The 575,207-nt window shown below is 42.9% G+C and overlaps 5 protein-coding genes across 19 annotated transcripts; all 5 read right to left on the bottom strand.

The window, feature by feature from the left end:
• Positions 1–14,150: 14,150 nt before the first annotated feature.
• RPL22L1 (ribosomal protein L22 like 1) lies at positions 14,151–17,593 on the bottom strand. 2 transcript variants are annotated; one of them, XM_048864375.2, is made up of 4 exons: positions 17,478–17,593; positions 15,910–16,002; positions 15,372–15,493; positions 14,151–14,413 (listed from the first exon to the last, which is right to left on the bottom strand). In XM_048864375.2, the coding sequence occupies exons 1-4, from the start codon at positions 17,484–17,486 to the stop codon at positions 14,269–14,271; spliced, it is 369 nt and encodes a 122-aa protein (XP_048720332.1). In that variant the 5' UTR covers positions 17,487–17,593; the 3' UTR covers positions 14,151–14,268. The 2 variants fall into 2 exon arrangements, with proteins under 2 accessions (XP_048720332.1, XP_048720333.1); XM_048864376.2 differs by having other exon boundaries at positions 15,910–15,999.
• A 10,530-nt stretch (positions 17,594–28,123) lies between these two features.
• On the bottom strand, positions 28,124–39,269 carry EIF5A2 (eukaryotic translation initiation factor 5A2). 2 transcript variants are annotated; one of them, XM_048864056.2, is made up of 5 exons: positions 39,110–39,269; positions 38,390–38,582; positions 36,079–36,183; positions 34,097–34,228; positions 28,124–33,235 (listed from the first exon to the last, which is right to left on the bottom strand). In XM_048864056.2, the coding sequence occupies exons 2-5, from the start codon at positions 38,552–38,554 to the stop codon at positions 33,176–33,178; spliced, it is 462 nt and encodes a 153-aa protein (XP_048720013.1). In that variant the 5' UTR covers positions 38,555–38,582; positions 39,110–39,269; the 3' UTR covers positions 28,124–33,175. The 2 variants fall into 2 exon arrangements, with proteins under 2 accessions (XP_048720013.1, XP_048720014.1); XM_048864057.2 differs by having other exon boundaries at positions 38,390–38,579.
• Positions 39,270–60,544: 21,275 nt separating this feature from the next.
• SLC2A2 (solute carrier family 2 member 2) lies at positions 60,545–86,234 on the bottom strand. Of its 3 annotated transcripts, XM_048864976.2 has the most exons (11): positions 86,127–86,234; positions 82,500–82,595; positions 80,497–80,720; positions 78,965–79,089; positions 76,395–76,510; positions 73,004–73,166; positions 71,655–71,842; positions 69,090–69,194; positions 64,809–64,910; positions 62,077–62,280; positions 60,545–61,843 (listed from the first exon to the last, which is right to left on the bottom strand). In XM_048864976.2, the coding sequence occupies exons 1-11, from the start codon at positions 86,157–86,159 to the stop codon at positions 61,640–61,642; spliced, it is 1,560 nt and encodes a 519-aa protein (XP_048720933.2). In that variant the 5' UTR covers positions 86,160–86,234; the 3' UTR covers positions 60,545–61,639. The 3 variants fall into 3 exon arrangements, with proteins under 3 accessions (XP_048720933.2, XP_074988219.1, XP_074988220.1); XM_075132118.1 differs by lacking the exon at positions 82,500–82,595 and having other exon boundaries at positions 86,127–86,227; XM_075132119.1 differs by lacking the exons at positions 82,500–82,595; positions 86,127–86,234 and having other exon boundaries at positions 78,965–79,111; positions 80,497–80,566.
• A 31,459-nt stretch (positions 86,235–117,693) lies between these two features.
• Positions 117,694–420,339, bottom strand: TNIK (TRAF2 and NCK interacting kinase). Of its 9 annotated transcripts, none has more exons than XM_075132113.1 (33): positions 419,879–420,339; positions 369,927–369,992; positions 252,203–252,259; positions 245,897–246,022; positions 230,901–231,011; positions 226,966–227,056; positions 225,331–225,461; positions 217,095–217,149; positions 216,023–216,101; positions 207,719–207,894; positions 204,068–204,134; positions 202,379–202,583; positions 186,061–186,168; positions 184,725–184,811; positions 182,741–182,938; positions 172,878–173,042; positions 170,629–170,868; positions 167,197–167,303; positions 160,626–160,789; positions 158,183–158,280; positions 157,462–157,485; positions 149,569–149,753; positions 145,296–145,422; positions 141,407–141,571; positions 135,839–135,953; positions 134,936–135,106; positions 133,618–133,761; positions 131,965–132,099; positions 130,518–130,618; positions 127,208–127,357; positions 124,955–125,114; positions 124,224–124,363; positions 117,694–121,005 (listed from the first exon to the last, which is right to left on the bottom strand). In XM_075132113.1, exons 1-33 carry the CDS (start codon positions 419,933–419,935, stop codon positions 120,922–120,924), a joined length of 4,089 nt encoding a protein of 1,362 aa, XP_074988214.1. In that variant the 5' UTR covers positions 419,936–420,339; the 3' UTR covers positions 117,694–120,921. The 9 variants fall into 9 exon arrangements, with proteins under 9 accessions (XP_074988214.1, XP_048719333.1, XP_074988217.1 ...); XM_048863376.2 differs by having other exon boundaries at positions 186,061–186,171; positions 419,879–420,337; XM_075132116.1 differs by lacking the exon at positions 124,224–124,363 and having other exon boundaries at positions 186,061–186,171.
• Positions 420,340–448,198: 27,859 nt separating this feature from the next.
• PLD1 (phospholipase D1) lies at positions 448,199–574,713 on the bottom strand. 3 transcript variants are annotated; one of them, XM_075132111.1, is made up of 27 exons: positions 574,610–574,713; positions 556,403–556,505; positions 529,812–529,997; positions 528,304–528,431; positions 527,823–527,968; positions 526,802–526,910; positions 526,250–526,315; positions 515,542–515,600; positions 513,829–513,921; positions 505,095–505,247; positions 504,295–504,444; positions 502,825–502,908; positions 498,650–498,731; positions 491,115–491,225; positions 489,813–490,019; positions 488,411–488,621; positions 485,414–485,542; positions 484,910–485,028; positions 483,264–483,377; positions 470,718–470,828; positions 469,185–469,273; positions 464,793–464,906; positions 462,662–462,711; positions 461,474–461,608; positions 457,470–457,623; positions 456,015–456,132; positions 448,199–454,370 (listed from the first exon to the last, which is right to left on the bottom strand). In XM_075132111.1, exons 3-27 carry the CDS (start codon positions 529,963–529,965, stop codon positions 454,146–454,148), a joined length of 3,111 nt encoding a protein of 1,036 aa, XP_074988212.1. In that variant the 5' UTR covers positions 529,966–529,997; positions 556,403–556,505; positions 574,610–574,713; the 3' UTR covers positions 448,199–454,145. The 3 variants fall into 3 exon arrangements, with proteins under 3 accessions (XP_074988212.1, XP_074988213.1, XP_048719976.2); XM_075132112.1 differs by lacking the exon at positions 574,610–574,713 and adding an exon at positions 565,355–565,553; XM_048864019.2 differs by lacking the exons at positions 556,403–556,505; positions 574,610–574,713 and adding an exon at positions 552,430–552,598.
• Positions 574,714–575,207: the final 494 nt, after the last annotated feature.

Below are 575,207 nucleotides of genomic sequence, written 5' to 3'. Positions count from 1 at the left end.
AATAATGAACGCTTTCCATCATGTTGGAGAGCAGCAAAATCATTATGGCAGGATTTATGGGGTGAAGAGATAGTTGATGTCTAGCCCTCAGAAGGGTAGATATAAAGTCATGTTTTAAAAAATAGTTACAATCAAAGAAAGACAAGAAAAACATTTATTATGCCAGGATTCCTCAAAAAGACTGGCAAGCCACTGGTATCAAAATAGAAGGAAAAGAGAAGTAATTTCTGGTATTCTCTGGTTTAAACCCTCCAGTCTGGTTATGATCTTGAAGGCCACTGTGAATCTATAGCCCAAAGCCCTATCATTGCAGTGACTCAAACCATGACATCTGTGAGCTTACACCTTCTTCAGAATAACCTAATTTTATCCTATGTCATTTGGATCAGTGCAGCAGTGAAGTCTGATCACAGATAATTGAGCCAAACGAAAGGCATTCTTCTCCTCTCTTGAGTTGTATTGGGTTAGGTGTATTGGAGTACTGTATGTCAAATCTCAGCCTAATGTATCATGTCATACTGGGACTCAGACTTGGGTTTCTGACACATCACAGTGTAAAGCAACTCTCATTTCTCGAACCAGCTACCATTCTATGCATTTGTTGCAATTAACTGCTTGCAAAAACAACTCAATTTGCCACTCAATGGGAAGTCTAACTGTGATCCAATTAGAGTATGCCCTATGCAAGTACCGCAAAATGCTTTACAATAGTACTGGATGACTGAGGCACGGAGGGTGGGATTTTGAGAAACTCTCATAGGGTATCTCTAAGTTGCATTAAAAAAATAAATCATAACATCCTGGGCTCACGCTATGGGGTTGAAAATAGCAGTGTAGACATTCCCGCTGGAGCCTAGCCTCTGAGATCCACCCCCTTCACTGGCTCTCAGATCCTGGGCTCCAAGCCGAGCAGAAATGTCTACACTGCTATTTTTAGCCTCGTTGTGCAAGCCTCCAAGCCTGTGTCAGTTGACCAGGGCTCTGAGACTTGCTGCAGTCGAGTGGGTTTTGTTTTTTCTGCAGTGTAGCTGTACCTATTGTTGACTTAATTCTGCTCCCATTGAAGTCAGTGGTGAAACTCTCAAAAGTTAAGTCATCACTGAGAGCTTCTGAAGATCCCACCCTTAGTGGTTAAGTGACTTACCCAAGGCCATTGGCAAAGCCAAGAACAGAGCCCAGATCTCCTGATTCCCAGCTTTGTACTTTAACTACTAAATCATGCTTCTCCTAATAAAGCAAGGGCCCACTGTTAGCTAGTATGAAAGATGAACGCTAAGAAGAAGATTGATAAACATTAAACTAAGTCTATAAATACCTGCTGGTTTTTGCAGCAACAACAAAATGTGGGTTTTTTCCCCCCATGTTACTGTGCTATATGTCAGCAGTCCAAAGATTTTATTAGGTCCAGAGTCTCAGCTAGAGGAATAAGGCTATATTCCATCAAGTATCCCATTTCGGCCTGATGCCAAAGAGAAGGGAGATGCTTATCCCCCAAGGGTTTGCATTAGTCTGAATGTATACTATAAGCTGATGAAAGAAAATCTCTGAAAAGACTAATGTGAAAAACACTTGGAATCTTTACAGCAGCCAGCAGTTAGTGGGTAAATATTTTCTACATCCCATGGACTTTATCTTCCAACAGTGCAAATATTATTAAAGGAAATGGCAGGATGAAAGGGAATAGCTGCAGGAAGCACTTTAGGTTCCTTTCAGCACTGCTCCAAGGAGACAGTAGAGTGATAAGGAGAGGGAGAGGGAAATAGTAGAACTGGGACTCAGACTGCTTCCCCAGAGCAGCGCTGTTCACATGTAACACTGCGTAAGTGGCGTGGTATATGTAATGGTGACAGCAGGATGCTCTGTAAGGATGTCAGGGATGCTTCTAGGAAAGCATGTACTGGAGGCCATTGGGGGTAAGGAGAATAGTGAAACAAAGAGCAGTGATAATGAGACCCTTTAGTCTGTGAGCCTCATTGGCGGAACCAGGGCTCAAAGGCTCTAGCAGCCAATGGTAGCATGTCATATCAGCTGCTTCTGCAGCCATTGCTGAGGGGTGAGTGGAGAGTGTGGAAGGAGAAAAGACCCTCTGTGCATCTGGCTTGGGTTCTAAGAGTTTGCGGCTGGGTTTTCCCAAAGATTCCTGACAAATGACCAGGGAGGAGTATAAAAATATTGCTCAGGCATGCAGGAGTGAAATCAGGAAGGCCAAATCACACTTGGACTTGCAGCTAGCAAGAGATGTTAAGAGTAACAAGAAGGGTTTCTTCAGGTATGTTAGCAACAAGAAGAAAGTCAAGGAAAGTATGGGCCCCTTACTGAATAAGGGAGGCAACCTAGTGACAGAGGATGTGGAAAAAGCTAATGTACTCAATGCTTTTTTTGCCTCTGTCTTCATGAACAAGGTCAGCTCCCAGACTACTGCACTGGGCAGCACAGCATGGGGAGGAGGCGACCAGCCCTCTGTGGAGAAAGAAGTGGTTTGGGACTATTTAGAAAAGCTGGAAAAGCACAAGTCCATGGGGCCGGATGCGTTGCATCCGAGAGTGCTAAAGGAGTTGGTGGCTGTGATTGCAGAGCCATTGGCCATTACCTTTGAAAACTCGTGGCGATCGGGGGAAGTCCCGGACGACTGGAAAAAGGCTAATGTTGTGCCCATCTTTAAAAAAAGGAAGAAGGAGGATCCTGGGAACTACAGGCCAGTCAGCCTCACCTCAGTCCCTGGAAAAATCATGGAGCAGGTCCTCAAGGAATCAATTCTGAAGCACTTAGAGGAGAGGAAAGTGATCCGGAACAGTCAGCATGGATTCACCAAAGGCAAGTCATGCCTGACTAATCTAATTGCCTTCTATGATGAGATAACTGGCTCTGTGGATGAGGGGAAAGCAGTGGACGTGTTATTCCTCGACTTTAGCAAAGCTTTTGACACGGTCTCCCACAGTATTCTTGCCAGCAAGTTAAAGAAGTATGGGCTGGATGAATGCACTATAAGGTGGGTAGAAAGCTGGCTAGATCGTTAGGCTCAACAGGTAGTGATCAATGGCTCCATGTCTAGTTGGCAGCCGGTGTCAAGTGGAGTGCCCCAAGGGTCAGTCCTGGACTGGTTTTGTTCAATATCTTCATAAATGATCTGGAGGATGGCGTGGATTGCACCCTCAGCAAGTTTGCAGATTACACTAAACTGGGAGGAGAGGTAGCTACGCTGGAGGGTAGGGATAGGATACAGAGTGCCCTAGACCAATTAGAGGATTGGGCCAAAAGAAATCTGATGAGGTTCAACAAAGACAAGTGCAGAGTCCTGCACTTAGGACGGAAGAATCCCATGCACCGCTACAGACTAGGGACTGAATGGCTAGGCGACAGTTCTGCAGAAAAGGACTAGGAGTTACAGTGGACGAGAAGCTGGATATGAGTCAACAGTGTGCCCTTGTTGCCAAGAAGGCTAACAGCATTTTGGGCTGTATGAGTAGGGGCATTGCCAGCAGATCAAGGGACTTGATCATTCCCCTCTGTTCGACATTGGTGAGGCCTCTTGTGGAATACTGTGTCCAGTTTTGGGCCCCACACTACAAGAAGGATGTGGAAAAATTGGAAAGCATCCAGTGGGAGGGCAACAAAAATGATTAGGGGACTGGAACACATGAGTTATGAGGAGAGGCTGAGGGAACTGGGATTGTTTAGTCTGCGGAAGAGAAGAATGAGGGGGGATTTGATAGCTGCTTTCAACTACTGAAAGGTGGTTCCAAAGAGGATGGATCTAGACTGTTCTCAGAGGTAGCAGATGACAGAACGAGGAGTAATGGTCTCAAGTTGCAGTGGGGGAGGTTTAGGTTGGATATTAGAAAAAACTTTTTCACAAGGAGGGTGGTGAAACACTGGAATGCGTTACCTAGGGAGGTGGTAGAATCTCCTTCCTTAGAGGTTTTTAAGGTCAGGCTTGACAAAGCCCTGGCTGGGATGATTTAGTTGGGGATTGGTCCTGCTTTGGGGATTGGTCCTGCTTTGGACTAGATGACCTCCTGAGCTCCCTTCCAACCCTGATATTCTATGATTCTATGGCTTTATTTGGTGTCAACCTCTGCCCCTGCTGCAATTTTGCAAACCAGAAGTTGGGAGAGGAACAGAGCCAAATAGTAATTGTATTCCACAGGGATTTGGGGCTGCATTGTTTCCTGCCCCCTTTGGATTTATATGGCAGGGCAACTGGGGTCTAAGAGCCTGATTGTCTCCTTTGTGAGGCCACTCCATAGATCAGTGTGGAGGGTATAACTGAATGGAGACCCAGACCACTGTCGCCACCTTTATCTCCTGCACCTCAGCTGTGCTGAGCACAAGGTTAGCACAGCTAGGACTGTCTATTTATCTTCAGTATTTATAGAGCCTCCATCACTATAGAATCCGTGCTCCTCACCATCTTTAATGCACCACAACAGCCCTTGTCACACAGCAAGTCGGGGCAATGAGGGTACAGCAGGGATTTGAACCCAGTGCTCTCACAGCCCAGGCTAGTGCCCTACCTACTGGACCCCCTTTTCTCTCTGAGGCCATAAACTTTTGCTTTTGAAAATAATATTCATCGTTTGCCTCACTCTAGCGTTCCCGGTTTCCTAGAGCTGTGAAATTAAATGAAAAAAAAAAAGATAATTACTGGCATGATGATAATTTTATGCATTGTACTCTCAGCAGCACTCATAGAAATGAAATAAATACTGTTTTCCCTGCCACTGTGGAGAGGTGGAGAGGCTGAAGTTAACTAAAATAAACTGTACTAATTTTTCAAATCTATGTTTTTATTCTTTAAACCTGTCATGTATATATTCCAAAGCTAACTCCATGGGATGTTGCTGGTTAATTCAAGAATACAAGAAAAAAGGGTTATTTTCATCCTTTGTGGGTTGTGCTGTCCAAATCGAAAAGCGATTCTTGACCTTCTGTACCAAAATGAAGACTCCTCTTTCATCTGGTTTCCATTCTATTATTTGTGCACCTTATTGTATTTATCATTGAAATCCTGTTTTCTTCTCCTTGACCCGTGTTCCAGTGATTTATGAGAAATTGCTGCTCCAGATGTTATCTTTGGCATCTGGTGATTCAGTTTAGACAGACCCTGACGAATGTGGAGAAAGTAAATGTGTTTTCTGAACTGCCTAATGACTCTACTTTATACTCAGCAGATGGGCCAAAAAATGCCAGTTGAAAATCATTCTTAATGAGTCACATATTCCTACTTGACATTGCTAGAAGAAAACTAGTGTGATGATCAAAATTTTAAGAAAAAAACTAAGATCTAAATTACACTTAATTTTTTTGTAGCAATTTGTCTTGCCTGGTTAACTGCTAGCTAATGTGGTTAGTGACTCAAAGTCTTCACCATCTGTTGGCTGTTTGGTCTGATGGTCCTAGTCCAGTTCTAGGTAGAAAGCCACCAACTGGCAATTTCAACAGAAAAGGCCAAGACATGAGTGGCCATGGAAACTAAAATACTTTTTCACACCCTGAAGGGGTCCCTCTGGATTGAGTTACCAGTGGGGAATGCTTGCCCTGGCAATCAAAGGATGTCAGTCTCCAGGACTGCCACTTGACACTTTTCCTGTGCAAAATTCACCCTAAATTACAAAAAAAAAAAAAAAAAAAAAAAAAATTTGAAAAATTGACTGCAAAATTGTACGTATATCCCTAGATGTTTGCAATCATTGGAGAGCTGCTCCTATTTCATATGTCATTAACCTATCACAAAGATTTTGGGCAACCTTCCTTTTATACAGGTATTTTTTAATACCCTAAGTCAGTGGCTCTCAACCTTTCCAGATTACTGTACCACTTTCAGGAGTCTGATTTGTCTTGCGTACCCCAAGTTTCACCTCACTTAAAAACTATTTGCTTACAAAATCAGATGTACAAATACAAAAGTGTCACAGCACACTATTACTGAAAAATTGCTGACTTTCTCATTTTTATCATAAATTTTAAACTAAATTGATTGAAATATAAATATTGTACTTACATTTCAGTGCATAGTATCTGGAGCAGTATAAAAAAGTCACTGTCTATTTGAAATTTTAGCTTGTACTGACTTCGCTAGTGCCTTTTATGTAGCCTGTTGTAATACTAGGCAAATATCTAAATGAGTTGATGTACATATTGGAAGACCTCTATGTATCCCTAGGGGTATGTGTACCCCTGGTTGAGAACCACTGCCCTAAGTTGCTCTCTGGTGTTAGCTCTTGCTACTGTTTGTGGCAACAGTTTCCAGTACATTAGGTGCATGTAGATGAGCCTCAGCCCGAACCCCATATCCAAACACTTCTTTGCTTGGAAGAAGTTTGGATCCAAACTTTGAGCCGGTTTCCTAAAAGCTCTGGTCCATCATTTAGACATTTAAATCAGCAATTGGCATGTACAACAGAGATAGGATGTTTTCTTTAGATGCCTGCTTTTATGTAAACTCTGTGTAAGTGACCATCAATTTAAAATGCTAGAATGTTTGTGAACTACTGGGAACCAATGCATGATGGGCAAATTCTGCCCTTGGATATGTGCCAACATGTTGCATTTTCCCCAGTGAGAGTTGTGTTGACAAATGCTAGTTCCGTTGCTTAATCTTCTTGTGGGAGGCACTCAGGCCTGGTCTACCCTAGGAAATTAAGTCAGTATAACTACATTGGTTGGGGCATGAAAAATCCACATCCTCGAGTGATGCAGTTAAACAGACCTAATCCCCAGTGTAGATAGCACTAGGTTGATGGGAGAATTCTCCTGTCAACCTGGCTAATGTCTCTCAGGGAGGTGGATTACCTATGCTGGTGGAAGAATCCTTCCCGCTGGCGTAGGGAGTGTCTACACTGAAGTGCTACAGCAGTGCAGCTGCACCACTGCACTATTTTAAGTATAGACAAGCCCTTAGATACTATGTTGGTGTGGATGCTATAAGAACCTGAATAAGCTCTCTGAAGGTAAAATTGAGCCCTCGATTTCCATTGCACAAGGGGGAAAAAACTTGTGTTCTTTTCTGCACTCCTGGATCTGCATTGAAATTAGCGTTGTCTCATTAAGCTGCAGGTAACAATTGCAGATCCATACTAACTGCAGCCATGTTCAGAGTTTTGGGGTGTTATGCCTACCTAATTTTCTTTATGATCTTCCCCCACACTGCACATAATGGTTAAAGTGGAACCATTCTTTGGACTTCACCTCTCTTGATGATTGTTACCATGGAAAACAATGAAATTCTCAAGTATGAGCTTTTCTTTCAGTGCTCTATCTCCAGTCCCTAGAAATTGTAACCTGATCTCCATCACCACAACCGCTTCATGTTGGATCATTTTCAGCCTCAGGGCCATCTTTCAGGATCTGCCTTCTAGCTTTTCTTTAAGCAGCTGGTATATCCCTTGCTCCCTGTTGTACTGATTTCATAGAACTATGTCCATTCACACCAGCTGAGGATCTGGATCATTTTCTCTCCTTTTCCTGTACCTATAAATCCCTCTCTTTCACTGTTTCATTAGCTCTAACTCTGAGGTGCAGTGTTTATGAAAGACACGGTACAGAATGAAGTCCAAATTTGCTGACTGTAATCCTGAGGACTACCTTTGGCCTCAACAGGAGTTCAGCATCAGAGGGATTGGACCCACTTGTAATGTATAGTTTGCCTAATCTAGACTTTAAGGTCCTTGAGTCAGGGACTGTCTTCCTTTATATACTGTAGAGTGCAAGCACATTAATAGGGAATAAGAATAATATTTTGTATTGTATTCCTTGGAGAAGCATGACAGTGAATATTAATGGTGATAATGGGGACTTAGAATTGTTTTCCAAATGAAATAATTTTCAATTGAACTTAATACAGAGTCTTCTACGTGCCAGAGGTTAACAATATTACATTCAGAAATGTGTACAAATTCTATTTAAAAAGCAGTGCTCTCCTATTCCATAGAAGCTAAAGTTCCAGGCAAGCTCTGTGAAATGCAATATATGGCCTAAAGACGAGCTGTATGGAGCTCAAAAGATTTCCTCTTTCACCAACGTAAACTGATCCAGTAAAACAAGATATTACCTCACCCACCTTGTCGCTCAAATATTCATCAGTAATTTAGAGATATTGCTCCATCTACTGGAACATCAATCCACTTGTAAGCTTGAATTCTATTATACTGCAGCAAACAGCCATACACCAGCAACGAAAGAAATGGGTTGGGCAAACATCAAAAGGTTCTAATGTTCCATACGGTCAGATTAGTCTCAACATTTGGATGTTTATCTAAACCCTTTGAGATCTCTTGTGTGTCTTCCTCATTGCAAATTAACTCAGCCTAACAAAATAAGCTTACCTTCTCGGAATGGGGAGCTAAGAAGGTGTTGTTTGTAGAAAGCACAGGATGGGGTGTTATGGATTCTGTTCTCAGCTCTGCGACTGACATTTTTTATAAACACAAACAAACAATGTAACCTCTTGGTCCCACAGTTTCCTGGGAGGAGAAACAGAGGCAGGGGAAGGGAAAATGACTTCCCTAAAGTCACAGCAAGTCAGTTGGATAGCCAGGAATAGACATCAGATCTCCTGGAGCACAATGTGGTGCCTTAGTCATTAGACAACACTGCCTAAAGGTGAACTGGTGTTGTCCCATTTACAGTAATAGCCATATTTAAACTCTAGCTGCAGCTGGCTGCTACGTGCTGACTATTTTCCAGTATATTTTTCCAAACAGTACAAACATCATAGCAAATATTTGCTCTTAAAACCCCCTCCACCCACCCTCAACAAGTTTTTAAGGGAATGTTGCAGTCTACCCATGAAACATCACACTTCACACTAGACAGGGCAAGGATACCAGACTGATTCAAAGATGAGGCTAAAAATGACACTGAAAAGCAGCTTCTTCCCTGCTTCCCTTGAATCAGGCAAACTGTGGGTATGCTATAGTTCGAGGCCCTCAATGGGAAATAAGGGTCAGTGCCTAATTATCATAAGGAAATACTGATTTTCCACATGTTTGTGACAAGTTTAAAACTGATATTAATGAGCTGTTGCAAATGTTCCAGGTCAAATGAAGGGGACTAGTCAGAGGAAATGGACAGTGAATGGGAAAGTTGGATAGGAGGAAACCGACTATGAAGCACAAAAAGGTAAAATAGGGAGGCGATGGGGAGTTGGATCCTGGCTGATCTGGACCATGAGAAACCGTTATTTTGTTTCTTTTTTTTTTTCCTTTATTTTTGTTTGCATTCAGCACCACTGACGTTTGTTTTGTGCTGTCTGCTGTGGTAAAGCTTTTGCTTGAATATTTATCCTCTCCCAGTGCTGTGTTTCCAATAACTCTGCACTGATTTTTACAGATATGCAGTTGCTGTACCTCCTTTAATAATGGGCTTCTGCTTATAATTAGCCTGTATTAAATGGTTTGATAGCCAAACACATTTTGAGATGTTTGTTACCACTTACTTCTTTATCTGTGGGCTTAGCACTTGTGCCTTGTCCTTGTTTCTGTACAATAGAATAAGGTACTCTCTGAAGGTGCTGTAGGCCAAAAGAGCAGGAAAGCTACATGGTGTGTTATGATATGCAGGGAATTATGCAAGTACTTCCATTAATGCTCACGATTATTAGCCGAATCCCACATTCCTCAGTCTTTACTCAAGCTAAACTTCCATTGAACTCAATGGGAGTTTTGCTGTAACAAAGATGTCAAGATTTGGCCCTACCCCCCCAAACATACACACGCACGCTCTCTGTCTTGCTCAGACGAGTTTACTATAGGTGAAGCTGGTAGCACCACCTAGATAGTAAAGGTTGTCTAGTACTTTCCATTACTCTTCATTCGTTCCTTACAACTACCAGACTTCAGCTGTTCCGGATGAAAATTTCCATGGTGGGTATTTGCCTCAGGCTGGTTTTGTTTTAGAAAATTTCAGCTGAAACAGTCCAACCACTTCCAGAAATGAAATTATGGGAAAATATGTTTTGCCCATATCAACAAAATTCATACAACCATTGACTCAAGCTAGCTGCAGTGCTTCCAGGCTTTGGACCAGGGCCTCCTCCAGGCTTTGGGAGGGGCGGGGATGACACTCCAGTGTCAGGGTTGTGCCTTTTTCTGAGCCACCCAAATGCGTCCAAGCTGTAAACATCTGAAAAAAATCTCACTTTGAACATTACTCCTAGGGGAATTCTGCACCACTAGGCGCATGCAGAATTCATGTCCCCCGCAGATTTCATTCCTTCCCGCCGAAAAATTACTTCTGACGGGGAAGCAAAAGGAAGCTGCAAGAGTGGTAAATCACTGAGGGAGGGCAGAGCTGGGGAATGCCTTCTATCATGCACCAGGCTTAGCTGCTCCTCCCAGCTGAGCTGTGGAGGGGGGGGGGGGCTTCCTCTTCCTCTAAAAGGAGCAGCCGGGACTGAGTCAGACCCATCCCCAGAAACCTTCCCTGATACTGCACACCCCCCTGCTTCCTGCCCCCATTACTTCTCAGCCACGGGGGGAGGGGGGTCACTGTATGGGGAGCTGCTATCCCAGCCCCCTGCATCTGGACCCCCCCCATATGCAGAGACCCACACTGATCATCACCCCCCCACCAAACCCCCTGCACCTGGATCCCTACCCTGCCTTTCCAAAGTCACGCTTTTCCTGTGTTTGCACAGGCCACACAGCTAGCATGTAATCAAAAAAACTCCTGAACTGGTTAGTTGTAGCTAAGGACTTGTTGACATCGAGCAGTGATGTGGACTGGGGGTGGGGGTGGGGTGAGTTCGAAAGCGCACGAATAGGGTGCACATTAATGGGCCACATATACCCTGCTGACACACACTAAAGGTTCACTAGTGCCCTTTAATGAAGCACTGTTTGAAACAGTACCATGCTGAAGCACACTAGGAACCATTACCAAAAGAGTACACTATACACCATTTTCTTCTGTAATTAATAATGTATATTTTGTGCACTTTTATATATTACATTACATTAGTCACTAGTCTACACAATGAGAGATCCCTAAAAAACCCCTGATTTTTGGCTAGCCCCCTAAATTATATTTATAAACCCTGCAAAACAGAAGCCGTACACATAGAATCATAGAATATCAGGGTTGGAAGGGACCTCAGGAGGTCATCTAGTCCAACCCCCTGCTCAAAGCAGGACCGATCCCCAATTAAATCATCCCACATACTACACATTGACCAATCTGCCCCACACAGCATAGAAGTGGAATGCATGTATGTATTTATCAATCATTAGTAATCATTTCTAGGCTGTAACTTTACAGGAAAAGGTTTCTCATTAGACATGAAATTCTTGAGCAATTTATTTCAAAAGCCACTTGGAGATTTTGTTTCATAGCATGAAAAGTTAACACATATGTGAAGGCCATGGAAAAGTGGGCCTTTGAAAATTCCGCTCCATTATCAGTCAGAGCACCCTATCAGTGCTCAGAAAATAATTAAACTCCCTTTTAAAATATCAGTTTGAGTGTTTTTGCAGTTTGCACTGAGCCATATCTGTGAAATGATGTTGCAGTGCTGTGAAATCCCAGATCTTTGTTTTCATAGCTTTTGAATAATGAGTGTGTAGCTTAGGCTAAATAGCAATTGCAAGAGTAATAGCCAGCACCCTTTAAAGCAAAGGACAGAAAACATGGTAGTGGTATCCTGTAGGTGTTATGCTGATTCAGGGATGCTGCATTTAATGTTTTTGTTGTGTCAGCCTGTTTGAAAGGGCAGCTTATCATTTGAAATGTGACTCTTTGAATTAGAGCGGGGCATTTTTTTTGGACAATAATCACGAGCCTTTCTTTGTCTAACTAAATACAGCAACAAAAAAAATGCACTGGTAAGGTTTGGGGAGGGGGGCGGTTTCTGAGCACAGTGTTTGTGCACTTACAGCCAAAAAGCAATATCTTTTAATACTATTTTTTATTTCAGTGTTCAAATATGAAATTCCTGTGAAAAACACTCAGGGTCTTTGGCTTTCAAATAAATACAAAGAACACTCATGACTCTAATGGAGTTGCTCCAGATTTACGCTGTGCTGAATGAGAGCAGAATTTGGCCCACTACTTAGTCATCTGTGCACATCATTGGTTAAATTTGGGCAGCTGTAAAGACACAACTGACTGGTTTCAGTTCTGATTAGAAACAAAATTGTTATACATTATAATTGCAGTAAGGATTTATGATAGTCTTCAAAGGCTCTGATCAGAATTATGCTGAGTGCTGTACAAACACAGAAGAGCGAATCCCTGTCCTGAACCTAGATTTCCAAAAGTGACTAGTGACCTCAGTTTTAGGTACACAACAGGGAAGGGGCCTGATTTTCAACCAGCAGTATTTATTTGAAGACTACTACAATTATCATTCTATATGCATTCAGAGCTAGGGCCGTATTTACTGACCATCATGGCTAAGATGTTTCAAAAGCAGAAGGGGAATTATAGGAGTCTGGCAACCTCTCTCCTTCCTACCTCTGAGTCTTTCAAGATGTGCATCTTAGCAGCTCCAAAACAGACCACCATCAGGGCTGTGAGCAAGGTCACATGTTTTCACACAACAGAGGACTGAAAGGGACCTCTAGAGGTCTTCTAATCCAATCCACTGCAAGCAAGGCATGACCAAGTATTATCTAGACCATCCCTAAAAGGTATTTGTCTAATCTGCTCTTAAAATCCTCCAATGACCAACCTACAAAATTTATTCAAGTGCTTAACAACCCTGACTGGAAGTATGCTGCCATTTAAGCCCATTGCTTCTTGTCCTAGCTTCAGTGGGTAACAAGAACAATTTTTCTCCTGCCTCTTTGTAACAACCTTTTCTGTACTTGAGAACTGTCATGTCCCCACTCAGTCTCCTCTTCTCCAGACTAAACAAACCCAAACTTTTCAACCTTTGCTTATTATAGGTCACGTTTTCTAGACCTTTAATCATTTTGGTTGCTCTCCTCCGGACTTTATCCAATTTTTTCTACTCTTTCTTGACATGTGGCAACCAGAACTGGACGCAATACTGTATCAGCACAGAGTAGAGCAGAAGAATTATGTCTGAATTATGGGGGGGGGAGCTGCTTTCAGCTACCAAAATACTGTGTGAACTGTCACACAGCATAAACCTCAAAGGGAACGTTACAATGGATAACAACCCCTAACACAATTTGCCACCATTAGTTTAGTTCATGGCCAAAATTCTGGATTAGGCAAGATTCCTTTCAGTGAAACTAGGATTTGGTCCTTAGACCACAACCTTTTTAGGACAGGCATTAAGTATGCTACTATGTAAGATATCCACAGCTAGATCTTGCTTATATGAAGAAAATAATTGCATAGTCCCTAATCCATTTTATTCTGCTATTTTAAAGTTTGAATTATTTCATCCTTGATTTGGGATCCTCTGATTTTAAATACAGAACTGCTTAGTCAGCCAACTGAGCAAAAAAATTAAATTCAGGATTAGGGAAAGAAATTCTAAATTCAAAGAGGGCAAGAAGGACTTTTTAAATGTGACTATCAATGGGGACTCCGTGGATTTTATTTCACTGGAGAAATACAACTAAATATGTATTCCTTATTTTAGTTTTTAAAATACTCCAGTAGTGGGGATTAAACTAGAAAACTTGGTGACAACTGAAAATACTAAAAGACATTTATTTGTATTCCAACATAGGCATATAAGCTACATGTTAGCACACGGCACTTTACTTGTTATTTTCTGTATATAAGCAGATCACTTTCTTGAGCATCATCAAAATCTTGCTTTTCTTTTCTAATTATATATGTACATCACACCTTCAACCTTTACGTTACCTAATTTGAACAATTTAGTGTTAAAACTTTTAGTTTTACATGGTTTTCAATTTTAGGCATGTTAAGATGGAAATAGTTGGTCAAAGGCCTTCTGGAGTCACAAGAAGTCCTATAAGAATGCCAAAACCCAAATGTGATTATGTGTTCTGAATGCATGCAAATTTAGTGAAAATGCAAGTGCAAAGTGCCCAATTTTCCTCTCTTTCAGTGGTTTTACACCAGTGGAACTCCACTGACTTCATAAGAGTTACTCCTGATTTACCCCGATGAAAGAGAATTGCAAACGAAGTACAATTCTCTACACTGACCTTTCACTGTGAATGAAAACACAAGAAAGGTTAGTAAGCTGACCACACTTCAGCAGGAACTTTTTTTGAAACAGTGTACAAAACCTTTATTCACCAATAAGTTAAAGTGCTTTCATAAATAGATGTTTAGTCTTTTGTACGCTGTTTAAGAGTATAAAGCTTTCAGTAAAAGCTTCATTTATTCCTCAGACTCTGATCCTTCCTCATCTTGACTGATTTGGAAGTAGCGCAGCTCATATGTCTCCTTATCAGATGCGACCACACGAAGCCAGTCACGAAGATTGTTCTTCTTGAGATATTTCTTTGTGAGGTATTTCAGATACCTTTAAAAAAAGGCAAATATCAATTAACATTCTCTCATAAGGCTTCTTATTGCTATCTTGTGTGTGACATGCCGGATTCAATTTTATGAATGTAACAAATACAAAAACTGCAGTTTTTAGTATACATTGAATATTTCCAAAGGTCACCGTGCCTCACACTCCTGTTCAGAAATTAAAATGGACTCTATGTATATTAACTACTTCATGCAGAATTTCATTCCTGAAGTATCAAATTTTCGCAGTGTGTTATACTTCACTATCACACGGTGCTATGTCAGTGAAGACAGCGATGTCAAAGCACCAGAAACCGACGCTAGCACTATACTAGTTTAGTATTCTCCCCATCCTAAAAGCTTATCTACACACACAAACTGTAATCCTTAACTGTTAAAGGGGTACAATCCCCCCCAAATTCCCCAGTGTGGATGCAATTACACCAATATAAAGGTGCTTATACTGATACAGCATATTCCCCTAAATTATGGGAAATAAGCTAACCCAGTATAAGGCAACTTTATCAAACACTGACTATGTCTATCCTAGCACTTTTGTCGGTCAGGGGTGTGGTTTAATTATGCCAATGCAGGAGCTCTCTCCCCTTGGCTTAGGGCACCTACATGGGAGAACTTACAGGGGCACAGCTGTGCCACTGTAAAGTTTGTAGTGTCAACATAGCCTTAATTCACACTAGGAGTAGACTGATTTAATTATTTCTGAACAAAAATACATCACACGGCTAAGCATAAGTTTAAATTGATATAAAAACTGTGTGTAGGTCTGGTTTAAGTCACTGATATTTACATGTTAAGAAAATTAGATATTACACTATTTTCTCTCTATATATCAAAATTAGATTATATCCTGTCCATCTAATCATAATTCAGAATCAGTTGAACCATAATATGTATACAAGGACAAGAAAATCAACGATCACCTTATATATAAAAACGATACCCACCTTTTAGAGAACTGCTTCTCAGATACGACTGTGATCTTGTTCTTAAAACGTTCAATGTGAACTATGTTCCCCAGGTTTCCAGTTTTTCCATTGACCTTAACCTTCTCCTTTAGGAACTGTTCCTATTTCAATAAAAGAGGAAAAAAGGAACACTAGGGAATGGTGCCCTAGGTATGCACTAGGGAAGGGACCCTAGTCATATAGCACATGTTAAAAACCCAAATGTACTGTATATGTTATGTACATAACACAATAAAATCTTGCTGTAAGCAACTGAAACAACCTCTAACAATCTTGAATAACACTTTTAATGTAATTAATAAAATATTTCTTATCTATAAAAGATGTTTCATACTTTTGTTTGAAAATTCAAGCCTTTTTAACAAGCGTTTATGTAAAAGATAAAACTATACTGACTGACAATTGACTTTCTTAAACTCATAATAAATATACTTTGTCAGCTGTGGTCTGATCTCCATATATACTTAAACATATTATAAAGTTGTTCATTAAGAGTATGAAAAATAGAGCTACTTACAAAATTTCCAGAATCAAATATTCCATCTTCTACAGGATGGGTGAGGTCAAGGCTAAACTTCCAAGTTGATTTTTTTGACTTTCGGTCTTTCTGCTTTAAAAATAAGTCAACTAGTTATTACATATCACTCCCCCCCAACACACTTAAAAAAAACACAAAAAAACAAAAACCTACTACTATCAGGGACATCTGCATGAAAACAGAATCCTGTTTGTTAGTTTATTTGTGCTATCATTAAATGGACTCATTCACTACCCCTGGCAAGGAGTAGGCCACACAATTACCTGACACCTCCTGTTACACTGGCTCTTAAGGCCTAGGCTAAACTTATGTATTTTATTGCACTGGTATGTCAGAAAGGGAGTTTCATGTTTTACTAAAACAACGGGAGTCTTATGACACCTTAAAGACTAACAGATTTATTTGGCCAAATAAATCTGTTAGTCTTTAAGGTGCCACCCGACTCCTTGTTTTTGTTTTTTTTGGATACAGATTAACACAGCTACCCCTCTGATGGTATACTAACATAGCTATGCTGGTAAAAGCCCTACTGTAGTTGCAGTTTCACCAGTGTAACTTCACTTATATTAGTAGAGCTCATGCCAGTACAAGCACTTTTATACAAATATAAGAGTTTAATTATACTAGCAAAGCCTTCTTGGTGTAGGCCTTAGTATCTTTTTCTGTATATATCAGTGATTGGACTTCTCATTACCAGTGTACTTACGGTAAGTACTGAAAGCCCTTACCAAACTGGCATTAAAAGTCAACTTGGGCTAACTCCCAAAATAGAAGGTACAGCAACAAAGCATGCTCAGAGGATGGAGACTTCAGGCACCCATGTCTGAAAATGTGAACCAAAACAGGCGCCTTCACAGAAGATTCTTGGACGTACTGAGCATCCCCAGCTCCATTCAAATGAATGGGATCAGGGAGTCTTCAGCACCTCTGAAAAAAAAGCGGGCCACTTCTACTGAGGTGCTTAAATATGGATTTATGTGCCTAACTTTAGGTGCTCATGTCCGAGCACCCCAGCCGGCGCACAGAGGGGTCGAGGCACAGTTGGGATTTCCCAGGGTCCGAGTCAGGCTACTGAAAGACCCGGTTTGAACGCGCTGGGCAGTTACATGGTGCCTTTCACCTTAGGACCTCAGCGCCCTCCGCGAGGCTAATAACCACCTCGGCACGGCAGCGAGGCGTTAGCTCGACTTCGGGGAAACTGAGGCACGGACGCAGTTAGGCGTTTAGCCCACGGTCATCCCGCGAGCTCTGCAGTCCTGATTGCTCCCTTCATGCGCTACCCCAGCCGCGGCCCTGCTCCCCCTGCCCTCAGCGTTCTGCCTCGGGATAGCGTCAGCCCGAACGTAAGGCGGGGGAAGGACCTGTCCCGCTGGCCGCCGGGCTCCAGGCTAGGGGGGGCGAGGAGCTAGGCCCCACTGAGGCCCATTGGAGCCATGACAACGGGGCTGCCCCCGTCTGCGGGCCGAGAGGGCCAGCGCAGCGCTACCGTGTCTTGCCCAACCCTCCCGCGGCCGCCGGGGTGCCACGCGCCCGGCGCTCTCACTCACCGGCGCCATCCCGCCAGCCCGCGCTCAGGCCTCTCAAAAGGCGGAAGCCGCTGCCTCGCTGGGCTTTTATGTCTAGTGTGGGTGTGATGTCATCACGCAGGAGCGTGTGGCGTAAAGGAGGGACACGTGGCCGAATGCTGCGTCACAGCCTGCGAGGGGGCGGAGCGTGGGCGTTAGCAGTGGCTGCGCTCTCTCCGCAGGGCGCTCGCCGGCCTGTGTCATGTGGCGCGGGGAGCTGGGAGGGGCAGGGGCAGGCTCAGCGCCTCTGGGAGTGGAGGATTGCGTTCCTTCTTGTTTGCATGCCACAGAGCAGGGTTGGGAGCACTGTTCCTGCTAAGCTGTGCGCGTGGACACAGATCCTAACCCCCGCCCCCCACGGCGAATACCACGCACACAACAATTGGCACAGAATATTTTTGTGTACATGACCAGAACAGAAGAGAGCACATTGGTCAAATGAAGCACAATCAAAAATTTCGCAAAAAGAAAAGGAGTACTTGTGGCACCTTAGAGACTAACCAATTTATTTGAGCATGAGCTTTCGTGAGCTACAGCTCACTTCATCGGATGTATACCGTGGAAACTGCAGCAGACTTTATATAGACACAGAGAATATGAAACAATACCTCCTCCCACCCCACTGTCCTGCTGGTAATAGCTTATCTAAAGTGATCATCAAGTTGGGCCATTTCCAGCACAAATCCAGGTTTTCTCACCCCCACCCCCATACACACACAAACTCACTCTCCTGCTGGTAATAGCTCACCAACAACCACATACCACACAACAGAACCACTAACCTAGGAACTTATCCTTGCAACAAAGCCCGTTGCCAATTGTGCCCACACATCTATTCAGGGGACACCATCACAGGGCCTAATAACATCAGCCACACTATCAGAGGCTCGTTCACCTGCACATCCACCAATGTGATATATGCCATCATGTGCCAGCAATGCCCCTCTGCCATGTACATTGGTCAAACTGGACAGTCTCTACGTAAAAGAATAAATGGACACAAATCAGATGTCAAGAATTATAACATTCATAAACCAGTCGGAGAACACTTCAATCTCTCTGGTCATGCAATCACAGACATGAAGGTCGCTATCTTAAAACAAATAAACTTCAAATCCAGACTCCAGCAAGAAACTGCTGAATTGGAATTCATTTGCAAATTGAATACTATCAATTTAGGCTTAAATAGAGACTGGGAGTGGCTAAGTCATTATGCAAGGTAGCCTATTTCCCCTTGTTTTTTCCTACCACCCCCCCCCCCCAGATGTTCTGGTTTAACTTGGATTTAAACTTGGAGAGTGGTCAGTTTGGATGAGCTATTACCAGCAGGAGAGTGAGTTTGTGTGTGTATGGGGGTGGGGTGTGAGAAAACCTGGATTTGTGCTGGAAATGGCCCACCTTGATTATCATGCACATTGTAGGGAGAGTGGTCACTTTGGATGAGCTATTACCAGCAGGATAGCGAGTTTGTGTGTGTGGTTTTTGGGAGGGGGGTGAGGGGGTGAGAGAACCTGGATTTGTGCAGGAAATGGCCCAACTTGATTATCATGCACATTGTGTAAAGAGTTGTCACTTTGGATGGGCTATCACCAGCAGGAGAGTGAATTTGTGTGGGGGGGTGGAGGGTGAGAAAACCTGGATTTGTGCTGGAAATGGCCCAACCTGATGATCACTTAAGATAAGCTATTACCAGCAGGACAGTGGGGTGGGAGGAGGTATTGTTTCATATTCTCTGTGTGTATATAAAGTCTGCTGCAGTTTCCACGGTATGCATCCGATGAAGTGAGCTGTAGCTCACGAAAGCTCATGCTCAAATAAATTGGTTAGTCTCTAAGGTGCCACAAGTACTCCTTTTCTTTTTGTGAATACAGACTAACACGGCTGTTACTCTGAAACCAATCAAAAATTTGTACGGAAGAAATTTTTTGCGTGCTGGGCCTGTCAGAAAATAGAGGGAACATTGGTTGGGAGGTTGGGTTTTACCCCACCTCCCTTCCCCAACTTTAAGAAACAGATTAAAGCAACATCAACAAAACAAAGCCTAGGATTGCCCCAGGAATGGTTAATTGCCAAAATGTTAAGAACTAAGAAAAAAAAAGTCAGGCTTTTTAAAAAGGAAAAAATCTTTGCACTAGTAAGGCAAATCCATCCAACCTAAAACAAAACCTTGGGGAAGTTTTTCAAAATGTTATTTAAGGTCCCGCTCCTGCCATGAGCTTTGCCCAGGTGTACCCCTAAAGCCTGGCAGAGCTCCGTGCGGGACTTTTGGGGCCTAATCTTGTAAAGAGGAAAAGGGGAGGAAGCATCTGCACTCATGCTTGTGCCCTTTGCCCTGCAAATACAAATTGTATTGCCTGAAAATGTTGAAGCAGTCACACTTTGGGCCATCATTGACATTGTTTTTTCTTGGCCCAGGCAAACTATGGCCCTTACCCTGCATTAGGCTACAGCAGGGATTGGCAACCTTTCAGAAGTGATGTGCCGAGTCTTCATTTATTCACGCTAATTTAAGGTCTTGCGTGCCGCTAATACATTTTAATGTTTTTAGAAGGTCTCTTTCTATAAGTCTATAATATATAACTAAACGATTGTATGTAAAGTAAATGAGGTTTTTAAAATGTTTAAGAAGCTTCATTTAAAATTAAATGAATACAGATCTTATCAGTTTAGTGTGATCCTTGCCTTTGTTTTTCCTTGCTGAGTTTTCCAATGTCTGGCACGTATTTGGATACTTTCAGCTGCACAGAGGCTTCTGAATGATCAGTTGTTAACCAGCTCCAATAGGGACAGCGGAGAGATTTCATGTGTGAACGTACAGGTATGTGGATCCAAATGCTGAAAGCATTGCAAACACAATTTTCTTCAAACAGTTAAATTTAACTTGCAGGGACGTCCAGCAGGTCAGAATAGAGGCCCCATGATCTCTCTCAGTAGCTTCAAGTGCACTCCGCAGATCTCCAAACTTTGATGCCCACAATTCTGAGCTTTTTAACTGAATGAGCTGCATTTCGAAAACTTCAACACCCACCCACTGAAATACAAACAAATCCAAGTCACTTTCGTTGAACTTTTCAGATTTAATTAGAAAAGAAAGCATTGGGCCAAACTGCTGGAAATCTTGAAATCTGTCAGAAAATTCTGATTCCAGTTCTTGCATGTACATTCTAATCTCAACGTCAAATGCAGAGCGCTGTTCCACGTGGCATGACAGTGATGTAAGCAGCAAACCAGGACTTAAAAATATCCCAGCACAGTGGTGCTGGAACAATTTTTTAAGGTGGGGGTGCTGAGCTGTGCCCCCTCTTTCCCCTGTCTGTACTCCTCACTGCCGCAGGCTGGGGTCAGTGGGCCACAACTGGGGGCAGCTGCAGAGCCCCAAGCTGGCGGCTGGAACCCCAGGCCATCAGCGGAGTTCCCAGGACCGGTGGCAGGGACCTGGGGCCAGCAGTGGGCTGAGCGGGACTGGCGGACGGTACCCCAAGCCAGCAGTGGAGCCCCTGGGACCCGTGGCCAGGACCCAGGCAGTGTGAGTGCCGCTGAAAATCAGCTCGCGAGCTGCCTTTGGCACACGTGCCATAGGTTGCCTACCCTTGGGCTACATTAACACAGACCTTAGCACCTTTACAGCCATCCCACTGATTTCAGTGAGACTCCACAAAGATAGAGGGCTCTGTTGTGTTAGCAGCTCCTATGCAGCACTCAGCCTACAAATCATTTTCCTGTACTGTGTGCCTTTCGCAGCCAGCAAAACGTCCTCAATAAGCTATAATGACAGGTTCTAATCCTGAAAACTTCTACTCCTTGAAATGGTGAAACTTTTTCTCTCTCATCCTCAACTCCCCCAAACCATCTTTCACACCCTCTGTTGTAACATATAGTCACCCTCTCTCTGACTGGAATCCATGTAAAGTGGTGACCTGCTGTCAATACAAAAGGCTTTAAGATCAAAGTAGAGAGTGAGTCAAGACACCAGCACAGTGGGAACATAAGGACAGTTGGCAACAGAAAACAGAACAAGAAGGGGAGATAGAAACACACAACTAGAAATGGGGGAGGCTGTGGAATGACAAAATATGGAAATTCAGTCAACTTTGCAATAGGTCTGTGTTACCCTTAGATGGTGGTAGAAGAGATAGTGCTTGCATACAGGGAAAAGAAAATCTGTATCAGTTTCAAATAGATTAGCACTAAGGGACTGTTGCAGCAGGACAAAGGGCCATTGGACCACACTTAGGCTGGGAACAATCCCTATATGGTCACAAAGTGGCAACACAAACTCCCCATTTATCTATATAGCATAAGCTATAGCTATATATCATAATATTCCAGGAACCTGACTCTGGAGCTTAGAATAACTGTACTCAGTGTGAAGCAATGGAACCAGCTACAAGCATGGTTGAGAGCTCTTCTTATTCAGAGTATCACCAGGTTCAATTGTTACCAGATTTTGTGGTCTGTCACTGCCCAACTCTTAAGGTCTCAGCATTTTTGACTTCTTTTACACACATAACTCTATGAATTACTCCTGTGACAGGCTAGTACAGGCTTTCAGCTACTAAAAGTTAATGTCTACATGTTGCTTTAAATTATTCCTTAACTTTACATACTATAATGACAGAAGCCCACCCCGACCCCTAACATTTCTTCTCTCCTGATCCCCACAAAGGTCAGGGTTGTAGCTTGATTGCTCCTGTATCTTTATCTTCCTTCCCACCAAGTCTCAGTTTCCCCTCCATTCACCTCTGAGCATCCACTAGGTCCAGTTTCTTCCTGTATGTCCCAAGGTAATAGAAAACTGTCCTTTTAATTTCCTTCCAACTTTCTCCTTCATGATTATGATCTGGAAAAACCTGTTAGAAACACTTCGGACAGCATATATCAGGGGGCTATTGTGATGGGTTACCCCCTCCCCCTGATATACTGGGGTACCACTGAGCCCGCCTGTTCCATCAGCCTGGGCTCCCTTACCCTGTCCTGCTGAGCCAGGCCCTCAAGCCTCCTCCAGCACACACAGGTAGGCACACACCCAGTACTCAAGTGCACACCCACCTCTGGAGTGCAAACCCAAAATATCATCTTGCGCTGCACAGAGAACTGTACAGCATAAGCGTGTGAAATTCGCTCCCTCCCTCAATGTGGAGGAAGATATGCACATTTTTTTGCCCCCTCCGCCCTAGTTATGAATTCCACAAATTGGTTTTAGAGAAAACAAAAACAAGTTTATTAGCTACAAAAGACAGATTTTAAGTGATTATAAGGGATAGCAAACAGATAAAAGCAGATTACCCAGCAAAATAAACAAAAACACAGTTAAGCTTAAGATACTAAAAAACTGGTTACAAGTAGTAGTTTCTCACCCTAAAAGTTGTTTTAGGCAGATTGCAGAGGTTCTTGTAGGCAAGCTGCTCTAGCTTGCTGCTTAAAACTCCACGTATTTCTTTCACAGGCCAGACACCTTTCCAGTCTGGGCTCAGTCCTTCTCCCCCACCTTGTCTTTGTTTCTTAGATGTTTGGAGCAGTCATCCTGGGTGGGGATTCAGTGAAGAATCAACCCTGATTAAGTCACTACCCTGCCTTAAATAGGTTTTACATATGGTGGGAACACTTTGTTTCCCAGTATGGTTCCGGGATCGTGTCCCTCCCTCCCACCTGGAAAAATACTGGTGTCCTATCACGGAGTCCAGTACCAGGTGACAGGATCACATGATCCTGCAGGGTCAAAACAGCCATGAGTAAAAAGTTTATTTGCAGTGTCCACAGGAAAGCTTTCCAGGAAAATGATAAACATCTTCTAAGACCTATTGTCCTCTCTAGTGGCCCATCCAAAATGATTGCATTCCGTCTGGTGGGCGTTCCCCCACTTGTAATTGATACATAGTCAATGTTCCTAACTCCAGATACAGAAATTATACATGCGTACAAATAGGATAATCATAATCATAACCTTTCCAGTGATATCTCACATACCTTATCTTGCACAAAACAGATCAGAGTTATGCTATAATCATATTATAACAATATTTCTATTAAGAATATGGGGCGTAGTGTCACAGCTATACAGCCAGATTTGTAAAAAGAAATGGCCTATTGTCACTGCTGGGCCTATGCCCATGTGTACATCAGCTGAGGCATCATCATCAAATGCTGGTGGCCAGATTCTCAGTACACCTAATGAGCAAGACAGCTGAAGCTGGCTCACTTATGCACCTACACAATTCTTGGAATAATAGCCTCAGAACTCTGTAAAAAAACAAACAAAAACACACACACACACAACAAAACAGGATTTGTGTAAATACTGCCGCAGTTCAGGGCAACTGCATCTGTATGTCCCCTCTGTGGTCCCTTGAGGCTGTAGGCTCCCAGCTCCTCAACTGTCATGTGACTTGGATAGAGCTATGAGCCTCTGGCCCTCCTGTCTGGGATTTTTCAACCATGGTGTTACTTTTCTAGAGGTGTTACAAACTGAATGAATTGGCCTAAACACCCGCCATTACTCTTAGTTCCTAGAGGAGCAGTGGTCACCTTCTCCCATGGAATTACATATGATCCCTGGCTCACAATGATACATTAACTTAATAAAGTCTGAGCTCCCAAAGACAGTGCATATAGACAGTGCCATATCTATCACACCTACACAACAAGCAGCAAGTACTTCACACATAACTTGAAAGTTCATTTTGAGTCCTCATCGATGACCACAAAATTTCACATTGGGTGGTGAGAGATTCTGTACAATTTTCATGTCTAAACGCCAGTGACTATATAACAGCCATATGACCAGTTTAAAGATAAGTAATCCCAAATACGGTTGTTACAGTCTCTGTGGTGTAACTAACAATTAAAATGTGTACAAGAGTTAGTGCCACATAGAATTATTTTTCTTTTTATTTAGAAACATAAAACATACCCACACATAGGCTCTGAGCACACTATTAAATTTAAAAAGAAAATCTGTCTTACCTGAGAATTTTCATTCAAGCACCTTCTGTGTCAGACATCTGCTCCATGGTTAGGGCACACATCTGAGCGGTGGTCAACCTGCAGTCGATTCCCTGCCTCTCAGGCAGAGTGGGAATCTGCACTCACAGCTCCCACACCCTGCGTGAGTGTCCTAACCACAGGGCTATTGGGTACAGGTTGCACCTCATTTTTCCTTAAGGAAAGACTGACCTGCTTTCGGCACCTAACATCAATAGTGGGTTCATGGCTGTGAAGCTGAAGTATGGAAAGGCACCTCCCGAACACCTAGGCCAGAGTTAGGTGCTTAAGTCATTTGAGGGCAGGGCTTAGACTCTACCTTTCTCCTCAGCATTTCCTACTGGCTAACTCAGGCAGCTCCCCACTTAACATGCTCTGTTTTTTAAGCACCTCACTCTCCTCAATCATTGAGTAGGGGGCCCTGATGCATAACTTGGGGATGCAAATTCCACTTGGTGGCAGGGGACCTAAAAGTTAAGCACTGCGGTGCTCAGCCTAAATCCCTCTTATGAATCCCACACTTAAGTGCCTAAATTACATGGGCTTTCAATAGGACTGTCATAACCATACAGCTAAGGGTAGCCTAGAAGGGGTTAAGAACCTCAAATAACCTAGCTGGCACCTGACCAAAAGGACCAATGTGGGAAGAAGAACAGGAGTACTTGTGACACCTTAGAGACTAACAAATTTATTTGAGCATAAGCTTTTGTGGCCTACAGCCCACTTCATACATCCGATGACCACAAAAGCTTATGGTCAAATAAATTTGTTAGTCTCTAAGATGCCACAAGTACTCCTGTTCTTTTTGCGGATACAGACTAACACAGCTGCTACTCTGAAACCTGTCATTATGCAAGGGGGAGGAAGATACTTTCAAATCGGGGGTGGGAAGGAAGGCTTTGTTTGTGCTCTTTGTTTGTGTGTTCTCTTGGGAAGCAGAGAAGCACCAGGTCAGAAATCTCCTCCTATAAACCATCCTAAAGTGAGTCTCAATATTGCAAAAAGAGTAAATAAATAAGGCAGGGCATGTTAGATTACCTTTTTTCTTCAACTTGTGAATTTTCCCTGTGCTAAGAGGGAGGTTTATCCCTGTTTTTTGTAACTTTAAAGATTTGCCTAGAGGGGAATCCTCTGTGTTTTGAATCTGATTACCCCATAAAGTTACTTTCCATCTTGATTTTACAGAGGTGCTTCTTTTACTTTTTTTTCTTTATAATAAAGTTCTGTTTTTAAAGAATCTGGTTTACCTATTTGGTTGGTATGTTATTCTCAAGCCTTCCCAGGAAGGAGGTGTAGGGCTTGGGGGGATATTTTGGGGGAAATAGGAATTCCAAGTGGTCCTTTTTCCAGATTCTTGTCTAAATCACTTGGTGGTGGCAGCTGCATACTGTCCAAGGACAAAGGATTTGTGCCTTGGGGAAGTTCTTAACCTAAGCTGGTACCCTAGAGTTCAGAGTGGGGAAGGGAACCCTGACAAGGACAATACTCTTGAAAATTTTAGCCCAAATTATGTTGAGTTAATCCACTGAGATTTATACAATCAGTTTAATGCACACTTTCTATGCCTCTTTGGTGAGGATGACAGGCAGCTAGATCTTCAAAACAGTAAGAAACATAGGCAGGCCCATCATGATAAATTTGGGGCCCTAGTACATCATGTTCAGTGGAGCCCCACCTCCTCACATTTCACTTTATTTACACAGATGTTTTGGGCTTCTTCGGTGCTCAGCGTCCCAGTACAATTGTGTCTCCCTCTCATCAGCCTTCAACACAGGACTCACTTAAGAGAGGAAGTTGTATATTCCCAGTTCACACATAAAAGCCTTAGGAACATGTCAGAAATGAGCAGAGTGCTACCCATTTCCCTTGCCAGCAAAGCGAGGCTGGGAGCATCTTTACAATCTTGCTGTCTATGCTAGCACAGCTCAGAGGACTTGGAAGAGAAGGTGCTAGATTTCTAGAAACAGGTAATGAGGGTGGTGGTGGTGAACAAGCATGGGGATAAGGGTGATTCAATAGCTAGTGTACTTAAGTTTTCAGAAAGCCTTTGACAAAGTCCCTTACCAAAGGCTCTTAAAGCAAAGTAAGCTGTCATGGGATAAAAGGGAAGGTCACACCTAGAAAGGGTAGGAATAAACAGCCAGTTTTCACACTACAGAGAGGAAATAGTGGCGTCCCGCAGGGGTCTGTACTGGGACCAGTACTAAGGTTGTCAGTTTTGGTTGGCTATATTCCTGGAGATTTCATCACATGACAATCTTTAATTAAAGATTAATATTTAATGCTGGAAACTCCAGGCCAATCCTGGAGCACTGGCAACCCAAACCAGTGCTGTTCAACACATTCATAAATGATCTGGAAAAAGGGGTAAATACTGAGGTGGCAAAATTTGTAGAGGATACAAAACTATCGAAGATAGTAAAATCCAACGCAGACTTTGTAACTCTTCAAAGGGATTGTACAAAACTGAGTGACTGGGCAACACAATGGCAGATGAAATTCAATATTGATAAATGCAGAGTAATGCACATTGGAAAACAATTCCAACTGTCCATATAAAATGATGGGGTCTAAATTAGCTCTTACTAGCAAAGATCTTGTTAACTCTGGATGGCTCTCTATGAAAACATCCCTTCAATTTGCAGCAGCCAGAGCCGCTGTCAAAAAAGCAAATAGAAGGTTGGGAATCACTAAGAAAAGGATCAATAGTAAGACAGGAAAATATATTACCTCTATGTAAATCCATAGTACACCCACATTTGAATATTGTATGCAGATGTGGTCACCCCATCTGCAGACAAGATATTGGAATTGGAAACAGAAAAAGACAAAAATGATTAGGGGTATGGAACAGCTTCCATATGAGGAGAGATTAACAAGACTGGGACTTTTCAGGCTGGAAAAGAGACAACTAAGGGGGTATACGCTAGAAATCTGTGAAATCATGACTTGTGTGGAAAAAGTAAATGTTATTGACTCCTTATTGATAGGCAGCAGGTAAAACAAACAAAAGGAAGTATTTGTTGACCCTATGCAGTGTCAACCTTTAGAACTCTTTGCTAGAGGATGTTGTGAAGGCCAAGACTAGAACAGGGCTCAAAAAAAACCAAAACAAAACACACACTAGGTAAGTTCATGGAGGCGAGGTCCCCCAATTGCTATTAGCCAGGGTGGTGTTCCTAGCCTCTATTTGCCAGAAACTGGGAATAGATTACAGGAGATAGATCACCAGATGATTATGGCATTGGCTACTGTCAGTAAAACAGGATACTGGGCTAGATGGACCTTTGGTCTAACCGAGTATGGCCATTCTGATGCCTCTTTGCAGCGTGTCACCCCATTTGTGTTACGTTAGAAGCAATGGATTAGTAAAACCTTGCTTCTTTCCTAATTAGACGAAACCCAGCAATTTGAGAAATCTATAAGGAGCATGACTGCAGCATTCAGAGAGCCATCACCTTTCTTTCTAAACTATCATTCAGTTTGTTAGGGAAGTACTCTTCCAACTTCAAAGTTTCTACCTACTCATATACAAAGGAGTATTTCCTGATAAAATCAGGTTCTTATATCATGCCCATAACTATGATATTTCTTTATTCTTGGAGAAATTTACAACATTCACAACATGTCAAGAAATAGTCACTATAAAACGTTAGAGTTTGATTTTATTTCTTTTGACAGGAAAGTCAGCACTCCTCTGCCCCCAGTACAACTTTATGACAAGCCCTTCTAATTTAAAAAAAATGTTTTTCACACGGAATGAACAAATGTATTGCTAAAGGTAGTGAATAAAAAAGGTATTTTAAAGACTGGACCTTAAGTTTAGCTTCCACTATCCCCCTTGCTGTAACTAAAAGTCAAAATGTGCAAATATTTCATAGAAACATTTTAGCCAGCTTCTTCATCATCTAAATGTTAAAGGGCCTTTTTTCAACCATCTTTTGTAAGCCAAACTTCCCTTACTCTTAGTAACTACAAAAAGAAAAGGAGTACTTGTGGCACCTTAGAGACTAACCAATTTGAGCATAAGCTTTCGTGAGCTACAGCTCACTTCATCGGATAGCTGTAGCTCATGAAAGCTTATGCTTAAATAAATTGCTTAGTCTCTAAGGTACCACAAGTACTCCTTTTCTTTTTGCGAATATAGACTAACACGGCTGTTACTCTGAAACCTCTTAGTAACTGAGAGCTTCACTATTACAGAAATGAAAGATGTACAGTTATACCTTTCAAGTTATTGGTTTTATGACTTTAAAAGCAATATATGTTCTACAATATATAAATATTTGAATCCTTCCAGCTGATAACCAACAGGTCTATTTGCTCACTTATCCCTAAAGACTAGATACAATAATTTACAGGGTTTTTTTTTTTTGCGCTATGTTTAGTAAGATGTCATTGCATAAATACAGTAATTAAAACATCCCTCCCCTTCCTTCTCCCTTTTTAAAAAAATACATTGACTAGTACTTGATATGTTTATAATATAGAATAATTTGAGAATAATGGGGTATCATTTATTTTACAGTAATATGCAGCAAGCATTTAAACTAAACAAGAGTGTTTCTAAGTTTACACTGGTTATTTACCACAATACAGAATCACCCTCAAAAGCCAAATACTTTAGGGTTAGACTACAGATGTTAAAATGAGACTCAAGAAGCTCTAAATTAACTGTGCAAAACTAAATTCCATCATATGTTCAGCATAATATATTCATGTTAAGATTTATACCTTCATTAAAATGGTCTTGATACATAAAATTCACTGTGATACCCAACAGCCTTAGTAGTAAGGACATACTGAATCTTCCTTACCAAACCGGAATTCTTGTAACAAACTATATTCTAATTATTCATCAAAAAGTGTATTTTATTGAATTTTGAAGTCCATTTAACAATTTAACATGCTTGAATTCAGTAAGCTTGCTAACTACAGTAGTTGGACCTATTCCCAAATGTGATTCTTTTACAGATTATGTAGAATACAGTATTCTGAGACTATACAGACGGTGCACCGTCTTTGGCAAGCTACAGGCTACTATGGATCAGACTTGCAAGCAGTTACTGTTAAAATAATGAACTTCAGCCCTGAGAACAATGCATTCAAATCATGGCTCAACTGACAAGTCTAGTCGAAAAGCAACCATATCAAGCAAAAATTAAGAGGGTCCATTTAAGTTGTTAAATATTTATCAACATTTGAGGCCAAAAACAGCCTATAGTACATTTAAAGACTTGAAAAGACAAAAACCCTATAAAGACTGGTGCCATAAAAGTGTAACAGTAAGTGAAAATATTTCCTACACCCCTTAGTTTTCCACCTTTCAATTTAGGGAATTGTAGCAGCTGCTAAGAGTTCGCAGTTTTCATGTTCTTGTAGGAGCAAGTTAATTAAAAACCCCTTAATTTAGAAGCTAGTAGTACAAACCAGGTAAATAGATAAGATCTGTTTTAAAGTGGAGCTTTGAGTGCACGAAATTCACCCTCATGAAGCTTCTGACAGATTTCAGGAAGATGCAGCAATTTGAACGGCTACTAGTAGCTAATTTAAAGGTTTATTGTAAATATGACTATTGACAATAAGCTGAAATAGCTTGCTATTAAAGAAATGGCTCAAACATTGGTTTTAAGTTTAGTAAAACATAATACTGTAACTTAACTGATGAAGTGTCCAAGATACTAGTAATAGATTAATTCTCTCCAAGCAACTCCATATGTTGGACCACCTAATAATTACTTGCATAGATCTCAAAGTGCTTTACAAAGGTGGATAAGCAATAGGTATTTAGTCATATGCAAGACTGCTACAGAACCAGCCAACAGAACAAACTCTTGTTTGGAGAAGTACTGTCATCTCAAAGCCTATATTTTGCAGAATTGCAAGCAGGGGTTAGCAGAACTGCCTTTTAGCTCTAAGAAATCTCTCAATCAAGGGACAACTTTGAGATAGCTAGTCCTATACCTTTTGGACACACTTGTGGACCAGCTGCATCCAACATCTGATTGCATGAAATATTTGTGTTGCATGTGTGACCTTTAAGTGTACTAACACAGTAAGTTGCTACACTAGGAGTTGAATTTGTCCAGCCTTTGAACAATATTAAAATATAGTTATAGCAGCCAGAACTTGCATTAGCTTGGTTATGTCAGTGCTAGACATCCTAGCTGGTTGCAGGCTCCGCATCTTGCCCTTAAGACCAGGTCCAGAGGCACTGGTTATTATTGACCCACATTAGGAGATACTGAAATGTCATAACAAGCACTGCTGTTCCCTCCTACCCTCCCACACTCCACTTCCTGGTAGAGTACAGGAAGACAAGGAGAGCACTGAGGTTCAGCTCTTAAGAAAGCACTATAGATTTCAGCCTGTAGTAGGGTGCAGAGCCCTGTTTTAAGAATCAAGTTTATTGTTGCATACGAAACAAGGTGCCATTTAGGAAGTTCAATCACAATGCCCCATAAGCAAGGCAGAAATATGTAGTGATACTTGACTGCTGTAAGGATAGTTACAGTACATTGTGCTTTGACGATGGATTAGGTAGCTATTTATTGCTAGCCTGAGCTGCATGATCATGATTGCATGATTATCTCCCCTCCATCATGGTATACTAGGCACATATATACCTTCAGTGTGTTTTACTTTTCATCACTCAGGTTCATTAATCTACCATGATGTAGACTAGGTTTCATATACAAGTTCAGCTCATAAGATAGATAGTTGCTCTGCTCCAACCCCTTTAGTAGGTCGGAGAGTTCCTACCGCTAAGTTAAACCTATTTCAAGAGTGTATAGTAGCATGAAGTCATGGCTCCTGTAGCCAATGAAAGATAGATTATGAACAGTGTATCTTTTGCAAGGGTAGCATTCCAAGTATTTAAATCTTCCCAAATTAGTCAATAGCCATTGAAGCTTAAGGCAAGTTTTTAAAGTGGTTCATGAGAAGTAGGCTTGGAAGGACAGATTTTTAATCCATCAGTAAAAATCTATTTGACCATCCTCACAAACCAACTACAAATGTCGGCATTGATAAACAAAATGTACAAAGAAAAATGCTGTTTGAGCAGTTTGATTTAAGGACATCTAGCTGTATATTTTGACACATGATGTTGGCCATTTGTGTTTTAGAGATTTATAATGGTTAACTTTTTGAATCTCAACATCTGCTGTCATTAAGTAGCCATTATCTCCCCCTGCTCCCAAATTTCCTACAACTGAAATTTAGAGTTGATAAAAAATACTTAATATAAAAAACAAATTTAGCTTTGCCAAGCCTCATTATAGGGAAATATGACTTAAGTTTAAGCCATGAACTAGTCGTAGAACTAATTTATAGAGAAGAATGAAATTTATGTGTAAAAGCACTATACAGAAAGCACAAGACGCTAAGTTAGTGACAATTCTGTCAGTTTTGCAGAGCTTTTCATGTTTGCTGTTAACAAAGTCATGCCTAAATACACATTTTTAAATGAGTCAGGAACAACTGCTGTGTTGATGGCAAGTTACCTATGTAGCTTCTGCCATGTTTATTTCTAGAACAGGTAGATGTAGTAACTTACTATTACTACTCCTATATTTGAGCCATGATTATGTTTTATATTGGTGTCTGCTGTGCGTATATTTTACTTTTCAAATGCAAAAGTTTGCATTTATAATAGTTAAGTTTCCTTTATACAAGATGTTCATTTAAGTCTCAATGCTACAATTCATTTTCAAAAAAAAAAAGTGGTCAAAAACCTATACTCATTGTGCTATAAAATCAAAGTAGTTAGAACCTGAACATTTACACCTAATGCTGGAAGCACTGCAAGAGATTCCTGTGGAGTTAGTCACTCCTTTTTATAGTTTAAGATAATACAATAAGAGCAACTGAACTGCATTTTTCTATTTTTATTATTTAAGTCTGACAAAGGCCTCAAGTGAAAGTGTCACTTTAACATCTAATCCCACCTATCTGTGCATCTTTAATCCGGCTATGTAACATCCGACCAATATTCTGACTGCCTGCCTACACCAAAGGCAGATTTTGACATTTTTATAAAGTTACAATAAGCAAGCCAACAAGTTGGCAAAGGGAGATTATAACAAGAGGTAATACAGTTAGTTGCACATGGCCACCAGGACTTTGTCAAGCTAATTGGCATTTTTTTTTAATCACTTGAATTTCATGGTCTAAGAAATGTGATCAGCACCCACAGTTCAGTGAGAATCCCAATTCACAAAATATTAATGTCTAAGTTAAAACAATTCTATATTATGACAGTTCTACCTAAATGTTATGGCAAAAAACTAAATACTATTTATGTTCTAGGTTAATTTATAATCCTAGATACCATTGACTATCTTATCTAAAATCCCCTGAATACTGTACACTGTCTGTTCACACAGACAGACATGTTTTGCTCAAACAAATAAAATATACCTGCTAATGAACGAAACCATCAGGTTTCTTGGACCCATAAACTGAAGCCTACAGGCATGTTAGAAGAGGTACACAATTCAGAAGGAATTAAAACCTCAGTGATTATGAAAATTGCCAGTCAGCCTGCAACACTAATCCAGAATCCAGCACTATTTTGAAACAATCCAAAAAGAAATGAGGTTGCTTGTGAAGGCCATAGCTTTGGTGACAATCAGAACCAAATTTAAGATCTGTGGTTTGTCCGGACCTGAGCAATTGCTCGAGCCTGGAGATCCCATTTATTTGCAGGGCTTTATGGCTACAGCATATTCTTCGCTCATTGCACACATGACTGACACCTAGAAGACAAAAGATAAACATTAAAAATGTATGGATGACTCAATCACAAGAAACAAACCAATATGTGATAAAAGAAACTTCACCGAAAACTAATGTTGGAGGGACTCCTATCCCCACCTCCTCTTGTTTGAGAAGTAGCAGTAAATACAGATAACATGGAAATGTGTTTAATCTGATACAAAAAGTTTCCTACAGCTGGTCATTCCATCTGGCCCTATGAGGTGTTCTCTCTGGATATTCATCCCTTTCTTTGCCCTGCTGCTTGGTCATCTGTTATGTTAGTGACTGGCAGCTCTTGGTTCTTCTCTCATAGCAGATGTCAGAGACAGCTAAACCTATCTATACTGACAAACCCTCCTAGTGGAGATGCAGTTTATACTAGCAAGAGTGTGCTTTTGCTCATATAAGCTGCATTTCCGTTACAACTTTTACCTTTATAGCTGTGTTGGGTAATGGTGTAATTTCCCGCCTTCCCCCCCGCCAAAGCTCCGAGCCCACACAACTACGCCAGCAAAACTTAAGTTTAGACCAGGTCTCAACTTGGCTTGTAATTTCCAGTTTGTGGCACAGCAAAGAGTTTGGACACATGCAAATGCAACTGAGGTGAGAACCGGCAAGCTTTCCATCAACCACAGAAGGGACACCACTTAACTGCTTGAGCTGGGTTATGGAGGTTCATTTGTAACAGCTATACTCCTAAATTTGGTAGGAAGGAGTTTGAGAGTGTGGGAAACTGGTATGCTTCCAACTTCAGATTGAGAGAGTAAGAGACCAGGACCATTCTTTATCACAGAATCTTATGGAAAGTACAGAACCCTTTAAACTTGCCCTTTAGTGGCACCTTGATACTTTGTTCTTACCTGTACATCTTCACCTGCATTGTATTTCCCCTCTATTTCTTTGCCTAGTTCACCTTCTGGCAGCTTCAAATCCTCACGAACATCACCACTTTCTGTCAGCAGAGAGAGGTAGCCATCCTGAATACAGATCAGCTATAGGGAGAAGTTGGTTTTTAGAAAATTCATCCTGCTAATTTGTCTAAATAGCAAGATTTACTAGTTTGTATTAATTCAGTGTATCAACTATGGAAACTAGGCCATCCTGTTACTTACTGCTTCAAATATCACAGTAGTTTGGAGACAGATTCTACATCATCATGTTAACTTTGTTGCCTAATCAGGCTGCAAATCATGACATGACTGTTTTAAATGACCTTTCAAGAGAAGGGATTGAAAGCTATTAGCTTCTGCTAAACTAAGTTAAGTTGCACATTTGTTTTAAGTGGTCAAGTTATTAAGCACAAGGGTAAGTGTCCTGGGTGGTAGCACCTATAAAACAAATAAGCTGACTTGATGATTTAGAGAGTATTTCTCTAGACCATCACATCAGATTCCATTTATCTGAATGAACCAAATGCAGTGGTTTTTAACTCTAGCTCTTAAGTGCTGCTTTACAAGGCACTCACAAGGTGAGTCAGGAAGAAATTCTAGACTGCCATTCTCTGTATGAAAGTTAAGCTATTTTAATTTTTGAATGGTAACAGTCAAGTAACTAGCTTTGGACACCAAAAGGCTAGAACTGCCCATAAGACTGCATCACATATGAAAGTTCATATATCCTAATGGCTCTAGAGAGGGCCTTACTTTTCAGTAGCTTACTAGAGGGACCTCTAAGTGAACTAAAGAACCAGGACAACAATGCTAAAAATACAAATGGGAAGCTCAAGCTCTAATATTGTGATTTAGTACTTGGTATGTAGCACCAACAGCTCTGAAGAAAAGTTACTATCCAGAACATGTACACTGCAGGCTGCAGTGTACATGATGCATACCGGGGCAATAAAGAACAGTCCACCTTGATTAGGAGCTTTAGCATTAGTACTCTAACCATGTGACCTTGAGTTTGCCAATTAATACTAATTGAGGATGTCATTTGATCTGGACAGATATCAAATAATAACTTTAAGATGAACACCATATTTTGTTACCATCCTCCATAATTCATTCGTTCAGAGTAATCCAGCTTTTGACATCATTTGCACTGAGTTAGTGGACTGAATTTCTAGTGCCCTTGGTTCTAAGATGTTTAACTCAGTGCACTCTGAATTCATCAGAGCTGTCGTTTCACGCAGACTAAAAGCCTGAATAGAAGCAACAAGGCTAGAAACTTGACTATCCTAAGATGTTAATTATGTTATGGAGAAGTGAAAAGTAGACAGGAAGGTGGCAGAGATCTGAGGTCTAGTTAATTTGTCAGCATCCTTCTAACACTTCGAAAAAGTTATCAAGTTAACAAAGGACATTTGTGAACCAGTTCCCTGCATCTACACTCCTCAACAGTGTTCAGTAGAATCAGAATGACTTTGGAGCAGTGCCAGCTAAACAGTTCAAGTCTATTTCAAGTCAAAAGAAATTCAGTAGGTATACTCAAGCCCAGAGTAAATGTGCTGCTCTGAAGGAAGTCCAGAAATCTTACCAAAGATAAGTCTTTTCTCGCCCCTGTAGTAAAGATACTTTCCCATCCTCCAGTATATAACCATTTTCCTTTCCCCATTAGAGAGTCATATTACCACCTTGCACTCCCTGACAGCAAAATGAAGTTAATATCCCAGACTTCAGGCCAAAATTTTAGAGCTAGTATGTTCAACAAGGGAGTAACTACCCTCAGAAGAGAGAAAGAAAAAGGGTCTGAAGTGGGAGAAGCAACTTTTTAAATTTTTTAAGCTAGCTACAATATGACATGCAGTTTAGGAGTGGAGCTAATTTACTTGTAGTATCTGAAATTTGTCATTATGACAACAGTTAGGAAGCTGTCTAATCACATCATCAGTAAACGGACTCACTTGATAGTCATTCCTCTTGATATTTGGAACATCCATGTTATGAGTGGATGGGCAGATATCTTCATATTTTTTGCCAGTGAATATATCAATACCAACCAAATGAACCTGCAAGAAGAGTAGTAAAGAGCAATTAGTTTTTTCTCCACTTAGGATCAGTCACTGGCAGCCTGCTGTTCAAGGCAACAGTTTAAGTTACTGGTTCATTTTATATATAAAACCGATTCCACTTTGAATGGGAGGGGCAAGAATTTTAGTCCAAGAGTTTATGGGTAACCTGAAAGAGAAAGTTCTGCTTGTACCCTTCCCCCCACCTCCGGTCATATATGAAGATGGTTTGAAACATGTGTCTTAAAGGAGGAGACTAAGAAAATTAGAGCTTTGGTATCCCAGTTCTACAATGACATCACTAGATTTGATATTTAAGGCTATGTTGGTTAGGAGTGTGAGAAAAAAAGTCACTCTTAACCAGTACAGCAATGCCAAAAGGTCTCTTTTCCCAGTATAAGCCAAGTCTACAGTAAAAAGTCTGTGCTGGTAAAGATATATACTTACAAATCTTAGCTTGGGCCAGGCCTGAAAGATGAGAGAGAAGTGGGATTTAAGCCCTTCTCCCCCAGTAGTAGGGGCATTTCTAAAAACTCCCTAGTAGTGCCAACACCAAACTAACCTATTCACAAGTCTTTTTGCTATGGTCTTAGACATTTTTGTGATGTTACATGTCTATGCTAAGACCCCCATGATTGCCAGACTACGCTGAACTAGTATTACCACAATGGAATGTAGACTAAAACCTGGTATAAACCAGGCTATCAACTGTTAACACCAATTAAGGTCTCCCTGTCCACCCTCTTAAACATCAAAATCTGGGCTGTTTCCAGGTCAATTAACTAAGAGACCCAAACGACCAAGGTTGTTACCTGCCCTTATCTTTATTTTGGTAATTATTTCAGGGCATCTTAGCTGCTGGTAGGCACTGAAGACAACTAGTTTTAAGAACAGTTTCTAGAAAAAGATTAACCAAAAGTGTGTCTACACTATAACTGCTACAGCTGCACAGCTACCACAGCACTGCTGTAGCACCATAGCTCATATGCTCCATGCATCAACAGAAAACATTTTCCACTGATCTAGGTAATCCAACACAGCTCTGAGTGATGTAGCTAGTCAACCAAACAACATGTAGACGAGGCCTGAGGGTCTGATCAGAACATTTTAAAGCCATTAGAGTGTCCCCTGCAAACCCATATATTGCTATACTGTTCCCAGGGGCGGGTGTAGGTCTCGTAGATTTTTTTTGTTATCTTTAGTTAATTGCTGTTACCCGCTATTGTTTAGTAGACAGACATACCTTAGGCTTCTACTTCAAGGTACAAAAGTGTAGTGAAGACTTAAGTACTCAATTAGCATGTGGTAAAAGCCAAGTATTTGTCACCTAGAACAGAGGCAAGGGAATGTCCACACCAGCCTTCAAAAAACAGATTAAGTAAATCAATTAATTGCCAGTTAGCTAGAGACATAAGAATTTAGTGAAGCCACACCAAGGACTAGTGCAAAGTATGTCTACTTAGCCAAGCCATTTAGATGGTTTCAAAAAGTGGGGCAAGACTCTTTCATACAGTACCTTAATTCTAGATAGTCTAAATTAGAATTTGGAAAGTCTATAAAATGGGTTATATTGAGTCCTTTAATATGTTAGAGGCACCTCCAGTTGTTTACAGTAGGCTGTTAACATCCATTACCCAATGCCTTCCAAATCCACGTTTAGGCAAAGGCTAGTCTGTAATCCCTCTACCTTCTTAGAGCACTTCCATCAAGTCCATAAACTCTGGTCTACCCCATGTAATTTTCAAGATCCTACAAGGAAAATGCATACATAGGATCTTGTCTTTAATATTACCCCCACTGTTTATCATTTGCTGAAGAGTTGGGATTGAATAGTACAGAAAACTTGCCCTGAGGCATGGGCACACTGGTATTATGTCCATAATAATTCCAAAACTAGAAGTTTCAGAGTAGCAGCCGTGTTAGTCTGTATTTGCAAAAAGAAAAGGAGTATGTGTAGCACCTTAGAGACTAACAAACTAACAAAAGCTTATGCTCAAATAAATTTGTTAGTCTCTAAGGTGCCACATGTACTCCTTTTCTTATAACTATAAGTGTATCTAAAGATCTGACAGGTGATTTGTGCAGAGTGTGTGTGTGTGTATACATGTGTACACACACAACATTATTAATATAAAAAATAAAGTCATTGAGAGAGAAGATATTCAAGCCCAAAAGGAAAGGTATGAGAGCATGCCAGTCTGTTTACCTTGGCATGACCGTGCTTGCCGGTCTTAGAGGTTGACATTTCAACAATTTTGCAAGGACGTCCCTTGAGCACGACGAAGCCGTTCTTGCGCAGCGCAGAGCACTGCATGGGGTAGGTGGAGGAAGCACCAGCATCTCCAGTCGTGAAGTCAATCTCATCGGCCATGGTGCGCTGGGTCCGTTAGCGGGTACTACTAGAGAATAAGGAGCGGATGCAGCTTTTACCAGCAACCAGACAGCTTAGAGAAACGTGGGGGGGAGGGTCCCAGGGCATCTACACAGCAGTTAAGCAGCCCCTTAGCCCGGGCCGGGCGCGGGGGTTTAGCTGCGGTGCACGTGTACCCTGCCTGGGCGCTGAGCGGCGCAGGGAGCCGACCTGCCCCAAGGCTGCTGGCCGGCCGGGCAGCCCGTGCTCCTGGGCAGCCCCTCAGCTGGGCCCAGGGGTCGGCCCGCCCCGGGCCGGCCAGCGGCGCGAGGGAGGCCTCCGGCCCTGCCCACGTGCCTGCGGAGACGCCGTTGCGGCGCCCGGCCGGACTGCGGACGGGGTGCCGGCCGCGTGGAGACAGGGCCGCGCTCGCCACACACACCGCGTGCGCCCGGCCCACCCGCGGGGAGGGTGAAGGGCTCCCACCTCCCGCGGGGCGCCCGGCTCAGTGGCGGGGTGGCCCGACCCCGGCAACTCCAACGGCCGGGAGCGGCGCGCGCCAGGCCCGGCTCTTACCCGCCGACAGGAAACGGAACGTCGCCCGCTGCGCACACGCGCCCGGCCTCTAGCACTGCGGCAGCCGGGGAAGCGGGGGGGAGGCAGGACAGAGCGGTAGAGCCTCACGCGCACACCGATACTCCCCCACCTCCCCCACTTCCGCTTTGTAGCCGCGGGCGCAGCTCTCATTGGCTGCCAGGAGGCCAGGTTAGGCGGGGCTCCGGGTGCCCCGCCTCTTCCATGTGACTCGGAGCGCACAAACTTCCGGGTCACCCGCGCGCCGCGCCGCGCCCCTACCGTGGCGATTCACCGCCGCTCAGCATTGGTTGGAGTCTGACCACGTGGTGCGGAAAGTTCACTTTCCCCTCCCCTCGAGCTGCTCCTCCTCCACATGCCTTAAAGCAACAGCACTTCCGCTTGGGGCGTCTCTCCAACCGGAAACAGGTTTCCCCACAGACTTGTGGGATGATCTGCGTCTCGCCTACTATGGAAAGCGGCTTGGGTCACAATATCCCTTCCCCCCACCAACCAGCAGCTTTGTCACGTGACGCTGGCGGCCATTGCTACCGAGGCAACTTCTGAGCGTGTAAAGGGGCTGGTTTGGGGCTTGCCCGCTCTGCTGTAAGGGCCGTCCCTTTTTTGGTGCCACACATCCTGGCGTGGCGACTCGTCTTACAGTCCTGATGCTGGGCGTACGGCCTGCCCGGGGTGCGCGTTCTGCAGGGCGGTGGCATGTAGGGTTGCTAAAGTATTTCCAAAATAAGGGGTTGTTTTCTTAGCAGCCCTGCACCACGCCTCTTCCTGATATTATTATTAGTATTAATAATAAGCAGCGCTCACTTACATTCACCAGGGGTATTTCTTGCTCCTTTTTGCAGCACTCAGCAATTCCTGATCTTGTACAGAGATGAAAAAATAAGTCCTTGTAATAAGGGACTATTGGTAACCCTAGACTTAACTGGCATGTCCCCCCCACCACCTATGAAACACCAGGCCTGGGAATGAGCCTCGCATTCCACCCTTGCCACATTTCAGAGTTTACTAGGCAAATCAACAGAGCACTAGCTCAGAAGCAGCTGTTGCTCACCCAAGGTAGAGAGAGGGTGGGTCAGAGCTGACCAGGCTGACTTTGCCATGTTGCCTTTCAGATAGACAAGCATACTTTGGCCCATTTAACTTACACTATGTGGATCTTTGTCTCTTTCTAGTGGTTAGATGTATACCAAGGTTTATGAGTACGTTACTACCACCATCCTAATGTGCATTATCGTTGTGCTCTAGTAAAAGTTAATGCTTTGAGATCCCAGGTTCAGTTCCCATAGCTGGTCAAGAAGGGGCATAGTTATATTTGCTATGCTCTTTCTAACAATTAGGTCATACTCTGCTAACAGAAGCAGGAACAGAATCTGATTTGTGTCCATTTATTCTTTTGCATAGAAACTGACCGGTTTGGCCAATATACATGGCAGAGGGGCATTGCTGGCACATGATGGCATAGATCACATTGGTAGATGTGCAGGTGAATGAGCCCCTGATGGTGTGATTGATGTGATTAGGTCCTATGGTGATGTCCCTTGAATAGATATGCGGACAGAGTTGGCAAAGGGATTTGTTGCAGGGATAGGTTTGTGGGTTAGTGTTTTTGTTATGTGGTGTGTAGTTGCTGGTGAGTATTTGCTTCAGGTTGGGGGGCTGTCTGTAAGCGAGGACTAGCCTGTCTCCCAAGGTCTGTGAGAGTGAGGGATTGTCCTTCAGAATAGTTTGTAGATCCTTGATGATGCGCTGGAAAGGTTTTAGTTGGGGGCTGTAGGTGATTGCTAGTTCACAAATAGTTGCATTAAAGCCTCTTTTATCCCCAGGTTTCAGAGGAACAGCCGTGTTAGTCTGTATTCGCAAAAAGAAACAGGACAGTGGGGTGGGAGGAGGTTTCATATTCTCTGTGTGTATATAAAGTCTGCTGCAGTTTCCACGGTAAACATCTGATGAAGTGAGCTGTAGCTCACGAAAGCTCATGCTCAAATAAATTGGTTAGTCTCTAAGGTGCCACAAGTACTCCTTTTCTTTTATCCCCAGTTCAGGCTACTCCTCCTAGAGGATAACAGCATGCCTCCCACACCAGTCACTCCTACCTGCTGACATGTCTAGGAGGAAAAATATATTTGTTAGTTTGAGAACACAGGAATAATTATTAAAATGAGTTTATATTGTAAAACATTATAGTTAGAGGTGAATTTGGGTGTTGTGTTAATATTTGTTTTGTTATTCTATTTTCAGTGTTTGTATTCTGGTTAACAGGAGCTGCCCCTTTGAGAACAAGGTGGGGCTGAGGGTAAGGTTTGAAGAAGACAGAGTAGTGTGGGGGAGCTGTTGCTTCTGTATGCAGAGATTGGAAGACTCATGAATCAGCCCATATCTACATTATGGGCGCTGCAGCCGCAGAGCTACAGCTCTGTGTCTGTAGCACCGTAGCATAGACACTTCCTACAGCAACTGAAGGGTCTCCCCCGCACCCCCGTCAGTGTAGGTAATCTACCTCCCTGAGTGGTGGAGCAATCAACGGAAGATTCTTCCATTGATGTAACTGCATCTGTCAGCTTAACTATGGTGCGGTGGTGTGAATTTTTCACAGCCACTGAACAATGTAGCTAGGTCATGCTAAATTTTAAGTGTAGACCAGGTCTTAGCCATCTTGCTTTAGCCTAAGGGCTTATCTCTATGGGGAATTTACCAGCATAACTATGCTGATAAAATTATACTGCTATAGTTATGCTTCTACATTTCCCCGTTTAGATAAGCCCTTACTCGACAGAGCATGACCACAGCAATTGAGTTCCATATCCTGGCTGTCATGCCCCATGTCCACACTGACGCTGTATCTAATAATGGGAGACACAAAGATTTCTGGGTGTTTCCCATGTTTCGTGTGCTATTACATCTTTGTGCTGTCAGGTATGGATCCCATTCAGTCTAACAACTGGAACTGACAGATGCTGGTTTTTATGGAGACGATGTTTTCTCTGGCATGCAACTGCCAAAGCCGCTGCAGGGGGTGATGTCACGTGTTTCAAGGGTGGCTTTTTGCCCACAGAAGATAGTGGCAGCTTGCTATTACAAACAGAAGGAGTAAAGGCCAACACCTTGCGGACATAGAGACATGGACTTAGTTGATGTGTTTTTCCCCTGTAGAGATCAGAGCTGGATCGGGGCTACAAGCATAGAGTTGTGGGAATCCATTATGATGGAAATATGCAATGACCAGCAGTGGGCCCCAAATTTTCATACGAGGAAAGCAACATTCCTTTAGCTGTGTGAGAAGCTTACCCCAATCCTTGAGCTCCAGTACACCTGGATGAAAGAGGCAATAATACTCCAGAAACAAGTTGTTATTGCCCTCTGGAAACTGGAACCTTGGACCGCTATAGATCTGTTGGTAATTGATTCAAAGATGGCTAATCCCCAGCTGACATCACGGATAGGCAATTATCACTCTGCTGGTAAAAGTTGCCACAAAACGCCAAGAAGTGCTGGTATGGGTAATAGACATCTATCAGTCTGGACACTTCATAGCCTCTCATTGGTGCGGTAGCCAAAAACCTCACAAACACCCCTGTGAGGTGGAATAGTGCTGTTATCCTCATTTTACAGATGGGGGACTGATGCCCAGAGAGACTAAGTGACTTGTCCAAGCTCACCCAGCCTGCGGCGGAGCATGACATTGAACGCATTATTTTTCATTTGGAATTAAGTAGCACCTAGAGGCACCAGTCAGAGATCAGGGTCCAATTGTCCTATAGCCATTTACGGGTATGTCTATAGTTCGAGTGCCACAGCAGTGCAGCTATAGCAATGCAGCTAGGTCACAGTAGTGGTGCAGGTAGACGTTCGCTACAGCACCGGAAGAGCTGTTTCTGTTGCTGTAGTAACTCTGCTCCCTCAAGACACAGTAGCTAGGTCGACAGAATTCTTTCGTTGACGTAGAAGTATCTACAGCGGGACTTAACTACATCTCTCAGGGATGTGAATTTTTGAGGGATGTAGCGAGGTCAACCTCAGTTGTTTGTATTACAAATCAGGATTAGGAATCAGGAAATCTGGGTGTAAATCCCAGCTCTCTGACATACTACCTTTGTGACACTAGGAAACATTCTGACAGAGGTAACTGTCCGTTCTAGGCAGGAAAGGCCTGAGCTACACCCGGATTTTGTACAGTATAACTTACAGTTAGGTGTGATTTTTTCTGAAGTAATTATAATGGTACAACCTCTAGTATGGATGCAGTTATACCAGTACAAGTAGATGGGAATAAGCTATTGTCCATTTATTCCTGCAATAAGCACATTTAACAGGTATAACTGTACCCACGCTAAGGGGCTGGTAGTTAAAGTGGTGCAGACATGGTCTTGTGGGGGTGGAAAAGTGAGAGCTTTCCATTCTGAGGTTTCAACACGGTGCTTTGACTGTATCACAGTGATTCCTTTGAAACAACCTCCATTCCCCTCACACAATCTTAATATTTTCCCCTCCAAGATATATCCACTGAACCTCACACAAATATGAGGCAAATGAAATGAATAAAATCGAGTAAAATATGGTTGCAGGTTCTCCAAAAACATCTGTCATCTGGGGTTGTTCCTGTGAGAAGCCTCTGTTCAATGGTTTCTGCTGCACTTTACTAATTTGGTCTGCAGGTGGTGCTGGTGAGTATGAAAGGAAAACATCTAAGCTAAATGGTTTCAGAGTAGCAGCCGTATTAGTCTGTATCAGCAAAAAGAACGAGGAGGACTTGTGGCACCTTAGAGACTAACACATTTATTTGGGCATAAGCTTTTGTGGGCTAAAACCCACTTCATCGGATGCATGCAGTGGAAAATACAGTAGGAAGATATATACACACACAGAGAACATGACAAAATCTTAATTGATCACTCTTGTTATAGTGTGTATGACAACACCCATTTTTCCATGTTCTCTGTGTGTATATATATATATCTTCCTACTGTATTTTCCACTGCATCTGATGAAATGGGTTTTAGCCCACGAAAGCTTATGCTCAAATAAATGTGTTAGTCTCTAAGGTGCCACAAGTCCTTCTGTTCTTTTATCTAAGCTAAATGTGGCATTAAGAGCCTATTTATTATGCAGGTATTTGTAACAGGCACAGTTTGGCTAATGATGTTATAACAATCTTGGGGTTTATTAAATGACAAACCAGTAAATGAGAAAGGAATAAAACTTTAATAAAACAAACTGGAGAGTGTCTCTGGTGAACAGCCATGGGGTGTTCCCAACCCCCGCCCCCCACCCCTTTCCAGCCACATCTCCAAATTCCCACACTCATAACACAGTCCCTTATGAGGGAGTCTCTCCAAATCACAATAGTTCGTAAACATATACATCTTCCCATTTAAAGAAAAAAGAATTAACTCTCTCTCTCTCTCTAACAGTTAACAACTATCTAATAACATACACATAAAATTCTCAACCCATCTAGTACATTTCTATAAACCCAATGTCTCAACTACTTAGAGAGGAGAGGTTACCAGCACCTCACTGTGGAGTTAGTCTTTACCATTCACTTTCCTCTAATACCCCTTCTCCAGGCAGGTTAGCAAGTCTCTCTCAGTCTTTCAGGACCTTTAGGCTTCATCTACACAAGTACTTTTGTTGATAAAATTTTTGTTGTACAGGGTTGTGAAAAAAACACCTCCCTGACCAACGTAAGTTTCACCAACGAAAGTGCTGGTGTGGGCAGCACTATGTTGGCAGGAGAGGCTCTCCTGCAGGCATAGCTAATGCGGCTACACGGGAGACTTTACAGCATTTCCTGCTTCCACTTCTGAATTTCTTTCTTCTGCTGTATGGTTTCATTGTTATGAGATTTCAGCAGGTTAGCATCAATTGGTAAATTAGATCTGCTCCTTCTTCCCATTAACTGCTGAGCTGCAGAAAAGCCATTCTCCAGAGGTGTATTTTGGTAAACCAATAAAACTTTATACAAATCATCTCCACTGTCAAAAGCCTTTTTTCATAAGGTTCTTTTGTGTCTGTATAGACCTTTCCACAGATCCATTTTATGGGGATAATTTGGACTTGATGTTTTGTGATGAAAATCCAAATCTATGGCAATTTACCTAAAATCTGCACTGGAAAATTGTGGCCCATTATCGCTAAAATCTTTATGTGGAATTCCATGTCTGGAGAAGATTCCCTTCATGCCAGCTGTCACTGACTTACTGTTAGTACTGTTCAGTGTGCAAATTTCTGGGTATAGAGAATAATAATCTGAGACTGTTAAATAATCCTTTGATTGCCAGATAAATAAGTTAGTGCCGACCTTCTCGTTAAGTTTTTGCGGAACTGGATGAGGTCTCAGTGGCTCTGCTTGTTGGCATGGCTTGGATTTCAATTAGGAAAAGCAGTTTCCCACCACATTAGTGATGTTGTGATTGATCTGTGGCAATACACAACGCTTGTGCTCCTTTGCACTTCTCAATTCCTAAATAACCCTGGTGAATCTTCTGTAGAATTTATTTTCGGAGATCCCACTTTTGACACCATGTAACGAGCTTGGGGTTCATTAAATAAACAACCAGTGAATGAAAAAGGAATAAAACTTTATTAAAACAAACTGGGGAGCATCTCTGGTGCTCAACTGCACAGAGCCATGCTGTGTTCCCAACCCCTACTTCCAAGGCACATCTCCAAATTCCCACACTGACATCACGGTCCCTTATGAGGGAGTGTCTCCAAATCACAATGTTTCATACATATATCTTGACAGGTGTCAGAACTAGAGACTTGGGGTTATAGATTTCATTCCGACGACCTAGCTGGGATAAATGGGCTAGAGAGTGTTGATACTAACATTTTGTGGGCTCTCTTTAGAGTTGATTGACAGCAAAATGCCAACTTATCCGCTTCATCACCCTCTGTATTCTTAATCACATGTTCTTCTGATGTGGTGGATTAGTATACAAGTACTTACTGAGGCAAAAGTGGCAATTAACTAGTCTGACATCAGAGCATGAAGTTGAAACTCATGTCTTCTAAAGGTAACAAGCAGATTTCTGTGTTTCAATGCTAATATGTACTGCAGATGGCTATGATAGGAGTTGATATTTCTCCTTAACTTGGGGGGAAGTGCAGAAGCTTGTTTTGTGCTATTTCCTTTGCAATGAATACCATAAGTACACACACACACACTTTCAGAGGTGCTGACTGCTATGATGTCACAAATACTCCCATACAGCTAGACAGATGGAACCCAAAGCAGAACAAGGCCTGCTAGTTATTTCTGAAATCCCCAACTCAGTTGCTTTAATGCTATTAGTAAGACAACAGAAGCCACTTAATATTCCCCCCAACACCCAATTAAGAGCATGCCTGTTTAATTGCGATAGGGACTACATTCAGTGCAATGTTTATAAATGACTCTAAACAATAGGCTAATCTAAGTGGCATCTCTTGGTGTTGTCTGCAAACCTGTTTTCTTTAGTTAACAGCTGTGAATGGATATTTGCTGGCATACATCTTTCATTGCAAGAACTTTTTTTCACTTAAAGCAACTTTTCTGCTCTATTGTGGCTACTAAGCAAATCAGTTTTAATGTTTGAAATAGTCCATTGCTGATTTCTAAATGAAGCTTTAATTTAATAGGCATATATCTGTCTAGATCAGCAGTTTTCAAATCTTTTCATAGATTCATAGTTATTAAGGTCAGAAGGGGCCATTACGATCACCTAGTCTGACCTCCTGCACAATGCACAGAATCTCACCCACCCACTCCTGCAATAAACCTCTCACCTATGTCTGAGCTATTGAAGTCCTCAAATCATGGTTTAAACACTTCAAGGTGCAGAGAATCCTCCAGCAAGTGACCCGTGCCCCATGCTACAGAGGAAGGTGAAAAAGCTCCAGGGCTGCTGCCAATCTTCCCTGGAGGAAAATTCCTTCCCACCCCAAGTATGGCGATCAGCTGAACCCTGAGCATGTGGGCAAGATTTGCCAGCCAGATACCCAGGAAAGAATTCTCTGTAGTAACTCAGATCCCACCCCATCTAACATCCCATCACAGGCTATTGGGCCTATTTACCATGAATAGTTAAAGATCAATTAATTGCCAAAATCACGTTATCCCATCATACCATCTCCTCCATAAACTTATCGAGTTTAATCTTGAAGCCAGATAGGTCTTTTGCCCCCACTGCTTCCCTTGGAAGGCTGTTCCAGAACTTCACTCCTCCGATGGTTAGAAACCATCTCATTTCAAATCTAAACTTCCCGATGGCCAGTTTATATCCATTTGTTCTTATGTCCACATTGGTACTAAGCCCTGGTCTACACTAGGAGTTTAGGTCGAATTGAGCAGCATTAAATCGATGTAAACCTGCACCAGTACACACGATGAAGCCCTTTTTTTCGAGTTAAAGGGCTCTTAAAATCGATTTCCTTAATCCACCTCTGACAAGTGGATTAGTGCTTAAATCGGCCTTGCCGGGTCGAATTTGGGGTACTGTGGACGCAATTAGACGGTATTGGCCTCCGGGAGCTATCCCAGAGTGCTCTATTGTGACCGCTCTGGACAGCACTCTCAACTCAGATGCACTGGCCAGGTAGACAGGAAAAGGCCCGCAAACTTTTGAATTTCAATTTCCTGTTTGCATGGTCACCTGCAGCTTGCCACGCTGGCCAGAGCTCATCAGCAGAGGTGACCATGATGGAGTCCCAGAATTGCAAAAGAGCTCCAGCATGGACCGAACGGGAGGTACGGGATCTGATTGCTGTATGGGGAGAGGAATCCGTGCTATCAGAACTCCGTTCCAGTTTTCGAAATGCCAAAACATTTGTCAACATTTCCCAGGGCATGAAGGACAGAGGCCATAACAGGGACCCGAAGCAATGCCGCGTGAAACTTAAGGAGCTGAGGCAAGTCTACCAGAAAACCAGAGAGGCAAACGGCTGCTCCGGGTCAGAGCCCCAAATATGCCGCTTCTATGAGGAGCTGCATGCCATTTTAGGGGGTTCAGCCACCACTACCCCAGCCATATTGTTTGACTCCTTCAATGGAGACGGAGGCAACACAGAAGCAGGTTTTGGGGACGAGGAAGATGATGATGATGAAGTTGTAGATAGCTCACAGCAAGCAAGCGGAGAAACCGGTTTTCCTGACAGCCAGGAAGTGTTTCTCACCCTGGACCTGGAGCCAGTACCCCCCGGACCCACCCAAGGCTGCCTCCCGGACCCGCCAGGCGGAGAAGGGACCTCTGGTGAGTGTACCTTTTAAAATACTATACATGGTTTAAAAGCAAGCATGTTTAATGATTAATTTACCCTGGCATTTGCGACTCTCCTGGATGTACTCCCAAAGCCTTTGCAAAAGGTTTCTGGGGAGGGCAGCCTTATTCCACCCACCATGGTAAGACACTTTACCACTCCAAGCCAGTAGCATGTACTCGGGAATCATTGTAGAACAAAGCATTGCAGTGTATGTTTGCTGGCATTCAAACAACATCCGTTCTTTATCTCTCTGTGGAGAGTGATATCATTCATGGTCACCTGGTTGAAATAGGGGGCTTTTCTTAAGGGGACATGCAGAGGTGCCCGTTCCTGCTGGGCTGTTTGCCTGTGGCTGAACAGAAATTTTCCCAGCTGTTAGCCGGGGGTGGGAGAGTGTGAGGGGCTAGCCACGTTATGGAGGAAGGCAAAATGCAACCTTGGAATGAAAGCACATGTTCTGTGTATGTAATGTTAACAGCAAGGTTTACCATGAAAGAGTGTAGCCATTGTTCTAGAAAATGTGTCTTTTTAAATACCACTGCCTCTTTTTTTTTCTCCACCAGCTGTATGTGTTTCAGTGATCACAGGATCTTCTCCTTCCCAGAGGCTAGTGAAGATTAGAAGGCGAAAAAAACGCACTCATGATGAAATGTTCTCTGAGCTCATGGTGTCCTCCCACACTGACATAGCACAGACAACTGTGTGGAGGCAGACAATGTCAGAGTGCAGAAAAGCACAATATGACCGGGAGGAGAGGTGGTGGGCAGAAGAAAGTAAGTGGCAGGCTGAAGAGATTAAGTGGTGGGCTGAAGCTGAAAGGTGGCGGCAGCGTGATGAGAGGAGGCAGGATTCAATGCTGAGGCTGCTGGAAGATCAAACTAATATGCTCCAGCGTATGGTTGAGCTGCAGGAAAGGCAGCTGGAGCACAGACCGCCACTACAGCCCCTGTGTAACCAACCGCCCTCCTCCCCAAGTTCCATACCCTCCACACCCAGATGCCCAAGAATGCGATGGGAGGGCCTCCGGCCACTCTACCCCAGAGGATTGCCCAAGCAACAGAAGGCTGGCATTCAATAAGTTTTAAAGTTTTAAACTTTTAAAGTGCTGTGTGGCCTTGTCCTTCCCTCCTCCACCACCCCTCCTGGTGCTTCTCTCCTCCACCACCCCTCCTGGGCTACCTTGGTAGTTATCCTCCTATTTGTGTGATGAATGAATAAAGAATGCATGAATGTGAAGCAACAATGACCTTATTGCCTCTGACAGCGGTGATCGAAGGGAGGAGGGGAGGGTGGTTAGCTTACAGGGAAGTAGAGTGAACCAAGGGGCGGTGGGTTTCATCATGGAGAAACAAACAGAACTTTCACACCGTAGCCTGTCCAGTCATGAAACTGGTTTTCAAAGCTTCCCTGATGCGCACCGTGCCCTCCTGTGCTCTTCTAACCACCCTGGTGTCTGGCTGTGCGAAACCAGCAGCCAGGCGATTTGCCTCAACCTCCCACCCTGCCATAAACCTCTCCCCCTTATTCTCACAGATATTATGGAGCGCACAGCAAGCAGTAATAACAGTGGGAATATTGGTTTTGCTGAGGTCTAACCGAGTCAGTAAACTGCGCCAGTGTGCTTTTAAACGTCCAAATGCACATTCTACCACCATTCTGCACTTGCTCAGCCTGTAGTTGAACAGCTCCTGACTACTGTCCAGGCTGCCTGTGTACGGCTTCATGAGCCATGGCATTAAGAGGTAGGCTGGGTCCCCAAGGATACATATAGGCATTTCAACATCCCCAACGGTTATTTTCTGATCTGGGAATAAAGTCCCTTCTTGCAGCTTTTGAAACAGACCAGAGTTCCTGAAGATGCGAGCTTCATGTACCTTTCCTGGCCATCCCACGCTGATGTTGGTGAAACGTCCCTTGTGATCCACCAGTGCTTGCAGCACTACTGAAAAGTACCCCTTGCAGTTTATGTACTCACCGGCTTGGTGCTCTGGTGCCAAGATAGGGATATGGGTTCCGTCTATGGCCCCACCACAGTTAGGGAAAGCCATCCACTATGACCTGCACATTTCCCAGGGTCACTACCCTTGATACCAGCAGATCTTTGATTGCGTGGGCTATGTGCATCACAGCAGCCCCCACAGTTTGCCCACTCCAAATTGATTCCCAACTGACCGGTAGCTGTCTGGCTTTGCAAGCTTCCACAGGGCTATTGCCATTTGCTTCTCAACTGTGAGGGCTGCTCTCATCTTGGTATTCTTGCTCCTCAGGGCAGGGGAAAGCAAGTCACAAAGTTCCATGAAAGCGCCCTTATGCATGCGAACGTTTTGCAACCACTGGGAATCGTCCCAGACCTGCAACACTATGCAGTCCCACCAGTCTGTGCTTGTTTCCCGGGCCTAGAATCAGCGTTCCACTGCATGAGCCTGCCCTATTAGCACCATGATGCCCACATTGCCAGGGCCTTTGCTTTGAGTGAAGTCTGTGTCCATGTCCTCATCACTCACGTTACCGCGCTGACGTCGCCTACTTGCCCGGTATCGCTTTGCCAGGTTCCGGTGCCGCATATACTGCTGGATAATGCGCGTGGTGTTTAATGTGCTCCTAATTGCCAAAGTGATCTGAGCAGGCTCCATGCTTGCCGTGGTATGGCGTCTGCACAGAAAAAAGGCGCGGAACGATTGTCTGCCGTTACCCTGATGGAGCGGGGGGCGACTGACAACATGGCTTACAGGATTGGCTTACAGGCAATTAAAATCAACAAAGGGGGTGGCTTTGCGAGAAACTGAATGGCCCCCTCAAGGATAGAACTCAAAACCTCAAGGATAGAACTCAAAACTGGGTTTGGCAGGCCGTTGATTTCACAGAGGGAAGGAGGAGAAAATGAATACAAAACAAATCTGGTCTGTTTCTTGTTTTGAGCCACTTCATCTATCTTTATACATCTTGCTGGCAGCAGACTGTGCAGTACGACCGCTAGCCGTCATCATCTCCTGGGTGCTCGGCACAAGACGGTGCAGTATGACAACTAGCCATCATCTTCTGCTGGCTGGAGATTGCCGGTAGGACTGAATTGCCACGAGACGAAACTTAAAAGGGAAATGACCTGGCTGAGTCACTCCCATGTTTGCCCAGGCGCCCGATTAAAAGAGCACCCAGGACTACATCAATGATGGCTACCAGTCATACTGCACTGTCTATTGCCAAAAGGCAATTAACTGCTGCTGTGTAGCAATGCAGTACCATATCTGCCAGCACCCAGGAGACATATGGTGATGGTTAGCTGAGCGGGCTCCATGCTTGCCGTGGTATGGCGTCTGCACAGGTAACTCGAGAAAAAAGGCGCAAAACGATTGTCTGCCCTTGCTTTCACGGAGGGAGGGAGGGAACGGGGGCCTGACAATATGTACCCAGAACCACCCGTGACAATGTTTTAGCCCCATCAGGCACTGGGATTTCTACCCAGAATTCAGATGGGCGGCGGAGACTGTGGGAACTGTGGGATAGCCACCCACAGTGCAACGCTCCGGAAGTCGACGGTTGTCTCGGTACTGTGGACACACTCCGCCGACTACATGCACTTAGAGCACTTGTGTGGGGACACACACAATCAACTGTATAAAACCGCTTTCTACAAAACCGACTTCTATAAATTCGATCTAATTTCGTAGTGTAAACATACCCTGAGTTTAAATAATTCCTCTCCCTCCCTGGTATTTATCCCTCTGATATATTTATAGAGAGCAATCATCTCTCTCCTCAGCCTTCTTTTGGTTAGGCTAAACAAGCCAAGCTCCTTGACTCTCCTTTCATAAGACAGGTTTTCCATTCCTCGGATCATCCTAGTAGCCCTTCTCTGTACCTGCTCCAGTTTGAATTCATCCTTCTTAAACATGGGAGACCAGAACTGCACACAGTATTCCAGATGAGGTCTGACCAGTGCCTTGTATAACGGTACCAACACCTCCTTATCTCTACTGGAAATACCTCACCTGACGCATGCCAAGACCGCATTAGCTTTTTCCACAGCCATATCACATTGGCGGCTCATAGTCATCCTGTGGTCAACCAAAACTCCAAGGTCCTTCTCCTCCTCCATTACTTCTAATTGATGCGTCCCCAGCTTATAACTAAAATTCTTGTTATTAATCCCTAAATGCATAACCTTACACTTCTCACTATTACATTTCATCCTATTACTATTACTCCAGTTTACAAGGTCATCCAGATCCTCATTTATGATATCCCGGTCCTTCTCTAAATTGGCAATACCTCCCAGCTTTGTATCATCCACAAACTTTATTAGCACACTTCCAATTTTTGTGCCGAGGTCAGTAATAAAAAGATTAAATAAAATTGGTCCCAAAACTGATCCTTCAGGAACTTCACTGGTAACCTCCCTCCAGCCTGACAGTTCACCTTTCAGTAGGACCCGCTGTAGTCTCCCCTTTAACCAATTCCTTATCCACCTTTCAATTTTCATATTGATCCCCATCTTTTCCAATTTAACTAATAATTCCCCATGTGGCACTGTATCAAACGCCTTACTGAAATCTAGGTAAATTAGATCCACTGAGTTTCCTTTGTCTAAAAAATCTGTTACTTTCTCAAAGAAGGAGATCAGGTTGGTTTGGCACAGTTTTGTAAAACCATGTTGTATTTTGTCCCATTTACCATTGACCTCAATGTCCTTAACTACTTTCTCCTTCAAAATTTTTTCCAAGACCTTGCATACTACAGATGTCAAACTAACAGGCCTGTAGTTACCCAGATCACTTTTTTTCCCTTTCTTAAAAATAGGAACTATGTTAGCAATTCTCCAGTCATACGGTACAACCCCTGAGTTTACAGATTCATTAAAAATTCTTGCTAATGGGCTTGCAATTTCATGTGTCAATTCCTTTAATATTCTTGGATGAAGATTACGTGGGCCCCCGATTTAGTCCCATTAAGCTGTTCAAGTTTCGCTTCTACCTCAGATATGATAATATCTACCTCCATATCCTCATTCCCATTTGTCATGCTACCATTATCCCTAAGATCTTCATTAGCCTCAAGACTGAGGCAAAGTATTTGTTTAGATATTGGGCCATGCCTAGATTATCCTTAACCGCCACTCCATCCTCAGTGTTTAGTGGTCCCACTTCTTCTTTCTTTGTTTTCTTCTTATTTATATGGCTATAGAATCTTTTAATATTGGTTTTAATTCCCTTTGCAAGGTCCAACTCTCCTTGACTTTTATCCTTTCTCTCTTCATCCCTACGTGTTCTGGCCTCAATAAGGTAGCTTTCCTTGCTGATCCCTCCCATCTTCCACTCCCTGTATGCTTTCTGCTTTTTCTTAATCACCTCTCTGAGATGCTTGCTCATCCAGCTTGGTCTACAGCTCCTGCCTATGAATTTTTTCCCCTTTCTTGGGATGCAGGCTTCCGATAGTTCTGCAGCTTTGATTTGAGGTAATCCCAGGCCTCCTCTGCCTTTAGATCCATAAATTCTTCAGTCCAATCCACTTCCCTAACTAATTTCCTTAATTTTTGAAAGTCAGTCCTTTTGAAATCAAAAACCCTAGTCACAGATTTATTTTTGTTTATCCTTCCGTTCAGTTTGAACTGAATTAGCTCATGATCACCTGAATCAAGGTTGTCTCCTACAACCATTTCTTCTATGAGGTCCTCCTTCTTTTGAGCCAAGTCCTCTCCTTTAGTTACAATTTTTGGTTGTGCACCCCCAATACTTGCCCCTCCCCACTCAGGTTTTCGGGGTGGGAGAAGGCAGTGGGCATGGAGGCGGAGCCAGCACTGGGCATGGAGGCATTGACACTGACCCACAGGCTGGGTGGCCTGCTGAAGTGAGTCAGGAGGTGGATGTGGCACTCCCTCCCCAAACCCCCAATGTGCAGAGCTAGCCCGAGCTGCCTGGCATCACTACTTGCCTCCCCGAAGGTTCCTCCACACCCCCTAGTGGTGCACACTCCACAGTTTGAAAATCTCTGGCGTAAGCACGTGCTTAACTTTAATGGGTTTTGTATAAAATTATGCACATGCTTAAGTGTTTTGCTGAATCAGGGCCTTGATCTCTGCCAGATTCATGAGAACTTTCACAAAGGAGCTCCCACTTGTCCATGACTTCAGTGGGAGATGAACACCTTAGAAAGTGCACAGCACCTCAAAGGACTGGGCCCTGAATTTATAGCAGAACTATTGACTCAGCCTCTTTCTCATCAGTTGTTTGATTCAGTAGAAAGAGGATACCGAGTTGGAAGGAAATTGTGCAAAACAGCATGAAGTGGTACAGAAAAATCTGCAATAGATTTATGCAAAAAAAAAAAAAAAAGTTAATGGGTCCAAATGTCCTGATCTTGTTGGATTAGGGAAATCAAGCTAATTTTAAAATGATGTTTTCAGTCATTTATCTGACACAACAGAAAAGTCCTAATGGCAATAATCTCAGCGCATTAGGAAAACACCATCAAAGCTCTTGCTGACAGGATGCTTTTCCAGGGATTATTAATTATAATGTGTTATTAGCTAACTGCGGCATGGGAACATCCTTTGCATGTTAACTAAAGTGCAACAACCATTTAGCTAATAAGCATGACTTGGTCTTTTAAATTATCTTAATGATTAGCAAATTGGTAAAACTGTAACATTTAGAGATAAAAATCAAGACTGGACAAGCTGTATATCAGGAACAAGTTTAAACCGGATCATGCAGATAAGGGGTACAGGTTCTAAGTGCCAAACTGATGTGATGAGACAGCAGTAAACATGTTTCTAGATTTAACAAACTCTGTAATGACCTTTTTCTTTGCAAGTCACTGGACATGGTAAAGTACACTTGCAATAGCTTGGCCTAACGTAGAATATTAACCCTACAACATAGATAAAGGCTTGTGTGTCATATAGTGTTAATAATCTGGTCAGCGTTGGTCCACACAGTGATAAAAACAGCCTTTTCAATGCTACAGCCTGCACCGTGCTACCACTAGCAGAGGGGCACCCCCTGGGAATTTTGTGTCTGAAAAATCCTTGTGTACACATAGCCCTTTTCTCTAGAGGAGTCTAGCGGGGAGTGAAATGATTTGGAATAAAACTGATCAAGGAATGTTGTTCAGGAATGGCACCAAGAGCACAGATGGGATTCCCCACCGTGATTCTGTAGCTCATAGACCGTAAAAGCATTTAGATGCTTTCCTTTGTGTCAGCATTAGCTGAGAAGCTAACAAAGTTTGCCCAGAAGCTCTGTACCAACGGAGCTGAGAGTGTGTGTTAAGGTGATGCATATTCGCACTGCCTGATTCACATAATGTTAGCAGCAGCACATAGAAAAAATAGTCATACATACAGAAAAGATAAGAAATGAATCTGTTGTGGGATAGTGGCTGCTACCTTTGCTGGACTCCTTCTCCAAGCCATACGGACAGTGATGCTGGTTTACCAGCTGCCAGCTCTTGCCAAGGCTTTAAGGCCTCAGCCAAGCACTGACAAATTCATTGCTGGAAACCAGTCCAGCTCACCCGTGTGCTAGCATGGTTAAGACGGGTATTGAACTTATAACAATGTGTTTAGTATTTAGTCCTTTATGAAATGCTTGTAAGGCGCTACATGTATTAATCTACATATATTAGTGTCAATCTCCCATGCTATAAGGTCATTCTACAGTGTTTGTGCTATAGCTGTAAAATATATATTGTGAACTATGCAACTCACCAAACAAGAAAAAACTGTACCTTGTGAAAAATGCTAAATCCCTATGAAAATGTATTACCTCTTGCCCATCAGGAAGGACTATCAAAACTAAATGGGCCATTGTGGGACATCACAGTACAAAGATATTGCTAATTGCCCCTGCACATCCATGAAGAGGCGATGTGCAAAAGGGCTCATCCCATCAGCGTGAATGCTGGAAGAAGGAAATAAAGATACCCAACAAGAAAATTTTTCATCTCTTTTGCTGTCTGGACTCTGACAGGGCCGGAGCTACGAAACAGAAGTAGAGATCCCCAGGGTCAACCTGGGGTAGCCCTAAAAGACATTCAGAGCTGACAGATTACTACAGCTCTGTCACCTGTTAAAACCATAGACTGTAACTCATTTGTGTATTTACGTTTGCTTGCTTTAACATTGTAATAACTCTTTTATTTCTTTTCTTAGTTAATAAATCCTTAGTTTACCATAGCATTGGCTACAAGTGACGTCTTTGGTGTGAGATCTGAGGTACAAATTGACCTGGGGTAAGTGGCTGGTCTCATGGGACTGAAAGCAACCTGAATCTTTTGTGATCTTTGATTTATGGTGACCAATTATCTCTAAGTCCAGCTTTCCGGGGTGGCAAGATACACCGGCGTGCCCAAGGGATTGTCTGGTACTCTGTAGTAAGACTGCTATAATGCTTCAGGAGTTTACATTTGTTACTGGGTTGGTGAAATCTAGTTATAGAACATACCACCAGTTTGGGAGTCTCAGTCCTGCTTTTTTAAACTCTGCCCTGAGGTTGGCATTCACAGTCATGAACCACTTCAGATAGTGTGGCAGAGACAACACTCCAAACTTCAGTACAAAGCTTCACAATAATGTGGGGTAAAATGAAGAGAGAAAGACTGCTTAAAACTACAAAGTACTTTTAATGGACAGTTCTATTTAGGGAACCATTTTACAAAAGGGCTTCTGACTCTTTGGCGAGACGTTACTTAAAATTCAGGTATACATTTATCAGTCCATGCTTTTTCAATTGGTATAATTTAATAAATATATTAATTTAATCAACGCTTTCACTATCATTCTTGTACAGACATACAACCCTTACTGGAAACAGGAAAACCAAGGGCTTGGCTACATGGCCCTGTAGTTTGGACTACAGGGGCATGAATTGCAGCACATACCAAAGAGCTGCACTGAAAACCCACCCCTTACCCCGTGGATACTGCAGGTGTGAACTAAAAGGTACCTAAGTTCATGTGGGGGTAGTTTTCTTCAAACGGTCTATGGCAGCAGTGCCCATACGGGACAGTTTCAGCACAGCACTTTCGTGTGTACTTGCAGTTCACACCTCCATAGTCTGAATTACGGGACCGTGTAGAAATAGCCCAAGACTGGGTGAATTTACTGGTAATAAATGTCCTCTCCCCTCTAAGACACTACTTTAAACCTAGCTCAGCTTGACAGTGATGTTTTATACGGACTTAACACCACCGACATCCCTCTTTATGAAACAGTGTGAATTATATACATAATGCAGAACAGAGTTCAGCTGCAAGTGATATAAAAACTTATGAACATTTGGTATCTCATGTTGTACAATCTACATGAATGTCTCAAAGAGCATCTTCCTGCTAAAATCTGATTTTGTTTTGCCTTGAAACATTTGCAGCACCCTGTTAAAAGACAGGGTATGTCCTCACTGCAGAGTTAGCTCAAATGCTTTTGTGGCTTTTAGACCAACCCTCTGCCGTCTACACACAAAAACCTTTTCCTGAGTTTGGAGGCGTGGGGTGGGTTAGAGCCTGCGCTCTGCTGTAGCTGGTCTGGAAGGAACCTGCCATCTTTGCAGTGAGGATGTAGGCTAAATCACTCACTGGAATGCTGATAGTTCATAGAATCATAGAATCATAGAATATCAGGGTTGGAAGGGACCCCAGAAGGTCATCTAGTCCAACCCCCTGCTCGAAGCAGGACCAATTCCCAGTTAAATCATCCCAGCCAGGGCTTTGTCAAGCCTGACCTTAAAAACCTCTAAGGAAGGAGATTCTACCACCTCCCTAGGTAACGCATTCCAGTGTTTCACCACCCTCATAGTGAAAAAGTTTTTCCTAATATCCAATCTAAACCTCCCCCACTGCAACTTGAGACCATTACTCCTCGTTCTGTCATCTGCTACCATTGAGAACAGTCTAGAGCCATCCTCTTTGGAACCCCCTTTCAGGTAGTTGAAAGCAGCTATCAAATCCCCCCTCATTCTTCTCTTCTGCAGACTAAACAATCCCAGCTCCCTCAGCCTCTCCTCATAAGTCATGTGTTCTAGACCCCTAATCATTTTTGTTGCCCTTCGCTGGACTCTCTCCAATTTATCCACATCCTTCTTGTAGTGTGGGGCCCAAAACTGGACACAGTACTCCAGATGAGGCCTCACCAATGTCGAATAGAGGGGAACGATCACGTCCCTCGATCTGCTCGCTATGCCCCTACTTATACATCCCAAAATGCCATTGGCCTTCTTGGCAACAAGGGCACACTGTTGACTCATATCCAGCTTTTCATCCACTGTCACCCCTAGGTCCTTTTCCGCAGAACTGCTGCCTAGCCATTCGGTCCCTAGTCTGTAGCTGTGCATTGGGTTCTTCCGTCCTAAGTGCAGGACCCTGCACTTATCCTTATTGAACCTCATCAGATTTCTTTTGGCCCAATCCTCCAATTTGTCTAGGTCCTTCTGTATCCTATCCCTCCCCTCCAGCGTATCTACCACTCCTCCCAGTTTAGTATCATCCGCAAATTTGCTGAGAGTGCAATCTACACCATCCTCCAGATCATTTATGAAGATATTGAACAAAACCGGCCCCAGGACCGACCCCTGGGGCACTCCACTTGACACCGGCTGCCAACTAGACATGGAGCCATTGATCACTACCCGTTGAGCCCGACAATCTAGCCAGCTTTCTACCCACCTTGTAGTGCATTCATCCAGCCCATACTTCCTTAACTTGCTGACAAGAATACTGTGGGAGACCGTGTCAAAAGCTTTGCTAAAGTCAAGAAACAATACATCCACTGCTTTCCCTTCATCCACAGAACCAGTAATCTCATCAGAAAAGGCGATTAGAATAGTCAGGCATGACCTTCCCTTGGTGAATCCATGCTGGCTGTTCCTGATCACTTTTCTCTCATGCAAGTGCTTCAGGATTGATTCTTTGAGGACCTGCTCCATGATTTTTCCAGGGACTGAGGCGAGGCTGACTGGCCTGTAGTTCCCAGGATCCTCCTTCTTCCCTTTTTTAAAGATTGGCACTACATTAGCCTTTTTCCAGTCATCCGGGACTTCCCCCGTTCGCCACGAGTTTTCAAAGATAATGGCCAATGGCTCTGCAATCACAGCCGCCAATTCCTTCAGCACTCTCGGATGCAACTCGTCCGGCCCCATGGACTTGTGCACGTCCAGCTTTTCTAAATAGTCCCTAACCACCTCTATCTCCACAGAGGGCTGGCCATCTCTTCCCCATTTTGTGATGCCCAGCGCAGCAGTCTGGGAGCTGACCTTGTTAGTGAAGACAGAGGCAAAAAAAGCATTGAGTACATTAGCTTTTTCCACATCCTCTGTCACTAGGTTGCCTCCCTCATTCAGTAAGGGGCCCACACTTTCCTTGGCTTTCTTCTTGTTGCCAACATACCTGAAGAAACCCTTCTTGTTACTCTTGACATCTCTTGCTAGCTGCAGCTCCAGTTATATTAATAAATATATTAATTTAATAAACGCTTTCACTATCAGTTCTTTCACTATCCAGTTCTCCAGTGCTGTCCCACAATTCCCCCAAAGGACAGACAGGTTCTCCTGCAATTGATTGGGAAAGAATCCTAGAACATCTCAGCACAAAGAACCATGGGACACACGTGGGTCAGTGCAGAACCGGTGAGGACACAGTGATGCAGGTAGAGCTTTGCTGTGGGGATGCTCACACCCAGACGAGGCTAACTCAGGCGCCAATCATCCAGGCTAACTCTACAGTGAAGACATAGCCTTAGTATCAGCCCCATGAAGGCTTTCAATCTAATAATGCTTTGCCTTCCCAATGAGGCTCTTGAAGTGCTTTCCGAATACTAAAAAGTCAAGCTGCACAACATCCACGTATTGTACTCATTTTACAGATGGGCAAACTGAAGCTTTATCTACCCAAAGTCACACAGTGAATCAGTGGCAGAGCCAGGAATATAAACTAGGGCACACACAACTCCCATTTACTTCAAGATTATCAGGCTCCAGGATTCCTGACCCCCAGGCCTGTACTCTAACCGCTACACAGCACATTTTAAAATCAGTTTGCTCAGGGCCAGTGCAATGATTGCAACACAGGGAGATCTGAGCATCAGAAAAGCTCGTCCTGAGACGCTAGCTCTTACGTTCAAGGGGTCTAGCTCCCACAGTCAAGACTGACCTAGGGAAAGTAGCAACAAAAGCCAACAAACATCGACAGCATTGTTCATGGCACTTTTATGTAATAGGCAAAGATAATAACATTGAAGGCACAAGCCTAATATCATTCACAATATCTATTTTACTATTTAACGTACCGTATAAAACTCTTGACTGGCAATCTCTGATACTTGCCTCCTGTCACATCTGTACCATTTTACTTGTGAACAAGTGTTTTAAGGTCTGACCTCCTATTCTGTGGTATCTCAGTTGGCACTGCTGGTTTTCACGTGATCTTGTATGCATAGTTTCAGCTACCGCTTAACCTGTGATCAGTGTATCACATGACAGTCATTGCTCAAATTCCTTTCCAGTATAATGGCAGCCAAGATTACAGAATTACACCAGGAATGAATTTAGCTGATTGTGTTAATCTTATTACCTGAATATATGCTATGGGGCCAAATCTGGGTCCCACTGAAGTCAGTGACCAAACTCCTATTGTCTTTAATGAGTCCAGAATTAGTCTTGAAGCCTTAACATCAAAGGAGTAAAAGTTAGAGAGGAAAGAAATATAGGCCAGGCTACACCACTGTAGGATCAGGTGGCAAATTCACTCACTCTTTTATATTTAGCACCTTCAGCTAGTTATGTCTTTATACTAGTATGACAACTACAGTAGCATTTGGTTTTCCCAGGCTTCCTATCACTCAGCAAAGGAAGAAACAGGCATGGGAAGAAAGGATGAAACCATCCATAAGAATAAATTGCAGCATCTCTTTTCTTTCTTTTGCCCCTTCTGCATTATGCTCTTGGTTGGTGTATACCTGTCTCCAGCGAATGAAGATTGTTACTGTACTGAATCAATTCAGTGCACCATGGAAGCCTTTCTGTATTTATTCCTTCCATTCTTTCCTATGTCTTTTTAGGGCAACACCAAGATACACTGAACCCTTAGACCATAACGTCAGGTTAGTCTCAGGGGCAGTAGATACATACACTACCAGGTATATCAGTCAGAAGCATGGTACTGATTTGACCTACTGGTTTTTGATCAGCGGTGTTTTTACAAAACCATGCTTTTGTCTAAGGTGTTTTCAGATGCATTAAAAAATATATTTCTTTACTCTCCTTCTTGTACACAGTTTGCCGGTTTTTATGCTTCCTGGCTGCCTCGCAAACCCTCCAGTTCAGTTGCAGCTTTGGGTCCTTTTGTTGCTGAGCGCCCCTTGCGGCGGAACTCAGCTGAAATCTCTTCAAAAGACTTTCCTTTTGTTTCTGGTACTTTAAAGTGTGTGAATAAAACGAAGCCGAAGAGCAGAACGGCGAAGGTCATGAACACATAAGGGCCACACAGATCCTGTAATGGGAAAAATGAAACCATAGTGATGAATTAATAACAACCCCATGGTTTCCTTATCATTTGTATTGCAAATGTTAAGATTTTCAAAGCAATCTAGAGAGATTTAGACACCCATCTTCCGTTAATTTTAATGGAAGATATGTGTGTCCACCCCCCTACACTATTTTGGAAATCTCAACCAATGTTTTGAGGGTGTCTGTCATGTGCAAGATTTTAGGAACTTTTCTTACTGCAATGTACTGGAAACACATTCCAATGATGAAGTTGCAGGTCCAGTTGCAGAATCCAGCTATGGCTATGGCGGCAGGGCGGGGCCCTTGACTGAACAGTTCAGCAACAATAAACCAGGGGATTGGTCCAGGCCCGACTTCGAAGAAAATTACGAAGAGAAAAACTGTGACCATGCTCACGTAGCTCATCCAAGCAAAAGTGCTCTATAAATAGAAGTAAGTAAAAGTGAATTCACAACATGAGTATAGGTTTCCAATACAGTCATCTTTCATCACTGTTAATTTCTTGAATTGTTGAGCTGCTGCAGAAGTTTCTTTCAGTTCAGACAAGCTGAGTAAAAGCAACAGACATGCCGAATTAAACTTGTAATGGATTAAAGGCAGCAGGCCTTTACTGATCTCAGTTACACTGGGGTAAATCCAAAGTAGCTGCATTAACATGAGCTGAATTACTCTGGGTTCACATCAGTGAGAAGAAGTGCCTGTAGACTGCTTAGATCCCCATCCACTGACCCAAATGCAAGTTATATCCCTATGCATCACCTCTGGATGTGATCCACTGAGCCAGATCCTTAGTTGGTGTAAAACAGCATAGCTCCAGTGAAGCCAATGGAGTGATGCCAGTTTTCACCAGATGAGGCTTTGGACCATAAAGAATCTGAGTCACAGGGAATCTAAGGGTATGTCTAGACTATAAATTGGGGATATGTAATTGTAGCACATGTAGACATCCCCAAGCTAGATTTAATCCATCTAGTACCAGAGCAGAGAAGCCACGGCAGCGTTCAGCATGTGCCAGCCACCTGAATACCTACCCAGGATCCCAGGGGGGCTTGTTTAGCCCACACTGAAGCCCCATGCTGCTATAGCTTCACTATTATTGGTACCTAGATTAAAGCTAGCTCTGGTACATCTACATGTGCTGCAATCAGAGCTGTGCAGCGTACATGTACCCTAAGCAGGTGAAACATATACTGATTATATTTGCACTATGGCAGCATAGTCCCCTGGCACATAGTCCCCTGGCAGCAGCGTGTAGTGCATGTGTAGCTACACACCACAGTGAAAAGCAAGGCGCATCCATACTGCAGGGCGTAGCTACATGTGTCAGTGAAAGGCTCTGGCGGAGGGGTGGAAGCAGAGAGAGATTCCAGCAAGGGGGAAAGGCTCTGGCTGGCTCATTTCTCCTCGATGGGGAAAGGCAGTGGGACGCTACGCTGCTCAGAATAGCTGGGTAAAGGCAGAGGCAGAGCTTGGGCAACAAGAGAACGGGTATGGTATGTGCTTGCATACATGCCCACACCCTCCAGGCATGTCTTTATTCTACTTGCCTAAGCTGCGCCTCGCTAGCTACACCGCTATGTATACCTGTGCTAGGGGTATATAGACTGCATGCCACTGAAGGAAGTGTGCAGTGTAGATGCACCCATTGAGTGGCCAGAGAGAGGAGAGTAGCAGAGGAAGCAACTACCAGGAGAGTGTAAGAGGGTGTTTATTAAAGAAAGTCACCTGCTACTTTACATCACATCTTATTTACATGTAATTTACACCAATATTTTAGATCTCTTACACTCAGATTCTGTTAGGCTCAGAGCATGAAATCCTGACCGTATTGGTATTAGTGGGAATTTTGCCACTGATTTCAATTGGGCTAGTATTTCACTCCCTTACATTTACACATTGACAGGTAAGATTCATAGCCTTATGCATCACCTATGTATTTGGCTGAGTGGATTTACTCTAGTTTAACTGAGGGTAGAATTTGATTCCAGATTCCAAAGCACAAAGTCACAAAGACATATATTTGATTAATTTATTGGGACAAATTCTGCCCTCTAGCGGATACCAAATTCTATTCTTATTAGTGAGGAGAGAATCTCAAATGGTTCAGAAGATCCACCACCGAAATGTACATTCCCCTCTGAATCCCCCTATAAATGTATTCTGATGTTATAGCCTGTTCCTAATTCCAAACAAAGGTTCCCACCCCAAGACTCAAAACTGCAAGTACAGGGACGAGAGACAGGACAGAACCACAATGCTTAGATTCACTTCTAGAAAAGGTGCTTCTACAAAGCATGAAGGTATATAGTCTGTGGTTGTGGCTGGGGCTTATAATAAGAATATAGGAATTGTCATATTGGAGCAGACCATTTACCCTGCAAGTCTGATATCCTGGGTCCAGCAGAGGCTAGTGCCGGATGTTTTAGAGGAAAGTGAAAACACAGGCTAACTGAGCACTGCCTGGCGTAGTGAACAATTCCTTCCTAACATCTATAGTCATCAGCTTATGTTCTGAAGCATGAGATTTTATTATACCTGCCATAGTGTGCATAACTGTCAATTTTATGAAATGTCTTGAAATTAGCCGATGATTGTACTACATGGAAAGTTCTTAAATGCACTCTCTGAAGGACTGGTCCATTATGGTAGAAGTTCCAACATTCTCAAAGCTGTATGGGGTTAGCAAAGCAGGCATCAGAGTTTACTTATGTTGTGTGAGATCATCTCACAAGGCAAGGTGTAACATGTTTGTGTGAGCTGGGAGTTCATCATGTGATTTGAATGATGCTTATGAAATTTTGCATGAGGGAGGATTATTTTCTGATCTCCTTATCTGAAATAAACTTGCAACATACTCAGTGTTAAATAGAGTCATTGGCAATATGTTTGTATGCAAACGGACAAGAAACCAAACCATGGAGTGAAACCAGGAAAAAAAAACAACTCACCAGGAGCACAAGTCCAACTGTCATGGCTACGGCACTTGCTAGCATACCTATCAAACCAGCAATAAACAGGGACCGTCTCCCTGTTTTCTCCACAAGGAAGACCTGTAGAAATTCATGATGTATATTAGGCTTTATCAAACCTGCAGTCTTCAATTAGTAACACATATATGAAACCTACATCAAGTCCCCTTCCAGAAATTGGTCCTCATAGATTATAACAGCCTACTACTGCTATCAGCTAATGGTTTTGCTCTTTTAACTCATGTGTTAGAGCTTTGCACTTAGGTACTGAATGAAGATCCTTAATTTACACTATGATGATATCTGCTGGTGGAGATTGTTAACCAGCTACTGCACAGAGCAACATAGCAAAGGACAATGCAAATCCATGGATGTGCAGAACTCACATATTCCAAAGACTAAAGGTATCTCCGCTGCTTTCTCACACAGGTTATTTTCTATAGATTCTAACCTTCCAATTTGAAGAAAAAAAATCAAGACCTTTCTTATTCTGGTGATTGTCTTCCCAAAGTAAAGTGATTCATCATGGAATTTTTGTATTCAGAGACAGAGGCTTTGTCCATATTGGAGTAGATTCTAGTCCCCGGTGCAAACCCCTAGTGTAGATGTAGTTCATCAGTTTAAATTGTGGCTGGCATGAATGCAGCTTTTCTTGGTTTCAATTAGGATTTTTCTCTGGTGAAGGTGCCCCAGTGATCCTTTACATTTAGCAACCCATTGAGATAAGTGGAAGAAGCTTGCACCTCTTTTGGGGATATTTTACTAGTCTGACCTTGTCTACATTGGGGTTTTTAATCCACCTGGATACACGGCACCAGTGCAAATTTCAAACCGGGGTAATATGCACCAGACAAGTCATGGCTTACACTAATGTACCAGGTCTACTCTAGGGTTTGCGCAAGTGCAGCTGTATCAGAGTATGTCTACACTTAAAACACTACAGCGGCGCAGCTGCATCATACTTCAGTGTAGACACTACCTATTCTGACAGTAGTGATTCTCCAGTCGGCATTGGTGATCCATGTCCGCGACCTTCTGTCAACATGTCACAGTCTACACCAGGGGTTAGGTCAGTATTGCTAAGCCGTGGTCTACACTGGGAGGGCGGGAGATCGACCTAAGATACGCAACTTCAGCTACGTGAATAGCGTAGCTGAAGTTGGCGTATCTTAGGTCGACTTACCTGGCCGTGAGGATGGTGGCGAGTTGACCGCTGCTGCTCCCCCGTCAACTCCGCTTCCGCTTCTCGCGAGCTGGAATTCCGGAGTCAATGGGGAACGCGTTCAGGGATCGATTTATTACATCTAGACGAGATGTGATAAATTGATCCCCGATAGATCTATCACTACCTGCCAATCCAGCGGGTAGTGAAGACCTTCCCTAATAAGTGTAGTGGACTTCACACTCCTGAGAGACATAGCTATAGTAATGTAAATTCCTACTGTATATGAGGCCTCAATCTACCTACTTATTCCTGCAGAACATCTCAGGACTTGCTCCACTTATGAGTCCCTGGCTGGCCTCTCTTCCCTGTGGCCAGGAACACTCCTTGCCTCCTACAGATCCCTAAGCAGTGGTCACTCTGAGACTGTTGATAAGACATGATCATCTATTTTCCTAGAGGTTAAATGGGGCTTTTAGCTCAAGCAGTTCATCTCGCTGGGTTGCAGATTGCAAATTCTGATTGCTATTTCTGCTCCTTTTGTCAAGGTCCAACACAGTGCAAATGGTTTGGGAAAACAGACAGTAGGTATGTAACTGATTGACAAATATTAGGTAATATTTAAATACTCATGGTCAAAGAATTGAAGAGTAAATGTCATCAGGCAGCAAGCTAAACATGACTGTAACTGATATGCCATGGCAGTAGAACATACAAAGGGCTGTCACAGGAACTCATTCTAAACCCCTCATTTCACAATAAACTACACAAACCACCTTCTAATAGGGAATGCTGGTGTTTTTTCATGAAAGCAATTTTGTCCAGAGAGACTGGGGTGGCTTACAGGCTTGGTGATGGTAGGCTACACAGTTCTACAGCTGTGGATTGATGGTTCAAATCCACTCCTGGTTGTTAGTGGGTGAAAGTCACCTCATCATCAGAAGGCTATCTGGAGGCCTAAGGAAAATGATTTGGTTTTAAGTATCCCCATGAAAAGAACCTCAATTGGTTACTAACTGGAATTTTGTTGGCATTCTAGGCAGAAAGACTATTGATCAAATGGGCCATGAAGTTTGAACTATCCTCTTGGTCGTACAGAACATCATCTAGATATTACCAGGATGGGTGCTATATAAATACAATAGATAATATCAGAGATAAGACAGAGGTTGAGGCACACTGGCAGGGCAATAATGAAAAGCATTTACCAGTGTTCCCCACACTGTAGCTGTTCTATAGACAAGACTAGGGCTCTAGAGGTGATCCTGGCAATTACAGTCTGGTAAGTCTAATGTCAGAACTGGGCAAATTAGTTGAGACAATAGTAAAGAATAAAATTGTCAGATACATAGAAGAACATAAATTGTTGCACAAAAGGCAACATGGTTTCTGTAAAGGGAGATCGTGTCTTACTAATCTGTTAGAGTTCTTTGAGGGTGGTCAACAAACATGTGGACAAGGGGGATCCAGTGGACATAGTGTACTTAGATTTCCAGAAAGCATTTGACAAGGTCCCTCACCAAAGGCTCTTATGTAAATTAAGTTGTCATGGGATAAGAGGAAAGATCCTTTCATGGATTGAGAACTGGTTAAAAGACAGGGAACAAAGGGTAGGAATAAATGGTAAATTTTCAGAATGGAGAGGGGTAACTAGTGGTGTTCCCCAAGGGTCAGTCCTAGGACTAATCCTATTCAACTTATTCATAAATGATCTGGAGAAAGGGGTAAACAGTGAGGTGGCAAAGTTTGCAGATGATACTAAACTGCTCAAGATAGTTAAGACCAAAGCAGACTGTGAAGAACTTCAAAAAGATCTTACAAAACTAAGTGATTGGGCAACAAAATGGCAAATGAAATTTAATGTGGATAAATGTAAAGTAATGCACATTGGAAAAAATAATCCCAACTATACATACAATATGATGGGGGCTAATTTAGCTACAACTAATCAGGAGAAAGAGCTTGGCGTCATCGTGGATAGTTCTCTGAAGACGTCCACGCAGTGTGCAGCAGCAGTCAAAAAAGTAAACGGGATGTTAGGAATCATTAAAAAAGGGATAGAGAATATCGTATTGCCCTTATATAAATCCATGGTATGCCCACATCTTGAATACTGTGTACAGATATAGTCCCCTCATCTCAAAGAAGATATACTGGCATTAGAAAAGGTTCAGAAAAGGGCAACTACAATGATTAGGGGTTTGGAACGGGTCCCATATGAGGAGAGATTAAAGAGGCTAGGACTTTTCAGCTTGGAAAAGAGGAGACTTAGGGGGGAAATGTTAGAGGTATGTAAAATCATGAGTGGTGTGGAGAAAGTAAATAAGGAAAAGTTATTTACTTGTTCCCATAATATAAGAACTTGGGCCCCCAAATGAAATTAATGGGCAGCAGGTTTAAAACAAATAAAAGGAAGTTCTTCTTTACTCAGTACACAGTCAACCTGTGGAACTCCTTGCCTGAGGAGGTTGTGAAGGCTAGGACTATAACAGGATTTAAAAGAGAATTGGATAAATTCATGGAGGTTAAGTCCATTAATGGCTATTAGCCAGGATGGGTAAGGAATGGTGCCCTAGCCTCTGTTTGTCAGAGGGTAGAGATGGATGGCAGGAGAAAGATCACTAGATCATTACCTGTTAGGTTCACTCCCTCTGGGGCACCTGGCATTGGCCACTGTTGGTAGACAGGATACTGGGCTGGATGGACCTTTGGTCTGACCCAGTATGGCCATTCTTATGTTCTTAAGACTATAAGCAAGAGAACTTCAGTCTCCAGGACTCAGTTTAACAACTGACACAAGTTTTACTTTTGCAGAAAACACAAACCAGTAGAGGTTCATGATTTGTACAGAACCAGGCAGAGTTTTCATTCTCAGTACATTTGATAGTGCAGTTTGTACTTTGGGACTTGGCCTTGCAATCATTTCTCATGCAAGTATTTTTCCTGTGCATAAGGTTTGCAGGATCAGCTCTTTGTGACTTTCTTGGCTCCACAACTCCCTCCAATACCATGATTAAATCTTTTTCTTATAATCAAATTATAGTGCGTTTTCTTTTGACTGGGCTATCAAGCTATCTAACAAAGAGATATCTACTTACGGCGATAACTGTGAAGACAGTGTTCACGACACCAACACCAATGGTTGCATAAACTGGTTGATCAACTCCTGCTCTTACAAAAATGTTTGTAGAGTAGTAAAAGATCTATTGAAACAAATTAGGATGAAAGGTTATACCCCACTGCAGGTGGAAATTTCTGTCTTCGAGGGAAGATTTGCATTTTCTTGGCTGAGATTTGAAGTAATTACGATTTGTTTTTCCAACTATTTTTTAAACAGTTTGTTATAATAATTAAGGTTAGAAATTTCAAAGGAGCCTAAGGGAGTTAGAAATCCTACTGAATTTCCCATCTTAAACCACTGAATATATACATTTAAAAAAACAAAAACCCAAACCTGCTTTTCTGCCATATAATTCTGGGTTTTCTCTTGAAAGCCAATTCGCCAGAATGGCAAGCTTCTTTTGCATGCTAGACAAACCTCTTAATATGGCTGATTTTTTAAATTAATTTTTAATACACTTTCCTTCATTAGAATAATTTAAATGTTTTCCTTTCTCTCCAAAGAGAAGGTGAATCCTTTCTCACTGATGTAGAGATAGGAGGAAAAATGAGTAGGTCACCTACTCCATCTCCTCTGCCAGTGCAGAATTTCCCCTTACAGTATATTGTAGGAAGAGAGGAAGAATGGTGCAGTAATTAGAGCACTAGTCTGGTCTTTGGGAGACCCAAGTTCATTTTCTTCTCTGCCATAGATTTCCTGTCTGACCTTGGGCAAGTTACTTAGAGTTTGTGTACATTGCAGCTGGGAGCCTCCCAGCCCTGGTAGAGATTATGGCCAGAAGGGACCACTAGATCATCTAGTCTGACTTCCTATATAGCACAGGCCACCAGCACCACCCAGCATCTGTACACCAAACCCAACAACTGAAATGAGACCAAAGGAGGTCACATGAGACTAGACTGTCACAGGCAGAGAATAGGAGGGACAGACCTGCTCCAGTGCCTGAAGCCCCAGCAATGGCCGGGAAATGAGTCAGTGAGAGCTAGCACGCTACAAATAGCAGTGTGGACATTGCAGCTCTGGTGGAGACTTGGGCTAGCCACCTGAGCTCAGACCTGGGGGTTCTGATATTTGCCATCCGAGCCACAATGTCCATGCTGCTTTTTTTTTGTACAGTAGCTTGAGCAGAAATAGCAGGAGCAGGGCCGGATTAACCTTTTGTGGGCCTGGTGCTAAACATATTTGTGGGCCCTCATGGAGGCAATGGAGCATGGTGCGGGGAGGTTAGTCCCCGGAGCGAGGGGCCAGCCAGAGGCAATGGGGCATGGCATGGCAGGGGAAGCACCGCTCCACCCAAGGTGAGGGCACTATTTACAAACCGGCAGTTGCCAGATGCACAGTGGCCGGCCCGGCCCTGTGCTGCCAGTGTGCCCATTCCCCTTGGGAGTGGGCCCATGCCACGCCACACAGCCCTCCCGACTTCCTATGGCCAGATCCCACCCGGACCCACTATACCCAGCGCCCCCCCAGACCCACCCACAAATGCACATGCCCTGCACAACACCACCCCTGCCCACATCCCCACTACAGCTGCCCACCACCCCCCACAGAACCCCCACTCCTTAGTGCCCCAACACACACAGATCTTCCCTGCCCCTTCATAGCCCAGCACCCCCCCAGGCTCCCCACAGACTCCCTCCCCCAAGCCCTGCCTACCGGCCACACTCACTGGCCCTGCTGGAGGCGACTGTGTCTGCCAGGTTGAGCTGACAGCACAGCCAGGGCTGGTCCCAGGGCCAGGAATTGCTCTGGCCCCTCGGGAGTGGCGCGATCAGCCAGGCCAAGGTCTGCCCCAGCCGGGGTCCTTCAAGACGCACTTGCTTGGAGGGGCCCAGCCAAGCCCTCTACACTGTCTCCACCTCCACCTGGCTGAGACTGGCCAGGCTTCTGCACTAGTCCCAGGCGGCTCAGCTCCGGGGAGACAGGCGGGGGGCCGCTCAGGTGGTGGGAAGCTGAGACTGCCCGGAGCTGGAGGTGCACTGGGGTTCAGCCAGGGGGCAGAGAGGAGCAGGGAGTGGGGCCAGGGAGCGGAGAGGAGCCCTTGGCTAGCTGGCGGGCAGGCCGAGAGGAGCAAGTGGTGGCCGGGGGAGCCAGCAGGGTTTTGGGGCGCAGTGCAAGCGGAGCAGGCCAGAGCCCTTTCTGAGCATGGGCCCAGCTCCATGGAGCCACTGGAGCCATTGTAAACCCGGCACTGAGCATGAGTGTCTACCTAGGCTGGGAGGCTTGCTCCCAGCTGCAGTGTAGACATACCCTTAGTCTTTCCGTGCCACCGTTCCCCATCTGTAAAATGGGGATAGCAGCACTGCCCAGGGTGTGTTGTGAGGATAAGGGATAAGTATATTAAAGACTGTGAGGTGCTCAGATACCATGGTGAGTAGGGCCATATTAGTACCTAACATATATTATGCAATCTGATTTTCAGCAGAACAGGCTCATATATACACCCATTTGATTTCAATCTGCAAATACTGAAGGACCACTGTGGCCTTAGATGTTCCTTACAATACTGATCAGTATCAATTCTTTTAGAAGGCAAACTCACTGCATTGATTCCTGAAAACTGCTGAGATATTTGAACCATCAGTGCCACAATGACTGGCTGCCTGTAACTGGAAGAGCTGAAAAGCTTCCTGATGGAGACTTTCTTTTCACTGGCAGCTTCTTGTTTTTCCTTTTCCATTTCGGCGATCTCTTTCGTGGAGTCACAGTCTCCTCTGAGCCTTTTCAAGCCTCAAGGGAAAAAGAACATGCTTTTATCTCAAAGTAAATATCAAAGGACTGAGAGTGCATTAACAACCAAACCATTCCAATCAATACCAGGATAAGGACAGATCAAAACGAGAATTAACAATACCGTGTACTTGAGCTGTTCCCAAACTATGGTCTGTGGACAACTGTTGGTCTACGAAGCACCTCTGAAGTACTCAAAGGCTGTACAAGTCTTGCTCCTCCTCTCTGTTTCCAGTTGTTTCCTAATGTGGATGGCTCTTGTTTCTTGTAGAAAAAGCTGGAAATAGAGAGGAGGAGCCAGCCACACTGCATAAAGGCGATTGCTATTGTTGTCACACACAATGTGCAATTGCAGGTTGCATTGGAAAAGGAGGAGAGGTGTCCATGAGATGCAGTTCCACTAAACATGGTTCATGATGGCATGTCTGTCTGATGGAAAATGCTAATTCATCAAACTGAAAATGTTCGTAGCCAGAACAGGTCAATTACAACAAAATTTCATTACAAAAATTACAATGAAATGAAGCGATTCAATAACATTTTGATTCTTTGTTTCAAAACAACTTTCTGTTTAGAAATTTATTCATATTATAAGTTATAGCCATAGATTTTCCTTGAAATACTGAAATATGGACAGATGGTCTATTCTAAAGTCCATGGAAGTCGTTGGAAAGACTCCCATTGACTCCCATGTGCTTTGGGTCAAGCCCAGAACAAAAAGTTTAAACAAGTCAAAGTCAAAATGTTTCATCAGTTGACCTGAAAGGAATTTTTTTTGAACATTTCATTCTGTGGAAATTTTTTGAAATTCTTTGTTTTCATGCCAATTCAGCATGTAAACTAATTTCAGAATGGTGGGATTTTCCCGAAACCTGAAATTTTAGTTCCCACACAGCTCTGAACTCCATTAAGATGTGTTCTGCTCTATGCAAATTTTGACTAACCCTGGCTTAGTAGATAAATAATAACATATGATGGGGTGTGCATTTTTCAGTGCATAGACACACATATGGTGTCTATGGCTCTCAGTCCAACAAGGCTCATACATGGAATGGAATAAATACCCACAGCTATGCAAATGAGTTACCCAGGCACTGCTCCAAGCAACCAGAGTGTTTTATTTATGTATGATTTAAAAACAAAACAGAATAGATGTCTTACATTTTTTAGCCTCCTCCACCTTTCCTAGTTTAATGTAAAGATATCGAGGGCTTTCTGGACACAATAAAAGCAGGAAAAACTGAAGAAGAGCAGCAGCACCAGATAGACCAAGAAGTAGAGGCCACATGTCTTCACTGCCAAGCAGAAAGTCTAGTCCAAGGATCTGAAATTATGGAGCTGTGTTAAATGTATCAGACAAAATTAGGTTGTAAAACCAGAAATTCTAGACTAATATTGAACTTTCAAATATCAGCTGGGAAGGAAGTTGGAAGCAAATAGGAGCTCCCTATCCCAACAGCTTGGTTCCATAAATTATGGAACATATTTGTAATGGACAAACTAACAAATGGCATGAAGCCTTGGCCAAGTCATGTCAAGGCCCTGTTTAGATGATGGACCAAATTGTGGTGCTCTTGGTCACTGTAAATTTGGAATAAGTCCATAGACTTAAGTGAAGTTACTCTATATTTACACCAGCATAGCTGACAGTACAATTTGGTCTTCTATGCCCTGGTCTGCACTAGGACTTTAGGTTGAATTTAGCAGCGTTAAATCAATGTAAACCTGCACCTGTCCACACAATGAAGCCCTTCATTTCGACTTAAAGGGCTCTTAAAATCGATTTCCTTACTCCACCCCTGACAAGTGGATTAGCGCTTAAATCGGCCTTGCCGGGTCGAATTTGGGGTACTGTGGACACAATTCGACGGTATTGGCCTCCGGGAGCTATCCCAGAGTGCTCCATTGCAACTGCTCTGGACAGCACTCTCAACTCAGATGCATGATTGTTTGCCGTTGCTCTGATGCAGGGAGGGGCGACTGACGACACGGCTTACAGGGTTGGCTTACAGGGAGCTAAAATCAACAAAGGGGGTGGCTTTACATCAAGGAGTATTTCAGGCAGGACTTCACGGAGGGTTCCAATAAGAAATGGTGCACCTAAGTTATTGTTCTTATTGGAACAAGAAGGTTAGTCTGACCTCTGATTGATACATGGCTAGATTTACCTCGCTGCACATTCTCTGTGAGTGACTGCAGTGTGACCTAGAGGAATGAGTCTCCTAGACGGAGGGTGGGGGGGGGCGTTTGCAAATGAGTACAAAACAAATCTGGTCTATTGCTTGTTTTGATACACTCCATCTATCTTTTACATCTTTGGCTGGCAGCAGACGGTGCAGAAGGACTGCATGCCATCCATATCTCATGGCTGCTCGGCAGAAGATGGTACAATAGGGCTGCTAGCCATCCTCATCTCTTGCCTGCCCGGCAGAAGATGATGCAATAGGACTGCTAGCAATCCGTATCACCTGCCTGCTTACCATAAGATGGTTCAAGAGGACTGACTGCAGGACTAAAGAGAATGACTTGATCAAGTCACTCCAAATTTAGTCCCTGCACCCATGTCTGCCCAGGCGCTCCTCATCGACCTCACACAGGTGACCAGGAGCACCTCGGATATGATGATGATGGCTACCAGTCCTATTGCACCATCTGCTGCCACAAGGCAATGGGTTGCTGCTGCTGTGTAGCAATGCAGTACCGTGTCTGCCAGCACCCAGGAGACATACGGTGACAGTGAGCTGAGCGGGCTCCATGCTTGCTGTGGTATGGCGTCTGCACAGGTAACTCAGGAAAAAAGACGCAAAACGATTGTCTGCCCTTGCTTTCACGGAGGGAGGGAGGGAACGGGGGCCTGACGATATGTACCCAGAACCACCCACGACAATGTTTTAGCCCCATCAGGCATTGGGATCTCAACCCAGAATTCCAATGGACAGCGGAGACTGCGGGAACTGTGGGATAGCTACCCACAGTGCAACACTCTGGAAGTCAACTCTAGCCTCGGTACTGTGGAAGCACTCCTCCGAGTTAATGCACTTAGAGCATTTTCTGTGGGGACACACACACTCGAATATATAAAACCGATTTCTAAAAAAACGACTTCTATAAATTCGACCTAATTTCGTAGTGTAGACATACCCTTAGTTTAACTACACATGGGTATCTGGCACAGTTAGGAGTGCTTGTACTGTAACGCTGTTTTTTGTTGGTAAAGTAGATGGGACAGTATGATTATAGAAGTATCTGACAGCCTAGGGACAGAATCATTGATGAAACTGCATAATTCTGCAGCTACACCATGAATGGAATGCCTGAATCAGCGCATGTGGCCAAAATTAAGCCCTACTGTAAATAACTCAAGAAAAATGACATTTTTTTCTCCTCAGACCTTGTTCTCCTGGATTCTTGTATTTTGTAAATGGGATGTTCTTAGGAAAATATATAACATGAAAAAAATATGTTACAGAACAGTCAATTGGACCAAAATTTGCCTACAGAAATACATGGGATTCTTATTGCTTTCAGTGGTGACAGTTTATGAACTTCCAAAAGTACAGTTCTGCACTTTGAGTGAATTCTTTCCTATGAAGTTCTGCTTTCACCTTTCTTTGCTCTCTCATCAGACTCACAATGAATAAACAAAAACAATGAGGAGTCCTTGTGGCACCTTAGAGATTAACAAATTTATTTGGGCATAAGCTTTCGTCCAATTTTAACGTGCCTGCACCTATGTCCTGAAAAGCTCACGAAGGGCCACAGTTCATTCAACCTTCAAAATTTACACTGTGTGATGGCTAGTTATCAAAGTCACAGTCACTAACACAACACAGTGTGAATTCTGAAGTTGCAATGTGCAATTTGAAATGTGCCTTCAGAAAATATTCAAGCTTAAAATTTGCTTTTTGTGTGTGTTTGGGCTCAAATGCTATTGAAAAGTGAACACCAAAGGGTTGTAAACATTGTCAAATTGAGATTAGGTTTCTAAACCAAATAAATATTGGCAGACGTTTTCTTTTCACCGTTTGCCGAGCTCTTCTAACAATCATGACCAAGGAGGGATACAACACTGATGTTGCAAACAGTGAATCTATTCAAGCAGTTTCCTAAAAATGTAGAGAGTGAAATTCTTTGGCCTGTGATATACAGGAGGTCAAAGTAGACAAACATAATACCCCTCCTAACCTTGAATTCTATGAATCTTCTGGGACAGGAGCCATGCCAATTTCCATAGCCCAGGCTTTAGCCCACTAAGTTTATTAATACTAGGTATTACATTCACAGTGTTCAACTTCAATGTGAATGACAGTGTATGAAGCCCTTCTAGGGAAGGGGGATAATTTGCCATCAGTAGTGTTTTTCATCTCTTGGGTGTAAGTCATTTTATTAGGAATGATTTAGTATCCAGGAAGGAGGTGCCATAAATCACCCCAAATTTCCCTTCAGCTTGCTAGTGGCATTTTAAGAAGGAGCCCCTGTCAGTATATCATTGGTGTAACCCAGCTAGTTTAAAACGATATCACTCAGTGCTTCTGTGTACCCTCTTACGTACCTGGCTGATGAGAATACCCGTGACTATAGCAAGCTGGTGCAAAGTTCCCAGGGCTCCTCGAAGGGCTGTAGGTGATATCTCACCAACATACATTGGAACAAGTCCTGACGATAGCCCTGAAAAAAGCGTACATATGAGTTACTGTAAATGACCGCTCAGCAATCAGCAGAAATAGCTCACCACAGAACGAATTTGGGCTCAATTCTGTGTGATCCTGAGCACCTCCTGCAGGGTTATGAGTTCCCTCCATGCCCATTGGTCAGAACAGAAGTGAAGAACACTCAGCACTTGGCAGGAACTGTTCGTGGAAGCCCCAATTCAGAAGGCCATTTAAGCAAGTGCTTACATTTAAATATATACATAAGTGCTATCCAGAATAAAGAAACTTTCCTGAATCAGGACCAGAATCAAGCTCTTGTTTTGGGTAAATCTGTTTCCAATAGATCAAGATTCACCATTTTTCTCTGCTGGGTAACCAACTTTTGAGCTATGTTATTTCAGGTCGGAGATCCCTCCTAAGATCCCTTAGTCTGACTCATAGGACAATATTCAGATGTATTGTACTTACATCAGTAACCAGAGATAAGGAACTGATTAAGGGAGAAAATGTTTTTCTTGAAGGTAATTCTTTTTTATTGATCTAAAATCTTGTATTTCCATGTTTATCTTCCAGATTATAAGCACTACAGGCCAGGGCTGCATTAAACAGCACCAAGTACATCAGTGCTTAACAAATAATTAATAATAATGAACTTGACCCAGGAATATGGATGCGATAAAACCCCATTCATTAAGATACAGCTCACTGAAGGTAGGCTAAACAGCTTCTGGTTGATATAAAATAAACTCAATCCTTGCTAGGGCTGGTCACAATTTTTTCAATAAAAAGATTTTTTATTGTAAAATGGGATTTTGTCAAAAACGAGAGGTTAAATAGTGAGATGGAGAGTAGGGGACCCAACATTTAAAACTCACCTTTTTTTAAAGGAAACATTTTTCATTTAGAAAAATTTAATTTATAATGTTTGTTGTTGGAAAAAAAAAGGAGGGGGAATTGAGAACAAAATGAAAACTTTTGTTGAGCTTTCAAAAATTTTCACAAAGAAACCTCCCAAGGTTCTGATGAGCTCTACTCCTTGTAGTTGCTGTGGAAACTGGAAACTTCTTAGCTAAATGGACATCATGGCCATAATTTCCAACTTTGTTAGTGATGATCACTGAACCTCTTTTTGACAAAGCCAATTTGTTTCTGTAGTTTGACATTTCTGATTTAATATTAATATTCTGGATAATGAAAAATGGGGCCAAATCTTCAGCTAGTGTAAATCAAAGTGGTTTACTTGAAGTAAATGGAGCTGTGCCGATTTACACTAGCTGACAATCTGACCCATGACTTTTAAGTCGGCAGAGCTCCCATCATTGTGAATTTGGACTTTTCTCCTGTGCATAACGGGAAGCATTTGGAGTTTCTTTCCCAAGACTGAAGGCTAACATTATCAAGGAGCTAGACCACTAATAACTGAAAACACATGGGTCTCTGCCTTATTTATTTTTCCTGCAAAAGAGGAATCGTGGCTGTAGAAAAGGAACCTAGGGGATCTGCCTGTGGAGTGTCACGGTTCAAAAGGCAGCTGTAGTTTCAGGCAAAGAAGCACTTTAAGCTGTTTTAAGAACTTACCTAGAAAGCCAACAGAGCCAGGGGCTTTTGATGAAGTTCTGAGTGCTACTAGTTTGGTAGGTTTCTTCTGTAGAGACTGGAAGGTCCAGCTCTTTAATCCGGCCTTGACTTAAACGGGTTTTTGTGAAGTTTTGAAAACATATCGTTTGTTAGAATAAACACTCCATGAGTGCAAAATTTGTGCTCCTTGTATTTGAATATTCTTATAATATTTAGTCAACCGAATCCTCCTCAGTCCTATGGAGCATCGGATTCTTAATGTTAGAAACACCTTTCACACTTGTTCTATATTTTTTTCTTGTTTTAAGGTAACAAAAAAGTTCAAAAAAGAACTAGATAAATTCATGGAGGATAGATCCATCAATGGCTATTAGCCAGGATGGGCAGGGATGGTGTCCCTAGCCTCTGTTTGCCAGAAGCTGGGAATGGGCAATAGGGGATGGATCACTTGATGATCACCTGTTCTGTTCATTCCCTCCCTCCAGGGCACCTGGCATTGGCCACAGTCGGAAGACAGGATACTGGGCTAGATGGACCTTTGATCTGACCCAGTATGGCCGCTCTTATGTTCTAACAAACTAGCAACTGATCTGATTTATTTAGTTGAAAGAAAAACCTGCCCATTGGTACGCTGTAGAGTTGTGTTTAAAATTTAAATGAAAAGAGATCCCGCTCTTCTACTTCATGTGAGTCACCTTCCATTTCCCAAGGTCTTGGCATAAACATGAGGTTCCATTTGTGCTGGTTAAAAAACAAGTCCCCTCACTCAAAGTTTCTTCTTTATGTTTTGCCGCCATTTTGGTGTGCACTAGCTTAGTACAATGGGCTTATCTTGGCAGCCCACTGGGAATACACGTAGACAAGCAAGATTTTAGAATTTGCCTTAACTTACCACAGTACAGCCCTGTGATTGCTCTCCCAGCTATAATAAGGATGTGAGATGGGCCAAATTTTGCCAGCCCCATGAGGAGATTTCCAATGATAGAAAGAACATTCACAGCCAGCATGGCTTTCACTCTGCAATTCATTAAGAAGAAAACTACATTGGGATAGTAAATCCAGCACTGAATTCAGTTACACTTTAGATATTCTGAAGTTCCAGGAGTAGTCCCATGCTCTTTACATAGGCCTTATTAATTATTATTATGCATTTCTGGATATAAATTCAAGTAAGGTCACTATATTTTCCAATATAATTGCATCTGTACTGCCAGGAATAATAATAAATAATAATAATAATAAAAAAGACAATTCAAATTACCATATGGACAAAAACTGGCCCAATTCTGAGGGCTACTGAGCACTCTGTGTGGCATGCTAAGTGCTCAGGGAGTTAAAGGTACTGGAGTTACTCCATATTTATATCGGTGTAACTGAGAGCAGAATCTTGCCTTAAGTTCTTAATCAATGTCTTGTTCACTAGGAGTACTATATGCTTAGGGCCTACTGATAGTCTATGGGACCTGAGGGCACAAATCACTACACACAATCTGAACTCAAAGCAGCAAGCCACCATCACAAGGGAAGGACTGGCCCATTGTTTTGCCATTTACTTGATTTAATTCTGGATTAACTTCCCTGCTATTCACATGATTTGCTTTCTGTCAAAACTACTTTGCAAAGATGCTGCATGTATGTTTCCCTGGCACTTAAATGAAGAAATACGCCTATCTTTTAGGCATTATAATACAAATGTAGACCAACTGTCAGTGAGTTAATCAAAGCTAAAGGATAAAGAATAATGACTGTGCATATTGAAAAAATGTATGGCAGAGGTACAATCAGAATAACTGAATGGCTAATGATGTCTAATATACATCTTGTACAAGCTCTTTTCACATATACTGTAGTCTCTTTTGTTATGGGGGAAAAAGGCTAGAATTAAAACTGTTCACCTCTTTATTTTCTGAAGTGATAAAAGCTACAGGTAACAATAAAAAAATCAGAGTTATAATTTAGGATTTTAATAAAGCAGATTTTTCCTATTTTACAGTTTCAGTAGCCATGTTTTGGAGGGTTCATTATTTTTTTTCAAGCTGGAGAAAATAATAGAGAAACAATTTCAGGAGAGGTGTCTCCACGTGAAAATTCAAATCTAGTGGCTTAAGGTTTAATCACTGGAAATGAATAGGAAAGGATTTTTGCACTGAGTGCTGTAATACAATTTGGAGACAAAAGTCTGATTTTAGTTCTAGATTAGGCTTTCGGTTTGTGGACAGTCCTAATCATCAGATAAGATATTGGGCCAGATCCTTGACCCTAGGTCTGGCTCCTTTGTGCTGTTCTGGCAGCTCATAGCCAGTTAAGATGGCTTTCTGACTGCAATCTGAGGATTTCCTGGGCCATCTCAGCTGGCTCCCATTCCCTTTCCTAGTCAGTGTTTTCTGGCTATTTGTCAGTTTACAGAGATAGAGTGTTTCTCACCTGCCTAGCTTGTCTCCAATCCATCCAACAGCGAAAGAGGAAATCATGCCACCAATGGCAAAAATGGACACAGACAGGGACCAATACAGAGTCAATGTACTCTTGCCTACATCCAATTCTTCTAGGTCTGGGAAGATCATATTTCCATTCGTGTCTGTGAAATTCATGGCACTTCTGTCAATAGGGGCAATGCCCAGCACACGGCTGTAATGGGCCTCTATTACCTGCAGTGAGAAACAAATGCATCAGTTCTTTTGCTTCTAACTAGCTAAGCAGCCTTCATTTCCTAGTCAGGGTTTTTCTACTTTGCAGCCCATAAAACCCAGTATCACAAGGTAGCTGGTCCCTGTGGGCAGACTAAGCCCAGCGCCCCTGGACCAGAGTAGGTGAGTGCAATCTAGCTAATTAAAGAGGGCTGGGCTACAGCTGAGCCTATAAAAGCCTGCATCCTGTGGAGGGAAAGCCACCCTGGAGCAGAGCTAACTCCTGTGCTGGATCCCTGGAGCAAGGGGCCAGGGGCTAGGGCAGGGGTGGGCAAACTTTTTGGTCTGAGGGCCGCACCTGGGTATGGAAATTGTGTGGCGGGCCAAGAATGCTCACAAAATTGGGGTCGAGGTGTGGGAGGGGGTGAGGGCTTTGGCTAGGGGTGCGGGCTCCGGGGTGGGGCCAGAAATGAGGAGTTCAGGGTGTGGGAGGGGACTCTGGCTCCTACATGGAGATGTGGCCAGGCAGCTCTGCTGCACGCTGTCCCGTCCGCAGACACCACCCCTGCAGCTCCCATTGGCCGTGGTTCCCAGGCAATGGGAGCTGCGGGGGCAGCAATTGGGGTGGGGTCAGTGTGCAGATCTTAGCTCCTGGCTACCCCTATGCATAGGAGCCAGAGGGGGGACGTGCCACTGCTTCCGGGAGCTGCGTGGAACAGCCCCCGACCCTGCTCCCCAGCTAGAGCACCGGACTGGGGCAAGTTCCAGACCCTGTTCCCCAGCAGAAGCTTGAGGGCTGGGTTAAAACAGCTGGATCCAGCCTGTGGGCTGTAGTTTACCCATCCCTGGGCTAGGGGCTCAGGGAAGCAGCCCTGCAGCTGCCGTGCCAGAAAGGGAGTCGAGTCAACTGATGCCAGGTAGCTGCCAAGAACTGAAGTGCCAGAGATCCCTGGAAGGGGTGACCATGGGGCTGAGGGCAGAATTAAGACTGTTTTCTGTTTGTTTGATAACCTCTGTTAAAGAAATAAACCCCCTTGCCTGAGCCTGGAGCTGTGAAAGCTTCTTGGGAGAAGCCCAGCTCAGTGACAGCCTGGCTCTGTAACATTATGGGTGAAATCCTGGCCCTACTGAAGTCAGTGGGGTCAGGATTGCAACCTATGAACACAAATGTGTGTTTATACCAGTTTGGGGAAAACATGGCTGTGTTCACACTGAAGCTTTATTTTACAACAGAACCACGCGTCATTCATGTTTGCATGTCCACACCTATCAGGCTACCTGACTCCGATAGTTTCAGTGCATGCTGGGAAAACCTGGGTTGTTATCTCATAAGGCCTGGGTAGGGGGCAGACCGCTGGGAGGACACAGCTAGAGGGTGGCGGGGACATCCCGGGTGTCAACTTAGAAATTCACTTGCAGCTGTCTCAGGGATTATTCTGTTACTACAGTCCTATTCTTCCGCAGGTTATTTACCCGATTTCAGACTCACATTGTGTGCTTTGCTCGCACTTATATCATCTGACCAACAGCTTCAAAACCTTTTTACTGTCTCTATGGAAATGATGGTAATGAAAGCAATGAGAAGTTCATCTTAATGGCACATGCTTTTGTTAATTTATTGGTTATTATAGATGAAGTCTTTGCGGGCAGGGACTGTTTTCCTGTGCATTTGTAGAGCACCTGACCGGGGCTCTGGGGCACTAACACCATATAAATAATAGTATAGCCATGAAGCAGGGCTTATAAGTGCTGCTGCAAGTCACGGCCTGTTTTGAAAGGAATCCTATATGCTGTACTTGCCCTTTGAGGAGCGTTGATGACACCAAGGCTGTATCCATACTGGAAGAAGCCCAGCACTGCGGTGAAGACAGAGAGAACCAAGGTTCCTGTGAGGTGCTAGGAGAGGATTGCGAAACAGAAAATGATGTCACTTTTCTCCACATTTCTGCCATATAAACCTTGAACACGTTGGGACGGATTCTGCTGTCACTGAAGTCAGGGGGTTTGCATGAGTTTACGTGGGAGCAGAATTTGGCCCATTCTGTCTGCACTGTCCTGGCAGTGCAAAGCAGCATAACTAGCTGGGGGAGGATTTTTTCAGTGAGTGTAAAGCTGTTGCAGTAACTCCTTCATGCCCCCACTCTTGGCCTTCCTGGTGTAAGGGCATGTCTAGGAGAAAGGGAGCGTATCCAGTTTCTGGTGATTCCCAGATGCCAGAATGATCCCATGGGTTCATAGGTAGTTGGGAGTAGGGAAGAGAAATCCTGAGGCTTCTTCAACTTATGCCAGACTGATTGCCTGCCGGTCCCAGTTTCATAATGCAGCCAGAAAGCCAGTGGAAGGGACATAAGGGGGGGCATATTGGGGGTATGCTGAGAGGAAGGCCTGTGGCCAGCTGTAACAGCTTTTGGAGGGGCCTTTCAGTCAGGTGTAGCTTGGAGCAGCCCTGAGATTGCTCTAAGTTGCACCAGAGAACAAAGCAGCAACCAGCTGGGCTCAGGATCAGGGGGATAGAAAGGTGGCCCACCTGCACCACATGTAATTAAGGATTTAGTGGATGTATTGTTTCTTGACTTTAGCAAAGCTTTTGACACGGTCTCCCACAGTATTCTTGTCAGCAAGTTAAGGAAGTATGGGCTGGATGAATGCACTACAAGGTGGGTAGAAAGCTGGCTAGATTGTCGGGCTCAACGGGTAGTGATCAATGGCTCCATGTCTAGTTGGCAGCCGGTATCAAGTGATGTGCCCCAAGGGTCGGTCCTGGGGCCGGTTTTGTTCAATATCTTCATAAATGATCTGGAGGATGGTGTGGATTGCACTCTCAGCAAATTTGCGGATGATACTAAACTGGGACGAGTGGTAGATATGCTGGAGGGGAGGGATAGGATACAGAAGGACCTAGACAAATTGGAGGATTGGGCCAAAAGAAATCTGATGAGGTTCAATAAGGATAAGTGCAGGGTCCTGCACTTAGGACGGAAGAACCCAATGCACAGCTACAGACTAGGGACCGAATGTCTAGGCAGCAGTTCTGCGGAAAAGGACCTAGGGGTGACAGTGGACGAGAAGCTGGATATGAGTCAGCAGTGTGCCCTTGTTGCCAAGAAGGCCAATGGCATTTTGGGATGTATAAGTAGGGGCATAGCGAGCAGATCGAGGGACGTGATCGTTCCCCTCTATTCGACATTGGTGAGGCCTCATCTGGAGTACTGTGTCCAGTTTTGGGCCCCACACTTCAAGAAGGATGTGGATAAATTGGAGAGAGTCCAGCGAAGGGCAACAAAAATGATTAGGGGTCTGGAACATATGAGTTATGAGGAGAGGCTGAGGGAGCTGGGATTGTTTAGCCTGCAGAAGAGAAGAATGAGGGGGGATTTGATAGCTGTTTTCAACTACCTGAAAGGGGGTTCCAAAGAGGATGGCTCTAGACTGTTCTCAATGGTATCAGATGACAGAACGAGGAGTAATGGTCTCAAGTTGCAGTGGGGGAGGTTTAGATTGGATATTAGGAAAAACTTTTTCACTAAGAGGGTAGTGAAACACTGGAATGCGTTACCTAGGGAGGTGGTAGAATCTCCTTCCTTAGAGGTTTTTAAGGTCAGGCTTGACAAAGCCCTGGCTGGGATGATTTAACTGGGAATTGGTCCTGCTTTGAGCAGGGGGTTGGACTAGATGACCTTCTGGGGTCCCTTCCAACCCTTATATTCTATGATTCTATGATTCTATGATTCTATGATTTAGCCTGAAGATTTTATGCCTTTTACCATGATGACTGAATGGCACATTGTATATAAGAGAAGGTCTCTTGAAAAGAATTCATTAAGGCAAGATCCGGTGAGCACTCACCACTCTTATTGATGTCAAATATATCATTAAATGCAATTCATCTCATGCTCAAGTCTAAAATATGCTGTCCTAATTCCTGGTGCCTTTCCCCAGATCTCTTCCCGGGCCTGCCTTACAACTTAGAGCAGTGGTTCTCAACCTGTGGTCCGCACACTATGTCTAAGGGGTCTGCAAAAGACTTCAACTGAAAGACGTTGACTGAACAGAATTCGTCTATCCATACAAACAACAGATTTCTAAAGGGGTCTGCACCTCCATTCACCATTTTTTAGGGGTCCGCCAATGAAAAAAGTTTGAGAAGCACTGACTTAGAGGACCCTGATCTGCTGGACAGCAAGCTCAGACAGTGCGTTGCCTTTCAATCCTATCGCACGACCACACGGAGGAATATGAGTAGTTGGCTGCTCCCCTGGTCCCTCTGTTGGAAGGGAAAGGTGGCCTGATCTGTAAGTCACTCAGTATATGTAGAGGCCTCAAAAGCATGGTGCCCCAAGAAGTCGCTTGTGTAGATGACTGGCCTGATAGTTATTTCCCCTCTTCAGCATGAAATCCTCTAGGAATAGGAACTTAAGGGTGGGAAAAGAGTTACTGATACACCTGCCAATAACTGGTTCAGCATGGGAAATGGGGACTCTGCTGACTCTACCGTCATGTCGAAACAGGAGATTGTAAAAGCAACAATAATAGCGATCCCTGAGGATGACGTTTGCTGGCTATGGCAGGACGTGGGCAGGGAGATCGGAACATCCAGGGGGTTTGCAAGGAGGGGAAGTCTTGCTGCTTCCCCTGCAGATCAAATTCCTCAGTCTGGTCTAATCCTGCTGCCACTGAGGTCTGTGGCAATTCTCTTCCTCCCTCCTCCCCCCCCCCGCCCCGATACACACACTATTATGCTGAGCACCCTCAACACTATTGAAATCAGTGTGTGCTGAGGACATGTCACATCATGCAGGATTGAGTGCTATAAGAGGTAGATCTTGGTGGAGATCCCATAAGCTAGTGAGTGCCTCTTGGGAGGTGCTGAGTGCCCTCGATGCCCATTAGCTCCTTTGCGAGTTGAAGGCAAACAGTATCTTTGAGAGGATGCTCCCTACATTGCAGGACTGGGCCCTACAAGCAGAACTGCACATTGTGGGCATAAAGCAATTGGGATTTTCATTCTACTCACCAGTGTGAGCAGAGACTGGCCACAAACAGACTCTCTAAACAGATTCCTCTGCACAAGAAATATCCTAAGGAGCAGTAATTCAAGTGCCTCTTTAATAAGTTTAAGATATAGTACATAAAGTTTTAAAAAGCATGTATTTAATGTGATGGGCTCAGTTCCTCAGTCTTTACTTAAACTTAAATCCTACTGAAGTCAGTTGCATCATCAATTATGCAAAAATTGACCAAAGGCGGCACATTTTAGTAAAACATTTGGTTAACAGAAATGATCCTTTAAAAAAGTTCTAAGCAGGTCCCAAACATGGACAGTTTCTTGCTATGAGCAATCAATAGCTCCCCAACTCTTTGGTATGCATTCCCCACTAAGCAGCCTGACACTGGCACTGCACTAAAATACCAGAGAGTCAGTTTTACCTTTTCTTCTTGCATTTTACTAGCCTTCTCCATTCTGTTGGTCTTGCAGAGGATTGTCTGGGTGCAGTCCTTTCCCAAGCCTTGAGACTCTTCCAGACACTGAGAGAGTACTTATATCTCAGGTGTAGGAGGAGGGGCAGTTGAAAGGAGACAAGGAGGGGAGGGTTGGGGGAAAATGACTTGCAGTCAGGAAGATGGGATTAATCAACATGAATGTTAATGAAAAACCCAAAATTCAGCAGCACTTCAACACCGCTTAGCTCGGAACAATAGTAAAGGATAAGAGATCTGAAGAACAAATCAACAATTTGGAAACAGAGAAAGGGATCAGAAGATATGGTGAAATTTAAAATGCCACACTTCTCATTTTTCTATCAGTCCAGCTTCATGAAGGGTAAAAAACAATAGACAGAGTCTGCAATAATGAGAAATTGTGTTGTATTGTGCAGCAGCAAAAGTATAGGATGCCTGAACTACTTCAGTATATGTTTACAGTACATGCTGTTTGGTTCTAGCAAGATCGATAGAGCCATGATCACCTTCCTTGGCTTCAGTGCAGGATTTGTGTATTGAATTATAATGCTTCCATTTGCCTGTCACAGAATTTCAATAGGGAGATTGGAAAGAAAAGCTTTCCAGCGGATATAATAAAAAGAGTTGGCTCACAAAATGAACAGAGTGGTCACAGTAATTAACTCTTAATCAAACATCAAACTTGCTTTAAAAGATATCTGTGTGTAATTGGCACTATGGTAATACAAATAAATAATAATACATACACCCACACCAAAAGAGATCTACTTATCTGTACACAATGCACACTAATACATATCTATACAAATAAATAATAATTTACCATAATGTACTAACATTTTTTTTACACATATTATAAATAAAACACAAAATTACCCTTAATGTTTTCACAATCATTCTTCATTTTAAAAAATCTTATACCCAGCCTTTCAATAACAGTTCAACAGTTTGTGTTTTCTTGTTCATTAATACCATTTAACCTTTGGCTCAGGTGACTAATCAAAAAAGATGAGCTTTGTACTAGGTCATTAGTTTGTTCTTGGTGCTAGTTCATGAGCTCATGTCCCTGAAGGGCAAAATGAGCTAAACTGGTACTCCTTTAGTCTTAGCGATTGGTGACATCTTGATCAACAAAAAACCACCACAATAACTGGTATCTGCAGCAGAGCAGCCAGCAGCTGAGTTACTATAGAGACTGAGTAATACTTTTACTCCAGAAGGGAATCCGTATTGGTCAGAACTGAGGAATTTCACATGGCTGCAGCCTACGTTCTATCTGTCCTTTGGACAGAGGACCTAAGATATCAATGTAGTCAATCAGGCATCTTTCACATGGGCATAAAATGTACTTTGTAAAGAAGAAAAAAAAATATTTGCACTGGGTGCACGTGTAAGTAAAACTTTAACTTAATGAGAAAAGTTCAGTCCGTTAATTTATTCCAATTGATTTTTGCACTGTCTGAGGTTCAGCCACAAGAACTGCAGGTATTGAAGTGCGTTTGTTTTTGAAGAGGGGAGGGAGTCTAGTCTGAACCTTTTGAAGTTTTGCCCATATTTTTAGCTTTTATTCGTTATTTTTGACCACATCCTTTCCTCTTTCCATCAGTGTGTGCTTGGAAAGTGTGGATTTTACAAACACTATTTTTTATATGGTATTCAGGCACTAGGCAGAGCAAAATACCTATATATATGTCGGCTGACAGGTCAAGGGAATTAACAGCTTTTCAAGTTTGGGTTGGATTCAATGGTGAGTAGAGATGGGCCCAAACAAATGTATTGAATCTAAATAATCCCGAACATTGTGAAAATCTGAGGCTCGAACACCTCTCTCATTTAGACATGTTTCTCTTTGGGATTTTTTGCCCAATTCATTATTTATCAGTAGATATTAGAGACATAGGCTAGGATGTAGGGTAGAGACAGATGAATCATAGCAGATTTCAGTGGGAGTTTGCAGTTGCTCAGTATTTCCAAGGATTTGGCTCCTTGCATATAACAAATTGTTTTTGGTAATTCTTTACATAAACTGCTAGAAGGCACACAGAGTAATAGCATAGATGTACTTCTGGACTTGTGAGAAGTAAGAAGGTAGAACTCTATCCTTGGTTATACTGTACATTTGCAGTGCCAAGAAAGAGCAATGAGCACACTGCTCATGTCATCTCCCTGTTTCAAAGTCAGAAGTGGTGTGTAAGTGAGTCGAAGGCCTTGTCCATGCCTACGGCTCATATCAATGTAGTTTACTTACCAACTTTGTTCACTTACAATTTAGGTTACTTACCAAATTAAGCTAAACTGATTTAAATACTTTAAAAATTGATTTAACAGAGACCACACAGAGTTTTGCACTGATTTAACTAAATCAGGTTTAAAACACAGTTTAGTTAAATGGGTTCAAGTTTATGTGTAGACAAGACCTAAGTGGGCTGAATGAATGTATATTGATAAACTTTACATTCTGAGGATCTAGAACTCATTTAGGCCCCAGTTCAGCAATCCAGCCCTATTCAGCAAAGTATGTCATCACATGCGCATGTCCCATTGACTTCAGTGGAACTTGAGCATGTGCTTAAAGTGAACACCATAGGCCCAATGGAACGCTCATAGAAGTCAATGGAAAGACTCCCATTGACTTCAATAGGCTTTGTTATCAGACCCCATGCACAGAATTCCCATTGACTTCCATGGCAGCACTATGTGTGGAGGGACTGCAGGATCAGAATCTTAGCTAAGTGAATCTCAAACTGTATCCATGGGCAATGCATAGGAAATTAACCTAATGGACCATTAGTAATCTCTGTGTTGTTTCAACATATGCCAGGGAAGCACATTTATCACACAGTAAATCAAACCATGCTTTAATGCAGAGGCTTGGTGTTCACCACACCTCTGCTGCAGACATACTCATATTTACAGTTTAAACAACAGAGAGAAAAGCAGCTGCCAGTGATATTAAGAATGGGGAGCTGCAACAGGCTGACAGGGGAACCACACAAAGCATATACTCAGCAAATTTTGCTCTCCTTTATGGACTCAATGGGACAACCATTGCACCCATGTAACTCCGAGCAGAATCTGGCCCATAGTAAATAGCTGGTCAACAACAACATTTTTAAATTTAGGGCAAGACTTTTTGTCTCATTCCAAGTTCTGCCCTTGGTCCAAGAGGGAAGCCACCAGCCCATACCAAAAGCAGATTATTGTACCTCCCCGTGGATCTCAGCTGTGCTGGCCTGCATGTTGGAGGGAAGGAACCCAGGGTCCACCCCTTTCGCCCACCTCTCTTTGCTCACTCCCTACTGACCCCTGACCTACATAGGTGATAGCTACCCTGTGGAGCCTGCTTTTACCCCACTTCCTCCCCTTCAGGCCAGCAATGCAGGGAAGTCCTAAGGGGAAATCTTAATGTGCTCCTTAATTCCTATGTGGCCACGTATGGTAAGTCACAATCTTGTCTTTAGGAAATAGTAGGAAATTCTCCTCTGTTATATCATTGTAAATCCAGGTTTCAGAGTAACAGCCGTGTTAGTCTGTATTCGCAAAAAGAAAAGGAGTACTTGTGGCACCTTAGAGACTAACCAGTTTATTTGAGCATAAGCTTTCGTGAGCCTTCCCCCTACCGCAGTGAAAGGCTCTGGCAGCGGGGAGGAAGCAAGGAAAGGCTCCGGCAGTTCCACACAGCAGAGCCTTTCCTCACCACAGGGAGCTGCAGGAGCCTTTTCCTGCCACAGTGAAAGACTCTGGAAGTTGAATATTTTATGGGTTTTTTTTTTATCTTTCAGGAAGGATACAACATAAAACTACTTTATTTCTTAGACTCCAGAACCCTAACTCACAAGAACCGTAAACAGAGAGAAAGACAAGGAGACTCCTTCCTAAGGCAGAGACGCACAACTCAACCCACTTTGCTCTAGGCTGGCTCTGTGTAGACTGACTGCTCCCAGCCAGAATGCACATTTCTCTACAGAGCCCACTAGCCTGCAAGCCATAGCTTGTAATGTTGACACAGTTTTCAATATACCACACCAAGTGCCTTGCACAGCAAATCTAGGGCCATATAAGAACTTGAACCCCAGTCTCCCAAGTCCTCTCCTAATAGCTGAGCCATCCTCACTCTCTTTATGGCGAGTGAAATGTTTGAAATATCTAGGTGCATATATATATATATATATATATATATATATATATATATCTCATCCCAGCACATGACAATATACACTGCCTAGAACTATTTTACTCTTTGGTTTTAGGCTGTCAGAGAGTTTTTAAAGCTTGTTATTAAATGAGACATCATGGTCTGGTTCTTATTCTAAGGGAACTTTTTGTAATCACATCCTTTAATAATCCTTCACTTCATTCCTATTTTTGAGCTGCTGGAACCCCTGCTCTAATCATTGGTAGATATCTGCTTCCTCTTACCAGTGCCCACAGGGCTGACAATGGGGCTTGCTTGTGTTGCAGGTGTCCATCATAGTGCCTGATTGCTACTGAAACTAGAGAAAGTATAACAAGAGTTTACATTTTACCTATGATCATTCAGAATGACAGTGCAAGGTTTCTGACAAGAAAACCCTTCAGCGGACTCCCCATCTGTGTTCTGCAAAGGTGTGATGTTTACAATATTTGCAATATATTCACATTTGCCAGTGGGTGAGGGGGAAAGCTCCTAATGCTAATTTCTTCTCTCAGTTACACGGATATAAATCCAAAATATAGAAACACATTGAAGTCAATGCAGTTATTTTGGATTTCTACAGGTGTAGCCAAGAGCAGCATTTGGCTTATGCTAATTTTCATTTTTTGCTGCCTGTGCTGAGTAAAATGGGTTATAGCTATTGTTTTAAAAAATGGATTTTGACTCAACAGATTGAACAGCTGTCCCTTAGCCATGATGTTCTATTCATGCAAATTCTTATTCTGCCTGGCAGGTCTGTTGCTAGTGGGGCCTGGGACAAATCAGCCTCCCCGCTAGTCTCCTCGCTGTCCGTCCAGCCCACCCTCCCCATCCCCCTGACTACCACTCTCCTCCTTGCTGTCCGTCCGCCTGCCAGACTCCTCCCCCCACTCCCACCTGCTCCTCGCCTCCCCATTCGCCTCCTCAACCCACTGGCCCGCCCGCCTCCTGCCTCACCTCCCCACCCTCCTCCTCACATGAATATCAGGACAAATGGCGTCCCGATTGTACATCGGTCGGGACAAAGGGCTAAATATCAGGACAGTCCTGATTTTATCGAAGCGCATCGCCTCGATTCGCCCTGCCCAAGGGACAGCTCTGGTGCTTGGTAGATTGTGGAGGCACTAGAGAGGCATCTAAGCAGCCAGGTGGTGTTGTGGGTGACCACTACTAAATCGGAACGTTAAAAAGTTCTGTTATTTTCAGCAGGCAACAGTTCCCACAGCAATATCTTCTTGACTACAAAGGCCACGTATTTATTTAGAAAATGGCAGGTCAGTGTTTGGTATTAATGGACTGCAAAATGTAATTTTAAAGAAGGACTGGGTTTGCATTCAACAAATCAAGACAGGAAGGCTGTGATCTAATTGTCACAGCAGAGAACTGGGAGCCTCTAGTAACTACTGAGCCCTGACACTAACTCTTTCTGTGACCATGGACTTGTCACTTATCTTCATTTTATGAACAAAGTTACGAATATTTAATTATGTTGCAGGGAAGCTGTGAGAAGTAGCTGTGAAGGTAGCCACTGCTAATACCAATCAAATCCAACTTCCCTATCATCTGTTTGTGTAGCCATTAAATTATTCGAACTTAGAATGAGACTTTATGGACTGAGGCCAACTTTTCAGACTTGAATGTGTAAAATTAGACACGTCGATGCATATTTAGGCACCTAAACAGCATGATGTGATATTTCATAGTATTTGTCACTTGCATTGATTTCAATATTAAATATCTAACAATAAGCTATATATATATATATAGCTTATATAATTAGTTGTATAAATCACATTATTTTGATGACATAATTAAGTATATTAACCCAATTTATAGTTTCTTACCCTCCTACTGTTTTATACCCAGGTTAATTTGGCTTAAGGAAAAAATAATCACTGTCTATGTCACCATTCCAGTTCAGAGTTTCTGCAATCCCAGTAGGAAATGTTTGGCTCCATCAGAAGCAATGGCCTTTGGTAATTTTCCAGGAACAATCTGTAGAAAAAAGAGGCACAGGCTTGTTAGGTGGCAGCAGTCTTGGTAACAAAAAGATATTGCAAGAAATAAATGCATGGACGTGTTCAGCTTTCTCTCAGTAAAGCACATTAGTGCATGTTTAAAGTTAAGCACATGCTTAACTGCTTTGCTGAATCAGGGCCTGTGTGGCTTGGCTAAATCTATCATGGGCCCATGCCTTGTGGTATGTGAGTGACTGGAGATATTTAAATGTTGGTTAAACGGAGCACTGGAGAATGTTCAGTCAGGGGACAATAATCCTGCTCTGCCTCCAAAAACAGTTTTTCAGATAGCTGCTCGGTCTGAGCTTTTTCTGAATGTAATGGTCCAGGATGCCCCAAAATTTGGAAATTAAACAATTCAGGTCAGACCAAAATACCACTGGCTCATGTTTAGTGAGCCCAACTCCATGGGTAGTCCTGTTGACTCCATGCAAATAAGGGAATCACGGTCTTGCTCTTATATTTTTCTATTTACTGAATTTTACTGAATTTTATTTACAATTCCCGAACTATTACAGTTAAACTGCTTGTACTGAAAGGCTTCATTGCCTTGCAATTATCTGAATATTAAAAATAATTAAATGGCAAAAATAGCCACACCACCACTTATTCATACTAATCCATGTGAATATTCTTTATTTCCTCATACACCAACTCATTATTTTGCATTTCACAGTAGACACAATTAGCAATATTTACAATGCATACAATGTACAATGGATACAATTTGCTGTCAGTCTTTACCTATGACTCAGGTTTAAAATATTGAAATTAAAAAATAATAAGCCAATATAATTAAAACTACTTTCTCTGTCTCCTACTAAAGATATGGTTGAGCCTGATTTTCACTTACACCAAGTTCCCTTTACACTGCTCTGGATGTTATTTACACCCTTCTTTGCACCACCAGTGTGGCTTAAAAGGGCCTCTACTGTAAATAAGAATCAGGCCTGGCAGTGGCATAGCTTCCCTGACAAGAGTGTACTGATGAAAGGTACAGCTCAGTGATGCAGAGAGAGAGAGCGGATGTGTGTCATGAGTTTGTTAATCTTTCATGCATCCTCACAGCTCAGTGATCCAAGATAGTAATGGACAGTCCTTTGAGTTAGGTATTACTCATTTTTTCCTCAAAGACCACAGAAGAATACTAACCCAGTGTTACCAAACCCTGACCTTTGGAAATCCTGGAGCCACAGGCCAGCAGAGAGAGAGGATGGGCAGTAAGAGAGGTTGGGCAAGGATTTCAAGATAATGGATATAAGTGTATGCTTGAAGGCAGAGAGAAATGATCCCTAGGAGAGAGTGGTTGTTAAAGATAAGGGGGAGTCTGGAACTGGCACAGGGAGCTGTCGATGACATGAAGCACAAAAAGGTTGGTGACAAGAGGGCAGGTTGAAGAGCTATAGGCAGAAAGCGGAAGACAGACCTTGGAATTGAAATCAGGGGTGAAGACAGTGTTTCTTGTACCATGTCCTGGATAATAACATCAGGGGACTCCATTCTTATTAGATAAACCGGGCTCTTAATGAAAGCAGCTTAGTATAGAGCTGCTCCAACTGCAGCTTAACATTTCCAGTGTTCAGCACACAGACTTCCTGATTCCTCTTCCAGACTCATCCCTCTGCATCCTGGACTCATCCTTCCATGTTCCGTGCAGATGGCTACAAGCAGCATAGTCCTGAACTGCCACATCCGATTACTGTGCTAAGAGAGATAGGAAATAATATTGGTGCAGGACAGGCAGCAGGGGATACACCATCACCTTATAAACCAAGAATTAAGATGAATAGCTTTCCAGTAAGGGACATTGTAATCTGATCATGCATAGGGACATGCCTAGGAACTTTAAGATCTTTTCTTTCAGGAAGTGCTTTTGGAGAAAGGAATGTGTGCGTGTCGAGGAAGGAATCAAGCCAGAATGTTGGACTGCCTTGGTTCTCTCTCTATCTCTCTGCTTGTACACAGAACACCAATAGCTCTCAAATGGAATATTTCCCTGTGTTTATTTCCCCCGCCCGACAGTTCCTCACACGTTCTTGTCAACTGCTGGAAATGGCCCATCTTGATTATTACTATAAAAGGTGTGTTCTTTTGTTTTGTTTTTTTCCCCTCTCCTGCTGGTAATAGCTCACCTTACTATACACACTGTAATGAGAGTGATCAGGTAACACCCATTGTTTCATGTTCTCTGTGTATATAAAATCTCCCCACTGTATTTTCCACTGCATGATCTGATGAAGTGAGCTGTAGCTCACGAAAGCTTATGCTCAAATAAATTTGTTAGTCTCTAAGGTGCCACAAGTGCTCCTTTTCTTTTTGCGGATACAGACTAACACGGCTGCTACTCTGAAACCTGTCATTATGCAAGGCACTGAATTTAGCCGTATGGAGTGGAAATCTATCAACTTCATGAAAAAACTCGTACAGATACAGACAGACATAATCTTCCTGTCCAAATGCAAACAGATGGACATCATACCAAAAGGACTGAAGGTAAAAAATCCATTACAATCTACATACCACACAGACTATGCTGACAGATTGTGCCACACACTCTCAAAGAAACTGCGGAACCACCTGATCAACATCCTATACAGCCAACAGGGGAAGATTAAGAATGAGCTCTCAAAACTGGATACTCTCATAAAAAAACAACCTTCCACACAAACTTCCTTGTGGCTGGACTTTAGAAAAACTAGACAAGCCATTTACAACACACACTTTGCTTCTCTACAAAAGAAAAAGGACACTAAACTATCTAAACTACTACTTGCCACAAGGGGCCACAACTGTGGTTCTCTTAACCCAGCCAGCAATATTGTTAATCTATCCAGCTATACTCTTAGCCCAGCAGAAGAATCTGTCCTATCTCAGGGCCTCTCCTTCTGCCCTTCCACTCCAACGAACATGATACAGTTCTGTGGTGACTTAGAATCCTATTTTCGATGTCTCCGACTCAAGGAATATTTACAACACACCTCTGAACAACATACTAACCCACAGAGACCTTCCTATCAAGACTACAAAAAGAAGGATTCTGGGTGGACTCCTCCTGAAGGTCGAAACAACAGACTGGACTTCTACATAGAGTGCTTCCGCCAACGTACACGGGCCAAAATAGTGGAAAAGCAGCATCACTTGCCCCATAACCTCAGCCGTGCAGAACACAATGCCACCCACAGCCTCAGAAACAACTCTGACATCATAATCAAAAAGGCTGACAAAGGAGGTGCTGTCGTCATCATGAATAGGTCGGAATATGAACAAGAGGCTGCTAGGCAGCTCTCCAACACCACATTCTACAAGCCATTACCCTCTGATCCCACTGAGGGTTACCAAATGAAACTACACCATCTGCTCAAGAAACTCCCTGAAAAAGCACAAGAACAAATCCACACAGACACACCCCTCGGGTATTCTATCTGCTACCCAAGATCCATAAATCTGGAAATCCCGGATGCCCCATCATCTCAGGCTTTGGCACCTTGACAGCAGGTTTGTCTGGCTATGTAGACTCCCTCCTCAGGCCCTACGCTACCAGCACTCCCAGCTATCTTCGAGATACCACTGACTTCCTGAGGAAACTACAATCCATCGGTGATCTTCCTGAAAACACCATCCTAGCTGGTATGGATGTAGAAGCCCTCTACACCAACATTCCACACAAAGATGGATTACAAGCCGTCAGGAACAGTATCCCCAATAATGTCACGGCAAACCTGGTGGCTGAACTTTGTGACTTTGTCCTCACCCATAACTATTTCACATTTGGGGACAACGTATACCTTCAAATCAGTGGCACTGCTATGGGTACCCGCATGGCCCCACAGTATGCCAACATTTTTATGGCTGACTTAGAACAACGCTTCCTCAGCTCTCGTCCCCTAATGCCCCTACTCTACTTGCGCTACATTGATGACATCTTCATCATCTGGACCCATGGAAAAGCAGCCCTTGAGGAATTCCACCATGATTTCAACAATTTCCATTCCACCATCAACCTCAGCCTGGACCACACAAGAGATCCACTTCCTGGACACTATGGTGCTAATAAGCGATGGTCACATAAACACCATCTATACCGGAAACCTACTGACCGCTATGCCTACCTACATGCCTCCTGCTTTCACCCAGACCACACCACACGATCCATTGTCTACAGCCAAGCTCTACGATACAACTGCATTTGCTCCAACCCCTCAGACAGAGACAAACACCTACAAGATCTCTATCAAGCATTCTTACAACTACAGTACCCACTTGCTGAAGTGAAGAAACAGATTGACAGAGCCAGAAGAGTAGCCAGAAGTTACCTACTATAGGAGAGGCCCAACAAAGAAAATAACAGAACGCCACTAGCCATCACCTTCAGCCCCCAACTAAAACCTCTCCAACGCATCATCAAGGATCTACAACCTATCCTGAAGGATGCCCATCACTCTCACAAATCTTGGGAGACAGGCCAGTCCTTGCTTACAGAGAGCCCCCCAACCTGAAGCAAACACTCACCAGCAACCACACACCACACAACAGAACCACTAACCCTGGAACCTATCCCTGCAACAAAGCCCGTTGCCAACTGTGTCCACATATCTATTCAGGAGACACCATCATAGGGCCTAATCACATCAGCCACACTATCAGAGGCTCGTTCACCTGCACATCTATCAATGTGATATATGCCATCATGTAGGCCAGCAATGCCCCTCTGCCATGTATATCGGCCAAACTGGACAGTCTCTACGTAAAAGAATAAATGGACACAAATCATACATCAAGAATTATAAAATTCAAAAACCAGTTGGAGAACACTTCAATCTCTCTGGTCATTCGATTACAGAGCTAAAAGTGGCAATTGTTCAACAAAAAAACAGACTCCAACGAGAGACTGCTGAATTGGAATTAATTTGCAAACTGGGTACAATTAACTTAGGCTTAAATAAAGACTGGGAGTGGATGGGTCATTACACAAAGTAAAACTATTTCCCCATGTTTATTTTCCCCCCCTACTGTTCCTCACACGTTCTTGTCAAGTGCTGGAAATAGCCCACCTTGATTATCAGTATAAAAGGTGTTTTGTTTTGTTCCCCCCCCCTCCTGCTGGTAATAGCTCACCTTACCTGACCACTCTTGTTACAGTGTGTATGGTAACACCCATTGTTTCATGTTCTCTGTGTATATAAAATCTCCCCACTGTATTTTCCACTGCATGCATCCGATGAAGTGAGCTGTAGCTCACGAAAGCTTATGCTCAAATAAATTTGTTAGTCTCAAGTACTCCTTTTCTTTTTGTGGACACAGACTAACACGGCTGCTACTCTGAAACCTCTCGTATGGACATACACCAAGGAAAGGCACCATTTCAGAAACAACATCTAAAGAAAGCACTTACTTGGAAGGAAATAGGGACCATGGTAGTCCAGAGAGAGCTAATGGCTATTTCCTTACTGAATGTTATTTTGTGGCAGGGAACATCAGGACTCAAAGCATGGGCTTGATCATCCCAACCTGACCAACGCAGTGTTACCAGCTCTCATGAATTTATCACAAATCTCATGATATTTGGTATTTTTATTTAAATCCCCAGCCCCTGGAAGTAAGGGATTACATGAGAAGCTCAGCTTCCATTACAAAAAAAATGTTTATCCCTCATGGTTACAGACCACAGCCTGAAAATTTGACGCCCCCCTCCCCCCGCTGCACCCTGGAAAACCACAAGGCAAAGAAAAAGATACCCAATTTATGACTGTTTTAAAATGTCTAGATTTTAAAGCCAGTCTCATGATTTTGGGGGCCCTGACTCACAATTTCTAAATGTACAGGGCTGGCAATCCTGCCAATCTTTTGAGGCAGAGGGTAAGAATGTGAATTCCATCCGACAGGCTTCCTTACACTCCTGCATGCTGCGTGCCTATTTCCCTATTCTACCACCTCATTCCCACCTTCCTTCAGGGCTCAACTGTAGCTGCAGCATAAAGTGTCATTAATCTCCTGAGAGTTTGTGCCTGGCTAGGAGAGTGGCATTGAGACTGGTGCTGTTGTGAGACCTGTTCCTGAGGTGTGTTGTGACAACAAACTGGCTTTGGGACACTATCACTTTTCAGACTAAAAAAAAGTTTGTACATTTCCAGTTTGCGTGGATCTAAATGACTAGGCTGGCACCCAATGGATAATTTCTGAAGTTTTCATCTTGAACCAAAATATAAAATAAAGCACCTACAACAAAATCAACTGCTTTTGTTTGTAGGTTGCAGTGAGTTAATATAGGACCTGCCAAAATAAAGGCCAAATGTTGCCAATGGAGATTTGCACTGGGGAGACTACAATTTCCAGCATTCAGTGCTTGGTGTTGATCTGAGTGAAAAGGTGCTGGGAACAAGATGGATCATTGCATCCTGGGACATGTCTGGCATACAGCCGTGCTCCGTTGAATGTCTGAGTGTTTGCAGATTGCTGCATTTTATGCCAATTATGTGCTGCCCTGTTGGAGTCCTGGCAGGTTACTAGTGCAGTTAGCACCTGGAAAAAGTCTGGGTGGTGTTTAACTAATGGAAAATCTCAAAAGCTGTATCGATGTGCATGTTGATCCCTCGTGTTCTTGGGACAATAAAACTGATCTCAAGCAGTCTCTATCACAAAATATTGTCAGTGGGTCATAGTTTTATGGGTGACCTTGACTGTAATTACTTAGCTACACGTAAAGGTCTCATTTGTGTTTCAACACTAGATAATGCCAGTTGGAACCTGCCAAGAGACCTTTAAAACCAGTCTACAACTATGATGGGACTTGGATTGCTCTCATATCTGTTGTTTATTTATTTGTTGCTACAACTGTGTTCTCAAAAGCTGTGATCTCTTCAAAGTCTTGTCAGCTCTGCATGAACAGGCTAGTCTAGTACTTAAATAGAAGACTTCCAGAGAAAACCTATGAGTCAGTAATCTAGCAGGGTGTTGGTAAGTGGGGCTTGGCTACTGTGTTCATGCAGTAGCACTCATCCAGGTGTAAACCGGAGGTCCTGATTACTTATGGCCATTGTGGCAGATAAGGCTGCTCTGTAATGCCCCCTGTGGGAGCCAGAGGGGTACTGCAGTTAAATAATAAAATAGACTCAGGATTTGGCTGTTTGTGCCTTTAAGTATAGAAGGAAAACTTCCAATGCAAGCACTTCATTGTAGCACTTGAAGGCAAGGCTATGACCTGGCCTTGGGTTCCAGGCTAGCATGGAGGTTCCTCCTCTGTTCCAGGCTCCCCCAGCTCTGCCACAGAGGAAAAAGAAAGTAAGCTGTCTTAACTGATTTGCTGGCTCTTGATTGGTCAGTATTTCCTCCAGGCCTTTCTAGGTGTCTGGAGGACTGTCTTGTTGGTAGCTTGGTCTGAGTGTTTTTCCTTGTGCAGTGGGTGTCAGGGAACTGATGCCTCCTGCAGGGGGCAGAGCAAGCGTGATAGACCGCCATCACACACCTCTCCCACACAGAACAGGCTCTAGGTCTGATCTCCCCCTTCTGCAATAACTCCACTGTCCTGGGAAAAGAAGTCTGTTGTGGTGCTGAGAAACAGGTTGGTGTTGCAGACAAAAGGCATATGGTTGAAGTGCCAAATACCACAGAGTAATGTGTGGATCAGTGTCCTTCATTGCCTGCAACCATTTAAGCGGTGCATGGTCCATTGTTAGGTCAAAGGGAGCCCCTAAAAGACAGCCTCACTGTCCATTTGATGGCTAGGTACTCTTTCTCAGTCGTGGAATATCTAGTTTCTTGTAGTTGCAGCTTCCAACGTAGATATAGTACTGGATATTCCACACCCAACAGCAGTGCTCCCAATCCAACCGTGGAAGCATCAGTTTGTAGTATAAACGGGAGTGAGACATCTGGATACCAAAGTACAGGCTGTTGACAGAGGATATCCTTTATCTTGATAGAGGCCTCGTCACATTGAATTCTCCATCGGACTGCTCGGGGTGCATTGGCCTTTGGGAAGTCTCTCAGTGGTGCCACAAGGGTTGTGAAGTGGGGCATGAACCTTTCATAACAGCCACCCAGTCCCAGGAAAGCCTATACCTGTTCCTTAGTGGTGGGAATTGGGGTCCTCCTCAGAGGGCCTCTGTCTCATCTTGCAAGGATTCCTATTGTTCCCCCTGGGTTACCTCAGGTACAGGGTTTTCTGCTTCCTGAACTTAATTTTTTTGGGATCGGTAGTGAGTCCAGCTTCCTCTAGTGCAGGGGTTCTCAAACTGTGGGTCGGGACCCCAAAATGGGTCACAACCCATTTTAATGGGGTTGCCCAGGCTGGTGTTGGCCCTGGGCCCCAGCAAGTCTGAAGCCCAAGCCTAAGCCCCACCACCTAAGGCTGAAGCCGAAGCCCCACCACTTAGGGTTAAGGTTACTTGGGCTTCAGCTTGGCCCCCCCCCGCCCAGAGCGGTGGGGATCGGGCAGGCTCTGTCTTTGGTCTCCCCTCCTGGGGGGTTGTGTAGAAATTTTTCTTATCAGAATGGGATCACGGTGCAATGAAGTTGGAGAACTGCTGCTCTAGCGATTGCAACACAGAGGCCCCAGATGTGACTGTCAACATGTACTACAAACAACGACGCTGTCCAAACCGTAAGCTGCAAACTGGCTGTGCAATCTGGAAAAACCCTGGTCAGGAGGGAGAGAGAGCTACAGTATGCAGATCGCCACCCAGGAGAGTAACGGCTGAGGAGTCAGGAGTCTAGAAGGGGTGTCTTTACTTGGCCAGGGAGGGAGAATAGAGGGGCAGGAATAAGTGCTGTGAGTGAACATGCAGCTCTCTGAAGGCAAGGAGGAGAAGCTAGCCTTTGAGGTAGAAAGAGACAAGAAACCCAGGAAGGGATTCAAGGAGTATGGAGTGGTGGGGAGGGTGCGTGTGACATGGTCAGAGCAACATAGAGAAGGCAGGTGATTTTCCACTGCAGCATTTCAGATAGTACAGAGGAAGAGGTGAAAAGCCAGGACAGAAGAGAGGAGGTTGAGCTAGGGGGAGAAATCGTGTGCCTATAACTGTACATGTAGTAAATGTCTATATAATAGGATCTTGGGGCGATGCAACATATTTCATTCCACAGGCCTTTGTCTGGGACAGGCACCTTCTTTCCTGAACATCAAGTCTATTTTTGAATAAATCTACATTGGAGCTCACTGTGTGTGCAGTGCCTTCAAGCGTTCATTTTATCATCCTAGAAACAGACACGGTAATGTGGAGGCCTGCATTCATGCCTTTGGCAAGGAGTGGTGCATTTCCATCATTGCTGCTGTATAATTAAGGGCCTATAGGATTCCACTTCGTCTCCTAGTTTTGGAATCACTTGTTTATAAGTGGCCCCAATTATATATTTTACTACTACTCATTGTCATATAAACATGAATCTATCCATGTCGGCTGCTAGTTATGAAAGAAACCTTCATTTCACAGATTCACTGGGGAAGGTTTGACATGCAGGCTATGTGCTATCCATTATTTTTTGTCCCAGACACAGTATGCATGCTGTCCATTAGCTTTGACACACACTCTGCATGCTGTCCATTAGCTCCAATACAGTACCCTTGCTGCCCATTAGATCTGGATTGCAAAATAGGCATTAGGCTGAGTTAACCAAGACACATTTCTGAGTAAGAGCTCCAGGTTAGAGTAGGTTTATTTATAATCTACCAACCTGTCAATATTTCATTCAAATGGATGACTAGGTGAGCAAACATACATCTCGCAGGGTTACTGGATTGTTTCAAGGGGGGATAGATACTTGGAGTTTAATTTCATACAGTATGTGTGAAGAATTCTGTCATAATTATAAAGGGAAGGTAAACACCTTTAAAATCCCTCCTGGCCAGAGGAAAAACCCTTTCACCTGTAAAGGGTTAAGAAGCTAGGATAACCTCGCTGGCACCTGGCCAAAATGACCAATGAGGGGACAAGATACTTTCAAAGCTGGAGGGGGGAGAAACAAAGGTTCTCTTGGGCTGTGTGTTCTTTTTATTGGGACCAGAACAGGAATGCAGGTCAGATCTCCTGTAAAGGGCTAATAAGCAATCTAGTTAGATATGGGTTAGATTCTGTTTTGTTTAAATGGCTGATAAAATAAATTGTGCTGAATGGAATATATATTCCTGTTTTTATGTCTTTTTGTAACTTAAGGTTTTGCCTAGAGGGATTCTCTATGTTTTGAATCTGATTACCTTCTAAGGTGTTCACCATCCTGATTTTACAGAGGTGGTTCTTTTACTTTTTCTTCAATTAAAATTCTTCTTTTAAGAACCTGATTTCTTTTTCATTGTTCTTAAGATCTAAGTGTTTGGGTCTGTGTTCACCTATGCAAATTGGTGAGGATTTTTATCAAGCCTTCCCCAGGAAAGGGGGTGTAGGGTTTGGGAGGATTTTGGGGGCGGGAAGACGTTTCCAAGCGGGCTCTTTCCCTGTTATATATTTGTTAGACACTTGGTGGTGGCAGCAATAAAGTCCAAGGGCAAAAGGTAAAATAGTTTGTACCTAAGCTGGTAAAAGTAATCTTAGGGGGTTTTTCATGCAGATCCCCACATCTGCACCCGAGAGTTCAGAGTGGGGAAGGAATCTTGACATGGTGGGAGCAGTGGGATTAACTTGTAATCATTTTGAGATCAATTTGAGATTTTTTGAACCAGAAGCACAGATTTTAAAAGGAAAATTTTTTCCCTTTGGGCTGTTGGAAAGCAGGTTCTAAGCTGAAAGCAGTTAGAGGTTTTTTTTTGTCTCTGCCTGGGGGCCAGAGCAGAGACAAAAGGGATTTGTCTTTTGTGAGCTGGAGTTTTCTCTACCTAAAGGCAGGGTAGTTAACCTCCTGCAGGGAAATTCACAAGTCTTCACTGACCTGAAGTTGTTTTTTTACCTAAGAGCAACTAGAGGGGTTTTCTGTCTATTTGTCTGGAGACAGAGGGGTTAGGGTTTTTTTAAAGGATTTTTCTGTAGGCTGACAATCAGTATCAGAGAACACAGGTATCCGGTTACAGCACAACCTATTTTTTTTTCTGACAAGCCAAGTTTTGTTTGTTTGGTTGTTTATTTCTACCTCTCGGGTGTAAAGTTAGTTAAAAACAGAGAGGCAAAGATGACAGAGCCCAAGGCAGAAACAGCCAAAGAGGCTGCCTACAGGTGAGAACTGGAGGCAGCGAAAGAGGCAGAAAAACACCAAGAGGCTGCTCACAGGAGAGCTATGGAGGCAAAGGAAAAAGAAATGGAGGAGAGGGAAAAAGAGAAGAAGCATGAACTGGAGTTGGAGAAGGTAAGGGCTGAGCGGAATCTGCTGGATAACCCTAACCATCCTTCCCCAACAATCCACAAATGGGAGCGACTATGTCCACAGTATGATGAATCCAGTGATATTGCTGAATATTTTCTCACCTTTGAGAGACTGTGCACTCTCCATAAAATTCCTGAAGCTCACAAGATGACCACATTGGTCGCAAAATTAACTGGAAGAGCTATGGACATTTTCAATAAAATGCCTATTGATGAGGCTTCTGACTATAATAAGTTCAAGGATTTGGTTTTAAAGCAATTTCAAATTACATCTGAAATGTACAGAGTAAAATTTCAAACCCTTAAGGGAGGGCCTGGACTAAGTAATGTGGTTTATCTAAACCAGATGAAGGATCTGTTAGATAAATGGGTCCAAGGAAGGGGTGTCACTAGCTTTGACGGAATGTGTGATTTGATAGCTCAAGTTTTAACCTAAGCTGGTAAAAATAAGCTTAGGGGGTTTTTCATGCAGGTCCCCACATCTGTACCCTAGAGTTCAGAGTGGGGAAGGAATCTTGATATGGTGGCAGAGCGGTTGTCAAGGTTCTTTCCCCACTCTGAACTCTCGGGTACAGATGTGGGGACCTGCATGAAAAACCCCCTAAGCTTATTTTTACCAGCTTAGGTTAAAACTTCCCCAAGGTACAAACTATTTTACCTTTTGCCCTTGGACTTCATTGCTGCCACCACCAAGCGTCTAACAAATATATAACAGGGAAAGAGCCCGCTTGGAAACGTCTTCCCCCCCTAAAATCCTCCCAAACAAGTGGGACAATTTGCCCCAGACCCCAAGCCCCGCAGGGGCCCCCACGAGAGTTTTCAGGGGCCCCCACGAGAGTTTTCGTCGGCACTTCGGTGGTGGGTCCTTCAGTGTAGCCAACACACCCGGAGTGAAGGACCCGGCGCCGAAAACCTGCCGGCACTTCTTCTGCTCTGGGTCTTCGGCGGCAATTCGGCGTCGGGGGTCCTTCCACTTCATGTCTTCAGCAAAGTGCCCTGAAGACCCAGAGCAGAAGAACCCCCGCTGCTGAAGACCCTAGGCCCCCTGAATCCTCTGGACAGCCCTGTGTGGACCCTAACAGTCCTCCAGCAGCTGTCCATAATGACTGACATTGACTGCTCCAGCCACAATTGTGAACTCCACTGCCTAGGGGCCACCGTGACTGGAAGGCCCCCCTCTGCTTTAAAGCCCTGTGAATTTTTGAAATGCCTTTTCCTGATTGTCCAGCTTGGCAACCGCATCCAGCAGCTCTCCATTGCTATGTGCAACTGCTCAGCTGACCATACTGGCTACGCACTCCAGGCATGCTCCGGTTTGGAGCAGACAGGAGATATTGGATCTCCTGGGCCTGAGGGGAGAAGAGGCTGTGCAGGAACAGCTATTCTTGTCAGCAAGTTAAAGAAGTATGGGCTGGGTGAATGGACTATAAGGTGGATAGAAAGTTGGCTAGATCGTCGGGCTCAATGGATAGTAATCAATAGCTCCATGTCTAGCTGGCAGCCAGTATCAAGCAGAGTGTCCCAAGGGTCGGTCCTGGGGCCGGTTTTGTTCAATATCTTCATTAATGATCTGGAGGATTGCGTGGATTGCACCCTCAGCAAGTTCGCAGATTATACTAAATTGGGAGGAGTGGTAGATACGCTGGAGGGTAGGGATGGGATACAGAGGGACCTAGACAAATTAGAGGATTGGACCAAAAGAAATCTGATGAGGTCCAACAAGGACAAGTACAGAGTCCTGCACTTAGGATGGAAGAATCCCATGCACTGCTACAGACTAGGGACCGAGTGGCTAGGCAGCAGTTCTTCAGAAAAGGACCTGGGGGTTACAGTGGATGAGAAACTGGATGAGAGTCAATAGTGTGCCCTTGTTGCCAAGAAGGCTAGTGGCATTTTGGGCTGTATAAGTAGGGACATTGCCAGCATATCGAGGAATGTGATAGTTCCCCTCTATTCTGCTTTGGTGAGGCCTCCTCTGGAGTAGTGTTTCCAGTTTTGGGCCCCACACTACAAGAAGGATGTAGAAAAATTGAAGAGAGGACAACAAAAATGATTAGGGGACTGGAGCACATGACTTATGAGGAGAGGTTGAGGGAACTGGGATTGTTTAGTCTGCAGAAGAAAAGAATGAGGGGCGATCTGATAGCTGATTTCAACACCTGAAAGGGGGTTCCAAAGAGGCTGGATCTCGACTGTTATCAGTGGTGGCAGATGACAGAACGAGGAGTAATGGTCTCAAGTTGCAGTGGGGGAGGTTTAGGTTGGATATTAGGAAAACCTTTTTCACTAGGAGGGTGGTGAAGCACTGGAATAGGTTACCTAGGGAGGCAGTGGAATCTCCTTCCTTAGAGGTTTTTAAGGTCAGGTTTGACAAAACCCTGGCTGGGAGGATTTAGTTGGGGATTGGTCCTGCTCTGAGCAGGGGTTTGGACTAGATGACCTCCTGAGGTCCCTTCCAACCCTGATATTCTATGATTCTGTGAACTGGGTCAGTCATAGCTAGGGTGACCATATTTCCCTATGCTGAACACGGGACACCTGGTAAAGTTACTCGTATTCAAGCCTGTTCAATGCCAGTCAATCAGAACTATGCAGTACAAACGTTCAAATTAACATTGAGTTGACTAAGCCAATGGTATTTTGGGCTGTATAAGTAGGGGCATAGCGAGCAGATCGAGGGACGTGATCGTCCCCCTCTATTCGACATTGGTGAGGCCTCATCTGGAGTACTGTGTCCAGTTTTGGGCCCCACACTACAAGAAGGATGTGGATAAATTGGAGAGAGTCCAGCGAAGGGCAACAAAAATGATTAGGGGTCTGGAACACATGAGTTATGAGGAGAGGCTGAGGGAACTGGGATTGTTTAGTCTGCGGAAGAGAAGAATGAGGGGGGATTTGATAGCTGCTTTCAACTACCTGAGAGGTAGTTCCAGAGAGGATGGTTCTAGACTATTCTCATTCGTGGAAGAGGACAGGACAAGGAGTAATGGTCTCAAGTTGCAGTGGGGGAGGTTTAGGTTGGATATTAGGAAAAACTTTTTCACTAGGAGGGTGGTGAAACACTGGAATGCGTTGCCTAGGGAGGTGGTGGAATCTCCTTCCTTAGAAGTTTTTAAGGTCAGGCTTGACAAAGCCCTGGCTGGGATGATTTAATTGGGGATGGGTCCTGCTTTTGAGCAGGGGGTTGGACTAGATGACCTCCTGAGGTCCCTTCCAACCCTGATATTCTATGATTCTATGATTCTAAGCCCATTAAAAAGAAATACAGCATAGTTGGATTCTTTTTATTTACCTTCTTTAAGGCTTTAGGGTTCACCTGGGTAGAGGTGACACACACACACTCCTACCCGCCCCACACGCGGAGCGAGGTGACACAGACACACACACTCCTGTACACCTTTCTTACACGGGGGGGTGGGGGCGTGACCGACTGACCCAACTCTCCCTGCCCTGCGCTCTCTGCACCTGGCTGGCTGGACCCCTGGGATGGACCCGCCTCTCCTGGTACCTGGCACCACATCTTTCTGAGGCAAAACGTGGTGGGGCACACAGGGTTGCATGCCCCCGCTCCCCAGATTTCTGCCAGGGTTCACACCAGAATGTGACCATCAGCAGCCTTTCGGTACTGTGCAGGAGAGAAAGGACAGAAACTGCTTCCAGCCGTAGGGGAGTGGGGGTGGAGAGGAGGGATGACCTGGCCCATGTTTTTTGCAGAACTCCTCTCTTCCCCCTCCCCATGGCTGGAAGCAGCTTGTCCCTTCCTGCCTGCACAGTGTCGAAAGGTAGCTAACACCTCCAGGCTGCTGCTGGCCACCGACATAACCCAGCTGCCTCTGGCTACAGCACGGGCAGGAAGGGGTTAAGCCCTAAGTATGCATTGTGCACCAGGGCCCAGGGAACCTGACTGCAAGGGCTTCCGCAAACCGGGCCAAAGAGGTGGCTCAGCAGAGTATCATGCACATTGTGTAGAGAGTTGTCACTTTGGATGGGCTATCACCAGCAGGAGAGTGAGTTTGTGTGTGGGGGGGTGGAGGGTGAGAAAACCTGGATTTGTGCTGGAAATGGCAGGACAGTGGGGTGGGAGGAGGTATTGTTTCATGATCTCTGTGTGTATATAAAGTCTGCTGCAGTTTCCACAGTATGCATCCGATGAAGTGAGCTGTAGCTCACGAAAGCTCATGCTCAAATAAATTGGTTAGTCTCTAAGGTGCCACAAGTACTCCTTTTCTTTCAGCAGGGTAGGGTGCTTAGGGGATGGAGCAGCCCCACACTCCCTGGGGGCAGAACCCAGGGCAAGGGAGAGGATGCTAAGCCCCTTCCTGGAGGGCTGCTGTGGATCCTGCATGGCCGGGGTGTGAACAGGCTGGAAATCACTTCCCTCTGCCCCGCCACGCCAGAGCTTAGCTGAGGGGCGGAGAGGCTTCCCCATGGCAGTGCTGTGCAGGGCTTTGGCATATGCAGGGCTCGGCTCCTCCTGGCCAACATCCCGGGCCAGAGGGTCTTGGCCTTTCCTGTGGCGCCAGCCCAGCCAGAGGTAGTGGGGGAGGGAAGGAGCCTGCAGGCCAGGCAGTTGGTGAGCTGAGCGCTCCGACCAGGGGCTGGTTCTCTGCACAGCACTGGGAGCATGACGCAGCCAGCCAGGGGGGATATGGCACAGCAGTGGGGCTGGGGGGTGAAGGGGCAAAGCAGGGAGAGGGCAGGAGAAGAGGAGCATGTAAAGGGCCAATGGGTGGGCAGCAGAGGCGACACGTAACTGGCCGCTGCCTGGCGCCTGCCTGAACTCACCCACCACCGTAGCACGCAGCCAGCACTCCATGAAACTTCCATACTCTACAATCTTCTACTGAAGTTTCTAGGGAGGGCTGCCTTATTTCTTCCTCCGCTGTAGGACACTTTCCCACGCTAGTCAGTGAGAACTTTGGCAGGCACCATTGCAATACATAAGCAAGCAGCATACAAGCCCCTGGCAGCTTCGAGACACCACCAGCAGTTGTGTTTTGTTACCCTCAGGAGTGAGATATCAGCTAAAATCGCCACTGCCTGTGGAAAAGGGTGCCAGTAATTCAGTGCCATTGCCCTATACTCATAGTTTCATGCAATGAGCTATTCCCTTCTCATTTCTCTCAACCTGGTCGGCCATATTCACCATGGCTGGTGTTAAGAGTTGTGTCATACACAAGCACTGCAAAGCAGAAGTGTCAATGAGCATGTCTTGTTTAAAACCTCAGGGGAGCAAGGGAAGGGTGTTTTGAATCTTAACTTCCATTTTCAGTTGTGACTGTACTGTCAATGGTACCTCTGTGTGTTTTATCTGCAGCTGAGGCCTTGAGGGGGTCCCCCTAAAGATCCATAGAACGCTTGACTCAGGTAAGGATGCGGGATGACATGTTCAATGAGATCCTGCAAGCCAGTTCTGCATCAGACCCCATGAGCAAAGGGCCAGGAGGGTGAACATTGCAGACTGTATGGAGACAGAAAGCAGACAGGAGAAAGACTCTGGAGTCCCAGCAGGAAAAGGAGAGGGAGGTGCACCAGGACATAATGCTGCAGCCTCTTGTGGTCCAACAGGTTCAACAATGAGTGACTCATCGCCGTTTGGTAGTCCACAGAGAGCTCAATTACAGCATCTCCCTACACATCTGCCTCCCATGTGGCATCAGGGGCCACATCCCTACCCCTATATTACGGACAACCCCTGCTTCACATACACTGTGAGAGCCATGGATTGCTCTATGTGTAGGTAAATTAGAAAGGAATGTTCTTTCCCCTAGTTAAGTTTTGTTCCATTAGTTTATTAAGTTTTTAATGAATTTGCTTTTAAATTGCAGAGATTTTTTTCACGGTTTTGTTATAGAATAAAATAATTAATCTTTATTAGTTCACAACATAGGCTGCAGAGTGCCTAGTGGTATGGAAAGCACCCATTTACTTCTTAATGGACAACTCACAGGATCAATGACAAACACTGTGTAATCATAAATGTACAGCAAGCACCACAAAATTAATAGGTGCATTGACAGTGCTGTATTCACAGGTGTACCCCAAGCACCACTCAGTACCCAAAATTGCAGGGCCAAATAGAGCACAGAACACCACAACACACTAGTGTGGCTCACTCAAAGGACTCTTTCAAAGCCTTCCTGACCCATATAGCTCTGTGTTGAGCTCTTCTAATAGCCTTTGTGTCTGGCTGTTCAAACTCAGCAGACAGCCTCTCTACCTCTGCCCTCCATCCCAGCAGCAACTGTCCCCTGTTTGCTTTACAGATATTACGCAGGACACAGCAGGCAGTTATAACCTTTGGGATATTTTTTTTCACTGAGCTCCAATCTTGTGAGTAAACATTACTAGCGTCCCTTCAATCTACCAAAAGTACATTGAAGTGTCATTCTGCACCTGCGGAGCCAGTAGTTGAAGCGTTCCTTGATGCTGTCAAGGTGGCTGATTGCAGCTTCATAAACCATGGGAGCAAGGGATGGGTTGGGTCCCCCAGCATCATTAGTGGCATTTCAACATCACCAATGATAATCCACCAGTTAGGAGACAAAATCCCTGCTTGTAGCTTTCTGAACAGTCCTGTGTTCTTAAAGATACTGGTGGCATGTCCCTGTGCAGATCAGCCAACATAGATGTTGGTGAAGCATCCCGGTGATCCACCAACACTTGCATAACCATAGTAAAGAAGCCCTTTCTGTTGATGTACACTGTGGCAAGGTGGTCTGGTGCCAGAACAGGGATATGCGTGCCAGCTATTGATCCTCTATAATTCATGAACCCCATTGCTGGAAATCCATCCACTATGTCCTGCACATTGCCAAGAGTCACAGTCCCATGTAGCAGAGTCACAGTCCCATGTCCCCTGCACACTTGCATGACAACTGCCCCACTGTGGATTTTCCAACTCCAAAATGATTTCCCACTGACTGGTAGCAATCCAGCATTGCAAGTTTCCACAATTCAATCGCTACTCACTTCTCCACAGTCAGGGCAGCTCTCATTTTAGTGTTCTTGTGCTGGAGAGCTGGGATGAGCTTGACTCACAGATCCAGGAACATGGCCTGATCCAGCCAAAAGTTCTGTGCCCATTGCTCATCTTACTGAATCTGCATTATGATGTGACCCCACCAGTCACTGCTCACTTCTTGGGCTCAGAAGCAGCGCTCTGCTATCTTCAGATACTAAATTAATGCCACCAAAAACCTTGAATTCTCTCTATGTCCCATAACATTCTGTCATCCAAGAAATTGTCATGTTCCAGGCTGATTTGGGTCTTCTTATGTGCCCTGTGCTTACAATGCTTATGACAATAGTGCAGAGCTGTGTAGGCTCCATGCTTCTGTCTGAGATGGAGACAGCGAGGAAGGTTGTGCGGATCTCAAGGGATTTTTAAAAAAAGGCACAAAAATTATGAGATATAGATGACATTATGGGGTGGAAACAGTTGCATGCTGGGAAGTTGACCCCTTGCTCCCAGTCACTCCTGCACGATATGGTTCTGACCCACCATGCATTACCAAAGCGTCCCAAAGGACAGTGTGTTGGAGGGTGGCAGGTTTCACCCTGGAATACCTATCCACGGTGCACCACACTGTGCCCCGACACAAACACTCCTGATGAGCACGTGCAGCACCAACTCAAGCCACTAAGTATGCACGTGCACAACAATACACTAACTGCAGTGGCTTTATGCCAACACAACTGGCATGGACCAAAGTCTGTAGTGCAGCCATGGTCTCAGTAGCACTCGAATTCTGATGGCATCAGCCAACCAAAAAACATATCGTGGACAATAAAAGGATTAGATATAAAATGTGGGAATTTTTATTGAGGGGGGAGAGTATATGTATTGTTCTAAATATGTTCAAACTCAGACCTGTTTTGTAAAAGAATATTATTTATAAACTGGCTTAGACTGTAGGAGTGCATAAACTACATCCAAGAGCATGGGATGAACAGACAGACAGCTTTGATTGGCTGACACGGGGTTCCAGGTTACGTGTGTGTGTGTGTGTGTGTGTGCCCATCACTAAAGCCACAATGTTGAGGCTTCTGCAGTTACGCACCTTCCACAGCTCCAATTACACATGACAAGGCAAATGATAAAGGGAAACCCATGTTATGTTCAGTTCACAATTCTGGTTTTAAAATTATTAAATTTAGAAGGAAAATACAAGATCAAAGAAAATGGAACTACCATGTATCCCCCTTACAGGAATGGACAGATGACAAATAATCCTGCAGGAGGGTTGGAGGGTAGTCCCCACAATGAAATTTCATGCAACACACACATAGCGTTTTAACCAAATATAAACACCGCATCTGAGCCCTATCCTGCCTTCCTTGTGCACCCATAACTCCCACTAATTTCACTAGACAGGGCATGCAAGGAATGCAGACAAAGGCACAGCCACATGTTACGAATTTTACCTGGTAGGACACGCACACAACTACTGCGAATTATACCTGGTAGGACACGCACACAAATGCTGCGAATTATACCTGATAGATCACGCACAAAACTGCTGCTAATTATACCTGATAGATCACGCACAGTTCGAATCTAGGCTGAGGCACATGAACAAAATCCACAACTGCAGAGTTCCCAAAAAACACCAAGTTTATTATGCTTGAGCATGGTGCCCCCCTGCTAGCCAGGAGGGGACCCCCGAATACAGATTATACAAAGGTTATATACCTCTTAGCAAAGCATGTTGCCCTCGTGCATCGGAAACCTTAGCCAATAAACAAACCCTTTTCTTATCTACCACCTCTCTCTGCTTGATGCATTCCTTGTGCTAAACTAGTATGTTAATTACACAGCATGGTCCTAAAGCAGTGAATCAGTAACTTTTATTATCAGGATGGGAGGCCTCACATCAAAGGCTAGGAGATAGGGAGTTAGGGACAGACAAAGAACAGATACCGGGAGTCAAGGCAGGCTGGAGACAAGGAGGAGGATTTTCACAGGAATGCAGTATCTAAGGAACACTTCTCCTGGTGCATGATATGCTTGCTTTTAGACAATGGTGAGCCCCAAACCAAAATGGAGTCACATGTGCTAACTTTTCCTTAACACACATAAAAGGAAGTTGAGTGAGAATGTGAGAGTCCTGAAGCCATTCTGAGGGGGGCATCAACAATGTGGGGAAGGGAGGACCTGGTTTCCCCTAGTGGTTCCATCTATGAATGCAGGACTGGCCCTTCATTAGGAACCTAAAATCTATAGCAGCTTTTTAGGAATGAATTGAATTCAAGGGTCTTCAGCCCAGCAGGCAGCTGAAGCCACTTGGTGAAAATCAGATGTTGGTACTAAAGAAAATGAACAACACCAATGAAAACTTTAAATCTGACTCATATTAATAATAATAAAGTACAGCACCTAGGACAATGGGGTACTGGTCAATGACTAGGGATCCTACAGCATTTCCTGAGATGCCAGAGATTCAGGGGAGACCCGTTTCTATCCAGAACCAGAGCCTTCAAGATGGCCTTCGGGGCTGACATAGTCTCTTTTCTACGGTTGCACAGTGCCCAGCACAATAGGGCCCCAATCCTGATTAGAGCCTTTTGACACTACTGCAGGATAAATAGTGAGATGTCTGCCCCGATAATGATCTGTCCTGTTGACTCAGCACAGCTCGGAGGTGGAGAGCTTCTCCAAAATCATCACTGGTTGTAGGCTGCTACCTAATCTTAAGTGCTGCCGCACGCTCACATTCAATGAAAATCAACCAATTACAAACCAGATATACAGGGAAAAGACCTTTCAAGTTAAACTAAAAGGACTCTCCTTTATCATGATTGGATGCTTAATACAGGCTCACTCCTCTTCCTATTGAAGTCAATATGAGTTTTGCCATCAATTTAAATGAGAGGAGCTTTGTGCCCTTAAATCAGTGTTTCATTTCATCTACTTGTACTTGAAAAGAGAATTTTATAACAGTTCCAATGCACACCTGGGTACGATAAAACAGATACATTTTGCAGAAGCTGCATGTCTTAGAGTGCGGCACAAAACCATGCATGCATAGCTCATTAATGCAGCATGCGCTGGCTCCCTGCATATGTTGCCCCTCTTGATCAACCCTGAGAGAGCTGTGAGTTTCTCAGCACCGACATTCACTCAATCAGATCTTTACTATGATGAGTTAAACGAAAAAGAATCAGAATGTTCAGCGACTCGGCATCATGCCCATCTGCAACGGATGGAGTTTTCACTTTGAGCAACTACTGACAGCAGTTTTGAATTTACTAGGGAGTTTGAGACAGAAAAATAACCCAGGTGATGTTTATCACTGCAGAAAAAGAAACACCTTTTGTTAATATTATAAGCCTTGCAATTGTACATATCTATTAACACTATAAACAGAAGACTTAAATCAGCAATAGAGAGAGATTTGTACAATACATCCCATTTTACAAGCCAGTTAGCTGCTGCGTCTGTCCAGTTTTACTTCCAGCTGCAGTAGAAATAGCATTTTGTTTATTCTTTCACCACAAAGTGCAATCAGAAAACATTTCAAGAAACTTCACGGGCAAGACAGAAGCCAGCACAATCGAGTTTTATCAGTGGAAGGGACTTCTCAGCCTATGGGATATATAAATGGTGCAGAACCAGGAAATAGACCAAAGCATTCACTTCTCAGCACATACAAATGGCGATACTCATGTCTCCCCCGTCGTACGAAATTGAGGGCAGATCTACACTAGAAGCACTGACATAGCGCCGGCGAGGACAGTGCTTAGGTCACTGTAACTTGCGTTGCTTTGGCGGGTGTCTTGGGCTCTTGCAGAAACATTAGTGTCTCCATCTTAAGAGGATCTTTGCTCTGGCAGTTGCATACATGTGTCTAAAAACATGATTCTGATCTAATTTACACTGATTCTACAGTGGTGTAACTCCAATAACTTCAATGGAGTTAACTCCTCATTTACACCAGCATCAATGAGAACAGATTCCTGGCTGGTGGTTTTATAAATGGATTTTCAAGCATAACAAATTGTAAATATGAGCAAAAATCCAAATGCACTTTGAACAGAGGAAACCTTTGGATCAGGATCCGGCCTTTGCTGATTAGGCCGGTTGCTACTGTAAACATTAAAAGCAACTTAACACTCTGGAAATTTCATCTAACTACCTGTCACACTGGAGGGCACAAAGTTGCTTAATCTTCACTAATTGCATTCCTAATCAAACATGAAAACATGCTGCATACACATCAATTTGGTTAGCAAATTAGAGTATTTTTAATAAAAAAGATAGCAGCCTAATATTCGCCTCCCACTCCCTAACTGAAATGATGATTGAGGAGGAAGTGATCAGTACATGTGCTTAATGGACCTGATTTGAGGGTCTCATGGAGTGAACATGTGATTGGGAGCCCCAGAAGCTTCTGAGTTTTAAGGTGGCTCTGGCACTGAATTGCTGTGTGGAACTGGGCATGTCTTGACCTCTCTGTCTCATTATCCCCTTGTGTAAATTAAACATGGTGATAACACCTGCTGTGCAGCAGTGTTGTGATAATCAAGATTACACCATCAGCAATGATGCAGAGTGCCATAGAAGTGTTACGAATGTGACAAAGTTCCTCCTCTACCTTGGTGGGTCTTGCGCTTATTGGCGGATTTGCTCGCCTTGGAGCTTCACGGCAGCCCTTAGTTTGGCCGTTTTCGTGAACCCACAGTCCAGGTCAACTCCTCCTGTGTCTGACCAGGAGTTGGGAGGTTTGGGGGGAACCCAGGCCCCCCCTCTACTCTGGATTCCAGCTCAGGGCCCTGTGGAATGCAGCTGTCTAGAGTGCCTCCTGGAACAGCTGCGTGACAGCTACAACTCCCTGGGCTACTTCCCCATGGCCTCCTCCCAACACCTTCTTTATTCTCACCATAGGACCTTCCTCCTGGTGTCTGATAATGCTTGTACACCTCAGTCCTCCAACAGTATGCGTTCTCACTCTCAGCTCCTAGTGCCTCTTGCTCCCAGCTCCTCACACACACACCACAAACTGAAGTGAGCTCCTTTTTAAACTCAGATGCCCTGATTAGCCTGCCTTAATTGATTCTAGCAGCTTCTTGATTGGCTGCTGGTATTCTAATCAGCCTGCCTGTCTTAATTGTCTCCAGAAGGTTCCTGGTTGTTTTGGAACCTTCCCTGTTACCTTACCCAGGGAAAAGGGACCTACTTAACCTGGGGCTAATATATCTGCCTTCTATTACTCTCCTGTACCCATCTGGCCTGACCCTGTCACACGTATTATACCTTTAGAGAACAATGAATGGCCTTTACTATCAGGAAATAGGATTTTCCAACATAAACTGTTAATGCAAAGTACATTAGGGACCAGCCTTGGAAAGTCCTGACTCCCTATAGCATGGTTTTAATTGTTACCCAAGTACTAGCTAATCTGCCTTTTACTAGATTTGCCCATGTGGCTTTCCGGACACACCAGAACACAGCCCTATAAAATATGCAACCCATAATGCCAACACGACGCTGTTCAAAGGACTGTAATGAATGGTCATTTTTCCAGTGACCTTCAATCAATTTCTGAGAGGGTGGGAAAAAAAATAATTTTAATACAAAAAGGTAGAGATGTTTATATAAAATGTTGCTAGTGCTTTCCTGACCTAGTGAGTGCAGTACTGCGTACTGTCAATAAGACTGGATCAGGAAGATTATGTTTTACAGGTATAGGACTTGATTCACCTCTGTGCCAGCACCCTAGGGTAGGCAAAGGGTGTTTGTGTTACCCTAACACTAACTGTACCTCTTGTGTTCCTGCCAGAGGATAGCATATTTAATGGGAGTCAGGACTCCTTTGAGAGCCCTGCTGATGGAGATTGCTTGTGCAGAGATATGCCAAATCAGGGCATCTCCCAGACATAGCTGGAAGAAGTTTTTCAGACTAAAGTCCCACCCCCCACACACCCCGAAAATGGCAGATTTGGGTCCACTGAAACATTTTGTAAATTTGTGTTGAATTCACTAGTTGTTTCAGTTACCGCCCCCAGCCCCCCAAACCCCAACAAATCTGAAGAAAATCATATTTTGTTTTGACTTTTTCTGTTAGTTTTGAATTTTACTACAATGTTATTAAAAAGGTTAAAACTTGGCAATGAAATGTTTTGTTCTGAGTTGAACAAATATTGTATTCAATCCAAAACAATTGTTCTTCATTTTTTTTTTTGGTTTGCTGAAAAATTCAAAGTTTTTCTTTTTTAGTCAACCCAAAATGAATGCCCCCCCCTGAATTTTCTGGATCAGCCAGTGAACCAAGATATCAGCTATTCATATAGCTCTACCTCCAGCGACTCTCGCTAGCGATGTATACTTTGGGGGCTGCACTGGCAGAAGTGGTGGAGAGTACTGCTGCAGCTGCTTTGCACTGTCACAACCCCCTTCTGGGTCTCGTGAGAAGCCAGTGTCTTCACAGGCTGAATCAAGCTCATGGTTGTATAGGAGCCAAATATAATGGACTGGAATGCAACTGAGAGTTTGAATGCAAGAACAGCCTTGCATCTGGCATGCCAATATAATACAAGGCTTTATCACAAGGGTACATTATGTTCTGGTCTGCTTATCTTACTTTATTTTCTATACAGGAGACTATCTGGATCTACAAATGATATAAAAGATGTGGAATCCGGGGGTGTTCATTGAATAGATGCTATGCAAAAAGGACAAATGACCTCTTTTAAAAACAGTTGAGTGTTTGAAATTAGAGGTCTGTTGAACACTGACGGACATGTTGGTCACATTTTTGTCGGTTTCACCTAGGATGCTATGGAGGGACAATAAAATCTCTTGGTTCAGGGCATAAATGAGAGCTGCAAGCACCAGGGAGATATTTCCACACTTTTCTCAGGCAGGGTACCAGACGTGATGGGTCAATGATCTGATCTTTTATGGTGAATCTTATTTTTCTAAGAACGTCTGTTTTGTTGCAGAATATTGAGCCTCTAACTGCCTTTGAAGGAGTGCGGTTTATTTTGCCTCTGTGACTTGCTAATGGTTATTACCCCAGGGGAGAGGGTTTGTACAAAAATATAAAAGGCATGGCTTGATGTTTGAAGTTTTGTGTTTTATTGTAGTTGGCACCAGAAATGTTTTTGATCTATGTTATGTTCACATACATCCTCTGTAAACAAGAATGCATCAATATTGGTTTCTTATGATTTTGTTTCAATGACTGTATGGTTTTTAAAAAATACATTCACAAACCACCTTATGTTTAAACACAATGATTCCCTTTTATTTCATAACTGTTCCCAAAAAACCCACAATAAAAAAAATCATTTAAAGCTGTGTATTCTGAACATGACACTTTAGGGGAAAAAAAAGTCATCAGTTTGCAACATAAATTAATGAGAAGCTTCTGGTTTAAGGTAGCCACAGTGAAAATATAAAGAGCTGGTGGCAATCACTGTCAGTGAAGAGATTTACTCTGATTCCATTTTAATTCCAGTATCCAACAACTACAGCAGTTGCTAAATTTAATCAGAAAAGTTATTGCTAAATAAAACCACCATTGCAATAAAAAACACAAGGGTGTGTACATGTGTGGTAGTGGGAGATGTGGGCTGAAAATGGAGGTCCTTTTCTGATCACTCAGTGGCAGCTCTAGGTTGAAATTATAGCTAGCCCAAATTATATATTTGCTCTTTAATTAAGGACACTTTTCAAAGTACCCACAGTGCTTTGCTGTGGCTGACAGCCTGAAGTCTCCCTACTGTTGATTTGGAGACCCCTACAGGAATGTGCAAGCCTAGGCTTGTTACTGAGGAGAGCTGGTAAGTGCTTTACTGTGGTTTCCATGGTGCTCAGTGAAGTACTGCGCTGATTTCAAGGTCCCTGCTGGAACATGCACTACAAGCTTTGCTGGCATTTACCATTTTCAGAATTTCCCACCACTTGCAGCTTCAACAATGTTAGTGCTAATTCAGACAAAATGCTGGCGGCCACTGGCATCACGCCCACAAGGTTGTGTAGACGTGCTCTGAGCATGCTTAAACGACAATGCCGTGGCTAACGTGCCATTGGCTGCCTGGAGGCTTGTCTGCATTAGGGCTCTCGCCATCCCTGCCATAGGTGGAGTGCCAATGATCCTAGCAACAGTGGGAAATTTCAGATAGATAGGCTCGTGTATACACAGCCAGACAGTCTGAGCCACCGAAGCAACTGCCCCTGCACAGATCCTGTCCATCAAACCAACAGCCATGAATAGTGCTTTGAACAGAGCTAAAGATCAAGTTATCTTACTAGGGTTTTATTTTCTGACTGAGACTAGCACCCTGGTGACTTAATGGCAGAGGCTCAGAAATGGAGCTGTAAAGCTGCCTGGATTCCCTTAACTGCCTCTAACCTACGAAGCTGCCATGTTGAAACTTTAAGAACCACAGGCCAGAAGTAGCATATTTTCACCAACTTGCTATACATTTGCCCCGGATTTCTGATTTTTATTGTGCTCTCACTGATGGTATGGCCAGCAACCAATTTTAAATGACTATGAACAAAACTAATGCCTACCGGCACAATAATGGATGGTGCAGTCCATTACAGGGCCGGGGGACTGACAGTGTGAGATTCTTTTTTAATCAGTGAAGGATTCAGATTTGACCAACGACAGTTGATTTGTTTTTTTAATAGCATCATTATTACTACATATAATATCAGAGATTGCCAGTTAAGCTCTCTACATCTTCCTGGAGCTAACAGTGCTGCAATAAACAGCGAAATGAAAAACAAAACAAAAACGAACAAAACGAGGTAGGTTAAAAACAGCAACACAGATCTCGTTATGCAACACCCTAATACCACGGGCAGCCATGCTTGTAGCTATTGAGAAAAAAAAAATCCCAGATACTCACTTAAAATTTAAATCAGTTGAGCAGAGTTTTAAGGACACAATTCAACCTGAACTAAATACATACATATTTCTGCACAGATGTTGTCGTTCACTGTATGTTGGGTAATTCGGGGGGAGTGGAGGAGGGGCAGAAAGTGATTATAGTTTCAGAATCGTCACTCAAGAAACCCTATTTTTAAAAATTCTTTACAATTCGGCTGTGCAATCTCCTTTTGGCTTGGTTTAGTAGCTAATCCCCTCTCTCCCCTACACTGAGCAGACACTGGGCCTCTCAGAACCTTCTAACTTGCCCGTCCCAGTCTTCATATCTGGAGACGAGACAAAGTCAACAGAAGCCACGTTATCACTGGGGCCACAATCCTTATCGGTGCTAGGCACACTTAGCTATCACTGACTTCCAGGGCAGTTCTGAATGCACAGCATCACTCTTAAGTGGGGCCCAACCATTCAGCTGTGCACACCCAATTAGTTCTCAGTATGACTGGATCCTAAATTAAAAACCCTGTCATCCAAGTGGCTCCATGCATCCCTCCAAATACATCTGTCACCTGAATGATCTTGTGTTTCTCTCAGCCTTTGTTCCATCCCCTTCTTTTGCCTTGACCTCTTGCATAAAGTAGCATGGGGGAAAAAATGCTAATACACCCTCCCACTGTTTTCAGGAGTAACAACAAACGACACTACTTTCTCTATCAACACACACTATTATGTGAAGATCCAGATAGAAATATGGACTGACAGACTGACAAAAATGTTGTTGATTTTATTAGTCTAAGGCTAGTAGTTTAGCCATTTAAAATCCATTTCCCAAAAGAGGGGAAAAACTATTATTTTTCTTTTCTTTAAAAATCCATTAAGCTGTTGCTGCCAAAAGCAACATGTAAATGTTGGTGAAGGCAAAAGATTTCCCAAAATTACTTAGCTATATGGTTATGGCCTTCATCGCAAAGATAAAAGGTACATTTATTGTGCTGTCTTTCACCAGTTTTAATTAATAACTTTACAGCAAACTATATATTTGATGCTAGCAGGCAGACAGAATTAAAAACATACTTTTTGACACTATTTTCTTCCCCATTCTTACAAAGTAGGGGACAAAGAAAAAGTAAAATAAAAAAATTCATAACCCACTATAACACAGCTTAATCAGGAGACCATCAGAGGTTTCTTTCTCTACTTTTGAAGTGCATATGTCTCTTTCTGCCCCAAACATAGTGTTGCATTCTTAGGGATCTCCAGTGAATCCTCTCTCTCCATTACCAGACTGCAACAATGAAGGGTGTACTGTATTGTGAGAGTGTGTGTAGGGAGTGGTGTATTCCACAAGGCTTTCCGTATCTGCCTCGAGAGTGTTAGTCCACATGTTTAATGTCCTTTAAATTAGAAATAATGCCATGAAGGTAAGTGTCAAGCGTTCTTCTATTACCAGTTCATCATGGAATTTCTGTTGAGGGTCATGAAAAAAACTTGGCTACTTCCTCCAGATCTCACTGATGCAAAAAATACCTGTATGGGAAGAAAGGGGGGGGGGGGGAGTGAAACAAAAAAACAACCGCAACAAGTAGTTAATTGCATGTTTTTTCAGCTTTTTAGATTTAACAGCCACCAAATGTCTTTTAGTCATTAATGACCCAAGCTAGAGTCAAACAAGCAACCTAGAGATGGAAGGTTCCTTATCCCATTACCAATACCTTGAGCCAACCAGTTTCCCCTCTTCATTTTTTTTTAAAATTTTCTCAGGAGAGCTGAATGGAGACAGGGCACCTGGTTTCCAGTGAAATTCTACTTTAATCCTGTTTCTCAGGTAGTGTGACTGCAGTACAAGGAGGCTGTGATGGAGCAGAGAAACACCATACCAGCAGAGAAGGGATGAAAGAGAACCCAGTTAGCCCCACCCTACAATACATGCAGCTAACACCAGGCCTGGAGGGAGAAGAAAAGGAGAGGACCTGGCTCAGTTCAGGAATGTCTGGTGAAGGAGCAGGATGCAGCTCTGCCTCTCTGCATAAGGGTAGCTTCACTACAAGCCTGACAGCTGGGACAGCCACTGAGGCAGAAACAATGTGTCCCTGACCAGAAAAGACTCTTGAGGAGACTGGGGAACACCCAGTAATGAGTGGACTCTACGGTTTACTTGAAGGAAATTATGGGTCCAAGCCCCTCCAGTCTTCCAATCCCAATCCAAGGGGTGAAGGTTATAGAAGCATCCAGCAAACACAGGGGGATAGAGACTTTCCTCCACAATGTACACAGAGACCTGCAGCTGTGGGAGGGTGCCGGAAAGGTCCACAAGTGGACACTGCTCCAGGCAAGCCATTACAGAGGGCAAAAGTGTTGACGGATGCCACAAACAGTACTAAGTTTGAACCTTATACCTTGCTAGTATCTCAAGACGACATAAGAGTTTATGAACAACAACCTGGCAGAATTTTCTTCTAGGGGGGTCTCAGTCCATCATGTAACACAACCTCTCAGTCACTGCAGATGACAACATTCTTCATTCCCACATTTTCTATATGCAAAGGGACACTCTCCAAGACTAGTACAAGGAAACTGAAATCTAACACTTAAGACGTCAACTGAGAGAACTGGTGCTATCATCTAAGGGAAGTTCAGCAAGTTGGTTGTCTCTGTATTGGCTGTATTCTGAGCAAATTAGAACCACTGAAGAATGACCCACCGAGCCAGATCATCATTAACGTAGGTGTCAATAAAATTATGGGGCTTTCCTGACTTGCTGTCAGTACCAGAGAGGAGAGCTCAGCTTGGGGTTGCTCCATAGTGCCATGTTTATTATAGGCAGGACTTCCCATTTTAAGACCTTGTTTTCAATTGTTTATCACTTTGCCAGGCTGTTTGACCTGAAATTTTTCATGCTGGTTGTCTGCCTCAGGCCAACCTTTTGGAAAAATTCAGCCAAATTGTTCAGCCATTTCTGAGAATGAAATTAGGGAAAATTCTGTTCTTTTGCTATGTTAAAAAAAGCTGGTGACCTTTTCTTTGAACAACTCTAGCACCCCCATACTTCGTATCCGGGATTTGAAATTTGGCAGTGGGGTGGCCTTTACGATAGGGATGTGCCTGTTGCCATCCTTGTAGAATTCCACCAAGTTATAAGCCTTTGAAAAATCGCAGCTTGCACATGCTCAGCAGAGACTTTTGATTTTTAGCAGCTAAAAATCTCTAAAAATTCTGTCTTCATTGAGCATGCCCCATCCCCTCACAGCTCCCATGTGTAACCAGACTGTGCATCCACCATCTGCTCGCAGCTCCTACGTGCGAGTGGATTATGTATGTGTCATCCCCACAAAGCAGCTCAGCATGCTCCCTCCAGTCCAGGACTGCAGAAGCAAAAGCTGGCTGTTCTCTGTAATGGCTGCTTCCAGCTGGAATGGGGCTCAGGGCTGGAATGGGGCTAGGCACTGGACCTGAGAACAGGGAGCCTCTCTCTCTCCTGTACTCTCCGTGACCCCACTTTTCACACCCAGGTAATGTGGAAGGGGAATGCATTGGAAGACAAAAGCTAGGGCAGTGGGGAAGAAAAGGAGCAGAATGGGACAAGGAGTCTGGTGAGATTGGAACTGAAGGGGTAGGGGGAAGAAAGAGAGTAACTGGCTGGGCAAAGAGCCTGGGCTTAGGAAAAGTAGCCAGGGATGAGCAGACAGGATGGAACAGGGCCATGTTGGAGAGGATGGGGCAGAAGTCATCAAGTCTGGGGAAAATGTGTAGAAGAGTCTGTGTCCACTAGAGAGCACTCTCCTCCAAAGCCTGGAATGTAACTCCCAATTCCTGAGTCTCACCATTCCTCTGCTGTTAGCATACGTCTGTGAAACCCTTTGGCAAATATGGTCTCTCATCCCTCCCTTGTGCTGATCCACACAGAGGATGACATCCTATTACTGCTACCAGTTATTCCGTTAGCCCAAGAGGCAGAGATCTGTGCAGTGGATCTAAACAGTCCAACTCTGCTGATGAGTGGGTATCAATATGATGTCACATGATGGAATTTCTGCTTTATCAATTTGCTTTTTGAAAAACCTAGGAATCTACACACAAAAATCTACATTCAAAGAACATTATTAAGATTGTATCACAATGCGTACGCACAAGGGGATCAAATTAAGGTTGCAGAGGCAACCTTCATTCTGGCATTTCTTAACTTCTAAGTACTTGACTTTGCAACATTAATAATGTTCTTTTAATGTAATGTGTGTGTGTAACTGTAACTGACCTGCCAAGATTCTAAATGGATTTATTTCATGGAACTGATTTGTGGCCATGCAATATTTTAGAGTACAGGCTATTGTTTAGGTGAGGCAGCTTGAACTGGAGTATATATTTCAGCATCCATTTCTGCTGGATGGGGGAATGGTTATGCAGAAAATCATTATAATAGAATCTGTAAATGGAAACACAACTGATCCACTCCAGCTGATCAAAGATAGGCAAATGGGCCCATTAGGTTTTGAGCAGACTCCTCAAGTAGCTTTGTCATCACCACTTAGGAGAAATTCAAGCTGAGTCAACATAGGGCTTCTCTCCATTACTGATTGTCTCTACTTAAGAGAATTACTTGGAGTGGTTTGCTTGTGTGTTGTGTGCATTAAGCAGATCATCACATTGATTACTTATTAACCTCAAGACAAACTAGATCTGAAACCTCAAGGTAGCTGGTTGTATCTTAAAGATGTAAAGCACTGATGCACACTCTGAGGCAGACTTACCTTATCATTTCTTTCACATAGAAATTTTAACCTTTGAGCTCGCTTGTGCATAAATACTCCATCCAAATGTCCTGTCTCCACTGAACGGATCTCAATAGCTTTTTCTCCCCAGCCCATTATTTGATTGGAATGAATGTAGGCTGTCAAAAGGAATTTCCAAAAGAGCATTAAAAACATTTGGCAGGCTATTAATAACAAAATGGGCAAAGCCGCTCTCAACAATCAGTATTCAAAGACTGTCTAGAGGAATCAAGTAGCTCTCCATTTGCCAGAAGTAGCAGAAGCCAGCCACATCAAGAGAAAGCACTCAAATAATAGATAATAATAATGGTTCTTATATAGTGCTTTTTCCTCCATAGATCTCGAAGTGCTTTAACAAGAATAAAGCATCCTTATCCCCATTTTACAGATGCGGGAAACAGAGGAACTGAGAGGAGAAGCAAAGTCACACAGCAGGCCAATGGTAGAGCCAGGAGTTTAGAATTCAGGTTCTCCTGACTCCCCAACCAGTGCCCTCTTCACTGGAGCACATTGTCTCCCCGGTCTAGTGACTTTAAGTAGGGAGTCCTCAAGGCCCAATCTATGAATGGACAGCAACTAGGTCCATCATCTGAGTGAGAGCGGTCTGCTTTGATTGGCAAGTTCCCAAATGACCCCATCTTAGTTTCCTTTATTTCTCATCTTATTTTACATTTGTAAATGACAACGGAGAAGAGGAAGGGTTCACCTACCCACAGAAGTAGGCATTTCTCCCCACTGCAGCACCACGTCTTTAGTTATCCGTCCATAGGTGTTCACATATACCCCTTCATCCTCATAGCATACGAGCATCTCCATCCCATCCGTTTTTGGCAGGATGACAATGGCGTGAGGAGTGATATTGCCCTGAATCTGTGATTAAAATAACCCCCCCAAATCAGAATTAAATCAAAGAGGGGAAAAAAGTCTAAGAAAATCCCACCCTGTTAAACAGCTATGCCTGGGCATTTAAAGGATCGGCTCGAAAGAGAGTAATTTGTCACGTTTACCCCACCATCAAACTGTCTGAAGTGTCAAAGATAAACAGCCTCAGCCATTATAAGGAGATTGCAACATTTACACCCCCAGAAAACGGCGCCTGACATTTGACAGTACCATATATCAACTGCTATTGACCACTAAATACATCTTGTGTTCAAATGATAGCGAAACAGAAATTAAGAATACTGGGTACAGAACTGGGGAGGAGGAAATCTTCTCCTTTCTTGAATAATCAGTGTTTGGAGGAAGGATAGAAACTAGGATGCAGCTACTTTGCTTACATTTCTGATCTTCAGTCGCTAAGGCAACATGCTACCTTGGTGGCATTTCCTCCACCTTCCTGTCAGTTATCAGGCACTGACAGCACTATCAGGCAATGGATACTGTCCTAGATGAGCCACTCGTCTGATCAGATAGGGAATTCCTATGTTGATTTAAAACACAGTTCCAGCTGCCCCGTTTTCTCCAATGGTTTGCTCAAACGCTATATATAAGAACATAAAAACATAAGAACGGCCATACTAGGTCAGACCGATGGTCCATCTAGCCCAGTGTCCTGTCAGCCGACAGTGGCCAGTGCCAGATGCTTCAGAAGGAATGAATAGAACAGGGCAATTATTGAGTGATCCATCCCTTGTCGACCAACCTCAGCTTCTGGCAGTCAGAGGTTTAGGGACACTCACAGCATGGGGCTGCATCCCTGACCATCTCAGTTAATAGCCACTGATGGACGTATCCTCCATGAACCTATCCAATTCTTTTTTGAACCCACTTATATTTTTGGCCTTCACAGCATCCCCTGGCAGTGAGGACCACAGGTTGACTGTGTGTTGTGTGAAGAAGTACTTCCTTATGTTTGTTTTAAACCTGCTGTCTATTAATTTTATAGGATGACCCCTGGTTTTTGTGTCATGTAAAGGAGTAAATAACACTTCCCTATTCACTGTCTCCACACCAGTCATGATTTTATAGATTTCTATCATATCCCCCCTTAGTCATCCCTTTTCTGATCTGAACAGTCCCAGTCTTTCTGATCTCTCCCCATATGAAAACTGTTCTATACCCCAAAGCATTTTTGTTGCCCTTCTCTGTACGTTTGCCAATTCTAATACAGTATATCTTTTATAAGACGGGGCAACCAGAACCTCACGCAGTATTCAAGGTGTGGACATACCATAAATAGTTAAAGTGGGCATACCAAGTTAAACCTAAACCCCAGTATGTTTTGTAACCTCAGTTCAGTCCTGCTTTGGCCTTATTCACAAAATGCGCTTAAACCAATTTAGTTGAAACCATGTGATGAGAGATTCTTACCAGAGTTCAGCAAAATCGGCTTCCAGAAAAGGCTACATTTACTTCATATTGTCTTGTCTCACTTAACTGTCCATTTTTGTCTGTTAACCATACACAGAGTTCGGAACACAGCTTATTCCGTAAAGATCCTGCAGCCCAGTCCTGCAGCCCTTACTCAGAAAAACTACTTCACAAGGGAATGGGGTGAAGGGCAGGATTTGGAACTCCCTACAAGAGATCTGCACTAAGAGGCCCAGTTCCTTGGGATGCCCATTTTGTTTGTTGGGGCAGAACCTGGTTTCCTATTAACCATCCCCCCAGCACGGAAACAGAAGCTATGGAATGGCACCACGATTGGTCCGTGGTGTATGTGAGAGGATTCCTCTTTCCATGCCTGACTATGGAGGCTTGGCATGGGGCTGAATTTGCCCCCAAGTAAGTAAAGACTGTCGAATCAGATCCTTTATCTTTATTAACTAGGTGTATGGTACCTCTCACCCTCTCTCATTCGCTTGTCAGAGAGGCCATTACCAGTGATTTTAGTACTCACAGCAAGATGCCATGTAATTAGCCATGATTTCCAACAGCCGAACCCTCTTCCAAATCTTGTTTGGGACGTACTTTATTCATCATGTTAGTCATACAGTAACACAGCTCCTCCGTGTACTCACGTGAGATGGTATATAGATATCATAAGAGTTCCCTGAATCTACATCAATCACATGGAATCCAGTGTGTGATCCAAAGATAACCTTCAATCTTTGACCCTCTTCTACCGTGAGGTCCACAAGCAACGGTTTGTGCTGGAGATCTGCAAAAGACTTTTAAAATCCCTTCAGTCAGTTTCCTGAGGTACAAACAAAGCCCACTATTGGCAGCACATTACAATTATGAAACCACGTTTGTCTCTTATTAAATGTGTCATTGATATTCCTATTGCATCTCAGATGCCCCATAGGGTATTACTTGGTCACTCTGTCTGTCCACGTTCATTTGCTAGTCTGGCTCTTTTTGTATTGCTATATCTTACAAGAAGTTTCAAAGTGCTGCTGTAATGTTTGTCTTTCCTGTTATAACCATCAGGTTGTCTGACATGTTACATACATGCTGCATTTCACCATGCAGGGATAGCAGTCACTGGAAAATATGGATCCAACAGCTGGAATGAAAGCTCAAAAGACAGCCTGTAAAGATACTGGCATATGCCACCCATCCACACCAATGGGTGGGGGAACTTGATGGGGCCAGCCGTGAAAGGGAGACAGTTCCAATAGCAAGGGAGGGAGATACTTGCCAAAGGACAATAGGTAGCTCCTCTGTTTGGGAGTCTTTGGCATGCATTGGCCAGCTGGGGGAGTGGGGTGCTGACTGGCCAGCATTCCCCAGCTCCCAGGATTTAGCTCCGAGTGTGGGTCATGTGGAATCTCATTCACCTCTGTTCCTGCAGCTCACCCTACCCATCCAAATTAAGAACAGGAACGCAGTTTGACAGATGCTGTGGGTTACTGTTTAGGTGGGTCAGGAAGGAATTTTTTCTCCCCTAGGCCAATTGGCAAACTACCAGGGAGCTTTTGCCTTCCTCACAGCACCTTGAAGCCACAGTGGGTTGAGTAGGAATGTGCTTGGTACATAACTGAGGTACTGGGTGGAGTTGTTTACTCATTGTGACTTGTGGCCAGTTTCCAGTGCGGTTAAGAAACTAAAATGAACAGTTCCCAGAGATAAAAGACCTGGGATTTTGGTGTTGGGTCTTGGGCTCATGTGATAGGGTGAGACTCTGTGGCCTTTGCATGAGGAGGTCAGACCTTGTGGCCCTCATTGGCTGTGGTCCCCACCCTGCTGCACCCTCTGTCCCCCTTGCGAGGGCGAGGGTGCTAGGACTCAGAGAGCTGAGTCCTGGGGGAATAGGCTGAGGAGAACCTACCCCACGTTATGGGTTATATGATAAGGAGCCCTATAACCCCATGCACTGGAATCAAGTAAATACCGGGTATAGGAGAGTATGGGTGATGGGTGGGTAATGCCCCTCCCGCTGTGTTAGAGTTTAATGAAAGTTGCACCCTGCTGCTTAATTCCATTCACGCGTCTGTCCTTATTTTGCTGCTCTCTCCACATCAAGCTCCACCATCCCCCCTTCAGAATAATCACTTAAATTCCCTCTGTCTTTTCCTCACAGAGATACTCGAAGTTTAGGGTCATAACCTGCAAACACCCTCACCGCTGCGAACAACACACGAATCTCTGCCAGCGTTGATAGGCTTTGAAGTAGCCAGTACACATTCCTCTGCTGCATGCACAAATAATTTGCAGAGAGGTGGTGTGTGCAGGGCTACTGCAGGGTCAGATGGTGTATGCATTAAAAAAAATGTGACTCACAAGCTCCTCCCCTGCATGGTATCTTCTGTGGGTTGGACAAATTACCCCCCCCCCCGTCCCCTAGGCTCCCCCTTGTGAGCACTGTTCTTTTTTCGCAGGTGCCTCTGTGCAGCCCCAAAATTTGGGCCTTTAAACAGGATCATGGAGGAGTACTCATTTTCATTTGAGAGAGTGTTTCAGCTAACACATAAGGAGGAATTCCCCCTTCCAACCCACAGCAGGTGCTCTGTGCCGTGTAAGGTCTGTGTTGGTGTGTGGGCAAAGCAACCAAGGGTGGGAGACCATTTGTATCCTGTCTGAGTGGTTTTCATGAGGACTCTGAACAGGAATGAACTATTAGGGGTGGGGTGGGGCAGGGCAAGGAAGGGCCACCCTGTATTTGCATAATTCCAGTCTCTGTGAATCCCTGAACAGGTGTGGAAAGGCAGTGATGCCCATTTAGTCCATAGATTCAAATAGCAGCCACAGGAGAATTCAGCTACAGCTTCAAAACTTGCCCGCAGCTTGGGGAGGTGGATCCCATCCCATTCTAAGGCCGGGTCTACTCTACCACTTACTTTGTGTGAATAAGCCACCCCCCTGAGCAACGTAAATTACACCGACCTATGTGTGGACAGCGCTATGTCAGCGGGAGAACTTCTCATGGAAGTGGATATATTATGCTGACAGGAAAGCTCTCTCTCCCATCAGCATAGAGCATCTTTACCAGACGTGCTACAACGGCGCACCTGTGCCAATGTAGCGCTTCTAGTGTAGACTGCCTTAACTCTGCTTAATTCCTCATATGAAGTCCACTTCACTTTATTCAGCATCAGATCACACTCATCCTCCCTGAAAAAGCCATATTTGCTAGAGGGATGCAGTGTTTACTCAGCATGAAACAGTCTCTGAATCCACTGCCCCTTTCAGTTAGCCCTCTGCAAAGATCTGTGGATGGAAAGTGCTATAAAGTGCTGAGTGTAAAGTACACAGAGCACACTTAGTTTAGGTACAATTTATGTACAAGCAGAATGCTGGTGAAAAATCCTGGGGGAAGATAGGAAGGAAAAAAAGAGAAAATGGCCTCAGATTATCTTATTTACCTTAAGATAAAAAATTAACATTGAGGGGAAAAAAGATGCAAAACACACTTCTAAAAATGCAACTTTTTAATGTCATTAAAATGTAAATTAGTTTGAGACAAAATAATTTATTTAGTCGATATGAAAAAAATAACAATACAGCACTGGTCAAAAACTTTCAATTGCAGAAGAACATATACCCAGAATATACTAATAAATAATTATCAATAATACCTAGCACTATTATAGCACCTTGCATCCAATAATCTCAAAGGTAGTATTAAGTACAATAAATTCTTGATTCTTGAAGAATCTTTCTGTGTGCCTGCCTGAAGTATGAAAGAGACATGCCATTGTAAAGTCTGCCCGGTAACTCTGCCAGGTCAGTTCTATGCATCACAAAAGAGACCTGTGTTTGATTCCTTGTCTGGCCTGATAAGGGGAGGATAACCAAGGAAATGATACACTTTCATAATCTGTATAATAAAGAAATTCCCATGTACTTATGATGATGGATTGTATTTTTGTAACAACGTAAACATACCTTAAATGCCATAAACTTGTGATATGGTTTCGGAGCCCAAGCATATATCTCTACAGCATTCTTTAAGGCAATCACCAAGAACTTGATTCTTTCATATTTCACTAAAATTGAAATGAAACCAATTTTTAAAACATCCATTTTACTCAAACAAGACTGCACAATTTATCTCAAGGAAGAGCTTCTCACTATCTTTCCATTGGTAATGTTTTTATCTACTACATAGCGATGGATTAAAAGCTTAACTAGGATTGTGGCATACTGATTTTTTTGTTGCCTCATTCCTGTACCTCTGTTCAAAATAGTATCAAAGTACAAAATACTGCAATGGAATTTTTTTGGGCCAAACCACCTAGAAACAAGAGGGGGGAAATCCTCTTCCTTTTTGATTAGATCAGATCTAAGACTGCAGAATCAAAGGAAAAAAATAAGATGTTTGATTATCTTTCTTCAGCAGTTATTATTACATGTGATTTAAAAATATTTAATAAAGGGGAATATTTAATAAGCCAATTTTAAAGACATTTCCTTCAAAAACTCTTCCATCAGACTAAATCTTCCTCCACAGTGGACTATGAGCTGTGAAAGAAAGAGCACAACTTAAAGATGATTAGTCCATTTATATGAATTACCCCCAGCAGTTATAGTTAGGATCAAATTTCCAGGGACATCAATATTCATGCCTCATGGCATAAACAGATCACCAACTGATTTGCTAACTGAGTTTGGGAAGAAATGTTCTTGTCCACAGTAGAAAATATTGTACAGTTATGTGGGCTTTTATATCACCCTGTGAAGCACCTAGCACTGGCCACTGACAAAGAAAGGATTCTAGACTAGATGATCCATTAGTTTGTTCTGGTGTGGAAAATCCTATATTCCTATCGGAAGAGCGCAAGGATACGATCACGGCTGATAGGTGATAATTTGAACAGTACCACATGAATGCTTGTCATTCAGTTTGGTGGTTTTCTTCAATGCATATAACCAAAGAAATAGTCTCTTCCTGATTGCTACTGCCTGGGTGAAACTGTGATAAAAGAAAAGTCTCTTCAAAATCGTGAATTGTTCAGAAATAAGGAAAACTGAGTGAAGACCTCTCAAAACCAACTGGTCAATGATTAATGGGAAGATGAATGATTGAGAGTCCGATTTTCCTCTCAGTGACACCAATTTTACATTGGTGTGACTCCATAAACTTTAGCGGCGTTACTTCTGATTTACAACAGCGAGGGGAGAATCTGGCCCTGAGGATCATGTAAACATCAAGCAGAGTTGTCCCTCAAGTTCACTACTGTTGGTACCTCACAGTTTCTCTTTTAGTACTAGAACAAATGTAATGATTGCTTAATTTTTGGTTTTAATGGCCACACTGAATTTCTTAAAACATCCTTCAAGTGAAATCCTCATGAGGTGAGCAGATACAGTACATACATCCTGTTCCGCTTACCAACTTTGTAATGTATGCAGCCTTCCAAGTCTCCAACAGTGATCCAGCCTTGCTTCTTTTCTACTTCTGGGTCATTGTGTAAAATTCTATTTCTTAACCATGAAAGGTAGTAAACTCGCAGCTTGTTCTTCTTTCCTAGTGAAAAATGAAAAAATATAATGCAACTATAACTCACACTCACTCAATATATCACTGTCCCCCTCTATGTGTCCCAATCACCAGTACACAGGTTTATGAGTTTTGGCTAATAATAGTGTGTCTTAGTTTTGGCAGTGAAGGCTCATGCTTTTAGATCCAGAGGTCCTGGGTTCAATCCCTGCATCTCACAACTCATTTAGGGTCATCGCATTGCATGACATTGATCCACTACACATTCCAACCTCACTGCATGAGCTTTCCTCATACCATTCTCCCACATCTAAATACCTTCTGACTTCATCTGGTCCATGAACCCTTCTGAATAGCTCTGCAATTTTAATCTTGCTCACCAGCTACTGCTATTTGAGATAAGTTCCATTATTTGACCACACACTAAGTTTCTGTGTCTGGCTATGTGGTGTGGCACTGCACTCTACTGGACAGATTGTCAGATTTGGGGGAGTGTGATCATGTCACCCTCCAGTGGCTGCAGTCTAACCGGATATAAACCCTAATCCTGTTACTCAAATGTGAATATTTCATGGGTTACCACTAATAAGTGTTAATAAAGACCCAGTTCAGATGCATTACATGGCTCCCACTGAAGTCAGTGGAGTTAAGCCAGTAGGTTAATTGGCTAATCCCAACTCAGAGAATTCCAAATCACACATACGCAATATTCCAATCACCTTTGCAAGTCTGTTAAGCTCACCACAAATGCTCATAATGGATTTCTACCTTCACCTTTTTCTTCCTATGGTACTACAATTCCTATCATTTATATTCTTTTCAAAAGTACATGGGAGCAATATAAGAAGGTAAATCAGGAAGCAGCATTTTAAAAGAAATCTTCAGTGAAAGGAAGAAAAGTCTACACTTCAATGGTTAGTAGGCTCAGGAGGAAGAAAATATTAAATAAATGAGAGAAAGGGACAGGATTGCAAACAAAACTACAGCTATCAAATTGTTTCGTTGGAGTAAATTTTGTCACTCTACCCAGTGAGAATTAAATGTGCAAAATAAGTTAACAGGAAAGGTTTCTGCAATTCCCTATCTCCTTCCATCTATGGATGATGGGGATACTAGTGTCAGCTTGCTGAAATGGGAGCTTATTCTAAAGATCTGATTCTGTAGCCTCTCTATAGGTGGGACTGTCACATTACTTCCATGGGAGTTCTGCATGTGGAGTGCCTATACAAACAGGTGTGAATACTGAAATACCCAAATTATCCTTTGATTCAGGGTTGAGAGCACAGAGCTGTTGGCTGAAAACTGAAATGGTGACGAGCCCTTGATTATAGTGGTGCAGCCGGGCATCTTGCAACTGAGGATGGACGAAAATGCCCTAAGAGGTGTTTTCCAGATCTAATTTCTTGGATTCTGTAATTAAACTAAAAGCTAATCCTACAGTCCTTCTTCTGACATTAAGGGGCTGGTTTCTGTCTGAGACAGAACTGCTCCCAGGAAATTAGAAAGGAAAGGGTTGTGAACAGTGAAGCAGAGTAACAGGTGTACCTGATATTGTTACAAGGACATTAAGTCCCTCTAGCACATCCATCTGTTGAAATCGCCTTCTGTTGATCAGGTTGTACACCTTTCCTTGGCCACTTCGATCCAACAGCATCAGTCCATTTTCTGTACCCACTAGTAGGTTAACACCTAGATATTAAACAAGCAAATGGGATGACTTAAACCGCGCTCCACAGCTGCTGCTTTAAGGGCCTGGTCCAAAGCCTACTGAAGATAATGCAAGTCTGTCAATTGATTTCCATGGACTTTGAATCAGGCCTTAAAGTCTCATTCTCTGCTACCTCAGGCTCCCAGAAAGGACAACAATCACAACCGTACCAATCTAGCATGAGACTATGTACCATAAGTATGGCCAGCATCATGAGGAGCACTCCATGACTGCATTCCATTGGTGTAGATATTATTATCCCCATTTTACACATTGGCAAATCCAGGCACAAAGAGGTGAAAAGTGCTTTGGCCTAGGTTGCCCAGTACAGCAAGGAAGAGAGGTCAGTCATACTTATTCCCTGTCCACTGCTCTATCACTAGAGCATGAGTAAAATTTTCAAGAATGCCCAAGTAACTTGGCTGCCTAAGACCTATTTTCAGTAGTGAAAAAATCCATGACCCTGAGGCTGCTAATTCTCATTGATGTTCACTATTGAAAATTGGACTTAGGCTGCTGAGTCATTTGGGCATTCTTGAAAATTTACACCTCATGTTGCCTCTTAGGACCCTGACTGCAATAGCATAACCATTAAAAGCAAGCACTTATAATGTAAATTGCTGGACAATACACTGTAGCGATGAAACGAATACAAGGCAGAATGAGTTTCTGAAACAGAGATCTCAATTTTCAACCTTGAATGCATAGTTAGACACCCACCTTTGAAACTGGGGGCTTTAACTGGCAATGGGACACCTCTGGGTGTCTAAGGGCCCATTTAAGAGCCTACAGATGATGTGGATACTTAACTTAGAGCTTGCCTACATAGCAAATTATTGCGCTTTCAAGTAGTGAAGCTGCACTCTGGGACTTTCACTGCAGTGTAGCAGTGTCCACGAGAGATGCTACTGCCTGGCAAGCTGGTGTGCTGTAGATTCAGACCTTGGTTTGCTGCTCAGTAACTCATGATGCAGACAAGCCCTTGGGTCCTCAAGTTTCCATCAGTTACAGATTGTTCAAAGTGCCTGTTGCGTAGCACGAGGCTGCTGCAGACTGAGGCATGGTTTAAAGCAGTCTTTAAAACGATTCACTTTTCATTTTTAACCCCAGGCTCTAGAAAACTTTGCAAAGAGTGTTGGGTACTTAGCAGTTTACCCCATAAAGCAGCACAAAGTATTTCCGAATTGAAGCGCTTCTTGTACTTCCGGATCTCCGGCGTGTCGCTGTGGGGGCGGATATTGGTAGGGTTCACATTTACCACAGAGATTTTCCTTGCCTCATTCAGTTTGGCCTGTTCTTGTCTAAGCAGTTCACTGGTAAACAGTGCTAAAAAGAAAACATATTAGTAACAGCTTCCTCAACTCCATCACAACTGGGCTACTTTTCCAGTCTGCTTGATTCAGTAGAGAAATGTTTATTTTATTTTCTGATTAGGGATAAGACATTAAAAATGCAACAAATGACCTGGCCTTTGACTTAAGATAAATAGTTAGGTGATGGATGAACACCAAAAGCTTAGGTAGCTGGTGTGCTAAGACCGTAGCTTGTCATGCTCACCAAAATTGTCTCATTGTTTCCTTGAGCTCCCTTCCTGTCTGTCTGTATCCACCTGCTGTTTCTTGTCTTATACTTAGACTGTGAGCTCATTGAGGCATGGACTATCTTTTTGTTCTGTGTTTGAACAGTGGGGTCCTGGTACAATTAAATAAAATAATAATAGCAGCAACCAAACTTTCTGAACTATCCAAACTTCTATTTGAGTCTGTAAAAGGGTCCTGGAAATCTCTCCCCCACTGACAGAGAGGGTGAGCACATTTTCACTATAGATCCTGCTTCCTCTCAGACCTCTCCCATGGTATTTTATCTTTTCTGGGTTTTGGATGGAAAGTGAAAGGAATCACAAAAAAAAAAAAAAAAAAAAAACAAACCCCCAACCAGCCAACCCACCCACCCACCCCAAACAGGAGTTAATGAACATTTTAAGGTCTGGGTTATGTTCTGAGTGTATACTCTGATCTCATTTAGACCACACCCCATGTTGGCTGTATTGCTTCCTACCTGTAGCAGATGATTCCTCATCATCATCTTCATCTTCATCAGTAGGGGAGGTCTGATACACTCTGGTATCCACAAATGGAGTGAAAGAGGCTTTGGTGCTACTTCCCATGCCATACTATAAAGCAAGAAACAGGATGATGGCTCAGAGGAAGGGAATAATACTTAATACCAATGTTTTTACTTCCAGTGAACAACAAACTATAATCTTCCCCCATGGGGGACTGTTCAAAACCACGCTCTTTGCCCTGTCAGATCAGTTTTCTATATGCATTGAAAAAATATAATTAATAAACATTATATAAAAAGGGTAGATTCATGAAAGTTTGCATTGTGCTTTGAAAATGAAAGGTACTACAATATGCACTGTAAGTGCTAATTACTGAACACATGATGATGTAAAAGAAAAGTCTTATTGACAAAGGTTTGGGATGACTGCATCTCATGAATGGTGAATCCAGGAGTGAATTTTGCAGGACATCCCAGACAAACACAACTGAAAACTTGAAACCACACAGCCCCGCATCATTGTGTAACAGGGACATGCTACACATTTGAGAGAAAAACGACTGCAGGAATGTTTGAGAGTTTTTTTTTAAAGTATTCCCATTGCTTGTTTTGGATGCCTATGCTTGTAAAACTAAGATGTTTTAATTAGCATATCTTCAACTATACAGTTTTCAGAAAGAGAGAAAAATAAATAATACATTTTAGAAACCTCTGAGAACTGTCTTGGCGAGCTTTTGCAGACATAATAATGTGACAGTTTGGCTATTCACTACCCTGTGATATGCCAGGGCAAAAATAGAAATATTTATCCCATTGGTAAAGCTACAAATTCTGGCCCTCTAAAAGAAGCACCCATTGCTGGTCCTGATGGGGTATGTGATATTGGACTTTAAATCTATCATTGGTCCAGGAATGAATACTGCTCATTGTGTTTGTCAACCTACTTTAAATTCTCAGATGAAATCACATGTTTGTGGGGATGTGGAGGGGAGGAAATATTTATGTGTCAGGTTGGTAGCAGAGATTCAGTGTCTTAGAAGTAGTCCCAACTGCTGGCAGAAGTGGATTAGTGGATAGAACCCAGGTGAGGTGTTCCAAGAAATGCGTTAAATGAAATTTATCACCTTGCTCTGTGATCTACCATGGTTCTGCAGTGTATCACACGGATGTAACCACCTCACATATATAATATACATTGTTATTAACTCATATGACTCAGCACTGGAGGTATTTCAATGGGCTACTGTGTTTCAAGAAGCTAGCTTAAATGACTGCAAAATTAAAAAGTGAGAGGGCCCCAAAGGTAATTTCTTAGCTAATAAAACTAAACCTGAACATATCATAGCTGATGACAAAGCTGAGATTTTGCGATAGGAAACTGAGAAAGTTCTCCCATCACATTGCTCTCTTTTTAAACTCATGTTTTGTTAGTGCAGAAAAATGAGGCGAAGACCTTCTCCTGAACAAAATGAAATTCTTATCATAGGACTCATGATGGCAAGTTTTCTTCCCCATACTTGAGCAGCTTATTTTTCTATCATCTTATTTGCCCATGATATGCTATATTTATGACTTATATTAAATGCTGTTACAATAGCAAGAATCAAATGTTTCCACAAGAGAAGAAACACCATTCTCATTTTTCCTCCTTAGCACAGATTTCTTTTAAGCCACTAAAGGCCAAAATCAAATCTGCTATCACTGTACAAAGCCAGAGCTAAAACTGCACTGAGTAATTGCATATCACCCTGACTATAAGAAGATAAGCATAGACTTTTATAAAGGTAGTTCTCTCAAAGGTAAGCATAATCTTACACTGCTCTCAAAATGCTACTTGGGTTTCAAGCAAAGATCTCTCAAGGAACGGATTAACCTAATAAGTTTAAGAGCAAATATGTTGAAAAGAGCTCTCCTGAGTTTTTCATGATTCAGTTATTTGGCTTCCAAAATCTCCCTGTGAAGGTTTGGTGAATTAAAGTCAAGCTCATGGAACACTCTGAAAGGCATTTGATTTAGAAACAATTCTTCTATGTCAGATTCTCCCTATTCTTCTCTGCTCTTTATCAGCAAGGATAGTTTATAAAAATATAAAGGCGGTCTTTATTATTAAAGCGGAAGGACTGGGAGCCAGGAGATCATGGTTCTAATTCTGGCTCTGAACTTTGGCACATTGCATAAAGTCAGGCAAGTCACTTATACTCTGTGTCCCAGAATGCCTTTGGGGGATCAGAATAGTGACCACAACTACCTCACAGAGGAATTGTGAATCTTCTCTTATTCAACACACTTCAGACAAACAAAGTTTGAGGATGGAAAATGCCATAAAAGAGCAAAGTAATACCACAAAGAACAAAAATCCAGTTTGAATAAACAGTTCATCCGCCACAAGAATTATCAGTGGACTGGGAGGGCTGATCTAAGGAAATTTGAAAAAAGCTTTATGAATAAACTTTTCAAAAGCACTTAAGTGACTTTGGAGCCAAAGTCCCATTGACAGTCAATGGGAGTTAGGGACTTTGTAAACTGTACCCCCTTATGTAAAGCCTGGCTAAAGTATGATTAAGGAACTATTTTAACAGCCTATAAATATTTGAAGGGTTTCAACACCAAGATGGCAAAGGGATCATTTAGGATGTTACAGGGAGATATAACTAGGGCTAAGGGGATTACATTTAGAAACAGAAAATGTAGGCCTAATATCAGGAGAAACTTCCTGACAAGAAGATGTACTGTAGGGCATGTGGAATAGCCGCCAAGGAAAGTAGAAACAGCCTCACTGCTTAAGACTTAACATTAACTGGAGAAAACACTAGAAACTGTACCTTCGGGCACATTCCTGCACTGGCAGGGAGATGGTTCAGATGAGCTAGCATTTGTTTTTAGTGCCCACCTTCCATGATTCTCCTGTTGTTTTCCCCCTACCTTTCTCTCCTATTCATAATCTTCTGTGACATCACTGTTGTCTCCATAACAACAGAATGTGATGTCAAAAATAAAGAATAATTAATTCCCGTGCAGAGAATTAACAGCCTGAGATGAACTCTGCAAAAAACAGATCATACTTTCATGCAAATGTATTAGCAAAATATAACCCATAGATACACACACAGGCACAATTTTGTGTGTGTGAGATAAATATACACAAGCAAAATTGTTTCTACATAAAATGTCTTTTTCAAAATTTTCCGTGAAGCATCAGCAACTCTAGAAGGGAAAATTTAATATTTACAGGGATTCTTTTTCCAACTAAGGATAAGGCACTTTCAAATACATGATTTATGATGGATGAAATCCTCCATTCTGATGCGTCAAGCTTTTTCTTTCTTTGCTCAGACTCAGCTATTCTCCATATAAGACGCTGGCATTTTAATAACTTTCAAATCTGTTATTTAAATATTAAGACCTCATCTTCCTGCAGGTCCCGTTCAACCGTTTATAAACCTCTGTCTCAGCTTCCCAAGCTGCAGTATGAGATAATACTAGTTCTCTTCCAATCTGTTTAGCCCTGACATATCACGGCTGGTTCTGCTGAACTATACAGATGGAGTAATCACTATCTGTCAGTTCCGTAGCCTTGGTTCAAACCCACTCTTGATTAAAGTGACCAAACTAAAAAAATACAAGAAAACTGATTTTTAATAGACATACCCAAAGGATTCACTTTAAAACAAGCTTGGGTCATCTTACTCCCTTCCTACACAACACAGGTACCTGCCACAATACTCATATAATCTTTGACATTAGTCAGCATGGCTGACACTGTTTCACAAGGGATGAACATGTAATCTGAGTCTGCCACAGGGCAGTTAGAATACATATGTGATGGTGAAGTTATGCAGAAAAAATTATTTCTCTGCAGGAATAGACTGCAACCCTTAGACTTCTTCTTCCCACAGCCCTCTCACTAAAGGAGAAATTCATTCTGCCCACATAGAGTATTCCACCCCCACAAAACAGGGCCAGGGCAAAGTGCTACCACATAGTTCTTCCACAGATACTCTTCCAGCCAGTGGGTCTGTATAGCAGCTGCAGCCCCACCATGTCATCTGTATGAGGCACCCGGGGCCACTGGATCTTTACAAATGTGACTCTGAAGCCCTTTCCCAATGCGGCCTTCTGCACATATACAAGGCCAACATGAGGATCTTTGCCCTGCTACATAGGGGTATGTAGGCAGCCCTGCATGAACTCATAGACAACACAAACACCATGAAGCCCTTATGCAGGGCTTAAGTATGTACACACTTGCTCTGGGGTGAGTTTCATCCTCCATTCCAAACTTCCATGCAACAAGATTTCTATACAGATTCCTGCTATGACAGCGGTTTCTGATAGCAGTACCGTGAGTCATTCAGGAGTCTGAACTGAAGCCAAAACTCTCATCTTACACCCACCCTCAGCTCGTCCAGCCCCAGAAATTCTATTTTTGAAACTTACAGGGTTTTTTTGGTGCATACACTATAAATGTATGTATTTAAACACAATCCCTTCATATTGTGTCTCCATTTTTAAGAACAGTCTGAGAATGACCCCAGAAATATTTGCTTTTATAAACAACTGACTCCCTCTTGTCCTTAGAAGGAAACAGATAAAACCTTTAGGCCAAAACATGTACCATAGATCCTTACATTTTAGAAGGAATGGGATCCTTTATTTCAAGAAGATTTTTAATTTATTATTATTAAAAGGGATCCTTAAAACAGCCGGATAATCTAAAGTGAAGACAATAAGGTGATAGATCATTTAATCTATGTCCTACACAACAAAATAAAAGGTTTATTTCTTATTGGACATTCACCCACAGATTTTACTTAATACTCGGTGATGTGGGCTTGCATCTGAGAGCAGAATTTGGCCCAAAGGAAAGTGTGTATGATATATAGCAAGTGACAGTGAACAGCAGGCTTTGATTCACTCTGTTTATATGGAAGAACTTGAGTTTGTTAGGATTTTTGTATCCTATGCAGAACACCCCCCATCCCACACACACACATTTAACCACTTCACTGCCAAGCAGCTGGTATCAGAGTCACTTCACCCTGAATGGAAACACCCACAACCTGAAAGGTGTGCTACATTTTTGGCCTAAAGAACTTCACAGCATCTTTCTAACCAGTCTTTTAGTTCATCTTACCATTAGAGATGAGCCACAAGGTGGAATCCGGGCCCCAGTGGAATCAAGGTAAAATGACTTCAATGCGGCCAAGATTTCACACTAAGTTGCTAAATTGAGACCCACATCTAGACTTTCACAAACTTCTGGGATGTTTGGTTAAAGCCCAATACCACGAAACATTGACATCAACTGCTGGATTTGAAATGAGCTGTAGTGCAAATTTCCACCATTCAAACATATAACGATATATCTATTACTGAGTGGATTCAATGTTACTTCAACTATGTTCATAATCACAATCATGGACTGAAAACAAAGAGAGAGGAGAGCAGAGATGACTGGAGGAAAACACTGAGAAAGCCCCTTCCTCAGAGGATGTTAATTCTTGTTCAGAGCAATGCGAAGGAAGAGGAATAGCCATGTAACAAAGAGGCCCCACCACCTACTTCAGGCACTGAGTCCATGTCTTGCACATGCGTGGAGACTCGCCCCAGGGCCTCAGTCGGTGTGCCTGCAGGCGAGTGGCTTTGCTGTACCAGATCAGGGAGATTGATGTGCCCTGCAAAGCCATTGCTGGCTGCATGGCTAGAACGCTTTTTTTCACCAGTGGTCTGTAGAGACACAAGGTACAAGGAAGAGAAGAGGGAAAAAAACAAATAGATGTATTGCAGTAACCCAGGTACCAAAGCAAGCACAGAACAAGAGCCCTCGCTGCCATATTCTCCCCATGCAAATCGGGCAAGCAGCAAAATATAAAACAGGAGAAAGAGAGAATTAATCACAAAGTAACTTCAGAAGCAATTAGCCATGTTAAACCAAAAGGAGAAGTCTGATGACGATGATTTTGGATCAACCTTTTTGTAACAAAGTAATCATGGACCAAATTCTCACTTTGGGCATGCAGGTGCAAATCTCCCTTGGCCCAATGGTACACCCAAGTCAGTCTGTGAGAATAGGCCCAGGCCTATTGACTTCCATGAGATCTGGGCTTGTATAGTGAAGGGCAGATCTGGTCCCTCTGCCTTTTAAAAGCAACAGTGATAAGGGGTCTGATTGCAGGATTCCCACAATCGCTAATACAGCTCCAAAAACATGCTTCTGGAGTACAAAACAGCAGTGAAAAGCATCAACATTTCCCTTCCACAGAACAACAGATCTATTCTTGTCTTGATATGCTCCCATTAGTGTCAACAAGGGTTACACGCCTCTGTGGAAAGGAGAAAAACCTACTCCAGATACATTTATAGGTAAGTGCTCTAATCCAAGAAAGTCTTATTTAATTCTCTCCTGTCTTATAGGCCCCCACTGGCAACCAACAAAGCATATCTAGACTGCACAAGTCACATGTGATACCTGTTTGGAGAATCAGGAGTCTAGCAGAACTCACATCCAGGGCACTACAATTCCAACTAACTGCTACTACTATCAGTTATTAGAGAAATGCTTGAGCTCCTGTACCTGAAAGATTACTGGGGTTGTGATATGCAGCCACAGATGACATAGCCCTGATCCTTGCAGCTGCCAAATTCTCAGGTTAGTCAAGTACCAAAGACAGAGGAAGGAAGAAATGATTTATCTGAAACTTCTTTGGGGCTCATCAATGTTTAGAATTTAAGGTCATTCTCCATTTCTCCATGACATAACTGAGCCTGCCATGTAACTGTCTATATCAGATGCCTTTGCAGACAAGGGCCCTGTTTCTTTCAAACAAGGAATCACCCTCTCAGCATGTGTTTTTTCCCATGCAGATGGGTATTGTTATGGAAGTTCTCCCCTTATTGCTATTTTTATTAGCAATCACACCTGCAGCATATCAATTTCTGTAGCTAAGGAGATATGTCCATCTGAAGCGTTGGTGTGTCCCTCAAAACACAATCTGACTAGGGTAACAAGTGCTGCTGCTAAGTGTGATAGCCGTTTGCTTTATGCAGTGTTGTTGTAGCTGTGTTGGTCCCAGGGTATTAGAGAGACAAGGTGGGTGAGGTAATATCTTCTATTGGACCAACTTCTGTTGGTGAGAGAGACAAGCTTTCAAGCTATACAGAGCTCTTCTTCAGGTCTGGGAAAAATACTAACAATGGCACAGCTCAATACAAGATTGAACAGATAGTTTAGCATAAGTAGTTAGCTTATGGGGTAAGAGACATGTCCTCTGATGACTGAACATCTTTCACCTTAAAGCTGTGCACTGTCCTTGTGTATGGAAGAGGGCAGAAAAGCCCTGACCATAGAAGTCAACAAGAGTCTTTCCATTGACTTCTTTGGGCTTTGGATAAGGTCCTACGAGAACAACAGAAGATTTGCATATGACACTATATTTTCTATTGCCAGTTAGATTTTTCAGCTGACTGTTAGTTTTAAAGTCCTTATCGGACACCAGTGCTCTCATCTGGTATGGTTTGCGCAGAGCAAGTTTTACAGTAGCAATGCTTAATACTAGCATTTCAAAAGTGGCTGGATAATCATGGCCATCGCTTGTACTTGTATTCAATTTAATTAACTTCACTGGCATGACAAGGTGGACAAGTATCACTATGCTTCAAGAATCTCTGTACAAACCAGGCTGAAGGGCAGGAATGATTAGATGGGTTTTATACGGTGTGCTCATTTTGCATCAAATCCATTTCTGATTCTGTGGCAGGATGAAGTTCAAGTTGTGAGGTTTTTTCTGCTGTCTCCTTTTTTTCTTCTAGAGTTACATGGGATTTCTCTCTCTCGCTTTGGGTCTTAGTGAGAAGTCTTTGGCTATTTCGAAGGTGGGGGAAATAGCTCTCTCATCTTTCTTTGTATATTCTTCCTGCAAATGGCTACTTCCCGATGACATATGTTTGGCTGGTGGAGAGTTTGGGACCATAGTGCCGCACTCCCCTCCCCTTCCCTTCCCACATCCCTGTCATGGCCTGGAGTAATATTTTGATGAGGGCATACAGCTACATTATCAACTGTTGGAGGGCAAGTGCCTGTTCATAGGTCATCTAGGGCTAGCCCTTGGAAAGATGCATTTTTCCCCAAAGGAAAAAAGAATTGATACAGTAATAAATCATTCTGCTCTAAGAACACTGGGGACTGTGAGTAGCCACCTTTTCCAATCTACTCTAAAAACAAAGTCCTCCCACACTATGTAAAGTCCAAACTCACATCCCTCCTGGGGTTTGGCTTTATTTCTAAACAATCAGATATCAACGATGAGCTGAAACCTACCCCACAGGCTTGGCAGCTCCTAAGGTTCCTCCCTCAGGACTGCCCACCCACATCCTAGATCCTTTCCGTCTAGGCAGCCACTGTCAACTCCTTTATGTTCAGGCAGGGCAAGGAGTCACTGGCTATACTGACTCAGCAGAATCCACTTACTCCTCCCACAACAAGCTCAACACCTGCCAACAGAGTGGGGCTTTTCAGGCAAATACCAGCCACCTGTTTCAGGAAAATCTACAGCCTGATAAAGAACCACAACAGAAAAAGAATCTGAGGCTTCTCCATGGGCAATTTTTTTTATGTTCCTTCCACAGTCTTGCTCTTTTATCACAGTGCAGTTGAAATCAAAGTCGTCTTTCTCTAAATCATCCCTGCACTCCTCACCAGGACACCCATATGAGAAACAAGCATGGTGGAATAGAAGCCACATAGAATTGAACTGGGGAGATTTGATTAATGTGGTGGACCAAGATTTCAAACTGGAAAAGCCAAAAATGTACCCAAAATATTCTGTGGGATGACCACAGCTTTACTTCAGCAATTCCTTAAAACCAGAAGTCAAGTTTATTGTGGCCTTTGGAGACATGCTCGATGTCCAGCCAGGAGGCTTCTCCGCCTTTGCATTCCATCGTCTTCATAAACACAATCATTGACATTATGTTCTAGGTTTTTTGGTCCTCCTTGTACAGGAGCCAAGATATTGCAATTAGAGTGCTCAGATAAGAAGTTATAATTGTACTAAATCAACTGAATGTCTTTGGCAGATGGCTAAGTGGAGGTTGGGACAGGTTGAAAAATGGTGAAGAGAAAGGGAAACTTTGGGCCAGATTCCAATCTCTCTAACAATGGTGTAAGTTGAGAACAACCTTTTTGGCTTAGACTTCCTCTGGTTTTGCAGCAGAGTAAATTAAATCAAATCCCATCCCTGTCTTCTAGTATTACTATTCACTGCTGTTCGTAGTTGCGAGAATCATTTGTTTGTCATATTTGTTTATACTGCATAATTATATTACCGAGCCATTAATGAGCACAATTTAATCAATCATTTTCTGTTTAGAATACACAGTAGAATTATTTTTCATGCTTACAAAGACAAAACCTCCTGAAGATGTTCCATAGAAATTCTCATCTCTGACTTACCTCCCTTACCATTAAAGTCCCTTCCCTGGAAATAGTGCTAAATGTATCTGAATGGGATGTTTCTAGACCATGGGATGCCACCATTCCTAGGTTGTATGGCTCATTGCTTCCAGGAACTCCTGTTGGTCTGGTGGTAAAATGGAAAACATTAGTGATGCAAATTTCTGTCATTAATGTAGAAAAATGTATTATTTCTTCTGCATTTTATTTCAAGATAGAATATAACTGGGTGTACCACAAAGGACCTAAGGGTATGTCTACACTGCATGTTAAGCTCTTGGGACCCCATGAGTAGGGAGGGTCCCCAAGCCCAAACGTCAACACAATAATTTTTAGCCCTGCAGCCCAAACCCCACAAGACCAAGCCAGCCGTGCCAGCCACAACAATGCTGTGGGGCTTTTATTCCACTGTAGACATACCCTGTGGGACCTGGGCTTGTGGACTCAGTGTTTCCAAGCCAGTGCTTGAGCATCCACACTACTTGGTAAACCTGGGTTTATGATTGCTGGACCCGGATCTCACAGCCATGCTGACATATGCATACTGCACTAAGCAGACCTTCTGACTTGGGGCTGCAGCTTGACCTGCATCCACATCGTAAATAACAAGGCTTGCACCTGAGTCACAGTGGGACTCGGGCTCTGACTCACCCCCCTAGCCAGGTCCTAGGACCCAGGTCTTGAGTGTTTGCTGATCTGGCTGAGACTGATTTGTCTGTGAACAGAATGGGAGCTTGGGCTCACACCTGAGTCAGAGCCCAGGCTTAGTGTGCAAGGTAGACAATCTTATTAGTATACTGGCACTAAGAGTAAGGATCAGGTTGTGGTGAATTTTCACTGCTTTCTCTTTATAGGGTGTCATTCATTTCTTGCCTATTGTAATCTTGCTCATTCTGTTCTTGTATGCACATGCACCTGATTGTAACAGCAAAGAAAGTCTAACTGTCTACTTGGAGGCTAATGCAAGCAAAGTTTTATGATCAAGCAGTACAAGTGATATTTCTAGAGAGAAAATCCTTCAGTCTTTACAAATACAAGTAAAAGGGCAAGAGACAGAGGTTGGATTCTCTAGTCTGTTAAAGTCACTTTGCATCATGCAATTGGCATAAAGTGGCCAGAGATAGCCAGTGAAGAATTTGCCCTATGTAGAGGGGGGAGCAGAAGGGCATGTCAGGGACATTCTAGAGGCGGTTTGGTGGAGCAGAGCTCCCCCATGCCTGATCCTCCTCTGGCATAAGGTGTCTTGCCTATTGTGTGAATTAAGGGTATATTGCATTCATGCTTTAAACTTGTCTGCATGTAAGATACTGTAGTGTGCATATATATATAAAGGGCTCCCCCTGTCTATCTCTTTATGGCAGGGGTCCCCAACACAGTGCCTGCAGGTGCAATGGTGCCCGCTGGGGCAGTTGTGTGCGCCCGCAGGACACTGCGCCGCCAAAATGCCGCCGCCGGGTGCGGCCACGGAAGAACCGCCTGCCGAAATGCCACCAAGAAGCGATGCAGTTTCTCTGCGGCATTTCGGTGGCGAAGCTTCTTGCCGCTGCCGCTTCTCGGCGGCATTTCGGTGGCGGGGTGTCTGGCGCCCACCACAGTCTTCTGGGAATAGGAGTATGCTATTCCCACAGAAAGGTTGGGGACCACTGCTTTATGGTATTACAAAGTGCTCTCATGACTTGATTGGACAGCAACAAGCCCTGCAAGCCACAATTACTGTTCTCCTGGTATCATCAAAACAAGAAAGGGAAGTACTTTATCATGCTAGAAATACAGTGATAAGGTCTTATAGATATATTATAAACAAAGCACGATAGTTTAAGATGTGTTTTTAATACATATTTAACACATACCATTTTCCCTCATGGTATGCATTAGAATTGGACTAAGTTTATCATGGTTCTGAGTAAGTACAAATATGTCAAACCAGTGGTTGCACTTCATTCTTCATCACATTCAGCCCTGGAGTGCTCATGACTTGATCCTGCATGGTGCTGAGTGCTGTCAACCCTTACTGGTATAGTGGGGCCACACAAAAATACAACTGAATTCAGAGGGAAACGGCAAACCAAGCAAGGATTAAGCAGGACTGTCTATATTACAAAACATGTCAACAGCTGTTATGAAGTTGTTGATGAGTCCTGCAACTTCGCATTGAGAATGCTTTCATTGGGTGTTTTCAATCAATACAGAGCAATCTGTTTTTAAATGCATTATTCAGGTGCACACCTCCTTCTCAATGGCTACTGTTGCCAAACAGGCCACTTTGGGCAGTGCCCATAAAAACGTGCGTGCACCAATGCACATGCAATGTCCCACCTTTTGTCCACAGAACATTGCTTATGTCATGCGTGTGCACCCATTTGTGCCCAAAGCCTGTAAGTGTGCCCGAATGTTTATTGGCACGTGTGTTCTTGATGTTTAGATTCTGAATCACATTCATAACTGGTATCAGCAGGTGCAAATGGAGTTATCCCAGCTGTGAATTTGATGCCTTACCTATAATTTGCCCTGTCATGTATATGGCAATCACTTTGGGAACATCTTTACTGCAGTTAACTCACACTCTTATTCAGGTGTTGCCCCTAATCTCCCTCCCAAGTTTGGCAGTGCTGTAAGCCTGGTTGGGTTGTGGGTTAGAGTTTGGGTGCCATTTTCACTTGGGCTGGTAACCCACCCATTACGGATACAGATTAAATCCCTTGAGTGCTGATAGTCTCTAATACTTTCCCACAATTCCCCCTCTCACCCTGTGTGCCCAGGAGAGACAAGTTCTCCCACAATTCATTGGGAAAGAATCATAGAGTGGCTCACCTTACTGCAGCACAAAAACCATGATACACAGCCCCAGAAGTCCTAGTAACACACACACAGCATGAGTGAGGACACAGTAACTCAAATGTGGCTTTGCAGTGTGGCTACTCATACCTGGGTTAGATTAACCTGGGGGTCCCGATCACCTGCGTTAACTCTGCAGCAAAGACATACTTTTTGGGACTACTGGTGACATCCTGCGCTAATCTCATAACAACTGCAATATCCAAGTACAACGAGTGACTTGCAGAGAAGTCACAACCTTAATGCTGTAGTACATGGATTTTAAGTCTGTAACTCCCCCCTGTTTATTTCATTCTTCCCATGCCAGTGATGGTCTATGGTTAAGCCAGTGAACTGGGTCCTAGGAGAGCTGTGTTCTAATCCTGCCTCTACCACAGGATTCTTGCTTGACCTTGCACTCATCACTGAAGGCCAGATCCTCAGGTAATTGAAATCAGCATAGCTCCACTGAAGTCAATTTACGCTAGCTGAGGATCTGGCCCTTCCTCTTTTTGTGCCTCAAATCCCCATTTGTTAAAAAGGATTCATAATACTTTGCTATCTCAGAGGGTTGTTGTGCAGATAAATTCATAAATCATTGTGAGGGGCTCAGATACTATGATCAGGGCCACAGAATAGCTGATAAAGATCAAATGAGAATTGAGGGAGTGCCACGCCTCACAGGGGGCACTCAACATATTTGAGGATTGGGCCCTCAAGCATTGTCTGTTGTGGTTTTGGAAGATGAAAAGCATGTACAGTTACTATAGCAACTACAGTAGGCCTGATCTGGCTCTCACTGAACTCAGTGGGAGTTTTGCTGCTGAGTTCAATGGGAGTAAGATCAGGCCCATTAATTTTAGGGCAATGCTGAGAATTTGATTTCTCCCAGTAAATAACTTTCCAATTGGCCTTATGAAATGACTGATTTTCAGAGTCAATGAATCATCCCAAGTTGTGACTGAGCTCCTAGGACCAGTCACTGAATTCAGAAAGATGGAATATTGACACCACCACACCAGAAGCAATAGGAATAGGAAGGTCAGTGCAATATTACATGGTTCTCAAACTCTTCCACAATGCAGACCACATCTTAGCAGAGAGTGTCCTATGGTCCTCTCTCTTTCCATTCATGACTGCACTGTGGCAACTATAATGACTGCAATTGCATGGAAAGTAAAATCAATGAAGTAGTGATGCATTTTCAACTTAAAATTCTCGGTGAAGAGCCTAGACAGTGAAGCACATGGCAATAAGGAGGAACTAGCCCATGTGACCTGCTAACTCTCCAAAGACTACCAACTCTCTTTCTACCAAAGACTACCAGCAGGCAAGTGGACTGTCAGTGGCCCATGGACCAGTTTGGGAACAGTTGTGCATCAAGGTAAAATTATAATTTCTTGAGGAGAAAAACATTTTGCAATTTCACAGCCTCGCCCTCAAATAATTGGTCTCTTACATAAGTCTTGGGATGTCACTGACAGGCACTGTCCCATCGTGCGTTTCACTTTCACCATCCTCCTCTTCCTCTTCACTGCTTTCCGATTCCTCGCTGGAGGAAGAGTAGTCAGTCACCTTTTTCAGAGGGCGATTGGTCTCTTCGATACGCAGTTCCCTCAACTCTTTGGCTAATGCAGTCAGGTCCTAAGGGGAGGCAAAAAAAATGAAAAGCCAACGTGAATTGTATTTAAAGCAAGAAAAGTGTCACACACATCTCTTCGAAAGCCAATGCTACAAGCACAAGCAACAAGATATAGCAAAACAGAATTATTACAAACATCAAACAAACATAACACAATGTTTGTAGCGTGTAGCATTTATTAAACAAAATGAAACTGACTTTATGCTTGTTGAAAATCAACAGCCAACCTATTTTTTAATATCTTTGTGTGTGTGTGTGTGTGTGTGTGTGTATAAACACATATATATATATACACATGTCAAAATTATATTTGTTTTAAAGGTGAAGTTCAGTCACCATCATAGTAAACTGGAAAACAATGTTATTTCAAAGGTAGAGCGCTGCAGGAGAAATTCTCCAAACCTGTCTTCTTCTAAGCCTTTCAAAGACACACCATAATGGTATTTGCTCTGTTATAAATGCCACTGGAAAGAAAGCAATGGCCGCATTTCCGACAGAATGGTGCAATCCCCAAGGCAAGATCTGTTTCAATTATCAGTCTGAGCTGGCAGGAAGTTGCCGGGAAGCAGTGAGACAGCATCAGAATCAAACTGCTCAGCTCACTGCAGCACCAAGTTTGATGAAGTTTTTGAGTCATGGCTCTGAGTCAGCCACAACAATTTAAAAAAAAAAAAAGCCCTCAGCAGAAACAGCTTAAAGTGAAAAGGTGCAATACTGTACCTCCTAGCCTGACAATTAAGGCAAAAATGAAAAAGAAGTAGAAGTTTTTTAAAAAAAAGTCATTTTTCAGTTTACCATGACTTTGATGAAACCTTAGACCTGACAGTTATATAAAATAGACAGTTACTTAAGTACAAGGGACATTGCAGGCACAATGTAGAAAATAGACTTTTTATTATCTTACATGCTTTTATAGCAATGCAGGGGGAAGCAGTAGGGCAAAAAGAAAAGCATGAGAGCTCTAATTAGAATGGGTTAGACAAAGCATGCACATGACGAACAACGCATTGCAATTGTCAGTCTTACCATTTCTCCCTATATTAGTGACCGATGTAGCCATCAGTGCATTCGGTCAGAGATAAAGGATTAGGGAGAAAGAAACTCATTGAAAAATACTAAATTCCACAATTTTCTTATGGCCATATTCTCTCTCTACTGTATTCCACAAATCTCCAGTATACTGTTCCAGCAGAGTGACTAGGATAACAATATTAATTAAAATTGTACAGGGAGGTCTTAAAATTTACCCCTTGACAGGAGAGAAAAAAAATATGAAAAACATATACAATTGAGACTGAGAACCCAGTTTATTTTTAAAAGAGAAGCTGTAATATTTTGCAGAGCAAATTTTACTTTAGTTGTTTGTTATTCCTGGCTTAAGGATGTAATAAATGCTTCGGGCATCATTCGGATTAGAAACTCAAAATGAAGCCCTCACAGCGTTAAGTGAAATAAGTAATCTTTCATCCCTAATTCCACACAGATCAAATAAAATGCTTTATTGACATTTAAATTTGCCCTAAAGTCAGACCTAATTGGTGCCTGTTGCAGTGAGAAACCATCAGAAACTGTCAATCATCTGAAGGGGAAAAAAAGAAACAGCATGACTGTTTCACACTTCCGAGGGGATTTTTATTAATATCATGGTTTTAGGTCAGTAGTCTTTATCTCAATGCAATGACTTAGTATGGAGACATGCCTACATGCTGCTCCCAGTTACACCCTATTGACTAGCAGCTATAACCCGTTTGATTTACTCCCATGCAACCATACCAAATTCATTTGAGGTCAGTGTAACCAAGTTTAGATTTTGGCAGTCCCTGTAGATACACTTCTGATTTCTGTGGCAGAAAGACATCCACTTCTGGGAAGGACTTTTTCCTCTCTCACACTTTTCTGTGCCCAGCCATCACTCTAAGCATGAGCAACATGGCCACAGAAGAAACTTGAGGATCATTTTTTAGATCAGTGTAATATTGACATAAATCATTTCATCCATGCTTTGAGAAACAGATAAGAACGTATTCCATATTAAAGAGCATGGTTAGGGGTTCATGACTGAAAATAGAGGGCCATATTCTAAGCCCATTAAAGTCATTGGAAAGACTCACTGAGTTCAGTGGGCTTTGACCAGGTCCCATAAATGTCAGTAAAGTAAAATAAAAATAAAATTAAAATTCAGGTTCTGTTTTATAGGAAATAATACCTTGCTTTTCTATAGTGCTTTTTCATTTATAGATCTCCAAGCACTTTACAAAGGAGGTGAGTCATTATCCCCATTTTAAAGATAGGGAAACTGAGGCACAGAGTGGGAAAGTGACTTGCCCAAGGTTACCCAGCAGGCTAGTGGCAGAGTTGGGAATAGAACCAAGGTCTCCTGAATTCCAGTCTAGTGTTCTATCCATTAGGCAACACTGCCTCAGATATGCTACATTTCTCACAAAGACAGAATGTTGCTCGTCCCTTTAAGAAAGGATCTTTATTATGACTAAAGAGAGAATATGGTATTTAAGAGTTTATTTCCAATGCCAATAACTTGGTGACTGCAATATAGTCAAATCCATAATCATGACGACTAATCAATCAAGCAGCTTCTATGGCTTGTTTGTTTGGTTTTCCTAAACTGATGAAATAAGATTAAATGAAGATTTGAACTATCTAAAGATGTTTTCAGTCTATAGTCAAAAACCTATTCATTAAGTAATCACTTTTCATCAAACTGGTTAGATTTCCCCCCAAATTTCTTAAGCAGTATAAAAGAAAACTGCAAAACAGCACCTCTTTTCTCCCTACATTTTAGGACTAGCACCAATTATTTCCAAGTATCAAGGGACCAGATTGTGAAAAACTGGTCTCCATTTTCACACCTGCAATTTCCAAGCCAAGGTAACTGTGCATATTAAATTGCATCCGCATTATCTCTGCTCACAAACTGCAGCAACCAAGAGATTTAAATCTGAGCATGGAACTCTGGTTTCTTAGAGCCACCCAACCATTCTTAAAGACACTGAAAAGTAATTTATTCTACAAGTAGTTCCATTTAAATTAATCAGGTTGCTCCCAGAGTAAGGTACAACCTCAAAGTAATAGTGACAGAATCTGGTACTTAGAAAACAAGCATGTAACATCTCTCAATGTCAGAAAAGTCTGGGAGTGTTACAATCCTTCAGCCAGACACAGAGTTGATTAACATAAATATATTATCAGTCTGCTATAGTCATCATCAACAGATAGTTAACAAGTATTGTTTAATACCAGCTTAATTAGTTTTTAATATATAATTTTAAAATTATAGTGGCAATAATACTCACAGCATCAGACAATACCATGAGATAATCAATATTTTCCAGTGTAAGCTTTGCCGTGGGGTGGTTAATTCACTGATGCTATCATTTTCTCTAGATAATCACTTTGTAGGGTTTTACTGATTCATCGCCTCAATCTTGGACCAAAACCCCCTCAATCCAACAGCTAGAAAGGAAGTGCTCTTTAGCACCAAATATATGTTTGAAATGTTATTACTGAAGATGACATAACATATGAGATAGCACTATCAATCAGTTAAATTACTCTTAATTGCAAAGACTTCTTTAGATTTAATATTTTCTGGAAACAGGTCAGTTCAGTTTCCAGAATCACAAAGCTCATTTAACTTGAGTTTTACAATAATGTTGCCCCTATCTGGATATTGATTTAAGTGTTTTCATTAGCAAGCTCTCTCATTAAACAAAATGCATTGCTCATGTTCAAGTCCAAGAGAACTAGCTAGCTATTTTCTCTTATTTCTTCTACTTTTTATAGTAAATCATTTTAGAAAGGGGTCACTTACCACTGTATGTAGAAATGCAAGTTATCAGTGCAGTTAACAACAGAAGTTAGTGCATGTTCAAATATTTGTAAGACATTTCATAAATATTAGATCAGAAATGTACTACTGACAATACAGTCTTTTCCGTGTATATATTTAAGACTTCAGCATTGTTAGATGTACAAATCTGTTTGAATAATATTTACATATGGTAAGAACTGTAAAATTCATATAACTTAATTTCTGTGTTTAAAAATATGGATGGGCAGTAAGACTGGCACTGCCAATCAACACTCATTGTAGCAACACTAGGTTTGAGCCTTCTAGATTCAACCCAGTTATCTGAATGCAATTGCACTGTGGTTACTGGTAAAGTGGTGGATAGGTTTGGAAGCCAACATAAAATCTGTCATTAAATGTGAAGACAGACACAGCTCAGGTGAACCCAGATCTCATCAGCTATATTAGTGAAATCCACGTGCAGAACATGGCAAGAAGCAGCCACCTCGCAAACCAGCTCTGAAGGTTTGTTGCATTTGCCTGACAACATTGCATAACTTTGGGCCTAATCCTGCAGGGTGCTGAGAGCCTTCAACTCCCACCAAAGTGAAGGAGAGTTGAGTGCACTTAGGCGCTCACAAGAGAACTGCTCAGCACATGGCAGGGTTTGGCCCTTTATTAGCATTTCTATTTAGTATAAATTCACTCCTACTCTGATGTATTAGCTAGAAATATTTTGTGGCATCATAAATACAAGTGCATTAAGTGACATCTGTATGTCAAAAAAGGTGCTACCATGACTGCCCTAGCAGATGAGATTTCATTAGCCACAGCAGGGACAATGACTGTGCAAGCTTCAACCTATACTGCCCACTTATGTACTCTAACCTTATTCTGCATGTTTCAGAGTAACAGCCGTGTTAGTCTGTATTCGCAAAAAGAAAAGGAGGACTTGTGGCACCTTAGAGACTAACCAATTTATTTGAGCATAAGCTTTCATGAGCTACAGCTCACTTCATCGGATGCATACTGTGGAAACTGCAGAAGACATTATATACACAGAGACCATGAAACAATACCTCCTCCTACCCCACTCTCCTGCTGGTAATAGCTTATCTAAAGTGATCACTCTCCTTACAATGAGTATGATAATCAAGTTGGGCCATTTCCAGCACAAATCCAGATTTTCTCACCCCCCGCCCCCACCACAAACTTACTCTCCTGCTGGTAATAGCTTATCCAAAGTGACCACTCTCCCTACAATGTGCATGATAATCAAGGTGGGCCATTTCCAGCACAAATCCAGGTTTTCTCACCCCCCGCCCTTTTTTCCAAAAACCACACACACAAACTCACTCTCCTGCTGGTAATAGTTCAACCAAAGTGACCAATCTCCCTACAATGTGCATGATAATCAAGGTGGGCCATTTCAAGCACAAATCCAGGTTTTCTCAGCCCCCCCCCCCCCAACCTCACTCTCCTGCTGCCAGGAGTTTGGCGGGGGGGGGTGGTGGTGGTGGTGAGAAAACTTGGATTTGTGCTGGAAATGGCCCACTTTGATTATCATGCACATTGTAGGGAGAGTAGTCACTTTGGATGAACTATTACCAGCAGGAGAGTGAGTTTGTGTGTGTATGGGGGTGGGGGGTGAGACAACCTGGATTTGTGCTGGAAATGGCCCACCGTGATTATCATGCACATTGTAGGGAGAGTGGTCACTTTGGATAAGCTATTACCAGCAGGAGAGTGAGTTTGTGTGTGTGTGTTTTGGGGGGGTATGTGAGAAAACCTGGATTTGTGCTGGAAATGGCCCACCTTGATTTTCATACACATTGTAAGGAGAGTGGTCACTTTGGATAAGCTATTACCAGCAGGAGAGTGCGTTTGTGTGTGTGGTTTTTGGAAAAAAGGGCGGGGGGTGAGAAAACCTGGATTTGTGCTGGAAATGGCCCACCTTGATTATCATATACATTGTAAAGAGAGTGGTCACCTTGGATAGGCTATTACCAGCAGGAGAGTGAGTTTGTGGGGTGGAGGGGGGGTGGAGGGTGAGAAAACCTGGATTTGTGCTGGAAATGGCCCAACTTGATTATCATACTCATTGTAAGGAGAGTGATCACTTTAGATAAGCTATTACCAGCAGGAGGGTGGGGTGGGAGGAGGTATTGTTTCATGGTCTCTGTGTATATAATGTCTTCTGCAGTTTCCGCAGTATGCATCCAATGAAGTGAGCTGTAGCTCACGAAAGCTTATGCTCAAATAAATTGGTTAGTCTCTAAGGTGCCACAAGTACTCCTTTTCTTATTCTGCATGGAGCTCCTCTAGGGACTGCAAGAGAGTATCGCAGAATCCACATCCATTGAATCCTTGCTCTTACCATTCAGGCTGCCAACAAATTGTGGCAATGTTTAGTGAAGTCTTCTTCATTCAGAATCAGACAGAGCCAATCAAATCATTGCTTGGGGGCAAAGGACTCCATATTCCACCGTCACTTCTGAAATATCTGAGCTCCATGCCTACTAACCGTTTTCCAAAGAAGTGAAAGTACCAGTTTTTTTGGTCCTAAAATGAACCCAGGTGAGTTTACACTATCAATAAAACACAAATGGTTTTCCATTCAGCAAGTGTGTTTTAACACGTCACCACCAAATTCACATTATAAACATTGATTTTTTTTTAACCTTGATATTTGTAAAACAAAAATATCTCCTCATGGGAAAAGACGGGATACTGAGTTAGATGGACCATTGGTCTCAACTAGTATGGCCATTCTTATGTTCTAAAATGAGGTTCTCTGAACTGCTATTAAAAGGGGTGAAATGCGGAGACATTTGAGTAGCAGCTTTGCTCTGTTTACAGTCCCATAGAACTCAATGGGGAGTACCAGCAGAGTAAGGTACTACTCAACTTGAGCAAAGACATTGTAATCTGGCCCTGTTTTCTCCCCTTAAGTGCTAATTTGGGACTTTGTCTATATTTGGGATTAGACCCAATTCCAGCCAATGGTATAGCTGCAATTGGTACAGGCTTCACTTGTGTAAAGCCCACACATAGGCAAGAAAAACAGTGATTTGGACCAGTTGTGCTTTCCCGAAGCAGGGCAAGCTCAAGTAGTGTAAGTCATTGCTTTCCTTGTCTGTCCTTAGGGTTCTGCCATTCATCAGTGCAAACCCCAAGTATACCCAAGGCCTTAAAAGGTATAGGTATTCTTAGTTGGTGTCAATCAGCACAGCTCTGCTAACTACAATGCTAATTTGTACCAGCTGAGAATCTGGCTCAAAGTATTATAAACTAATATTTCACCTGTGATTAACCAGCTCCCTAAAGTTATCATGCAATAGCCAGAGCAATGCAATCTCAGAGCATCAGCCCTGACACATGCTGTCAACAAGAATGATTGTTATTAGGACATGGCTTCATTTGAAAAGCAGATAATTCTGCTCTTAGTTAAATTTGTGCTTCCTATTGAAACCAAAGGGGTCAGATCGGGTGTAACAGAGCAGAATCTGGCCTTTGCTGCAATCCATTGAGACAGCCTTTGTCAGGGTAAGAAAGTTCCAGTCTCAGTTTATTCCCTATAAAATCCACAGAACACTGATAAAGTGATTTGCTCTGCTCATGAAGGTTCATAGTACAGTAGTTCTTGGTTTGGCCTCTGTGCAGGTGGTCTGCAAATGAATTTTGTGAAGCCAAATATACTGAGCAAAATGTATTAACAGATCAATTCCCCCCCCCTTAGATTAGCTCACTGTATCTAAATACAATCTTCCAGATCTGAAATCTGAACCATGCTAGCATTGCCACCTTTTTGAATGTAAGCACCAGGAAAACATGGTTTGATATTAAGCTCTAACTAGTCAACCTTGCAAAGGCATGACCAACTAAGAAAAGATATCACTAACCTCATCTATAGCTTTCTTATAGCTCTGGGAGTAAGGGAAGATTAATCAGCGTCAGAGGAAACAGATCGGGACAGGAAAAAGCCAGAGGAAGGGCAAGCAGGTTAGAAATAAAATTAGAATTGTTAGCGCAACGCTGTGAAGTGTAAAGAAAAACAACATCAACAAAACATTAATACACATTAAAGGAGAGAACAGTGGAAATCCATTTGGTTATTGAGCCCAACGCACTCTGCAGTTTTAAAATACAAACATCAGACATAACATTAAACCAGAGACTTTGGAAGGGTTTTTCATGGGCCTTTGCCAAAAAAGTAATAAAATAAAAGGGCACAGAAATTACTCCCAGTTTTTTCTTAAACTGGGGTGACTAGCAACGGCTGGGTAGCAAGCCTTTGAACGCAGCACACCCCCCTCTGCAAGGTTGCTCTAAAAATCACCCTACGATAACACAATGTGAAAGTGTGCTATATACAAACCCTGGCCCCAATCCATCAAAGCGTAAAATTAAGCTGTGCTGAAGTTCTTCTCTTGCCTGGGGCCATTGTAAATCATGCAATCTCTATGCATTAATATATCCCACGGACTATTGCTATACTGCAGATTTAGAGCCTCAGAACTGGCGATGGGACTGCGTTTGCCTCTTTCTATGGGTTCCTAAGGCTGCGTGATTGCCATTAATGAAAACATGGCAAATTCTACCAACGCATAATTTAAGACTCACAGCAGGTCGGCTTGGTCGTGTCACATCCCTGCTGTCCTCCTGTTTCATCTTAGATGGCTCATGAGGGAGCACAGGTGACCCTTCAGGTTTGGCATTTCCTGGGCAAAAACAAATCACCGTTGTTAGTGGGAGATCAAAGACTTTCACCAGGCAGTAGGATACGCAGAATGATGTTGCACACCTGTGCACAATGGCACCTCTGAGAAACCTAGTAGCTCCTCATTCATTTCAGGATCCAGTTCAAAATGATCCTCCATGTTTTTAAAAACACATAATCCAGTCACAGTCTCTCTGCTTCCCTGTCTGATCTCTCTGCTTGTCTAAGAAACAAACCATCAAATAGCACGTGGCACTTCTAGAGCCCCTTCTATCTCAGATCTTAAAGTGCCTCACTCACTTTAGTGAGTTACGCCTCACAACCTCTAATCCAGAGGTAGGCAAACGGTGTTCTCACTTTACAGAGAGTAAGGTTGTGCCACACTGGCAGAGCCCTGTGTGGAGTGATACAGAAATGTCCAGCTGCAGCAAGAGCGTGGGAAAGGATTGGGCTGAGGCACAATCCCACCTGAGCTCCCTGGTGAAGAGAGAGAAAGAGCAAGCAAGCTGCACCTTCCTGTGGTAGGGAGCCCGTAAAGAATGGGGACAGCCCATGGACAGTCTCCTTTAGTGGTGACTTGCAACTTCTGGGATACAGAGAGAGAGAGAGAGAGAGCGAGCAGTACCTGTGCTCCTGAGCTCAGACTGAGGTGGTCCCTGGCTCTTGCAGTACCCTTACATAAGCGTCATGGACAGCCTGGCCCTGAGTGACTTGCCCAAGGCCAGAGAGTGAGACTGTGGCAAAGTCAGAAAAGGATCTCCCAGAGCTGTGATTTGATCACAACTCTATGTAGTCTAGCATTGTCACGCCAAACTATCTTGCCATGGTTTTCACTCCTAGAGCATCTGTTGCCTCTTGTTTGGAAAATCCTTTCTTGTTTCTCTCTACTTCATCTACCGCTTGGCTGAAAACAGCTCAAATCCTCTCTCCCTCAGCCATCACTTTATTTAATTTGTAATTGTATTACGTGACTCTGTAAAGCCTGTTGCTATGCAGTTTACTTGAAACGGGCTCTCCACGATATAGCTCTATTGCATTGTCCTCTCTCAGTGTAGCAAGAGCATTTATAACTAAACCTAATCCCCATATATGGCACTCTCAACATTCTTGTCCTTTTTCTATTAAAGAAACATTCACTCTGCAGAGGAGCTGGGCATATGATAAATTGGAAGCACTGTGTTATCTGATATAGCAAGGACATTATTACTCGCAGAATTCCTCATTAACTAAAAACCAAAAACAGAACAATTGCTGATAAATTACTTTTATTGACTACCTAGAGGAGTGATTATTTTAACAAGAGACATGCCAACTTACAGTCAAGGTGGGGGTGAGGTAATGTCTTTTACTGGATCAACTTCTGCTGGTGAGAGAGACAAGCTTTTCAGCTTACACAGAGTTCTTCTTCAGCTAAGCTCAAAAGCTTGTCCTTCTCACCAACATAAATTGGTCCAATAAAAGACATATTAACTCACACACCTTGTCTCTCTCATATCCTTGGACCAACTTGGCTACAAACATATTGCATAAACTTACAGTCAAGTCATAAAAAATTCAAAGCATGGGTGCAGCACTTGTTTTAATGTGCTTTAGTCTGTGGATTTATACTCCAGGGCTGTGAGAGAAATATAGATAAACTGGCTGGATGTGCTTTGGCAACTCCTACTGCAATTAGATGGGGAAAAAAGAAGATTTTCAACAACTATAAGATGCCAGGAAACAAATCAGCCAGGAATGTAAACCCAGTGTAAACATGGTTCTGTTCTGAAAGACTTTTAGAAGAAATGGCTTTGGAGCTAATTCACTTCTCTATGCCCTGGAATGCTCACTGCACACAAAGGAAGTAAAACACCGAAAAAAAGCTGAATTTGGATTAGAGAAGAAAAAAAGTGAATGAGGAATTCATTATATTTCACTACAACAGAATCCCTATTTCTTTCTATAGGACGATCTTACAACTACATACATACAGAATATTGGACCAAAACTTGTAGTCACTTTACTTGTAAAATGCTAAGTCAGGTCTATGAGGGTTTTGGACAATAAATAAAGTTCTGTACAAACATAGCCACTTCAGCAGACAATCTGAAAGCACTGTGAAAAGGTGAGTAAGTATCATTTCCATGTTAGAAGGGAAAAAAACGAGGTGTAGGAGAGGAGCCTAATCTCGGAAAAAAACAGTTGTCTAAAATCAGGTGCAACTCCATGGCTTCAGTGGATCTATTTAAATCAGCTTTTCACACACATGAGATCAGATCAGATCCAGGGGAGGTAAAGTGACTTGCCAAAGGAGTGGAGAAAGGTTACAGGATCAGGGCCTAAAGCTTAAAAAAGAAGTCATCTCACCTCTGACTCTATTACGTTCACTGGAGCCAGCTTGGGAACCAGGCTGGGAGCCTCCCTGGGAACTAGGCTGCGAGCTCGGGGTGCTGGAACTGGAGGAGCTGCCACTACTGGTCCTCTGTAGGGGACTCTCAATGACGGGCTCAGTTCTCCTCAGGTCAGGGTTACTGTTGCACACCAGAATGAAGGAAAACTGCAGTTAGATGGTGTAACTGTTCTGGAGAGTTGGGAGAAAGTCTTCATTCAGTTGGAAGCAATATAACAGGTTAGTGTTATTGAAGCAGCAGGTCCTTTCAAAGTTGACATGAGAGGGTCAGATCTACCATGGCGACATGCAATACAAGATGACAAAACGACTGTGGAAAGTTTAGTATTGTATAATTCTGTGCATTTCACAGCCTAAGCATTCTGGGTAAAATTTTCATCCAAGTGACTTTTCAAAAGGGCCTACGTGACTCAGGAGCTTACATTCCATTGCAAGACAGTGAGGGCTTGTCTTCACTACCCAGGAGATCAATGCTGCGGCCATCGATGCAGCAGGTGTCGATATAGCGGGTCTAGTGAAGATCCGCTAAATCGATGGCAGATCGCTCTCCGGTTGACTCCAGCACTCCGGTTCCCCGAGAAGATTAAGGTAAATTGACTGGAGAGCGTCTCCCGTCAATGCAGCACAGTGAAGACACTGCAGTAAGTCGACCTAAGCTACGTCGACTCCAGCTAAGTGAGCCGTAGCTCATGAAAGCTTATGTTCAAATAAATTTGTTAGTCCTTAAGGTGCCACAAGTCCTCCTTTTCTTTTTGCAGATACAGACTAACACGGCTGCTACTCTGAAACCTGGTAGCTGGAGTAGCGTAACTTAGCTCAACTTACCCCAGTAGTGAAGACAAGCCCTGAGACTTAATCTGGTAAACCACTAAGGATGCATCTGCATTAGGACAAAGGGTGTGGTCTTAATTCGAATTAGCTAACATGTGGTAACTAACACGAGGTAAAATCCAAGTGAAGACAAGGCAGTTTGTACTTTTAATGAGCAGATCAAGGCAAATGCTCTGCTCCCCCACAACCTTTAACTCAACCTGCGATCATGAATGAAAACTGACAACTGTTTTGTCTTCACTAGGATTTCACCTCAAGTTAGTTACCTTGTGTTAGATAACTTGAGTTGAGAATACACCTTTTTTCCTAGTGAAGACAAGATCCAACTGACTTTAGGCACATTTGAAAAGCAGTTTAGGTGCTTTTGCAAATGCTTCCTGGTATCATTAACTAGTAGTTTCCAGAAACTAAAAGACAACTAGCTGACACAGTAGCCAGGGCCAGACAGAAGCTTTTGCTATGCTAGGCAAACTGGAATTGGTCACGTCCTCACAGCCCCAACAAACATTTTACTGGCTTTAGAAATTTTTTGCCCTAGAAAATCCAGGTATGGCAGAGCTAACCCTGATATCATCACCATTCAGCCACTGAAGTCAATGGGGCTATGCAAAATGTATACCAACTGACCTTAACTCCAAAAACCGAACAAAATCAAAAACTGCAATTTAAAAGTTACTTAATTTTAAATGTTTAAAAATATTCTGTTTTAAAAAGTAGGGGCTTGCAGATTAGCTATTTTTCTGTAATATTTGTTCCCTTGCTAAAATCTGCAACGTGACTGCAAAGTATATTTGCTGGGCATCAACATTCCCAGATCTTCATGGTCTCATATCTCAGCCATTTCAAATGGCAAGAGGCTGAAACCTGACACATAAGTTGCCAGCTTTATCATTTCTCTTTTTCTATCTCACTGTTTCTTTCAAACACATGCAGAGTTTTAAATTAGAAAAAAAAAGTGGTTTTGATTTACAGATGCAACCAACATTTCTCAGAGTTTCACGTATCTTTATGGAATTAATCCTTGGCACTTAAATGGCAACAGAAAATATGTTCATGCAGCATAGTACAATACCTTTTCACACAATGTTTCTGCTAACTGATTTTATTATTCAAAGTCTTTCTGTAAATGAGTGGAAGCTTGTTACATGCAGTTCAAGTAGGACTGAGTCCTGACAACAACATGTGCAATACTTCTGCATTATATAATATGTAATCTGGAATCAAATGCACAGCATAAGCATCATAACACATGAGATATACGTGATCCTGAATAATTTAGCTAGGGGTCAAAACAGCACAAATTGCATTTATTGTGCAAAGTCCCATTGCCATAAATGATTTCTTGGCAGGATCAGTTTCATTTGGATTTTGTCTTGGATGTATCTTATGTAGAATTACTGCCCAGTGTACCTTGATTTTGCATAGGAAGTTATTAAGAAGATAACAGCAATATTAACATGCTTGTGCAGAATGACAGTAGCTTTCTGTGCATAGGGTTGCCAGGTGTCTGGTTTTTGACTGGAATGCCCAGTTGAAAAGGGATCCTGATGGCTCCGGTCAGCACAGCTGACCAGGCCGTTAAAAGTCCGGTTGGTGGTTCAGCGAGGCTAAGGCAGGCTCCCTGCATGCCGTGGCTCCACGCGACTACTGGAAGTGGCGGCATGTCCTCTCCTCCGGCTCCTAGGCACAGGTGCGGAGCCCCCCACCCCAACTGCCAGTTCTGCACCTCCCATTGGCTGGAAACCACGGCCAATGGGAGCTGAGGGGGCGGCACCGGCCCACGGGGCAGCATGCAGAGATGCCTGGCTGTGCCTCCATGTAGGAGCCAGAGGGGGCACATGCTGCTGCTTCTGGGAGCTTCTTGAGGTAAGCGCCGTCTGGAGCCTGCACCCCTAGACCCTCCCACCATGTCCCAACTCCCATCCTCCTCCTGCCCTCCAAACTCCTCAATCCAAGCCTGAAGCGCTGACCTATGCCCCAAACCCCTCATCCCCAACCCCACCCCAGAGTCTTCACCCCAGCCAGAGGCCTAACCCCCCCCTGTACCCCAACCCCCTACCCCAGCCTGGAGCCCCTTCCCATACTCTGAACCCCTTGGCTCCACTCCCCAGCCTGAAGCCCCCTCCTGAACCCCAAACCCCTCATCCCTGGTCTCACCCCAGAGCCTGCACCCCACAGCCAGGGCCCTTACCCCCTCCCGCATCCCAACCCCCTGCTTAAGCCCAGAGCCCCCTCCCATATCCCAAACTCCTCATTTCTGGCTGCACCCCAGAGCTCGCACCCCCATCTGGAGCCCTCACCCCCTCCCACATCCCAAACCCCTGAGCCAGCGAGTGAGTGAGGGTGTGGAAATGAGCGAGTAAGGGTGGGGAGAGTGAGTAACGGGGGGGAATGGAGTGAGTGGGGGGCAGGGCCTCAGAGAAGGGGTGGGGTAGGGGCAGGGCAAGGGTGTTTGGTTTTGTATGAGTAGAAAGTTGGCAATCCTATGATGGAAATGCACCATATAGGTTACAATAGAATAACAAGTAAAATAATATTGAATACAAAATTAGAGTTTATACAAAGCTGGAAGGAATCCAGAAAAGCAGTGGGGAATGAAAGAACAAGAAGAGAAGATACAAAAATGTTATTGCTGGATTGAATGGTTAATTTAATATACTTTTTGGCATTATTGTAACTGCAGTTGAACAGTTGTGGAATTCTACATTATGCAGTATAGCTGGTGTTGTCTTGGCTCAGATGTTATCTGGTTAGTTGATGAAACTTCTTTTAAAACTTTAGCAACAGCACATTTATCTATACCAGCGGTCTCAAACACATGGCGGCCTGTGGAGATATTTGCTGTGGCCCGCCAAGCTCCCCACGCCCCCACCACCCCTCTCCCAGTTATTTCCTGCAGCTGCCAAGCTCCCCTCACCCGCTGCCCCTCCTCCCCCCCAGTGCGCCACGTCCCCGCTCCTCTGCCTACCTTGAGACACTTCCTGCCACCAAACAGCTGTTTGGCGGCGCTTAGCGCTTTCCAGGAGGGAGTGGGGAGGAGCAGGGAGCCGCACGCTCAGGGGAGGAAGCAGAGAAGAGGCGGGGCAGGGGCAGGGATTTGGGGAAGGGGTTGGAATAGGGCCAGGAAGGGGTGGAGTTGGGGTTGGGACTTTGGGGAAGGGATTGGAATGGGAGCAGAGTTGGGGCGGGGACTTTGGGAAAGGGGTTGGAATGGGGGTGGGAAAGGTGGGAAGGGGCAGGGGCAGGGGCAGGGCCAGGGCCAGGGGCAGCGGGGTGGTTGTCAGTGATGCAGCCCTCAGGCCAATGTACTAGTCCTCATGCAGCCCTCGTGGTGATTTGACTTTTAGATCCCTGATCTATACCAACTGCAGTCAGGTCGTTGAGTCCGATAGAAAAACTGGATACCCTTACTTTAGTCAAACAGTCCAATGGTATCATTGTTATTCTAAGTGCTGGCTCTTCCTCGTGTCATGACTATGTACTGGAATATTCCTTGCTTCTAAAAAAATTTCCTTTAGGGCATAGTTAAATAATAGCGAGAGATTCTGTTTTGGGAAACTGAGGATGCTTTGGCCGTGGGTAATGGAGGTGACTAAAAGCAAACTGTAGCAGGGTTGGCCACCTTCTGAGCACCCCCTGAAGGTCAGAGGTGGCTCTATGGCACCCTACCTCTCTTTTCCCTCTCCAGGGTCCCTTAAGAACTCCACACGGTCTTTCTCCTGGCTACCACCACCCATGCCTGGGGCTGGTTTCATACCAGAAACAGTTCAAACACAGTCCTCAGAGTCCCAAAATGAAGTCCATCACCACATCATAAGTTCATACTCAGTTCTGGCATTTTCTACCACACTCAAAGCTTGTCTTCTGTCTCAATCTGTTCCCCATGAAGCTGCTACTCCCTGTCCTTCCTAGTGGGAGCTCAGCTTTCTGGCTTTGGCTTCCCAGCTCCGGCTTCCTGGCTCCAACCCTTCTCCCAGGCAGGGTCTCTGGCAGGAGCTTCCTGCTCGTTACAGATCTTCTTTGCCACAGCTGCTTCTTCCTGCTTCCTGTTCCCCTCTGGCTCTTTACAGGGAACTTCTGTCTCTATCAATCCCCTACTGAGGCTCTTGAACAGGCCCGGAAGGGATGGAGCACTTCCTTCTTAAAAAGCCCAGTCCACCCAGTGACACTCAGAGGTAAATGGCCTTTCTGCTCATAACAAAGAGAATTTTTTCTAAAACAATTTGGCAATACATATTTCTTTGGCTACCCTAGCACCCACCTTACACTGAGCCTGCTATACAGCATGCAGTGCTGCTGCAGAGTGAATCAGACTGGCTGGGAAGAAAAGCTTATGCTGAAAGTCATGACCTATTGGTAATTTGGCTGAGAATATCCTACCTAGGAACATCTAGTTTGAAGCCTTATACCTCATCCTAAGAGGACAAGATAAAGAAAACATGAAACATTTCCATAATACAAAGATATATGGAATACAGATATTTATCCTGAGATTTAAACTGGCATTTCATTTGAAGAGATCTGGAGTTCTGCCCATCATACTATCACAATCTGCAAATCAAAGACAAGATCTCACCTGTCTAAGCTCATTCTTTTGCTTCTGCTATGACTGAACCTGTTGCATTTTCTATTGTTTTAAAAAGCTCAGGGCTAGATCCTATAATGTGCTGTCCTGGTGCACAAGGGGAAAGGGAGAAGAGGTTATAGTGAGGATCAGGGGAAGTTAGGACAGGATCTTTCCTGGGAGTGCTAGGAGTTGGAATGGTTAATAGGCCAACCTGGGCTAACAGAACTGTCTAGTCCCCAACTACTTAATGTCAGTGGCACATGCTAGCCAGGGACACACACTGTTCCTATAGGACCCATTTACCATAATGGGAATTTTGTCATTGACTTGAATTTAAGACAGATTAAACCCTTATTAGACAATAACAATGCAGAGTCCTCCCCCCCACACAGTCCCTTGCACATCGGATGGAATCCTGCTCTGATTAGCAGGGATACTGGAGAATGTATCTATGACCATCTCTGCTCACCCCTCAGCATCACTGAGTTAGGCAGAATTTGACCCTCAGTGTGCAGCAGGAAGGAGTTGAGAGGACCAAATCCTGCTTCCACTAAAGTTATGGCGAAATTCCCAATCAAGACAATAGCAGTAGCTGAGAGTCCAGAGTATCTTCTGCATCCAGCTATAAATCTTGGAAAGTCCAAGAACGTAGACATTTCAACTCATCAGGATTTTGCACAGATAATATTAGGAGTCCCAGAGGCCAAATGTTCACAGCCTTTGGTGATGCTGTACAATTCTAATTAATGCAAATCTCAAACTTCATCGAGCTATGGTGGAGATGCAAAGCGATTGTAGTTTATCAGTAAATCCATGTTAAAAGAGAGCAGAGAGTGCTTTATTTTTTAAATTTTGACTAGATTTATTGACAAGACGACTAAGGACTGCATCCTAGGAGTTTTACTAAAATCATTGGTTTGGTGTTTGTTACAACGAGACTCTCTGTTTCCCGCAACAGCAGTATATAGATTGCGGTAATCCATCCATTGAATGCAGTGGGCACTGGCTCATGACCCAGTGACCCCGCTTCCTTTGTGAGGCTCACAAACCAGGGCACCAGGAAGAAAATTATAAAACTAACAGACAGATTCATTAATATTTTTTTCCCTTTCCCACATGGCCTTCCGTACCTTGCTCTGATGGGCTGTGATCCTAATCTAGTTCCCAACGCAGTGCCATTCCCAGGAGAGTTCTTTCTCGCTAGTGCTGGGGATATGGAAGTTGTTCGCTGAGGCACCTGAAAGAAAATTGAAAGCGTCACAGCTATTAGGACTGTACAATTGAACTTGGATATTCTCTTCATGCATTTGGGGGAAGATCAGGTTTCGGCAGGTTTTCGAGCTGGATATGTAATTACTTTTCCACTGAGAGAGATGAAATATTTACAGCAGTTATAAAACACAAAGTTCTTGGCACGTACAAAGAATCATAGATGTCTGAGACAGGAAAGACCTGAAAAGTCATTTATTTTATCCCTCGTAGAGCAGGGCCATTCCCAACTGTATAGTCGCCTGAAGTCTAAAAAAAGCAGGTGTTAATATCAAGCAGTGAGCACCAAAATTAACAAAAAACACATTCAAGACAGAACAGTCCTAAAATCTGGACTAATCAGAAAGCTCAATGTAGCAGCTCTTAGAGCTACTTGTTCAGGTAAAAATAAATGACTTGTAATAATACCACAGAGGTAATGTGGCCTAGTGGTCAAAGACAAAGGATGGGAAGAAGGAAGGTCCCTGTGTGGACTCCAGGCTGAGCCATTCAACTACCTTGATTAAGTCACATGACTTTTTGGCCTCAGTCATTTCAGCTGTACAATTACCTGAAAGCCAGATGTCACTGAAAACCAGATGTTCAAATTAGGACAGATCACCTCAGATATCCCAGAACAAACAACATTCCATAGTAAATAAGGGCTTCTGGACTCAGCACCTTTTTACACAAGGCTAGAACCTTGACCTTGACTCACTCCACTGTAATTTTGAGCTCTCTGTGTGCCTGTTACACATCAATATCATACAGGATGTTACGCAATACTTCGGCCCTATAATAAGAACTGAGGTCATTGCTTACCTGTGGATCTCCCTGCCACAAGATGAGGCAGAAGCCAAAAGCTTAGTAGGATTCAAAAAAGGATTAGACATTGCTCTGATAATGGGAAGATCCACATATTATGTTAGATAGTTAAAAAAATTATTTTAGGCTAAGAGAGAGCGATGTCTTCATGTTTCAGGGCATAGCAACCAATAAGTGATTAGATTAAGAAGAAACCTCCTCCATGGATAGATTATTCCCTAGTTGTCTTTTTCTGAGCTTCTTGCACCTTCTTCTAGAGCATCTGGTTTTGAAAACTTTCAGGCACAAGGCACTGGACCACAAAGGCCTATGGTCCAATCAGGTATGACAACCAAAAGTCTGCTAGCTTTTATCCATGTCCCTGTAATGTCTCCAGCAAATACTAGGTAAGCAAGGAAACAGCTCGCCCTGGATCAGCAAAAAGAAATGGGCCACAGTGTCTGCAATATGCTATTGATACCCATCTCACAAGCTCCAACAATATCCTTACATACTGTTTGAACAGAGGGGCGACAAGACTGGCCCTAAGAGACTCTGCAAGTGAGAACCCTGGGAGGACAGCAATTACTCTTCGTAACCTTTTGGTAGACAATGAATGAAGACAATTCAAAACAACTCCTATCCATCTCTGCCAAGTCCTCCAGAAGAGTCGGCAGCTCTTCCCAATCATAATAGTATTGAAGAACACCGATAGGATGATCAGGCAGCTCACCGCTGTCCATTACTCTGAGTAGAACATGCAACCTGTGCCAGGTCTGAATCTCAACTGATTGGATTCCAAAAACACTGGAGGGTAGCCGATGTAAACTGGCCACTAGGAAATTTAGATTAGAAATTAGACGAAGGTTTCTAACCATCAGAGGAGTGAAGTTTTGGAATAGCCTTCCGAGGGAAGTAGTGGGGACAAAAGATCTATCTTGCTTTAAGATTAAACTCGATAAGTTTATGGAGGAGATGGTATGATGGGATAACATGGTTTTGGTAATTAAATATTCATGGTAAATAGGCCCAATGGCCTGTGATGGGTTTTTAGATGGGGTAAGATCCAAGTTACCCGGGAAGGAATTTTCTGTAGTATCTGGCTGATGAATCTTGCCCATATGCTCAGGGTTTAGCTGATCGCCATATTTGGGGTCGGGAAGGAATTTTCCTCCAGGGCAGATTGGAAGGCCCTGGAGGTTTTTCGCCTTCCTCTGTAGCATGGGGCACGGGTCACTTGCTGGAGGATTCTCTGCTCCTTGAGGTCTTCAAACTACAATTTGGGGACTTCAATAGCACAGATATAGATGTGAGGTCTTTTTTAGGAGTGGTGGGTGAAATTCTGTGGCCTGCATTGTGCAGGAGGTCAGACTAGATGATCATAATGGTCCCTTCTGGCCTAAATATCTATGAATCTATGAATCTATGTTGCCAGAGTTGGGCAGCTGACATCTTCTGAATCACATTAGTAAGGAAAGGCAAGACACTGCACGGTAACTGGTCAGAGCGTTAGCATCAAGAGATGTGTTTTCACCAAAGGATTATCATATTTAAAAATTACTGCCAGCTTACTCTCCCCTCAGATAAGCACTAATGGATCCTCTCAATAAGATGGTTGCCAAAAGTGTAAACAGTATTATGTGCGGACACAATACATCATGGCTCCCATACATAAATAACAGATACTTTATTTTAAAATGCAAGTTGATTATTTGCTGGAGCACAGCAAAACTGCATTTAAATCATGGAAAAATACTGTTTACTTCAATGTCTCTAATCAATTTGCAATACCTTTCTCTTTGTATATATGCTCCTGAGCTTAGAGCTGATTCCATTTCAGGAAAATTTTTAACAGTAAAGTTATAATTCATTCCCTCACCACCCCCCCCCCCATCCCTTGCAAAGAAGCTTATGAACAATGCAACTGAAATACTGTAACAGAAGAGCCTTAATTAAAGAGGTACTGCCAGATGCTGCCGTAATGTCATTGAAGGTATAAAGCTGCTGGAGCCCTTACAAATCTTCCATCAGGTATTGATTACAACTGGAGGCAGGACACTGAACTAGAAGGACCAAAGGTCTGAGTATGACAAATTTTATGTTCCTAAATTATTCAATTTAAGCAGAAAGCATTTTTTTCCCCCAAGGGAAAATAGATGTAGATTTGTTCTGGATTCAGCCTGGGCTTGAGAATTTTCTTTGCAGTGTATCACAAGACTTACACACATATAGTGGTAATAGGAAAAAAACCTGCATACCAGCTGAGGGCCAAACCTGCAAACTGCTGAACATCTCTGAAGTCCTGAGCACCCTCGTGCTTACAATTATGCAGGAGATGCTCAGCACTGCACAGGACCAGTCCCTGAATTTAACAGGATGTGAACTCCACCGGTTCAGAAAGAAGCCCCAAAAGTCTGTCCCCTGCATTGCAGCGCTGAGCAGTGCTGAGGGGATGAGCTCTGAGATTGCCTCTTTCAAGCTTTCGATGTTAGGAGCAATACAAATGTTACCTTTGGTGGAACGTCCTCCTCCTGTCGTAACCAAGAACTTCGGTCAAACTTTTCAACACGAGGGGGGAGAGGAGGGTTTTCTGAGGTGGGGTCCGAGTTCTGCCTTGGCATCTCAGTGCGGTGAGAGGTCACCGTCAGAGCCTCCTGAAACCCAGCCATTCCCTTTGCGGGTTGTTCGTGCAGTGACTGAGAGCCAGACAAGGAGGTTCCTTGGGATTTCACACTGACCAGATGTGGAATCTAAGCACCAAGCCAAAACAAAACCATCAGCATAAAATGTTTTAAAAAAAAATTGAAAAAATCTCAATAGTTCTAATGTATTTAAAAAAAAACACCTAGGTTTGAAATCTGCACTGTGTTTTGGTTTCAGGTCTTTCTGGCTTCTTACACAAACTCCATACGAAAACGTTCTTAAAAGAACATTAAGTTTGCACAGTTCAGCATTCTAAAGTCATGAAATGCCAAAGTTAGGGTTGCACATGTAACTTTACTCTGACTACTTTTGCAAATGCATGATGATAGTCTTCATATACATGATCACATATTATTTCTCAAATAATACAATATAAATATATCATGTATTTTTTTCTATAACCTCAAATACACAAGGAAGCATAATTAAGGTTGCATGAGAAACCTTAACTTGGCATTCCTGTTTTTTTAAGTTCTTAGCCATATAACTTTAACATTACCCTAATGATTTTGGTATGAAATTTCCTAGAGTTTTTAATTAAAAAAAAGAAAGAAAGGAAGAAAAAATGATGGAAAAAATAAATGCAAAGAAACAGCTTCAGTCTCCAGAAAGTCTGAAGCACTGATGGCTTTAAAAAACAACAAAAAAGCAATAATGGTGTGAATCTCCACAGTCTGGCTAGATAGCATCCTGTCCAATAGACCTAAGGACTCTCTCTCTTGCAAGTCTTAGGAGTGCAACAGTTAGGATGGCACTTGCACCTCATCCATTCGAGAATGCCTAGGTTACATCAGGTCACAGCTGCTTCCCAAAAACCTTATAAAATCTGCAAGTGGCCTTGCTAAACCCCTTCACACTTACAGGACCTGGAGGGATTTAGCCAAGGGCTCCTCTGAAAAAGCATAAAATGGAATCCTCTATTACCAGTGTAAATAACAAATTTACACACACATTTATATGGGGTTTTGTGCGTGAAATGATAAAGTCTTTCAGTAACATATTAATAATGAAAAAATGAATGCCAGTCACAGACAATTAATGCGAGTCACTTTTTTAAAAAAGCATAAGGTTTGGAAACTTTTAAAGGAGGCAAGCGAAGTATATTTAATTTCTGTCAGTGAAAAGACTGAGGTGAGATGGGATGTTTATTGTTTGTTTAATTCTGGACTCCAGCTGAAAAAAAAAAGTATGCTGCAGGGCCTTCCTCACATAGCAAGTTAAAGTTCACGTTGCACTGCTGACTCACCAGGTGGTACGAAAGACTTTAGCAGAGGCAGATACCGGAATGCGGATGGAGTTCAGTTAATTTGTGGATTTTCCTGTAGAAACCACATACAAACTTGGGGCAAAGATTTTATATCGAGGGCTGGCAGCAGACACACCCCTGGAGCCCTCACTCCACGGGAGTTGTGCCTGCTTTTCTGGGACAGAACTGGGCCCGACCGCTACACCCTTACGATGGCTTGTGAAAGTGTATATTTGGAACTTGTGGTTGGGTTTTTCCAGATGTATGACTGCGACTGATGTTAACTAAATGTTTAAAAAAAACACTGAAGGAAAAGATGCAAAATCTTTTGCCGATAACCCTAAACACTGAGCCATACTAGGCCTACTGTACCAGGCTCTGCAGTTTCACTTTGGATAAAAAGGGTCCCATCAGAAACAAAGGAACTGTCATACTGGAGCAGACCAATGGTTCACCTAGGTCCTTTAACTTGTCTCCAACAGCAGCCAATACCTGATGCTTCAAAGGAAGGAAAAAAACATCATAACGTACCTAACAGTGCTAAGTTATACTATGGAGGGGAGAAGAAACCTTGTCTTCAACTAATGATCATACTATACTTGGCAGCATGAGAGCTGTAATCCTTTTATTTTTATTCCATGTAGTGTAAATGCAGATGCTGCTCTTATTCACAAACAAATCTAGAGCTGAGAAACCCATGTGTTAAGAAATTGTTTCCTTTTAATCCACAAATGTTGTGATTCTCTTACCAGAACCACCAGCCTCCTGGTGTAATTAAACTTGCAGGGACCTAGGACCAAAGTACCATACCTGTGGATCCACTGGTCTGAGCATGGGTGGTGTCCGAGCTGGCTGCACGCCACTAATGCTAAAGGACTCTGAACGAGGAGGCAGGTTTGGATCAGATATTCTGTTAGCCACTTTGTGAGGCATTGCTGGGGAGCTTTGCCGGTTGAGTCGAGAACGTTCCTCTACCTGAGGCAACACAACAGGAGAATCAATGAACACAAGTTGCTTCACTTCCCCGCAATTCTACACCCAAGTCACCTGTATAGCCATTTTCCTGTATTTCTAATCAGTACATTGTTTCATGCACCTCTTTTATACCCATTAACACTGAGCACCAGATGCTTGGATTCAATAAGGACTTCCATATTAGGGCAAACTTGAAAAGGAAAATGTTTAACCAATGTTCCCTTTTCTGCATTTCCTTGCTATCAATGCAGATCAGTGGGGTGAAAAGTGGCAATTTCAGAAGTGGTAATTTTGGAGCTCCAGACAAAAGGAGGCTGGGAGTGGGGTGGGGGATGCTGGAAGCTGCCTAGCCTCCCGGTGGGCTGCAACAGAGCACACCCAGCAGGAAACTATAGACAGAAGTGGGCATTGCAGCTGAGTCAGAAAGACAGAAGAAAGAAAGATGGAAAGAAAGACGACATGCAGAGAGAGTGGGTGGGGTGAAGAAGAGGTAGAAAAGAAAAGGTGCCAAAAAAAGAAGCTAAAGTGGCATGGCGAGGGAGATCTGTCTTTGAAAATAAATCCAATCTAGAGAAAATGTAATGTGTGCACTGTCCCTTCTCTCTGTCCTTTCCATATTTTGGTCTAGTCAGTTGATTCTTTTCCCCTCCTCTTCCCACTGCTTAACCTTGTTCTTCTGAAGACACCAGCTCCTCGACACTGACTAGGGGCTCTATTTCTGGCAGGACAGATTTCCTACCTCTCTCTTCTGTTTTCCCTTTCTCATCTACTTTCTCTCTTGTGCTGCTTCCATGCTGCAGTTTTCTCCATCCCTTGGTCTACTTCTCTTTGCCACCTTTCTTTTACCTATCTTACTCTTCTTTTCCTTTCTCTCTCTAGACTCCTTCCCCCCTCCGGGGTCTACCTTTCAGACCCCAGTTGGTTTCTGTAGCACAAGCAGAGCACAGAGCGGAGCTGCTGGACAGTCTGGAAGCAGCAGAAGAAAACTCTCAACATTGTAGGCAATATTAGTGGGAAACATAGTGGTGCTGTTCTCAGGAGAGGTAAAATAACAATAAGACTAAAAAAGGATCTTCCCAGAAGCCATTAGTTCTTTGTCTGCCACTTTATACTTGAGTCTCATTTGGGTCGAAGTTCTGAGGTTGGCCAATGTGCTACCAATGGAGCATCATTCTGCCTCATGAATAAGCATCCAAATTCTGAACCAGCCCCACTCCGTTTTTTGCCAATTTGAGAAAGCAGGTTGTTTAAAGTCAGTGGAGCTGTACCAGCCCACACCCACAGAGAACTTGGCCCTCTACATACAAATGTCTTCCCCAATATACAAGTCCTTTTTTGATTTTAACAGAATCAAACTCACACGAAACCCAACAGCGTATCCCTTCCCCAGAGCCTAAACTGAACTGTTTGCTTGGAATCTCTCCAAATGTAGTTCAGTGATAGTTTCGCAACTGTTAGCCAGACCAAACCCAATTTTCGTTTCATTGTGTATTTGAAATGCCTTGGTACTGATTTGAACAACCCTTTCAAAGTGGCTATACAGGTTACAGACAGTTTTACACTTGCCTTGAAAGCAGTCCCTCAACCCTGCCAAAGCTTACTGCAGGCAGAACCTGGCATTACTGCAAGAGATTATAATTGAACAAGAATATGTATTTTTGCAACATGTTACAACAGCAGTCATTTGACTGTTGTGTTTGCAAAATCTGAGACCATAAATTGATCATATGATCAGGAAATCTCGCAGTGGCAGTTCCAACCCCTGAAAGATGAGAAAGACCCACAAAAACAGCAATAGGCAATGGAGGACCCAGGCATGCAAAAACACCCTCCTCCTTCAAATATATTAGGCTAGTGGATGTCTTGAGGAATCCAAGTTACCAGGCAGACAATACGGTAAATGAATTTTCAAGACACCAATAGACAACTTATATTACATTTCCTTTTAAATCTGAAAGGGAAAACAAAGATTCAAGAGGGCATTTCCAGCAGATGAATCTGAAGAAGAGAAGCTCTAAGGGGGTTAAGATCCCAGCGCAAATGTTCTGCAGTGCATTCCCACTGAAAGAAATGTCCTTACCTTTAATACTGAAAAAACACCGGGAATGCTTTTGTTAGATTTGAAAGAAACAATGAACATGGCAGCAAGAAGGTGGTTTGTTTTGTTCTGAAATTAATAAATCCAGTACCTAGTCCTCCGTTGTGGACAACAGGTGTGTTGCTAATCCAGAAATGAAAAAAAATCCAGTTGCTTTCAGCTCATCCAGATGGAAATACAATTGTTTCAGCCAATCCAGGTATAAATGCAATGCATGTGTTATTGAAATCAGACTGTACAAAGAGCAAATTAGTGTGTGCATAAGCTTGTGTTGGAAATCAGCTTCTAAAATAAAAAAAATGTACATGTATATGTGAAAGGAATAATAATTAACTCTTCTTCAAGTAAGAAATGGATCATAAAATTCTTCCAGGAGCCTTTAAGTTGATACAAATGAACCATTCACTCTGAAGTTGGGGTCTTAGAGAGACTAATATGGCAAACCCAAAATTAGGAAGTAGACTTTCTAAAGGACACGGTTTTTCTCCTAAGAATGTAGGCCTGTGAAGAATTTTTTAGATCATGAATGACCAGCTAGCATATCTAGAGGTCCAAGCAGAACAACTACACTTTCCCCTCCTGCATACACTTTCAGTGGCAGTTTTGACGTCAGTTTATAAGCTCCAGCAGAGAAGACTTAGCTGCGTATACAAGGACAGAAGGGATAGCTGAGAGAGAAACAGCATTTCTTTTGGACAAGGATGTATCTGCATAAATACTAGGATACAGTCCAGTCAGTGACAGCCTCATTTCAATCTGCCTCAAAGGAGTTCCAGTAAATCTGCCTATTATTCAAGCTCAGGCACTAACTACAGCAGCCAAGGCTGATGAAACTGGAGTCCCCCAGCCAACTTCTGGAGCTCATTGACAGAGTGGCAAACGAGAATATGCAGCTGATTACAGAATATTTCACAGCGAATGTGGAGGAATAGGTGGCAGAGTAATGTAATGGGGAGGTATGTGTCAGAGACCAGGACGTAGGTGGTTGTTCTCAATGGGCAGAACAGGAATCAGGGTTAGTGGTTAGAGCATGTGTCAACAGCCAGGAGCAGGAGCCCAAAGTCAGAGCTGGAGTCAGAGGCCAGAGCCCAAGCCAGAAATCAGAGCCGAGGGTCAGGACCAGGTTCCTTGGAGTGAGGCAAGGCAGGAGCAGAGCTGGAACAAGCAAGCACAGGAGCTGTTGGAGCTGTGGGAGAATGCTTCGAGCAACCAAAGAACTGCTGCTGGGCTTAAGAGTTGGTCTGCTGACTCTTCCAACTAGTCAGGCAGCTTCTGGGAAGACAGCCACGCCTTGTCCCCTATGGCCAGATTAGAAACAGGCTGACAGTCTTAATCTGCATAGGGTTTATAGTGCTTCTTTGGTGGATTGCAAGTGTTCCTTCAGCTCCCAATGCACCCGGTGTAGATGGGAAACTAAATCAACAGCAGCCAATTCTGGGCGGCTCATGGCTAAGTCTCGGTGTAAGCAGGCGTGAAAGCCATCGTTTGCAAATAATGGGCTGTGTGGGGTCGAGGTGTGGATTGCATTGTTATATGTGAATTCGGCATAGCACAGCAGAGGAAGCCAGTCATCCTGGTGGAAACTCAGAAAGGAGCAGAGATACTGCTCCAGGATTTGATGACTCTCTGCTTGCCCTTTAGTCTGCAGTTAATAGGTGGATGAGCTCAATTCCTGCCAGAACTGGGAGATGAACTGGGGACCCCAGTCTGATAAAATGCCTAGCAGTAGCTAAATACATTTCCCAAGAAGAGCCAAGCTGTCTCCTGTGCAGTAAGAACAGTAAAGTGTGGGATGAAGTGCGCCATTTTTGTTAAGAGGTCGGCAACAACCTGGATTACGGAGTGCCCCTGGAAGCATGGCAGTTCCACAATGAAATCCATTGATACAGTAGACCAAGGCTGTGGAGGCATGGGCAGAAGCTGGAGGAGACCTAAGGGTCTTGCTTGTGGGTTATTGGGTATGGGCATAGAAATTGCGGGACCTTATATAATCCTTGATGTAAACTTGTAGGCCTGGCATCCTGGGCCTGCAAGGTATGAGGGCTCCCATTATCTCCATGAGAGAGACACTGGCCTTTGAAGAATCCAGGCTCACTATATCAGCTATAGTTCTCTTATTATTTGTGTTGAGACTGCTCAGATTGTCAGAGACTAGGACTTGGGTGGTGTGCCCAGTGGTTAGAACAGGAGTCAGAGGCCAGGTGCCAGAGCTGAAGTCACAAGTAAGGAATTGGAGCCAAGAGTCAGAACTGAAGTCAGACGCCAGATGCCAAACTCAGGAATCTGAGGGTCAAGACCAGGTTACCTGGAGCAAGGCAAAGCTGGGGCCAATGCAGAAGTAGGGCAGGAGGAATGCTGGGAACAAGCAGACACAGGAGCTATTGCAATCACGGGTCAATGTTTTGAGCAGCTGCTGGACTGCTGCTGGGCTAAAGACCCAGTCTGTTGACTCTTCCAACCAATCATGCAGCCTACTACAGGCCAGCGCTCTCATTAGGTTGCCCAGAGACCAGCTCTGCTGCAGGCCATGCTTCCAGACTGGCTGTGTTGTGGACCATGATTCCTGACAGTATGGACTGGGAGAGAGGGATGCTCCTTTCTCTGACTACCAACATCTCCTTTCCATACACTGTATGTCAACAGCATAACAGGAGAAGATACACTGAGGCCTCCCCAGTTCATCTCCTCAGTAATCCTACTGATTATATCATTACACAGAGTAAAAATGAAAGTGCTCCCAAGTGCCAACTCTGCAAGGATCCAATATCAGCTCAATTCACCGGCTGCTTCTTAGATAATGCAAGCTTCACCTCTATTGCAAAAGAACCCCTGGCCACTTCCACATCCCATAGGCAAGATAATCGGAGAGAGGCATCATGTGGAAAGTGATTAATAGTTTGATACAGTATTTCAGTGAAAAAAAGGACAACAAAAGCAAAGTGGGCTGAGGGAAGAGGTGAAATATTAATCTAATTTGAATGGCAAAGCGTGGCATTCATAGATACAGCTGAGGTGAAAACTGTGCATCGCAGGAGAAGCATTAAACACATGCAAAAGGTCACTTCGAGGCCAGTTCCAGGAAATCTGGGGTCCCTTGGAAGACATTCAACTGAGTCCTCCCAATCCAAGATCCAGCAAGTGGCCACCTTTCCCTCTGCCCCACACTCCTCTGTTAGCTAGGCAAGCTAAGGCTGTGGCCATGGCCACAAGAGAGAGCTTACAGTGGCGCAGCTGCCCCAATGCAGCTGTGTCACTGTAAGTTCTCTACTATAGCCATTCTAAGCTGATGGGAGAGAGCTCTCCCGTTGACTTAATTAATCTACTTGCAATGAGAGGCGGCAGCTATGCTGGCGAGGTGAAATCACACTTGAGCTTCACAGGGTGACTGGATTAGCAGCACAGAGTAGCTGCATCTCCACTGCATTATTAGCTTACTCCTCAGCAGCACTCAGGCTCTAGACCATCCCCCTGACAGGCCAGCTAGTTTGAGTTTGAGGCCCAATTTAATTCCACAGAGATCTGTGGGTGTGGATGGGAGTTGGGTTAAGGGCAATACTCGAGTGATGCTTCAAGCTAACACAGCAAGTGAAGTCAAGTGAAGTCAGTGCCAGAGGAAAGGGGAGTAGAATGGGCATGCGTAGAGATTACATGTGTAGAGAGTAGAATTGGTGTGTGTGTGGGCGGTGGGGGTGGGGCATTGGAGGACTATTGGATGAAGGTTTCCTGTGAGGCTGTAGGAAGGAAGAACCCAGACTATGCTTTAGTCAGGGCTGGGATAGAGGCGTTACATTCTAGTTCCCAAGCTGAGGAGACCGATGGTTGTTGGGGGAGGTGATGAATAGGATGGGGGGAGAGGACAGTGGGGACCAGAATTTGCCCCCTCAAGAAAGTATGAAAGACTAGCAGGGAGGCCATGATGTGGGGAGAATTTTCATGTGCCAGCCAATATCATGAAAAAATTCCCCAGAAGCTTGATGCCAAGAATGTACAGCATTAAATACAGGAATCACACCCTCCCAAACCACCAAGAATGATCCACTGACACAGCAATTCTATGTACTGCTACCTCAAGGCTCCAGTTTGAATCTCAAACCTACCCTTTTGCCACAGAACCTGGTAGGCGTGGGGAGATATGAATCCTGCTGACCCTGGGCCTTTTGGGGGCTTTTCTAGCTGAAATATTAATTTTACACATGAAAAGGATATACGGGGGTAAAATAATTATAATTTTGGGTAGGTACTACTCAGACCCTGCACATAAAATATTTTGGACACTGTATAAATTCCTACAGAGAACCACCATTTTGTGAAGCATATATCCTTGAACATTCACTCCCTCTCCCATCTGAATTGTATCTCTTTAGATGAATATACTTACTGCAGAAATTTCATTTTCTGTTTTTTATTAATATTTTATACCCATCGTTCTTTATAAATAATATAAACAACAAGGAGTGAACAATATGGCATTTGGAAAGATCTTCCGCCCATAGCTAAAAGCAGTTATCACACTGCTTCTAATAAAACCCAGCTGAGAAAGAAATGTGCAGGGAACAAGATCAAAAGTGGGTAAATGTCTGGCTGTGAAGATATGACTCTGGACTCATTAAAACTGCTGATTTTAACCCAAGAATGATCCCAGAGAAAACAGAGGATTGTCACTACCAATGCTGATATTAATCAATCTAGAAAACCTTCAGTGCAATATGTCCATGCAATTTGTATAATTTCTAGCATGGCCAAAAACTGGCAGCCAGAACAGCAACAAGCACTAACACAGACTAGCTTGAGAACCAAAAATGGAGTCTGTCAGGACACAACCTAATGAACATAGGGCGAAAAATTGTGAGCACTGATGTCCCATGGTTCAAAGCGGCCAGCTACCATAATAAAGGAGACTGGAATGTGATAGCAAAAAACATGTGCTGTATGATTTGAAAGTATGGTTAAGAGGGGAACATCTGTTGTTTTTATGTCCACAGAAAATGGAAGGTTTAGACTATTAACAGCTAGACTGTACAACCCACGGTCATGTTACTCACTCTATAAAAGTAACTCCTTGTGAAGTAAGTGTACTAGGGTAAGTGCTGAGAGAGTTTGGGTTGCACAACCTACCCCTTAAATACAAAATGCTGAGAGGCACTAATGAAAATTTTGTAAATACTGATATTATTTATAAAGATATTGAGCTATCTACATGTGTATATTTTCTGAAGGCCTAAAATGTGCACTCTAGTTCATTGTATTCCAAAACTACTTCATAGTATATTTTTCCTTTCATTAGAAAATTTACCTGATTATACAGATAAATTAATGATTAACTCTATGAAATTTTGACCATATATCACTCCTTCCCTATAGTGTGTATTTCAGCAAAAGGCTTAGGGCCAAATTCTGCTGCCCTTACTCACGCTGGGTCATACCTTACGTAATAAGAAATGGGGTGACTCATGGAATCAGATACTACTCACCATGAGTAAGAGTGACAGAATTAGGCCCTTGCACTGGAACTGACGGCCAAATCTAGCACTGTTCTCCCTCATCCCAACCAAGAGACAACGTATTAAGTCTTGACCTTTTTATAGACAGAACTGAAGATAGTAAAATGCCAGAGGCATGTTAGGAATTTAGAACAGTTTATTCAAAGCTGTGCTGTTAAAGATGAAATTTCATCCCATTTTCCTGCTTGCTGCCACACATTTCCACCATAGCACAAGCCCAATAGACAGCCCTGATTTTTACAATGCTAAGGAAGCGCTAAGCCCACTGGAAGTTTGGGAAGACGTCACCCACCAGAGGTAGCTCAGAGTTAAGTTGTTCTACGTCTCTCAGATCAGGAGTGCTCGATGACAGGAATGTCTTGGTCACAGGCAAATTTAAAAAATTTTTTCCATTACATACTTGAGGAGAAAGCTTGGGAGAACAATAGGAAGAATTAGAGAATGATCCTGGGGCTACCTGTGAAGACATGCTATTTGGAGCATTTCCCCTGAAAACTTTAGCAGCCTGAATCAGATTGGAATTAAGGGGAAAGGAAAGTAAGTCCACAGAAGATGAACGGGAGTGAGAAGACAAAGGAGCCAAAATGGCTGCATTCCAATGAGAACATTGTGGAGAAAGACCAAGAGATGGAAGGGGAAGCTGATCCACGCTTCTTCCTATTTTCTGTTGCATTTGTGTACGACGGATCCCTGTAGATGGCAGGAGTTCCGGAATACTGTCAACAGAAGCATGGAGCTTCTTATGAAGGGCTTGAGTCTTTATTTTTCTTAAATTGTGTTCTGGGCTAGAAGCGCTTAGGTCTAGGTTATCACACATCAAGTCGATATTGTTTAATGATGGAGTGCTTCTTGAAGGAAATAAGGGACTCGTAGGCATGAGTGAGGGAGCAAATTTTCTTCCCCTATCTCCATTATGTTCTTTAAAGTCCATTTTCACTCCGTTACTAGGCAAATGTGAATTTATTCCTTTTGAAACATGAAGAGAAGAAACACACGTGACCTCCAATCCTGATTTTCTAACAGGACTACATCCTTGAGAGCGAGACCCTTTGCGGGATATCACACCATCATTCTTTTTCGATCGCTCTTGATGCCCAAGTCTAATTTGAGAATGTGCCCAGATGGCTTCTTCTCCCTTCTGGGTGCGTTGCTGTACCTGGGGTCTTGGTTTAGAAATCTTAATAATTGGTGGAACCTGTCTTGGCTTAGCAGAGACTAATGGCTTCACTTTCCGAGGATCTAATGCTTGTAGGTATTGCAGATTTGGTTTAGTTGAGGGTTGTGCCTTGGAAAGATTAGAAGAAGGCTTAATGTTGGATTGTGATGTTACATCTTTGCCAGTAATGACGGGTGCCAAGTGTCTGGCAACAGATGAGTGAGTCTGCTTAGCTGGGAGAACAGGCGAGTTATTAAGATATCGTTGTTGTACCTGGGAGTAGAATTACAAAATTATACTATTAAAACACACTATTCTAGGACAAACAGCAATAATGGACAGTGTTCTTTCTGGGTAACAAAATATCTCTGGGGAAGGGGAAAAGGGAAAGGAATGCATCTGATCCAGAGACTGCACTGCATGCTTGCCTCTCGTTCAATACTGGTCAGTAAAATTATATCTAGTATTCACATCTTACTTTTAAAATAAGCATGAATAGATGCTGTTCCCTGTTTTTGCATTAAAAAAAAGCAACAGAGATTGTGTTCCTGAAAAGCACAAAACAACAACAGCTATATAGGACAGTTGGTACCATATAATTTCTACAACAGGAAGAAACACCCTTCCAGTGCATATCACCAGCAGCTTCGAGTTCAGTACTCAACTAGAATGTGAACAGTGTACAGGAATCCACTTCAGAGCAACTGAATTGCACTGGACCACTTTTCATCCAGCAGCTCTCACCATAATAATAATGACAGCAGAGAGGAGAGCATCACGCTCTTAGTCTCAGCCTGGTTTCAGGAATCCTCAACAGTAATCGAACCACAAAGTAAACAAGACTTTCAAACAGAACTACATCCCATCCCGGCTCTCCATTTATAAAGGGTAACTTTGTGGGGACAAACAAGGATCTGGCACAAATGGACTCAGTCTTTCCTACCTCCTTGGCCCAAGCTGGCTTCTCACTTGCATTCATTCCCTCCTTGTAATGGTACAGTGGCTTCTTCTCTGCTGGCCTCTGGTCTTGCCGTTGCTGCTGCTGTTGCTGCAGGGAGACCAGGTAGTCTCGCTCCTGCTGAAGTTGCCTCTGCAGCCTCTCCGCTTGTCTCTGCTCCTCTAACTGTTTGCGCTTATACTCCTACCCAAGGAAAACACCACCGTAACATGGGTGTGAGAAGCTGTATAGATATAGTCAGGCTAGCGTGTGAGCGATCAGATATTTATCAGTTTGGTGAAAAATAAACCCAAATAAATAGCATGGCTTAGCCCTACAAAGCCAATCAGTTCTTAAGCCTGTGGAGGCCCAGTGAAGGAGTAAACCATAAAGAAACCTGGAGAGAGACATAGTCTAAGAGCCAGAATCAAAAAATCCTGAGAGTTTTAATTCCAGCTTTGACACACTTTGGCAAGTTAGGCTCTCTGCCTCTGCTTCCCATATGGAAACTAGGGATGCTAATATTCTTAACAGGGGCACTGTGGAAATCAATTACTTAGGGCCAGATTTGGACCCCTTGCTCACACAGGGGAGCAGCTGCTTGCACAAGTAGTTCCATCGAGGCCAATTAGTCTGAGCAATCATTCCCCACTGGAGGAATGGGATTCTGGCCTTTCATGATTATAAAGAAGTTTGGAAATGAAGGTCCCCATCAAGACCTTGTACATGCAGCTCCAGGGCTGCCAACATAGTCACTCACCTCCTCTTATGCCAGGGTTAAATTTGGTCCAAGGAGGGCTACATAAGTACTAAGTACATTAACTTCAATCACTGTGGTTGAGATTTTAAAGCCACATTTCAAATGCGAGCTTGGTATCTAAATCCCTTAAACAGCCTGTGTGTTCAAAGAATAGAATCAGGTTCACACTGAGTTGACCAAACAGAAATCCATTGAATAAGTTGAGATCCTTGCTAGATTTGTAAATTACAACTGCTTATCACCAGGTTTTGCAGTGGATCCATCTAGTGAGGTGCTGAGTGCCTTCATTTCATACTGAAGCCACTGGGAGCTGATTGGTACTCAGCAGCTCATAGGAGTGGGTGATTGTGACAAGAACTTGAATTGCAGAGCCAATTAACGGCTCTCTCTGAAGCACTGGGGCTTTTTAAAGGTTTAATTAATAATCATTAATACTTAAGTACCTTTAAAAAGGAGGGATTTGTATGAGTTCCCTCTTTCTCTAAATAAAGCCAGTGGAAACAGAGACCAATAATGAGCTCTGTTTTATTGAAAAGAAAACCATAAATACTGATAAATATAATTCTCACTTTAAACAAACAAACAAACAAACAAAAAGGGCAATTCAGGAGATAATGCAACAAAAAACATGGTCTAAAATGGAAGCAGCATGAGAAGGGAACATAAAATGTTCCTGTCAAGAAAGTAAAACTAATAGATTTCAAATGAAATATGGCTATCAAATCCTGTAAAGCTGAGTGGGTATGCAGAGTACAAGTACATTTCAGTTTGATTGTATTCCAGTACACTGCTAACGGCCTTAAAAATTACTCTGCAATAACCACAGTGGGGCTGAGAAGGGGCCAGCACTTCTAATGAAGCCGAAAGCATGCCAACGTCACAGAGACAGACTGAGTGAGAAAGGAGCTCACAGCAAGGATATCGAATCAGTGAGAGGTCATGGAATTGAGGAAAAAAGATACAAGAATTCAGAGCGCCGCTCCATTTGTATTTATGAAACAAAAAAAAACCCAGCATGTTATTCTTAGCAGAATGGAGTCTTGGAAAATTGTGTGGTTATGAGGCTTATTGGTTTAATTAAATCCGTGCAGCAGGTGATCGTATGCAAGTTACCTACACAGCCCGACTCGTTATACTAGCCATTCAGAGGGCATGGGGACACACAGGCGCACACAGACAGGCACACTACAAACAGAAAGCGGGTAAGCAGGGATGTGGTCTCCCCATTACCAGAAGTAGAGCTTGTTCCTGCAGTAACTGCTGCTGCAGGATCTCTAACTGTCTCTGCTCTTCCTCTAACTGTCGCCTGATGTACTCCTGGAGACATGGGCAGCAGGAATCGGGATGGGGGGTGTGGAAAGAGAGAAAAGAAAAAGAGCCAGTAATTCCACAGAGGAAGGAGCTGCTGCATGAGGGATAGAAATGGCAGAAATACTAAGGGGCCCTGGCTCAAACACAGAGAGATTCAACTGCAAAAAAACGCAAAGACAATTAATTTTAAACTGAAAACACTGAGAATTTCACCTGCCTGTAGCTTATTGAAATGACACAAGCTTTACATTCTACTGTATTGAAAAACAGTAAAAAGGCACAGCTATAATTTGAGGGCAACATTTTGTTCTGAGTTACTCCAAAGTAAATAAAGACTACCTTCATTACAGACTATGGAGGTACTAGACCAGGTATATTATACGGGCAAAACATTGGTAGTATAGACAAGTATTCCCAACCTTGAAGTGGCATTGCAAGCCTTAATTAGTTAGGGGAAGATCCCTTAAGACCTTGCTCATGGAATGCTCCAGTGTAGGAGATGGTAGTTCCAATGAAGTCAATGGGAATTTCACACACGGTTCTTGAACAGGACCAGGTCTTTAGTGCTTATACAGTGTCTTGTAGATGTAAAGCACCTTTGTAAGTTCTGCAGTGTTATTAGAAAAGTTGAAAAAGTTCTATGGCTACTATGAATTATGCAAAATGTTGCTCAACGGGACAGCCTCAGGACTGTGATATACATCTTATTTTCATGAGTGGGGATGAGGGACAAGCGTTAAGCACACCCCATTCTAAAGCTGGCACTGACAAATCAGCACCTCTACTCTTTATATATATATTCCTTTCTACTCTTTTTACCCTACTATCCTGAGAAGCCAAGTGTTCTGAGAGCTATAAAGAGGTAAGTTCAGGCAGAGGAGGGACCAGTTTTGTTGGGTACCAAGGTAAAGTACAAGAGACAGTAGTAAACAAAAGCTTTATATAGGGAGCATGGGAGTGGGAAACTGTATATTAAGTGGCCCCAGAATTGCTGGCCACAGATAGAAGGGAATTAATACAGTGAAAAGCAATAAACACGAGGTTAGCACTTAAGCAATTTACTCTTTAGTAATGAAAGTGATCAAATGTGAGAGTAATAAGTAGATTTGCTTTTAACTTATTAAATGAATTGTAATTTGTTTGCAAAGAACTAAAACATCACAATAGGCAATAAGCCCAAAGGGAAGCAATTTTGACCTCAGAATTCAGCCTTCGATGTTGGGGACTGATTCACCCAGAATCCTCTGCAGAATACCTGCTCGTGCTCTGCGCGCCTCCTCTCTTCCTCTCGGCGCATCTGCTCCTCATAATGCCGCCTCTGCTCTCTTTCCTGCTGCTTCCTCATCTCCTTCTCTCTTCTCTGCTGCTATGGGTGCAAAAAACCCAGGTAAACTATGAAGGTACTTGCAAATGCAAATAAAAAGCAGGCAGAAGTTCTTACAAACGCTACGTCACTTAATAAAAACATTCTTGTCCATGCTTTTCAGAAGCCATTTTACATGGTGAGAGTATGTAAAGGCCGGATTTTCAGAAAGACCTCCAAAACTGGGTCTGAACTTTTTCCACTACCATGTTTGTCCTATGCAAAAAACACGGGGCTCTGTTATCCTCTCAGTTGCATGCGTGACTCCCAATGACTTCAACAGATCTTGTGCACGTGTGTAACTGACAGAGTAGCTGGGGCCTGAACATGTAAATACAAATATTAAAAAAGTGACACTGATTGCTGCCAAAATCATGAAATTTCAGAGTGCGGCAGAAACACAAGGACAGGATGGAGGCAGAAAGTGTGTGACAGAGCAGGCTGCTGTATTTTGTCAGTGAGCCATAATAAGGCAAACATGTCCTTGGTTGCATACCCAGCCAAAACTGCATGGCAGCTTGGATGTTGCTCGTATTGGCATGAATGGGGTGCTTGGTGAGCTCTGTGTGAGAAGAAATGCTCTTCCAGCTCACTGCCATTTCACAGAAGGGCTGATCTCTGAGCTCTGAAAGGCTAGAGGGATGGGGTTTGGCTGTACCACGATCTCTTCTGTATGCTTTGCAGACAACAGCTGCAATTCAGAGGCTGTCTGCATCTGCAACCACACTGGTCACCAACAAAAGAGTTAGACAAAGGCAGTTTAGTGCTGACAGACATCCACCCACAGGCCTCGCCTGAGCAGTGCTGCACACAGGACAAAACAGCACGCAGCTTCATCGAACACAAGGGCACGGCTTCCACCCACTTGCAAAAGAAAACAAATGTAGGGGCCAAATTGCTGCATTTTATAAATAAATAAGAATCATGTGAGGGGCCTGATCCTGAGCCATAAGGGGAGTCTTACTGGAGTGAATGGGACTTCTCACTGAGAAGGTAATGCTTGCCTATTATGCTGGCAGGATCAGACCCCTTGTATGGTCTTTTTTCACCAAGTTATCTTGTTTACTAAGAAAAATAAAGCTTTTAATCAAGTCATTTGAAGATCAAACTGCTTTTTATGTGGAAGATCTGTATGTTTGCAACCTCTTTCCTGAAAATCAATATGGTTTTCTAATTACACGCCACTCAGGTCATACATGCAGTGCATCTGCAATATCAATCGCGCAAAGGGCGAGATGTGCTGACAACGTGCCCAACATGCTCCAAGACAGAAATGAAAAAGTGTAAAATAATTAATTAGCAATGGGCTTAACTGGTTCAGCCACCTCCACATACAAAGCTGGCTGGCTTTCAGTTTCTGCTGCGCTGTTCAAAATGCATTTCCCAACCTTCTCAACTTGTGCCACTGCTTACTATTTTATCTACTGTACACGTGTCTTTCTACTGGGGGGAAAAGTGCATCTCGCCATACTTACGCTCAAAATTACAGATACCATCACCACTTATATAACATTTTGCTGGGGCACTAGTTCAGTCCTGAATCCAAGGGAAGAGTGCCAGCTACCACCAACTGAAGCATCTGGTTATGCCTTAATTGAGGGGAGTGACTTGTTCAAGTACAGAGTTATGAAGAGTTCACTCAACTTGAGTTGATCTGGCTGGGGAGGTAACCATGAATCTGAGACTAAATAAGCTTTAGAGTCAAAAAACCTGTTTCTCCTTGCCTTTGTACTGGTCTTACTCCAGTGTAACTCCACTGACTTAATCCTGATTTTCATCTGTGCCAGAAGAGATACAGGCCCAAGATATTTGAGCTACCCTGGCAAACAAATAATAGAAAGATGATTGCCAGCCAGCATGACAGCCAGCATGGATTCACCAAGGGAAGGTCATGCCTGACTAATCTAATCGCCTTTTATGATGAGATTACTGGTTCTGTGGATGAAGGGAAAGCAGTGGATGTATTGTTTCTTGACTTTAGCAAAGCTTTTGACACGGTCTCCCACAGTATTCTTGTCAGCAAGTTAAGGAAGTATGGGCTGGATGAATGCACTATAAGGTGGGTAGAAAGCTGGCTAGATTGTCGGGCTCAACGGGTAGTGATCAATGGCTCCATGTCTAGTTGGCAGCCGGTATCAAGTGGAGTGCCCCAAGGGTCGGTCCTGGGGCCGGTTTTGTTCAATATCTTCATAAATGATCTGGAGGATGGTGTGGATTGCACTCTCAGCAAATTTGTGGATGATACTAAACTGGGAGGAGTGGTAGATATGCTGGAGGGGAGGGATAGGATACAGAAGGACCTAGACAAATTGGAGGATTGGGCCAAAAGAAATCTGATGAGGTTCAATAAGGATAAGTGCAGGGTCCTGCACTTAGGATGGAAGAACCCAATGCACAGCTACAGACTAGGGACCGAATGGCTAGGCAGCAGTTCTGCGGAAAAGGACCTAGGGGTGACAGTGGACGAGAAGCCGGATATGAGTCAGCAGTGTGCCCTTGTTGCCAAGAAGGCCAATGGCATTTTGGGATGTATAAGTAGGGGCATAGCGAGCAGATCGAGGGACGTGATCGTTCCCCTCTATTCGACATTGGTGAGGCCTCATCTGGAGTACTGTGTCCAGTTTTGGGCCCCACACTACAAGAAGGATGTGGATAAATTGGAGAGAGTCCAGCGAAGGGCAACAAAAATGATTAGGGGTCTAGAACACATGACTTATGAGGAGAGGCTGAGGGAGCTGGGATTGTTTAGTCTGCAGAAGAGAAGAATGACGGGGGATTTGATAGCTGCTTTCAACTACCTGAAAGGGGGTTCCAAAGAGGATGGCTCTAGACTGTTCTCAATGGTAGCAGATGACAGAACGAGGAGTAATGGTCTCAAGTTGCAGTGGGGGAGGTTTAGATTGGATATTAGGAAAAACTTTTTCACTAAGAGGGTGGTGAAACACTGGAATGCGTTACCTAGGGAGGTGGTAGAATCTCCTTCCTTAGAGGTTTTTAAGATCAGGCTTGACAAAGCCCTGGCTGGGATGATTTAACTGGGAATTGGTCCTGCTTCGAGCGGGGGGTTGAACTAGATGACCTTCTGGGGTCCCTTCCAACCCTGATATTCTATGATTCTATGATTCTATGATTCGTTCTGGGCTACTCCGCTCAGAGCAGCATAAAACAAAAATGCTAGACAATGCTGCATCCACCAGGAGTTTCTTAGGGGCATGACCTATAAGAGAGGGATAGGCTTAGAAACAGGAGCCAAAAGCAATAGACACACCTGTATGTTATCTGCCTATTTTCTATCCACATTATACGAAAACATCAATTCCATGGATAGTGAGACAGATTGACCACTAGAGGACAGTAGTGTGCAAATATTGGATAACAGGGACCTTGTGGGTCTGGGGGAACTCCATAGGTTCCAGTGTAGTAACAAACACATAGCTGTAATAAGGTGGCAATACACACACACTTCAGGAATTACACACATTTTTTTAATCAGACATCTCCAACACTGCAGATACAGTTCCTCAGGGCCCTGTAGTGGCTGGGTAGGTAAGTGATGTTCTGTACTGCAATATATTAGGCAAATCATGTGCATTACAATGGCTCCTATGTAGCTGCTCTGTTTTGGGAAAATAATGGCTGTATTAACATTGCCATTGTGCACATGCTGTATTTAAGAATTTTAAAAAATGTATCACGTGGTGTAGTACAATAGAGTCATAGTCACTCTGAAAGGGCCTTTCACCTTAAAGACACTGGTCTCATTAGGTAGGTCTGCACTGCAGTCTTAGGTGTGATGCAGCTTGGGTAGGCACACCCACGCTAGCTTTCATCTAGCTACAAGAGCTAAAAATAGCAGTGGAGACCTGCTGGAGTAAGTTTCATCGTAGTTAGCAAAGGGAGTAGATACCCAGGGCTACCAGATGGGGTTATACAGTTTACACTGCCACATCTTCATGGCTATTTTTAGCAGCGCTACCTAGATTAAAGCTAGCCTGTGTATGCCTACCTGAGCTGCAACCACACCTGCATCTGCAGTGTAAATATACACTACTAGTGACATGGATGGGGATGGGTATTTGGCTGCATTTTGGGGAAATCTCCCACCGTTATTCTAGTCCCAATGCAGCTCTAATGACATTCCACACAAAGATGGACTACAAGCTGTCAGGAACAGTATCACCGATAATGTCACGGCAAACCTGGTGGCTGAACTTTGTGACTTTGTCCTCACCCACAACTATTTCACATTTTGGGACAATGTATCCCTTCAGGTCAGCGGCACTGCTATGGGTACCCGCATGGCCCCGCAGTATGCCAACATTTTTATGGCTGACTTAGAACAATGCTTCCTGAGCTCTCATCCCCTAACACACCTACTCTACTTACGCTACATTGATGACATCTTCATCATCTGGACCCATGGAAAAGCAGCCCTTGAGGAATTCCACCATGATTTCAACAATTTCCATCCCACCGTCAACCTCAGCCTGGACCAGTCCACCCAAGAGATCCACTTCCTAGACACTACAGTGCTAATAAACGATGGTCACATAAACACCACCCTATACCGGAAACCTACTGACCGCTACTCCTACCTACATGCTTCCAGCTTTCACCCTGACCACACCACACGATCCATCGTCTACAGCCAAGCTCTGCGATACAACCGCATTTGCTCCAACCCCTCAGACAGAGACAAACACCTACAAGATCTCTATCAAGCGTTCTTACAACTACAATACCCACCTGCTGAAGCGAAGAAAGAGACTGACAGAGCCAGAAGAATACCCAGAAGTCACCTACTCCAGGACAGGCCCAACAAAGAAAGTAACAGAACTCCACTAGCCATCACCTTCAGCCCCCAACTAAAACCCCTCCAGCACATCATCAAGGATCTACAACCTATCCTGAAGGACGATCCCTCACTCCCACAGATCTTGGGAGACAGGTCAGTCCTCGCTTACAGACAGCCCCCCAACCTGAAGCAAATACTCACCAGCAACTACACACCACACAACAAAAACACTAACCCTGGAACCTATCCTTGCAACGAAGCCCGTTGCCAACTCTGTCCACATATCTATTCAGGGGACACCATCATAGGGCCTAATCACATCAGCCACACTATCAGAGGCTCGTTCACTTGCACATCTACCAATGTGATATATGTCATCATGTGCCAGCAATGCCCCTCTGCCATGTACATTGGCCAAACTGGACAATCTCTACGTAAAAGAATAAATGGACACAAGTCAGATGTCAAGAATTATAACATTCAAAAACCAGTTGGAGAACACTTCAACCTCCCTGGTCACTCAATTTCAGACCTAAAAGTTGCAATTCTCCAACAAAAAAACTTCAAAAACAGACTCCAATGAGAAACTGCAGAATTGGAACTAATTTGCAAACTGGACACCATTAAATTAGGCTTGAATAAAGACTGGGAGTGGATGGATCATTACACAAAGTAAAAACTATTTCCCCATGCTAATTTTTCTCCTACTGTTACTCACTCCTTCTTGTCAACTGTTTGAAATGGGCCATCGTGATTATCACTACAAAAGTTTTTTTTCTCCTGCTGATAATAGCCCACCTTAATTGATTAGTCTCGTTACAGTTGGTATGGCAACACCCATTTTTTCATGTACTCTGTGTATATATATCTTCCTATTGTATTTTCCACTGCATGCATCCGATGAAGTAGGTTTTAGCCCACGAGAGCTTATGCCCAAATAAATTTGTTAATCTTTAAGGTGCCACAAGTACTCCCCGTTCTTTTTGCTGATACAGACTAACAAACACAGTTACCACTCTGAAACCAGTGGTAGGAAAGTTAGTGTAGGTCGGCCACTGGCATTTTTTATCAGTGTTATTAACCCTGCTCAGAGCAGGAAAATTACATTTTTCTAAAACTATTTACAACTGTAGGGTTCAGAAAACAAAAATGTCACAGTGTAATCATAGTCACATTATCCACGTTTTATTTAATATTTCATCTAGGTGTGTGTGTGTGTATATCTTATATATTTGTATCCTTTTTTGACTCCATATGACTTTTTATGTTGTGAAAATCTATACTATAAAATACACAGGACATGGCTGAATGCAGCAGCTGCCATAATTTATGGGAGTTCCTAACTTCTGAGTGCTCAATCTGACACCCTAAAATGTCCTTCTAATGAAAGCACTCTATCAATGGAGGTAATTGTCATTACATGTGTGCACAGACACACCATACATATTTACACACACACACACCCCCCCTCATGAAAACGCTCTGTATAGAACACACCATTTGACAACTAACTGGATATACTAATCTGAACTTTCAAATAACTACTGAGTGCTAGCTATAATATTGCACTGTTATCTTAATAACACATCAACAGAATAAAATAAGTAACACCTGGCTCCTCAGACTGATATGGTGAAACTGAAATATGTTTGGAAATCTAGACTGAGAATACCGAGCTACTGCATGACGTCCTGCCAGCATGATAGTCATTTGTCAGGTCACATTATGACCGACTGCAGCTAACAGCTGAGTGAATTAAAGGCCATTTCACCATAGATACTATGAATTAGCAGAAGACTCAGTCTCCTGAGGTGCTGGAATTGCTTCAACTCACTGCTCGGCTTCTACAGCCGGCAGGCATTCGGAGACGACCTGGAAGCATGACAGAGTGGGTGAAGATTCCAGCACTGCATTTTTTTCTCATCTACCCCTGCCTATGCAGCTGCCAATTTCACCGGCTCTGGCTGTGCTGAATCGATGCTGTTGGAATGACTGAAACAGAGGTTCCTCTCAATCAGGGATTCAGAGCAGCAGGAACATGACAGAAAATGGCAGCAAAAGATTAGAAGATGCTTTTTTGTCACCTTTTCTCCTCTATCTGTCCATCTTCTCTTTTTTCCCCCCGCCATGTGATAATGCTTTCCTAAGCCCCAGGTTTATTGTATATGTTCACACGATACAGATCTTTTATTCATCCAAGGCAAGACTACCAATTCATTGTGAGTGTATTTCTATAGCTTCACAGGTGAGGCTACATGCAGCTTTTTGGCAGGACACAATGAGATCCTATTTATACAGAATTAGAAAGGACAGGTTTGAAATATTGATGGTGGGAGCCACCTGAAGGCAAAGCCACTACTGGGAAGGTCCTCTGAAGCCTGGCATGAAAAGATGGCTTCAGAAGCATAACAGTTCACTCTGCTAAACTAGACACACTTGGGAACAGGAGTATAACTGAGTCATAGAAGGCTAGCACCATGGGACAAACCGCAGGCTAATTCTGAAAGGCAATAATGTTCGTAAGAAGCAGCTCTTGAGAAAAATTCAGCTGCCACAACCAAATGTAAATATGAGTCACCAGACAGGAAGAAGGGGAACTCCAAGTAACAAATAGAAACGCATATTCTGCGTGCCAGTGTGTTTGCGATATGCTATCACTCTAGGCCACCAGTGAACAAGGAAGCGTGCCTGAAATACCATCTCTTTAGATGGGTCAGGCATTTGAACACAGATAGATATTTCCCATTAACGTAGGGGCCTGTTAGGTATTTCCCATTATTGTGAATAAGGGTTTTGTATGCATTGAATGGGAGTTGGAACTTTAGTCTGGGAACATCATGGTTAGCCCATAGGACCCTATTTTCTAAGACAGCCTCCCCACACCAGAAGGCTCAAAGTATAAGCTTTGCAAGCTTTCAAAGACAAAGCAAAGGTAATGGTAAAAGGATGTGAAGTAAAGGTGACTGTTAAGTAGAAGTGAAAGAATTCTGCATGAACTGCACACCTGTCCCAGGTTTTAACTTCATGAAACTAATAATGCAAAGGATAAACCACCACCTGGACATTCTGAGGGCATGAAAACAATGGCCCTGTCTATACCAAGAGTTTTGGTAGTGGCATAGCTAGCCAGGTGCAAAACTAGCATAGATGTGTGGCTGCAGCATGACTGAGCCTGTAAGTGGTAGTGGTACAATGTTTCTACATTAAGGGTTTGCATGAATGCAGTTGCATTAGTGAACATTCCCCTAATCCAGGGATCATCAATCAACCTTTGGCACGCAGCCCACCAGGATAAGCCCCCTGGCGGGCTGGGCCAGTTTGTTTACCTGGAGCGTCCGCAGGTTCGTCCGATCGCGGCTCCCACTAGCGCGGGCCAAGGGATGTGCTGGCCACCACTTCCCGCAGCCCCCATTGGCCTGGAGCAGTGAACCGCAGCCAGTGGGAGCCACAATCGGCCAAACCTGCGGACAAGGCAGGTAAACAAACCAGCGCAGCCCGCCAGGGGGCTTACCCTGGTGGGCCACGTGCCAAAGGTTGCCGATCTCTGTCCTAATCTAAACAAGTCATTTGTTTCTTGCTCCTGCAAAAGAAAATGCCGATGGACAGAGTCATAGCTGGTATAAATCTATCTATGAGTGGGTGACTGCTGGGGTTCCTATGCATTGTGTTTTTAAGAGTTTGTCAATTGCTCCCAGAGTGTGGAATAGATGCTCTTCTATACTTTTAGTTTATATTTAGATTAATAAATAGCAGTGCTACAGAAATTTTTATCAGCTGAGGATCTGGGCCCTAGAATGGCACTGAATGAAAGTTCACCGGTATACAACAAGGCACTCGGATTTGTCTCACGTATTCACTGTAAAGATTTGAACTTTATATTTTCTGCCTGGAAGCAGAAAAGAAACCTACAATATTGCCCCGGAATGTGGCTACATAAAACATTGGCTAAATGTGTCTGTCCCCAGTGGTGCTGGAGCAATTTTTATAGTAGGGGTGCTGAGGGCAGAAACCATGTATTTGGGTGGTTGTTATTACGTCCAGCCAGGGGGTGTGGTAGCACCCCTGGTTCCAGCACCTACGTTGTCCCTTTCTACTGGTTAGCCTGCACTGAAGAGATGTGTTGATTCAGCTGAGCTACTAGTTGGAATGGCAGCAGTCTTAGCCTTGGTGCTGAAAGTCCTGGGTTCAATGCCTGCTGATAACCCTAGGGCGGTTATTAGACAGCTATCTTTTAGCAACAATAGAAGGGGAAAAATCAAAAGGTGTTCTAGCCAGCTAAATAACTCTTTGCCATACGAATATTTTCTTTGATGTTATTCAGCTCTGATATTCTTTTGTCTTTTCACATCTCTTTTTGTGATTAAATCTCGGACCTGTTTTGGATTCATGTGCCAAACTTTCTGTCGCAATAAAACAAAAAGAGGATGACCCTTGTTTCTTGAATTCTCTTTTATTTTCAGCACCTGCTTATTTTGCTCCCTAACGAACAAGAGTTTGGACCAAATTCTGCTCTCATTTACACTGTTCTGACTTCCATTGTCTTGGAAGTTGCAGCTGTGTAATGGACAACAGAATCTGACACACTGCTTCGAATACAGTCAACAAATGTGAAAAGTTAAGCGGCACCTGTGATCTCAGTGTACACCCTTGTAGGATGGAATCCTGCCAACACAGCTACAGCATTTCTGTGTCCCTGGGTCATCATTTGAACTTTAATTACCTTCCGAGTCAAAAGGCTCTGGCTGTAAGTGTCACTAAATCCTTTTAAAAGTTAATAACATACTATCACAGGTTTCTTTTACTCAAAGGGATGATCCTTCCGTTAAGAAGACCTCATTAAGCCAGTTTCAGGACACACTGTAGTGTGTGTGTGTGAGAAAGATGCATATTCAGCCACATTCAAGCTAAAATTCCAAGTAATTTTTCAAATACTGTTTTGATGCTAAATAGTTAAGGAAGGACAGGACTCATTCCCTCAACCAATATTGGTTAAGTTGTAGAAGACATTAGGAGGTGGTTCCTTTCTGTGGCACTGACTGCTTTTCTTCCTTCCCCTTCATAGCCTTTCCAAATCACATATTCCCCACTCCCTGCTATGATAGACATCACCCCAGCCCTCTCACTGCTGTCATTTTCCCATGATCAAAACTGAAGTCAGGTACTCCTGGCAGAATGCAGGTTTGAGGATATTCCGCTCTGGGGTGAGGAAGGAGAATAATGCATTCACCTCAGTGCCAGAAGGATGTGGACCAAGTGAGAGGGATGTCACAGAACTATCACAGAAACTGTGAAGACTAAGGCTGAGATTTTCCCATCTGCCTAGTGGATTTAGATGCACAATTTTCACTGAAATGAATGTGCACCTACATTTCCTAGCTGGCTTTGAAAATCGCAGCCTAAAAGAATAAAATATATGTAGGTTGGTTAATTGACGACCAAAGGGGATATCCCCAAGTGTTTGACAGGTACGAACAGAAGTTCTCAAAGTTCTTGTTGGAGGCTTGTAGAGAGCTGGCTCTCCTCTTTAGTTTCATCAACTGAACTGCATTAAAAGATCACTAACAACATTCAAAACTTTCTTGATTTTACTTTTTCCATGAGAGCATTTTCTTTCTGCGTCACAGGGATGTCATGAGATTGTGAGTGGGAGGACAAGTGTCCATGAGCAAGTCTTCCTACTAAGCTGTGGTCTACACGATGAAAAAGTTCAAGAATCCCTGATTTAGGATCACCAAAGGAGGGATCATCATACAAGTGATGAGATGACATCAAGGAAAGAAATGCTGAAGAAGGATTTCTGTATGGTGAGCTCTGTTAGGTGGGGGAAGAGGCCATTGCTAGTGAAATGTTGGAAATTCCATGTCTTGGGCTATTTAAAAATAGACAGGACAAAGCAATAGAAAATGACAGGAAGATGGGCTAGATACCCTGACAGGCCTTTCCCATCTCTAATTAATATGATTCTATGACATAAGTAACCATATGGCATTTCTGAAGCCCGAGCATAGCATCCTTCGAAGTCATTCTCTTTGGCACTGCACTGACTTCCAGCTGACTCATTCATTCATTCAGCTTGGCCTTCTTTATAGGGATTTATTATGTGTCTGGACACTCTCTATAAACACTGATACATCTGACACTACTAGGCAGGCTGACTTACAAGCCCAAAAAGAGCCACAGGTGCAGGGTGTTTGTGTGACCCAGATTGGGTTTTAAAGGCCAATTTTATTTTATTTTGAAATATCATCAGTAGCCTCCATCTTCAATCTGCTCCCCTTTTCCTCTTTTTACAGTGATCTGCTGATGGAGAGCTGCAATCAAGATACATTTTCACTGATCATGCCCAGTGCCTCTCCAATCAAACTTTTAAACAGTATAGAACATATTTTGCTCTTAATTACACCAATATAAACCAGGAGTAACTCAACGAAAGTCAGTGTAGAACTGCTGCAAGCGAGAACAGCCTCAGGTCCAAAGTAAGAATGCCCTACTGCTGTGAAAGGACTTGTCCCCACAGTGGGGTAATGCCCGCTACTCTCTAGAGCAAATTCCAAATATTAAAGTAACTTCCTGGGGGCAACAAACTCAAGGGACTGGCTATGACATCCAACCCAATGCACTTGTGATTGCTACCCTTTGGTGACTGTTCGGTGCTCTCAGTCCAGTCCCTGGTGGACAGGTGATCATTACCACAGTTGGCACTAATTGGCATCCTTGAAAGGGTATGTAGACCAAGCTTCCCATTCACCCATGGCGGTGGTTCCACCAGTCAGGATTGAGGCACGCTGACATTGGGCACTACCCTCTTCTGTGGATTCTACCCTCTTCTGTGGATAGAATACTTCAGTCTCCTGGTCTCATGCTGTGACCCCTTTCATGAGCATTAAACTCAAGTGGAAAATTATAATTGTTAATTGTTGGGGAGAGAGGGACAAGGAGCCCATTTGCCAAGCTCCCTGAGAGCAAAGCAACTTTGTTTTCACTGAGCCCCACTTCACTATTTTTCTGCTACAATGTATTTTTGTTAATGTTCATTGCTAATGGAATAGGTGCAAATGGGATATGGCATGCCAATATACCTGCTATAAATTATGCCCATTGAGAAGTTGTAGGAACTCATACCAGGGATGCAGAGGAAATGTTTATGATATTAGAGGCTAAAACTAGATGTGAGAAAAATGAAACTAAGCAAGAGAAAGTATAAGCTGAATATCGGGGAAAAAATCCATGTTAGCAGTGTGTAATGGGGAGGCATGCCCCTTTAAGGGCTGTGGGGACAGTCAATCCTAGTTATTAAGGACGCATATCTGAGCAGGGTTCAGCTGATTCCCCTACAAGGAGCAGCAGGAAGCTGCAGAGAGAGTGAGTTCTCAGGGAGACCAGAGTGGAGTGCAAAGGCTGCTGGGAGGGAATAGGCTCCAGCAGAGAAACCTGGGACTTCAGACAGGAAAGGTCTGGGAGTGGCCTGGTAAGAGAACAAATGGATGGACTTGAGGAGGAACTTGAGAACTTTCTTTGTTTTTTATGATCATAAAACCAGAACCTGAGAAGGGCTGTGAAGGGAAAAAGTGTGTGTGAATTACTGAAGAAGTTCCATGAAGGGGGAAACTGAGGTGGGGACTGCTTGCTGGCCACGTTGAGGGGCTGTTTGGTGCCCTATTGCTTGAGCCATTTAAAACTAGAATAAGACAGACATTGTACAGAATGATCCTGAATTTGCAAGGGGAAGGACAAGCCAACCTAACAGGTCTTCCTATCCTTGATTTCTACATATGTTCTATGAGATTCCCCACTACATTCATAGCTACATCCTAGAAATATGTATAAACAGGCTAGACAGACCAGCTATATGCCATAGTTAGGGGGTGATTTTGTTGCAAGGTCACAGATGCCATGAATTCCCCCCTTCCTCTATATAAATGGTCATAAAAGGTCACCCCCACTGTGGAAATACAGGGCTAGTTCTGTGACTTCAAAACAAAGTCATCCTTCTAACCATGGCATATACATAGTATACCTACATCTAATTCTACCTACACATATTATAGAATATAGATATTAAAGTGGCAAGAACCACACAGAATGCACAGTCTATGGATGATTTATCTATTGCCAGAAACCTGCCTGCTCTGGATAAAATGTTAAAACAAACAATGTCTCAATTAGGAACACAGGAATTGCCAGAGTGGAAAGACCAGTGGTCCATCTAACCAGTGCCAGCTGCTTTAGAGCAAGGTGCATGCAACCCCACAGCAGGCAATTATGGAATAACCTGCCCTAGGGAAAGTTTGGTACTAACCCCAAAGCACGAGAGTTTACATCCCCTCAAAAACTCTATTTAATCCTTACTATAGCAATTCTTGATTTCTTGCCATCTATATAAATGATAGCCAATACATATAATAAACAAGACTGTTTTTTCTCTTCTTACTAACACTAATGGCTTGTCTACATGGGGAAAAGGCCTGGAATAGCTATTGCTGAATAGCTGTTCCACACTAGCTCCCTGCACTAACTCATACTCCATACCAAGAGTGCCTTTGTGCAGTTTAGGGTAATCCACTTTGGAAACGGATTACTCTAAATTTAGCACAGAATAAGAGCATCCACACAGGGAATGAGTACAGAATAGCTATTGCATTTTATATTCACCCCCTTGCTATTTCTGCACTAGCTTCCCTATGAATTGCCCATGTAGACAAGCCCGAATAACCTTACTATTGGTTGGAGGTGGCAGTATAAAACTGGTAGAGAGATCTTCAGCCATATAGGCAACTCCACTTTCACAAGCAGATCCCAAAGGTGGCAGTGAAAAAAAAATCTATGTGCACCTGCAAGCCCATCCCCCCACCCCCATCTGGGGTACCTAAGTATATCTTTATACATGCAATTATCCAGTCCACATGAAGATATTTTTGCAAGTGCCCATAACCCCCACATTTCAATATTTGACCCAAAGTGACTTATGAAACAGCAGCAGTTGTAAAATTTGAAGACATTGCAAACAGTGAAACCAACAGATCATATTAGTTTGACTCATAATGCCAGCAGCTAGAGGGTTTTCACTGACACGCTCTTATTCAGCAACTTGAGAAAACCACCAGTTTCCTGACAAAGACAATTGTGCTGCTGGTAAAAACACCAACTGAGAGCACAAGATATACTCTCAGACACTAGGTTAGCCACTGCTTGACGCACAGCTTCTTGTGTCTGCTCTACGAGAACACACAAGCGGGGGCAGAGACTTGGTGTTTACAGCCTCAGATGTAAGAGGAAGCAAGGCACAAAGTTGCTTTTCACAAAAATTCAGCAGTCATTTGAAATAAGAGCATGAGACAAAATGAAACGTTGACATCGGAATCGGGTTTGGGTTGAGGATGCCGTTCAATTAGGGCTGCACTTCCTTCTCCTGCACTGTGTGGCATGACAAAATAGCTGAAAGCCTTCTGTCTCCCCAACCTCTTTGGCTCATAATATATTTCCCTCTGATTTTAAAACCTAAAATTTTAAAGGGACATGTCGACTGGGAAGGAGGCAACGAGAGAACAGCCCAGGGTACTTTTCCAGTTACCCAGAGTTAAGGCATTAGTTTCAATAGCTGGATGCAGTGACATCGATTTTGAATAGAAAGAGAATGGAAAGAGAAAAGGGAGTGACTTTTCCAGAGCCACATACAAACTAGAGGACTGATCTTGCAACATGTTCAACATTTCCAGGCCCAAATATAAAATGAGCCCCTCACAGGAGAGATCCCTATGGAGCCCAGCCAAGGGGATTAGAGCTCTAAATTCAAACGCTGTTTGGGGAAGAGAGAGAATGATTTGCTTCAATTTAAAGGTAGCATATTAATATCCTACTAAGTTGAGTAAGTATTGTATTTATTATAGGATTTCAGCTAATCTAGTGTCTGCTTTTATTCTGCTCCTGTTCCATTTCTCTATTGCTTGCAGTAACATCCATTTGCACAATGACAGAGTCAGCTTCCCATACAATAGTCCTCAAATAATCACTTATGATAGTGCAAGGGATTTTTTAGTGTGTGGAATCCTATTCCTCTTTTCAAAGCTACGCTTGACTCATCTACAGTATAGAGAAAAAAGAAAAAACCTGACCTGCAATTTATCAAGTGTAGAACATGCTGCACACTATCAATGTTACAGACCAACACATCTACCAGACTGGAAAATGCTTAGCTTGTACTTTGCCCCTCTGCTATTTACAGCCCTGAAGGAGGCTAACAGAACCACCTTGAAGAACAACTACCCGCTGCTCTTACAAAGTGTACAGTCAGCTGCTTGAAATTCTTTCATGTCTAAGCTTTTAGCCTGAGGTATATTATCCAGTGCAATGGACGCCTAGAAAATGTATGGAGATTTAGGTTAAATATAACAGACACTTTGGCTGGTTCAAATTAATGGGGTGGATGCCCTGATAGCCCATTTGCCGCCAAGTGTTTTTCCTACCAGTGACCTCTTTGCAAAGCTAGTTTAATTGCTCTTAATGTACGGACCCTTAAATGAGGCAGTTGGGATGACTCCAGGGCAAGACAGACAATGAGTTTCTTTATGAGAGACCATGTCAAAAGGTAGAAACAGGTGAAACCCCTCTACTCTTTCGTAGACCATTCCGTAACACAAGAACAAAGGGGTCACTCAATGAAGCTGATGGCTGGTCAATTTGAAGCAAAAGGAAATACTTGATGCAGTATGTACTCAGCCTCTGAGATTCATTGATACGCAGAGTCAAATACTATAGTTGTATTCTAAATGGGATGGATAATTTTATGACCAAAAATGTTTGTAGTTAGTATGCTAAGACCAGGGGAATCAAATGTCATGCTTAGGGACATAAACTAATCATTGCAGAAGCCAGAAAGGAATTTGTCCTGCCCCCTCCATGTACATCATTGCATAACAGGGCTTAAGATGGACTTAAGTGGTACATAGGACCTGTGCAGATATTATGGGGAATTTTCAGCTTCCTCTCAAGCATCAGGCACATGCCACCACAAAAGGAAGGATAATGAATTTGCTGGACCACTGGTCCAATCTGGCATGGTAAACTTTAGTGTGTGACAGACCTTAGAACAAAATGCATCTACGGGGAACCTCACATCTGACAAATGTTTCTGGGGACTCTTTTCTGTTCATTATAATGAATGCTCATTACTGTAAATGAGCCTGATTGACTTCAGAGGAGATAGGCACTTGGACAGCCTGGTGAAGAGTAGTATAAGACCACACATAGAACAGGGATGGACAGGCTTTATGTTCAACAAAGCATTTTGGTTTGTCCTAGCAAGGGTAGAACATATTCCTTTTAAACAGGTTGAGAGCAGTATCTTAGTTCTCCTTCAAAAAATATGACCCATTGCAGTGTCATTTAAAAGCCCATTTCATGACCCTGAGTAATTACCTCCTCTAGCCTTCGCCTTTGCTCTTTCTGCTCCTCAATCCGCTTTTGCCGCTCTGCTAGCAGTTGCCGCTTGTGCTCTTCATTCTCTCGCTGCTGCTGCTCCAGCTGCTGCCGTCGGAGGGCCTCTGAACGTTCCTTATTTGCCAGCTGAAGCCTCAAGAAATCCCGTCTCAGCGTTGACTCTCCAGGCAGATTTAGGATGGAGCTTCACAGGGAAAAAGCATCAGAGGCGTTCTAACCATGTGTTTATGCTCCCGACAGAGAAATTCTGCATGTGTATTTATGTTTAACTCCCTTTCCCTTTTGGCTTTGCATTTTGCCATTGAAAGTATAACAAGTGAAGTGCTGGCACAGTATTTGGTGAAGGAAACCAGGGAATCACAAATGGACGAGGCAGAACAGCTCAGAGACTTGCCGGGTGAGATGCAGCAGTTGTTCTCCTGCCTCATTTTTTACATGGGTTCAGGAGACAACAAGCTTAGTGGTGGATCAGCCTTGAATTTGTGGCATAGCTCACATGACGAGAGGTTCATCACACTGTTCACAAACTCACTAGTAATTTATGTCTCTAAACCAAAGTCCCTTCCATTGCAGTGGCTTGCACTATATTTAGTTGTTCACAAAGCAGATTTAGTGTGAATCATTGAAATAAAAATACCAAATTACCTCAGTAAAACAATGGAATAACCTGATACTAATTACAATGATTCTTAAAAATGTCATCAAAAGAAAGTTCAACCACTGTTTAGCTTGAAGAAGCAACCGGAAAGGTTTCATGATGAGAAACTACACATAAATAGGGAGCTATACTTGGACATAAAGGACCACATTGTCAAGAACTGTCTTTAAATTGAGCCTACAATTTTACCACACCTAAATTCCTGCCCATGCAGTTTCCCACATCTAGGTTCTTGTGAGCATAAACATTTGCATGTGCAAAATTCCTTCAAACATGTAAACTGGTTAGTTAAGCAAGCTGTGTACTTAGCCATCTAACCGTCTGGTTTGTTTATGCAAATATACTTGCATATACAGTTTTATGTATATGAGATGTGAAAAACTGCAAGAAGAATTTTAGAGGCTTGATCCAAATGAGTATATGGAAATGTTCATCTGTATATCGAAAAACTGGTCAGATTAGGGATAGAAATTCAGACATGTTAGGGGGTGGATACTGCTGATAGGACCTTGACAGCCTCGCATTGATGAATTTTGAGGCCAGTGACTAAGCAGGCAAGTTACACAGCTGTCCACATATCAACATATGAAAGAGAAAATACAGCTGCTGTTATTACCCTAGGTTTTTATGTTTTTAAGAAAGAATAGAATAAAATAATTATCACTGAGAGATCAATGCAGTTTTAAACCCTCAGTGTACCGATGCCCACCAGTGAATAGTACAATATATGGAACCTCTGCTTCTTTGTGTCATTAGCATACTGGTATTGTAAATCTCAAAGAAAATAAGGTATTGCTTCTTCTCGGCCTTCTGGTCAGGGTGAGCCATAGCATCAATTTAATATCCAGGCATCATCTATCAGAGGGACTATATATCCCACCTTTGCATGGGATAGACTCAATGACCAAATTGGTCTTTTTCCATCTCTAGCTCATACAATCCTATAATCCTAACCAATTTTGTACACAGTCAGAGAGATACAAGGGGAGAAATGAGCACCTGATTTTTACCTGGGCTCTCCAGAGTCATTTTCTTCTTCCTCTTCCTCACTTCCACTGTATTCATATTCTGTCTCATCTAGGAATATAACTGAATGTTAGGTTTCAGAGTAGCAGCCGTGTTAGTCTGTATTCGCAAAAAGAAAAGGAGTACTTGTGGCACCTTGGAGACTAACCAATTTATTTGAGCATAAGCTTTCGTGAGCTACAGCTCACTTCATTGGATGCATAAAGTGGAAAATACAGTGAGGAGATTTATATACACACAGACCATGAAAAAATGCATATTATAAGGAGAGTGATCACTTAAGATGAGCTATTACCAGCAGGAGAGTGGGGTGGGGGGAGAGAAAACCTTTTGAAGTGATAATCAAGGTGGGCCATTTCCAGGACTTAACAAGAACGTCTGAGGAACAGTGGGGGAAAGGAGGGGGGGAATAAACAAGGGGAAATAGTTTTACTTAGTATAATGACTCAACCACTCCCAGTCTCTATTCAAGCCCAAGTTAATTGTATCCAATTTGCAAATTAATTCCAATTCAGCAGTTTCTCATTGGAGTCTGTTTTCAAAGTTTTTTTGCTGAAGGATAGTCACTTTGAGATCAGAAATCGAGTGACCAGAGAGATTGAAGTGTTCTCCGACTGGTTTATGAATGTTATAAATCTTGACATCTGATTTGTGTCCATTTATTCTTTTACGTAGAGACTGTCCAGTTTGACCAATATACATGGCAGAGGGGCATTGTTGGCACATGATGGCATATATCACATTGGTAGATGTGCAGGTGAACGAGCCTCTGATAGTGTGGCTGATGTGATTAGGCCCTATGATGGTGTCCCCTGAATAGATATGTGGACACAGTTGGCAACGGGCTTTGTTGCAAGGATAGGTTCCTGGGTTAGTGGTTCTGTTGTGTGGTATGTGGTTGCTGGTGAGTATTTGCTTCAGATTGGGGGGCTGTCTGTAAGCAAGGACTGGCCTGTCTCCCAAGATTTGTGAGAGTGATGGGTCGTCCCTCAGGATAGGTTGTAGATCTTTGATAATGCGTTGGAGAGGTTTTAGTTGGGGGCTGAAGGTGATGGCTAGTGGAGTTCTGTTACTTTCTTTGTTGGGCCTGTCCTGTAGTAGGTGACTTCTGGGTACTCTTCTGGCTCTGTCAATCTGTTTCTTCACTTCAGCAGGTGGGTATTGTAGTTGTAAGCATTCAAGCATTCTTACAACTACAACCTCCCCCCACTGTTCCTCAGACGTTCTTGTTAAGTCCTGGAAGTGGCCCACCTTGATTATCACTTCAAAAGGTTTTCTCTCCCCCCACACCACTCTTCTGCTGGTAATAGCTCATCTTAAGTGATCACTCTCCTTACAATGTGTATTTTTTCATGGTCTGTGTGTATATAAATCTCCTCACTGTATTTTCCACTTTATGCATCCGATGAAGTTAGCTGTAGCTCACGAAAGCTTATGCTCAAATAAATTGGTTAGTCTCTAAGGTGCCGCAAGTACTCCTTTTCTTTTAACTGAATGTTAGTGCCCTTTACTGGACTCATTTGTTTTTCTACTGCTTGAAGATCCAGATGCTCTAGTATGAGAATAGAAATGGGAGTTTTATTTTATTTTATTCTGGGAAAATCAGTAATATTCTCAAGTTTTTTGCCCAAAAAGTCTGATTCTAAATGAGGGCCACAAAGCCAAGGAAATTTAGTCGAAAGCTGAATGCATTCAGCTTTGACTAAGAATACAGCAGTCACTGTGCAGTGGCTGTCTGACATGCCGTACACTCCTTTGCACAATGGGATGAGTTAAGGATGGAGTTTCAGTCTAAATTCTGAGTACAGTGTTCCCGATTCAACACTCAACACGGATCTATATCAACAGAGCAGAAAGGTGCTGATGTAAAGATAGAAACTGCCAACACCCTTTTGTAAAATAAAAATAGAACATTAAACAAATGACAAATGTGTAAAGTACAATTTCTAAACCTCATCTCCAGGAACACTCTTGCAAAAGTTAAGATATAGGGCAGAATTCTACAGCAACAAGCCTGTGAAACTGGGATTTAAATACTGTTTCAAAGGCATAAACTTCCTTTTCCCTAACATATGCACTTTTCTCTCCCCTATTAATATCCGTATTGATATTTCCCAGTCAATGAAGGCGTCTACATAAATACCCAATTACAATGCTGTACCACATTCTGCAATTTCTTTTGGGATATAAGTGAAATGTAGAATCTTTATCAGATGAAGAGAATTATAGGAAAAGAAAGGCTCACATTTATCCAATTATTTTCCATCTCTAGGGTACAACCTTCATTTGCCAGCCTAAATACATTTAATACTTCACTAGTATCTGGCTTTATTGTTTTCATTTTACTGAAAAAAATATCAGGAAATGGAATTTAAGCATGAAAAAATGATATTGCTTAAAAGAAATCAGAGAAATAGTGATGTGTTAATTGGCTGGATTCTACAAAAAATTCAGCCATTGAGATAAAAAATAGAATACAGTACGCATGCAAATGTTGGCACTGGCAATATATTATTTTAACAAGTTTGTTTATCTATTGAGTCCTCCTTTTATGAGACTTCACTGTGCCTCAATGTGATTTAAGTCAGTTCATTGAAAATGTATTTGTTTCAATTGGTTAGTCCTGTAGCAGACATTGTTGTAAGCTCTTTGGGGCAGAGACTTGGTTTTTATTTGTACAGACCATTGCACAGTTTATAAATATGATTTGTGTTGTGCCATTTTATAACATGACATAAGAAAATATGACTTTAGTGGGTTCCACCTTCTGTGTCTGCATGGTGTGTATACATGCGTACATACTCAATTATAAATGCACACTCACAAAGTGTTTAGATTCAACATTACAACTGCGCACTAGGCCCCTATCCTGCTCCTAGTGAAGTGAATGGTAAAACTCCCATTGTCTTCAGTGGTGCAAGATCAGATGCTAAGTAATAATAGACATTAGATCTGGCCAAGAAATGATTTTTGTTCCTGTGAAAAAATTAAACAAACACAAATTAGTATTTGTTGATTTTTTTTTTCAAGTTACTGGGTGTTCATTGAAAACCAACCCTCTAAATGTCTCAATTTTTGTTGTTGTTGTTAACGAAAACTTAAGAAAATTGAAGGGGGTTGAAAGCAGACATTTCCTGCCCCCGAACAAAACACATTTTTCATCAGAAAAAAAGTTTTGAATGAAAAACTTGGACCAGTTCTAATAGTAATGGTGCTTTGGCTTTGTTGACACAGTCTGAGCTGTGATTTAACTGACTTGGTAGATCCCTGCAGCTCTCCTGGTGTGGACTCTTATTACAGGTGCAGAATGCTATATTTTAACTTTACTTACACAAGTAAGAAATTCATTTAAGCAAAACTGAAATCGCTTACCCTTCATTTAAAATAAGAGTGTCCACACTTAAATACGTGCACCCATTTAATTAAATCAGTTTCTAAATGAGTAAAATTCATGTTCAAACTGTGACCAGCCCTAAGCATAGTCTGATCTCAGTACAGCATCATGGCACAGTCCTTTGGGCAGGGACTCTATTATGTGTTTATCCTGTGCCTAACACAGCAGAGCCTTGGTCTATGATTGAGGTCCCAGGTCCTACCATAATACATATAATAGCCTCTTCTGCTTGGCTGCTAACCTTTTTCTCCTCGCTTCTTCTTAGTCCTATCAATATGGTCCTTAAGCTGAATGCGAACCTGCCTTTCATTAGGCTGGTCTCGAATAAATGGGTGCTTCATCAGCTGTTCAGTTGTTGGTCTCTGACTGTGGTTCTTCACCAGGCAGCTCTCAATGAATGACTGGAATTTTTTAGACCTAGCAGAGAAAGAAAAATATGTAACTGTGTTAAAAAGAAACCACAAATCCAGAATTACATCCAGTAAAAACGAGTCCGATATTTTCTGGATATTTAAAAGGACCAGCCAGCTTGAATTTTTTGTTTGTTTGCAAATTGACTAAATTTTTAAAAATTGGATTATTATTAGAATGTATCCTTTCAATAGTATTGTTCTGAAATACTTTTTCTCATCTCCTGTTGATGGTTAGAAGGATCTCTCTATTGCTCATTATAAAACACAGATAGAGGGAAACAATTATTTATAACTATCTATTACTGCATTTTCTATGCGGTAATGGATTTCTGGGGTGAAGTGGGAGAAGCAAAGTGATTTACTTTTACTCAACTGATATTACACAGATTTTTAAATATTTATAGTTTGTACAATCTCCTACTCATTCTTGCTGTTCTTAGCCCTTCACTTACTCCCACCAGGAGCTTGGTCAGCATGCACTAATCCCATAAGGCATTACATCTTGGCTATAGTATGTTTGTGAGATCTACACTGTCAGCAGGTATCCATACTGCTTCAACCTCCACCCATTTGTGGATCAAAACTAATGACCTGCCATTCTTGCTGTGCGGGGTAGAAGTGGGAATGAGGCTGTGTTGACTTAGCCTGGCCCATCCTCCCCCCCTTGCCTTGCTACAAAGAGTTAAACTAAACTCCAGCCAAAGTAAATCTGAGAAAACAAATTTCTCTTGGCCTCGGATTTTGCATATCAAAAGTTCTGCCTGGAACTAATTTCAGCACATTATAAACCCAAGAGAATAAGGATTTACAAGAAGGAGATGCTGACAGACCGCTATGGTGCATGTTGCTTTAGTAAACTGGAACATTTGTGTAAATTAATGTCAGAAGCCAACTGATATTACAGAATTGCATTGAGGGGTAAAACAATAAGCTTTCAGGGATTTTATTTTCAAACTGTCAGACTAAAAGGTGATTTATCTTTTAAGTACTAATCCATACAAATTGGGATGTGAAAATAAACACTACTGGCTCCAATAAAATCCCCCATCCAGATTTATTAATGAGCAAATCTCTCCTATCTACCTTCCCTCTAAAGAACAGTTTCTTGGTGGATTCCAGAAGGAGAAAGTTGGGTGAAGCTTTATTCAGCCCAGTTCTTTGTACAAGTTAAAGTGGAGACTGAGGCTCTGAGCCTGTATTTTGATCCATGTGGGCAGACCCCTTCATGTATGTGGAGCCACAGCAGCACTGAGGATCTAATTGCAGGATCAGGGTCTGGATCATTACAGAGAAATGAAGCCAAAGACTGTACTATCTGGTATGCTGGACAACCAAAGCAACTGAAAACATCTCGTTTAAGTGAGATTCTATTTTATAGAATCTGTTTGCTTAAAACAAACCTTGCAAAAGTAATTTGCTGACCCCTGCTGAAGTGAACTACCCCAAGAATCAGTGTTTAATTACATATTTAAAGTGTTTATTTGACAGTTATTGTACATAAATACCAACTGGTTATGAACTGACTCTTCCTTGGGTTTAACGGGGATATAAAATGCCTACATGTAAATGATCATGAATCCCAGCTGCCAGTAATTTGATTTTGTGTTGCAGTACATTCCATTAGATTAGTACCTCCTGTTTACCCAGTCTGCTTATATGCAGTACTAATATTTTAATATACACATGAAAGTTAGTTAGGTATTGACACTACAGATCACAAAAATGTCAAACTAAGTCAGATTATATTATAAGCACAGATATTAGTGAGACATTCAATGTTTTACTGGAAAGCAAATACACACTTTGCACTGCCGGTCTGACAGGTAGTCTTACAACAGCACTTAAAAAGTGGCCTCTCTTTGCATGTGTGCATGAGATCATCTGTGCATGTACTTTTCAAACATCTGCATGTGCATGTAGTGAAATTTATAAAACCTACTTGTATACTTTTCTAACAAGCTCTGGCTTCTACTTTAAGGGGAAACACTGCAGAACTTGGCATTCTCATATGGCTTTAATCCTAATAAGGCAAAACTTTGCTATTGCAAAAGTTTTTCACTTTGAGTTTTTGGATTTTTTTGAATATGAAATTCAAAGTGAAATTCAGGGAGTTGGAACCTTCTTGAATCAAAGGGGAAAGAAGGACCGCCCAAATCCCTATGAAACAGACCTGCAGCAACACACAGCTCTATCTGTAGCCCTGCATTCTGTCACAATGCAAGTCCTGGTTAGCATACAAAACAAAACCCAGCTTTCTGAAAAATGACCTATAAAGCTCTGACAAGGATGGGGCTAATGGAATGTCCACCTTCATCCGGAAACTGCTAAGAGTCCTGCGGGTAACATGTTGAACAAATCCTCCTGGTACTCAGCAAGTGTAACGTGAGAATAACCAAGCATTTCTTTAACAATGTTATGGTTCAACACCTAAACCATGCAACTTTTCAGGGCCAGATTATCTGCTGGGGTAACTCCATGGAAGTCAATGAATTTACACCACCGAGAACATGGCCTTCCGTTTTGCATGTTTCCAACAGGAAGCCTGGTAAAACACATCAGTTGCACATGAGTTTCACTTTGAGATCATGGAAACTTTCAACCCCAAAACTGAGGGTGAAACTCTGGGTATGTGAACCTGTGTGTATCAAATCCAAAGACCTTGTTTGTACCAAGTTAGCAGAGGCAACGCAGACAAATGTTGCATAACTCTAATTATTAACCTGTTTTACGGATGAGAAAGATGAGGTGGAGAGGGTCAATGACTTGGCCAGGAACACAGAGATTTGTTTACTAAATAATAAGAACAGTCAATGCTTACACAGCACTAGAACTCACATCTGCCTGACTGCCAAGCCTGTGCTAAGACCATGCCTTTACAGTTTTTTTCCTTCTTTGTCCATTCTCAATTATATTCCCCCTCCCCACTCAAGCAACTGGCATGTGATATGTTGTGATGACAGAAGTAGACACAGCTGTGATTGTCTGGCACACAGGTTTTCCAGCTTCTAACTGTTAACTAACCCACCCACAGTCAGACCTACCCTCCACCTCATTCTTTTGCTCTCTGTGGAGGAAGGGATGTGAATAGGGGAGAGTCGTACAGGATTACTGTAGACAAGAAGGAAAGGCTGAGTAGTCTGTTCTTATGAGCACACAGGGACACCCCTAGTGCCTCTATGATCCTAAGAAATGCAAATGATAGGGGGGAGATGCATAACTAATCACATTATGAATGATGTATGAAATAACCCTGTTATACAGCACTTCACACTTTAATAGCGCCTTTCACCCACAGCACTCGTAGCATTTCACCCATGTTCATGAGACTTGCTCCAGGTCACATTGTGAGCCAATGCCAGAGCCAGAAAAGAACACTCAGGAGTCTGGATTCCCAGCCCCTTCTTCTAACCTCCGTCTGGACGGAGAACAGGGACAGCACTTCCTGAAGACAGCTGCATGCAACTGGGTTGTTACACACACTCCCTCAAGTGATTCCAGAAAAGAAAGTCAAGCCCAAATGTCTGACACCCCAGAGTGCTCACGGCATACAGGGCATAGGCCTGCCAAGAGCCAATGGAGCTCTGTGCAAATTAAAATGGCCCAGGGAAGCCAGAATGTGGTTCACAAGGTGGGGCAAGGCAAAACTATCAGCTACGGTCACTGAGAACCCCTGAGTGCCAGGGCTGCTCAGAGCTAGTGCCTTCCTGACCGTAGCCTCTTCAGAAGAGGAGGATGTGGCCAGCCACATGACAGCTGGCCAGCCACATGACAGCTGCATGTCTTTAAAGGGGTACTGTTCTTCTCAGCAGCTCCAGGAGCCACAATGCCTCCCAGAGACCCACATAGCATAGGGCAGAGCTCTGCTTTAATGGGACAATCAGGCTCTTAAAGCGTGTGTTAAAGAGAAAAGCCTGGGTTTCACTCTTTGTTCTATCTCCAATTCACTGTGATACCTCGGGGCAAGTCACATCACCTCACTGCCTCAGCTCCCCCGTGGGCATGCACACACGTAATAGTACTTCCTTAGCTTAGGGGTGTGTGCAGATGAAAAGCGTTGTCACAGAGGAAAGACCACGCTTAGCATAAACAAGGAGAGATGTGCTGGGTCCAAGTGTTTACGAAAACAGCCCCAAAATTCAAGCTTCATTTGCTTAAGAACTTCAGGGGCAGAAAGTAAATCATCATATCATGCTGATTTGAACCAGAAGAAGAAGAAGATTACAAGGAGCCAGCCTTTAACTTCAAAGAGAAGCAGGGCTATTTTCAAAGCAGGTGCAGGAGTTCATCAAGAAACCAGGCAAACTGTGTTTCTACAGGGGTTTTTCTATTTGCAACAGCAGGCAAGATCCCAAATCCTTTCTACTTATCAGTGGATTTCACTGATTTAACTTCTTCACCTTCAACCATCAAGGGTTTTGCAGCCAGTTAGCCATTTTCTTCCTATGGAAAAATCCATCTTCATCTCAGTGCTTTAATGTGGTTAGGTCAATATTACTGCATGTGGAGAGGTTGACGGTCCTAAGCCCATTTAAGACTACTTGTCCTGGGAGTGGAAAGCACAAAACACAGAGAAGAGCTGCTGATCTTTGATACCCAGCAAGCTGGATTTTTAAATTTTGCTCTTCTCCTGTGATTTTAGTACTTGTGAAAGATGCTTGATTGCATTCTGGGGATGTGCAAAACTTGCACCGCAGAGGTCTGAGCAAGCATTTTGGGGAAGTTCAATTCTTTTGGGTTTTGCATACACAGCTTCTTGTCCTGCTTCGATTAGACCCAAAACCTCAGGCTAAAACTCAGTCAAAAGCATTGACTTGCACCTGGCTTCATGTTGAAGACATTTAAAACAATGTCAGATTACTTGGTCTAAAATCATGAACTAACCCATGTTTGGCACATAGTTGAGTCCAGAAGTGTGAGCCTGTTGGTATTTCATCTGAGTTTCAAATTCATAATGAAACCTAGCAAGATTTACATAGCTTTGCTGAGAATAACAGAGCTGTAAGAAATGGAGAGTAAAGGCTTCTATTTATCCACAGAATGGAACCAGCCCCAATAAGCATGCTTCAACTGTAACTCGGAGAGGGGAGTGTAAACAAAATTCAATGTCCATTCAACCCTTGCCTTTGCTGCAGACTGTCAGGAAGGATAGACACATCTATCAGGCACTAGACAGAGACCACCATTTCATTTCAGAAAGGTCACCCAGTGGCCATAAGATGATAACGAGTTTGGCAACCACAGACCTCAGCTGGACTTGAACAGATCTAGAAGTGAAAGGTTCTGTAATTGATTACAAATCCTTCAAGCCATCCCATCCCCTTAGAAGTTTTTAATTCTTGCTCTCTTCTCTCCAAAAAGAGAGGCTGCAGGGGTTAATGAAATGAGGGAAAGAACATGACAGCAAAGTGACATGGTGGTGTCACAAAAGCCGTTTTCCATCCAAGTAGAAATGGACCCAAAATTCAGATGTGAATTTCAAACACCCCAAAAATCAATGGGATTAGGATTCAGGAGGGCCAGTGCAGCTCATCCAAAAAAAAAAATGGGAGAGAGGTGCAATATATGGGTGTGAGTTTAAATGCCCCAAAGTCTAGGGACATTTAGCTGAACAATTATTGTATCCCTTCAACTTTCTGAACATAAGAACAGGGAAAGTTGGGCTATACTAACAGTGAGCCAGTTAGCTGGAATATGAGGGAAGGGTTGTGTATCGCTGGAATATGAGGGAAGTAACTTGCCCAAGGTCACATGCAGTGTGTGGCAGACCCAGATATGGAATTGGCACCTGGCTTGTGCAAGACGGATTAAAATACTCCAGGGACATAGATTGCAATTTATCAGAACAAAACAAAACAAAACTCCTGCTCCTGTTCAATTTTACCTTAAAGTGTGTGTGTGTGTGGGGGGGGGGGGGTCAGTGATTTCTTTCTTCAGCTGCCTTCTTTCTCTCTGGAGGCTCAGACTGCCTTTGGCTATGTCCACACGATGAGCTGGGGCGGTAATTTCCCTGCTCACACACGCATACTCGTGGACGCTTGATGAGAGCTAGTGTCTGTATAAATAGTAACGTAGCTACAGTAGCACAGGCTGTGACCGTGGAGGCCCGGCTGAGCTGTGCCGAGTACAAACCTGCCTCTAACTGGTGGGCATGTACTTGCCATGGCTCAGCCGTGCCTCTGCTGTTACCGCGGTGACACTGCTATTTATGCTGGTGCTAGCTCTTGCTGAGCTACCGTGAGTATTTGGACTAGAGCCGGGGAATCGCATCCCCCTGGCTTATAGCACAGGTGCAGCCTTTGATGAATAAATACAACACAACACAAACCCTCTCGCTTACATCCTGCAGTCTGCCTTGTGCAGTAACAGCTAACTCAAAAGGTACGTTGGCCGAGCAGTCAGAGGGGTGATTCCATAGAATATCAGGGTTGGAAGGGACCTCAGGAGGTCATCTAGTCCAACCCCCTGCTCGAAGCAGGGCCAATCCCCAATTTTTGACCCAAAGGGCCCCCTCAAGGATTGAACTCACAACCCTGGGTTTAGCAGGCCAATGCTCAAACCACTGAGCTATCCCTCCCCCCAGCATGTGTAGACGTACCTGAGGTAGATCTGATCTAGCTAGCGTGAGAACCAATAGCAGTGAAGGTGCAGCCCAGCAGACTGCTGTCTGGGCTAGCCAGCAGAGTATATTCCCAGGCTCTCTGGCAGACTTGTACTTGGATGGCTAGCCCATGCTGCAGCCGCTTCTCTGTTATTGCTTCCCATGCTAACTTGGTGAAAGGTACCTCTGTACGTCTACATGCGCTGCAATCGCAGTTCCAGTGGCAGCACCGACATACCCAACGTGTAAGTGGGAGACTGGTGGCTCAACAAAATACATGTCTGAACACCTGTCTGCTGCTGGATCGCTTCAGGTATCAAAAGGAAGTTGCACAAGAGCCTGCAGTTCACAGATCATCATATCATACAACCTCCATACCTCTCTCTGCAGACTTCTGAATAACCACTGTGGATACTGCTTCAGACTGGTAAGAAAACTCTCTCTTACACTGGCATTGCACTAAGATCCAGCCAGCTGATGATGAAGATGGCAAAATTAGTGCTGGGCCTGTGTGTGTTTTTAGAGGGTGTGGTGCTCTTTGGATGCTGGTTTCAAACTAAGATGTACCAAGGAATTCAGTGATCGCTCCGCACAACAGACATACCCTAGAAACACTGCCACTTGGACCTCACTTTTCTTCGAAACCTGCCTTTAACTGTGCACCCACGTACCTGGGCTCTCAGCACTAAGGAATGAGAGGCAAAAATTCTACCACCAAGACAGCACTTTTTCCCTCCAACTCTATACCCCTAGCACTAAGTTGGAGCACTCTCCCTCTGTATCACTAGCAGTCAGGGTGAGTGGCAGGACTCTCTCTCTCACACACACACACACACACACATATTATCCCCCCCCCCACCACTAAGTGGCAGGGCTCCCTATCTTTTCTGGCTAAACCACAACTGAACCTGGGATGAGAAAATTGTAGAAACCTATGTCCAGTACACTTTAAGGGTTCTTGCTTACATCAGCACAGTAACAGAACATCTGCTGGGCTTCAGGGATTCTTTTAATTTTGTTAAAGAGTGTTTTCTATTGGAGTGTCCTGGTTTTCTTCAAGATGCTGTTGCATTTTTTTTCTTCCAAAATTTTAAAATAAAACCCAAACTTAGTTCAAATCTCCACATTCCTGAGCCTTCAAGATAAACTATCCCTTTTTGGAATGAGTAAATGTTTCCACTTGAAAATGGAATCTCTTTGGAAAGAAATGGCAGCCAAGTGAAGTGTCATGTGGCTTCAGGCTGCATAAATCTCTTCAGAAAAGCCAACTCTTCACTGTGAAATGGCAACATTAGAGAGCTTCTCTCTCTGTGTCTCAAAGAGAAGTTGTCATGCCACCCACACAGTGCAGCCAGCTGGGACCAGAGCAATCTTTCCTTAGGGCCTGATCCTGTACCCACTGAAATTACACTGGTGACTTCACTAGAAACAGGATCAGACCCCTAAACCTGTAAAGTGTTTGTTTAGTGCTAACAATATAAACAAGTGATAACATTTTACAGCATTTGAACTTCAGTTTGAAGACCAGACTCACCACTTCTTTGATTTCAACCGTGGGGCTGGGTTCCGGGGGATGAGGAACAGAGCTCTCATGGGATGCATGTCACAAAGGGCTAAAAGGTACAACAAGAGACATTAGATAGGGCAGGAAGCAGAAGAGATACAGAGCATTTCATAGATAGAGCATATGTTAGGGGCAGGTGGAGAATCTAGAGATAGGATTTCTCTGAAGTAACAAGAACTCCAACATACCACTACACAGAGGGATTTGAATAAATACCCCTCCGGAGGCACCTTCCAGCCCAAGGAGTGGCATGATTCTAGAGATGGGCTGGAGCTGCAAAGCTTGGACCAAGATCTGAACTCCCCTAAGTTTTGGGGATGTCTGTACCCTGGAGTTTTGGTTTAGAGTTAGGGGCTAGCTATGAAGTTTGTATGCCTGCAGCTTTGTGTTTAACCACACTGACAGGCACTGATGCAGGTGACAGCTCACGTATGTGCTGCACTTCAAAGCCATACCATGTGGTTTACCACCAAAGCCATACCATCTCTGCCCTGGTTACTTTTAACAAACAAGATCCTAGCATAAAACTGATAGGAGTCTTAACAGGTATACGAGTTACCTAAATGCATCAGCTAAATCCTTTGCATTGTTATTGGTGCCACAAGAAAGGCCACTGAAATAATACTCAGCGCATTGACAATGTTTTTCATCCATACACCTCAGAGAGCTTTAAAAAGAAGGGTAATTATTTTTTAATCCCCATTTTAACTAGGAGAAATTGAAGCTCAAGATCACAAGTCAGTGAGACAGCGAGACAGAATCCAGGTCTCTTGACTCCCATTCCAGTGTTCTATCCACTGGATCACATGGACTTCTGATAGCATCTAGAAACCTTCCTGTTTCAGTTTGCAACAGTCACCCCCTCTTCTGGGCTCCCCAGCGCACCCTTTGTCAGTCTTGTTTAGATTTTTCATCTCCTGGAGGCGGCGACTGTTTGAATGTAGTTTGTTCTACAAAACAGCGTGCGTGGCTGGTGCTTAGCAAATAAGAGCGAGTTACAATTTAGTCATAATAACTCAACCAAGGCAGCGCATCTACTTACGAGGAGCACCTTCTGCCATCTCGATGGCTGTTATCCCCAAAGACCATAAGTCACTCTGAAAAACAAAATACAGAGAAATGTCTAGGGCAGAAGAACCTTGTAACAACCGAGAGTCCTCTGAGGGAGGAGTGTCAGTACTGTACTCCACAGAAAGGGTTTCTGGGCTATTTTATTACTAAGAGTCTGATCTGTATTCTCTCTCTCTAAGTCCTTGAACTCCCGGCTCAGAAGATTTTCTTTTATGTTTTTTTCATTGTCAGTGCTTTGGAGTAGGATTCCCAGTGGAGATGTGGTTTTAACTTTGTTTGAATGACTGAAAAACAATTGCCGTATGAGAACTCGGAAGCCCCAAGATCCAGTGTGATCATGTTTCAATAATAAAGCAATACATCTTTTTGAGAGTAAAAATACAGAAACTCAGACACATGATATTTCAGCCGCAGCAGCAGCACTGGGCAACTCTATGCTGAATTGTTTCACCCTGCTCCCTCTTCCAGTGCTGCCAGCTTCTGACTTGTGTGCACCTTAACCTGCAGCCCTAACAGATCAAGGCAGAGTAGGATGTGCAAGCACAGGATACCTCTGGACTCTCCAGATGGAGATACACTGACAGAGTAAATAAGAACTGAATATGATTCAGCCTGCTCTATGGATCTTTCCCTCTCCTGGGGGTGAAGCAGTTTCTCCACATGTGGAAACCGTTCCTCAGATATCACACCATTCATACCAACTTCTGTGGTATCTGCTGTACCTTCTCTCCTCTCCCTTTTTACTTCAACACATTTGAAACATTTTAATACTTGTGAAAGGAGTCAAAATGGCAGTCACATTGCCTGGGGTACTCTGTCGACAGAGGGACAAACCCTGATGTCCTTATTCAAGCCAAATTCTCACTGGAATTTTTGCCTGGGGATGGACTAAATCAGAACGGATGGCCAGTTCATGCCTTTTTTTATTTAAGGCATCTTCACTGGCGTAGCTGAACATCTTGTATGTATTCATGATGTAGTAACATACTACCGTTCTCTTGTTACAGATGAGGAAGCTGAGATAGAGAGAGGGGAAGTGACTTGCCCAAGGTCATATGCAGTGTGTGGCAGACCCAGATATGGAATTTGGACCGCTCGATGACTTGTTTACACTCAGAAGTTTTGCCTCTGACTATACCAGTACAGTAAAGCAGCAGAACCCTTCTGCTGCGGACACAATTATAGCAGGGTTTAAACCAGCATAGCTTATTCTGATTCAGGAATGGAAATAAGCTATAGCAGTATAAGGCACCTTTATGCTGGTAGAAATGAATCTAGGCCAGGTCTACAGTATAAACTTGAGCTGGCATAGCTGTGTCTGTCAGAGCTACCAACAAAGGGGGCTGGGGACTGGAATAAGTTCTACCAGCAATGGTGCTGGTATAAACTGTGTCTATACCATGAGGGAGTGCTTTAATAGGACATGATCCTGGTACAGCTATACCAGCAAAGCGCTCCTTGTGTAGTCCTGGACTTACACTAGGGCTTTATTGATATACCTATGTCAGGGGAAAAAAATTAGTTCACCCCCTAACAAACAAACATAGTTATAGCACTAAAATTTTTAAGCATAGATCAGCCCTTAGACTATCCCCCTCATCTAAACTGCCTTGCTTACCCTTTCCTGATGAAGGTGTGGGGGAAGGAAAACTTCCAGTTCCTCTGTTAGGGGAGGCAGGTTTTGCTCTACTTCCTCAGAGAAGCAGCATTGTGTCCAGCCCCAGATCTCAGGGGATCCACCAAATTCCAGGACTATGCATAGATGTCCCATAGGCACTGTGCTGCCAGGGCCAATGAATCATAGAATCATAGAATATCAGGGTTGGAAGGGACCTCAGGAGGTCATCTAGTCCAACCCCCTGCTCAAAGCAGGACCAATCCCCAATTAAATCATCCCAGCCAGGGCTTTGTCAAGCCTGACCTTAAAAACTTCTAAGGAAGGAGATTCTACCACCTCCCTAGGTAACGCATTCACCACGCTCCTAGTGAAAAAGTTTTTCCTAATATCCAACCTAAACCTCCCCCACTGCAACTTGAGACCATTACCCCTTGTCCTGTCATCTTCTACCACTGAGAATAGTCTAGAACCATCCTCTTTGGAACCACCTCTCAGGTAGTTGAAAGCAGCTATCAAATCCCCCCTCATTCTTCTCTTTTGCAGACTAAACAATCCCAGTTCCCTCAGCCTCTCCTCATAAGTCATGTGTTCCAGACCCCTAATCATTTTTATTGCCCTGCGCTGGACTCTCTCCAATTTTTCCACATCCTTCTTGTAGTGATGGGTCTTCTACTATCAGTCACCCCTTTACTCCACCAATGGAAGGGCACCAGAAAAGCTAATACAGCCCATGGTTTCTGCATGGTACTGGGGGAAGGGGTGATGTGGATCAGTGGTCACACAGGAGAGGTGAGAGGTATATGTAGAGGGGTCCCTTCATGCCCGCATCGAGAAAGTGGAATGATCCCTACTGGTGAGGGACTGGACTAAGATCCACCAAAGTATGACCTATAGAAATCTAAACAGTCATCAAGGATGCATTCGTGTTACAGCTGACCTGAGCTGGATTTGAACTGATGTTAAAAGGCTCCATGTTCTCCTATCAATCCTCTGAGCCCTCCCTATGGCAACTAATTTCACAACATGCACCACCATCCAATTCGTGGGCAACAGAACAAGGTGGAATGTCATGGTTATGCTTTTAATTCTTTCTAGCAAGACTTTAGTGTTAGGAGCTACTGGCTCAGTTGATACCCTTGCTCTGAGGGGCGTAAATAGCCCACAGTATCAATCAGCGTGCCCAACTGGTAGTGGCCAGCTCACTAGTTAAAATTAGATTATCTATAAATGGATTTGATGCAGTGCCCATGGACAGGCTGCTTAGGATTGCTTAAAAATATAAAGCGTCTTGAAATAATTCAGAAGAAAGAGGGGACTAAGCTATGGTTTGTTGATTAAACGGGAGACAGGAGAGCTACGTTTCTCCAGTGGGAGGAGAAACAAACAGATACGCTTCCTTGTACTCTGTTCCGAAACGTTCTGCAGCCCACATGGCAAATTCAGCAACCTTCTGCAGGCGAATTCAGCAACTGATTTCCCTAACACCTAGAGCAAATGGGGAGCTTCTTCTTGGAAAACTCACTTGATATAACTCTCCTATCCCTTCTCCTGGGATCACTGCATTTTCAAATGACAACATTTATATTCCAGGCTAGTCACCAGGAAGCATTTGTAAGTGGTGTTCAACTGCCTGTGCTAGAGAGCATCTAGAAGTCATTGATGTGCTGGATTTAAGCTTTTAGATCCATGAATGAATCTCAAAGACACTTCAGTTCTTGTATACTGGAGAAAATGCTTCAATTACCAGGACACAGGAAAGAATTAATGTATATGCATGAGAGAGAGAGAAAGTGATAAGTTTCCTTAGTGGCCATGCTACAACTTACTTTTGGCAGAAGTTAAGTAATTCATTACTCCAGACACTGTGTAGGTAGAGCTGTATAATGATTAATAACCGAGTACCGAATACATTAAAACAGAACACAGACTAATTTCAGTGCCTTCGTTTGAAGTATAGCCTCAGACACATCGCTGAGGTTGGTGGGCAGCCAGCTGGCACCATAAAGGGACTCAGCTAAAGCAAACCCGAGGAGCTCTCCTATAGATGATATACTCCACTGCAGAGCAGGGGAAAAGACCAATCTTTCAGGTACAGCCATCTACTCCAGCAGGGGTCCACTGGCAACAGCTTTGCCTTCTGGTGCCCTTCAGCATATACGGTTCTATACTGCAGTCCACTAAAATGATTTCTGGTCTTCATTGATATGAAGTCAGTTATCCCAACTGTCTTTGGGATCAGTGGTGGATTACTGCATGGGCCCATGGGGCCTGTGACCAGGGACCCCGGCCAATTTGGCACCTCTGAAAAAATCTCCCTCTGCCATGGCCTCAGGGCGGGAGGAGCTCTTGCTTCTTGACACAGCCATGAAGCCACGGCAGGGGCACAGAGATTCTCCAGTCTTGAGGCCGCAGTGCGAGGGAGGGCAGAAGGAATGGGGGGGGGGCGGGGGGAAAGAGGTAGAATGGGGTCGGGCTGTGGGCTGACTAGCTCAGTGGTTTGAGCATTGGCCTGCTAAACCCAGGGTTGTGAGTTCAATCCTTGAGGGGGCCATTTAGGGATCTGGGGCAAAAATTGGGGATTGGTCCTGCTTTGAGCAGGGGGTTGGACTAGATGACCTCCTGAGGTCCCTTCCAACCCTGATATTCTATGATTCTCTTGAATTTAGCGCAAGAGAATTTAAACTACTGATCTAACAAGAGTTAGAAGGAAGCCCAGGGTTAGAATGTAAGAGGTCCTGGCTCCTACTCGCGGGCTCCAACCACTAGACATGCTGAGATATTCTTAGAGCTTTGCCCAGCCTAGTTTCAGATTCACAGTTGACAGGTCACTGCCACCTCCCTTGGGAGACTATTCCGAAGTCTAATAATTTTCAGAGGCAAGACATTTCTCCTGCTGTTCAGCCTATATTTTCCCCTTATGGAATTTCATCCCAGTTGTCCTAACTGCAATTCCCTATACTTCCCTAAAAACTCCCTCTCCACTGTTGACATTTACACCTTTCAATCTCTTGTGGACCATCATGTCCTCCTTTGTTGTTGTTCACTCAAGCTATACAGTGCATATTGACGATCTCAGTCTTTCCACATGGGTCAATTCTTACAATCCCTTCATCATCATTACTGCTCTTATCTGAACTCCTTCCAATTTCTCAGTAGCCTCCTGGTATTCAGGTGCCCAAGATTATAAACAATATCCCAAGTGATTTTAACTAGATACAGAAACGGATACAGAAAGACCTCTGTGGGTCTGAAAGGGAAGGAAAAAAACAGCAGGAAACACACATTTTATACTGGATTTGGATTTTGTAAAGTTTTTTTAAAAATTGGAAAAGCTTTGCAGTCCACCTGGCAAGGAGAAAGCACACTAATACATTTGCAATAATCTCATTTTAGTAAAGGAAGCAATCTCTGTTTCCTTTGATTCTAAGCATATTGACAAGATTTCTGTCAACAAAAAAGAAGAAACCTCTAGGAAAAAAACAAACCTCAACAATGTGGGTTCTGTATTCACCTTTTGTGATGTGGTTTATTTTTATGAGGTATTTGTTGTATCCTGTACATTACACAGTCAAGTTCTCCTTGCCTAAGAAAACAGAGAGATCGGAAGCAGTTTTCTGTCTCCAAAGGGTTAAGTCTGTGGAGTTCCTTTTTTTTACCCACTAATTCCAGTCTTTTATATTTGTTATCTCAAGCGATTGGCTTTATACTGATTTGGGATCTGTAGGATCCAATTTGCAACCTTTTAAAAAATTGTCATTTGCATTTTTCTCTCCACTTCAAAGCTAGAGCATCAGCTGTAGTGAGGTGAACCTAAGACGGGAGCCAGACCCAGTGGCCACCAGACTACAAGCTCTGAAAACACCCCGCAGTTTGGAGTGTTGGCAGCAATCAGCCTTTTGTTTTATATCCACAAACAGCCAATGCCAGCTTCAGAGACAAAACCATCTAGTCTGCTAAGAATATTTGATCCTCGAGGACAACAGGAGAATTCTGATCCCAGTTCCTGCTCGCTGCATATCAAGTATCCTAGCTATTTTGGAAGGAGGAAAACACCAGGGATTTCTGAGGAAAGAAATGTTGGCTATAAAGATATAAAGCCAGGATTTTTAATAATATCAAGGCATTTCAAGTGCTCTTTCCAGTGACTGACTCCTTTTTAGGCTGTAAACCTCTCCATACTGTATTTAGAATATGCAACTTAACAATGAATCTATCTAGTGCTAGCAAGCAAGAGAGCAGAGAGCATCTCAAAAGGAAGAATCAGGCATACAGGTGAACCACAAACTTACTAGCCTAAGAGCATATATTCAGCGGATGGAAACCCACAGGGTATCTGAGCCAGAATGTCTTCTTGGGTGGGGATTTGCAAGGGAGGAGCTCTGCTTGCTGGAAAGAGCCCTGCCAGTGAAGCCAGGGGAAATGCCAATTCAGCAAATCCCCCCTGCAGTCTCTTTTTGGGCCACTCCTTTGAAGAGCTGGCCAAAGGGCAAACCTGATTCCCCCAGAGGGGAAATGCCTGGGGGAGGGTGGTGACAGCACCACCTGCCCTCTTGTGGAGTGAATATCCTCGGGGGGCACAGGGAAGTATAATTTACATTTCCCTGAGCCAACATCTATGAAACCAAATCCATGCCGTTCAGTGGTCACTCCCTGGAAAGCCAGTTCCTTAGTGTGAGATGTGTAAAGAGTGACCCAGCTGGGGCAAACTCACTACTTCTCCTTAGCATTAGTAAAAGGATGCTTCTTCTTGGCTTCTTCAGTTGAGCTATGGCCTATGAACCACGAAGATTTGAGTTTGTGTCCCAGGAACAGTATTGTGCAGACTGTATGTACATACACATAAAGGAAGACCAACTAGAGGATTGGGGTGTCCGCTAATTGGTTAAATCTGCTTAGGTATTTGTCAACCAGTTGGCAGACAGTATATGTACTAACTAAAGAAACATTACAACTGCCCATAAAGTTTTGTAATCTGAACTAAAATGCTTGCGGCAGAGATACACAATATAGTAGCTAGTGTGTGTTACACATAAAAAGAGTTCCCTAAATGATCTCTACTATAAAACAGACTCTCCAGCTCTCCAACAAATGCATGTTGTAGTGGTTAACCAAAGAGAATTAACTATTTGCACATGTGCATATCATTACCAATTTAAATAACCCTCAGGATGAAGTCTGAAGCTGGACAGCTGCTCTCGAGGAAACAATCTGTTAGGTTGATGACTGACATATTTTAATAGAAGAAATGTACAAGATTTTTGGGGACATGTTTGGGCTCTCCATCATACATATTTTATTTGCCCTGTGGGAAAAGTAATCGTCGATCAAGGCTGTGATGCTGGGTCACAATGGTGGAATGTTTGCATCGTCACATGGGAAAGTCGTATCACTAATATGTGGCTAGCCTTCTATAAGTCCTTGCCTCAGCGGGTTTAACAGCGCTTTCCAAACATGATTTCTCACATTGCCCTCATAGGATGTGGAATGGGCAAATGCACAGCAAGCTTTAAACTTATTTTTTCAAAATTGCTTATTCATTTTGGAAACCGAGCTTGAGCCACAAAGGGGCTGGTTTTCAAAGGGGATGAACATGTACTGGACTCTAGATGACCAGCACTTCTGAAAATCAGGTCCTGACCACCCCAAGCTAGATATTCAAAAATGAGACACCCAGAATTAGTGGACACTTTTGGAGACTTGGGCCTAAGTTAGTCCTACTTTAATTGTAGGCAAGTCGAGTACAGGAGTCCCAATTTGACCTTCCATCTATTTCTAGTTTGAACTGGGAGTCATGATCCCTGGCTTCTATTCCTGCTTCTGCCATTAACTTGAGGCATGATCTTGGGCAATGGCAACATTGCATCCCCATGACAATGTCATAGGCACTTACATGATGCTACATGATGTCATCAGGCCACAAATAAAATTGGAATGCCGAGCAGGACATAACACAGATCAGTGATAACTGGGACTGTCCCACAAATTTCTGAACATGCAACAACCATAAGACCTCTGTGTGAATGCCAGCCAGACATGCAGACTTGAAGTTATTATTTCAGCTTCTTCTTCTCTTGACAGGATAATATTTAAATATACTACGCTGAACAGCACAACACAACAGTTCAAAGGATGCCCGTAATACCTCATTCAGCATTGAGAAAGACCTTTTGCAGTAATCTTTAATGCTTGAACAGCACAACAAGGATTCACATTAATAACAGACTGACATCTTGGAATCTGACTGCTGTAATGCAGGAGAGAACTCTTCTGCACTTCATTGTGTACTTACAAATTTTAAAAGCTGTCAAATCCTTTGCCAAAATCCTGAATATTAATAATGTTTATGACTGGGACATAACATTTAAGATCAGATCAAGTGTCCTCTTCATATGTTTATGATCAGAATTGTAAATTCAAACAGTGACAATGGCGATTAAAAAAGTCTAACCTGCGATATAGTCTCTCTGAGTCTCTTTGCTCATTTTAATACCGTGACTAATTCAGACACCTTAATGAATATTTTTTAGACCTCATGAATATTACATTTGTAGCAACATGTAAATAAACATGAAGATGCTTGATTGGGTACCTTGAAGTCGTAAGTGGCATCAGGATTTTCATCACAGGCAATGACTTCAGGAGCCATCCAATAAGGAGTTCCAATGAAGGTATTTCTTCTACCCACTGTTCTGTCAAGCTGAGCGCTGACACCGAAATCCACTGTGTATGAAAAAAATACCATACGAGCATAAGTAAGGCAGAGAAAAAACTGAATGATATTTTTCAGCTGGAACATATGAAGATGGAAAATAATAAAGTCATGTTAAGTTCATACAGACTGACTATTTTCGGTCTTCAGAAAAAGTATGTATTGGGCCAAAGTCACCCCTGACTGAACTCCCCTGAGTTCAATGGAGTCCTAGCAGGGATGGGTTTGGCCATCTGATCTCTCTGTATTGTTGGGAAAAATGCACAGGCTCCTCATTACTAGAGTTTAGTAAGAAGAGATCATGACTCCACTTACTAATGGAGAAGAAGGTTGGGAACGGAAACAAACCAGAGCCTTTGTTCTGTCCTATTCCATGTGTGTCAAGGAAAGTCATACGTTTTTAAAAGCTCCATTTTCTGGAAACACTCTTCCTGGAAATGGCATAAATACAATAGGCATAAGGAGCTAAAGGACAAAGGATCATAGGGAAATGTTAAGTGTGGAGCTGTAAAATAAAGCAACAAGTGATATCTTTCTAATCCATGGTAAAATATTCTGGGCTGGATTCTCTGGTTCACCAAGTTCACTTTGTACCAAGTAACTTAAAATGACTAGAGAATTTCCCCCTGGAGAAGGAAGCTCCACCAGTGTAAAGCTGGATGAGCCAGCTGTACAGTGTCCTGAGCTGGAACCACCCTTCGTTGTATAAAGGGAGGGAAATGACATGACTGAATGAGACTTGCCACCCAATTCTCCACTTGTGTAAGATCCCTGAGGTACCTTAAGTTTAAGCTGCCCTTGTGCAGCTTTAACGTGCTGGTGCTGGACAGCTGAGCCTCAAGCTCTCTGTGAACTAATTGGATACTGTCTCCTATATTTTCCTCTTCACTGATGTGTTTTGGGGCATGGGAGGGTGGTGATGTTACCCGTGACACTGGAAATGGAGTGCAGAATAATTCCTCTGACCGAGGTTCTCTCAAGTTTATTGCTCACAGCACCAACAAGACCACCACAGTGCAATGATTAGGGTATAAGACTGTGATTTTGATTGTTCAGTGCACCAACATGCGATTGAGATGGAATCTTCTGTTTAAATCTCAAGGGCATCTAACAGGGTCAGGGTAGAAATATACATTAACAAATTTTCAACATGCAGAGATTGGGTCAATATGCAAAGATGATCATGAATGTGTAAAACCCCATACAGGTTCACAACTACCCAACTGACAGGGCCAAATGTGATGGTGGAACCGAGCAGATGTCAGTGCATGTGAATTTTTCTACATTTGGATGTCTGCTATCATCTGATGATAATTTAGTGCATGGTATTTAGCCAAATCCAAGTTCATTTGAATGAGTCCAGCACAAAACAATAAGCACAGAAGATACCTGATCTGTCCCCATTCCCAAAGAAGGCAAGTCAGTTACTTACTCTCTACCAGTTTCATTCCATCTTCCCAGCCAACCTCATCCCACACTTTCCTTACATTTGCCACAGTTCTATGCCATTCTTACCCAGTTTAACTTCTGCATTTTCTGTCAGCAATACATTCTGTCCCTTGATGTCTCGATGAATTACTTTATGCTGGTGTAGATGACTCAAACCCTAGAAAATTCAGTGGATAAGCAAGGTCAGTAGAAACCAAATTCAAAGAACATTATTTTATACCATTTCCCTCTTGCCACCAGCACACTAATTATCCACCAAAAATGGGAGATTTGTGTTGGAATTAAGTCACCTCAAAACACTTTGTCATGTGTACAAAATGTCCTACATTTCACATTGGGAAGGCATGAGTAGAAACACCCACTTAACTGTAATCATGGAAGTCAGTGCTTTATATGGTGAGTGAAAAGAACTGTAAATTCGATAAGGATTTAGGACTGAGCATTCAGTTACTTCAGAAACCAATATTAACCTGAATACCTCAGTATCTATAGTAATGTTTTTTCATGTGCTTTTTGCCTTAGGGAGCCATTTGAGTAGCTGAAACAGAAAATTTGGTCCTCTCTCTGTATTTCTATCAACCAGGAACTAAAATACCAGATCTCATGTTATATTGGCCCAATAAATAGTATTCATATGCATTAAAAACCTCGATTAAAAATACAAATACTAGAAGTTGCATATACCCCTAATAGAGACATAGCTCAAATTAAAAGTCTCTCTTGAAGGCTAGAGGTAAACTAGTTTCCCATTGTGCCTTTTTATTAGTTCATTAATTTCTTCATGCAACCTGCATTTTTATTTCATGTGTTTACCATTTCAGGGTTTACAAGTAATAGCCACCTATATTGCTAGTCTGGTACAATATGGATTACTTTAAAAACTAATTTCGTATTGGTTTTCATTTCATATTAAATATTCATTTTTTAAAAAGAAAATAATTTCCACTATCACTGCTGGCAGTTATTAGTCATTTTATGCTTGTTACTTTGGGACTACTACAGAGAACAATTTCTACAGAGATCTGGAAGCCTTCTTGCATTCCAGTTCTTAACTGAATTATTACAGTTTTAGACTCTAGCTGTTTGATCCTGCGTGCATCCAAGGAAATGGCAAAGCTTCCATTCAGCTATGTAGGCTCAAGCCCTAGGTGATATAAAATCACATCAAACCTTCAATCTTAAATAATATTTATGAGTTCCCATTGATTACAGTGACAAGATAAGCACCATTAATGATTCGCAATGTTATATCACATTTTCAGTATATGATCATATACTTCTACATGCCACCCCTTTACTATCAGTGATCGGAATGAATTAATTTGAAATGCATCTAAATGTCCTATGAATAATTTACTTCTATAGGCCTGGAATTATTTTAATCGCTCATTAACAAAAGAACTATAAGGACTACTATTAGCGGTATTCCCTAACAGAAGAATGACTGCCACCTTGGGCAAGCTAGAAAATTTGTCTAACAAGACACTATGTTGATTTTTCACTAGCCACATAGATGTATACTTGTATCTTTAAAAATATACCTGGAAGATTTTAAATACAAATATATTGTATATGGACCAAAGTTTCCTTTGCTGTATGGTGCATAAATATGTAACAAGCCAGCTTTTCTTTGTATTATATGTCTTGAATTGTGTTACAAAGCACAAAAGAGTAACAATGTTAAACACTTGAGAATGTCATCTTTCAATATTACCAATCTCTCAGACTCTTCTGTGGTTTGTAGAACTAGATCTGGGTTTTGAACCTTCCGCCCACCTCCACTCCATACTTTAAACCCACGGATTTATTTAAAGATGGGATGAAAAGCACTATCGCCACCATGGTGTTTTTTTCAAAACTAAAGGGAAACCTGTTTTCTGAATGAAGGATAGGAGGATCCTGAAAGAAGAAAGGGGATACTGTAAGCAGTTACTTAGATTGTACGCTCTTTGGGGCAGTGACAATCTCTTTGTTCTGTATTTGTACAGCATCTAGCACAGTGTCACTACTGCAATACAAAGAAAGAAAGAAAAATCTGGCACAGTTACCATTCCTTTCAGAAGTGCTTCTGATTGGGAGAGAGGAGAGACAAAGAACTAGAAGTGTCCCAATGGTTCCTTCTTGCCTTCTTAAGCGTATATACAACAAGGATGGAGAAAAATCCCTTTTCTGGCTCAGGTTCTTCCCCCCCTCCACAAACCCTTTGAGTCATAGGTCATGCAATGACTCTCCTCTCCTCTATAGAAAGAGCAGACCGCTTTCACAGGCTGGCTTTTCAAGGCAAGCTGGGCTCTGCCAGGCCCATGACCTTGCAGTTACCTCTCAGCCTTACCCCGATCTGTTTATGTAGGGACAATTAGTGATCCCAGCTGGGTGTAATGGAGACTGATGCCACCGGCAGAGGACTACTTAAACAGCACTGAGCTCAGTTGAGGGGAGAAGAGGAGACGGGACGTTTCCTCCTTCTTTCTGGGAAGAGCCTGGGGTAGGCCTCAGGGATTGAAAAGGAGGCAAGACTCTCCTATGAAGATAATCCCACAGGGAGCAGTGAAGGCTCCTGGAAGCTGGTGGGGGGGCTGAGTTAGGGCCTACAATGGGTGGAAGAGACCCACAGGGAACAGAGTAGGCTCCTGTGGGAGAGAGCCTTGAGACAGGGTTTGTAAGTGGAAGTAGAAGACTTCAGTACCCCAAGGGGACAGAAGAATTATTCAGATATTTGGACCTTTCAGTTACCCCAGAAGGGGTTTGAACTTTATGTGACTTGGTTGGAGGGCCGAGCCATGGAAGACCCAGTGAGAAGCAGACGACCCACAAGAGGTGCTGGAGCCAAGGTACAGGTGACATTATGCACCGATTCAAGGGGACATTCCAAAGGTGTGCCCCACTGCAACTACATAGCCAAACATAGCCAAATGTTGAGACTTGACACTTGATGGTGACTCCACATCATGACCCAGTGGTTAGGTTCTGACTCACTGGTAGGGCTATTTTGCAAAACAGGCTTACCAGTTCATAAATTTAAACTAAGCCTGTGTAACTGTGGTTTCCCGAGGCTGAAGGAAATGTCGCTACAGCAGCTGATTAGCTACAGTGCTTGTTATTTTGCTCATCAAATCGTGGGGGATGGTGCGGATGGTGGCATGTACTGTAAATAAACAAATGCTTAGTCACCACTGGACAGCAACGGGGACTTCATGAACATTTTATATCCTTCCATGTGCATGTTTGAGCACTCACTTCCTTCCTCATTTTTTGGGCACTCGTTCAGATGGTGGTTGTTTCTTGAAATCTATTCTGTACGGAGTTCCCACACTATGTAGACGATAGACTTAAAAACAAAACTTATTCTTTACATTCATAGATTTTTAAGGTCATCCTATTATGATCATGTAGACTGCCTACCTGAATGACATGGGCATCACTATGGAAGTGCATCATTTACAGAAGGCACACAAATGCACAGCTACGGAACACTGGCACTTGCCAGTGTAAGCCGTTCCAATCCAACCCTCATCTCAGGGGTAGAAAAGTTCCAACATCCTCACTCAAGCCAGTGACACCAGGCAAAGGGAAAAATAAAAATGTGCCATTTGAATCATTTGAATGTGTCTTTTTAAAACACAGATTCCTTCTGCAGACTGTATTAGGACTTCCCTTTCTGTTAATTGAAAATAGAATTCTGTCTTAAATAAATTTTTGTACTGATTTATTATTAAAGGGAATTACATTTTTGTTGAAGGAAAAACAGAGTTAAAAGTCAAGAAACTAACAGAGCTAGGATGCATTAACTGGCAGGTATTTATTATGCATCAGACAAGCACATGAATCATTCAGACCTACAGGCAACTAAGAAGCATTAGCTTATGCCAGCACATTGGCCACACAGCCTAAAGTGCCATCTCACAAGCTTTCCCTCTTTTCTAAGTGTAAAAAGCCAATCTTCAAACACTGCATTTGGTGAATGACATTTAGAACTACAGTAGCTCACTTTGGACACATACCCGTAAAATCTCCCTGCAGATGTACGCAATCCACTCCTCCTTCAAAGTGTTCCCTTTTGTGTTCTTGATCAGATCGGTGACAGAGCCAGCACCACAGAACTCCATCACCAGCTGGCAAAGGAAACAAAAGAACAATGATTGTAATTAAACTTGAAAGCATCCTCTGGGTTGCAATAACCAAATGTAGTACATTGCAGTTGGCAACGTATTTATGATGCAATTTCACTGCAACAGAAAGTGATCACTGAATAATTTTGAGTTGAGTTTATTTGTTTAAAAAGAATTTTTTGCATTGCTTGAGAAGCCTGTTTTCCTTCAAGAGGCATCAGAACAAGAAATTGGAGTAACTTTATTACTGAAAAACAATGGGAAAAAAGTTAGAAATCTTGATGTCACCAATCCCACTGCGACATATTCTATATTCTCACTACAGGGCCTAGTTCTATATCAATGCAAATATGATATATACAGGTGCCCCAGAATCAGTCTCTTGAAGATAAATCTTCCATAAATGTGTGCAGACATTATTAAACCAGGGAGAAGTTTTCTACCTATAATTCCATTTCTAATGATCTACTTAAGTTTTCACTCCTTTCTGCTGTGGGGCTGTTCTCTGCTTCCTTTCATATCAGAAAACATCTCTTAATGGGTAAAGTTTGTTAATCTGTGGAACAGTCTGCCAAGGGGAGTGGTTCACTAGAGTTGTTTCAAATCAGACTGGACGGATTTTATCCACTCTTCCACTGTTTAATTTGTTTTAACAGTAAATATAAAAATCCAAACAGAGGGCATGAACCTGAGGATCTTATTCAGGCCCAGGCCCAAAACTGATCAGTCATGAAATAAGAGAGACAAGACCAGCACAATGGGTCTGATCCTGCTATCCATGCACCCACCAAATTCCTACTGTTTTCCAGGGAAATTTTGTGCACATAAAGAATGCAGGACTGTACCCAATATGTATATATATACACACCACATAACATGAATGATCATAAAAGAAAATTTTCCAGTCTGTAGATTGGTTTGCACTTCTTAAATATATGATTTTAATTTTGCTAAAATAATTTGGTTTATTACTTCGGGCTTAGACAATATTTCATGTTTTCAAACCAATTGACATCACTTTACTAAAAACTGAAAGCTGAAAAGAGAAAGGGGGAAAAAAGACAATAAAAGGGTTAACTCCCCCCAACTGCTTGGATGATTCAGTTATAGGTACTATCCTATTGGCACAGTCATAAAACAAAGACCAAACACTGTTACAATCTTCAGTTCAGATAAGATACTTGAATAGAACATTGGGAACAATGCTGTACTAGCAGGAAGAAAGACCATTTTGACCTAGTACGTCCTTTCCATATCTAGTTTTGGTAACTTCTAGAATCATTTGTTTCTCAGGTCTGCTCCAGATGAAGGCTGATAAACTCTTTGCATGTTCCTAAGAAACAAAATTGGACTTAAGAAATGAACTTATGATTGGCTAAATCAGTCATGTGATCGCGCAGGTAATTAATGCAACCACAGAGATTAAAACTCTCTCCTCCTAAATGATAAGAACAAGGATCAAAACACCAAACAGTGTTACCTGGTCGACAGCTTCACAACCCAGAAAACAAAATAATCGATTACTAATTGCTCCCCATAAAATGGAATAATATAACTCTTGGCAAAAAAGAAGTTTTTCCCTTTCTCTTTTCCCTCGTAACTGACTGATACTGTACATGGGAATTGTAATATCTGCATGTGTATCTGGTGAAATAAGCACTTAGGATACTATAGTCATGAGGACTATAGAAAATATTTAGATAAGTCATTAGCTAAATATAATAAATTTGATATACACATACAGGACATAAAACTTAAGGGTTTCATTACATTGCATGCTGCTGTCACGGAGGCTGAAGATAGTTGATGTGTGTGTGAGAGAGAGACTCCTTATACCCCCATTCAGACCCCCAACTCCTAACACTACCGTGCCATCATCTCACACTCACGTCCCAGAACATCCCCCTCAACCACACCCCACCCCGCACGTTGATCCAGTGCCCTCCCAAATAAATCCATCTGCAAGTCCCTACCATGACTCCAAACCCACAATTTTGCATCTGGCTAACAGATTGGTGAGTTGTGGCAAGAAACTGAGGGCGAATTTCGAGTCCCAGGCAGGAAAAAAATGGTTGGGAATGACTGTACATTTGTCTTCTCCCTCAGGACTGACAGACGATGCACATTGTACCTATGTTTATATTGCTCATAACTAGAAAGCAATGGAAAATGAAGGGACCTTTACCCTATATATTGCAATCACAAAATATTAAGAAGAAGGACCAAACATAATTACAAGTATCCACTTTATCCATTAATTTGAGTAATCATCTCTATAGTCCTGCCAGCTCACTCAGTCCTACACTTCTGTCCTTGATTTCAATTTGTAGCAAGAAGTACATCAAGTAGCCACTTGCCTCATGTAACCCCTGAATAATTGTGAAGTATCCTAAAAATAAAAAAAGATGAGAGTCCCAGGAGAGTTTAATTCCCAACTCAGCTTTTCCAAAACACTAAGAGACGTACAACCCCATAACATGTGTAAGAGAATATCCAGCACCCGCAGATATTATTACAGTACTGATAATACCAGCAGCACACGGGTCCAGTTGGGCAAGGGTCCAACAGGGCTGAACAATGAACATTTGTTGCTAACTGTGAGGCATTGCCAATAAGCTGTGCCATTGATTCTTTAAGAGAAGGGGCAGTAGCCAGTGAACAACGTTGTCAATGTATCTCAGCCTGCAGTAGAAGGATAATGGACCTCTGACTCAAAGAATGGCACTTCTTGTGAAGGCTTTGTACTGAAGGGATAAAGAACTAAGCAATTGCTACAAACAGTGATGGACAAAATATGTGAAGTAAAATTGTTCTTCCACAACATTTTGAATTGCCTGTTTGTGTTTTAAATTCACAAAGTACTGCAAAAATATAGCTTTACCGTGAGAAATTATTCAGTGAAGTTGGCCACAGGCTGTATTGAGCTTTATCTTCACCTCCTCCACTGACTAGCCATAACAGTGTTTTGCACATGTACAGCAATTTACAGACATTATGTATCACAACATTTGCATCATAATGCCAATACCTTCATTTTATACATACAAGAATAGAGGTTTGAAATGGTTAAGAGATTTGCTCGGGGTCACCATACAAGTTGGTGGCAAAAAGCTGGTGATCATGTCCAGGAGTCATGGTCCCTGCCCTGTTTTCTAACTAACTGCCCACTACAAAAGGAAGGATAGTCTTGTGGCTAAAGCAATGTGCTGGGAATCAAGAGATCTGGGTTCCACCCCCAGCTTTTCAATAGGCTTCCTGAGTCTCAGCTTCCCCATCTATAAAATGGTGATAAACCTGATAGTAGGTGACAGGATTAGTTATCAGGATTCATTCCCTCATATTTGTACAGTGCTCGGAGATCTTCAAATGTACTTGCATTGTGTGCCTTCTAATCTGTGTAATATTGCCTGTAGATGCAAGACTAATAGAGCGGTTAGCCTAATAACTGCTTGTATCATTACCAAGCTTGTTAAATGCTGGAGATATTGAGGGGTGGGGGAAGATACTAAACCCGAAATGCTGACTAAATTTTTATTACTCTTAATTAAATTATAAGCAGGACGGAATGGAGGTAAGATCACATTCTGAAATTTAATTTCCATGGCTGATCATTAAGGATTTTTAATATAGTTCATTTAGTATTTATTTTCCCTTTTATGTTCGACTAGAGCAACAATCTTTACAAGCAAGGCCTGTAAAAGCACAGCAGCTGTTACTCCATTGTGGCCTGCATTCTCTGAACGTATTGCTTCATGAATCCTCACAGCTTGCGAATGAATCATTTTTCTCTTGATATAGAAGTGGCCTCCAAAAACATTTCCCAGGCCCCCTCTGGCCCCACCGCCACTGTGCATTACATTCGGCTAGCTCTGAATTGAGGTCCAGAGCTCAGAAATAACTAACACTTGTGCGTGAAGCCATTATCCAGCAGACCGATCTGGACTCCTCCCATGGGAACTTCAATACTCAAGAGAGGGCCCCTCCAGAACTATTTGTCTGCAGCAACTCCCTACCCTTCCTGTGATTTTCCTGTCCCTAACACCAAGTTCTTTCTTGCCACACCCTTGCCCTGAAGAGCAACTGATTGAGTCCCAACTGTTCAATCAATCCACGCCATGTTTAACCCTGGATTCTGAAGTGGAATCTCTTCGGTAGTCAGTTCACACCAGGAAGCTAGGGCATAGGAGCTCTGAATAGAAACATGACAATGACCTGCCCTTGGGCATTGGTGGGTTTTGGCCTAAGTTACCTTCATGGTCACATGAGTCCCAGCTCTTCGCCGGGCACTGCACTACACACCAAAGGCAGAATTTTCCAAAGTGCTCAGTGTTGTACCTACTTCGCTCCCACTGGCGACAACGATAAAATGCCCATCGACTTCCATGGCAGCAGAGCTAGGCTAACACCGAGTGGTACTGAAAGCCCCCTTCCCAACTTACTAGCCAATGCTCAGTCCCAGACTTGAATTCGATCAGTTAGCATTCACAGAGAAGAAAGCATAGACAAAGCTTGTGACGAAATTGCATGATATGCCATATCTATTGTTAACTGAAGACATGTTTAATCCATCACATGGCTGTCTGCCCTCACGGCGCCCACTGTGGATAAGTTTACTAGGTGAGGGATTTATGGTAGAGGACATGTGGCAAGATTCTGGTGCACAGAGAAAGTGACAAATCATTATCTTGTCTCGGACCCCATTCAACGTCAACCCAGGTTTAATTTACCACAAAGGCAAAGGAGCCTTCTCAACCGGTTTCATACCGGACATGGAATTTGTGCTCCCCGCTACTGTTCCTCACACGTTCTTGTCAACTGCTGGAAATATCCCACATTGATTATCACTACAAAAGGTTTTTTTTTCTCTCCTGCTGGTAATAGCTCACCTTACCTGATCACTCTCGTTACAGTGTGCATGGTAACACCCATTGTTTCATATTCTCTGTCATATAAAATCCCCCTACTGTATTTTCCACTGCATGCATCTGATGAAGTGAGCTTTAGCTCATGAAAGCTTATGCTCAAATAAATTTGTTAGTCTCTAAGGTGCCACAAGTACTCCTTTTCTTTTTGTAGAAATTCTTTGGCATTTTAGACACAGTCCACTATGTCAATGTGGGCAGCCACAAACCATGATACACATTGTTGACGACTGCAAAATGACTTATCTTTCTGGAGGCCTTCATGCCTTCAACACTGTTGATAAGAAAGTTGTGGCTTGGCTTGCCCGGATGGCATATGCCAAATAAATAAATAAATAGTCCCAGGCTCCCTGCCAATGATCCCCTCAGACTTTAATGCCTGCATGCCACCTCAGAGAGTAAATCTCCTAACTGCCCTGCCCAACAAGGACCAAGCTGCACTGATATTAGCTCCACTTCCTGGCTTCCTCTCTATGTAGATAGGCTGCAGAAGACCTCACAAAACACAATTGGTAGCGATTATGTGTGTGAGGGCTGAAGGCAAGGTGTGTTACTACAGCCTGAGTTGTCCAGGTGCATGTTGTGGGTAGAGAGAGTTGACGGAACTGGCCAAAAGGTGGGGAGCAAGGTGGATAAAGCCCTGTGCTTGCTACTTTGCATATGGGGGGCACAAAACCTATACACAGTTCCAGGGCTGGCTCTACCTTTTTTGCCGCCCCAAGCAGCAAAAACAAAAAAAAAAAAGCGGCCACCAAAGAAGAAAAAATGAAGAAGCTGCCGCCGAGGAAGGAGCGCCGCCCCAAGAACAGCTGAAGTGCTGTCCCTTCTGATTTGCTGGTGCCTAGAGCCGGCCCTGCTCAGCTCTGTGCTTGGATACAGAATGGGACTGAGAGCAGGTCAGTGTGTCAGGACAGCCAATATAAACCTTTTAGGGACCATTACACTTTCATAGCTCCTTTATAAAGGCCCCCTTCTTTACTGTCGTAAACATCATTACTCTTTATACAACAACCACAGTTATTAACACCTGGAGCCAAGAGCAGGGCATTAAAAATTCCATCACCTTCACCTGGTAATTCAGCAGAAAAGCTGCTGCTTGTTTCTGAAAATGAGAAACCAATTGATTTTGTATTAAGCATCGATTAAAATATTCAGTAGAAAGGAACGTTCCCATTCAGCGTGCTGAACTGAATAGATAAAAGTGGGTTTTAATTGACTCTACTAGCAGTCCAGCTAGAACAGGTTGCAAATTAAAGAGCACTGCCTACAGTTCTCAGACTCTGCTCCTTTTAAAGCTTCGGCACCACAACGACACATCTGTCTGGTTGCTTTAGCCCGCGGGGTACAGAAACGCATGCCACTGACACACCAGTCTCCTTCCTTCGAAGGCAGTGGCCGACAATATAAACACCCTTGCAGACTTTCATAAATAAATAATTTTCCTGGCTACATTCTGTTAGCACCTTCTAACAGCGCGAGGCCAGACAAGTAATTCATGCCACTTAGGAAGCCTGAAAATAGGTATCGTCAGGACTAAGCAGGACTTCAAAGAGTGGAAGAGAAATGAGTGGACACAGTCACAGGATTGAGAGTTACAGTACATACATAGCTCCTGCAGAAATAGCTTTGAACAAAACTGGAAATTAAATAGCTTAGGCTTACTTAGCCACAAAGCAGCAGAAAGTCTTGCTTATGACACACTGTCTATCCTCTCAGCCAGACTCCATTAACCAGTCCTGTTCAATGCCAGTCTCCTTATAACTGCCTCTTTCCAAACACTCCTTTTGTATTTTGCTCTCAGGTCACATGGATTATCGCTTAAAGTGGGCCTTGAAGGAACTGACCAGAATTAAAGGTCAGCTTAAATCTTTTCCTGCAAAGCTCAAACTTCTAAATATTTAATTTGAGTTGGTTAAGGTTTCAGCTGTGCAGAGACATTCTCCAATGAGTCCACTCAACAGAATGATAGAGCCCAGCATGGATACAAAATCTGTACCCACAACCGATCTGCGATCCACAAACATGGTTTGCAGAACGAGACCAGTTCTCTTAGGTACACATATGTGCAACCCCCCCCGCCCCCCCCCCCCAAAAAAAAGAGTGGATGAGTTTGCATGCATGTAAATGACAGCAGGATTTGGATCATCACTATGGGCCAAAATTCTACTCTCAGGAACACAAATGTAAATCTAAACTGCAGTGGGAGTTCCCCTGGATTTACACCAATAGTGCCAAGAGTAAAACTGGCCCTTATAGATTTTAAATGCTGAAAAATATAAGAAAAAATTAAATGGTTCCAGGTCTCATTGTTACATTTTAAAATCTTTCCTTTTTTATTTTTTGCAGGATTCCCCTGATGCATACACCTCTGTACCTGGAGCATCTGCTCACTGACAGCCTGGCTGCAGTTGGAGTTATCCTGATTTAGGATCATTCTTGGGAGAGCCACCCCTCAGCTGATCTGTCTGTAAGTGACATTATATCTTAGGAAAGGCTGACTGAGTGCACTCCCTCCCAGCTGTGGCAGAGGACTGCATGGCAGGGCATAGAAGCAGGGACTCTGAGGTACTTGCCAAGGGTAGGTATTCTGAAGGCTGCATGTTTTTATTTCCCCCTCTTCTCCCCCCCCCGCCTTATAAATCTACCTTCCCACTCATTTTTAGGGTTGCCATGGAAGCAATCCATCTCCCACCAGAAAGGCAAGTACCTCTCCCCACTGGGGAATGGCTACATTACTACTGCTCTGCCCTCAGCTGTCACCAGCCTGAAGCTTACTCTGCATGCAGTGTAAATCCAATTCTAGAAGCCACAGCAAAATCCTATACAATTGTACACGCATGGCAGATCTTGTTGGTTAATCACTTCAATACACTGCAGATGACAAGGACAGATGACAATCATCCAGCAAAGCAACACCCATATTAACACATAGCATACAGCTATGGGGTAACATATTGAACTTAAGAAGAAACCCTACAGCTTCTGATAATATTTCCAGAAACAGCTCTGGAACATCAATGTGCTCAGGAAGGACTTCTTTGTGTTGATCACTTTTGCAATCAAGTACAAGTTTCTTTATGACCCCCTGCATAATTCTATCCCTCTCTAAAAATCCATCACTTACATCCCCTCCCCATGCCCAGCACTCTGACGCTGATGCCAACCTCAACATCTTAGTGGTCTGCCTCTCTCAAATGACCCCATGCTTTCTTGAACAGTGATGCACAATACATGGAATGCTCTCTTTGAGCTGGTATAAAAGGCTACTACCCTCTATTCATTTAATCTTTCTTGATGCCTACCATGACACCTACAAGCAATTTGTTCACTGTCCTCTACTCTATTTACTTTATTTATCTGATGAGTGAACTACTCATTTATGTGGGGATAGGAAGTCCAGTGATCAGAGGGAGGTCATAAGGAGACTGGAATTAAGGCTGGGAATTGATGTTTGGGGTCAAATAGGTGATAGGATGGAGGGATGATGTGGGGGCGGAGTTGAATTCAATGGGTTTAACTTTATAAAAAGTTCACTAGCAAACTTTCTGCCTACCATCGCACTGATCGCTTTGCTTGTGGCTCCAATGCTCATCCTCTGTCTTCTTAGACTGCACATTCTTCTGTACAGGGAATGTGTCTCTCTGTGTGGAGCTCCCTTGTTCACAAGGTGTGTGCATGCTGCCCCTCCCTGCCCAGGGCTGTGCTAAATGGTAGGTCACTGTGGAGTAGGAGGTGTTGCAATAATTGGGCCTACAGTTTTCCCCTAATTGTGAGCTCAGGTATGAACAGTGTCTGAAAGTTCAAAAAAAGTCACAATAACCTATAACAACAAATATTGATGGGAAAAGGTGCAATAAAGAGACAGACTGAATTAGTCCAAACAAAAAGGCCTACTGCCATGAATCAAAGACCGTGTTAAGATCATGCCTGATAAACAAAACAGTGTGGGGCTGGAAATCAATGAACCAAAATTGGGGTGTGGGAAATTAGATCTAATTGACGGACAAAATAATGAGAGGAAGGGTCATTCTGTCCATCACTCCCTTTTGGGCTCCTTAAAAGAAGAGAAAAAAAATCAGTGGAGGAGAAAAGCTGACTACTGTGACACTGACTGACTGACTGATGAGAGAAGGAGAAGAAGTGAGCTTCACCATCATGGCTGCCATACCCATCATCTCCTGGGACTCCTAATCCTGAGAAATGTCCTGATCAGACCAGGTCTGAAAAAGGGACCCCAAAGACATTTCCATCTCCACCATCTCCAGCTAAATCCTGAACAACACCTAGGATGTGAGACTTGGTCTCCCGCCTCCCACAACCGTCCTTTTCCTTTCCTGCCTTATTTCTTCTCTTTCCTATTTCTCTCCCTTTCCCTTCTGTCTCTTAAGAGTCTGGCTTAGCCAGTCAAGACTGCATAGTTTGCAACATGCTGAAAGCCTGTTACCAGAAATAAGCAGCCAGAAGCAATGCCCTGAACAGCCAGACGCTGGCACATGTTTGCCAGGTCTCAAAGCAGCTGATAAGATCGTGTATTGTGCCTGTGGTGGGTTGCTGTTGTTTTTTTTAAAGCAGTGAGGTTGCAAGTTAAATTCAACACCAGAAACAGAAGCTGCATTTTTTAAATCTTTGCGGTTCTTTTCTTTCCCCTTTTGCATGTGTGCCTATCTTGTTTTGTCTTCTAGGAATTGGGACTGGACTTTAACAGCAGCAGCAACACTGACAGCTTTAGCCCATCTCAACTAACTTCTCTTTTTCCAAAAGGGAAGTTATTACCATCTTTACTACCATCTAGGACAGAGGTGGGCAAACTACGGCCCGCGGGACCGTCCTGCCCTGAGCTCCCAGCTGGGAGACTAGCCCCTGGCCCCTCCCCCACAGCCATGCTGCCATGCAGGGAGCACTCTGGCCCACCGCTCCTGCTGGGCAGCGCGGCTTGTGCCCGCCCACCTCCCAGGCTTTCCAATAAGCCTGTCCTGCCTCTCTGAGCGGCATGGTAAGGGGGCGGGGGGCAAGGAGTCCTGGGGGGCAGTCAGAGGACAGGGGGTGGGTGCATGGGGTGGAGGTTCTGGGATGGGGCGGTCAGGGGACGGGGACTGGGGGGGTTGGATAGGGCATGGGAGTCCCGGGGGGGGAGGGGCTGTCAAGGGGCGGGGGAGTTGGATAGGGGACGGGGGAGTTGGATAGGGGGCAGGAGTCCTGGGAGGGGGCAGTCAGGGGACAAGGAGCAGGGCTGGTTGGATGGGTTGGGGGTTCTGAGGGGGACAGTCAGGGGGCAGGAAGTGGGAGAGGGTGGATGGACGGGGCAGGCTGTTTGGGGAGACATAGCCTTCCCTACCTGGCCCTTCATACCGTTTCGCAACCCCGATGTGACCCTCGGGCCAAAATGTTTGCCCACCCCTGACCTAGGAGATGGTCGGACAGGGGGGTTTTCCTTCTAAAGACTCCCCACAGCTAAAGGGTAAAGGAAAAAAGGGATGTTGTTAAAATGAAAGCCTTAGTAACTTACCCTACAAATGGTTTAACTGTTTTCCTTCTTTTCTATAGATCTTTAATAAAGGGTTAACGGATGTTTAATGGTGTTTGCCAGGGCACAAAGCATATCTGTATATCATTCTGTATATCAACCCCTGAACCTCATTTAACACTGTTTAATGTTGGACAATTTCAGGGTGATGTTAATACCTTTAACTCTTTCAGCCCATATAGTTCATTAAATTAATGCAACAGGGGCCATTGTCTCACCCCCTCCCACCCCCGCTGAAGGAAGATTTGCATCCACAGGGGGATGTGTAAGGGAGCAGTCCATGCACTATCCTGAGCAGACTGATCGTATGCAATTACCAGGGCATACAAGCAGGAGGGAAGCTTTCTTGTGCCTTCTTCTCTGTGCACCCACAAGGACCAGGCACAGTCTGGCGCTAATAAAGGAAGGCATTAGCTGAAAAAATGCACCAACACACAAAGACAGCTGGGGAAATCAGAGCTGCATTTTTATGTTTCGATGGTTCAGTTTAGCTCTATTTCCCAAAAAACATTCCTCAGTATTGAGTGACCTTATGACCTAGTCCACCTGTTAGCTGAGCTCTGCTACTTTATGCCCATTGCTATAGCCGATCTACTTGGATAAGACAAACTAATAGTAATACTGGGGGCAAAATTCTCTTAAGATTTGCAGTGAATTTTGTCTCAGATAGTCTCCTCTAGCTACATGCATAGGACCTCCCTGGACAGAAGATCAGCATGAGCAGAGAGAAAATCGAAGATATCCATCAGGCACATCTGAAAGCAACATTTTGACCAAAACATGGTTAAATCAATTTTCAATGTCTTTTACACTTAGAGCCACACAGTTAAAGGCTTGAAGGAACCATCAGATCACCCAGTCTGACCTCCTGTATATCACAGGCCACCAACACCACCTAGCAGCTGCACATTAAACCCAGCAACCAAAATCAAACCAAAGTGTTACAGCCCACAAGAGACTAAACACAGACCAAGAGTAGGAGGGACCTAGGTGCACCAATTCCAGAGGTGCCTGCAACACACCCAGATAGCCCCGGCCAGCGACTTCACTCCACGCTGCAGAAGAAGGTGGGAAAAAACCCAAGGTCACCGCCATCTCCAGTGTCAAATATTTTACCTTGCTCTTCCATTTCCTAGTATACAAGTGGTTTTTATTTCCCTCTTACAAATATGTCAGATTTGTGATACTGCATCAGTAGTGTCAGGAGACACAGCAGAGTATGCTGTGTGCAGCTTTCTAGTTGCAGGAAAATTAGTCGGTGTAGTAGCTCATTATTTCTTTGCTGGTTGCTGTTATTGAATGGAGAACAGCAGAACTGAAAGACCTCTTCACCACTATGGTGCCGCACAGGAATGACAATATGTTGTCAGACGCTTGTCTTGTTTCCAAGAGATCTTAATCTTTATTGAAAAAGCTCCCTTTTTCGATTTCCATATCAGCCCTCTCAGTGTCGATAAAGAGAATTACTTGGGCATTATCAGAAACAGTTTTATTTCAATAAAGAGCCGGTGAAAAATAAACAAGCCTTTATCTCCAGAGCAACCACTGATGAAATTGGAACGCATGAGAATTCTATCAGATACCTCAAACAACAGTGATTTAATGTGGAGACAAAAGCATTGCTCTTCTGCCACTGTCAAAGGAGTTTCCCTCGAACACCTCTTATTCAGCTCCAGTACATGACATAGACTTTCTAAAACTCTATCCACTTAACCACTTTTAAATGTAAAGAGGATGGCTTTCATCAATAGCCTGCAAGCTTTAAATGGTTGTGATTAATCCCTTCTTCAAGTAAAGGTCCAGAATCTGGCCCAGCTCCTGAGGGGTTGATTCATAGATTTTTTTTCTTTTTTTTTTAAGGCCAGAAGGAACCATTAGATCATCTAGGCTGACCTCCTGTACAACACAGGTCATGGACGTGTACTCAGTTATCGAGCCCAAAGGGATGCAAATGGAGGTGTGGGTATAAGAAGCTTTTTCCCTTGCACACTTGTGGAGGGGGGTCACCAGAATCCTCTGGGGCAGTAGTTCTCAAACTGTGGGTTGGGACTGCTAAAATGGGGTCTCCAGGGCTGGCATTAGACTTGCTTGGTTCAGGGCTGAAGCCAAAGCCCAAGCCCCCGCGACCTGAGGCTGAAGGCGGGGCTTGGGCTCTGGCTCAGGCTTCAGTCCTCCTTCCTGGGGTCGTGTAAGAATTTTTGTTGTCAGAAGGGGACTGCAGTGCAATGAAGTTTGAGAACTGTTGCTCTGGGGGAATCACAATTCCTGCTTGCGCCTCCTTTGGTTCCAGTTATCTGAAGGAGGTGGAGCTCATTTATTTGCCTGGTGGGGAGGGTTTGACAAAGGAGGTTATTCTATTTATGGGAGATTCTTTTCTGGCATTATTTATCTTTAGCAAGTTTGGGTTGCTGCGGATGCCCTTGGATAGGAGCTTTAGAAATAAAACTGTCTGACCGGAAAAGAGTTAATCATCAGACAGAAACAGCAACAAGGTAAAAACAAATTCCAACATGTACAACTGTAACAACATGCTCATGCACTGTCAATAGAGTGGGAGCCCAGAACCTCCATTAGCACTGAAGCATAGACTGCTACCACTTGAGCTATAGGGCTAACTACAAAGCTAGCAGCAAGAGAAAGTTTTTATCCCAGAGACCGGATGGTGCAATGTGCTGATCAAAGGGAAGATCACGGGGAGCCTACCCAAGGTCTCCCTTCCTAACCTGTCAGGGTGGTTAAGCACTGGAATAAATTGCCTAGGGAGGTTGTGGACTCTCCATCATTGGAGATTTTTAAGAGCAGCTCAGACAAACACCTGTCAGGGATGGTCCAGATAATACTTCGTCCTGTCACAAGTGCAGAGGACTGGACTAGAAGACCTCTTGAGGTCCCTTCCAGTCCTGCAATTCTATCTTGAGAGTTTAGGAGAGCTCCTGTGCCATGTGGTGCCCCAGAGGATGGGATGAGACACTAGGGCCATTGAGCATGGTCAGGAGACAGTAAGCCTGGCATGGTACAGCTGAGCTCTCCCCCCAGGCCAGCTGTTCTCTGTACAGCATCTGATGTTGTGGTGGCAGCCTGAGCCTGATTTTTTAGAAGGCTTGTGTTTAGGTGTTTTGGCAAACTACCAACATTTCCCCAAGGAACCCAAGCAACACAAAGGAAATGGTAATTTTAACAGCTTATAAGACTGCTAAACCTGAATGGAATTTCATAGGACAAAGAAAAGGCACTTCTCTAGCCCAAGGGCTTTCTTCTTGTTGAACTGTATAGACCTGCCACAAACAAAGGATGTGCAAGAGGTTCTAAAAATAAATATATTAATAAATAAAAGAATAATAAATTGTAAGAACATTTTATAATGAACAGCCTGAGCCAACCTAAATACAGGGATCACTGGCAGCGGTCCTTCAGTTCGGTTGTATTTTTTGTCACGGGTGCCACGGAAGTCATACATTCCTTGATTTTATTTTTTTTATTCCCATGACTTGTTGACATTTTGGCACATGCATATGACGATAAACAGCTGAACCAATTTATCTGGGAACCGTAGAAAACTGCCAGATAAAAGCCTGGGCTGGATGAAATGCTAAGTAAACCAATGCTCTGCAACAACTCTGTGGGGTTCAAATGAGTATACCACCAACTCTGCACTGATCTGCAGTGGAATGGTGGATGCTCCACACCCCATACAAGTCATGCCTGAGAGCACCTCAAGTTGAGCACCCAAAAACTGGAGAATCCCAAATTAGGGAACACTTCAAAACTTGGGTCTGAATTCCTCCCTCCCCACAACGTAATGGGAAAACCCTTGAGTGCAGGGCAGAGCTTACAAGAAGGTTGGCTCCAGTACAGCAACTATTATTTGTGTATCTGACCATGGTTATCACAGCACAAATCACAGTTCTAGTTACTTGCAGGGTTATTTAGACTACAGAACAATACCCACATTGCTGTATTTAAACTAATTTCCCATTAGTTTTAGGTTTCAGAGTAGCAGCCATGTTAGTCTGTATCCGCAAAAAGAAAAGGAGGACTTGTGGCACCTTAGAGACTAACACATTTATTTGAGCGTAAGCTTTCGTGAGCTACAGCTCACTTCATCGGATGCTCACAGGGATTCGACTATTTAGCTTTAGTATTCTACTGAAAATTCTTTGGCCGAAAACTTCCTTTTCTCCAACGCATCACTAAATTCCACCTACGTGTTTATTTTTGATTGACTCCTGTATTAAAGGTATAACCCTGTCTCTGTGGCAAAACAGGGGTCTGTTCTCTCACATCACAACCTGCAAGCGGGTGCAAGCAATATGAAGATATAGCATTTAAAAAAACAACAACAGCTCCTAGGGTGGAGGTTAGACTGCAACTGGAGGAAACTCAGTAGATCAAACCCCAATGCTTATAAAAGGAAGAAGAGGACATTTAAAAGCACTGCCTACCCAGAGCTGATCATCCATTCCGGGTGGGTTCTTTTTAATAAAAGCACCATAATATGTGGCTATATTTCGGTGATGAGAATATTTCTTTAGCATGTTAATTTCCTGTTTGATCTCCTCCTCTTCATCCTGGGATAAGAAAAAATAAAACTCAGTGACACCAAAGAACACATTTCACAGATTTTTCATTGGCATGATTTCTCTTCATCTTTATTGCAGTTAGTTAATTTAAGCAGGCCACATCTCTGCCCCCTCTCCACCTGACTAATTTTGCTTATGCCCTTTATTTAGGCCTGTGCTTCACAATGTGGCACATATTCAATCCTAGTATAAATAGGTGTAATTCCAATTTAAGGCAATGGGACCCATGACTGAGCCTTGGAAGGTTAAGTGTTATGACTACAGACTTTGGAAAAGGTAATTTTTAGGTGAATTTAGTGCTTGTGATAAGTACTGGTTAAGAGGCCTGAAGATTAAAGTCTTCTCTTTCTCCTTCTCCTTGGTAAACCACTTTGAGGGTAAAAAAGCAGTTCAGTCTCCAAGCACATTCAGAACTTGGCCTCTCTTCTAAGCCCAGTTACCTGCTGTGATGAGGCGGACTGACCAGCTCATTTTACACAGGCTACAGAACAGTCATCACATGGTAAGAACTTTAAATTACAGTGACAAAGTCTGGAGTCAGACAGCCATCAGACATTAAAGGTTCCAGAGTCTATTGCCAGATTGTTGAGCCTCTTGGCCAAGAGAATAGATTATACATCTTTATTGGCAGCTCAGTTGCTATTTACTTATTCATTTTACATTGTTTAGTCTTTCAGAATTCTCTGAAGATAACCATTTGGGCTCGAGGGTGTACCATACACAAGTTGCTCGGCAGCTCCATCACCTTCACTATAGTATTTTTCTATCCCCGCGGCCAGTGGCCCATTTGTATTATTCCAGAAAGCAAACCTTGGTACAGAAGTCACCCCATGGTCTTTAACCTTATCACAGTAGCCAAAAAGTATGTTTACAAAATATTAGAATTTATTCATGTTAAGGAAAGGTTATGCAAGCTGAGCTGGGAAGTTCAAAGGCCGAGCTGCAAAACTCTGAGGTCACCCTGCTGTGCTTAAGTATTGTCGGGCATGTCGGATTTGAGATTTAAATGTATGATTATCAAAAGCATGTACACTCAGTGACTGAGTTAGATAGGTACTAGGAAAATCTAGCCCATCCAGACAATTTCAGGATATTCTCATGAGGACAAATTCAGTCCTGGTGGAACTCCTTTGACCACCATGGAGTTGGGCTCACTTATTGGCGGGCTCAATTTGGCCTGCAAAACATCAAAAGTGGAACTAGTCTTTTGGGAGAAGAATTATGAGGATACACATTTTCGGCTTCTATTTCTTTTGCTTGTTTGCTTTGTTTACACTGGACTTGATCTGAGGAACCCTAATTTTATTTTATGTTGATTCTAGGATTCTAGTATGTTGAAATCTGAAGTGTCTCCAGAGCAGGAAAGAGCAGTTAACACCTGGTTGATTAGCTTTATTCTAAAGAGCCCTGAATAAATGTTACCTCCTTCCTCCTCTATTACCACCCCATCTGTTTTGTTCTGACTTCAGTTTTATAAACTAGCAAATCAAGAGACACCCTGGTGATCAGCTAATCTGCAAACATGAGCTCTTTCTAAACAACTGTATTTTCTGACCAGATGTCTCCCAACACATGGTGAGAAGCACTGATTTCTTTCTTTACTACAGAGAGTGACTAAATTATCATAGTCTTTAAGAAGGAATTCAGAGAAGAGCTGCAAAAATGATTAAGGGACTGGAGAAACTGACATGAGGAAAGATTTAAATGAGCTAATTAGGTACAGCTTGGGTAAACAACAACCTATTTTATTGTCTGCAAGAATCTGAAGAGTGTAAACACCAAAGAGGGTTAGGAATCGGCATAAAGGGTTATAAGTAAGGACATATCTATACGTACAGCGCTGCAGCTGCACCGCGTGTGGTGAGGGACGCGTCTGATGAGAGAGAGCTCTCCAGTCGGCATAATAAAACCATCTCCACAAGTGGCAGAAGCTATGTCGGTGGGAGAAGCTCTCCCACCGACACAGCACTGTGCACACTGGCACTTATGTCGGTGTAACTTGTATCACTTAGTGGGGTGGTTTATTCACACCCCTGAGTGACATCAGTTATACCACCATAATATGTAGTGTCGACATAGCCTTAGAGTTATTACAGGGTGACCTAAAAGCCATCTCTTCTCCTGTTGTTCTACTGTATTGCTAGAAACTTCTGCTTGGTTTTATTTGTCCAGCATAACAGTGGAATCTGCGGGCAACTTAACAAGTGCACAGACTGTTACCCGGGGTTTTTAGAACCCCCAACAGGGGCAACTTAACTATTTTACTCCAGGCATTGTAAGGAATAAATTAACAGGAACATAGCACTTCTGTTTGATAAGATTTATGCAAGTAAGCGTGCTTTATTTAGAATTGCAATTTATTAGATTTAAGCACACACAAACATAAGCAATAGGTTTAGAACATCAGGTTTGCAGTGGCCAGTTTCTTACCCACCAGGGAGAAAGGGTGTCAGGAAAAACAGTTTTTAAGATGGCTTTAGAGGACTGCTTTAAAGGACATTTCATTAGCTAATTCTTTATAACTAACGTTTACAAAACACATAGGTTACAATGACCCCTATCGTATTATTACGTTTTTAACTTTCAATATGAAAGGCATTTCGACTTAAGGTTTTTTAACCACCAAGAATTTTGGTTTTCATTGTTTACTTGTTTGTTTTTTCCTCCCATTCTGATTAGCAGAAACTGTAGCTAGTTTTAACCTTGCTTTTAAAAGCCTGTTTTTAAATTAACCCTTAACTGTATGGTGTTTTATTACTTTCGGGTGGCTGAATGCACATAATATGGTTGCAATTAACTTGATCACACTCTGCGGTATACACACCCCTCAAATCCAGGGCAACAAGACCAACAAAGGATGATCTAGGCCACTGTTTTTCCTCAAAAGGAAATTAGATTCCAATATCAAATACCCATTGGCTCCAGCCCACCTCTGCTCCTAAGCATCCCGTCCCAGCTAGAAAGATACCTGCCTGCAGTTTACACAAATGCTGTATGACACTTTAGGAGTTCAGAATGCTCTCAGCCTGGGGAGGGTGACTGCTGGGAACAGCAGCTGAGAGGAATTAGATCCTTTCTATGAGGACATCATATTATCTTAAATGTATGACCATCCTAGTTGTCACTTTTGTGCTGGACACAAAACCTCAAAGATCAGAGTAGTACAGGCCAAAAAAGGGTTAGGCACACCCAAACCCTAAAAGCAGACATGAGCCAAAACATTCAGACATGGGTGCCTAAGGTTGGGCAGTGAACTAAAAGCAGCCTGGTTTTGAGAGACTCACTGGCAGTGCTGACTGAAGTCAGTGGGACTTGTAGGCACCCTGGACCCCCTGAAAAATCATGGCACTTTTATTTAGTTGCTCTATTATTAGGTCTTTTCATTGCAAAGAAGAGGCTGGACACTTGTAGAGGAAGCTGAAAGCAAGGAGCAGCCAGCGGTGTACGACCTGCCAACTTGCTGCACATTACCAGCAAGTGCTCCAGAGACCTTGAGTAAATCACAGACCACAGGTTTGGAAGCACTCCTCTAATGAAAGTGGAGAGAAAAAGGCTAGGACATTTGGATCCCAGGTTTTATTTTGGGTCCCTCTTCAGGTTAAAATTATTTTAAATAAAGAATTAAGCCGAAACACAAAGATCAAATGTTGACGATCAGTGTGGTGTGTCAGAGACTTTCAGTGACAGAGACTTTCAGTGACAGAGATAAACAAAAGTGTGAATTCTGAGGAAATCCCAAGCGGCGGGACATCAGCTAAACCCTTGATGGGGTTTATTTCTTTAAAAAAAAAAAAAAAAGGAATTACTATGCCAAGATCTGGTGCTACTGTAGCTGCTCAATCCTAAAGTAAAAGCTTCATAAACCACAGACAATAACAGCAGTCTTGTTTCCATGCTTTTATCTCCATCAGTTTTATTACAATAATCTCTATGAAGTAGGTCACATTGTATGTGCAAGGGCCAGCTCCTTAAAAATTAATCTCAGTCCATAATTCAGAGATCGTAACTACACACACTGATCAAATGCAGTAATTTGGGGGCAGCTTTCTGCAACCTTCTGTACCATACAATTAGGGGGAACGGTAGTTAAGGACAACTAAGCACAGTGACCAGGAGCCTTAGTGATTCTCCGAAACAGGTTCACTTTCAACACTGAGTCAGTTATGGGAGTGATGGAGTAGCTGTTAGCTGATTTATCACACAGGGATTTTCCATTGTGAAGTGCAGATGATTTCTTTTGCATCAGCATCTTTCTTTCTACAGCTGATCAGCTGATACTTGCAATCTCTTGTCATTTGCATATTTCTCCTACTTGCTCTCTCAGGGCTGGGGTTGTTTGAGGGTTACTGTTTGCTACTGTAGGAGTGGCAGGAGAAGCAAAACAGAGGCCAGGCTGTGGTAGGTTTTCTGCTTTTTTGCAGATTTGTTTTTCAGAATTTCTTTTTGTACATTTTAAAAAACCCTTTGTTTTTAAGTAGGGGTAAGTGCAACACAAGAGCTCAATCATTAAATAGCTGAACAGAGTATCCAATCAATGCCAAATATTTGGGTTGGGACCTTTAATGTTTTAGGTTTTCACACCCATCAATATAAGAAAAGCAGGAAGCAGAGGACTTGCCATCCTGGCCTTCCTAAAACAGAGTCAAAAGGAAAAGTGACAATTGCTGCTCATTTTTGTTGGCTATGCCCTGCCCACATTACAACTGAAATTGTAATAAAGTGGATTCAGATTTGAATCCCCCAGATCCAAACCCACCCTCAGGTGGTGATTCAGATCTTAAGCCAGAAGGCTCCTGTTTTCAGATGTGGCTCAAGGGGGCAGGAATCTTGCAAGATCAGCGTGTCTCACTGGATTTTTGCTACTTTCTTCCAAAATCTGTAGCAAGCAGCTGATGAAATTTTGGGGTCACTGAATGCCACTCTTAACCAAATTTAGCCCTACTTTGACCTCAAAAGGGAAATTTAGAGTTCAGGCTAAAATCTAATCCAGACCCAAACAAACCTTGTGGGCTCATCATTTACCCATTTTTGCCACAAAGTGGCCTAACTATCTTTGTTGAATCTCATCTGCCCATTTCCTGTACAATCAGATTTCTGGAGATTCTGAGGTGAACTATACTAGGGGTTATTTGTTTGCATCTCCTTCCGACCTCACTTACATTTATCTACTCTTTGTTTCCATACATCTTTTTTCTCTCTAAGGTAAAGCTAAACATGCTTGTGAGGCCTATTGACTACTTTTATCTCTATGTATCTACGTAGTTTTGTACGTGTTGTATTCCTGAAAACTAATTTTAAAATGTTAATTAAAAGAAAAATAAAGGTGGGAGGATCTGGATCAAGTCCTATATTCTGAAATTTGTAATTTCATTTAAAAAACAAAACCTTGATCCCAAATCTGGCGTTGTTTATCCAGGCAGGAACTTTGCAAGGCATGATTCCTTCTTGAATAAGGCTCTTACTAAGTAACATTCTCAAATGCATCTGTTTAGGCTTCCAAGAAGTATACGAATTACACTGCTTTTTCTTTTGTGGCCTTTTGGGAAATGGTTAGACAGTTCTTTCCTATTAATCTGGTTATTCATTTAATATCTGGAAAAAATTAATTTTCTCAATCTCATGTAAAGTTTATGTGATCACTGCAACACATTTTTCTCTATGACTATGAAACCGTGTTAATTAGATACATATAGGGTACATCTTCATTGCAGCCAGGAGTATGAATGGTAGCAATGTAGACCTACACATAATGTAGTTGGTTAGACGCACTGCAGGACTGGGGACCTTAATTTGGTAACTAGTCAACGACTTATGCATATGAGTAACTTTATGTACATGAATGGTATCATGGACTGCAATGGAACTACTCATATGAATAAAGTTTCTCACGAACATCAGTATTGGTAGGATTGGGGCCTTAGATTATGTTTACCGTTAGCACTAAACAGCTGTATAACAAAGCTTGTATTCAGGACCTGGCCCTGTTTCCCACTGAAGTCCACATTAATTTTGCCATGGACTTCAGTGGGAGCAGGATTGGGCCTTAATACCCTTGCTTCTCCCAAACACAATCATTTCAGGAGTCATCACATTGTTTCACATGTGACTTCCCTCCGACTCCTGTTAGTAATTTATGGATATAGAAATAGCCAAATTAGGATACATTACCCCGGTGACGTCCATAACCTTAATCGCAGCAAGCTGTCCTGTTTTAACATGACGACCCTATGAAAGAAGAAAAGAAATAGTTTAATTTTTATTGCATTATATTACATACTGGCACCAAGAAAATGATTACAATAGGCCACAATTCTGTAAAAGTTTACTCACACGAGTAGTCCCACTGACATCAACAAGGCTACTCGTGTGAGTAAGGATTTTCAGGACTAGGCCTGGGATGAGTAACCTCATGTACAACACAAGTCAGACATGAATTTGTCATTGTATCATTGTTTCAACAACATTGTTAAACAATCTTATTGCTTTGGCAGCATTCCCAACATCACTGATTTTTCTTGAGTACCCTTTGAGCATCCATTGTGTGAAAGTTTCATTCCACCCACCATGTGTTTGATCAGTGAGTGAAGGATTCTTAGCGCTTGTTACATTTTCCCCACAAACAAGAGCTCTGCTAGCATCTCTCCGTCTACTACACTCCCCTTCACATTCCTGTACTGCGTCTCTCTCAAGCAAAGACAATCACCTTGCTGCAAACTATCCATTATGGATAAATGCCCACTAGAATACAGAGTGACACTAATGTCAATCCATTTCTGTCCCGAGCCAGGGTTTGAAGCCAGCCCTCAGGGTAGCATGGTATCACAATGAAACAGGTACCCTCTGACCAGTCCCTTTTTATATAAATCAGAGACACTGACAACAGTTTAGTCAGGGCCTCATTCTGAGGAAGTGCTGGACATGTGGAACTCAAGCCCCAAAAGAGAACGTGATGTCATTTGGTGACTTTCTATCGACCTGAGTTTTGAACAGAGCTTAAAGCACATTTATTTTATCTATAACGACAAAACCAAACACCCAAAGAAAACCATTAAGGATGTAAAATAATTATTCTTTCGTTTTGAATTTTTTCCCCTCTACTCTGATGCAAAAGTTCAGTGTGTGACTGGACAGAGGAATGCCTAATATACCTCTGAGACTGCACTTTGATGCTAAATGAGGTCCTGGAGGTGGAACAAATTAGTAGAGTAGACATACTTTGATGTGGACATGTTACAAGACTCTAAACATGTTAATCAGTGTAGCAGTCAACTTCTGAGGAGTCGAGCCCCCATGAATGAACTAGGACAAAAATGAGTCTCATATATGTATATAAAATCACAGAAGAATGTCCAACTACTCTAGGGTTTAAATACTTGGCCAAACCTTAGGGGGAATTTGCCAAGAAAACTTGGTGGGTAATGATAGATATTAACATAGTTACAAGGAACATTTTATTTAAATAAATCCCGGGAAGATAAAATGTAAAATTAGTTTTCAATTCCTTAGTTTAGCAATCTGAAGGAATTTTTATAAATTAATTTGCTATTTCACCGTGTTCTCGGTCACTCTTTGCACTTATTCAAGCTCGGAAAGTGAAAACTGGCTGGCCACTTTCTTTTCCTCTCTACTAGGTTTCACTTTCTGGTTTCTCACGTATTAGCCCCAAACCGTTGTGTTTTGATGCAGAATGTTGCAGGGGAAGCTTTAAATCCAAAAAAACCATTTTCACTGAAGTAAAATATATATCAATAATGAGTAATAATAAATACAATAAACGGGCTTCATGTGTGTAATACTGTCCAGGTCAATTGAGGAAGTAGAAAGAGAAAGACGCAGAGCCCTTGGGTGTATAACTAGCAAAGGCATCAGATGCCCATGCCCACCCCCACAATAAAAATAACTAGACAGATAAATACATAGATAGAACTTTCCAATGGCTGACTCCACCTACTAGTACAAAGAGGAAAGCGAAAAAAGAAGAAGAAAGTTCAGCAGGCCTCACATGCAGATAGTACACTAGCTTCATCTTCTGGCCCTGCACTTTACACATGGATTATGTGGCAAGGACTGTCACTCGCAAATTGGATGTTTAGCCACTTGTGATGCTGCATTATGACATGTACTGTAGTAAATGAACTGCTTTATTGCTTACTTACACCGTCGTCTTTCGAGATGGATGATTGCCTCCGATTCTTAGATAACAGCTCAGGAATTCTCCTTGAGCTCAGGTAATATAGACTGGATTATAAACCCACCAAAGTTAATAGGAATCTTCCCATTGATTCAATAGGCTTTGGTTCATACCCATAATGCTGAAGATCGCATGTTTAATCTCCACTGAGAATTGTGTGTTTGAACATACAAGACAATGGTTTTATTTTACAAACATGTCATATTATGATTTTTTAAAACATCGTTTTAAATTATACCTACATCTTTGGACTCTAATGAACTGACTGTGCCCTTTATGGAAAATGTTTAGCTAAATTAAAAGTTCTGACAATCATGTATACATATAAATGCACCCTTGTTATTTGATTCATTGTGATATGAATTGATATTAACCCTTTATTTTTTGGTAACTGATAAACTGACAAAGTTGTAAGAAGACGATTGTTGGACAGCACTTGAGTAGGTAATTTCTGGATGGAAAAATGAGTGTATGCACATGCGTTGGGGGGGGGGGGGGGGAGGAGGGAGGAGGGGAAGGGAGATGACAAAACAAAGAACCCAAACCGTTGACTGTGACTGTCTCTTAAAAATAGCAAACCACAAATAAAAGCTGTACAGTCAGAATATGTCAGCAGATAACGTCACAATGGTTCAAAAACAACCCCCACTAGTAGTGAAGCAGAACAACTGACATTTAAAAAGCAAGACTACGAAAAGGCTCATTTTCTTGAGCTTTCTGGCCAATGAGGCACAGCCACTGAACAGCTAGTTCATATGCAAACTGTTCACTTTTTCATTATATTCTATAGCACAATCTATTTTTGTACCATAATGAAGTGCTGCATTTTGCTCCGTGCTGATTTCCTTCTCTCCACAAATGAATCACACATTATATCAAAACTGTTCACATCAAATGTTCTCTTTCTCTCTCACACACACACCACAAACACGCAGAATGTAAGTAGGAAAGAAAATGAAAAGAAAGGGTGCATCCTCCGAGAAAATCTGTAGGCAACTATTTTGATGCACTGGTGCCAATAAAGGCAGCTCACCCGTTTTCCTAATGATTGTTTGCATCACAGCAGCACCTAGAAGCCCCACTGTACAAACACAGAGTGAGTGAGACCCTGCCCTCCTGAGCTTACAATGAATAGACAGATGGTAGAAGGGGAAACAGAGGCACAGCGAGAAGTGACTTGTCCAAGCTCACATAGCAAGTCAGTGACAGAGCCAGAGGAAGAATCCAAAGAGCCTTAATCACACTCCTATGCCCTACCTTATGATCGAATTCTGTTTGAGGCTTAGCTGTAGCTCTCACACAATGGAATGTGCCTCCAAGCTGGAATTTGGTCCTGAGATTTTAATAAAAGAACTCCAATGTTCCCCAGTACGATTCAGCAGTTTGGTAAGTGTTGACTGTTTTGTAATGTATCATTTTACATTGACACACAGTAGAACCTTTGAGTCTACGGCCTTGCAATCTTACAACCTACGGCCCTAATCTTGCCAGGCACAGGCAGACTCTACACCCCTTCAGGAGCTCTACTGAAGTAAACATTACGGAAAAAAATAGCCACCTTTGGGGGAAAAGAGCAGTAAATGGCACAAAGCACAGTGCATAAAAAGAGGACAGGTGGGAAGGTGATTCCAGCCAAAAATATGGGTCCAAAGTCTATCTCTTGTGAAAATAAGAGAGGGGTCTGAATGTTTATTTATTTATTTAGGAAGTTTTAATGGGTTCACAAATCCTAGCCATATAAATCAGAGACAAAACAACAACAACAACAAGAGTGAGCTTCTGTTTATAGAAACACTGTACAGTAATATAAGCATCAGATCTCTCTATTTAACAGGGTGTTACCATAGTTCAGAGTGAACATCTTTATGCTGCCTACAACATGCTGTTTCTAGTGACTATTAAATTGAGAAATCTTTGATTACACATGTTTTCTATGTGTCTGTCAAATGTTAATATGTAAAAATATTGGACTGATTTTTTTTTTGGCAGGTGATTTTTTTGTCTAAGTATTGAATAAATGGTAACCAAATATCTCAGTATCTATTTGTCCTTTGTCTAGTTTGCTGGGTACATAATTGGTGTGTTAATTTTTCCTTAACAACCTGCCATATTTTTTGAACCATTACCATGGGGTTCCACAGAGAGCCTTTGACTATAAGAGCTGATCTCATCAAATTCTATGGGCCCTGTTCTCTGGTTTGATTAATCCACTTTGCTCTAAAGTAGACAAACTGTCCCAAAGTGGCCCCTTCTGCCTAGGGGTACTCTCTACGGCCATAAAGCTGAAGGAGGCAACACAGCCGCCTCCGACTCCAGCATAAGCCTCCTGCCCCTGATGTGGAGAGAGGGAGGGGGCATGCCTGGGGCATGGCAGAGTGGACCTTCAATATACCCAATCCTCCACTGGCATAAAATCACCTAGGGACCTTACACCAATGTGGTGAGTTTGAGGTGCTGGGTGATGCAGGCTCCCTGAGAGCCTCCCACTTCACTGCATCCTTGTGTGTTGAAAACCACAGAACCGTGGGAATTCTAGTAGCTTTGACTTGTGACTTTATCTTGTATTAACTTAAGTTGGTGTCACATTAAAAAAAGCATACATTGTGGAATTTGAAACTATGGTTTTATCAGAGTTTTGCACCGGACTAAAATAGCTTCTGGAGACCCTTGACCTTCAGGTTCTGCTGCCAGAGAGAGACATAACATTAGGGAAAATAAATACAGATGGGATTTTTCTTTAGGAAATATCTTCCTATCAACTACAGCATTTCTCATTCATATGGTACAAACATGGAGGGAACGGAATGTCTCAGCTGTTGTAGCAAGTTCGTTTTGTCCAGAATATCATGCAGAAATATTAGAGTCTTTGTCCAGCATCAGTCTTTGCAAATTGTATGAACAAAACGGGGTCACTGGAGAGAATCCTGGAGTCCTGGGGGAACGGCATTACCATTCAGTATTCCAGGACATGTGCTATGGTGCACACGAAAGGAAAAACTGGAGCAAACGTGCCGCCAGACTAAGCACTCTAAGCAGCCACCTTTCCCAAAGGAAAGTGGAGATTGCTGCTCTGATTGCATTTTCTTGGGGGAGGAAAAAATCCAGGAAGAATGAATGTTAATATGTGTATTAAAATCAACTGACTAAATTCTCCTTGGGTATCAATCTGGATAAACTCTGCAAATATCAATGTAGAATTACTCTGGTTTTACAGTGGTGTAATTATCTGCAGCATTTGACCCCATACGCTGTTTATGTTTTATGCTGAAGCCACTGTCTGGCTCTCTGAGGACAGCAGGCCCTTCTCAGACTCTAGCACTACCCCTTCCTGCAGATTAAAAAGATCCATTATATTATCTTGTCCTTAGCAGGGTACGGATTTGCCAGTCATTGCCAGACACCAGAGCTCTCACCAGGGATTTACAGGCACGCAGTTGTTGTGGGTGGACTTTGGATGGGCATGAGGTGGCTCTGCAGGCAGCAGAGCAATTTCAGAGAGCGATACGGCATTTCATTCCACCTAAATTTATTACTTCAATAGGAAGCCAATTCGCCCACTGGGAACTTCTCACTCATTTAACAAGGGGATTTATGCAGCCAGAGAGGCAGCATGTATTCCAACAATGCACCAAGAGCATTGTATAAAATGAAAATATTATTGCACCAGTTTAAATGTAGACAGGCAAAGGAGCAGCAGCTGGTTTGAGGGCTCCTACGTTGTTTCAGATTTCACACACACAAATTTGCACAAGCCCAGGCTAAAATTATGCCTCGCCCAGGCCCCAAAGTACTCAGAAAAAAGGAGAGGATGCAGGCAGCCCACATCCTCTCCAGCAAATCCAGAGGAATAATTTACCTACCAATGCACAGAAGCACAAGAGTGGAGAGTTTGCAGCCCTAGAGGGCGTATTTTATGGTGAGACATTGACTACACCTACTGAATAAGCATAGCATGGGGCGCCCCTTCCAGTGCTTCCCTTAGGCCACCCCAAGGCATTATGGGTGAAGTCCTGGACCCACAGAAGTCCCCTCACCCCATTGACTTCCTTGGGGTCAGGATTCCACCCAATGCCTCTAGACACTGCTCTTTTGACAGCCCTGTTTGCCCTCCCAGGCATAAGCCATTAGGGAAGCACTGCTGATAAAGTACCCTGATTTTCAGAAAAGGGGAAGGGATATTTGTAATGCCATTTATTTAGATAGCATAATTTGTGAAAACAGATCCTCCAGCTGCCAAATTCATCTTGCCTTGCTCTGCCAGAGTGTCCCCAAACCTACCAACACTAATTAAAGCAAAGGGAGCAACAGCAGGGGATGCAGTCAAGGCTCATTGAGCGTTCAGTAAAGCGGAGACCATGGATAAGGGAAGTGTAACACCAACAGACCCCGGTCATCGGCAAGTGGGATTGAATCTGGGACCTCTGGAGCTAAATGCATGAGCCTCTACTGCAGGAGCTAAAAGCCACATGGCCCTTAGCTAAGGCTGTAGCAGACTTATTAATCTCCAACTGGTCTCGGTGCCACTAGAGGGGACAAAGCACCACACCCAGGAGGTGTGTGGGTTACATAAGCAATAATGAAATTTAAAACAGTACATTCATAGACATTGCCTGCTCTTGTAATTCCAAAATGAATCACTGGGGGTAGCAGTGGGAGCAGCCCCAGCTGTTTTGCCAGGGCAGAAAAATGTTTTCAGAGCCACCCCTTGCTCCCACACAGCAGCTGAGCCAAACAATAAAATTAAATTAAGTTAAAATAAAATAAAAGGCTGGCCACCAGTGAAGGAACAACAGCTGGCCAATCAGAATGGAGAGGAGGGAAAACAAAACAGTTGAGTGGCACAGCACCCCCTGGAAGAAGGCATCCAGGGCTACCACCCAGCTTGTAGTAGTTCTTTGTGGGTCCATTAGCATGAGATCAGCAAGTCCAGTTGTGAAAACTTAGCTTGTTCTTTGCACTTCCATAGTGTCTTCCACCCAAGACTCTCACAGATGGCTTAGCAGACACTAATCAACAAAACTTCACAGCCCTGTGAGATAGGCCAGTGTCGTCATCACTAGCGACAGACCCAAGGAGCGCAAAATATTTAGCTTAACAAAGAAAAGAAGGTTAAGGGGTGACTTGGTTACAGTCTATAAGGGCCTATACTGAGAACAAATATTTGATAGTGGGCTCTTCAATCTAGCAGACAAAGGTATAACAAGATCCAGTGACCGGCAGTTGAAGCTGGGCAAACTCAGACTGGAAATAGAGGCGCACACATTTGTAACAGTGAGGGTAATTAACCATTGGAACAACTTACCAAGCGCTGTGGTGGGTTCATAAACACGGACAATTTTAAAATCAAGAATGGATGTTTTTCTTAAAGAGTTGCTTTAGTTCAAACAGAAATTATCTTGGGTAAGTTTCTATGGTCTTTGTTAAGCAGGAAGCCAGATTAGACTATCACTGTGGTCCTTTCTGAGCTCAGAATCAGTGAATCCTCCAACATTATACAGACTGCTAAACAGAAAAGCGGTGTGGATATGTGCCTTAACAAGGTCACACAGCAAGTCAGAGGCCAGACTAGTAACGGAACCCAGATGTCAGCTCCCACCCTTATTCTTTAACCACTGGACCAACGTTTCTGTAAACATATTTGCCAGTTTAGAAATGGAAAGAAGAATTAGGTGAAGATTAGATGAGATGTAGCCAATAAATTCTCTAGCCTGCAGAGTTGTAAACAAAACATACAAAAAGCAAAGTCACTGTTTGCAATGATGGATTATGTTGCCTCTACCCCCAAAGATTTTCAACTTCACCTCAAGTCAATGAAATGATGAACTCCTTATTCTAAGAGCTGGTCTACACTAGAAAGTTAGGTCGACCCAGCTACGTTGCTCCGGGGTGTGAAAAATTCACACCAAGAGATGTCATTAAGCCGACCCAAGCCTCAGCATAGACAGCAGTAGGTCAACGGAAGAATTCTTCCATCGACTTAACTACCACCTCTCGGAGAGATGGATTTACTACAGCGACGGTAGAACTGCTTCTGTCATTGTAGTAAGTGTCTACAGTACAACGCTACAGCAGCACAGCTGCAGTATTTCCAGTGTAGACAGTGCATAAGCATATTGTGATGTTAATTCTTCATAGAAACATGGTTATGATATGAATATGGTATAACTAAGATAGACTTTATGCAAGATGGGTCATGTAAGATATCATTGGAAAAGTTATAATTTACTGAATGTGTTTATCCAATTTGTATGCATGTATCATTTTTGTATCTGAAGCTGGGAATATTGACCATGTCTCTGTATTTCAAATGTGCTACGTTGGATGAGGCCAAACAATGTTAGTGGCTTATTGAAGAAATGCACACAAGCATAAGGGTTACCCCAGGAACCGTGTGCAATAGAAACCTCTCAAAGATAGCTCTACACAATGGGAGCTGTTTGATCCAGGTCAGATAGCTCTATACAATGGGAACTGTTTGATCCAGGTCACAGCAAAAAAGCTTTCCACCAAGGGCGGGAAGGGGAGATGGATATAAAAGGGACAATGACAACATGAGGTCCTCACTCTCCCTACAACAACACACCTGAAAACACCCGAGGAACAAAAGACTGAACTGTGAGAAGTGATGGTCCCAGGCTAAATTCTTTAGCCTCTGTATGATAACCTGGGAAAGCCAAGGCAATTGTGTCTTAAGAATCCACCTGCCTATTTATCACTCAGGGTGAGAATTTGCTAATTTGTATCCTACCTATCTAGTGTGTCAAGCTTAGTTTGTGTGTTTTGTTTCATTTGCTTAGTAATCTGCTTTGTTCTGTTTGCTATCCCTTGAACCACTTAAAATCTGCCTTTTATAGTTAATAAAATTTGTTTGGTTTATTATTAAACCCAGTTTATGCAATTTCTAACGGGGGATGGGGGGGCAAGAAGTCATGCACATCTCTCCACACTGAGGAAGAGGGCGTATTTTTATTAGCTTGCGCTGTGCAGATTTTTCTATACAGTGCAAGACAGTATTATTTTGGGTTTATCTCCCAAAAGAGGTGTTCACGTGAGTGCTGGGGGAATCCTCTCACACAGAGCTGACTTCAATCTGTGGCTGCAGCTGCATGTGGCCCTACCTATGTGTGTGTGCTGCAAGAGGCTGGAGAGCCGAATTCAGCAAAACAGGGAGTGGGAACCCAGGTCAGTGGAGCAGCAGAGGCTCAGTGAAATCCTAGTACATCAGGTGGCATCCCAGAAGGGGGGTCCAACCCATCACACATATACATTGTACTTGCTTATGGATTATAAGGCAGTTGTAATATGGTCCAGCGTATAGGGCAGCAGACTGGAAGTCAGGAGACTCTGATTTATTTCCAGCTGTGCTACGGACTTCTGTGTCTCACTACCACAATCACTTTGCCCCGATTTCTTGTAGCCTTAGTATGGTGATAAAACACACTGACCCACTACTCTGAGATTTATGGTGCTCAGTATTAATATAATTATCAATATTGCTAATATAAAGCATCTAGAAAACATGAAGAATACTTTTAGCCAAATTTAGGTATTTTGTTTCATACTACAGGGGTGAAAAGCACATATAGATTAGACAGAACTGTGAAAACTGAAAGCAGCTATGTACAGTATAGGAATAAAGGTAGCATCAAATCTTTACATATTACTAATCCTTATGGTGACAACTAACACTTTCTACAGCATTAGTCAGTAACCACATCCTGTGCAAAGCAAACTTGCAAACGTAAGTGTAAACACCTGAAAATTAGAAATATGACTTCAAAGACTGTTAATATTCCAGCAGTGTGTCCGAGCTTGTTTTAATAGGGTTTGTTGTCATGGAACAGCGTAACTGGTCTGGATCTATGCAGAAAATAGTGTAAGATCAGCAAACATGCTCCTTTTGACAGAAGAGGAAGAATTTATTTCAGTTCAGACTAGGCCCAAATACAGCATGAGAAGAAGTGTCTAACTTGTGTCAAGTGCTAAAACTGCTTAGTGGGTACTGTGCACTTCCCTATACAGGTTACAAGTTGTTACCCAGATCTCAACATGAACCAAGAACTTGAGAAAGAATATGTCCCATGGTGCTGGAGAAATGGTCACAGGCCAATTCTACAAAAAACAAGATGAGAATCATTTACTTCCTTTAGAACCAAGGCAGCTGTCCCAGGTTCTGTTTAGAGCCTGACAAAGCCAAACAGATTTTTGGGTCCCCTGAGTTCACGAGAAGCAGTGTTCTAATCCCCTGGATCATGGAAGGAGAGCAAGAAAAGGACTGGACCTACCTTAGACAAGGTTGATGTCAGTTGCTGCTACATCTTCTCTCTAAGGACCTGATTAAAAGCCAACTGAAACCAATGGAAAGAATCTCACTGATTTATGTGGGCTCTGGATTAGGCCCTAAGGCTGAGAGAAGAAAGGGGTGAGGTGTTGAGGATTCCTCAAACAAACTGCAAAGACAGATACCCAGAGGGCATCTCTTGGGTGATGAGAGGGACAGTGCAAGTCTACTTCACAGTAGTCTTAGAGAAATATTGTAGATTGAATTTTAAATGCTTATCCTGTATACAATCCTGGTTTATGCTGTAAAATGCATGTGCATTGCCACTCCTCTTATTATTCCATTTTTTAAAACTGCCAGTATTGTTGCTGTGTATCAAATTTGCTTCTCCTTTACATTAACATCAGTGTAAGCAAACTTTGACACTATTTTATTTCTGGGAAGCTGCCATTTACATGGAATTTCTCTCACCTCCTTCTCCAGACTCTTCCAGCCAGATGCCTAGCATGTAACCCCTTCCACTCCCCAACCCAGGCAGCTGGCAACAACCTTTGCTCAGGAGGGAGAAAGCAAGGACTGCTCAGGCAGTTTGTAGGAGAGAAGAACTAGGCAACAGAGCTCCTGAGGCAGTTAACTTAGCCTTCAACTTTACAGTAAAGTGAGCTCTTTGCAGGAGCAAGGTCCACCCACATGAAACTCATTGCAGGATGTGTGCCTTGGTCAGTTTCCAAGAACAGTGAAGTTTCTCACATTCCCTTCCTCTTTGCCTGGACTCTTATAGACTCGTAGACTTTAAGGCCATAAGGGACCATCATGATCATCTAGTCTGACCTCCTGCACATTGCAGGACACAGAACCTCACCCACCCACTCCTGTAGTAGGCCCATAACCTCTGGCTGAGTTACCAAAGTCCTCAGATCTCTATTTAAAGACTTCAAGTTATAAAGAATCCACCAGTTACTCTAGTTCAAACCTGAAAGTGACCCATGCCCCACACCACAAAGGAAGGGGAAAAACCTCTAGGGTTTCTGCCAATCTGAGCACTGTCCCAGAAAGTGACACCCCACAGCTCCTACTCAAATCTCCCTAAAACATCAATAAACTTCTCCCCTCCAGCCGGGCATGCTGAATGGTTCTCTCCACCTCTTTGAACCAAGTATCTGACTTGCCTTGTGAGGTCACTTCAGATTCCTTTGCTGTTCTTGAGAAGTGAACAACTGTGCTCTTTGGGTGTTTTGTTTTAAGACACCCCTCCCCCCAAAACCCTGTTAATTTGTACTTTGCAGTATGTAGGTCCCTTCAGAGGCAGTGTAGAGCATAGCTGTCACGAAAAATGGCAGGCTTCCTGGTGAGATCAGGACCACTCACAGGCACAGCAAGGTTGGAGCTTGCACAGGAATTTCTTGACTAACATTTATTACAGTTGAAGTTTAGCAATGTGTGTCGAGACTTTTATAAAAAACACACAGTTCTGTATAATCTTTGATTGAAAAACACTGGAGTTTTCTTTTAAATCATTGTTAGAACTGAGGCCCTGCATTCCACTCCCATGTAATGCTGCACACGTTAATCAAAAACTCTACATGCATCTTCATGTAGTCTTGAGGATTGTATTTCCCCCCTTCTGGGACCCGCAGGGATGTAATGCAGGCAAGAGATTGAACCAGAAAAAGCAACAGAGGTATGTGGTCTGCATTAAATCCTACTTTCCTGCCCCATGGGACTTTCCCTCTGGGCTTCTCTCAGCCTTCCTATTCCCCAGCAACAGCAAAATGGTTGCCAGTCAGTGTCTACAAACTGCAGAGTAAAAATTAACAGGGAAGGGTGTCTTTTTTTTTTAAATACACCAAAGAACACAGTTGCTTCCATTTCTAGGTACCCAACCTGAGGCACACGCTTTGCACATGTGAAGAAATCCAGCCCTATCACTTGCACGACTTCATCTTTCATTGACTGCTTAGCACCTCGGAAAGTAAAACCCTAGAGGATAAATGCTCAGCACCCGCAATCAGGGACAGATTTTTGGAAGAGCTCAAAAGCGACTAGCCAGATTTAGTGTGGGAGCTAGCAGGGGCTCAACTCTTTTGAAAAATCAGACCCTATTTGCCTGAAGTTGGGCACTCAAAAATAGAGGCACCAGCAATCACAGACTATTTTGAAACATAGGTCTAAAGGACTTACAACTTTGTGGCATAGCCAGGGGTAGAAGCCAGAATTCCACTTTGAATACTTCCTCAGCTACAGCCTATCTCTGACATTTGCCAAGTCTCCCACTTCCCACCCCAATTCCCCCTGAGATCAATGGGCGTTGGAGAGGATTCTACACCTATCACAATTTCTATCTTCCTCCCATTAAAATCCATGGGAGCATTGACTCTGACTTTGTTAGGATTTGCCTCAGGCCTTTCAATCAGGCTTTTTTTATTTCAAGGCCTTGAAATAAATGACAGAACCAAGGGCCTGCTCCTCCTCCCACTGAACTCAATGGGGAAAACTCCTGTTGACTTAGCTGGCTCCTGTTCCCATTGCAAACCACACTGCCCTTACCTCCAGTCTTTGGAATAAATAATGTAATTATAATTCTGTTATGCAGTCTAACACAGACATATACAGGGGCATGTCCAGCTAGAGGCCTGAAGAATTAGGCAAAGGGGCATATACTGTTTGCTAAAGAAATTTGAATAAAGTTGGGACCAGGATCATTATAAAATAACTGTTGAACCCCATTCCTGTGGCTACAAAATCTCTTGGATTGCTAATATACTACGTTATTTCTGCACTCAGAAATGAAGGTAATCTGCACTTTATAAGTATTATTACTATATTCAGTTCTCATTTATAGTAATCTGCTTTTTAACATGTTTATTATTCTCCACCTCTGGTTGAATTCTATACGCATGTTATCTGTTGTAGCCTTTTCTCTTTAACACTTCAGACAGACTACTAAACCCATCTGGTAGCAGCTTTTTAAAATCTGTATTCAAGTGAATTCCTATCCTAGCTCATCATATCTTTGGAGGCCCACGATCATGACAAAGGAATATCCGATACGTTGACAAATACGCATTTCATAGTGGAAAATGCAAGCACTAGCTTTTCTCCAGCTGCCTGTAAGTGACAAGCTAAGTGCAAATTCTCCTCAGATCTCTGTGGTAGCATTCCACTTCGATCTTTTGCCCTCCCTGCATATGCTCAATCTCCCAAATGATGACAATTGATCCATACTTCTAGTGGGAGCAGAATCCCAAAGCAGAGCAGTACTGTGCAGATCTGAGATGAGAATTTTGCCCTAAGTCTTTACTGTGAACATGATCTTGGAAAATGTCAAGTACGTTTAATCATCCTAGTTTCTCTGCTTGTGTGGATGACAGAGAGATACCAGAACAGAGTGAAAGTAATTTTTAAGAATACTTTTATTCCCCACCCCCTCCCACACACACACTTTGTGGAGTTATGTTATCAACTCTCACCAACATATGTAGGGTTGGGCCGGCACAGTATTTAGATGGGAGCTATCCAAGGAACTCAGTAAATCCTCCAAGGAATTCAAAACTCCGCATGCTGCAGGAAGTGGTGTGGTATTTCAGTGGGCAGCACTCACAAGAGTAAGTCAGTACTGAATCAATTTCGAAGATGGTGGCTGGGGGATTTTGTGTTGCTGGAGATGCAGGTAGTTTAAATAAAACGGATTCTGGCTACCTGTAGTCACTGAAGAAGAGGTCGTTTGGGGGGGAAATAAGCGCTGTGAGCAGCCTGACCTAATTCTATCTTGAGTAAATGTCATTCTGCCTACTCAAATCCCCTGATAGTTTCAATTTTATATGATATGCTTCAAATGCCATAAACTGTATAATGTTGCTGTGCACTGTTTCAAAACAGCTGCCATGTTGCAGTTCAAAGAGAGTTGCATTTCAGTAGTGCATCAGCTGTTATATTTTAGGTGTAGATAAAGAAACAGAGGATAATAGAGGGAGATGTATGTCAACCACGGGCCAGAAATTCCATATGGCTTTACAAAGCCTCACTCATGGGAGGAAAGAGTCCCCCTGAAGTCTATGGGGCTACCCATATGAGTAATAACTGCTTATGTGAGTAAGGGCTGGCAGGATTAGCTCTCATGAGAGGTTAAAAAAAGCTTTCAAATACTTAGGTTTCTAAGATGGTAACAAAACCATCCTCCAATCACACTCCCCAAAATAAGCCAGTTTGCAAGCTTCACTCATGTTGAAATAGTCAGTTTTACTTCCCATCTTTCACTGGTATATATAGATATACCACTGCACTGCATCATGATCCACCTGATGATGTAAAAACAAACCAAACAAAAAAACCCCAAGCAGCTCTGCCGCGCCCTCCCCCCCTCCCCACTTCCCTAAGCTTTTTATTTTGTCCCCTGATTTTCTGTCAATGCTTATTTGGGTATAAACCCAAATCTCAACATCAAGTTTATTCAAGTGTGACCTTCAAAGCTGTCTTAATCAAAAACTAAGCATTCATCTGTGCATAAATTCATGCTCCTAATTACCTTCAAAATGTTATCCCAACTATCACTAACTTAATAATGTCATGTCAATATGCAGAAGTAACTCTAATTTCTGTGAATGTGGAAGACAACAAAGTCAGATTTTAAAGGTTGTGTGGCAGCACATTAGAAAAATGTTGGTAAGTTTCCACAAGTAATACACTTCAGCTGATTCATTCAAGCGTTTTAGACCAAGGCATTCTGGATATTACCTTTATTCAGTACAAATATTGGCTGAAGTAAGGTACAACTCAAAGAGGTCACTGCTGGTATAAATGAAAAGTGACCTTGTTCGAACAGCAAATAACAGAAATTGTCAGGGTGAAACACAGGGTGCTGTCCCTTTGTGCAGGGGTGAATTTCATTTTCACAGGAAAAGATAGGGGGTCACTTCACAATCATAAAATAAAGGACCTGATCCTTCAGTTAATATTCAGGAAAAACTCACATTTTTAAGCAATTGGGATTTTCGCCTGTGTAAAAACCACCACCAGTGTCCCAACGCTCTTATATACCATTTTTCATCCATGGATCTCAAAGTACTTTATAAAGAGAGTTATATCTTTATCTCTATTTTCCATTGGGAAACGAAAGCACAGAAGAGTTAAGAGACTTCCCAAAGGTCAGCCCAGCAATAGAGTCAGGAACAGAATCCAGGTCTGCGGAGTCCTACCCACTCGGCCACACTGCCTAAGAGCTACATGGCTTGTTTAGGAGGTTTTAAGCCCATATCCAAATGAACAGGGTGAAACTCACCTTCAGGCAGAAGTTTAGCACAAGGCCTATGTGCCATTTAAGTCCCACTTTAAGCCCCAAAACAAACATTGCTCATACATACTATGAATTTCACAGCTACTAGGCTCACACATCTACTGTCTGGTACTACACGCACAAATTATTCCCCTATATTAAAATGGGCCAGACTCAATGCCTACTGAAGTCAATGGAAGAATGAAATGGGGTATGTGTATACTGCAACTGAAGGTTTTAATCTAGCCAACATGGCTAACAATATAAGTGAAGACATGGAGGCATGGGCTTCAAGTCCGGCTGTGCAAGCCTACCCAGGACCCTGAGTATGTCCTTACATTGCTAGCCCATGCTGCCACATGTTCACTGGTATTTTTAGCTACGCCAGCAGTGTAGACATACGCTTAGAAAAAGCCAGACTTCAAAGCCAGGCATGGCATAGCTACTCGGGAAGATATGATATCACATCTACTTCCCAAGCACACTGTTCAGCTTCCAAAGTCCAAACCCAATACATAATTCTAATACTGGGAAATTTAAGGAAAACATTTTTGTGTTCCCCAGTTAGGGCCTCAACTTGAAACCCCTGAGGTTCAGCTACCATTTGGTTGTTATTTTATGATGCCTGAGGGCATGTACAAGGTTACTGATAATTGAACATAGGAATAAGAGTGCTCTCACATAAATTGTCTACTTGCATAACTATCTGAAGATTTCTGTAGTGTAACTGAGAAAAGATCAGAAACCCCTCCCTTCCACCATTCAGAGAAAATGAACTAATACATAATCCAAATACACTATGTTTTTAACTCAATTCTAGAAGGCCTCAATAAGGAGAGAGAAAATAGCTGAACAAAAGTCATCTTAAAAAGGTCAACAACTTTAGATTTGGCTGGACTGGAGTCTCCAGGAAAGTTAAAAGTAATTTTCTTCCTTTAAGTTTTTGCTTGAAGCTAAAATAACCAATGGAATGAAACCTAACTCCTGTCATTTTTATGGACCATTTTTCTCTTTTAAATGTTATCTTTAAAAGTATATCCTTGAACCCTTTAAATCCAATCAACAAAGGTTCTCCCCCACAACCCCCCAAAATTAGAATGGCATGTTCCAATTTTTGCCAGGTGAGAAATAATCAATTACTTCTCCCACGTTATCACACTGTTCACTCTACCTCTACCTTTGTGCTTATACGCAGCTTAACAAATGGGGCTCCAATCCGATTAAGGGTCTTGTCTCAGGGTGAGCTGCACCTTTAAGTAGGATTCTGGTCCCTGCTCTGACCTGTGCCCAGTTTCCCTCCAGATCAATGGAGTTCTGGGACTTGTAGTCCAGGAGCCATTAGAGTTGTAGGCCTGACAGCAAGTCCTGCTGAGAGAGGAAATGGTATAAATGCAAGCCCTTGTATGTTGCAGGGAGAGCAGAGGAAGCAGGGAGGCTTGTGACATACTTGTGAGCCACTCTATCACGTGACTGCTCCCCCAGGTTATTGAGGCACCAAAACATCACTGTATATTGCAGCCATTCAAGCCCTATCCAGATATGAGGTGAGGTATGAGCAGGGTGACCAGATGTCCTGATTTTATAGGGATAGTCCCGATATTTGGAGCTTTCTCTTATATAGGCACCTATTATCCCTCACCCCGTGTCCTGGTTTTTCACACTTGCTATCTGGTCACCCTAGGTATGAGATTCTGCCCTCAGTTACCTGATGTGATTGTAAATGAGGAGAGAATTGACTGGGAGTTACGCCTACAGAATTGGGCATATTTCGCATGAAACCACAGTATGAATCCCGCCATGCAGAAAACCTGCAGAGAGGAAGAGAGATGTGCAGAGGGGGAAAGATCTCATCTCATCTGAAAATATTCAGATATTGATATTTGATAGCATTATAAAACTATATTCAGTAAGTATCACCACTGCTAAAATACACTAGTGTTGACAAATTATAATTTCATTGTGAAGTGCAAGGTAAAGTGCTAGGACATGCATCTTCACTGTCACAGAGCATTAAATTAGAACATTTGACAGAGCCCAACATAATTTGTTCTTGACTTTTACAAATTCAATCTGGGAACAATTATATATTTAGCCTTTAGTAGGAAAGCATCCTATTAAAAAACCCTAAAATGGCTAAAATGCTTGATGAAATAAAAATAAAATACTTAAATATTTACCTAGGAGTATACTGGGCCTTTTGTTTTTGTCAGAAAATTAGCTGGTCTCCAAGATAAACCATTTTGTTTAAAGGATCACTCTAGTCTTCTCCACTTAGTTTACAACTCTCTTAATGTTTGCATGACATAAATCTGAGTTTGAGGAAATCAATTAAAGCATCAGATACTCTAAATATCAGATAAGGTAAGGGAAAAAAGAGTCAGATAATAGAAAGTGAAGTTTTAAAATGTTTTTTTTTTTTGCAAAGAGCAAAAAGATGATTCAATAAAAAAAAATAAAAAAATCAGGGGCCAAATCCTATTTTCCTTACTTTTGCTTTATTGATTTCCAACAGAACTTAAAGCAAGCATGGTTTAACTTTATGAGCCTGTAGCAGAGTGCATTCTGCTCCGCTCCTGCTTTTTCATGTCACGGAAACTGGTTCAGACTCTACTGGCTGCATATTCACTGTGCCATTTATTGGAGTTCCCTCCACCAACACCTTCACAGTCCTGTGCAACAGTTTATTTACAATATCCCCCTGTGTGTTCAGCCTCCTTCTCGGGACCTGAGAAGAGGTCTCCTTTCCCTAGACTCAACTAGCTTTCTTCCTCTCCTCCTCCTGTATTTCCTTCCTGTGCCTCTATCACTCTGGAGCTGGTGGGCTCATTAGCTAGTGATACTGGTGGGTTGGATGTACCAATTACCTTTAATTATCCCAATCAGTTTTCTCCAGGAACCAACTGGTGTCAGAGTGACCAGAGTTCAGGCTTCCCTGTTAACTCCCTGCACTCTATCACACAGCGTGACACAACACCCACTGAGATGTGGTGCATCTGAAAGGGGCGGGGTCAGGAGGCAAGAGAGGTGAAATCCAGTCAATTCATGCAAATATATTAGTTCAAATCAAAGCTGCAGAAAACCTGAGAACGACAATTCATCACATGGCAAGGTCTAGGCAAAATATGCCGATAGTTGAGTAATATGAGGAAGGGCAGGCACTGTTTTCTGCTTAAAAAGCAGCAGATTATTTCACTTTATTATTAAAGAGCTCTACAAACCTGGGACTGATCCTGTTCCCACTGGCAGTTTTGTCACTGACTTCAGTGACAGCAGGCTAAGATCCTTTGGTAACCATCTTTCTGCAAAATGCTGCAGTGCAATTTCTGCCATTGCATTTTTAGTGATTTTGTGCCCTTCCGCTCTGGCTTTTTGGAAACCACAAGAGAAAGCATATTCTGAGTAGCACATTTCAGAGCCACCATGTGCTTGGAAGAGGGGCTCATATTGGACAAAAAATGAGCAAAATGTGGCAATTTTGGGTGGGTTCATAATAAAGTGTAGGTGTGTACCTATTGGGGGGAGGCACGAATGAAAAAATATAGCACATTTTGAGTAGGTTTTCCTTTTGTTTCAAGTATTTTGCACTCTTCTGACTATTCTGTATAATATCTCCTTTAAGCACTTCATACATTGCTTAGTGAGAGCCTCCTGGTTCAGCAAGGTACGTTAAGCACTTGCCTAGCTTTATCCACATAAACAGTCCCATTGTGTTTAATGGGACTATGCAGATACTTAAGTATCTTCCTGAATCAGAGCCCAGGAATGCAACTGCTTCCACTAACTGGTCAGAAGCAGTCCTGACCCACCACCAACGCAGTTGTGGCAGGCCAAGGACGCAGTGGGACTCATGTGTTTCCATTATAAAAGAGATAGGAGAGTCCATGCATGGGGAATAGACCCTTTTTGTGCTGTAGAACATTGTTTGAAGGGGAAAAAGCTTATGCTCAAATAAATTTGTTCGTCTCTAAGGTGCCACAAGGACTCCTCATTCTTTTTTCTCCAAATAATGTCCTTTTGCCAATGGATTCTTAAATTAAGAGTCCTACTGGGGTTGTCCAGTCATGTACCATTTCCATCAGACTGGAATGCATTCTCTGTGGATAGCATCATGCCATATAATGCAGGGTTCATAGAATCATAGAATCATAGAATAGGGTTGTTTTAATTCAAGCACTTCAGTAACAGGAAACTAAAATCCATGAGAAAGGACGGGACATAAAGTACAGCCACCCTAAACCTTATTTACTAGCACACTGGGCATTTCTGAAATATATTTTCTCTCTCCCCATTTGAACAAGAGTAAGTTAGTTGTTTGCTTGAACAAGGCTTTCTCTCCTATCAATCTGACACTGTCCCCTTGGGGTACTCAGGAGAAAGAGAGAGATCCGTATTGAATAGGAGAACTGCAGATTTTCGTCATACTTGCATATTCCTCACATTTCCCATTCTTTCCCGCTCTTATTTAAGAAGTCAAATAAATCCTTGGAAACCATCCAAAAACAAAAGCACAACTTTTTTTATTTTTTTTTTAACCAAGACAGTTTTGTTTTTTTAAACTCACTGGTTTTTATTACTCTTTTAGTTGGGACTGTACAGTCTTAGCTTTCAGAGAAGCATCAAAGCTGGAAGCCTATAAATCCTCTCCCAGCACAGAAAGCTGTAATTGCAAAAGACCAGGCTAATGCTCCATGTCGACGGAACAAGGCTGACCTTTAGAGTGAAGTGTTTCTAATCCTCTGTATCAATCCAAAATATGATCAGAAGCATACAAATCAGGGGCGAGCTCGAATTCCATTACTGCAGCTCTACAAGAGATTTGACATTAAATAAAGAAGGGCAGGATTATTAGATTAGTGAACTAAATCGTTAAATTAGCATATTTATACAGCATCAGAAATAACACTGTTTATAGCACGGAGGTGAGCATGACCACCATGAAATGCATCCCCTATTTCTGCACTTCCATTTATTTTGCACCTTTCATCTCCTCACTTGGACTCTCATTCTCCCATATTCAGTAAAAATTCAAATTAAGAAGAACCACCACCTAACCCTGCCTCTTGCCAACAAGGAAGGAAGAGACAGGGAGATCGCTGCTGTTTGCTCTTACTTTTGGGAAGCACAGTGATGGGCACCAATATACGGTGTAGCCTTGATCAACAGGAAGTAGCACTGACTCCAGCCTTCTAAACCCCTAAGCAACTTCCAAAGAGGATTTCAAGATAATCACCATTAATCTGTTGTTTGTGGTAGCATCCACAGCGTGCTAGGTGCTTTCCAGATACACAAGGAGGAATGGTCCCTGCCCCGAAGAGCTCCCAGTCTGGGGAGTAGATGTACAGACAGGCAAACAGAAGTACAAGAAGGGAAACAACAAAAAGGATGTTTTATACAGATCAACATAATTCACACACAAGACAGGCAGCACAGCAGAAGTGGGTTTTTTCAAAAAGAACTTAAAAATGCAAAGCATCTGGGCCTTGCAGATAAATTCAAGGAGGTCACATGGTGACCATCGGTGATCTTCCTGAAAACACCATCCTAGCCACTATGGATGTAGAAGCCCTCTACACCAACATTCCACACAAAGATGGACTACAATCCATCAGGAACAGTATCCCCGATAATGTCACGGCAAACCTGGTGGCTGAACTTTGTGACTTTGTCCTCACCCATAACTATTTCACATTTGGGACAACGTATACCTTCAAATCAGCGGCACTGCTATGGGTACCCGCATGGCCCCACAGTATGGCAACATTTTTATGGCTAACTTAGAACAACGCTTCCTCAGCTCTCGTCCCTTAATGCCCCTACTCTACTTGCGCTACATTGATGACATCTTCATCATCTGGAGCCATGCAAAAGAAGCCCTTGAGCAATTCCACCATGATTTCAACAATTTCCATCCCACCATCAACCTCAGCCTGGACCAGTCCACACAAGAGATCCACTTCCTGGACACTACGGTGCTAATAAGCGATGGTCACATAAACACCACCCTATACCAGAAACCTACTGACCGCTATGCCTACCTACATGCCTCCAGCTTTTATCCAGACCACACCACATGATCCATTGTCTACAGCCCAGCTCTACGATACAACCGCATTTGCTTCAACCCCTCAGACAGAGACAAACACCTACAAGATCTCTATCAAGCATTCTTACAACTACAATACCCACCTGCTGAAGTGAAGAAACAGATTGACAGAGCCAGAAAAGTACCCAGAAGTTACCTAATACAGGACAGGCCCAACAAAGAAAATAACAGAACACCACTAGCCATCACCTTCAGCCCCCAACTAAAACCTCTCCAATGCATCATCAAGGATCTACAACCTATCCTGAAGGATGACCCATCACTCTCACAGATCTTGGGAGACAGGCCAGTCCTTGCTTACAGACAGCCCCCCAACCTGAAGCAAATACTCACCAGCAACCACACACCACACAACAGAACCACTAACCCTGGAACCTATCCCTGCAACAAAGCCTGTTGCCAACTGTGTCCACATATCTATTCAGGAGACACCATCATAGGGCCTAATCACATCAGCCACACTATCAGAGATTCGTTCACCTGCACATCTACCAATGTGATATATGCCATCATGTGCCAGCAATGCCCCTCTGCCATGTATATTGGTCAAACTGGACAGTCTCTACGTAAAAGAATAAATGGACACAAATCAGACGTCAAGAATTATAACATTCAAAAACCAGTCAGAGAACACTTCAATCTCTCTGGTCATTCGATTACAGAGCTAAAAGTGGCAATTCTTCAACAAAAAAACTTCAGAAACAGACTCCAATGAGAGATTGCTGAATTGGAATTAATTTGCAAACTGGATACAATTAACTTAGGCTTGAATAGAGACTGGGAGTGGATGGGTCATTACACAAAGTAAAACTATTTCCCCATGTTTATTCTCCCCCACCCCCCACCGTTCCTCAGACATTCTTGTCAACTGCTGGAAATGGCCCATCTTGATTATCACTACAAAAGGTTTTCTCCCCCCCCCCCCCCCCGCTCTCCTGCTGGTAATAGCTCACCTTACCTGATCACTCTTGTTACAGTGTGTATGGTAACACGCATTGTTTCATGTTCTCTGCGTATATAAATCTCCCCACTGTATTTTCCACTGAATGCGTCCGATGAAGTGAGCTGTAGCTCACGAAAGCTTATGCTCAAATATATTTGTTAGTCTCTAAGGTGCCACAAGTACTCCTTTTCTTTTTGCGGTAACACGGCTGCTACTCTGAAACATGGAAGAAAGACGCTGATAGAGGCACTCCCTAGCTGTCTAAGGGCCATATATACCAACCAGACTAGGTGGAGTTTCTCATTCCATCCTTGAAAATGAATAAGGGATGGGCAGCTGTTTAACTGCCCTTACCACAGCAGGATGGTGTTTTCTCCTCAGTGTGTTCAGCTTTTCCATGGACAAAGAGCTCAGGTTGGCCATACTGCTCCTACTGGGTCTGTGCTCAGGTTACGCCATAAATCTTAACAAATACAATCAGTTTTTTATATGTAAGTCATGCACTGGGGGCTTCAGAACTCAATGCCGATAAATTATTCCAAGTACCCAAGAGATTCTCGACAGCTCCTTCCCACAGTGTTCCGTATCATCTGCTTTCCCAAGTGTATTAGAGTCCTCAGATGTTTCCCCTTTTTTGTAGGTAGAAAATGTCAGTCGAGGAAGAGATTTTAAACCATTACAGAACTGCAAATTTCTGTAAATAGCTGTTCCAAATGTAACTTATTATCCCTTCAAAACGTACCTTCAGGAATCAAGAGGAGATGTAAAAACTCTTCTTTCTTACTGGTGGTATTGCTGTAGTACAATGTATTCAAACTTAGACACGGTTACCAATAATGCCATGTGTATAAGAAAGAATAACTCGCACAACGGAATAAAGTAGTTTTTGTACTCAGATGAGAACTGTAACTGTAGACTGTATTTCATATCATCTCACCTACTGTGCATTGTAAGTAATTATATGTAACAGAATTAAGGAGATTTATATAGCACCAATGTGGGGCTTTATTAATACATGGGAAGACAAGGTCACTGCCCAAACGTAGGTTAACGTCTAAACTGGAGTAGATACAACCTGAAAGATAATGGATCAGGCACAAGAGTGTGAAGCAGACACTGCTGGAGAGCAGACTACTGTTGGAAGGCAAGTGTAAAGGAGGGTGATACAAGGAGCTATCTGTAGGGTTTCTTTGCACATGGGGAAAAGCGAGGATGGTCCAGGTATAGGGAGCGCTGTGGGAAAAATGTACAGTGCCTGAGCAGACAAAGTCCATTCCCGCTCTCGCTGTCTCTCTATTGATTTTCAGGGGAGTATGATTGGTCATGAAGGAGGAGAGCAAAGGGGTAGCAGGTGAAAGATTTTCAGCTAGTCCCTTGAAATCTCTCCCCTCCCCACAAAGTCTCTCTAGCTGCTTCATAGTGCAGTCTTCAACTGTACCCTCCAATAGATGCAAAAGGGAATTTACAAATGACGTTGCGGTCATTAGATGAGCTGAGTGGGGCTAGTATTGCAAACTGCCTGCCAAGGAGGAAGGAAAGAGTACAGTTGAAGACTGCATTATGAAGCAGCCAGACTATTACCTGTCCAAAACACTTTGCTATAGCTATGTTACCTGGGACAAAGCATGCTGGTTAGCATACACCTTCACCTCTCTTCACACCCCCTCCCTAGCACCGTTCTGGCTCCAGAGCCTTCATAATTCCACCCCCTTCCTTTTGCCTTTGGTTCCAGTCTCCTAGGCTTCTCTCCCTTATTATTGTATTATCTCTCCCTCTCTTATTATTGTACATAATAAATGAAAAAAACCAAGCACTTTCTGCAAGTAAAACCAGGCAGTACAGTCTGTTCTCAATAACATTAGTTCATGTTATTACCACCCTTTAACACTCCTTCAGTGCTTCTGTTTCATTTCACCAACTATTCAGTATCACAGTATTAATAACAAAAATTAGGCTTAGAGAGACCCACAAGGCAAACTGGTTTACAAAGACCATGTTTCTCATAACAGGGCCAGGTTGCACCTTCCAGCAGGTGCACTGGGAGGCTCTGTGCTGAAGAGAGGAACAATGCTTCCCATAAAGTTCTGTCATGCAAGGGGGAGCAAATTCACTCTTAAACCTCATTAAGAGGAAGAACTTCCACTCTCCTGTGCTCCACACATCTGTGCTGGCCGGTGGGGAGAAAGACAGGACCTTCCACCAGTCTCGGGAGTGGCTTACACACCAGGGAGTGCTAGCAGGGACTGCAATTGTGACTGTTCCATGTGTGACGCTTGAGTCTTTCTCTTCACCTCATCCCCTTCCACATAAGTGCAGCGGCCACCACAAATCTGGTCCACGATGGCCTGTATTCTACCTTAACCCTGCAAAAGGAGGTGACTTACCAACCAGACACAGAACACAAGTCTAAGTGCACTCTAGCAAGCCTCTCATTCTTACCAAACGTGAACTGGGATCTTTAGTATCCACAAAGAGTGGGCGACAGGATGTTCGCTTTTTAAAATCTCTTCCAAAATAGCCCACTCAGTAAACGATATGGAACCCAATTAATCCCTGCCCATTATCTTAGAGGGGTAGAAGGGTGACAGGAACAATAGCGTTCTTAGGAAGTTTAGCGATTTCAGAACCTAATTTCCCAAGGCAGCCCCAGCGAGTTTCCTTCCACTATCAGGATAAGATTGCTCTATATAAAATTGGGAATCTATGTACCGGGGCACAATGAAGCATTCTAGGATCTTTCTTATATCATTATGGCTGTTTATTACTCTCTGCTAAAAGAAACGCAGCAGATCTCTTTCTAGAAATTATCTCCTTTCAGTGGCACAAAAACATCTAGAATGTAGACAGAGTTGCTGTTTAATGTTGCATGTAAAAAAAAACCCCACTTAATTCATGACATGTTTTGTTTCATTTTTATTTTAAAATCATTATAAAAATATCTTTGGGTTTCTCATGGCAAAAAAAAACCCCTGGATTAAAAAATAATAATAATAATAATAAATAAATAAAAAATAAAAATAATAATAATCACAATTCTCTGGAATGGGAAGTTACCTAATGTAAGTCTATGTCCCAAGTTTAACCACAGTTCAGGGACACTGTGGTTATTTTGACACTGCAGTTAAACACGCACTGCTGGCCCATGTCAGCCGGCCCAGGCTACGGGGCTGTTTAATTGCAGTGTAGACTCCGGCTTGGGCTGGAGCCCACGCTCTGGGATTCTCCACCCTCGCAGGGTCCCAGAGTCCAGGCTCTAGCCTGATCCCAGTGGTGAGCTGGAGCTGGTTCGCACCGGTTCGCTAGAACCGGTTGTTAAATTTAGAAGCCCTTTTAGAACCGGTTGCTCCGCGAGGGACAATCGGTTCTAAAAGGGCTTCTAAATTTAACCAGCCAAGAGTGGCACCTTAGGTGCCGACTCCACGGGTGCTCCAGCCCTGGAGCACCCAAAGGGAAAATTTGGTGGGTGCAGAGCACCCACCGGCAGCTCCCCACCCCACCCCTCATCTCACCTCCACTCCACGCCCCAGCTCATCTCACCTCCACTCCGCCTCCGCCTCCTCTCCTGAACGCGCCACCCCGCTTTGCTTCTCTGTGCCCCCTAGGCTTCCCGCGAATCAGCTGTTCGCGCAGGAAGCCGGAGCGGGCTGAGAAGCAAGCGGCAGCTTCCCGCTCAGGCCCAGGGAAGCGGAGGTGAGCTGGGGCAGAGGGGCGTGAGGAGGGCTGCCTGCGCTGCAGCCGGTAACCCGGGGGGGCGCACAGGGGAACCGCTCCCCACCCCAGCTCACCTCCACCACCCTCGGCCTGAGCGGGAAGCCGCAGCCTGCTTCTCAGCCCTCCCCGGCTTTCCGCTGAACAGCTGATTCGTGGGAAGTCGGCGGCAGGGGGCGGGGCATGGAGAAGCAGAGCGGGGCGGAGGGTTCAGTGGAGGAGGCAGAGTGGAGGTGAGCTGGGGCCGGGCGCGGATCGGGGAGCTGCCGGTGGGGGCTCTGCACCCACCAATTTTTCCCCATGGGTGCTCCAGCCCTGGAGCACCCAGGGAGTTGGCGCCTAAGGTGCCACTTTTGATGTGATCGGGGGGGAGCAGCCGCTCCCCCTGCTCCCCCCCAGCTATGCTCCCCCGCCCCTAGGAGCCAGGGGGACCTGCTGGAATCTTCCTGGGAGCTGCCCCAGGTAAGCAACGCCGGGACTCTCCACCTCGCCCCCCGGCAGGTGCCTCTGGCTCTTAGGGGTGGGGTGGGCACCCACTACGGTGGCCCACAAGACCCTCCTGCCCAGTTCTGGGGCCAATCAGGGGACAGGGGTGGATGGGGCAGGGGTCCTGGGGGGGGGGGGATCAAGCAATGCCGGGGGGTTGGAAGGGGCAGGAGTCCCGGGGGGCAGGGGTGGGCAACGACCCCCTCGTGGGGTGAGGAGGGAACCCATTGTTAAGATTTTGGCAGCTCATCACGGCCTGAGCCCAAACATCTATGCTGCAATTTAAACAGCCCCCATAGCCCAAGCCCTGTGAGCCCAAGTCTGCTGACATAGGCCAGCCACAGATGTTTGATTGCAGCATTGGCATACTCTGTCAAGGTCCAGCCTACCATATGAGGAAGCGTCAGCTGTGTTGTTACTATGTTCCCTGTAACTATAGCAAAGACAGCCCCTTAGGGTATGTCTACAAGCCTGTGGAAGCAAGCGACCCGGGTCGATAGACTTCGGTTAGCTTGGCTCACACTAGCCCTCTAAAAATAGCTGCATAGATCGCGCTTTGGGGTTGCAGCTCAGGAAGGAGCGCTGGCTCTGAAGCTCACCCCCTTCCTCGGCTTCAGATCCTGAGCTCCTGCCTGAGCCACAACTTCAAAGTGACATTTTTATGCATCTATTTTTAGAGGGCTAGCGTGAGCCAAGCTAACCCAAGTCTCTTGACCTGGGCTGGAATGCTCACTTCTGCAGGCTGTGTAGACGTACCCTTATGTGACTAATATGCTTCTTGCCCTGGGGTAGATAGGGCTTAATACTTGCAAACATGTAGCGTTTCTTCTAGGGTTAGTGATTTATCACACAGCATCTGACATGCTGTACGTGCCCATTATTTTCCAAGCACATTCAGCACCCCATTTGTCTTTGCCATAAATTAAACAATGTTTGATTTTAAGCTGTGGACTCCAGGAGTTTTACATGCCCTTTTATCCAGGCCCAGACTTTCTGACTGCAATACAAACCTCTGACTTGAAAAAGAAAAATGCCCCAGGGATAATATACCACACATATGGAGAGAAACACAGCTTCTTGAAACACCTCTTGAATGCCATCTGCTTGGCTTAAGTTCTAGTTTCATAGTAGCAAGCTCCAAGTTTAGAGATGGAATGTAAAGTGCAGGGGGGAGAAGTTCAATCTGTACATCATGTGGTTTATCACCAATAATACATTGAAGGAAAAGATCACAGAACCGACTCTTGCAAACCTGTGTTATTTTTTTCCTGACTCCTCTTGGTGCCAGGTTCTCATGGCAGAAGACAGTGGAAAAGTCAGTCAACACAACACTCCACTCTTGGAATACTTGTCTACCAATGTAATGGCATCAGCGATTTAGAATTAACATCCATAATTAAGTTTAAAAAGAGGATCCATAATCTCGCTGTTAATGCCTGTTAGTGTGATAAACACAATCCCAGTCCCCTTGCTCAGCAAGGATATGGAGAAAAATCTCTTTCTAATCAACATGGTTAATAAAGACCAGGACAATGGAAACTATAATTCCACGGTCTGTCTACAGCCATCATAAGGGATATCTGCTTGCACAGCTTCAATGAAGATTTCACAGTTGACCTCAACTGACTGCTTTCTCTGACAGGCAAAGTGCTTCAGCTAACAAGCTGACTGCTATCTATGCATGCATCTGGACTGCTCCCACCACCAGGCGCCATATGCAGCATAAGAATAGCATGCATCTGTCCATTCCCACCTGCGTCTTAGGCTGCTTCAAGGCAGATTATCCTGTGTCTCAATTTCATGGGGAAGACTGCATGCTGTTGTGCTCTAGCTGTTGTTACGGGAGTGCCTGCACAGAGAGCCATCTTACATTTTGCCCTGCCCGTAGAGTGGGAAACTTGACCTCTTTTTGAGATCTCAACTAGGGAATTCAACAACCAAAAGCTGTCCATCAAGATTTACTTCTTTCTCATATTTCCAAAGAACCTACGACTGTGATATTTAAGCACCAGTCCATCTGAATTTCAATCCAAGGTCCCTTTATCCTACAGCAGCGGGTTGTGGAGAGAGTAGTGGTCTGCAATGTGGCCCAGATAACCCTCCAAAGAACACAAACTCAGATTTTCCTTGTCCCACTGAGGGGAAAAACCTCATGTAAGGGAGAACTCAGTCCACTTCCAGCGTTTGTATTGCACAGTTTTATCCAGGGTGTTTTAATTCAGAGGTAGTACATGGCTTTCTGTGAATTTGTGTGCTTCTGCTGAATTTTAGAGGTTAGTTGGCAGAGCCACAAACAGGCCAATACTTGTTCAATGTCATGAGTAGTGCAGCTAGCTTTAGAATCCTACTGCTTTCCTCAGTCATTTTCTATGACCACTAGACTTTACTATCTTCATCTCCCCAACCATCAGCATGCTATAGCTCTCTCTAAATAAACTGCCTCCTGCCTGGGGTCACACAGAGGTTTTTTGGGGCCTGCAGCAAAATCTGAAACTGAGCCCCCACCCCTGCTTCCCAAAAAAACCTGCACCCACAGGAATAATGAAACCAAGGGTTAAAAAGCTCTGAAGGGAGGGCAAGGGGTTGGAGAGCAAGCCTGCCCCACACACTGTTTGCAGCAGCGGTTCCTGTCCCATGGGACTGGGCCCAGCTCCCTGCTACAGGCATTGTGACCTGGGCACAGGGTCATAGCGCCTCTCAGGTTGGGCCTGGCCACCCGCTCCAATGGCCGAGCCCAACTTGAATGGTGCTGCGACCCTGTGTCCCAGGTTGCAATGCCACTTAGTTTCCGGGCCCTCTCAAACCACGGACATGGGACAATCTGTCCCTTTTGCACACACCTCCAGGCAGCCCTGCTCCTGCCAGGTCACTGTTACTTCTTTCTGAATAAAGGACTCCTGCAGAGACTAGCTGGATGGTGGCTTGCAAAGCTTGTCTCAATTTCAGCTGAATTAAGAGCTGACTTCATACTTGACAGTTGAAAAGAAGTTATTCCCCATAGACCGGAATCCTGAAGATCAGTTCCTGAGGTCCTTCCTCAGACTGCTCCCCAGGATTTTGTCTCTAGATACTTAAATAGACAGCATGATGTCAGCTGTTTGCTTGGATGTTATTATAAAAAGCCGTTTTTTCCCCCTGACTTCAGTTTCTTGGAGGCTAATGCACAACCCCCTTACACTCTAGATGCCCTACATTTCTTCTAAATTGGCTACAGTTCACTTTGCCTCTGCTCAGACTACATTACAACTCTCTGGGGTATGAAAAAAAAAAGGGGGAGGGAGAAATCCTGGTAGCCCTCTTTTAGCTGCTAAACACCCTCAGATGTTCCCATTTCTCCTTTACCTCTTTCACTTTTGTGTGCCCACTACTAATGAACACTGTAACTAGTCAAAATAAATGGCAGGGGAAGCATGTAGTAAAGTGATATCTACACTAGAGAGCTTACAGCAGCGCTGCAGTGAGATCTTTAGTGTGGCCACTCTATGCTGATGGGAGAGAGCTCTTACGCCAACACAGCACTGTCCACACCGGCACTTGTCGGTGTAACTTCTATTGCTCAGGGGGGTGGTTCATTCACAACTCTGAATGACATAATTTATACCTACATATGTGGTAGCGTAGACATAGCCAAAAAACATGATTTGGATAACACGGTGATAATTACTCTATAAATGCTCAGATAATTCATGAGCATGGTATTTGTTAAATGTTCAAATTACCTGGTGTTCAGGTCTCACCTTCTTAGAAACCTCTTATTTTCAGATGACTCTTTTTGGAGAGCTAATAAATAGATTTTGATTGTGCTACGGACTAGAGATGAGCCTCACAACCCTCCCAAGTTTGAGGAAATTAGGATCAGAATTGAAACATTGCAGCCGGTCCTTTGTCTCTGTAATGTACAGATCCAAATGCCCCAAACACTGGGGAAATCCGGACTGAAACTTTGAGGCTCACACCCATCATCACTAATGGCTACATTTTCCCCTCAGGTGCACCCAGGGCTCCCAATAAAGAAAATGGGAGCTATGCTCATGGGAGCCGAGTATCTGGCACCAAAGTATCTGCCTTGACTTTCAGCTGTAACATAGAATTTCACTACTTCTGAGCCAACCCTTAAACATACGGGTTTTGTAGATCAATTAATTATAAGCAAGATGAAAAGACTCCTTTTCAAAATGCACAATAGCAGAAATAACAGCAGTGGGCTGGTAAATGTACTTGTGTTTCATGAGGCTTAGTTTAAAGCACTGCACTGCAACAAGCTTTTACTGTATCTTTCTGGGGGTTACTTAGATCTTAGTGTTAAAAATATATATAAGTGTAGGATTAGCTAGATAAGTAACCCTGGATAGAATTCCTACAGAGGTCCCAGCGCTACTATAAGCCAGGGGTGCTTACCTCTGTGGCCCAAGATGCAGTGTCTTTGTGTTGTATGTCGGTTTCAAATTTAGCTCTGTTATCTGTTTAAAGTTCCATATGCGGGGGGAGGGGGAGTCACTTTCCCTTTTATGCAGAGTTGCCTCTATGGTTTTTGCCTGCTCTAGGCAGCATTGAAAAATGTACTATACACCCCACTCAGCTCCAAGTCACTTACAATCAACAGTCAATAAACATTTTGCAACTGCCTATGCTCCACTCATCTAGAAGAGCCAGCCCTGTTCATATTGTCAAATATGCAATATCAATACTCATAGGACTGCAGTGTGTTGCATGGCCACGAAAAAGGCATTTTATGTTGTTTGCTGCCTTAATAGCAACTTGTGTGTGTGGTTTTTGGGAGGGGGGTGAGGGGGTGAGAGAACCTGGATTTGTGCAGGAAATGGCCCAACTTGATTATCATGCACATTGTGTAGAAAGTTGTCACTTTGGATGGGCTATCACCAGCAGGAGAGTGAATTTGTGTGGGGGGGAGAGGGTGAGAAAACCTGGATTTGTGCTGGAAATGGCCCAACTTGATGATCACTTTAGATAAGCTATTACCAGCAGGACAGTGGGGTGGGAGGAGGTATTGTTTCATATTCTCTGTGTGTATATAAAGTCTGCTGCAGTTTCCACGGTATGCATCCGATGAAGTGAGCTGTAGCTCACGAAAGCTCATGCTCAAATAAATTGGTTAGTCTCTAAGGTGCCACAAGTACTCCTTTTCTTTTTGTGAATACAGACTAACAGGGCTGTTACTCTGAAACCTGTATATCCTTGTACAGTAGTTACATAGAAAATCTTTAAAAGAATTTGTTGGGCAAGAACGAACAAGAAATGATTGTCAGACCCTTCCTGGTCTACTCCTAGTATTCTCTCCTTTATGCCTCATATACACATGTTTATATGGGGTAAAAAGGATTTTGTACTCTTGAACTGCTGCCAGGAAGTATTGATGTAGCTTATCTTTTAAGAGCTGTTTGTGCATTTTGGGATCAATAGAGTTGATTAGTTGCTAGATTAGGTTGCACTGCTTTCTATGGGTTTCACTTTCCAAGCCTCTGCTCTCAAGTACAAAATCTCCTACTCCTAGAAGAGCCATACAATGTAACACCACACATCACTGCCTCCCGGCTCTCCAGAATGGACCTGGGTCATGAAAGGTATTCACTGCCTCACTGCATCTGATGGCAACATCAGAGTCAGAAGCAAAATGACACAGTCCAGCTCACAGCTCTTCATTGTGGAGTGCCGAGCCTGCCTCTCTACGGTAAGAAGGCAGACAATGTGAGATTTCTCCTTCCCAAATTGGCTGTGCTCAATCAGGGTTTTGTGACACTGAGAGAAGGCCTGTACCCAAGTCTACACCTTGTCTGGTTATAGGAGCTGCTGTGCAAAGCCTATCCAGCAGAGATGACACGCAATAGGGAACAGAACCACAAGAGGAGTTTGGTGGATTAGTTCAGGAAGGTCAAACCATGCATAGGGGGTTACAGGAAAGACAGCCTAAGTCTGTGTGGGTGTAAGAGAAAGCCATACTGTACCTCCCTCACCCCCTTACCTCAGGGAATGGAGACGACCAGCGCTGCATTACCATAGTACATACAGTAATTCGCTTTATTTTTGCTAGGGGATCTCAATTATTCCATGAACTGCTTGGATTGGGTTATCAAAGCAGGAGAGGATTTAGAGTACTATACAACCATTAAGGATCCTATTCACAAAGAAATAACTTACGTAGACACAATACTGCACAGTTTTGACGAGTTGTGTGGAGGCTGTGGGTTTGTACTCAGTTACGGGGGGGAACAAATCTGTCTCCAGGCAGGCTGAGTGTCGGAATGCAGGCAGACTGATGGTCAGATTTACAGAGAGGACACATATGGACATGGGGTGATGGCCTTTTATTTGACTGGATAAGGATCTTAGTGGAAATCTGAAGGGATTTGTGTGAAACCTTATCCACAGCTAATCCAAAGTTTACACTGATTATGACATACTGTAGGAAAGAACTGGTTTTAAAGACAAGGCTTTCATACTTACAAGTATTTTTTCCTACACTGTACTGAACATTTGAAGTTCTTTCTCAGTCTACCTCTACACTTCAGCCAGGGTATGAATCCCAGCTCGAGAAGACATATGCATGCTTCCTCTCACTGAGCTAGTGCCCTAAAAATAATAGGGTAGCCACACTAGCACAGGCAGCTCAGGCTAGGCACCCAACTACATACCCACAGCGTTCAGGTGGGCTTGAACTCATTGCTGCCACACGACATGCTAGCTAGATGAGAATTAGAGCAAGTATGTCTAATTGAGCTGGGAATCTCCCCCAGCTGAAGTGTAGATGTAGAGAGACAAGGTGGGGGAGGTAATATCTTTTATTGGACCAATGTCTGTTGGTGAGAGAGACAAGCTTTCAAGCCAAATACAAAGCTCTTCTTCAGGTCTGAGAAAGGTACTTTGAGCATCACAGCTCAATGCAAGGTGGAACAGATTGTTTACCCTACATAGCTAGTACATATTCGAAGGGACCATTCACAATAGAGTGGCCCATTAATACCTCTGCGGTCATAAAACAAAAAGAGGGGGTTAGTGGGTTACATATTGTTGTAATAAGTCATAAATCCAGTGTCTCTTTTCAGTCTATGATTTTTAGTGTCTAGCAGAGTTATGAATTTAAGCTCCCAGGCTCGTCTTTTCACAGTGTGCAGGTTTCCTTTGAGGATGAGGACTGATAGGTCTGCAATAGAGCGATCACTTTGCGAAAAGTGTTCACTCGCAGGTGATAGGATGTTTTTGTCTTTTATCATTTTCCTGTGTGAGTTGATTCAAGAGCACTGAGTGATCGCCTGGTTTCACCCACACAGTTGTGGTTGTTGCTGGAGCATTTAGTGCACTGGATGAGGAATATCACATGCTGTGATAGGCATGTGTACGACACATGGATCTTGAAAGGTGTGGTGTGGGTGGTGTTAATCACTGTAGCAGTGGAAATACGTCTGCAGGTTTTGCATCTGTTTTGGTAGGGTCTGCAGTAGCGTAGCGGGGTGGGGGGAGAAGAGGGGCAGCAGCTGCTCTCCCACCAAGCAGAAGTGGTGCCTTTATAATTTTTTGGAGCCTTTTTAATTTTTACTCACCCGGAGGCACTCCAGGTCTTCAGCAGCACGTCGGGTGAGTACAAGAAGGTGGCGCCTTTTTTTTTTTTTATCTCCGCTCCCCCTGTTTTCTCCCCCTGGCTACGCCACTGAGGGTCTGGTGCCGCTTTGAGTTGGTGTGTCCAGGTCTGTGGACAGCTTGCTTCTGATGATGAGGTTGGAGGCCAGAAGTGGGGGTTCAGAAAAGATTTTTCAGGAGGGGGTCGCCCTCGTGTGTGGATTGTAGTTTGTTTGATGATCCCCGTATGGGTACCAGTGTGGGGTAGTCGGTGACAAGTAGGGGTGAGCAGTCAGAGTGGATTTTATTTCTGTATTGAAGTAGGTTCTCTCGGGATATCCTGGGACTGACACAGTATCATCCATGTACCTCTGCTGGGATCTGGAGGGGACCAGACTTCATCTTTACTGGTGAACTGAAAATGGACAAGTTATCAGCCAAGGGCAGTGGGAGCAAGTGCCTTTCCCAACCAGCTCCACAGCAAAGTCTACATGCTGTGTAGGGTCAAATCCCCTTTCTCAGCATTTTGACTGTATTAACAAAGAAAACGGTAAGATAACTTTCAGCTTATAACCGTCTCTCTGGGCTCTGCTGCTCCTACCTTAAGACTGCTCACCCTACCCACTAGATCCTCTCCAAAGAGGTACTCCTACCCTCTTTGTATATACATAGGGCAATAAGCTACCTATCTCAATGAGTCAACAGAATCCACATAGCCCTTTTTAGCAGGATCAACCTGTTAAGTGACAAACGCATGCAATTTGTTGCCAGCAAATTCCAATTAAACATTCAGATTTTTCACCAAACTAAGACATTTGATTACAAAATAAAACCACAATTTTCTTCTGTGCTTGCCATTTGAAATCAGTGAAGGCTGGTGACAGCTGAAAGCAGGCAGGCCAAATTGGTCAAGAGTCAGTTTGCAGCAATGCGTAAAGCTCTTAATGTCTCTTCTTTAGGGCATGGTAGACACTGCTGACTTGTCTGCTCTGAGGAGCCACCACTGTTGGAAATAACGAACACACTTAACAGGGTGTTAAAAAACAAAAACAAAAAAACCCACCTTTACATTATAGCCTTGATCCAGGTAATGGAGAATTTTTAAATGCATTGTGGAATCTTGAGTTTTGGTGCACATGAGAAAATCTCAGGGTATACTTTTCCCAAGTGATACTGTTATAAAGGAACCATGGGCTTGTAATCAGAATATGGGACCATGAGGCAGGATAGCTGTGTTCTATTCATCCATAGACTTGAACTGACCGTGGGCAAGTGACTTAAGCTTTCTTGGCTTCAGTTTGCCCATCTATAAAATGGGTACAATAACCTTGTAGCTAGCTTACAGGGATATTGAGAGAGTTAGTGGCATGCTGCCAAAGGCTTTCAGATCCTTGGATGAAAGGTGGTACAAGAGTATTAAATATTTCAGAAGATAAATAATTATAGAGAAATAATTATATTTCATGCACCGTTATACTGCAGTAATGCCCCAATTCATACAGCTTTGAGAGCACTAATACATACTCTTGAATTTATCAGAATAAGGAACTATAGTTTTCCCAAGAAGCTTTAACAAAAAGAGAGCACAACTTCTATACACTTGTAATCCAAATGCTCCCACGTAGAATTTCCACAAGACTGCTTAAAAGTGCAGTAAAAATTGTAATTAAAAACTGTATCTCCTAAAGAAGATGACTCATGTTTTTGTGATTCAGAAAAATATGTCAATAGAACACTGTTTACTAAATTCACATGATAAACTGCTGGGGTTATTCAAAGGATATAGGAGCATTTGAAGAAATATTAATGGCAAACAGGGAAATTATGTTATTTTTGCCCACAGAAAGTCTGTTTTCCCCAGTGGTGCAAGTAGATTTTAACTCTTACCAGTACAGTACTGATCCCCCCACACTCCCTCACAAAAAATGTTCCCTGACTAGAGCCCTGCGTGGATATAAATTTCAGCCCTTCCACACACTTGCGTCTCCTGTCTGGGGTCTGTTCAGCCCCACCAGAGGACACGGCTAGGGGCAGGGCTGGGGGTAGTACAGCCACACCGGAGGAGCTGCCAGTGCGGGGCACTGGCTCCTGGGAGCGGCAGTCCCATGTTCCACTCCTTTCTCCACTGCAGTTCACAGGAGAGCCCTGCGGTTCTGAAAGTGTGTGTCTTTCCAGGGTGGCGTACCAGCAATAAATGTGTTAATGGTATGGCAAATCCTGACCATACTGGCTTACTTGCGCTACTGGTTTTCTCTCCGCCCTAACATTTTTCCTTTTCCTTTTCAAATACAGAAGGGTAAGCGATAGCAAAGGCATAAGACTATCTCCAGTAAACATACAGTTGTCTGGTCAATCAATCTGCAGTTGTGGATGGTCTCAGAACCTCAGCAAAACCACAGGGGGTGTGGCATGCAACTGGTCTCTCATGGCAGCTGAAATTTAGGACATGTGCAGAGCGGATCATAAATCTGACCCAAGTTCTATGTTTAAGAGGTGCCACATGCAAAGAGAGGATATGAACTTGGAATGTTGCTTGAACTAATCAGAGGCCAGGCTTGAATGCTACAGTCCAGATAACAACAGCAGGGAGCAGTTAGCCAAGGATTTGAATACAGAAATTCCTTCCTGTGCCTGCCCTTTTTGGAACTAAGGTCCTCTCTTGGTGGGAGAGTTACTTCTTATTTTTCAGCCCTACAGGATTCCAGCTTTCCGGTGGCATATCATTTGTAAATCTGCTTCAGAGATCTGAACCTCTCCCTACGGTCTCACTTGGTCTCTCTCTTCACTTATTTCTGCCCCAAAAGGAAGGGTCCTATTAACATTATCACTGGATCTCCACTTGGTGCTAAATCACCACCATAGATAGGTGCCATGCCCTGTTCAACACCATGGTGAAGTCCTTGGATGTGGATTCCAATTCTTTTTGGTGGGGGTCTCTCGTCAGTTACAAGGGAAGTCCTGCACTGGGTTCTCTGATGGATTTCCTGGGACATGAGAGATGATGGAATTCTGGCCACACTGAAATCAATTGCAAAACTTCAGCTGACTTTAACGGGGGCCAGGATTTCACCCTGTATGATTATGTGGTGCCCAGCATCTTGGGGGAATAAATTGAGGGTCTCCAGAAGTAAAAGCATGAGCTGATGAGCAAGGGACCATGACCCCTAGCGCAAGGAGCTATAATAACTCATATTCTCTGCAGATTGGGCACAAAGAGGGACTTGTAATACTCCTTTACCAGTGGTTGTAAATCCATGGGGAAAACTGCCTCTTTACAAAGACAGTCCTATAATATGCAGACATTAATAAAGACCAGGTAACATCTAAGGCAATACCCTGATACCTTTCAAAATACTTTCCATGACAGGACGGTCCTGCAGTTGAGAAGCCCATGTAAACAAAGGGGGTTTAAGTAGTTTTTGCTTTTCTGTTTTGCCAAACTGATTTAAGATCATATTTTTACTTGTGCAGTTCCAGGCCCATTCAGAACAGCCTGACCTGATTAAAATCAGAGGGCAGTCCAATTTTCTTCTGCTTCCCCATCCCCCCAAATTTTAAACCCTTCATTTATAAGAGGGACACATCCAGAGGAAATGGACAGTATTTGCAATATTTCCATGATTTTCAATGACATGTGGCAAGATACTGTGGCCAAACCTTTTTTCTACTGAGCATTAAATGGGGGGGGGGGGTGAAGGGAAAAAGGGAGAGAATAACCCACAAACTGCAGAGGAAACAACTCTTCTCCGACGTCACAGCAGGTGGCTCTCCACAGAGTACGTTGATGGTTTTCCTGATCTTTTATCATGGAAGCCTTGTGATGGGGTAAAAGGATTCCCACACAAAACCTGGCAGGTTTAGGACTAAAATCCAAACACACAGCCAGAGATTCCTGCAAAGGCTGCCAGTATTCAAGTGGATTGGAGCCACTTGGCTTCCCACAGCCTAGTCACAAGGGCTGGTAGATTTGCACACTCTCTAAAGGAACCACCTAACAAACCTCTATGCCTGCAAGGGGGAATTATAAACCAGAGCTGGGCGAGCTCAGAGGAAGAAAGCTAAAATCTAGAGAAGAGAAAACAGTTCAGCAATTTAAAGGAAGCCACTTTATATTTATCTCCAAGGACACAATGATTACAATAGGGGATTGCTATATCATAGTTTCGGTCATGCCTGCACAGACGGGACCAAACAATGTTATTGAATCACATTTTAGCCCTTGTTTTTAAGCGTGGACAAAATTTTACAATAATTTTTAAAAATTCCCCTCCCCAAGCCTTGCGCTCCACTGTGGACCCCGCAGACTCCTTTGTCTACCTATCACCACTTTAGTCAGCCCATCGCAAGCCTCTTCTTCCAGCATGAAGGGCCTGACTCTCTAGTCAGTTCCCAGCCCCTTTGGTCAGCTCAGGAGATGCAAGGGAGCCAAGTATTGGCCAAAGCTGGCCAGCAGAAAATTCCTGTAAGAAGATCTGTGCTGGATCTTGGCCCTGCATCTCTGAGCACCTTCCCCTCCCCTTCAGCTCCCAACATGGTGGGGAGCATTTTGGGAGCAGGCCGGGGCAGTGTTGGAGCCCCACCCAGCCACAGCAGTTCAGCACTGGGGATCCAGTATGGACCTCACATTTGCAATTAGCCTGACAGCTGAAGAAAAACCCTTCACATTTCACATTAAATGGCAGGCAATTTACTGCGTTGTGGCACATACTATTGACACAACAAATATGACCGTCACTTGAGCCCCCACTGCATTAGTTCCCACATTTACTACTAAGCAAAAAGACCAATGTTGCTCGAGTAGGAGAATTAAAAAGCCCACTTTCTTCAGAATATAGATTCGCACAGGCACAGGCACAGAGAAATTTTTTGGGTGAGCGTTGCATCTTCGTTTCAGAGCAATGAGCCATGACTAAACTGTCAAAGGTTTACTGATGGCAGCTGGGTACGAGGAGCTTTCAAGATTATTTCAAGCTGATTTTAATAGACTGCACAAGATGGAATGGAATGGAAAGGAATTTCAGAAGACGAACCTGTTGCTTCTGGGGATTTCAAAGAAAAAAAATCAAGTCCTGGTTTTTTTATCAATAACATAATGAAGTCGTTTTGGTAGTTTTACAGACCTAGAGTGCTCTCGGCACATCGCAACACAAACTAGGTTTTCCCCACAGCAATTAAATAAAACCCCCAAACAGAAACTTAGTACCATCAGGACATTGAATTGGGGTGGGGGTTTTGAGAACCCAGCATAGAACCCCATGAAAGCTCAGCAGTATGAATCAAGTCTTTTGGGTTTTAGGTTGAGTAGTGTGGCCAAGTGGATAATACAGCACTGGACTGGGACTCAAGAAACCTGGATTCCATTCCTGGCTCTGCCATGGGCCTGCCTCCCCTATCCTCAAATCTCAGTTTCCCCACCTTTGTAAAGTGCTTTTTGTGTGTGCTCCTGTGAAAAATACAAACCTCAGGACACAGGCTCAGATTTGGATCTCAATTGCACCATAAAAATCAGAGTACTTACAGTTGTAACTGATATCAAACATTCAAAGCTTGTCTATGCCAGGGAATTGGCTGGCATAACTAAAACCACTATAGCTACACCTATGTAACCCCCACCTTCCTGCTGCCATGGAGTCTTTATTCCAAAATAATTACTTCACAAAACAATCACATTCTGATCTTGCATGTACATCCCAAGTAACTTCAGAAAAATAATTAGAATTATTCTGGATTTACAGCACTGTAATTCACAACATGGTTTGCCCTACAAGAAACAATGTTTATGCTGTCCCTAATGGAAACTGTATTACAATATGGTTTCATCTTGCCCACAAAGATGGGATCAAAGTTTGTCCTAAGAATGTTACAGAACTGGGGTGCAGCTTGGGATCAGATTCACTGTGTGGGTTCCATCTGCAGAAGCCTCAATGGTGGAAAGCCCACAACAGCACAAAATATCTGCAATCGCCACTCCCCTAGGGGACCTGGAATAAGGCACTGCATTCTTCAAATAGTAGGTGTGTCTGGCTGGAGAAGGCGTGTGTCAGGACACCCAAGAGAACTGCTACTCCAGTTCACCTCCCAAGCATCTTATGCTGGAAGTGCTTCTATAGAACCCCAGATGGAATGCCAAGCTGCTTCCCATACAGAAAGCCTCAGTACCGTCACCTGCCTTCCTCTTGGGATGAATCTGGGGGTGCAAACTGTGAAGCCCAATTCATCCCACGCAGGAATAGGGGATGCCGAGACATGGATGCCAAGCATCTGTTACTGGAAGGAAAAGTTGTTTTCACAGAAGGCTGTTTGTCATGGGGCTGGACACCACAGTGAAACAGCTGGTTATTGAGCTGTTGCAATCCTTAGAAAGATCTGAATCATTCTGCTTCATGATACTGTATCATAATATAGCAGAGCTCAAGGGAAGAGGACCTAGGGGTGACAGTGGATGAGAAGCTGGATATGAGTCAGCAGTGTGCCCTTGTTGCCAAGAAGGCCAATGGCATTTTGGGATGTATAAGTAGGGGCATAGCGAGCAGATCGAGGGACGTGATCGTTCCCCTCTATTCGACATTGGTGAGGCCTCATCTGGAGTACTGTGTCCAGTTTTGGGCCCCACACTTCAAGAAGGATGTGGATAAATTGGAGAGAGTCCAGCGAAGGGCAACAAAAATGATTAGGGGTCTGGAACATATGAGTTATGAGGAGAGGCTGAGGGAGCTGGGATTGTTTAGCCTGCAGAAGAGAAGAATGAGGGGGGATTTGATAGCTGCTTTCAACTACCTGAAAGGGGGTTCCAAAGAGGATGGCTCTAGACTGTTCTCAATGGTTTCAGATGACAGAACGAGGAGTAATGGTCTCAAGTTACAGTGGGGGAGGTTTAGATTGGATATTAGGAAAAACTTTTTCACTATGAGGGTGGTGAAACACTGGAATGCGTTACCTAGGGAGGTGGTAGAATCTCCTTCCTTAGAGGTTTTTAAGGTCAGGCTTGACAAAGCCCTGGCTGGGATGATTTAACTGGGAATTGGTCCTGCTTTGAGCAGGGGGTTGGACTAGATGACCTTCCGGGGTCCCTTCCAACCCTTATATTCTATGATTCTATGATTCTATGATTCTAAGAGGGGGGAAGGCTGTAAACCATATTACATTTGAGCTTCAAGAAAGATTACCTCCTCAGAAGTCCTCTTAGAAGAGCTATTCATAGCACTTCAACGCAATAACTACACTGGCATTTTCAGATTAAAGCAGAATCCTGTATGAGACAAGCTAAAATGAGACAACTGTTATTAAGAAACTGGGGGTAATACATTATAAGTGCTTATGAAGTCACTGTAACCCCTACAATTTTAGGGTCTGATCTTGAAAGATGGTGATGACTCCTGTAAGGTGCTCAGCATCATCAACGTGCATTGGTATGGAATTGGGGGTGCCCAGTATTTAGATGGCTCATGACCTAGGCAATCCTACCAAATTTGTTTGCGAGGAAATGAGAAAGCCACACATTTAACCAAATTCAAATTGAAGATCATCCAAAGTGCATTCAAGGGACTGTCGCATCACCACTATGCTATAATCCAGAGGGCCAGTCTAATAAGCACAAACTGTAGTGTTACAATTGCCCTACTGTCTAATATGAAGGTGCAACCATGGAGAGTACAGATCCCAATATGCAATGATGCATCTTAGAATCGGATAAATGTAGGGCTAGAAGGGACCTTAAGACATCACCAAGTCCAGCCTCCTGTCCTGAGGCAGGACCAAGTAAATCTAAACCATCATTGACAGATGTTTGTCCAGCCTCTAATGATGGGGATTCCACAATCTCCCTTGAAAGCCTATTGCAGAGCTAATCTACCCTTATAATTAAAGTGTTTTTCTTAATATTAACCTACATCTCCTTTGCTACAGATTAAGGTCATTACTTCTTGTCTTATCTTCAGGGGGCATGGAGCACAATTGATCGCGGTTCTCTTTGTAATAGCCCTTAGAATATTTGAAGACTTATCAGGTCCCCCCCAGTCTTTTTTCCCTCAAGAATAAGCATGCTGAGTTTTTAACCTTTTCTCATAGGTCAGGTTTTCTAAATCTTCTCTGGACTCTCTGATTTGTCCATGTGTGTGGTCCTCTTGGTCCAAGCAATCGCTCCTCAGTTCAAAATAAATATTGCATATTGATACCTGACCTCTCTATGCATCACTTTTCAGAGTAGAATGACATTTTAAACAGGGAAGAGTCCAAAATGCTTTCTGGCTGCAGTACTAAAAGAAACCCACCTCTGGAGAGGAGGTAGTAAAGGAGTGAATACAGAGTGGAGGTTCATACTGTTCATAATTATCATTGTAGCATTTCCAGCCCAAAATGGCCTCATGAAGACCTCTGTATAAAACTCCTATAGTCAGACACTATGAATTAGTGCAAAAGTATTTCTGGGCCATGCCCATTGCTGGCTTATACCTCTTTGAAATCAGCACTAAATTCAGCCCTCTGTTTATTTACAAATCTAAAATAACTCAATATGTTACTGATGTAACTTTACTGGCCCAATCAGCTAGAAATGCAGCCAGAAATAACCTATCCAGCAAGAGAGTCTGAGAATCTGTGTCCCCCTTTGGAATTTCTCCTTGTCCTTCTGAATGTCTGATATTTTCTTTCTTGTGTCAAACTACTAATTCTCTTTGCACCCCACACCCACTACCCAAACCTCCAGTTAACTGTCTAACAAACAGAGCTATGAAGAAGTTGTTATGCTTACTTCTACAGAGATTAGGATCAAAGGGATTAAACGTGCATACCGGAATGACACTTCCCAGGTTCACTTTGGACAAGTCTTATTTACATGTAAATGGAAGTATAGGCAACGATCAGTGGGTTACACTCTCTTGTCCATCAGATCAAATGGGATATTTCAGCAGAGAGATCAAGGAAAGCTCCTCTCCTGTGAGCAAGCCCCTCTCACTGCCTACAAACTATCTTGTAATGAAAGTATTAGTTTACTAATTAAGGAGGGAAATATAGAACCCTTGTAATGTTATGTCCTATCCAGTAGCTTCCTGGTAACTTCACAAACTGATAGTGGTCTGTCACTCCTCTGACTTGCAGAAGTACCTACAGAGACAGCTTCTGGCAGGAAGGGGGAAAGGGTTCTCGTGCTATTATACAGCAATCCCCCTTTTGGATTATGGCATGTCCAGTCAGACTCAGCCAGAAGGAAGGCTGAAAAAAATGGGTAAATTCTCAGGGTTCTATTAAAGATGCAAAAATTCATAGGAAAAAAAGGAAAGAAAGAAAAAGTGGTGGAGTGCTGAAAAGAGGAGTGAATTTGTGGAGTGCAAGCTGCAGGCCTGTCTAATGTTCTCCTTTTTTTAGCTGGCAAAAAGAGCATGTGTATTCTGCGTTTCCATTATACAACGATGGAAAGATTATGTCATCACATCGTAATTTTCTTGACCTTTCAGCTGACAGCAGGAATCCAGCACTTGTATATAGGGGTGTTTTTATTGCGGCATGCTATAAGATAACACATTTTTACAGACACACACACCCCTGGCACAGCATTTGTGCAGCTGAAAATCTGTAAGTAAATCATTACCAACTGGAAAAAACTCTGAACCCTAAAATGTGCATTTAACCTTTAAAAACAGTATACAAATGCCTGTGAATATAAGATAATGTTCCTCCATACATCAGTCTTTCTTTTTAAAGAGGATTCACTAAACAGTTATAAATGTAATTTGAACTTTTGTCATGAGAACAAGAAACCAACCTGATTGCCAGACTTCCTGATATTTTTAGGCCAGTTACAACTATCTCCATGACCTCTGCTAGGGCATATTTTTAACCACAAATATTAAACCTTTCCTAGATTATTCCCCTCCCCCAATTCCCACAGGAATCAAATTCTGCAGCTGGATTCAGTAGATGTCCCTGGCTCTTGGTTTTTAGCACAGTAATTATGACATGTTGAATTCACAGGTGATCTCTTCAACACTGTGGGAGGAAGTGGAAGCGGGGGTTTCCAATGCTGCTCAGGGCCACTTCCTCTTGCAATTTGAATGAGTAGCCATTCTCTGAAGGGGGCCTAGTGTCTGCTCTGGGTTGGTGGAAGGGGCATTGTGCGCTTCAGAAGGAAAGCTTCTGTGCTTGGTCTGACAGGAGTAATTCTCCGAGACGGAGAGTACAACTTCCAAAAAGAACGGTGTCAGGAAGCCACACGCTTGAACCTTGAGACACGCCCCTACATCGTGTCATCCTCCTCCCATTTCTAGCATGTAGTTCTAGAGTCTTAAGGAACGTCTACACTGAAAAGAAAAATCTGCAACACTGGGTCTCAGAGCCCATCTCAATTGACTCAAGTTTGTGGGGCTCGGGCTGCAGGACTAAATATTGCAATGTAGAGGTTTCCTAGCAGCCCCAAGCTCCAACACCTCCCACCCTCAGTGCATTTCGGAGCTCAGGCTCTAGCACGATTGGGAGCATCTACATGGCTATTTTTAGCCCTGCAGCCTGTATCCTGTGAGCCTGAGTCAACTGACGTGTGCTCTGAGACTTGGTGCCACAGATTTTCCTTTGCAGTGTAGACATACCCTGAGGCCACAAAGAAGATATGGAGTGTCCGTCCTCTGATTATTTTATAATCAGTAAGCCCTTAAGAAAACCACCACCACCCAATCAACCCAGACATGTTAACAAAAATCAAATCTGGAGGCTGAATGAAAACATGAAGATGATAAACTGCCCTGATCCAAGAGGCATGGGAAAGTAAAGCTAACTGGAAAGACTGGTCTGCTGCTGCTGAAATTAACTGGAACGACCAGTTTGAATAATCCTGCCTCTATCGCTGGGGAAAGGTTAAGAGGGGAATTGGTTTTTGTGATCCCAGAGGATGAGTTGTTGAGACTAAGATTCCAGCAGCATTTAAAGGTTGGAAAAAGCTTCTTATGCATGTACTGAGACACACCATCTGCAGCATTCTCTTCATGTAGTGAAGTCTTGGATGTTCTGAAATAACAGTCCCACTCACCTGAAAGGATTACAGTAGGGATAAATATAAAGTCAGGGTTGAATATTCATGTTCCTGTGTTTTGGTGTTATGGGGGGGGGGGGGGAAGAGACTCTTTTAAAATCACTCAGGCAAAAAAATAAATAAATTAGAAATTCTGTTCTATGAAACTTCAATACAGCTTAAGGTTTTGACTAAATTTAGGTGTATTGGATCTCTTCTTAAATAGTAATCAGGAATTAAAGAAGAAAAACACCAGGTGTTACAAGACAGAATAAGGTCCTTTTCTTCCCTGAAGCTCAGGGACAGTTCAAACAATCTCTGTGAAAAGATCTGAAAGCATTTATCTTCTATAAGCTTTGCCAAACATGTTCAAAATACTGCAGCCTTTTTTAGGTAATGGAACAAGAGCCTTTGAGAAAATACTTTTATGCAAAACGGATTAACTGGAAATTCTTCTTTTCTTCTGAGCTGAGAGCCTCCTGAAGTAACGCTATAACCAGAAAACCAAAAGGAAATTTAATAACTAATTACTGTTACTTAAAATATCCCTGATGCTGCATTGAGAGTCTGCTTTCTCTTGAAATTATTATTAAAAAGAAAAGTTAGTTCCAACAGACTGATTGTCCAGGAGACAGATGTCTTCCCCTCTTTGCAAAGGATGTAGAGATGAGATCTTCAGGTGGGCAGAATGGGGCTGGGGGGAGGATTTCACCATCCTAAAAGAAGTTACAATGTGGCTTTTTGCATCCATGCGTTATATCTAAGTGTTTCAACCATATCATACGGACTAGCCGCAAGGCAAAGAGAGTGACAGGCCTGTACTGAAGAGCCACATCCTAAACACAGTTGGCGGTTAGGAGGAGGAGGAATAAGATGACAGAAGGAAATGACAAAAGGTAGAGCTGAGAAGAAGAAATTGTTGTTCCCTCACCCCAAAAAAGTCTCCAAAAATTTTTGGAAAACCAGACACCCTGAAAAGAGAGTACACAACTACCACATTTCAGCTGTTTTTCTGTATTTTTTTCCTTTACCCTTCTCACAACCCTCCACCTCCTTTTCCTCTTTCCTTGTCATCTTTCCTGCCTTACTTTTTTCCTGTAGTCCACCCCCATTCATCTTTCTCTTTTTCCTCCCGTTTTTGTATTCAACTTCTCCCTTTTGTCAAACTGCCTTCCCAACCCTAGCAACCCCTGTATTATTGTTTATTTACACTATACTGCCCAAAGGTCCCTCAATTAGGATTGGGGCCCCATGGGGCCAGGCACTACACAATCATAGATGAAGAGTCACTCCAAATGGTTGGGTTTGGTCATTTTTAAATTTAAACTCCAATGTCTGCCAGCATGTCCAATGAAATTTGACTTCTTCATCCTGATTTCAGCTCCCTGTTTCAGCTGGGGACCAGACTGGAGAGCTCTCCAATGAGGTCAGCAGCAGTTCTTGTCACAGATATGTTCAGATGGCACGAAAAGGCAAGGTGAGCCCAGATGCAAGCCTAATGGGCATATACCACTGAGTTGCATGCTTGGCAAGACCTGTTTGCCTCAATCTGAATTACTGGTGAACAGGTCACTCAAGTTCCACCATGGAGGAATATTGAATCATGCCAAGCCTCTTTGAAAACTGACTCCTCACAGCAGTACTTCAAATCCCTCAGCATGTTCAGAGTTCCAAAGAGGAAGAGCAGAAAGCCATGCAAAAGCACGATTTCCCCTGTACTACATTCTTACACTATAATCTCAACCCTCCAGCACAGCTGAGCTTCTCACCTGGTACCTTAAACTCCCAAATGCTCTGTTCTAGCAATACTGATTTTTCTTCCTATTTAAACCTATTTAACCCACTTATGGAAATAGAAGCAATACTTGATCCTGGTTCTGAATTACAATAAGGCTTCACAAAGCAGGCAGCTAATTTTTCTAGTGGCTCCTACCCCGATTGTATGTATAACGAGTTCATTTGCTTGTTTACACACACATCCGTCCCAATCTGCTCTACTGAAGTAATGGCAAAAATCCCTTTGATTTAATATGATTGAGATCAGAACCGAAATTGTAATGAAGTATTTCAATAAAAACAAAGTATAGAAAGTAAGCAGTGTAAAAACAAACCCAAGAAATGCTGCCGCAGGGGAAACTGAATAATTTAGGTTAGCTGAAGTACACATGGCCTTGTGTCAGTGGCTAGATTAGCTAATGGCAAAAGAACAGGACACAGCTTCATGACTTAGTTGCAAAGGTACCCCACCCTTGGAAAAATGTATTACATGGGGCAGAAGGGTGGACTCTGAAAATATTTTCCATGTACCCTATTACACTTGCAGACACAGTTTTTGCTGCCATACTAGTAGGAAGTTATTGCCACCCACCCACACTATAAGGACCCATATTTTTCAGCTAACTCAATTTTCTGGCTGGCGCTGGGATATAAAGAGAAACATTTTAAAAAATGGTTAAGTATTACCAGAATCTAGTTTGGCTAGACCTCCTGTCTCAGGTTTAAGAGTGGTTTAATCAAGAATGGATCTGGCAAACAACTTCAGGATGAGGGATTTTTGTCATGTAGCTGGGACCTAAGAAAAGGCTTTTCTCCTTATGTTACAGAATAGAATCCCTTGTCCCCAGATGCTCTCTTTTAGGATATGCGCTTCTACTGAACACTCTTGTGGTGTGTGGGGGAGGGGGGATATAATGCTTTGTTTTTGGTAAACAAAATTGTGGTGACATCAGCTCATGCTGCTAATTGTTGCCTTTTAAAGAAGAATAACCCTGCAAAGTTATTTGTGCTGGAATGGCCATTGTTGCATGTAATAGTTACAGTTGAAGAAGAGACAAATTAATTTTTAGCAGGCAGAACTGTTGACTGGATCATGGTTTAAAGTCTTCCTAAACATGCTCTGACATAATACACTGTGGAGACCTCAGAATCAAGACAGGGCATGTAAGGGCTTGCATGTCAATGCTCCTCAGATTAAGGGCTTCCTAAGCATACCAGGCTGTATACTCTGAAAAACCCGTTATGCTCAACCTGTCAATGACCTGTGGATAATGGGAGTGTGTCACACACTTCCACTGAGACTTCCCATTGAGACTGGAATAGGTTCAGTGAAAATTATAATGGAAGCACTCTTAATTCTAGATGGTTTCAGAGTAGCAGCCATGTTAGTCTGTATCCGCAAAAAGAAAAGGAGGACTTGTGGCACCTTAGAGACTAACAAATGTATTTGAGCTGTAGCTCACGAAAGCTTATGCTCAAATAAATTGGTTAGTCTCTAAGGTGCCACAAGTCCTCCTTTTCTTTTTTCTTAATTCTAGAAGCATTCTTCCTAGAAGATTATACCTGTTCATCCCTATTTACTTTACTACTTCTGGTGCTTAGTAGCTGCAGCTGTAGTTGTGGTTCTACTCTGAAGAGAAACTACACAAAATTAACATCTTAAATCTGCTCTAAATGTGTATTCAGAGTCATTTTCAGTGACAATCAGTTTTTGCTCTTTATTCTTTGATGGTACAGAGCTATGAGAACATCAAAGGATCAAGTCTCATCATTTCATATCCATTGGGTATCAACAGAATTGTTAATTAAAGCCAACATTGTCAAACCTGGGCACCTAAAATTAAGCTCCTAAGTGTGTATTTTGGCATCCCAACAGAAGCAGCCTTGTTTTAAGAGGTGCTGGGCAACCCCTGCTTCCACTGAAGTCATTAAGACTGCAGGCACACACTGCTTTCGATATTCACACCCATTAGGATTTTGGCACCTAGGCTTAAACAATTGGGCATAAGTGCCAACAGCAAGAACAGGAGTACTAGTGGCACCTTAGAGACTAACCAATTTATTTGAGCATAAGCTTTTGTGAGCTACAGCATGGGGAAATAGTACACAAAATAAAACTATTTCCCCATGCTTATTTTTTCCCACTACTGTTACTCACACCTTCTTGTCAACTGTTGGAAATGGGCCAGCCTGATTATCACTACAAAAGGTTTTTTGGTTTGTTTGTTTTTTGTTTTTCTCCTGCTGATAATAGCTCACCTTAACTGATCACTCTCATTATAGTGTGTACGGCAACACCCATTTTTTCATGTTCTCTGTGTATACATATATCTTCCTACTGTATTTTCCACTGCATGCATCCGATGAAGTGGGTTTTAGCCCATGAAAGCTTATGCCCAAATAAATGTGTTAGTCTCTAAGGTGCCACAAGGACTCCTCGTTCTTTTTGCTGATACAGACTAACACAGCTACCACTCTGAAACCTGCAGATGTTGAGTTGACCTTATCTGTTAGGTACAATTGGCAAGCTTTCCCATTTCATCACAATGTTGTGGTTTTCTTTATATGTAATATATAAAGCTTTTTTTAGTTTCTTAAATTTGTATTCTAAACAACGTAGGATTTAGCATGAGCAATTGTTTCTAGATTTGTGATCTCTATCTGCCACTCTCCTCATCTATTTAACTTTTACCTTCCCAAGGATACAAGTGGTCCATTAGCTTATAAATGTCACTGTCAATCTGAAATCATGTTGCTAGACACTAAAGGTGAGGTAAAAGACAAGTGTGACTGGATCATAAAAATTCTATTCCTCTCCTTATTCTGAATTTACATTGATTCTACTATAGCCTAGCCAACTGTTCTAAAAGCAGTTTTGTTTTGTTTCTGAACCACTCACGCTTTCATGCTTAAATAAGAGGTTCTGGGGAGAATGCAATGACATCACATGACTAGAAGGCAGCTGGATAACTAAGTAAGGATTACTAACTGATTTATTGCTGTGAACATATCATTAGAATCTCATATTTTGGGATGCCAATATCTTTTAAGTAAACAAAAAGGTACCAATAATACAAAATCCTTCAAATCCATGAACAAGTAACTGGAATGTTCAAGTTCCAAATCAAGGAACCAAAAGCCATTGCCAAGAATCTAACAAACTCTCCTACCAAAATCACTTCCTGCTGGCAGCCCATCATCTTCTAAGCAACCACTTCATACGCCTATAACAAATGGCTCCAAAAGAAACAAATCTCTTCCACAAAAAGTCACTACTATGGCCTTAGTCCTGCATCCAGTAATGTAGCCCTCGTCTGCACGACCAATTTATGTCGGTATAACGACTGGAAAATCCACATCTCTGAGCGACTGTTATACCAACCAAACTCCCCATGTAGACTGTGCTATATTGATGGGAGGGCTGCTCCCGTCAACAGCTATCGTCTCTTGGGAAGGTGGAGTACCAACGCTGATGGGAGAAGTTCTCCTGGCAGCATAGGTAGTGTCTTCATTAAGGCCTACAGCAGCACAGCTGCGGCACTGTAAGCGTACACAAGCCCTCAGAACCCTGTGCACTGTCCTAGTGACTTCATGGAGGATCAGGACCTAAAGGTTAGATTTTCAGAAGTGCTTCGTCCTTGAAAACTTCAGCTTTCATTATCCCAGATGAATACAGGACCCATAACATTTCTCTATGCTGTTTACAATAGGCAAATGTGGAGCATTTACAATTATGCTCACTGTATTTGTGCATATACCAAACATTGCAGAAGACAGTCCCTGCCCCAATGTCGAGAATAATGGAGTCCTGGTCCCCGGATGTGGCCTCTAGGTGCTACTGTACTCACAATTATAGCACCACAGATGTGCATGGGACCTTGAAAAAATATAAAGATAAGTCCCGGCAGAAGGGAATGTAAGGTTGCAAGTGACAACAAGAGATAATGCTGAGAGTTCCAACAAATAAAGACCATATGATTTGTTTTTAAAATTCTCTTTTGATTTTGAGAGACTAAGATAAGTACAAGAGCAGAAGGAGATGATAGTAAAAGGAGAGATGGGGGCTGGATATTACACATATCTTTACCGTACTACACAGATGAACATATTCTGTTAGATGCCCATCTATGCATTTAAAATAAGGGCAAAGAACAAAAGTGTGTCAAGAAAAGGTTATATATAAGACAAAGTCTAGTTGTGTTTGCGGGAAGTCTGGGAGAGCTCTCTTGGTAGTCATTTAGCAAGACGCATTTATAGTGTCTAGACTGTGAAATCCCATTCCTGTGGTTCCTTCAGAGTTGCTGTTTAAATATTTTCTTTAACCACATCCCAGAGGAGTAGGTCCTTTATAGAGTCTGGAGTATCCCCACTTTCATCTCACCACTTAAGTTTAATCCTTCCAGCAAAAGAAAAGGGAGTTCTTCACAGCCAGGGCAACGGAGCCTTCCCAAAAGTGTGTGGGGGGGGGAGGGAGGGAGCACTTGCCCCCACTCCCTGAGGCCCAGCCCCAAGGCCCCACCCCCAGACAAGCCAGAAGCCAGAGCAAGGCCGGGGAGGTCGTCCGGGGTGGGAGAGCCAAAAGCAGCCCCCTGCCCATGTCCCCACCCCCCAGGCCCTCCGCCAAGCACAGGTGGCAGGACCCAGGCTCCCCACGTCGCTCTCCCCAACCCTGCTCCAGCTGGGGGCGGGGCCTCAGAGCTGAAGCCCAGCCATTATTAGAGCCATGCAGGCAGCTGTGGCAGACCCTCCACCTGCCCATGGTGTGGGGGCCCTAGGAGAGTAGCCCCTGGCCCGTGTTCCTACCACCCTGACTCCCGCCCAAGGCAGGTGGAAGCTCCACCCTGCGGCTCCCCCCAGCTGCCTGTGCAGCTCTTACCATGGCTGGGCAGTGGCTTTGAGCCCCGCTGCCCTCCCGGAGCCAGGTCGGGGAGAGCCATGTTGCTCTCGGTCCCCCTCCCCTGCACTGCAGGCAGGTGGAGGGTCCATGCAGCTCCCACAAACTGGTCAGGCTCCCCCGCTGGGCTCCACGCTGGGTGGGATCTGCCCCAGTGAGAAGTGTCTAGGTGTCTTTCAAAAAGTGGGAGCGCCATAGCCCCCCCATTCCCCCTCTTCTGGCACCACTGTTTCACAGCCCATCAATGTTACTCCTTAATTCTCCAGAACGGGTTTACTCTGATTAAGGATAATTACTCCCTTAGCAATACAGGGCACTTCCGCTGCTCCAAATCTTGTTGCCTTCACAGGGCTCCCGGATGCTGGGACTTGGGCTAAAATTTCCAAAGTGATTAGTGAGTCTGAGTGCCCAACATAAGACACTTTGATAGGGCCTAATTTAAAGGAAAGTGCTGAGGATCTGCCCTCTAAAAATCAGGCCCTTTAGAGGGGTCTCATGTTGGTATCCCCAAACGCTAGCCACTTTTTAAAAAATCTTTGGTTGAAAGTCTGTGCTGGACCTTGGGGAGGGGGTTATGGTGGCTTTGAGCCACCTTTGGCCCTTCCCAATCCCGGCCTATTTTGGAACTGGAGAGGCCCGCTGATGCAATTTAAATAGCCCTGGGGACGTGTCTAAGTTACAGTAGCCTCCCTGGGGCAGCCCTACGGACTACAGCACTGCCCAGAATCTCCTCAGCACTGCATGATATGCCCCTAGTCCAGAACATCCCCTATGCTGGGGCTTGCAAAAGGCTCCTTGAGAGTTATGGCTGTCTTTCACAGTGCCTACAGCAGGGGAATCCTCCTCCAGTGAGAATGGGAATTTTGAGTCCCTTTTCATGGTGTAAGGGGGCTGGAGCGGGAAATGAATCCAGATTTCCCTTATGACATGCCAGAGCACCAGAGCTGGGCTCGCCTCATTTTTACTAAAGATGGGTTCTAGCAGAAAGATTAGGTTAAGATTTTAATCATCCCAAAGTTTGGGGATGTTTGATCTAAGTCTTTGGGTTGGTGCCAACTGGTTTTCACACTTAAATATTTCATAGCTGGAAGAAACATTGTTTTAGTCATTCGCACTTGAATTTACCACAGTTGCATCTTAGCTGATGCTGGAGGGATCACAGAGCAGCTCACTCTCCCCTGCCCGTATTTTAACCTAATTACTTCCATCTCACTCTACCCCCATTTTAGGTTATTTGAAATGTACAAAGTTTGAAACAAATAAATCCAGGCTGAAAGTATATAGTGGGAGTTACCAAGGCAGCAGAGGTTAAAAATAGGTTTAAAAACAGCTAATGTCAGCATGAAAGTGAGGGAAAGGACATAATGACAGCGCTAATTATTACATTCTCTTGTTTTGCTCTTCTGAAGAGCAACAATTAAATCTCTAGTTAGGCTTAAAATGAAAAAGTAAACGTTTTGCACCTGCAAAACAGATTCTTTTACATTGGGGAATTTCAGATCCACTAAGTACCTTATTCATTCCAGCCCGGAGAACAAAATATGTCTCAATGGAAGAGCACTCTCTTCATTTCAACAATGCATTATAGTATTTTGGTAGAAACTCAAGAAAGAAAAGATAAAAAGATTAATCAAAGCCTTCAATATTTCTCTTTAAAAAAATTTAAGTAAGGCTCGCCATTGCCTACATAGACATTGTCACACATCATTGCTCTTTGGAATGCCCAATAATGCCCAACATTGCGATAAAAGCATTGAATTTATGAGAGTTTGGAGTATATGCTGAATGCAAGATCAGGCACTATATGGGGTATTCTTAGATGAGGGGAATAGAGTTCCCATAGCACCATTTAAAAATATATCTGGGACCATGTTTCTGGAGGAAACTGAAGTGAAAGATGGATAGCCATGGATAAAACTAGACCTACTGAGCCAAATTCTGCCTTCCAATAGACATCTGGCAACTTGTCTTCAACAGGAGTTTCACGCGTATATAGTCTGATGGCAAAATTTGGCCCATATGAATATAAATAATTTTAGTGCTATTCTCAAAACTCTTTACAAAGGTGGATCCTGGTATACAAATGGAGAAAGCATGAGGCAAGGAAGGAAGGTAGCTTGCACAAGATAACACAAGTCTATGCGAGAACTGGGAACAGAACATAGAGGATTCAGTTCCTAGCCCTACACCCTATTCATGGCACTATGCTGCCTCATGGGAGTTGTGAAGAGAGGAGGAATGAAGCCTCTTGTCTTTTTAGGAGTTGTGCATGTTTCACAGAAATCACATTTTTCTTCTCCATTTTTTAATTTCCCCGCCCCAATATTTTCTATTCCCCTCCCCTTTTCATCTGTGAGTGCCTGTACATTTTTAGATTGTAAACTGTTAGGGGCAGGAACAGTCATTTTGCACATCTGCATAGCACCCAGCACAATCGGAAAAGATCCTGATTTGCAACTTTTGAGAGCTACATCAATACAAATAACCAGAGGAGGATCATTAATTTAAAAAAAAAAAGAAAAAAAGAAAAAAAGAAAAGAAAATTGAAGAAAGAACCTTCCAAGTTAAGACCTACAGTCATAGAATCACTATCCTCGTAGGCCAATTTTGGTGCCTAGCCAAGGCAGTCAGGCATCTGTTTAAGTATTTTGAGGCAGGGTGACACAAATAAGTGAGTCGTAAGTAACAGGACAACTTATTTACCATACAAGATGGCAGCCATTTATAATTTACTCTTGATTTTACAGTTCAAAAGAACTTTATATGACTTGTCAGTTTGGGAATAAATGAACGAATATCAATCTCAACATAAGCTCACTGTGCAATACAGCTAATTTTGTATCTCTCTATAGACCTCTACTACTGTCTTCCTAATGAAGCAAAATCATGTGATAAAGTCCTCTTAAGGTACTTCATCACTGCAATAATGTGACAGAAGATAAGACAAATACCAGAAGTGCACCCATGAGTTTACTTTTTAAGTAGTAACTTTATACTCAGCCCCAGTGGCCAAAAGGTAAAGATGGTGTATTTTCAGCTGCATGTTATGCATAGCCCTATTCAATAGGAAAGCCTCACATTCCTCATGTCAAGAAGAAATTTTTGCAGTTATCACTTAGTTAGAACTGCTACTTGGCTGCACCAGAGGAACAGGAAAAAAGGAACCCTCTGGAGAAGAGTGAAAAAATTAAACATTGTCCTCTCTCTGCTCTTTGACAGCAGCAGAAAAGCACTTAGTGTCTTTCACAATTTTGTGTGCTACCACATGCTGTAAGTGTGACTTAAAATAAGGGTTAATAGCTACTGTCTTATCTCTCTACCTTGATATCCAAGTGCCTAAGAAATATTAGTGAATAGCTCCTCACAACACCCCTGTAAGGTAGAGAAGTACTATTATCCTCATTAAACAAATGAGGCACTGATCAATTAAGTGACTTGCCTGAGGCCACACAGGAAGTCTGCCAGAGCTAGGAATTAAACCCAGTTCTCCTGAGTCACAGTCTAGTGCTTTAACCATAAGACTCTCCTTCACCCCAGACAGCAATGAACGGTGACAGAAACAGATCAGGTTCAAGTGTTCTTTTAAATTGATGGTGCTTGGACAGACAATAGGTTTTGAACCATAAACCTTTAACACTACACTTAAGCTAAAGATCTCTGCTATTTAGAACTCAGAAAGTTACCTTTACCATTTGAGCTAAGAGACTCAGTCCATTAGCTTCACGCAGTAGCAGACTGAAACGCATGAAGAATAGCCACTAGTGGGCAACAATGTTTCACTGCACCCAGTGCGGGTTACACTCATGTGCAAAAAAGGGAGGGCTGGGAGTTTTCAATATTTTGTTTTCTGTGTTTAAACCCAATTGCAACAGTGCTGTACTAGCCCAGGAGAGCCAGAAAGGGATTATAAAGGAAAAAGTGAAACTGACTCAGATCTGGTCTACACCTAAAAATTAGGTTTCAGAGGAGCAGCTGTGTTAGTCTGTATCTGCAAAAAGAACAGGAGGACTTGTGGCACCTTAGAGACTAACCAATTTATTAGAGCATAAGCTTTCGTGAGCTACAGCCCACTTCATCGAAAGTTTATGCTCTAATAAATTTGTTAGTCTCCAAGGTGCCACAAGTCCTCCTGACCTATAAATTAGATTGACTTAACGACGTCACTTAGGACTGTGAAAAGTTCTGTGCCAACGTAGTTAGGTCTACCTAATCCTCCTTGTTGATGCAACTAGGTTGCTGAAAGAATTCTTCCGTTCCTCTCTGAGCGGTGGATTCCCTACATCAATGGAAAAACCCCTCCCCTCTCTCCATCGGACGCATCTACACTGCGGCACTACAGTGGCACAGCTACAGGGCCGTAGTTATGGTGCTGGAGTGTATGCACGCATGCCCCCAGTCTGGTTTCACTGTCCAAGCTGAGTGAAATGCAGAAAGTAAACAATCATCATGAAGAGCCAGACTGTGCCAGTTTTACAAGTGCCAAGTAGAATCTTACACCACTGTTCTGTTCCATATACTTCTCATATTGCCCCTATCATCGTAGGGCATTATTGGGTGCCTTCCAATAGTAGTCTCAGTGCAGTTAAAGGTGACAGAATCTGTCCCTAAAAGATGAAAAGATAGATGTTTACATTTTGCTCTGTTTAAACAAACCAATGGAATACTACATACTTTTTAAAAATCTGATTCGTATCTGGTCAGAGTTCCTCTAATACACATGAAACACTTTTCTCATACTTTACAGATGTACAGCAGAAAGCTTATCAACCCCTAATGTCAGTTATCAACTGCAGGTAGAATATGACAGGTTTCAGAATAGCAGCCATGTTAGTCTGTATCCGCAAAAAGAAAAGGAGGACTTGTGGCACCTTAGAGATGAACAAATTTATTTGAGCATAAGCTTTCGTGAGCTACAGCTCACTTCATCGGATGCAATAGTGTATATTGTATAGAATATTGTTACACACCCATGGGGTTAGAAGTAAAAACAATGCTTGGAAAACAGTTTCCTGCAGGTCTTCAAAGCAAGTCTCAACGCTATCCTATGTTCTGGTTTTCTTGAAATAATGAACCCACCAACATGCGTGGTTGATCCAACAGTCTCACTGTTAGGAGACATCCCAAACGGCTGAGATATAAACTGACTAAATCAAAGCTGGCAGGCAGCCAGCATTGTCAATAAAAGGTCAACAACATGTTTCATGAATTAGAAATCTTCGATTTACTTCTAGAGTAGAAAAATTAAAACAAAACTATTATGCAAGTGCTGTCTCCAGCACTGGTGGGGTTTTTTTTGGGAGGGGGGGGTCTTCAATGTGAAGGGATGATCATGCAAGACAGAAATATTTTTGATCTCTCTCTAACTGGAATGAATGTCCTGTTTTGTAATTCTGCTTATTTTCTAGATTTGATTTGCCAAAATATTGGGGATACTTATTTTCAGGCTTATAAATAATATTGCAGGGTACATGTACAAAAAATTATAATTAACACCAAACTGTGGTTGGCCACTGTCAATACAAAAGGATAAGGAATTATAATCATGACGTCTATTAAATGTAGCAGTGCAAGTAGCTAAAGAATTTAGGTAGTTAAATCTCTCATCTTGCCATCTGATTCACCTAGACTTAACTATTTGCCATCATGGATCAGATTCCACGATTGGAGCTTCAGTGGATAAGCCACCTTGTATCACAGCTCTTAATGCACACAGTTAAGTTCTTAAATGTAGTTATGGTGATCATGTTAAAACAACACTTTCTGCTCCTTGGCTTGATTAGAATCATATCTGCTGACTTTACTGACAAAAAACACAATTTTCTGCTTTTTACTCCTGATTGCCCTGCAGAGATGATACAGCTAGAGGAGAGTGATTTGAATTCTATTCTAGCTCATGCACCATTGGCTAGAATGTTAACTAAGGGCCAGAATGGGTCTGTACAGGGCAGCAGGAATGTATAAGGGCCAGGAAACTTGTCAGTGTTCCCTTAGTGGAGCTTTCTCTGCGTTCTTCCATTGGGGAGGTGGAGGTAGATTGGAAACTCTTTGGAGTAGGGACTGTCTTTTTGTTCTAAGAAAAGGAGTACTTGTGGCACCTTAGAGACTAACCAATTTATTTGAGCATAAGCTTTCGTGAGCTACAGCTCACTTCATCGGATTCTTTTTGCGAATACAGACTAACACGGCTGTTACTCTGAAACCTGTCTTTTTGTTCTGTGATTGTACAGCGCCTTGCACAATGGGGTCCTGGTACATGACTGGGATTCTGAGGTGCACTGCAAATAAATGAATAAAATAGAAATTAGCCATTAAAAAAATAACATTTGGTTAAAAACAGTCCCCATTGCTCTTTGCTTTGAATGGGCTGGAAGAAGAAAGAAATGGAAAGGTAGTGTCAATACTGAAATCTCTGAGGTCTAATCCGGGCTCTGGTATTGAGGTCCCTGTGCCTCAGCAGGTCACTCGTAGCATCTGGAGTCTAAGGTTCTCCGTATGTAAAATGACACTATACAGGAGAGGGACCCCAGCGTGCTTCAGTTAGTTAATGTCAGTACAGTGCTGAAGATGTTAAGTAGCATTAAGGAAACTCCAGGCTTAAAAATCTACTTGACTGTTGTAGGGTTGGTGGAACTTGTGTTTTCAAGCTTCCTTCCTGCTCAGGCTGTTGCAGTTTCTCCAGTACATCCAGACACTTCACTGTGACTCGAATGGAAAACGGAACATTTTGCTCAGTCCAAGAAGCAGGAAGCCCATCTCACTGTAAACAAGCTGTATAGCACTCTGGTTTACACCCCCTCTGCTCTTCCTAAAGTGGTGTTCCAGTGTCCATGAGCTCCCACAGAGAAATACACCTCCGTATGCAAAACACCTCCTGAGGGGCTGTAGTAGCTTAACAGGTACAATCTAGCCCTAAATATTAAATTAACCCTGTACAGAAGCAGGATTGATACCTCTTCAGTTTCTTCTGGCAAGCTCCCCAGCAGTCAGTGCCACAAGTGACATCTATTTGAAGCAAGATAGGAACAGAGGAATTGCTAGACTGGATCAGACCAGCACCAGATGCTTCAGAGGCTAGCATAAGAAGCTTGTAGTAGACAGATGGGGAATCGTCTACCCCCAAGCAGGTCTCATTGTGATCTCCAGTAGTTAGGGATTGGCTTAAATCCTGATGCACAAAGTTTAATATCCCTTCCAAAAAATTTGTTTGTTATTTACTAGGATACCTCTGAATATTTTTTATATCCATAGAACTATCCAATCCCTTTTTGAATCCTAAATTCTTAGCACCTCAAGATGGCTGCTGACAGAACACGGCTCAGAAAAGTCAGCTACAGTCGGGAAACCAGAGACTTCATCCTGCAAGATGCTGAAGCCCCTGAACTCAAGTCCTCAGCAATTCAGAGGAGGGAGGCCATCAATTTCAGATCGACGGTTCAGCTACACAGAGTGCCACTTGCTACATGAACTCTGAGATGGCAGAGCTGGGCAAAATGGAGGCTATTTCACTTAAAACTCAGCTGCTATTCTGCATTCCCAGGTTTGTCATACTAATTTGTATATGACAATTATTTTTTTCTGTGCATCTGCACATTAGAATTTACGCAAGAGTTTTATACAGTGGGTGTATTTTGTAAATATTAGCAATCCTTGTTGTTAAGCTTTATCGTTATACGTAGAGTTGTTCTAGAGACTACCAAGCCCATGGAAGTCACATCACGGGGAAGGGCATAAACTTTTTTTTTTTCTTTTAAAAAGCATAATCAGTCTAGTATTCATGTAAATAGGCAGGCTGATGGCCCCGGAGACCAAAGCTGTCTCTTTACGCACAATAACGGCACAGCATGGGTGGCAGCGACACCAGCAACAGCTACAGCACACACGTCTCCACACTGCCCTGACAGTGGGAATCACCTCTGAGCTGGGAGGACCACTTCCAGAGGTGAGGTGAGATGCAACTTCAGAGAGAAGGCGGAGGTGCATTCTTACCTACACAGGGCCAATTTCTCTGCTGGTGTAAATGGCCCAAGAACTCCTCTGGCGTTGTTGAAGCTGCTCCCTTTACACCAACAGAGCCTGGCTTACATTCTGAGAACTGGTGGGGTCTGTTGCCTCCAAATGTTACTTCCCTTCCCATGTTATTGGGTTGGTTTGTTTTCAACCAGTGTTTTGTTGAGAGCAAAGTGAAAGTTATGCAACGCACAGAGATTCTTCCTGGTAACATCTGCAGCTGTGCTGATGAAGACAAACCAGACATTAGCTGTACTCTCTGTCAAGTGGCTACTGAAGATTACCAGCACGCAGTTACTGCAGGTCACCCCACCACCCAGCCAGCATCAGAATGTGTCACTTATCACTTGACAGTTTGGGTACAATTTTTCATGTCGCACAGGGGTGTGAAAAAACACCCCTCTGAGCAACATAAGTTACACCAACAGATGTGCCAGTGTGGACAGCGCTAGGTCGGTGGGAGACACTGTCCCGTCGACATAGCTACCGCCGCTAGTTGGAGGTGGTTTAGTTACGTCGGTGGGAGAGCTCTCTCCCGTTGGCATGGAGAGGCTACATGAGCAATCTTCTAGGGGTACGGCTGCACCGGTACAACTGTAAGCTTGCTAGTGTAGACATGGACCCGACACAGGTGCTTTTGAAAGTTTTCTCTGTCCTGCCTACTGGCTCCCAACAGTAAGATTCCACCACATTACAGTTAGGTCTTTGTTCTCTTGTACCTAGAAGTGGATGAAAATCTTCAAGGGGACCGAGAACTACCAAAATGTCAACACCTTATTACATGTAATATTTGAATTTTAGGAGGTATCCTCAAGACTGATAAGTCTAAAATTATACCTATCAACTTTGGTTTGATTTGCTGGCACACATGTGCCTGTCACACCATCCCTCCGTTCTGTCTACTGTTTACAATAAGTAGTAGAATGGCAATTTGCAAGACATCTTGTCCTATCTCAGTAGGACGTGAGCGTGCACATTGCACTTACTATATTCTCTGCCTGCTTGCTCATTTCTTGTGAGTAGGCAGTGGAATGAAATTTACAAGAGCAGGCTTCTTTTACTTTATGATGCCATGTGAGAATTCATCTTTTCACTATATCCAATCAGTGACATTTGTCAACTGATTTCCACCAGGCCCTAGTGCAGAGGTGGGCAAACTACGGCCCGTGGGCCAAATCCGGCCCACGGGACCCCCCTGCTCGTCCCCTGAGCTCCTGGCCCGGGAGGCTCGCCCCCAGCCCCTCCTCTGCTATTCCCTCTCCCCAGCAGCCTCAGCTCACTGCGCTGCCGGCGCAATGATCTGAATGGCAGGGCTGTGAGCTCCTGGGGCAGTGCAGCTGCAGAGCCTGGCCTGACCTGGTGCTCTGTGCTGGTCGGTGTCATGGCTGGCTCCAGATGGGTGGCACGGCTGAAGCGCCGCCAACCACCGGTGCTCCAGGCAGCATGGTAAGGGGGCAGGGAGCGGGGAGGTTGGATAGAGGGCAGTGGAGTTCAGGGGTGGTGGTGGTCAGGGGTGTGGATAGGGGTCAGGGTGGTCAGAGGGCGGGGAACAGGGGGGTTGAATGGGGGCGGGGGACAGTCAGGAAGGAGGTGGGGTTGGATGCGGCAGCGGGGGGCGGTCAGGGGACAGGGAGAAGGGGTTTCAGAGGCGGTCAGGGGACAGGGAGCGGCGGGGGGTGGGGGGTGGATGGGCCAGGAGTCTCGGGGGGCCATCAGGGAACGGAGGGGTTGGATGGCGCAGGAGTCCTGGGGGGAGGTGTCAGGGGGTGAGAAGCAGGGTGGGGGCTGGGCCACACCTGGTTGTTTGGGGAGGCATAGCCTCCATACAATATCTGAAACCCGATGCGGCCCTCAGGCCAAAAAGTTTGCCCGCCCTGACCTAGTGTGATTGCGTATGCATATAAGTAAGTATATACAAGTTCTGTATGTTAGAGAAATATCACAAGAATGTATGTGCAATGCTTATTTTAGCTAGATACAGAGATCGTTACTATAAATACTTAAGATGTAGAAATACAGAAAAGTGGAAGCAATATAAAAGTCATACACAGAGGGCTCATAACACATGCAACACTGGGGTATTGCAGTCTCATGAACAGAATCTCTATACGCTATGGAAGAAATGTGGTTCACTAGGGTTTTTTGTAATAGTCAATCATCCATGTTTTAACTGAAACTTTCTCCAACCAACCACTGTATTTTTGTTTTCAGTGACATTTATGAGCTTCCTTCTGAACAGCAGAAACAATGGCAAAAAGGTGCGTAGAGGGAACTTCCGTCATTTCAGTGGCATAAATAAATCCTCAGCCAAAGCCGAGCTCAGCGCTGGAATGTACAAAGGTCTTTAGTTGCTCTTTAAATGCTGACAGTATGGTCCAGCAATAATAATGTTCCTGCTGCTATGCAGCCATAGGCAGAAGTTCTGCATCAAAGTATTTGCAGGTTGTGGTAACTCTCTTACAGTCCTGGGCCTACCCACACAGAAAAGGGATTAAGTTTATAAAAATCAGTTTACAGTTGAAATGACAGATACATTACAACTTTGTTACAGTATTCTTCTACAGGCCTGGTTTGGCTCCCAGACAGAAGCTTGTTTATCAACACTACTCTTTTACACAACACATATGATTATTGACCCCATTAGAAATCTATACCATAAGAAAATTATTTCTAAAGAAGACGACCGCTATTTAACTTTGGAGGAAAAAGAAGCAGCAGAAGAATACTTTAACATTTCAACTAAAAACAAAACAAAAAAACCCCAAAACAACCAGCCACAGAAGTGGGGAGAGGGAGGAAATTCATTGTCCTAACAGAGGTTGGTCTTCAATTAAAAGGTCAAACAGAAGTGTTTTAGAAACCACATGGTATAATTTAAAGTGGTTTCTTAAGATGGGGTTTGAGCTTCAGTGGGGGCTTCATTCTATTAAAGATCCATAGTGGGTTGTTTTTTTTTTTTTTTGCAATGAAATATTTATATGAAATGTAAAGTGAATGGAGTTGTAAGTCCCAGCAGTTAAGAATTAAGTTAAAGCAAGTCAGATATACTTTCCTTGCATTTAGGGTGAAGGACTGTAGATGCTGATGAGCAATAGTAGGAAGTGGCAGGCATTTGGAATCATTCTCAAACACAGTTTAGGATGAAATAACTGAGAAGTAGAGCTTCAATTAAATGCATCAGCAATCCCAGATCATCCCAGCAGTCTTCCAATGGGCCAGATTCTGAGCTGTTTTACAAGGAGTTTCAGAGTAACAGCCGTGTTAGTCTGTATTCGCAAAAAGAAAAGGAGTACTTGTAGCACCTTAGAGACTAACCCATTTATTTGAGCATGAGCTTTCGTGAGCTACAGCTCACTTCATCAGATGTATACCGTGGAAACTGCAGCAGACTTTATATACACACAGAGATCATGAAACAATACCTCCTCCCACCCCACTGTCCTGCTGATAATAGCTTATCTAAAGTGATCATCAGGTGGGCCATTTCCAGCACAAATCCAGGTTTTCTCACCCTCCACCCCCCCACACAAATTCACTCTCCTGCTGGTGCTAGCCCATCCAAAGTGACAACTCTTTACATAATCAAGTCGGGCTATTTCCTGCATAAATCCAGGTTTTCTCACATCCCCCCCACCCCCATACACACACAAACTCACTCTCCTGCTGGTAATAGCTCATCTAAACTGACCACTCTCCAAGTTTAAATCCAAGTTAAACCAGAACATCTGGGGGGGGGGGGGGGGGGGGGGAGGAAAAAACAAGAGGAAACAGGCTACCTTGCATAATGACTTAGCCACTCCCAGTCTCTATTTAAGCCTAAATTAATAGTATCCAATTTGCAAATGAATTCCAATTCAGCAGTTTCTCGCTGGAGTCTGGATTTGAAGTTTTTTTGTTTTAAGATAGCGACCTTCATGTCTGTGATTGCGTGACCAGAGAGATTGAAGTGTTCTCCGACTGGTTTATGAATGTTAGAATTCTTGACATCTGATTTGTGTCCATTTATTCTTTTACGTAGAGACTGTCCAGTTTGACCAATGTACATGGCAGAGGGGCATTGCTGGCACATGATGGCATATATCACATTGGTGGATGTGCAGGTGAACGAGCCTCTGATAGTGTGGCTGATGTTATTAGGCCCTGTGATGGTGTCCCCTGAATAGATATGTGGGCACAATTGGCAACGGGCTTTGTTGCAAGGATAAGTTCCTGGGTTAGTGGTTCTGTTGTGTGGTATGTGGTTGTTGGTGAGTATTTGCTTCAGGTTGCGGGGCTGTCTGTAGGCAAGGACTGGCCTGTCTCCCAAGACTTGTGAGAGTGTTGGGTCATCCTTTAGGATAGGTTGTAGATCCTTAATAATGCGTTGGAGGGGTTTTAGTTGGGGGCTGAAGGTGACCGCTAGTGGCGTTCTGTTATTTTCTTTGTTAGGCCTGTCCTGTAGTAGGTAACTTCTGGGAACTCTTCTGGCTCTATCAATCTGTTTCTTTACTTCTGCAGGTGGGTATTGTAGTTGTAAGAAAGCTTGACAGAGATCTTGTAGGTGTTTGTCTCTGTCTGAGGGGTTGGAGCAAATGCGGTTGTATCGCAGAGCTTGGCTGTAGACGATGGATCGTGTGGTGTGGTCAGGGTGAAAGCTGGAGGCATGCAGGTAGGAATAGCGGTCAGTAGGTTTCCGGTATAGGGTGGTGTTTATGTGGCCATTGTTTATTAGCACTGTAGTGTCCAGGAAGTGGTGCTAGATTTTCAGCAGCATACCCAAGATGCAAGTCTAGCCCTATGTGTAGACACATACTTTTCTGAAACATATACTCTACAACTAGATATCAAAGAAGAAAAAAATAAGAATTATTCAAAACTATGAAGCAAAATATGGTACTTTACCAAAATATAAAATCTGAAACTATAGTACCAAGGCACTGTCAGATGTGAATGGACAGAGTGCTAGTTAAAAATATGTGGGGTGTGGTCTTGTGACATAATACATGATAGGGAGCTAGGAATTTTTGAGTTCTAATCCTAGGTCTGAACTAACTCATTCTGTCATTTTAGCCACTTACCCTCACTACCTCAAATTCCCATCTGTAAATGGGGATAATATTTACTGACCTACCTCACAAGGAGGGTGTGGGTGGGTTGTGAGAATTAGTTAACATTTGTCACTCACTTAGAAGACAGAAAGTGCTCAGTGTTCATATCTCGAAAGCAAACCCTTGGTATGCAGAGATTGGAATTAGTCTAGCTACTCCAGCAACTAAAAGTAGATCTGGCACCTCTGTTGTGAAATACAGTGTTCCTGTTTGAAGTGGATGGGGAGAGCTCTGACTCTTAGCTGGCATTGCTGCACTGTAAAAATAGCCAATGTGCTTTTAAAGATAGAATATGCAAAGGATAGATTTGCATGCACACTGGTATTTATTTTAAAGAGTGCTTCACAGATCACTTCCAGCTAAATTCACCATGCTCCTACGGTAGTAATGTTATTTTCTCATTCCTTCTTTTACATCCCCTGAGGAAACAGTGTAAGGCTGAGTAATGTGGGCTCTAACAGAATATTACATATTGTTATTAGTGTAACAAAAGGTATCTGGATCAAGGTGTTTTATCAGAGACCTCACCCTTTCCTTAAAAGGAATATTCAGGGAAGAACACAGGGCTGTACTCCTGGCTGAATAATATCCCCAAAACAATAATTAAGCTTTCCAGATTTTAAAACTTGATCCTACTTCCCATTGCACTCAATGGGAATTTTGTCAAACTTCAATGGAACAAAGCCCTAGTTTCCAGGAATGAGCACCCTGGTTTCACTGGAATAGAGAGATGCCCATGACAGAGATGCCCAGATCTGAGCACCACTGAATTTTGGGGAAATTCAGATCAATTCCAAAACCTGCATCTTTGGGTCACCTCCATCCTGTAGGATTCCAAAAGCCTTCACAAACTGTGAGCCTGATTTTCAAGTACCCAGATATAAAGCCAGAGTAACTCTCCTGATACCAGCAGAACTAAACTGGTGTTAAATTGTTACATATCAGGGGAGAATCATCCTCTTAGCACAAGGAGACCCCAATCTCTGTTGGGTTTTCCAGGTGGCTACTGCAATAAAAACCACTAATAGTGCAGGACCGCATGAGAGACAGAAGTCAGTTGGACAAGACTCCGGGTGGAGGCAGAGGTGGGAAGGAGTGGAACTACTGGCTGAGGAGAAACTCTACACTTACAAGGAATGCTATGGGATGAGTGAAGTCTACATTAGTCCAATGTTAAGATGAGCCAGTTGAGGCAGAACGGGTAAGATCACACAGGAAGCATGTGGTATAGCGGACAGCAGAACAATCCTGGCCCCTCGTCTTGTGCTTTAACCATATACATCCTCCTCTGCCTCCTTTCAAGCTTTGACCATTATTAGACAACAAATACAGAATCCATGGAATAAAACAAACCTAAAGCTACATTTCCTGTCGGACAGAAGTTTTAGGATTGGAGCTCAGTGTCTAAGCCAAACAACAAAAGCCTGAAGGAAACCGTTTTAAAGCCCTTCCAGGAAGGTGCCCAAACTGATCTAAAATTTAATTTTTTTAAATGGTTAAAGCACAGTCTATTCTAACAAAACTGTCCTAAACGTACCAAGATGACTAAAAACGGCTCATCTTGGGAGATGCCAGAGGCTCATCTGTCACTGGCCATGAGTATAAGACCCATTCTTGCCCCATCCGGCAAGGAGAACAGTGATATGGCCGCTGTTGCCAGATCCTCTATATGTGGCACAGAGGGGAAGTGAAAAGGGCCTGCAAGATGCATTTGCTATTAATACTTACCAAGCAACGGAGACATTTGTGCTTGTACTGGCACACAGGAGAACCTCTCTGTTCCCTTCCCTCTCAGCGCTATGCAGTGGCACATTGAGTGTGTTCTTCCCCGAGCAAATTATGGGGGAAACAATCTGACCAAAGGTTTCAGAGTAGCAGCCGTGTTAGTCTGTATTCGCAAAAAGAAAAGGAGGACTTGTGGCACCTTAGAGACTAACCAATTTATTTGAGCATAAGCTTTCGCGAGCTACAGCTCACTTCATCGGATGCAAATCTGAGCAAAGTAATTCCCACCCATTTGCAAGGGACAAATGGTTCCAAGCTCATGATTTGTACTAAAAATAAGCTAGTTGTCTCAACTCTTTATGTCCCCCTCTCTCAGGGAGCTTTCAGCCTTACTTTCTATAGGATGGAGAAAGGGCCCAGAGCTGTACAAGTGTGTGAATGGATATTTTTTGTGTTCTCATTCCAGCTGGCTCGCCTGCTGTAAAGCTGGCAGCATCTCCCTATCACAGTCTACAGGAACAATGGGTTGTTGCAAGTGAAATGCGTCATAATCCGACTAAGCTTTAACAAGGAAGCAGGGTGTCAGATGGGAAGGCTAGAGATCCAGTGGCTGTGACATCTGTAACTAGGGCAATTCCAATTAAAAAAGAAAGTACTGTACATTATTGAGGAGGAGGAGAGATTTCACTAACAGCTGCTGTTCAAGATAAAAAAATCTATCATCAAGGCATACTCAAAAGCATTCATTTCAAACTGCTTACTTCCTATTTGTACTCCCAAACATTCAAGATGTGCATATAAGGAAAGCGCAAAAAAAAATTCCCCAAAGTCAAAGTGCTGCATCTGTTTGTCCAATTGCAGCAAGCAATCATTTTTTTTAAAAAAAGTTACAAAAGCACTGCTAGAACTTTCCAGTTGCACATGTTGATACAGACCTTTGAAATGTATGTCAAGATGATCATGTATCTCAAGTATTTTGAGTCATGCATGGCAAATGTCTACACTACACTAGAATAGTGAAAACCTGCAGGAAAATAGTCTCCCCTGCCAACCTTCTCTGATGCAGTTTGACTTTGAAATAATTCAGACGTTCTGCGGTTAATAAGAAATCAGATCATCCTAAACCACCTGGGAAAGTACTTTCAACTATTGTAACTTCGAGACAGATGGTCAGTTGGCCAAGCTCCTACAAAACTACAAGCAAACATACTTCAGATTAGAAATTAAATAAGAAAAAGAATGTTCTCAAACTATTGGTAAATTCAGATCTGCAACAGCTCAAAGAGTTTTTAATTCTTTTCAAGAAAGTTTTTTAAGTCTGAATAAGGAAATAAAAATAGATCCAGGGCTCTCAAACTGGATCTAGCTCTTTATCCTCTTATCTTTTTCTATCTGTTAAATTCAGATGTAGGTTCCAATTCAGCCTACTGGTCTTTGAAGTTAGTCTTTAATCCTTAAGGATTAATCATCCCTGTTGAAGAGATGGGTCTTTAAGAATATCTTTCTTGTCTAAATGGGAGGCATTCCCCTTCTGGACACCTTCACACTGCTGGAAGAATACTTACTATTGTTATTTATTAGAGGATGTCATCAAGAAGGTGCTCTGTGAAGTGTGAAAAAGTTTATTTTTCCATATCACTGAGGCATCCGCTTAGCAAACCTAAAATTAAAATGGTTTTGAAGCCAGAAATATGTTTAATGTTTGTTTTTAATGCTTTTATAAAAAGGAATCTACGTGTAAAAATAAATCTTTTATATCTTTATTTCTCCTTGTTTTTCCAGGTTTTCTGGGATTTTATTTTTATAGTAACTTAAAATGATTTCATTGTAGAGAATGATTTCATTATGGTCTCATCCGCCACGCCAGGGTGTTAGAGCAGAAACACTCTGGCGAGAGGAATGGGTATCTGTTCTAATCCCCAACCAGTCCCTCATTGCCGATCCCACAATTTGCCCTCCTGGTTTTGACCTGCCCCATTGCCAATGGTCCCTGTTGAACAGGCTCCGGACAGGGCAAGATCTCTGTGCAGCCAACCAGTGTCGCTGGGGCCTTCGTGACGGCCCTTTGTGCAGCTGCGGCACAACACAGCCGATGACGCACTTTGTCGATGAGTGCCTGCTGACTAGGTTCAGCCGTGGCCTAGAAGAACTGCATCACGCCACTGAAGATGCCATCGCTTGGCAAGATGACTATGCACACGCTAAATAAATATTGTAGAGATCAGTTTTTCTAGTGACCTCTCAATAGGGTGACGTGTAACAGGAAATGCGTTATTTGCCATCTTGATGGTAATTATGGAGGTTATTTGAGTCTCTTAAAGGGAGCACCTCTGCCATATGTTATTTGGGTTTACAATGTGGGCTGCGACTGGATCCCTGGCTGAAGATGGATGTCCATGTAACAAGAGTGGTCAGGAGTACTTTTTCCCCCATCTACACTTGCCAAGGTGTTGGCAAACTTTTCTTTCTGATCTGGACCATGCCATTGTTTTCCACCCCTCTTTCTGCTCAAGATTAGATTACCATCATGGGTTTTACAGGGGATGATTTGGAAACTTTAGCAGATATGGTGATAATCTCATGCACAGACAATGCTTTCACATGTTTGAAGTCTCTCAGTGGTGCGCTCTGAATGCCAAGTACGAGGTGGTGGTTCTCAATCAATCAATCGCACCGTGGAAGTGTTGTGTGCCAGCACTGTATATGTACAATAACTGAAGCCCTTCGGAGACCCCTTTGAAAGTCTGGCCCTTTGCTCCCACTGCTGACAGATGGGACAGACGGACAAGGTGGGTGAGATCTTTTATTGGATCAATTTTTGTTGGTGAGTAAGTTATTCGGAGTAAGTTTCCCAGCCCTGAAGAGGAGTTCCGTGTAAGCTCGAAAGCTTGTCTCTCTCACCAACAGAAGTTGGTCCAACAGAAGATACTGCCTCACCCACATTGTTTCTAATATCCTGGGACCGACATAGCTACATCAATACTGCAGACAGACAATTAAGTCTGTCTAATTTCTCTTATTCCCCCTGCTCCTCCAACACTTGACTGCTTCTAAGTATACTCAATTATCCTATTAGACCCATATCATCTGGGGTCAAGACCTCACCTAACCAGCAACTGAATACATGCCAGCATATGCCTCAATCACCAGCCCTGAAGGCAGGCTTAAGGAGGTAGAATTCAAGCCCCCTAGCTATAGGTATTAATCCAGAGAGATTTTTGTAATAGCCTTTCAGTGACAATAATTTTAGTCCTAATGAAGATAGAAATTTAGGGTGATTCTTCACGTGACCCTCCTCAGCTTTTTCACTGAACGCTCCTTGCTTAGCTGACAGGATCTCTTGGTATCTATTAGAGTTGAAAGTCAAAAGAAATTGACTGTAACCTTGGGTTTTCTTAGCTTTCATATCATCACAAGAGGGTGATGTACAACGGACATATTAATATGTCCTATCTTGATAGCATTGGTTTACCAGTGATCCAATTCCACATTGCAAATCTAGATTACAGCTCCAATTGATCTATTCAGTTTTTCACTTATATCCTGTTAAGAAAGCAATGAAAGAGGTCATTACTATTTTGTTGCAACTCCTGATGCAGCTTCATACCTACTGAATGGCAAAGTTTATCTGAGTGGTTACTAGTAATCAGCTGCAAATGCCAGAGAGCAAAAATAATCTAAAATATTTGGGGGCCATTAAACATGAAACGTGACAAGCAAGTCAAGCTCCTGGATTCACATCAAGCGCTTTCAATCATACCCCTGTGGTTGAGATAAAGAAATGCCAATATAAACTATCAAGTATTAACAGTATTTTATACCTCTACATACAGATACAGTAGACTCCACAAAAATTCACCACCAAGATGCTTATGTGCTGTTGGATGGCACATTTATCATCAGTGTTAGATACAGGATTTCTTAGGCTCTGATGGGTAATTATTATTTCTTCCAAGAAAGTGAAGGATTTATTACTCATACAGTAGGCATGGAAGGTATTTTTTTTTAATTAAAATAGTGGTATATTTCACCTGGGTGATACAAGCTTAAATGGGTCAATCTTCCCTAAAATAGCTGTGATTTTAGGCAATGTACGAATTCCTTAACAATAATTAACATTCTAGAGATTGTTGGTGCCCCATTCTCCTTCTCATGCCTCCATGCTGCAGGGCTACAAATGTGAACTTTAGTCCCTAAGAATTCACTTGTAGCCCTGGAAAACACTGGGATGTCTCATTTTAATTGGGACACTAAGTCTAGAGAAGCTATATAAAGGTCATAAATAGTTTTTTCCCATAGCATGTCACATTTACAGAGTGCACTATAGAATGGAGTGGTGTAAGGGGTTTATCAGCACTTGCTGAAGGTTTGCTATGCTCACTCATGGTTGTGCTCCTAATGAGAAAATGCAACCACCCTAAATTCATGCTAAAAGTTCTATGCCACAGCACATCATGTATTCCCCTATAAAATATATTTTGATGAAACCATTAGATGAGCTCATGCCCAAACTAAGTCAGCTGATCTTACTACTGTAACCTATCTCCTTTCTCACCCCATAGTCTATCTTTTAATCCCCCCTTCATTTGTATCACAAGTAGGGCTGCCAAGCGATTAAAAGTTTATCATGATAATTGCATGATTAAAAAAATTAATCGTGATTAATTGCACTGTTAAACAACAGACTACCATTTATTTAAATATTTTGATGTTTTCTACATTTTCAAATATATTGATTTCAATTACAACACAGAATAAAAAGTGTACCGTGCTCCCTTTATATTTATTTTTATTACAAGTATTTGTACTGTAAAAAAACCAAAAGAAATAGTATTTTTCAATTCACCTACTAAAGTACTGTAGTGCAATCTCTTTATCATGAAAGTTGAACTTACAGATGTAGAATTATGTACAAAAAAACCTGCATTCAAAAATAAAACAATGTAAAATTTTAGAGCCTGCAAGTCCTACTACTTCTTGTACTACTTCTTGTTCAGCAAATTGCTAAGACAAACAAGTTTGTTTACATTTACGGGAGATAATGCTGCCCGCTTCTTGTTTACAATGTCACCTAAAAGTGAGAACAGGTGTTCTCACGGCACTGTTGTAGCCGGCGTCGCAACATATTTATGTGCCAGATGCACTAAAGATTCAAAGTCCCTTCATGCTTTAACCACCACTCCAGAGGACCTGCGTCCATGCTAATGATGGGTTCTGCTCGATAACAATCCAAAGCAGTGCGGATCGACGCATGTTCATTTTCGTTATCTGAGTCAGATGCCACCAACAGAAGATTGATTTTCTTTTTTGGAGGTTCGGGGTCTGTAGTTTCCACATCGGAGTGTTGCTCTTTTAAGACTTCTGAAAGCATGCTCCACACCTCGTCCCTCTCAAATTTTGGAAGGCACTTCAGATTCTTAAACCTTGGGTCAAGTTCTATAGCTATCTTTAGAAATCTCATACTGGTACCTTCTTTGCATTTTGTCAAATCTGCAACGAAAATGTTCTTAAAATGAACATGTGCTGGTTCATCATCCGAGACTGCTATAACATGAAATATATGGCAGAATGTGGGTAAAACAGAGCAGGGGACATACAATTCTCTCCCAAGGAGTTCAGTCACAAATTTAATTAAACACATTTTTTTTTAAATGAGCATCAGCATGGAAGCGTGTCCTCCGGAATGGTGACCAAAGCATGAAGGGGCATACAAATGTTTAGCATATCTGGCACATAAATACCTTGCAAATGCCTGTTCTCACTTTTTGGTGACATTGTAAATAAGAAGCGGGCAGCATTAGCTCCTGTAAATGTAAACAAACTTGATTGTCTTGGCAATTGGCTGAACAAGGAGGAGGACTGAGTGGACTTGTAGGCTCTGAAATTTTACATAGTTTTGTTTTTGAGTGCAGTTATGCAACAAAAAAAGTCTACATTTGTAAGTTGTACTTTCATGGCACTACAGTACTTGTATGAGGTGAATTGAAAAATACTATTTATTTTGTTTATCATTTTTCATGCAAATATTTATAATAAAAATAATATATACTTTGATTTCAATTACAACACAGAATACAATATATATGAAAATGTAGAAAAACATCCAAAATATTTAATAAATTTCAATTGGTATTCTATTGTTTAATAGCGCGATTAATCACAATAATTTTTTAAATCGCAATTAATTTTTTTTTTTAGTTAATCGCATGAGTTAATTGCGATTAATCAATAGCCCTAGTCACAAGAGAATTTAGGCCCAGACTGATCGCTGCCTGAGTAGCTACAGGGAGGGAAGATAGGATACCAGAGCGTGGTTTAACAAAGCAAACATAGAAATATGATACAATTGCTGGAAGCTGAAGCTAGACAAGTTTAAATTGGCAATAAGATAGAACATTTTAAAATGAGCAGAATTAGCCACTGGAATGACTTATCAAGGGATGTGGTGGAATCTTTATCACTTGAAGTCTTTAAATCAAGACAATGTCTTTCTAGAGGATGTGCTCCAGCTACCCCTGAAGTTATAAGCCTGATGCAGGAATTACTGGGTGAAATTCTATGGTCTGTGCTAAGCAGGGGGTCAGATTAGATGATCACACTGGTCCTTTTGGCCTTAAATTCTATTAATCCTGCAAAGATGTACACACGTCTAACTTTATGCACCAAGTAGTCTCATTGACTCCACCTGGTATCTCAAGTTGGGTGCCCAAAATCTGGGACATCCACAATCAATGGCCAGTTTCCAAGACTTTCAACTTCTCTGTGCTTCTGTTCCCTTCTTTGTAAAATCTACGTAAAATCACTTCAGTTCCCTTCTTTGTAAAATCACTGACTTCAAAGGGATGTGGTGAGCTTAAATAACTGGAGCCAAGCACTGCTTCCCCTTCTACTGGATAACCCTGGGCCCAGACTCTTATTATTTGCAGAAAGGGAGCAGGATTTGGCGCATGGCTCCACATCCCCCACCAGGAAAAGGTGTAGAATTAACAAGGAAAAGATTAGAAACTGTGGACAGTGAGGATTCATCTCCTCCTTCTCCGTGACGGAGGTGGCACGCAGTCGCAGCTGCAAAGAAGTGCCCATGCTGCTCTGCAAGTTGGGTAAAAGGAGGAAGCCTTCTCTTTCATCAGCTTCCCAGGAGCTCATCTCTAGACGGACGCTCAGCTACCTGAGGCATGCACTTGTTTCACATCCTAACTCTACATGTTTTAAGCACAGAGATGCAAGATGCTAGACAAGTGCATGTAATGAGTCACTGGAGCTGCCCTCAGTTTATCTCACATTTAATTTTGGCTCTGGATCTTTTATTGTTTCTGGAGCATCAAAACTCTCCCAGTGTGCTATAAAGACTTTTTTAAAATGTTGCAAATCATAACTGAATGGTCACAGTAGGGTATAGAACTGCATCCTTTGTCCATGACCCTCCCCCAATCCCAGTTTAAAAACCCAATGCGCCCCACATTATTATGCTAATACCGTCATCTTAAGTTTGGTTCTTTTCATTTTGAAGGCGGCATCGCCAGGGGATATCAGTCCACCCCCTATGTTCATTAAAGCTCTCAGTCATGTACCCTTTAAATATGGTGATGACTTCTTACCATTTTAAAAAATAAGAGATTAAAAATGATGAGCATAATCAGCACTGATCACTCACAAAGCTGGTCATCAAGCAGAGAATCATTTCAAATGGATTTTTGTCGTTGCTTGTGCAGTCACTTGCCAGGCTTTGCCTTTTGAATCTACCTCAGATATTGTCTGTGATTTCTTGCACATCTTGAATACTGGCAATTTAACCAGGAGAACTGTTCATCATACTGCACTTTCTATTCTTCCTAGCAAGCACCTTACAACAGTCTGCAATTTAAATACCTTTAACTGAAGAGCCTCAAAATACCTTTAACTGAAGAGCCTCTGCTGTTTTATAGACATCTGCACCAACTTGCTTTTGAAGACTGACAGGCTCATTGTTTTAAACATAATGGATCAAATCCATCTCTGATGTCGAGGGATGAATGTGGTCTATTAATCTGGAACATGATTATTATACAATTCAAACTACAAGATGAGGTTGAGTTTGGTCTTTAAAGCCTTACTAACTTTAAGTCCTAGATTCCATGCCTGAGAGATCATCCCTCTCCCACCTCTTTTCTTTCTCCATGCACCACTGGGGCACATAAGATCATCTGAAGAGCTCTCTAAAAATTAGATTTTAATATCTAGGTGCTGATGACACAGCATTCTGGAGGAGAGGAGGACAGCACCTCTGGATTTCACCAGACAAAGCCAGGAACCATCCATCTGCCTTCAGGGCCTGTATATTCACTCTAGCTTTCACCTCAGAAGGATTAGCTGAGATGATTGGTTTTCTTTTGGGATTGTTCAAGTAATAGGATGAGATTTTGTCCCTGTGCATGCATTCTTATTAGGATGGGGCAGGTATAAATTTGGGAGCGTCCTTAGTGCAACTAATGAGGGGCGGGGAGGAGAGGTTATTTTGTTTTTAATTTCAAACAATAAATAACATGTATCAGGCAATTTCAGTTAAATTGTGGAGTAGGTTGTTTAATAGCGCTTGGAATTGGTCCTTTGAGAGGGCTGCCTTTCCAATGTTGTCAAAAATCTCACATACACACAGACACCAGTTAGCAAAGTTTTTATAGATCGCTTCTGGATCCATTTGGATGAAATGGAAATGCAAGATTATTATTATACCCATTATAATGTATTGGCTCATGTATGCATTCATACATACACAGTTGCATGTGCTCTGCCCTTCCCAACACCACTGTCCTCTGCTGGATGGAACTGAAAAACTACTTAACAGTGAGTCACAGACACTATATTGCTAATGTTAAGTAATGTAAAAAAACATGGAGAGTCTGCTTCAGTGGAGAGGATTTTGTAACCTGACTAAATTATACTTCAACTGCCGTCAAGTTGCAAATGACCGTGGGTGCCACCTGATAAGTGAAAAGTAGTAGCTGGCCATGGATTGTTATGGTACATACATATTTTTCTCTTCCACAGTATAAGTGAGGCCCCGTGTATTTCACAAATCCATAGAATTCAACCCCTTTGCTCCAGAAGCTAACCTGTCTCTAAAAAACGTTGGTTTTAGTCCTTACGGTTGTGAAAACTATGGAAAACCACCAACCAAATGTAACTGATGCCCTGCTCTCATCTTAAGACTGCAGAGAGCATGAAACAAGCTCTGAGAGGTGTGAACTGTGCCATTCATCTCAATGGGGGAGTTAAATGTGAAACCTAACCATGGGCAGGTCTACACTACGGCAGGGATCGATACTCTGAGATCCATCCACTGGCAGTCGATTTCATGGGTGTAGTAAAGACCCGCTAAATCAACTGCAGATGGCTCTCAGTTGATCCCTGTACTCTACCCCTGACGAGAAGAGTAAGGTTTCTCCCGTCGACCCGCTGCAGTGCAGACCCTGCGGTAACTCGACCTAAGGTACGTCGACTCCAGCTACATTATTCACATAGCTGCAGTTGAGTAACATAGGTCAACTTACCGTGGTAGTGTAGAGATAGCTATAGTTGATGTTTAAATTGTCATCTGTAATCATTTCACTGCTGGTCATTTTATCAGAATTATCCAGATACTGTGTTTCACCTAAAATCCCTAACGCTGCTGGTTCCAATAGAGAGAGAGAAGACAGCACATCCACTATCTCCGATTTCCTGAACTAGGAAACTTTAAGTAGAGAGAATGAAGAGTGTTTTCCCCATTTTATTTAAATCAATACTTAAAAAGACAACATACTTTGCTAACTATAAGCTACTATGAATAAAAAACTAAAAGTCAATAAAATGTGAAGAAATGTCTGATTCATTTTTACAATACAACCTACTTTGAGTCACAGGAGTAACTGGAGCGTCAAGGAAGGGATTCCGAAAAGTCTGGTTATTAAAATCACTTGCTTTTCTTAATGACTTTTAGCTTCAAGGGATAAGAAAATACATTTAAGTTATAGGCACTCTCTGAAGAGGCCCCCTGGGCATAAATCTTACACCGCAACTGGGGTAGGGCAGGGAAAGAGAGGAGAGAATGTATATGAGTGCTAATGTTATTTCAGAATTTAAAACAGCCTTTGTTGAGTTTTTCTTTCAATTGCGCTCACTCATATAACCTCCATTATACAATGTGATCCCCAAAATGGTTACTAGGATCCTGTGTCAAATGCACCTTTGTAGAAATAAAGACATGTAAAGGACTGACAACAGCTTAGAAATGCCCACTTTATATGCAAAATAAGGAAGATTTTGGGTAACCTTCATTTTAGCTCATAGTCACACTGCATTGGTCTTGTGTCAGTAAGTCTGGCTGAATCTTCACTAAAATGATTGAAAAAAATAATTTCTAATTTTTATTTGATCAACTCTTCCCTTTCTCACCCTCACCCCCAACTTGCATGATAGTGCTATCTTTTTTCCCCATTCAAGTCCACTCCATTGTCACCTATCCTGGAATCTGGAGACTCCAAGAGGTAGGAGAGCACGTTCTTTCATGTTAGACACAAAAGGAAGTAGGAATTCCTGAGGTCTGCTTGTTTATACTCTTTCCCAGTGCCCGCATATGTGCTTGCATTTTTCCTCTCTCTCTCTCTCATATATACAATACATATATATAATACACATATATAATACACACACACACATATATATATATATATACACACACACACACACACACATATATATAATACTGTGATCTTGGCAGACTAGCCTGATATTTTTCTTTGAGAAAATAACTGATTTTTTTAAGATAAGGGAAGTGCAGTAGATCTTATAGACTTGCACTTCAGTTAAGCATTCGACAGGGTACCCCCATGGGAAATTCGTTAAATTAGGGAAGATGGGCATTAGTACGAGAATTGTAAGGTGGCTAAGGAACTGGCTAAAGGGGAGGCAATGGCCTGTGCTGAAAGGGGAACTATCGGACTGGAGGGAAGATGGGTTCCTCAAAGATGGGTCTTGGAACTGATCTTATTTAATATTTTGATTATTGACCTTGTCACAAAAAAATAGTAGCTCATGAAATTTGCTAATGATACCAAGTTGGGAGGCATTGTCAATACAGAAGGAGGATCTGAATATTAGACAGGAAGAGCGAGAGAGACCGCGCGCACAAGCACATGCCACCTGAGCTCAGTCCAAGGGGGTAAGGTGCATCTGACCTCAGGTGGCTAGTCTGAGCCTCTGCTGATATAGCAATGACCACACTGCTATTTTAGTGTGATACTGTGAGCCCCTGTAGTGGCAGTCCGTCTACCCAGGGCAGGAGGCTTGCCGTGTAGGCATACTTAGTGATCCAGCTACACAAAGGCACAGTCTAATCCAATATTTCTCCAATGAAGCCACCAGCGGATATTTTTGCTGCCACCACAGCCTCCAAAGCATGGGTGGAGAGTGGGTGGGAGGCAAAGCAGTGGCCCCTCCCTGCAGCACTGCCTTGGTGTTTGAGCTGGTGCTGCCAGCAGTGATCGGCGCCCTGAGCCATGCAGCCTCCTCGGGGGGCACCAGGCAGTGCCTCTGGAGATACATGGGGCCGGTGTGCGCAGTGTCGGAGGGGCTCTTGTCAGTCAAGGTGGCCGCAGCATTCAGTCACTGAGGCACTCCCCTGGGTAGCTGCCCTGCTCCCGCCCAGCTGGGGCTCGGGGAGCCTGGGACTCGGCGGGCGGTCAGTGAGTTCCCGACTCACCTTCCCCAGGGAAGGCCCTCACTGAAGGACAGTGTGGGACAGGGACAGAGACGGGTTTGTCAGAGCAGCCATGGGCAAGAATTGGGAGCCGCACTCTGAGGCCACCAAAGAATTTGTTGAGAACCCCCCTGAATCCATCCATGGTGTTACTGAAGTTAATGGAGTTACACCCAGGATGAATTTGGTTCATTAATTTTATTTTTCAGTACCAATTTAGGCAGCCTCTACAGTCCACCCAAAATGGCTAGCTGAACTAGGAACTGTTATTTTAAAATGTACGTTAGACCCTATCTGCACTGGCATAGCACATCGCACTTATCTAGAAATATTACCCAGACAGCTCTTGGCAGCCACACAAGAGACCCAAATTTGGCAATGACCTCAGGACTGAAGACTGTAAACGAGTCATGGAGTTGACACATTCAGACTCCAGGGGGAGATTTGATGGGTGCTGTTCATTCAATACCCCACACCCAACAAACAGTACCTGATGGAGCCTTGACAGGTGCCGCAGGGAACTGGAAAGGTCTTCGATGCCTTTGTAAAGATCCATGATGAAGAGGGACAAAGAAAAAGTAACGTAAAGGGTCATGGGAAAAAAATATCCAAGGATCCTGATCCTGTATTGATAGAAATCAATAGCAAAACCATCAGAGCAACATCAGTCCCCCGCTCTGGGCAATCCAGAGGATCTGACCAAGTGCTCAGCTGCCTGGGGATCTTCATAGTACTCTCACAAGTTCCCTGAGGGAATGTCCTATTTCTTCGGACAAAAGGATGCACATTTCTGGGGTGTATTGATGACATGATGAGCTATCATTGCATAGGGCCAGATTAGGAGTCCCTCAGGAAAGCTACTCACATGAGTATTGATTATTTAGTCTCATTGAGTAAGTGGTTCATAATCTACCCCATAATGAGGATGTAAACTAACACGACAATGCGATATCACCATGTCCTAGAACAGGGGTCGGCGACCTATGGCACGAGTGCCAAAGACAGCACGCGAGCCGATTTTTAATGGCACGCTGCTGCTTGCCGGGTCCCAGGAGCCAGCCCCGCTCAGCTCACTGCCGAGTGCCTGCCCCCCCCCCGCTCTTCCCCCCCCCCCACGTCAGCTGCTGCTGCAGGGCAGGCGAGCTCCCCCCTCCCCCGCCTCTTCCCCCAGCATGCTGGGTTCCTGCCCCTCCTCCTCTCCCTCCCTGCTGCCCATCCGCTGATGGCCCTTGTGAGGGAAGGGGAGAAACCGAGCTGCTCCAGGGAGGAGGCAGAGAAGAGGTGGGGACGGGGCCTTGGGGAAGGGGGGTGGAATTAGGGCATATCCTCTCCAGCCCCCTGCCGTGAGCCTCTCTGGGCAGGGGGCTGGGAGCACCCCCACGACCCCAGCCCTCTGCCCTGACCCTTACACCTCCCCTCAACCCCAGCCCTGACTCCAGTACCCCCACACATACCCAGCCCCCCACATCCCATGCCCTGACTCCTGCACCTCCCACACATACCCAGCCCCCTCACACCCCGTGTCCTGACTCTTGCACCCCCCACATTCCCACCCCCACCCTGAGCACTAAATGGGAGCTCCTGCACCCTCCCACATTCCCACCTGCACCCCTCGCACCAAATGGGAGCTGCCCAGGTAAGCACTCCACACCCAAACTGCAACCCTGAGCCCCCTCCCTCATTCTAGCTCCTGGCCAGACCCTACACCCCAACCCCAGCCTGCTCCTTCACCCCCAGCCCTGTGCTCAGTGCACTCCCACCCTCAGCTCAGTGCAGAGAGGAAGAGAATGGGCCAGAACCAGGGGGAAGGCAGGTACCCGCTCTATGTACCCTGCTGCCGGTCTTGGGTTCTGGCTGTCAGCCCCTTGCCAGCCAGGGTCCCAGCTGCAGGCCCCGCTCAGCCCACTGCTGGTCTGGGGTTCTGGCTGCCAGCCCCTTGCCAGCCAGGGTCCCTGCTGCAGGCCCCGCTCAGCCTGCTGACAGCCTAGGTGACCGGAACCCCAGGCTGGCAGCGGGCTGGTGGCATAAGATCAGCATTTTAATTTAATTTTAAATGAAGCTTCTTAAACATTTTGAACATCTTGTTTACTTTACATACGACAATAGTTTAGTTATATAATATATAGACTTATAGAGAGAGACCTTCTAAAAAACGTTAAAATATATTACTGGCACGCGAAACCTTAAATTAAAGTGAATAAATGAAGACTCGGCACACCACTTCTGAAAGGTTGCCGACCCCTGTCCTAGTGTGATGCAAAGAAAGTAGTACTTCATCACAGAGCAACACAATACAAACAGGTGGCAATCCTGTCCAATCAGAAAAGGGAAGTTGAATAAATCCCTCTTGTGCACGTGTGTGTGTGTGTGTCTCTCTCTCTCTCTCTCTCTCTCTCTCACGCAGACACAAGTTCCTGGACACATTACCTACCCATATTAAAGGCTACTCTTCAGCACAGCCTTCAGAGTAAAGGGTGGATGGCAGAAAGACGAGACTGTGTTACTACATAAGATAACTTGTGCAGATGTCAGTGTTTACAAAGCAATCTTGGATCTGCTCAGCATGTTACTCCCAGAGACTGAGTCAGGTTTCTGAACATTCACTTTCCAGGCATTTCTTTTATGGAAACCTCTTGCTTTTCCTCTTTCCTTGAAAGTAAGATCTGCTTAAAAATCTGAAAGGTCGACAACACCTTTGTATTAGCAAACCAGCTCCTTAGCAGTGATGAGCAATAGGGACAGAGTGGTGTCAAATGTTTCATCCCTTGTTTCACCAGAGAGGGCATGCTAGTGATCATCAAGAGCTTTCTGAAAGTGGGGAGAATAATCTGTCAAATGATAATTAGAACAGAAATGCTTCATTTTTGTGCTGTCAAGTCATTGCTTAGCAGTGTTCCTCTCACTGGATGACAAAAGGCATAGTCACCTCTACAACTGCTGCCAATTAGGTGCTCTTGCAAAGGGCAGCTATTCAGTTCCCAAGAAGAGCAAATGCTTGGCCTCATATCACTCTGCAGGGATTAAAAGAGACATTTTTATGGGGAAAAATGGGAGCCTTTGAAACCCTCTGATTTATTGGGCTGCCTAATGTGTCGAACTGGCCAGAAAATCTCATGTTTTGAAAAAGAAATTGGGACAAAGTCAAAAATGTGAAATTTTCCACAGGAAGGGGTTTCTGTAACAATTCCCTTCTGAGAGAGCCAAAACAGAATGTTTCAGCTCCCCACCTGGAAGACTCCACCAATTTCACTCTCTGCCTACAGCAGAGCCTTCGAGGTGGGCAGCTGCGGTTTCCATTTTCCCAATGCCGGGGGGGGGGGGGCGGAGTCAAGATTTTTTTTAACAAATGAAATTTTCCTGTGGAAAAGTTTTGCACAAAGGGCATTTTTCCATTGGAAAAGCCATTCTGATGGAATATTCCTGCCCAGCTCCCCTTATTAAGGGTGCGATCCTGCAGCCTTTAAACAAGTACTTAGAACTGACTCTCATTTGGGTCAACAGGAGTCTTATAGCTAGGGCCCTACCAAATTCAAGGTCAATTTTGGTCTATTTCATGGTCATAGGATTTTACAAATTGTAAATTTAATGATTTCAGCTATTTAAATCTGAAATTTCACAGTGTTGTAATTGTAGGGATCCTGACCCAAAAAGGAGTTATGCGGGGGCAGGTCCACAAGGCTATTGTTGCGTGGGGGTGGGGGGAGGATTGCAGTACAGCTACCCTTACTTCTGCGCTGCTGCTGGCGGCAGTGCTGCCATCAGAGATGGGCAGCTGGAGAACAGCGGCTGCTGGCTGGGAGCCCAGCTCTGAAGGCAGAGCATCTGCCAGCAGCAGAGCAGAAGTAAGGATGGCATGGCATGGAAGTGCCACCTTTATTTCTGTGCTGCCGCCTGCAGAGCTGGGCCCTCAGTCAGCAGCCGTCACTCTCCGGCCCCCCAGCTCTGAAGGCAGCAGCGCAGAAGTAAGGGTGGCAATACCACGACCTCCCTAAAATAACCTCGTGACCCCCTGCACCTCCCTTTTGGGTCAGGACCTCCATTTTGAGAAATGCTGGTCTCCCCCATGAAATCGGTCTAGTATAGAGTAAAAGCACATAAGACCCGATTTCACAGGGGGAGACCCGATTTCACAGTCCGTGATGTGTTTTTCATGGCTGTGAATTTGGCAGGGCCCTACTTAAATAAACAAATATTCACTTTGTAAGTTTCTGGATGGATCTCTGCAAACGATCTTCAAACCTGACCTGTAATATGCCTGGTATACTCGTGCTAGCTTTTACCTAAAGAAAAGGGCTACCAAACTGTACCACAGTTTTCTGATTTATACAAATGACCCTTCTGGGAGTTTTAGGGAGCTCAGCATAATCATCACATGTGTTACTTAATACACACCTGAATCATCCTCTCTGGTGGTAAAACACAAGTGCATGCTCAGGTAGGCAAAATATGCCTTTTGCATTATAAAGTATGTATATTTTTAAGGTAGCTGGTATAACATTTGAAGTGCACTCAGTCTTACGTAAGAAATATGAAAAAGTCTTAGAACTGGCCAATTTTCACCATATCTACAAAATATTTGGCTAACCTTCCTAAACCCAAGATTATTCCCATATTTTTAAGCTCCAATTTTTGGGGGGAATTTCTCCAAAAAAATTAACAAGAACTAAAACTCTTTATGGATGGGAATGAAGAGATTGAGGCCATCCTGGATAAGTACAATAAGCACTAGAAGAAAAATACTTCTCTGAAGGCTGAAGTGCTGGCAGCAGAGATGCAGGCATATGGTCCCAGCAGTGAAAGAGCTACGGTCACAGTGGATCACCCACATACACTTAACACTGAGGCACTGAAGGTGAGTGACCATACTAGAAAAGGGGATGGTTGGTATGGGAATTACACCGGTCTGTAAAGCGGTGGAAGATGGGAAATGGCAGAGAGAGAGAAGCAAGTCAGTTGCAACCTGGCCTTGTAGCATAACATCCTGTCCTGTGACCTAGTCTGCCCCTGATTCCATCACAAGCCACAAAAAAGCCAGCAAGACAGTGAGAGGTTGCCAAACCCATCACTGGAATGGTTGCCTTGTTATGTATGCTTGGCATAACATACATCTAGAGAGGGGCTGGGTCTGAGTCACAGCACCATACCACTTAGACTGCCTGCCTTCCCACTGTGTTGGAAGTAACAGGATTTTTTTTTTTTTAACTCACTGGCTGCTTCTCCGCTAGTCAAAATATCTTCTGCTCAACAGGACTGAGCAGCAGACAGTGAAACACTGAGGCTGACAGAAGAGATTTCCAATTTGTCACCAGACTTGGAACTTTAAAAGCCCCCAGGAGCAGCACTGTCTCTGCAAAGCCAAGGCCAAGAACAGGATGGAGAATGGAGAATGAAGTGTAGCACTATGGCCAACCTCCTATCTCGGCATAAGGAGATTTGCTAGTTCTGCTCAAACTGGAATATCAAACGGTTTTGCGGGAGCACAATCCACAAGATTGACTGGGGGTTCCTGAGGCCTCTAATTTCAACTTTTTCTCCTATTCAGGCCTGCTTCATGTATCAAAAGATGCTGTCTTTTGTACAGAATACTACATCATAGGGGAGATAAAAATCTGATTTTTTAAAATAGATTATTTAAATTGGATTTTTTTGATTTTGTTAATTATAATAAATTTTTTTTAAAGTAAGCCTGTTTAAAATGAAATCTGAATTTAATACAAATATATTAATGTCTAAACTTATTATAATCTGTTAAAACATTTAAATACAAATTAAGTATGCTGAATCCATGAGCCTCTACCAAAATGTGAATGAAAGGTTACTTTTCTATACAAAAAAAGAATCAGGAGGACAGCATTTAAATTTTGACACCAAGCTTTATAAAACACAATAAGTCAGGTACTGTATTAAGGGCTTGTTTTGTTTATCAAAAATAAATTTTATATGCCGTTTCTGTGTGTTCAACTAGATTAAACAGTTACCATCCTAATGCAGCTTGGCACAAATCATGAGGAAAAATATAATTATCTAGTAAATAAGCAATATATCATTCACCATTTTCTAACATACTAAAATGTACAATTAATATGTACCTGAAAACATTAAGCTATGAAATGTCTTAAAATTATATCGCTATAGTACGCTCCTAGCCAGCAAAAAGATATGCCAAGTCTAGCGTAAAGGCTCTATTTAGTTGTAAATCAACATGTTTTAATGCTTATATCAACCAATGAGAATGCACCTTTCTTTAGAAAATAACTGAAGTACAAATGGAAAAGTTGATTAAAATTTATTTAAATTGAGGCTTTTCACTTGGTGATTTAAATCACTGGATTTAAGTCACCTTGATTTAATTCAATCCACCCGTCTACATCACCTCTCTTATTTACGTGTTAAAAATGTTCTCTCCTTTTGATTTCAATTCAGTTATTTTAGATATTTTTAAAAAAACAAATTTCTGTTGCACAATAATTCCTAGTGCCTACTGCGAGGTGCTCAACATTTCTCTCCCATTGATTTCTGGTGGAACCGAATGTACACAGTACCTAAAAGTGAGATTTTTCTCTTTGTTTTAAGAAGCTGAATGTTAATTTTTAATGGGAAGAGAACCTCTTCAGAGTTAAGCCTTGTGGAGAACCTGGTTAGGTATGTTCTCCAGCAGAATTGCCAAAACTATCACTTCCTTCCCTCCCGACAGAAGTAGAAGTCCATCAATATATAGGGCATAAAAACATACCACAGACTTGTACCGTGCCCTGTGAGGTGCTGAGCACCTTCACCTGCCCCACCTCCCTCCCTCTCCCAAGAGCTTGATGTGCATTATCGGAATTTAGCACCACACCAGATTAAGCCCCTAGCTGGCATCCACACCCATATTCTCAACCACCCCAACAACAGCTTGATCATGATCTGATAGAGGATGCCCATTGCTATCTATCAAAGCAAGGGATTTGCCTCTGCTAGAGCAGTCACTGATTTTCCACAGCGTGCATAAATACATGCCAGAGCATCAGAGGTTAGGGTATGCGCAAAAGCAGCTTCTTGAAGTATTACATTCCTTATACAGATATAAAACACACCTGTTTCAAAAGTATGTATTGCTTGTGAAAGGGGCAGATTGAAAACACAAGTTGTCTACAGAAAGGTAGGGGATAGGCAGCGGGACACAAGCTTCTCCACATTGCACTGTCAATATGCCTTACACCTGCCACGAAGGCACTCTCTAAAAAGTAACTGGGTAGTTCAGTCTGCACTCCCAATCAGCCTTTGGCCTGTCCTCTGAGACTGGCTTGCAGGGGATCTTGTGGTAATTATCTTCATAAAAAGAACTGTCCCATGCCAATTTCCATATAGCCCCACCAATATATATCAGATCAGCCACTACCATCCTGGGCAGATTCATACCAGTGGCTTACGTTAGAGAAGTATTATATTCCATTCCCAACACTCTTAATCAGAGCCCACCATTCATTCATGAGACTTGGTACAGTCAAGGAAGGATGGTACACTTTTAATCTATACACCAGGTAACGCTGTCTTACAAACTACAATACACAGAAAATTATGCAAAGCAATATGGAATGCTATCCAGATTGGGTTTTTTCCCTTTTTTCTGGATTACTTTCCATGTGTCTACACTGAGCTGCCTAAGCCACGAATCTGCTTCTGCTCTTATGGTAAAGTCATTCTGAATGGTTATTCCCTTTCCTTTTTGTATTGACCCCCACACTACTCCCCTCCAACTCATTGCTTTGTACGATTGGTAGAATTTGTCACTTTGCTTCATGTTCCTTTTTCTAGGTCACTGATATATAAAATGAACAAAATCAGTGTTACATGCTGAACCTTGTAGCACCTACCTAGTCACCTTTCTCCTTACTGAAATGTAGCTATTCACAGGTGCCTTCTGTTTTGGATATCCAAACCATCGCATTACACACTCCAAAAAGCTCACAGCCAATACCATCCTAGTGAATTTGCAGATTCTATGCCGCACTATACAAAAATTGTTCCAGGAGTTCAGATAATTTATGTCCAAGGCTTCCAGTTAACTCTATTTCATTTCTACTTCAAAGCATCCCATGAGTTCGTTAGACATGATCTCATTCTTATGTGAGCCCAAGATGACCCTCCTTCAATTAGAAAATAATTTCATAGGTTTTCCTTTGTTCTGCATCCAGTTAGGTTTTCTGTTGTCTCCGCCACTGCTGAATTCAAACCAAACGTCTGCAGGTTTCTAGATTTTCCATCAATCCCTCTTTAAACAGAGCGTCAAACTTTCAGGATTTTTCTTTTGCTAAAATTAGTTTTGTACCTTGTGGTAGCCCTCAGTGGTGTAAGGCATATTTTATTGATTTATTTTATTTTATCTAGCTTAGTATTTTTCCAGTCAATTATATATTTGCTTTCTCCCTTTCAGTGGTATTTTCCTGTAAGACTAGGCTCAGCTGGGGAACTCTGAACAAGTTCCTGCATTCTGGTTGTTTGGTTGGCATGTGTTTTGATGAATGATATGGGACAGGTCTCTCCAGAGAGGCCTGCCTTAATCCTGTGTCATTTTTGAGGTGCTCATAGATTACAGATGGCACGTGCAACGAGAGCAATTTGCTGATGTCCTTACAAAAATACTACCACCACCAATAAAATGGGTTATAATTGCTGCACATTATTTGTGCTTTACACAAATAGCTGTGGGGTTTTTTTGTTTTGTTTTTAACAAATATTTGCATCCATTAAGACCGACAAGGATGAGCCTTTGTAGGTTAGTCCATGAGAGATCAGGGGAGTACAATACATACTGTATATTGAAATAATTTGTTGTATAGTATATTAGCATGAATATTAATATAATCCATTGAAAAAGTGTGTTAAATAGAATACTGTCATTTTTTAGACCCTTGCCAGCCAAATTAGTACTTAGAAGTAAGGGATTATTCAGACAAAAGGTCCTGAATCATGGAGTTATTCCAGTTTAATACTGTGAAACTGTTTTATTCTAAGCATTAAACCAGAATAAAATGGAGTAATAGAATGATGAATCAGAGGTACAGTCCCCAGAAAGGTTCATGTGTAAATTATTTACCATTATTGAAATACAGACATTTCACCAGATTTCAAATCACTTTTGCATGCCCACGGTGAAGCATTTTAGTGATTTAAAAAAAACATACACGTAAGCAAAATACAGAACAAAGGCTTCACTAATAGTGAGGTGCCAAGATTCCCAGAAAGGAAAAAATCAAATTATTGAATGACATTCTGTAAGATGTCTATATAGTTTATTTTTCTGATGCTGCTTTATGTTAAGAACAACCATTGCCATGGTCCTTTGATAAGGATTCAGTCTCTCTCAATTTATATCCTGGTATTTTCAGTAACTATTCTTGCCTCTCACTCATTTTAGATTGCTCTGCCTATGATATTACTTGTTGGGGATTTGTACAATACAGAGTCTTTGTTCAACCAAGAATTCTTGTCACAGATTCCTCACTTCAGACCTGATCCAAAACCGAGTAAAGTAAATAGAAAGACCCCCTAGTGACTTCAAAGACTTTAGATCAGGCCTTTGGAGACCACTCCTCCACTTCTTAAGCAGACAAAATTCCCACTGAGCTCAGGATCAGGCCCTGCAGTAGTGCAAAGATGTACAACTGTATATTGTTGATTGATACTTAGTTTAGTTCGCAGCATAGATTATCTTTAATTGATCCAGTGTTTTTTCTACCTGTCTTAGTTTTCATCAAAATATGTTCAGTGCACAATCTTAATTGTGGTCTCCTGGTGGATGCAATTTAGTTTTCATTTTTTGTTCCGGATACAAAAGGAGCTGATCTCATATCACACACATATGTAAGTTCCCAAAGGGTTAGGTGGCAGATTGTAAATTTGAATCTCTCATACCCTATTGAAATAAAAGTATAAAACTCATGTAACTGCTGAATACAGCTGACCAGAGGAAGCCCATTCTGTTTCACGGCAGCTTTGGAAGTTTCAAAATTTGTTTTCGTTCCATGTTAGAACAAAAACAAAACCGTCCCAACATTTTTGCAAAAATGGAATTGTGTCGAAATGTCAGTTTGCAATTTGAGAAGAGGAGTTGAAATAGCAGCTAGAGTATGAGTGAGTGTAGACTGGTGGTTAGGGTACTAGTCTGGCAGGCAGAAGATCCCGACTCAAGTCCCTGATCTGTAAGGGTGACCAGATGTCCCATTTTTAAAGAGACAGTCCCATTTTTGGGGACTTTTTCTTAGAGATGTGCCTATTACCCTCCACCTCCTGTCCTATTTTTTCACAGCTGCTATCCGGTCACCCTACTGATCTGCCTGATTCAAAGCAGAGGGGTTTTTCTCCCCTGGCCACGTCCCAGATTACAGAGTATCCCTCAAAAACATCTGTCAAAACCAAAAAAGTGTCTTCACAAAATATTTCTGCTTCAACACATCAGCATATTCCAACCAACTCTACCGCTGATCAGTTCGATGCCATGGGACTAGGCAACACAGCAGGAGATTTCAACTTTCCATTGTGGGAAGGATGGTCATTTGGCTCAGGACTGTCACTCAGAAGATCCAGATTCTCTTTTAGTCCATGAACTTCTTATAGGACCTTTGGCAAAATTACTGGCCTAAATTACTGAGGCCTACATTTTCAAAAAGTATGCATTAAGTCATCCAGGACTTTTATTTTCAAAGATACTAAATACACAGAACTGTGATTTACTCTTGTGAGAGCAGAATGGGGCTCAGCTCATCTGAAAGTTAGGCCCCTTTGTGCCTCACTCATATTGGACACCCAAAAACGGAGGTGCCCAAAATGAGTAGACACTTACAGCTGTAAGTAGCCATAACCTCTTTATCAGTTTTCTCATCTGCAAAATGGGGCTAATGCCAGCCACAAAGGGAGAGGCGGCAAGTTTGAGAGACTTAATTAGTTTTTAAAGCTCCTTAAGGTCACCAACTGGAAGGTGCTAGAGAAGAATCCCACCCTCTCCCAGGTTACTGAGCTGTTTGTTCTCCCTCTTTGAATCTCTCGTTTGGAAGAGTTATAGTTTATCAGTCACCGAGAGATAATAGTCCTTTCCTCCCTGAATTTTGTCTCCACTTTCTCCCCCTCCCCACTGCCTTTCCCTGTGCATGAGTGCACAGCCCCTTTAATCTTCATTTCAGATGTACTTTTCTTGAAATTACACATGTATTATCTGCAGTGGACAGTGCTAGTCACCTATTTCTCCTCAAAGGACACTGTTTGACCTTGTACTTGCTTGCAGTGCCTGAACATTACCTATGATACATTCAAATAGGAATCACTTTCCGGTAGCTTTTATTAGCAGCAAACCAGCTATCTGAAAAGCTATTGCTCCGGGGGCTTTTTTCTCCCCTTTTTTTTCCCAAATGCAGCATTTTTCCCAGGCAGAGATATATTATGGTGATTCAGATGCTGACAACTGTGTAAATCACGCCCAGGCAAGAATTATTGATGACCTCATTCCAGTGAAGTATTATATCATCAGACTGCCCCATGGTATTTTGATCTCAGAACCCTGAAATTGAAAAGTGCAAGCTCTGTTTTGCTTGAGAACATACCAGAGCATTTCTTCTAAATTACCCCATTTCACAACAGCAGTGAATACTTATTTTCCTTTATTAATAGACTCTCCCTCCCATTTTTCTCATTTTGAATTAAAATGCTGTCCTACAGTTATTTTAGCATTATTAGCTCTTGTACAGTATCTAATTTTAAATTATAATGAATGGTGCATCCAACATAACCACCTCTCAAGCAGGCTTATCTCCTGGGAGTTGTTGTGATTAACAACTCCCATGTGACGCAAGTCAAATTCTTTATACCCAGCTCCAGCCATATTGCCTGTTTCCTTAAATTGGTACTCTGTTCTTTTATTAAATGATAATTAACTCATCTCTTCTTCAAGAGCTGGTAGTTCTTGCATTCAAAAAGAAGGCTGAGAATGGGCCCCAATAGGAAAAGAAGTTTTAAATTGTACACTTTAGCTTTAAAAAGTTACTAGTCACATTTCATTTTTTCCTGTTTTACATGCTGAAATAAGTTTACCTACAGGCTCACCTGTGAGCTCATGAGATTTACAGTATAGATGCTATTCTCACCCAGTGTAACAAATTCCTGTGCTGAGGACGCATTACTAGATAAATTGAGCACACACTCATCTGGAGAGTTGGAACCCAGGCTAGAAGAGAAATTCAGTAACTGCTAGGAGTACCAGGTGATTTTAGCCCTGCCCAGCCAATAGAGGGCAACATGGCTCACATATTACAACAATTCCAGCCCTAACTCACTCTACAACGTTGAACATTTGTAGTGGCATAACCCGCTCCTTTCTAAGCATAACTTGTATCTCTGTATCACGTCAGTAACAAAGGAAGATAAGACTTTTTTTTATCCCTGCCACAGGTCTAGCCTAGTAGATGGTTGTTTTCCTGTAACCAGTGTGGTACTGGTTTAATTGGTTTGGCCAACCTTCCTCATATAGCAAGGCATCCTACAATAAATTACCTCATTTACTGATGGTGCTGCTTTGCATGGATGCCCTCTGGTACTCTATCCATTGCTGAGGCACTGTGGGATAACTTCCCAAATGTGCCCCAGAATGCACTGATACAAAAACACAGGCAGGTTGCATAGTAGATGTGGATACACACAGTTCAACCATGGTGGAGAACGAAAAGCTTCAGCGAGGGTGCACGGATCACACTGTGTTTGTTCTAACTGCGTCAGAAAAGTGTCTCACGTGGATTAAACACAGTTGTTGTAACTATAGTTTTGTAGTTCGTTCGTGCAGGATCAAAGTCTCTTCCTGCATCACATACGTCTTTGCTCAAGTAATAAGCAAGTTCACTGTAATCTTGAGTCATGTAGGAGAGTCTGGTATACATGTATAGCAATGTGCATGGCCAGCTGGAATAAGACCTACTCATATGTTATGAATTATGTATCCTTAGTAGCTTGCAGGCAAAGAGGAAATAAGCCCCAATGATACTGACAGTTAAAGGAGAGTTTTACTGCACCACAGATTAATACAACAACAACATCATCACCAGAATGGGCATGCTACTTTGCTACTAACAGAGATTTTGATGAATCAGCAGACAATGTATTGAACCCAACTGCTCTTCCTTGTAGTTTCTTAAAGAGATTTCCTTAATGGGGGTCAGCATGTTTTATAGCTTTCTTACAAATCTCATGATTGTATGCCTGGCTGGTTTCTCTAAGCTCTGCTAATATATGATCCATGTACCAAGCCTTTGGCCTTCAATCCATGATCATTGCAAAGGCCATCCTAACTATACAACTCAAGTTTCTACTAGAGATGTCCACACCAACGTAGTCTATCCTCCTCCTTCAGTTGGGGCAACTCACATTTGGCCCTACACAACCTTATGTCATTTCCTACCAGGCAAGTCCAACCATTTGACCATCTCACCATTTTAATTTCCGTGATGAAGAGCTTTCTGATTCTTTTCTTGTGGCTGTTCAAGTCTCTGTTCTGTATGTTAGGGTGGGTCAAATTACAGTTTTATATACTCTACCTTTTAACTTTACCGGCATCTTTTGATCACAGAGTGCAATAATTTGACTTTTCACAGACTCTTAAGATTCTGACAGGTTTCAGAGTAGCAGCCGTGTTAGTCTGTATTCGCAAAAAGAAAAGGAGTACTTGTGGCACCTTAGAGACTAACAAATTTATTTGAGCATAAGCTTTCGTGAGCTACAGCTCACTTCATCCCAAACCCTACACCCCCTTTCCTGGGGAAGGCTTGATAAAAATCCTCACCAATTTGCATAGGTGAACACAGACCCAAACCCTTGGATCTTAAGAACAATGAAAAAGCAATCAGGTTCTTAAAAGTAGAATTTTAATTGAAAAAAAAAGTAAAAGAATCACCTCTGTAAAATCAGGACGGTAAATACCTTACAGGGTAACCAGATTCAAAACATAGAGAATCCCTCTAGGCAAAACCTTAAGTTACAAAAAGACACAAAAACAGGAACATACATTCCATTCAGCACAGCTTATTTTATCAGCCATTTAAACAAAATAGAATCTAACGCATATCTAGCTAGATTACTTACTAAGTTCTAAGACTCCATTTCTTTTCTGTTCCCGGCAAAAGCATCACACAGAGAGAACCTTTGTTTCTCCCACCCCCCCTCCAGCTTTGAAAGTATCTTGTCTCCTCATTGGTCATTTTGGTCAGGTGCCAGTGAGGTTATCCTAGCAGGTGAAAGGGTTTTTCCTCTGGCCAGGAGGGATTTTAAAAGGTGTTTACCCTTCCCTTTATATTTATGACATGACTCCCAAATCACAGATAGGGTGAAATGCTGGCTGTGATTTCTTCCTGGAGCTCTAGGAGAAAACAGAGTTAATAAGACACATGCACCTCTAAATATACTACCAAGTACATAAAGACTAACAATATTTTCCACATCTCAAGGATGATTTTAACCAGTTGATTCTGGGAAACTTTCACGGGAGAGTGCATCAGCCACTTTGTTAGAAGCTCCTGAGATGTGTTGGATGTTGAAATCAAAATCTTGGAGAGCTAAGCTCCACCGAATAAGTTTTTTGTTATTTCCCGTGGCAGTATGAAGCCACTGTAGCGCAGCATGGTCGGTTTGCAGGTGGAAACGCTGTCCCCAAACATATGGGCGTAGTTTTCCAGAGCGTAGACAATGGCATAACATTCTTTTTCACTGACTGACCAGTTGCTTTCCCTCTCAGACAGCTTCTTGCTGAGGAACACTACAGGGTGGAATTCTTGATCCGGTCCTTCCTGCATTAAAACTGCTCCCACACCACGCTTGGACGCATCTGTGGTTACTCGGAACGGTTTGTCAAAGTCTGGGGCCCTTAGCACAGGGTCAGACATGAGTGTCGCTTTAAGCTGGTTAAAGGCCTTCTGACACTCTTCGGTCCACTGAACGGCATTTGGGACAGGACACTTTTGGATAGCATCCACCTTGGCATCCACTTTGGCCTGTAGAAAGTCAGAGAAACAGGTTCAATCCTTCTTAGGCTTGGCCAGTTATTACAGGCGATTTGTACCACAATACAGCCAAATCACCGACCCACTGACAGACCTAACCAAAAAGAAACCTTTCCCGCCGTCTGAGAGGGAAAGCAACTGGTCAGTCAGTGAAAAAGAATGTTACGCCATTGTCTACAAGTGAGTTGTAGCTCATGAAAGCTTATGCTCAAATAAATTTGTTAGTCTCTAAGGTACCACAAGTACTCCTGTTCTTCTTAAGATTCTGTTACTCCTCAATTTATTCAGCTCCCAGCAGCTTCTTTGTTGATCTTAGTTCATTAAAAATCCACAGGAGATCTTAATGTTTATCTGTTAGGGCCATTTGCTGTTCATCTGTCACAGGACTTCATGTAGATAGTAAATGAGTACTCATTTCCTGTGTGATGGATTCTTTCATTCATGGGATGCTGGACTTCTTCAGCTTTGGGGGACAAAACTTCTGCTTCCTTTAGGCTCTTTTATGTAGTTTCTTAAAGTGAAACATAGCTGTATGTTGCAGAGTTCTGCAACTAGAGAAATGGAATTTGGTTTACTTAACAATAAAAATAAAGGATTTCAAATTTAATACTTCCTGACAATTTGTTGCCTATCTTTTGGGTCAGCTTATGGCTGGGTTTAAAATGAAAAGAGCTCAACCAGCCTTGAAAGTTTTGTGCAAAACTTTCAACTCATAAGGTCATCTTGAACTGACTCTTCCCAGAAATTTGGCTTAAATCAATCTTCCTTCCATTAATGACATAGAATGGGGTTTGGTGTTGAGACTGCTCTCACTGAAGTCCCTGAAGCACATAATCCCTATGCCAGGTACAAGCAGCATTTTCCACTCTTTCTATTTTCACAAGTCTCATTAACATTTGGACTTTTATTTAAAACCCCTGGTCCTGGAGTCAGGTGGTTACATGAGAATCCCAGCTTCCATTAAAAAAACAAAACAAACGATCAAAAAACCCCACAACTTTTAGTCATCCTGGTTGCCGAGAAGAGCTAGAAAGTCTGAAACCTAAAGCTCCAAAACCAGAAGGCAAATCTTAGTAATGTAAGCCAATCACAATTTTTAGGCCTGACTCATGATTTTTGAACGATTGGATTGGGCACTAGAGCACAAGGCATTGTATACCCAAATAAAAAGTATTATATACACACATACACACAGTGAAACAGCAAGGTAAAAAATTGCAACCAGAATGTTTGCCACGACGGGAACATTCTTTCACCTCAGGCAAAGACGGGGAATTGCAGAGGCCAGGAAGGAAACATTAGCAAAAAGGACTAAACTATGCTTTTATTCCCATAGCGCATACACACACACATGGGTTGCCAACCCTCCATGGATTCTCCAGGAATTAAAGATTAATCTTTAATTAAAGATTATGTCACATGACAAAATCTGCAGGAATATGTCTAACCAAAACTGGCAACCTTACACACACACACACACACACACACACACACACGCGCGATATATGCTGATATAGCAGCTGGCTAGTTCCAGCTCTGAGCTACATGTCTGGCTGGAGCTCGCCAGAGCACTCCCTTGCTTGAGAACAATATTTTGGAAAGGAGAACAAGAGAAAATGTATTCTGAGAAAATGAACATGTAATACAAATGGCTTCTTATTAGTCCCTGCTATTCTAGTGCTCAGACCACAGATATTAAGCCAGCTTTGGGACTTGTTATGGCTATCAAAAAACACCCCTAACTAGCCAGAAGTCATCTGAGCAGCAGCAGTATTATGGAATCCCTGGTGTAAATTTGAAATTTCGCTTAAAATAAAAACACAAACAAAAAGAAACAGTTGACGGATCTTCCAAACAAAAGGCTTTTATTATATTCCACCACTGATGAATTAATCCTGACAAAGTGGAAGGAAAATCAGGCCCCATGTCACAGCTGCAGCACCAAGAAGCCTAGAGAAAGCAGCTCACTGGAGTGTCTCTCTGTGGGCAGTCACAGCTCAACCCTGCAAGGTGTCTGTACAGAGTACCTTCGGCTCCCACTGAATTGTCAGCTGCTCAGCACTTGACAGAGTCAGGCCACAAATGAAGGCTTAATTCATCAAAACATTTTGAAGGATTTTATCAGTTGGCATCCAAAGGCAGTAAAAATTTAGGATTGCAGCTGGTAGGATTAAAACGTCTAAATCACTCAGCACGGTCCTTAAAGCAGCATTTGTGAAGATAAAACAACAAACATAGCAGCAGCAGCAGCGGTGTAGCATGAATGTGAAGAGAGATCTGAACAGTTCCATCAGAAAAGGGATTGCTATCGTAAAATTTCCATTCCAGCGCCTCTGCTTTACTTCCACTCCTCATTCTGAAGTAAACCAGATTCAGACAGAACACTGATAAATAAATGCAATATTGCCAAACCTCAAAAAAGGTCTGAGCCATACCCCCGAAAGGTCATGAGATTAATGTCAATCATAAGATTTTTCTAAAAGTTTCTTTTTAATTGGAATTCTGTTTTGTGAGCCTGTAGGGCTCACATTTTCAGTTCTTTTTTCCACAGTTCATTTAATCATCTGACTCTAGAAATTGGGGCTTTAAGAAAAACTGCAGAATTGTGAGTGGCAACACGGCATATGGGATGGTCTCAGCCATTCAGAGTGCTGGGACAGTTAAAAAAAATTACAAAGCTAACAGTGTTAGGAATCATTAGGAAAGTAATAGATAATAAGACAGAAAATATCATAATGCCACTATATAAAGCCATGATACCCCCACACCTGAATATTTCACTCATTTCTGATTGCCCCAGTTCAAACAATGATATTAGAATTAGAAAAGGTACAGACGAGCAAATAAAAATAATTAGGGGTATGGAACAGCTTCCATATGAGGAAAGATTAAGACGACTGGGATTGTTCAGCTCAGAAAAGGGACAAATAATGGAGGATATGATAGGGGGCTATAAATATTGAATGGTGTGGAGAAAGTGCTATTTACCCCCTTCATATAACACAAGAGCCAGCAGTCACCCAATGAAATTAATAAGCAGCAGGTTTAAAACAAACATAAGGAAGTCGTTCTTCACACAGTCAACCTGTGGAACTTGTTGCCATGGGATGTTGTGAAGGCCAAAAGTATAACAGAGTTCAAAAAAGAACTAGATAATTTCATGGAGGATAGGTCCATCTATAGCTATTAGCCAAGATGGTCAGGTTGTAACCACATGCTCTGAGTGTCCCTACACCTCTGACTGCCAGATGCTGGGACTGGACAACAGGGAATGGATGAGTCGATAACAGTCCTGTTCTGTTCATTCCCTCTGAAGCATCTGGCACCAGCCACTGTCGGAAGACAGGATACAGGGCTGGATAGGCCGCTGGTCTGACCCAGTATAGCCATTCTTATCTACCTACTAACAGGAGTACACCTTACTAGATGCAGATGTTTGCTGTGCATAAGCACCATGAGCAAATCAGACTGCACAGATTTGCATAATCGTTCTGGGGTAGTTTCGGTCCTTAGGAGCAACACCGGGAGGCAGATGGTTCTCATGGGAGCTCAGCTGAGGGAAGCATGGCGTCCACTAGAAGCAAAGGCTTCACACCTGCTACTACTCCATTTGTGGAACACCTTACTCTCCACCCTGCCAATTTTACTGGCTGGTGCGGTGGGGGCAGAGCAATGACCTTACCACCTCAGTGCACCCTTTGGGGCACTGTGCCTCCCGGTGAAGTAAGGATAGACAAGACCTGCAATTCCAACTAACCCTCAAATGGGCCCCAAGCAAGGATTCAGCAACAACTCTTTAGATGCTTCTCTCTCCTTTCCATCCCTCTCCCCAGCTTCCCCTCCTACAGGCCAACAAGGCTCTTGCTCCTATAATAAATATCCTGCACAGGTGTGCTCACAATGCACAACTGGGTGGTGGCAATCCCAGACTCTCCTGGTTCAGACTTGAAGCACAAACATATGGCTATGCTGCAGTTATTCCATGAAAGTAGGCTACTGACCTGTAAAGAAGAAAGGGATTAGAGTTTTTACCTTGTAACCAGTAAACACCTTCATGTTATAGCTGTAATATTGCTCTCATACTGCTCGCCATCTCATTCAATTTTGACTTTAAGCCAAGCATCTTCACATTGAGCCTGCTGCTCACGATATCTCCCCTAAATTAAGTGATAGCAACAAACCGGTACTACTATTTATGTTGATTTCAACATATCAGCTTTAAAAGAATTCTTGTACCAGTCTCTCTAGGTGCAAAAATTCAATCAAGTAAATGGACATTCAAATATAATCAAACTAAAACATTCGCTATTGTACTTTCCCTACAGCAGAGGTCGAGCATCACCCCTTCATACTGGAAGTACACAACACAAATGGTTTTCATTGAAATAAAGATCAAGAAATGCATCTTATCTCCACTGGAGATTGTTAAATAAAGTCAGCACAGCTTTCAAACCAAACTAGTGAGATGATCTATAAAATTTTCTGGTCTTGTCATTGCACAAGCTCATTTCTTACACACTGCACCATATTACTTCCCTCCGCCCCTCCCCCCACCCCCATGCTTAAACTCAATTTTAGATGTAAAATATTAAAAGATCCCATTTAAACATGGAAACAAACATTTTAGAAACTTAATGACCATTTGCACTTATATTTGCTTGGATAAAATTAAAGGGATCATGATCTTTCCTACATCCAAGTGTTCTCCGATCACCAGCTAAAGCCAAGAAGAAAGTACTCCAGAATCAGGCCCGGTGAGGATTTTAATATCCTTGTTTTAAGCTTCTGGTGTTGACCACTGTCAAAAGGTAGGACATCAGGTTAGATGGACTCCGTTGGGCTAGGTTCTGTACCAACAGAACAAAAAGATGGTTGCTGCCCTAAAGAGTTTACAATCCAAGCTAAGTATTTTTTGTTGGCATTTTGCTAGCTTCATGTGTTTTTAAACTGCTACTGGTAGCTACAAATACTTTCTAGTGTAAACATAAGAATTAAAATATGGTGTGACTTTTTTAAAAACCCTCAGTTATGACTTTCACGTTTTTTCACGATGACAAAACCCACTAGCCTTAACAATAACCAAGAACCCGGGTTCCTAATGCTTTCGGTACATTCTGTTGATGGTTGAGCCAACAGTTGTTTCCTGTGGGACTGATCAGCTGTGTTTGTGTATGAAACTGAGGGGCTCAGAGGTAATCAACTGTCCAGTTTAGAAGATTAGAGCAGCAGAAGGGGAAGTGCAGCACATGTATGCACAGTCTGCAATAGCAAACAACCTCACTCTTTGATCCTTTCCGTAGGGTCACTCAGAATGTGACAGAAGTGAACTTCAGGAACAGAAGAACAAATAGTCTTCTATATTTAAGGTAGATAAATTTGGGGACCCTGTCAATCATCGTCTCAACTGGTTTATCACAGCTAGACCTAAAATGGCTTCCTCTTCTAAGGAGAGCTAACCTGACAAGGAGTGAAAGGAAACATGGCTGACAGTCAATATCAGTCTTGCTCCAGTGAGTATATCGTAGAAACTGGAGAGTCTTAAAACAGCAAGATGTATAAAAAGAGTCAGAGGGCAGAATGGCTCTGGGACTGGTAAAGGTACACAGCCTTTAACCTCTCTGTTCCCAGTTCAAACCCATTGCATGTTTGTAGCAACTGGAAGTCATTTACCTGGCAGGGCACAGTCATTAAGAGAGTCTGGTATTCTCAGAAGTACTTAGTGTCCACATCACAAGAACCAGATACAAAAGCCTTTATCCTGCCAGGCCTCATGTGGTGTGCATCAGGGAGCCCAAGAAATGGTGGCCATGTGTGGATTAAGTGCCAGGCCTAGATTTCTATGCTGAGGAGACCTCCAATGCCCTTTGTGTGCCTCCTCCCTAGGTGTGCAAATTAAGAGAAGGATGGTGTCTCATTGGAAGATAATGGTGTCTGATACCTTACTTATCTATGCAGTCCCTTCTTTGGCCTTGTTCCTGTTACTAAGCAGAAATAGTTTGGCAGTTTTACAGCAGTTCTCTCACTAATCATGGCATAGGCTCCCCAGCACCCTCTCTTGTTAATTACTTTTTACCTTTCATTTTTACGCAGAAGACTATAAATGACAGTGCTGTGCATCTTGAGGCCCTAATTGACCCCTTTATTGGCTATCTAAGCAGAGAAGCCAGGGACTGAATGGGTCTGGAGACAAAACTACCTTCCCATAGCAGGGAAGTTTGCACTGTGTTGGTATCTCTGGTGAATAAAGAGAGAGCTTCAGTCTCTTAGGCTGTCAGTCCAGATCGTTTTCACAAGCAAACTCTCACAAAAGAAAAAAATTAGGCCAGACTGCCATTCTAATCAAATGGAAAACACGCCTACCCCTTCTTCCCTCCCTCCTCCCCCCCCCCCCCCCAAAAAAAAAAGACATTCAGAAGCAGCCCATATTTGGTTGGCATATTCCATCTTTAGGTAATTAGTACAAAGGGCTTCTCAGGTAAGCCTAAGAATAAATGGCAATGTTCAAAAGAGATGCTTAACACTGCAGTCAGCTTTCAAAGATTAATGAGCAGGAGATGCAGAGAGATCCAACTGGCTCCCCTTAGGCATCTCTTTCCTTCAGCTCTTCCAAGTCAGGCTTCAACAGCGAGTCAAACCACATCAACATTTGAACAGAGAAAAAAAAATGACAAGCAAGAAGATGTCTCTGAAGACACAAACCCTAGTGACCACCAAAGCTTCAAAAATACAGCCTGAACAAACATTCACAGGATAGCACTCCCCCCTCCTCTGCTCATTCCCTTTAAACCACTGAAAGAGTGCTCTTAGAGAATCAAGTTCAGAGACACAATACCACCAAACTATTCTGAAACACAGTTTTTTAGATCAATGTTGTTAGAATTGACCTATTAATTGGAGACATTCACTGTGTTTTAAAGGGCAACAATCAAAGTTTTGTGGCTTGGGGTTTTTTTGTTTGTTTTTTTAAGTTAACCCCTTCATAGGTGCATTTCATCGCTATAGGAAATGACTTTGAAATGTGCTTTGTGCTTTCAAAATGCTGGTACGCTATTTAGGGCATCAGTGTGTGATGTATTATATTGGGTACTTAGACACCCTCAGTACCATCCTATGAGAACACCTCAATCTTTAATGTATTTATCTCTGGTAAATACTACTCCCATGAGACTGAAGTGCTATTGTCCCCAATTTACAGAAGAGAAACAGACACAGGAAAAGACCAAGTAACTTGCCCAAAGTCACACAGGAAATCTGTAGTAGAGCGGAGACTTGAACCCAGGTCTATGTCTCAGGCAAGTGCCCTAACCACTGGACCACCTTTCCAATCATTATATCTTATCTGATAAACAAGACACTTCATCAAGCTAGCCTTAGTGCCATTAAAAATCTGGTATTTGACACCTAGAACAGTATTTTCCTCTGCTTAGAGAGAGATATCCCATGATATCACAAATACTGAAGGGTGGCAAATGTTAAGGTTTTAATGGAACTCACGCTGCACATTTAAAAAGACACACACAAACACACACTTACTTTTAAAATCAGTCATATCCAGAACAGGTTATTTCTAGTTTTCTTTTCAAATAGAACTCAAAATTTTAAAGGGACCAAAACTAAAAATGCCTGGAAAAAATGACTATCATATTTAGATAATAACTAGAAAGATATATTATGCATCAGAGAGATGCCGGGTTATAGGAAGCAGAGAGTCAGACATACTCCCTGATCTTAGGAATCTATTGCTTTCAGTTCCAATCCTAAAGTGAGGTCCAGTTCCTGAGTGAAGTCCCATTGCCTTCCAAATAGAGCTTATTTCAGGATCAGAGCCTTAGACCAAAAAAAAAAAAACAACAAACCCAACTAAACAAGAAATAGCTTGGAAGAAAGCCTGGAATTAAGATTGCTTATTAAGGGAAGGATTTCCTGGAAGAAATTAGTTAGTTTTTTCGATCCTCACAAAGTCGCATGAAATTTCAGCTTGCAAAAAAAATTAACATTCATTGAAAACCACAACAACTATATGTCTCCCCACTCCAGGCTCACTTTCCCCAGAAAATCCCACTGAGCTCACTTCCCTGATGACACCACATTGCACCATTAACATTAAAATGAGGAAGAGAGACCTTTGAACAGGCAAGGAATCCCACAATTTAATTACAATAAACTTAATATTTCTGATGCTTCTAAAATCTAAGAAGTAATTAATCCACTTAAAGATCCTCTCTGCTTCATGAGAGCTCTGGCACTGCACGCCATGGTGCCTCTACCAACCTAATTCCAGTCTGTCACATGACAAAACTCACATTACCACTGCTCTTCTCCATCCTTGGTCTTGGTTCACTACCCGCAAAACACAATAGGGGCCAGATCCTAAAGTCACATAAATTGGCATAGCTCCACTGTACTCTAAGGGGCTGTGCTGATTTGCAGCAGTTAAGGATCTGGCCCTAAACATGTTCCAAATGCTGAGCATTTCTAAATTAGACTTTGAAAGAAGAAACTTACTCTGAAATAATTGTACATTTGAATATTCTTTTGCAGTTGGGAAATACCTTGGGGTCTGCTGCCAATACACTGCATCAGATATCAGAACAGCCTTGTTTTACTTTTCTCAAAGTTACCAAGCAAATTGCACCTCTGAACCCTCGTGATGGGTGCAATCCCATCAGGTCTCAGGGCTCTAGCTGTCAATTCTGTCTTGGGGGTGGGATCACAGGATCCCCCCTCTCTCAGACAAGACCTTGGCTGCAGTCCCACATACCTTAGGGCCAAGCCCTGCAGTTCTGTTCCCCCTGGGGCAATAACGGTGGAAATCAGTGGCCAAACTGCTTTTTAAAGCAAAGCATTATTTATTTAGAACAAAAGCATTTCAGAGAAGACATGTCTTAAAACAATAAAACTGAGGAGGCTGTTTGCCTGTCTAGCTCTTCCCTAAGGCCAAAGGGCCCACTTCTTTAGACTCCTTCACAGCCTCTCTGCGCCTCCCACTGTAGCCAGCATGTGACAAGTGGCACTCCCCCCCCTGCCCCAAAAAAAGGGCTTTTTTACTGTTTTACTCTTTTGATCTCCAGGCTCCAAGTTTTGGCCAAAACAAGGCATGCATCTGACTGGAGATAGGACCCAGGCAAGGCCTTCGAAGCTAACAGCTCACCCCATCATCTTTCAAGTGTGAGCTGGGATGGGATATTATCTAGCTCTGGTGTGTTGCTTTCCTCTTCGCTCTCCCCACAGCCCCATCCCCATCCTCACCCCAAGTTAGATCAATACATTTATACAGGATATTTTAATAACCCACCATAGTTCTACCATAATTTGGCCTCACTGACCAAGTCACATACAACATTCATAGACTGAGGGGCACCCCTAGAAGTTTTCATTATAGTACACCCCAAGGCTTCCCACCTCTCCTGGCCAGCTCCCCCATGCAATGACGCTCAAGGTAGTCACTGAGCAAGTCCTGTGGGAGAGCAAAGGGGACACAGGCCTCTATCATGACTGGGGGAGGGGAGGGGAGAGAGTGTGGAAGGGCCAAACTTGAATGAGTGAGCATGGGCTGGGGGGGGAGGGGGGGTATCATAGCACTGCTCAGGCTTGGTCCTATGGCCCTTCTGAGCAGTGTTGTGACCCATGTTCTTTAAGTCGCAACACCAGTCACTCAACTTTGGCCCTGCAGTTCCCCTCACTCCACCCCCCCAAATCATGACATAGGTGCCCTGGTGCCAAATCTGAGTGGGCAGTGAGGCAGCCAGTGCTGCTCCTCCTCACTGCTGCAATTGGGAGGGCCCAACGCTCATGACTCGGCATCCCTCCCAAGGTACGGACAGGCGGACAGTTGTGGGTACCGCTGTAGAGATCGATACAGCTTCTCATCCATCACTACTTTCACTTTTCATTAAAGATATCCAACTGTGTCTCAAGGAGCTGTATCTATGTTGCTGTTGCTAGAATATGGGTGTTAATTTTTTTTTTTTTTTGGTGTAGGCATTGCCACAATGAATAGGTGTATAGTCCCTGACCACTATGAAAACAATCTTCTCAGCAATTTCTCCACAGGAGCCAAGCGGAAAGTGGTTATAAGACCCAGTTCTGAGCAACTTTGGCCTCTTATATTTACAACAAATGGTCAGCTCACGTTTCAAAACACTGATGTCACAATGCTCTCCAGCATGGGCTGATGGCTCAGCATGTATATTTATAATGCAAGAAACACATTACTGTGGGATTATTTGCACTACATCTAGTGCAGTTCCCTTGCGGGAAAGGGGCAATAGTAGGTAGTCAACTCCCTAGCCCAGGCTGAACCTAGCTCCTCGTGATAAGCCTAATTTTCAACTGTTCCTAGAATTTACTGATCATCCTGAAATGTTGCATGTTGCAGCTCATTGCAGGGTACCGTTTGTTTCTGAGAAGTTTGGCAATATTCAGACAGTTTTAAGTTAGAGTGTTTTGGAAATGTACCTTTAAAAAATATTCTAAGGCCATTTTAACTCGTTATGGCCCCCAAGTCATCTGCTATGGATTCACCCACATAAAAGGACCATAAACCCAATAGAACTGGCTCCCAGTCAAGTGACCTCTTATCAGTGGATATGAGCCATTTCTCCAGACGCCTGCCCCTCCCTTTAACCATACACCTCAGCCATCTACACGGCCAGAGGTAGCAACAGGAAAACTCCTTTTCTGCCTCTCCTTCTCCCATGCCTTTTGCACCACACAGTACCATAACCCTCATCCTGCATCTTGAGTTTATCTTTATTCAAACACCTACAGCTACTATTGCATTGCCTGCTGCCAAAGCAGAGCTAACACAGTGACACAGGGGATAGCGTGGACAAATGTCATCTCAGAATCCCATGGTTATGCTGATGGCCCTCACACCGTCCTCTTCCATCACACACTTGAGGGGAAAAAATTGAAAATAGTGATCAGGAATTATTAATTCATGGTAACAAAAAGAGATTCATTTAGAACCTGTGTTCTATAGGCTTGAAGCAGAAAAGCACCTTTCCCTTGAACTATTCAGAAAGCACAAAAGTTAACGTGACATACCGGCATGTGGGCGTGTGTGGGTTGGCTTTGGGGGGAGAGGGAAGGAGGGTTCTCTGTATCTTTCACAGATTAAGCTGCACAAGATGTACCAGTTGCTCTGGTAACAAAGCTTTTTTTCTTTAAAAAAAAGAGAAGAAAAAGAAAAAAAAGAAACATCATTTTAAGTGTTCTCCCAGTTAAGCTTAGCTGCTTGTGTGGCATAAAAATAAAATTAACTGGGAAGAACAAGTCCACATTTCAGGGCCATGCACACAATTTGATTCAGCTAGGGAAAGGAGTGTGTAGGCTATTTTAAAAAATATTAGTGTGTCAGGGGCATGCCAAATTTAGGATTTAAGTTTTCATTCTAAGCATCAGCTAGTAGGTATTATTTCATACTACTATATTAGCTTAGTCTTCTTTTCTGCCCCAATAAGAGCTGATGGAAATTCACCAAACCAATCCATTATATGTACATATTAAGGAAAGGAACATGTCCTAAGTGGCTGAAATCTGCCTAAAGATGTGCAGCGTCCAGTCTGTTGTCAGGCATATTAGTGTAATGTTCAAAAAAGAACTAGATAAATTCATGGAGTATAGGTCCATTGATGGCTATTAGCCAGATGGGCAGGGATGGTGTCCCTACCCTCTGTTTGCCAGAAGCTGGGAATGAGCGACAGGGAAAAGATCACTAAATGATCACCTGTTCTGTTCATTCCCTCTGGGGCACCTGGCATTGACCACTGTTGGTAAACAGGTAGGTGGGGTAAACAGGTATGGGTAGGTGGACCTTTGGTCTGACCCAGTATGGCCGTTCTTATATCATTGAATTCTAGTTAAGGGAGGGAGTCATTACAGAGGAAATGAGGACTAAACATTTCATACTATGCCTTTCAGCCTGAAGGATCCCCAAAGCACGGCAATGTAATCTTCACAGGCAAACCCTTACAACCTTGAAGGGCATAAGGGCACAGGCATCTGCCTACGTAGGTCAGTTTGCTGGACCCTGAGATACTGTACATATAAATGAAATGCTTCACTCACCCTCCTTAAATGCAGCCACCACTGGAGCTGAAACACAGCAGTTACTAAACAAGAAGTATGCAGCAATGCTACACAATAGTTTGGGACAGGAAACCCAACTCCATATTGACTGGAGCTCCAGGGGAATTTTTAGGTATTCTAAATGTTAGTATCCAAATTAAAGTTTAGCTAAGACAGTGAAGTTAATATTCTCTCTCACACCTTGCTTAGTTTATGAAATCTGTCAATCCATAATCACAAATGGATATACTCCCATAACATGGTGATGGGCAGCAATACAAAACCCTGAGAAGGAAGCTAGCTGGAGACTAGAAGAACCAACACAAATGAAGATACAGTACTACACAATCACATCAGACTCAAGCTGTGCACTACCTTACGTAACCATGTGATCTTGTCAGGGTTACCGTCCCTTCAGCTTCCTTCCTGTTGTTTGCAAAATGTATTTGTTATATCTTCTCTGAAAATTAGATGTCGGCTCCTTTGAGCAAGGTGCTTGTTTTACTATGTGTTTGTATAGAGCCCAGGACATTGGGGCCTCTAGACACTATTACAATGTTAACAGTGATAATTCACATCTTATCTAACTATTCACCTTTAAAATCTTGGTCAGGAGTTTCTGGTAACTTAAATACAGCAGTCTGTATGGTGAACAGACAAGAAGGGACCAACACTGTTAGCTGAGCAAGTATGCAATGCATATGGGGTTTTTTGAGTCTCTTTCTTTTAAGTATTTAGTCCAGTCTCCCGGGCAAGTCACAGCAGTTAGTTTTCAGATATGAAAGCTTTGTATATAAACTAAGATTCATTCTTTTCAGTAACGATCCCCTTGGGTCATAATAATTTTGTGCTGTACAGTAAATCTTTTTCCACTCAGCTAAAGGATCAGTGATTAATCACCAAACTGTTGACCATCAGTCTTTCAGACAGAGAGATAAAAAAGCAACTATTATTAAAACAATTAATGCGGTCCTTGTCTTGCATTACTTGCTTGAACTCTCCAGGTATCAGCTAACAACAAGCTCAGGAATCTGCAATGTCTGTTCCACAGTCCCCATGAGAACAGTCCCTAGTCCAATGTACGAAGAAACTTTCAATAACCTGGCTTCCCTCAGTGCTGCATGATTGACAGGCTAAACATCTAACATAGCATAGCATTGCAACCCTAGTTATTTGCTCCCCTCCATAAAATGTTGAAGAAAATCTCAAAACAACCTTTAGCAAATCCACTTCCTACAGAAACAGCAGTCAGCCACTCAATTACATTCACAAAGCACTACCGTGAAATAGCTGTGAGCCAGCAGGGCATTCTGGGTATTGATGTGTAAATGAGCACACCAACAATGGTGCTCGAAAGCTGTAGGCCCGTAGTTATCCCAGTTCATTGGGCCAGCTCCAGTTTTAGGGAAAATATTACTGTGTTTATGCCCTGTTCCCATGGCATTCTCTATGGTTTGAGCTGAGCACTAGAAGTTACTGGAAGTCTAGATCCTTCCAGAACTCTGCTGAATGCTAACTTCAAGTACTTCATTTACTTAAAGATACAACACACACATACAGCCTGCCCAAGTAAAGTTAGACTGGGCCAAATGCATGCGTGCGCACACACACACAACACACGATCCCCTTGGGTCGTAATAATTTTGTGCTGTACAGTAACTCTTTTTCCACTCATCTAAAGGAAACCACCAAAAACTATTGACCACACACACCATATATATATATATATATATATATATGTATACTCACACATACACACACCCCACTCTAGGTGCACTATACAGAAGAAGTATAAAGATGTGTCCTTCTCTTTCATGTAGTTTTCTAACTCTGACCTAAAAACTAAAGAGGAACTAAAGATAGGATTCAGAGTAGCAGCCGCATTAGTCTGTATCCTCAAAAAGAAAAGGAGTACTTGTGGCACCTTAGAGACTAACAAATTTATTTGAGCATAAGCTTTCGTGAGCTACAGCTCACTTCATCGGATGCATTCAGTGGAAAATACAGTGATTGCATCCGATGCAGTGAGCTGTAGCTCATGAAAGCTTATGCTCAAATAAATTTGTTCATCTCTAAGGTGCCACAAGTTCTCCTTTTCTTTTTAAAGATCAGATTGTAATCTAAACACAACACATAATCTAGCTCTTGTAACCCTGGTCCCTCCCCACTTGGGTTAGCCAGAACTGTTTTTGTTATGGCTGTGGCAGATTGAACGCACCTTGGATGAGGACCTTTTGCTTGCTCTGTAGAGAGTCATGCACACCTTTGACTGCTTAAACAAATAAGTGATAAACAAGAAGGCTATAACTGTTGGTATTTTAAAATACAGCCTCCTCTGAGTATGTGATCAAAGTGAATGGATATTGTATCACTCAAATCATTTTAAAAATAACCCTTTCCATTGGATATCCATTCCTATAAGACATGATTCCTATTCCTGTAGATAGGCATTCAGGGGGCTAGTAAATACATTCTGTATTAGACACCTTTAACACAGCCACAGGTGTTAATCTGGACAGAAAGATCATTCTAAAGACACATCCAATTAACTAAATTCAATACGTTGTATTGTTGTGGCTGAGCGGGATGCCGTTTGCCTACCCACAACAGCAATATAAGGAGCAAATGGCTGAACAGAGGAGTAACTACCACTCAGCCTAAGTTGTAGGGCAAACACTAACATAAGTGCTTAGCATTACTACTGTGAATAGTCCCATGGATTTCATGGGGCTGAGCACTGTAGTTTGGCAAAGACCTGGTATAAGGAAAGAGTAGCATGTTTGAAAGGAATTCTCACAACACAAGGTGCATACAGTGGATTCTGTTCATTAGCGGCATCTCGGTTCCCAGAAAAGAGTTGCCATTATCTGGAGGTTGCAAATATTTGAAAGGCAGGTTTGCCGGGCTGCTGCCAGGGGGAAAAAGAGCTGGGATTTAGCTTTCCTGGCCTACAGGGCAACAGCCAGCGAAGGAAACATAGGGATGCTCCGAGCCTGGGCCCCTGGTGCCAGGGCAAGATGCACACTGGAGAGCACAGGGAGACGTATTGTGCCTTCCCACAGGCCCACTGCCCCCCCACCCCCCGCAACACCCCTGCTCCCCATGGAAAGCTGCCATCCAGCACACTGCCCTGCCTGTAGCCTCTCTTCCCATGCCCAGGAGAGCAGCACAGGGTGTCCCCATGGCTGGAGACCTGCTGTCTACACAAGAGATAACAGGAGTCCTGGCGTTGCAGAGTGGGAGGGAAGCTGCAACCCAGATTCCAGAGCTTTCTGTGGGGAGTGGAGGCACTGGGGGCCCACAAGGCTACACAGAAAAAAAAAAAAAAAGCGACATGACAGTTGTTAATATCTGAATCCCGTTAACATTAAAACAAGAGAGGATTGGTTGCCAGCAAAGTGTTGCTAATAACTGAAAGATGTCAATAATCAGGACTGACAATAACCGGCATCCACTGTATATGGTGGGGCAAATGCACATCATCATTTTTGCACTCAGATGTGCTTTCCTGTAGCAAGATAGAAACAAAGGAAACGTGTACACCATTTTACTTTGCAGCCCAAGAACAATAAGCCACCACCTGAGGCTGCATGGCATTGGTGGGGGAACCCCCACAGGGTGCAGGTGGTCAGTAGTGCGCTTCCCTCTGACATGCCCACTTCTTCGCTGGCTCACCCACTGCCTGCAGTATCCTACCAGGTAGATCCCTGGACCAGCCAAGAGCCCTCCACATGTGCTGTTGAAGAGGGGGCGGACACATTTTCTGCATGGGGAGTGGGAGAGCCTCATTCAAAAAGGTTTGTCATGCAGGATCAAGAGGCAAACAAATCAGACCCTTCGTTACAGCAGCATTTAGCTTTATACCTACCCCTACCCAAAAAAAAAAAAAAAGAGAGAGAGAGAGAGAGAAAAAACACAGTAAAGAAGTCTGAGTAAACTTAACTTTGTTTGTTATACAGAATTCTAGTTTACATATGCATATGTGATATATAGAAATAAGTATTTTATACTTGTCTCACATACTTCTTCCCAACTATATTTAGGAGGATAGTACTTAGTTATGCTCATGGTGCAAAAGCACCATAAAGTCACATCACCATGAACAAGAGATAAAACTCACAGGAGTCATTGCCCAGCAATCGTCAACATTTTGTGGTTTTCACACAGCCTTCATTCCATCCAGTCAGCTACATCACAGAGCCACTCACCGTGGATGTCCCCTGCCCCAGTGTTAGTCCCTGCAAAAGTTGCTTCAGCACTCTTCCTCTGCTCATCTGACCCTCAAGTGCCACAAAGTCAAGGGGTTTTTGTCTGATTGTCTTGATGTTAGGTATGACTCTGGTTACGTTGTAAATTTGGGGTATAGCTGATGTGCAGCAATTGCCTGTAGCATTTCAATTCAAAGCCTCTGAATGTCCCGTTTCCTCAGCATCCACATCTCACATATAGCAAAATGCTGAAGATGAGACGATAGCAATTTCATTTTACACTTCCAAGTAATACCTTAACTTCTCTAAATGTGGTTGTGTCCTAGAGCAGTGGTCACAAGTCCAATTCGGCCAGATCTCTAAGTGATGTTTAGCATCCCTTGTAAGCATGCTACCCAGGTATTTAAAGTGCTCACACTCCATTGCCTCCTCAGATTTGGGGAGGAATATCTTTGCCTTTTCAACAGACTTATGTAACCATTGTCTTTGTCTTTTCAGATGATATTTTTACACTGAAATTCTCTGCTTCCACCACTTCTCATTCTAGCAATTTTTGAACCTCTCCTTGCAACAATCTAATCAGGTTAATATCAACGAAGCACAGACGACTAATTTTTGGTAGGCCCTCCTGTAGCTTTCCATCAGTGACTCCTCTTAAGATTTCTTCAATATAACCATTGAAGATAGTTGGTGATTGTCAGGCAGGGCTGCCTGACACTTATTTTCAGGTGAAACTACTCCACTCATGCCCCACAAAACACCAAGGCCATTGTGCATCTTTCAAGATTTTGTATCAGTCTTATTACATTTTCACCAGCTCCAGCCAGCTACAGAATTACCCAAAGAGGTTTGTGCCATATGCTATTGAATGCCTTGACAGAATCTATGAAGTCATGGACCACCTTCCCATCATTCTACAGCACCTTCTCGTATAGCTCATGCAGATTGAACATTTGCTGGACTCTCTCTCTTCTGGGTCTAAACCAGGCTTGTTCTTCAGCGAAAAAGTTCTCTGTCTTGGGTACAATCCTCTTCAAGATGAGGTGAAGTAGTATTTTGCGAGGACGTGTCAATAATGAGATTGTGCCATAGTTTTCACAAACCATCAGGTACTTCTTTGGAAGAACAGGAACCATCAGGGACCGTCCCCCAGTCCAGGGCCGTCTTCCAGACTCCAAAAGTCACATTGGATGCCTCTCCACCACTTTTAACTAGTTCTGCATGTATGTTATTCACTCCAGGGGCTTTACAGCATTTATATTCTGGACCAAATGCTGCAGTCATTAGGGCACTGGGGATTTTGCCCTACATTTAGAACTTTAGCATTGCTTTATCTTGCAGGGTACAAACTGCTGTGCTGTGGAATAAGTCTATAATTACATAGTAACTATTGATTGTTTAATTAGCTGGTAAATGCCATCTAATCACTAAGCTGTTTCACAGTTTATTCTGTCTTCTAAATTAGAGTGTTATGAGATCTAAAAGCTACAAGTCATATGGGTATTGTTCTTAGAGTTACTTGGCAACTGATAGGTGGGAGAAGGAATAGCATTATTTCAGGATAAAAAAGAGAAGGCATCCCAGAATGAAAGCGGTGGGCAATACTGTAACCTCTGCATGCTCTTCCCAACCTGCAGCTGTGTACATGGTCTAGTTATGTAGTATAGCAGTGGGGAAGGGAGTCCCAAGCTGGACACCAGAGACCACAGCACCACAAAAAGGCAATGCAATGCAGAAATGTTAGTTATATGTAAGATAGTGGTGTGATGTACAAGAGGAATATCCCATGAAATGAACGCTCCTCAAGGTTAAATAATTTCTCCTACTTTCCACAGGTAAGAAAAATTGTTGCCTAAAATTTTCACCACTTCTAATTAACATGTTTGTTCACCTTAAATTGTAACGGCACTCTATAGGAGGTCAAATATTTCAGATAATATAGAACTCTTCAAAGGTGTTTCCATTATCTTAGCACATAGTTGACTGAATATAGAAGTGTAAGCAGCAAAACAATGAGTCAATGGCTGATTATTTTAAGACCAATTAATTGTATTCATGTATTCAAGATGACAGAACACAAAACAATAACCTCATCTTAAATAGACTAAGTAGCTCCCTCTCAAAATTATTCTAAAATCTGTTCCATTAGACACAGAATTATTAGAAAAATAAAGAAGCTCTTCCAGTTCCATTGAAGAGATCAACCACCACTGAAGTGGTTTCTCATTAAAACAACCACCACTACAGAAAGAGAGAGAGAGAGAGAGAAAGCTATGCAGTGCATGTGGATTTACTGACACCCCCGTGCCCCTGAAATTATTTGTAGCTGAAAGCTTCCAGTGGTCTGTTGTAGTTAATAGAGAGATACATGACTAGAAAAATCCTTATTACTAATCTATCATTCAGGTAATCCTTATATGTAGGTCACTTTTAGGACCAGACTGTGGCTCACACTTATATGGGTACTCCATGGTGGGGCTGATGTTCATGGAGCCTCCCGCCCTAGCTTGTGCCCCTGAGCAAGGGTCTTGCTCTTCAGTTCACAGACTGATCCCTGCTCCCGCGCCAGGGAGGGAGGGGGGAGAAGCGGAGCGGCTGCGGCGCATTCAGGGGAGCAGGCGGAGGCGAGCTGGGGCGGTGGGGGGCACATTTCTAGGGGTGGCATGGCATGTGCCGGAATGCCGCCCCTAAAAATGGGCTCCCCAAGCACCTGCTTGTTTTGCTGGTGCCTAGAGCCAGCCCTGGCTGGCACTGATGGTTACAGCAAAGAGAGAAGGGGATACAAGACAGAAAGGTGGAAAAGGAAGGATGCCCTCCTCACAACTGAAAAGAGGAAGTTGGGGGAGATTCTCTAGTGCAGCCAGAAAATTCAGTTGAAATCAGCAGAGTTTAGGCCACTCAGCCCTTTGCATGAGGTGCCCAGCATTTCACCGGACCGGGCCCTAAGGCAGGAAACTAGAAAGCATCCACTAATCAGCTGGAGATTTAAGCTTTCAGGAGCCAGGCAGGTGGGAAATCAGATGCATAATAGATTCCATAAACTCCTTTATTTTCTCTCTCACAAACTCCTTGCTTTCCTTTGTAAGAAGGAAGCACTCTTAAGATTTACTCTATTACAGGTAGCCTTACAATTAAACACTTGTCAAAAGTGTTGGGGTCCAACAACCAACAATTCCTTAAGTGAATGCAAATGCAAGATCTCAAATGCTGAGTGGGCTACAAATCCACACTACTTACGTGTCAACTATTAATTTCAAACTAATGCATCACATACAAATCCTCTGTCCTGAGCCCTTGCTAGGTTGGTACAGAGCCTCAAGGTTGGTAGAGTCAATGGCTACAGCCACTGTGGGTTTTTTTTTAAAAAACAATGTAATCCTGAGAAGCGCTTTTAAAATGCGATTATTTTGGTGATTAGAAATGTCCTCATGAACAGGGGTTTGGCTGTTTGACAGTCAGCTCCGGCCTAGTCAAGCTGCAGCACTGCTTCACTGCACCACCAACAATCCAAACTGAGAACCTCCCACCAAGGGAACCAACATACTTTGCACTTACATGCCACCTTCTCCAAGCACTTTCCAAAGGCTGGTGAGCATGGTCATTCTCATTTTATAGAGGGGTAGTTGGAGCCAGCGGGAGGTTAATTGACTTTCAACAAGCTCCCTGGGCATAGTTTGGGGAAGAGGGGCCGGAGGGGCATTGCCCCCCCCCCCAAACTGCAAGCCTCGGGCAGGTGCGGAATTCCCTCCCTCTCCCACGCGCGGCTCCATTGGCCTGACTGGAGCTTCCCCCCAATATAGAAGTCAAACTGCGCCTATGCCAAGCTTCCACAATAGCTCTAGCAGGAACGGACATCTCGTGATCCCCCATTCCCTTACTCCAGCCACTAGCATACAAAATTCTGCCTCAAACATTCTGTATCATATCCTACCCTTTACCCAGCACCCAGCACTCTCAATGGGTGTTTCAAACACACTGTAGAATTACAGCCAAATTCTCTTCTGGTGTAAGTGCTGAATTCAATGGCAGAATTTGGTCCCAAGTACAGAATATGGCCTCATGTGATCAAGCAGACTAATAAACCAGCTCACAACCCCTTTGGATTATGAGCTGCATTATCGGTTGGGTGTCAGATGATAAAGAGCAAGCCCAAGGAATACTTACTGATGATGGCAAGCACTTACTCACAGGAGCAGACCCCTTGGGCTGTTCAAACAAGTGCTCCAGAGTGAGTACAAATGCTCCATTGTCTGACCTACAGCGAGGGAAAAAAATCACCCCTACTTCTGCTATTTATTTTAACAAGATCAATTGTCTCCACCAATTGAAGTGCACAAAACAGGTGCTCCCTTTAAAACATGTTTTCTTTGAATGTTTATTTTTTAAAATCATTTTCTATGTATGCAATGGAGCCACAGAACTGCAAGGCCTGGTTAGAATGGATTTACACATCGGGCACATGGAGCAAGACAAAAAGGAGATCCTATTCCAGCAAGCGAGAGGATGCTACCATGAGATGCCTTTTTGGGTCCAGTATTAAGGCTCTGGGCTTGTCTACACATAAAGCACTGCAGCCACGGTAGCGCTTTAGCGAAGACACTACCAATGCTGACGGGAGGGCTTCTCCCATCAGCATAGGTTATCCACCTCCCCGAGAGGCAATAGCTAGGTCAACAGAAAAAATCTCCCATCGAATTACCACTGTCTACACCGTAAGGTTAGGTTGTTTTAACTGTGTGATTAATGGGTATGGATTTTTCACACCCCTGAGCAATGGTGTTACATCAACCAAACTTCCTAGTGTAGGCCAGGCTTTACAGTCAAAACATGCACACATTTTAGGGGGGGCCGAGAGGCTACAGATATAGTAGTAATAACTATGAGAGCCAAGCAGAATTTCTGTTTTGGATCTAAAAAGGAGAGTTCAGATTCAGATAAACACTGGCAAATTTGAAAATCTATTTTGCTCAACAGCACAACCTGTATTAGTGTGTCCATTAGACATGCGCAGTTCAGAAATATTTCAGGTTCAGGCCAGCTAGTTTTACAAAATAGGCAGAAACAAATTGAACCTCATGAGACTTCATCGAATAAAAACCCTACCATCTGCTCACCCCTAACTACCTGCACTGAGCACAAAAATGCATTGAGCTGCAGTGAACCATGCATCCATCATTCGCTTGCATTTGGAAACATGGGCCAAATTCTGCTATTCCAAGTTTACTCTGCTGTGCCTATTGCACAGGGCTGAATTCAGGGAGTTAATGGGAGTTACTCCAAAGCTACTAGAATTTAATAGAATTCAGACATTTCATAGATTCCTAGGCCAGAATGGTGAAGCTGATCCCCTACTCTGACCTTCTGTATAACATGGGCCATAGTGTGTCTCAAAAATAATTCCTTTTGGACTAGCACATATGATTTTTTTCTAAAGAAGTCAACCTTGAGGGTGATTACATGGGTTCTAATCTTCATTACACCAAATTAGGTATCCAAGCTGTGGCAGATTATTCTTGTGTAGTGGCAGATTATTCTTGTGTAGTGGCATCTCCAGAAAATAATTTAGAGGAAGCCAAAAGGTCAAAGCATCTTTGGAGATCTTCTAGTGATCTGTTTCTTTGTCCAGCTGCAAAAGACACATACAGCATTTTGCCAGGAAGATTCTGATGGAATGCCCATCAAGATCTTATTTCTCCCCAACTGTCCAGAACTGACACCATTAACGGTCAGTTATGTTTCATAGTAGCAGTTACTCTGGTTCACATCACTTAAATTTTGTTTTGAGGCTTGAGTTCAAGTGTAATTAACCATTGGAACAATTTACCAAGGATTATGGTGGATTCTCCATGACTAGCAATTTAAAAAAAACAGTCTTGACTTTTAAAAGAAGATATGCTCTAATCGAAAAAGAATTATTTTGGGGGAGTTCTATGGCCTGTGTTATACAGGAGGTCAGACTAGATGATCACAGGGGTCCCTTCTCGCCTTGAAATGTGTGAAAAGAAAATCTCAGTCTAAACTAGATGGGTGACCAAGCCAAAGAGTTCATATTTAGATGCAAATTTCTCTCTAGCATGTAGATATTTAGGCCTATAGTTTTGGTTTCAGCATGATAGTCTCTTTGAAGACCACCACCTTGTTTGCAATGAAACCATGTGAAGCGTTCTGCATCATTTTGATTTTAAAATGAACTGAGCACTCTGATTGCAAACAGTTAATGAGATGCTTTGTGCAGAAGTGAAAAAGGGTCACACGCTGAATGATCAAAATCTCTTACCCCTGGAAAACCGAGTGTGAACAATTTTAGAGTTTTCTGCTTCAGATAACTGGACTCCTTAAAAATCAAATATTTTGACAGGAAACACAAACAACAGAACTGTGTGAAGAAGAGTGTAAAGTATATGTAGTTTCCCTGCTTTTCCATAGAAACATTAAGCTTTTGAAGGGATGTTATAGTCACATAGTTTCCACTGCTTGTTAGAAATATGCACATGTTAAAATAAGGTCAAACTCTACACTTATTTTACCATCTGAGAAAAACAGTTTCAGCATCAAACTAATGCTCTTGGCCTTGACGATTCAGGAAGAACAATGGAAATAAAAACAGTGTATCATCATCAACTTAATGCAAACACCGTCAAAAAAAATAACAGAGGAAGAGTCACCAGAATATAACCTTGGTAAGGTTTGTATTTATTCCAGTTTAGAAATCCACACACTTTTAACTCCAGAAATTTCAGTTCATCCTCAATTCATCCAAATTCTATCATCAGATTAAAGGGATTAGCCTACAGCAATGGGATGATGTGGAAGCCAGAATTCAGAAAAAATATTTCCTGACAGCTTTTAAAACAAACTTTTCCTCCCTTCCTCTCTTGATTTGGGGGAAGCTTGGTGTCTGCCAGTGCATGACAGCAAGTACCATGTTTTCCAAGTGACTGATTGGGAGTGTGCCAAAAAAAAAAAAAAAGAGAGAGAGACCACTTATTTGCATAATCAAAAGTGAATTTGTGCACACCAATTCACTAACTTTGTTCACAACGATCTGAGCTGCACATGCAAATACAGATTCTGTGTATAAATCGGGTGCGTACACTTAGGCCTTGTCTACACTAAAGGGAAGAGTCGACCTAAGCTACGCAATTTGAGTTACGTGAATAACGTAACTCAAGTCGACGTAGCTTAGACCTATTTACTGCAGGGTCCACACTACGTGATGTCAGTGGGAGACGCTCTCCTGTCAACTCCCCTCACTCTTCTCGATCCGGTGGAGTACAGGAGTCGACGGGAGAGCAATCTGCGGTTGATTTAGCAGGGCTTCCCTGGACCCCTAAATTGACCGCCGATGCATCGATCGCCCGGTAAGTGTAGACAAGCCCTTAGAGGCCCTTAGAAAAGTTGAACCAGAGGGACTATTAGTTAGCATAGTCCCATGTAGAATCTGAAAACAGCTTTCAGTGAAGTTTCCAGGGCTTTGGTTGAGAACCATTTGCAATATTAAAAAGAATTTTAAACCAAGCGTCCAGACTTAGTTCCTTTCTTGCAGTTGCCCTTTGCTAAGTACAGATTGGCAGAATGAGTCAGATTTTACACTAGTTCTGCAATGTGGATGGGGGACTAAATTAAAACCAAACTCATTTCATTTGTCAACCAGTCTAGTTCCAAATTCAGCTCTCTAGAAGTGACAGACTAATCTACTAAACTACTGCACCATCTAGATTGCTGTTCAGCTCTGAAACTGATCTAGTGTAATGTAGATAAGCACAGAGCATTCTAATATGTAAACTCATGCACCAGGAAATCATAATTGCTGCAGACACATTCAGAGACCTTACCTTATAGACTTGCCCATATGTTCCATTGCCAACAAGTTCCACCAGTTCAAAGATACCTGCAGGATCCTAAAAGGAAAAAAAAAAAACAGAACATTTTAAAAAATTTAATGAACATTTGCAAGTTTACTCAAAAGGAACATTTGGTTGGAATGAAGTCCACATTTCACTGACAGCTGTTTAAGAGTGCCTTCAATCTATCCATGTATTAGCAGCATTATGTTGATATTAAATGGAAGGGTAAGTGATTCAGTAGTTCCTTAGGGTCTGATCCAGTGAACGATTACCAGATAGCACAATGCTTACTTCCCAGTTAGCGGAACTACTCATGGTTATAGGCGCTATGCCTTGTACTAAGCATTTGCAATATCTGGCCCTTAGAAATAGTTGTCAAGATGGTGCTCAAGTGTACCAGTGCTGTTCATTTACTGCTCACTGCAGACTCTGTGCTGTATTTTTATGGTCACTTATGTATGCACGGAAACTTGAACACTCAGTGTGAATTCTACAGATAATCAAATCACCACTTATTCTATGGTCAGTTAAAATAAATACATCTTCAGTTAAACAAGAAAAGAGACTCTGCCTGATTAGAGAGTCTTGTAAAGCATGCTGGGTTCTCATAAGGAAGGGTTGGTACACACGTTTTATCTGGTTTTAATCCATGTGGGTTCATGTCCCCTCACTGCTCCCACACTGAATGTAAAGTTTAGGGTTCAAATTATCTCAAAAATCTCTACACTGAGTTCTGTTGCAGCCACCAACTTTCTCCTAGCTCCAGATCCTAACTGCTTCAAAATCATGTAAGCTTTGCAAACTAAAAGGTTTATAAACCCCTAGCCAATATTTCTACTAACCTGGTCTGGGGTTTGATTCTGTAATAAAACATGAAGTCAGGCTAGTTTTGAGTGGTGTCTGTTTTCACACAGAATTATTTTGCATAGTTCTATTCCTGAGGTCAGTAGCTAATGACTATTGAGAAGCTAGTGCATTAATAGCTAAACACTGACTCCTATAGTGGCAGTTGCCTCAGATCCACAAAGAGCAAAATGTGGACTTTCCCGCTATATTACTTTTATTTTAGCAGAATTAAAAAAGAGAAAGAGCCAACATCTCCATGAGAGACACAGCAGGTCTGTCACGGTAGATCCTCCTTCTTGAATTCCTCCAGAGGGCACAGATTGCTTACATCTGAAGGTGTGATACACAGACAACAGAATTACAGCCAAATGCAGTCCTACCCATCTTTTGCATCAGTCTCTTCCTCATGCCCCATCTTTTTGGCAAGTGCTGAGGGTAAAGAGGTAGTAATGGGTTAATAGGTCAGTTTCCTTTTTGAGTCAAGGTTTCTAATACACAGAGCTGGCTGCAGAAGGAAACTGAGCAGGATTCTAATCAAGTTCCCCTTTGTAACAGACTGAGCTTGATGAGAAAGGGAGGAAACAATCATGTTAATATCCCTTGGTTAACAGCTCACATGTTAGAATTGCACGGTACTGCTGGCCCTGGCTTTATGGGCTCCCTATACATAGGTCTGCACAATTAACAGGACCCTCTTTTCAAGGAGCCCTGTATCACTCTTATACTCTGATCCAGGACTGCCTGCCAAAGCAGGAGCCTTGGTTTCCTGGCTGTGATCCCATCTGACCATGGTGTCTGCATGCCATGAGGGAGAAGTAATTCCTTAACTGCCCTGCTCCTTTCCCCATTTAGGAAGTTGTGCTCTGGCTCTACTCCTGGGTTCCTGGTGCATATAGGTCACCAGATGCTACCAACCTTCAGAAAAGTGGGTGATTGCAACAGCTTGAGTGGAAAGTGCAAGAGAGGACATGTGCAAGAGAAGTGGAGCCTGACAAACCAAACAGCAGGGAACCAAGTGGGTCTTTGGTGATGTTTCTTCACATAGGGCCTCACAAACCCAGAGTGGGTCCTTCATACCTTAACTCCTGTACTAATTACAATTATATATATAGGGAGAAGAGGGGTGTAGGTGGGTGGAAATTAGGAATTTTGGTTTTGGTGTTTTCAAGAGTAGGATGAAATGGGGATTACCTGATGGGAACTTCCTTTGCACCAGTCAGAACATTAGCTTCTGGATTTTGTATAATTTGCTGGCTAGTACTCAAACAATTTGGCATACTAGCAGGTTAAGAATTGCCACAATCAGTCTGGGAAGACAGAGGTATAGAAGAGAATCTCTGTGCCAGGAAGGAAAAACCAAATTCTGGATGCTTTCCCGGGGAGGCAGAAGAGCAATATCACCACCACTGTGGGTTTGAGACTTATGGCCTGAATCAGAGATCTGCAGACTACATGTCATAGCTAAAGGCATCTTTTAGGTATGCTGATCCATACCCCTTGTGACCAGATGAGAGAAGAGGGGAAAAAAACATTAATAATGCCCGGCATAGCCTGCAAATGAATTGGAGTAAGAAAAGGAAACTACCCATTAGATCAGCTAGTCCATCTCTGTCAGTGCAGGATTGTTCCTTACTGTATATTTACTAGTGTTTGGTATGGTCTAGTGTTAAACATCCCAAGCAAAGGAGCTTCCACCACTTCCTTTTGGAGACCATTCCAGTCCAAAGCAACTCATTCCTTGAAAGTTATTTGTAATAATCACCATAAGGTTTTCCCTTTCATAACACGATCTCATTCCACCCACCCAGCCCCACAGCACACACCTCTCCAAATCTCCCCCCCCCTCCATTTTGTTATGCTAAATAATTCCTTTCTACTGTTTCAATATTTTTAGACCTACATCTTGCCTTTAGCTGTTGCTTAGCCATGATGGCAGATACTTGATAGCCAGGGTTGGAATTCTTTGGATTCCAAGTGTTCGCATATACTGTTCGTAAAGACCACAGTACAAGACACACGGCTGTACCACAGACATTCCTACCCTGAACATGGTCAGCGGTATGCTAAGCATGTGCTCCTGTTGAGGAAGATCTGAGATAGCCATGCCACACCCCACACTGTAAGAGGTACAAGAGAAGGCTTTTTTATATTTCCCTCCACCAGGGCCACAGCGCTGTCAGGGATATGCCTGGTTTGGAAGAAGCAAGCAAAGAGGCTCCCAGAGGAGCTAGATCACAGAGGCTGGAGTGCTGCTGCAATGCAAAGAGTACAGGAGACTGAACTGAAATTACCAATCTCTTGCAAAGGCTGCCACTCTGCACATCCCAAAGCTGACAAAGCAGAGTTCTTTACATCAATGAAAATGCAACTCTGAGCCATTAGTGCACTAGGTTCTTATAAACAGAAGTCAAGGAACAGGAAAATAGATGGCAGCTGCTGTTTATTTTCAAGTTCTGCTTCCCAGGAGTTATTTTGCTCAGTGCTCTCGCTGAAACAACCCTGGAAGAGGTTTTTTCACGTGCTATGGATAAATATTCAATGTGAAATTTAAAAACAAAACAAAACCCCACTGTGTTTGCACTACTGTAAAACGTTCACAGAAGTTACAGATGGAAAAGACCCAATGAGGCAGCAAGTCAATTCCAGATCAAAGTTGGATTGTTCCCAACAGTACATTTTCAGGGGCTTTGTCCAGTCCCCCCCGCCCCCAAGGCCAAACTGAGGGCCATGTTAGCAACTTGCTAGCAGCCTGAAGGCCATTTCTACTTTGCATGGTTTGCAAGGCTGCCAAGGTTTGTGCAACTCCATGCGACTTTTGTGCAAATTAGTGAGCTAATTTGCACAGAAACTTCAGTTCAAGGTCAACGTGTCCTGTCCCAAGCAGTGGTGGAGTAGAATATGGAGCTTCACAAAACTGGACAGCTGTGGCTATAGCAGGTGGCAAGGTGTCAGTGGATGGCAGGGCTCGTGGGGTAGGTGGATGGGTAGCTTGTGAGAGGGCTGAGTGGGGATACAAGAAGCTGGAGGATCAGCAGAGTGCGCCTATGGCCAATATTGAGCCCTGCTGCTGTGATGCTGCTTCCAGTTGCTCCTTCCCCACTGGGATCCAGTGACTTATACAGTGAGGGGAGGGTAAGTGGCTGTCTGGCTCCCTGCAGAGCTAGCTCCGTATTGGCCCCCAGTGAATAGGACAAGCAGCAGAAGCCTCGTCCCTGCAGCTCAGCCACAGGTATGAGATCTCAGCTGGGTTACAGGCAGGCATTACCAGGCTTTCAGCTGTACAAATGTCTCTCAAACTTCAAGACACCTGGCAGCCCTGAATGCAGAGTAGGTTACAAACACTAGTTTTTCCAAAAAGAAAAGGAGGACTTGTGGCACCTTAGAGACTAACAAATTTATTTGAGCATAAGCTTTTGTGAGTTACAGCTCACTTAAATTTGCTCGTCTCTAAGGTGCCACAAGTCCTCCCTTTCTTTTTGTGAATATAGACTAACACGGCTGCTACTCTGAAACTAGTTTTTCCATCAGCCTGTAGCAGTCACATGACCCTTGGTGATCTAGGCAGCTTCCTGGCAACTGAAGCAAGATGGCACAGGGGCTGCCCCTCTGTACTAAAGATACGGCACAGACTTTATCATACCGCTCCTGTCAGCCACATTTGGCTACCTTGGCTCTTACCTGTGCACCTCTCAGGCCAAAAGCTATTTTTGTCTCCTGGTTCTTACATCCTCAATTGACTTGGCATCTCTCTCTATTGCTGGCTCAGAGAGTTACAATTTCAGTGTAGCCATAGCAACATGACTGGAATGTTAGTTATTCACAAAATTAAAACAGAGACTAGTCTCTATTCAGGCAAAGGTTATGCCGTTCCTTGGCCCTGCTCTTCCCAATGCAGCCTGCAATTGGCAGGAACAATGATTTTTCTGCATTTTGAAGAGACTTTTCATTAAGTGTGTGTGGAGCAGTAATATTTTGTTAGCCTGCCTTTCAATAAGATATACACCAGGGGAGGGAGGGAAGAAAGGAAATCTCTTTCTGTCCACAGAGGCTCTAAATTGTCTCTTATGCAGTGAAGCGCTTTTGCATCTTAATAACTGATGTGGGATACACTGGCTCTCCGATATCAGACAAAACATTGTTACCATTTCTTTCCCAGGGCTGCAATGCAAATTGGTCATCACTGCAAGTCTTGACCGATATGGTAGTGATAATGCAGGAATGTAGCAGAGAGCAACAGCAGCTTGGGAAAGTGGAACTGATATTAAGGAATGAAATATGGATGAATTAAAACAGGGGCCTTTAAATTATTCAGAGGAAAAAATGGACTGGGAGACCAGTCCAGAATTTGGACAGTGTTTCACAGATAATGGAACTTGCACTCTCTGCTGCTTACAGTGATGTACTATATTCCATTTGGCAAGTCATTGATTTTCCCCTCCCCACCAAAAAAAGCTCATTACAGGCAAGTGCTCCAAGGCTCACTTTTACCCTCTTGCTAATACCTATTCCCACCCCCCCCCCGTCCCCTCCTCCCCAGCCTTTACCAAATGGCCTTGAGACTGAAATAACAATGGCGATGACAGAAATTACACAATCAACATCTTAAATCTGCTGAGTCCTTGCAATTGTTCCTTTGACAGTGTATATTTCTGCCGGTTGGAGCTTTCACGATCAGGAAAAGCTATTGTTAAGGCTGCAACTCAGCGGTGACCACAAGCTCCCATTTTCACATGCTCCAAACTCTCAAAAAGTTCTTTAAGTAAAACTTCCAGGCTTGTCCTCAGCATGTGCATGCACACACAAAGTAAAAATCAAATCAGTTAGGCAAAGTTGGAGGAAAATCAATCTTTCCGATTATTTGAAAAATAGACTTTTTGTGCGCAAGTAACTTAGACTCCACATTTCACTTTGGGAGAAAAAACAGTTATCTGTATTATTGTAACAGCAAAGGGCGCATTGTGCTTAACTGTGTACAAACACATCGAGATAGTCCCTTCCCCAAAGAACTTACTGTCTACACAGATAAAAAGATGGGAGGGAAAACTGAGACAAAGAGAGGTGAAGTTACTTGTCCAAGGTCACACAACAGGTCACTGGCACAACTGAGAATAGATCTCAGGGCTCACAGTTCCTATACATACTAATGTTCTATTCAGCGACTAGACCACACTGCCTCTCACATAAGATAGGCATAATTACAATATGCACATGAATGATACAAGATTTGTTACATTGTTACTTTGGTTACACTTTGTAAGGCACAGTTCCCAAACAGGTTGAATTAACCTAAGGTTTTGCATTTAAACATATGCTTTAAGCCAGGGGTGGCCAAAGTACAGCACAAGGGCCACATCCAGCCCTTCAGATGTTTTAATCTGGCCCTTGAGCTCCAGCCGGGGAACAGAGTTGGCGGCTTGCCCAGCTCTGTGCATGCCGGGGCTCTGCGCAGCTCCCGGAAGCAGCGGCATGTCCCCGCTCCACCTCCTACACATAGGGGCAGCCAGGGGGCTCCACACACTGCCTCCGCAGCTCCCGTTGGCCAGCAGCTGTGGCCAATGGGAGCTGCAGGGGTGGTGCCTGTGGATGGGGCAGCACACAGACCCTCCTGTCTGCGCAGGAGCCGGAGCGGAGACTTGCTGCTGCTTCTGGGAGCTGTTTGAGGTAAATGCAACCCAGAGCCTGCACCCCTAACCACCCTCCTGTGCCCCAACCCCCTGCCCCAGCCCTGATCCCCCTCCCTCCCTCCGAATCCCTCAGTCCCAGCCGGAGCACCCTCCTGCACCCCCAACTCCTCATCCCCGGCCCCACCCCAGAACCCACATCCCCAGCCAAAGCCCTCACCACTTCCTGCACCCCAATCCCCAATTTTGTGAGCATTCATGGCCCATCATACAATTTCCATATGCAGATGTGGCCCTCGGGCCAAATTGTTTGCCCACCCCTGCTTCAAGCATTAACCAGTCCGCTCCTCCTAATGACACTGCTGTTAACTCTGTCATATACTGCACGGGTCCAGGCCTGCAGAATTACAGGAGTAATTTTACCTGAACAAACATTTCATTCATAGGTGCCAACTCTGTGGGTGCTCCGGGGCTGGAGCACCCACAGGGAAAAATTGGCGGGTGCTCTGCATCCACCGGCAGCCAAGCTCCCCGCCCCACTCCCCCTCCCCAGCTCACCTCCACCTCCTCTCCTGAGCGTGCGGCATCCCTGCTTCTCCTCCCAGGCTTGCCGCCACGAAACAGCTGTTTCACGGCATAAGCTGTGGGAGGGATGGGGGAGGAGCTGGAATACGGCGCGCTTAGGGGAGGAGGCGGGGAAGAGACGGGGCCAGGGTGGAGATTTGGGGAAGGGGTCCAATAGGGGCAGGGAGGGGGCAGAGCTGGGGCAGGGACTTTGGGGAAGGGGTTGGAATGGGGGAGCGGAATGGGGGTGCGAGCACTCACTGGCACCAGGAGAAGTTGACACCTATGATTTCATTGACCGCAGCAGGACAACTCATATCCAAGGATTTTCAGAACTGAGTCCTTAACCAGTACAGCACTGCCATGTGAGAGGCTCATTGAAGACAATGAGTTATTCTGGATTTATACCAACAAGAGCAAAATTTGGCCCAGAGATCTCTAGCAAAATGTTTAAAAGGCATGAAGAACCACCAGCCAGAAATTAAATACCATATGTAATGGCATGTGCCTGTATCCAGCTCTCCAAACTCAGGTAGAGCAAGCAGCCCATTCCATACCCATACAGCACAGTGTTCTGCCTTTCGTGCTTTACTGAGTCTCCATAGCTTTCAAACTGGGGTTGCGAACAATGCATTGCTCTGGGACTGAGAAGACAGACACATTCTGGAACTAAGGAAACTCCCGTTACGCTTTTGACACAGGGCCTGATCTTGCTCTCTCTTTAAAGTCAATGGTAAAAAAACCCAGACTTCAATGAGAACTGGCACAGGAACACCAGAAAGTGGGGCGGGCAGGCGGGGGGGGGGCAAAGGAGGGGGAGAGAAACGTAACAAAAAAAAGTTGCCATTTAGCAAAAAGTGAAAGTACTTTTAAAACTATTGTATAATGAAAAGAATTTCAGAACGTCTGTGTGTAAATGATAAAGCAGAGTCTATCCAAACTTTAGTGACAAAACCAAACATGAAGTTCTTCAAAAGGAGAAAACTAATCAGTAAGACACTAGCAGCCGAAGAATTCACAGCAGGAAGAGTTGTGCAGTTAAAATAGTTCAGCTCTGTGTAATCCTGACCCCAGCAGAATTAAAGGGGGGAAAAATCCACACACACCACCTGCGACTGTACTGCAAGATTTCAATAATTAAAAGACATGAAGGAACCAACTGCTAACCAATTTGTTATTTAAAAGATAACTCAAGGGTGCTTCCTGTTTACAAGGTAATAAGCATATTCTGGGCTAAGTAAACTCAGAGCCGAAGGCTGCAGGTGTTTATCGGTGCTGGATATGGTTATTACTGAATTAGCAAACAGTACCTTGAAGTCATTATTATACTGGAGCATGTTCTGCATCCTTTAAACTCCAGTGCTCAGTTAGCTACTGCCCTCAGAACTCCCTATGTAGATGTCTGCAACAAACATGACTGCATCTAATGCTGTTCCTTGCCCATCTGATCACCCCCACTCTATAGCCCAACCTCCTCCATGTTCCTTGAAGGAGGCTCATCTTCTCCCCATATCCTCCCCCCCTCCCACCCCAGGAATGACTCCTTTAAACTATATTAGAAGGGGCTAGGTGGGGATGAGTGGAGAGCATGAGAGATACCGATTCAGTCATTATTGCTGTGGCTGTAGAGATGGGAAAATAATAAATCAGAATGAAGGGATTTGCATAATCACTACACAGTTATTCCTCTGCTCTGAATGGGCTAATAATGGCCCCCAGCTGAAGTATGGAGATAACTACAGTCATTATGCAAATTTTATATTCCTTCAGCCAATCAGAGCAAGGAACTGCATAATTGTGAAATAAGTGAACAGTTATGGGTCAGTAACTCACTAGCACCCCATGCAGATTGGCTGAGGCAATTCCATTGCAATAGAATCTGCACTCACCTTCAGTAAGGTTAACACCAGCCTGTGTTCCTAACATTTCAAAATACCATGATTTGATGCACCTCTGTCTACAATATGTGCTTCCTTTAAATGGATAGGTTTCAGAGTAACAGCTGTGTTAGTCTGTATTCGCAAAAAGAAGAATGATGAAGTGAGCTGTAGCTCACGAAAGCTTATGCTCAAATAAATTGGTTAGTCTCTAAGGTGCCACAAGTACTCCTTTTCTTTTTTTAAATGGATAGGAAATGTTTTCAAAAACTAGGCATCATCAACCAGCTAACTTAAAAAGAAATCTAGATTTTAGATCCAGCTGTCTCTACCTGTCAACAGGTGCCTGTGATTAGGCTGGTAACTGTAGTCATAAGAACAGTGTTCCAAGTTTGGGAAGCACCAGAGAAAGGGTCATTTTACAGAACAGTTGGCTCTTGTAAATTAATGGTAATGTCACAGTATTCAGCCAGTTCACATTCATGGGAGAGCCATAATCTCTGGTAAGTGTCAGAGAAGTGAGCTGTAGCTCACGAAAGCTCATGCTCAAATAAATTGGTTAGTCTCTAAGGTGCCACAAGTACTCCTTTTCTTTTTGCAGATACAGACTAACATGGCTGTTACTCTGAAACAGAGCTTAGCATGAAACAGTGAATGTTTTCTTTTGACACAGGAGATTTTGTTAAACTGTACTAGATTGCTTGAAGGAAGAAACACTGAATTAGCTCATTAAACTCCAGCCAAGAGGGGAGTCTTGTTAATTCAAAGGAATGAGAAGACCTTACCAAGAATATGTTCTGTTTAATCACATGGTATTGGTGATACAATGTGGTATATCGAGCAGCCATCAAGGAGTGACATTCCTGGTTACACCACATGTCAGCCTAAGTGGGGGAAGGGAGATTTCCAATCTAATGCCCTTGGCTTGCTTTATTTATTTTTAAAATCCTTTTCTCCTTCAGCAAGTTTAATGGCCATCTCAACACATCCATCCATCCTATCTGTCCAAAGTAAATTAAACAAACAAATTAAATAGGACTCCTCTCTTACTTAAGCAACTTAGGCCATTCCCGTGCCAGTGTGGGAGTTTTTACTCATAGTACATTCACTAGTACATTGTTCAGTCAGTTAAGTATCCAAAGCAACAGAGCTTCCACCACATCTCACTGTTCAGCAGCTTAACAGATCTCCTTGCCAAGTCCTCCTGAAGCCACAATAACCGCTCCTTTTCTTGTATGCTTGGGGAACAGGAGGTTGCTGGAGTTGCAGTCTGCGATTCCTTAATTATGTCGTATTTTGATTTCCCCAGTCTTTCCACACTGATCAGTTTTAATACTTGTCCCCATCACACTTTAATCACTAGAGACCTCATCTTGCAGCCCCTATATAAGTAGCCCTGGTGCAATCCAGGAGAGAGATTGTGTGATGAAGAACTGCGGGATTGGGCCCTAAATTTGTTACATTCCCTCCCCCCGAGTTGTTTTCCTGAAGCCAAGTAGATATGTTTGAGGCATTCCTCATGCTGGTGAATTCAGATAGCTTGGGCTGGCTGGTATCAAGCATTGATGTCTCCCGAACATCTCGTGGGCAACAGAATCCACACCTGTCTCACAGTCTAAGAAGTCACCTGCTGTTGCCTCTATTTATGCATTAACCCAGTGGTTCCTAAACGTCTTCCACCACTTGTGCAGGGAAAGCCCCTGGCGGGCCGGGCCGGTTTGTTTACCTGCTGTGTCCGCAGGTTCGGCCAATTGCAGCTCACAGTGGCTGCGGTTCGCTGCTCCAGGCCAATGGGAGCTGCTGGAAGCGGCGTGGTCCGAGGGACGTACTGGCTGCCGTTTGGGAGCCGCAATCGGCTGAACCTGCGGACGCGGCAGGTAAACAAACCGGCCCGGCCCTCCAGGGGCTTTCCCTGCACAAGCAGCGGGACAAGTTTGGGAACCACTGCATTAACCCATTCACCTTGCTTAACTGTGGCTTTTCCCAGCATGCACAAATATAAACATAATGGGAACATGAGGAAGTTATGAGAGTTAGCACAGCAAGCTCCAAAGCTTCTCAGTATAGCTGCCCATAACGGTATGTGACTTAAGGAAAAAGTGGAGGATTTTCAAATGCACTGCAACATGGGTTAGTACATGGCCAGTTGCCTTTGTCTCCAAGGTATTCCTGGCTAACATCCCTTTGAGTAACGGGCAGAGAGCAGCAAGGAAAGCAATAAGAAAACCAGCCAATGTTTTGCCACAAGCAGAGATCCCGGATTATTTTCTAGCTTTAAGTCCTCTCACCCCTCCTCAGTAGGGCTTCCTGAACATAAACCCTTCCATTTTTCAGTATTTTGCTTTGACTATAAGCTGAATAATGAAGCAGAACCACATTGGACCACTGGGTCCTGTTCACAGAGAGTGCTCAATCTTATTTCCCCTTCTCCCAGCTCAGTATTTTCCCCCTTTGCCCACCCACCCAGAGACTTATGCCAGTAATTATCAATCCATAGACTACTGCACCTCGTGATTACTCAAGCAATACAAAATGCTTTATTTGAAATAGTAATAAGGAATTCACTGTTTAATATATTATATATATATATATATATATATATATATATATATATATATATATATATATTTAAAAACAAACAGTACTCTTGCCTGGCTCCAGATCCCAAATGAAAACGTTCGTCATGAAATAGCACCTTAAATAGTGTTTCCAGACTATTGACAAGGCTAGATTACTATTCACACCTCGGCTTGCTACACTCACCGTGCAGACAAGCAGTAAGAGAGAAAAAAAGTTCTGTCCCTGCTGTCAGACGTGTAAATGGACGTCTCCGTCTATTTCAGTCATTCTGCTTCAGCATCTCAGGAAGAGTCATCTTCTGCTTTGTCCACTCCGTCTTCCTGAGACATATGTTGATGTCTCTACCTTAGCCCTCCCCTAACTTCATGCTGGAATGGAGATCCTATGTAAAATAATGCTGTAGCCTTCCTTCCTTTCCAAGTCGTCCAGATCCGCTGGTTGTTGGGAACAGCAGAGCTAATCAGAGTGAATACAGATGTTAGGTTTTTACTGGAAAAGTAATTCAATCGGAAGAGAGAGAAGATGGAAGATTTCCTTCATCTGTCACTTATCCGGTGCTGGACACAAGCTCAGCATTGTAAATAATATGTTCACATCTGGATTGGAAGCAAAATAACTATCCGGGAGCAGGAATAGCAGAGGCCAAATTCTAGCTGCCCAGCATGCACGGGTGTAGAGCAGAATTTCTGCTAGCAACATTGGGTCAGGAAGGTTTCTGACCCAGTTTCTGCTTCCTACTAAAACCAATATAAAGGCGATGCTCTGCCGACACTCCATTAGGAGGAGGCATGGGAACATTCAACCATTTATGTGCATGGGACTGGAATCAAACACTGAAATTATAAAACCAAAATCCTACATACACACTGCTGTAGACAGACCACAGCCTGAGCTATCCCAGTTACTCCAGCTGATCATTTGGCTCAGTATGTCTGCACTGAAAATCATCAAGTGTTTCTGCGGGTAAAGTCCTCTATACAAAAAACAGATGGCTAGAAAACCATTTAAAATGGTAACAGTCTTAATTTAAAAAAACCTGACCATCTTATGCCAGAATGGGGACAAAATTTTGGTAGCGGAAACAAGTAGGAGATGGCAGAGGGGGTTGTTTTTTCTCAACACTTTTATGGAGTAAGGGGCCAATTTTAATATCTGTAGCACAAGGTCTACAACAAGGTGGTGATGCTCGCTAGAGATTTCATATCTGATTCTAATCTCAATCATTCTAGTTTAAGTCCAGATGAACTTCATTGGAGTGAGTGTAGCCAAGATAAAAATCCAGCCCATGTTATCTACCAGGACACCATGGTACTAATTGTAAATCCTAACAGACATATTTAGCATAATCTTAGAGGATTAGTTTCTTCAATTCTTTATTTTAGTTCTGACCAGTTCTTTAAAAAGAAATCAGAACATTCTCTCTCATTCCACCTGCTTCCCCTGGTAGATCAGAGAAATCTCTCTGAATATCCGCTAGGTATGGTACCTGTGAATAGTCTCATCATTCAATATCCCTTTCCTCCAGTTCATGGAAAAGATTCCATCCAGAATATCAGAATTTCTGTATGGGATTCCATCCTCTCATGAAGAAACAAGGTGTCAGCAAAAACAAGATTGTGAAGCGATCCTTTGATGTTTTCAGTGCAATATTCTAAATTAATGTGGTCCCATTTAGCCAGCTACTTAAGCACATGCCTGGCTTTAGACATGAGAGTAGTTCCATAGAAATCACATACTTAGGTTCATGGCTGAATCGAAGCCTCATGTGTATAAAAAGCTGGAGAGACAGAATTACAAATTCAATCTAGGGTCCCAAAATGATCGAAACAAACCAACAGTAGTACTGTGCCATGCTAATTGGTGTCAGGCGCATATTAAGAGAACAGAAGCTGGAAGCTTTCTTCACTGAGAAGACATTATCTACAGTCTCATACTGATAAGATATTATTCATAAACGTTTAGATCTTGTCCCTCTGAGAAATAACAGTTTCATATTAGCCAACAAACACTTTCACCAAATTGAAATTGCTACCTATTGGTATATTCAGTCAAAGGTTTAAGGCTTCCAAAAGGAAATGGATTAATTAATTACAGAAACAGCTTCTAAACAGTACTTCTCAAAACAGGAAGGTACATTTTAAAGCTGAGCAAGGCCAAGATCCCACATCAAATGGAGCATCATTCCAATATAGGCGGTCACCAATTCAGAATGCCAAACAACTCAGGCTTGTGTCTGCCTATAGACGTGGTAGTTTGAAAACTCATTCATATCTTTACAAATCATTGCATCAGCTCTGAAGCCTTTGGTACCAGAGTGCTAAGGGCCCCTGTCTAGGATTTTCCCACTGAATGCGTTCCTTGTCTTTTCGTGCTCCACTGCTCCATTCTCTTTTGTTAGTTATGGACAGATTGATGGACATTGGAATGACTGACAATGGGAGATTTCTTACCTTTAAATTGATCTGTTTAGGAGCTAAAGAGAAAGTCAGGCGAGTTCTAAATACATATCTGCGATTGGCACTAAGTGTTCTGACCATCCAGCCTCAGGGATATGTATCAAAAACTCGGGGCCACTGAATCAGTGGCAGTTTTGCCCTGGACTTCAACATGAGCAGGAGCAGGCTTTGGGCCATATTTGCTTACACCAGTGCAACATCATTGAGGTCAATGGAGTTACACCAGCATGGAACAATCAGGTCTCCTTTTCTAAGGTGTGTGCAAGAAAGATTGAGTGAGAGAGAAGAGCACATTTTTAAAGCCCTACATTTAAGAACTTGTGTTCAAAAATGCATTTGGTGTTTACTACCCAAACACACTGTAACACCTGTCACTGAGACTAACTAGAAACCACACGTCAGAAGTGTGAGTGTGGCAGGAATTCATGCAGTTACTGACAAGACACTCTTGGACACCTAGGTACTTACAATAATAATCATGCTTTGCAGTTCTATGGCACTTTTCACCCTAGCATCCCATTGACCAACAATACACTCATGCCTCAGAACTCCACTGGGATGTACCATAGCTAAGTCCTCTAGCCACTTGAAAAACCTGTAAGATGCCTGATGTAGGCCAAAAATTTTCAAGTTTGGGCACTGGAAGTAAGGCGTCAAAGTCAATATTTAATCGGGGTTGCCTTATTGAAGTCTATGGGGTGATAGGTGTACAGCACCCATGAAAGTTAGGTCACTTATTTCAGTGCCTGTCACAGGATGACTAGCCTCTTTAAATGAAGCAGGTCCATTTTTCTCCTTAAAAATGGATACGTTCTAATTTAAATTATTTGCCATTATGTTGACAAATCCTTGTATCGTGCTGAGGAGTTAGAGGAAAATGCGTGAATGTTTTTGTTTTCTTTTAACATCTGATCGCTTTCACACTGGATTCAGATGGGTTTGTCACATTAGCCCAGTTTTCACAGCTCTGATATTTTACGATTAGCATTTTCAAATAGGTTTCAGAGGAACAGCCGTGTTAGTCTGTATTCGCAAAAAGAAAAGGAGTACTTGTGGCACCTTAGAGACTAACCAATTTATTTGAGCATGAGCTTTCGTGAGCTACAGCTCACTTCATCAGATGTATACCGTGGAAACTGCAGCAGACTTTATATACACACAGAGAATATGAAACAATACCTCCTCCCACCCCACTGTCCTGCTGGTAATAGCTTATCTAAAGTGATCAACAGGTGGGCCATTTCCAGCACAAATCCAGGTTTTCTCACCCTCCACCCCCCCACACAAATTCACTCTCCTGCTGGTGCTAGCCCATCCAAAGTGACAACTCTTTACATAATCAAGTCGGGCTATTTCCTGCATAGATCCAGGTTTTCTCACATCCCCCCCACCCCCATACACACACAAACTCACTCTCCTGCTGGTAATAGCTCAATAGCTCAAGTCGGTAATAGCGACTTGATTATGTAAAGAGTTGTCACTTTGGATGGGCTAGCACCAGCAGGAGAGTGAATTTGTGTGGGGGGGTGGAGGGTGAGAAAACCTGGATTTGTGCTGGAAATGGCCCACCTGTTGATCACTTTAGATAAGCTATTACCAGCAGGACAGTGGGGTGGGAGGAGGTATTGTTTCATATTCTCTGTGTGTATATAAAGTCTGCTGCAGTTTCCACGGTATGCATCCGATGAAGTGAGCTGTAGCTCACGAAAGCTCATGCTCAAATAAATTGGTTAGTCTCTAAGGTGCCACAAGTACTCCTTTTCTTTTTCAAATAGTTCTCCCCCAGCCTGTCACCTTTCATCAACACCTCACTATAGGCACCATAACAGCTGGTTACCAGGAAGGGATCAGATAACCCTAGTAGCAATAGCTCCAAAAAAGGACAATCCGGAGAGCAGGTTACACTGAATTATTTAGTGGTCCACTAGCTGAGGAACTGCATAAAATGCAGCTTGACAGACCAGAAAACTACCCAGCTATATTGAATAAGCTACCTCAGAAATAGCGATTAGGAACAAATCCTGACTATCAGGATCCTGACAAAGAGCAAAGTTATAAAACCCAAGTTTAACTGTATAAAAGTGTGCCACTTTGTACTCTCACACCCACAAATCCTCTCATAATGGAATTCACACAGGGAAGAAGAAGAAAAAAAACCCACCAATAAGCAGTCTTTCCCACAGGACACCTTAAATAATGCCAGATTCACATGGGAAGTTCCTTGCGTCTTCCTCTTAACAGACTGTCACATATATATGACTGAGTATAAACCAAAAGTCAGATTCTCAGAGGCTGCACATTGGCGAAACTGCATGGAAGTCAGCTGAGGATGTGACCCAAAATGTTGATTTGCAATACATTTCTGCTAGTTCACAAAGTATTTCCCCATAGCAAACGTCTGGATTCCTTTGTGGCTGGAGTTGTGCTATACTGATAATCTAATTCAGGATGTTGGGTCTCATACCAGTTACATTAAAAGAAGTCATGAGGGCTCCACTTCTCATTTTGTTTGCTTTGTAGGAATAAACGGATAAGTTGACTGGGCAATCAAATCCAATATCCTGCAAATATCAGATGCTTCATAGGAAAGGGAAACTTCTTATGATGCACCTAGCCAATTGCATGGTGCTACAGAAGTGGTACAGGGTAGGAGAGCATCCTCCTTGTCCCTACAGTCAGAAGGCTGTGCCCTGAAGCATGAGATTTGTTTACCCTTCTCTAAGCATAGAACACTGCAAATATTGTTAAAAAAAAGGAGTATTTGTGGCACCTTAGAGACTAACCAGTTTATTTGAGCATAAGCTTTCGTGAGCTACAGCTCACTTCATCGGATGCATAAAAGTGGAAAGCTTATGCTCAAATAAATTGGTTAGTCTCTAAGGTGCCACAAGTACTCCTTTTCTTTTTGCGAATACAGACTAACACGGCTGCTACTCTGAAACCTGCAAATATTGTTATTGATCATTATTATCTTACCATAGATGGGGCTGGCAGCACTGCCTGTTGTTAAGGTTGCTTGACATTTTCCATTGTAAGTCTCATTTTTCATTTACTTACAACTTCACCAAAAGTTTACCATTTGGCTTGAAATGTTTTCCCTCCCAGGTTTCTGCCTTAGGCCGATTTTTGGGGGAGTTTTGGGGGTAAAGTTTAGCTAAAAGTGTTCAGCTATTTCCAAAGGACAATACTAGAGGAAAATGTTGGTTTGCCTATGTTACCAAAAATATTCTTACAACTCTTTCATTGAGAAGCTCTTGTGCTCCCAGGTTTTGGAGCAGCAACTTAAAATTTGTTAGAAGGGTTGCCCTGGTGTCAGGGATGTGCCTTTTGCTATGCCCATGAAAATTTATCTCTTTGGCCAAGTTACAAGCCTTCCCAAAATGGCAGTTCACCTGTTCTCAGAGACTAACAACAGTTTGGCAGCTAAACTTTCTGAAGAGTCTGCTTGCAGTGAGCATGCTTCCTCACCACACAGTTCCTATATGCCAACCAGACTGGGCATCACCCTCCCCACAGCGCAACTAAGCATGCTCCTTCCATGGCTGCAGGGGCTGAGCAAGACTTTTTCTGCAATTGCTCTTCCTAGTTACTGCATCAGGATTCTGCAGAGGATAAAGTTGTGTCAGCATACAGAAAATTATATGTGATTATATTGTACCCTGCAAAGTCTGGGGAGGGAGAAAAAGTGGAGCATATAAACCTATGAAAAGTCTGAGGAAGCAACTCTCCTCCCTTCTTCCCCCTCCCCCCCCCCCCAGCCTTCCCCATAGCAAATGAAGACCCTGGGGCACCACACACAGGGACTGAGAGAAGGGAGATTCTCATTCATATCCTTGCTGGTGCCCAAGCAGCATGGAAGAGAAGAAAGCAGCAGCCCAATTTGAATGCAGCAGTAAGGAAGAGGAGGGAGAGTAAGAGCAGTGAGGAAAAAGGGCAAGTAGCCAGACACCCAAAGTACTAAGTACTCCTGGGGGGTAAGGGGAGGCTGCATACAAAAGTCAGGCCCTAGGTGTTATGTAACCAGGATGCGGGCATGCCTAGTGCCGGAGAAGGAGTCAGGCCCAATGGCCAGAACAGACATCATACCTAGCAGCTAGAACAGGAGTTGGTAAACAGGAATCTGAGCCAGAGGCCGAGTGCCAGAGCCAAGAGCCAGAGGTCAGGAATCAGAGCCAATGGTCAGAACTGGGTTCCATGGGATGGGGCGAGGCGAGGCAGGAGGAAAGCTGGGAACAAGGCAGGAGCAAAGAGCTGCAGCCAGATGCTTTGAGCAGCCACTGAACTGATGCAGGGCTTAAATGCCACGCTACTGACTCTTCCAACCAATCAGGTGGTGTAGCCAATCAGGTAACCGACTACAAGCCAATCACACTCATTAAGTTGCCCAAAGACTGGCTCTGCTACAGGCCCTGCTTCCAGACATGAGGCCTTTCAAAAGTGGGGCCCCCAACATTAGTGGACATTGGACAGTGGACATTTGGTCTTATTCTCTCTGCACCTCAGCTACCCATCTGTGAAATGGGGACAGGAGACCACCTAGTCTCACAGGTGTGTTGTAAAGATAAAATGTAGTAATGTTTGTAATGTACACAGGTATTGTGGCAAGACCACCAGAGAAACACCCCGGAGGAAATCTGTAGGTTGGTGGCCAATGTAGGGTTTGGATGGTGAAAGAGGCTACTCTGAAAGAGGCAGGGGCCTGGGGAAAAAAGATAGTATGTGATCACATAATTAAAGACTGTATCATAATGCGCACACACAAGGGGCCAAACTAAAGTTGCACAAACAACCTTCATTCTGGCACTTCCTACGACTTGAGTGCTTGGCTGTATGTTAGAAGAACATTAAAGATGCAGGGATTTTTTTGGACGTAATTTAATATTTATATTACAGCACCACTCTTAGACCCCCAATCAAGAGATAGAGGTCCCAATGTTTTGGTATAGTAGAAAGGCATCCAGTCCTTGCTCACAAATTATCTCTGCCCATTAGAAAATCCAACTGCAGTATTTGACGTGATGAGCTCAGTTCAAATCTCTGGCAAATTGCCCTTGCAGCAATATGCTGGGGACTTGCTACCCTGAGGATCTCAGTAATCGTTGCAGACTCTAGAGCGAACTGGGCCCTGGGATGTATTAAGTGGGTTTGTTGGGCAATCAAGTATCCTGAAACAAAGAATTCCATTTATATTAGCCCACTGAAGTAGGCTGGAAAGATTAAAAAAGATATATAAAAGTAGAGCAAATCCTGCCTTTCTGGAACAACTTGGTGCTAGATACAAGGTATAATGACTTAGGGTGGGAAGCCACGCACTGCTTGTCTTTCGAAAAGGAGCAGCACACTCCTTTGTCTAATGGGTGCTGCAGACACCTGGCCCCCTCACCACCAGACAGTGTCCTCAACAGGTAATGGCCAGTCCCCTGTGGTGGACCCATGGGCATCGGCCATTCCCCGTACCTAATGTTGTCATGAGCTCGAGCTTGGAAGCCTTCCATACTGGAGCATAGGGAGTTCTCTACACTCTCTTCCCCCAAATATAACATCTGCAGAGCACAGAAAAGGATCTGGCCCAAGGTCACAAATGGTGAGATAAATTTTTTGGGTGCATGGTTGTGAAAGGGGATGGGGAAAACATTTGGAAAGGCGTATAAATTAATTGCTGTTACTGTTATTTGATTTGCTAAACCCTCAGGGACGAAATTTTCTTTTAGAAAACTATCAATGTATCAGACTACTCAACATAAAATAAATGGATCTGAGTTATTTATTTCTGCTATATCTATTCCCATTTGGGTTTGGCACATCACTACATTCTTTCCACTTGGTGGATAAGAAAATCATTTTTCAGGAACTGCAGCCTTTACAAAGTACAACGGTTATGTGAATTTATAAACCTGGTACTCGGTAAGGAGCACAAGCTATAAAAATACAGGTGCAACCCTGGAAGTGGGTTTCATATTTCACAGATGAGTGCGATCACGTTTGACCTTTTGCTGATCCCACCAGACTGGGATAGGAAGAATAAATCATTACTTATGATAACTGCACCCAGTGCATCTGACACACATTTGCTTTCCATTAGACAAAAATATTACTTTAAAATTAGTAGCCATTGTCTTCCATGGGAAGGCAGAGCACAGTATGTGAGGCAAGAGTGTAGTACGATAGTGTTGGTACTAGTTGACCAAACGTTTGTCCAATGTAGTTTCAGGTGAAGGATGAGGAATCTATGAACCAGAAAATATTTTATAGAGAAATTCTCCTTACGGTTCACCGTCTTTGCTCATTTGACTATATGATCATGTTTTAGTGGAGCATGAAAGAGGACAGACTGACTACAAAGCTCCAGAACTTCAAAATTAAAGGATTCAGAGTATTTGGAGGGAGGAAAAAAGTGTTGTTGTTTTTAAAGCAACCCAAACAGGCCAAATATGATTTTTGTCTCAGCCATCAGCCTCAAATGAAACCTGCACAACACCTTCAAAAGATGAGCTTGGGAACTTAAAGTTGTAAATCTGCTAGACTCTATACCCCATGGACTCAGAGACACTGGTTTTATGTCTGATTACAATAATTTGTAACATCCTACTGTCTGCTAACCCTTAATTTAAATGGTCTCGTGCAGAATGCTTAATCTATCCCAAATCTGTATTTAGCTCAGACACGCTGAAGAAGAGCTCTGTGTAGCTCAAAAGCTTGTCTCTTCCACCGACAGAAGTTGGTCCAATAAAAGATATTACCTCACCCACTTTGTGTCTCCAATCATATTGTTCATATTTTGCATTTATAAAGCATCTGCCATTCAAACATTCAAAAAACATTTTTCAAAGGTGGGAAAGTATCAGTCCTGGCTTACAGACGGGGAAGTTAAGATAGAGATGTAAGGTCCAAGGTTATACAAAAGCATTGTCTTGGAGGGCGTGGGGGAAGGTGTTTTTACCATGAAATAACTAACATGCACTAGCTCTGCTGCTATAAAATTTACCATGAGATAAATAGGAGAGGTAGCCCCGTCAGAGGGTATAGTGCTGAGCTTACCTACCTACCTGATGGTAAAAACTGTAGGTAGGTGCCTTGTTTCCACAAGGATTTTATAACAGGAGAGCTAGTTGTGTCAGTTATTCTGTTCCTCATACAGACATAGAACCCTTTTTGTAGTGAAGACATACCCAGAGAGTTAGGAAAAGAGGTCAGGTCTCCTCAAGCCAGATCCAGTGAAAAAAATCCAATGAAAAATGCAACAGTGCTCACCAGACCACCACCTCCCAGGCCTGTGCTTTAGTCACGAGGCAACACCTCTTCCAGCCAGTCAGATATTAGAAATTAATCTTTGTTTCCACAAAGCATTAAATGTATTACACTTATAGCTACCAAGGAGAAAACATGTCGATTTCCAGGTCTATTCCTCTATTAATTTCTCTACCAGAATAGCATTATAATGCTGATTATTTCCCAAAAACTGTATTATCCAATTCAGTGCTTAAATAGTGTGAATATATATTAAAAAAGGATGGAGTGGCTTAGAAGAAAAGATTAGCCTTAAAACCACACACACACAAAAGCAAGACAGACCTTCAGGGCTGACTCTCAAGTGCAGCCTAAAACCCTCTGATCCCTTTGCGGCAGGATCATCTTCTAACATCAGTCTCCTCCCTCTACAAGCAAAGGAGACTTTGCATTCCAATATTCCCTCTGGACAAATTCCAAGGATATCACTGTGGTGGGTGGGTTTCAAAGAGCCACTGATAGACAAAGTTGATGAATATGCGCTGGTGGCCTTACATAGATTTTAGCTTGGTACCCCACAGTCATGAAACTTGAAAGCGATATGAGAACAATTTAGACTACAAGTTGTCCCATCTGTTCCCCACTTCATCTGTTGGGAAGAGGGCATGCTCAGAGAGTCACCGTCTACAGAGGGTGAAAGAGTTGCTTGGCAGACCCTGTAGTAGGAGGACTGAACACAGAGGCACAGTTACCTTAAACTACTGTCTCATTGGCACTATTAAATGTAAAGTCCAAATCTTACAATCCAGCCAAGATCTATACTTGTAACCCACTCTGAACCTTGGGAGATGAGGGGGCATATGCAACGAGCTAGACCTCAGGCTGCCAATGGGAGTTCCACTGCATGAAAAATCATGTTTAATTAAGGACCAATACATTAAAATTCTATATGCATAGCATTTTACATCAATCACAAACCTTTTCCTTAGGCTGTGTGAATAATTCATACCTGAGTCAGACCCATTCTTGCCCATTTGGACTCTACCTTACATTTTACAGGACAAGATTCTGCCACCCTTATGTTGGTTAACACCTTACTTCACAAGTATTCCTTCTGAAATGAATAGGGCTCCTCACCAGAGGTAACTTACTAGTCAATACAAAGGATTTTGGAATCAAAGCCATAAGAGACATGACTTAATATAAATTAATTTTTGTGATTAGATTTTGATTTTTCACAGGTCAGACCAACTCTCCATAAATAAATTTTAATGATCACTTTAACATTATTGATACCCTTTAAAAAACCGAATGGGCTCAGCTCTGCATCCCTTAGCACTTTGCATAATCATTTAGTCCTGTGTAAAGTGTGACCATTTTGATTTACTAGAGTTTTACACCTTCTTTGCAGAGGTGTTAATGACTATGCAAAGCACAAGGCACCAGAGAACCAGGCTTAATATCTTTAAAATATTAACAATGAGAAGAGTCTGACCTGACCTAGCGCTAGATTCTCAGCTGGTGTAAATTGGCATAGCGCCACTGTACCCTAAGATCTATCTCAGACAAGTGTACATCAGGAGTAACTCAACTGAAGTCAACAGCATTACACCAATATAAGCAAGATCAGAATCACACCTTCCCATCCCTCCCCTCCCCACAAATGCAATTGACATGCAAAGAAGTGAGCAAGACCAGAACATGTCTTTGTGAATTTCTATGGGTAAATTAATAGATTATTTTTTTAAGGCCAGAAGGGACCATTATGACCATCTAGTCTGCAGCAGGAGGGGAAAAAAAATTTTAGGACGATGATACAAAAAGCTATGCCAAAGCAAACTCAGGAAATGATCTTACACCAGGTTTCACTGCTCACCAGCCCCATTCAAACATAAAGAGCTCAGCCCCTTCTCTGAATGGAGAGATTTATGCCTTCCATTTAAATCCATCCAGACATTAGTCTGCTGCAAAGAGAAGTAACACACCACCTCAATCTTACTTCCCAGTCTCTGTTCCCCTTTGTTATCATCCGAGGACAATTTGTATTATACCCAGTAAATGTCAGTGGTAATTTGAAAATTGTCTTCTGAGAAAATAGAAAAGGAGTACTAGTGGCACCTTAGAGATTAACCAATTTATTTGATCATAAGCTTTTGTGAGCTACAGCTCACTTCATCGGAAAATGAACGTACTTTTCCACATGGGCAGGACAGGCGAGAAACAACAATTACAACACCTGGTAACAGTGCTCCTAAGCAGCAGTCATCTTGACACAAGAGTTTCTGCAATAGCATATTCTGTCCACAAAAGTAAAACAAATGGCACAACTAATTCCTTATTGACCCGACTCCACTGAGGATATGGCTTCCACCACTTATGCACAGCTATTTTCCTTGGGCTATTTTCCTGAGCTGGCGTAAATTGGTGATGCTCCATGGACTTCATTTAATCTATAATTTACACCAGCTGAGCATCTGGCCCTTTTTGTCCAAATCAGTTACGGAACCCCTGGTTGATGGGGGAGGGGAACAGGGGAACAACACAACCCTCTAAGACTTCCAGAGATGTGTTTCTGTCTTGCACTGAAACCAGATGTGATCCATAGAGTTCTACGATACCACCCCAATTTGTGCAACAGGTGTGCAGCCCAAGGACACTACAGGTTCTATCATGCAGGGTCTTGTCATCTTAATACAACTGTAATTCCCCTGGGCTGTGCCCATATATTAAACATGGGGGTGGGCTGCAATAGGTTTTATTTTAAGCAAACCAAGAAGCACCCTTGGCAGGTTACCATTCTGTCCCTTTGCCTTAGTCAAAGCTTAGGAGGATGAAATAGTATGAAATCTAGCTTCCCCTTTCCCTACAATACTTTTCAATGCTTCTGATATACAGAGGAGAGAACAACTGGAATCTGTGAAGTATTTTTCTTACAACTTGGAACTTGTAGCAAGATTTGCTTACTGTTTTAAGAACTGCATTCCATATTTTACGGAGATTATAAACTCATGGGAGCTGGGACTGTCTTTCCTTCAGTTTGAACGCAGCACAATGGGTTTCTAGTCCATGACCAGGGTTCCAAGGCACTACAATAACACAAATAAAAAGTGATTGATCATAGCCCTACAGCTAGAGCCAATTATGCCCATGTGCTGCCCCATTGACGCCATCCAATATCAAGTTGTCTTTAAGAAATGTCAGCCCCTGCATCAGTGATCTTGTCACAGTGCTCTTGACACATTGCTAAGCATTTTTAAAGTCAAACAGCCTAGGACAAGATGCCAGCAAGATATTGGCTACTTTGAGTTTCCTGTATCACTCACTTCTTTTAAAGAAACAGTTTGAAGAGGTGTAGGGCCTGCTTCAGATCACTTGTTCAGCTCCTCCTTATCCCACAAGGCTAGTTCTGTTTTGTTCTTCCTCCCCCTCTTCCTTGGGGGTGGGGAGGCTCCCTTTTCTTTGCTTTCCCCCCAGCTTGTCTTTTTGTCTAGTGTTTTCCAACCCTTGTGTGTTTAGTTTCTCCTTACCCTTCCATGAGGGTTTTAATCTTCCCCAGTGGGGCACTGGGCCCCAGCCTGCTTCCCTACTGGGAAAAAGCTCCCGTCCATATCTAGTAGTATGGGCTGGGTTAAGGAACACGTTGCCCCATCCTATTTCCAACTAAATCTTCCCCACAGATGCATTCAAGCTAAAGCGTTGCTCCCAGAAGCATCCCATAGGGTTCACCAATTCTTTTTTGATCAGTGAACATACTGAGGCAGCATCCACTAGATCCCTTTGATATTTCCTATCCAGCTTTACAGAAACCACAGGTATGTTCTTCCCCCTTCCATGCCCCAGAGTCCCTGCCCAGTCACAGAACTCTGCAAACCCAAAGTTCATATAAAGGTAGGTTCTTTTTGTGCATCCCTGATGCCTAGACAGATAACAGACAATACCCCAAATCCCAGCTAGAGCCCTGCTAGGTTCTTCTCTATGACCTTTCTAGACAGGGTTTCTCTAACCTGCCTCCCTGAGAGCAGTTACAGACTACTTCCCTGATGCAGTAGCCCCAAACATACCTCCCTTTTCCTAGGGCATGATTGCAATAATGATCAAGAATAGCACTTGCCATGCATTTTAGCAATAAACATGTAAAAGGGTACCCTACTAATACAACTACCCCTGTAGGGCCCCTATTTGGCTCATCTTCCTGGCTTTATACATGCTTAGCCTGCCCCTGCCCAGCTGGGCTTCATCAATTAGCCTTTATCAGGCCCTGGCTCTCTTCCACGTGCATCCTATTGTGTTAATTGGCCTTTTTTCTCCTGGTCAAGCCTTGTGTTGGGTGGACACCCCATTATAAGGCCTATCAAACACTTATTTCTATAGCACCTGCCTCCAGAGGATCGGAGAGCCATTTGGGGCTAGATCTTCCTCTGGTATAAAATCAGCATCTCTCCATTAACTACGTTATCAAAAGAGTGTAGTTCTTCCCTACTCTGCTAATGGAATGTGCATTTTAGAGCGAGAGCAAAAAGGATTTTAGGAAAGGGGAGGGTTGACTTCAAGCTACTTTATTCTGCTAGGTCGGGAGCACCTGAACTCCGATAACAGTGAAGCTGCACCAATTTACACAAGCTGAGGATCTGGCCCTTGAGTCACAAGCTCCGAGTACTACAGCTGCGTTCGGCCCCCTCTGAGTAACTTTGTACTCGCGGGTTTGGGGCAGGCAGGTAACTCAGGGTGTGCCGCCTCTCATTCCAGATGAAAGGGCCTGCAGGCATGTATTGTGCAAACAGCCAGTTTCTGGAGGGTAGGTGGGAGAGAACAGCTGAATCACTTGCTAAGCAGGCTCGGCCTGCTCTGTGGGAATACCCCTAAATGCTATGCTGAAATTCATCTTGAAAACTAGCCACGATGAAAGAAAGGTGGTCTTGAAGTTAACCACGTGACACATGGTGAGAGAGGCAAGCTGGCTTAGAAAGAACTCTGCCTAAGAGCTGGTCTATCCACAGCCCCGAGGGAAGTAGCTATGCCTGCCTGCCCGCAGCGTTGGGTCGACAGCAGAGTTCTGTCCACCCAGCTACCACCCCGGGAGAGACAGCTTAACGATGGTGATGGGAGAACCCACCCGTCGCTGTTGAGAGCATCTATACTGAAGCGCTGCAATGCTAACACTGTGTTGCTGTGGCATTTTAAGTGTAAGGCAGAGCCTCCGATCGCTGACAAAGACAGAGCGTTCTCCACATAGAAGGTAACTTTACCCAGCCAATGGGGTCAGCTGGAGAACTTTACGGTATGTAGCATAAAGTTCCTAGCCCACTGAGTAGAGATGGTGGCAGGGGCCACTGAGTAGAGATGCGGGGGGAGGGAAAAGGTGGGGAGAATATGTTTACTAATTGGCTGATTTGGTGGTTTTTGCTTTATCTCTAATGAAGAACTAAATATGGAATTGGTGACGTTTAGCGCGGTAAACCCCAGAGAGAATGAAAATTGACTTCTGACTGCAAAGATGGCAGAAGCGATAGGGAATGGAGCTTGCTCTGCATTTCAGCACTAAACATGCAAAGGACAATACACTAATACAAATGTATGATGTATACCAGGAATGTGAACACGGGGAACCATCCCTTAAAACTAAGCTTGGGCCTGGATTTCTCCATACTTGTCCTTTCTTTCCTTGACGCCTCCCTGCATTGGCCTCTCCTTCTGCTGGGAATTCTCGCCATCTTGTTGTTGGCTTTTCCTGCCAGGAACCCTAACCTATAGGCTGTTTTTATTTCCCCATCTCTCTCCCCTGCTGGGAATTCAAACCTGCAAGTGATTTCCCCTCCCAAACATCAACACTAGCATTTGGCCTTGGCAAGGATACAAGACACGCATTTATTTAATGGAATGTGTTCATCAGCTCTTGCAAACATCAAGAACACTTAGGACCACACCTCATCTAATCCAATTAGACCAGCAGAATAGTGGATGGTTACAGCACAGAGTAGGGAACTGGCAGCTCTGATTTCTATTCCCAGCTCTGCCACTTTTGTTTTTGTTTTTGGAGTGACCTTGGGTGAGAAGCTTGACTTTTCTGCAATAGATCAGGAAAAACATTTCTTACTCCCCAAGGGGTCTCATCTGTAACTCCCTATTGATGGATTAATTTGATTAATAACATTTAAATAAATTGGAGTTCATTGATTACTGCAGGGAGTAAAAGGAGGTGGACAAGCCGTGTTTGCTCATGGGCCTTGTAAGCACCCTTGTAAAGTGTACCCAAGATGACTGAACTGTGTTTTACTTCTACTCAGTGTAATTTACATTTGTATTTATGGTGAAGTTTTACATTTCCTTTTCTGCTGTCTGGAAAGAGTTGCGGCTTGAGAAAGCTCTAAGAAAGAAGGAGAGAATGAAATTCAGAGAGTGGGTGTTCACAAATCATGGCAGTTGTGTGAGGTACAGCTAATAAAAATAGGCTGAAAGATAGAGGCTACCACTGATCTGGGACTACAGCAGCTACCAGGATACCAAATACACTGTACTACTAAGGCTGTCAAGTTTTGTCCAGCTCCAGGTATGACGTCTCATCAATGAGAAATAGTCATGTGTTTCTTCCTCAGGGTGTCCCTGTGCAGTGGGACAGGAAGGGGTGAAGATAGATGGGAGAGCCTGAAGCCTAACTATCCTTCAGGCACTGCAGAAAGTGGAGTGCTAAGCTATTTGCAAAGCCTAGCCCAGGGTGTGTAGTGCTCAGCACTTGAAAACCTGACCCTGAGTTCTTGAAAATCTTGGCCGTAATGTACATCTCTCAGGCTCAGACTCACACCACAGATCCATTCTCTCAGACAAGGGAGGCATAAGTATTTATGTTCCTGGCAGAGCACACAAAGGGGCTTTAGAAATCTTAGTTGATTGTCCTGCTGGGAATATATATTTTATATAAAACATGCAAGTTAACAGTTCCCCTCAAAGTGTCTGAAATGTTCAGATGTGGCTGAACCATCCCTCCCACTTGCCTTCACTCTCTTTATTGAATGAATGGGTCTGGAGCAGTGTCAGCAGGTTGTGACTAACAAAAGTCACAATTTCAGCCTTAAGTGGGGCCAAGAATCTTTTGCTTATACAGCTGTGACAGAAAATAGAACACTGACTGTTCTGATCTGCGCACAACTAATCTACCACCACTGTGGGCTAGATTCCCAGCTGAGGATCTAGCCCAGACGCTTGTATAAGTGTTTAACTTTCATTTAAAAAAAAAAAGAAAGCAAGCAAGAAAGAAAGAGGAAGTATCTCATTGAACTATAATTTTATTTAAAATATATGTAGCTTTGTTAACTTACTCTGAAACAGAAAATGAATGTGAGAGGGCACATTTTGAGACCACAACACCTGCTACTTGCATAATCTTGAAACAATTTCATATGCTAGAGTCACAAGGAAGTTACGTAACTTGGGCTTTCTACCTGACATGATTTACACAGTAAATTGCATAATAAATCTCATAAGTGTTTTTTGAAGTAGGCTCTGCAGCCGTCACTGAGGAATGGCCTGTCTCTGATGAGGCTGTGTGTATCATGGGCTAGTCTTGCAATACTGCTATCATGTACAGTGTTAAGGATCTGCTCCTGCAGTCATTACTCCAGCAAAACTCATTTGGATTCAGTTCAAACTCAACTCATTCGATTCCATTGGAGCATTGCCTCAGTAAAGACTGCAAGTTTGGGCCTTTGATTTTAAAGTGATGGTATGAATTTATGGAGGAGTGGGAAAGGATGGGAATAAGAATTCTGAATTGCTACCCCACTTTAAAAGGAAAGCTCTTGGAAACTCAAGGGCAGTGGTTTTCAGATAGTGATTTAGACTATGCCTAAAAGGTGTGTGAAAGGTTGTCATTACCACAGAAGTGATTTTCAACCTGTGTTCTGCAGACCCCTGGGGGTCTGCAGACTAAGTCTAAGATTTCCAAAGGGGTCTGCACCTCCATTTGAAATTTTTTAGGGACCTGCAAATGAAAAAAGCTTGAAAACCACCGCTCACGGAGGATTAATCTTATTTGGCTTTTAGAGCAATGAGAGAAGGGCATCTGGGATAATCATGGATAAAATGGGGGATCATCAGGGGCCAGATTCTGGCCCCCAAACTCTCAGTGTTGAGTATGACCCCCTCTAGCATGAATAAGGTCACGTGGCCCATAGATTCACAATATGGTGTAGCAGACGTGTCTTCCGCTATTAGCTTGGCCTTGCTTTGTTTGGCATTTATTTATAATTACTTCTGCTTTTAGCTAGTTAGGGCCCTTGAAATAGCTGCTTTCCTGAATTCCAGTAATGGCTAGGAGTTTCATGCCACCTTCTCTGTGACACCTACTCCTCCAGTCACTCTCTGAATGAGCACTTCATTGTTTGCAACCGACTGTTGCTGATGATGAAAGGATGAAAATAAACCTTGACATGATCTAGAACTTTTGGGAACGTGAACCTAGGTTTCAGTCCGTGCATAGGTGGCCTATTTAAGTTTCATCCTGTAGGGTCTGACTCAGAGGGAAAGACTCCTTTTGACAACATCCCACATAGATAGTCATCCAAGTATACAATTTGTTTGGGGAAGAAGGAAAGAATGTGCCCTGGACAGATTTTCCCTACATGCTACAGCCAGTAAGACAATGCTGGTTTCTTTACCTACTGTGCAACAGACATGAGTGGTACATTTTAGGTCAGATGCTTGCAACTTGCTCCACAAAATGACTTGAGTAAATTAAAGATTGACAGCATTTGCAAGAATTTGTACGTTATTAACCCAACTCAACAGTTGATCAGATTTTGTATTATGTGGTCTTGTATCCAGAGTATTCTATCAGATTACTCATTCAGTTCCTCGGACACAGACTGAGCCAGTTTGTTACATGGGCTGCCTATGTTCTCAAACTAAGGAAGAGCCTGGTGGTTTGCCTTACAAAGTCTGAATGGACAGAAGGTGGTGATCTACCAGGGGCAATGTCAGATTTGTCCAGCTACCATTGGTCTTTGGCACCCTGACAGAATCCAGCACACACAAGTACTCAGTCTCAGTTGAGACTGAACCTAGGGTAACTGGACGTAGCTACATTGAAAGACAATTCAGATGCACTGATTTACACCAGAGGAGGACCTGGAACTGAGAAATTAATTGCTGAAGTTTAATGAAAACCAAAAGCTTTCCACAGAGCCCTACCAGAGGGGCACAGGTCTCCTTCCTGGACAAGCCCTCCTGTGGATCTCATTTATAGACACCAGCAAGGATTTTGAAAGGATGGGAACAAGGCTCTGCATGGCATTGTGGACCTCTAGAAGCAGCACAGTGCAAGAATACCATGCTAACAATGGAAACTGCTAAAGACGTGGATTAAAGTATAAAGTGGATGTCATGGAGAAGAAGCCCTGAATGAGGGATGTGGGGGTCATCAGCCTGACAGCTTTGGCTGGGCTGGAGAATCTGGAAGCCTTAATTAAAGAACAGTTACCAGCTGTCTCAAGGGGGAAAGCAGCAGATTTACATCTCTGGCTCTTCTTTGGGTATCTGAAGCAGTGGAAACATTTACCTCTCTGGGAATCCTAGCAAATTTCCCTGCAGGTTTTATAAAGAGGAGTTTCAGGACATCGCCTAACAGAAAAGGTGGTTTGCTTTGTTTTGTTTTAAGCAGAAGTAACAAAATAATCTTCTTTTGGATCACTGCCAGTCATTTAAGAAATTGACAATTGATTTTTTTTTCCTGTGTGTCATTTTCTCCCCTACCTCTCAAGGCAGGGTTCTCGTCAGGAATAATTTCTTCTGCCTTCACTCGAAGGAGCAAAAGAGTGCATTGTGACTGTATAAGGCAGCAACCCTGCCTGCCTTACCCAGACCTTGGATCTGGCCACGTAGGTTCCACAAAGCATTGTATGCCTAGCTATTCCCTTCTGGAGCAGGTGACAGCAAGGTGCAGGGATGGGTGATGTCTGGGGTCTTCACCTCCTTACTTGCTGGTCGATGTGGCTAAGGCAGCCCCAGGGGAGTCAATTCCCCATGGAATAAATATATCCCCATGGAGCAAGGAAGCAGGAGGGGAGGAAATGTGAACCAAAGGCATGTGTTTGAGTCACAATGCCTCCCAGGGCTACTCCTGAGTTCAAAGTCCCTGTCTAGCCCTTAGATTATAAATTCCTTGGTGAAGGGGGCCTTACCTTCGAATGTGTTTGTAAAGCGCAGTGTATTAACCTAGGAGAGGTCACGCTTAAGGATTGTTTAAAAAAAAGAGTTAACAAATAATTAATTGGTATGAACAGCCAGTTGTCACAGGAGCCCGACAGGTTGCTTATAACCCTAAGGTGCACATGTTTGCCAGAAGCTGGGAATGGGCAACAGAGGATGGATCACTTGGTTACCTGTTCTGTTCATTCCCTCTAGGGCACCTGGCATTGGTCACTGTCAGATGCTAGGCTAGATGGACCTTTGGTCTGACCCAGTATGGCTGTTCTTATGTTCTAGCATGCTTATAATGTTTCTTAATCATTCATTAAACCCTGATAAAAAAAATATCCTTACTATAAACTTTGACCTTATATTAAAATATTGCCAAGATGACATTGTTCTTACCACCTGTGACTGGGACCTGTTAATTTGCCTGTTGGGGTGACTGGCAGGAATCAGGGTCCTCAGCAATCCTGCCCTTTCAGTACCACACTTGGCTCCGTTAGGCAACAGTGCATTTAGCACCAGTCTTTAGGGTAGTTTGTACAATCTTTATACATTCAGTGGTTCCCTAGTTCTATTAAAAGGTGATTAACTTCACTCTAGTAACTGCTCATGTCCCCAACAGCCAAGAAGAGATGCATTTATGGTTCTAAATACCAATTATTTTCAGGAACATTTTAGGTACCAATATGCTAAACACACTTCTTTAGCCTGGCTATTGAACTACACAATGGTAAATTAACTGGAATTTGGCACTTTTCCTTTGCAGGTCATTAATAGTGACTCATTATATTGCAGTATATGAGTCACCTTGGCCAGGTCATCATAAATGATAACTTGCCCTCAATTATTTCCTTTAAGGAAAACAAGTTTTGTTATGCTCACTTTACATCTGTTTTTATCCACCAGGTCTTTCCTTCTGTTATCTGCTTCATGGCTTGTTTTTTACCTCCTAGCACAGAGTAGCACTGGAATGATCAATCCACGTCCAGTGTAACTATGTGGTGCCTTTGAAAACAAATACCAGTCCATAGAAACACATGGCTCAGAAGAATAAGAACTGAAGATCTAGGACATTGAATGCCTGAAGAAAGCAGATCTGTTAATTTCAAGTATATATGAACTTCCTCTGTTTTTAATATTTTTTCCTCATTATCTTTCTATTCTTTACTGAATATACTTTGCTCAGAACTCCATCCCCAGTAATCAGATAAAATTGTTAAAGAAAGATAGAACTGTGTAGTGCAGGCTTTTAGTGTCACCATTACCACTCACATTAATAAGAATTGGGCAACTAATAGCTTCCACAATGGTCTCAGAGCACCCTTCAGGTCCATTGACTGTGAAACAGCCTCCCAATGCATTGAAAGAAGCCTCATCAAGCGAGTCATTTCAGACGAGACTGGACAATACACTTGAAAACTAACAAACAACACAGTACATTCAGGAGGGTGGACAGGCAGCAGCACTCTTAACAAGACATTTTGGGACATAAATAATTTGACTCGCATTGTGTACACAAGCATTTGCAGGACGAAGCCTGCTGTTGCACATGCATTCTTGTCTGTGCAGGAGTCCTGCACCTTCACATGCAGAGTAGCCAGACATCTGGCTACACAATTTGCATGCTCAGATGCTGTTTGCTTGGGGACCGCAAAGTTTAGAACAGTGGTGGGCAACCTGTGGCCCGTCAGGCTAGTCTGCTGGCGGGCTGCCAGATGGTTTGTTTACATTTGCACGGTCACCCGCAGCTCCCAGTGGCCGCGGTTCACTGTTCCCAGCTAATGGGAGCTGCAGGAAGCGGCAGCCGGCATGTCTCTGCGGTCCGCGTCACTTCCTGCAGCTCCCATTGGCCGGGAGCAGCAAACCACGGCCACTAGGAGCAGCGGCTGGCTGTGCAAATGTAAACAAACTGTCTGGCGGCCCGCCAGTGGATTACCCTGATGGACCGCATGCAGCCTGCAGGTCGCCCACCACTGGTTTAGAAGCTGCGTTAAGGCCCCTTTGATAATTTGGCCCACTATTTTGTCCCAAGAGTGTTGTATTTATTTTTTATTTCCAGCTTCAGAGACAAGAACTTGGAAGGCAAGATGGCCTTGTGGTTAAACCCTGACCTAGCTATCAGGAGATCTGAGTTCAACTCTTGGCTCTACTACAGCCTTCCTGTGTAACCATCAGCAAGTCACTTGTGCTTTGCTGGGTCAAGGCCCACATTTAAACTTCAAGTATGTGAGCAGTCCCATTGACTTCAGTGAAACTCCTCACATTGTTCAAGTTAAGCACATGCTTAAATGCTTTGCTGGATTAGGGCTTTAATCTCTCTGAGACTCATATTTCCATCTGTAAAGTGGGACCAATAATACTACATCTCTCTTTTAGTTTCTCTGCCTTGGCTACTTAGATTTAAAGTTTTTCAGGCTAGATTATCTCTGGGTTTCAACAGTCCCTACCGCAGTCAGGTCCACAACTTCACCTGGAGGCACTCCCAGCACTCAAGTACTAAGAATTTCTTGTGACTATTTCACAATCTTTTTCTATATGTAAACATATGGTTTCAGTCAAGTTTGCACAACTCCCTGAGAATGAGTTTACACTTGTGACAGTGGCACCAATTCAGCAAAGTCCTGAAACCTGGGCTTAAATTAATCCCTTTCAAGATAGCAAGGCTAAACCAATGAACAAGTGCCAACCTGAAGAGGGACGTTCTCACAGGTCCCGATTCAGCTCCCGCTGCTCTCTTTCATTTCTGCATGTACCAGCTCTCCTCTCCTTTTCATAGTACTCCTGATGCCCATTAAAAGCTCACTGAATATTAGTTCAGAGCAAATGGCTGAGATTTCTGTCCATCATCACCAGGGAAGAGTGTATTGAACTCGGTATACTAGACTTGGAAAATTTGTTTTTGTCCTCTTTCAGCATTTCCATCAGTGCAGAGCTCTGGGCAGTGTTTATATTTAGAGCAGTCCAGGGTATTCAGACAGGAGGAGGTAGTCACTGTGGCTGAAAGTTTCGCTTTGGAGACCATTTGCAAAGCTCTCATTACCACAATCCCATTTAGCTATCCCAGGCTCTTTGAACATACTAATACACTGATCCCTACAGGGCGGCAAGAGGAAGACCACAGAATCACCACAGTCTCTCAGCTAATCAATATTTAAAAGCCCAAGACTTATTGCAATGAAGACAGCTTGTCTGCATAGCCAGAAAAAAGACTATTTAAAACCCTTTTAATTTTAAAACCTGGGCCCAGGCAACACTCCAAAACCACTGCTTCCCTCCCTACCCCATCCCCATTTCTTTCTTCGTGGAGCATTAGCAATTTAGAAGATGCTACATATTGCATGACTCCCCCCCTCAGACACTGGCAGCCAGGGTGCTAAGAGTGAATATTGAACTAGAGGGAAAACTGCATTGCCCTTTCCTCTCCAACATGGAGTGCTGGCACTACTATGTTTAAGATGAAGTCACCATTTCCATTCTACTGTGGGGTGGGGAAGTGGGAGAGAAAGGTCTTAACTGAGGCATCGGGATTCATTGCAGCCCGAAACATTGCTTGGAAGTTACTGGGTTTTTAATTCCTGGGGTACATAACATACAGGACGACCCCTTTTTCACCACATCCAATATATTTAAGAGGAACAATCCTGAGTTTTCTTTGGAGGCCTCTACAGCTATAGGGAAGCCTTTTTTTGTTGTTGTTTTTAACTGAAAAATATGCAGGGTCATTCATCCACAGTGCCACTTGGTCTCTTGAGAAGGGCATCTTTAAATGGCTAGTTATATTATTTAGAAGAGGCTTCTGTACATAAAGTCAAAACCATTTTTTTCACAGAATAAAAAAAGGTTTCAGCGTAGCAGCCGTGTTCATCTGTATTCGCAAAAAGAAAAGGAGGACTTGTGGCACCTTAGAGACTAACCAATTTATTTGTGCATAAGCTTTCGTGAGCTGTAGCTTATGCTCAAATAAATTGGTTAGTCTCTAAGGTGCCACAAGTACTCCTTTTCTTTTTGAGAATAGGAAAAAGAATTCCAGGCACATTTGGCTTGCAGAGCTCAGATCCACACCTGGACTCATTTGGATCAACATTTGCAAAGTTGGCTGCCTAAAATCAATCACCTTAATAACTGTGTCCTGATTTTCAGAGATGCTGAGCTCCAGGATTGACTTCACTTTGTGGATGCTCAACAGCTCTGCAAAGTGAGGCTGCTTTTCACTTAGGTGCCTAGTTTTAGGCACCCACATTTGAAAATGTAAGCCTATATTTTCAAAAGGTCTCAATAGGTGCAAGGACATAAGGTGGGATTTTATAAGCATTTTGCTTTGGACTAACTCAGCACCCACTGTTGTCAACAGTAAACTTCCATCAACATCACGGGGAGAGGAGTTAGGCCAATGCTAAGTGCTTTTGAAAAAGTCTTACCCAAAAATGTCAATGTACACAAAAACCAACCATTTGCTTCGGCAAGTCAGATACATATATTTGTGGGTGTATATTGTAAAGTCAAGTTTTCAAGGAGGCCTTCAGATACCTGGCAAACTGAAGAGCTACAATCAAAGAGAAACAATGAAATTCTGTATTGACGCTGGTTCTTCAACTTCTTCTCTGATATCCTGTTGTGCCTCTTAAGTATTGCAACGATAATAATCACATTTGGCATCCCTATAGCATCTGCCATCTCTAAAAGTTAGAAAATTGACACAATGACCAGCGATTACCTGACATACGACATGTGATGCAGTACAGTACCTAGGAAACAGGAGAATGAGCTAGAGAAGGAATGCCTATTAACTTTTATGTTAATTCTCGGTTACCAGTTTATCTTAGAAGTAAATAAATGAAAAGAGGAAGGAAGTGACAAATGTGTTGAGTTACCCAATTTAATTGTGGATTATTCCTAATTTATAAAGCAACATCCACACTTTGCTATACCTTTTGCGCCTAAAAAGTGTTCTTTTCAAAAGAACATGCAACCTAGTGGGCTAGCTCTTTAAAGCACTCTACAGAAGAAGCATGCAGACACAGTTTCAGTGTTTCATGCACCTTTTCTAGCTAAAAGCAATTTAAAAAAAAACACACACACACCCTTTTGGAGTGGGGTAATTAAGAAAAGCATATTATATCTACCAGACTGATGAGGATTCACACATAAGGAAGAACTTATCACTCCCAGGCTCTTGAGCAAATTAAAGGAAGCATTTTTCTTGCAGCAGGCCATGCTCGTTGTCAATTCACAATTGTGGTACTATCTGGATTTCCCAAGTCTCAGCTACCCAAAACAGGGGAGTGGTCCCTGACATCCATTATTGGATGATCAAGGTTTCCTAATAGATGGAGCTTCCCATACTGATAATCAAAACTGCACTGGAGATGTTCTCTTTTTGGATACCAGAGATCACCCATGAAATTATTGTTCTTCCCTCCACTTCATGACTGATATTATCCCAGTTCCCTTCAGTAACTCAAGCCATTTTTGTTTCTCAGACAAAAACAACCACCACAAATATCCACCACATGCGGTGTTGTGTAAAACCCAGAGAACAATTTGAAATCAAAGGTCTTCCTGGAGAGAGGCTGCCAGCTTATTGGCGTAATGGGTAAAGCCAGGGCTCGTGACCTTTGAGGGACCTTCTATTTCCCCAGCAAGTATCACAAATCAAATCCATTTGGTAGCTGTGCCTGTTGCAAAATGGTGCTCATTCTGAAGTTACCCCACTAATAAGGCATATTTGCCACTCTGAGACCCGAGGGGAAAGCAGCAAGGAACGGAATTGACTCTCATTCTTAAGGGAGCAGACTTTATGGGTCAGGTTCAAGGTTGTAGAGGCTGTCTAATATCTGCCTTGTCAACAAACAGGCTTTAAATAGTGCAAGTTTCTGTCCATTCCTCCACATTCATAAAACATGCACATGAGCTGTCCAAGAATTGGGAAAGGTTTCCCCCCACCCTTTTTTAAAAAAACATTACCTATCAGGGTCTGGGAACTCAAAGGTTGGGCCTTTTCTCTGGAATTTGCTCCACTGGGAACATGTCAGAGTTTGGCCAGAGTGTAGGAACATTGATAGATATCTTATGTCCAGGTCTTCCATTAACCATAAGAAGGAATCCCCTCAATCAGGGCTGGTCAAAAATGTTCCACTGAAACTTTCCCCTCCCCCAGCCACAAAAATTGGGTATTTGGCTCAGTGAAACTTTTCATAGAAAGCATCTGCTTTCCTAAAAAAAATCAAGATTTCATCAGAAAGCCAAAAAATCAAATTTTCCATATAAACACCCCACCTCATTTTCTGACCAACTCATCTCCAAAGCCAAATATTCCTGTCACAAGACAAGGGTCAGTATCCTTCATCCTATTACACTAGCATTTAAGAAAAGGAGTACTTGTGGCACCTTAGAGACTAACCAATTTATTTGAGCATAAGCTTTCGTGAGCTACAGCTCACTTCGTCGGATGTTACTCTGAAACTAGCATTTAACTTACAGCCTTGGTTTTGCTCTTTGCTAAATTCATGGTAGCTAGTTAGCTCTGTGCTGGGCAATTGCTTCAACATCATGTCTGCTCACCTCTTCTGTAGGGAAGAAGCATTGCTTGCTCTTGCCCTAAAATATATGAAATCCACCTGGATACTATAGTGCTGGCTGCTTTATTTTATCACTTACATTGATGACGATTATTACTAACACACACCTGGAACTTCGGGGATGTGGCCTGGTGAGTATGTGGGGAAAGTGAGTAATATCAGAAAAACCATTCTGGACTGAAAGGTAGGAGCCTTTCTCCATTCTGGAAGCGTTCACCATTTAAACCAGTAAAATCAAGAGTGCAGAAAATTATAAGTGAATCACGATTAAACCTCTTTGTTAAACACTTTTTTCCAACTTCATATGCTTCCTTCCCCTTTTAAAACAAGCAATTAGCCAAACTCATTGGGTACAAAAGCAAAAAGCTAGGGCCTAGTCTTGCAAGAAGTGGAGCATGCTGCTGGGAAATTGAGGGCAATGAGCCCCTACCTCAGGATTAGTCCTGCATTTAGTGCTGGGGAAAAAAGTTTTGCCATTTCTTTAGACAGTTCTCCCTCTGAAATCATAAGCCTTTTACGTGCAGAATGTCAAAGCTCATTGCATTTGCTGCCTGCTCTATTCTCAGGCAGTTTCAATATGCAGGCATAGTTCAGAGCAACAAAAGGAGAAGGGAGGGAGATAGAGGGGGGAAAAATCAAAGGCTACTGGCTTTATAACTACTAAATGTAGCTCTTCAGGTAACTGAGCTTGAAATGATTGTGGCTTCTGTTAGTGCAGCAAGCCAGTGTAGTCCAATGGAGAGGGTGATGTGCTGTGCTAAGCATCAGGAGCCCTGGGTTCTAGTCCCAGCTCTGCCCCTAGTCTGCTGTGTGACCTTGAATATATTGTTTCACATCTCAGGATATGTCTAAACCACACCAAAAAAACACCAGCGCAGCAAGTCTCAGAGACCAGGTCTTCAGGCTCACGCTACAGTGCTAAAAATAACAGCAGAGCTGTTCCCCTCAGGCTCTGAAACCCAGCAAGGGGGTGGTCCTCAGAGCCTGAGCAGAAGCACCTATGCAGCTATCTTGTATCGCAAGCCCTTTTGTAGGTGCAGGCTTTGAGATGCACTGCCACAGGTTTTGTTCTCATTTTTTTCAGTTTTTCCATCTGTAAAATGGGGAGAAAGCCAGTCTCCATCCATAGCTCTCCAAAGGAAGGTTAGCATTAGAAGAGCTAGATACTGTAACTTCAACTCTCAAAAAGCAAGCTTTTCAAAATGTAATACAATTATAATAAGACAGAATCAAAGAGAGATCGGCGTGATGCCCTATATCATACCAGCAAAGAGTCCTGTGGCACCTTCTAGACTAGCAGACGTATTGGAGCGTAAGCTTTCGTGGATGAATACATGCATCTGACGAAGTGGGTATTCACCCATGAAAGCTCATGCTCCAATACGTCTGTTAGTCTATAAGGTGCCACAGGACTCTTTGCTGCTTTTACAGATCCAGACTAACACGGCTACCCCTCTGACATATATCATACCAAACGGGAGTTGAGTCTTCTCTTGCTCTCTTTAATGGCTATTGCTGATTGTCACGATTGTGATGTTATAAATTGCATCAAACTGTATTTTTTCCCTTCTCCACACCATGTTACCTATTTGCCCATTATTGCTAGTTTCCCTAGAGATAGAACTGTGTGAAATCTAATAGGATTGTTTTAGAAGCTCCTTGTTTATATTTTAAGTCTGTGGAAGTCAGAATGATGATCAATATTTTGCCCTTGGTCTTCAGGTATCAAGCAAGGAAATTTAAGATTCAAATCCAATTGTAAGGGAAGGATTTTCAAAGAGCATCTCAGAGTTTGCAAGCTGAAGTTATGATTGCACTGTCTGTGCACCATGATCCTGTATACAGTAACTTTCAAGTGCATCTATTCCTTGGACGCACACGGGTGATTATTGTCAATACATTTACAGCCAGTTCAAATGGAGATCACAATTATTCCTAACCACCTGTTCTACCCACTACATTTAATGTACTTTGGTAGCTGAACACCTTCGTATAGAAATTACAGGGTCTACGCTGATCATTTGCTCCTGCGTGTGTATAAAAGGTGGAATCTGATGTACTGACTGCCTTGTATATACACGCACTATTGAAATGCCTTTAAGAGTTACTTTTACCATCCTTACGCTCCAACCTAGCCAAGAACTTTAAGCACATACTTAAAGTTAAGCATGTGCTTGAGCAGATTTAAGTACAGGTAAGTGCCTTGCTGGATTTGTGCTATATTCTGTAGGTTAAAAACAAAATAACCCACAGTTGTCTTGATAGTTGACTAGAGCAGAGGTCAAGGCCCTACAGCAGCAGCAATTTCATAGCCACGTTTTTTAACAACATGACAAGTCTCTAAAGGAATATGATTTGGCCACGAGAAAGGAACAGAGAGAGAGACTCAGTGAGACCATTAGCAGGAAATGGTTCAACCCTAATGGTGACAAATCCAGAACTCAAGAATCCAAGAGCATTTCAACCAACTACTACTTACTTCTATTTACATAGTGTATATTTGGTACACAGAAGATATGCAGGGTTGCAGATGAGAGGTACTAGTAGCGATACTTCTTAGTATACCATTCCCCGATAGTAAAGGTGTCAGTCATATTCAATAATCACTAGGCTGTTTTGCTTTTAAACCTGGAGTGTCAAATAAATATCAACAGCAGATTTCAAAATACTCATGAGATGATGTTCTTTGTGTCCCCACTCATGGAGGGGAAAGGGAAGAAATCGAGATATTTGCTAAGATTCAGGACTGTACAGGAATGGGCTATAGCAGTGCCAATTTAAGGGAAGCCAATGTTTTAAACAAAATCCCCCACTCCCTGGCATTCAATAAACCTCATATATGGGAAGGTAGAGAGCAGAGGCAGTGCAGATTGCTTTCTTTTGTTTCCCTTTTAACCAAAAACTCTCATTAGAGCCCTAACCAAAAGCAGGTTTCAGAGTAGCAGCTGTGTTAGTCTGTATTTGCAAAAAGAAAAGGAGGACTTGTGGCACCTTAGAGACTAACCAATTTATATGAGCATAAGCTTTCGTGAGCTACAGCTCACTTCATCGGATGCATACTGTGGAAACTGCAGAAGACATTATATACACAGAGACCATGAAACAATACCTCCTCCCACCCCACTCTCCTGCTGGTAATAGCTTATCTAAAGTGATCACTCTCCTTACAATGTGTATGATAATCAAGTTGGGCCATTTCCAGCACAAATCCAGGTTTTCTCATCCTCCGCCCCTCCCCCCCCCCCCCCCAAACTCACTCTCCTGCTGGTAATAGCCCATCCAAAGTGACCATTCTCTTTACAATGTGTATGATAATCAAGGTGAGCCATTTCTAGCACAAATCCAGGTTTTCTCACCCTCCACCCCCCCTCCAAAAACCACACACACAAACTCACTATCCTGCTGGTAATAGCTCATCCAAAGTGACCACTCTCCCTACTATGTGCATGATAATCAAGGTGGGCCATTTCCAGCACAAATCCAGGTTTTCTCACACACCCCCCCCCACACACACACACAGAAACTCACTCTCCTGCTGGTAATAGCTCATCCAAACTGACCACTCTCCTTACAATGTGTATGATTATCAAGGTGGGCCATTTCCAGCATAAATCCAAGTTTAACCAGAACGTCTGGGGGGAGGGGGGGTAGGAAAAAACAAGGGGAAATAGGCTACCTTGCATAATGACTTAGCCACTCCCAGTCTCTATTTAAGCCTGAATTAATAGTATCCAATTTGCAAATGAATTCCAATTCAGCAGTTTCTCGCTGGAGTCTGGATTTGAAGTTTTTTTGTTGTAAGATAGCGACCTTCATGTCTGTAATTGCGTGACCAGAGAGATTGAAGTGTTCTCCGACTGGTTTATAAATGTTATAATTCTTGACATCTGATTTGTGTCCATTTATTCTTTCACGTATTACCAGCAGGAGAGTAAGTTTGTGTGTGTGTGGTTTTTTTTTTTGGGGGGGGGGGGGGGGAGAAAACCTGGATTTGTGCTGGAAATGGCCCAACTTGATTATCATACACATTGTAAGGAGAGGTTTCAGAGGAACCTGAATTCAGAGGAGAGTGATCACTTTAGATAAGCTATTACCAGCAGGAGAGTGGGGTGGGAGGAGGTATTGTTTCATGGTCTCTGTGTATATAATGTCTTCTGCAGTTTCCACAGTATGCATCCGATGAAGTGAGCTGTAGCTCACGAAAGCTTATGCTCAAATAAATTGGTTAGTCTCTAAGGTGCCACAAGTACTCCTTTTCTTTTTGCGAATACAGACTAACACGACTGCTACTCTGAAACCTGTCATGATGTATTAGAGTGGCTGTTCATACGTTTGGAGCATTAATAGCATTTCTAGCACGTCTTTACTGTATGTGACATATCCTATGTTATCAAACTGATGAAATACTGATAACAGTACAATGCCAGCATTCTTACTAGTGCACAAGAGGCTCATATCTTAATTAATAAAGATCAGCTAATGCAAACAAATGGTCATCAAAACTTCACTGTCCTACAGAGGCACAGCTATGGGAATAAACCGTGACACAGTTGCATTTCATCCCGTTCTACACAAGTCAGCCAATATCACTACTACTTAGCCGAGCGTCTTCCCCTGGAACCAACCCTAATACCAAGAGTTTCCAAAGTGACAAGTGAGTCGGGGACCCCAACATCACGCACATTAAAGGGACCCCATTTCCAGAGGATGGGTGCTCAGCACTTTTTGGAAGTCAAGCTTCTTTCAGGAGTCTAAAATTGAGCATCCAGAAATAGAGGCATTGAGGCAAATGACATCAACCTTTCACCAAAAAAAAAAAAAAGAGAGAGAGAAACAATGCCGCTGATCTCTAGCAGCCAGGTTTATCACAGAGAGGAGCTCAAGCTGTAAATCCAGATCTGGCTTTCAAACACCTCAGAGGCAGCAGTGTTCAGATTCAGAGATTTGCTTTCAGACTGTTCTTGGTTTATAATAAAATAAGGACCCACATAGGCTCCTTTACCAATTAGGCAAGGAACAGCTGCTAAGTGCCTTCTATTTTCCACAAGCCCCTTCTCCTTATCCACCCCAGCAGGTCCTTCTCTGACTAATGAAGGATTGCTATGTGGCCCTTATTGCTTAAATCACATATAAGAACAAAGTGTACCTAAGCATGTTAAATCCAGGCATGCCAAGACTAGTTAGACAAGGCACAGCTGTGCAATCACCAAGTCTCAAAGTGATGAAAGAATAGGATTTGTTTTTCTAGAGCAACTTTCACACTCAAGTGGCTGAGAAGCGGTGATTCAAGATGGATTAGGCAGTAGCTGATCAAGCTATGGCAACCATTGCAATAGCTCACAGGCAGTCTTGGGACCCAATCCTGCTAACATATATGTTTGAAGAACTAGGCTCCGGGACATTGAAATCTGTTGTTTTGAGAAATGACATGCTGACACTGTCAGGTTGGAGGGAGGTTACTGGTGGAGTTCCTCAAAGATTGGTCTTGGGACAAATCTATTTAACACTTTCATTAATAACCTTGGCACAAAAAGTGGGAGTGTGCTAATAAACTTTGCAGATGACACAAAGCTGGGAGGTAAAGCCAGTACAGAGGAGAACCAGAATATCATACAAGACTGGGCAACCTTGAAAACTGGGTAACAGAATGCGACAAAATTTAATAGTACAAAATGAAAAGTCATGCACTTAGGGACTAAGAACAAGAATTTCTGGTATAAGTTGGAGACTATAGTTGGAAGCGACAGAGAAGGAGAAAGACCTGAGTATATTGGTCAATCACAGGATGACTACGAGCCACTGATGTGATGCGACCATGAAAGAGGTTGCTAATGCACCTAGGATGCATTAGGCTAGATATTACCAGTAGAGACAGGGATGTGTTATTGCCATTATACAACGCACTGGTGATACCTCATCTGGAACTTTGTGTGCAGTTCTGGTCTCCTATGTTTAAGAAAGGTAAATTCAAACTGGAACAGGTGCAGAGAAAGGCTACTAAGATGATCAGAGGAATGGAGACCCTGACTTACAAAAGGAAACTTAAGGAGCTTGTCTTGTTTAGCCTAACAAAACAAAAGCTCAGGGGAGATATGATTGCTCTTTAAAAATACATCAGAGGGATAAACACCAGGGAAGGAGAGGAGTTATTTTAGTTAAAGACCAATGCTGGCACAAGAATAAATGGATATAAACTGGCCATCAACAGGTTTATAATTAGACAAAGGTTTCTAACTATCAGAGGTTTCAGAGTAACTGCCGTGTTAGTCTGTATTCGCAAAAAGAAAAGGAGTACTTGTGGCATCTTAGAGACTAACCAATTTATATGAGCATAAGCTTTCGTGAGCTACAGCTCACTTCATCGGATGCATACTGTGGAAACTGCAGAAGACATTATATACACAGAGACCATGAAACAATACCTCCTCCCACCCCACTCTCCTGCTGGTAATAGCTTATCTAAAGTGATCACTCTCCTTACAATGTGTATGATAATCAAGTTGGGCCATTTCCAGCACAAATCCAGGTTTTCTCATCCTCCGCCCCTCCCCCCGCCCCCACACAAACCCACTCTCCTGTTGGTAATAGCTTATCTAAAGTGATCACTCTCCTTACAATGTGTATGATAATCAAGGTGGGCCATTTCCAGCACTATCAGAGGAGTAAAGTGCTGGAACAGCCTTCCAAGGGGAATACTGGGGGCAAAAAACTAACATATTTCAAGACTGAGCTTGATAAATTTATGGAGGGGATGGTATGATGAGATTGCCTACAATGGCATTAGCAAATGTCTCCAATGGCCAGAGATGGGGAGGCTCTGAGTTAATATAGAGAATTCTTTCCCAGTGTCTGATTGGTACATCTGGCCCACAGGCTCAGGGTCTAAGTGATCATCACCATGTTTGTGGTTGGGAAGGAATTTTCCCCCAGGTCAGATTGGCAGAGACTTGGGGGAGGAGGAAGGGGTTTCGCCTTCCTCTGCACACAAGTCACTTGCTGGTCTGAACTAGAGTAAATTATGGATTTTCTATAACTTTAGGTCTTTAAATTAAGGTATGAGAACATCAGTAACACAGCCAGAGGTTATGGGCCTATTACAGGAGTGGGTGGGTGAAGTTCTATGGCCTGCAATGTACAGGAGCTCAGCCTAAATGATTGTGATGGTCCCTTCTGGCCCTAAAGTCTATGGTATGTCTGCAAAGCAATAAACACCCATGGCTGGCCTGTGTCAGCTGACGCAGGCTTGTGCGGGGCTGTAAAACTGGAGTGTAGAAGTTTGGGCTCAGGCCAGAGATCTGGGACCCCACTAAAGAGGAGCAGGTTATAAAACCTCTTAAAGAAAAAAAAAATCTTTAAGCACCTTACAGACAGAGAACTATTATATGTTGGGTTTACAACATAGTGTGAATTTAACAGTAGCAAAAAAATGTCCTATTGGACCTCTAGTTACTAAATCCTCATTTTGATTTTTAAAAAAGTCCCCCTATTTAAAGTGCATCTCAACAGCCTGCTCTATTCCTGATATTGAACATTATTCTGCTAACAGCCAAGCCAGTTCAACTCATTCTGCTATTAAACATGTCGAAAAGACTGGCAAAAATATAAAATAATATCTTCCAACCCAGTATAAAAGAACATTATTTTGCTATTTGTCTAATCCCCATGTCAGTGTATGTGGTACTACCTGTTCTTAGGTATCTTCATCATCTTAACTTACAGTTTTCTGTAACATTAACAACACTCATCAGCCTTCCGAATGATCAATATTTCCAGAATTCTTCCAATATGTAAGGCCTCATTCTGCCTTTTCGTGTGCCCTCAGCTTTCCTTTTTGAAGCCAAGGTACATGGATACCATGATGATGAGCACTGTATAAAATGATTGATGGAGACAGACAGCAAAGAAGGCAGAATTGGGTCCTAAATATGCTTACCAGGTGAACCGATCCATGCATTTTAAGCAGGTCACACTCAATGCATCAATTTTAATTGCTTCAGACCTTTGTTCCACATATACACACTACTGTGGTGGACCATTCTTTGATTGGCATAAATATCAATGTGGAAAAACTTTATTATTATTTTTAAATGGCATTTATTAATGCCGGTTTACAGTCCAATTCTGCAAATTCCTGCTCAGGCAAATAATCAGTGAGACTACATAGGCCACTAAAACCTGCTTGTGTGAAAAAGGGTTTGCAGGACTCTTGATTTTATTCAAACCATATTCAATATTTAACTGCACACCATACTTTAATTCCATGGAAGTGTTGAATATACCCCTATTACTTGAGAGAAAAGGAAACCAGAAGAAAGAAAGATGACAACCTCATGATTAAGACTCAGCTTAGTGTAAGTTTACTTGACTGCTTATTAATAGGCAGGTTTTCTGTGCATTGTGTTCTCTTTCTGATCAGTGAGTTTACAAAAACAAAATTTCAGTTGAATCAAACATAGTGACACATTTCATAAGCATTTCTTTTCGTTTTTCCCATTTTGTTTTTAGGCATGAACTGTTTCGTCAACCTGGCTTTGAATGGCTGTCTGCTTCTGGTTTATAACATTTTTAATAGCTATTTCTCACTATTTCTGACATGTCGAGAACTGAACAATGGTTCCTCCACCTAGACACACACATTTACAAAGCTGCAGCAACACAGCCCTTTCCTTATTTTGTAAGGAATTAAATTGTGTGAGCCTAAGGAAATTACTCCTCTCTGACATGTTTTGTGCTCTGGCAGCAAATTTACTATTGATTTTTGATTCAGAAACTGTGGAATGATTGAAACTCCACAACGTATCAGATGAATAACCTTCAGTTATTCTAAGTGCTAAATGAGGTTCGTTTAGAAGAGCTATTCCTCAACAAATTAGGGTCCCAATTTTTGTTTGACTTGAATAACTGAAATGAAAATGCCATAACAGGCCTCTCCCATTTAAATTATTCAGCGTCTGCTATTCTTCCTCTTTGGATTTTGTGCATATCCAGGGAATGTCTGCTATGCCCAGGAAATGTGTGCCATGTACATTGGGGAATAAAGCATTAGAAAATGAAGTTCAGGCCCAAATGAATGAATGACATCTATTCTTTACAGCTAGGTGTTGAGAAAAATTTGATCCCTAATGCTAAGGGCTACTTCTGAGCCAGAGCAACAGCTCACCCTAGGTCTTGCCGACCTTGGAGCATCACGTAGGGTCAAATGTGCACACAGATTAACTGTTCTTGAATAATTTATCTGATGTAGTAGATACAAATAGGCTTTTCTCCAACCTGATACATGTCTCTTAATTTTGGGATCTCTGGACAGATTATCTTCACTTTGGTATGTGAAGATTCACAGCATGCCCTTTATTTTCTCATACACCCTCCTTCCCCACCAGTCAAAACTGGCACCAACCATTCTTCAGGGCTTCAAAGTGGCAGCATAAAGAGACTCAACATCTAGATACTGTTGAGGCAGATCTACCATTAATCCAAGCCAACAGATCCTGTGGCTGATCAAATTAATGGAGGCTAGCTTTTTGGTTGAATTTTTTTTTTTTTTATTTGGGGACAGGGCACAATGCCATGGAAAGAGTGCAAAGCAAGAGGCAAAATGAATGCAATTTCAGTAGAGAATTTCATATCTCCATTTCTGGAATCATTTTTTTCAAATGCAAACACAGTCCTGCTCAGAGGCTAAAAGAATATCAGTTATTTTGCACAGACTATATCTTGCACAAGATCTGCCATTTAAAAAAAAACCACACACACAAACAAAAATATGACGACATAATTGTAAAACACTCAGGTCCTTAAATTGGAAGGAAATTCTACAGAAATTTTTAAAATAAGTGTTATGAGGACATTAAACTGCTGATGTTCCTTAAGAACAAACAAACAAACTAAACCACAGTTTTGTAGGGGCTGTTTCTTCTTTCAGGTGACATATGCTTTACACTGGTGTTATGGCCAATCACATTTCTCCCGATATTCACCAGCATAAGTGAGAGGTGAATTGGACCTAAATGTTTATTTTTAAAATGCAGGGTCCTGATATGACATTCTTGTCCACACCTTGAACTGCTGAGCAGTCATTTGCAGCCTTATTCAGCCAGAGACTCACCAGCAAGAAAGTGGGGCAAATGAGTTAAAGGGGGCCCTTCTTTCCACTGAAGCAAATAATATTTCTAACACTACACACTTGAAAGTCTTCAGGGGATGCTGCTTCTAATTTTCTTTTTCTTGTTAAGAAAGTCAGTGCCAGCAGTGAAATATGCAGTCTTGCTGTAATAAAGCAGGAATGAGCTTTCAGACCGGAATTGCAAGAGCCATATTCATGTTAGGTTCTACTCCTTTAAGCGACCAATAGCTGAAACCAGCAATACAGTCTTAGGACCAAAAGGATGGAAGAAAATAAAAGTTAGGGAAACAGGAGGAAAAACCGCCAGGTCACAAAGAAAGTGATGGCTGCCATATTTGGTAAACTTGACATCTAAACGGTACATTTTAAATTAAAATAAGGGCTGTATCTTTTAAAAAGTGGGGGAGGGGGGGAAGGAGCTAATGAAAACAGATGAAGACTCACACAAAAAAGGCTCCCGGGGTTTAGCATCAGTCTGTGACGATGTGCTGTACCACAAGGTGTGACCCTCCACACTCCAATGCCTGCCCACCACATCTGTGTTAGTAGCCCACATTGATTCCGTTTCAGTGATGACCCGTTTGTATAAAAATACAAATACACACACACACACACCGGTGTGTGGTACAAGCATTTATTTAATCAAGCTCCATAAGACAAGCCGGTGCCTGATGAGAACGGCAAGGAAAGGTGCATCCCATTCTCCTGGGGGCAATGGAGGTGAGGAGGGAAATCATTAAGGGCTCATTATGCGCTAATTTCACAATACTAACGTCAAAATGGACTTTATTTTCCCCACTACCTCCTTCCACACAGGGGGAAGGCAGCAGCTGAGCCAGGCCCCACGAAAGAGCAGGCAGATCAGCAGGGTAAGGGCTGCTGTAAGCATTACCACATATCTGAGGACAAAAAGAAACGAAAAGCCACATCCTCCCTGGCCAGGGTTTATTTGCGTCTGTGCCTTAATTCAAACCAATGTCTCTGCCACCTGGCTGAACCCAGCTGAAAGGGAAATGTCACACTTCTCCCAGGTGGAGCGGAGCCGCAGAGCCAGCCCAGCCCACACAGCGGAGACCCAGCAGAGAGCACGGCAGACGGAGACACAGACATGTCCCCAGCCCCGTCCAGCCGCTCAAGGGGTCGCTACCTTGCAGCCGCAGGTTCGCTTCCGGCCAGATGCTGGCCGAATAGCAAAGGGGGAGAGGAGCCACTCGCCGTGCAAGCCTGGACTTACCCCCACCTATCCCCCGGGAACAAAACAAAAACCAACCAACCAGGCAGGGATGACCGAGCTACACCCCACCCCCATCCAGAGCTACGTGATGAACACACACAGCGCTGGGGGGCAACAGGACATTGTCTCGGGACCAGCAGCTCGCCCTGGGCTCGTTATTCCGTGCCTGGGGGGGGGGGGGACACGGGACAGGTCGTAGTCATGCAGATTTCTTTATTTTCCCCCCTCGATCTTCAGAAAGCATCACACACACCCCCACACGCTCACTGGGGCTCTGTCACACACACACACACACACACACTCACTGGGGCTGTGTCACACTCACACACACGCTCACTGGGGCTCTGTCACACACACACGCGCGCTCACTGGGGCTCTGTCACACACCCCCACACACACTCACTGGGGCTGTGTCACACGCACACACTCACTGGGGCTGTGTCACACACACACACGCGCTCACTGGGGCTCTGTCACACACACACACACACACACGCCCGGGAGCGCGCGCCCAGAGCTGCCGCTGAATCATCCTTGCAAAGCCGAACAAATGCCACCCGCTTGCACAAAATAGCAAATTTATCCCATGCCATAAAGCGCGGGGGCTGGAGAGGGGGTGTTGGATTAGGAAGAGGATTTTTTCGCTCACCCTCAGGGCTGAGAGATCTATCTCATCCAGGCTCCGAGCCGGAGAATCACTCGCCATGTTTACTTCTTTGCCGGTGAAATTGACCAAAAATATAAATGAAACGCTGCGATCTTCTGCGTGGAGCCCCACCTGGGTCTATTTCACTCCTCTCCTCTCCTCAGGCGAGACACCCCCACAGCACACCAAGGAAAAAGACAACACGAGCGAAAACAACAACAAAACAAAACAAAACAAAAATCCCTCAGCGAACCGTGCCTGCCTGGGCAAATCTTCCTTTGCAATCCTTTTGGTAGGGAGGGTGAGGCCGGTGCAAAGCTAAGGGTGATGCTGGGGAGTGGGTGTATTTAAATAGGACATGCTTTTTGCTTTTCTGTGGATGGCGGCTGCATTGGCTGCTGTTATAATGAGACACATCAACTCCTCCAGTCGGATGGAGAGAGAGCCACACAAGTGTCTATCACGGCTTCCTGGGAGGAGTGAGAGTCACAAAGTGGGTGTTGCCTTCCCTCAGGAGACAGGCAGCATTTCCATGCCATGTGTTTTGCACTATTATCCTTCAGGGGAAAGGAATAAAAGTAAAAACTGCCTGGACCCGGACCCTGCCGATTTGTGGACCTGCAACCCTCAAATTGGACCATCAAAATAAAGAACAATTGTAACAGATCCTGTTACTTCAAAAGAAAAAAACACACTCACCGCCACAAACACACACTCTCAACCCCACAAACACACACATACACCCTACAGTTGGAGCACCACAAAAACCCGGATCTGGCATTTAGCTCCATCCGGATCTTGGCAAATTTTGGCCCATTGTACTATCTACATTGAAAAGAAGTGTAGCTGTTCCTGCTTTAAGAGAAAAATCTGGATCCTGATATAACCCAGCCCAATAGCACTGGAAAAACACATGCATGGTACCTGGGTTCTGCTGCATTCAGTCAATTTTGAGCACTACTTCCCAAAGTTTTACTGTTTAAATAGAGGGATAAAAAATATAGACACTCCAAAAAAATCCAGGCCCTGTTGCAAACTGATGCAGCAGCTCTGCAAAAATGTGTATCTGGTACATGGATCCTGCTAGATTCAGATAGTTCTATTTAAATTCCTAATCCAAGAAGCCTACCAGCCAGAGAGAACGGTAGCTCCCCAAATTCCACTTCAAAAATCTAGACCCATCTCTGCACAAAAGCACCACAAATATTTAGCAGCTGGATCCTTCCATTTGTTGGCCCCAAGCCCCCTAATTATACCATTAAAATAGACAACACACGTTGCCACTCCTCCTTTACCAAGAGAATTTAGCATTCAACACATCCTGGTGCAAGAGCAGCCACTTACTGTAGATTAGGTCTGTACAATTCGGAGGCTGGGGCCAAAAATTGCCAAGATTCAGATACATGAATCTAGGTTTTCGCAGCACTCACGTTCCCGGATGAATTAAGATCTGGAATTGTTAGGTGTAGAAGAAGTGCCTACACTTAATTCTCTATCTATGCCGTTCAATATGGGGTTGAGGCCTAAAAATTGACTTGAACCCACAGGATCCAGATATCAGATCTGGGTTTTTTTGCAGTGCTCTTGCTCTGAGATGTGTCCACAACTGGATTTTTTTGGTTCAATAGAAGCAGCTAGACTGGTTCTCTACTTCGAGTGCAGTAGAATCTAGCAGAATCCAGCAGGTTCCGGGAAGTTCCAGCTTTTGCCTTTTTCCTTATTTGTTATTCTCAACCATCCCCAAACCTGGTACATTCCATGTATTTGTTGCCTGGGGAAGGATATTACAGAGGATGCACTGGGGAGATTGTCAAATTTCACAGGTTTGTGTGGGGATCTTACAAAATGCAGATCTGTGAAGTGGCAGCCACAACCACACAGTAACTTGTGTATAGAAGAGCAGTTGGATTTTAATTGTGCTTCATGGATTAAGATGCTCTTTGCATTTCTTTTTAATAGCAAACAATCATGCAATTGACAGAAAGGCTTGATGCCTGCAGCTAGTGCATAAAGGGCTTTGTCTTCTGAGATGCAGCACACTTATTACCAGGAGTAATTTGGGAAGCAGAGGCAGCCAGCAGGCTAGCCTAGCAAAGCAGAGCCTAGCTACTGAAATTTCCCCATAAGCAATAGGATATCATAAGCCAGTCGCAGATCTAGGGGCAGCCCATTGCCCCTCCCCGCTTTGTCCTCTCTGTTCACGGTCACTGTGCTGTCTGCACAGAGAATACCCTGCAGGGAAGGAAGTTCAGAGTTCTAGAACTGAATCAATGTCTTATTATCATTATTAGCACTGATCACAGAGTTACTGATACATGCAGAGCAATGGAGCAACAGCGTCATCACCCAGTGCTGGTTGTTAGAGCATTTCCCCCTAGAAAATTCCAAGTACAAAGCAGAATGAAATTCTTTTAATTGAACTGCCAAATGTCTCAGGTAACTGAAATATATAGAAATATAAGGGTTGAAAGCCTGCTTAGTGGTGCAGTGATGCAAGCATAGTTGAGCTCGTATCAGGGTTTCCAATGCAAGAATAAGGAAATCATTAACATCTCACAAAAAAGTTAATCTCTGCTGACATTTAAAGAATCTAATTTGACTCAAATCTTAAATTATGGGGACAAAAGCTTTTACAAAATCACGGAACAATCAAATTGTTGCCCTGCTTCTCTCATTTTTTTAAACAATGGAATTGTTTTTTAAACAAAGTGATGTTTATGTTGGTTGTAACCTAAATATTGCAATATTGTTCTAATACATGAGAACCTGAAAGCCATATTGGCTAGAAGCCAGCAACAAACAAAAATGAAAGCAGTGTTACTGCCTTGATTGTTCTAGATGAGAGAAATGAAAAGAAAAAAAATGTACTTTTAATATTCTTTCATTTTAGAGAATAAATGTATATAAAGTGTATATTATGAAACAGAAACAGATATAGGCCTTAATCCTTCCATTGGCATGCTAGCATGGACACCTGCAACAATATGATGCTACCATGCTGGCTGGCAGAGTTATTTGCAGAATTGAGGCCTATAATTTGTCCTTGAAAATGGTACATATACAGAGAGCCTACTTATATCAATAACAGAATAAATATACTGAATGATGATGGTTTGTGTTACAGTGAAGTGTAGTGAAAATTCCAATTGCTTCAGTGCACTTCAGTGCACAAATGCAGCTCCAGTCATAATGAACATCTGTTGATAGGCTGTTCTGTGAAAAGAAATGACTTTATTATTCGTGTGTGAGTGTGTTTATAATATCCAAATCTGTGATCACTTTAGGACTTCAAGATTGTTGTAACTGTGCTATATACAATGGCTTGGTGGCAGTGGACATAGAATCCAGATAGCAGAAGCTTGAGCCAGCTAGGAAGTTTCTATCTGAATGATTTTGTTTAATGGAAAATGCATTTTCTGCAAGATCAAAATTTTCCATGCAAAAATTTCAGTTTGGCTAAACATTTTTGATATTCCATCAGAAAACGGAAATGAAATATTTAATTTTGGGTTAGTTTCACTTGAATCAGAATATTTCATTTTGTTGAACTGACTCTTCATTTTTAATCAGTTCAGCATTAAACAGCATTTTCCTGTTGTGTTGCATTGCCTCATGGGAACTATAGTTTGGGCACCTATTCTAGCCTATTGGCTGGGTTCACTAGAGAACTACATCTCCCATGATACAAAGCAGAGTTCTCTCTCACCAAGCCGCCTGGTACATAATAGGAGTCATATAGCTGTAGATGTGACATGGTAGATGTAGTACAGACAAGGAGCATGGTCCATAGTGGAGAATGGGGACCTGAGGCTCCTGAACTACAACTCCCATAAGGCAATGCATTACAATACAGAAACGCAGTTTAATAATGAATTGATTTGAAATGAAGAATTTTGGATCAGTTCAACAAACCAAACATTGCAGTTTCAAGGACTATCAAAATGATCTGTTTCACTAAAAAAAATTGGAAACAAAATATTTTGTCATTTCTGAATTGAAAATTTTCTGAATATTTCATTCTGCAAAAATATTAATAAATAAGAATAATACATTAATTTTGTCCCAATATGGGATTCAAATTATGATTTAAGTTATAAAAATGATTTGAGTTATAAAAAATAATGATTGAAGCTAAATAATGGTTTAAATAATGCTTTAAGGTATAAAAAAAGACCTGTTAAAGGGACACATTTGCTTAATAAGATTCTAATAGAATTCAATAGGCTTTGGATCAGACTTTGCAAAGAAAAAGAGTGACTGAAATAAGGAAGCAAGGTACGTCAGATTTGGGGCCTATCGACTGACTATATCCTGTCCACTAACATATTTTGTTAGTAGGGGAAGGAAGAAAGATTCATCCGATTCACTGGTTTCAAAAGAATTCCATGACTATTAGACCAGATCTTCAGTTGGTGTAAATTGGTACTGCCACATTGACTTCCATGGAACTATGCTGATTTACACCAGCTGAGCATCTAGGCCAGCATTTTTTTACATGAAATGCAGCAGTAGTTAAAGGGCATTGCCTAAACACACTAAAGGGTGGTTAAATATTAATGCTCTATTAAATGGATAATAATTGGATTTCAAGCTAACCTGATTCCTGCTGCAGCTGCATTACAAGATACTCAGAAAGTAATGGCTACTTGTGTCCATCCTGCATCTCTTGATCGTCCCAAAAGCATTTCAATTGATACATCATCTGATTGCCCCTTCTCATGCCGATGTGAGTTTCCACAGGAGAGATGCAAAGCAATGGAGAACACCCTGGGTACGTTGCTATCACACCGAGAGTCTTTGCCTTTGTTTTATTATTAGTGATCATCACTATTGTTTAGCAAAAACAAGTGGTATCCACACCAATAATGAGTGACTGCAGCACGGTATTTCTATGCAAGCCTTACCTGCATCACCTGAGTCACTCCACAACCATGGCATGGTATCACTCAACACGCTGCCAGTCATTACACACTATAAGCAGTGCGATGTGTCACAGTGAGGAAACTTCACTCTTGTTGTCCTAGCCTCTCCCTTGGGTAAATGGACCTTACTTACTCAGAAGTTGTGCGTGTCAGTAAATATTGCTTGGAAGAGGAGTGGGCATTAGAGGCCACAGTTAGGCCTTAGGACATGCAAAACTGCATGCCTGAAAAGCTGCAGTAGGAAGGGGAGCTGTGGGGCATGACTGTTGCATTCTGCTCCTGGTTCCTCCAAGCCCTGCAGAGTTCACACTGTGATCAATCTCCACGGTCAGAGTTGCAGTGGAGAGCATCATGGGGTAGAATAGCAGATGGTCTATGAATGAAATCCTGGCCACACTGAAGTCAAAGGCAAAACTCCCATTGACTCTACTGGGGCCAGGATTTCACCCTACGTATTTTCATTTTAGTAGCCTACATTGCTGGGATTACTCTTGCTTCTGAAGCTGGGAGTCTGTCCATGGCTTGTGAGATCACTCCCAAACTGACCAGGGGTCAGACTGAGCCTGGATGTTGCATTACCCAGCACCAGTACTTTGCTGGTAATGTTTCTGCACGATCTAAGCTTGCATGGTAAATATATCTATATAGATACATCCCTTATGGTTATGTAGAAAAACATTTGAATGCAGAGTTGACTTACTAAGTCTGTATACAGCCTTCCCTGAAACAATAATGCTGGGGGTTACCTCAATGGGGTGTTGACCTTGAAGCCCCTTGAAAGAAATTACTCTAATTCCCAGTCAGTGTCAACAGCTCCCTGATGGGGTCCCCAGCTGGAAACAAGAAGTTGGAAGGGGCGAGGGCCTCTAGTAGGACATTTAGACCAGCCTCCTGCATCATGAAAAGATTGATTTCATTACCAACAAGCCACCCTTAACAGCTGAGTGTCAAGCCTACCTATAAATGCCTCAATTGAAGGTAATCCAGTGTAGTTGTAGCCACGTCAGTCCCAGGATATTATGCTTAAACTATTTATATTAGACAATCTGTTCCACCTTGCATTTTGCTGTGGTGGTGGGAGTTCTTTTCCCAGACCTGAAGAAGAGCTTTGTGTGGCTCGAAAGCTTGTCTCTCTCATCAACAGACATTGGTCCAATAAAAGACATTACTTCACCCACCTTGTCTCTCCATTGAAGGTAACTCCACTATCTCCCTTGGCTATTTGGTAGATATACCTTAGCACTTGCTGGACTACACAGAAGCAAGGTGATGCCTTTTGAAGAATTTAGTAACACTGAAAGGTCCTCTGCTCCCTATGAATGTTGTCATTTCATGTAGGCTTTCCCTAAAGCTCTACTAGGATTGTCTCTGCAAGACACACCATGGGAAAGACAAAGGCTTTCTGGATCACTCTTTTAATCAGTATCCCCCTTAGAATGAACTTTCATATTCAGTTGTACACGAATGGTGCAAAAACAATTTCTTCCTTCCGATCCTCAGTGCTGTTACCTTGTAACTGGGGTGTAAAAAAGCACTCCCACAGGGCCAGTCAAATGCTCCACCAGAAACTTGGGCTTAGTTTGGGTAGTTCAGCTGCTTGGATCAGCCATGCTGGTTGGTCTGTACATCACCCTATATATATCAATGTAAGGCAGCTATTCAATAACTATGTCAGCATCAGATTTGGGTTGCTTCATCATGGCCATTGATACATATGATATAGAATCACATTCCGCTCTCAGTTACACTGGTGCAGATCTGGAGTAACTAATGAAGTCAATGTCAACGTCACTATTGATGTTGCCTCTTCAGCAAGAAGCTCAGAAATGGGAATTTTAACGGAGAACTTCAGGGCCTGTTCCTGCTCCCATTTGCATTCTTAGAGTTCAGCAGGGCTATTTTTGTGTGCCAGGCCTGCAGGATTTGGCCCAGAGTGAACATATGACAAGAAAAGCTCCTTAAAATAGTTAATTGTTGCATCACTGAAAACCAAAGATCTGTAATCAGTGCCATGGGGGAATCAGCACGGGCTCTTTGAAACAACTCCATGGATTCATATTCAGAGAACAACACTACACATTTAAATATCTAAGGGCACTGCAAATAAAGAGACAGGATGATGGTACAATCCAACATGCTGTGCTAACCATACCTCCAAGTGCATGTTCTTCCCCTACACATTTTGCATTTAGTTAGGGAACACAATTTCTTTTGTTTACCTGCCACTGCAGGTAAGATTTCATCCTCGGGGGAGGGGATACACCTGATGACTCAAACATTTGTAATTTAACCAGACTGGACCACATCCTACAAGCACTCCAAAAACAATGGTATAAAGTGGATCAAAATAAACCCCACTGCTTTTTGTGGCACATGTAGCTTATGATTAAGCCTTATATCTGGCCTGTCTGAGTTAAATGATGGTTTTCAGGGCCAGGGGATGCTAATGCCCCTTGAAGTGATCTTCTATTATTTACCCTGGCTAGGGCTGAATAGAGGTTCAAGTAAGAAGCTGCAATTTTTAATTAAAATAGAACTACATTTGCAAAGCTGTGCTTGCCTCAGTTAGCGTGTGCATGCTGACATATGTGTCTTTGATAGTCCCCTATTAGTCCGTATATAGTATCTGAAGCCTCTGGTATTATTTATTTGTGTAACACATTTCCATGATGCTTCATAGGACTTGGTTTAATTAGTTAATTAACCTCTTCTCTGTGGTACCTCTTCTCCAGAAAAATATACCATCAAAGACCACATCTGAGGATGGAGGGTATGTGTGTATTGAATCTGTTATAAGACTTTAGACCCCACTGATTAGAATTGTCAAAAAAAAAAAAACTTTATGCAATACCTTATTTGTGCACTGATTGCAGGGAATGTAATGTGATTTCACCCCTTAGCAATCTATGGCCCTGCTTGGGAATATTAACTCATGCCTTTATGCTGTGATCTCAAGGATAAAACTGGTGAGCATAACCTCTATAATTAGTCAGCTGTTGCTATTCAATCCAGTACGGCAAGATGGTTCCAGAGCCCTGAGAACATGAAAGTCCTCCCAGACTCTATGCTAGTGACTATCTCCCACTTCACAATCCTGACTGCAGGTCTGAACACCTGCATTGGTTTGAAGTCCCTCTGAGCTGAAAGATTTGGCATTTTGATATTATCTTAGTGTTGATTATTCCGGATTCTAAAACATACTGTATATCTTGATTCTCTCGCTCTTCCTCTTCTTCCTCAGATAGCTTAACGTATGCTGGAGACCTAAAGCCACTTTTGCTTCCAGCCCTGGTTCAACACTGGCCACAGTTCAGCCAAACAAGAGAGTCTGGCTATATGTTTTGGCGCATTGTACTTTGTCTTGAAGTTAAGTGAGAAAAAGTCTGGGCACGGTGAATTTGGTTTTTAATAGCAAGCGGTCCGATGTATGGCCAGGGTGCAATATCTTTCCTTGGGGAAAAAATGGTTTATATAACTAGACCCATCCGTTTGCAGTTTAGGTGCTGTCATTGCATATGCTGTGGGGTTTGAGTGACTACCAGGAATGCAGAGTAACCAGAGACATAGATATGTGTCAGAAAACTACATGAGCACCTGTGACAATGGAGGGAAACCTGGTCCTAAACCCATCCTTATTTCTCCACTTACAAATTTATTTTTAATTATTTCCCCACGTTTGGTTGTTATTTGTAATTGAAATATAGACACAAAGTATTTTGCCTCCATTTGGGGGGAATGTGTTGAATTCAAATGCACAAGCCCAGTTAAATGCAAGGACCATTTATGTGAAAAGCAAAAGACTAAACCCAACAAGCTGGATTTTTTAAAAGCCCATACCTCAGCCCTCCCACTCTTGCTCAGTGACTTCCCCACCATAGAAAGATCCTGTCAGAGGACAATTGGAAATGCAGAGTGGGGAATTTTTCAGTTAAACAGACATAGCTGCCCAGATAAAGATTTTTTGAGCCCACTCCAGCTGCCCTTACGTACATGTTACTCAGCTAGCGTTGCCAACATTATCACGACTCTTAGGACATTTCACGGTCTTCTTGAAGCCATAGAGCCTAGGGTCAATCGATTAGGAGAAAATCTCAGCTTTCATTCTTTCCTAGTTTCTAGCCCCTGTGGGGGCAGAGAAAAGCTTGAAAGCATGACTTGAACATACCACAAATGCTCAAAAGCCAGGCAAGACATAAAAAAGAATCCAACTTGGTTTTTTAATATCATGATTTTTTTTAGTTTTTTTTACCAATCCTGTGATTTTTGGGTCCTGCCCCATGATTTTTGATCTCATGGGTTTGGCAGTATTGTCCTTTCCCTGGAGTCACTGGACATTTTGCATGCACAATGACTACAGGATCAGGCCTTTTGAAAGTGTGGGGCAATGTATAGAGAAGACCATGGTGAGAGTGACTTTCTTAGCCACCTTAACTGTCGAAAATACAGTTAAAATAGTGACAGGGAATCCAGTACTGTGAAGAACTAGCTGAGACATCAGCTAATGGGAGCTTTCTCAGGTTACTCCATTTTTGGAAAGTGGTTTTGTAAAGCCAGAGTAAGTTTAAGATGCATTAGTGAAACTTACAGTTTAATTTGCTCAGTAATGTTAAGAGCATGCATCGTCTATTGGTTTAGCAATGCACCATTGGCTGTACACAGTGACATTACATATTGGACTTTTTGTAGAACTGCCTGGGTAAGTGAACTACCAAAATGGTTTGCGGGGTTGGCAAAACCACATGGAGTCTTTCATCCTTAGGATATTGGGTTAGATTAAACCTGTTTTGACAGTGACTATGATTCCTCCATTGAGTGGTCTATGTGAATGAACTGATGGTCTCCGTCCACTTCCTAGCCCTGCTTCATGAAAAAACTGTTACAAACCAGTACTAACTGACATCCTGTTGGCAATCTCAGATAAAACACCAAGGAATGACTGGACATGAAAACCAAGTCACCCTTTAAAACAGGTTTCAGAGTAGCAGCCGTGTTAGTCTGTATTTACAAAAAGAAAAGGAGTACTTGTGGCACCTTAGAAACTAACCAATTTATTTGAGCATAAGCTTTTGTGAGCTACAGCTCATTTCATTGGATGCATGCAGTGGAAAATACAGTGAGGAGATTTATATACACACAGAACATGAAAAAATGGGTGTTATCATACACACTGTAAGGAGAGTGATCACTTAAGATGAGCGATTACCAGCAGGAGAGCGGGGTGGGGGGGGAGAGAAAACCTTTTGTAGTGATAATCAAGGTGGGCCATTTCCAGCAGTTAACAGGAACATCTGAGGAACAGTGTGGGGGGGGGGGGGGAATAAACATGGGGAAATAGTTTTACTTTGTGTAATGACCCATCCACTCCCAGTCTTTATTCAAGCCTAAGTTAATTGTATCCAGTTTGCAAATTAATTCCAATTCAGCAGTCTCTCGTTGGAGTCTGTTTTTGAAGTCTTTTTGTTGTAATATTGCGACCTTTAGGTCTGTAATCGAGTGACCAGAGAGACTGAAGTGTTCTCCGACTGGTTTATGAATGTTATAATTCTTGACGTCTGATTTGTGTCCATTGGTTCTTTTACGTAGAGACTGTCCAGTTTAACCAATGTACATGGCAGAGGGGCATTGCTGGCACATGATGGCATATATCACATTGGTAGATGTGCAGGTGAACGAGCCTCTGACAGTGTGGCTGATGTGATTAGGCCCTATGATGGTGTCCCCTGAATAGATATGTGGACAGAGTTGGCAACGGGCTTCGTTGCAAGGATAGGTTCCAGGGTTAGTGTTTTTGTTGTGTGGTGTGTAGTTGCTGGTGAGTATTTGCTTCAGGTTGGGGGGCTGTCTGTAAGCGAGGACTGACCTGTCTCCCAAGATCTGTGGGAGTGAGGGATCATCCTTCAGGATAGGTTGTAGATCCTTGATGATGTGCTGGAGAGGTTTTAGTTGGGGGCTGAAGGTGATGGCTAGTGGAGTTCTGTTACTTTCTTTGTTGGGCCTGTCCTGGAGTAGGTGACTTCTGGGTATTCTTCTGGCTCTGTCAATCTCTTTCTTCGCTTCAGCAGGTGGGTATTGTAGTTGTAAGAATGCTTGATAGAGATCTTGTAGGTGTTTGTCTCTGTCTGAGGGGTTGGAGCAAATGCAGTTGTATAGTAGAGCTTGGCTGTAGACGATGGATCGTGTGGTGTGGTCTGGGTGAAAGCTAGAGGCATGTAGGTAGGAATAGTGGTCAGTAGGTTTCCGGTATAGGGTGGTGTTTATGTGACCATCGCTTATTAGCACTGTAGTGTCCAGGAAGTGGATCTCTTGGGTGGACTGGTCCAGGCTGAGGTTGATGGTGGGATGGAAATTGTTGAAATCATGGTGGAATTCCTCAAGGGCTTCTTTTCCATGGGTCCAGATGTTGAAGATGTCATCGATGTAGCGCAAGTAGAGTAAGGGCATTAGGGGATGAGAGCTGAGGAAGGGTTGTTCTAAGTCCGCCATAAAAATGTTGGCGTCCTGTGGGGCCATGCGGGTACCCATAGCAGTGCCGCTAATTTGAAGGTGTACATTGTCCCCAAACGTGAAATAGTTATGGGTGAGGACAAAGTCACAAAGTTCAGCAGTCTCTCCATCTTTAAAACGGTCTCTCCATCTCAGAGGTAAGGCACATTGCCAGGGCAGGGAGGGGAAGTTTGCTCTATTACTGCCTGGCCCGGATCTGTTTCTTTTACGGCTGTGAGTCTGGCAACTTCCACAAGAATTCAATTCATGTATACATCGTTATGAAGTACAGAAGCACTTACAAACTACACTGGATTATACTATTGACAAGAACAGGTCTATAGAAAATAGTCTACAAACTTTAAAAAAAAATAACAAATCTAACAGCTAGTTAATTATCGCCATTACTGCATCTTGAGAGGAGAGGTTTATGTAAAAGAGAGCTAGCAGTATATATGGAACAAGAAAAGGAGTACTTGTGGCACCTTAGAGACTAACCAATTTATCTGAGCATAAGGTTTCGTGAGCTACAGCTCACTTCATCGGATGCATCTGATGAAGTGAGCTGTAGCTCACAAAAGCTTATGCTCAAATTGGTTAGTCTCTAAGGTGCCGCAAGTACTCCTTTTCTTTTTGCGAATACAGACTAACACGGCTGTTACTCTGAAACCTGTCAGTATATATGGAGTTAACGGAAAGAGTGCCATCTACTGGCACATAAGGCTAGATCATAAGGAGGATCAATCAATACAGTAGTTGTTGTCATGTTCTGAACATGGCTTCTATAGTTGTTGCTCACGACATGCAGCTCTGAGCACCTGACTGGGCTCCAGCTTGCCAAATGATTTGCCCCAGAAACCCAATGTAAAGACTGAAGAAAAATCTCCCCATCTGCTTCTGCTCACTGAACAATTTGGACCATTGAGCTGTGAGTAGCAGCATCCACTGGTTCCCTGGCTTAAAGGGACTTTACACAAAGCAGCAGTTCTAAGTACGTCAAGCCTGTAGTGCCTGGCAAAGGTATCTCTTAGCTCATGGACAGTGGGCGGGGACTGCTGTTGTGGAGACCCATTGTGTCTGAATCCTATACATTCATTGTCCCAACAGGGCCTGGTGTAAGGAGGGGTTCAGCAAAAAGGTCCAGTAGGGATATGGTTAGCTACCTAAAGGGGAGGCAATGTGGTTTAGTAGATAGAGCGCTGGCCTGAGAGTCAGGAGAGCTGAGTTCAAATCCCAGTTCTGTGTGACCATGGGCAAGTCACATCGTCTCTTTGTGCTTTTATTTCCCCTTGTCGATTTAGAGTTAAGCTCTAAGGCTAGAGATTGCCCCTTTCTGTGTGTCCATGCAGTGCCTAGAACAGTAAGGCCCTGATCTGGTAGGGACCTCTAGACACTACTCTAATACAAATATTAATAAATATAGAAAACGAATTCATACTCTGGCTGCTCCAGTAATCGCTTTGAAGAATGTAAACAAGGGGAAGGATGATCTGGAAGGGATAGAGAGGAGGAGAAAAAATGAAGAAGCTTTTCACCCTGGAGAAGGGAATTCAAGAAAATCTGGGTAATGGTGCAGCACCATTGTGGAGAGAAACTGAGGATACTTCCTGGGATGACTTATTTCCCTGCAATCTGTTGCAGATCAGATGACTTAAAACAACATCTGTGATATGAAGTGAATGAGGAGAAAAAGGAAATAAAAGGGAAAAGGCCCTGTCTGCTGGTAACATGTAATTTCCCTTATCCAGGATAAACGAGAGCCTGAGAAGTGAAGAGAATAAGGTTGAAGGTATCTTTGTCAAACACCTGGTACAGGATGTAAAATTAAAAAAGAAATCTCAGCATGTGCATTGACTGACAAAGGGGGCAGACCCCTTCAGCTTAATGCCAGACAAGGTTCGACATTATGTAATGCAGGGATCATGACTGAGACCGTCAATGCAGATACAGTCCATGAGGTGCAGTGGCAATCATAATCTTATTCGGCTTCGGGTTAGAACATAAGTAAAAGTTAAATGAGTGGAGAATGGACATGCAGTAACTTTTTAAAGGCAGATGTCGACAAGATGGCAGATAGTAATTCAATCAGGTGGGATGAGGACTATAACCATCTGATTGACAGTCAATGGCAATTAAGCTCCTAAGGCCCAGATTCTCAAATGTATTCAGGCACCTAACTCCCACTGGTTTTACTGATTGCTTTGAAACTGGGACTTAGGCTCCTAAGTCACTTTGGGCCATGAGAGTTAGGCACCCAAATGCCTTTACAAATCTGGCCCTTAGGTGCTTTTGAAAATTTTACCCTAGACCTTTTTCACCTCTAACTACTATGGTTTCTGTTTAAGAGCTGAGCTAATGCCCAACGAAAATTACCCATTACAAATCCTGAAAAACTACAACACAACTGGTGGGACAGATTTGCCCTGCCCAATATACAGATGTTCAAATAGGGTTGCACGCTTTCAGAATAATGATTTTTTTTCAGGCATACAAAACTGTGGGTCTACAATGGGCAAGTACCCAATAGCCAAAATTAATTATCTATTTTCATTTTTTGTTTTTGGTTTCTCTAGTTCTTCCAGGTCCTTCATCAGCGCTACTTGTTTAAACAATGTTGGCACCAAATGATCCCATTCTCTCTGGTACAGAAGATTAGCTCTGCTTTCAGTTTTACCCCAGCAAAAAGACCTGCACTAATTGTCATTTGATCATAAATCAATAAGCATGTGTGGGTCAGAAGCGTATGTTCTTCTGTGGTGAAGAACTGGAAAACAACCACTTGGATTTTGTTTAAAAAAATGCTTGGCACCTATTAAATATAGAGGGTGAAAATAATGCAACTGGAGAATTAGCACAAGGTCTATGTACCATGTACATCCCACTTAAAGTTCTTCTAAGCATTGAGTTTGGCCTAGATCCTCAAAGGTATTTAAGCATCTAAATAGAAGTTAGGCGACTAAATACCTTTGAAGATTTGGCCTTTTGTGTCTTTACTATGGGGAGGCATGGTTGCCAGCTCTCACAGTTTTATCACTAGCCTTACAATATGTAGTGATCTTAAAGCCCCAGATCCTGGGGTCAGGTGATTATGTGAGAATCTCCGTTCTCAATTAGAAAAAAGAAAAAAAAAAAGGTTCTAACCCTCATAGCTGTAGGGGGGGGGAAAGCTTGAAACTGTGTCTCCCTAAAGGTTTAAAAGCCAGAAGGTAAAAAAAGAAAATCCCTAACATTTTGATTATTAGTCTTTAAATCTCATGACTTGAAGCCAGTCTCATGGTTTTTGGCAGCTTGACTCATGCTATGTGACCATTTGGGGTGGCCAATGTTGTAGGAGCACCAGAGAATTGGTCAGAAGCTAAATGCCTCCATTTTTGGAAAAGGATCAATGGAGCTTCTTTCAGCTACATCTCCGGAGTAGCCCTCTGGAGGGAAAGTATTGGAAACACTGGTGACAGGTTAGTTTACACACCATTTAGACACACCCTGTATAATTTAGTACACAATCTGTAGCCTGGTGTCATAAAAGGAAAATCTTGTCTAAGAAGTGTGCACAAATCTTTTTGAACTGGCAGATGATGATGAAGCAGTGGTTATAATTCATCTGGATTTCAGGAAAGCGTTTGCTATTGTCCTGTGCATCAGACTGATTTACAAGGCCAGGAAGAATGATGCCAAGGGAGAGAACATTGACACTGATTAAAAACAGTTTCACGAAATGGTACCAGAAGGTAGCAGTTCAGTTAGGACGATCTTTTGCAAGGTGCTGCAAAGCCGCTCCTGTGCTGCTGTACCCTGAGCAACCCTTTCTCATGGGGAAAAGGTCTTTTGCTCTTACTACCAGGGCTCTCCAGATTGACTACAACTCGTTACAACAGAGAAAGGAGTCTGTCTGGGGGAGAGCAGTACCAAGGGGAGCACCACACGGTGCTGTCCTTCAGAGGTGACATTGACATGAGGGCTCCCTGGCCACATTGTGCTCATGGGGCTTTAAAGATCCCATGGTGCAGTGGATGTTTAGGCTCCTAACTTCCATTAGGCTCTAAGTCCCTTTGTGGATCTAGCCCTGACTGCCTCCTTAAATTCCCCCCTGCATTTTCAGCTGGACACGGCCTTTACTTCTTCTCCTAAACGGGGATTCTCAATAGTGCTCAGAATTGGCCTGGCTGCTGCCATTGAAGTCAGTGGTAAAACTCCTATTGTCTTCAAAAATCCTATGCCTCATATATATTACTGATGTACATTGTCAAACATGTTGGATTCCACCCCAGAGGTGGCTGCATCTGAATGGTGATTCTTGCATATAATGTTTGTAGTTGTGTATAGTGCTTAGGGATTCTTTGGGGTGAAAGGGGTTTGATAAACATGTAGAGTTCGGGTCTTCAAAAACTTTCAGCATTGCCCTAACTCCTAGCCAATGGTAAAACTCCCATTAACTTCAGTGGGAGCACTGTTAGGTCAATGGTGAGCATTTTTGAAAACCCACCAATCAGTTATTATTAGTGTAATGGTTAGTAGTAAAGTACTGGACACTCTTATTTGGCATAACATGATTGAGGATTGGCTAGTAGGGCTTCATCGTTGTGTAATTCTCTTGGGATACTTGTAAGGCCCGGTCTACACATAGTTTTTGTCCCGATTTAATTATTTTGACCCGGGGTGTGCATTTTTACCAAAATAGTGAAATAACTCAGTAAATCATCAGGTGCTGATTTAATTACCTTTCTAAAAGCAAGGTGCTGATATAACTCTTTTATTGCACCAGTTACATCAGCAGCTACATTTACAGGAATAAGGAGCGATAATGGTATAAGCATCTTCCTGCTGGTATAACTGTGTCCATGCTGGGTGGAGTTGTACCACTGTAACTACACTGCTTTAGCTATACTGTGTATACTGTAGAGCAAGTGCTATGCCACAGCCTTTGTGTGTAGGCAAGAGAAGAGCTACTGGTGCAGAGGTTCTGAAACAATCTGTATAATGGGGCTGCTGAGAGCCGTTGAACCAAACTGTAAACCCTGTATATGATGGCAGCCACTTCAAGCCAAGGGGTGTGGCAGCATCCCTAATTCCAGCACCCATGTACCAGGATGATGCTTTCCCTGTTTAGAGAATCAAAAGCTGCATAGGAGACCGCTGCCTACCATGCTGACTAATATTGTCTCATTGTTTTCTTGTGCTCCCATCCACCTGTCTGTCTCTATTTGTTGTCTCTTCTCTTCTACTTGGACTGTAAGTTCTTTAGAGGCAGCAACCTTCGTTTTGGTTTGTGAGTGTACAGCGCCTAGCATAATGGGGTCTTAGTCCATGGCTAGCGCTCCTATGCATTACGGTAATACAAACAATAATAATATGAATGAACTTAGTTTTTATTATAGCCACCATTTTGGTCCTACTGCAAGATTCCTTTCAAAACATGATGTCTCAGCCCAATGAGAATTTTCCTGGGGAGATATTTTGAATAAATCTATTTGAACGGGTCATAATAGTCATCTAATAAAACTGAGAAGCACAGGAAATGCAGAAAAACAGCACAAACCAAATTCAGAATGATTTGGATGATTCAGGCTCTTTAGGGCAACAAGCAGCTTATGCAGTTCAAAACAAAAAGAGTTGAAAGTTAGTGTGTAGGTTTGAATGAATGATTCATTATTCTGCTCGCACTCTGGTTCCAGAGCCGCTCTTGTCTGTACCCATCTGGATCTCAGGAGAAGTTCCTAGAGTGTGTAATTGTGTATAATGGGATGATCCTGTAGCAGGAAATGGGTTTGTAAGCATTTTTATTCGGTCTGCGAGGAAGCAAAGTGGAGATGTATATTGCAGTGAACCATTGGTGAGTTGATACAGTCTTTTGGGAGATTATCATTTTTAGGCAGTGAATGTATTTAAGACACAGGAAGCAAGAAATGCACTGCATTTCATCATACAATGCTGGATATACCGAATGTTTAGTGAGAACTTCAGCAGCACCTCAGATTGCTGATACAGACAAGTGTGCTCGGTATAAATACATAGCAGCATGCCTGGGTGCTGCAAAGCGGTTCCATACCATCTACCTCCAAATATCACCCATGTCAATTTCCAAAGCACGAGTGGGTCATCTTTCACTGTGATCATCACCATGATATCTGGGTGCACTATGGAAATTACAGTCAGCAGCAATCTACACAGTTGATGTTTGGTTCCCGTCTCCGTTTCCCAGTGCCCCTAAATTTTCTTTGTCACGTTGCATCATCCATTAGCTTAACTGCCTTTTTTCAGAGGCAAGTGTTATTGTGGCTATTCCATTTTGTCGAGAAGACAGTAAGACTGACTGTGACTCTTATCTCCTTTGGAAGGGAGTTCCACAGCCATTGGCCAGCAGCCGAGATAGCTCTGTTCCCTGCTCCTGTCTCATCCTTGCTGAGGACAGGTCCACTGTTCCCTCACAGATGTCCTGGTTTGTCCTCTCCATGGAGGGAGAGGCAACCCTTGAGAGAGCCTGGGCCAGCTGGGTGGCAATTTGTTAAGCTGGTGCATTGAGCTGTTTTTGTAGCACAGGCAGGATTACTGCATGTTGTGGGAGACATGCTCTTTCCAAAGGTGGGAATGGTGGTCTCCAATGGTAGACGTGCTCTTGACGGTGCTCTTGATTGTCTTTTACCAGCCAGGAACGGCATGAGTCAGTCACATATAATACATTGGGTCCCTGTTGTAGCTGTTTAGGGGACTGTTGTATTTGTCATTAGATCTAATTTAATGTTTGGCATCAGCGCTAACTGGGTTGCTTAAATGCTGTGTATTTGATATGGTTCAAAGGTACAATGGTATAGGCTCTTGGAGCATTATGATGCTTCGTGTGTGATTTTTGTATTCTGGCGTGGGATATTCAGAGTAAAACTGTAAGGCAAGAACCCCTTAGTAGAGGCAGTACTGTATATTTGGACTACTTCACTGCTACCTCATTTGTACAGCAACGGCTACATGTTCCTACTGACCCTGAACAAATTCACACAGGGCTATGGGAGAGGCTCTTTCTAGTATATAAACTAGACTCAGTGGTGTGTAAATATAATACACATGCTGTGCTGGAACTTGTAACCTCGGAATAAAAATTGACACATTCTTATATTACACAATGACATGTTTCCCCAACGCTGGTCATGTTTAGTATCTACCACCATCTAGAGGGCAGCCGCTGCATCGCTCTTGTTTTCAGAGATGAACCAAAAACTAAAAAAAAAAAAATCAATGTGCAGTAATTACACCTTGAGATTGATTAAGCTCTCAGTCAGTTATGGAGCACCTTTATTCTGAGCCTTTTGCTTCTCAGGGAAGCTATGTAAGCCTGAGCCTCGCTCTTCTACCGACCTTGTGTTCCATGTGCACACTATACTGCAAGTTAGCTGATATTCGCCAAAAAAAACCTTCAGATTAACCCCCCCCACAGACATGTAGACACACCCTTAGTAGCCCAAAATGTACCTATCTATAGTAGGTATATGGCCCCCATCACCATGGTACCTGAGTACCTCACAATCTTTACTGTATTTATCCTCACAGAACCCCTGTGAAGTACAGATGTGCGATTAGCTCCACTTTAAAAAACAAAGTGGGGAAACTGAGGCACAGACTAAGTGACTTGCCCAAGATCACACAGGAAGTATGTGGCAGAGCACACAACTGAACCCAGGTCAGTCCTAGGCTACTGCCTTAGCCACTGGACCAGCCTTCCTCTCTATCAGCAATGTAATCTGTAAGGAGATGTTCACAGTACTGATGCTGGGATGGACAGTACAGTGAGCTGCAGTGGGGAAAAGGTGGAAAGAATTCTGAAGTAGAAAGTAGAAGAAGTGGATAAATACCTGAAGGCAATAATTTCAGATGACCCAATATCCTGAATCCTCAACTCATTCATTGCCTTGAGGAGTTCCAGGCCTCTCTGGTATGTCCCAAGCTGTGTAAAGACTTGTCTTCAGTGTATAGTTAACCTGAGTGTAGCCCATCCGCACACAGAAACCGTTACCTCCAGTGTGGTGGTGGTATAACCTGGAGTTGGCTGGCCAGTCAGGGAGTACAGGCTACAGCCTGATTTAGCACTGCTGACTGCTAACACAATCACTCTGTGCAGCTCAAGCGCCATTTCGCAGTGTGGCGGCTCTCCCTGGAGCGAGGCTAACTCAAGAGGAGTTACTTCAAGCATAGATAACTCTCGTTAACTCTGCAGTGAAGACACAGCCCTAGCGTAACCCCTGTTACATGTCTCTTTCTGTACCCAATCCATAGAGAACAAGAATCTGTTCCAGCTACTAAGCCTGGCTGTGTAGCTTAAGCCTGCTCTCTGCTCCAGAGGCCTTAGTTCAGTCCCTTGGGTCAGCCAAGATGGTGGCCATGACATAAATGGGGGCTCATCCAGGATTCAACATGCTCAGGACAAGCTTCCTCTGTCCAGGTAGAGTATGAAACCTACTGGTCAGTATGTTTTATGCATCCCCTTCTGTACCTGATGCACAGAAGATGTGAGTCTGCTACAGAGCCTAGCTCAAGTTGTTGTAACTTGTGCTTTTACCTCTGGAGATCCCAGATTAAACACCTGAAGTGCTAGTTTAAAAGGTATGGAGAGTACAGAAGGAGAGTACATGATTGGCTGTCCAGGGAAACCCCAGCCCTCCCACTGCCTCTAAAATCAATTGTATGTAGAGTAAATAGCTTGTGTTTCTGAAGCCAACATGGTTTACCTCAGATATAGTCAATAATCTCCTTTTTTCTAGAAGAGATTTGCCCAAACAAACCCTAAACTCCTGGAATGTTGGAAATCTGAATCCAATTCTGAGTCCTGAATCTATCTTTCAAGACTATTAAAAAATGCCAGGGAAAATAATGCTCCTTCACTGAAAGGCACATATTATGGGTCTATCTCTGATACACAGCTACTGGGCTCTAGCTTTCAAGTCTACAGAAGTCTGGGACTGCTCTTTGCATAGCGTGCAGCTTGCTGTCAAAGAAAGGAGAAAGGATTTCCATCCAGCTCTGGGTGCTGGTTTGAACACACATGCTATTTATGAAGAAATTCTTACTTTCATATTCCCCACTTAAATCCTTGCCTGTTGGAAAAACAAAAAGCTGAAGGGAGCATATTAAAGGCAGAGGTGGATTAGTAGCATATGGTAATTACTTGAAGAATTTCCAAAATGGGCTAACTGCTCATACACATACTCAGTCCATGGAAATGGCTTTGAAAGGGGTCATTATAAATATGCAGTAACACAGTGCGCTAGCCAACAGTTTTGCACAGTTAGGCTCCTGTTCTGCTCTCAGATGTATGCACTGAAGACGATGGGAATTGCACTACGTGAAAAGGGATAGAAACCAGTTTTCTGGAGGCACTTAGACATGTGAATGCCAATACCAATTTAATGTTAAAACAAGCAGACCAAGGCAATCCAAGGCCATCTGCATTGATGGTGCTGATGAAAACCTTTGCCTTCAGCTCGTCTGCACTGAGGATTGTTGTAATACCAGTTGTGCAGTGTTCCAACTACAACTTGCACAAACCCCTCCTGTTGTTATTATTGTTTCCATTATCTGAATGAGTGCGGTTTCTGTTTCCTTCCTTCCGCTTCCCTTGTGCACACACCCTTGTCACAGCAGTGACCACAGCATAGTAGCACTCCTAAGAATTTCCCAACTGCCATCAACCTTCCCAGCCCAAGTGGAGCTTCACGAGATAAAAGACCATCACCCATTCCCAGTTCCTGTCTGTACTGCATTGTAAACCATAGTAAAAACAATGAGGAGTACTTGTGGCACCTTAGAGACTAACAAATTTATTTGGGTGTAAGCTTTTGTGGGCTAAAACCCACTTCATAGATGCATGGAGTGGAAAATACAGTAAGCAGAATATATTGGCTCTGTCAATCTGTTTCTTCGCTTCAACAGGTGGGTATTGTAGTTTTAAGAATGCTTGATAGAGATCCTGTAGGTTTGTCTCTGACTAAGGGATTGGAGCAAATGCAGTTCTATCTTAGAGCTGGCTGTAGACAATGGATCGTGTGATGTGGTCTGGATGAAAGCTGGAGGTATGTAGGTAAGTATAGTGGTCGGTAGGTTTCCAGTATAGGGTGGTGTTTATGTGACCGTCACTTATTTGCACTGTAGTGTCCAGGAAGTGGATCTCTTGGAGCCAGAAAAGTACCCAGAAGTTACCTACTACAGGACAGGCCCAACAAAGAAAGTAACAGAACGCCACTAGCCATCACCTTCAGCCCCCAACTAAAACCTCTCCAGCGCATCATTAAGGATCTACAACCTATCCTGAAGGATGATCCCTCACTCTCACAGACCTTGGGAGACAGACCAGTCCTCGCTTACAGACAGCCCGCCAACCTGAAGCAAATACTCACCAGCAACTACACACCACACAACAAAAACACTAACCCAGGAACCTATCCCTGCAACAATCCCCGTTGCCAACTCTGCCCACCATATCTACTCAAGGGACACCATCACTGGACCTAACCACATCAGCCACACCATCAAGGGCTTTGTCAAGGTTCCTTCCCCACTCTGAACTCTAGGGTACAGATGTGGGGACCTGCACGAAAGACCCCCTAAGCTTATTCTTACCAGCTTAGGTTAAAAACTTCCTCAAGGTACAAACTTTGCCTTGTCCTTGAACCCTATGCTGCCACCACCAAGCGTGTTAAATAAAGAACAGGGAAAGAGCCCACTTGGAGACGTCTTCCCCACAAAATATCCCCCCAAGCCCTACACCCCCTTTCCTGGCAAAGGCTTGATAAAAGTCCTCACCAATTTGCATAGGTGAACACAGACCCAAACCCTTGGATCTTAAGAACAATAAAAAAGCAATCAGGATCTTAAAAGAAGAATTTTAATTAAAGAAAAAGTAAAAGAATCACCTCTGTAAAATCAAGATGGTAAATACCTTACAGGGTAATCAGATTCAAAACATAGAGAATCCCTCTCGGCAATACCTTAAGTTACAAAAAGACACAAAAACAGGAATATACATTCCATTCAGCACAGCTTATTTACCAGCCATTTAAACAAAAGGAAATCTAATGCATTTCTAGCTAGATTACTTACTAATTTAACAGAAGTTCTGAAGAGCATTCCTGACCTGGTCCCGGCAAAAGCATCACACAGACAGACTTTTTGTTTCCCCCCCCCCTCCAGCTTTGAAAGTTACTTGTCTCCTCATTGGTCATTTTGGTCAGGTGCCAGCGAGGTTATCCCAGCTTCTTAACCCTTTACAGGTGAAAGGGTTTTGCCTGTGGCCAGGATGGATTTTATAGTTCTGTATACAGAAAGGTGGTTACCCTTCCCTTTATATTTATGACAGGCTTGTTCACCTGCACATCTACCAATGTGATATATGCCATCATGTGCCAGCAATGCCCCTCTGCCATGTACATTGGCCAAACTGGACAGTCTCTATGCAAAAGAATAAATGGACACAAATCAGACGTCCAGAATTATAACATTCAAAAACCAGTAGGAGAACACTTCAATCTCCCTGAACTTTGACTTCAATAACAGACTTAAAAGTGGCAATTCTTCAACAACAAAACTTCAAAAACAGACCCCAATGAGAAACGGCAGAACTGGAATTAATTAGCAAGCTGGACACCATCAAATTAGGCCTGAATAAAGCCTGGGAGTGGATGGATTGCTACAAAAACTAAAAACTAATTTCCCCATGCTTATTTCCCCCTACTGTTACTCACACCTTCTTGTCAACTGTTTGAAATGGGACACCCTGATTACCACTACAAAAGTGATTTTTCCTCCTGTTGATAATAGCCCACTTCCACTTTAATTGACTTGTCTTGTTAGAACTGACTCCTCACTCGGTAAGGCAACTCCCATCTTTTCACGTACTGTGTATATATTTCTGCCTACTGTATTTTCCACTCCATGCATCAGATGATATGGGTTTTAGCCCACGAAAGCTTATGTCCAAATAAATGTGTTAGTCTCGAAGGTGCCACAAGTCCTCCTCGTTTTTGCTGATACAGACTAACACAGCTACCACTCTGAAACCTGTAACCCATAGTGCCTCCTCACCAATAAGAGCTTCCTTATGATTCAAGACTCATCAACATGCACAAAGCTTGCAGGGTTTCCCACGAGGGACATACAGTATAGAAAGGCCATTAGTAGCAAACTACACAATGGCTGACCGCATTTCTAGCTAGACCGCTCTTCCATTTCCTCGTAGCCAGTGCTAATCTCAAGATAACAGAGACTTGTGCAGTCACAATAACTTTATCTTTGTGTTATAATACCTTTCCCTTTGTTCTCAAATACTAATTCACAGTATGTTTAATTATTCACACCAGGTTGACTGTTGAGAAGATTATTCATCTCTGTTTCTAGTTATAAACACTTTATCACTGCAGAAAAGTTTTTCTTTAAAAAAGGAAGAATTTTTCCAAAATTAATTTATGTGCCAGCTTCAACTTTAATAGGTCTTCTTGATGTAATCATTCCGAGCTAAATATTCCAAGTAATCAATCAAAGCAGTGGAACTAATTTTGTACCTGTCACTTTTGATTTTTCCAATAAAAAATGAGCATTTTACTCACCGTGCTGTTGTGATTCAAGCTCTTAAAGCCTTCATTCAACTTGCATCAAAGCTTCAGAGACATACTTGAAAATCAGAAGAGATGGCACAAATTGCAGAGAAACTAAAACAGATTGATTTTTTGGGGAATAAAAGAAACCTCTTGTTATTTTCTATGAGTCTTTAGAGCTGTCGCCACAAAGCCTTATAATTTTTCCTTCTTCCTCTACCCAAACACCTAGAATGCCTTAGTAATTCCATGCATACAAAAAAAACATACCATTTTAAAAGTTTGTGTATTATTGAGACTTCAATAGATCAACGTTCTACTAGCAGAGGCCCAAAGAACTGATCTCACAACATGGCCCTTGAAGGCAGACGCTCGTAACAGCCTCGGGGAGAAAGAGAGAATCCTCTATTGCTTCCTCTCCAGGGCAGAAAAGGCTTCCGGCACACTGTTTTGAGCCAGATTACCTTTAGAACAATTTACCTGTTGGAGGAAGCCGAAAATGGGAGATTATCTGGCTGCACGGTCGGTTCCCCTCGGTGTAAAGATGGCTGGAGAGGATCATCCTGGAGAAGAACCAGCCCATTAAACACTGCAGCGGTGGCAGCTATTGTTCAAAATACATGTATGCTGCCTTTTCCTTCAGCAAGGGCTGAGGGTTACAGGAATACCCAGCTGTGTAAATTGTTCATTTGAATTATGTATGGTTAGTAAAATCCCAGCCATGTTTCATAGATTCATAGATATTTAGGTCAGAAGGGACCATTATGATCATTTAGTCTGACCTCCTGCACAACGCAGGCCACAGAATTTCACCCACCACTCCTGCAAAAAACCTCTCACCTATGTCTGAGCTATTGAAGTCCTCAAATCATGGTTTAAAGACTTCAAGGAGCAGAGAATCCTCCAGCAAGTGTTGAAGTAAAATGGCAAAATGGTAAAATTCCCATTGATTCCAGCAGGGCTAGGATTTCACCTATGAAGTTTTCTTCTTTTCCTCCTTGCATGGTATGCAAACTGTGGATTATGAACCAGAAACTACGGCTTAAAAAAAACCAGACAGGCTACCATCAGACAGACGAAATAACGCACAACATGCACAGTTATGTGAGCACAGTAACCATGGGCTTGATTCTCCTTTACTCTGAGACTGCTTTACATCAGTATAAAGGGGCCTTTCTGTAAATGACAGTCAGGCCCATAACTCTCTATTCTGAGCAGTTTCTTCTTGTACACTAGTTCTACACCAACATGACTGCACATTGAGATAGCACAGATTTCGCCTGCACTTGGAATAGGAAATAACTATGGTCGCTGTAGACAAACGCTGTCTTTTTAAGCGTGTCCACAGTACATTATAATAATAATCATTGCAACATCTCCAGCCAGTACTTCCATGACGGAGAAGTGACTGACAGGCCTCAGTGTTACTGTTGCTCTTCTCTGTTATCTTCACTTCCAAGATCATAGAAGTTTGATGCAGGAAGCATATAATTAGCTGTGAGATTTAGAAGTCAGGGCAGAAAAGGCTTAAGGTGTCAATCAAGAGCTGCTTACTTTAGTCCCAGCCGCATCCTGACTCATTGAAACTCCTTGCTGCCTTATCTTGGTTTATTGTGTCTATCCAGGGAACAGATTGTATTGGAAAGGTTTGAAGTCAGTGATAACCTTGGGGCACTGGAAGGGCGAGTAAAGCATAAGAAACAGAGAATTAGCATGCTTCTGTTTTTGCAAAAGAGTTTGAATATTCTATGGCTGCTTTGTTCATGGAGGTCAGCAATAGGCTGCTCCTTTCTCTCTCAGCTCAGAACTTCCTTTATTCAACTTTAAAATGGACAGTGACAATTTAAGAGCCATGTTGGAAACAGACAAATTTCCTTGCAGATGTACCTTTGGATTATTAAAATAAAAGTCAAATTTTCTCAGTGTTGTTTTACTTTTGCTGTTTCTCTCAGCTTGGACAAAGCAACCTCAGTGAAGTCAGCTTCACTTTTGTGTATAATAATAATACCTTGCTCTTATGCAGGGCTTTTCATCAGTAGTGCTCAATGTGCTTTACAAAGGAGATTACTACTATTATCCCCATTTTACAGATGGGGAAACTGAGGCACAAGGAGGTGAAGTGACCTGGCCAAGGTCAACCAGCAGGCAAGTAGAACAGCTGGGACTATAATCTAGGTCTTCAAAGTCACAATCCAATGCCTTATTCACTAGGCTATATTGACTGTCCCATAGTAAGTTTCACTTTCAGGTTCTCGGGACTAAAATGTTTGGGGTGCACCCACCATAGGACAGTTTTAAAAAAATATTTCCATTGGCTACCTTAAACCAGTGTTTCTGAAACATTTCAGGTTGGCCACCCCTTATTCAAAGTCAAAATTTTTCACAATCCCTTTACATTTATTTTATTATAAAAGTGAGAGTAAAAAATTGTATCCATGTCAGGGTTCCCTCCCCACTCTGAACTCTGGGGTACAGATGTGGGGCCCCACATGAAAGACCCCCCTAAGCTTATTTCTACCAGCTTAGGTTAAAAACTTCCCCAAGGCACAAATCCTTTCCTTGTCCTATATTGCTGCCTCCACCAAGTGATTTAGACAAAGATTCACAAAAAAGGACCACTTGGAGTTCCTATTTCCCCAAAATATCCACCCAAACCTCTTCACCCCCTTTCCTGGGGAGGCTTGAGAATAATATACCAACCAATTGCCTTTACTAAAAGTACAGACCAGACCCTTTGATTTTTAGTTTCCTAAAGATAATCAATCAGGTTCTTAAAAGAAGAACTTTATTATAAAGAAAAAAGTAAAAGAAGCACCTCTGTAAAACCAGGATGGAAGATAATTTTACAGGGTAATAAAAAGATTGAAAACACAGAGGATTCCCCTCTAGGCTCAACTTCAAAGTTACAAAAACAGAAATAAACCTCCCTCTTAAAATTCACAAGCTAAAACAAAAGATACTCTAACGCATTTCCTTGCCTTTACTTACAATTTCTATAATTTTAGATGTATTATTTCAAGTATCTTTGTAGGAGCTGGTTTACCTGCTTGGTCTCTCTCTCTCTGTCCTGAGAGGGAACAAACAAAGACAGCAGAAACAAACCCCCCCCCCCCCCGATTTGAAAGTATCTTCTTTCCCCATTGGTCCTTCTGGTCAGGTGCCAACTAGGTTAATTGAACTGATTAACCCCTTACAGGTAAGTGATTCTGTACCTCTGGCCAGGAGGGATTTTATGTACTGCATACATAAAGTTGTTACCCTTCCCTTTATATTTATGACAATCCATAATAACAATGATCAGTTTATATAATTCATTGGTGTGTATTTTGAGAGGTTGACAAAGAACACTTGACCTTGATGAGGGAGGGTATGAGGGGAGCAAGATTTTCTTGGCTTTAGATGGTAATAAAATTTTCAATGCATCACAACGGGCAATTGCCTTTTGTGACCTCCTAAAGGATGGGACCCACCCGTTGAGAAACACTGACTTCTATAGAAACATTTCTACTGCATGACAAAGCTTGTATTCATAAAATCTAAATTTGGGGCCTGATTTGAGTGCAGTTGTCAGGGCCAGGTCATGGGCAGTTTGTGGGCACAAAGTGAGCTGCTTGGTTTCAGACCCAAGGTCAGAGATCAGTTCAGGGCCAGAGCAGATCAAACTGCAAAGTCAGAGTCCATTATCCAACTGAGAGCATGGAATGAGAATCAGGGTGAGGCTGGGTTAGCGTGGGGAGTCAGTAATGGTCCTAAGCCAAAGTCAGTAAACCAAGATCAGGGTCAGGAGCTGAGCCTAAGAGCCAGGGTCAAGGTGAGTCACAGCAAGGAGAGGTGAGGCAGGATCTAGAGCAGAAGCACACACCAAAGATCTACTTTAATCAAACAACTCCCAGAAATGGCTTCCTGGTTTATATAGGGAGTGCCAGCCAATCAGGGAATTGCAGAGGGCTGCCATTCATGCCTCTTAGGGTGGGACTTCCTGCAGTACTGTTGGTTACAGCCCTGACTGAGTCCCTGGTTGCAACAAGGATGTAGCACCTGCCGGGAGCCCTACAGACCCTGGTTCTAGAACTCAGGGTTCTTGTAGCAATGTTCCTTTAAAATATATTGATTTTCATTGACTACAGACAAGTTAGCAATCTCCTTGTCCCAGTGGTAACTTTATCTTGGGCTGCATTTTTAATGATTTTTTTCACCGAGTCTGCTTTGCCATTACATTGCTATGGAGTTCCACTGATTGCTGAGGAAGTTTTCTTCATTTGGTGCAAGAGCAGAATTAGGTCCACGGCTTGCAAAATGATCATCATTCCAAAAGCAATTTAAAATGAAAAGTCATCACCCAAACGTTTCTGATACGTTATATTTAGTTATATTTTAGTCACTTAATACATATCTGTTTACCAAATACAATAATAGATAGGGAAGGAAGCAGCCATTAGCAGAAACAGGGACACAAAACTGTCAATTCAAAACCCTTCACAGAAGGAGCATTCACTCTGTTCACAATTTTATCCATCTAAAGCGGAGAAGTACAGCAAGTTGGAATCATGTCAACCCTTGTACATCTGAAGTACAAATATTTTGGAAGCTCTAGTTTTATCAATTAGTTTAGTTAGCGGAAACTTGTACATTTCTTGACCCGTGAATTTAAAAACACTCTCACTTCCTGGATATCAGGATAGAGCCAGATAAATACGACTTACTCACAATATCTATGTTATTTTATGAAACTGCACTGGTAGGTTAAAAATGAACGGGTCACAAGTGCTTGAAAAGAAAAAAAGAAAAGAAGGCCAAAAAAAAAAAAAAGTACTGTTGCATTCAGTTTTAGATTTACAGTCTGTGGGCCTAATTATATCTAATTTACACACTAGTTTTACATTCTCTGCAATGGAGGAACACTCCCAACTAACACCCTGATTCGGCAAGGGTCTGGATTTTGGTGGGGCTCAGCATGGGTGAGAAGAGCCCTGCGGCTAGTATGGCAGATGCCCGGCCTCATCCTATTGCACATCTAAGATGGCACTGTGCAGGCTCTTGCTTTGCTCATATCAGAGGTCAGGAGGCACTCTGGGCCAAATTCTCTGCTGATTTTGAAATGGTGGAACTTCACTGAGGTCAATAGAGCTATGTTAATTCACACCAACAGAGGAGCTGGCCCTAAGTTGTGGAAAAAAATCCAAAAATAAAATAAAAGCAGTCGTGTAAACTTTACACTGTAAAGGGTCATACCAACTTTTTTTCATTTGTCCCAAAACTGCCTCGGCTTGACTTTTAAATAAAACGCACAGTGTAGTAACTGTACAAACACCTGTAAAAATGTAGGTCTCCTTTTAAGGCAGATAATCACATAATTTGAGTAGAAGAACACATTAAAATAGTATCAAAGAGGGCAAGTTGTGCAGTCTTCACTTAAGCAAAACTGCCACTGAAGGCAATGGGCCAGAATGGCTGTAAGCTCGGGTTCTAAAACGTGAAGTTAATTTTAAAAATATGCCTGGATTCTACTATGACAAAGGAAATGTACAGATATATTGATCCTTCTCCGGTGCCAGTCCCCACCAAAACTCTCACCACCATCGCTGGGGCCATTCCCCAGCAACGCTTCTGGGATAAGTCCCAGGAGCTTATCCGAATTCCTGTTATAGCTTATGAATCCCGCACATTTCTAATTGCTCTGACATTTCATCTTGCTTCCCTGGCCGCCTTGCTTCTGAGGTTGAGTCGACACGAGAGAAGGTTTGCTGGCATAGCTATGACTGTATAGATAAACTAACACACTCTCCTAGCGTAGGCACAGCGTCCACCGGCAAAAAATACGCTTTTTCTGGTTTACCAGCATCTACACTGGGGCTTTTGCTGGTATAAAAAGGTCATTAAAAAAAAATCACACCCCTAATCAACACTATTGTATGGGCAAAAGTTTTTAGTGTAGACCTGGCTTAAGCTAAAATGTTGCTGGACTCCACACGTCCAGCAACATTTTAACGTCCACAGCTTAGCTTGAACCCACTAGCATGAGTCTGTATGCAGGGCTAGGAGGTTTGCTCCCAGCTGCAGTGTAGGTAGACATACCTTAAGTGTGCTGCCCTTGAGCACTCTCAGCATCAGCTGGTTTGGGGAGTACAAGCCCAGAAGCTGAGCCAAAGGCCTGGGATCTCCTGGATAGCAATGGGTGGCTTTTTTGGTACACATTATTTTAATAATGAAGTGCTTAGATTATGAAATCTTATTTTCATGGGTTTTTTACAATGCATAATTTTCTATGCTAAAATGTAAGTCCAATCCTGCATCTATACAACAAAACATATATGAAAATATCCCGTTATTTAAAAATATATACGGACATGGTAAGAAGTGATGTTGAATTCTCGTACTGGCACCTGTTTAGGAATATCCACCATAAATCTTCCATCCAGGTTGAATCATGAAATATAAAATCTGAGTCTGGAAGAGATTTTTTCCTCTTTTCTTACCATCTTTTAAAAATAAAAGCCACAAAAACAGTTCACATATTTCAGGAACTACTATCACTAAAAACAGCATCACTGCTTACAGTACCGTATATTTGCAAATGATTACGCCATGATTTGCTTTGGATATTCAAAGTAAAAGTAAAACCGCCAGGGTATTAAGAATTAAAGAGTGGTGACTGTTTATGTGCAGAGACCAGGTGTTAAACATCACCCCTGCTGTGGCTTCATAGCATGTGAAAGAAAAGTCTAATTAACAGACATTCACAAAAGACACCAACTGCTGTGAATATGCACGAAGAATGATGTGAGGGCACATACTGCACTGTAAATTCTACAGAGCAGAATACTTCCTCTTGTGAATACTTGTAAGCCTGTGTCCTGTAATGTACCTTGATACTGAAAGTTGTTCTGCATGTGTGAACCCTGGCCTCGTAGTGTGAAGCTTCACTGAAGTCAGTGGAACTATTCATGGACGTAGGTGTCCATCCATACTGAGCAGCTTGCAGAGTTGGGGCCTACAAGTGTAAGAGGATTCCAGAATCCTGGCAACATTTGAATGACTCCATTTAAAAATACTGAATTTCAAGATGCATCAATTCCCCAAAGTATGAGGAATGGCAAAGTTTTGTCTTGGCTTTCTTCATCTTCTTCTTAATATTTCTTTCTTTTCCCTCCATCCATAAAGGAAAATAAAATAAAGGTGTTCAGTTAATGTCAAGAGTCTGGCATCCAACAAAATCAGGGAAATTCAAAATAAAGAATTTCTTAACCTATCCTTTCACATTGAGTGGAATTCACTCCTGTGCAGAGAGCCAACAAAATGCCTATAAGTTACTTTAATTCTATTTAAGCCTTATTTAAAGTGCTGCATAGATCCTGTGCTAACTCTATGCACAAGGGTGAATCCACCCTCTGTTTTCAGCTGGTGTCAAGATCTTCAAGTTATGAAGTATTTTATATGCCGCAAATGCTACAAAGCCAATGTATGGTACAAAGGGGGTGGATTAAGAATGGTGTTTCAATACTAATCCAAAATTCCTGGGCTGTATGGGTCGACATCAGACCCCTAACATCATCTGAAATGGGCAAATGGTTTGGGTTTTGCATGTCAGTTGCATTGCAGTTTTGGAAAGACAACCTGGGGTACAAGAAGCTGGGTCACGTTACCTATGAAGCCACAAAGTTTCAATACCACTTCAAAGAGGTGCTGTAAGGATTCAATGATGATCATGAGATGCTCAGGTACTATTGTGATAGGAGCCATATGAGCATCTAGACAGATAGATGATAGGAGCATTATATGCTTCTTTAGGTTTGGTTGTAGATCTGGTGTGAATGAATATTCTGTTCTGGTTTGGACCTCTTTCCACTATGAATCTATACTTGTGTGGTTTAATGGTAACATGTGGCAGGCTATTATCATTTCATATTAGCAGTTTTGTTCAAACTAAAAATGGCCAACAGTTTTTAGCGTGAAATTAAAAGCCTTGGGCTAGTGTTAAAAGCAAAAGTATTTTGATGTTTTAGTTGCCTGGCTTTGCAGTGGTTGCCTGATAGCATATTTCTCTAGCACAGGAGCTGGCAGGTAAGCCCTGTGTCTCATTTTAAACAACAAATATGATTCTAAACAACAATGCCCAACAAATCTTGAGGGAACCTAGTTATCTGCAGTGCACTACACAAAATCACAGTACCGATAAACACACTGCAGTTGTGCATGCACTATTGACAGATTAAATAGACCACTGGTTCACCAAGGCTCAGGGATGGCTGTGACTCCTGTCCATATCACTAACTGCATCTATCAAATATGAGCATGAAGCAACACAAAACATAGCAACTAGCTAGGACTTGGGCTGCCCTTGAGGAATGTTAGTGTTTGTTACTTATTAACGTGATGTAGCATTGGAAAATGACTCTATGCCTAATTACTTTTCTTAAAATATACAGACCAATCAGCTTAACTGTAAGATATGTGCCAACTGTGTTTTGGGCATATCTTTCAAAAGGGTGTCATGAGTTTTTTGATAAACGAATGAACGTTAAGCACATTGGAAGCTTGTCAAACGTCTTTTTTTTTTTAAAGGACAAATTTACTTGGAATCATTGGAATTTTTTAGCAAAGAAAAACAAAGCAATAAAAGTTTGTAAGCCTTATGGATAAGGTATGGTGAAGGCTTTTACTGGACCACAGATTAAGGGCCACATTTGGCCCTTGCTTGGTGAATGGCACTCCCACTGAATCAGTTAACATTCTGCATTCAGAGATGGGAGTTTCAGCTTCTCCCTCTATCTAGACAGGAACCCATTGTTATGAGTTTCTTATTAACTGTGCTGCTCGTATTAGTAAATGGAAAGCAAAAAGATTTACCATGTTGAGTGAGTTTATCAGTCCTTGGGATGACCTGGAGTCACACTTCTGCATTGCAGAGACTGTTCAAAACCAAGTCTTTCCGTTACTGGAACTGGTCACAGAGACTAGTTCAGTGCTATCTCCCCACTAGCCTCTGGAGCGTGATCGAACTCGGTATGAGTGACTTTGATCAACCTTGAACATCGTCAGCTCAAAATTTCAACTCTTACTCAACTGTTACTGGGTTCTTGTTCCTTACAAGTGAAACAGTGGAAAAGAACACAGGGGAGTATTTAAGGCAGTGTATACACACAGCACTGTGATCCAAAACAGAGGACCCAGTTTTGCCAGCCTAGCTTTTGGGGTTCTCTTCTCCCTAATACATAGCAGCAGGCTTTCCTTTAGCTAGAAAAATGTAGGGTTAAAAAGTTGATTCTCCCTTGGGGAAAAAATTATAGTTTAGATAGTAAGAAAAAGGGTAGCTGAACTCAAACAAGTTCTGCAAACCCTGAAAAAACAGAATTCAAGAGATTCCCATCACCTCAATCTCCATTAGGGATTGCCCATCACTGAGACCTACAGTGTCATGCTGTGCATGAGGAATGTTGATTGCTGTAGTTGTAGTAAAAAAAACAATGTTTTCCCCTGGGGCCAGGAGAAGAGTCAGCACCACTGATTTTGACGTAAGAGTTCCGAGTAGCAGCCGTGTTAGTCTGTATCCTCAAAAAGAAAAGGAGGACTTGTGGCACCTTAAGAGACGAACAAATTTATTTGAGCATAAGCTTTCATGAGCTACAGCTCGCTTCATCGGATGCATACTCAAATAAATTTGTTAGTCTCTAAGGTGCCACAAATAATCCTTTTCTTTTGACATAAGAGAGTTAGCCCTTTGCCGTATACGCAATGTAACATCTAAGCGCGATAGACAATGATCATAGGAACATCTGAGTTGGCCTCAGGCAACATTTCCCAACCATTATGGAGGGGTAAGCAGTGGAAGAATACTTGAGGGAATACAAAATAGAGATGATGAAGAGGGTAACTCCAGCTAGGTAATAACTGTGAGCACACAAAGATTTAGAAAGCACAAACAGCCTACAACCCCTGGGTATCACAATCACTATACACGTGTGATCATGCTGGTAGTAGTAATATACATTATGATTTCTCTCCCTTCATAGGGGTGGCCTGCATCTTTAAGGTGCTTAGAATATGTCTGTAAAGAAGTACTGTCCTTTCAATTAATATAGCTTGTCACTGATCATAAGTGCCAAATTTTCTTTCCCTCCCCATAACAGTCATTTTGTCTGAAGCTGTTCCACCAAAATCCTTAAGAAAGGCACATTAGTTTGATGGAGACCTTTCGGTGGCTACCTTGGCAATACAAAGCTTCCTGAAATCATCAGGAATGCAAACTTGTCTCCAAGGAGCCAGACTTTAAATTCTAAAGCCGTCTATATCACCCTAAGTCCAAACTTCCATGGGAACCATGGATTCTTTTGTTCCAACAGAAGGCAGCAAGTTTTCTTCATCCAGGAAACGAAAGGGGAATTGCACTAGAAATCCATGAATCTTCTTTAATTCTTCTGCTGCTTTTGCAGCATCTTGGGTTACCAATTTTGACTTGGCGATGAAGTCACGCAGCTGGGCTAAATTAGTCACCTCATCACTGGGAAGGCATCGAAACACCTGATTTGAAATGGAAAGAGGAGGTGGTACATAAGCATACAGGAAAATATCACTACATGCCATCCATAGCGCAAACTGACGCTACTGTAAACACCTTCATATATATTGAAGTGAATTGGTTAATGGAGCCTGGGGAGCTTAACAATTTGTACACACACCTGTATGAGAAAATCTGTACATCAATCTCCCTACAAGAGATTATCCAAAATTAGCAATAGCTAGTTTGCTTGATCAGTGAGCCTTGCTTTGCATACGGCCAAATAGAAGATTCTTTCCTGCAGGGCCTGATTCTCTCCTAACACGCGCTGATGCACAACAAGAGCTCCAGAAACTGGAACTACAGTAGCTCCTCACTTAGTGTTGTAGTTATGTTCCTGAAACATGTGATTTTAAGCGAATCCAATTTCCGCATAAGGCTTAATGTAAACAGGCGGGGTTAGGTTCCAGGGAAATTTTTTTCACCAGACAAAAGGCTATATTATATATATACACACACAGTATAAGTTTTAAACAAACAATGTAATACTGGTACACAGCAATGATGATTGTGAAGCTTGATTGAGGTGATGAAGTCAGAGGGTTAGATATTTCCCAGGGAATGCCTTACTGCTAAATGATGAACTAGCAATCAGCTGAGCCCTCAAGGGTTAACCCATTGTCGTTAATGTAGCCTCACACCCTATAAGGCAGCACGAATGGAGGGAGGGGAGACAGCATGGCAGACAAAGACACACCCCCTGTGTGAGAGAGACAGAGAGATATGCATTGCCCCTTTAAGTACACTGACCCCACTCTAAGTACACTGCCTTTTTAAGTAGATCCGCAAGTAGAGACAGAAGCTGCTGCCAGGAAGTTCCCTCCGTGTCGTGTCGTGTCGTCCCCCGGCCCCCACTCTATGGAAATGGGGTAAGTGGGGTTCAGGAGCAGAGGGGGACACCCTGACATTAGCACCCCCCCACACACTGCAAGCAGGAGGCTCTGGGGAACAGCTCCAAGGCAGAGGGCAGGAGCAGCACATGGCAGTGGGGGAAGAGACAGCTGAACTGCCAACAATTGATAGTCTGGCTGGGAGGCTGCTGCTCAGGGAACTTAGGGGATCGGGGAGCTGATAGGGGGGCTGCCGGCCCACCCTGGTTCCAAGCCCCCACCAGCTAGCTCCAACGGGCTGCTCTTCCTGCAAGCAGTGGACAAAGCAAGTGGCTGCCAAACGACGTTATAAGGGAGCATTGCGCAACTTTAAACAACCATGTTCTCTAACTGATCAGCAACGTAACAATTAAACAACATTAACCGGGACGACTTTAAGTGAGGAGTTACTGTACAATACTCTGTAAAATCAGTGTATAAATGTGAGGAGAATCAGAGTTGCTACCTTGCTTGTCTGCCAATAGTATTTAAGGGTCAAAAAAGTTATGCCATTGGCTAAAAGAAAACCCTTCATCTGTTGTGGCCCTTTCCTGCTCAGAGCTTGTGTAGTTTCATGACATTACACAGTATTCAATCCATCTTGATGAGATCTAGAGCTTGAACCCTCCCACCCCACCAGTCCCTCTCCCACAAAGCCAAGATGTTGCTTCTCTCCTTTACATCCGTCAACAGTGAGCCTGTTGGGAGCAAAAAGAGAAAACGAGCCAGGTACTTCACCTTGTCAAAAATAGTGGCATTGCGGGCAGCTGTTGAAACCCACACCTCCTTGAAGAATCTGTCAGAGACTGGATCCTGGAGATCAGCATTGAGGTCTGCTGAACAACCAAGAACAACCCTGAAAAAGGGGGGGAAAGAACTGATGTCATTGGAAAGTAACACAGAACCCTCCAGAGGATTTTCATGAACAGGAATGTGATCCTTGTAATCAGCTTTCTTCTGGAGGAAAACAACACAAGCAGTTATTGAGTAAAGTGACCCTAGAAAACCACCCAAAAGCCAAGACTCATAAAGGACCCATGTTATTATTTTTATTATTATTATTTGCATTGCAGCAGTGCTTAGAGGTCCCAGCCCCATTGTGCTAGGCACTGCACAAACATATACCAAAGAGGTGGGGATATTATTTATCAGAGAGTGAGAAGCCTTCTGCTAAATCAACATTAGGTTTTCCAGAAGGTAGTAATGGAAGGGGACTGAAGTCATCAGTTCAGAATACCAGTCAGTCCCACCAATGGGAGCTGAGCATGTACATTTCACAAGAGAGGTTCAGCATCTTGCAGAATCAGGCTGTCAGTGGTGGAGCCCTGTGTTTGAGTCCCCTGCTCTAACCACTAGGCCCATTCCCTCTTCAATGTGAAAAAACCTCAGCAACTCAATCCTGAAGAAGAAAGAAAAGGGTTCCCTTAGATAATGTCCTCAATACTTAATAGATGGTGCTGCACACACTGAGATGTCCTTGTCTGCTGCTATTTCCTACACAGAATAATCTGTCAGCCTTAGCTCTGCCTTATCATTTCCTCCTTTATGTTTAAAAACCATCCAGATGGAAAATGGGGGAGGAGGGGGAATGTTTTAATGAGAGAATTGTTGTGCTGCTGGCCAGATGGCTTCTCTGACTGAACAAATTCCCAGTACAAAAAAAAAAAAAAAAAAAAATTAGACACCACCACCTACAACTGATAACAGTGCAGTGGGAGTATTTGTTCCTTAGCAAAGTTCCATTGTCTTCTGTGTACGTTCCCCTTACTGAAGGGGTCAAGGAAAAATTTAACAAAAACAGACTTCCAAGATTTGTAATCCAAACACTCATTGCGGGGGATGGAAAGGGATACTGCATGGGAAATCCTAAGTCTAGGCAACCACAAAACTCTGTGGGCTATACTCAGTCCATGTGTAAGTGGGTGAAAGTTCATTGATTTTCCCGGAGTTAAACCCACTCATATCTTTAATTCAGTCCATATCCTTTACAGACAATTGCACAGATGCTCTCTTTTCAAAATCAATGAGGAACGCAATCCCTGCAAGGCAGCAGGACTGCATCTTCCTGCACAAGTACAAAATATTAATTACCACAACCTGCTGGGAAAAGACCTTACTGGGTAAGACCTTCCTGGCAGCCAAGAATTTAGCATGAGATTTCCATGCACCGTAATTAGTTTCTAGCACTCATACCTAAAACACCGGAGGCGGAGTGACTGAGCAAATCGTCCAGCTTTGTAGTCCTTTCCATCCATCACTGAAGGGACCGTTTCGGTGTCTTGTACAATGATAGCCATTTCACTGTCACGTTTTCCCAGCATGCTGCGGTCGTTGATGTTAGCAGAGCCTTTCAAAGGAAACAGAGAAACTATAACATCACAAACAATACATACCAATTCCCCAAGGAATGCGACCACCACCAAAGTGATAGACCTGTTTACCGCCAGCAGGACATGGGCCCAGATCCTCAAAGCTATGGGAGTTAGGTATCTAATAACTTTAAGAACTGGGTCGTGCCAGCTCTTCCTTTGCAGGGCCCCAGCATTCACAGTATGCCCTGAGACTAGGTAGAAAGACATACCACTCTTGTGTGTAAAGGAGAGTTTCAATGAGTAGCTCTCCTCCAACCTCACACTCTTCTGTGTATATTCTACCACCATCACTTTACTGTCGACCCCCTCTACCATACCACTGTGTGGCTCCTTGCATGTGCATATGACAAGTTCAGCTGCCTGGACTTAGCTGACCTGCGCTCAGTTGTCCCCAGTCTCTTCCAATGCAAGTGATAAAACACTATGAGAGTTCACAGGTTAAAAATCTCCTCCTTTGTCAGTAGGTGGTAGAGAGGAGGCTGAATTACCTTTGCCACTTCTTGAAACTGGAGAAGATCAATGTAAATGCCATGTGAACATTATCCATTTTTTTCTCGTTAGCAAAATAATTTAGGTTGCTAAGGATGGAGAGTATCAGGATGAAGATTTGTAAAGAGCAGATCCTCCATCAAAGCCACTTCTGATTTAAAGAGCCACAAAAGAGCCAAGATCAATATGTGGGGGGAAAAAATCTCCACATTCTCCATAAACTCCAGGGCATGAAAGAAGGTTAAACAATTTTAAATCAAACACAAAAGGTTTAAAAACTTAATTTCTCAGAAGCCTCCAGCTATTCTTGCAGAGCGATACCATGGCATGCAAGGGCAAGGGTCAGAGTTTAATGTGGTCTTTATTTAATATGTTTAATGACACAAGCCGGCTTCTTTGTTTGAAGTCATTCTATGGATTTTCTTTGCTGTATTTATTTCATAATAAAAGAAAGGAAAATTTTTTACTTGGATTTGTGCCCTAAGCCCAGGCAGAATCAGTGTTAAAGTAAGTTGCACAGCAGAGCCCACTTATGTAGAATTAATGTTTCTTCTAAAATAAACAACAGAAAAAGAAAACACCTTCAGGGTTTTTTGTCGGGGCGAAGAGGGGTTAAGAAAGAAAGAAATCATTTCGGAGTCATACTGCACTGAGGCAGGTGGAGGGCTCCAGTTTCTAGCAACTGGTAAGTAAGGCTTCCAAAACTCCCAGGGGCCAAATTTTCATTTCTATGTATGGAGAGCTACGTGCACCAGTTCTCAAGTATTGCCAATACAATGAAAATATACCCTCCGGGGGCGTAGAAGCCATTCTAACCAACAGGGACATTTGTTCTTTTTCTATTCTTTGCTGTGCTGTTGATGTAGCATTAGAACATACTGTGCAAAATGTAAAGAGCCAAAATATCAGGCAATTTTTTCAGAACATATGCACATGTCCTAATATATAATTATAACTTTTCCCCTCTCTTTAAAAATGTTTTGAGTGCAATCATGGCAGTTTAAAGGTGCCAGAGTGACGGCATTGGAGAATAAGGTTATTTGGCCATATAACAAGAATGGAGATGGGTAGTAGAAGCTTCTCCCTGGTACTCGGCTACTGTACTTCATTGTGTTCTGCAGAGATCATCTCCAAGACTGGCAGGTTCTCTATGGTCATCCAGTCTTCAGTCACTCTTTCCAGGTGCCAATTAGTTCAGATTCTGATTGTGGTCTTTATGGTGGGAACACCCATACGCTAAGAACTGGGCTGAGAGAACCAGCTCATTTAACACAGATCAGCTAACTGCCAGTGCAGCCAAGAATCATTCTAATGCCTCAGCTATTTCAAATGGGTGTTTGTGTCAGGATCCTGTTACAGCCAGGGAGAAACTGGCAACTATCCCTAAGCAAGCCTTTGACTTTGTGTGCCCATTCCTGCATCTCCCACAGATTTGGACATCCAAGTGACTGCACAATCACTCTGCATATATAAAATGGACAATGCACTTCGGCACTTTGCTTAGTTGCCCGCCCAATGCTTGCAGAAAAATGTAACTTCAAAAGAGATTAATCTATACTGCACAGATATCAGAGAAAAAAAAATGGCACAGAAAGGCAGACAAGAGTTTGTCTCAGGGGAAGGAGCAGCAAGAGACTACAATAGTTGGGATTTAGCAAATTAACATATACCCACAAAAACTCCAGTCAAAGCAAAAACCCTGCAACAAGCTGGTTCCTACATAAAGAAACCCAGATGCTTTAGTAATCCCAGTGACTGAATGTACTGACTACTGCTTTATCAGGAGTTGCTAGTGAGAAGGAGAAAAATAAAATCAACCCCCTCAAAATACTCCCACTCCTCCACAATGCAGCTGAACTAAGAATTTATTCCCATGTGCTTCAACTACTCAGGGCTTCAGTCACATGGAATTCTTTTCTTTTGGGGGGTGGGGAGGAATTAAATTTAAATAATTTAAATCAATTAATCAGCAGGAAATTTAAGGGAGGACACATTTGTGCCTCACCGGCTTGTAAACATCTGTGTCACTGCTCTCCTACAGAAGCTGCAGAACCTGGGCCTTGCTTTTTCCACTGGAATGTTGGCACTTTAATAGGAATGTGCCAGATACATGGGGCAGCACTGGGGGATGTATTTAGTTCCACAGCTGGTACGTTGAGCCCAAGCCTCTTGGGTATGTCTACACTGCAATGTGACCTGCGGCAGCGTGTCTCAGAGCCTGGGTCAACTGACTTGGGCTCACGCTACAGGGCTAAAAATAGCAGTGTAGACATTCTTGGCACCCAGGCTCTGAAACCCAGCCAGGGGGTTGGTGTCAGAGCCCTGGCTCCAGTCCAAGCCTGAACATTTACATAGCTATTTTTAGCCCCAGAGTAAGAGCCCCCCGAAGCATAAATCGGTTGACCTGGGCTTTGAGATTTGCTGCCATGGGTCTTTATTATTTTTTTTTGCAGTGTAGACATACCCCTGGATGACAGCAAAACATATAGATAGCACATCACCACTCCCACTTCCATTTATGTGGATGCACCACAGCATTAGTCCTATGTTTATGATCATCAACAGTAAAACTATTGTGGCTGTTCTTCATACTAGAGACGTGAGAAGATTATCAAAAGGATAACTACGTAGCAAAACCCTCCCAATCCAAACTTCAACCTATCTAAGGGTATATGGTATCAGGATTGTCTCTGAGGTGGAGGACAGTATCATTCTGCTTCTTACAAGACCCTAATATTATGTTGCTCATGAGCAAAGCCTTCATACTGCTATAACGGGCTGAAAAGGGCTTTCTTAAAGAAATAGGAGTAACTCTGGGTCAGATTCCGCTCTTGTATTCTGTGGTATAAATAAGAGCTGAATTTGGCCTTATGTTGTTATTTTATGGCCTTATAATAAATATACAATAACAGAGAGACAGATGAAAATGCAATGAAAATTATAACGTATTTTCCCAATGGTCACATGTTCCCCAAGCCTTCCAAATTTTACAGCACATTCTGTTCTTTAAGAAACAGATGACAACTCGCAATTTATGGCTAAAGCTGAGTTTGATGAAAACAAATGGACAGAATTCCCTGCGGTGGGACAAGTTTAACCACCAAGGGAATTTCAAAGCCACATTTCTTTATCAATTAATCAGTACACTTTAGAAACCTTCCTCCATCTCACTTCCCCCATTAACTTGTAATTACTTTACATTTAAATTCAATATACAACACAGGGAATGTGTTAGCAGGTAAAATGGAACAGAGCACACCAAGTAGAGATAGCCACGTGCACTTTCAGTCGGGGTAGTCAAATGGTACAAATTTCCCCTGCAACCATCTTACTCACCAATTATGACAGTGTTGTCATCAGCTATAAGCAATTTGCTGTGAACGTAGATGAGTTCAGTGACGAGATTTCCATCCAGCTCAGCATATGTTCGAAGCCCACAGAACGATATGTAGTTTATCCACTGATCTCCAACTGAGGATTAAAAGGGACAATGAGGTGGGAGTGAGAGGTGGTCATTAGTAATGCAGAGGCAAGGAAAAGCAAAACAGTTAACTTCCAACATCTCCTTAACAATAACCTAAAGTAAATAAGTCTCTTTAAAATAGATCTTACTCCCCTATGCCTCTCTGTGCCATTCTGATCCATATAGGCAGCTTGACTGGCTACCCAGGGATTCCCCCCATTTCGTCTTGTGTTGTATACTAGCACCTCCAATTGATGCTAATGTCTGAGAATCACTTCACTAGTTGGTTGCTTTCTCTGACTGAGCTGTGGGGAAGAGGTTATAACCAGTTTTTTTGTCTGCACATGCTATGGAAACCATTTTCTATTTTAAATTAGCTACAGTTCAGAGTTGCACAAAGATACATGAATCAAGGATGTATTATGTAGCACGTGTATTTATGAAACACGTTTTTCATGGTATTATGATTTCCATCCAAGCAAATTTAAGGACACAGGCTGACCCCGAGAAAGCAATGATGATAACAGTGTTATAATTAAATAGTTTTATCTCTACATGGTCATTGGGTGCCAAGCAACAGTGTAACAAAAAACCATCTCTAAAACCACCCAAAGCCATATGATCCAATAAACAAAATCCAAGTGTGGTGAAGAATCATACATAAGAATTCCCCACCCAACAATCTATAAAATACCCACTTCTATTGTCCTCACTCCATCTTTGTGCTGCATAACCCAATGTTAGAAACCAACTTGACCACAACAATCTCAAGTTAAACAAAAATGAACTTTGGGAGTCTTGTCCACGAGGATGACACCGATTGGATCTTACTGCTTGATTATATTTCTTCAGATACACAGATGTTTTTGGCTAGTGTGTTTTCCTTATTTTGAAGATGTTTGAAGATATTCTTGACATAATTGCAGTATTTTGTGTTACTGAAGTTTATATTAACTGGCAACTGGATGAGCTCATTTATGCTTTATAGCTAATCAATCAAAGTTTAGTGTCCTCAAGACCTAATGATGAACATCACACAGAGAGGGAAACAAAGCACTTACTCTCTGCTTTCAATTGTGCCAGGATAGAATTATCTCCTCTGCACATGGTCCTGGAAAGAATTAAGGCGGCAGTTACAAATACAAGTGATCTGAAGCAATGACATATAATTAGGTATGTGAAGTTAGCGATACTCCTAATGTGCTAATCACAAACACAAGACACATTTTAAGTATCACATAAAGAGAAGAGCTGTGACATTCTCAGAATACATTCTTCCTAAACAAATGTTAACATCGGTGTAGGACACAGAAGGCATAGAAGTTCGTATGCACCACTGGTCGGTCACCTTATGCTGGGGAAGGTATTGTTGTCTACATGGGGATAGGTTTCAGAGTAACAGCCGTGTTAGTCTATATTTGCAAAAAGAAAAGGAATACTTGTGGCACCTTAGAGACTAACCAATTTTGCAAAAAGAAAAGGAGTAAATTGGTTAGTCTCTAAGGTGCCACAAGTACTCCTTTTCTTTTTGCAAATATAGACTAACACGGCTGTTACTCTGAAACCTGTCATTATGCAAGGCACTGCATTTAGCCGTATGGAGTGGGAATCTATCAACTGCATGAAAAAATTTAAATTGCTTAGTCTCCAAGGTGCCCCAAGTACTCCTTTTCTTTTTACATGGGGATAAAAAACCCACATCTGGCCTGGGTCAGCTAAGTTGGGCTAACAGGGCTGAAAAATCTCTGTGCAGACATAACCTAAGTACGATTCCTGCCGATCACTGGACTCTCAGTGTTGGTCTCTTGGTCTCACCACCCCTATGGTAGCATAGCTCTCTTACAAACCCATGCTGCCTTCAGCTGTCCCTCCCCCAGAAAGCAGTCACAGCAGTGTCACTTCCTTCCCCTTTCAGAGCTTCCCCCGCCATCACCCTTGTGCTGGGATTGCTTCTCTCTTCTGAACAAGGAGAGGAGAGCATCGGGGCCCAAGGATCAGAAGGGATCTCTGAGTAGTCCAAGCATCAGCTTTGAAAAAGACTATGGGGAAGAGTTTTAAAGGCATAATTGGTAGCTATGTGCCTAATCCCCAGTGACTTTCATTGGGATTTAGGGCCTGCCATCTGCGCCTTTGAAAATCTCTCTCTTCCCCGACCCCACCCTACCGCCAGGCTCTGTGGATTGCAAGATTACAAAACTTTGAGGCCTGCCTCAACCTTTACTCCTTGCAAAGTGATATATTTAGCACCATGAAATATATTTGGTGTGGGTCTTTTAGATGGGGCCTCCTGTGCTCTGTGTGAACATTAAATATCAGTACTTATGCATGTATTTCCTGGGTATAATATAAGTGCCTGTGTTTGAAAATGCAGCTGGTTATTCCTCTCAGGCTGATCTCAGGATCTGTGAGAGATACCTGCAAGAAATTCAAGCTCTGCAGAGGAAACCTAACTAGGAACCCTGACAAAAGCAATCTGTGAATTTACTTGGCTGACAAAACCACAAAACTCTGAGCTCCCTCTGCTGGCTGGGCAGCAGGGCAGTCAAATAAAACACTCGTCTCTGGGCTGAATTGTCATCTTTTATGATGGTGGAGCTCAAAGAAAGATAGAGTTGTAGTGCTAATATTTGTTGTTGAACAAAATAAAGCCATATTAATTTCAGCTCTGTTGAAACCACGGGGAAAATTGATACTAAAATACTGTCAGGCTTCTAAAAAATATCAAAAACAGACGGATAAACTAGAAAAAACGTAGTGATAGCATCTAAATTCCTAAGAGAAGGATGGAAATGTCAAGTATGAGTAAATTAAGTGTACCTCTATGTGCTTGTAGAAAAACTTATTTTGGAGCCTTATGGTGCATCCAGAAAGCAGGCTAGATAATAAGCTCAGCAAGGATTTTATTAGCTATCTCTAAGACCAAGGTCACTATTGCAAATAACAATAATATAAAAAACTGTTGGTGTGTTATGTAAAAACTGTATCACAGATAAAATAGTTCATTTTCTTTCCCACATACTGTAATAATGTACAGCGCCAAGCACAATACGGCCTTGATTCTGATTGTAGCCTGTGGTTATTACCACAGTACAAAAATCATCATCATCATCACCACCACCACATCAACAAAAGCATGGAGATCACTATAAAGATCTCGGAGTACCATGTCCTTTTTTTGACTGTGCACAGTACCTGTAGTTGAAGTGCATTATGGCCTGCAGTGCATTCCCACCTCCGGTTGAAATATCTCCTTCAAATCCAGGCAACAGCGGGATCACCACATACACTCGGTATCGGTTTTTTTCCCTAAAATAAATAATCCAATAATCCTTTGGGGATATTTTCCTGCAATTTCAACTTCTTTTCACCAGTCTTTATTAATACTAAACTTCCATTATCTTCACTGGCCCCCATTCCACTGACTTACTCCTATGGTTTCTATAGTGGGCTTCTACTTCATTTTTAAGGGAGTGTGAGTCAAATGCATTTTTGGTTCAGGTTTTCCTCAGTTGTGGTTAGTGCTACAGCATTTATTTAAATGCACATGCAACAGAAGGTGTAATTTACTAAGAACTGAAAACAACAAAACCAGGTGTAGAATAAAAAGAAAGGTTGGGACATATTCATTTAAATGTAAGAGGTATGGTTTGCATCACAGAGATGCAAAGGTGAGGTAATTTTCTTGATTGTTGTGTCTAGCTTTATGGAAATAAGTGCATTTGAGAACCTCAGTTTAAATGGACAGCACCTTATTGAACATGGCTAGCAGCATAAATTATTATTGTAAAGTCAATACAAGCATGAAAACAAAATTAAATCTACAGTTTGCCTCCTTTACCAACCTTGTCCCTGTTTCCAAGCTGCAGATTACACTGGGAGAGGAGATAGATAGAAAACTCAGTGCACTGGCCAGCTTTTGATGAATGGGCCTTCCCAGAATATTTAGAAAGGGCAAATATTTGGCCTCATACATCACAAGGGTTCAGTTTTCAAGTATCCTTAATTGTGATCTGATCCTGGATTACCACTGACTTGCTAAATCCATCCATTTTTGCTTTTTCTTTGTTGATAGTTAGATGCTTATCTTGAGGACCAGCCAATTTCCCCTGTGGCTTAACTCTAGAGATGCCTTTCAGCCTGAGTAATCCAAAATCACAGTAGGGTGCCAAACAACTGCAATTTCACTAATTAAAATTCAAATGCTCCCTGGCTTTAGATGCTTTTTTTACCACCTTGAAAATAATGGTGGATAATTTCTGATTGCCTAAATTATCAAAGCCCAAATTGTTTTGTTACTGTACTCTATATGTGAAAAGAATCTTATTTAATTTACTCATCACTAAGTGGCAATGTATGGAGAAAGCCATTTTAAGAAACAGTATCTAGGTGGACCAGTTTACATTTTTGTTAAGACCATTTTTTCCTGGTAAATGCTTAATTAGCTTGCACCTTCCGATGAGAGACCAGAATAATGGCCAGGGAATCAAAACTGGTTCTCGTGTGACTACTAGTACATGTATCAGTGGAGGAATTTCTGCTGTTAATGGAACAGCTATCATGGTGGCCTGAAATGATTGCCAGTTGCTTTGGATTATCAATAGGATTACTCATGCTTAAAGCTAAGCATATGCTTAAGCACTTCATGGTTTAACAAGCATGTGTCATTTGTAATCTCACTATTTGAATAAGACAGTGTATTCTTTAGTAAGCAGAAGGAAGTACAAAGGGAATACAGTACTGAAGGAATCTATTTATCCTAGCTTAAGCTGTCAAATGTTTATAGATAATATTTTAAACAGACAGCACCTTTTGAACATGGCTAACGGCACACTATTTTTAAAGCATGTTATTTTTAAAGCAAACTTTAGAAATGATTAAAATGTCTCGTTTGCACATTATAGAACAGATGTAAATTGCACAGATTTGGAAATTAAGGATATACTTATTGATATTGATGAAAATATACTGTATTAGGAGAAAAAATACTTATAATCAGCTAGTTCTTACACAAAACCCAGTTTGCTTATCTAAACATATAATAAAACCTACTAAAATATGCCAATGAAACAGAGGAGACAAGGAGAAGAGGAACATTATGAACGTGGAAAATGTTTTGTCTACAGAATAGAGAAATATGATACTTGATTGGGAACACTCCACCAAGATCTTCCATTTAGGATTAAATATCTGTGTGCCAGCCGGCCTTTCTTCCCTTCCCTATGGAAGTTACAATGTATACATTTCATATGGAATAAGTAAGTGTAACATTACTTCTCTCTTCATCCTAGCCAATGCCAAACACTTTATGGCAAATGCAATCTGAGTGATTCAGCATGGACTTGATCTTCTACTCCGTTAAGTCAGGAGGTACATACCCCGGTGGTTCAGGAAGGTTTGTCCTGCCATGGCAACATTACTATATATACTTGTGCTAACTCTCAGATGTGCAAGTACGTATACATGAACTGGGAATCACACCCTGTGCTCATAAGGTAGATGTCACCTAAACAGAATATTTTCTGCTAGCTCTAATGTAGCTGTTTAAACTATGAAGTGGAAACCCAGTTCAACAGTACATGTTAAAACAACCTATTACATCCAGTCTTGGCAAGATAAATATGACATTATGGATAGGGAAGAAATCTACAATATGTTTGGAATGGCTCTCCAGCTTAACAAGACTATGCTGGTAGATTGAGACTATGCTGCACCACAATGGCCAAATGCCAGGGAGCCAGAAGCACTGGGTTGCCATGCAAATACTAGCACTTTTGAATACTGAATGCCATTGTGAGGCACACTGCAAAAGCGAGTAAATTTGGTCAACAAAATATTTCTGGCTTTGACGTATATCCAATTGCAGATGCAGGATCAGATTCTTCTCTCACTGATTTTACCCAAGTGTAATTCCATAGACTTCACTGAAGTGAGAAGAGAATCAGCCTACAGGCTTTTCTCCATAGCATGGTACAGTTACCTTCACTATACATTGCTCACTGACCATGTTCCTGTATCTATCCCCAAGTTGTCCCACCTTCTGGTTGTTAGGTAGACCGTGGTGTTCATGTTGAAGCAAACCAATTTCTCCACTGTCTGTCTTTCTTCCATGGTGTTTCTGACCACTTCAAACCAGATTCTGACCTCACACTGGTTTGCTATCATCTTAATGACTCCTGATTTACACCAGCGTAAGGAAGAAGAAAATCAGACTCTCCCTCTCTCTCAGGAGTGTCACTTCCTTCACTTGTCTGTATTTCATATTGAAGCGCTGAAGAGAGTGAAATTGAGATGACTCCAATGGGTTTCTGAGGACCTTAACACCTCTGAAAATCAGTTCATACATGCTTATGCATCAGAGGAATATTTAGAGACCAGATATTGCAAGTAAATGAAACTCATCCACATGCACAGTGAAATGCACAAGTGTTAGCTGAAAGGGGGAAGGAAAAAGAGGAAGGTTTCCAATAAACTCAATCCAACACCGTAGGGTATGACAAATGTGTCTTAGGGTATGTCTAAACTGCGTAAAAACCCCATGGCACCAAGCCTGAAACCCAGTCAACTGACTCAGGCTAGCGGGGCTTGGGCTGCAGGGCTAAAAATAGCAATGTAAATGTTTGGGCTTGGCCTGGCGCCTGGGCTCTGAGACCCTCCCCCCTCGTGGGGTCTCACAGCCTGGGCTCCAGCCCTAGCCTGAACATCTACACTGTAGTTTTATAGCCCCGCAGCCTGAGTCCTACGAGCCTGAGTCAGCTAACCCAGACCAGCTATGGATCTTTTATTGCAGTGTAGGTATATCCTGAAAGATAGACACCAGAAAAACATACCTAAGCAAAGCTGTCCAGGATCATAGATAAGGCAAAACTAATTCCTTTGTTGCTAAACGCTCCAATTAGACACCTGATCACTGGACCAGTTCTTACGTGGCAGCACTAAGATATCTGACTCTGATCCACCCATGCAACCTGCTGTAACTACTGTACAATTTAAAATACTATGGTTCTCTTGCAGTGATGTGGGGATTGTAAATATCCTCCAGCACTTATCAGAGAAGGGGCTGGCAGTGCAGTAATGGTTTAAACTTGAAGCACCGTCAAATTCCTCAGAGTATGGCAGCTTTCACTCTCCCCATTTAAAAGCAATCCTGTGCATAGAGACCTTCAATAAACCATGTATCCAGTTTATATGATTAAACTTACTTGTGTATAAAGTTGAAGAACAGTTACAATCATGAAACTAATGCTGGCAATGGACCCATAATGTTAGTTAAGATGTAGCAAATACAGTACCAACAACTTGCTTTTTGACTGAAATAACATATCTTATAAGGCCAAATTCTACACTCAGCGACACCAGTACAAGTCCAGAATAATGCTGTCAACTTCAGTGGAGTTATTGCAGATTTACATTGGTGTAACAGAGCAGAATTTGGCCCAAATAAATGTTCCCTCTGAGTAAGGACTGTGTCCCTTTACGTATTATTTAAACTGTGTCTTACAAATGCAGTCTGAATTCCATTTACCGTATTTTTAATATCATCCTAGTAACAACAATCTGACAGTTCTTTTGAAAACAAAAAAATACCTGTGTGCTTTAAGAATTCTCCGAGCGATGGTATCTCCAATCTTGTTAGAAACGACTTTGTCATCAGCACAGCTAATAAAAAATTGGTTCTAAGGGAAAAGTGAACACAAAGAAATTCAGAATCATCTCACCGTCTTTTTGTCAAGGATGATGGTTCAGTGGTTAGGCCTGGGACACAGAGTACCCAGATTCACTTTCCTGGTCCACCACTGACTTCCTCAATGCCCTTATACAAATCAGTTAGTCTTTCTGTGCCTCAGCTCACCTTCTGTGAAATGGGGATAGTAGCACTGTCCTGCCTCACAGAGAGGTTGAGAGGATTAATACATTAAAGATCGTCATGCATTCAGATACTACAATAATGGGGGATGGATAGATAAATAAACAGACATTGGGCTGGGGCCCCATTTTGCTACAGTTTGAAAGAAACATTTTTGCTGAACACAGAACAGCAATGACACAATAAGATCACCGGGTTTAATTGCTACAAAAATCTCAAAACCCAGAATGTATGATTTTTGTTAGGATAAGAAAAAAATTAAGTGACTGTTTTCAGCATCAGCATAGATAATGGCCTCAAATGAGCAATCCTCAGAATTGTAAAAAAAAAAAAAAAAATAATGATAATCAGATTTTGTGGCTATGACTAAGCATGAAGCATATGCAAGTTAGAGGCTGCTTCCCAAGCATGTAATTATCTTCAGATAATTATTTGGCATTATTGCCATTGTGAAACTCTTACTTTGACACATGAGGTGAAATCCTGTCTCATTGAAGTCAATGGGCATTTTGCTATTGACCTTACTGGGGCCAGGATTCACCCATGCTGTCTACAAAGCCATAAATGCTTTCAGGGTTGTGGGACTATTCTGAGTCAAGAAGCAAATAAAGCTACATCCTGTACAACGTTTTCCTGGATGGCTATGTATTATTTTAATTAAATGGTGTCTGTGTGCGCGCTCAGGGGGAATAATTATTCTTGATTAATCTCCCTCTTTAAACACTACCAAGTAAAAAACATCCAAACAATAGATGGAAACAGATACAGCATAAGTGTCTCCATTCAGCCATTTATTCCTGCATTTATAAAGCCATTCATACAGAGGAGAATTATGCAAGTTCTAAGATACTATTAAGTGAGTCCACTGCACATCGATGGGAGACCAAACACTTTGATATGTAGAGCTGGGAATGCAGCAGAGCCAAGAAGGCAGTTGGAAGAATATTGCATGGGAGACAAAAATTGCTAGAGGTTCTGGAAAGAGAAACAGTAACGGAGTGGCCTTGTATTTTAACCCATCCTTAGAGTTCTGTACTGGTACATTAATTACTGACCTGATCCAAAGCCTATTCAAGTCAATGGACATAATCCTATCGACATCTGGGGGCTCCAGATCAGGCTCTATATTAATATTAAAGTCTCAAAATTTACAAAAGGAAAATGAAATAAAGAACTATGCTGCTGAGGGTCACAGGATGTGCTCAGCACTTCATTGAACCAAACTGCCATTATCTTGCATCCTCGGTACTTACTTCGATATAGATGTAGTGTTTGCTGTTTTCTATCACGCTAACATAAGCATTGTGGATGGATTCTTCATGATACTTGATACCAGCTGACCAATCTGCAGCAGAACGGAGCACCTGTAAAGAGAAAGATTAGCTGTTTTAGTTCTGCCCTGATATAAGATGGCATTGGCGCCCTTTACGAACTGTTTTGTACTGGTTGGTTTATTTTTCATGGTTTCACTGACTTCTGTAACACGCATAACATTTGCTAATTACATGTTATATGTATAACAAAGGGAAATAAAGCTTAGAAATACTGTTAAAAAATTAAAACAATCCGATGAAAATATAAAGGTCTCGATTCACCATTTTGTTACCCCAATTTTATGCCAGAGTAACTTCAGTGAAGTCAATGGAATTACACTGGTGTAAAACTGGAGACACAGAGCGGCAAATCTGGCTGCAAAACTCTATTACTTACTGTAGTTCTTGTAATGCTGAATTGCCTCTAATATATTTTCTCAAAACTTGACCTTGAGCTCATTGAAGTCAATTACAAAATTCCCATTGACTTCTATGGTGCCAGATGAGGCATTTATTTCTTATGCACCGAGACACATGCCATCAATTTTACAGCTGAAGTGCCTACTGAAATCAGTGAGTTTTGCCCAAAAACTGATGGTGCATTATAATAAACAGGCCAATGGCACCAAATTTTAAACAGGAATGGCAGTCTCTGCCCTAAACAAGTACGGTCATTTACATTTTTATGAAAAATTCTTCCAAAACTGGTCAAATTTGTCAGATTTGTGATTTATTTTAATTTGCAGTAGGTCAAACTCACAAGAAAATTTTTTCTGACTGTCAATCAGAACAGGCATTTCTGAAGTAACAGGCGTTTCAAGATTCTCCGAGTATATTATTACATCCCCAATGTAGCACGAAAGCTTTTGTCAAAAGGCTACCAAACTAATATGGGAAATACCCTTTGCTCACATTCTCTCTCATGTTTAATTTTGTCCTTTGCTGAAACTCTGGTCTGTGCTCTCTCATAGTTTCCTGCCTCTGTTACTATAAACTCCTACTCACTGTCCTTTCCCCAATCTCATCTCTCTCTAGTTCAGTGTGTGCAAACTCCCACTGCCTAGATAGCCTTCCCTACCTTCTGCTCTGACCACGCCTCTCTCTTTTTGAGATCTCTCCAGTGGATTTCTCTTCTTCACCCATTTCTCTTCACCCTGGGCTCCACCCAAGCTCTTTCCTCACCATTTCATTCCTCTCCTTCATGCACACCACACCTATGCCCGGAGGAACCCTTCAGTCAACATGATGGCCACTATCTTGGCTAACACTGGGGACTGAACCAGGGACCTGCAGAGCTAAATGCACAAGTATCTACAGCTTGAGCTAAAGGGGCAGGTCCTGAGCTAAATTATCATAGCACAACAAGCTTCAATGGAGCAATGACAATTTACACCAGCTAAGGATCTGGCCCCTAATCCCTATGGCTGAGATCTGTACCAGACTCGCACACTCTGTTAGGGAACACATCGCACACATTGATCGGTGGATTCCATATTTCCTCCAGATAGAAAAAGCTCATCCAAGTATCTGAGACTCACAGCAAAGTCAAATACTGGATAAATCCCCACTTCTGTGACAGCTGTCATGTTGGCCAACAGCAGGGATTAAACTGGGGACCTCCTGAGCTGAAAGCATAAATTACTGCAGCTTGAGCTGAACAGCCAGCCTCTGTAGCCAGAGGCTGTAACAAGCTCACATCCTTTATGGATTGGGCGCAGACGGTCACATTACCCACACTGACTAGTGGGTTACATCAACATGTGTTAAGTGACTTTCATAGTATGCTTAAACTCTTTGCATGAAGCCCACCTCCTTCTTCAAGGTCTGTGCCTGGCTCACATCACATCATGTGACTCCATGAGCATCTACATTTGAGTACAAAACTACTACTTAGCATTCATATGGTGCAAATGTGCTGGGCAAACTAATTCCTGAACATCCCTTGCAAGAAGCTGAGCATCCTGGTCTCCTACTGAAGTCAGCGGTATTAAGGTTGCTGAGCACCTCACCGATAGCACTCAGCGGCACCATGCTCCCAAACAGCTCTGAGCTCCCAAACAAACCCAAAGAACCACCTGGGGGAAGGTATTATCATCCCCACTGCATTAGTCAAGACATCAAGTCAGCTGTTCTAGATAGAAAGCTAGCTGATTTTTTACAACCCACAGCCCAGTCTACATGCTGTCTTGTGAAACTCCCTTTTCCTGTTGCTGGTTGGTTTCTGTGTGCTCTCCAGTGCAGAGTTCTCTTCTGCAGGCTTCAGCACTGAAGGAACCAGCCATGATTCCTTACAGAGAGCCATTGGCAGCTGCAGGAGCCAAATGCTAAGTCTAGGAAACAGTTTTGCAGCAAAGAATTCTTGCTTTTTGGTATCTGGCCCCCTCACAGTCTGTCTCTGGCCAGTGGGCCAGCATTGCCTGCAAACAGTTGTGTGATGTGGTAGGTGTGAAACTGCACATTCACCTAAGATAGGATCAGTTTGTTGAGGGTGTAGTTTGCCAAGTTGGTCGCATCTTATTTTATGATTTATCTCCCATTCTAGTCATGGGCTATATTTTCTGATATGTAAATAACAACGTACAAATCAACCACAGATGTGTTTAAGATGCGTTTAATGAAACAAGAATGTCCCTTCCATGTTCTAATACGTTTTAATAAATATCTAGATTTTCTTGGAATTTACAAATAGGAATACGTGGGCAGCATGTTAGCCTGCAAAATACACTTTTTAAACTGGCATGACTAATATAGATATATTTCTAGCACACACTAACCCAGACAGTGTGACAGCCAAGGAAACCTCTGACCAAGGGAAAGTTCAGGCAATGGCTTAGCATACCACGTGAATCCAAATGGGATCGCTTGGATATCACCTACTTAACTTCCTTTTAAATGTCTGATTCATAAAACCCTTATCGGTCAAATAGAAAAAATAATACCCAAGGATGAAGAATTATCCAGATGACAAGGACTCTCGAGAACCAGGTCTGTAGTAGGTCTAAATGGGCTTAGCTCCATGGAAGTCAATGGAGATATGGTGATTTACACCAGGTAAGTATCTGGCCCTGATTATTTTATATTTAAGTGAATGGTGTTACTTTGGATTTGGAGTGCTGCAAACAAGACAGCTTTCAAATACATTAGGAAAAGGAGTTTAAAGAGACATTCAGACCTACCATAGACAGTGTGATTCATTGATCAAAAATATCATTGTTAAGGAACTCGGTAGTCCTGTGTCACTCTATCTATACAGGGGATTGAAGGCAAATGTCACAAGAGAGGAAAGAAATTTCAGAAGGAAATCTGGATTATGCCAAACCAAGTGAACAGAAAGTAAATCTGATGAGTGAAAAAACCTCCAGAGCAGAATGGGATCCATCCCAGAATTTTAAGGAAAGTGTGAAAGAACTTGGCAAACTTTTAGCGGATGTATTTAATAATAACTCATTGGATATGCATAGTTCTATTTCTATCCATAGTATTCTTACTCTGGAAAAGGACATTATTCAAAAAGACAGCAACCATCACAATATGGGACTTGAAGAGCTTTGATATTTAAGCAACAACTAGAGAAACTGTGGCTGACTTTTTTGTTTTCTTTTGTTTATTAAAGAGTTTCTCTGAAAAACAAAAAGGAGAATTGAAGAGAGCATCTCATTGAATTACACTTTGTCCCAAAGGACTGTGAACTAATAAGACAGGACACTGCAATGATATTCTACTAGTAGAACTGAGGGAAGGAATCTTAAAGGAAATTAGTCTGCTTACCTATGATGAATAGTGGGCATATAAAGAATAACATAGCCAGGGTAGCAACAAGAATAACTCATTTTAAAAAGATGACACTATTAAATTATACTTCCACCCATTTTAATGCTCCTTTACACTACCAGAGGTCCTCTTGTACTTGAGGATCAGGCCCTTATGTTTTAGAGCAAACTTACACAGCCTAGCCTCTTGGGAGTATCTGATGATGTCTGGGCAAGGAGGGAGCAACCACCTCCTGCTGCTGCTCGAAATGATCTTTCTGTGAGTATGGGGGAAAATGCTGGCTGCCCAGATGGCTTCTGCTGCTGTGCCAATGCTCCAGATGATGAGCTCCCAATGAGCATCAATGTTCTCTACTCTTCTCTGTTCTCTCGTGCTGGTCACACACTCCTAGGCCTCAACCTCCATGCCCTGCAGCAGTGAAACTCAGAGCTCAGCTGCCTATCCTGGGTTTGCTGGTGTAGTTGGCTGCAAGCAGCTGAGCTGGAGCTCCTCCACTAGGCTTCCTTACCCTTCCGTTGTGAAGGTGCAGAGGCACAGTCCATGCAGCCCACGGGCCAGAAGCTACCGATGCAATCTGCAGCAATTAGCAGCAGGGAGCACATGGCAGTGGGCTTCATGGGTGCCAAACGCCAGCCCTGCATGAAGAATTCGATCAAAAATTAAACTCTTTTATGAAAACCTTTGTAAAATATTCAGAGTAGCAGCTGTGTTAGTCTGTATTCGCAAAAAGAAAAGGAGGACTTGTGGCACCTTAGAGACCTACCAATTTATTTGAGCATGAGCTTTCGTGAGCTACAGCTCACTTCATCGGATGTGAATCCACTGAATGCATCCGATGAAGTGAGCTGTAGCTCACGAAAGCTTATGCTCAAATAAATTGGTCGGTCTCTAAGGTGCCACAAGTCTTCCTTTTCTTTTTGTAAAATGTATAACTCTCCTCTACCAGTGCTTTCAGAGCACCTGAGCCACCAATATTTAAAGGATGCTTTAGAATAGATGGCCAACTTTCCCAGTGTCCCCAACAGAGTCATTTCTGCTTTCCAAATAAGTTGTTCAGTGCTGGTACCGGGTATGCAATGATTTCAACAGCTCAAAAAGCCCTCCATTAGCAGCAATAGTTGCTGTTCTGCTGGAGACAAGGAATAAATCAATGTGGGTTTTTTTTTTTCATTTTATACTTGATGTCATAAGCCTCTCTCGATTTGAAAAATGCTTTTACCGCTCAGAGACAAACTAATGGTAGGCTAGAAAAACCATTCAACAAGAGAACCTCCAGATCAGAAAGAGATTGATCACTTTCAATCCCACAGCTTCACAACTAGCCAGTCCAGATGCCCCCTCTCCTTTTAAATTCTCTTTTATCCCCTCACCAAATCATCACACCAGCTTGACAGGTCACACCATTGTTGCTCCAAACTCTAAAGGAATTCCTTCTCTGCCATTCCTCCCTGTAGCAAAGTCCTTCAGTTAAAGATAGAAGTTATTAACTAAGCAAATTTGAGGGTTCTGCTTCTCACTAAAATCAGTCAACACGAGTCCAGCAGGGTCACACAACACACTGATAACAGTTTTTAAAAAGATACATTTCAGGGTAGACACACATCCAGCCATCTATCTATGGTACATTTATGGCCTCCATTACCATAGTAGCTGAGCTCCTCACTATCTTTAATGTATTTATCCTCACAACACCCCTGTGAAGTAGGGAATTACTTTTATTCCCATTTTGCAGATGAGGGACTGAGGCACAGAGAGGCTTAGGGCCAGAGTTTCAAAGGTGCCTGAATACCTTTAAAAATATGGCCCTAAGTGACTCACTGAACATCACACAGGAAGTTTACGGATGACCAAGGGCTTGAATCCAAGTCTCCCAAATCCTAGGCTACTGCCCTCACCACTGGAACATCCTCTCTCTTGTATGCATCATCATCTTGGTAATTTTTGTATATTGTAATGAACTGGCTTGCGTCTGCATGCGAACATGTGTACTACCACCCTCTACTGGATGGAACCAGAACTGCTCAACTCTGCATCATGGGAACTATACTGTTAATAGTAAAATGTGATTCTCCTTTAGCAGGTGTCTGTGCCTTTGAAACAGGAAGATTTCAGTTGCAACCCCATTTATTTCATAAAGGTCTGAGTGGTCACTGTATGCACGAGGGTAATAACTGAAGTTTAGGTTGCCACAGATTAATAATGATATGTACGTGCTCTGAACTTTCTTTTAAATTAATATTTACTTATTACTAATGTGTAATCTACCACTCTTGTCAAATTGTCCTCTCCTTTCAATGCTTTCAAAATTAATAAACTGAAATGCAAAATCCTTTAGTTTCAGAAAAAGGGTCTGCATACTACTTAGACATATTAAACAGAAACAAGCACAGGTGTTCTCTTCTCTCCCTCCCCTAAGCTCTGCAGCCTCCCATCACTCATGCAATTTTTATGCAGGTGCTGTCATCCCTTTAACCTCTTTAATCCAAGCAACACCACCACCACCAGTATTTGCTGGGAGTTATTCCATAACTGCAAACAATACGTACTGTGGAGCAAATTTCTAAGAACTAATACCTTGGGCCACTCAGGGTGCATGATGTTTCATTGTGTCTTACAGTATGAACAGGGTGTGATGTTGTCTCACCATGTCATAGACTTACTGTGTCTTGCTTGGATAATAACTGGAAATTACAGTTGGAAAAACTGAGAGTGATTTTAGTTTGATGACTCCCTGTCAAACAAGTTTGGCTCACGCAAAAATCAAAGATGCTATGATAATCAAACCCCAAACTTTGAGAGAGGATGTTTGACTCAACCCACAAGCTGTCTAACTCCCTCCTTCCTTTCTAACTCCTGTCTTCACATCTTCTCCTATGAGTTCCCTCAGGACTGACTCAACTACCCCATGATGCAACTCAAACCCCACCCAGACCTGTTCTGTCATGCTTTCACCCTGTCTTCCTGCCAACAGCTCCTTACAACACACTTCTTCCAGAAGGCCTATGAACCCCAGTCCTCCCCTCAAAGAAGTGACAACAAAAGAGAGGGAGAGAGCAGACCAAAACCTGTGAAACTAACAATTAGGGGCCTCTATGATAATACAAATAAAGCATCATGGCTCAGTCAGTAGGCTTTCTGTGTCCATGTCTCACCCCCCACTCATCCTTCATCTAATCAAGACCAGAATTTCAAAAGGGCTCAGTCAATACTCACAACTGGAGTCAGATTTTCAAACAGAGAGTTCAGCTCCCATTCACGCAGATAAAAGAAGTGGCCAGATTTTCAACAGTGCCCAGCACTCAGCAGCTCCCATTAAATCTGTCCATTAGATTTTACTCTTCTTGGAGCAGGGGAATTTGTCTCCCATTTGCCTGTAAAAGGACTCTATCCTACCACTGGTGCTATATAAACAATGATAATAAATGTTTCTGGGTTTGACCCATCTCTACTAGTGGAAGGATTTACATAAAAACATATCCTTTGCCCTTCTGGGTAAGACTATAGGTACGCTGTTCATGTCTCGAACCATCACTGCAGTCAAACTGAAAGGTAAATGAGACGCCTGCATCCTGCCCACAGTTACACTGTTTAGACAGGCAAAGATCAGCTTTTACATCATTGGAGTGTCTTGTGGTGGGGAGCTGATAAGAAAGAGAAAGGCAGGCTCCATGATGGACTCAGCTGCCTCACTACCATAGTTGGAAATACCAGAGGTGATGCACTGGGTATTTACACAAGGAAGGTAAGTAACCGAGCTGAGACCCTGGGTATGTGCATGTATGGGGCGGGGAGTGAGGGGGCAATTAAAGGCCAGATTCTGACACTCCTACTCAAAGGGGGCTTATGTGACTGCGATGCGGCGCTCATTACCTGCAGCCCTCTCCGTCCGATCTCTGCCTGCAAAAGCCAGAATCTCCACCATCATCAGTAATAGATGTCGAGTCAGTCATTAACCTTCAGCTATAACTTCAACACACATAACTTCTTTTATAACACTGCTTAGTAAACTGCATTTCCACTACCAGCCAGAGCTCCCTGCACTTGAGGTTCCTTGTATGGTATCCTAGTAACCCAGCTTCCTATTGTGTGCGTTTCCACTTCGACAAACAAATCAAAATCAGGAAAACAAGCACATTACAGAAAAAGAAGCTGCCAGAATTACAGTATGTGCATGCACAAACATGCTTCAGAGCTGGAGTGGGTCATCTTGCAAATACTGACTAAGAGGCTCTCCAGCCCCATGCCTGTTTCTACCACACAGCAATATAAATACTACTTGCTATGTGCAGGTACATTAGAAGGGATATTGCACTTCAGGAAGATTCAAGGGAGAAACCACGTTTGCAGCAAAATATGTTTTTACATGTATACAGCTTTATGCAGCTCACGGATGAGCCATGCTAACAGCTCTCAAAAGGCTGCAGTCTGCCATTAGAGATGAGCTTATGCGTAATTTGCAATGAATAATTTACAAAATGTCTATAAGCATGTTAGGGGGCTTATTCCTTCACCCACTTACTTCCCTGGTCCTTCTCGCATGAACAGAGAGCAACAATACCCGAAGTCCAAAGGTGCAAACAATTCGATGTTTATTGGGGTGAACTTCCAGCAAGCATGATTCCAGTTTCCTTCCTTAATATCCTCCTTCCCAGCTCTGACACCACAGAGCCTTACACGTGTGTCCCTGTTCCCATTCCTACCCTTAGCCAAACATGATTCCAACTTCCTTACTCCCATTCCCTGTTCCCATTTCCCCCTTTAGCAAAACATGATTCCAATTTTCTTACCCCCATTCCCTGTTCCCATCTCACACACCCACATGCCCACCCACACCCCCACCCACACCCAGTCACTTCCTCATTGACTACAGATTATATAGTTTTCAGAGGAACAGCCGTGTTAGTCTGTATTCACAAAAAGAAAAGAAGTACTTGTGGCACCTTAGAGACTAACCAATTTATTTGAGCATGAGCTTTCGTGAGCTACAGCTCACTTCATCAGATGTTTACCGTGGAAACTGCAGCAGACTTTATATACACACAGAGAATATGAAACAATACCTCCTCCCACCCCACTGTCCTGCTGGTAATAGCTTATCTAAAGTGATCAACAGGTGGGCCATTTCCAGCACAAATCCAGGTTTTCTCACCCTCCACCCCCCCACACAAATTCACTCTCCTGCTGGTGCTAGCCCATCCAAAGTGACAACTCTTTACATAATCAAGTCGGGCTATTTCCTGCATAGATCAAGGTTTTCTCACATCCCCCCACCCCCATACACACACAAACTCACTCTCCTGCTGGTAATAGCTCATCTAAACTGACCACTCTTCAGGTTTAAATCCAAGTTAAACCAGAACATCTGGGGGGGGGGGGGAGGAAAAAACAAGAGGAAACAGGCTACCTTGCATAATGACTTAGCCACTCCCAGTCTCTATTTAAGCCTAAATTAATAGTATCCAATTTGCAAATGAATTCCAATTCAGCAGTTTCTCGCTGGAGTCTGGATTTGAAGTTTTTTTGTTTTAAGATAGCGACCTTCATGTCTGTGATTGCGTGACCAGAGAGATTGAAGTGTTCTCCGACTGGTTTATGAATGTTATAATTCTTGACATCTGATTTGTGTCCATTGATTCTTTTACGTAGAGACTGTCCAGTTTGACCAATGTACATGGCAGAGGGGCATTGCTGGCACATGATGGCATATATCACATTGGTGGATGTGCAGGTGAACGAGCCTCTGATAGTGTGGCTGATGTTATTAGGCCCTGTGATGGTGTCCCCTGAATAGATATGTGGGCACAATTGGCAACGGGCTTTGTTGCAAGGATAAGTTCCTGGGTTAGTGGTTCTGTTGTGTGGTATGTGGTTGTTGGTGAGTATTTGCTTCAGGTTGCGGGGCTGTCTGTAGGCAAGGACTGGCCTGTCTCCCAAGACTTGTGAGAGTGTTGGGTCATCCTTTAGGATAGGTTGTAGATCCTTAATAATGCGTTGGAGGGGTTTTAGTTGGGGGCTGAAGGTGACCACTAGTGGCGTTCTGTTATTTTCTTTGTTAGGCCTGTCCTGTAGTAGGTAACTTCTGGGAACTCTTCTGGCTCTATCAATCTGTTTCTTTACTTCTGCAGGTGGGTATTGTAGTTGTAAGAAAGCTTGACAGAGATCTTGTAGGTGTTTGTCTCTGTCTGAGGGGTTGGAGCAAATGCGGTTGTATCGCAGAGCTTGGCTGTAGACGATGGATCGTGTGGTGTGGTCAGGGTGAAAGCTGGAGGCATGCAGGTAGGAATAGCGGTCAGTAGGTTTCCGGTATAGGGTGGTGTTTATGTGGCCATTGTTAATTAGCACTGTAGTGTCCAGGAAGTGGATCTCTTGTGTGGACTGGACCAGGCTGAGGTTGGTGGTGGGATGGAAATTGTTGAAATCATGGTGGAATTCCTCAAGGGCTTCTTTTCCATGGGTCCAGATGATGAAGATGTCATCAATATAGCGCAAGTAGAGTAGGGGCTTTAGGGGACGAGAGCTGAGGAAGCGTTGTTCTAAATCAGCCATAAAAATGTTGGCATACTGTGGGGCCATGCGGGTACCCATAGCAGTGCCGCTGATCTGAAGGTATACATTGTCCCCAAATGTGAAATAGTTATGGGTAAGGACAAAGTCACAAAGTTCAGCCACCAGGTTAGCCGTGACATTATCGGGGATAGTGTTCTTGACGGCTTGTAGTCCATCTTTGTGCGGAATGTTGGTGTAGAGGGCTTCTACATCCATAGTAGCCAGGATGGTGTTATCAGGAAGATCACCGATGGATTGAAGTTTCCTCAGGAAGTCAGTGGTGTCTCGAAGGTAGCTGGGAGTGCTGGTAGCGTAGGGCCTGAGGAGGGAGTCTACATAGCCAGACAATCCTGCTGTCAGGGTGCCAATGCCTGCTTAGCTATACCTTAACCAATCATTTCCTGAAATTTAACTAACCAATCCTAACATATTGTAACATGATTATGTAACCAATTATATCCCACCACCTCAATTAGTTTACACCCAGCAAAATTAATTATACAGCAGACAGGAACAATCACAGAACCAGACAGAGATTATACAGACAAACAACAGCAAAGTGGGAACTATAATGACAAAACAATACAGAAGTGAGGATTTCACATCCCAGCTATTGATAAGTGAGTTCTTGCCAGACAGGATGCTACCAAACTAAGTTTCCTTTTACATTTTCTAGGCACTTCCCTTCCTCTGGAGGTGATAGGAATACAATCCTGTCCTGATAGTGCCTAACAGCCCAATAGCACCTTATTTCAATGTGACTAGTTTGGAATGTGAGGATGTGACCGTTCGCTTCCCAGCTTATGGCTGCCTCTGCTGCTTAGCCAAAGGCCTGAGCCTAAGCACAGGACCACAAACTGTCACAGTAAGAGAAGGCCCTTACACTGGCAGACAGTGGTTTTGATTCTTTCTTTTATACCTCTATCACTAGCCAAGTGATAAGAATACACCTAAATTCTTAGAGTATAGGCCTTTACAGACAGGCCTGAATATCTATATCCTAACAAAGCAGATCAAAATTTTCTGGAGATTTATTCATTACTGGCATTTCTCAACCAATTTCTTTTTTTTTTGCTTAGTGTTTTTTCTGTTGATTGATGGTTAATGGTTCACTGGGTTCGATACTTAACATTCTCTTATTCAAGCTCTGCTGGTGAGTTGTGACTGGTCACATAAGTCACCTGAGTATTCATTATGTTTTCTGATTGGATCAACATAACTCAACATCAGGAGGCAGGGTCGAGAAACACACTAGAGATTCTCAGGATGGGTCTAGGCTAGAAAATTGCACTGGTGTGACTGACATGGTGCAAGCTGTAACAGTGCAGACCATCTTCACTGGGCATCCTAGTTCTGGGGCATACAGAGCACCATATCCATGCATGCGCGCACCACCACCATCACCCCCCCCACACACACACACACACACACAGAGCGTCACACAGCATTTGCTGCAAGTGCTGCAGGGTCTCTCAACACTTGCATCTACCCCACAACTCTCCATGTAGCTCCCTGCAGCAGGTACCTAATGTCAACAGAACACTTGCACCAGTTCACGACGGGTCTGTCCATCATGAGGAGCAGCATACTTGCAGGTGGCGGGGCAGAGAGTTGCCAACCTTTTCTCAAGCTGCTGCCAGGTGGAGTCTGGACTGAAGAACTTATTTCGTGCACCCTAGACACTTTTTTCCTGCTCAGCTTTGACCCCCTGTATCTGTATCTCTCTCTCTCTGTCTGTCTCTCTCTCTCTCACACACACACACACACTCCTGTCACTTCCTAGGCACAGTCATTTCCACCCTACATTCCTAACATGTCTAGTTCTGCTGTTTAATAATCACATTTAACATACGCATTCTGCACAACTCATGGAGTTTAAAATGTCATTTGTATAATTCATCTTACATACACTGAACCCGAACCTCCACTGCTGTCAATCAGTCTCTCTCTGCTGAAATCAATGAAGCTACACTGATTTATACCAGCTGAGTATCTGGCCTGCTAAGTTGCATTTTAAAATAAAAAGTAGTTTAAACTTTAAATCCTTTAAAATCTTGTATGTTTCAGCTGGAAGACTACCAAGGCCTCCTATTACAAAGAGCTAAAAATGAGCCCAAGTGCCAGGAGGTTCTTCATTTTAGGATTCCGTGAAATGCCATTTACACCCACCTGTACATTGGCACATACAGACTCGGGCACTTGATACTTCATCTCACTGGCGGTTCGCTGAGATTTTGGCAACAGGAATGGGTAGGACAGGGATCTGTATTTGGGCTTCATGATCTTCAAAAGAAAAAAATGGAGGACACTGTATTTTAAAACACATTTTTTTCAGATTTTTATGTTGAAGACTATTACTGGTTTTTATGCTCCTCTCTTAATACAGAAAATTGGGGAGGAGAATGTAAAGTTTTTCATATTCATAAACTCAATTCCTGTTCTGAATAGTTCTGAAAATATTCATGAATTCTGTACTCTTCTGTGAAATGTGCTCTCGGTATCTTGAAATGTAACACTCATACCAAAAAGTCTGTGCAGATGTCAGGCTAACAGTATGTTATGTCTATTCTTTGCCATGCATTTGCAGTTTGAATGCACATTTGAATATCACTCAGGTTTTGGTCAGGGGAATATAACCATACGACCATCCTTGTTCTAAAGCCCCACCATAACTGGAAAGGACACTTTCTGTCTGAAAAAGTCATACTGATCGTTGTTCGAAGTAGGACCTAAGATCAGGGCTTAAAAAAGCGTAGTGGATATCTAGTTGCCTAAGCAGGCCTGCTCCAGAATGAACCCTGCCACTTCCCAAGCCAAACCACCTCCCTTCAATTGAAAGCATTAAAGCAGTCTCTAATCTTTAGGCAGTGATGAACTTCCACACAAGTATCAAAAAGCTTCTTCTCGGGGTGGGGAACAAACATCAAAAACAGAGGGGAGAGAGAGAAGGAAGAGGGAGAGCAAATGAGGAAGAACAGAGGGGACTCTGTTGCTCCATTAGTCACCATCTGCCTTGGCAATAGGGCCTACTGGCCTGGTCCCCAATGTGGGTTGCCTTCCAGCCTGCCCAAGGCTCCCTCATCATCACGGAGGGTCCTTAGCTGATGGGATCCTAGCCAGTCCTCTCCAGTGGTGAGGACCCTATGTGCTTGCTAGTTGAATCCTAGTGACTGGATTCCCAGTAGGCTAGAGCTCCTCTGGTGATTGGATCCTTGTTGCTCCAGGTTCAGGTTGGTCCAGAACACTGGCAGATTCCCCTGGTTTCTTGGCCCTGAAAATCCTGGTTATTGCTAGTTTGCCCAGGTGGCTGGATCACCCGGCTGTGGCTTTGGCCTGACGGCCCTGGTCTTCTTTGCTCCCTTTGGCTGTAGGATCACCAACTGAACTGCTCCGTGTGCCTGTCTGCTGCTTCGCAAGAGGGCACGTTATTGGCTCTTGTGCAGGACAATCTCCCTCCCAACCAGCCAGAAGGAACTGCGAGAATAGCAGCACAATGGCACTCGCCCCTTGGCTAACAACATCCCAGACCTCATTCTCCTGTCACACCATTTTCCACCTACTAAATTCAAATTATACCTTATTTACACTGGCATAATAGGAGAATGAGAGCACCTATCTTCATTACTTGCCGTCAGAGTCAAAAGTTTTTCAGTGTTGCTGGGACATTAGGGCAAGCGAATATATACTTTACCGGCCCAATCTGGCAAATCTTGACTACCTGGCATAGCATTTATTCCTGCATATAGCCCTACGTGAGGCATCTGCGAAGCATTCAGATTTGAGGGCTTGCAGGACCTCTCTCATTGCACACCTACCTTTGTGAAGTTCCAGCGCTGAATAAAGTGTCGAGCAACATCCCGTGCAGCTTTGCCATGCACAACAGATGAAATATCATGCCATGGCATTCTGGGTGTGGTGTATCTGTCAATGAAATCTACATGGACAGGGAAAAATTGCTATAGTTCATCTCAGATCAGTATCAGACATTAGTTAAGAATATCACAGCATCTCTTCCTACAAACGGAACCTTTCCAGAAATAAAAACTAGCAAATAAGGAGTTAAAATTGGGGAAGATCAGCTTGTGGGGGCTGGTGGGCCACAAGCTCACTTACCCATTATTGTCATAGATATCTGTTTTTATTACCTTACTTTGGGATTCTGCTGCCTCTTCCCAGCAGCCAGACCAGGTGGGTCTCGTTAGCTCCAATTCAGGAGGGTAAAAAGGCAGAGAAGCCTTCTACGGCAGTAGAGGCGCTAGGGAATGAGACAAAGTGTCTTGCAGGGAAAAAAGTTGGTTCCAGATTGCAATGGCACTTACCAGCAAAGGGTTTGTCGAGTTGAACCCAGTCTTTAAAGACGAAATTGCAATAGTCCTTTCCATGCCAGAACCTGGTCTCCCCAAGAAGTTCTCCAACACCTGTCTTCAAGCTGCGGATTGATCCTTTATCTGTCACAGGTTTATAAAGTGACAAAAACATATGCTCTAAGGTTGTTTTTAAGACTGCTCTCAACACAGCACAGATGAGAATCACACTTGAATAGGAAACTATTGGCGTAACTTGCCAGTCTTAATAAGCTAAAGTAATTTTCCAGTTAAGTCTCTGTTTCCCTTTTACAGTATAACACATCTGGTACACAATCAAGGGGGATTATATAGACATGTTTTGTTACTGGTAATGGAAGCTAGATCTGAATCCTTTCTGCACTGGATTGAAAATTTACCCTTCAGCTATTTGTCATCCCACAATAACCTGCAAGGAAGGATACCTACACTGAAAGCATTAACAAGTGTAATTCTGCTCTCATATACCACTGACTTCAGTGGGAGGTGGGACTTTATATCTGTATGCAGAAGAGAATACTACTCCTGTATATTTAGTTTGTACTAAAGTATAAATTAACTCTAACTGCAACTTACATTTTATAGGATTCATGATTTTGACTCCACAAAAGGGTCTCTCCACTGCAATTTTAGCTAGCACAAAGATGGGTCTCTTCCCTTTTTCCAGTGCCTCTTTAAATAACAACTTCAGCTTCTGAGACTGTGTTACATGTTCAGCATGTGGATGCAGAATTTCAGTTTCATGGTGAAAACTAGGGCCTATCATCCTTGCAATGACTTACATGCAAAAATTACTCCCGTTCCCCCAACTCCTTTCTTGGGATGTACACCTCTTTTTGTGAATGCCATGAGCATATAAATGAGGAGTAGTGTGATCCCTTCCACCTCCCTTCTAAGAAAACAGGAAAGAACACAATGGATCAGATCTATGTTCTAACTAGTCCATATCCTGTCTCCGACAGTGGCCTCTATCAGATAGCTCAGAGAATAGTGTAACAACCCTGACTGGACAATTATGCCATAACATATCTACAAGGAAAGTAGAGGCTTGAGGCAAGAGGCTTGATGTCCCCTACACATTTTTATCCTATATATTTTATTTTTATATGATCTGGCCAAGGTTTACACTATGGGGATACTCAGCTCTCAGACAGTAACTAAGTATTTGGGATCAGTCACACTCACAGCCAAGATGAAGTGAAAAACCCTACCGTTATCTAGTTTCCCCTGCATTCTCCCATGACATGTATTCTCTCATGACAACTGACCTGTTCTGCACTGCCCCAGAGAAAGCACAATCTTCAGCAGCACAATCTATTGTCATTCCATGGATCAAAATACAGGTGATGCTGATATACTGATGATGTGCACTCTACTACCTGTCTCACCCATCCACAGAAAACTCTGACTTGGAGAACGACAGTGGCCAAATCTTCATCTAAATGTAGGTCTGGCAGCGTATACACTGTCATATTCATGAACTTTTCAAGGCTGTCTTCATGCACTAGGCTGACTTTAAAAAAAAAAATCCATTCTGGATTTAAAGGTGTTACTAATTTCAGTGATATTCCCATTACTTTGCATGAGGAATACAGCTGGAATGGGTGGAGCTGTAGAACCAGAGTGAAATTCCCAAGTCCACCTGCTGTAGTTGTTACATATTTATCTTCTCACTTATGCAGCTTCCTAGAGTCTTTTCAGAATCAGCCTGTGAAGAAAGTGATTCTGCGAGGGCCTCTTTAGAGGGGAATATGACAGAGCTTGAAGGTAATACATATACCAAAGGTGTAGAATGTCAATCCATAAGCCCCACCTAACTCTCACCATGACTGGACAGCAAACAGACCAACAGTAAAGCCTGCAGGTAACTCCACCTACGTGGCCCTTCACTTATCGTCCTCACACTCAGTGAGCCCTTGTTTGGACTCAGTGGGATGATGAAACATTTTCAGGTGGGGTTTTAAACTCTGGATTAGATTCTGCTGACTTCTACTAGGATTACAATAACCTGCAGAGAGTCAAGATGCTCCATTTACAGGGAAAGCGCATTAGAGATTTTACCATATGAGTTACGCAATAGTGTTTAAAATAACTTGCAGGACTTCAGTCTAATCAACTGTAGAGAGTCTGAATAGAACATTAATAATGGTACAATGACCATGGGCCAAATACAAGACCTATTAGATTTTTGAGCACAGATCGGCAAATATTCATGTTGCAAAACCACCACTAATGTATCTTCATATTCTGAACTGGCTCTGACCATAGGCAAAGCATTCTCCTGCATATCATTCCTACCAGAGACATGAGTAATCTTTGTAAAGTCTGAAATGCCCCCTAGCACAAGACCCCACCCAAAAACAGCTCTTCCACTGCTTCAGGCTGGAAGGCTCGCTAGTATGAATTCTGGCTTTTGAGTGCACCTATAGTGGCATCCTGTAACTTCAATCATGCATAGAAGTAAATGTTGCGTTCACATATTCAAATTTTGACCTGATTTTCCTCTCTCTAGCACCAGTGTAAATCAGGAATAACTCCACTGAGTTAAATGAGTTAAAACTTAGTAAAACCAGTGCAAGTGAGAGCATAATCAGGACCATAGTATCTTCAGAAATCCTGCTTCATTGGCTATAATGAATACGATGGAAAAATGCCAGTATCTCTGCTACAAATGTAAAACGTTCCTAGCACAAAATCCACGTACCTATCTATACATACATTATAGCACATAACACACCACATACACGACACCATATTATAGCATGGTTTCCTCATTTGTGGTCTGGGGCTGTCCCCTAACCAAACTGAATGCCATGCTTGTTTTGTGCCAGCTGTTTGTTAACTAAACACAGACACATTTAAAGGCAAACTCAAGGCTTCACTAAACAAAGTACCCTTCTAGCAGTTTAGGAAACCATTAACTCTCCTCCCTAATTATACGCTCTGTAGGTAAGGCGGAAAAGTATTACTTACCCGACTCACTGTCTATACTGCTCACACTATCAGCATGGTGTAGGCCGTGCTTCTGGAGATGCTTATAAATGCTGAACCTGGAAAATTTTTTGGGTTTTCCTATTCCTTTCATTCGTGAAGAATCGAGTATGTCATCGCTATTTCTGTGCTGTAGCAGGTTCCCCAGGGGCTGAGTTTTCAGGGCTAAAGTTTCAGTGGACTCAGCTGTAGGCTTAAGACACAAAGAATACTGCTGAGGGTGATGAATGGAAGATTATCCATTTAAATTACAGGAGATCATTCATATCACAGGTATTGAGACATTCACAGGGCCAAGTTCTGCCCTACGACAAGCAGACACAGCTCCCATCAATTTCAGTGGGAACTGAAAATGTGTCTCACAGAGATGAACTTGATGTAGTGACTATTGAGGCTTTGCTTAGCAGAAAACAAGTGAATAAAAACAGTGCATTCTGCCATACACTGCCTGTAAAACTATTCTGGCTTATTGCATATTTTCCAAAGGTCTTTATACACACAGGCTCCTTTTCATAAAAAAATAAATAAAAATTCTCTGTTTAATTCAGTCACACAGGGCCAGGTTTTCAAAAGAGCTCAGTTCTGTCTAGTCTACACAAGCTCAGTTCTTGTCTACACCACGCAGCTTTTAGCGACAAGGCTATGTCGACACAGCCTTGTTGCTAAAAGTCAGCGTGTGTAAACGCTCTTTTTCGGTACTTTGTCGGCACTTTTGCCAACAAAATACTTCCAGCGGCGTTAGCTTTCTCGGCAGGAGAGTGCTCCTGCTGACAAAGCCACATTCACACTGCCACTTGCTTCGGCAAAACTTTTGTCTTTCGCGTGGGGGGGGGGGGGTTAAGTACCTGTGAAAGACAAAAGCTTTGTTGACAACTTCGCAGTGTAGACAAGCCCTTAGGTACCTAAATAAGGGCCAGATAGCCAGAGGTATTCAGCACTCCGTTGTTCCCACTGTGACAAGTATGACTAGATTTTCCAAAGAGCTTAGCACCCAAGATGAGCTCCTGTGAAAACCTGGCTATTTAGTTTGGTGCCTAAATTGGAGCTGAATTGTTCTGAAAATCCCCGAAGGATCATTCAATGCTCAGCTACTGCACTCACTACACCTACAGCTATTCCTCTCCATTCCTGCCCTGGCCCTGCAGCTGAGCCACGCAGGTCTTAACTGGCACAGCCTTTCTGGCAGCTGAAGGATTTGGTCCTAATAAGGGACCCATTTTGTAAGCCACATTGAAGTCCACAGGAATCCTGCACATGCAAAGGCTACAGACTCATGCCCTAAAAATGCAGAGAGAAAGACTTGCTTATTTCCATTTTGCATGACAATTGCCTAGTGTACACAGCATTAAATGTTAACAGCCACATGTACAGAATTCACTCTTACTATGAGATTCACTGTCGATGTGGACTTTGTTCCTGCAATTCGTTTCACACTGCCAACGTCGGTCAGCCTGTGTTCATCATCATCCCACCTCCCATAGGCCAAGTCGATACCACCAACAAATGCTACAGACTGGTCAATCACAATGAGCTTCTCATGATGGGCCCAAAGGTACACTGAGGATGACACGTGATCTGGATGCCTCATCACCTAAATAAAGAAAAATCACTGAACTCAGCTCTTATGTAGAAGATCAGAAACAATTCTAACCAAGATATTATTTAATATCTTTGCCCAGAAGGCCATGGGGCTTTAATTTGACCCATAATACATACCAATGTCCAAACAAAGTGCTTTTTTTTTTTTAGGACTTTGTCTACATTAGACAGTTGTACCGTTTTAACTACACCGGTATAGTTAAAGTGGTACAAATCGCCTAGTGTGGACACATTTACAATGGTATAAAGGTGCTTTCTACTGGTACAGCTATTCCCTTTTAGGAAGGGGCATAACTATACTAGAATGAGTCACCTTTATGCCAATATGGCTGTGTCCACAGTAGGGCTTTTGCTGCTCTAAGTATTTCAGTAAAAAAGCTGGCCATTTCATTTGATAGTTAGTTTGTTGATGGCTATTTCAAACCAGAGTAAATGAGAGGAGAACCAGGCTCATTTTCTTTATTTCTGAAAATGAAAGAGTGTGATAGATAATTTCAACATTTATTTATTTCAAAGCATAACTGCAAACATTGACTTGAGTGGAGTCACGCCTGGTTTTAAAACAACGGGCGATCAGAACCAGGCCCAATATATTTTGGCATAAAGGGATGCTGAGGAATGTGGATATAAGTGCACATATTTTGGTATTTTTTTTAAGGCCAGACACTTAGCTAGCTCAGTCTGTGTGTGAGCAGAAAGGATGTTTCCTCAGACCCACATCCAAGTGTAACTTTCCACTTGCTCTAACTTCATTAACTTGCCATATAAAACAAAATTATTTTGAACTAGGTGAATGTTTTGTGGATTAATGGAACCTTGTCAAGGCTAAGCTAAATATATTTATATATAATTATAACTTAGAGGTACCTGAGCTGCCACAATCAAGTACAGTGCCCATTATAGAGTAGAACCAGATGTGGATCTGTCTTCAAAATATATTCTCCCTTGTAATGGTGATTGCAAACTGCATTTCCCATTCATTGTCATGAGTTTCCTCATCTCTCCCCCAAATTTGGAAAGCTGGTGTTAGACACACAGGGCAATGAACATGCATGTATTTCATAAAGGTTACATGGAATATGAATACCTTGATGTTCGGATGTAGGCGCATTAGGGTCCGCTTGCTGTATTCACTGTTGATTCCTAGAGCAAGCTCCACCTCTTTGTAGAGCATTACAAAAATTCTCACTCCTTGTTGCTATTAGAAACAAGAGTAAATGCATGGCAAGCACATACTGAAATGGATATAACAACAACAAAAGCAAGAAAACCCCAGACTTCTGGATTCAGTGGGATGGTAAGCTAAGGGGAGTGCACATGTTGTTGTGGGAAAAGCTCAGGTTGAGATCATACATCCAACAGGTCAGTTCCCGGTCGGAGGCGCCGAGATTGATCCTGAAATGTGCTGAGCAATCTTTTTTTTCTGGCACAGGCTGATCTCACCTATGCCTAACTCAGACCTCTGAACTACAATGCCAAGAAAGCCAGCTCGCCCTGCCTGAATCTGTAAGATCAAGTGAGTGAAAACATTTTAGGTTTTTTTAGGATATTTTATTTGCAGGAATTGTTTGAGTGAAAATATCAAGACAGAGCCCTCAGCTTGTTCATTCCTAATACAGTGGAAGACTTCAGCTTCCCTTTTCTCTCTGCACTGCACTTCAGTGCTTCCCTGAAGAGTTAGCTGTTCAATCTGGACTTCACCGTGTGAAGCAGCAGTAGGCCTGGAGGTGCCATTATTCAAACAGATATTAATACAGTCCCTGCCCTGAAGAGAATACAACACAAGAAATAGCACCATGAGATTGTAAGACCACAGACATTGACTTTTAATGCATTTCCGAGAGACTGGACTTCAGGTTGCCAGTGTCCTTCAAATTGTGTAGGACTCCTCAAAGCCTTCAGAAGGGCATTATTGTGCAGATGTGTTTCAGAACATGTGCTACATGAAAAATATTTCATTTTGAGTCAGCACCAATCTTACAACAGGTTCCTTTACTTTACACACTTCTAATGTGCCTTTTGGAGGCTCAGTTTTGCCACCCTGACACATACTGAATACTATCTTCCTCTACATCTATCTTCCATTGGCTTGCATATTTCTCTTAGCACAGTTTGGCCACACATATGGGGCCAGATCCTGAGCTACTGCAAAGCAGTGTAGCTCCATTTACTTCAGTGGAGCTATGCCAATTTACACAAACTAAGGATCTTTCACACTGACTTAAAAAGCCACTAACCTGCATTTCTCTAAAGCTTCTATTAACAGTTTAGACCCTCTCCATGTTTTGGGCCATATTCTACCCATCAAGCCAATGGCCAATGAAGTCCAGTGAAGTGCTTTGTGGACATCAGAGTATAGCTTTGCTCCTACACAGTTACCAGCCACTTATGGGCCCACGTGTGTCAATTATTTCTTCTACACACTACGCAAATACTTTCATGCTATTTATAGCAACAGGACACCTAGGTTGATAGGAAAATAAAGCTAGATTCTTTCAGTGGGCATGACCTGTAGATATGCTCCAACTGCCATAAAACAAGAACATGGACCCTTGGGCAGACGAATGGTCCATCTATCCCAGTATCCTGTCTTCCAACAGTGGCCAGCGTCAGATGCTTCAAAGGGAATGAACAGAACAGGGCAATCATCCAGTGATCCATCCCCTGTTATCCAGACCCAGCATCTGACAGTCAGAGGCTTAGTGACACCCACGGCATGGGAATGCGTCCCTTACAATCTTGGCTAATAGCCACTGATGAACTGATCCTCCATGAACTTATCTAATTCTTTTTTGAATCCAGTTATAGTCCTGGCCTTCACAACATCCCCTGGCAACGAGTTCCACAGATTGACTGTGCGTTGTGTGAAGTACTTCCTTTTGTTTCTTTTAAACCTGCTGTTAATTTCACTGGTGATCCCTTGTTCTTGTGTTATGTGAAGGGGGTAAATAACACTTCCTTATTCATTTTCTCCACTCCATTCATAATTTGATAGACCTCTACCATTACCCCCCTCAGTCATCTCATTTCCAAGCTGACTCATCCCAGTCTTTCTAATCTCTCCTTATATGGAAGCTGTTCCATACCCTTAATCATTTTTGCTGCCCTTCTCTGTACCTTTTCTATTTATATCCTTTTTGAGATGGGGCAACCAGAACTGCACACAGTATTCAAGGTGTGGATTTATATGGTGGCATTATGATGTTTTCTGTCTTATTATCTATCCCTTTCCTAATGGTTCCTAACATTGTTGGCTTTTTTGACTGCTGCTGAACACTGACCAGATGTTTTCAGAGAACAATCCACAATGATGCCAAGATCTCTTTGTTGAGTGGTAATAGCTGATTTAGACCCCATTATTTTGTATGTATAGTTGAGATTATGTTGTGAGATCCCTTTGTAACTCTTCGCAGTCTACTTTGGACTTAACTATATTGGGTAATTTTGTATCATCTGCAAACTTTGCCACCTCACTGTTTATCCTGTTTTCCAGATCATTTATGAATATTTTGAACAGCGCTGGTCCCAGCATAGATCCCTGGGGGACACCACTATTTACCTCTCTCCATTCTGAAAACTGACCATTTATTCCTACCCTTTGTTTCCTGTCTTTATAACCAGTTATTGATCCGAGAGGACCTTTCCTCTTATCCCATGACTCCTTATTTTGCTTAAGAGCCTTCTGTGAGGGATCTTCTCAAAGGCTTTCTGAAAGTCCAAGTACACTATATCCATTGGATTGCCCTTGTCCACATGTTTGTTGACCTCCTCAAAGAATTCTAATAGGTTGGTGAGGCATGACTTCCCTTTACAAAACCCGTGCTGACTCTTCCCCAACAAATGTTTATCTATGTATCTAATAATTCTGTTCTTTAGAATCATAGGACTGGAAGGGACCTAGAGAGGTCATTTAGTCCAGTCCCCTGCACTCATGGCAGGGCTAAGTATTATCTAGACCAATGTTCTCCAGCCTTTTTACGCACAAGATCACTTTTTGAATTTAAGATGAACCCAGGCTCTACCCTTCGCCTTTCCCAAGGTCCTGCTCCTTCCCTGAGGCCCCGCCCACTCACTCCATTCTCCCTTCCCTCTGTCGCTCGCTCTCCCCTACCCTTACTCACTTTCACCAGGCTGGGGCAGTGGGTTGGGATGTGGGAGGGGGTGCAGGCTCTGGGCTGGGGCTGAGGGATTCTAAGTGTGGGAGGGGGCTCCAGGCTGAGCCTGGGGCAGCGGGCTGGGCTGCAGAAGTGAAGGGTGCAAGCTCTGGGAGGGAGTTGGGGTGCATGCGTCATATGGTCACACTGTACACAATCTCATAGAATCCACTGGACATTTCATGAGTTTTACTTTTTATTAGTGTCATTTGTGGTTTATAGATCCAAAACCCTTCAGGGATTGTCACAAATCAGTGTAACATTCTCAACTATGGGGTGTGCATTGGCTGAGTCTGGGGCAGGGGGTTGGGATGCAGGAGTGAGGGGTATAAGCTCTGGGAGGGAGTTTGGGTGCAGAAGGGCGCTCCAGGCTGGGGCAGAGGGTTGGGGTGCAGGAGAGGGTGAGGGGTGAAGGCTCTGGGAGGGAGTTTGGTGTGGGGGGGGGCTCAGGGCTGGGTCAGAGGGTTGGGGTGTAGGAGGGGGTGAGAGGTGTGGGTTCTGGGAGGGAGTTTGGTTGCAGGAGGGGTTCTGGGCTGGGGAAAGGAGTTGGGGTGCAGGAGGGTGTGTGAGGTGCAAGCTCCGGCCAGGAGGCGCTTACTAAAGGCGGCTCCCGGTCAGCAGTGCAGCGGGGCTCCATGCTGGCCCCATGCTGCTCCCACGTCTCTGTGGCCCCTGCAGGGAAAAGGGGACAGTGGGTCTCTGTGTGCTGCCTGCGCCCACAAGCGCCACCCCCGCAGCTCCCATTGGTCAGTTCCACAGAGATGTGCCAGCAGCCAGCCACTTCCGGGAGTGGCATGGGGCCAGGGCAGGCAGGCAGCCTGCCGGAGCCCCACTGCGCCGCCAGACTTTTAGCAGCCCGAAGATTGCGATCGGCTGGCAGAGGCTCCAGGATCGACCAGTCGATCGCGATCAACGGGTTGGTGACCACTGATCTATACCATTCCCGGCAGGTGTTTGTCTAACCTGCACTTAAAAATCTCCAATGATGGAGATTCCACAACCTCCCTAGGTAATTTATTCCAGTGCTTAACCACCCTGACAGTTAGGAAGTTTTTTCTAATGTCCAACCTAAACCTCACTTGCTACAATTTCGGCCCATTGCTTCTTTTCCTATCCTCAGAGGTTAAGAACAACGATTTTTCTCCCTCCTCTTTGTAACAACCTTTTATGTACTTGAAAACTGTTATGTCCCCTCTCATTCGTCTCTTTTCCAGACTAAACATACACAATTTTTTCAATATTTGCTCAAAGGTCATGTTTTCTAGACCTTTAATCATTTTTGTTGCTCCTCTCTGGACTTTCTCCAATTTGTCCACATCTTTCCTGAAATGTGGCACCCAGAACTGGACACAGTACTCTCTTTGAGGCCTAATCAGCGCAGAGTAGAGCAGAAGAATTACTTCTCGTGTCTTGCTTACAACACTCCTGCTAATACATCCCAGAATGATGTTTGCTTTTTTTGCAACAGCGTTACACTGTTGACTCATATTTAGCTTATGGTCCACTATGACCCCCAGATACCTTTCCGTAGTACTCCTTTCTAGGCAGTCATTTCCCATTTTGTATGTGTACAAATGATTGTTCCTTCCTAAGTGGAATGCTTTGCATTTGTCCTTATTGAATTTCATCCTATTTACTTCAAACCATTTCTCCAGTTTGTTCAGATCATTTTGAATTTTAATCCAAACCTCCAGAGCACTTGCAACCCCTCCCAGCTTGGTATCGTCCGCAAACTCTAGGAGTGTACTCTCTATACCATTATCTACTTTACCATAGTTATCCATTGACTATAGTTTCAACCAATTTGCCTGGTACTGATGTTTAGCTTACCAGCTTGTAATTGCCAGGCTTGCCCCTGGAGCCTTTTTAAAAAATTGGCATCAGATTAGCTATCCTTCAGTAGTCTGGTACAGAAGCTGATTTAAGTGATAAGAAAATCATTTTAAATTAATAAAGTTCTTTAGAGAAAATTAAAGAAGCAAAATGTTTGTCTTTTTTCTTTTGGCTACTAAAAGGACTATTGTGGAATGGGGGTATCAAAGATTATTTTAAGGCTTCTGCCCCTTTCACAGATGACTGTATGATCTTCAGTTGGCCATGCCTTCCTACTGAGTCACTGGTAATGTCTTCCAAAGCAGAACTCAAGTATTTTCGTTAGTTGGACCAGGGCAAACCGGCTGAAAATGCAGTCCAGCATTATAGAAAATCACGCTTGGCACCTCTTGTCTGTGGCTCCATTGCTCATCCAGAGACATGAAAAAAGAAATCTTCAGGCTGAATACACAGACCTGTTATTGCAGGAGAAACATTCTGGAACTGACAACAAATGCATCACTCTATTTTCCAATCTCAATAGCCAATGAGATTTCTGAGATACTGGAGAAATTAAAACTAACAAGTTCAATAAGTCTGGTGGTGCTGTTCCTTGTCCCTAAGTGCTAACACACATGTTTGGAAGCACATCCTTTCAGCATCTCAAAGCATCAGTCGTACAAAAATACTACACTGGACACAAGGAAGGGCATCAAGTCATCAGCAGTTTGAAATGCTTCAAACAAGGACAGGGAGAGAGAGAGAGAAAGAGATTACAGTAGAAGGACAAGTCTTAAATATAACAGAGCTATCCGAGCATAGAGGCCTGCTATGCACCCATTTGCTTATTCTGCCTCCATTGAAATGTGAATCAGAGTTCAGGACTCTGAGTCATCTTTATGATTATATTGTCTGCAAGTTCCACATCACATCCAATTCAAAGGAACCTGACCTGATTGTACATGTTCATATCTTACATCATTTATACTTTTAAAACCCCCTCAATTCCCTCTAATGACACTATGTACTTGGGTATAACATCCTACCACTCCCCTGCCCCTCTCGGCTTATCGGCAATGGGAAGACCATGCGGCTCCTGCTCCCCTGCTTACAGCTAGAGTCACAATCTGAGCAGGGCTAAGCAGGAGAGTAAGGGCTGGCCTGACACAACTGGCCTTACTCCCCTTTTTGACCAAGCAAAGGATGTGATAATCTAGCCCATGATAACGTAGGGATGGGGGAAAAGGAATGATATAGCAGGATAGGGATAGAAAATGAGGGTGAACTACCAAAAAAGAAGTTCCCAGTGTTTCTCCAGTCACATTAACACAAGTCACATTTAGAGGGAGAAAGTTTATCACCTTCCTGCCTTTTTTTGGCTGGGGCCTTGTCTACACAAGTCTTCACTTCACTAGAATTCCTCCCGGTTGCTCTCATTGGTGCAGTCAAACCAGCAGTAGCAACAGCGAGCTTGCTGGTGTATCCACGGCTTCAGACAGCCCCAGGCAATTTAACAACTCTCACTAAACCTGCTCTGAGCAGGGCCTGGGTGGAGCTGCACTGGTGCTAACAGGGTTGGGAAATGCTAAGAGCAAGTCTATTGCAGATAGGCGTTTCCTTACTAAAATAAGAAATATCCTAGCCTGCACGCAGTAGCTCACTGTTGTAGTGCGTGACTTTCAGTCATTAAACTGCTTCAGCTAAGACCTCTAGATGTACACAGAATGGACCCATTTAGCATAATTCATCATTACAAATTAATAAGCTGATGATAAGCCCCCTCTAGTTTAGATACAAGTTATACCACCACTGCATGACTCTCTAAGGAGATCTTTATCTCCTTGGAAGGTGGGTGGCACCATCAGCAATTTAATAAGAGCCAGTTTTGGAAGCAGATGCATATCTCACCATCGATGGAAATAACATGAATGAAGGGCACTGCCTCTGCATCGCCAGCCCTGGCAGACTGGTCACCGCCATGGGCCAAGTGTAGCCCTGGTGTGACTCCAGTAACTGCAGTGAGAAGCCTAGCCCAATGTCTCTTAATTACCTACACCGAAGAGAGAGAAGAGCTCGGGGGCAGAGCATGAGCAGCTGTATCAATGCCCCAGGAACCTGGAGCAGCCACTGGGGGAAGAGAGAAACAGCTCCTCCCCTATGGAAGAAAAGTTGTTGGGGGTATTTAGGAAGTCTCACTGGTGCTATGCCCTGGCATCCCCACAACTCTCCATCTGAAAGCTGAGCCAGCTGAAGAACGTAAGGAATGAAACACCTCCTCCCTCCAAAAACTGCAGCAGAGCGGGGTGCAGTGCTGAATGTTGCTCAGCTGGTTGGCTACCAGCCCTGGCCCTCAGCACTGAGCTTCCCATTCCCTCCTCCCCTTGCATCTTCGATCTGTTGCTCCTCTCGCTGGCCCTGTGCCCTTGCAATGACGCACGAGTCTACCTGGGTGGGGCTTCTAACTGCACACAGAAAGCGGGAAGGGCAGGTCACACAGAAAGTGGGAAGGGCAGGTCACAAAAAGGAGCAAAGCTGCACTTTGAGACCCCCAACCCTGCAAGGAGCTGCATGAAGCTGCCCCGCGCCTGCCTGGAGCCTCATCATGGGGTTCACAGCAATCAGGGCCTAAGCTAGCCCATAGGCACATCCCTCTTACCGCTTTCCTCTTTAGAATGCAGTCTAGTCTCCAGCGATTTCCTTCTACCACAGGTCGCTTCATAAAGATTTCTGGGCTCAGCCTAAAAAAAAAAAAAAAAACAGATGACAAAAAGAAACATTCTGTGCTGTGAAAACTTTGTGTAAGGTCAACTAATCCAGGGGTTCTCAACCTTTTTCTTTCTGAGCCCCCCCCGACCTCTCCCAACATGTTATAAGAATTCCACGGCCCACCTGTGGCACAACAACTGGTTTTCTGCATATAAATAACAGGGCCTGAGTTAGGGGGTAGCAAGCAGGGCAATTACCTGGGGTCACATGCCACAGGGGCCCCTGTGAAATTAAACTGCCCAGGCTTTGGCTTCAGTCCAGGGTGGTGGGGCTCTAGGCCTTGGGCTTCAGTCCCAGGCGGTGGGGCTTAGGCTTTCTGCTCTGGACCTCAGCGAGTCTAATGCTGGCCTGGCTTGGCAGACCTCCTGAAATCTGCTCGCGCCCTCCCACGGGGCCCTGGACCCCTGGTTGAGAACCGCTGAACTAATCAACTCCAATAATGGCAGAGAAACTAAAGAGTTTATTCATTAGGTGTGAAGTCTGCTCTCCAACAATTAATTTTTTTACAGAACTGTTATTATTTGCTTTTTAACAATGGTGCCGTATACAACAGCTGATATGTCCCATGTGTAGCACAGAGGCCAACGACCTATCATCGACAGAGATCAGGTTATTGCTTTCAGCACCCAGTGGGACCAAGCTGAACGGGGATGCATAAGGTAGACTCCATATAGAAAAGAGTAAGTTCTCATGCAGAAAAAAATATACTCCTGGTAGATAACTTGGGGGTTAAAAGAAAACACTCAGGACTCCAACCCTGCTGACACTTAGACTATTTGAAGATTTCAGACTTGCGCAGTTTTTTCCTTGCTACCTACCGCACAAGATAGGGTGCCATTCTTTCACATCAGGATAGCATTCGCTGATACACAGGTTTTAAGGCCAGAAGGGACTGTTAGATCATGCAATCTGCCCTTCTCTATAACAAGACCACAGAATTTCATCCAGTTACTCCTGTATTGAGCCCAGTAACTTTGACTAAAGCATATTGCTGAAAACATGCTTCTGACAGCAACATTTCTCTTCCTAAGTTTTTGTAATTTCCCAGTAAGTTTCACAATCCCAAGCTATGATAACAATTGACTCTTGCCTTGTATAAGGCAGGAGACACAGGGACTGAAATGTAATTTTCCAATTGTCTGACACCGTATGTGCTGAAGCTTCAGCAGCATATGGTTTATTTATAGGCATTTTAGGATTCAGATTCATGTCAGTGAGGGTTAATATAATGCTTTGCATTCCCATAGGACCGTTGAGAACCAAAAAGTGTTTTGCAAACATGACTGGGTCAGACTCAAAACACCCCTATGAGGTAGAGAAATAATTATAGGCCCATGTTATAGATGAAGAAACAGAGGCACAGAAATGTTAAGTGACTTGTCCAAGGTCAGACAGCAAAGCTATCCAGACATTCTAACTTCTAGTCCTGGGTGTTGATCACAAGACCGTCCTTTCTCAGGTAGAAGGCGTACCAGCTGCAAGTACAAGATAAAGCCTGCCCCGACAAGGAAGTCGCTGAGGCTAGTGTGTGATACTGAGCAGCCAAGCAGCTGGGGAACATGGTATAAGAAGAGGCGTTGGTGGTGTGTGCTGAAGCTCATGACAGATGGCATCAGCAAGATGGCACACCAGAAGCTGGCAAGAAAAGTACAAATGGCCAGTATTGGAATTGCATATGCACAGCACGCACCAAAGGGGGGTGGGGGTCACAACATGGCCCATCCTGCAGCCGCACACATCCCAACAGAAGATTTCAGTGGAGCTCTTCCTGACTGCTTCCTTGCAGCCTCTTCTTTAACATGTGTGGGGATTCCATTACGGAGGTACACGGCCACACAGCTACAGCTGAGCGGACTGCCCACTCTGCCTCTTGCTGACCTGAGTCACAGCCACACCCAATGGAAGATAAATACCTCCTCTAGGGTGTGCACTGCAAAGCATCTATTTTCTAAGCTGCATCATCATTCACACAACTTTTATAAGCAAACTTCAGGATTTTGCCCTCCATGGTTAGTAGTGGCCTGCATTAACCACAGGGCCTGACACATACATGGACTATACACAAGGAACCAGAAATCCCCAGCAACATCCAGCTGTGACGCTGCACCCCCACAGTCCTAATAAAAATATTGTTGTAATATGAATATGGCATAACTAAGATATGTTTTATGTGAAATGGGTCATGTGAGGTATCATTGGAAAGGTTATGATTTGCTCAATGTGGTTATCCAATTTGTATGCATGTTCTGTACCTAAGGTTAGTAATACTGACTTTGTAACAATTACAACTGTGCGTGCTCTTGGGGAACGCCCACCAGACAGTAGGCAATCAGCCTGAATGGGCCGTTAGGATAGACAATAGAACGGGTCTTTGAAGATGCTGATTTCTCATCTTCCTGGAGTTCGTTCCTTCCATTCCCCTAATTACAAATAAACCTTGTCTCATAGTGGCTTTAACACTGCAAGGTCATGTGATAATGTCACCTGGTATGAAGTACCACCTTGGACACTCCTGGTATTTTTCCACTGGAAAAAAAGAATTCCCACCTTACGTAAATCCTATTTAAGGCTGGGAAATAAGTCAAGCATCGCTGTTCTCCATTGCCTCCCCGCCCAAGAAGGAAGACTACTGAAAGCACCTGAAGAAACAAAGGAACTAATCTGGGGAAAGGCAAGGGCTAAGTCCAGGCTGAGACAGGGATCTAGCCTATGAAGAGAAATATCTGGAACTCTAAGCTGCAGAAACTCTGCAACCTGCCTAAAACAACATTTAGGGTGAGAAATTACCATTTGTAACCTGTTTCTTTAGCGAATTAAGCTTAGGTTGCATGTTTTGTTTTATTTGCTCAGTAATCTGCTTTGTTCTGTTTGCTATCCCTTATAATCACTTAAAATTTACCTTTTGTAGTTAATAAACTTATTTTTTGTTTATTTCAAAACCGAGTTTGTGCAATTCATAACTAGGGGGAGGAGGGTTGGCAAAGAGCTGAGCATATCTCCCTCCATATTGAGGGAGGGGGCAATTTTTATGAGCTTACGCTGTATAGATCTCTATATAGCACAAGACAATATAATTTTGGAACACTCCAGAGCGTGTGTGCACAGGAGATCTGGGCATTCCCCTAGCTGAGCCTTCCCACAGACAGCTGATCACAGGCTCTGTGTGATTCTACAGCTGGGTGGGTCCCTGCCTCTGTGTGTGCTGGAAAGGGGCTTCAGAACCTGTCACAGTAACACAGAGTAAGGGAAACCCAGGCTGGTTGGACAGGTGGGCTCAGTGGGACCCCAGCACATCCGGTGGCACCCCGAAAGTGGGGTCCAACCCATCACACCAGCTACAGGAGAAAGAGATCCAGCCAAGGCACTCTCAATCCCAATAACTACTCCGCTGTGGAAGTTGGGTGGGTGCAGAAAAATGGTCTCTGCCTCCAACTGTAAACGTTGCACAGCAAAGGACAATACCTGCTAAATGAACAGCATAGGGCTACATTATGCTTAAGTCTTATACAGGTGTGCCATGTGGAGGAGTGAGAGCTGAGCGGATCTGCAGCCCCTAATTACTCCCCTCAGAGGTCCACCCAAGGACGGGGAGGGGGAGGGACAAAGATTTGTTACCCCAGGTGGCAGTCAGCAGAGCTGGCCTGCCATGCAATGTGGTGGTAGGGGAATGTCCTGCATTGCCTAATTGGGGTACAAATTTGTACATTCCCCCTTGTGTTGGGAGATCTTCTGCTTCCCCGAGACATTCCTAGGGAGTTCTCAGGGAGGCCATGCAGCCCCGTACCACTCTCAATGCAGGTGGTGCCTCACTGTACCATGCAACCCTTCAAGATTATCCCTCAGAAGGAGACACCCAAACTGATGATTTTAAGCATGCACTATTGCTGCCAAGTCTCCTGAAAAGGCCTTTGAATGAAAACCCTCACTGTGAGAGGTTTGGATGTGCTGCCAGACCATCTGGCGTCACTGTTAGTTTCCATACTGTAAGGCCTTTGAATAGTGCAGCATTGTAATGCACATTCTCACAGAGAGTGCTGGACAAAATCCAAATGAGGGAATACGAACCACCAATCTGTGATGAAAATTTCTTCTTTCGCTGCCTCCATGGCATCTGCTACATCTTCAAAATACCCTTTTGCATTTACATACCTGGAAAAAACAAACACACACAATACTTGGATTTTTCTTTTAATCACATGGAGAATTCGTAGTTGTGGAAAAAAATTTAGTACTCTAAACTAGCAAATGAAAATATCGTTTAAATGCCTTTCTCAAAAGAAAACACATTCAATTTCATGCACTAGGACAACATGTAAGGAGAATTTCACATCATTGTTAATATCTTAATTAAACCAGTACAATCAAATATTGTTATGGCAACAGGCATGACCTGGTGACCCTGTTATATGTAGTGTTCCATATTCTTTTTTTCTTAGTGTGTGAGCAAGTTTTGACTCTTGGAAAGATATGTAGCGGTGATGTTTGTTTTGGATTATGCAAGATTTTGACATAGAGGCAGCTTCAGGGGATAGATGGAGCTGTGTGAGTAGCAGGAGAGGTTGCTCTCTGCCTTGGGTTATGATTGGAGTCTTTGAGACAGAGTTCTCTGGGAACCAGACAGCAGAATAGGACTAAGAGCTGTGGAAGGAGGGGGTTGCTCTGCATGCTGTTTGACCACCTCATTTCAGAACTGGTGCATGTGCATCAAAAAAAACAAATTACACTTAGAATATACACAGACTCCATGTCACTGATTTCAACCCACTGGGAAGCCCACCTGCAAGATCCCAGATACGTGATACCATTCAGCAGTGGACTGATACCACTGTCACAATGGGGCCCAGCTTTCAGGAGGGGCAACACTAGAATACAGCATTAGGGTTGGACCCTGCAAACACTTTCTACTGGATGTTGTGTTTATTTCTCTCATTTGAGATTGGGGAAGATGTGACCATGCCAGAATCAGAGGAGCTGCTTTATGGAGAGGCTGTTGAGAAGGGAGATGAAAGAGGTGCAGGATGAAATTTTCAAAAGCACCTAAGTTACTTAGATGCTTTTGAAAATGTTACCCAAAACCAATAGTCAAGCTAAGAGGTGAAAGTAGCAGCTTCTGAAGTAAGGAGAGTGTTCTGTTCTCCATTCATAAGCATACTGTTTACTTTGCTAAGCTTTACTATGAGTTACATGTGCATCAAGATATCACTTTTATTCTGAAATTTAATAAACCACTAATGTGTCCAATCTCAGCAAAAATAAAAAAAATCTAGAAGCTCTGACCATTGCAAAGCAAAGTCATAACAGGAGCAAAATGGTTAGGCTACTAACCCTAACATTTTTCTGCAGGAAAGATGCATCTTTGATACTCCCATAGTGATTTATAGTGTCTAGTCAGTGAATTCAAACACCCATGTTCTTTAAATGTGAGTGATAAATCAGTAGGGCCATGACCTTGCTCCCACTGAAGAGAATGACAGCTTTGCCATTGATTTCAATGGGAGATAGAGCACATTCTTACTACTGCAGGGACCATCTTACCACTTTGCCAACGTATTCTGCTGTATAGCTGCATATGACCCAAATCTGTGATGTGTTAGAAAGTTTTTGCCATTTTTGTGAATGAACTCTTCTATTCCCTGTCCCCACCACCGGGCATGTCTGTAGCTGTTACACTTCAAAATCAATGACCTGGAAAATAACCAAAGAACAGAAAACAATGAGTAAGCAGCACACTCTTATTTAGCCTAGTTCTCACTATCGAAACATGTTGATATGGGAACTGAATATCAATCACATTTTGTTTAAGCAAAAGTGACCAATAGCCAGCTACCTAGCTAATAGCCAGCTACTTAGCCGAGGTTTTTTTAAAAAAATATTTCAGCACCTAGAGACCACAGTGACTGACAACCTATAAAAACAATAGATAGATATTACCGACACGTTTTGCACACCATGGACCAAATGTTTCTTACACTGGTGCAACCCCATTGATTTAAATGAGATAGTACTAGTATAACTGGGAGCAGAATATGAGATCATGGATGCTAAAAAAAAAAAAATTAAATGAGCATTTACATCCACTGAGAAACTGTCTCATTGATCTGGATACTTCTCTCACAATAATAGGATGGCAGGATTCTTCTGGCATTCCTCCCTGTTAGATGGGGTTGGAACCCTGAAGGGAGATGCTCATTAAACCATGCTGACTCACTGTAGCAGGTGCAAGTTGCTAACACATCCTGCATATAAGGGAATGGCCCCCTTTTAATTAAAAGAAGCCAATTTTTAAGTGAAAAACTGGCATAAAAACTGGTCAAAATAAAATATGCATTTCTCACCTGGAGAGATTGTCAATCCGCAACCCATATTCTGTTTCAGTCTCTTTTTTGCCAATCTTAATGCTGAATTCTTTATCTACCAGCAGGACAAAGGAAATGGCTCCGCTATCCATCTTCATGTACATTAGGAAAGAGTCTTTCACTACTAACCACCTATAAGGGGAGACAACATTCATCTCAAATTCACTTCAAAAATGAGAGCCATCCAATAATATCAAGTGAACAGCGGTCCCCAGGAAAGAACTCCAAGCCATTCGTCATCAGGATCCGAAGCAGGCAAGGAAGGGTTTGTGACCCATTAGGGGCAGTTTCTTTGCAATATGGTTTAGAGAGCTGGTGTCTGATTGTGCTCTCAGAGTGGAGTAAAACAGGAGTAACTCCACTAAAGTTAGTGGAGAAATGAGAATCAACCTCTGGAGAGGTGATTACAGCAACGGATGGTATACAAAACCCTACATCTGGACGCTCAAATCAGCAGTTAAGTGAGAGGAAGGATGGTGCAGTGGTTAGGGTGTTAGATGGGGACCTGGGCAACCCGAGTTCCATTTTCTGCTTTGCCACGGAGTCCCTGTGTGACCTTGGGCAAGTCACTTAGCCTCTCCGTGCCACAGTTTCCCCATCTGTAAATCAGGGATAACAGCACTGGGATAAATACATTAAAAATTGTGAGCTGCTCAGACACTACAGACCTGGGGCCTATATAAGTATGTACGATAGATACAAGTCCATTTTATGCACTTGAATGGTGATGTGCACAACCAAATTCAGGTATGCCATTACAGTGGGAACCAGGTTCTGTATGACCACCTCCTGTATAAGTCCTTGGAAATTTAGGCTTTAGTGTCTGGGAACATTAATAGGAATATACCTGTTGGCCATCAGGGGTTTCCAGCCAAGTGCCTGCGTAATGGACAAGGTGGAGCAAAAATTCTCTTCAGCCAAGAATATTATTTTAGTAGCCTGCAATACCTGTGGGCACTGTGGGAGCAGCACACTCTAGTTTGAGTTTCTCATGTGTTATTTATAAAGGCCCTGAATCCTATTAAAGCTAATGGAAAGTGTACAAAGAGGACATTTTGGAAAGGTTTCATTGCCAAGCAACAGGCATCACAGTAAAAAAACAAGATGAGAAATGACTAGCAGGTTGTGTGTGAGCACCACAGCCCTCGAGCACTCTGGAAAAAATATTTCTCTGTCAGCATCCAAGTATTTTTTCCCTCTCTGTATACATAGATATGAATGATGTGCCTAACATCCTCCCTCCTCCACACACAAACGAATCAGTCACATGGCCTTAGTCCAGATCTTTGTCCATACAAATGAATGTACAAGGAAACCAATTGCAAAGACATATTAATTACTGTATCTTTCATACCAACCTGAAGTGTTATGTTGCTGGGCCCAAGTCAGTTCCATTACTCCATGTTCAAACTGTGCAGTGCTCGCAGGTTAGTTTTCTGAGCATGACACTCATCACATAGTAACAGGGCATAGTCAGGGCCAGCTTTAGGAATATGGGGGCTCTAAAGCGGTTATTATTGAGGGTCCTGTGCTTTTCTTTTCTCCTCCCCCTTCCCTAGACTAAGACTAGCCATAGTAACCAACATGTTAGATAACAACAGACTCCCCCCTCTCACATCGAATTTGGGCCCCCCCATAAAATCAGGGGACCCCTGTCCCCTCGCTCACAGACTCCATGGGTCTCGCATATATATTGATCATGAAAACAGAACAGAAACACAGGCGGCTCTGCTGACTTGTAAAGCAGCCCTTAAAAGAAGGAGCACTGCCTTTCTTACAAGCCAGCCAGAGTGTGCTCAATTTGCTTGTAACGAGGCGCTGGTCTCACAACCAAGTTGAAAATTTAACAGCTGAACTCCTCAGCCATATGACATTACAACAGAACCGACTTATAATGCTTTTGCATACCTAAAACAACACGAACAGTGAAGTAGAATGAACAAACATCCCAATGCACCATAATATGCAAAAAGAGTAACTGGGGTTATAGAGAACTGCCACTTGTAGTGAAGCTGTTCGGTGAAAACAATGATTTCAGTGTGACAGGGTCGCACTACATTCAAAACAAGATCTTTGCATCATGTTTTCATACTGAACTGAATTGGGGCTTTGTGATGTGATTAAGGACAGCCTGATGTTTGTCAGTGACAGAGGAAAGAGTTGGGAATCCCAAAACCTTGACACAGCTCTTTTAACTACTTGGCACTAAACAAATTAGTGCAGCCACCACTGGAAGGTGTATCAAACATGGAAAATCTGACTCAGGACAATTTTAGTACTTAAGGAGAGGCACTGGAGAGACTGATTTAGGAACGGGGACTATGGATTGGCCATGAAATGTTTGCCAAAAAAGAAAACCCAAATTGAGTAATTCACATTTTGAGTTTAGTTTTTATGAATCCAAAGAGCAATGACTCTGAAAGGTGATTATAAAACCAGAACCTTCTTACTTAGCAAGTCTGTTCCACAGGATCTGGAGTACTTTAATCAGCGTGACAGAAATGAGTGACAGAAATAAGGGTTCATCGCAGAACCAACGTAGCCAAGAGGAGGTGAGCCGGATTCTATACCTTCCTGTGCATCACATCATCAAAGAACTGTGTACTAAGTTCCAATAAGTGCAAGCCCATTGAGGACAATGGAGTTGTACAGGTGGCCCTGGGGGCTCAATTACAGCACAGAACCTTTATTAAACCTTTATTAAACCAAGGAGGAAAGAAATCAGCTTGATTTTCAGACCCTGGTTGAATTTGTAAGGCTGGCAGTTAGGGAAATAAAATGAACAACATAAATATGCTTGTAAATTGAGCAGATTTGATCTGGAAATTATTAAGAAAACAGAACCACACAACGCCATTTTTACAGACACTTTTTAGAGCTCAACCACAAAGTAATTAATTCATTAATTATTCTCTTCTAACAAAATATACCCTAGGCTTGGGTGTTTTGATAAATATGGAAAATTATGTAAAAAAATCAAATTTCTTCAAGATGGTCCAGATCTATAAATATTCCCTCTCTGTAATATTATTGTTAGTTTATTTATATACATATGTTCTGGTAGTCTCTATAGTTACTAGAGGCCTTGATCAGGGCTTCCTCATGGTAGGCAGGAAAAACGTATATAGTTAATAGAGATAATTCCCACCCCAAAGAGTGTACTTAAACGATTTCTATACCACGGAGGAGAAAATAGACTCATTACAGAGGTAAACATGATGTATGGCTTCAAAGGGCCTGATCTCTGCATGGTATAATGCATCATCACTGATGGATCAAGACTACATTTATAGGAAAATGGCAAAGAAAACTAAAAACAGATAGAACTTCGGAACAACAAGCAACATATTTGGAAGAAGACCAAAACCTCATCTATCTGATGATAGATCTGATGATCATGCATCCAATGAAGTGAGCTGTAGCTCACGAAAGCTTATGCTCAAATAAATTGGTTAGTCTCTAAGGTGCCACAAGTACTCCTTTTATTTTTGCGAATATGGACTAACACGGCTGCTACTCTGAAACCTGTCATCTATCTGTGTAACCATTCAGGAAAATTATTACAAAATACTTTGTCAATGTCACTTCACTCTATTTAAACTAAGGAAATATATAAAAAGGGAGTCATAACTGTTGAAGAGGATGTGCAGTAATAGGTACCTTCCTATATTTATGGTGGGAATGCCTTAAAATAATCGTATTTTGTGGGAAAATAGTACACAGAATTTTCAAGATAGCTAAAGTTAGCCTACTCATTAAACTTACAGTGCCTCTATTAGGTTACAGTCCAAAGGAAGTTATTGAATCAGGGAAAGCCTCACTGATATCACAGTTACTTCTAGCAACCATATGTGCCATATTTCAATTTTGGAAAAGGATAGATACCTCAACATTAGTAGGATGGTGAAATAAAGTCTGAGAAATTCTTTCAACAAGAAAAATGACAGGCAGCCTTATATCAGGTCAAGGAGATTTTCTAATGTGTGGGCACCTGTAGCATTCATACAAGGTTCATGGACTTGGCAACATTCAGGGCACACCTGGAGTGTTGTGTAGGAGCAGTGCACACACAGCTCCTCTCAAGGGCATGAACCTTGGAATCTCACCCAGATGACATGAACCGTGGGAAGCCTCCCAGGACTGGGCTCAAGGCCCGAGAGCAAGGAATGCGGTAGATAGAAATTGGTAAATAAGAATGTTAAACAAAGCCAGTGTATTCCTTTTATCTGTTGGAGAATGTAATGTGCAGGGGGAGAGAAAGAATAAAGGAGAGGGTGGAAAGCTGACAGGAGCAGCCCGTTGGCAGACCAGCCTGCTTGCTTGCTTAAAGCCTTGTCCTGTCTTGTACTTGAATCGCAACAGGCACCACTTTTGGAATTTGAACAAATACTCAGATAAGGATAAGAAGAGGGAAATCTGTAAGATTTGTTAATACTTGTATGGAAAGTTCATGAATGTTAGAACATATGTGAACTTTCCATATACAGATTAGATTAAGATACAGATTAAGAACAGATTAGGTTTATGGAAGAGTACTTGAAACTCAGTTTCCAACCATTTCATTTAGTTAAGTGTTGATCTTTTCAGCTACTCATAATATATCTGGGGTACCAGTGCATAAAATAAACACTTGCCCCACTCCTTGTTCCACTGCTCAGCTAGAAAATTTGCTTCTCCTCCTATATTTGCTTTGCAGGAGGTCCCTGTACTCCTTTGCAGTGGTTTGTGCTTCTGGAGTAGGGAGGTCAGGCAGGAGCAGTCAGCCACAGCACTTGAGGGAGTACAGGGACTACCATTATGCCAGAGGGAAGGGGGATTTTAACACGTGACTGGGGAGGGCCAATGACCGAAAAATGTGCTCATAGAATCGTAGATTAGGGTTGGAAGAGACCTCAGGAGGTCATCTAGTCCAACCCCCTGCTCAAAGCAGAACCAACACCAACTAAATCATCCCAGCCAGGGTTTTGTCAAGCCGGGCCTTAAAAGCCTCTAAGGATGGAGATTCCACCACCTTCCTAGGTAACCCATTCCAGTGCTTCACCACGCTCCTAGTGAAATAGTGTTTTCTAATATCCAACCTAGACCTCCCCCACAGCAACTGTCCCTAAATAATTAATAAACTTGTTGCCTTTTCTGATGGCAGTCAGCAACCGGAGCCATTACGTACTTTGGGCAGAGTTCTGCCTGACAGGCACAGCCCTGAGACGGGGACAGTGCAGAACAGCCCTCCAGTCAACCACCCCATGGGAGGGATCTCTCCAGTGCATGGGTGGCAATAGAGTCTGCCCACTGACTTATCTGTTAGGCTGGTAAGAACATAAGAATATAAGAATGGCCATACTGGGTCAGACGAAAGGTCCATCCAGCCCAGTATCCTGGTACAGTAGACATCTTTCTCTGTGCCCTGCCATCTCTGCTGGCTAGTGAGGGAGGAACCCCTCTGCCTCCTTTGGAGTGGTTTGTGGCTGTAGGCAGGGAGGAGCAGTCAGCTCCAGCACCTGAGTGAGCACAGGAACTACAATTAGTCCAGGTTACTGCGTGAAGTGGGGCAAGTGTGTGGTGGCTTCTTGTGCCTCCTCCCCCCACCCTGCCTTGCGTATCCACAAAGAAGATGGGCACAAGCTGGCCCTTTGTCTTTATTTCTTAAATCAATCAAAAACCAGCCATCCAGTAATTCTCTTCAAAACAACACAGCTCAGGCCTCAGTAGGACTCCTTTTAAAACGTGGTTTGGGTTTTTTAATCAGAAAGGTATGGTAAACTGAATAGAAACTTTCACGGGCAGCAACAACACATCACCTCGACAGTCCGGAATAGGAGAGAGCAGGGGCTGACAGGACTGCCATTTCTGCTGGATGAGTGCTACACAATCACGTTTCACATGGGGAGCTGTCATGTAATTTCTGTTGTGAATTAAACACGAGAGAAAAACTAAAGCCGTCCTGTGCTAGGCAGGAGGTCAAACTAGCTGATCTAATGGCCCCTTCTGACCTTGGGAAAAAAATCTATTAATGCACAGAGGTTTCCGTAGTTTTGTTGAAATCTCAGTTACAGAAAGTATAACAGTTTTACAACATTATGTGTAGGAAATGTGAGTGACACTATTTACATTCAGTACATGGTTTAGAACAACTAATAAGCTAAAGTTTCAATTCATAGCTCTGCTAGACACCAAAAAAGCATGGACTCAATAGAGACATGGGTTTTATGTCTCATTGCAACAATCTGTAACCCTCTTTGTAACTCTCCCTTGTCCTATGACTGCAGAAGTGTTAATGGCCCACTTCATTTTTTGCAACCTGTTAACTCCTTATGCTTAACAATCTGTTCTACTTTGTATTTAGCTGTGACACTCATTACCTTTCCCAGACCTGAAGAAGAGCTCTGTGGAGCATGAAAGCTTGCCTCTTTCATCGACAGAAATTGGTCCAAAAAAACAGTGATTCTCAAACAGGCGTGCGGGGCCCCCTGGGGAGCTGTGACTAGGTTTCACGGGGGCCGCCAAGCAGGGCTAGCATTAGATTCACTGGGGCCTAGGATAGAAAGCCAAAGCCCTCCCGCACGGGCAGGGCCATCCTTAGGATTTATGGGGCCCTAAGCAGTATTATTAAACTGGTGCCTCTATACCCGATGGCAGCCCAGGGGAGGGACGAAGCAGCAAAGGATACCAAGCTGCCCAGTCCGCCTCACGGCGGCAGAGAGTCTCAGTTCCCCGCAGAGACCCCCGGACCCTCTCCCCCATGCGGAATGAGTGGTGCTGGCACATTTGGCTCTGTGAATACAGCCCCTGCCTAAGGAGACTGCAGTGCGCGCCGGGTGTGCGGGAGCCGACCCTCTCCTCCTGCTGTCATAGGCGGTGGGTGAAGCTGCCGCTTGGTGAGGCTAGCTCCCCAGCCCACCTGTGGCCCTGCCCGTACTCCACCCCTGCTCTGCCCCAGACTCCAGCCTCTCCCCACTGTCTCCCACCTCTCTTCCTTCCCCCTCCCTGCTCATCCCCTTCCAGCCAAATCCCTGAACCCACATGAAGCAAATGACATTTGAAAAACCACTCTTCTGCAATTTCTTTCTAAAGAAAATGGAGCATGTTTTCCACTGCATGCCAGAAGATGAAGACTGGACATGCAGAAGGTACCTAATTAAAAGCACTAAACATGGAAATAAAAAATGTCATTCACAGGTTTTTGTATATACCCTGAAGTTTGTCAGAGATTTATTTGCAAAAACTTTGTAGTAAGGGCAAGTCAGCTGTCCTGCTGAATATAACATTAAATATTATGGAATACATGATGCAGCTCTTCTCTGTTTTACATTTTCTTAATCAGTAGCTCTAAGATGGTTTTATATTCTAAATGTACTCTTAAGCCTTCACAAAGTAATCATTCGAGATTACTACATATTTAACTCACTGAAACAAAGACATTATTTTAAATTAATCAGTCACAGAGGTTTAGTGTGTTCCTAACAATGTTCATTGCTTTTAGAAAAAGGGAACACTAATTTATTTTGTGGGATCTCCATAACAATAGACATGTTTATGAAATTTCACCAACTTTAAAAAATATGTTTCCAAAGATTTTAGGCATAACAAAGGATGTTATATCTTACTAAGGTACTGATTTTGCTAGAGGGTTTCTCTTAAAATCAGTTCACCAAATAGTCAGAAGTAAAGAAAGGGAAACTCGTTTGTTCCGCTATCTGGCAGGAAAGGGGTGTTGTCCCTTTAAGGGATCTCTTCAACAGGGGGGTGAAGGGAGAAAGAGATGGACAGAATGGACAGGAAGAATTTGGAAAAAAGTTTTTTGTACTATAGTAATTAAAATTAAAATGTGTATTTTAGATAAGGGTGGTCCTTTGAAGCATTTATTTAAAAACGATATGTCTAAAGATCCAAGCATTTAAGGCTAAAGATGAATACCCAGATTGTGCATCTAAAAATCTATGCAAGGATTTTTTAGAGATGTGATTTTATCATCTTCAGCAACACACTAATGAAATATTTGTAAAGCAAATTTTAAACTAAGGTCCTGTAGACTAACATGTTATTAGTAAATATTACAGTAATGCACAACTGTTTTTGTCAGTAAATTCAGAAACTGACAGTATATACCTGGGGGTTGGAAAATGCCTGTTAAATGACTTCATTACCACTTGAATGGCTCTTTAACAGGTTCAGTGTTGTACTAATAGGTCTGGCAGGCTGGAAGGCTTTTCACTTTTAAGTTACTAGATTCTCTCCAGAGGAAGATTCACTAGGCTGCAGCAGCTAGTGGTGGGAGCCTGCAGGAAGGGTCAGAACAGGGATAGGAAGAGTGGGAGGGTGGACACTAAGCCCCAGGTTATTTTTGGGTGCCGTATGCAACCGCATATCCTGCGTATGCCTAAGGACAGCCCTGAGCATAGGGCTGAAGCCCAGGGCCCTGAGCCCCGCCATCCAGGGCTGAAGCCAAAGCCTAAGCAATGTAGCTTCATGGGAGCCCCTGTGGCACGGGGCCCCAGACAATTGCCCTGCTTGCTATCCCCTAACATAGGTCCTGGCTTTAATATGCAGAAAACCAATTATTGTGGCACAGGTGGGCCATGGAGTTTTTATAGAATCTTGGGGGGGCCTAAGAAAGGAAAAGGTTGAGACCCTCTGCAATAAAAGACATGAGGTCACACAAATTGTCTTTCTAATAGGTAAAAAGTCACCGAGACAACTCGCCCTGCTACTGTACCTTTTGGACCATCGATAGCAGACACTTCCTTGCCCACAGCAGTTCAGACCAGGTATTCTGTGGCCCCCAGATCTTTTCATGATCATACCTTCTCTGAAACAAATGTAAAGATGACAAATAAATAGTAAATTTGATACATGCATACAAAGCTTATTAATTATGCCTAGGTGAAGCTATATGGACTGGAGCAATATGACCTGGAGGTACATAGGCTAGGTCAAACACAGTTCTGTGACATCTGTCTGACCCCTTCCACCTCAGTGGGGTGGCATGGGCAGAATGGAGCAGAAGTGGATCACCTCCCTCTCATTTTCTATTGCCAGGTCATCTCTCTTATTCGCCTTGCATCTCAGACATTTCATCCACCTCCCAAGCAGTGGGTGACTTGAACCTAACCCTACTGTACATCCAGCAAATGAACTGAACCCACAGTCACAGCAGTGGTATTGTAATAAATGCCACACCAGCAATAAGAAGGGCTAAGGGTAAAGTCTCCGCTTACAAATGAACTGAGGGCAAAGAGGCATCTAGGGTGCAAACAGGGAATGAGCAGCACCAGGGAGGGGTGAGGGGGCAGAATAAAGGCCACGGAGGACTAGGTGGATAGAAGATACATCCAACCTACCCTCCCAATTGGCAGGGAAAGCGAGAATCGCTTCTGTGCACAGCAGGAATGAGTTAGAGCTAAGGGCTGCAGTGCAGACTGAAGCACTACAAGCTTAAGGGCTGGTCTACGCTGGCACTTTACAGTGCTGCAACTTTCTCGCTCAGGGGTGTGAAAATACACCCCCGGAGCACTGCAAGTTTCAGAGCTGTAATGGGCCAGCACAGACAATGAGTGCACCGGCGCTCAGCGCTGGTTGCTATACCCCTCGTGGAGGTGGGGTTTTTTAGAGCGGTGGGAGAGCTCTCTCCCAGAGCTATGCCGTGACTACACAAGCAGCACTTTATCGTTGGCAGTGAAGACGTGCCTTTAGTCTGAGAATGTTAACCTGGTGAAGAGCTCTGAAATCTGAGAGAGGGCCCAACACAGAGAAGGCTCCATCCTTCTTGCCCGCAGTCAAGTCCTTCTCCGTTTAAAACACTGGATGCCTGGACTCATTGCATTTCAAACACCCAGGTCCCATCCATATAACCTGAAGAAAAAATTTCACTACTGCCTGCGAGGCTGTTTACAAAAACAACAGACACTTTTGGTGGTAACCAAAACAACACGGTTTCTATGTAACTGTGTTCAAAAGAAAGGAATTAAGTGTCAACCCCAGGCTCAAGGAAACTTTGGAAATGTCGGGAAGTTTAAAGAAAAAAAATGGACCTCTCTTGATTTCAGCGCACTCTTTTCCTCTTGTAGTCACAGCCCATGGCTGACATGTCACCATCATACAGGAAATAAACTAACCAGTGGTGTAAGCATGTTATGACAGGGATTGTACATTGCTCTGGTTGTTTGCATTGGGCCATATTATTATTTGGTGCAACTCCAGTCGATGACAGGAAGAATTTGGCCCTGTGAGTCTGGCAGTGAGATGTGTTTTGCCTTTTACATTCATTTCCCAGAGCTGTAATGTCCTCTTGTGAATAATAATGGAAGATAAGATGTTCCCAAATTTATTGCTAGCTTAGCAGGAAAGCTACCAATTTGGACAGTCTCTCTTTATAAAATGATGCTCTTGATGAAATGTAACTCACACAAAGAAATGAAATTCAACTTACATGCCCTTTGGTCCTAGATCACGGATAAATGACAGCTGACTTACACCAATGAATTCCATCTGGAAAATAAAAAGTTCCCCACTGTTTACATTTTGGACTCCCACCAATCAGTTTGCTTGGAAAAATAACATTGATAGCAAAAATAATTCATCAGCAGGAAAAAGTGGGAACATCTCTTTTAGGACTCAATCCAAAACCCACTGAAGTCAACAGAAATGTATGTGTTTTGGATCAGGCCTTTAATGAACATGACCAAAACAACCAAAATCAGATTTGATGGGACATTATATGTGGTTATTTAGAGGATTGGGAAGGACCCATTGGAACCTTCACTGGTAGGTCACTGGTTCAAATTCAGTTCACGTAAGTAATGACAAAATTTACCATTGCTTGATAAGTGTTTGGTGACCTATGTGAACCGAGTTCGTAGACTCAGTTCAGTTTCCACTAGATGTGTGTCTACCTCATGCAAGCTGGCTCCACCAAAAGGCCAGTGATTAAATGGACAGACAAAAATTGCTAATATAAAGTGGAAGTCTGTTGTAATCTCATGTAAAATGTCTGGAGTCATCAATAGACCCCAATTCAAAAAACCTTGAAGTTATCCAAAGAGATCACAGCAGAATATACAGATGAGCAAGTCCTCTTGCCATTAGCAAACTAATGACAATGAACTCCATGTCTGCATTAATATCTACAACTAGACCTCTTCCAACCAACCAGGCTTTCTTGGCAGAGTAAGCCATTCCTGGCATATATGCTGCTGCTTAGTCATCTCAGATCCAGTTAGAGAGTGTCTCTCATCACAGGGTTGAAAGTAAGAGCAGAATCTGACCCACGTGATACAGAACTAAACAGATTTCAGCTACTCTCCTTTGTCTGTATTGGGTTAATTAACCAAAGTGCACAAACACGCAGGGGGAGGGAGCAGGAGGTGGTTTTCTCATTTGATCTGGCAGCAAAGAGGCAAAAAGAAGAACTTAACTTTCTAATGAAATATGCTGCCATCCAGAGCCAAATGGGCTAAATTCAAGTCTCAGATCCACATGCACAGCTGCAATTGACCTCAATGAGAAATAAATGGGAGCCACGTGCATCCAAGGTCAGAAAGTATTCAGAAAAATACCACTTATAACATCACTCCCCTCTTGCAATAGCTACACTCACCTCTTAGATCCAGAGTGAGTGGAGATGCAGAACTGGCAAAGGAGCATGGCCTTATCATGGTGAAAATCCCCATAGGGACCAACACTACGTAAGGGTTTCATGGTTCCCTTGGCCTGGAATGCTCATCCCAAGCTTCAGAGCCACACTTTAGGTTTGCTCTGTGCCATACGGCAGAAAACAGCGATTTCCAAACCACAAATGAAATCAACAGAAGCGAATGGTTTGACACAACACAGATCACAACAATCCTAGGGTCCGATTCTGCCACCCTTTCTCATGTGGAATAATAACTGTGAAGCAGTTAGATTGACCTCAGTGAGACTACTCACAAACTGTAGGAAGTCTGACACAACATGATAGAGGGACAGATTTGGGCCCTTAAGGCTAGAATGAGCCTGTAGGCCTGGGTGTAACCATGTCATTCCAGGAAGAGTCCCAGAAAGAAAATGCAACTCAGAGACACAGTTCCATTCCAGCCCAGTTCTTTTGCCCTGGTGCAGCGGAGGGGAGAGTATTTTGCTACCACTTTTTTTAAGGGCACAACATAACCTCCCCTCCCAACCAGGCAGCTCTGCTTTCCTCTCAGGCCTGTAGCTGCCATCTGGTCACTGAACCAACAAGAGATATGCAATTTTAGACTTGGTTTTGGTAAGTAGTGATGTCATAGAAGAGCTAGTAGTAGGAAATAACCTTGGATCAGGTGATCACAAGTTGATTCAGTTTAAATTAAATAGAAGGATAATTAAAACCAGGTCATCAGCTATGTTTTTTTAAATTTCAAAAGGGCAAACTTTGGGAATTAAGGGAATGAGTTAAAGAGGTCAACTGGAGTGAAGAGTTCAAGGACTTAAATGCAGAAGAGGCTTGGAATTTCTTCAAATCAACTATACGAAAACTGTCTGAAATTTGCACTCAAGCAAGGGGGAAAAAAACACTCACAGGGAAAGACCCCAGACTCAGCTGAGGCCATTAGGAATAAGCAGAGAGCCTACAGAGAATGGAAAAGGGGTAAAGAAAGCTACACCTTGGAGGTTAGAAAAGGTACGAATAAAGTGAGAATTGCTACAAGTCAAGCTGAATTTAAAAAAGTAAATAATAAGAGGTTTATTAGTTATATACATAGAAAGGGAATAAGGAAGGATGAGGTTAAGCCTGCTATGTAAAGTGGATGGGAAGAAGATTAAAGATAACCTAGGTATGGCCCAAAAATGAAGCGCATACTTTACCTCAGTTTTTAATACAGATGCTAATATGGAACATGGGCATGAAGGTAGGAGGACTGATGGAAATGGACATTACCACATCTGCGATGGCAGAAAAACTTTTTTTTTTAGAAGGGAAGTGTAGCAGACCTAATATACTTGGATGTCAGTAAAGCATTTGACAGGGTACCATATGGGAAATTATAAATTAAACTGGGATTGTTACAAGAATTGTAAGGGGGATAAGGAACTGGCTAAAGGGGAGAAGGCAACAGGTTGTGTTGAAAAGTGGATTATCGGACTGGAAGAAGGTTATTAGTGGAGGCTCTGAAGAATCCATCTTGGGATCAATCTTATTCAATATTTTTATTAATGACCTTGGCACAAGAAGTAGGAGTGTGGTAATGAAATTTGCTGATGATACACAGTTGGGAGGCATCGTCAATGCAGAGGAGGATCGGAATATTATACAGGGAGATCTGGATGATCTTGAAGACTGGAGTGACAGAAATGGGATGAAATTTAATAGTGCAAAGTGCTAGGTCATGCACTTAGGATCTAATAATAAGGATTTCTGCTTCAGACTGGGGGCTCATCATTTGGAAGAGACAGAGGAGGAATGAGACTTGGGTGTGTAGTGAATCACAGGATGACCATGAACCACCCATGTGATACAGCTGCAAAAAAATGCAAATACAATCCTACGATGTGTTAGGCAAAGCATTTTCAGTAGAGATAATGTAGTATTAATGCCTTTGTACTAGGCACTGGTAAGAATATTTGGAATACTCTGTACAATTCTCATCACGCATGTTCAAGAAAGTTGAATTCAAACTGGAACAGGTGGAGAGAAGAGCTACTAGGATGATCCAGGGAGTGAAGGGCCTATTTTATGAGTGGAAGAGCTTGCTTGGTCAGTCTAGTAAAAAGAAGGCTGAGTGGGGATACGGTTGCTCTATATAAAAAATACATGGGGGGAAGGGGTATAAACACCAGGGAGGGTGAAGAGTTATTTAAGCTAAAGAACAATGTTGGCAAAAGAACAAATGGATACAAACTGGGCATGAACAAATTCATGCTAGAAATTAGAAGATTTTTAACCAACAGAGCAGTGAGGTTCCGGAACAGCCTTCCAATAGGAGTTGTGGGGGCAAACAATTTAGTTAGTTTTAAGAGAGAGCCAAATTCTTTAGTAGGATTGTATATCGGGGTTGCTTGTGATGGTAGGGGGCAGGGCTTGTCAGCCCTGGGTCTCATGTACAGTTTATGTCTTTTGGTCCTAAAAGCTCAGGCTTCAGGAAGCCACCTGTAGAGGTCAGGAAGGGATTTCCCTGCCTTCTCTCCCTGCCATGTATTTTAGGATTGTTGTTGGCTTTTGTCTCCTTCTTCTGAAGCATCAGAGGTGGGACACTGGACAGGGCAGACCTGTGCTCTGAGTAGCAATCAGCATTCTATTTCTCTCTCTCAGGTGCTTGGCTGGCTGGTTCTTGCTCACATGCTCAAGGTCTAACTGATCCTGATCTAACTGTGGGGGTAAGAAAGGAATTTTCCACGTGGGCCAATTGGCAGTGACCTTGGGGGTTTTCAGCTTCCTCTGCAGCAACCGGGTACAGGTCACTTGCCAGGATTATCTGGGTATGTTTCACTTAATCAATTTCCTGCCATTGCAGGGGCTCAAGCACTGGTGCACCTCAGTCCCTCCTATTCTCTGTCTGTGTCACACAATCATCTAGTCTCCTGCGGGCTGTAATATTTCAGTCTAATTCTGATTGTTAGGTTTAGCACGTGTTGGTGGCCTGTGATGTACATAGCCTTGGCAGAGTTTGATTTTTATAATTTTGACAGATAATATCAATGTTTATTTTAAGCATTTTTTTATATTTTTAATTATTTAAATTTTCACAGTTATGTGAAATTATGGAGGGCGTCAGACAATTAGTGACAGCAGATGCTGAAATTAAAAAAGCTGAAGTTTTATAAATTATTAACTCAAATAGTCAACATCACATGCAAATATTCGAAGTAAATATCCTTCAATCAACAAATCGTACTTGCTTTTACTATTTATTTGCTAATCCATTTTAACAAGCCAAATTCAAAAGGCTGGATTTTGACTCTGATAAGTTATCAAGCAGCCCTATTCTTATTTTATCTGTCTGTATATTACAATTATTATTGGTGGAAATATTTTTTCATCGGTTTGCATTTTTGTTTGAAATTGATGTGTACCAACATAGACAAATACAAATCTAATCCTTCCAAACCAAGATATGCAGGTGGTCAGATTAGATGATCTGGCTTTAAACTCTATGATTCTATGCTCAGGGCTACCACAGCCACAGAGATGAGTCAAAGGGCTCCTATTCTCATGCATGGCCATGTAGCCCAAGGACACAAACTAGCTCTTAGTAGAAGCCAGTATCTGTATACTTGATTTCCTGCTTTTCCTGTGATTTCATCATTTTTATGAAGCAAAGAGTACTAATTATTTCATGGTTTTTTCACAAGCTTTTGAATTCACAAATTCTCGCTACCTGTCCTGGGTAAGGAAGAAGAAACAGGTTCTGCCATCTGTGAATAGTCCATTCTATTCTGTGGGTGAAATTCGGCACAGCCTGCGCAAGGCCTATGTACCATTTAAAGCCTTTTACATGGTGCTTAAGTTGGGCCTCAGGCAATCTCAGCTCTGGGGACAAATTTTCAGCTTCTTGGAAGGTGCAGAGGACCCAACCTCTGATAATCAGGCCCCTTAAGGCCTCTCAAATACAGAGCACATAAAATCACTTGCCACTTTTGAAAATCTTGGCCATTTGCTCTGAAAAGTAACTAGGTTGTTGTTTGGGGAACATTTAGTAATGAGAAAGTGAGAGACTAACTGTGCTCAAAGAAGGAAAAGAAAAACAGGTACGTAGGAGAAATTACCACTCAGATGGAAATGTAACAGTTTATTTGCTTAACTTTATTGACTGGAACTGTCAGATCAAAGGCAAATATTGTTCAACATTGTAGCTGCCAGTCCCCTCCACCCAACCAGTCCTTAAAATGGTGTCCATGGTAACACAAACACAGAACCACATTCCTCTCTGACTGGTCTGCTCCTGATGGTAGCCAAATACGAATGCCATATGAGATCCTTCAGGACAAACTCAGCCCTTGGATAGGTCTGTATGTGCACAATGTCCAATGAAATCCTATGTCCTGTGAGAGCATCAGAAGGCAAAGCTTGGCCTTTTGGACCCAATCCTGTGTTTCTTTTTATGCACATGAGTAGTCACACTGGACTTAAATTAGATTATTCAAATACATAAAACTAAGCAGGTAAGTGTTTGCAGGATTGAGGCTTCAATATGGAAAAATCCTGTAGATTACAGGAAATGTTATTTAATGGAATGAAAAAATATGATTAGGTGATATCATTATCAATTTTATTATTTTGTTAAATACTTTTACTGGTACAGTGCCTTTAATCTGAGGATCTCATAATTCACAAAGAAAACTGAAATAGAGGGTAGTAGGAGAGCAGTACCCTTTTGTCTCCTTTACATTTGAATCCTTACACTACTCAGCTGTTGTTGTGGTGACCCGACATCCCACTCAGGTTTCACAGTGATCTGCATCAAAATATTTTAACTCTGAGATGGGGGACTGAAGTTTCAATGATATTGTAACAAGGGGGGGTGGGAACAGACATGGGAGATCAGCTGAAGAGCAAACGAGCTATGAAAAATGAAATAACAGCTGCAAGGTGGAGACACGAGACATTTTAACCATCTTTTTTTCCCTCTGCTGAACCAAGCACTTATGATATATTTAAGCAAGGTTTTAAGAAAGATTGTTCAGATGACATTGCCTTTTTAAGTAGGGTTCAGCAGTTCCAAAGTCTGTTTTTCATTGCAGCTCTAGTTTTTTTTAACAATGATAAAACAAATAGTTCACTAGTAGCTCTGGCAACATAATAATACACTACTTCACCAGTGCTCAGAATAACAATGTTCTAGGACAGTATTCTAATTTTATCATACACAGAAAAATTGCTTTATACTAAATGCACATGTAAACATTATTCTTGTTTGCTACAATTCCATGTTCAAAAGCCCCAGTCCTGTAATCAGATCTGGCAGTGTGGGGCTCTGCATGGCTGCAGGGGTCTGCCCTAGCAGATCTAATTGCAGGATAAGAGCCTTAAATAGCAACCACAGTTGGGTGCATGAAGTGTTCTTTAATTGTATAGCTGTGAAAAACTCATTCGACTTATCTTGTTGCACTGCTTTAATTTGAAGTGTAATTTTAAACTGATTTTGTAAAGCCAGTGCAAAATGCTGCATGGACACTTACTGGTTTAAACTAGCGTTATTTTGGAATCTTTTAACTATCAAGCTCATATATGTCCTGATCCAAAGGCAATTAAAATCAATGGAGTCTTTCCATTTAACTTCAGATCAAGCCCATAGAAACGCCTTTACAAGGTATTTGGGCCACACTTGCCCAACTGCCCCAATTCCCTGTATCGGATTATCATGATGTATCTGATTATCATAACAGACAATGTTAACTATACCCTCAACTAGCTGCCAGCTCCATGTCTAATACCCTGCCACAACAGCAAACACACAAATATTCCATTAAGAAAAATTTGAGGAGACAGTTATAAACTTTCCCACTTAGGGTTACATAGTCAAAGAGTGCAGCCCTTGTTACATCACTAAACAATGTTTAGGGGCATACTATTTTCTAGTTTGCGGGCAAAACATTTAGACACAAGTTGTATATTCAACACATTATGTAAGTCCCTTTACATCCCACAGTGCTTCATAGCCCTGAACTCCTCAACAAGGGTGAAAAGAGCTACCAGTTAAGTCTGCCAAGGTCATCCAAGCTGAGCCAATTATATACAAATGAACAAAACACACAAGCCACAAATACAAAATAAAAACATAGCCAGAATGAATGGAATTGTCCAGATCAGTTGTTAAAATGCCTCTAGGGGACTGGATTAGCAGAAAGAGGATCCTCACAAGATTCAGGGGGCAATAAATCACATGGGTCATCTGGCCTTTATGAATCACTCAAGTTAACCCCGTGCCTGAACTTGCAAAGAATTCAGTTGGAGACATCTACAAGCCAAAGATCTAGCTGGACCTCAGCCCGAGGATTTGCAGAGCCTAACACACAGGAGCCAAAATTTGCGCAGGCAGCAAAACAAGCAGCACATCTCTCCATTTTCAAGTGACGGACTTTTTGAACACAAGAACAGCAACACACCCGTACTATTGTAAGAAGGACAGACGCTAGTCCACGATGAACATCAAGAAATCTGCAGCTTTGTCTCTGGTCTGAGAACTATCATCTTAAATTAAATGAATAAATGTTTTGTTCCCAGCATCTCTCTTTTCCCATCAGCTGCACCCCCTGTTGCACTAAGCAGTGCAGCCAACATCACAAGGCAAGTTCTCACTGAATGCTTCGCAGAAGTCAAATCCATTGAAAGCCAGCCAATGATCTAAGAATGTACGTACAGAACAATATCTGTCTCTGCTGGCCAGGGACAGAATGGAGCTGTGATGTTGCACTCCATATGTTTTATGGAAATATGCTTATGAGTGTGAATATGATGTAACTGGAATATGCTTTATGCAAAAGGTCTCTTGTAACCCATCATAACAAAGGTTATAAACTACTGAATATATTCCTTCTATTTGTATGCATGTATCATTCTTGTATCTGAAGCTAGAAATATGAAGTATAACTCTTTTCAGAGTAACAGCCGTGTTAGTCTGTATTCACAAAAAGAAAAGGAGTACTTGTGGCACCTTAGAGACTAACCAATTTATTTGAGCATAAGCTTTCGTGAGCTGTAGCTGTAGCTCACGAAAGCTTATGCTCAAATAAATTGGTTAGTCTCTAAGGTGCCACAAGTCCTCCTTTTCTTTTTAAGTATAACTCTGAGGTCCTATTGTAATTATGCAAAGTGTGGGCGATTAATGGTGGTTTAGAATCTTGATGGCTCACATTGACTAGGACAACTGGTTGTAAATGGTTTATTTACCTGCCAGCCCTCCTGTGTACCTGTGGGCCAACCCAGGAAGAATGAAGACTAGGGGGTCTTACAGTGACAGGTGACTATGTCACATGCTATTGAATCCATCTTAATCCTTGTACTTTTCCATTGATAAGGCGGGGGTGGGGACAAGCACAGACAAAAGATTCCCGCCTTCTGTCAAAGCTACAAAAGGGGGTGGAGCAGGACAAAAGAGGCTGCCAGTCATGAGAAAACCCCTGCTTACCACCTGAGATGTCTGCTGGATATATAACAAAGACTATACTGGGGAAAGGATTGGGCCCAGACTAGGAAGGAGTCTGGGCTGTGAAAGAAGCTTATTGGAACATCTTTGAGGGTGAGATATTACCTGTAATCAGTTTCTTAGTGTATTAGGCTTAGACTTGCGTGTTTTGTTTATTTTGCTTTGTGACTTACTTTGTTCTGGCTGTTATTACTTGAAACCACTTATATCCTACTTTTTATACTTAATAAAATCACTTTTTTTAATTAATAAACCCAGAGTAAGTGATTAATACATGGGGGAGCAAACAGCTGTGCATCTCTATCAGTGATACAGAGGGTGAACAGTTTACGAATTTACCCTGTATAAGCTTTATACAGAGTAAAACGGATTTATTTGGGGTTTGGATCCCATTGGGAACTGGGTGTCTGGGTGCTGGAGACAGGTAACCTGCTGAGCTGTTTTTAGTTAAAGTCTGCCGCTTTGGGGGCATGGACCAGACCTGGTTCTGTGTTGCAGCAGGCTAGCATGTCTGGCTCAACAAGGCAGGGTTCTGGAGTCCCAAGCTGGCAGGGAAAATGGGCTCAGAGGTAATTTCAGCACATCAGGTGACAGTCCCAAGGGGATCTCTGTGACCAAACCCATCACAGGAGCTGCACTGGAGAAAGATGGGAGAGAAAAACACAGCTGCTCATGGTCCATAGGCTTTACCTGCAGAGGGCCCAGGGTGCAGATAATGCATGTTTAGTATTTTTTTTCCCTAACATCCTGTTTCCAACCAGGACTTAATCAAGAAGTCTCTGGCGTTGTTAGATTAGTGGACAATATCAGAGAGATCTGACAAGGCAATGCCTGCACACGGGAGTGGCAAAATGGATCCAATGCCACATACTCTGAATTAAATCTCCCCCTCTCAGCATACACCACTGTCCACAACAGCAGAGATTCTCTAAATGGCAGCCAGTTCATTTGAGGTGCAGATTTCCCACTGTAACATTAACATATTGGCCAGCATGGGAGGTTATTTTTGCCCTGTATAACAGATACATTTGGCATGGGGAACATTGAAACAACAGTACACATAGTGAGCAGATGTACCCCCTTAAAGATGTAAAGTTGAGTCTACGTTTCTGTCTCATTTTAAAACCAAGTGTACTCAATTGTTTTGTCTTGCTTAGAAGGATAAACTGCCTCTGCTTATTCAGTAAGTTCTGCAACAAACCAATTTTTGGTGATGATACAGAAGAGAAGTAATAAATCCTTTATGTGGGGTCAGGAGAAGGGGGAATAAATGGCCATGGCAGTGGAATGTTATTCACATACAATTATGGCCTCTAAAGTCTCCTCCAACTAGCACGTGAGAAATGTGGACAGTCAATGAGGTGAAACTCCAAGAACATAAAATGGCTTTCAAGAGACAAATTCTTGCACAATATGGGCCAAATTTTGGATATAACATGAACCATCTGACTTCAATGAGGTTTCATAGGAATGAGGGAACATATAGATTACCATGTCCCTGTGGAGGTGATGAATTACTTGGGGAAGCCAGGGTGCCAAATTCTCCTCTTATTAATACCAACACAAACTTGCTGAAGTCAATGGGGTTGTTAGGGATATAAGCCAAAGCACAGTTTGGCCCTATGAGGTTAAATTCACAAGATTCCCAAAGTGAAGGTAACATCTGACACATAGCAGAGACCCCAATTATTTAGGCATTTGAACCTCCAACCAAACATCTTAAATGCTACCCAGAACCAATCAGAACCCAGTCACATTACATGTGTAATGAGCTGTCTGCACAAGACTGCCCTTAACAAGCAGGTTGTCATAATGTGTTGTAGTTGTGACACCCCAATAGCTTGATAGTATAGCATTTTATTTGGTTATAATCAGATTCACAAGGACGTTGGAGAAAATATTTGCCCTAATAAAAATGGCTGCAAAATGCTTTTAATATACCTCAGAGTAAACGACAAGATTTATTTCTCTCAGTTAAGTACTTATACATGAAAAGAATATTCATTTGTTGCTTAAGCTATTGTACAGACTACTTACCGTTCCATGGTAGGTCCTGTACATGGGCATTTTTAAGATCTTTGTCAAGTAGTCTTCCAATTGTTTCTACAATGCAAGCATGAAAACTTTAGATAGGATGTAGGGATTACTATAAAAATCTAATTATATAGCTACAGGAAGTAATGAAGAGAATCAAAAACAAGCCACCGCTTGAATGAAAAAAAAATATACATATACATATGCATGTAGCAAACCCTCCACTGCCCCACAATATCCCAGCAAAGGGGAAATAACTCAGATCTTAGCAGAGGGAGTGCTCCGTGAGGCAGTCTCTTCCACTTTCTGAGCAGGGACAATTTGACTCTAAACTTGGCAGAGTTTCGGTTCACCAAGCAGAAGAATTTACCACTAGCAAAACAGAAGGCATCTGAACTTGGTCAGAACACAGCTCAGCAAACAAGCTGGCCCCCCAGAGTGAAAGTCAGAAAAATCCCAAGAATAAAATGGACAGCACAACATGTCAACAGCCTCCCTTCTATCAGCACACCCACATCTCTGAACAGAGTATTTAGAAGAAGGAAGGACATTTACTCTTCTACTAGAAAAATGTTCTTCTCGGACCATGTTCTCAGACGTGCGTGGCAGACTTGGCATCTGCCTCGCTTCTCCCCTTTTGACACTTTGTCTTCTAACTGTGTGACTGGAAGAAAAAAAATCCCAGATTATTTGTCTGATCAGTAGAACGTGAGTGTCTTTTCCTCTGACACAAAAGTCCTGACATTCTATTTAAAACTTTATTATAAAATGAGGGACAGGTAGCGAGGAAAGATAAGGGTAGGCGTAAAATCGTCTAACAAATCATTGTGTACAAATCAATTCAAACGAAAATACAATGCAAAAAGCAGAGGATATTGGACCAAATTCTCCTTTGATGCAAATGTGGCCACAGATCCACTGACTTCAAATGAGTTTTGCCTATTTAAGCAGAAAGGAATTTGGACCATGTTCTTGGACCATTATGTTTCACTAATCCTTATCCTTTCATATCTCTACCCTTACCAAAATCCTTACTCTTGTTTCCTCTTCTGCCCCCTAGCTTCCTACAGTCTTCCCATGCCAAACTATCCTTTTGTAACACTCCACCACTCAGGCCTCTCTCCACGACTCTCTTTATGTTTGGAGCTCTGTCCCACTCCTTGGGCCCAGTCCTGCCAGCTCTGAGCACCTCATTAGAGTCACTGGGAAGAGGAACTGAGAGAGCTCAGCACGCTCAGATATAAGGCCTTAAAGGTAAGAGACCACATTGTGCCATAAATTTTGAAGCACAACGACCCAATGATTTCGATGGGAAATTCTGCTTAAAAAACTGACTGCACAAAATGTCCCACATGCTTTCTACATCTTGCAAGAGAGAGATCATTGGATCATTCAGATTACTGCTGCTTGCTATTATGTTGATTTTGAGCCTGATTCTCCTCTCTTTTATACCAGGTAAATCAGGAGTGATTCTTGGAAGTCAATGGAGTTACACATGTGAGAATCAGGCTTTTCACGTCTTTCCAGTGCAATTTGGGCCTTGAACCATATTTGTAAGACTGCATAAAATAGTTACCTCCTTGTAGGGATAGGAATTCGTATGAAGGCTTTGTATCTCAGCAGTTCCCTGTGAAATTCTTGAAAGTTCTTGAATTTCCTTTTCACTTGCCATGTAAAGTCCCCATGTGTGAATTCAATAGTGTAAACATTTGGACTTGGTACCTACAAGAAAGAATAGCACCAGTGTTTCAGTACTCAATGGGTAATCTTCTAGCATTAAATACTCTAGAGTTTATCATTTTTTATTTAAAGGTATTTCCATTTCTTATTACTTTTAGTTATAATTTTTATTAGACTCCAAACAGAACAGGCAAAGATTATTCATATTGTCCTTGATAGAGTTATTCCCATACAGACTTATTCATATTTTCTAAAACCCACTAGCTGATTTACAGAAACTTAACTTGTATGTGATGTGTTAACATGGTAATAGGAGCATGAAATTAAAAATGGGATTGGGATTTAAAACAATGTTCCAATAACATTCATATTCTGACCTTTTTTGTTGAGGTAAAGCGTTCTACTTCCAGAACTCGGACTTTAATTGGACATCCGGTTAGATATGTCTGTATATGAGGCTCTTTGAACCCTTGAGTGTTATAAATTGCAGAGAATGGGATGCCCACTGCAAATGACCATAAAATAGCAATTAGCTTAACACTATTTTAAACTATGAATAAGAGTGTAATAGCCAAGGGATAATGTAACAAGTTAATAATGATTATATAAAATCTTGAAGTTCTGTAGTCTTATTTTTCCCCAATGCATATCATGCCTTATTCAAATGTATTGCACCTAAGCTCATAGAAGCCTTCGAATTAAGTGATCTGACTTTAAGAGTTCAAATGCCAGATATAGCACTTTCTTATCATTAGATAGGGTCAATGGTTACCTTGAGAAATACAGTAAAACCTCAGCAGTTTGCACGGAGGTAAGCAACAAATTCCATAATTCATGCACCAAATGAGCAGCCTCACCCATCTCCTCAGCAAAGATTTAATAGCAAAGTGCTGTGATGAGGTCTTCTATCACTAAGTCTTCATCCATGTTACAAAATATATTACAGGATGTTTACTGATGTATTATGAGGTGTTATCAGGAATAGTTAAAATTAAATTACACTTGTCAAATAAGTGAACAAAAGGGTGTTTTGTGTAGGAAGGTTTTTTGGGGGGGGGATATTTGTGTATGTTTGCAGACTTACTTATTCATCAACTTCTGCAATTTGCAACAGGTTACCCAGGTACTAATGGAAATTGTAGGCAAGACAAGAAGCAGCATTTGACCAGTTTCAAGGTAGTTTGTACGTATTATTTTAAAGAGTTCTGACACAGCTAAGTGTCAAAAACCTCAAGTAGATTAGAAAAAAACATTAATCCTGTTTAAAAACAAAAACAATCAAACAAAAAAGCCACCTGCCTTTATTAGATAGCTAGAAATGCATAGATGACAGACAGACAGGTGCAGTGATGTGCAGCTGCTGTGCCAAAATGAAATGAAGGGTTTATACCTTAAAACACAACAAATTAAAGGAAATCCAAATTAAATCTTAAAGCTTACTTTAGGCCTGATCCAAAGCTTATAGGAACCAGTAGGAGTCTTTCCACTGATTTTAATGGGCCTTGGATGTGCTTCTTATGGCTCATTCTTGATGAGCAACTCCTACAAGGTGCTCTGAATTCTCAAATCCAGGTCTGATCCTTCATGATGCTGAACACCCTCAACTCCCAGTTTAGGTTGAGGGCATCACTAAGTTTTTTGTAGGCGTCACATAGTACTTTGCAAGATGACGCCATCACTTTAAAGTTTTCACAGCCCTAAAGAACCAAGCACAGTTTCACGGGGGCCCACAAGAGCTTCAAAATCCTGGCCCACTCTCTCACACTCTCTCCACCCACACTCCCTAACACCATCTAACTGAAAGCTTCATCTTCGCCTCAGCGGAACTGCATTTCTAAATCCTAGTGGGACATATGGTGAAAACAGATGGACACTACTAACTCACCGGTTGTTTTTGGATCATTTAACATGTCAGCATCCACCTCTTCCCCCTCAAAGTGAAGCTCCCTGGTGTCCAGGTTCTCTATTAAATTGCTCATGTCTGCAGCAATTTTCTTCAGCGTCGAGGTATTTACTCTTCTTTCACTGCTCAGTGACATCTTAAATGCTCGCTCACCAACAACACAGGGGGCTGTTCAAGGGAAGGGATCAGCAATGTTATTGTTTCTGCAGCATCATACATGATAAGTTCAAGCGGTTGCAGGTGAATCTAGCTGTGGTTAGGGGCCTGGTGTGTGGAGACCCCTGGCCCCCCCACTGTCTCTCTGGCAGCATAGCCCAAATGGAACTGTAACCTTGGATTCCTCCAAACTCTCACAGCCTTTGGAATGCCCTCTAAATGCACACTACAGCATGCCTGCCCCCTGTGGACACAGAAGAGGACAATTTCAAGGGAGTAGGGAGGGCTCAGCAGAAAAGTGAATGCAGCTTCAGGCTAGAATGGAAAACTTCCCTTTGATGTCAATGGCAGCAGGACTGGGGCCCCAGGACATTTACATTAAAGGTTATGTGTTTTCCATTTAAAATACTGATGATTTAACTATGAGGGCTTCACCAGAATTGGATGTCACTCACTTGGAATATGTCTACACAGCATCTGGGAGCAAGCCTCCCAGCCCGGGTCAACAGATTTGTGCAAGGGCTTTAAAACTGGCTGTGTAGGTGGTGCTTTTATGTTGCGGGTTGAGCACCCAAGCTCCAGCCCAAGCCTAGGGAGGGGGTGAGCTCCAGCCTGAATTGCAGTGTAAAAGTACTGCCTACACTGTGATCTTTAGAGTGCAAGTCCCACTAGCATGAATCTGTTGACCCCATCTGGGAGGCTCTCTCCCAGATGCTGTGTAGACATCCCCATAGAAGCACCCTCTTGGTCTGATTTTAAATGGAAAGCAAACAGTGAACTTGCTTAGTCAGTGCATTAATGTGCAGCTAATTGTGTAATAAATCGTACATGGGATAAAAACACAAAATACAACCCATTGCCCTGTCTGGTTCACTAACATTACCAGCTACAACTGATTCATACATAGCTACGTTTTCAAACCGGTGCTGCACAGAGAAAGAAACATCCAAAGTCAGTAGAGGTTGTTACCTGCTTTTTCCTTGGTGATTAAAACAACACAATTCCTTGTATTAAAGGATCTTCTAAGGCCTCCTCTCTCCTAGTATCTGTGCACAGGGCTGGCCTTAGGGGTGGACCACCCAGGCAGCCGCCCAGGGCACCCGGTGGTCTAGGGGGCGCCGTGCGGCAGTGCAAACGTGTGCACTGCTGATGTAGTGTCAGAAACTGCTTCCTGGGGGGCTTCCAGATTTCTCCCTGCTTCCTCCCAGCGGAGGAACATTGCGGGGCGGGGGAAGCGGTGACACACAGATACAGCTCACCCCCACCCCCAACATTCCTCTGTGCCCCCATAGGGGGTTTAGAGGGGGAGCGAGGAGCAACACCAAGTGCTCCATGCATACAGGTCACTTTCCCCACCTGGGCTGTGCTGTGAGGCAAGCATCAGAAGCTGCTGCTCTCTGACCTCCCTTTATGCAGCCCGGGTGGAGAAAGTGACCTGGATGCAGGGAGCCCTGACGTCGCTCCTTGCTTCCCCCACCACCCAGCCCCCGAGGGGTGTGCAGAGGAGCAGCGTTCCGGGGAGAGTGGGCAGCAATGTCAGCTGCTCCATGCATTCAGATCAGTTTCCCCACGTGGGCTCAGGACGGGGGTGCAGGGGTTGGGGTGAAGAGGGTGCAGAAAAGGGGCAGTGGCTGGGGGTGCAGGAGGGGAATGCAGGAGTTAGGAGCAAAGGGGAACAGTGTAGGAGTTAGGGCACAGGAGAGGGCAGGGGTGAAGGGGGTGCAAGGGCTGGGAGTGCAGGAGCTAGGGGCAAAGGGGCTGGGGGGGTGCCAAAATACAAATTTGCCCTGGGCACCATTTTCCCTAAGGCTGATCCTGTCCATGCACCTCACAATCTTTAATGTATTTATCTTCTCAACACCACTGGGGGAGGGGAGCAGTGCTGTTATCCTTATTTTACAGATGAGGGCCCAAAGCACAAAGAGACTAAGCGATTTGCCCAAGGTCATATAGGAAGTCAGTGACGGAGGAGAAACCCAAGTCGCAAGTTAGTGTCCTAGCCACTGGACCATTGTTCCTCTCTAAAGGGCTTGTTACAAGTTACACAGCACTTGAGTAAATCTCTGCATTGTTAATGAGTCTGCTGGAGGCTACACCTAATACTCTTTATGTTAGTGGAAGAAGCAGGTGGTGAGCAACGGAAAAACAGCATCAGAGTCAGGTCATCTGCAACTAAGCAGCAGCATTTGGGAAGGCGTTTCCTGCAATTATGACTAATGTACTCCCTACTTCCTTGTCCCCCTATTAGTAACCTGAGTCAGTGGAAAATCTGGAGAAAAAGAGACATGACACAAACCTAGTAAAATCTTACATCACTTTTTGTTGCTAATGGGTTTGGTTTCATTTTTTAAGATTGTCATAAATATAAAGGGAAGGGTAAACCCCTTTGAAATCCCTCCTGGCCAGGGGAAAGCTCCTCTCACCTGTAAAGGGTTAAGAAGCTAAAGGTAACCTCGCTGGCACCTGACCAAAATGACCAATGAGGAGACAAGATACTTTCAAAAGCTGGGAGGAGGGAGAGAAACAGAGGGTCTGTGTCTGTCTGTATGCTGCTCTTGCCAGAGACAGAACAGGAATGGAGTCTTAGAACTTTTAGTAAGTAATCTAGCTAGGTATGTGTTAGATTATGATTCCGTTAAATGGCTGAGAAAAGCATTGTGCTGAATAGAATAACTATTTCTGTCTGTGCATCTTTTTTGTAACTTAAGGTTTTGCCTAGAGGGGTTCTCTATGTTTTTGAATCTAATTACCCTGTAAGATATTTACCATCCTGATTTTACAGGGGGGATTTCTTTATTTCTATTTACTTCTATTTTTTTATTAAAAGTCTTCTTGTAAAAACTGAATGCTTTTTCATTGTTCTCAGATCCAAGGGTTTGGGTCTGTGGTCACCTATGCAAATTGGTGAGGCTTTTTATCCAACATTTCCCAGGAAAGGGGGGGGTGCAAGTGTTGGGAGGATTGTTCATTGTTCTTAAGATCCAAGGGTCTGGGTCCGTAGTCACCTAGGCAAATTGGTGAGGCTTTTTACCAAACCTTGTCCAGGAAGTGGGGTGCAAGGTTTTGGGAAGTATTTTGGGGGGAAAGACGCGTCCAAACAGCTCTTCCCCAGTAACCAGTATTAGTTTGGTGGTGGTAGCGGCCATTCCAAGGATAACGGGTGTAATATTTTGTACCTTGGGGAAGTTTTGACCTAAGCTGGTAAAGATAAGCTTAGGAGGTTTTTCATGCAGGTCCCCACATCTGTACCCTAGAGTTCAGAGTGGGGGAGGAACCTTGACAAAGATTTATTTTCCTTTGGCTCTACTGTCCAATTTGCAACCCTCATTAAGATTCAGCAGGGCTTACCCACATGAACAAGCTCATGGCTTCAGTTGGACTTCTGGTGTGAGTGCAGCACAATATGATTAAAGGTTGCAGGATCAAATCCCTCATCCTTAAACACAGTTATGTTTAACCCCAGATAATATCCTTCTACATATCAGCATAATAAGAGTCCCATCAATCTTTGTATCAACACGCAGCTTGACAACTACACTGAAAAGGCTCAGTGACAGACTGTCAGCAGGCGTGAATCAGAGTGGTTTTAAGTCAGTCAATGCAGCTAAACCCATTTATACCAGCTGAGGATCTGCCCCACTTCAAAGAAATGATTTACAAGAGTCACATGTCATTTCTGCTGTTAAATTTCAAACAAAATATTTGGCATGATTATTAAATCGTTTGCTCGGAAAGGGGGATTTGTAACTTTTGGAAATAATTCACTTCACCTTTACAAACAATAATTCATGTGTTTAGACACTTTTAAAGGAGTATTTGTTACTCTCTGGGAATAAAGGTAATGCTATGTAACTCTAAAAAATAAAAGGATTGGCTGTGTCAGAAAGCAAATACCCATATTCCATGCAGGCAAAGCCAAGAAACGCGGGGTCGGATTCTCCATTCAATTACATCAGTGCAAATCCAGAATCAGTTCGGTTTCATGTGTGTAATAAAAGCGTGAAATCAGGGTCAAGCCTAGTGCATCAGTTCTGTCTGCATGATTTTTAAGCATGTTAGTGGTTCGGACACCTTCCAATCATCCGTGAAGCTGCTTATGTCACAGCAGCAAAGAGTCCTTGCCTGGGCTAAAAGGGATAATACTTCCAGCTAATTGTAGATTCATTGAGGACTCTCATAGACTTGTCAGATGCCTTTCTGTCTAAGTAAACACACACACACCTAAATACCTCTCTGCCCCATTTGTCCAAGGAAAGGAAATAAAAAGTATAGCTTAAAATGCAAAACTACCAAACCACTCATTTTCATCCTCTATTCTATATCTCTATACAGCCTGGCCTTTAATGCAAGTTCTGCATTAACCTGAAGAACAATGCTATACTTCTCCTTGTCGTGACCAGATGCAAAAGCAACTCACTTGTGCCCAGGAGACCTACATTTTTGTCTCCTGCTGTTTAGAATGGTCCTACTATGCTAGCTCCTTGCGTGCCTCTGCCTAAGCTCTTCATATGGTACGTAAACCACAGTCACGGGAGCAGATTTCCTTTCAACCCTGAAGACAGGTAAGCTAGAGTCTTTACAGCCACAGTTGACAGCCCTTTCAAACCAGCCGGAAAGGCATATTCGATTATGGTGGCACAATTTCACCCCAGTGACTCCAGTGAAGTTTCACCATGTGTGTGTTTGATGACTGGCTCCACAGAATTGTAAAATTCCAGATGCTTCCAGATCAGAATATACAGTCCACTAGAAAACATGGGTCTCCCAGTGCACTCACCTCACCAGACCAATTACTGACATTCCAGAATAACACAGAGAAGTTTATAAGTGTGATTTCATATTGAATACAGCACCCGATACTGCACTGTTAACGTCAGTAAGAGCATTGCCTAGGCTGGTGGATCAAACCTACAAGATAATAGTATATTTCATTTCCCGCCCCACCACCATAATGATGTGAAATTATTTTACTAGGACATTGCCACTTCTAGCATATGCATGCCATTAAGGGATGGCCACTAGCAGCATAACACTGCATATTTATTCTATCTGCATTTATATCTGGAAAGGAAATAGAATTTTCTTCAGTCTGAAAAGATGTGTTTTATCCTTCTAAGTTCAGCCCTATGAATCATGATGGCAACTGGGCTTGCAAAAGAGCAGGGTTTACATGGTAAAAGTTAATATAGACACAAATAATGATTTTCCATCTTTATCGCCCACTGTGCAGGTGATAAAGACTTGACGAGAAGAAATGGCAAACAAGCCATTAGAGATTATGTCAAGGATGAATATATACGAGGTGGGTTCGGTATCGATCATAACGTCTTCACCTTCCCTTCGTTCTTTATTGTGCCAGGCACAAGAGTCCTGCTTGTCAGATGAATTGACATAATAAGTTAATGGGTAAACTATTAACAAATGTATTGAGTCTGGTTATTTGCTAGGGGCTGCAGCAGGCCTGTTTGCCAGTGGATAACTTAGGGAAGAATTCTCTTTCAGCTACATCTGCTTTCACAGTAGCAGCCAGACAGTACAAGTCAGCAGGGTGCAGCTGGCACAGGCAGCAGTGGGGGTGATAATTTGCTGCTGGTACAGACGGACAATCCCCTGGAGCAAAGCAGGTGCAGAGACGGAAGTATGGCTCCGTGAGCCAGAATTCTCTCCCTGGGACGGGCAGCAACATGCATTCCTTAGTACAGGTCATGTCCCTGTGGCAAAAATCTAGCCCACAAGCCATAAATTACCAGCTCAATTACTACCTATTCCCTGTCTCTCACCCCCCACACACACCTGACCTCACCCCAATGTGACCTACTTAAGGGCTGACCAGAATGGCAGCTCCTAAGCACAGGGGCTGCTACTGATTTGCTGCCACCAGAAGCAACTTGCTGGAAAGGCAACAGGGAGGAGCGAGGAGCAAGCAAAGCCATGGCTCACCTCTTCCCCACTACATGTCAACCATGAGAACTGGCTGGCCACACAGAGGGAATAGCAAATTACCCCTCCTCGCCACATACACACAAACAGCACAACCAGGGCTCTCTGAGAAGCACCAAGTCTCCCTGTCACATACACACAAACAGCAAAACCAGGGCTCTCTGAGAAGCACTAAGTCTCAGTGAAGGGGCAGCATGCCTCCATACTGCCCTTTACAACGAGCTGAGTCTAACAGGTGCAGTTTAGCTCACTAAAACTTTTGCTAGGGAACAGTGGATTGGTTTGGCCTTGTTTCAAATACCTGAATATTGTGAGCGTGAAAGCTGACCACCACTCTGAACGTTATTGGGCTCATGTATTGCCTAGAGGCTTCAAACACGGGGGGGGGGGCGGGAATCCACTGAAAGAACAAGGTGTGCAGTGGAGCAGAAATGAGGGTAGAATGAAAAACAAGGAGAGAGAGACAGACTGTGAATACAGAATCAGAAAGGGCAGAGAGAAAAATTCTATGGAAAAAAGTAAATACTGTATATGCGTCATCCCACTGTGCCAGCCCAGTTTCTAGCAGTTTTTCTCTCCCTAATAACATAGCTTGCTCCACCTGCGTCACATTGCCTGTCTATCATAGACTGTGAGTACAAGCTTCTCTTCATCTAGCAAAACACAGATCTGAAATCCTGACTAACCCTTGAGGGCAGGATTTAATTACAGGAAGAAAGGACTGAACAAAAATTTCCTTTATTAACCCTGAAAAGAGTGTGATAGGTTTGCATCATCTCAAACGAAGGGTTGCCAGTCCTGCAGTTTTATCATGAGACTCATGAGAGTTGGTGGGGGTTTTTTAAACCCAAGCTCCTGGGGTCAGATCATCACATGAGAATCTCAGCTTTCGTTACCATAAAAAGTTTCTAGTCCTTGTGGATGTGGGGGGAAACACTTGCAAACGTGACCCCTGAAGATTCAAAAATCAGAAGGCCAATAAAAAGAGCGCAGATTTTTTTTTACTCTCCTGATTTTCATTCTGCCCTCATTTTGGGCGTCCTGGCTCATGATTTTTGAACACACAGGGTTGCAATAACGCAGACTACATTAGATTCATTCATCCCCAATTTCTTCCATTATATGTATTATGTTAGCTAATCGATGCCTTCACCACTTTGTAATGAGGTTATGATGCTGACACAAACTATTTTAAACACTTATCAAAGACAATGCGATAACCTTAATTTAGGAAAAATTCAAGTTAGCAGTGCTGGCTTCCAGCAGAAACAGCGATTTCCTGTTAACGCTTCCCAGCATATGATGCTGTGCATGCACTCTCATCCTCACTGAGACAAGCACTCTCACAACCACTGCTGATTAGCCTAATTTCAGTTCTCATGACCTTTCTCTCACCTTAGTGACCTTTCAGTGAGGTTTCTTAGAAAAATCTCCAGTTCCCATTCTTGGTTTTGTGTCGCAGCTCATAGTACTTTGGCAGGACACCACGTTAAGTCTACTAATTCAATTCCTGTGTACGGTGTTGAGAAGACAAGACTTGTGATTTTCAGAGTCTCAAGCAAGAACAAGAGCAGAGGAGGGAAAGAAAATAACTGAACTATGCATTCCCTTTCTTCCACCCCTGCTGCTCATGAGTTGCTGCTGAGTTAAGCCAGGACCTCATAAGGCCCCCAAAGCACATTGCCCTCAATAATCATTTGCCCTGCTTGTGATGAAACCTGCCTCTGTCTACATTCTTCCCAATTCTTCATCTTCCAGCCTTGAAACTCTGGATCTGGGCTGCTGCCGCTTCCCACAGCTCCCATTGGCCGGGAATGGTGAACCATGGCCACTGGCAGCTGTGGGCGGCCATGCCTGCAGACGGTCAATGTAAACAAACTGTCTCGCAGGCATGGAGGCTCTTTTTAAAACCAGGTGCAAAACCAGCAGAAGCCAGGCCAGACTACACAGAGATGCTACAATAAAGCTGGGGGGTTTTTTTATAGCACAGAACAGTCCCCAAAACAGGAAGTCATTTATGTTGCAAAACATTCCTATTAGTCCAATAAAAACTAGACTTAATCCAAATCTAGAATATCAAAATCAAACAGCCATCCAGTTTTGGATTCAGATTGGATCCTGGATCTAAATTTCATGACTAAGGCCCACCTCTATTCAAAATAAACATACTACAAAATTATTATTGAGAAGTAAAACTCATGAGAAAATCTCCAGGAGCAAGAACTCAATATCTTGTTCCTGATGACTCGTAGCTGCTACCTTTTGGCTATATTTGGTTTGTATTATTGATTTCTATAGTTTTTCTTGTGAGAGACACTCATTGGCAAGCCATGAGTCAGCTAGACTGCATAAAGAGAATGCTTAACCATTGGCACCAAAAATCCTATGACTCAATCATATGAATTAGACTCAGAGTTGGTAGGGAGTTTATAAGCCAGATTCTGTTGTAAATCACAAGCAACTCCATTTAAGTTACTGCATATATTATTATTCATTATCTGTACTGGTAGCATCAATGAACCCAAGTCATGGACCAAGACCTGATGGTGCTAGGTGCTGTACAAACACAGAACAAAGATAGTCCTCTGTCCCAAATAGCTTACAATCTAAGTATAAGACAAGAGACAACCGATGGATGAAGGCAAGTAGATGGGAGAATGCAAGGACACAATGATGATCAACAAAATCTCAGCATACCAGTTGACTAAACCACCTCTACACTAGAAAAATTTCCTTGTTACTGATAGTGAGTATTAGCAACAGGTGAGCTGAATGAACACTGAGCACCGTTTATCTGCAAGTTTAGATAAGGACAAACCATGTTGAGCTCCATTCCAGAGAATGTGGTTAAACCTTGAAGAGGGGTGGGTTCTGATGCTTTGGGTCAATATCTAGCTGAAACCGATTCTTTCATCTTGCAACTGCACAGTTCTTAATCACTGATGCCATAAGTAGTTATCATCCCAGTGGCAATAAATGACTCACCTAGAAATAACTGTTTACGGACACAATTAAGTGTCCATTACAAACTTGACTCCTTTCTACACTTGTGACTTCTTTCCTCATGCATGTTTTGCCCTATTAGTTCATTTCATTTTTTTAGTCTCCTCTCTGTATTAAAGATTGATCATCTTATCCTTACATGCATTGTCTCATCAGAGTTGGTAAGGACTCATACTGAAAAGAAGTGAGAAATATGCCAGTTTTCCATTGCACTCAGAGCATTTCCCCACCCTTGGGGCCTGTCCTTGGGACCTGTCTCAGTCATGCTGTTTTCCCTTTCCAATTGTTGGTTTTGTTTTAATGCTTTGCAAAACATGAATGTTTATAGAAGAACACCTGATTCTGATCTTGCAACAATTTTACATGATGTTACTTCACTGGCTTCAACTGTTACTCCAGGTTTATACTGGTTCAAGTGAGATCACAATACAGCTCTGTAGGTCTGGACACATTTTAAATTATTGTTTTCTTAAGCCTATAATTTGCAAATAATGGGCCAGATTCCCAACTGGCATCAATCACGGTAGCTTCAGTGGAACTAAGCCAATTTATGCCAGCTGAGAACCTGGTCCTTTAGCTTTAGCAATTGGTTTATATGAAAACAGATACATATGAAGAGAGTAGAATATAATTGGTTTATGGACCTAAAACCTTTAGTGAGTTCCACAAACTGTAAGGATGCACGAAGCAACGGATTTTGCATTTGGATCTCTGTCAAATCAAGCACACGAACAGCTCTCTATTGGCTACACATCTAATTAAGTTCATAAAAATAAGGTATTCTTTCCAAAGTCAACAGTAACTAATATGCTAAACTGGTTTCAGAGCTGCCTTATTAAAAGCTGCATATTTCCTCTTCAGAGATCCTCCAGGATACTCATGTAGATCTGAGGCTAGCTGTTTTAGCAGAATACAAGCATATCGCCAGTTAATAATGACTGCTGACAGTCCCTCAGATACGTAATTTGTCCAGAATTTTGGAAAGCTGCTTCTGAGGTGAGAATTTAACTCTAGATAAATAGGAAAGAACTGAATACATAATTTACAAAGTTACTTTTGATCTTTAGTCCATGCACTTTCCAAACAGCTATGTTTATTTAACTGGCCGAGGTAAGCAAGGACCTACCCTCAACTTTATGGCATTTTTTTCTGTTTGTCTGTCTAGCTATAATGCAATAATGTCTGAATGCTGTGCCTGATCAACTCTAAAATTTCAGGGAACATTCTAGGCATCAACAGGCAAAACCCTATTGATTTTAGGGAAAACTGGAAAACCAGAAGGGGGAAATAGGGGACACATGGAGCTCCTGCCATCTGGGTAGATGAGCCAACAGCTTCAATTGAACCGCCTCAGTAACTGTAGACTGATCAAAGAACCACCTGATGGCAGCCATTAGCACCTTCCTGCATAACATCACACCCCTTCTCAGCTCTGCTCATTCTCTCAATATTTGAGATCCTACATTAAAAAGAAAAGAAATAAGAATGGTGGTAAGAAAGGGGAAAATGGGGGGAAGGGAACATTGGGAGTGCACCCAGCACCCTTGGCATGGGGGGGAAGTTGGAATGGGGGCACACTGAACCCCTGGTGTGAAGGGGGAAGAATGGGGGAGAATGAGGGGGCTGAGGACATGAGGGACACACAGAGCCCCTGGCAGGTGGCAGAGGGGGAAAACTGGGAGGGCACACAGAGTTTCTGCATGAGCAGGGAATGGGACAGCACACAGAACCTCTGGCAGAGGGGACTGGGAGAACCTGGTATAGAGGATTGGGAATAAACACGAAGGCCTGCCGACGCCGGGGAGGAGAGCAAGGGGGATATTCAGAGCCTCTGGCAGGGGAGGTGGTGAGGAGAGTTGCAGGGAGTCCCTGAAATAGAGGGGAATGAGAAGTGGCATACAGGGAGCTTGTGGGGTCAATGGAGGGACGCAAGGAGCCCTGATCTATGCTATTCACTTGGCCTACAGAAGCAACTAAGCGCACAACCCTCTAGTTTAGTTGCATTTGGAATGTTAAGATTTTCCTTGTCTATCATAAACAACAGCAAATACCTTATAAAACCAATGGGTGATTTTAATTATTTTAATGCTCACATTTACAAAGGAAAACGCTTTGCCACCAGCTCAAGTTTTATATGTTATTCAACACTGTTCTGGGATGGGTAGACAAACAGATTGCCAACTGCCAAGTTGTATTTTCTGCATTAAATTTCAAGTGCTATGTGGTGAGTGACAGCACTGGAATCCAATCTGGCATTTGAATCCAAATGCATTTAAGTGGATTTATGGCATAATTGGACATATTACAGTAGTTCCCATAACTCAGAAGAGCCAAATTCAGCCCTGGTACGCTGCCTTTAACTAAGCTGTACCTGCTTACGCCAGGGCTGAATTTGGCACTAGATATCAAAGTTTCATGCACCCTTCTCAGTTCTTTATGAAGAGTAGTCTATCAAGACAACTCAACTGCCCACTTCCCACCCTTTCCTGCTCATTCCACATACCCCTACACACACTTGTGCAGGTACTCTCTCCCTACACACAAACCAACAATGAAAATAACCCATGCAGAAGAGTAAGGGGGTGCCTTGGCCACATGCTCCTCTGTTTGAGTTCATTGGGCAACTGAGCTCCTGTTATTCTGCTGGCTGTCACTTTGACCTCCACTGGTGATATTCTGTTTCCTCTTTTACCCTGTTGATTTTGTTAACCTCCCTATATGAAGAAAAAGGAACCCCAACTCCTGTAAATTACATTTTCCCAGACTGCTACTCCCTGGTTTAAGTAAGTGCTACATTCATTGTGCTTCTGCTTCACATGACCTTGATGAACTTATGCTCTCAGAGATACACTATATTTAGTGTGTTACGATTATGATAAATGTATTCAATTTCCTTGACTTCCTTCCTACTGTTGCAGACACACCTTTCATTCTAAAGCCCTTTGTAACAAAAGGGAGAATACAGCTGAGTCCAGTACATAGTATGAAATCTACTTCCGTTCTGAAAAAAATCTAGCTCTCTGGTCAACTCACTTAACAAATTGCTACATTCACCATCATCCTACTTATGACTGATACTCCAGAGTCTTTCAAACTTCATCTCTGTAAGGCTCTTTTCAGCTCTACTGTTTACATAAAGTTTGCAACTTACTAGTAATAAATCATATCTTAATGTGAGGCCATATCTTTCCATTTTCATTCATTTTATTATTTATTTGTATAGCAGTAATTCCTAGAGGACCCAATTTGGACTCCACTCTGCTCAGCACTATATACACACATAACGAAAAAATAGTCCTTGCTGAATGTAACTATGGGCCAAGGACTTTCCCCCTCTGTGGATGAACGCCCACTGATTTCACTGGCAGTTCCTGACGTGGATCAATGGTAGTGTAAAGTCCTGTGAATCACTGCATTTTGCCCTTTCTCTAGCAAATTAAAGTTATAGGTGCCCTCTTGTAGCTAAACCAAATGTCTGAAAACTTATTCACCAGCTCGGGTCCTATATGCAGCAGCTCCTGCGCCACCAGGCTAGATATGTGCTTCTTTGAACTGGGAATCCAGAAGCTAAACTGCTGTTTTTCCTCCCAAGCTGTCCCTAAAAAGGAATTGGAGATGTGAGCCTCCAACCCTTACATAAGTAGTCCCTGCTCATGGGAGTACTCCCACAGCCTTTAAGGGGACTGCTCGTAAGATTAGGGGCTGCTTGTGTCAGCGAGGTTGCAGAATTGGAGAATGTGATCTGTTTCGGGAAATACTAGAAGACGTGCACAAAGGGATTGTAAACTGGAATCGTGTAGCAAAACTGTTGTCCTGAAGGCTTTTGCATAGCCTTCTGGGGCCCTCGGGAATATATTCATTGTATGGGCATTTTGGGGTCCCCATAGGTTTATGATTAGAAATTATGACAAACAGTTGACAAGAACAAGCACTTACGGACTTATTAATTGGAGGCACGGCACTGAAGGAGTGAATATCAAAAAGGGAGGGGAGGGGAAAAGGGCTATTAAGAGAGAGAAGGGAACTAAGATGCATTTTCTGAATTAAAGATGAACCGACCATTATAAACTTAAATGGTTAGATTCCAATTTCAGTTAAATTGGTGTAAATCCAGAATGACCGCATTAGCTTCAGATTTGCACCTGTTCAACTGAGATCAGAAACGGGCCTATTAAACGGTAATCATGTTCATTATAAAGAAAGAGCTGGCAGAATAGGAGTCTGTTTCTAAATTAAATAAAACTAAACACCAGCAGATTTATGCAAAGTAGCATGCAATACACTGATTGACATTGCCAACAGAAATCTTTTTAGGATTCCTTAAAACAGCACATAGATTATTACATCATCAAGGAAACCAGAGCATCATAAATATTGCCAATGTACTTAAATGTATAACCCATCAGCCCTGCTGCCAAGTGGTTACCTACACACTTCCAATAATATAACAACAGAATAAATATTACTTCTTGTCAGTTGTTGTGCCCATTTGGAGTATTACTGCTCAGCAGGCTTTCAATGGACAATTTCGGTAAATACACAAGAAATACTTGGGGGTAGGGAGAAACAAAATATACTTGGGCTCAGACATAGATACCTACGTCTTGTTTGCTCCTTTTCCCACTGGCCAAATATGGCCAAATTGCCACAATCTCATTAAAAACTCAGCGTGATCAGGCCTGATCTCATGAATTTCTTTCTCAGTAAACATTTCTAAGTTGCCATGGACCATCTGTTATACTGTAAGGGTCCGATCCAAAGCTCATGGAAGTCAGTGGGAATATTTCCATTTACTTTAATGGGCTTAGGATCTGACCCTTAGAGCACTGATTTTTAATATATAATAAATTAAATGTTCTTTTCAAAAGCATGTGTTTCATAGGATTTCATATTTTCAGACTTTATAGCCTTTTAAATCCCAGACCAGCAGTCCTTACCACGCAAAGATCACGTGATCATGCACTCAGAAAACTGATAAAGACCAGAGACAAATTTCTGCATGACAAGTATGTGTGTTACATACTGCTTCAGGATAGCATTCTCTAGTTTAGATTGTTTCCATGGCCCTTTAAGCATGACTGAGAGGTAACAGTTGCAATTCACTAGGTAGATCTGAGTGCTGATATGTTAAGTGTCTCTGATTGAGCATTCAAGAAAATACCAAACAATGCATGTTTTGCATTCTTTATAGAAACATGCCAAAGGAACCACATAAGTATATTTTCCTGAAAGACTTCATTTCTGAATAAAGAGAACACATTTGTACAAAATAAAATGATTCTACGAGCTATTTATTTTCTTGTGTAACAGAACAATAATAAAGCTCAGTCTCTCTCAACCCAAATATCTCTGTTTCATTTGTACAGTGAGATCACTTGACATCACAATGTGTTGTCAGGGAAATGATTAGGCTATCACAAGTTATTTATACCCTGTCAGAAGTGCGGATTATATTATTACCATATTGGTCTCTGAACCCTGGCTCCAGAGGCCTCTATCAGAAATGGGCCTGACTTGTAGTAAGTAAAAGGTAAAAGGCAATCACGGCCCCAAAGTATTTACAGTGTAATTTGAGACAAGTTGCAGCAACTGAGCACGCTAAAAAGTGGACTCAATTTCGTAAATGAAGGAAAAAAAAGGCTAAGAAACAAATATATCTGTGTGACTCAGAGTAACAGGCAAAACTGGCATCATTTCAGAGAGCTTGGAGAAGTATTGGGAAAGCAACTCTAAGGTGTCTGATCCTTTACGCATTAGTAATGTTCCTAGGTAAAAGGATTAAGAAATATAAAGGCACCTCACCAATGGGGCTTGTAGCATGAAAGCGTGAGAATGGTTCAAGGCAAGTTACTGCATGAAACAGTGGCCAGGAAAAGCCAGGATACAGTGAATCATCCAGCTGCACAGGTTTGGACAAAGAATGCCACAGAGCTGATCTGTTGAGCGACAGTGCCGTTTGTTTCCTTGCACTGCAATGCTGGTTTGTGATAAAGATCTGTCCTTCAAGCTCCAAGTCACTTCCTTTATCCCTTGCATATCCAGAAACATTAGGTACAAACAAGCCTGATCCTCCATTGTCCTGCACCCTGTGTAATCATTTACACCATAATGAAGAGAGGGTGAAGCAGGTGTAAAACATTATATATCCACTTTGCACTGGTGTAAATAACATCTTCAGGTTCAGAGCACAAGAAACAGGCCCATTATGTTTTGATATGGAGCCACTCAGCCCCGGGCTGCCCTTAAAACATAGACTGACTTAGCTATGTCGCTCAGGGGTATGAAAAAAAATCACACCCCTGAGCACTGTAGTTAACCAGACCTAATCCCGGTATAAGAATCCTTTCATCAACCTAGTTATTGCTGGTCAGGGAGATGGATTATGTACATCAGTGGGAAAACCCCTTCCATCAATATAGGAAGCATCTACACTCTGAGCACTACAGCAGCACAGTTGTAAGTCAGGAAAACAATGGCTTGATTCCCCTTCTGCTGACGCTGATGTGAAAAAAGTTAAAACATTTTTTTAAAAGATTGACATTGAAACAAAAACTTTTTGATTGATCCTGCGCAGATTTTTTTTCAAATTATAGGTGTGATGTTGCAGTCCATATGTTTTATGGAAATATGCTAGTGAGTGTGAATACAGAAAGGATGTGGACAAATTGGAGAGAGTCCAGCGGAGGGCAACGAAAATTATTAGGGGGCTGGAGCACATGACTTACGAGGAGAGGGAGAGGGAACTGGGGTTATTTAGTCTGCAGAAGAGTGAGGGGGGATTTGACAGCAGCTTTCAATTACCTGAAAGGAGTTTCCAAAGAGGATGGAGCTAGGCTGTTCTCAGTGGTGGCAGATGACAGAACTAGAAGCAATGGTCTCAAGTTGCAGTCGGGGAGGTCTAGGTTGGATATTAGGAAAAACTATTTAACTAGGAGGGTGGTGATACCTGGGGGAGCAAACAGCTGTGCATATCTCTCTATCAGTGTTATAGAGGGCGGACAATTTATGAGTTTACCCTGTATAAGCTTTATACAGAGTAAAACGGATTTATTTGGGGTTTGGATCCCATTGGGAGCTGGGTGTCTGGGTGCTGGAGACAGGAGTACTTGCTGAGCTGTTTTCAGTTAAGTCTGCAGCTTTGGGGGCGTGGTTCAAACCCTGGGTCTGTGTTTCTAGCAGGCTAGCGTATCTGGCTCAACAAGACAGGGTTCTGAAGTACCAAGTTGGCAAAGAAAACGGGCTCAGAGTAGTTTCAGCACATCAGGTGACAGTCCCAAGGGGGTCTCTGTGACCGAACCTGTCACAATAGGTTCATGAAAGCTTTTAAGATTTTGATGTTTTTGTCTCGTTTCAGGATGGGGAAAAAGTGTTGTAATCTTGAAACTCTCTTGGGACGGGAAAATCTTCTCCCGCAGTAACAACCACAACTCAGCTTGTTAAGCATATGAAATGGAAAGATGTCTGTTCCCTCCTTCTGCAAAATATTAATAGGATTATTACCCTCACATTGTTAATTCTGCTTGTATGTTATATCTCTGGTACACCTTTGTGTGTCTTGTTTATTTAGACTCTAGGCTCTTCAGGGCACGGACTGTCTCTTACTCTATGGCTATGTCTTCACCAAAAGCTACTGCTGTAAAATCCGAGTGGAGATAAACACAGGTGGAGACTTTTTTACCTCAATGTAGCTAGTCGAGGTCAATACTATACCCCCCCACACCTGCAAGTTTACCTTGACTAAGGTAAAAGCTCCTTGAGCCTTGTTTCACTAGGACTGTCCTTGTGCACGTGTGTTTATGTTTGGTAGATGCAGGAGATCAGAAAGACTGCAACTCAAGGTGATAAAGAGTGGAAAATATTGCAGAAAACGATCAGTAAAACAAAAGGAACAAAAAAAAAAAAACACATGAACTATTGCCTGTACAGAAGTGCTAGCTAGCTGAGATAATAGATAGTCCAGGAAACACACACCCAGGGGAAATCAAACTGTCTAGTTTAGCAATGCCACACCGACCTATCAGATTTAGGACCATCACATTTATATTGAGCCCCACACTCAGGTCATGTCTTTACTGGAAAGTCTGTTTAGACACTGAGATCTGATCTACACTATAAATCTATGTTGCCTGTGCGATGTAGTTACACCATGTGAAAAATCCACTCCCCTGAGCAATGTAATTATACCAATCTGACCCCCTGTGTAGACAGCGCTGTATCAGCGGCGACACAGCTACCAGGTCTTGGGAAATGGATTAACTATGCTAACAGGAGAGCTCTCTCCAGTCAGAATAGCAGCATCCTCACTCAAGTACTACAGCAACACAGCCGCATAGGTACAGCTGCACCAATGCAAAGTTTTAAGTGTAGACCTGCCCTGAGAGAGAGAGCGCGCACTACCTCAAGTTAGCTATCTTAATATAAAAACCTACACCTTTCTGACAGTGAAGAAATAACCTTACTCTATGTCATTACAGTGCCTAGCCCAATGGGACCTTTGGGCACTACTATAATAGAAGTAATAATACATTACTCCTATGTTACTTTATCACTTTGCCCTGTCCCTAATCTCAGTATTAGCAAATTTTGGTTCAAACACAACGTCTAGAGTGGCAGGGTCCTTCCCTGCTTTTGCCCATGTGAATAATGGAGTTATTTTGTATATAACAAGTTTTTGTTCTTCTAGGCATAAATGATTCATCTTTCTGCCTGCATCTCATCTTTCTCCTCTCTTAGGGAGAAGTAGAAATATTCACAGATTGTTTAGAGACTTTCTGTTCTCATGCATCCACCAAACATAAACACACATGCACAAGGACAAACTCACAGAAGTCACTTTCCACTCCTATTTAGACAGATGGTTTTCTCAGAGATTAGAACGCCTCTGAAAAATACTAGAGCGGGCGAGTTGTCTGACAAATGAAAAACAGGTTTGGGCTTTGATTATCTAATCTTCCATTTATATTGCTTATTGACTTTAATGATCCAGAAAGCATCTGTGGGGAGCATGTTCTTGGGATGAGTGATACGTCTGAGCCAGGTTTGACTTAGACATGATCCCGACACTACATGGAATCCCTGGGATAGTACCACTGAACAATGTACAGATCCAGTGTTCCCAGCTCTCATGATTTCATAGCAAGTCTTATGATATTTGGTGGTGTTAAATCCCCAGCTCCTGGAATCATGTGATTAGGTGAGAATCTCAGCTTTCATTTAAAAAAAAAAGGTTCTAGGCCCTAATGGCTGCAGAGAAAAGCTTGAAAATGTGAACCCTAAGGGTTCCTATGCCAGAACACAAATAAGAAGAACTCCATATTTTTTATTATTTTTTAAAAATCTCGTGATTTTAAGACAGACAATCTCATAATTTGGGGGGTGGGTTAACTCATAATTTTTGAACTACTAAGGCAGTACTTGGCAATACTAAGATCACAGATAGGCATCTGTTCCTGTGCAAACGCATATGTTTATATATTACTGACAGGCGGTGCTGCTACACCACCCACAGCACAGAAGGTACGGAGCTGTGAGAGGAAGGAGAGAAATGTGCTTGCCCTCCTCCTCCCACTCACTGGTTCTCCTGCTGCTGCTTCCCCACTCAATGCAGCACAGCAGCTAGCCTGAGTGGAGAGGAAGTTCAAGGAGGACAAGGAGCAGAATCAGAGGACACACTCAGAAGCCTCTTCAACTGTAAACCTTTCCAGGGCAGCGTGTGTCTTTTTTCCAGCCTTACCCAGTATAGCGTTGACACTTAATGAAAAGTAACCGCAGGCCAAAGCCTGCTGTCTTTACTCGCTGTCCACTCAATCCTTTCTCAGTAAACTCTCAACAATGTCAACAGCAGTTTGCCCAAGCAAGTAAAAACTGTGTAAAGATCAGTGAGGCCGACTGCCCCTTCCTGCAAAGAAACATTCAGGACAGGGAAATGGAGAAAAATCTCCACAAGGTCCCTCGCTGAGTTTTTAGACAATTGTTCCGCTGGGACAGAGGGGCCTACCAACAACTCTAGCAACTTCACTTGGATCCCAGGAGCTCAGCAGGAAGGCAGGGCTATCCAGATCTAGACTCTGCTTTTGAGGGCAAAGGAGAAGCTGAGGGAAATGTCGGTGGGCACCGCAGCTGACCTGGACTAACTGGAGTCTCTCTCTCAGACAACTTAACAGTTCTGCAAGGCCACTTCCCCATCCCTTTCACAAGTAAATGGAAATGGGGTTGGCGGAGTACGTGTACTGTGGTCGTACACCTGGTGGTGACACCTGTTTTTACTAATGAAACCAAAGTCCACGATAGCAGAAAAGAGAACAAACAAGCTTCCTGGAAATATCATGCAATTTTCAACATCGGGCCATCTATTTCTCTTGTGCTAAACAAAATCAAGCTCACTTTTGCTTACACAGCATCAACTAGATAAACAGAAGTATTGGTCTCCAGGTGAGGCTTTGTGTCACTCTCTCATGACTCATGGTGAACTTATGATGGACCAAACCAGAAACATTTATCTGAAGCATCCCTCTCTCCGTGCCCTGCCCTCCAGAGAAAACTGAACCAGACCTGAACTCCCCTTAGGTTCTGTAAAAATAAAAACCTGACCAACAAAGGTTTTGTAAAAACCTAAACCAAAATGTGACTTCCTCTGTGCAGCTCTAGCCAACATGATGCAAGAGCATCTTGATGGCTCAGGAGTGAGTCATGTTCAGCCCCTCAGGGTGAGTTTCCACAGAACAGGACTTGTGAGGGCGAGGTAATAAAGAGGGGGAAATGTAGTACAAAAATGGTCAATAAAACAAGAGTAGCAAAAAAGGAAAGTGAGACCATTCAAACACTAACATTACACAGTCCAGGAAAAAAACACCCATGGAGGAAATCAGATCATTTTGTTTAGCAATGTCACACACCTGCCATTCAGTTTTAGGACCACCACATTTACACTCAGCCCCACTCTCAGGCAAATAACAAGTGTGCTCTTAACGTGGGTGAGCAAATCTGTGTTAGTTAACTCAGGATAAAATAGCAGTGAAGACACAGCAATTTGGCTTTAACTCAGATTAGCAGTACAAGTTCAATGCCATGTTGCCCTAAAGGCTTTTACTCAAGCTGCTAACCTGAGTTAAAAGGTGAGTTGCCATGTCTTCACTGCTGTTTTAACGTGAGTTATCTAAATAGAATTAGAAACACACCTTGTTAAGGGTGGATCTTCACTAAGGAAAAAAAAAAAGATGTGTTTTACAATGACATAGCTATCTTGATGTAAAAACACACCATTTTGCAATAAAAGACAGCATAATAGACCAGAATAGAACGAGTTAAACTATTGCAATGTTTTTGGGCTCATGTGGGCTATTTTTGGAAAGGGCTTTCTTCCAGACCCTCATCCAATGTATGCAGAAAAGACATTCTTAGAAACCTGAATAAATATAAACGGCTTTGATTTTTAAATAAAAGCTGACGTTTAGGGTCAATAAAAATCTATGGCAATACCAGCAAAATGCATATCTTATGCTTCTAATTTCCAGCAGGTTTGCAAATTGATTTAAGATCATTTCTACCAGATTGCAGAGTTAACAACTGTGTGAAAAAATGTGTCAATAATTTGTAATAGATGGATAAAATATGCAAAACTGCACCTATTTTCTTAGCTTTTTTTGTGAAGTCACTTGTAAAAAAAAATCCCTGGTTGAGGAGGGCAATCCCATTGTGAATCATGATTATTTTCCTTAAAGTAGACTCACCCATAGAAAAAAGAAAACTTCATAAAATTCTGTAGGTTAACAATGTCAGGCCCTCACACTTTGTTACTGTTACAGAGCTAGTAAAATTGTATGTTTGTGTCATATGATCTATTCTGCTTCATAACAGAGTGGATCATTTCACAAGAAAAGTATTTTACATAAACGAACATCCACAGCAGTTTTAAAAGGACAAAATTGTGACTGCAAAAATTGCTCTGTCATCAGCTATGAGCACTCTAGGTGTAGACCTAATTCCATTAGCTACAACACACTTACAGGTGTATCTTTAATGGAAGAAGTGCATGTTTCTGGGAAATGAAAGAAACAGTTTAAGCACAATAAATCTCAATTTGTTTACATTACAGTCTTTTCCAGCAACCTTAGCAGGGACACATCCACATAAAAAATTTTCCCATGATCCTGAAATGTGCACCTTGACTAAATCAAATATCTGAACAGGTTTTGGATCAGGTCCCATGAGATGGATTTTGAAATCTATTATACATCCTAGAGTTGACTCTCAGTGAGAGCTGGATGCCTAACTCCCGTAGTTGCTCCTGAAAAATCCAACCCTTATGATTTACTGAGTAGCAAGACCTTTAGGAATAGGTGCTTTCCACACATTCGTAATCGGTCACGCAATGACATTTTGATTTGATTTTTATCAATAGGTCCCATTACCATTTGTACTCCTTATTTAGTTTTATTTACTAAAGGCTATTCATTTTATAAGATTATAATGAAACAGAAGGGGTCAAACTCTACACACAGATACTTCCATGCAACCTTAGTGACTTCAATAAAGTTGCACTGGTGCAATTAAGAGCAGGATCTGTAGATACTAACACATAATACATATATTCTTGTTATAAATGGTCAGCCAAATTCAGCCCTGATGGGAAAAAAAGATGTAACAATTCCCCTGAAGTCAACAGAGTTGCACTAGGTCTGAATTTGGGCGGCATTTATGCCTAGTGTTTAATGCTTAGCACCTTCCAAGATCAGGCTCCAGTTTTGGAGACAGAGCATCTTAAACTCACATCAAGCAAAGGAACAGTAATACAAACAGGAAAAGAAACCTCAACTTCTGACTAGTCAAACTGTTCTTCCTCCAGGTCCTTAGCTAAGCAGCAGTGGTTGTTCAAATGTGTCAAGAGAAATGCCCACTTTTACCCAATATTCTGAGCTGGCAGCTGTCCAAAGATATAATGCTAAAATGACTGTTTCACTGTCTCTTTAAAACTACACTGGTCAAAGTGCAGCACACCCCTAATTCAATGTACAGGACATCTCAAGTTCAAAATATTGCACTGTTTGAAACTATTAAGACATTAATAATTTTCAGGGAATGAAAAACACCCACAGCTTCCATTTTGACATCAGTGAGAGTGGGGCGCTCAGCATCACAGACAAAAAGCCAGTCATACCACATTTAAAGTGTGGAAGGTTACAAAGTCCGTCTAAAAGTGTACTGTACAGTTTTACAAACAAGGGCAATATCTTTGAACTTGGCTTCCCAGCTTCTACACAACTAAAAAAAGGCAATATCCAATCAATGTATTAATTTGAAAAGCGCCATCACACATTTAAGTATTTTTCCTTTTCTTTCTGAAAAATTCTAAAATTGCTACTCCCTCCCAGCCCCACAGACATAAAGCAATGATCTGACAGCATTACTCTATCAGCTGTTCCATGTTAGCTTGGCAATAAATACAATGAAAGAAAATGACATTTGGCAATCCGTGAATAACTTCAAATCTTTCTTTACTAACCTTGTGCCCCTGTGAAAGTAGGTGCCTCATGATGCTTTTAAAATGAAAACCCTCCTTTCCTAGTAAGTGAATATCCAGCACAATGTTACTATAAGAAAAATAACCACACAGAAATCTGCACAGACAGGAAAAGCTGCATCTTCCTAAGTGCTTCAGTTCAAGTATTCAGGCTGACTCCCTAAAGGCAAATTGAGGCAGGCCCAACCCACAAGGTACTTTAGCCTATGAGCATTGTAAATAAAGTGAAAACCACTCCCCATATGTTAATTAGAATATTGGGAAACAGAGAGAGGGAGGGGGGAAACGCCACAGACAGAGCGAGCTAATGATTTTTGCTACATTTTTATTTTATGTACTTGTTATTACAGCCAAACATGCAACAGATGGTGAATGTTTAGGGACAAAATTTGCTCTTCGTTATTCCACATTGATACCCGTGTAACCATACTAACTCAAGTTATTTTACTTCAGACTTAAGTGCTGTAACTCAGAGGAGAATCTGGCCCTGACTGAAGGGAACAATTTTCTCCTCTGTCCTCTCCTCATATAAACCACAAGGGAAAGTCAGTTTTCCAGCTACTGCAGCCAAGAAATAAGTATATTTGATTGAGGGAAGGGAGAGAAAGTCATACAAGTTCACACTGAGTGAAATACATATGATGTTATTAGTATATCACAAACTAATAACTATGGTCATATTTGGGTCAGATTTGAGTAGCACTAGTCTCCAAATGTTAAGCTAGCCAGATAATTTCAAGTGCACATTCCCAAAGCCCTTTTAACATGCACAGTAGCAGATTTCTTTGAGAGAGACAGACCGACAGTATTTTAGTACCTAGTAAGGTACTGACAGTCAGGGAAACAAAAATCCTCTCTACATGTTATTATTATTTATTATTTGTATGACCACAGAGCCCTAGTCATGGACCAGGACCCTACTGTGCTAGATACTGTACAAACACAGAACAGTCCCAGTAAAAATGCCTAAAACCTGTCCACTACTACTACAGATTCACTGCACCTGCCCTACAGGGAGACTCATGAGTCTGAACCTTGCCCATGTAAATGCAGCCTAAGAGAGATGGATACTGTAATTCAATCTTCATGCCTGCCTCTTTGCTGAGATTGCTATAAGGGGTTGTGGTTTTTGAGAAGGAAACACTTGTCTGCTAGAAACTAAATTATGACAATCAAACTTGCATCACATAAAAACAACTTGGGAACAGCCCCTAACCTCTGTTAGATAAATCCAGAGTAACGTTATCTACTTCAGTCATAGGTGCCGACTTCCCCTCTGCCCAGAGGGTGCTCACCTGCCCCCCTGCCCCGAGCCCCGTCCCCCCCCACCCCTGGCCCTGCCTCTGCACTGCCCTTGTCCCATCCCCATTCCACCCCCTTCCTCCAAGTCCCCGCCACTGCCCTGCCTCTTCTCCGCCTCCTCCCCTGAGCAGGCCATGTCCCTGCTCCTCCCCTTTCCTCCCAGAAAGTCTTAAGCACCGCCAAATAGCTGTTAGGTGGCAAGGGGGGGGGCGGGAAGCGCTGGGAGGGAGCGGGAGGAGCAGGGACGTGGCGCTCTCGGTGGGGGGGAGAAGGAGGCGAGGAGCGGGGAGCTTGGCTGCCGGTGGGTGAGGAGCACCCACTAATTTTTCCCCGTGGGTGAAACAAGTCCCTGAACAAGATCCAAATTACCAATAAAAGCTTCATTTACAACAGGTCTCAAATCAAGATAGCTGAACTGGTTCATGTGCATTTAGTCTAACTTGGTTTAAACATGGTTTGTTTAGCCAATGTGGATAAGTCCACCTGGCATTTAAAACCAAGTTTGAAAACTGAGACAGGGCTTCCCAACTGGTTTTGAACATTGCTTATCTCAGTTCACACCAGTCAGCCCCACTGGTTTTAAACTGAGTTAGCCTGTATCCACTGAAAGCTGTGATTTAAAGTGGTTCAGCAAGCCTGATTCTTGGACCAGTGTAGACGGGATTCAGAAGTCCAGAGGCTCTACCAATCTGCAGCAAGGAGGGGCACCAATCTGTGATGGAAATGCTGGTTGAACCCTGTGGAAAAGACAAGTAGTTGTGCAGAATGCTGCACCCCATCTATGACATCATCTTGCCTCCCCCAGCAAGAAGCAGACATCACCTTGCCTCCCCCAGCAAGAAGCAGTGCTGGGGAGGGGAAGTCATGCTACACTGCACATAAATCAGTCTGCAGGGAAAGCTGCAGTGTCACAGAGCACAGCACTGGGCTGTGAGCCAATGATACTGCATGCTAATGCACCAGCCATGCTGCTGTGGGTGGAAAGGGGAGGCAGGATAGTCCGTCAGAGTAGCTGGCTGTGATTTGTGGGCCTGGATTCCTAGCCCCAGCTGTCTATTTGAGTTCTGCCTTTGCTCACACCACATGCTTGCCAGGACCGTTGACTGGGATGGCGACAGGAGAACAAGTGGCTTCTTCCTCCAATGGAGCTGTGGCATTTCTACATTACTTTGTTCCCCTCTGCATGCTCTTGTGCAGGAGGGGACACTCTGGAAACAGAGATGGAAATCTCTCTGTCCCAGCACCAATTTCATGGACCATCCAGCACTCAAAGCTACTTGCTTCTTAACTTTACCCAAGAATTAATTTCAATTTCCTTACATCTGTTGCAGCTGCTAACAGAGTTCTGGCAAATCCTTCCAAGCTCATGAGCTTTAACTCAGATAATGTATGTTTGTCTTCTCTCCTATTAAGTCTACTTTATTTTGGCAGAAAGAATGATTACTGCGGAACCAGCAGCAAGGGGAAACAAACATTTTAGATCAATAGGCTGGCACTGCTGAGAGCTCTATCAAGCAGCAGAACAGAGCATATTTTACATCCATCATTCCCATTCCCTTCTCCAAGAAGATGCAAGGTTGTGCGTGTGCCCATTAATGCCTTGTTGGAGTTCCCACGACATTCCTGTTCTCGGATGTAACTCTTCAAATGGATACTTGGCATCGGTCCTTTTTCAGTTTGTGATTTTGAAGGAAGACAGTGCATCTAGTGGCTAAAACATGGGCCAGCAAGTCAGAACTTTTGTTTTCTATTCCCATCCCTGCTCCTGATTTAATCCGTATGCAGCGTAGTTGTAGCTGTGTCAGTCCCAAAATATTAGAGAGACAAGGTGGATGAGGTAATGTCTTTTATTGGACCAACTCCTGCTGGTGAGAGAGACAAACTCTGGAGCCAAAGAGAGCTCTTCTTCAGGTCTGGGAATAGGGTTGCCAATTTTGTTTGGACGTATTCCTGGAGGTTTCATCACATGACATAATCTTTAATTCCAGGTGACTCCAGGATAATCCTGGACGGTTGGCAACCCTATCTGGGAAAAGTACTCCAAGCATCACAGCTAAATGCATCCAGTGTACTAAATGCCCTAACAACAATTACATGGGTAAAACCAGACAATCACTATGCTCTTGAATGAACTCACACAGGCAAATGATAAAAAATAAAACACCTGTGGTGCACGTGATCACTCTATATCTGACCTGTCAGCCTTCATCCTAAAAGGAAACCAGCACAACACTTTGAAAAGATGAATCTGGGAGCTTAAATTAATCACTCTCTTAGACATTAAAAATAATGGACTGAACAGAGACACTGGAGTTTTTGGTTTATTACAACAATCTGTAACCCACTAACCCCCTTTTCTTGTCTTATGACTAGAGAGGTGTTAAAGGGACACTCCGCCTTGAATAGTCCCTTACAATATGTGCTAACTGTATCCTAAACAGTCTATCCCACCTTGCATTTAGCTGTGAAGCTCGGAGTACCTTTCACAGACCTGAAGAACAGCTTTGTGTGGCTCAAAAGCTTGCCTCTCTCACCAATAGATGTTGGTCCAATAAAAGATATTACCTCACGCACCTTGTCTCCCTGATTTAAACTGGGATCTCTAGCCAGTCCCTGAACCTCTATGTAACCTTCCATATACATCAACACTTACCTACAGCATAGGGCAGTGTGAAGTTTACTTAATATACAGCACTTTGAGTTCCTGGTGTGGATGCGTCGCATGAGGGTCACATTTGCATTGAAGGTGCTGTATTCTGTAAGTGCAAAGGATGGATATTAGTATAATTTTTTATTTTCACTGATTAATTCTTTTTCTTCTCTTTTAAATTTTCCATTGACTAATGTCTCCCATCAGGTGAAAGCCTGTGCATATGAGAAAGAGAGGCACACACACAGATCTTACATCCGATGAAGTGAGCTGTAGCTCACGAAAGCTTATGCTCAAATAAATTGGTTAGTCTCTAAGATGCCACAAGTACTCCTTTTCTTTTTGTGAATACAGGCTAACATGGCTGCTACTCTGAAACCTGACATAGATCTTGGTCACAGAACAAATTTTCCAAAGGCCCCTCAAATGATTTCCTTTCAATACAGACATTATACACAAGCAGCAATCCATCTCTGCTCCCTTTGGCAGGAGGCAGTGTTGTCTGGGTCAGAGCCCAGTAGACAAAACTCTTTGGGGTAGGCAATGTCTTTTACTGTGAGTTTAGATAAGGCCTACCACCATGAAGCTCCAATCTAAATGGGGCCTCAGGTGATGTTATAATACAAATTAATAATACGGACTGGGAGTCAGTGGAAGTAGGTTCTAATTCCCCATCTCAACACTGACTGATTGGGCAAGCCATTTAGCCTCTCTGTCTCCCTATCTGTAACAACGACCTCAAATAGGTGTTGTGAAGCTTAATCAATTAAAGTACTTTTGACAATTTTAGGTGGATGGTTCTATACAAATGCTAAGTGTTACTATTATTATCTGCAGCTCAGGGATCTGCTCATGAGCTCAAGTCTGGGAGCTGTCAAAAACATCTAATCTTAGGTTCTTATAATTCGGTAATTGAACCTCCAGGAAGAACAGAACTGAGAGAGAGAGTTTTCCACACAGTCATTACTGGGCAAATGTTGTTAGATATGGAGAAGACAAATTTTTTTGCCAGATTCCTCACTGACTTCAATGGAGTCAGTTTTATCCCACACAGTTGGGATAAAACTGACCGATGTGTGATCTAGACAAATTTTTGTACTGGTATTATTATTTGTTTTATGATAGCACTTAGGAGCCCTAGTCATTTATCAGGATCCAACTGCGCTAGGTACTGTACAATCAACGAATAAAAAGATGGTCCCTTCCCCGAGGGCTTATAATCTAAATGTAACACAAGAGATAACAGATAGATATATACAGACATGGGCGTACAAGAAAACACTGAGACAATATTAGTTAGTCATCTCTGCACAAAAGCAGCCATCATCTGAAGGATGATAATGTGGTAGTTTTGTTGATGTTGATGGGGAGCACCTCCCGACCATAGTGGGGGCGGGGAGTGGAGGACATGGGAGAAAGCACAAAGATGCTTGTTGGAAAATGTAACAAGAGGATATTGGAGATTGGCATCATGGGCCATGGTATAACTATGTCAATTGGAGGGCAAAACGGGTTGGGGGGGGGGGTGGGAGGAGGGTTCCAATACAGTTATATCACTGAAATCCCTAGTGCTGAAGCAGTTATACTGTTATGAAGGTGCCTTACACCAATATGGCATATTCCCATATGGGAACAACAAGCGATACCAGTGTAAGACACTTTATATCAATATAACTAACTGTGTCCACACGAGGCAAGTTGTATCACTTTAACTATAGGTACAGTAACTTGTGCGTGTAGACAAGGCCTTAGAGGAGGCATGCAAAGATTTTTTTTAAATTGGGTTTGCACCCCTTTGTTTCTTTAACATGGTTGAAGAAGGCCTGAAATGTTGGGGGGGTGGGTGGTTCTTTTTTTCCTCTGCTTCCGTTTCACCTTTAGACATATCAAGAATCTCAAGTCTGATCTTCCCTTATTGTGCTGGGGACCTCTTGTGGGGGAGAGGAGGGTGTCTCAGTTTTTATTAATTATGATAATCATGATGATGATGATGATGATTTGTGAGCTCTCCCCCAGTGACTGAAAAACTGAAGGAGCTGATACTTTAACAGACATCATTACTCTCAAGTGTCTGCTAGGCACTTGAGTTAAATAAGAATTAAAAAGGGTTTGAACAACCTGACTCAAAGTGACTTCTACTCCTAATTGTTCAATTTTCACTCTCTCAATTTGTGATGTCATTATTTTACCATTGCCCCTGTCCCCATAAGAGTAGGTAAGACTTGAATCGATAATGTAAAAAATACGTGGAGGAAAAAAAAAAGTCCAAACATCATATGAAGCAAAAAAGAATACACTGTTTCATGTACTCTGAAAACTGTTTCGTGTACTAGTCACCTTACAGGAAGTCTGCTTAGCATCACGTGAAGAAGAAATCAGCAGCACCACCTGCTGGCAATAACACTTGAAATGCTAACAACGGTTCTCATAGATTCAGAGATTTTAAGGCCAGAAGGCTTCATAATTTATTATCATCTAGTCTCACCTCCTGCACAACACAAGCCATAGAACCTCACCTAGTGATTTTGCATCAGCCCCATAACTTATGTTAGCTATAGCATATCGTTTAGAAAGATACCTAATGTTAACTGTAAGTGATCAATACATGTTGCTTGGTAAGTTGTTCCAGTGGTTAACTGTCCTCACTGTTACAAATTGAGCCTCATTTCTAGTCTGAATTTATCTAACTTCAGCTTCCAACCACTGGATCTCCTTATTCCTTTTTCTGCTATCATCAGAAATCTCTTCCCCATGGAGTTCCTTGCAGACTGTGATCAAGTCACTCCTTAACATCCTCTTCCATAAACTAAATAGCCAGAGCTTCTTTAGTGTCTCACTATAAGGCAGGTTTGATAGACCGCTCATCCTTTTGTAGCTCCTTTCTGAATGCTTTCCAATTTGTCTATAAAGAGGCTTCCCCCCCCCGCCCCCCTCCCTTTGCAGGGGGAAAAAGAACAAAGCTATAAACCAGAGTTGCCCAATGTCTGGCCTTCAAAGCTCTGAACTGTGGCCTTCCAGGGCAGTGACTATCAACCTTTCCAGACTGCTGTACCCCTTTCTGGAGGCTCGTGTACTCCAAGTTTTAGCTCACTTAAAAGCTACTTGCCTACAAATCAAACATAAAAATACAAAACTGTCACAGCATAATTATGAAATAAATCAATTGGAATATAAATATTGTACTTACATTTCAGTGTACAGTGTATAGAGCAGTTCGTACAGACTTCGCTAGTGCTTTTTATGTTGCCTTTTGTAAAACTAAGCAAATATCTACATGAGTTGGTGTACGCCCTGGAACAGCGGCTCTCAACAGGGGGTCCGCAGCCCCCTAGGGTCCACAAACCCTTTCAGGGACCCTGCAGCTAAAACCCTGAGCCCCACCCCCAGCACCTCCCGCTGGGCTGAAGCCAGGGACTGTGAAGTTGAAGCCCTGATCCCCAGTGACCGCCATGGGGCTGAAGCCAGGAGCAGCAGGGCTGATTTCTGGAGCTCCAAGCCCCAGTGTTCCCCACAGGGCAGAAGCCCTGAGCCCATGAGCAGAGTTGGGGGAAACACAGGGGTGTTGCCCCCCCCCAAAAAAAACTACAGTGCAAGAGCAGGGCAGTCCCGGGGCAGCTCCATACCTCTCCCCCCACCTCCTTCACTCCCCGCCCCCGGTCTGAGGCGGGAAGCCAGAGCCAGGCTGTGTGGGACAGCTGCTGCTTTGGCTGGTGCCATGGAGCAGGCAGCCACGGCATTCCCTCGTCTCCTGCTGCTGCAGGGGGTTGAAGCTGCTCCTCAGCTCCCAGCCCCCTTTGCTCACACAGTCAGTAAGAGCCATCTGGGTGAGGGGGACCCGGCTCCATGGCTGGCAGAGCCCTTGAGGAACAGGGACCGCAGGGGAGCCCTCCTAGCACACAGCCCCTAGCTACTCTCATCCCTGCACCCTGAGGTACCCTCCTGCCTGCCCACAGCCCCAAGCTACCCTCATCCCTGCACCCTGAGCTACCCCCTCCCTGCATCCTGAGCTATCCCCTTGCCCACACACAGCCCGTAACTACCGCCTCCCTGTATCCTAAGCTACCCCCCTGCTCACACACAGCCCCAGCCACCCTTCTCCCTGCACCCTGAGTTGTTTTCAAACTTTTTGAGCTGAGCCCCCGCACTTTTAAATTATAATTTTTGGTTGCGACCCCCTCCCCAAATCCAGACAGGCGGGTGGCCTGCTGAGGTGAGTCAGGGGGTGGGGGTGACACTCTCTCCCCAGACCCACCATGCGGAGCTGGCTTGAGCCCCGCTGGCCCCTGCCCACCCAAAATAGAAGTCAAACTACACCTATGCCTGAGCTCCCCCCAGCCCAGAGCCCTGAGTCCCCCCCTCTCCTGCTGGGCCCTGGAGTTTTTATAGCATGTTGGGGGGGGCCTCAGAAAGAAAAAGGTTGAGAACCCCTGCCCTGGAAGACCTCTGTATACCCCCAAAGGTACTCGTACCCCTCATTGAGAACCACTGTGCTTGGGCAGCAGGCTGTGCTAAGAAGCCAATTTGTTCTCGACTATGAACAGAAAATGTGTCTCCTGAGCCTCACTTGGATATTTTGAAAGGGAAAGTGTTTGAATCAGCCCTGCTGGGGACAGAGCAGAGGAACCGCCTCCACAAACGCCTCAGGAACAGCTCTGTTATGAGCCAGGAGCCCTACGAGCTGCAAGAGCAGTTCTCCCACTGCTGCATTGCAGGAGAGAGGGGCCCTGGTTGTTCTATTGTCTGCTTACCTGCATGGCGGTAGAAGCCCGAGAGAGAGTAGGAGAGGCACTCAATTGCTCTACCTGAACCGAGGGGAACACCAAGCAAAAGATGGCATGGCTCCCCTCCTCCATGCAGTCACCAGGGCAGCTCAGGAAAGAGAAGAATCTAAAAACCAACAAGCAATTATGGCTGCCCGATTTTCTGCCCTCGCCCATGTTAGAGCACTCTGGATGCCACTCTAACTTGTGGTAGAGGGCAACATTTCACTGTATGAAGACTACGGGTGATCAAAATATTTCCATCAAAACTATTTTTCAGTGGAATTGAGTTTTTGACTAAACTACATTTTTCATGAAAAGTGTCTGCCTTCCACAGAACATTTCATTTTTTCATAGAAAAAGCAAGCACCCAAATATTAAAATATCTCAATTTGGTTATCCTGCCAAGGTGCCTCATGGGAAATGAAGTTTGATTTTCTCATGTCCCCACTCTCCTCTATCAGTGGGACTCCCAGCAAGACTACATTTCCCATGATGCACCAAATTTTCCCCTCACCATGAGGGGAGACTGAGAGATGCACTCCAACCAGAGAGTGCAGCACATAGAAGAGAATGGGAGCATGAGGCACTCGAACTACAACTCCCATGAGACCCGACAGCTGCATTTCATAATTGAAACATTTATGGTTTTGGCCAAAGTATAATGATTTTTGATTTTTTGCCAAAAAGTTGAATTTTTTCCATGAGAAATTTTGACAAAATTTTCTTTATTTTCTTCAGAAAAAAAAAAACATGTTACAACTAGCTATAATAAAGATGTGTACAGTGTGTGTACGCTGTTCAAAGCAAGGGAGGAACTCCACTTGGTTCTGCTCCTTTCCTAATTATATTTTAAATATATCCAACACCACATGGCAAACTGGCATTGAAAAGAATTTTAAATACCCTTTTCGTAAGAATACTTATGAAAGCCAAAGACTTTGGGCTTGATTTTGAGCGGCTTTTCATGGTGGCAATGGGTGCGCAAGCAGACCTGAGGCACAGTTCTTCCCTTATCTCCCCCAAAGGTATTGTGTCTCCAACACTTCTCTCTGCAAGCTGCAGCTGAGAACCACAATGAACTATCCAGGAGATAAGCACAAGGCAAAGAAATTGCATTTGCTGTAGAAGGTTTACTCCAGGTAGTTCCCTTATCATTATTTTCTCATGCCTAATTTGCCTTTGGGTGGGGTAGAGAAAAGATTTTCCTTGGCAATCAGCTCACATTTGCAGCATTACATAAAAACCTGGATGCCACCATCTGGTTATTTCCTTATTCACATTCTATGCTGTAGCAACAGAGGTAACCAATCACCATTAAACAAAAAGGACAAAACTAATCCCTTTGGAAAACACAGGACCACGTTACCAAACAAGCCTTCAGGTCTGGGGAGGGGCACAGTCAGAGGTGAAAGTAAGCCGGTACAGTCCGGTACGGCATACCGGCAACAGCCAGTACGCAGTGCCAGACCGGACTGGCTTCCCCGGTGGTGATTTAAAGGGCCTGGTGCTCCTGCTACTGCGGGGAGCCCCGGGCCCTTTAAAGCGCCGCCAGAGTCCTGCCGCCGCTACGGCCTTTAAAGTGCCTCTTCTGGTTGAGGCCACACCCGCACTCCGGACTCCGGCGTACCGTAAATCCTTTAAGTTACTTTCACTCCTGGGCACAGCATATGTCCAAAGATAAAGCATAGCTTAACAAGCAACAGGAGCTTTTCTGCTGCAATTTAGGCAACTCTAGAGAAGCACAAGCTCTGTAGTTTGTAGAAGGCAAGATGACAGGAGCTTATTTTAGCTCCCTCCTCTTAGACATAAGATGCTTAATCAAAAAGCACATTATTAAGCTGATTGTAAGGGTGTCAGTAGGATAATAAAGTAACAGCAGCAATGGGTTTGAGTGGAGTCAGCAGATCTATCTCAGATCCTTACACACCTTCCCATTACCACAGTATCTGAGCCCCTCCTAATTTTTCATATATTCAGCCGCACAGCATTCCTGTGAGGTAGGGAAGTGCTATAATCCCCAATTTACAAACGGGGAACTGAGGCACAGAGACATTAAGTAACTTGCCCAAGGTCACACAGCAAGCCTGTGGCAGAGTGGGGAACTGAACCCACATCTCCCAAGTCTCAGACTAGTATCCTAACCACTGTATCATCCTTCCTCTAGCCTATAGAGCTACCCAAAAGTTAACAAAAGGGCCAGAGCACAGACACCTTCCTCACCCTCACAAGTACTTATGTAACCCACACACCTCCTGGGTGTGGTGCTCTTTCCCATCTAATGGTACCGAGACCACTTAGAGAGAGAGAGATTAATGAGTTTGCTCTACAGCCTTAGTTAAGAGGCCTATGGCTCTTAGCTCATGCAGTAGAGACTCATGCACTAAAACAGAGGTGGGCAAACTACAGCCCGCAAGTCACATCCAGCCCGAGGGACCGTCCTGCCTGGCCCTTGAGCTACTGGCTGGGGAGCCCAGCCCCTGGTCCCTCTCCTGCTGTCCCCCTCCCCTGCAGCCATGCTGCCACGCAGGCCGCACATCTGGGCAGCGGGGCTGTGAGCTCCTGCTGCTCTGGGCAGCATGGTAAGGGGGCGGCGGCAGCGGGGGTTGGATAAGGGGTAGGGGGTCCCAGGGGGCAGTCAGGGGACAGGCAGCTGTTGGATGGGGCGGAGGTTCTGTGGGGGGAAGTCAGGGGATGGGAGGGTTGAATAGGGCGTGGGAGTCCCGGGGGGCCTGTCAGGGGGTAGGGGTGTGGATAGGGACACGGGCAGTCCAGGGACAGGAAGCAGGGGGGGTTGGATAGGGGGTGGGGTCCCGGGGGGGCTGTCAGGAGCGTGGCTGTGGATAGGGGTCGGGGGGGGCAGTCAGGGGACAGGGAACGGGGGGGTTGGATAGGAAGTGGGGTCCTGGGGGGTAGTCAGGGGCAGGGGTTCTGAGGGGGGCAGACGGGGGCGGTAAGTGGGAGGGGGAGGATGGGGGCGGGGGCCAGGCTGTTTGGGAAGGCACAGCCTTCCCTACCCAGCCCTCCATACAGTTTCGCACCCCAATGTGGCCCTTGGGCCAAAAAGTTTGCCCACCCCGCACTAAAAGGTCCCAGGTTCAATCCTGCCTGCCGACGGCCAGGATCTGTGGATGTTACACTTAAGCTTTGGGACTTCTCACATGAATAATGGCTCACCAGCATGAGTAAGGGCTCAAGATTCTGGCCCAAGGTGATTTGGCTGGAAACTACAAATATTGCAGGATTTCCCTGAAATGTCTTGAGAATGAAGCTCCACCAAACTTATATATTGTGCCTTTGCAGATTCCTGTACAGACTTCCTGCTCCCCATCCCACCTTTAAGTTAGCCCCAAATCACACGAAGATAATTTTAAATATTCTCCCCTCCTTTCACTGAACTCGCATTTGTCAAAGGCTGCCTCTCTCCAAGGATGGCTAAGGCACTTTAGGTCCAATGCCAAGAGTGAGCAGGCCATGGAGGGTCTATGCACAGGGGTCTATGCACAGGGCTCTGCAAACAACCCCACCACGCATACCCATTCTGCTCTGTAGTCTCTCTCTCTCTCTCTCTCAAATCCTGCAGGTTTCTATGAAAAATATAAATATTTATAGTAATGTGTTTTTAAAATACAAGCTCCACTGCTAAGCTTTTAAAATTTCCCAAAGATTTAGTCCATATTGGGAGTTACTAGAGCTGAGGACTTAAAAAGAAATCTTAAGAATCTTAGAAGTGAAAAAAATATTCTGTGGCAGAGAATTTAAAGTTGCCATAGGAATCTGGAAGTGAATTTCCCCTCAATTTTAATGAAATACTGTATTAATTTTAGGGGGAATTAGGCATCCAAATCCAGTTCTGAAAATCTCAGGCTACAAAATTACTGACAAATTGGGATGGGATGGGAATGAGGATTCAAATTATCTCCCCTCTGGTCCCACAAAAACTATTTAATAGAACCCAGGCTGGATTTTTTTTTACACTTCCTGTAAGTAGTGTTCAATAAGTTCTTTTACATAATCACACCATAGTGCTCCCAATCAGGAAGCTATTTATTATAACATCCCTTTTGAAACATTAATTTCAGATAGCAAAATTAAATGTGAACACCATAACCTGCTTACATATTTAACATTCTATTAAACTCCATTAAAGTCTATATCATCATATATATATAACAAATCAATTTTTTTAACTTACCTAACTCTTAACTTTTTTGCAACTAAGGTATTTTCCTCAGCGTTTCAGATGGTTGTTCTTTCCTGCCTTAGTATTATACAAAGTTATGCATCTACCTTGCAGGTGGCTGGATGCTGGAGGGAGCGAGAGTTTCTCTTATGATAACAGGAGATTCTCTTGCACTTGGCTCTTCTGGTGGGAGTGTGTTTTGAGAGTCTGTTCCAATATCTATAGATGGCTTGTCAGCCTGTGTTTTCTTCCATGTCCTGCTGAGCTAGTCTCAGTGGAGCGCATATTTCACCATTCTCCACTTCCTGGTTTTGTCTTATGTTCACAGTGGATGAATGTACTTCTGGTTTTGGTGTCATATAAACCCTTCCCCTGCTACGTAATGTGAACAAGGATTTGTCTGTTCAACAGATGTAGTTTGCTTCCAGGTGCATGATTTGTTCCGAAGAAATAGTTTGATCTTCACAGGGTCTCCTGGTTGTAGCTAGTCAAGTGTAGTAGGCTTTGCCTTTGCGTGTCTCTTCCTTTTTTTGTCTGTTACTCCTTCCACCACTGCCAGTTGTAATAATGCTGGGCACCAAGGTAAGTGTGCTTCTTAACATCAAGCATTGTACCAGGCTGCTTGGTAGTCATACCTTCTGCAGGAGACTTTCTCCATTCAAGAATGCCATGCATTTTCTCTGATTTTGCAGCTTACTTTAACAGAGCCTCAGCAATTTTATCTGCCAATTTGGCTTTGCCTCTTGACCAGCTGTGGTATGGTCATGATGTGATATGACTGAATTCTCATTCCTGGGTAATGTGCACAAACTCACTGCAAATGAACTGGCATCTGTTGTGTTACACTACACAGTTCAGGATACCAAGCCTGCTGAAATGCTTCATGCTTTGTCTATGATGGTCACTGAGGTAGTGTCTGACAGCTCATCTACTTCCCAGAAGTACATGTTTGTGTGGTTTGCAGCGAAAGGGTCCATTCCTACTTTGCTCCAATGTCTGTTGGGAATATTGTGTAGTTTCATTTCTCTTTCTGCTGCTTGACCTTCATTTCCCATAGGTATCACAACTGCTCAGCAGTTCTGTGATATCCTTGGTCATGTTTGACTAGTATTATGGCATCTCTGCCTTTCCAGCTGTAGCCTTCTATTCCAGAATGGCTCCGATGTATTCTTGAAAGAATTTCTGTTCTCTTTTATTCTATTCAAATACTACACTCCTCACTTGCAGTATCAGAGTGCCTTCTAGTAGTGGTGTAATCAATATGATTACACATCTGTTCTTTGTTGTTTGTTCTCTCATTGTTTCCCCAGGGGAGAAGCATGTGGAGTGGAGTGTCTTGTTTTAGTAGGGTTTTAGGTTTCTTTGTTTATTTTCAATTGTTTGCTTCCTCAATATGGCACATTTTGCTTCTTTGTTTTTTCTTGTCTGCAAGCTTTGGCATAATGATTTCTCTTGCCAGAATTATTGCACATGATCCCATATTTGGGTCATTTTCCATTGTCATGTTTTTTCTCCATAATACCCACGGGTCTTCTTTTACATTTTATCTCCTCTGCTTTGTAGTTGTGCATTGCTTTTGCACAAATTTTGATGCATTTTTCCTTTTTTTCCAGGCTTTCCCTGTGAGCCTTGGTGCTACCTGCATCTGCTCCACTTATTCTCTGCTTATGAGCTTATACACTAGCTTTGCACATGTCGCTAGCTCTTGGTATAGTTAGTATGGTCCCAGATTGGTAATAGTAGTGCAAAGGGCCTGGGTAAACGAGCCCAATCCAGCCCAGTCTGGAACACAGTTTTCCCACCCTGATTTGGAGAAGTCTGGACAGCAACACCGCAACCCTGTTACAAACCAGTTTTGCAATAGCTATGCTTAAACTGTGTCCCATAGCTAGTGAAAGTAGGGACTATTCCTGTGGCTTTTAGTGGCAGGGGCTGTGCTGAGAAACCAATTCACCATACTGCGCAAGTCATGAGTGGCCCAGCTTCATCTACAGGGGAATCACGGTAGCCAGAAGAGTTTTAAAACAGGATTCTTCCCATAAAGTTGGTACCATGGTACCTCTGTCCTCCAGGTCTAGCTATGTTAGGTTATTTTGGGCTAACCTCTGTAGCTTAGATCCCTACCAAAACAGGTCAGATAAACAATATTAGCACCTTTTGGGGGAAACCATCTTTAAAAACAGTTTTGGCTAACACAGTTTCACTGTAGTGTAGGGACCTCACATTAGGGCCACGGTCACATTAGTCTGGGGATCTGCACTATGCCCCCTGGGCTTAGCAGATTAATGCTACACCAGATTAATGCTGTCACTTAGGCACATGCAACCCTCCTAGGGTTGCCAATTTTCTAACTGCACAAAATCAAACACCCTTGCCCCACGGCCTCACCCCTTCTCTGAGGCCCCGCCCACACTCACTCCAGCCCCCCTCCCTCTGTCTCTCGCTCTCCCCCAACCCCATTCACTTTCACTGGGCTGGGGTAGGGGGTGCGGGAGTGTGGGAAGACTCCAGCTGGGAGTGCAGGCTCCAGAGTGGGGCCAGAAATGAGGGGTTCAGGGTGTGGGAGGGGGCTCAGGGCTGGGGCAGCAGGTTGGGTTGGGATGCTAGAGGGGGTGAGGGCTCTGGCGGGGGGGTGGGCTCTGTGGTGGGACTGGGGATGAGGGGTTTGGGATGCAGGAGCGGGCTCAGGGCTGGGGCAGGGTGTTGGGGTACGAGAGGGGGTTCAGGATGTGGACTCCAGGAGGGAGTTAGAGTGCAGGAGGGGGTTCTGACCTGGGGCAGGGGGGTTGGGGTGCAGGCTCCAGCCAGGAGGCGCTTACCTCAGGCAGTTCCTGGTTGGCAGTGCAGCACGGCTAAGGCAGGCTCCCTTCTTGCCCTGCCTCCGTGCTGCTTCCGGAAGCAGCCGGCATGTCTGGCCCCGAGGCGAAGGCATGGCCAGGTGGCTCTGGCGGTGCCCCTGCTGCTCCCATTGGCCGTGGTTCCTGGCCATTGGGAGCTACGGAGCTGACCCTCGGGGTGGGGGCAGCACGTGGACCCCCCTGCCCGCCCCTGCACCTAGAAGCCGGACATGCCGGCTGCTTCCAGGAGCTGCGTGAAGCTAGGGCAGATAGGAAGCCTGCCTTAGCTCCACTGCGCTGCCGACCGGACTTTTAACGGCCCGGTCAGCACTGCTGACCGGAGCAGCCAGGGTCCCTTTTCGACCGGGCATTCCGCGAAAACTGGATGCCTGGCAACCCTTGCCACGTTAGCAGCACCAAGCTGCTAGGAAGAGAAGAAGAAAGGTGAGTGTTAGGATATAGATATTCAGGCCTGTCTGCAAAGGCCTGTACTTTAAGAATTTAGGTGTATTCTTATCACTTGGCTAGTTCTAGAGGTATAAAAGAAAGAATCAAAATCACTGTCTGACAGTGTAAGGTCCTTCTCTTACTGTGACAGTCTGAGGCCCTGTGCTTAGGCTAAGGCCTCTGGCTAAGCAGCAGAGGCAGCCATAAGCTGGGAAGTGAATGGTCACATCCTCACATTCCAAACTAGTCACATTGAAAGAAGGTGCTATTGGGCTGTTAGGAATACAATCCTGTCCTGATAATGCCTGTCGCCTCCAGAGAAAGGGAAGTGCCTAGAAAATATAAAAGAAAACTTAGTTTGATAGCATCCTGTCTGGCAAGAACTCACTTATCAATAGCTGGTATGTGAAATCCTCACTTCTGTATTGTTTTGTCATCATAGTTCCCACTTTGCTATTGTTTGTCTGTATAATCTCTGTCTGGTTCTGTGATTGTTCCTGTCTGCTGTATAATTAATTTTGCTGGGTGTAAACTAATTAAGGTGGTGGGATATAATTGGTTACATAATCATGTTAGGATTGGTTAGTTAAATTTCAGGAAAATGATTGGTTAAGGTATAGCTAAGCAGAACTCAAGTTTTACTAAAAAGAAAAGGAGTACTTGTGGCACCTTAGAGACTAACCAATTTATTTGAGCATGAGCTTTCGTGAGCCACAGCTCACTTCATCAGATGTGTACCGTGGAAACTGCAGCAGACTTTATATACACACAGAGAATATGAAACAATACCTCCTCCCACCCCACTGTCCTGCTGGTAATAGCTTATCTAAAGTGATCAACAGGTGGGCCATTTCCAGCACAAATCCAGGTTTTCTCACCCTCCACCCCCCCACACAAATTCACTCTCCTGCTGGTGCTAGCCCATCCAAAGTGACAACTCTTTACATAATCAAGTCTTCAATCAGGAAGTGAGTGGGTGGGTGTGGGAAATGGGAACAGGGAATGGGGGTAAGGAAATTGGAATCATGTTTTGCTAAGGGCAGGAATGGGAACAGGGACACAGGTGTAAGGCTCTGTGGTGTCAGAGCTGGGAAGGAGGATACTAAGGAAGTAAACTGGAATCACGCTTGCTGGAAGTTCACCCCAATAAATATCGAATAGTTTGCACCTTTGGACTTCAGGTCTTGTTGCTCTCTGTTCATGCGAGAAGGACCAGGGAAGTAAGTGGGTGAAGGAATAAGCCCCCTAACAGTGAGCATTAATTTTGCTCCACAACAGCACTTTTTAGCATCAACTTCTTTTCAGGAATCATACACAGGAGTGACTGCAGCAGAAAAAGGGAATTAAATGAGCCCCCCAAAAGCACATCTGCTCAAAGAGAAACACAAGCCGTGCTGACAAAGCAGCACTGTTACATGTATTTATTTTCAAAAAGCACTGAAGAGACCCAGAGTGAGCTCAGGAAATAGCACTGAATCCCAGCCAGCTCCTGAAGACCTTTCTAAAAACCTCCCAAGTTGCTAAGAGGAGAGTGAGGGAATGCCATCCAGCTAGAGTGACCAGATAGCAAGTGTGAAAAATTGGGACAGGAGATAATAGGTGCCTATATAGGACAAACCCCTGAATATTGGGACTGTCCCTATAACATCGGGACATCTGATCACCCTACATCCAGTTAGGCAAATACAGCAATTTTCATAGAATCATATAATTCTGGGTTTTCCTTTTATGAGAAAGCCTCCATGAGAAGGAGTAGGTGAACGGAGTGAACACCTACGCAGCACTGGGTTCTGAAACAAAGAGCCTCCAGGTCAAGGAGATAAATAAAAAAAAACTCAGGAGGAAGCAGAGTCACCTCCCCATCATAAGGTGCTTTCAAAAAAATTATTTTCCCTCAAGGAAGTTTAAAAATCTGTCAGCAAGCAGAGTCATGAGCAGAGTCTCAAACAATAATTTTACAGCTCTGCATGTGCGCACATCCCCACACACAGAAGCCTACAGGAGCTTATAGATCCAGTCCTGCTACTATTGAAGTAAAAGAAAAAACGGACATTGGGCCTAAATCGTCACTGCTTGTGCCCTCATTCACACCTGTGCAAAGCCCATGTAAAAGAATTCTTTGCTCCATGGCACCTAGGTTAGGTGCACCCATTTTTCACAGTGAGTGAACAAGACTGAGAATCAGCCCCATTGACTTCAAAGGTGCAAGATCAGGCCCTGTGAAAGGACAAGAACACACAAAAGAGGAAAGGAAGAGTGATTAAACAACAAAAACTGCATTCAGCCATTTATATTTTGACTTACCAGCATGTCAGTTTCACAGACCCTAAAATAACACACTGGGTGTGTTTTATATTTTTATACTCCATTCACCATGAAAAGGGAAAAATTGGAGAATTAAAAATATATATAAAATTTCAGCTTTGGGTGGCAGACCAAGATGCCTAGGTCACATGCCACCTGAGGCGCACTGTGCATACACTAAGAAGACACACCAGAATGTACTACCTTCTCCAGGATTTCTTTCTAAAGGAAATAATCAAGCACAAGTGTTTATCCAAGGCACATAAGTAAATACTGCACTGCACTGTAGATTGTGTACATTTGGTAACACCCATTTACTTAGCTGATCCATTCAGTGCCCTTTGATAGGGGAAAACTGAAGGCAAAAACATTCATCTGCTTTTGCACCTTATCAGTTGGCAACTGGTATCTTACAGCAAATTATTTCAAAGCTAGATCAAGAAATGATAACATAAATGGTAACATAAATCAACAGCTACAACAATTCATTCTTATTACACACAATATTAAAGCTGCCCATCATCACCATATCCATAAATAAAAGCACAAGAGAAGGGCCAACTTATCTTCTGATTTTATCACTTGTAACTCCACCTAAAGCTATATAGTTGTGTGAAAGGTTAGACAAAGCAGAATTAGATCTTAAGGTAAGCAGTTAAAACATACAGCAGCCCTGATGCATGCCCAGAGATGGATTCTTTGTTTGATATGGTAAGATTTCCGTAATAATGAAATAGCTTCTGATCACTTTTCTTTTTGTCATCCCACCGATCAGGATTACGCCAGATATTCAGTTATCCAGGATAAATTGAAGATAGGCCATTTATTTAAGATTTGCTGGCTGTCCAGTGCGGCAGGCACATGTGAACAACATAAGTACAGCATGTTTGACCAGGTTCTACTCCACATTGACAGGTCTTGATTCTAGGGCCTGGAATTTCCAGATGAGAGCAGTGATGTGTTCTGAACTTCATATAAAGAGGAGGACAGGCAATTGCTTACAATCATGGAGTCATTATTGGCTTCTTTTCGAGCACATATTTATGCAAACTAGTAGAGTTTACTCTGAACTTGCATTAAAGAACCTGGCCTAAAGAACTGATTCCAAAGCTACCTTTTGTAAACCCCTCCCCCACTTTTCCTATCCAAACATTTCCTGGCTCACTTTGTCAGTCAGATTCAAGGTTGTGTTCTATTCAGAACTGCATTTGGTTGTCTAGTCAAAGTGACTTAAGTGTGGATTAGTTTCAGAGTAACGGCCGTGTTAGTCTGTATTCGCAAAAAGAAAAGGAGTACTTGTGGCACCTTAGAGACTAACCAATTTATTTGAGCATGAGCTTTCGTGAGCTACAGCTCACTTCATCGGATGCATACCGTGGAAACTCAAATGCTTAACTTGTGATCGGCAAGATTCTTCTAAGCAATCCTGATATTATTTTAGTAGTTCAAAAAGGAGTGTTCTCCAGAAAGATGAGTGGATTTTGGCCAAAGAGGGGACATGGTAGGTTCACTCTAGTTGTTTGCTGCTGTACAGACTCCCTTAATTAAAGTCCAGTTCAGCTAGTATACATACATCTCAACAGACTCAACCTTGAAGTCCCTATGCAAGCAAGCAAAACTCCCAGTGAAGTCAACAGAAATTTTACCTGCATTATGACTACCCAATCAATCTCAATGCCTGTGAGTGCAATTCCCATTGATGGGGCACATTTGCACTGCAATGAGATTTAGGACTCTTAAGAATAAATCAAGGGAACATGAAAAAATAAATCTAAAAACTCAACATCACTGTATCCAAATAGCAAACCTCTTTGTTTGCTTCCATAACGCTCCATGGTCCTATTACATGACAAGGTCTTTTTTTTTAAGTCTTCACTGAAAGCTTACCACTCTTTACGGATAAAGAGGATCTATATAGATTGCATATCAGGAAGTAGCTGACTCACAAGATGTGTTCAAGTTAAGGCCCGAATGTAAACAGATATGCAATGAAATCAGACTCACAAGGATACTGCATGTGAGAACAATATCTAATAAAGGAGCTTCCTGTTTCCTAAATTCCTATAGTACCATTGTAAAGCAGCTTATGTCTATTTTATTATTGGGTCCATTATTTGAAATTCCTAGTAATATTTAATAGGAGATCACATCTTTCTAACTGGAAACTCAAAGCTCATGCATCTAATCCCACAACACTCATGCATCTAAACACACAAACTGGAAATGGAAAGACCTAAGAAGTTTCTTTATTTCTAAATTATAGGTGTCAGAGAAGCACACAAACAAAGATATTTTGGTTACAGGGATAAAGTCTCCTCCAGAAGGGATTGAATCATAACCTGTGCAAGGCACAATTCTGCTCTTGGACGAGGATACATGTACGCAAGTCTCATGGAACTCACTGGATGGGGTTGCAGAGGTGTAACTGAGAGCATCATTTGGCTCAGTGGGAGTTACAAGTGTGTATCCAAGGGCAGATAAAATAAATTTAACTTCTCCAGACTTTACAATTCCAGCTACTCGCTACCAGCGGCAAAATACCAAATAATCAAGAAAATGTTCACTAAAATGCCTGCAGTGCTAACACTGCTGACCTGGATTCAACAAGAAGGGACCCTGGTCAAATTGCTCCACTGTTTAGTAAGTGAACCAGTGGGGTGCAAAGGGCTACAAAGTCAAATACTCAACTGAATGCTTTCTGTATCTCAAGAAAAATTACATTTTCTTTAGTGCAAAAAAACAGTTTGGACAAGATCTCCAGACACACAGCACTACTTGCAGATCATACACAAGTAGTTTTAAACTAAAGATAGACCACATTGCAACTGGCTGTTAAAAGACAAGTCAAATTTCCTGTTTAAACATGAAGCCAGCAAACTATTGCTAAAGAAAAGAGCTAAATTGGGGGCAACCCTGTCCTATTAGTGTACCCAAATGTTCAAAGATATTACAGCACATTTAGCAATTTTGCATTAATTCTAAAATTGTAATAGCAGTAATCTATTTTGCATAATATTTTTCTAATTAGCTTCCTTTCCTCTTACTTTTTAGAGTTGCCAGCAAATATTTGTTGAATATAGTTTTGGAGAATGATACATATAAGGCCCAATCAAAGGGGAGCAATGCCATAATTACTTTGTTTATGGTTTTTGGTAGGTGGGGAGCAATTAAATTTTTGGGGGAAATTATAGTTATATATGCAAAGCTCCTACATTAGGAATTGAATACTTCCTGATTGTTTAAATTATGCTGATCAAATTAGACTATAGCCAAACCACAGTCTAGTACGGAGTGGAAATAGCACAAAGAGCTTTATGAAAGTAGCAATGAAGCATGACTGCAGAGATGCAATACATTCTAAGTAAGGCAGATTATTTCTTTTACATATTATTCATCCATAAGCAATTTGCCATCACATACAAGGGTGATCTGGAAACTGCAAGGCTGACAAGCCAGGATCAAGTACATCAGGCAGAAAGCAGCACTGGGAAGACAGAGCAAAAGTTTTCAAGAAACAAACAAACTAGGGAGATCTCAAAAGAGGCTGGAATAAACTCCCAGGAGAAGCTGCTAAGTAAAACCCAAATGCAGAAGAAACTTTATGCCAGGGAGAATCCCCCCAATCCCAAGTAGTTTACTCGTTCACGTAGTGTGCCCTAGCCAAAGAGTTGGGGGTTACCTGTGCCCAGCGCAGGTCTGCGTACGTGGGCAGGTATCTCCAGAGTTCTCTGTGCATGGAGCGGGCTTGGACTGAGCGCCGCCTGTCTCCATACACCAGGGACTGAGGGTAGCTTGGCTGGGGCGGGGCCACAAGGTTCCAGCTGTGCCCTGGGGCTAAACTGTGCGGGCGGGCCCTTGAAAGAAGAGTAGGGGAGCTCTGAGAACAGAGATGCCTTTGGCTTTTAGTTTCTCAAGGCGCGGTCGCATGAGAAGGGTGAGCGGAGCCTGGAAGTGGGGATTTCTCTCTCGCCCGGCTGTTCTGCACAGCTCTCTGTGCGGGGTCCCACACGCAGCGCAGCAGGCGAGAAACAATCACTTGCCTGTGTGTCTGTAAAACAATAAATCGCCTCCATGGAACAGCTGGTTACGAGCAATAATTGGGAGTGTTCCCGTATCAGGATTCAGCCACAGAAAGAGGATGTGGGGCTGGATGTGTTTATATACACAATACACGGACTATAAGGAGAGAGTGTGTATCTATAGCACTTGTGTGTGTGTATGGAAAATGCACAGTGTATGAATTATACAAAATGTGCATCTACATGTCTCGTCTAAAC

The sequence above is a fragment of the Caretta caretta genome, chromosome 9 (genome assembly GCF_965140235.1).
Source record: "Caretta caretta isolate rCarCar2 chromosome 9, rCarCar1.hap1, whole genome shotgun sequence".
Taxonomy (NCBI): Eukaryota; Metazoa; Chordata; order Testudines; family Cheloniidae; genus Caretta; species Caretta caretta.
This window is presented reverse-complemented; position numbering and strand designations above follow the sequence as displayed.

Coding starts and splice junctions, on each gene's coding strand:
- SLC2A2 (XM_048864976.2), bottom strand. CDS start 86,159: ATGGAGAAGGCTAGTAAAATGCAAGAAGAAAAG. Junction 80,721..82,499: donor TCATCAACGCTCCTCAAAGG/GCAAGTACAGCA, acceptor TTCTCACTGCAG/GTAATAGAGGCCCATTACAG. Junction 71,843..73,003: donor GGTGGAGGAGGCTAAAAAAT/GTAAGACATCTA, acceptor TTTTCCCTTGAG/GCTTGAAAAGGCTCAGAGGA.
- EIF5A2 (XM_048864056.2), bottom strand. CDS start 38,554: ATGGCCGATGAGATTGACTTCACGACTGGAGATGCTGGTGCTTCCTCC. Junction 34,229..36,078: donor TCAAGAGGAATGACTATCAA/GTGAGTCCGTTT, acceptor TTCTCCCTATAG/CTGATCTGTATTCAGGATGG. Junction 33,236..34,096: donor ATGCAGGTGAAGATGTACAG/GTAAGAACAAAG, acceptor TTTGTCTTCTAG/GTGTCAGTCATGTGTGCAAT.
- RPL22L1 (XM_048864375.2), bottom strand. Junction 15,494..15,909: donor TATTTGATTCTGGAAATTTT/GTAAGTAGCTCT, acceptor TTATTGAAATAG/GAACAGTTCCTAAAGGAGAA. Junction 14,414..15,371: donor GAGAAGCAGTTCTCTAAAAG/GTGGGTATCGTT, acceptor CTTTTTTTAAAG/GTATCTGAAATACCTCACAA.
- PLD1 (XM_075132111.1), bottom strand. CDS start 529,965: ATGTCACTGAGCAGTGAAAGAAGAGTAAATACCTCGACGCTGAAGAAA. Junction 491,226..498,649: donor GCATTCTAAAGAGGAAAGCG/GTAAGAGGGATG, acceptor TGTTTCTAATAG/CAACAAGGAGTGAGAATTTT. Junction 454,371..456,014: donor ATGCCACTATTTTTGACAAG/GTGAAGTACCTG, acceptor ATTTCAAATCAG/GTGTTTCGATGCCTTCCCAG.
- TNIK (XM_048863376.2), bottom strand. CDS start 419,935: ATGGCGAGTGATTCTCCGGCTCGGAGCCTGGATGAGATAGATCTCTCA. Junction 227,057..230,900: donor TCTGCAGGGAGATTTTACGG/GTATGTGTCCAA, acceptor TGAATTTTCTAG/GGTTTGAGTCATCTACACCA. Junction 207,895..216,022: donor CGGTTGAAATCAAAGAAGTG/GTGAGTCTGGTC, acceptor TTTCTCTGCTAG/GTCTAAAAAATTCCAGTCAT.